The 576,716-nt window shown below is 32.7% G+C and overlaps 3 protein-coding genes across 6 annotated transcripts; 2 read left to right on the forward strand and 1 right to left on the reverse strand.

The window, feature by feature from the left end:
• Positions 1 to 33,450: 33,450 nt before the first annotated feature.
• Vps13B (vacuolar protein sorting 13B) lies at positions 33,451 to 385,664 on the reverse strand. Of its 3 annotated transcripts, XR_015038688.1 has the most exons (52): positions 385,546 to 385,664; positions 376,180 to 376,278; positions 360,223 to 360,756; positions 352,699 to 352,990; positions 351,298 to 351,488; positions 348,758 to 348,976; positions 345,267 to 345,498; positions 334,751 to 334,927; positions 322,053 to 322,225; positions 311,786 to 311,983; positions 296,828 to 297,122; positions 285,705 to 285,821; positions 285,430 to 285,591; positions 285,032 to 285,184; positions 265,879 to 266,045; positions 258,476 to 258,719; positions 243,414 to 243,622; positions 240,934 to 241,270; positions 234,850 to 234,964; positions 232,463 to 233,196; positions 228,352 to 228,587; positions 211,765 to 212,467; positions 211,440 to 211,580; positions 209,487 to 209,822; positions 209,133 to 209,374; positions 208,804 to 208,954; positions 205,230 to 205,399; positions 200,892 to 201,064; positions 197,738 to 197,907; positions 191,847 to 191,974; positions 187,879 to 187,992; positions 181,789 to 181,890; positions 172,531 to 172,626; positions 172,319 to 172,396; positions 167,329 to 167,472; positions 165,524 to 165,784; positions 151,937 to 152,023; positions 151,603 to 151,789; positions 148,169 to 148,322; positions 129,152 to 129,257; positions 127,217 to 127,381; positions 123,219 to 123,413; positions 86,641 to 86,778; positions 86,134 to 86,533; positions 84,736 to 86,010; positions 77,925 to 78,101; positions 75,728 to 75,898; positions 61,184 to 61,348; positions 50,734 to 50,945; positions 44,723 to 44,863; positions 40,586 to 40,796; positions 34,336 to 34,474 (listed from the first exon to the last, which is right to left on the reverse strand). XR_015038688.1 is itself a non-coding variant. In XM_085808080.1 (51 exons), the coding sequence occupies exons 2-51, from the start codon at positions 376,264 to 376,266 to the stop codon at positions 34,247 to 34,249; spliced, it is 11,682 nt and encodes a 3,893-aa protein (XP_085664206.1). In that variant the 5' UTR covers positions 376,267 to 376,278; positions 385,546 to 385,664; the 3' UTR covers positions 33,451 to 34,246. The 3 variants fall into 3 exon arrangements, 2 of the variants coding, with proteins under 2 accessions (XP_085664206.1, XP_085664207.1); XM_085808080.1 differs by lacking the exon at positions 40,586 to 40,796 and having other exon boundaries at positions 33,451 to 34,474; XM_085808081.1 differs by lacking the exons at positions 34,336 to 34,474; positions 40,586 to 40,796; positions 44,723 to 44,863; ... (2 more) ...; positions 75,728 to 75,898; positions 77,925 to 78,101 and having other exon boundaries at positions 84,765 to 85,068; positions 85,187 to 86,010.
• Positions 385,665 to 443,820: 58,156 nt separating this feature from the next.
• Positions 443,821 to 456,603, forward strand: LOC118193870 (uncharacterized). The gene is made up of 2 exons (XM_035365033.2): positions 443,821 to 443,979; positions 455,603 to 456,603. Exons 1-2 carry the CDS (start codon positions 443,977 to 443,979, stop codon positions 456,068 to 456,070), a joined length of 471 nt encoding a protein of 156 aa, XP_035220924.1. The 5' UTR covers positions 443,821 to 443,976; the 3' UTR covers positions 456,071 to 456,603.
• A 107,734-nt stretch (positions 456,604 to 564,337) lies between these two features.
• On the forward strand, positions 564,338 to 572,632 carry LOC118197177 (uncharacterized). 2 transcript variants are annotated; one of them, XM_035368685.2, is made up of 2 exons: positions 564,338 to 564,492; positions 570,535 to 572,632. In XM_035368685.2, exons 1-2 carry the CDS (start codon positions 564,490 to 564,492, stop codon positions 571,192 to 571,194), a joined length of 663 nt encoding a protein of 220 aa, XP_035224576.1. In that variant the 5' UTR covers positions 564,338 to 564,489; the 3' UTR covers positions 571,195 to 572,632. The 2 variants fall into 2 exon arrangements, with proteins under 2 accessions (XP_035224576.1, XP_035220922.1); XM_035365031.2 differs by lacking the exon at positions 564,338 to 564,492 and adding an exon at positions 568,123 to 568,145.
• The last annotated feature ends 4,084 nt before the right edge of the window (positions 572,633 to 576,716 follow it).

Here is a 576,716-nt window from a genome sequence, read left to right on the forward strand (position 1 = left end):
TTTAATTTTTATGAGAAGCGCAGATTTACTACTTAAGGAAAGCACGAGTCTGAAATGGAAAGAGAAAAAAAAGCCTTTAATAAAAAAAAATAAATAAATAAATTCGTTAATCTGAACACTTCAGGAAAACTCTCTTCTAGCTCACAGGCTATTGAGACTGTCCTCTTATTAGATAAAAGTATAAGACGATCAATTGTTACTCCATTATCATCTAAGTATGTATTATTACTAAAACATAGCCTCATCATTAAAATTAAAATATTTCTTTCACTCATCCAAGATACAGAGCAATCCAGAAAACAAAAGACAAAACTCACTTACTTACCTGGGTGGTGCGATGATGAATCGAAACCAATGCTGATGCATGGGAAATAAAAACTCGAAGAAGTTGATTCATCTTATTATATTATATCTACACTGCAACATAATACAATTATACTAAAATATACTCATTACAACAATTTCCGGGACATTTTACTGTTCCCTAAACATTTTAAGCATCTCAATCCGTTCACGTCACGAGGGCAAAAAAAAAATTTTTTTCTTCCCTACTTCGATGACAGCTAACGCCATCTGGACCTTGTACATGAAATGAAGAGCAGATTTATTTTTAATGTTTGTAAGATACTAATCAGTTTCACAACACTTCTACCTTTTTGATTTTCAGAAGCAAAATCAAAAATCAAATAATGGTATCCTTAGTACCGGAACACACTTCTAGAGGGTACAGTTTACGTACAGGGCGAATCAGTACGCCATTTCTAGTTTTCACTTTTACAACTTTTACATGTCCATCTCTGCTTGTACAAAGTTCTAGGACACGAACGATTGGCCAGTTCACTCTTTTAAGGTTCTCACAACCTATTAGCACAATGTCTCCAACTTTTAATTCACAGTCCTTCAGTCCATGCATTTGTATTAATTGTCCAAGATACTCCTTGCAAAACGGCTTCGAAATTGTTCTCGAAGCTCCTGGCAGAAACGCTGACGAGCCAAGAGTTTATTTCGATCTAAGGTATCCAAATCTGCTGTACCTGAAACCTTAATATCCTGTAAGAACATCGAAGGCGTTAACGGTAGAAGATCCTTAGAGTCATTTGACACATAAGTAAATGGTCGACAGTTTATTACGACTTCAACATCACAGATGATGGTGAGTAACTCTTCATAATTGACTGCAGTTTGTCCTAAGACTCACAATCAAATTCTTTTGGTTGTGCGGATTAGATGCTCCCACCATCCGCCCCACCAAGCAGCAGTGGGCGGAATGAACTTCCAAGTGATGGGATGCAAAGTTTGCCGAGCAATTACCTTTACCCAGTCGACTTTTTTCAGCAATGCAGATTTACCGACGAAATTTGTGCCGTTGTCTGAGTAAACTATAGATGGCCGACCTCTTCTGGTTATAAACCGGCGAAACGCTTGAATGGAGCATTCGGTACTTATGGATGGCCACTAGCTCCAAATGTACACATCGATACACAGCACATGTAAACAGTACTACCCAGGCTTTGTTTTTATTTTTGAAAATCAGAGAGCCACATAAATATATGCCGGTAACTTCAAATACGAAAGCATCTCGAACTCTGTCTAATGGTAATTGAATGGGAGCAGTAGCTGGAGGTTTAGCTGAAAATTGTTTACAACGGACGCACTGTTCCGATCTAATTCGGCGTCTTGCAAGCAATGATCCAGAATTCTTCTCTAATTATAACAGTTAATGCTTGTACACCGGCATGAGAATGCTTTAAATGGAAATCTCTAATTAAACAGTCAACAACATAATGCTTTTAATGTAATAAAATCGGGTACCGGGATGCATAAGAATCATCTCGTTCGGTGGTTTTCGTTTTTACTCTTCTTAAGCCACTTTGATCTCGTACGGTCAAAAGACCATTGATGGAGTCTCCAGTCTCTGGAAACTCTCTCCCTGAACAAGTGAAAGAAGTATGATTTTAGATTCCTGTATCCCGGAAGCAGACAGGAAAGGCTCTTTATTTACAATTTTCTTTTGACAATTTTTGATAAATCTCTTTATCCAACCTAAAACTCTTAACATTTTTGAAAATTTAGAGAACTTCTCACACCACTTAACTTTATACGCTTTTGTAGTTATACTAAGATTTACATTTAAATTTATGCCTTTCCTGCGCTCTGAAAAAAACTAAACTTTCATTTGGCTTAATCTCTAATTTTGGCCAGTTATCTCTAGGGCCTTTGAGCCAAACAGGCCCTCTCCACCAATTTAATTCGGAAAACTGAAGAGGGGGAACAACCACGAGAAGGTAAATCAGCTGGGTTAGAATGACCTGGTACATATGACCGCTGATTTGCTTTAGTGAAAGTGCAAATTTTCTTCACGCGATTGCCCACAAAAGTCTCCCACGCATCATTTCTTTGAATCCAAGATAGGGATTCAAAGAAATGGTGGAATCGGTCCAAAAATATTTTGGGATGTCATCTAATGTAAGAGCTTCTGTTACATATTTGAAAAGACGCACTTCCAAAAGACATACCATAAGATCTATACGGGGACTAGTAAGTTCTTTTAAGGGTGCGACTCTTGACTTAGTCACTACAAAACTGAATAATGTTTCTTCTTTAGTTTCACATCTCAAAAATATTACTGTGGCATAAGCATGCTGGCTAGCATCACAAAATACATGAAGTGTCCAGGAACTTCTGTCTCCAAAACCTATACGTCGCGGTACTCTCAACTTGTTCAAAATTTGTAATTTATAAAACCACGTCGAAAATTTACTTTTGATACTATCTGATAATGGAGTATCCCAGTCTGCTTTTATCGCCCAAATTTCTTGTAGCAGTAACTTTGCAGGCAATAAAACAGGTGTCAAAAAACCCCAAAGGATCAAACATTGTCTGTGTTAAAGACAAAAAACTCTCTTTTAGACAAATTGTCCAAAACCAATACAGTTTTAATTTCAATATAAAGGTTATCTTCTTTTCTGTCCCACATAATCCCCAAAACTGGTACAGAATTCTCCATTGTGGACTCAGTGCACAAAGCACTTTGTGTTAGTTCCACCTCTTTTAGGTCCACATACGTAAGCCCGTTTTTGCTTCAGCTAATATTTCAGTAGAATATTTCACAAAATTCACAAGCTCCTTTTCGTTATCAATATAAATCACACAATTATCAATATAAAAGGATTTATTTAATTTCTGAGGAATAGAACTTTGTTCCTTTGGTACAAATGAACTGAAATAATCATCGCCCCAATAGAAACGGGCTAGACTTTACACCAAAAACTACCCTTGCATGACGGAAAAAAAATCAGCACATTATCTTTCATAATCCAATCATAAAAATTTAAAAAGTCCTTATCTTCTTTTCGTAATTCAATCTGTAAAAATGCACGCCGTATATCAGAGGTTACGCCAATGCATTTTTCTCTAAATCTTAACAAAATTGAAGGAATTTCTTCTATTAAATTTGGTGCTTTTACTAAGTATTCATTAAGGGAGAACGATCTATTAACTTTACACGATGCGTCAAAAACAGGTCTTATCTTAGTCAAGACACTGTCTGGTTTAAATACTGGGTGATGCGGTAAATAGTGCCCCTTAGAATTCAGTTCATCGTCTGGTACTATTTCATTTAGACCCTCCTTCATCCATTCATTAAAAATTCTATCATATTCTTCATATTTATGTAAAGACTTAAGTTTTCGGGTAACACTAAACAATCTTTTCTCTGAACATGACGATTTGAGGGCAATTCTGCGTTATACACTAACCAAGATAATCCGACAAAATAACGATCATCTTCGTTTCTGGAGAGTTTAAAAATTGTTCGTGGGCAATTTCTTCCTCAGCAGCGTTAGTTGAATTCTGATGAGCATCTAATATTCCGATCGTTTCTAAGTCCAAAGATCGGAGATTTATTAAAGTCGTGATCCACTAAACTTGCATACAAAATGGAAGCATTTTTATTTTTGTGATTAACAAATTCATTCGATGCACCACAAACTGTCCAACCAAGTTTCGTACAAACTGCTGTTAGTCCTCCCTTTTAATTGTTTTACTGATCCCGTGAGAATTTTTTCATAAATATCACTACCGATGAGCATTTCTATTTTTGGACAATCTGCTTCCAAATCCGAGAACCAAATGTTGTTTCGTTTTAATTCTTTTAATATTGGACCCTTGGATGCCCGAGGTATATCCCCACATATTATGTCTTGATCTAAAAATTCAAATTCTAGATCTGAATGCTTACGCGTACTGGCTGAACATAATTTTACCCGATTTTTGTTATGCAACTTTGGTTCTGTTGTGGCACCTCCAAATAAAGGAAGACCAACATTTTCTTTGGAGACATTTGGTAACCTCAATTCAGTGGCTAATGATTTCAAAATCTATGATTTTTGGGAACCACAATCTAAGAGTACCCTAACATCTTTATGCTTTTTGATACCAGCTACTCTTACGCGTAAAATTCATTAAAGCTATATCAGCGGTACAAGTTTGCCTGGCTGTAGCCGTGTGTATGTTGTCTATTTCTGATTTTTCTGTTGAAGGTCCAGTTTCATTATTAATTTCTGGACACAAAATAACTGAGTGTGATTTACCACAAGCAAAACTCCTAACAAACTGTTTACAGAACCTTTCCATATGATTTGATTCCAAGCATTTTAAACATTTTTTCTCTTTAACTTTAGAAATCCTTTCATTAAGAGATAATGAACGTGCATTTTACCACAAAAAATACAAGCATGTTCTTTAGCAGGGGCGTAGCTAGAGGGGGGCATCTGTCCCCGGGCGCAGAATCCAAAGGGCGCCAAACTGATGTTACGACATTTTAGAATTAAAAGTTTTCCATCCTTGACAAGCAGTATGGGGCGCGAAATCTTCAGTTGTCCCTGGGCGCTGAAAACCCTAGCTACGACTCTGTTCTTTAGTTGTAAGAAAACCTGTGGCAGTGGGAACATTAGCCTGTTTCTTAAATTTAAATTTACTTTTTGTTTCCCTCCTTGCTTTATCGTGGTATCCTTCTTTGCGACTAACACCGTCGAGTCCACTACGCGCCAATTTTAATCTCTCCTCACCTTCCACTTCAGCTTTAAAAAATTTCATTACGTTGGTAAGGCGAGAAAGATAGTTCTTTCAGACTGGTTAAAGAGCGAACTCCTTTGCCACGCCTTTAAAACATCCTCCGTGAGACCGATTCCAACAACGGAAATAACAACGATGTGTTTTCGCTCGATTTAAGACCCTAAAGATTCTAAGGCTCTCAACTGAGCTTCAGTTTTATCCAGGTTTTACAAAACGTTCCTTTAAAGCTAAAACAGCTTTATCATAATTTTTCGAAGTCACGGGATAGCTTTCAATAAATTCTTTAGCACGTGATCCGGGTTTCATACACTGAATCAAATAGGAAAATTTGTCACTTTCATATAAATCAGGGTCAGTGTGAATTTTCTCAAACTGCGACCAAAACGGTAGCCAATTTATCAATTCCCCATCAAACATCTTAAGTTCGATTTTCGAAAGTCTATACTGTTTAATCTTACTACAACAAATACCAGCACCATCATTTGGTCTCGTTTCTAAATTGATTTCATTTGAAAATTGCAATTTTTTTTTTTTTTAATTTGCCGAGTTAGTGTTATGAAATCATCAGAATACATCTCGCGACTTTCGATTTCTTTAGTAACATCCTCCTCTAAAGTTTTTCGTCTTCAGTTAAAAAATCAAGAATTTTATCATCTAGATTTTTTATATCTGAATATACATTTTGTAGTTTAGTAAGTTTATCTCGTATTAAATCTACAGAAAAATCTTCTTTTACTAACTCCGCTTTTAAAATATTAGCAGTTTTTGCAAAAGAAGTGCGTAAATCTGTCCGTTTCAGAGCCTTTAAAGTTTCCATAGTTAACTTTCAAAATAAAGCAAAGTGCTTTACAAAATTGTTTCGATTTCAAACTAAATTATACTTTAATACATCAAAAACTATCTATAACCGTTAAAATAATTTTTTTAAAGTTTATTTCTTAAAATCCTATCAAGGGACGCCACTTTATATTATTACTAAAACATAGCCTCATCATTAAAATAAAAATATTTCTTTCACTCATTCAAAGATACAGAGCAATCCCAAAAATAAAAGACAAAACTTACTTACTTACCTGGGTAGTGTGATGATGAATCGAAACCAATGCTGATGCATGGAAAATAAAAACTCTAAGTTGATTCATCTTATTATATTATATCTACACTGCAACATAATACAATTATACTAAAATATATACATTATTAACGATTTCCGGGACATTTTAATGTCCCCTAAAGTTTTTAAACATCTCAATCCGTTCACATCACGAGGGCAAAAAAAAAGAAATCCTTTTTTTAGTTCCTTACTTCGATGACAGCCAACGCCATCTGTACCTCGTACATCAAATGAAGAGGAGATTTATTTTTAATGTTTGTAAGATACTAATCAGTTTCACAACAAAAAGCCTTTAATAAAAAAAAAAGAAAAAATTTAATCTGAACAGAAAATATCTCTTCTAGCTCATAGGCTATTGAGACTGTTCTCTTACTAGATAAAGGTATAAGACCATCAGTTGTTACTCCAATTATCTAAGTATGGGCTTGAAGCTTTGCTTTTAACATAAAATTTTTTGTCAAATTAAGCTGAGATAATGAATGTCAAAATTCAAGAGCTTTAATTATATACTTCATTTATGAAATTTGATTCATATCATCTTTATAAAGATGGGCGAATTTTTAAAAACTGCATTCTTATATTTGTTTTCCATTAAAGGAAGATTTCAATTTTGTATTCATTAAACACTTTAGTGCTAAGTAAAAAATTTGTTTCCTTTTATTACTAGGATGATACGATATTCAAAAGAATACAGACAATTAGGATTCAAGGAAACTTAGATTCATCCTATATGTACTAAACATACCTGAAAATGTTATGCTCAGCAGAACAGAAAACTAAAATTTTGACGAAAGTGAAAAGATTATTCCCTGCGTATACATTTATGCCTAGCCAAGCGTTCCTCATTTCTGTTACATTTACTATACTTATAATGCCAGTACAACAGACTTTCTTATAAACAAACATTTTATCATTCAGTGTCCATTGTTCCGATTTGCGAACGCCAATGCATAGAATTTGCAATAGCCGGTGCTTAGATCTGCGATCGCCACTGCATAGAATGAGAATATTCAAACTTCGGATTCAAGCCATCATAGCGGTGCACTAACTCACTCTCTTTTCTACGCAAATGAAGTTCAAGTACCAACATATTCCGTTTTCTGAGAAAACGTCAGACTCAACAGTTCTAAAACAAATTTTGCAAAAATTGATCATTATAAATTATGGTACCAAAGTTCAAACGAATTTTCTTTTCGTGACTTTCAAGCACACTCACTTTTTCTGCGTGATAAGCTCTGTCAAATGAAACAGAATACCAGTTTTGTTTTTATTCTCTTATCTAATTTCACACTTTAAAAATGGAAATACAGAATCTGCACTCATGATCTTTTTTCAAAACTCTTATGCAGTTAGTTAAAGGAAACTAAAGCAGAGCCTTTTTAGCAGAATAAAAGAATGCTACACTAAAAAAAAAAAAAAAATGGTGGCAGAGTTGCTAAGCTTGCAATACAGATGAAATTCAAGAGACATTGTCGCAATGATTTCCATATCTTTATACATCGCAGCATTATGGCGAGACCATTATAAAAATGCTTTAAAAATACGCATACTTTATGTCAAGAAGTACATATCAAGAAGAAGGCACAGCTGAAAGTAGTTTTGTAACAGCTTGAAAGAATTTTCTGCTAAAGCGCCTTGAATACATCATTATTAAAGACCTGAATTAAGAAATATCTTTAATTTGAAAGCTATTGAAAACAAACGAATTTAAAATAAATTTTAAATTAATTAATTATGAACTATTTATTGAAAAATATACATAAATTAAGTTTCCCCTAGTTATCACAGTTTCAGTTACTTTCTTAAAATGAGAACCGTTTTTACAACAGTTACAAATGTTTAAGTTGATTTATGAATTTTCATGATGCAAAGCAATCCTAGAAGTATGAAATTGCTTTCTTTTTTTTTAATTTGTTATTATGCAGTTTCAGAAAAAATTGCAATAACAAATCAACATTATAAAAACCTTTATTTACACTTTTATTTAAAAAAACAATGTCCATATATAAAAATATTTTTTAAAGTGCATCAACAAAATTTTCATGTCAGACTATACATTCGCATCGATTAACACATCATCATCAAATTTGCATTAAAAATTTTGTATTAAAAAGTCAACATATTATTAGTTTTGCTGAAATGATTATGTAAATTATTTCACACTGTTGCAAAATGTAATGTACAATGCAAATGTTGTACAATTAGAAACATTTAAGTACATGAGGAAACTTTGCATGGTAAATCAAAAATTTTATCTTCCACTGTTAATCATTATACGAATTATTTAGATACAAGATGCATATCAAAGAAACTTAACAGACAATGTATGTAAAATTTAACAGATAACATGGTGTGAAAAATCATAAAAATTACTTGGGTTTGGGCTGAGCAATGTTTAGGCAAAGTTAATTTTATACTGAAGAACGCTGCATTTTTTAAACATAAGGTGCTATGGGACTGCTTGCTAAAAATCTATATAAAAAACATAATTGCATGCAGTTAATTTACAGACAGAAATTATCTATAACAATTATAATCAGTAGACATATCTACGCATACAATTATATTATGTAAATAAAAGAAATTGAAATACCAGTTAAATATGAGTTTAATCATTATTTCATATTTTTTCGCAGCACATTTCACATAAATGCAGTCTTCTCTATTCTTACATATGGTATCTCTAAATTTCGGGAGTTGGCAACATTTAGCTAAAAGTTAACAAAATGTTAGGAGTGAATCTTGCTGCTTGAAATCGCTGTTAGAAACTTAAAAAAAGAAATTCCATTCAAATGCAATGCCGTGCACATTTTGATCTGACAATACACAAGGACACTCTCTTTGACATGTATGAATTTTGGAACATTTTTTTCTTAAGCTTTTTTTTTTTTAATGGCAGGCACTACCCATTTTAGGCTTTGGCTACTACCCAGAAGCCCAGAAGCGAAGGCCATTTTATTATGGAGACACCTGTTAGGTGCCCACCGCTGTCTCCTATGATGGGGATAAAAAATTTACATCCATGCTTTCTCTGAGATTCCAACCCGGGTCCTTCGGTACGGCAGTTAGAGTCACTAACTACTTTCCCGTTTGAACAGCAAATACTCTTAAGTGAAAAGTACTTAAATTATGAGCAAATCTTTTGAGTTTCAAAGTTTTTGATTTATTTGAATAGCTGAAGGCCAGTTTAAATATCAGAATGTTTTGCACTTTATCTTTACATTAGTTGCAGGATTTTGTAGATTCTCTTTCTCTATTTAAACATTGTTGGTGCTGACAGAATAGGTTCTCATTTGCTACCAATCTAAAATAATCAGCTCAACAGACATGTGAAAAAGATACGCATACATACTAAATCAATGCTCTACCTAGTTCGGAATTTTCAGAGTATCTGAAAATTTCCTTTTGTGTTTAATGCTGTGGATTCATTATTATTTTTTAACTCTTACATATTTGTGTATAACAGAGGTGTGATCTTCATTCTTTAGCAATTTGTTAGTAATATTTGAATTTACTTATTTGTACTCTAACTTCCCATTTTTACAAGCTTGCAGTATTGGTATGTGTCTCATGCCCATATACTCCTATGTGTGAGATTTAATTACTGCTGCAAGCCTCAGATAAATACATTGTGAAGCACATATAATAAGCTAACAATTACAATAATAATCCATTAAGAATATTTTGTTTGACACTGCATCGTGAAATCAAAAATAAATTTTACATTTGAAGATGCAAAGAAATTGCCGTAGGTTTTCCATCAGTGGTTTAGTTACATTCTCTCTCTAAAACAGCTTTGTTTCACTTTTCTCTTCATAGCCCATCAGTGGCCGAATGCTACTGATGAGAATACCAGGAATTCGCCTTTGATTATATCTTAGGCGAATGGGCTAGTTTCACGGTTTGGTTTTCTGTACATGTAACGTAAATACGAGTCATTTTCCTTTAGAAAGACCTCCAAGAAGGCATCCTTCCTTTTAGGAAGGCAGATAATCCTTGAGTGCTGCAGCGTATTCAAATAACTTCATACATGTTGGTCTGAAAGGGAGTTTGTGAAGTCTTTAGTCAGACGTGGCATTGCTTTGAATACGTTCCGAAAGACTAAAGCTCCAATTTTTCTTAAAAATAAATTCCACCTTTTTTACTTATGCTAGATAATTCACTCAGATTCAAATACTGTCTTTAAAAACAAAATGAAATAATTAATGCATGCATTTAAAACTCAGCTTCTTCAGTGAAATTTAAATAGCGCACGATTTCAGTGCTGTAGTTTTTTTAAGACAGTTTTTGAAACTTGAAACAATGTGGCAGAGCAAGGTAACAAAATAGCTCAGTTTCTTTTGAAATAAGTATGGAACTCTGAAACGAATGAAAAAGAAAAAACATTAACCTTAAAATTTAAGCTGTGAGTAATATACTTGTGAAAATGATTATGCAACTTATAATATCATTTTGTTTTATTAACACTGGCTGAATGAATGAATCAAGACGCAGAACAATGGGTTGAAGGGGGGAAGAACAGACAATTCAGCAAAATGGTTGGTTAAGAATTAGAAGAAATGATCTGAATTTTAGTATTTAAGTAACTGATATTAATTTAGAAGTCAAAAAACAAAAATCAGCGTTATATTTTCAAATTTTCACAGGACTAGTTTTACCGAAAACTAATTGATATTAACCCGAAAAGTTCATGAAATAACCAAGAATCGTTGACATACAAACTCATGACGGAAAAAATGCTGCTGATTGCTTAGCAGTGAAAAGGCAAAATGAAAAATGACCCAGAATGACCAAGTGTACCAGATAATGGTCAACTAACATCTTACAAAGATGAGCGAAATAGAAATTTATTAACTGCACCTGAAAATTTCTTCTTCTTCTCTGAATATTTAAAGGGAAGAAACGTTATGAAATAAAAAAAAAAAAAAAACATTTCAAAGGAAATTACTCCTCAAGCCACTAAAGAGAACTTACGGTTGTTGATTTAACCACGTAGTCAAGGAATACTTTAGAATCTATCAAAATTCTTTAATACATATTAAAACGTTACAAACGAAAGAATGACACATTGAATGGAGATTATTCAGTTAAAGAAACTTGCTCGAAACTCAACATTTTGCCTGCATCAAGTGTTATGACGATTCATAGCAAAAATATGAAGCGGAAAAGCGTAGTTTCTGCATTTGTTACGTCAATAAGCAGGCGAAGATGGAACTATCGGGAGTTCGAGAAATTTTCCAAGGTGTCTGTGGCCGTGGTGCCGTCCAGTTACTTAACATCGAAGATATTAAAACCAATGAAATAATAATTTTACAGTAGAATTCATGTAACATAAAACACAAAAGACGGAAATATTTAACAAAGCTTAAAAAGCTGTAACTAACTGAAATATAAATCAATGGCGAACGGCTTAAACTTGTTGTCTTAATGCCATTAACGTTAATCTGTCATTATCATCGTTTGACCTAATGTTTTACTCTGTGGGGATTTCGAGGCTTTATCTTTACGCAACGGCACCCTTGTGAGGATTTCTGTCTAGGTCAGTGAGTAGTTTCTACGGACTCCCATGGGTCCTTATGATGTGCTAAGGATATCTGTGGCAAAGTAAAATTAACTTCGGGGTGAGTTTAATATAAAATAAAATAATGTGACTATGTTCCCTTATTATGAAAGTTAATATAAATTGGAAGCAATTTTACGAGTAAAATAAAACAAATTCTGTCCTTTTTTTACATCTAACAGAATGAGTAAGCCGAAAAAAAAAATGCAGACAATATAGTTAGTGCTGAATATTTAAAATATGATTCTCCCCCCCCCCCGGTTAACGGGATATATTACTTCAGGTACATGCCTTCTATTCAATAAAACTTTGTCAAACGAATCAATGAAGCTTAAGGAACATTTGACAAAGGCCCATAGCGACAAAAATTACAAAGATTTAAATTAAAGAAAAAAGTCAAAGAGAAATTTTTGACGACACTGTTATTCCGACAACATTTGAGAGAGATGTCGATGGACTGCGTGCTTCTTGTAACATTTCCCTAGTGATTGCAAAAGTTGCTCTTTACTTAAGGCCACACAGCATTGGTGAAGAACTTGTTCTACCGTCTGTAAATGAGGTAATACTGAAAGCGCTGCATAAACGATCAATATTATAAGGCTGCAATCACACATCCATTTGTTTCGGACGAATAACTTTTTAAAACAATTTTTCTACCTGCTTTACCATTGAAAGAAAGACGCACGATATTTTCCTTCCTTTCTCAAAAATGTGAAAGTTGTTCGTTTTCAACAACCTGTTAGCTATCAGCATCGAATCCCGATGAACAACCATCATATGTAATAGAGAACTAGTTTACCCTTTACATGGTAACCCCAAAGTGATTGGATGTTTTATACCCCGTGAGCAGAAAAATTAAACTGAAACGTTGTTCTTCCGAAATGTCTCGAATATGCGATACAACCTTAAAAACAATTCCTTTGAGTATGGTCCAAAGAAGTATCGACGAAATGGCTCGGTGCGCAAAAAATTCTTCATCTGAGTTCTTATAAACATCTGAATTCTGTATTCCAGTTTGACGAGTCAATTCTGCGAGGGAAAAAAAAAAAAAAAAAAAAAAAAAAAACTCACATAAACTTACTTTCAACTTATGCGAGCTTTGTAAAAGAAAAGATTTTCCAAGAATTGCTATTTGTCAAATGTTTGGAAACCGATACAAAAGCTGAAACAACACTTAACGAATTAAAAAGATTTTTGGATATATAAAGCCTTTGAGAATATCCTCTCTGTTATTGCTGACGATTTTCCTACAATGGGACGGCGACACCAACGCATTTGGGCATACTCGAAACAAGCTTCACCGAATGTACTATCTATACATTGTGCCATTCATCGATAACATTTAGTTGCTAAAAATCTTAGTGAGCGCTTGCATGGGTCACTAGATTATGTCATTACAACAGCTAACAAAAATCAAAAGAAATGTCTTAAATAAGAGATTATTTGTTCAACTTCGTTTGAAAATTATGAAGATTATAATCGTTTAACTATTTAACACGCAAGTTCGTTGGTTACCTGAAAGTGCATGTTTGGATTGATTTTATGTACTTTTTGATTCAGTGTTGGTATTCTCGGAAATTAAAGAAAATGCTTTGCGGCTCAGTTTAATTAATTCAAAAAAGGACTTACATTATATGACTAATTTATTCGCCATATTCAGCGAGGAAGACACACGAATGTTATTCACAAACATAAGAGCCGAACATAATGTCATATCATCCACTTAGGATTCATTCATCTCATTGTAAATAATTTTTTTGGGGTATTTTAAAACAAAAGTTATAATGTCAATAAATACTAGTTTAAAAATCAAAATGTTTTATTTTATTTATATTTACTATTCAAGACATCAAAGTTCAGTTTGTAGTTTTTCTATTATGCAGTAATATAGAGTTATTTCACTTGGGGTTTCATGGTCAGGTTTTTGCAATAAGAGGTGGTCCATGGGCGTATTAAGTTTGGGAAACACTGGATCTAGGTGAATAGTTTGGGTAAAAGTGCCGCCATCTTTATGATGAGAACCGCTATACAGGATCCCTTGTCACCAACACCTAGTAGATGAAACAAGAGCTCTAGAATACATATCCTGTGTCAACCACAAAAGGGATCGTGAATGATAGGTAGCGCAGGCTAGGTTTAGCTTTACCATTAGCGTGCCAATTTCCTTTCAGTAAGCAATAATTTAAAGATTTGCAAACACAGAGCAGCTGATATAACTGTAAAGAACGTTGTAATAAATAATCGTAATCGCGTTTTAGATACAAAATTAAGGGTATATATTTTACACAGACTCTTTTTTTTTTTTTTTTTTTTTTGATTTAGTAAAGCAGAATTAATTCAAAGGAGAATGAGTGAAGTTAAAACATAGAATCGATATCTCCAGCCTATAATTTACTAAGTTCATCTAATCTATACAGTCCTGCCCGGTATTCGTGGCTCAGAGCAGTAGATAGGAGGACAAAATGACGTAAATTTTGGAGTTATAAGTTTAGAAATGCAACCAAATAGTTTTTTTTTTTTTTTTTTTTTTTTTTTGTAATAGATCAAAAATAACAGAATTACCTTAATAAGTAACAGAGAGTATATTCTGGAGCTGCAATTATTTTTGCATTACTTTACTTGATAACACAACATATAATGTAGTCTGGCGCACAAATAGTTTGTCGTTACTTTACTTGATGCTAACAATGACTTATTTGCATAGTTTATCAATTAAAGATTATATATGTTTCACGAAAATTCTATTTCATATATAGTTGCTATTACTCGCCAAAGATATTCCGTGAGTAATAGCAAAGATTTACCGCGAGTAGCAAGCGTTAGTACTGTATAAAATTATTTTAACTCTTATTACAGTATTAGTGAAATTGCGAATTAATTTTTAAAAAAACTAGTTTTAAGAAAATTATATTTTGAGAATATTTTGTTAACTTTACAAGAAACTTTCTGCTATACATACTCTATTTTTAATGACTGAATTAAAAATCATCACTTCAGTTTTAACTATCGGTAGTTTCTCGATTCTGTACCACTAGATGAGGGTAGGCAGACACGTTAAGGAGCGCAAAAAGGAAGAGAAACATGCCAACGCTAGATAAAAACAGCAACCTAAGGTCGGCATATAGAAAAAAAAAAAAAAAAATTCAAAAGCGGTGCTACATAGGTTCCTTTTACTTAGGAGCAAAAATATTTTTGCGAAATTAAGTCTTTTCCCCTCCGAACGAAATTTTTTTATAGTGTTGCAAATAACTTTTATTTATGATTATATTTCTCATTTGTATTTTACAACATGTGTGGCAACACGCTTTTTATATTTTTTCTCTTGGCAACGTTTTTTTGTTGTTGTCACTGTTTTACTTTACCATGTAGAATTTACTGTACTTGTGCCATTTTGTGTTTCAATATATGTTAATTTAGATGAATGTCTGCTTATTTATTTGTCTCCATTCCTAACGTTAGACTTCATCAGGTTATGGGTACCAACATGATATAACTGTGCGGGAAAATTTATGAGCGAAGTGGAGATAAACATTACCGGCAGTTCTTAAGCCTTACGTGAGTCGGCAAATTAGTTCGTAAAAATGGAAGCTGCAAAGATATTGGTTCAGCCGTTATGCGGAAAAAGTGATTAGCCTATTTGGAAATATAGAATTAAGTTCGTATTAAATTATCACGAAAACGCTTTAGAAGTCGTGGAAGGAAAACTGAAGAAGCCAGAGGAGCCTGATCATGCGGCCGCCGAAAAGATTCGAAAGAGATTTAGAGATGATATGAAGGTTTTTAATAAAGCAAATAATTGCGCTATGATGGTTCTTACGAACTCCATGACTGAAGACACTTTACAAAAGGTAATGAGATTTGACAGCGCAAGAGACATTTGGCTGGAACTTCACAAAGTATTCGAAGATTCGTCCGATAACCAACTTTATAACATATGTTTACAGTTCTTCAAATTCAGTTGGTCAAATGATGATATGGCAGCTCATTTGTCAAAATTGACAAATCTATGGAATGAACTGAACAGTGGGCTTGCAAATAAGGAAGAAAACAGACTGCCAGAAATGCTGTTGATTTGTAAAATATTGGATACTCTTTCTCCCAGTTATCGTACTTTCAAATCGAGTTGGTTACTTCTTAGTGATGAAAAGAGAACTTTAGATGAATTAACCACACAATTGTGCACCCATGAAAGAGAATTAAGGAAAGATCCAAATTTTTTAGAAACTTTAGATCAGGAAGCATTGATAGCAAATCCGGAATTTAAGCGGAAATCATCTATTAACAAAAAAAAAACAATGGCAAGTGTAATTATTGCCACCAGAGAGGACATTGGGTCAGAACATGCAAGAAATGGATAGCTGATGGAAAACCGCTGAAACCCAGTCCACATATAGGGCCAAACAAGGGAAGTAAAAACAGTGTTGCTGCAAATATGACACTTCTAGCTGTAGATGATACAATATTTTCTGCAGAAACGAATTCTGATGATTGGTTTATTGATAATGGGGCCTCGAAGCATGTCGTCAATAACAGGCACTACTTTATAGACTTCAAAAGATTTAAGCTTCCTCATAGCATCACTGTGGCAAATGGAAAGTCATTACCAGCAATTGGAAAAGGCACCATCAAGATAATGACCATTGTAAATGGGATGAATCAAATCAAAAATCTTGAAAATGTCTGGTATGTTCCAGAAATAAGTAAAAATCTATGTGTACTATGTATGTACTACTAAAAACAGTGTGTTTGAAGACATTTAAGGACTGCTATTTAAAAATAGATGGTGAAATAGTTCTGCATGGAACAAGAAATGCTGGTGGGGGTCTCTTCAAAGCCGTGATGAAGACTTTAGTTCCTGAAACTCACATTGACGTCAACATGACTGAGAATAATGAATCAACTCTCCAACTTTATCATGAACGATGGGGTCACCAAGATAAAAAGTATGTAAAGGCCATTGTAGAGAAAGAGTTGAATATTAAGATTAAGTCTGATATGAAATTATATGAAGCTTGTGTATACGGAAAATTCCCACCGTTTAAAGTTTGAAACCAGGAAAGCGGTTACAAAAGCTGGAGAATTGTTCTCGACAGATATTTGTGGGCCATTTGATCAGTCATTTAGGAAATACCGTTACTTTGCAATCTTCAAAGATGCCTACGCCAAATTTCGATGCTGTTTTTTTCTTAAAGCACAAATCAGAAGTAAAAGATGTGCTTGAAAATTTCATAGCTCACGCTAAGAACTTAGGGCATACGGTTAAAGAAATGCTCATTGACAATGGTGGAGAATTTGACAACCATGCCGTTCGCAAGATCTTGAACAAGCATGGAATCTCACAGAGGCTCACAGCTCCATATATACCAGAACAAAATGGCAGTGCTGAACGAGAGAACAGAACAGTCCTAGAAATGGCCAGAACTCTCAAATACTCGAATGAGGAAGTGGACTTTCCAGCTTTCCTATGGGCAGAGTTCGTCAGTACTTCAATTTATATATTGAATAGGACAGGCAAGTCTTCAGTTCCTAATTCAAGCCCTTATGAATTATAAATGGGAAAAAAACCCAGAATAAAACACATGCGCATCATTGGATCGACTTGCTATACTCATATCCCAGTTCAGAAGAGGAGAAAGATGGACAAAAGGGCAACTAAAGGCTATCTCCTTGGGTATGATGGAGATGAAAGGTACCGCATTTACATCAAAGAAACCAGTACAGTAATCTGTTCCCGAGATGTCATATTTGAAGAGAAACCTTCCATGACTGGAAACATTACAACATTGCACCCACAACAAGTTTCTGGAAGAAATTCATCTCAAGATGATGAAGTTGAAAATAAAGTAATAGACGAAGGCCCTCAACAGGAAAAGAAGGAGGTGGAGGATATACCAGAAAAGGAGACTCGACCCAGAAGACAAATTTCGGCGCCTAAGTGGACAAAGGATTATATCATGGAAAATTCAGAGATTTATGAAGAAAATCCTCCAGAAATAAATGGAATTACAAGTGGAATGCAGTGCAGCTGTCAATCCGAGGAACAAAAATATGAAGGCTCAACACCCAAGAAAGCTTTCCAGAATGATCCTGAAACTTTAGAAGAGGCATTAACTAGTCCAGATGCAGAAAAATGGAAGTTAGCCATGGAAGAAGAGTTGGAAAATTTAAAACGAAATGAAACTTGAGACATAGTGCCTAGGCCAGAGGGAAGGAAAGTTGTGAAATGTAAGTGGGTCTTCAAGAGAAAAGTTAACAAAGATGGACAAGTGGAAAGATATAAAGCTCGTTTAACTGCTCGTGGCTACACCCAAGTCGAAGGAATTGACTACAAAGAGACGTTTTCTCCTGTAATAAAAACAAAATCAATTAGAACTTTATTAGCATTCTCAGTTGAGCAAGACTGGCAGGTTCATCAACTTGATATTACTGCAGCCTATTTAAATGGACGACTGAGTGAGACAATTTTCATGGAACAGCCACCCGTGAGTCTGCATGAGAAAACACACAGAGAAGTTTGCTTGCTAAAGAGAAGCCTTTATGGACTTCATCAGTCTGGGAGAGAATGGAATATGTGCCTCAATAAATTTCTGAAATCAACGAGCCTAACAAGATCCAGAGCAGATCCTTGTGTTTACTTCAATAAAGAAAAGGAGTTAATTGTAGGTGTGTATGTGGATGATCTTCTTGTGATGTCCAGCAAAGAATTCATCATTCAGGAATTTAAGGATAATATTGCAGCTACATTTAAAATCAAGGACTTGGGAGAAATACATCACCTTCTTTCAATTAGGATAAGCAGAAGGGAAGATAGCTGTGTGACTCTTGACCAAAGTGTCTATGCTAGTGAATTCTTGGAAACAACCAATATGCAAGATGCTAAAGGAGCATCAACACCATTAGATCCAGGTATGAAATATACAACAGCCACTAAGGATAACATGTTGAATGCTGAAGGAGCATTAAAATATAGGCAGGCTGTTGGAGGGCTCTTGAACCTAGCAGGAGGAACAAGGCCAGATTTAGCTTTTGCTACTACTTACATGAGCCAATTCAATAATTGCCCAAGCAAGGAACATTGGGCTGGTGTACAACATATCCTTCGTTACCTAAAACAGACCAAGGAATCAAAGCTGACTTTCCAAGAGACAGGAAAGAATTTGGAAGTGTTTTGTGATTCTGATTGGGCTGGTGATAAGATTGACAGACGATCATTTAGTGGCTATGTGGTGCTACTAGCAGGTGGAGCTGTCTCATGGAGCAGAAAGAAACAACAGACGACTGCATTGTCAACAGTTGAAGCTGAGTACCTCTCAATGTGCCACGCAGCCAAGGAAGTACTGTGGTTCCAAAATTTTTTTAAAGAAATTGTGGGAGAACATTTTTTAAACTTTCCACAAAGCATATTTGTTGATAATCAGGGTGCCATTTCTTTAGTCAAAAACCATGTCACTTCAGAGCGTAACAAACATATTGAACTCAGGCATTCTTTCTTGAGAGAAAAGGTTGAAGAAAAGTTGTTAAACTTTACGTATGTGCCTTCCAGTTCAAATGCAGCAGACATGTTCACAAAGAGTGTGCAAAAGAAAGCCTTGTTCAATCAAAGGTTCTGTGTAGGACTGAGGGAAATTTAATCAAGGGGGAGTGTTGCAAATAACTTTTATTTGTGATTATATTTCCCATTTGTATTTTACAACATGTGTGGCAACACGCTTTTTATATATTTTCTCTTGGCAACGTTTTTTTAGTTGTTGTTACTGTTTTACTTTACCATGTAGAATTTACTGTACTTGTGCCATTTTGTGTTTCAATACATGTTAATTTAGATGAATCTCTGCTTATTTATTTGTCTCCATTCCTAACGTTAGACTTCATCATATAGAAGTTAGATATGGCAGTCCAAATAAAAAGAGTACGGGTGACACAAACACTGATGAACGATTCATTTGATAATCACTTCATACCCGAGGCTCGGCAACATTTGATATCGGATGGTTTACAGGATGATTCTAAAATTATCCTGATTAAAGACAACTGTTCGACTCATACTTCATTTAAAGTTTCAGAAGAAGATAACCGGGTCTTATTCTTTCCTCCAAACTGCACATCCATCATTCAGGCAACAGATATTGCAGTGCTACGTTCGCTGAAATGCAGACATAAAGTAGCCTTTTTAAGGTATCTGCCTACGTTAAAAAAACGATTTCGGCGAAAAAATTCGATTTTTTTTTTTATTGCCCAATTTGAAAGGTCAATTTTGTAGGATTCCGAAAATGGTTCATTTTTACGTTTGTGATAATTAGAAGAGAAGGTATAGCCAATTAACTGCACTGGAAGTGAAAGCAGAAAGACCGGAAGTGCCATTTAAAAGGCTCAACTTAAAGGTAAACAATGTTGTTATCCGTGTTTTTTTTTAACTGTTTGTGTGTAAAATTGTGCTAAAACATTTCATTTTAATTCTGGGTACTTTTTTTTGTTTCTGGCAATAATTATTTGCCTTAATTCTTTGAACTGGGACTGGCAACATTGCGGTTTTTTTAACTGGGTTTGGCAACATTGCGATTAGGTATAAAGACTATGTTGCTGGGTGCCGTTTTAATTTTTAATTCAGGGTATCTTGGATTACTTCCTGTGTTTGAACATTTAGGCATATCAATTGAACAAGAAATGATTAAAAATTACTTTGGAATTGATAACGAAAGAATAAAGAACTCGAAAATTCATTCGTCGCTCATTTCGAAAATAGCCAGAAAACAATTTAAATCAAATAGGAAATCAAAATTACTTAAGTATAAAGATATGGAGGGTGTGATGTACAAATGTGGAGAATTTTAAAAGTATAAATACAACAGAACAGTTTTTCTGTTAATGTGAAATCTTTAAATGCGTTTTCTGAAAAACTAATTTTTCTAGTGTTTTTACATACAAGAAATGTAATTACTCAAAATGTTCTAAAGATATCTCTATTAAATTTCACTAAAATGTTTTCTATATTATTTATTAGGTTTTAAGCTACAATCTAAGTAATATTTATTAATTTGATTGTTTTATAAGTATTTCTATATAAAACGATAAGAAATATTTTACAAAAAACTGTGTTTTTTCATGTAATTACACATATTTTAGTAAATTTTAGACATATCATATACATTTTAGTTCATAACACAGATAAGTGTTGTAGTAGTATACAGTATAAAAAAAATTGAAATATATGCTGTGAGGAAAAATATACGGCATTTAACGTAAGTGTTAAATTCTCCTAAAAATTTGCATAAAATTGCATATATTTCAAAAATTTATAAAAATATTCCTAAAAATTTACCTATTTTCATGATTTGATATCATATTTTGACTAAATAAATATATATTTCATCAGAATTCTATGTTTTTAAAAAAAGGTGCTCCGAACGTAGGCAGATACTTTAAAATGTATGCTGAATTACCAGAACACTGGAAAGAAGGATTTTTGAAATAGTTCAACATAAAAATCTGCATAATTAATGGCCAGCTAACGTATTAAACAATTGACGCTGATGATCATGATGACATTCGCGAATTTGAAGGTTTTTGGACATCACAAGCAAAAGGCAAAATTGTCCAGTGAATGGAATTGGTAAAGAAATGTGGAGAAGTGGTAGTAAATGAAGAAGATATAACAAAAGTTTTCCATTGTGATGACAATGTCCCGATCATCAATCAACTAACGGATGGCGAATGGGCGATTTTAATTCTAGAAAATTGCTTCCGATAGTGAAAAGAGGAACAAAAAGGCTGTTGAAAATGAAAAGATTTTAACTGACAGTTTAGTGGGATGTATCGGCATGGCAGATACAAGACTTGAGCAGTGGAACCAAGATTGGCGCTGGGATGTTCGGCGCCTGCCTGCGACAAAAAAAAAAAAAAAAAAAAAAAAAAAAAAAAAAGCGCCCTTCAAGATCAGCTTTTTTTATTTTCATTGCCTATCACAAATGACAGTTATTTCATTTCTCATCACAATGACAGAATTTAGAAAAAGAAATAAAACAACAGAACTATACTTTAAACAACTGAATTATAATTTAAAATATGTAATTTAAAAATTAATTAAACATTTATACATAAAAAATTAATTAATAAAACAATAAATGAATTTTTTCACATCTGAAATTTTATTTTTCTACGTTTTAGACGAATGAAAGTAGAAATATTTCTTTTATGTCTAATTCGGCACGTACATAAATTTTAACTGCTATGAGTCTTAAAAACCTCTCTCATGACGTACTCATATGAAAATATCCGATAATGAAATATAAGCCAATAATGAAAAGTTTTAAGTTCTTAAGGTATGCCATTTTTTTTAAAAAATAAACAGCACTTGGGTACATTCAAACAATCAAATTTCTGTATGCTGATTTTTTTCCCGTATTTTTAATCTATCATTTTTATATATGGCGTATAACGCGCGTCCGCAAATTTAGATCTTATTTTTTGTACTAAAAGTGTGCAACCGACGCCGGAAGTTGAAGGTACATTGAAAGAAATAAAGAAGAAAAAAATAATAGTGCAAGGTCGGATCACGAACAAAAAACGTGTCGTATTTACGAACAGTGACTTGAGTTACGAACATTCAAGTCGACGACATGGGATTTTCAAAGGTGTTTTGAATTAAACTATGCCACATAATTAGCACTTATATCTTTCTGTAAAAATTACTTCAATAATTTCCACTGCTTAACTCTCATTAACAAAACCCGGCAGCAAGTGACTTACAGGATCATAACTTCGGCCTGGAAGAAATTATGTTCAGATTGGGATGTAGGCAGAGAATATGAGCACTTGGATACTTACAACATTTTTTCTTATCTCTTTCTCTAGACAAAACTATGAGCTAGGAAGTTAACGAAGATATGAAGAAATTACTACAGGACCATAAAAATGAGATCAACAGGAAAGAATTACAGCAACTTCAGCAGTAGCAACAAAATGCAATATTACATCAGAAAACGTGAAGAAAGAAAAAAAAGTGTGCAAAGTGGACGCACTCAACTGATCAATGTTTATAAATGTTTTTAACCTACACATTGTTTCAATGAAGTTTTTGATCAATTTCAAGCACTTTGATTAATTTGAGTGAAATTTTTTATTAATTTCAGAAGTTGATTTATTTTTTTAATTTTACTGCTCATTGTTGTACAAAGTTTGAGGTAAGTTGCAAAATAAAATAATTGTTCCATTTTTATTTAATCTTATCGTCAAAATGTCTTATCTCCGACCTTATCGCCAAAATGTAAGTAAAACTTTAGATATGGATTAATTCTCCACTTTTTAGTTCTCCCATGCTCATTCTTATGAGCAATCATAGCGCAGCGAGTTTATACTTTCGCATATTCAATTCGTTAGAGCATCTAAACTAAAAGGGACTTTTTAGTTGTGGAAGAAATGTCTTCAGAAGAAAAGGTTAGGTTAGGTTATTCAATTACGGCAAAGCCTCAAGGGCTATCTGCCTAAGGGGAGGGATGCCTTCGTGGAGGACTTTCTAAGGGAAACTGGCTCGTATACACGTTACACATGGGGAAAACCACGATAAGCCCACGCAGCCGGCCCGTTCGCGGGATTCGAACCTCGGACCGAACTACAAGTGTTCAGCGACCACTCGCCCGCTGGTGGGCCCAGAATAAAAGGCATTAAAAAAAAATAAACTTAGCTCTTTAATCTGCAAAATTTATGCAACTTGGGCTAAGAAGTAAAGTTTTCATGCAACACTATCACCCTGAGGAAGCAGCAATTAAAATACAACATAAGTATTTTCCACGATAATGTCATGTTCGATTTTAGAGTGTAGTGGCTCAGCTACAGCACCAGTAATCATTATTTTGAATTTCAATTATTTTATGTTTTTGCATCAGTTTAATCATTTTTTGGAATTAAATCAAATGTTTTGTCGATATTGATATTTCTAATATTTCATTTTGTTAGATGCTAACAAGTAATTGTTTTTGATGATTTTTAGTTTCTATTGCTTATGTTATTTTAAGCTGCAGCTCATATTATAGTTAAAAATTAAATCATTAAATTATTCAGTAGTGATTCTTACTGTTTCTCAATTGTAATAAAAATTTGAATACCGGTAATCAATGACGACAAACTGGTGATCCAGATGTGTCTCCAAAGATCACTTCCCCCATCCAAAAGGAGTATTTAGTGTCTTGATTGCACTGACAAATTTTCAAACTAGATGAAAGCGATTCCCTTAGATAGTATTTTAGCTGATACTGTTGCTAACAGCCTTTTACAGCAATTGGACTGCGCATTTTGGGATGCTAAACAAGCTCGTTAGCGATGGTGAATCACAATTTAAATATGAAATATTGCGAGCTTTATTCAAAAGTCTGCGATATCAAGCGCGAGGGATTAAATTTTTTAGAGGCCCCCAAGCACATTTGGAGTCCCTACATATGTTTACGCCAGCTTTTTCTCCATTCCTTCTCTCGCTCTCGGCTTTGGCTTAGCTGCACCAAGCATTTCATGGTAAAAACGGAAATGGAAAAATCTTTTGGTGCCCCGTTTCCTGAATACCTAAGGACCTTTTTGTGGTGTACCTTTTCTTTGATGCCCTAAGTACGTTCTTATATTGCTTAATGATTAATCCAACCTTGGTATCAAGTTGCAACATTCTACGACCTATCATCCCTCATCTAATGATAAGGTAGACATCTCCATAGAACATTAAAAACAGCATTTGTGTACTGCTCTCTAAGAAGATAACAAACATTCTATTGAGCAATTAATTTATGGCAGGAATCTCAGACTTCCCGGACAGTTTTTCAGAGAACCAAGTATCCAGACAACATCAGAGAGTTTTTTTTAATAACCTCCAGAAACAGATGGGAGTCGTCGGATGCATACAGATTCGTAAAATTTCATCTCAACAGATATTCGTACATAAAGACTTAAAAAACTCTTCTCATGTTTTTCAGCGAATAGATAAGGTAAAAGAACCTCTGCGACTTCTTTGCGAAGGACCACTTCCTGTAACTGACTGCAAAGATAAATATATAACTATTAGCATAAAAGGAAAACATATAACTGCTGCCCCTTGATAACTGGAAACCAGCCAGTTGAAGAGAATTCTCAGTCGACTCAACCTGACCACCAATTGCACAAATCCAGATGTAGTTCAAAAATATTCTTGCATGGGTAGAACTATATGTTTACCCATAAGATTCAGAGACTGTATTTAAATTCTTCAATTCTGACAAAGGCTTACCATTTGTTATGTTATTCATTCCCTATTACCAAACGTTCATAACGCAACTTAGTGGTGGGAGAGCAGTGTAGTGATTCAAAACACAGGTAGTAATTATTTTTTATTTCATACTTTTGCACAAGTTTAATCATTTTGTGAAATTTATTTTAATGTTTTGTTAGTATTGATGTTTCTATTCCTTTTTGTTGGATGATAGCAAACAGTTTTTCTTGATCACTTTTAGTTTTAGTTTAGATTCTATTGTTTATGCCATTTTCAGCTGCAACTCATATTACTGTTAAAAATAAAAACAAGTTAAAAATAAACCTAGTTATTCAGTTGTTAAAAATAAACTTAGTTATTCAGTTGTGATTCTTGCTATTTCTCAATTGTAATAAAACTGCATACCTGTAGTCATTGCCGACAAAAGACATTTTAATACGCAGGCAAGAAAAATCACACTGGGCAAATTTTGAGTTGGCAAGTCCAATGAGTCTCAAGCAGAATTGAAGAATGGCTGTTACAGACAAAGACAAGATGAAAAAAGATGTTCTCAAAACAGAGTTATTGGATTAAAGTAAAAGTATAACATGCCAAATAACAATTACTAGAAGTTCAAACAACAGTTAATTTCCCTTACGCTGTTTGAAACAAACAAATTTTGTAAAATAAGTAGTACCATCAAACTGAGGGATGAGCCTCTCAGTCCTACTCTTGTTCATATATATACACAGGATGTCTCAAAAAGACCGCCCAAATTCTGCACAGCCTAATTCCTCGCTTAGAATACATAAAAAGTGTCCACACATCTGTACCTGTATGACCCATAGTTTTCGAGAAGTTAGTTTCGCGTCTCATAGTTTTTGGGTAAGAATCATGGACCTTATAAGATATAGACCAACCCAAATGGGTTTTCTCCCTTGTTCTGGCGCATTACCGGCTGTCACCTTGACCACATCCGGAGAAGTAGGGATGACTTAACAATAGTTGGCTATTGCAGCGCATATAATTATCAATTAAAAGCTGGTGATAGCGCTTCATTTCACAAATTAAAATTTTTAGATATTTTTATTTTTGAAACCGAGACTGATTTTTAAAAATTTAGCATGTTTATTAAGCATAATTAATGTTCTAAATAATTATAAAGCTGTTGCATGCTTTCAGGTCTGGATATTTTTTTAGCTTTTCCTGTAAGGAAATTTGTATCTACTTCTTTTAAAAAATAATATTTTAAATCTGAGCTAATAAAAAAATCCAAACAAACAATTTTCTCTTACAATTTTTAGCTTTTTATTGGTGTAAATAAGCAAAAAATACTAAAATCCAAAAAATGGATTTTTGAAAGTTTTTGCTTAAAATTCTTAATTGTACTGCTTTTTAAAAATTATATCTGAATATTATAGCATAATATTCTACAAAGAAGTTTTATTTCAATAATATTTAATAATACATCATAGTGATAAACACTTTTAACACTTTAATAATTTTTATGCATTTATTCTAATGTCAAAAATTGTATTTAACTGTAATAATTAATTGTGCTAGTATTTTATAGTCGTTATTTTTTAAATTTATTTCTAGTTCTGCATAAGTTTTCTTATTTATTGCGAATTTATTTTATTAGCCCAAAGAGGCGGCAGCTCAGAAAAGCTATTAGTTTCGAAACAGCATTTTGCTTTGTTTCACTATAAATGTCCGTTTCACTTTGTAAACTCTTGCCACAAAATATTATCGCCCTGTATTATATTTAAAGAAATTAAATAATGAAGAATCTGCATGAATGCATGTATGTTTCTCTCACACTGTGAAAAAAACAACAACGGAATTTAGAGCCATCAAATTTTGAATAACGTAATCCTCTACCCGAACATGGGCACCTGGACGGCCTAATTTCAAATTTGTTTTAATCCATTTCATATTTTGTAACTTTAACAGAGTTTTGATTAATAAACTCAGCGCGTTCAAAGCAAGCAATGGCAACTCTGTACAGAAAATAACATTTTTATCTCCAGCGCGAAAATTCTAAAGATATGCCATTTTCAAATATTTTGCGATATTGCTCTTGAATTGAATTTTATGTGGTTTGCTTGCGAAGAACATGATATTTAATAAATAAAGGTAACACACAAAACGTTACAAAAACGCTCCTTTGGGCGTAATATACAAATCCGAGTGCTTCCAGAGTTCATCTTTTTTTTCCTCATTACACTCAGAAAAGTTTATGCTTTGAATTTTATGAATTACTAAAATAAATAATCATCTTGTAATGTTAATAATTAATGATCATACAATCAAATAAATGATCATCTTGTTATGTTATAATAATTTTAAAAACTACTGCCTGAAAATGCTCACAAAATCAAAGAAAATTATCAGATCTTGTTTAATTTTACCTTATTTGTTTCAAAGTATCTTGCGCTATCAATATTATTTAATTTTACTTTATTTGTACACAAAAATAAGTTCTTAAGTTTTGCGTTTAGAATTTTTACCGTTTTACTGAAGTAAAGAAATTTATACAAGAAATACGCTTGAAAAAAATAAGCAACATGCAGTACAAAGTGCTTTTATGAGATAGTAAATCTTATTTGCAAAAACTCTGACTTTCATAATCTCAAATTAAATGTGATACAACATATCACATTTAAAAGCACTTATGTGATACAAACGCCATAGGTTTCCGTGTTAAAGTAAGCGAAATCGTCCCTACTCTTTCTTGCGGACATGTGGGTGACGCACGCTCTGGCCACTGGGTTAGTCTATCTCTTATAAGGTCCATGGTAAGAATAGTATAACGTCATATCTGTTGGTATACAAATAGTGATGGACTGTCGCCAATAGCGCGATAAACTGTATGAACTGGAAACACTGCAAAGGAGTTAATTGTGTAACTCGCTTATTCTTTACTCTTACTTTTCTCACTCCTACAGGAAAGGACAGTGATATGATTCTCTCTTTTATGTAACTCCCTTTTCGATATGTATCTAGAATACTAACAAACCTAATCTATTTTCTTGTATTAAAAAAGTATGTGTTTCACTTAAAACTTCCGTCTATAATCTTTTTTGGATTACAAGTTAATTAGCTATCATCTCGCTTGAAACTGCGCTAGATACAAGGTAAAAAGTAATCAATTTACTCTCTACTTTTATTAAATTGCTGTGAAATTTCGAGGGGAAAAAATATTGGAAACATGAACCATTGGTATTTGCATATGTTTAAATATGAAAATGTTAAAAATGTCCACCTCGTGTATCGAGGCATGCATGCGAACACCTAGAATGGCTGACTGCACACGTTGCAGCAGCGTAGCGTCCTCCAAAGTACACGCAGCATGAAGACCAGCAACCACGTCACTTTTTGTCGTAACTCGTCTAAATAAATCAATTCCTTCAAATGGGCCCCACAAGAAGAAATCCAAAGGATGTAGGGGTTAGGTTCTATGGGCGCCGCGATCGCTAGATCAGACACCTTTGGTTTTTTCCTATGGAGCCGCCTGAAGAAATTCGTCTATCAAGCCTAGTTACTACAGAAAGGGAACAAGTTGCTTGTTCTCATGCTGCGTGTACTTTGGAGGATACTACGTTGCTACAGTGTATGCAGTAAGCTCTTCTAGGGGCTTATATGCATGCCTTGATATGCGCGATGGATATTTTGAACATATTCCTATGTAAACAGGGCCGTAGCTAGAGTTTCCAGTGCCCGGGGCAACTGAAGAATTTGAGCTCCTTTCTGTGTGCCCAGAATGGAAAACATTTCATTAAAAAATTTCGTAGCATCAATTTGGTGCCCCTTGGATGCTGCGCCCGGGGACAGATGTCCCCCCTTGCCCCACCCTACCTACGCCACTGTATGTAAACATAATACAAATACCGCTGTTCACATGTTTCCAATAAAGGTTTTTTTCTTGCACCGGGTATAATGTCATACGTTTCTTTCTCATTTATCTCAAAAACTATGGACTGTACATTTCTTTTTGGCATTTTTATGTATTCCAAGTTAAGAATCTGGCAGTGAAGAGTTTGGACGGTCTTGATGGGAACATCTGGCATGTGCATCATTATGAAACCAAATTTTTTGAAATAGTAAATTTTCCTGTTTCATTCTGCTATGTTGACGATACTCTGTTTGACGGTTACAAAGAAGATTTAAATAAAGTTCTTGCAATAATGAATTCCCTTGATACTGCTGTTCAGTTAACTTTCGAAGTTGAGACATCCAAGTCGCTTTCGTTCCTCGAAAGAAATCTAACTTTAGTACTACTTATATTATAAACTTTCAACTCAACACACTTCAAATTCTGTCACCCGACTAAACAGAAGTTAGCTTCATTTTATTCCTTCGTTTTCCGTGCACTTCAATCTTGCTCCACTAAATCGATACTAGATCATAAGCTAAATTACCTAAAAACATTTGCTATTAACAGAGGTTTTCCCCCTAGTATTACTAATTAAGCAATTAAAAAAAATTATAATCTCAACACAACAAAAAGCACTCTCTTGTTTTAGGAGATTATAAGAATTGTGTAGCCCTTCCTTTCTTTCCCTATATTAGCTATCAAATTGTACGCATTTTACAGAAGTTTTAACTTTCATGTCCTTTTTTCACCTATTAATAAAAATCGAGCTCCATACTTAAAGATCCCATTCCGGATATGAATGCCTGAGGTATATACAGTATTACTTGCCAGTGTGGTTTAATTCACATAGGTCAGCTAAAGAGAGCCTTAAAATTTTCGTATTAAAGAATATGAAGCATATGTTAGGACACAGCTATAGCTAGGATTTTCAGAGCCCGAAAACAACTGAAGATCTCGCGCCCCTCTTGTTTAGCAAGAATGGAAAAATATTCATTCTAAAAATCTGTAACATCAGTTTGGCGCCCCCTGAATGCTGCACCCGGAGACAGATGTTCCCCCTTGCCCTTCTTTAGCTACGCCCCAGTGTTAGAAAAAAGAATGCAGAAATTTGTTGTTACTAACAACATCACTTGTGTGACAATGGTCAACACAAGCCTACAACATTTATCGTGACAAAGAATCAGATGTGCTTGTCCTTGGCAAGCCTTGAGCACCATATAGTTGACAGCCGACCTTGGGATATGGGTTCAAGGGTCTTCTACCCCTCTTCCCATCCATGCCTTTTCCGGGATTCGAACCTGGGCTCTTCGGTATGGTAAACATAGACACTAACCACTATCTTGGTTGGGCGGCTAGGCAGAGAACAGAAATTATATTTTCCTTTTTTCTTCAACTAAAATTAATCAAATAATATCTTCCATTGGCGAACTATATTTTCTACAGGCATTTCACATTCATAAAATCAGTTCTAATTAGTCAAAGATCTAAATTCCAATCCAAATTTACCCTCAGCTTTTAAAGAAATTATTTTATAATTGGTTTCCTTTTTCATTAATAGATGGTGTCACAAGCTATGCTTTCAGTTTTTGTTGGAACTTTCTCGAATTTTCTAGTTTACTATTTTTTCCGGTATCCTGTAAGCACAAGCTTGTCTTTTGTCATTTTCAGTCTAGCAGCTGAAGAAGATTCTGTAATAAGACTTCCAAAACTGGCAGAGCAAATTCTAAAATTAACATTGATTACGCTGTTTTGAACTTCTAATAAGACTTATTGGATGTTTCTATGTAAGAAAACAATATTTTTTTTATATACTTAATTATTTTCATTGGGTTTTGGATTCGGTACTTGTGAACAAGACTTGGATTGTAGAAGTACAATGTTTTGCCAAGTTTAAATAAGTAATCATGTGGTCCAGAATGATGAAGCAGTAACATGCCACAGAGCATAAGCATGTTCAATGACAATGCCATGTCTCGCTTTAGAAACATTTTAAAATGCAGACAAGAAGAAATTAGACTAGACAAATTCTGAATAAAGAGGCCAGTGACTGAATGCCACTCAGAAAGAGCGAAAAAAAAAATAAAAACAAGAGATGCTCAATGAAAACAGTTACCTGATGCTTTTATAAACGGAACCTTCTCGTCTCTAAACAATAACATGTCTTCCTTTTCTCTTCTTCATCACTATCTGCTTATGCAGACCACTCTCCTTTGAGTAGGTGTAGTAAAATCAAATTTTCGTGTATTTTATCTGTTTAATTTAGGGTTTACCTTCATTTTTATCTTAGATTTCATGATTTCCATTGGTTTTGCATTATTGTCTTTTGCAGAAAGTATTGCACATACACTGATTTAAGTAAGCAATCATCTGTCATCCAGGAATGGACTAACCCTTTTAAATTAATTCCTATGGCGAAAACTGTTTAAGAACTTTTTGCCTAATAAACGGTCTTCAGGATCAAATTAATTCGTGAACCGAGGTTCCACTGTATTAATCTTTTTTTTTTTAAATTTTATTTTTCTTAGGGTCATAAATATCTCAGTATTTCACTAACAACTATTTCATATTTTTAATTTCGTTATTTATACATGTTAGTCCCAATTAAGTCCCAATTAAGTTTTCTCGAGCTTTGTCAGCATTTCTCATATCTGTTTTAGGTATCAAAAACTGGTTACAGAATGACAACAACAGAGGAAAGAAAAGTTGTCATTGCGACAACTTCAGAAGATTATCATATGAAGTTCAAAACAACTTGGAGTATAAATTTTTAAAACTTGGAATACTGGAACAAGGGCAAAAATTTGGCTGTTTAATTAATGTATTTATCAGAAGAGGATGCATAGCAGAGAAACATTCAAGCAGACAATAACATCAGCAAGATGCAGTGCAGATTGCTTAGGAAACTAGTGATTATAACCCAATTGCACCTATTCGAAGGTGCTCACATAAATTAGCAATTAGATAGGAAAATATTCGCTCTCGAGGAAGTACGTTTTCTAAATTTACGCTCAAATGCGGCTTGAACTGCTTGATATGATAATGTTTTTAAATGCAAAGTAACAACAGCTATTCTTTTCTTCATTGTCATCTGTTTGCAACAAATTCTTAACACCTAACACAAAAATGAGAATCTTTTTATAGCCAAAAATGATTGAGATTAGAAAGATCCTGTACCTAAATATCTTTAAAATGATAATTTGCAGGTGTGCAGTTTAAACTTAAAAAAACTCTAAAATAGGAAACTAAAAAAAAAAAAAAAAAAAAAAAAAAAAAAAGCAGGACATTAAGACACAAGCTGTGCACTGTTCAAAGAAAAACAAATGTTATTGTTATTTTCAAAGCAAATTATTTAAGAGAGTTATTTTTCTTATCAAGGTTACAATTCACATTTTTAACATAAAAATTATCACAATAAAACTGAAAAATCTGACTTCACTGGACAATTTTTCTTCTTCCTCTTTTTTTTTTTTTTTTTTTAATTGAAATCCATCAAAAAAATTTCTAAACAAAAACTATATTCTTATCAAAAATCACATTAAAAAATAAAATAAAACAAAGTAGATACCAATAATACAAATAAAAAGAAATGGGTCTGAGTCAAGTGAATAAATCTAAGATTGTTAATTTCTATTATTAATACTCGAAACAATGGATTCTTTTAAAAAATTAAATCCATTTATATAATGACTGATATATTTATTCTATAGTATACACTGTACTTTTGCATACAGTAGAGCTTCAAATTCCCAAACTGAATGGTAAAATATAGACTTTTAAACTAATTAACTTTTTTTGATAATTCAAATTTTCAATTACTTAAATTTTTTTGGCTTGTCAATGTGCAGATGCAGCTATTCTTTTGACTATTTTTTCCCTTTGACCTTCAGTTTCTTTTTGGTAAAAAATTTAAAATTTTATGCTGTCTAACTTAAGTGTTTTTTCTTTGTGAGAGGGTAGATTTAGTTTTAAATAAGTTGCACTTCTACTTGCCAAATTTATTAAAAGATAACGGTTAACAAATATCAGTGTATTTGTACTCGAGTGCATGTCTTTCTCTGTTTAAGAATCAGCACATAACTTTCACCTGACCTCTTATGCTTTACGCATAATTTATAATTTTATTTTGAAATTTTCATAATAAAAATTAGATGACTTGCTTTAAATATAACTAAATTGCATAGAGATAATACACCATGCATACTTTCACATAAAGATGCATGCAAGCTAAACACTAATGTAAGCCGTTAGGAGAATTTTGCAATAAAACTTCCAGTACATTGTTAAATCAGTTTAAGAATTAACCATAACTGGCTTTTATGTCAAAAATCTGAATTGTATTGATATTCACTCTGTTAACAGAAACTGAATAATGAATTACAATCACCTTTGATTACTGTAATTCATACTTCATAAAGCAATAGAAACGATTAAATAATTGTATATTATATGGAAATCATCACGAGCATTACAGCTATAATCTAAAGACAATTTTTATTATAATATAATAGCTGAAATATTTTAATGGAGATTCATAAACTTTACTAGTAAAATTTCTACTTTATAGCCCATTATACCTTTACATGACAATACGTGAAAGAAGTCATAAGGAAGCAAGCAAATTAGCAATGAAATTGTTTTAATAATCTTAATAAACAAATCAATGAATCCTGAAAATAAATATTTCCAATAAACTTCAAGCGTATACTTTAATTTTAGAATATGAGTAAGGATTTGAAGAAAATAAGTACATTATTTTAACCCCATTTTTATGCAAATACTTATAATTAAAAAAAAAAAAAAAAACATATAACATGGAAGAACATGCTTTTCAGCTTCAAGTGGTAGTGCCTTTTAGAATTACTCAAGAAGTCTTTTAAAAAGCCTTGTTATTTTGTTTTGAACAATTCATTATTTTAATAATGCTTTTAAGTCCTTAATTAAAATATCACATCAAGAGATATTACATAACAGAAATATATTCAGAGTGCAGAGACAGAGGTACTTACGATTTTGTACATAAACTGAAATTTGTAATGAACAAATAGCTCATGATCATCTTATTAATAAACAACAACAACAAAAAAAATATCTATATAGTTTTTAATTATTGTCTGTAAATGAAAAATTTGTTTCTAAATTTTTAATGACGTATTTCACATATCATGCCAATCAATTATAAGTCAATATCAATCAGTTATTAATGAAAAAATAGCATTACATTAAGAAGTTCTCATTTTATTATAATTTAAATTATGTAATATCAGTATTTTCAAGAATTTTGGTAGTCTGGATATGAAAAATGGTTAATATGTTATAAAAATTATACTTAAATAATACACACACAAAGACACTCTTTAGCAGATTTTACATTATCAATAAAAACTTTGTAGCACTTTATTTTTCATTAAAAAAAACTTAGTAATCTGTACAGAATCCTTTACCCATTGCTTTGTTCTTTGCATATGAAAAAAGAGTAAGAAATAAACTTCGATCCCTTGGGTACAAGAAGAAAACATGACAAGATGAACTAGAATTAATTAAAGGATCAGAGGTACTCTCTGGCAAATTTTCAATAGCCTCTGAAGAGTCCAGCCGATTTCTTTTCACATACTCTGCAACTCTATCAACAGCATCACAAGAATCCTATTGAAGGAATTCAAATTAATATCAGAAAAGACTACAACTCAGTGCAACATTTAGAGTTATATCCTTCCCCCTTATATTATTAAAAATGAAATGAATGAACTTTTTCAAAAGCAAGACATTTAACATATCTGAATACAATGTAAAAGCACGATACAGAAGATGCATGAGCTAATTAACGATTATTTGCAGCACACTGTTCTAAAAATATCTACTCATAATGAATTTAATCTTTGAAACCACTTTTATTTACATGTTAACTACAATATCTACAAAAATTACTACTACAGAGACATCTTGCATTTAAGAAGAAAATACATTTTAAGAGCACTTTAGTTTGCTTTCAATATCTGTGTCTTAGAAAGTGAGTCATGTGATTCAGTTTTCCAAGCTTCACAAAAGACTACACCCAAAAGCCCTCAGAGGTAAAATTCTGACATACGCAGTCACACTTCATTATAGTGTGATTGCATACTTGTGTTATCATTAAAATATAAAAAAATTATATGATGGAGTACATTATATAGCAGATATCAGTGACCCATAACAAACTTCATAATATAATTATGCAGATAATTTTGGGGTGATGTTATTGATACAATAATTCACAAACTCAGATATTTGTATTCTAGTATTTAACTGAAATTAAAAATTATCAATCTTTGTTCAATGTATTTGGATTAAATGCAACTAAATTTGAACTCTACAGATTATAATATTTATAGTTTGCATGTTACAGGGTATAAATTTGAACATTATGATGAAAATTATAACGAGTATGCAGGATTTTTATATCAACTGCCTGAGAAAGAAACCACCAAAATTTACCATCTAAGATCAATTATGAACACAAAAGCAGCATCACACAAAGCTTTCAATGGAAACAACTAAGCTTCTCATAGCAATTAACTCAAAAATTTAATTCAAAGTAAATTAAACTAACCTCCTTATAGAATCAGTTAATAAATTTGAGTATTGTGCAAGTAATTACCATCATAGAAAATAAGAAGTGTCCAGAGCTCCATTTCTGAAATTTCAATGTAATTTCTAAGTGAAGGTTAGGTTATATGAAGATATGAGGGCTACCAGCTTAAAGGAAGGAATACCTTTATGAAGCACTTTCTAAGGAAAACTGGCTCATATTCATGTTACACAAGAGGGAACGTACAAAGTAAAAGTTGAAAACATGAAAATAATTATTCTTACACTTGCAATATACATTAAAACAACTCTTCCTTAAAGCATTCACAATATGAAGCAACACAGGGGTTACTTTTATTAAACCAAAGCCAATCACACCTCGTGCCTGCATTTTGTGGTGATTCTGTATAACTTTGGGCTCATCGCCCAGTGACATATATTTCAAGTGTCTGACTTATCAACTGTCAATGGTAGGTTATGTGACTACCATGATCATAACAAGTGATGGGGAATCTGGGTTCGATTTCAGAGAGGGAGCCTGAGAAACAGCTACCACATCCATCGAAGGCAGCAGGAGTGCAAATTACCCACTCCCAGAACAGGGAGGTAGTGATGAAAAATAACAATACAGGATTCTTTGAGACCTTCGTAACTTAAATCAGTACATCTAAATCCTTTAAAGAGGATCAACTGGAGGCAAGTCTCTTAACAGGCATTGGATAAAACAATTATAATTTCAAGAAAAGCAGCCAAACATCAATATAAACAACCAAAGGAAAAAAAAGAGCACAAATACAGTAATGAATTCAAAATTTTAGTAATATGTAATTTTGATTTTCGAAAGCATGGGAAAAAACCTTACTGGAACTCCATTGATGGATGAATGTACCTGAAAAGTTAAATTAATGTCTTAAAAAGTTGCCTCATCAGCTAAAATTATTATTATGACAATTTTTTAAACACACATTCCACATAAACAATAAATTTACACATAATCCACCTGCAGTTGGAATGCATTGTAGGAAAGGAAACATTGTCTTGAGTTCCGATGAAAACTTAGTTAATGAACAGAAAACTCCTCAGAAGCAGTAGTTTAAAACATTGTCAACAATATTATAAGACTTAACACATTTGGAATTACAGGTTTTCAATGAGCCCACCTTCGCAAATGATTACGCTTTGCATGCTGGAGATTGTTGACAACAATGGCGAACATAATACCGCAGGAGGAACCTGTGTAACTTCTCGTTTTATGGTATCTTTCAATTCTGATAAATCTCACGGATTTGATTTATATACCTTAGCTTTCAGATAATTCCAGAACCAAAAATCCGTAGTAGTGAAGTCGGAGGATCGCGGTGGCCACGAAACTGCAAAGTTGTGGCAGATGACTCTATCTCCAAATTGCTCTTGCAGCACTTGCCAAACACATGTGGTGAAGTGCGGAGTAGCACCAACTTGCACCCATACAATGCCATTAATGAAATTTTGCGTTTGCAATTCTGGAATTACATAATTCTGCAACATTGTTGTATACTAAGTACTTGGGACGGAGCAAGTTTGTACCTGTGGAAGTGACCTATTCGAAGAAGTATGGCCTAAAAACGAATGCGCTTGCGATGCTGCACCATACAGTCATTTTAGCTTCATGTAAATGCCACATTGTGAGGACTTTTATCAATCCAATGAATGCAGTTCTTGGAGTTTACATTCCCAGTTAAAGAAAAAAAGCACCTCATCCATCCATGATATCCACAGTGGCCACCTGCTCCCTTCATCATATCCGATGAGGAAATAATTCACAATATCGATATGCTGTTGCTTGTGTCCAGGCTGCAATATCTGGACATGCTAGAATTGACAAGGAAATATCCGCAGAACAGAGCACAGAAGCTTGAGGACTGTGGGTTTTCGATACATACAAACTGGGAGCAACACTTCTTGCAGTATGCAACAAACTCGCCATAATCATATTATGCATTTCCTCAACAACTTCAACAAGAAAACATGCTTGTATGGATCACAGTCAATGATATGTGCATCTAATTTCTGCAATTTGTTTTACCAAATCACGCACATTTGTTAAGGAACATAGGCCTTGCATAAGCTTATGATTTTGCCAATAAACAAGCACTTCTTCAGCTGCATTTTTCCCCAATGAAATAAAACCATGGAGGTAAGAATAAAAGAAGATGCCATCCCCACACTATGCCTGATGCAGTGCTGCCGAACTTTGGTAGCCGAAGTGGGTGCGATTTTTGTTTACATCCAAGGCATGTTGACAGTAATATGGTGGTATTTCCACCCATGACAGTTCCACACAAATCAAAAAGCTGGGACACTTCTGCATAAAAGAAACACTCATTGCTGGATGGGTAATAACAATTTGTATAGTTTAGTGGCATTTATGCAAATATCACACCATAGTTATTTTTTTATTACTTACAACAGCGATTTTGACTATGAATTCGTTTTATGAAATTCTTTAAGCTACTGGATGACAAAAATATAGGTTTTGGTAATATGTTTATGTTATGTATAAAAAATGATAAATACCTTAAGGTATCTTTAAAATGTCAAAATATTTTTAAAATATTTAAAGCTCAATTTCTTTATAACTAACTGGCATTAGCCTAAAACTCTCTATACTTCTTTCAATGTCTTTGTTAGTGCATTTGGCTACTTTTTTTTCATGTTCCAAAGATCAAAATGTTTAAATAAAATACATTTTTCATCATCCATATAATACTTTAATATGCACTTTTTAAACATTTTTAGAGGAGCGGCATAATAGTTCCTCATTTTAAACTCATCATTTAATTTTTACATCATTGAAAAATAAACACTTTGGATTTATATATCTTAATTGAAAAATGAAATTACCTCCAAATCTTGTAATCCTTGTTAAAATTAATAAAGACAGGTATGCTAATAAGTTAATTTTTCCTTCATTTGTAACCATATATTTGTGTAACATTGTATACAGAAATATTTGCCTATTTGGCAGAAGTGCCATGTGCAGTCAAGGTGTTGTGAGCATGCAAATCTGTCACATTATCATGACAGCTTATTAGGAATTTCAGAATAGGCCGATGTCAATATTATTAACCAGTATATCAATACATTTTACATATTGTTACATTTTAGATTACTTTGCAATATGTAAATTTTGGATATTTGTGAATTTAGATCAATTAGTTATTTTAACTGCTTCAAAAATAAAGTTAGTATGCTGAGTAAAGCAGTTAAGATTGCGATTTATGACAATGAAGTTAATGTTTAAATGTAAAAGGGATAGCTGTTATTTATTATACTATCAGAGAACTATTAAACTGGATAAAATTCTAAGGTATTGAATGGTCTGCCAAAATATGTTTACTAGAAAATTTGAATTTGATAATGAATGGATCTAAAAACGTGATGTAAGTCAAAAGTTTGAAGCTTGATGTCTAAATGTAAATATAAAATTATGCATAAATATTTGTAATTAGGCACATAGGTCAGGTCGAGTTTTTTAAATAAGGTAAAGCATGCAAGAGCTATCTGCCTAAGAGACGAGATGCCATCATGGAGAAACTGTGAAGGAAATCTGACTTTTGAGTGCATATTAAAAATAATGCACGTAATTTTAATTCAGTTGATATTTATGCACATTTCTTATGTAAAAAGTCGATATATGAAAAATAATTATAAATTACTTTATTTGAAAAATATAGTGAATGCACAGAAATTAAGATTTGCACATGCCGAAACTAAAAAATATTAAATGCATATCCACGTAAAAAGCATCCACTTACCTTTAACAAAATATGCAAATATTTATTAAATCTCTAAATATAATAAAAAAAGGAAGAATCTGTCTGTCTGTGTGTGTGTCTTTTGTTCGTGATGTGCGTAAGCTAATAGACCCAGGGCTACGAAATTTGGTACATAGCTGCATTTAGACAAGAGCCAGTGCACCTTGAAGCAATTTTTTTTTCAAAATTCAAATGAGGTTTTTTTAATGTTTTTTGATGAAATCACATCAAATCTTATTATATCAGCAACAATGGCTGCGTGCCATTGTTGCTGATATCACCACCAATGCCATTCAGAAAAATGAGGGCAATAATTCTATGCAGTTTTTAAATTTAATATTTCTCTTGGACTCTGGATGTTTGTTCAGAGGTACTTGGACACAACATTTGTTGAGAGGATGCTTGTCGAGAGGACGTTTGTTTTCCGGCCCATTTAAAAGCCAGACGAAGGCTGGCCGCATAGCAGCTAGTTATTGATAAATCTATTTGGAAATGAAGGATATACACATTTATGTGAATGTTAGTGTGAACAGATCTAGCTGTTAAATACATACAAATTTATAATGATTATAAATATTATTTAAATATATAATAACCTGAACATTAAATTGTAAACATAAATTGAAGTTCTGTTAATAAATATATTTATAAAACTATTTAAGCAAGTATATAATAATATAAATAATCTGTTAAAAGGTGTTGTAAAGCAGTCTATGAGATTCGTACTTAAGGAAGAATTTAATTAGAACTTTCAGACTGCATTTCTTGAAATCAAGTGTAAAATGTTTTTCATAAGTATTAAAAGAATTATTTCCTTACATTTTATAATAATTCAGTAGCAAATTTTACATAATATTAGCAAACCTTTTCAGAAATACTCACAGAAAGTTTAAGTAAATGGAAATCAGAAATTATATTAGCAATATTTAACGTATTTCACTGTTAAAATAAAAGGTGCTCTAATTCGAAATGAAGCTAAGAGAGCATTAATTATAGAGTGACTGTGACATTAATTTAAAAGATGCCTCTGAAGTTGAAAATCATCTCATATTTGAGAAAGTATTTTATAAAGAAGCTCTGTAAATAGAAAAGAAGTAATGCATAATTTTAATATTAAGATAAACTTTGATTTTTATTTTTGTAATCATTAACCAAATAAAATCGAATTACTTTAAAGTTTTTTTAAAATATAATTAGCAAAAACTTGTGAAAACATTTCATTCAAATTAAAACTGTTCTGGGAAAAGTATAGCCTTTAATTCTGTGCAGAATGAATTTTTTTTTTTTTTTTTTTTTATTTATTCTTTCACATACTTTGGACTCTGAAATATTGTAGTAAAAGAAAATATATCCATGTATACTTATATTTACGACTTAATTACAAAATGTTTACATCAGAACTTGTCAAAACATTTTGATCTTTATGGCAAGCCACTGAATGTTTTGGTAACTAAGAGAGGTGCTTCACTGCTTCAAGACATTGTATGGGAAAAACCAGATCAGGCAGTTCAGTTGTATAGGAAAACCAGTTCCAACTCCAACAGCTTTATCACTTCACCTCCTTGTTTCTCTGTAAGTGCCATCTTGTTAGCATGTTCAAACACCTGATTGAAAAAACATGCTTCAGTATTTTCATTTATACTGGCATCAGTATGAACTGCATCATGCCATTACCAGTACCTCAGATAACCCCGCTTAGGGGAATCACATATAAATATTCCACCAATAAGAATCCCTATAGTTGGAAATGCATGTAAGATAAAACAGTGCCTGTGTAAATATTATGAGTGAAGGAAAATTGAATATTTAAATATCATGAGTTAGTAGGTGAGCAGCATATGGTCTAAGATTGAAATAGATTTCAAACAATTGATACCTGAAGTTGTCTGCGTAACTGTGTATGTTCAAATTGCTTTGTTGAAGAATTTGTTGTTGAGCGTGACGATGAAACTCTTATTGTCTTCAAGATCCTTGTGCAGGTCTTTGTTATGAATAAACCAGAGAGCCCCCATGATTTTTTGCAGGAAGTTGTTTTGAAAGGTTTGCTATTTAATGAAGTCTATTTTAGAGGATGTGCACCAGGCAGGGGAAGTGTACATTAGAATGGGATGGAGAATATTAGTGTAGATTCGTTTTTCCCTAGCAAGGTCCGATGTTGTAGATAAGTTAAGAATTGTTGAGTTTATGAGAGACTCCTGCTACTTTGCCAATAGCAATAGAAACATGCAGATTCCATGTGAGTGTAGAGTTGAAATGCACTCCTAGGTAGGTCGCCTCGGTGACCTTAGGCACTTTTTCACTGAACAAGATTATGTCATTTTCAACATTCCTTCTGCAATGATGGTGAATGAGTAAAAGCTGAAATTTAGAGGCATTAATAAAAGTTCTCTATTTTCAGCACCAATTTTCTACCTCATGAAGGCTATCTTGAATACATTTTAAGCCGAAACTCGGGTTCAGTGAGCACAAGAGAATCGCTTATTATCAGCGTAATATGCAGTAATGTAGTTGTTAGTTTCTCCCAACATAGGGAAGTCCATAACGTAAATTAGATAGAAAATTGAGCCCTGGGGGAAACCAGCATTGATCTTTCTACTTGTGGAACAGAAATTACCTTGTCTGACACTGAAAGTTCTATTTCAGATAAACAAATAAATATAATATAATAAAGACTAGATGAGGAAGATCATTTCACAGGATAGATTGAGAGGGAATGAGTTTATAGATGTGAGCTTTGTGCCAAACGCGGTCAAAGGCTTTGGCCACATCCAGCATAAGAAATGCAGTAGTTTGGTGCCTGTGAATAGCTGCACTGATAAACTTGACAATTCGAACCAGTTACATTGTGGTTGATAGACCTCTGAGGAACCCAAACTGCTGACTAGATAGCGAATTCAGTGCAGGATCTGTGCGTTTATACAAGACTCTTTCGAGAACAAGACTCTCTTTCCGAGTGACAGGAATAGGCTGATCGGTCGATAATTTTTGATGAGAGTAAGGTCTTTTCCTACCTTGAGAATCGGTATGATGGTAGCATGCTTCTATGTTGTTGGAATATTGGAAAGATAGACACAAGTATTAAAGATGCTACAAACTTTAGAGATATAATTTATCAGCAAGGTGTTTGAGAATTTTATTAGAAATTTTGTCTCTGCTGAGGGTTTCCTGCAATGCAGTTTAGCAATAATGTTGCTAATCACCTGACTGAAGAAACAATCTTCTCACACTGCTTATTAAAGATTTTCCACCTGCAATGCTTTGCACATGTTGTTCTGTGGTTGGTGCTTCTACTGTCTATCTATATAAATCAAGCAAAGTGTGTCAATGCAACTCCTCTTTGTGTTGTCATTGGTTCTCTACAATGCTCTATTGTTTTAAATCATCACAATTTAGAGTGCGTACTTTCAAATAATAATACCTGAAATTTCATTCCGACTGGTTTATTGAATAGATCACTAGGGGTTCATATATCAAGGAAGTTTTTTTAGTACCACCCTGTACTTAAAGTAAATAAAACATGAAAAGCGTGACCTCCCATATGACAAAAACTGGCACAGATATTCAGCTTTTAATTTTCATATTTTTGCCATCTTTTTTAGCCTTTTTTTTTCAGGGATTGGTTAAAAATAATTTAGAATAATTAAACACTGATTTCTTTTCCCTTTAATGTCATTCATTGACACTCTCCTTCATGACTTTATAATGTGTAACATTCTTTAGTTTATAACTTTATCACAATGATATGCCAAAAAGTTGTTTTACAATTCACATGCATATTTTTCAATTTAACAACTAAAAGTGCTAAAAATTTACTGGATACACTCACAGTGAGAGTTAAGAAATTACAGAAGATCCTGGTGGCCCATCCCACCATTTTTGTAACCCATCTCAAGCACTTGCCTCAAAGCCATTTGGAAGTCAGCTATCAAAAAAGGCCAGTTTACAACTAATGCATAATGTCACTAATGATCCTCTTCACTAAAGAACTTCACTTTCAGAACAGTCACCTCGGAGAATATATGCAGCATTATTCATTTTTTATTCCTGTTTGCTTTCAGTTGATGTTTTTGGCTAGTTTCATCACCATCCTATGTTTACGATTATATAAAAATCAAGTCAATTTATATCTTCTTTTTAAATTTCAAGCTTAAACATGGATATCTAATTCAGAAGAATATGCAATGGACTCCCTAATTCTTCAGGCCACTATGCAGCCACATACCTCCTATTTATGTCACTGTTTATATCTCCAAATAAGACTTGGATTTGAATTAAATAAGTGACCCAGTGTCTCTTTAATTTTTGCAAGCGGAAATTCTGAGCAAGTATTTTCTTGCACTATGGCTATTAAAAGAAAAGGATTCAGAAACTTTGATGAATCTTGACAAAAATTTTGTATTTTGGTGATTAAAAATTTGCTTTCTTTCTTTCTTTCTTTTTTTTGGGAGGGGGGTTGTTTAATTTGTAGGAAATTAATAATTAATCTTAACAGCTTTCTTTCTGAGAGTGTAGCATCAAATGTATTTTTATATGAATAATTTAAAGTTCAGAAATGTACTGATTGAAGCTTTGTTAAAAAACTGTGGCTTGAATATGTTTTTCATAAGCATTTAAATTATTGAATATAAAGCAAAACACACACAGAAAAAAAAATCAAATGCTTTTACTGATTTATAAGTACATAAAGTTAAAAACCTTTACTGATCAATCAAAGAAACAAGAAACTGAAAATTTGTAGATCTAACTACGGTGCTATTTCAGAGATTTTTGCAAAATTTTTAAATGATGTCAAATTTTATTAAGAAAAAAATTTGCATGAATTAATACTATGCAGTATTAACTCATGCATTCAGAGTCATAATGTTACAAACACCAGCAGTATTTGTAACATTACGAGTAAAACTTTAATTAAGCATCTCTGTTAATCAGCTGTATAGTGGAATAATCTTTTTTAGTTTCAAGACATATGAATAACTGATTTACATATTATCTGAAAATGCAATATAAAGCAAAACTGAACTGTGACTTTCTGATACAAACTATAAATCTTAATAGATTTTATAATTTTATACACACTTTGGATCTTAAAACAAACTCGTGAATTTGAAATTTTTATTATGTCCATTTCATTCTTTTATATGCTATGGAATATTTCATCAACATTAATAGGGAAATATTACAGCAAACTTTTGATCATGTGTTATGCTAATTATCATTCATTTGTATGATTTTTAAAAATCTGATGTCAAACAGAATGGCCCTTTAAGAAAATTCAGGATGCACTACTGATATCAGTATCATTACCTTCTAGGGAAAATATGAGAATTGTTGATGAATCCTTTCTAAATTGAAAAAGTGTCCATTCAAGAGCCTCCGGAAAAGATGTACACAGTGGTTAAATATCTTTTCAAAGGAATAGTGTTGTATATTTTTTCTAAGTTACATCAGAGATAGTTTTGCTGATTTTGTTGAAAACTCATAAAATATAAATATAGAACAAACTACAACATTATCAAAAAATAATAATTACCAGAAATAGTTGCTTCTTGCACAGATTACTTGGAATGATTACAAGAGTGCTCAAATCACTTTCAGATTTTTTACACTTTATCTCTGTTAACGCAAATGTGCACTGCAGGGAAACTTCATCTTCAGTGAGAATGCATAGAGCCTGAAAATTTAAGTTAAAACAACATTTAAATGACTTCAACCGAAATAACGACACGTAAGAGCAAATGTAATACAAACATAAAATATGTTGTATCAACGTAAGTATATAAAGCAAAGTAAATAAGACTCATCTAAGATGATCGGTTTGGATTATATATTTACTCGATGGTTATGAACTTAATGGATGAGATGCTTTTGCAGAGAGCTTTCTAGGGGAGACTTACCCATAGTTAGAGTGCATATAGGAAAAACTATAAAAATTTAAGACAGCCAACTCCTGGTAAAAAAACCCGAGGAAATGGCAATATTTTGTGACTTTAACTAATCGGCTACTGGTTGGCTTACAGTTTATGAGATTTTACTTCTAAGTGCAAAAATTAACTTGCAATATTTATACTATGTGCATAATTTTTATTCATATTCACCTGCAAGTAAAATAACTGCACTATGAACTGTTACTTCTATGATATAATAAACGATTTTAAATCTGCATAACCCGGAACCTGAAAACTGCAGATTTTGGAATTTTATTAGCGTTAGCCATATAGGAAAAATTATTAGGTTTAGGCTAATATAAGGACAAAAAAAAAAAAAAAAATAAATAAAGATGAATAAGAAAAGCTCATAAGAACAAACATAAAGTAAAAAAGTTGTTTGTTCTAAGAAGAAATAACAACTTTATGATTCTTTTATAGAGAATTATATAATAAACATATTTTAATTTTATATAAAAAGAAAAATAAGAATTAAAAACTTAAAAATTGTTTTCTACACTACAGCAAATGTTTACAGTAGCTTAGTTTAAGAATGTAGCATATTCCAGTTTAAGCTGCCCCTCCTCAAATTATACAGTCATACTGCTTTGGTGTTCTAAATTCATATTTTCACCATATTTACATGAAAAATCAATAGTTTATTTTAAAATTCACCAGTTTGCAATGAAAAAATATCAAATTAAACTCTAGTTGTAATAAAAGCTAAAAATTCTCATATTTTTCCAATAATTAAGCTGCAGACGGCGACAAAAATAAAGGTTGCTGCGAAAGCCCAAAACAATAATGGCAACTGTAACAATGCATTGAAGATGCATCATTGCTTGAAAACATAATTATGCTTATTTGAAAAAAGTCTTTCATAGTGAATATTTCAATTTCATGAAAGAATTTTTAATGACGGACTCTACTATTTCGCAACTGATAAATCGTAAAATAAGTCTCAGTTCCTTCATCAAGCCTTACATTAAAAAACATGGCTGGATAAAAATATATTGAGTCACAAAATTTGGCGTGATTCGCAGTTTAAAGTTGTTATCAAGGATTATATTTCCGCATATCCTGGCTGGTGCCTGGTTTACGGATGAGCACCAAAATTCCAATTACTGCAACTTGCTTTCTTGAGACAGCACAGGTTTAATCATCAGTTAAAGTTCAGCTACTTTTGGCAAAAAATTTCTTTGGTGATAAATATAAATGGCATTTTTAATAGAAAATGATAGCTTGCTTCAATACTGAACATGAAAAGCCTGTCATCAAAAATCGAGAAAGCCATCTGCATCTTTAATGGATGCAAATACCATCTACCAACACCTGAACAATCCAGGAGTCCCCTGAAAAGAGGATCCGCGAATTTCAGGCGTTGGCAGTAAACAAGCTACTCACACTAAAAAAGTTTATCACTTGATTTTTATAACTAGTAATGTACTATTTACTAATATTGAATTACTCTTATACCTAACATAGATAAGCTGCCTAAAAATTTATAACTGAGGCTCATATATTTTTGAAAAACATATAAATGAAAAATACATTACGTCATCAATACATTGATTAAGGTAAAGAAGCTATCATTAATGAAAAAGATTTGAAATAAGTAAATGGTAATAAATTCATAAAATGAATATTAATGCAAAGAGATATCTTATGAAGGAAATTTAGCAAAGAAATAAATTAACTCAAATTTGAGCATTTATTATTTTTTGTAGAATATTATGCAGTACTTTGATTTGATTACTAGTATTTACAGTCTTCTGTATTACAGAAGTTTCAATAACTTTCTTATATGGTATAATAACAGAACAATGAACAATAGCAGGAACATACATTTCAATCTCACTTAACTTTTATTCTCACTGCAAAATTCTAAGTAGTATCTATTACTTAATTGCATTACTTTAAAATGACTATAAAAATATAACATTAAATTATGAGATATGATATTGAAACACTGCTAAATTTTATTAGACATAAATATATGTATATTAGTTCCTTTAATGATCGATGATGAGAAAAGTTAATGTGGAATCTTTAGGAAAAATATTCCATTAATCTCTCAACTGAAAGTATATAAATATCACTGCAGAAATTTAAATTTATAAAGTGTAGAAATTTTAGTACATATCAAGAAATAGCTTGGTTAGGATTAAATAATGAGGTAATCCTAAATGACTGTTACCCAAAAATAAAGATCATAAATTTCTTGCTGGAAAATGTTGAAATAATTATATGACTGTCTATGCTACTATTCATAGCATTTACTAAAATGCTTAGTCATTCTGAAAGTTGGTTTGGTTTATGTGATTATGGAAAAGCCTCAAGGGCTATCTGCCTAAGGGGAGGGATGTCTTCATGGAGGACTTTCAAGGGTAACTGGCTCGTATATACATTACACATAGGGAAGACCATGGAAACATCCATGCTGCCAGCCCATTAGTGGGATTCGGACCTCGGACTGAACTATCAGCATTCACTGCTTGGCTGCTGGTCAGCTGTTATTCTGAAAATCCTACTACAAATAGGACCTTTTCCTGGATATTCCAGATAGCCATTACATAGAGCCTTGTTGTTCAACAGCTACATGTAACAAATAGGCACTTGAAATATGGATGATGGGAATAACTTCACTTTAAATTTAGTTTTAACTAGTTATATCTGTAAAAAGATAATGTTTTTTATGACATATATGAAATTTTGGAATTTTAAAACTAAGTTTGATCTTCATTACATGCATCCTGTTTTGTTTCCTATGGAATTAAATTTTATCCTATTGCTCCAAACCTCCAAGATCTTTTAAAATGCTTAAAAAGACAGGGTTTCTCATATCTTCTGCTTTCCGGATTTTGACAGATCACCTTTCCATTTGCAAAACGTGCAAAAAGAAAACTTTGCATGTAAAGAAGACTTATTATGAAAAGGGGATGCTAATATACTACATATAGCTACATTCTTTAATTACAAACACCATGGTCATTATATTGACCACGTTCATTGGGATCCTGTTAACAGAGACTTTAGTCTCCTGTACCAACACATTCTTTTTACCTGACACACATGTAGTTCCAAATTACTTATAAACATAATCACAAATGTCAACTGGTCTTTTTGCATGTCAAGCTTTATCTTTCATACCGAATTTAATTAAGCTGTAATTTTACATGCACAGTCAGTCAGTACAGTCAAAAGTCATTAATTCGGACACCCATAATCCGGAATGATCTATAATCCGGACCTCAAAGCTAAAATCTTTCTGCGCATGCGCCGCATTTACTCATGCGCATAGGCGTTTTACTCGTGCGCGCAAGACATTTACGACTGCGCATATGCGTCTGCGCAAGTGCAGAATACATTTTCGCGTGCGCGTTTAATGTATAACGGACGCTATAAGCTAAAATTATCTATTTCAGTTAATGTTGATGATTGCGTTGTTCCTTAATCTTCGAATTGGATCCGGCTTATTATTTTTTGCAGACTGTAAGAGCAATTTTCTAAAAGTAAGCTTGAACTTTTGATTATGTCAAATAGAATTTCCGATGCTGGAGCTCCCAAAGGATCTAGAAAACGAAAGTATGTTTCGATGTCCATCAAACAAAAAACGAATTGCTACAAAAAATGGATAAAGGCATATTCTTTGTTTATCTAACCGTTCTGAAATCTGTTTATCAATTTCACGCTGCTCTGCGCGGGGGGGGGGGGGAAGACGTCGCGGTGCGCAATGAACTGGAAGTTGATTTGTCAACACTATCGTTATCTTCAGAGCAGATGTTTTTATTTTATTCGGCTTATAATTCCTTACTAAATGTAGTATTTAATTTCGATGTACTCCGTCTTTGATATGATTTAAATCAAATTCCTCGTCATTATAAATACCACGAATACAAATCAAATAGTTTTCTGGTTGCAATTTTCTAATTTCGGCTATGCGTAAGTTATGCTTTACGCATCCACGTGTTGAAAGAAATGTTTAATAAAGTAAACAAATAAATATTAGGCTTCTTTTTTGGTAAATTTTGATACCCTTTAGATCATAATTGCTCATTATTTTATAAATTACGGTTTCATATTTTTAATTTTATAATTTCTGCATGCCATCTTACCAGATTTAAACTGATGATCTATAATCCGGAAAAATCGATAATCCGGAATCGCCAAAGTCCCGACGAGTCCGGATTAAAGACTTTTGACTGTAATAGGACTGCTACTTAATTCATTTTGTTCTAATAATTTTCCATTAAAATTAAAGGAAAATTTAAGGTTAAAGCTCAAAATTTAAAATGACAAAATACCATTTTCATCCAGTGAACAAACTTTGACTGACATACTCTTGATTGAACTCATGCGATGGGCATAGTTTTATTCAACAATGCTAATACAGATTATCTTTCCTGAATTTTGCATTTTATCCAAAATGAATAATGCTCTGGTATGCAACATCTATATCATCGAAGGACAATTAGCAAGTTAACAGTGTCAAAAAGGACATTTAGCAAGTTAACAATGTCAAAAAGCAACCCTAATACTAAGTCACTAGAATAGTCAAACAGTTAATTTAGTCTCAATTATTGCATATTAATGGTATTGATTTGCTAAGGAATTTGAAGCAGCAACTAACAATTCAACATTTGTTTCTTCATCAGTCACTTGTAAATGCTTCCAGCTATCCAACTATCAGTTAGGCCATAATTTGTTCCCATCTTTATTTCAATCATCTGTATATACTATATTACATAAATAGAGAGACAGTATATACCTATATCCTCACTTACAAGAAAATCATGAATTGTTGTATATGCATAGTCTATAGTAGAAAGATAAATTAAAAAAAAAAAAAAAAATCCATATTGACTTCAGTAGTTGAATAGTTAACTATGATGAAATAAGAAAGAGCTGTTTGCTTGACACTGAAATAGTTTTGTTCTGAATAATATTTTAAAGCTGAATATCTTTTAGTGTTAGTCAGGAAAAATAAAATCAGTTTTGAAAGGCATAGCAGACAGCAATTTATGAACTGAAATAACATGTATGTGTGTGTATATACTAATTCTGTAGATGACTTCAGGATTACAGAAACAGCTACATGGATATTTAAGATGGAGAAAAACAAAGAGAAGCTTTCAGACACGACTGTTGATTTAAACACATAATTTTATTTTTTGTAATGCAGCAACCCTTGATACTCATAGATAGATTCACACATAATCATTTATGGGTGCGCTATGCAACTTGCAATTTTGTTCCATTCACATCTTCTTAGAAAAAGGATAAAGTGGAAAACATACTATGTATGGCTAGCTGCGAGGTGAAGCAGGAAAAATGAAAACTGCACATTAGCAGTGATATTCATAAACTTGATTTATTTGTTTAAATTCTGGATCTGTGATTGTAAACAGACAACTGCAATGCATGAGGATTATATACACAAGCATGAAATGGAAAGATGCAGTCCAGAAAAATTATACACAAATTAGAACAGAAAGGAAGATCCTCAAATTAAAATGAGGAATTATGGGGCTATTGCTAATTTAAGCTATAATTTTCAGTAACTAAATTTTTTTTATCTTGCATATATATAGAGAGAGACATCTAAAAGCACACAAACCTCAGATGTTAATAGAAGAATATTTTTTTCATATTCGCCATTCTCATTAACATAAGTTGCTTCAACTGAAAGCAACACTTCTCCAAGTGATGAACACTGTGAAACTTTACACAAATATTTCATGTAACTGCTCATCACCATTTCAAATGACATTGTGACAGGCTGATACTGACGTTTTGGAGGATTAAGCCAACCTGCTCCATGAAGAATACCTGAAAAGAAAATATTTTAGAACTATAGCTGTGGATAACAGCTGAAAGGAAAACATTTTAGAATATTGCTGCTTTAGAAAGACAAAAACTCTGAATGTACATGAATTACAAAAACCGTCTATAAAATTAATGAAAATATTATTACATTGTTGTTCATGAATACATTATTATTTTGTGATTCATGAATAAACATAAAAATTCACTAATTTTAAGGATAACATAGCAAAGAAAACTGAGTATAGTAATAGAATTCAGACAATTTCTATGATCAATTCAAATATTTCTCAATAGAATCAGCTAATGATAAACATAGTGTATTTATAAAAAGTGTATGAAGTCTGAATTCCTGTTTATGAAAAATCCAACAAACGGTAATATAGATAAGTCAGATAATGAGATATACTTTTCCAGAATATTTCCAATTTTATTTGCGGAACAATTAATTTGTGAAATTTTGCATGTATAAGGTAAGAAATATTTATTTATTCAGTTTCAAAATACAAATAAAATATTTACCTTACTTACATTAATTGATAGGAACTAACTAAAATTTGTAAAAAATTACAATGTTAAGATGCAGTGGGAGGTATTACAATGTATTTTATTAGTCTTTATGTCTGAAATGCAGTAGCTATAGAATTAAACTCATGTCCTTTGACCGGGTGTGTTTCACAAGTTTGTAATGTGGCACCTTCCTTAATCATCATGTTTCATTTTGAATAATTTAACTCGATCTGCAGTTGCCGGCTCCATTTTTACTTCGAATTTAGGTAACAAGATTCTGTTATTGACCATTATGTATGCTTATTTATAACTTTTCCTCCTGTTGGACTATTTCACTAACATGAGCTGTTAATGAATTATTACAAGATGTGTGATGCCTAGTTTTCCTTTACAGTGGAAGTCAAGTTTTGAAAATACGTATCACTTCGTAGTGTTTGACTGGTAATATAATTACTGGATCTTGAAAATAAAAGAATTGCTGTATTGCAAACATAGAGAACAAAAAGGGAAAAAAGAAAGTTTTTCTTTATATATCTTTATTGAGAAGATCAATACACCAAACAAAGAGAATCTTCCAAGATAATTTATCAGATAATTCGCCTGCATTTCAGTTTAATGAAGTGTAAGCGAATTCTACAAAAACTGGATTAAAATAACACAAAAAGAAATATACAGATCATATTAATATTACTGATTTTGAAACTGGTTATTATACTAATACATTCAAAAAAGAATTTCATTTTAAAAATTAAAATTTCACTGATTTAACAACTATGGGATGACCAGTAAAATTTTCCATCAAACAATTGTATCAGTTATATATCTACATAGAATCATAAATTTGATTTTCTAAAAGATAGCTATAATCAAAGATTTTCAACATCTTATCACACTAAAAACTATTTAATGATAAGATAATGTAGCATTAATGGTTATTTTTTCAAAGTATATGGATTCCACCTTTGCTTTTGCTGCTTAAAGAAAAATTAACCAAATTGATTTAGGATATCATTGATGTAGGATCATGTTTCTCCTATTTAACCTGCATACTAAAAAAGTAAAAGAAACACTGAAAAATACCAGTAATGAAAAGAATTAGAAAATATAATTTAAAATATAATGGAGAACTTGATAGCACTTGCCAGTCAGTTGCAGGTATTAAAGTGACACTTTGCTTTAATTAAGCTGCAAGTTATTTTAATATTCTGAAGAGCAAATAAGTCATTGCTTTCATATACAAGTAGATTTTTTAAAAATTTATTACTGTTTATTTTGATTTTATGAAATATCTACTCAATTTTTTTATCACTGGATTTATATTCCCATTCATGATTAGAATTAAACTTCTGCTCCAACAAATATGGATGAAAGATCTCGATTAAGATGGCACTAAATGGTCAGAAGAGAAATTTCAAGCTAATATTATTGTTAAGAAACAATACTTAAGCTTCATTGTAATACCGATTATTTGAAACATATGAAAATACCATTTGATGTTTGGAATGTTTTTGATAAATCATGATGTGATCAATCAATTAGTAAATACACATATCGATTTAGTTCGAGATAAAATTATTTGGGAGTGAGATGTAAAAAACACTTTCTGTGTTGAAACTAAATCATTAATAGGACTCTTATACATGTTTGGTATATACAAGTCATCCTACGTAAATGTCAAAGATTTTATGGCAAAAGGTGAAACTGGCATGGCAATTTTTAACAAAGTCATGCAAAAGGTTTCTATTTCTAATGAGATGCCTCTGCTTTGATGATATTTGTGATAGATAGGCCAAGCAGATGAGAGCAGGATAAATTAGCTTCTATTTGAGATATTTTTTGAAAGATTTATTCAGAACTGCGAATAAGCACATACCATTGGCAAATATCTAACTATTGATAAGAAGCTTGAACCTTTTCAATGCACATTCAGACAGTACTTGGCAAATTAGCCAGCTAAGTATGGTGCAAAATTAATTGTGTTGGTAGATTCCAAAATGTTTTATACCTGGAACATGGAAATCTATGTGGGGAAATAACCAAATGATCCTTTTCAATTTGACAACTATTCAAGTTCTGTTGTAAAGCATTTTATAGAACCATTATATAATTCTGGACATAATTTAGCTGTGACTACAAAGAAAAGACCTGCACATTTGTCACTTTATTGCATTGCCAAAAAGACACTACTATTGTTTCCTAGGTTCTATCTCCCTAAAATAAGAATATTATAATTCGGTGCACGATACAAAATGATGCTGAAATTGGCGAACCCACTGGAGAAATAATATTTTAAAAATTAACAAAAGGTGCAGTAGATGTTGACAAAATCAGTGCAGTTTATTCTACATATGGTCTTCTATCAAGAAGATGGTCCACAGTAATTTTCTTTATGATACTAAATGTAGCTTAAAAAAACAAGAATACTTCTTATGTCTGCCAAAGATCTACAGTTAAGAGTTTAGAACCAGAAGGCATTTTCAAAAATCATTAGGACTTAAGCTTTTGGAAAATTACATTGAAGAAAAACGTACAATGCCTATGCTTTCTGGAAATTTGAAACAAAAAATTATCAATTGCCAATTCTGAAGAGCCACCCATGAAGGTATCTAAAACCTATTATAAACACTATTCAGACTGTCCCAGCAAAAGAGATTGAAAATCTAAATATTATTGCCGTTTATCTAACAGACACATATTTACAGAACTTATGTCTTCAATTTGTAACAAGTGTAAAAATTCCATTAATAACTAAAATTTTAGTTAAATTTCATTTCTATTGTTCTTATTTCAAAATGCATGCTATTTCAGATAAACAGTTTAATATTTGCTGTATTTTAAATGCAAAAATGTACTCAGTTCATATGATATCCATGGACCCTCTCTTTTTCAGATGATTTGTGTGCTTTATGCTGGGTTAACCCTCTGCGGCACAGTGTGCTCGGTCTGGACACACCTAAAAATTTTCTTCTGTACACACAGAAAAATTGAATGAAAAAGGATTTATAGGTTACTCTGAACCTTCTTTATTCATAGTGGATGGCAGCTCAACATAAACCAGTCCATATATTTTAGCCATGTTTAGTTTTTTAAGACCCTCATTTTTCAAAGAAATCTTCAAGATTTCAAGAGACAATACTTTTTCCTAAGCATTATAATAAAAATTATTTTTGTGACATGATTTTTAAGTAAGCAAATCTTTAATTTTTAGTGCAAGTATCTCATTCATTATTTCATTATCCATGTTTTAGATGATAATACTTGAGTTTGCCCAATTTTTTAAGTTTATCCATTTTTATTACTTTCTCATGAATCAGCGAATGTTATTTTACTGTTTTTCTGTTAAAAGAAACTGTCATTATTCTTTTCCTGGGGAAAGAGAACTAAATAGCAACACTACGATTTTAGGAAAGAGACTGAAAGATACACCAGTAGTAAGAATATTTCATGCCTTGAACTTTCAAAAAGCTGTTTTTGTTACATTTAAAGTAATTTGAAGACATAGCTCTTTCAATGAGGACTATCAGCTCTTTTATCATTACACGTGAGAGGTTATAGATCATTTGTATTAAATATCATAGAATAGTTGTAAATATTCAAGATCCAGGTATACCTACAGTAAACTCAAATCTTTGTATTGGCTGAACATGCTTTGCACAATAAAATAACAGCATTTCAATTCAAATACATGCTTACATTTTTAGATAACTGCTGTAACAGACATCCAGATCAATAATTTACCAATTAAAATCAAAGGCCATTTTTATAATATTTTCTAAAACATTAATATGTATTGCTTCCTTTGGATGACACTTTAACAATATTTCAATTTGATTGAGGACCTTTATCTTCCAATTCTTTTAGTTAGCCTTATTGTAAACATGCAATCATTTTCATGTATTGTTTCTCAGAAGCCTTATCCAAAATCAGACCTAAGGATTCAGCATTAGCACAAAACACACTATTAGATGCAAAATTGTCAAATTTCAGTTTCCTTGTTCTTATAGAGAAAAGTTCGTTGATTTTTTAAATCAAGTACAGCAATTTTGTAGTTAACTTTTTTGAGGTAATGCAAGAACTTTAAAATTATTTTTCAACATTTGTAAAGTCTTGGCTGTATTAAAAGATCATATGCAGCATTTTTTAGAGGTGCTTTGTACATTCAGTCTCTTAGTGAGAATTTCAGTTAAATTTTATCATCTTGTTTTAAATGCTTTGGAAGCTGATTGTAAAAATATCAGCTTTAGAGCTGAAGCTTGTAATTTAATTAAAAAAATTTTTCTCATTTAAATTTGTTTGTTCTAGTGGTTGGTACAGCAGCTTTAATTGTGAATGTTAATAGCAAAATGAAAACTCGTTTCATATGCAAGACGTTACAGAAACTCTAGATCATATTATGAAAGACAGCTTAACATTTTCAAAGCATTATTAATTCTGCAAATGAAGTAGAAAATGATCTGCACATCCGCTATGTTTCTTTAACAATTTGTAGAACAACAGAAATCAAAATATTTGGTAAACTGATGCTAAAAATTTAAAAATTTTTTATTTTCAAAGTTTTAAAGACTTCCATATTATAAATTACAGAAACAGTTTTACATTTGATATAATACAATGAAAATTTAAAAATTATCCACAGTGTGAACAAAATTTAAAGAAAAGAATGACAATGGTTTATTAAAACACAGCAAAGTTTTAGAGCTAAAAACTGAGCAACAGTTAAAATTCTGACAATTGGGATACTGATGATGAGACTAATTTCAAGAATTAAACACCTTACAAATTTTTATAAAAAATGTCTTCTCACACATTTAAAGTCCCTCTCTCTCTCTCTATATATATATATATACAGGGTGGTTCAAAACTATATGTCAAAAATGTAAAGGCAAGTAGAGTGGACCTAAATAAGCAGATTTTGTATATGGATGTGTGTACGGTAATGCCGCATTGAGCTGGTTAAGAGTGCTGACGAGTGAGGCGTATAAAAGCAATGCGCTAGCTGGATTCTTCATTTCTCACACAAATCTTCAGTAGCATTCATTGTTACACTAGTGCAGAACTTGCCAACATGCATTTCATGTATGGGGCTGCACAAGGAAATAGATTAGCTGCTCAAAGGATGTACAGGGAGCAATTCCTGGGTAAGAATCACCCAGATCGTAGAACATTCAAGTGTCTTCATTGGAAGGTAAGCATGAGTGAGTTGTTTTATGCATCCAGGCATGATATTGGCATTGGGAGCTATTGCAGAATTCCTGCAGTGAAAGAAAGAATACTAAACGCAGTAGGGTATAATCCTTCATCAAGCTCGAGAGCTGTAGGATGTGAGCCATGCAACTGTTTTGAAGACATTACATGAAGATGGAATGCATCTGTATCATTTACAGAGAGTGCAAGCAATAAAGGCCTGATGATTATCTTCCATGTCACAGCTTTGCCCATCAGTACCTACAGCAGACTGCAGGCAATCAAACTTTCCCTGAAGATGTTTTATTCACTGATGAGGCTACCTTTACATGGTTGGATAAGTTTAACATCCATAATTCTTACCTGTTGGCTCATGATAACCCACATGGCCTACCAAAAAAGGTAAAGGTTTTCCATTAATGTTTTGGCAGGCATTGTACACAATAACTTAGTAGGACCATACATTCTACCCAGTTGTTTAACTGGCCAGATGTACAGCATATTCCTACAGGAGGTCTTACCTGAACTTCTGGTCAATGTTTCTCCAGCTGTTCGCAGACGAATATGGTTCCAGCATGATGGAGCCCGAGCTCACTTCAGGCGGAATGTCAGGAATCATCAGGATGCTGTCTACTGCCAGAAATGGATAGGCGTGGACCAGTTTCCTGGCCACCACGTTTTCCTGATTTAACCTGCTTGTATTCCTTTTTCTGGGGTCATATTAAAAGCCTTGTGTATGAGAGTCCCTTCATAGCTGCAGAAGATCTTGTTGCATGCTTGTCTCTTGCTGCTGGACGTGCTCGACATGTCTGATATCTTTTCTAATATACGCCGATCCATACGTCGCTGCTGTGAATCTTGTATCGTTGTTGGTGGCTGCTTTTTCAAGCACCTATTCTAAACTGTCAATATTTTTTTCCTTTTTCTTTACTTGTCTTTTCAATTTCCTGTGACATACTGTTTTACATGCTAGAGCTTTAATGTAACATTACCGCACACATATTCCTATACGAAATCTGCTTATTCAGGTCCCTTCTACCTGCCTTTACATTTTTGACATATAGTTTTGAACCATCCTGTATATATGAAAATAAATTGGCTGATACATTTGCAAATATTGCAAAATTCAGCAAAACTTATCTTCCTTGATTTTTTCCTTGATCTTTAACAAAATCTGCACAGTTCCCTCCTGAAAAGAGTTTATGCCTGATCATTCTTTAAATTGATAGAGCTTTATTCAAACTATGCCAAGCTAAAGTAACTTTTTTGCCTAATTTTAAATACTATACATTTATTTAATATGACTTGCCTCATCTGTCAATGACATGAACAGAAAATATTACACATACTTTAGATAAAACTATACGAATAAAAATGTAATGAACAGTTAATTACATATCACATAAGTATCACAAAATGCTTTGTAACTTTTGTGATAACCAAAAAAAAATTATGATTTTTTTTTTCTGTATGCATAGGTATATTTTGCATTAACATGTTAAACAAATAAAAATGTTTATACTTATTTAATTTTGATTTTTAAATTACTATATTTTATGGAAGTGCAAGAATGCAAGCCTTGCACAAAAGCACAAAGAGGCTGCATACGAATGGGGTGTCATTGCTTGCTGCCCTTTCTCAAAAGAAAACTTCTTATGACTTATTTCTATGAAAACTGCTCTTTATAATACCCATTTCTTTCATTTTTATAATTTATGAAAATTTTAATGAGTGCCCTGTACAACAACAATGGAAGGAGATATTTTGGGGAAAATCCGAGTCCTCATTTTTGATATTCTAGCCCTCCTTTGAAATGGAAAAAATATAAACTAAAAGTAACACAAATCAGATACAGCGAAGTACTTAATACAAACATTGCATCACTGTCAGAATAAATTATGTTTTTAATAATATGACTAAAATATCCTAGGTTAACAAAATTCTTTCAAGAAATAATTTAAATAGTAAGTGGAGTTAGAAAAAAAAAAAAAAAAAAAAAAAAAAAAAAAAAAAAAAAAAAAAAGCAGAGAAACACACAGCAGCCTTCAAACCACCAAAAGTAGTAACCGGTTTTGCAGATTTAGAAGATTAACTTAGCAGTAATAAAGCAACCTTAAGACAGCTGAATGGTAATGCTTAGCACTGTTCATTCAGCTCTAATCCTATTTTTTTAAGTTTTGCATTTCTTACCAAATTTTGTCAAAAATAATTTTTCTGAGTTTGTCTCCCTGTTTTACAGGAACTACAAAATTTTACCATAAAATAGATTCCATTGTTTTTTTTGGGGGGGGGGGGACTTTGGCAGTGTATTATGCACTAGTTTCCAAATTTGTAAATGCCTGTTAAAGGACAAAAAATTTACTGCACATTTAGAGGCTGTTCAGGGCTAGGGATTTATCTAAAAGCAATGCAATATTATTATTATTATTATTATTTATTATTAAAAGAAACTCAACAAGTTCCCCATGTACCACATAGTATCACATGGGGCTTACAGAAGTAAGTATGAAACACAATACAAAATAAACAAGAGAAAATTGAAATAAAATCAAGGATGATTACAAAGTTTTACAATGAATTGACAAAAAATGTTAAAAGCACTTCTCTCAGAAATAAATTGGTAAAACTCTGGAGGCCAGTTAATATTAAAATTTTTCAGTCCCAGTTTCAAGACTTTTCTTTCGCTCTCATATTTAGGACATAGAAGAAGCACATGTTCTACATTCTCCTCGCCGCCGAGCCCACAGTCACAGACAGACTCAGGACTCAACTTAAATCTGTTCAAATAACTTTTAAAATTCCCATGTCCAGTAAGAAACTGGGTTAATTTGTAATTTGTAAAGAAATGATGACACGACAATCTCATTTTAATAGAAGGGAAATATCTTCTAGTTAAACTCCCTTTATTTGAATTAATGAATTCGTGATTCCACGACTCCACAATGCTTTCATACATGACCTTCTTATAGAAGGAATTAGGGATATTGACAAAAGTGTCAATTTCCTGCTTAGTCGCAGTCTTAGCAAGGAAATCGGCTCGTTCGTTCCCAACAACACCTGTATGACCACGAACAAATGAAAATGAAACCGAAATATTTTTATCCTTTAGATTCTTCAGTTCTTTTTGAATCTCGATAATGATATTATTGGAAGAAGAAATATGTTTTAAGATCTCCAAGGATGAAAGAGAATCAGTACAAATGAGATAGTCTGAAACAGCACTATTTTGTTTAGAGACCCATTTGACGGCGAAGTTTATGCACAAAAGTTCAGCTATGAAAACGGTACATTCATCTCTGATTCTAAATTGAAAGTGCTCAAATTCAAGACCATTTTTGAAGACAACAAATGCGAGACCAACCTTGCCATCAATTTTGCTGCCATCAGTATAGCAAGTTACAGGCGAATCACCCACAATTTTATTGCTAAACTGAATAAAATTAATAGCATTTCTTTCTGAAGGATGAGGGAGATCAGATAGAGGTAAAATACAATCATGCTGAGAGACAGTAGAAGCAGAAATATTTTCCTTATAAGCAATAGAATGAAGAATGGCAATGTCAATTGGAGGAAAACCAGAAATTGCATAAACAGACTCATAGCTTACGGTACGATATCCACATATGACCCGCAGAAGGATCCGTCTTTGAAAGCGTTGTAAATATCTATAATTTATCTTCTTCTTGAGCGATATACCCCAGGCTCTAGAGCCATACATAATGAAGGGTGCAATTCCTTGTTTATAGATGAGCGAATGAACGTTGTAATTAATACCGTATGTGTTACGTGCAATACGACTTAACCCACGCTGTAATCTATCACATTTCTCTGATACATAAGTTAAGTGTTGTTTCCAAGAAAATTTACAGTCAAGAAAAACCCCAAGATATTTCATTTGCTTTACCACAGTCAAAGGGGTGCCATCGAGAGGTAACTGAAATGCATCATAACAGATGTTTCGCTTTTCAATAATCATAACCCTGGTTTTATCAGGATTAAAATCTAATTTAAAACTTTTGACCAAAGCAATACAATAGATCCTCATATTTAAGACTGAAAATGTAAAATATTTGTAAAAGAGAATATAGTTATGCATGTTAGTGAATGAGAAATAACTTTAACAAAATCTGTACATTTATGTCAAAATACCAGCGATCAAAAAAAAAAAAAAAAAAAAAAAAAAAAAACTAGCACTCAAGGTTGTATATTTCAGGAACATTCATTTGTAAAATCTTCCATTAAGAAGGTAAAGCCAAGGTAAAATATTTTCTCTGTATCTCTATTAGAAAATGCTTCTTCAAGCATTCTATTTATTATACTTTTGAATAAAATTTTTTTCAGTGATAAATACCTATTCTGCCTAACACGGAAAAAATTTAAACATGCATGATAAAACAAATTGTATATAATGCAAAATAACTTTGATAAAAGTATAAATCAATATTTTCCAGTTACAGTACTTCTATTTGATTAATTTTAGACATGAGGTAACATCTTTTATGCTTCATTTACTTTTTAGGGAAAATGAAAAATAAACCAATTAATTTTACCATATCCTGTTTGAGATAACAATTCTGCAGCTCCACCAATGGGCTTTGTAAACATGCCAATAATGCCTTTACCAAGTCCACCAACTATTCCAGAAGCAGTTTGCATTGGGGTGGATGGAGATATTATGACTTGGAGAGGATGATCAACAATACCTGCTACAGCACCTGCATAACAAAAAATACTTCAATTGAAGGCACCACTGCAAATAATCATAAAAGGTTATACATCACTACAATGGTTTTCAGCTAAATGGGTGATTATTTTATGACAAGATTATTTACAATGGCGGGGAAAATTAAAGGACCAATGTTAAAAAGATTCTTTATATTAATTCTATTAACTGAAGTCCAATGGAAGGCAACTAGTTGGGAGCTAAAAATCAATGTTTTCATGTAGACAAATGATTCTCAATCATTTTAAAGCTGCCACCCCCTAAGAAGCAAAAACTTTTTTAATGCCCCATGTAAAAATCCTGTAATTCAGGGTATGGAAAAGGAGGGATTCCTGAATTATAAAAGGCAAAATTTACAAGTAATTTTTTCAGTAGACTTACACACCAAATTTGTTAAGTTGATAGTTTTGTCCTGGAAGGTAATTACCGTATATACCTGCGTATAAGTCGAGATATTTTGGACAAAAAAAAAAGACTTCAAAGTGGGGGGAGGGTCGACTTAAAAAATAAAAAATTAAAAGAATCGGAAGTTCAAAAATTTCTTTATATAATGCAGTTGTTTTCTTCCCGCATTCAAATTGGACGACTTATCAAATAAGTCACTTACTTGAAGTAATTTCATGACTTAAATTATGTGATGAACTAATCACAGAGTTTCATACTTTAACTAGAGTAAGTTTCGATTAAACCAAAGAATTTTCGGCCCCCGAACAACCGATCAATATCGAGCAATAAAAATGTTTCGCCAAGAAAAGAGAAATGCAGATAGTTTTTACGTACATATAAGTCTTTATAATAGTTATTGTTCATTCATGAAATACTTTTGTTAACAGGCGTACACGTCAAAATTTAAAAAAATTGCTCAGTGGGTTAAAGATGCTTGGAACGAAATACCCTCTGAAATGGTTATAAAATCATTTAAAAAAATGTTTTATTAGCAACGAACTAGATGGCACGGAAGATGATACTGTTTTTGAAAGTGAAAATGACGATGAAGGCTCTAGTAGTGATTGTAACAACACAGAGTTCGAGACTGAAAATATGTATGACGACAGAAGAGTTCTATGAAATGTTTGGCGAATCTGACCATGAATCGGATGTTGAAGGATTTCGGAAGTGGGGGGGGGGTCGACTTATACGCGGGTATATACGGTACATTCTTTTGGTTAAAACTGAAATGACTAATTAAAAAAAAAAATTCTTAAAACATTCTTCCATGATTAAAAAAATTCTTTATTCTTAGTTAAATAATTAAAAAAATAGAACAGCAAATATACAGTAAATGAGTAATATCAATGAAAAATAAAGTATGATCAGTGGGATGTTTGTGTTTGACGTTTCAGAGCCAGATTCTGAACATTTGCTTCAATATTTTTAGAGAGATAAGGCGCAAGTTCCCTCTTTACACGATTTGGAGTCGACTTCTCTTTTTTGTAATTAGACTAGTCACAGCACTGAATCCTCGCTCAACAAGGTAGGAGGAAGGGAATGCAATTAAAATTTTTTGACGTTCGTCCACAACCCTGAGTAGTAGCGACTGATGCTAATTTGAAGCCAAAATTCTGTGAGACGATCACCATTCTGGAACCTGGCTTTCAAAGTTTAATTAGTTGAAAGTTCAACTAGTTCCTCCTGAATCTGGACCTCTGCTTTCTAAATATTCATAAAAGGGTTCTTGATCTATTATGGAATTTCCAGGAACAAAATATCCTCAAAACACTCAGAAAAGTCCTTGTGCAAAGACTCAAGGGGCTGACAGTAAATTTGTGTGTCATCGAACGGAATTTCATTGCTCTTATGCAGATCTGACAGGATCGGAAACTGGCTGAAACCAGTTGTTGCGACCAAAATTCTGCTTCCATGAAGCGAGTTTTTTTTGGGAAGGCAGAAATAACAGATTTTGTGTAATCAAATTGAGCTCTTCGCCTTGAAGCTGCAAATTTATTCCATTAAATTTTGCGAATAAATCGGTCATGTAAGCAACATCAATCTAAAATTGTAGCAACCTGTCTTTCAGGCTACAGCCTTCTCTTCAAGCAACTCAAGTAAAAAAGATTCCAGAATCTACTGCTAAGGCAGGCCGCCTTTGGAGAGCCAGCGAACCTCAGTGTGTAAAAAGCAAGCGATTGAATTCTTCATCGTTGTCCTTACACAATTGCCTGAGTAATTGATCGTTAAGGGCATTACTACGAATTTTGTTCACAGCAGAGATGACAAATTGTAACAACTCATGCAAATGGTCGTTGAGGTTTTTTGCAACTAAATGCTGCCTATGAATCCCGCAGTGAACAGCTAAAATACTTTGTACCTCTTTCTTCAAAAGGACGATGAATCCATGTTGACGACCTACCATTGCAGGAGCTCCATCGATGGCAAAAGGAATATTTTTCTCTAAAATAATCTTTGACAGTATTAAAAATAAGATTCATTTTTAGTATCTACAATCAAGCTTTTTGCAAAAAGGCATCTCTTGAATAACTTTGCCTTCCTTCACAAACCGGACGTATGCTAACAGTAAAGCTTCATTAGTACTTGGCAAGGATGCTTCATCAACCTGGAGAGAAAATTTGGTGAGTTTCAAAAGATTGAAAAAGGAAGCTTCAACACCTTCAGCCATCTCACAAATTAGTCGTCACACTGTATCATTGTGTAATGGGGCATTTTTCATAATATTGGATGTGGCTGGATGGTGTAAAACTGTTTCTAAAACTTCCTTGACAGCCAGCAGTATCAACTCTTCACCAATGGTATGAGCTTTCCCCAATTTAGCAACTAATTTTGATATATTATAAAAGGCTACCAAGCCACCATTGCATTGTTTTGATGAAACTAATAATAAGCCTGAGACAGACACTGCTTTCAAGAGCTTGTCCCTGATGTTCGTGAAAAACAACAAAATCTTTATTTTGTTTAAAATCTTTATTTTTTTTTTGTCAGGATGAATTTTTTTCCAGATGCTCCTGTAAACGAGACGGTTTCATTGCCTTATTATATAACACTTTGTTACAAAGTAAACATATGGGCAGTTGCAACTTTGAGGGCGAAAGAACGAATCCAAACTTCAAGTATGTGGAACAACATTTCTTTTTATTAAGCGACATCATTGGTGGCAGCAAAATCTGATGAGGGAAAGATAACTATTTCTCAAAACTAATAATTCATGATCATGATAAAGAGCTAATAAGCACAATTACCTAGGTGACTGACCAAATAGCAATGAAACTAAATTAAAACTGACAGAGGAAATAACACAAATGAAGCGAACGAACAGCAACACAAGAAACACGGGTCAAATCTAATATTCATACTGAAGGGATACTCAATGCATGCTACACCTGCATACTTCTGGGCATGAATATTTATTTTTGAGTTTTGGCTGATGATTTTAAACCTTTCTGACATCTTCCAAAGCTGTTATTTGCACCATAGAAATACTGTCTAAAATGATCTGAAAAGTTTTGTTTAAATGAAGCAAATTTTACTTTTTGAATCTTTCTCTTTTTATTTATTTATTTATTTTTTCAAAAAGCAGCAGAACAATTTTACATTAACCAAAAAAATTGTGTTTGCAGATTTTTCATAAGGTATTCAGTAGTACAATTTGGGAATATAGTCTGTTGGGAAATATGGTGGCAATATACTTTAAATTAAAAATTTTGCACCACATGGAAATACTTCTCCTACCTTGACTACTTATTATGTTATAGAAAAGCAGCAAAGTTGCATCATATTAAAATGTTTAATGAAATGTGCACTGAATTGCAATGAGTGTATACACACAATAGACATATTGCAGGAAGGTATTGATGTTTACTTCAACATTTATGCTTTGGCAATTTCATTGTAAGCATTTAATTTTGTCTAGCATTTTACATTAAAAAATTTCCATTTTATCATACATTTTATAGATTGTTATAACTGTTAAACTGGCTTCAGGTGAGGGAAGCTCACATTCTTTTTAGTTTAAATAAGCAAATTCAAATTTCCACATGGACATAGACACACACATAAGCTGCATAGTAGTCTGGAATACATTTTGAATGAAAAGAAAAAAAAAAAAAAAAAAAAAGCACAGTTAGAGAAGTTGTGTCTAACTGGAGTAAAATGACTATGTACTGTCATAATGAGACTGACCACATCAGCTATACAAATGGATTCTGGAAGTCACAAACACTATGAGAAACAATGAAAAAATGTCAGTAGCAAACCAGTGGCGTATGAAGGCAGGTATGGTCCACATTGGGTACTAGCTTTACGAAGGCAAATAAAAATTGTTGTTTTTTATTAATGTGCCTTTTTGTTACATAAAATAGCATTTCAAATAATTTAAAAGGGGATTTACAATTGCTAATTTCAGCAAATTGTGGGTGAATAATGTGATGCAGTAATGATTTAACATTATTTTGTGGTGCATGGGCAGCGTTCTGTCACATTTCGTTTTAACTATGCTAGTGCTCAAGCAGACAAACAACTGGTCATGGTGAGTCATCATTCCATTCCTGCCACAAATATCAATCGCCCCAAGTTGCTCTGTGCAATAAGGTGGCATTTGTAACCCACATATCATAATAATACAGTCATCATGGAAACATTTTAGGCAGTGGTATGGAGGATACTGTCCATTTGCTCACAGAGATGACCATAAAGTAAAGAAGTATGTCTATCTCAATATAGCATGTTACTCGTGTCTACTAAACAGCAAAGCAGACATGCTTGTTTTTGTTTACTTTAGGATCATTCTACAAGTGAACAGACAATATCTCCTAATCCCGCTCCTTAAAATATAACCACACAAACTGTGCCTTATGAACAGCAATAGTTTGTGGTACTGCAAATTATTATTTAAACATTAATCATATTTATGCCATGAAGAATATCCACCTGTGAAACAGTGAAAACGGTTTTGCTCTATTATATGGTACTTTGCTTCATTCACTGAAACTTTCTTCTTTTTCCCTTCTATGATACAAATTTTTGTAAGCAGAGTTTTGAATTTGTAAAATAAAATAAATCCATTATTATATCACTATCTCACTAGATACTACCATATAGAGAAAGTACTCTAATCATAAAAAAATGACAATTTGAAGAAAAAAACCAATTTTGTTTTTTTTCTTTTAAATTAAAAGAGTGGTTTTTACAAAATGTCTATCTGTATACGTGTGTGTATTTATGTCTTTGGACAATACTAATTAATTTAATTAATAACTAATTTGTAAGTTAAAAGAACTAAAAATGTTTTGCAGAATAAAATATGTAACTTTACTTTTTTTGAAGCAACTTTGATTTTTGATTTTTTTCATATTTCAGACAGACAATCATGAAGTGACAATGTCCAAGTGAAGCAAAGAAAGAAAAAAAAGCAAAGCCAAGGGAAGGAACAAAATGCCAAAGTTTTGGAAGTTCAGTCACTGGCTGACTCAATGCTGAAATTCGTTAAACCTTCGACATCAGTATGAAGTGTGGAAGATGAGTGAACTTGAAGTTAACAAAAAGCCTTATAGAACGCATGAAAGTGAACAACAAACTAGAGAAGATACTCACAAAGAAATTAAGGAACTAACAGGAAATGATAAATTTGGATATAATAATAATGAAGAAGAAAATAAATTAGAAGACAGGGGATCAGACAAGGAGGAAGGAGGAGGAGGGAAAGAAGAAACTAACAGTAATAATTTGTGTTCTGACATCTCTGATTGACCCTTCCATGTTCCAGACAATCTTAAGAGTTGACTTATTAAAAGAGGAAGTGAAGCATTTCAAAACAATGATGGACCATTTGTTTCAGTTAAGAGGCAAGGGGATAAGACTAAGAAGAAGGTTAACTGTCAATTGACATCTAATTGGTTCTACATCAGTCGGCCAAATGGGGAGAAAATTCTGAGAACCTGAATGGCATACTCAATTAAATACCAAAGCTTGTACTGTTTTTATCATAAGCTCTTTGGCACAGATGCAAGTTTGAGTAATACATTTAAATACGATCCTGTACTAAGAGAACACTTAATCAAGCTAGAACAATCAACTCAGTCATCATCAGGTAAGATGTTAACAAGCTGTCTCTCACCACAAAAAATGAGTTTATCTCATTTCTGGTTAGAACTGTCAATTAAAAGATTCTGACTGATATTTTAATATCAACTTTGGCAGTACAACCAACATCTTACACATTGATCAAATGAGTAAAATCATTCATTGCATTCACATAGAGAACAAGGAAGTTGAAATAAAGGAGTCATTTCTAGATTTTTTGAACTCAATGGGAAGAAAGTTATCGATATAACAGAATATATTTTAAAGGTTACTGAACAAGATAGTCTAGATAATAATGTGTCATGGACAAGGATACGGCAATGCTTTTGCATTAGCTGGAGTGCATTCAAGACAGGACTTATGAAATTAATCCTAAAGTACTATTTGTATGCTGTACAAAACAATTCTTAATCTGTGTAGAGTACACTCTTTCATGACAGTTTCATTATGTGACACTTTTTTGAGGACCTGAGAAAGTCTGCACGTGTTTTCCTCAGCTTCTACGTACAGTTGGACAATCCTTCTCACAAATTTTAAAATTACTTCCAGAAACAAGATGGAGTGCTTACTACAAAGCTGTTAATTCTATGTTTAAGTGCTTTGAAGAGACTGTGTGATGCTTTAGAAATGATCAAAATCAAAGCAGCTCAAACTCTGAGGCCTGCAATGTGTGATTTCTTGTTTGTATGCTTTTCGTGTTTATGGAATAATGTCTTAGAAGAAATCAGCTACATTTAAAAGTATTTAGAGATTCTTGCAATAAGCTTCAAGAAGTCTGTTATCAAGATCAGATGTCTAAAGGTCTTTATAAAACACAAAAGAAATTAACTTGTTAAGGAAGCACTGCAGTCTCCAACACATGCACGAGAAGAGACGAGCATTCCTGCATTAAAATGAACTACAATGAAGGAGAAAATTATGCCCAGAGAGAAGGCTGCATGTGAGCTGCTGACTTTGAAATAAGAACTGAAGAACTGAGTGTGTGCTGATGGGTTTCAACAAGAAACTGCACTCGTTACGAAGACATGGAGTGTATATCAAATTGATTTGCAGTCTTGGGAGCCTAGAAACCATTTCAAAACCTTGGAAACTGAACTTCCCAAGTTTGTACCATAAGAAGTCCAAGATCCGGACTTGTAGAGACTTCAGTGATTCTGCATTTGAGATTTTTTCGGATTTTAGATCATCAGCTTAAATCTAATAAGATGATATGCAGAAATAATAAAATTAAAAAATGAAATAATGAAGCATTTATGAGTTTAAGGGAATCAAATTTAAAAAAAAAAAACACCCTCGATATTTATTAAGTCACTTTAAACATTTCTTCCAATGTAAGCTATATAATCTACTTTGTTCTTCATCCTAATACCTTATCTGTAATTCTACAGATAGATAAAATTTCTTGTACAGGTACAAAATTCCATTGTTCAAGTCTTGTAATTGCCATGTCAAGGTTTCCCAGTAAATTATAAACAAAAATTTTCGTCTTTTCAACAACCTCTCTGTCACTTTCACCACTATCTATAGTGATATTTTCTGGATTAAGAAACATACTGCAGATTTTACAGTCCGTTAATTGATTGAAGATTGGCGCATTGTCATCAGAATGAAAACATTATGTTATATCATCTTCATTTATTACCACTTCTCCGCATGTCTTCAAAAATTCCATTAATTAGTTTTTTTTTTTTTTTTTTTTTTTTTTTAAAGTTTGTGTTAAGTGAACAACTTCACCTTTGCGGAAATCATCATAAAACTTAGAGACATCTACTATACATTATTGGCGATGTACCATGAGATACGCAACTTAAGACCTATAAATGCATGTAGAATTATGTTTTTTTGCAAATAAACTTTAACAGTTGAAAAAATGCACTAGCTAATTTATCTTACTTTGAATGTTAATAATTCATTGTGTGTGCAAAGTAATATCTTACTTCAACTGTCCTAAAAGTACAAAAAAGCCACTACAAAATAGAAGTAACTTTTAGCTTTTTATTGAGAATGAGGGAGGATGGGACAGAATGAGTTTGCCATCAATGGCTTAAATCATTACACAAAAGTGTAAATACAACCAAAAGGTTAAGATTGGCGACCTTGATACTGTACTTCTAATGAATAAATTCAGATAGGGTTGTTTATTATAATGCATTGGCATGAAAATTGGCATAAAATTATCAGAATGGTACAGTACTCTGTAAAAAAGCACTTTGAAACTGTAGTGAAACACAGATATGCTTTAAGAGTTTGAAGTTCGTGGAAGCTGTACAAAACGGAAATTAAAATATTCTGGTAAAAAGTTATGAAAATCGAAATTAGTATGATAAAAGTAATGGCTACTTAAACAGATTTTATGTAGAAATAGCCAACACTGTTACTTTAAGAAAATGAGCATATTCAAAATAAGTCTTTTAGCCTTATTTTGGAAATTTGTATGATGCATTGTAAAATTTGATATGATATTAAATTGTATCTAGAATTTTTATTTTATTTTAATGCAGTAATGTGCTACTTTTTAGTTCTTTTGGAGCTATGAATTCACACTGGGGTATATTCCTCACTCTTTGAAAACAGGATGTAAAAAATTTTGTCGTGTACATACTTTGTATATATTTTTATTTTAAATTTTAGTTTTGTACTCTCAAGTAGTCAAGAAGGATGAAATGCATTTTCAGAATTCCTCAACTGTTCTCATTTAATGTTCGAAATAATGGCAGCGTGATGAGTCTGTTTTAAATGTTAAACTAATAATTAATTAGCAGTTTGTCATAATTATTTAAAGCATTTTCTTTTAATTAAAAAATTCTTTAAAAACTCCTTGTGCTTATAAGGTATTTCTTCCACCTTCCTAGCATGCCTTCGTGGTGTAGTGGTTCTGTATGCTGGGCGGTATTCCAGAGGTCCATGTTTCGATTCTCGGTAAAGGCATTGCTCATTTTTCATCTTGCCTGCTTCCAAAAAAATACCTAATGTCTCTACAGTGGCGTCCGAACTAAAAGGGCTGTGGATGATGACTCTCCACACCCAGGATTTGGCAATTGGTTCCTCTAAAAACCCCAGTCACCCTTTAAAAAGGGGAGTATGTAAGGTATTTCTCCTGCCTTCATGGTGCAGTGGTCAGCACACTGAGCCAGTAGTATTTCAGAGGTCCGTGGTTCGTTTCCCGGCAAAGGCGGTTGCTATTTTTCATCTTTCCTGCTTCCAAAAATATACCTAATGTCTACTGTGTAAAAGGGTTGTGGATGATGACTCTCCACACCCAGGATTTGGTGATTGGGTCCCCATAAAACTCCAGTTGCCCTTTAAAAGTGGGAGTATATAAGGTATTTCTCACACTTCCCTAGCGTGCCTTCGTGGTGTAGTGGTTTTGCACACTGGGCTGGTATCCCAGAGGTCCGTGGTTCGATTCCCTGCGAAGGCAGTTCCTAATTTTCATCTTGCCTGCTTCCAAAAAATACCTAATGTCTCTTTAGTTGCTTTTTGTTTACTTAATAAATAATTCCCCAGTTATAATAGTTCTTTTCACTTTCCCATAAAGTATAATATTTTTTGTGTGAAAAACTATATTTTTAAAAAATTAAATTTTCAATCTCAGCTGCTTAAATTTTGGATTTTCTAATTAATGTCCTTAATTTTAATTACTTTTTAAAAAATCTGTTTAATTATATATATATATATATATAATTAATATACATTTACATATTCTAAACTAATATATATACACACATATACTGTATTTACTTGCACACACCCCTTGCATACTTTCCCTCTTAGTTCTTTGTTCAGAAAAATTTTCAAGTATTCGTGCAATTTTCAACTTCCTCGGGGATGTCAGAAAATGAACTGCCCTAAAAATTTTTAAATCCTTGTAATGATGATTTTCATATTATTCATTTGTTCACAGATTTTGGGTGCTTGAGCTCTGACTGATGGAGTAGTAATAGTGAAGCTCTTCAAGAAAACAGGGATATTAAATGCTCTTACGTTTTAAACCACTGCAGATGGGAAGACAGACTGAACTATGACAGTGGTGATGATCTGCAACATACAGCAGATGACATGGAGAGCAGTTTAAGTCACATTAAATTATTTGAGACCTAGGGAGTAGCAGGGGATGGCAATAAGAGCAGATCAGGTTCAAGTTACAGAGAAGCAGAAATGAAAATTTATGATTAGATATTGTAATGTTAATATTTCCATGTATTACTATTGGAAAGTAAATTTCTCTTAAATAAATAACATTGTGATGATTACCAGTAGTTTATCCATGAATACATTTATTTTGTTATGTCCTTATACCTGCGTCCTTTGGAAATTAAATTATTCCCATAATTTTCCACTCTTGGTTTTTGTACAATTAAATTAGAAAAAAAAAAAAAAAAAAAGAGAGAGAGAGAGAAGCAGGAAAATATGAAAGTAAATATGGAATATGCCAGTAACAAATTTCATCTTTTAATCAGGTTACCACATCAGCAATTTAATTCAGAAGTTGCAAATTTTTATACACTGTATATAGTCAGACTTTATGCTCTCAGTAATGCAAAAATATCATTCATAGACAACACTTTTGTGAGAAGCTCATTCCTGATCTATTTAACAAGCATTAAATTAAGATGATTATTGTCTGAATTTACAAAGTTGAATATTTATTTTTCTGTTTATTGCATTCTAAGAATAAAATAATTTTAACATGCATTACTAGAATGTTTTCCATGAATTAAAAAAGAAAAATCAGAAAAATGGCAATACTAAAAAAGTTACATTTTGATTTTAATGAAACTAAGCAATGCCCTGCAAAATATAGCAATAAGTATAATATTACGAAAGTCAATTAATTACCAGACACTAAATTTCTTTTAGATATTAACACATATACAAAGCTGAAAAACTATATGCACCAGTTTGCTAGAAGGAAAAGAGAGGCAGGAAAATACAAAAGTAAATATGGAATATGCCAATAACAAATTTCATCTTTTAATCAGGTTACCACATCAGCAATTTAATTCGGAAGTTGCAAATTTGTATACACTGGATATCATCATGCTTTATGCTCTCAGTAATGCAAAAATATGAAATATAGCAATAGGTATACTATTATGAAAGTCAATTACCAGGAGCTAAATTTCGTTTAGATATTAACACATATATAAAGCTGAAAAACTATATGCGCCAGTTTGCTAGAAGGAAAAGTACCTTCAGTATGGACTATGATCATCTCAAACAGCAATACAGCACATGCAGCAATGTGTGATGCTGTTATGTATGTGGTTTATGAGGTCAGGAGGAAGTGAGAATCAGTGTTCGTTCATAGTAGTTATAAGTGCAGCAGAGATCTGAGGAGGACAGGAGAGGGAAGAACATGGGTTCCCAACCTTATGTTTATGAACATGGGGTCCCAACCTTATGCCTGCAGGCACCATGTGCCTGCATAACGTGTGCCCATCAGTGGCCACATGCACCACTGTCCATAACGTGTGCCCACCACTGTGTAATCACAATAAAAATGTTTTAATTTTCAACAAAATTCTATGTGAAAGTTTTCTCATTTTTAATGAAACAGAAATTATGTCCAACATAGCTACCAGCACAAAGCGAAAATGAGACCAATCTTTTTTTATGTGCAACTATTATTAACTCTATCCAACTATGAATTCACCTTGAGAAAGTAAATGATGCCCGCTGTTCTACAAGGTTGTTCAATAAGTTTCCAGAGCGCCATCTATTTGTCAATATTAGACCTAAAACTTCGACGCCATTTTCATATTTGTTCTTTCTTAGGAACACGTCAAAAGTTTCATTTCGATCTGTTAATTTATTCATCGTTTAACCGCCCTTTATATCTAACGTGTTGTGCCTTTTTTCAGGTATGGGTAAAATTGAGCAAAGTGCAGTTATCAAATTCTTTGTAAAGAAAGGTTTAAAGGCAATGGAAATTCATACTGAAATGGTGAATGTGGTGGGTGAATCTGCTCCTTCAAAAACAATGGTTTGCAAGTGGGCTAGTTTATTCAAAAGTGGTCGTACCAGCCTTGAAAATGATCCGCGAGAGGGACGTCCAAAAACTGCATCAACATCGGAAATCATCGGAAAAATACAAGATTATGGTATTGGAAGACTGTCGATTGACTGAAAGAGATATAACAGAGGCTTTAGGCATTTCATTGGGCACAGTGAGCAATATTTTCAGTGTTAATTTGGGTTTCAAAAAACTCTGTGCAAAATGTGTGCCGCATTCTCTAACGTGGAGCAAAAACACATTCGGATGCGACTTTGCCAGCAACATTTGGAGCGTTTTAAGAAGAATAAAAGAGACTTTATCTGTCGATTTATCACAATGGATGAGACTTGGGTCTACCATCATGAACCTGAATCAAAACAGGAGGCTAAAGGCCCATTTACACTAGCGGAACTTTGAGCCTAAGAAACGCAGCCGAATTTGAAGGCTCGTTTGAGAGCTTTTAAACAGCAATTTTTTCGTATTATGAGGGAATAGTTAACTCTTAAACTCTTGAATAATGATATAAGTTACGCTGTTTATTTAAATGTGTACATATTCAGTTTCAGTTAAAAAAAAAAGAGTAACATTTTCGCCATTTAGTGAAGCTAGCAACTTCCGCGTGCATTTCTTAGGCTCAAAGTTCCGCTAGTGTAAATGGGCCTTGAGGAGTGGTGTGAACCCGGCTCTTCGGCACCGAAGCGAGTTTGTGTGCAAAAATCAGCCAAGAAGGAGTTAGCATCAGTTTTTTGGGATGCAAAAGAAATTTTGTTTATAGATTACCTTCAAACTGGCAAAACAATTAATTTGAATTATTATTGTAACCTTTTGAATCAATTAGATGAAAAAATTTGCGAAAGAAGAACTGGATTACAGAAGAAGAAAATCATTTTCCACCAAGATAACACACCTGCGCACACAGCTCAAAAAACCATTGCTAAAATAACTGAATTGAAGTATGAATTGTTGCAACATGAAGTACGAATTGTTGCAAATCCTATTCACCTGATTTAGCTCCCTCTGACTTCTGGCTTTTCCCACACCTCAAACAATATCTCTGTAGAAAATGATTTTTTTCAAATGAAGAGGTAATAGCTGCCGTGGAGGGATATTTTGCAGAGCAGCCAAAAAACCACTACAGTCAAGGGATCCATAAATTAGAATCGTTGGAATAAGTGTATTGAAGTTGAGGGAAACTACATTGAAAAATAAAGTCATTTTTACAAACAAAAATTTGTTTCTTCATTTCCATTCCGTGAACTTATTGAACAACCTGGTACAGATATTCTAGAATGTGCTCTTAGGGACAAAAAGGTTGGGGACCGCTGCCTTAGAGAATCCAAAGACGCTTGATGGAGATCTAACTGGACTCTTCATGTACTGAATTGTTTACTGCTGAAGATAATATTCAGCAATATGGCCTATGTGTTTTTGCTTTGCCATCTGGTAGGATGAAATTCTTACCCTTACGTGACTGCAGTGGTAGGAACCTATTGCAGTGTCATAAGGGAACACGTAATTTTACCTATGTAGGCTGCAGTAGTAATGGTTCCATGCAGAGACACAACACCTATGTATCCACTCAAAGCAAACACTGATGCTACGACCTCCATACAAATCAATTTCACCAATATCTGATGGATGGTAATAGGTTCCAGGTTCTCTCCATATAAAACTTGGTGTTGCTTAGGAGGCTAAACCTGAATTTATATTTATAATCTCAGCCCCACTGAGTTGGGTATGAACTATCATGTAACACTATGGGGAAATAAGCTGCAGCTCACAGTTCTTCATCAGAAAATAAGCAGAATTATAAATTAGAAGAGGGAATGAAAAATCTGCTGCAGAAGCTTCAAATTCACCTAATAATGAAAGTGCCACTGCATTGTGATTGCTGTATTGAATTTAAAGTGGACACAAACTCCACCGAGAAGTCAAATGCCTGGGTATAGTTAAAGACTTTTCATCAATTCTTCACCTTCAAATGAATTCTATGTATAACATTTCTGCTAAAGAATTGTCACTATTGGTTTGATCTATTATTTATAACAGATTGCTGATTATTATCTTACATCAGCCATTGAGGAAAGGATTGCTATAGTTTTCTCCATACATGTACAGGTTTCTATATGTACGCAGAAATGTCACTCATTCTTAAGTTTTGGACAATTTTTTAGGCATTAAAATATACATTTTTATTGAATTCTTGAGAAAGTCAAAGTGATTCACAGTGATATAGATTTGTAAAAAAAAAATAATTAAAGGACCAACACTTATAGGAACATACGAGCAAGTATTAAAACAAATTATACAGATACATTGGAAGTTAAATATATATCTTACCAAGAAGACTGAGTCCAAATCCACTTAATCCTTGAATGAAACCATCTGAAATGCCTTGAGGCAAATGGCGTCTCAGAAGTTCTTGCCGTGCTAGATGCTCATCATCCATGCAAAAGAAATCCATATTTTTTGACACACTTGAAGCCAAGCTAGCCATGCATATAATAGCACCTGAGAAATAATAGAATGAAAAACAGATTTCATAAACGTGCTCCTAATTTTAAAATTTGTATCTATTCTGAGAAATCCTTTTTTATACAATACATTATTGAGATCAGAATTATAAAATCTATATTCATGTCAGTTTGCTTAAAACATAAAAAGAGAGATCTAAATGCATTTCATTGCTAGAGATTATTACATGTCAATAAAAAATAATTTTATACATAACAATTACATATTCACAAAAAATTAAAGATCTGTTTCCACCATTTTTCTACACAAAATTCATCTTATAAGCTATTGACATTAGAAAATTAAAAAATGTCAAAGAAGCATCATCACTAGATTACTCATAGATTTAAGCACTTGTATCTCATATAAATGCAATAAAAATAGCTTATAAGTAATTAATAATGCAGATTTTATATTAGTAGTCAAGTTATGATTTATATTTAGTAAAATTTACATTGGTGATATAATACGGTGGCGACATTTATCGCATTTCTGTACAAGATTAATTAGCACATTAATTTTATCCCTATTCCTATTTTTTACCATGAGTTCCATCACAAGAGTAGAATAGATGGGTTTTAAACTGTGGACAAAAGTGTAAGATAAGAAAGAGAGCAATGTTAATAGCAAAACCATTCCCTTGTGTTTCTGAAAACTAGTAATTTCTGGCGTTTTTGGTGAATTTTTTTTTTTTTTTTTTTTTTGTTTTTACTAGTATTTGTGCTAGAGACCATGCTTACTTTTTAGAAACAGGGTTCTTAAGTACTTGAATTACTATTTGTTTTGTACATATTTAAAATTTGTTGAGATTTCATACTTCCCAAGGAGTGGTGATTTTTATAACTGTTAAGTAAGTTTGTATCTACAATTTGTGACATAAATAACTTTAGTTAGGTTTTACTCTTGTTGTGTGCAATTAATGTTTTCGACTTGCGATTTAAATGCAAGCTTGTTAAGTAAACTATAACCTAAGAAAGATAAATAAATGTAAATTAGATTAAGTAAATGTAAATTACATTTAAACTTATATATGTGCGTGATAGAAAGAATGTTCGGACCAAATGTTCCTGCTACACGGGACTTTTCTGAGAAACGAGAGTCTGGTAGCACTGGTTTAAACGGGAGGATTCTTAGAAGATACAGCTATGCTGGAAGCGAAGTCCCACCTAGCTACGGAAATGATGTACCAGTTACGTGGGATTTTTTTGAAACCTCGCCGAAAATCTGTAGCTAGGTGGTAGCTAGGTCTGTAGCTCTGTCCCAGGTAGAGATCAACCAATCAGATGCAAGTTCTGCTTCTGAAGGATCATGTGATCCCAATCTGAGCAATAATCGATTACTGTTTGGCATTCGAGTCTGTTTAGTAAGTAAGTATGGTAACCTAGCTATGTAGGTTTCATGGAAATGTGCGGGTTCTGAGTATTGTCCCTTTTGACTTCCAGTCTCACATAGCGAAAATATACGCAATTGGGACTTTAGACAACACCTAATTTATCTCTAACACACCAATCTCCTGTCCCCCTTCACTCACATGACCTTCTGACCAGAATTTACTTTTTCATCTCCTCCATCACAGTAACAGTTGATCTTTCTGTGTTCTGCTCTGCGGGAAAAACATCTCATAGTTCATGCTATGTTTTACAGATATGAACTTTACTTATATATTCAGGAATACGGCTTTTGTTAAGGTGCTTTCGTTGTAGCCTGCAAACAACTAAAAAGAGCTTTCTGTGTCTGATTGCCCTCGAAATTCATAGTATTTTATTCAAAATCTACTCTGAACTAATACTGCTTTTTTTTGCCCAATTTTAAATAGTATTACATTAGCGTGTTTCTCTTTTATTTGATTTGTTGAAAGTCATACAGAACACCTGTCAGTAAAATTGGTAAGTTTTCCTTTCATTCTTTCTACCGTTTGTCACTCTGAGTAAATTTTAAAACAAGGCCATTAGAATTCGAGTCAATCATTTTGATTACAAGGTAGATCATAAAATCTTAATTTACTACCTAGATCATTACTTACCAGATGATATTTGTTTGAAAAGAGAAGCAGCACCACTAGATAATCCATAGATAAAAGCTCTTGGCCCATGAAATAAACCTCTGTATGGCAAATACACGAAATCTGACATTCCAATTCCAACAGCACGCGCAAATCCTGCTGGATTTCCAAGAAGATCTAACGATCCAAATACCCAACCTACAAGATACCAAACGCTCTTTTAATATTCTATAATGTAATTCTTATAGATATATCATTGGAACAAGACATACAGATGAACAGGTGAGAGCGAGTCCGGACTCCCAGGCGGCTTACATAGGCAAATCATTAGTAAATTCGAAAGGAAATTTAACACAAATTATACATTAATTACAGTAACAACAAATTAAACACATAATACAGATTATATACGAAAGAGCTGAACATTATACAAAGCACAATACAAAATTATTTAAATTATTTCATAACAAAAATTACTGTTGCAATACTTTAAAATACAGAATGCTATATTCATCGGATACAATATGCTAAATTCAATATATATGCTATTCATTAAATACATTTTACACTGCCCGTCACACATTATATTAAGGGCATTAGTTCTTTATATATTATACTAAAGTGACCATATTTTCATTGAGACAAAGCGGGACAAATTGAGTGAAATGAGAATTATAATGTAGTTATGAAAGCAGACCAATAATTCAAAAAAATATATTTTATTGTATACATTCATATACTTGTCTATAAATATACAAAAGTATATTTCTTATTAACTATTGGTAACTATAAAAATATTTGTAAAAAACAATAATTTGAATATTATGCTTTTTAATTAATTAAAAATTTTATTTAAAAAAATTATGATTTTCTTTCACGGTCATATTTTTTATCCGAGTGAATACTTTGCAATAGATTCAGATCATTTATTAAAATATCGTGAAAATTTCTCACATGAATTGGTCAAATTATAATTTATGCTTAATACAGATTTTAAAGTTTTATAATGTTCAATTAACGTTTTTTTTTCAATTGTCCATATTTTATTGATGCTAGAAAAAACACGTTCTGTTTCTGCATTTGTTTCTGGAAGGGAAAGCGTGTGTTCTAAAATTTTCAAAATATTTTCACAGGGAATATTACTCTGTTTAAAATGAAGGAGTAACTCAGTTCATTTTTTGACTGTTTACACATTTGCAGACAACCAACATTTAATTTTTTAATCAGTAACGTATTTTTTTACCAATGACACCTCATCAAAAAGATCATTTTTGCAAATATTATTTTTTGGAAAATGGTTACTAATATATTAAAAATATTTTTCCACATATTCCCATAAAATCTCCTTTTTTAAAGTCACCCATTGAAAATTTTTCATATCCTCGAATTGAACGGTCCGTTCTTCAAGATATTCCAAGCAGTTATTATAAACATTTCTGACTTCTTTCAGAAAATCAGATCGTTTAATTGCACTTTGTTCTTCAAACCAAGTGATGTCCTTTCGAATAGCTTAAGGAACGTAACCAATTATCAATTCTTTCTCGCAATTTGGTTTTTAAATTATTGATTTCATTTGACACATCCGTAATTGAAATTTTGTCCCCTTCAATAATTTTCACAGCATTGTAAAATAATGTAGCTTGGTTGTATATGAACTGAAGCCAAACTTGTGATGTGTCATTTTCAAAAAAGAGCTGCAATATTCTTGGACATATATCTTGTGATAAAAAGTATGATTTTAATGGTTCGTATATTTTTAAAATATTTTCTACAGCTGGTCAAAGAGCTAACCATCGTGTTTTGCTGTAACCAATAATTCTTTTATATTCAATTCTTGCGCTTTCACAAAAATCCTTTAAACTTTCAACACACATAGTATATATATATACGAGTAAATTTTTGCAATAATATTTTCAACATCGACTGGAAGTAAGTCAGATGTTGTTTGAATAGTATTGTGTAGAACGTGCGCTGCACAACCTACTCTAGTAGTTTTGTGGTTCAAATGTTAAGTTTCGTAAAACGTTATTGATGCCTTTTCTAGCTTTTCCACCAAAATTTGCATTAGTGTTATCCTCACAATAGGCAATAATTTTATTGTTCAAGTTATTCTTTTTTAAAATAGTACTTATTGAATCAAAAATTATTTATGAACTTTCACCCGGCAATGAAACAAAATCTAATATTCTAATTTTTAATCTTGTTTCTGGATCAAAAAGTCTAACAACTGTGCGAAATAATTTTAAATCTTTGTGGTTGGAAGCATCATAATATATGGATATAAATTTGCATTTATCTAATTCTTTCCACAATTGTCAAAACGAATATGGCAAAAAAACATTACAAATAATTGCTTTGGTTTTTGTCCTTGCACATGCAAATTTTTTGTCATACAATGTTTTGATCATTTGCGACGTACAATCAGTTGATCTGAAACTTGAAATTGCCGAGTCACCTCAAAGAGAAATTAATAAACTTCCAAAAGTATGCGACTGAAAAAAGATAAAAAAACTTATTTTGAAATGTCTCATATAGGAAATATGGATAAAATCCTTATTCAATAACTTGGATGGCAATGTATCCAAGTGACGATCCACGAACGGTGATAAATCGAGTGATGAAATTTATGCCAATTCGCGAGTGACTGAAAAAGAATTTCAGGATTTATGTGGCGATTTTGACTCACAATTCAGAATCAGAATTTGAAGGATTCGAATAAAATTCTTTAAAAATTTTGTATATATTTTTAAATTTTATTATGTGCTAAAACGGCAATAAACAAAAATTTCCTAAATCATGAGCGAAATATTATCGAGAGCATTAGCAATCTGCTTTATTGATGGTGGTGGCGCCGCTCACGCAAAAAGTTTGTTCTCCCGAAAAATTTTCTCTAAAGTGTGTGTGTGTGGGGAATCGATTATACATAGGTATATATGGTAATGCACTATTACTGAGATTTTCAACTGTAACAAATGGTGGCTTCGTTAGTCTTAGTACTACTTTTAAATTGTTGATAATTCTACAAATATTGCATGCAGATTAAATAAAGGCATAGAAACCTTAACCGGAATTTAAGAGCAACATAATTCAATCACTTTTAAAGGAAAAATACACAATTTACCAACATATAAGAATAAAATCTAAGTTCACTGAGCCGGTTTACATGCAGTTGAATGCAAACAAAAAGGCAGAGCAGGATTTACATATAAGCTACGCAAGCTATAACTTAGGGGCCCCCTTCTTGGGATCCCCCCAAAAATTGTCCCAGTGAGCAATTGTCATATATACTTAAATATACTGCAGCATTATTTGTCGCAACGCTGCATGTCAGGAATGTCTCGTACTCTTCACCCAATTTTTTTACCGTGCCTTTTCGAAGAACAAAGCACCATTGTGTCTAATTTGTCCACACCATTGTGTGGTTTGCATTACCGATAACAGGTTAACTGGTTAATTATGAGTATCAAAATTACTGAGACATTTCGACAGCAAATGCCGGTAATTTTTAAAATTATGTAACTTGTAAAATATATAATTTCTTTTACTATAACACGGGGATTCCTCTGTGTTGTTCCGCTATACTGACTTCGATGGTTGCAAATTGCTTTGGAGAAAAAACTTTTTCTCAGCTGAAGAGGATAAAAATGAATTTAGAACAACAATGACTCAAGATAAATTATGTTCCCTCAGTCTCATGCACATAGAAAGTGATAAACTACGCACTTTATCGTTTCATGATGTCATCATCAGTGACTTTGCTCTGGCAAAGGCAAGAAATAAAATATTTTAATTTAATATAATTCCTTAATACTTATAACGTTAAAAGAGATAATAAGATATAAGATAAAGAGATAATAAGATATAAGATAAAGAGATAATAAGCCTTTGTAAATTGTGCCTTTTAAAAGAACTTCTGTTGCTTTTTACCAGAGTTTACATTTTAAAGTTTGTTATGAATAAAAATGATTTTAAAATTAATTTAAAGATTACAGATTATTATTAAAAGATTTAATTTTAAGATTTATTATTTCACTATCTATATACTTCCAAATTGCATTTCAGTTTAACCCTCTAGGTATCCAAAAATCATATTTGGTACTGACATATAATATTTGGACTCCATCTTTCAAATAGCTTAGGGCTTTATCAAGTCTAAATACGACCTGCAAAAGGGAGGTGGACAACTACATGTTATAGCAGTCTCATATACAAAATTTTGACATTCTGAGGCTACTCGTTTTTGAATTACGCGATATACATACATACAGACATAAAAAAAAAAAAAAAAAAACTCTTCTGAATCCACTTTACAATTCGTTTTGGACCCAAGGAAAAAAAAAAAAAAAAAAAGAGAGTCTTTCATTCTATCTTGCACATAGAGATGTCAGATAAAAACACGATTAACAACAAAAACATGGATTCGAGAGGTGTCAAAACGGGTATTTTCTTTGAAATATGATAACCTATTACAATTTCGCAATTACAATACTTCCTTTACTTCCTGCAAGAAATATTTATTAATATAAAGTTGTTACAAAATTCAATATTCACATCAAGAGATTATATCAAAACTGATAACAAGCTAAGCTAAGCAAAGCAAAGTTGCAATTACACCATGAGGAGACCTATTTTGATTGGTATGGACAAAATATAGCTTGATTTAAAACCACGTAGTTATTCTTTTCATAATCAGATTAGGAATTACAGCTTAAAAGTGCTCTAATCAAGCCTCTAACAATGCCTAAATCTAATACCTAACAGAAAAGAGTCATTGTAAGTCATTATACGTTATCAAGTCAAGAAGCAGAGGATTGAGTATTTGATTATGAAAAGGCATGTGAGAGGTATTTGCATAATTGGACAGATGCCTTTGTGGAGGACTTTCTTAGAAAATACACATGGAGAAAATCACAAAAACAACCATGTAACCAGCCCATTCACTGGAGTTTGAACTACAGCCAAACTAACAGTATTCAGCAATTGCGCCACTTGGCCACTGGTGGGTGGTCAAAGAGCAGAGAAATGTCAGTTAGTTTCATATGTATATACTACCCACATAACAATGAAAATTATAAAAATTGCAATTAAAAAAATCCTGCACCATTGCAAAACAGTTCCTGAAAAAAGAGCACTGGTATTCAAATAAAATGCTTAGACAAAAAATGGGAAAACCACATGGATAAAGCTAGAGTATTACAAAGCAGCAAACAACAAGTAAACATACAGATTGAAAAATTGGAATTATCAGGGATAAGCAAACAATTTAAGATATAGAAGGCTTTCTGGAAATTACTTTGGCTATTTGCACACAACACAAATGTCATCGCAGTAAGAAAATGTCATCATGATGAATTCTGCCAGACTTAACATTTGATTCAGAGTGACTTTGTAAATCTACAGGAAAAATCATACAATATATTATTACTTCATTAGTCTATTTGGTTATCTATCTGAATATGTTCAAAACAAAGTGATATTTCTTAACCCCTTCGTGCCGACTGTCATGTCTACATGCCAGCAACAAACACACTCACTTCCTGGTAGACACACAGGCGTGCCACAGCGTTTTCCCGTTCAGCCTCGACTGTCACGTATTTGTGCCAGTGTCCTGGAACGTTTTAAAAACTATAATTTCTGCCCCAAGATGGCACTGTATGTACATATGGTTTCAGATACATATACATTAGACCTTCTACTCGAAATGAGAGAAGCATGACTCACATACACGTGTTTTTGATTATATAAACAAAAAGGAAATAAATGTTTCCGAATGGCGTGATTTATGACGTCTCTTTAAATTCGCAAGTGGCAGTTGTTTATTGTAAATAGAGAAGTTTTATTTTCGCTAAAGCGCTGGGTATTTCGGTTTGCAGTTCAATTTCTAGAAAATAATTAGATCTTGTTAGACGTGAATTCTTTCTGTTTTTACCGTTGCAATGTCGAAGCTTCGAAAATGTTTAACAGAGCATGAAATAGCAGAAATGATGCAAAATATTTCAGATATTGATTCTGAAAGATTAACTGAAAGACATTTTCCAAAACTTTGTTCAGAAGAGACTGATAAGAAAATGAGACGACGATGCTTCGTTTGTTCACATTCCCGGAAAAATCCTCCAAACGGCAAATGAGTTATTACGAGTGCAAGGAATGTAACGTAGGACTGTGTGTAGATCCCTGTTTTCAAATTTTTCATACGAAAAGAGAATTTTAAGTAATATATTTAGTTTTCAGATGTATAATGTTAAAAGTCATAAAATGGTGAGTAATGAAAATAAAATGTGTAAAATATGCATTTAAACAAGAAAAAAGTAATTAAAGTATATATAAAAATATCTATAAAGCATAAGCCGTTTAAATACTCTATAGAGCATTATTAAACAATGCGTTGATACTTCATAAATTTCAAGGATTTAGTCTTAATATCAAAAAAGCCCCGGCCCTGGACAGATAGATGCTCGCGTAAGACACTGCCGGCCTCCGCGATAAGCGCGCGTTTGCGCTACCCGGCGCGAAGGGGTTAAAGTCTACAAAGAGAATCACCATTATGTGGTCTTGAATAAAATACACCACTATCAATATTCTACCTTAAAACTTTCATACTTTTATTCATTTCTTGAAATTCATTACAAATTATAAAAATTGTATGAATACCTCTCAAGGTTATATATATAAACTACTGGTTATTAAAATTGCTGCACCATAAAAGAAAGTAATAAAATCATATTTATTTTATTAATATATCATAATAGTCAAGTAATTTTGAGACATAGTATATACAAAAATTAGTAACAGAAAGAAAATGAAAATAAAAAGTACATAATGCGAAACTAACCTGCTCGGAACAGTGCACCAGTTAAATAATGAAGAATAAATACATGGCCAGCTTCATATGGTGTGGTGAAAAGATCTGTCACTTCAAATGGCTGAAATCTGAGTAAGGAATGTTCAAGGGAAAGATATATTTTCAAAGAAGCATGCAAACTTAAATATATTTCTTTTATACTAACTGTCATATGTTGAAAATGAACTGGTTGAACAAATAATGCCGACACAAAAAGAAGATTCTTTGGAAAATATCCCCGTACTTTCTGTAGTTTATGTTGATGAAAACTGACAGGCTTGTAAGTCTTTGACAAAGCAATAACTTTATAGCAAAAAGTATCTTCTATGTAAAGAGAAACAGGCAATAATTCAATATTTAATGATCGATACACAATTGAGTTTGAAACATTATTAGGAAATTCAATAGTTGCACTCAAAATAAAAACAGAATTTTCCCTTACTTTATTAGGCAAAAAAATGTCATCATGGTGAATTCTGCCAGACTTAACATCTGATTCAGAGTGCCTTTGTAGAACTACAGGAAAATCGTATACTATGTTACTTTCTTGGTCTATTTGGTTATCTAATTGAATATGTTCAAAACAAAGTGATATTTCTTGAAGTCTACAAAGAGAATCACCATTATGAGGTCTTGAATAAAATACAGCATTATCAATATTCAACCTTAAAACTTCCATGCTTTTATTGATTTCTTTAAATTCATCACAAATTATAAAACTTGTATGAATAACTCTCAAGTTTATGTAAAAAATATATGGAAATTTAGAAAAATGTTCGGTACTTTCACACATTACTGATTTCTTACCAGCAGACTGCAGTTTACTTCTTGCCTTTATTTCACAGTCTTTTTTATTAGAACTAGTTTTTGATTTCGCACATTCTGTTTCTTTCACAAATGAAGAAGCATGATTATTAAAATCTGTGGCAAGTGCTATTCTACTTCTAACCTCCTTTGCAGTTAGTTCAATGCGATTAACTGACTCAATGTATAAATTAAGTGTATGTCCCAATTGCTCACTATGCACCATAATATCACAAATGCCAAGTATGTGAACAAATTGTTTATCAATATTAATTTTGAATGGCATACTCCATGTGCATTTTTCAGAACTCTTTTTCCTTGAGCCTAAGCACAACATAGGCAACTTCTGTAGAACCTGTGGAAACTTTGCCTCAAGAGATGGAAACGCATAGTGGCAGGAGCCTTCAGGGTGTAAGACAGGAATAATTTTGTGTTTTTGAAGCTCTTCATAAATTGTAATACCTGGAAAACAAATATGAGAATGAAAGAAGTAGTAATTTACATTTTCACAATAGCTGCATAAAAACATATCACACATTTATCACTACTTTCCTTTATTTAATTTTGTAATAAATATTGATATACCTTCAACTTCAGAACAACTTTCACCATAAAATATATCCATATTAGTCCGATTGTGCAGTAACAATAATGGATTAGGATCTTGGTTGACGACAAGAAATAAAAGCCCATTGTGCAGGTGACTAGTTAGAACATATGGAACACTCATACATGAATTTGCACCATATTTCACTGGAACAGCTACAGCATGTCTGGAGTGATCTTTCAGCTTTGAATCAAAGCATACAGGGTAACTCCATTCTAGATCCAAAGATTTTGCAAGAGATATGTAAAAATTTATCTCCACTAATTCAGGAAATGGAGATGAAGATGAAGTAATATCTTCCCACCAAACCAAAGGGTAACAGCATTCAGTTAAGCTACCCAAAACAATTGGATTCCTGCATGTCTGATGAAAATTTACCTAAAATGCATTAAAAAGCACAAAATGATTTTCATGCACGAGTTTCAGTTAACACTTTAATGCAGTTCATGGAATGATTTCATAACAATAGTGTACAATTAACTTACTTTCCCAGCACTGTTTTGAATGCAATGAAGAGACAAGAATAATTCATCTTGAGTTTTATTCATGATAGATATTAATGGAAATGCAGTAATAACAATCATTCCTTCACAAACTTCAGATTTCAGAGTAAACATAAACACCTTCGAAAAAAATTGATAATTAATATATCTCCACAATAAATAAGCATTTTTAAGGAAAATTCATAAGAATACCACTATAAAATATAATAACATTGTACACATTTCAGAATACTAAAAGCAGTAAATAAGTTTAGACATCTGAAACTATAAGTAATAGAACATTTAAAAGAAGGGGAAACATAAAGAACTTTATGTATTGATGAAATTGCTCAAAAATTAAAAGATAAACTTGAAATATGATCTTATGGAAGGTACACTGGTGTGCAAAACTAAACCAACAATGTAAATTTTAGTCAGATAGCCATAAAACTGCAGAAAAAGGCTTTTTGCGATCAGTACAATGAACATGCCATTTGGTAGTAAGGTAATGCATATGCAAATGTCAGGAACAAAATGCCATAGGTGACGTGAGCGTACGCAAAATGCGTGCGGCCGCAGTGCAAAGAAAGGATGAAGACGCAATTAAAGACATTCACTGCAAGTACAAGTGAGTTCTTTTGTGAAATATGGCTGGAAGAAATCGCCTGGATGACTTCACACGTGGAAGAATAATCGGAAAGCTAGAGGAGGGGCGTAATGTGACCAGTGTAGCTGAAGAGTTCGGAACCAAGAAAAGTGTTGTATCGCGTGCTTGGAAAGCCTTCCAAACCATAGGTACACTGATTTAAAAAAAAAAAAAAAAAAAAAAAAAAAAAAAGAGACAGTAGTTCTATATCTTCTGTTCTATGGGCCGATTGAATTGAAATTGCGTTTTTTATGTCTTGAAAGCGCGACTTAGGATATATATTAGATTTATATATAGCACTATTCTAACATAGGTATTTTGACACAAAATCGGACTTTTTCTGAAATAACATACCAATTTTTTTACATGTTTCGATTCTACGACTCAAATTATGCCAGATTTTGTAAAACTCGTACGAGTAGTTTTTAAAATATTAGCTCTCAAAATTTTAGCTCCTCAATGTTAATTGAATTTGGCAAATATTTATTAATATCTCTTTTTTCATTAAACATTTTTGATTTTTCCTTTCACATTTCGAAAATTAGGTTCATTCCAAATAAAATTTACCCATTTTTTTGTTTTATTTTTTAAATTTCTAGTTTTAAATAATTTTCATACATTTTTCGAAAAAAATTTTGAATTATAACCTATAAAATTTTTACTATCATCTTAAAGTAGGTGTATTTCTAAGCATACCTGCAAAAAATTTGACTTTTTTATTGAAAATTTTCTAAGATATATAGGAATTTACATATTTTCGCATTTTGAAATTTGCATCTTTCTTTTGAGCGATTATAACGCCAAATGTGGTTTATGCATTTTTGTTACAATGAATTGCCACAACTAGTTTTAACCTTAAATTTCAAACGAATTTTTACGGAGAATTAATTATATGAAATTTTTCCTCAATGATGTGTAATAAATATTTATTAATACTATGGGAAAAATTATTATTTTTAAAATTATAGATATTATTAAAATTTTTAACTTTTTAAAAAAATATCTTTCTTTTTTCCTTTAAAGAAAAAATATTTGTAAGAGTAAATTTTTATCTTCGGCGTTTTATCGTCTGCTACTTTAATTTAACTTCGTTTAAATCGAATTGTCTAAAAGTGAGAACTTTCATTTGATGTTTATTTGAATTTTATGAAAATATTTTATGACATTAACTGCATAATTTATTTCTAAACAAGCTGTTGTTTATGAAGTGGCTGAAAGAGCGGCTGATACTATCATCCATATTTTTATAGAAACATAAGATTCTGAATAATCATTTTTATAAAAGTCAAATTATGATATAAACATACAACCCTCTAGAGACCGAATTAATGGAAGTTCAATGGTTATGTAGAAATGATCTGCAGCTACTTAATGGTTAGATAAGTCAGCAAGTTCTATGGACAAGTAAGAATAATTATATAAACGACATCCAACATTCTGGATTCAATTACCAACGAGGGAAATTTATTGAATTTAAATGAAATTAAGAAGTTTTTAAACATAAAAAATCGAGTCATTTTTTTATCCTAAAATGTATTTTTCTGCGCAGCGTATTTTCATTATATCCTTAAAATTCTAATTTAGAATGTAATTGTCAAGAACTGAATTCTAATCATCAGTAATATAAGTAATTATTATGGTTATTAATAAATCCTTCTTTTACAGTAATTGCAAATATTTCACAAAACTTTCTGTCTGAATGAAAATATTTTTCTATGCAAATATTTCTAATTTTATATTAATCAAGATTGCACAAGATATTATTTATTTGCACTTCAATTCTTACCGTCAGCTCCAGTAGAAGTTACAAATCAATTATATTTAATTAAGGAATAACCATCTTAAGTTTAGAAACAGCATACCGTAACAGCAATTCAGTTATTGGCGCCGTATCTTTCACGTTACTCCCGATTGGCAAGCTACATGATTTTTAATGAGTATTCGGGTTTTGCTAGTAACTTCACTTTGAAATCGCACTTAAACTAGGTTAGTTGGTTATTTGAACATAGAAAGAACATGGGAGCTATTTGGTTAAGATGCTTTCATAGAGAACCTTTGTAAAGAGAACCTAGGAAACTAGGAAAACCAACCATGCAGCCTGGGTTAGACTTCGCAACAAACAATTAGTATTTAACAATCTTCAAATGCTAGGCAACTGGTGAGGCTTCAATTAAATCTCCAATTTGATATTTTATTTGTAAATATTTAAAATATTGTTGTATTCTTAGACACGAAAAGCAGAATTTAAGTTTTGTTAACTCGCTAGTAAACTACCAAGCCGTAGTGCAGATGAATATTCAATTTCTTTTGCAATAATTGTATTCACTTAATATTCTTGGAATATGAGCTAAAGAAGGAACGTTCTCGGAAGATTAAAGAAGTGTTTAAATCCAGTGATATTAGGTTTGTCTTACAAGCTCAGGATCAAAACGATTCTGCAATTACCTGAGTAGTTGACTTGTAAATGGCTGTGAATTAAGCAGATGACTTTTAATCTTACGTTTTCAATCAGGAAACGTATTCCAAATGTTTTGTATTGCATGGCAATGCATCTTTTCATTATTCAACAACCGCTTGTGAGAACCGTTTATGTTCCGAAAATAAGTATGTGTACTCAATCGTCCTGCATGTTCTTCAAATTTCTCTTCTTGTGATTTTTTTTTCTTTCCCAGAAACTAAAGTTACCTCTCAAAGGAAACTTTTTTGACATTGAAGAGACAAAAGAAGTATGACATCTACTTTTAGAGGCATGTCAAAAACAGATCTCTACAAGCCTTTTCTTCTATTACATGTACAGTCAGACAAAAAGTTGCATCAGCGTAAATTCTATAATCTATTTTTATTACACTCTGATTTCTTTATTAACATACAGTGAATATATACTAAATCTTTTATGTCAGCTTAAGTAATTTGGAATTTTTGACGGAATTGTTGTCGGAACTAGGACTTTGAAGATAAGTAAAATTAAATATTTCGATAACGCAATAAATTCAAGGTCGAATTTCAATATTTTATTTTCGGAGGGAGGGGAAATTTTTTTCAGTTTTGGTCCATTATCCTAAGTATATTTGCTTCGACTCTTTATTTTTTCTATAAAAGCAAAAATCTTACGCATGGTATACATATAACGCATAGCTTCAAATTAAAATTGAATAATATACAGAGTGGTTATAATTAAAGTTCCGCATTGAAACGGTCATAAAAGGAAAACTACTGGATCAAATGTTATCAAACTTAGTAATTGCGTAAAGGAGGTCATGGAAATTTATTTTCTACAAAAAAAAAAAAAAAAAAAAAAAGGAAGTCTGAAACCTCACCACCAGGGGGGAAATGGCGCTGTATACAGTATTGTTAAAGGAAATATGGATCGGAATCTAAATTAACCTTTTGTTAACCGGGTTTAATATGTTGTATACCATTAAGAAACTTTGAAGTAAGCAAATTACTATTTAAAGGCGTTAAATTCGATAAAAGTCGAGTTCGCCATCCGTGTAAGGGAGAAATTCGACCGTGAAAACCACGAATTAGCGATTAGAAAATGTGAGATCGCAAATAACTCGCACAAGTGCGCACAATCTGGAAATCGTTTTCTTACAGATCGCTAATTTGTAATTTTTGAAGCCTAAAACATGAAGATACTGATTCAAAACGCTTTTAATCGATTTGGGCGAAAGAAATCCCTCATGTTATATATCTAGTTCCATTGCATTCTATTACTGCATTCGATTGCATAGCAGTCATTCCATACCATTTGGTGTTGAATGACAGCTAGTTTTATAACTGAACCATTTTTCTCTGAAGAGCAGTCGACAGCTGGACCACTGTGATTGCAGCTCACTTAGAATAAATGTTAAAATGTTTCGTGATACATGAACTGCAGTAACGTGGCATTTTAGATACCATGTGGTGAGTATACCACGTGAGAACCCTGGTGGTGAGTTTTTGAACATTTTTTTTCCCACGGAAAATATATTCCCATAACCTCCTTTACACAATTCTCAAGTTTGATAACATTTGGTCCGGTAGCTTTCCTTTTAGGACCATTTCAAAGTGGAACTTTAATTATAACCACCATGTAAATTAAACATTAAAAGTTTGGCAGTTTGGTTCAAGTCCCAGCTTTAAAAAATATATATATATATAAATATAAATTTTTATATTAATCCTCATAGAAAGAATATTTTAAGAAGCTAATTTTTCTCTCACGTTATAGATTGTATAAAAAACATGAACTTTAATATGATTTAGATTGTTTCAGTCGATATAAGAATCGGGTCACTCGGTGGAACAGAATAAACACTGCTGGACTGTTTTATTTCTTTGTCATTTAGCAAAAAATCTTTAAATTAAAATATTTATCATTTGGACTTTGCTTTAAACTTTATTTATAGTTAAAATGACAAGAAAATGAAAAGCTGTCTTCAGCTGAAAAGAAATTCATGTAATTGATATTTAAAAAAAATTGACAATGCAAAATTTATGGAAGTCTAGCAATCGAAAAATTTTAATTTTCTTGTGTGAGCACTGAAAATAACTGTAGAAGGAAAGAAGAAAATTAGGGAGAAAAGTAAGCAAAAATTTGAAGGGAAATTTGGCTGCCAGACATACCAAGATGTTTAAAAAAGTTGGACGCTTTCGAATATACTTTCAGGATACTTCAAAGAATTTAGGTGTTCAAAGAGAAAACACTTGGACGTATACACCAGCAAATACAGAAACGATATCATTGCTGATTAAAGTGAAAAGCGACTGGTTTTAGACTATATGGTTGTATAAATTTAAATTACGTTATAGAACAACATATTGTATCATAAACGAAGAATCCCATGATTTCTCAGTCGAATTATTTGAAGATTCAGGAATTTATCCATTGATGTATGTGGATGTCACCTAAAGACCTTTTTTTTCCCTCTTGATGAAACAGCGGTCGAGCAGTAAAGTCGCTGAATACTGGTAGTTCGGTCCGAGGTTTGAATCTCGGGAACGGGCTGGCTGCATGGGCGCTTTCGTGTTTTTCCCCATGTGTAACGTGTATACGAACCAGTTTTCCTTAGAAAGTCCTCCACAAAGGCATCCCTTTGCTTAGGCAGATAGCCCTATTGTGCTTTGCCATAATTAAATAAACCAAAACCTCTCAATGAAACAAAGTCTTTCCTTTCATCTCATACCTTCAAAATGCTTAGCCTCTAAAGACTGATAAAGGCTCTGACCAAATACTGATGAAATGGATTGAATTGGATTATTAAGTTACGGCAAAGCAGCGCTATCTGCCTATGCCTTCGTGAAGAATTTTCTAAGAGAAACCAGCTGGCATACACGTTACACATGAGAAAATCATCCACAAAAACACCCATGCAACCAGCCCATTTACTGGGAGTCGAACCCCAGAGTGAACTACCAGTGTTCAGCGACTTTACCGCTAAGCCGTTTGTGGGCCTTTATGAAATGGAAGGCGATAACTTTATTTAAAATGATTGTCAGAAGTACCAAGATGTTTCGAAAAGTTGGATGCTTTTTAATATACTTGCAGAATGCCTGAAGAAAAAGAGAAGAAAAAATAAATTTTTGCGTAAAATTTAGTATTTGTACTTTTTTTTTTTAATTTAAAACTTTTTTTAATCTTATGATATTTGATTCTTGCAATTTCAAAAATAAAATATTTGACTAAAATATGAAAAACATTTTAAGAAACCAAATGTAGGATAAAATTCTGTAAAGCAATGGGCACAATGATAAAACTGTTTAAAGCAGTGTATGCAAGTCATCCTAAGTTAAAATGTCGATTATGCATCTCTCTTATTTATAAATCTTTTCTGAACGGAACATTGAAAGGCGTGTTAACTGCGCTTTAGTGTATTTTCTCTTTTAATATATGCAGTTTTTAAATGCATCGTAGTCTGGGTTACAAAGTATTCTTCCGAAAGAAACGCCATTCAAATAAATGAAATCAAATTCTGGAAAATTTATATTAATAAATATATTTAAAATGCTCAGTTCGAATGAATAAATAGAAAATTTTTAAATGATTATCTGAAGAGACAATGCAACACTAACAATTAAAATAAAAGTTTAAAAATTAAAAAATTACCTAGAATAGTACCTATGATTAAAAATTTAGTATAAAGAAAACTATTTGGAAAAAAAATAAACGATGCACCTTTGATTTAATTACGAAGTTTGAATGAGTAAATAGAAATTTTTAAAACAGTTATTCGAAAGAAACCATGCAACTTAAACAATTAAAATGAAATTTGAAAAAAGAAAAAATACTTAAAATAATAACAATTATAATTAAAAATATAATATAAAGACCATTATCTGGAAAAAGGAATAAAGGTGACTTTCCCCCCTCACGCACAAGGTAGAAAGAGAAAGGAAAATAGGGTGTCATATATTAAGTAGTTCGCCAAGTGAACTATTCTTGGCGCAAATTGAAAAAAAAGTGCCAACATAAACTGTTGAATTTCTCCGTAAATTTCGCATCAAATTTTACAAAATTTAGTATCTAGGCATAATTTGAGTCGTAGAATCGAAATACGTAAAAAAAAAAAAAAAAAAAAAAAAATGGTATGTTATTTCAGAAAATGTCCGATTTTGTCTCAAAATACCTATGTTAGAATAGTGTTATATATAAATCTAATATATATTCTAAGTCGCGCTTTCGAGACATGAAAAATGCAATTTGAATTTCGTGAAGCGGCCCAGTAGAACGGGAGATATAGAACTGCCCCCCTTTTTTTTAAATTGAGCAGTGTACAGCTGTTATAAAAGTCAGTGGCGGCCCTCCCAGGAAAAAAAACTGCAGTGGATGACCGATATATCACACTGCAGGCGAAAAGAGCCCAAAACCAGTCAGCAAGCGCCATAGCTCAACAATGGTGTACAGCAAAAGGGCAAAAAGTGTCGCAGTTTACTGTGTCCAAACGCCTCACAAAGGTGGCCTATTTGTCCAACATCTTGAACGCTGCATCCCTTTGAAAGTTGGCCATCGGCGCACCATAGAGTGGTGCAAGAAGCACAAAAACTGGACATCTCATCAATGGAGTCGTGTCCTCTTTATAGATGAGAGTCGTTTTAGTGCCACAAGTGATTCTCAGCACCAGTTGATTTGGAGAAAGGTCGGGACATGGTTTCATCCCACTAACATTATGGAAAGAAACCATTATGGCGGTCCTGGAGTTCTCGTCTGAGGAGGCATTACGCTGAACGGGTGGACAGAGCTCCACGTTTTAGACAGAGGTTCTGTAACTGGAGATCGGTAGTGTCAGTGGGTAATCCTTCCCCATGTGCGTCTGTTTCGAGGTGCCATTGCAGTAGACTTCGTTTTCATGGATGACAATGCACGACCACGCCAGACTCCTGCTGTTCAGAAGCTACTGGAAAGTGAAGATATCACTCAAATTGATTGTCCAGTGTACTTCCCTGATTTAAATCCCATAGAACATGTGTGGGATGCTTTGGGGAGATGCATTGTGGCAGAATTACATCCTCCGGGGAACACCCAACAACTGAAACAGATGCTGATTGAGGAATGGGAACAACTGAAGATCTGTTCGACATTCTGGTGCTGAGTATTGACAGGCTCAGCTGACTACAGAACATCTGCTTGTTGTTCTTCCTCTTGTACAGACAATCATGTATAACGATACTATGAGTTCAATAAAGCCTTTTTTTTTTTTTTTTTGTTTGATTCCATATTGTATGCATTGTATTCATTTTTGTGCAACTATGCTTTTATCATTGCTTAAATACAAAATGCTGTTTATCATTTCTGAATTTCATGTCTCGATTTCTCGGGGAGTTATGGTAAAAATAACACACATTGCTTAAGTTTTGCACACCAGTGTAAGATATATATAGTTTATTTATATATAGTTTGAAATATTTTACTTTAAATACAGTTTCAATTATGAGATGTTGTATAAAGTTTTAAAATGTTGTTCTGGTAGTAGGTTGCAATTGTATTGGCACTGTCGCTATGAAATTTCAAATTTATAACCATGAATTGTTTTTTACTTTAAATACAGTTCATGTACTTAAAGTAAAATAAGTTTTTGGTTCTGTGCCAGAGCCTATTTAACTCGATAAAAGTTAAACGAGCACTCAAAACTATTGGATATTCTTATACTCAAATAAAGAAGCAATACACACAGAAAGGTTTTAGTGTCACTGATAAATGAATTCATGCAATAAAATACAATACTGTTCGTACCATACGAAGCTGAATTCTAAAGAAGGACTTAAAAGAACTACTATATTCCAAAGTACTAATCTGTCATTATGAATAATGCAAAAAATTTAATCGCTCACCCAAACCCACTAATGCAAAAGATAATCACAAGTAGCATGAAAGCATCAATAGTAACAATCTTTCATGAGTGTGGTACAGATGTGTAAGGCATAAATTCATCGCCACACAAGTTTGTTGATTACCACAGAGGCAAGCTGCTAAACAAAAGAAATTCAGACATTTCTATGAATGGCACATGATTTATGATGGATGAAAGTATGAGGTGACACTGGTGGAGCTTTCAATATATGTGGCCAACACCAATGGATTACTATCATCTGCTGGGCCAGAGGAGATGAGTTAAGTGGACACATGAATACCATGGTACCTTCAATATGGGTTCAAGGCAGTGGCTGGACACTACTACAATGGTTTATTTTCCCTTTGCAGGGACAGTGACAAAACAAATGTAACCTACTACTGGGTTACATTTGGAACAACTATATTTAGAAACCTTTATACAGGGCCCACATTCCATCCCTAGTCTGAGAGGTACTACTGCATGTTCTACCATCAACTACATGATGGTAGTGAAATTCCTACGAGATTTATTCCGTTTTCCCTCATGCTAGTAAAAGTACCTAATGCATCACCACTGATGGATATTTTTGGCTTCAAGTTTCTAAAATTGGCTCTTGGAAAGTGGGAAAAAACAGCTGCAGGTCTCAAGCAAAGCCAGGTTAAATGGAAACTGCAGAGCTGCTTTTGGAGAATAGCCCAAAACTATTAATTGGAGAGAAATTACAGCATGAAAAAGATAAGAAGCATATAAAGCTACAATCCAAAGATAGAACTTCTAAACAGAGCACAGGTAGAGATAGAAGTGGGATAGAAGTCATGTAAGAACAGTCCCACTTAATTAAGTGTGCAGTTCAGCCCTTGTTTTGAGGAAGAACACAATAGGGGGGTCTGACAGTTTCCCGCCTTTCTTTCAAGCCTCTTACCACCAACTTCTCAATATGGCTTTTGACTTACTACATATATTGAGTGTCCCCTTGCTGCACAAACATTATATACTTACAAACACCCATGTCTTTTCCGGTATTCAAACCCGGGACCCCTGGTAAGGGAGCCATCATCACTAACAACTATACTGGTTGGGCAGAACAAACAAAATATTCCTGATGATGACAAAAAGGATATGTTCAAGGTGTTGGATATTTTGGGTTTGCTACGATAACTATGAATGGATCTTCTGTTGTGTCCCCATGTCTGTGGGTACACATATTCAAGAGCAGGGTTTCTCGAACAATGCAAACATGTACTACTAATGGTATATTGCATTATTTTGGAGGCACAATTTTTACCCAAAAGATTTAAACAAATGTAAAATGGCACCTCTCCTGTACATATACTGTGAATGATAGCACACATATTTTTATTCTTTTTTGTAATGGTACAAAAATTTTAAAAAATTGAAATTCAAGATAATAATGAAAATTGTACAAAGAGGGTCCAAAGGAGAAGTCCATGAGCACCCACCTTTAAATTGAAAGCATTATTATCAGCTCTAATTAAATGAACATGCTCAATTGAAAAACAGAAATTCCAGCATTCCTAGCAGAAAATCGGGGAAATTTTATAAAATGTAAATGTAGTCACTATGACTTTCCATCTATACAGTGAATGCCTATGCTTGGGCTGAGAAGATACTGGAAAGTTTTAAAGTGCTCCTAGACTATCTTGTAATTCCTTGTTATTCTGTTCCTTTCTCCTTGAAACAAGGAAAAGGAGAACTTGAAAGAATGTTGTGCCTATGGCCCCAAAACTGCATTAATTGAGCCTTGCACCCAAAAATGCATAAGATGCAATAATTGCCAGTTATGCATCAATGAACATAAACTAATTACAGTAAACACTGTTTTGCCACAAACATGGTTACAGTTTCATGGTCATACTTGATATTTCTTTCACATAGGATGAATAGTACATATTAAAATTTGCCATATACAATGAGTGTTAATTCACAAGCTTCAATAGCTGCCTCCATGGTCAAGCTTGGAAAGATTAAGAAGCCCAAGATGGAGCCTCTGGAACCAATCAAAACCCACACTTCTTTTCCTAATCAAAACGATAGGCAGTAGTGACAACTTTTTATTACCAGAGACCAATATACTGACATCAAACACTGTAATTCATAAAAAAAACAGCTACATCAAAGCAAAAGGCACCAACCATTATGGTTTACTTAGCCCAGATGACTCCACAAAAACATACTTTTGCCTAGTTGACAGTATGCTGTGTCCCTTTATCATCTACTTACTCATTTAGTATTACTTTACATGATACTCCCCCCACAAATATTTCTTCTGAAGTGTGATGGCTGAATTGTGTCCAAATGAGAAGGTATTATGGTGCAGGAGGAGACATAAAACTGAAAATATTGGAAGCTGGTACTGCTACTATTGCACAATAATAGTGCCCATTCTGAAGTCTTGTTGGAAAAGCAAAGCTTGGCAATAGCTTGGGAATTGATTTAAATTCAATATTCAAACTAATATTATTCTATAAAAATGAAGGTTTACTGTGCAGAATCAATTATGCTTTTTGAAACACGAAGCACAAAATATCAGCTATACTCTCACTGGGATTCAACCTCTTTGTCTTTGGTAATCTTAAATCCCAATACCACAACTTCTATAATAATTTTAATTGCAATTTTTCATATTCAGAAGAATAATAATTTTTTAGTACTAAAATATCAGTAAAAGCCCAATTATCCGGAATTCAACTTACTAGAAAGTTCCCATAACTGAAGTATTTTCGAATTTTAGAAACTTTTTTTTAAACCTAATTAAAAATTAAGCAAATAAAAAATTCTTAACTCAGTTATAAGGCACGAATAGGGCTATGATTTGAATTAAAAGAAAACGGTAGACAAACACAGATTTAACACCAATAATGGTTTGGTTTAATTCATTCATTTCATTATGGCAAAGCATGCGAGGTCTATCTGCCTAAGGATATGGTTGCCTTTGTGGAGGACTTTCTAAAAGAAACTTGCTCGTATACATGATACACATAGGGAAAACCATCAAAACACCCATGCAGCCAACCTGTTCACCTGGAATCAAACCCAGGTCAGAACGAGCATTGTTCAGCGACATCACCGCTTGGCCACTGATGGGCTATGCCAATAATAGATAATTGTGATGTAATGCTTCAGCTTTATGTAAACCTGATTAATTCTTGATAACTTAGTTTAATTTACATAACACATAAGTTAACTGCTGTTTATCTTTTTCTAATGCATTAAAAAATGATTAAAATTTGGAACTTGATGTCAAGAAAACAGCATTCAGCAAAGCATTTTCAAAGTTACAGAATCCTGGCATCAAAAGCACGATTTATGTAAAATTGGCTGTGCAATGTGAAAAATTATGGCAAGCAATTTAAGTTTTTATATGTCCATAACTTGTATATGTGTATTAACTAAACAGCAATTTGTTCTTTCAAACTTCTGCTCTTATGACTGGCACAAGTCTGGCAGATCTCCAATAGTTTTCATGGTCAATGGAATTTCATAATCAAATATGATGATTAACTTAGGCATTTATGTCTGAAATGCCCTTTCTTTTTAAATCTCTCATAATTTATACACAGATACTTCATATTCAAGTTGATAACAACCAAAACAACCCTTTTTATAACGTTACACCAGAAATTTTTTATTCTATTCATTTGACTTTTCTATATACTCATCTGCTCGGAATGTTTGCATATCTATAATTCAGCATTTCTAGAGCTTTCTGGATAGTTGAGCATTTATTGCACACACAGATATATAGTATATAATTTTCAAATTAAATGTTTCTTAAAATTTCCAGCATAGCATTATTTCCAGCTTGAATATATTATTTTTTTAAAAAATTATTCAGTAAAGTGCTCGATTTTATTTTTTAATTTTAGACCTTTATTCATTAGTATTGACAGATATATATATATATATATATATATATATAACAGATTTTTTTTTAAGTATATTTTTGATGATTCAGTTAAAACGAATGATGTTCAGAAGTACAAATAGTAATGCAATTAATATAAAATCATATTGTAATTGCTAAGTCTTTGTTTTATATATTTTCTCACGTTTTTTAATGCAAGGTCACTAATAATTATTTAAAAATTTATTTCATAATTTATGTTCTACTTTTTGGCTAAGTGAAGGAAGGCCATTTTGCTCTTTTAAATTTGTGGAAATTTCTTTCACATCTGGCAATAACATATAGCTCTCTGGAATTATAGCACAGTCAAATCCCAACTAATTGGAAAAGGATTAACAGTGCCTTGTCTAAAAATTAAGTTGTTTTACAGCAGATGATGAAAAAATTACTATCACAACCATTAGTCTAAAAAAAAAAAACTGTACAGAAAATGCAAAAAAGAAGCTGACATAACAGAGGAGCAATAGTAGATGTCACAGTATTTGGGAAATTGTGCTCAACAATGCAATTGTTTAATCTTAAAAATGCATTAAATGCATAGCCATTAATCTACCATTTCCCATTGATTCCTGTCCACATACAAGAGTAATGTGAACAAAAACCTACAGCAGATGTACCATAAAGTGAGGGAAAAACAAAGAAACAAAAATAACTCTGATTTAATTCCCACAATCAAATGAGTTTATTATCAATTAAAGTGCTTGAAAATACATGTAGACTGTTAATAATATAAATATGATATGAAATGTTTTTTAACTCCCTTAGATTAACTGATTTTGAAATAAAGTAAATTGTTAATAATACAATTATGAGTTATTATTTCTTAACTACCCCAAAATTAACTGTGATTTTGAGTTAACCATGGCTATTGTTCCTAGTATTACCCTGGTAAATCAGCAATGGACTGCAGCTGCATGGTTTTTAAAACTCTCTCCTTCTCTATCTCTCTCTCTATATAAGGAAATTTTTGCAATATTTATATTATTTGATAAAATGAGTGTCCGAAAAGTATGGCTACATTTTCAAAAATGAATTAAAATAATCAAAGATTTTCACTCGCATTTTTTTATGTTCCACAAAGAAAAAAATAGTTTCTTTTTAATGAAATGTAAACTAGATGGTGCTAAGTCCACATTTTGGAACATTCTCGTTTTAAAAACAGCTTCACCGCAAGAACAAGCATAAGTTGTAACATGCTTTATTGAATTTAAATTTGCAATACAGGTGTACGTTCCGTTGTTTAAATATAGTGGACTGTAAATTAACTTGATGTTACTTCAGTATAGAACCCAAAAAACCTCAGACTCCTAACGTTGACCGAAACTTCTTTATTGACTTTTAAATAGTAAGTTAGTTGAGGAACGGCGAAGACCACACAAACTTCGACTTCAGTGGCGGCTTACCAACACAAACTCAGAAGAACCTCTGCCTAGTTGAAACTCCAGTAATTCACAGCAACCTCGAAGCTCTAACCGCGAGCTTTAAAAACCTAACAAATTTGCGTCTGCGCCGCTCCTCGGTACAAAGAAAGAAATACAATTTGCATAACATCGAACATACCCCCAGCCTTGAAGTCCCAAGGGGGTTCAAACAATAAATTTAAACTATTGAACTGCATAAACCTGAAAAAAAAAAATTAAAGTCTCTAAATCAAGAATTAAATGGCAAAGCGCATAGCTTTGCTATAGGTCGTTTTATTTCACCATTAGACGTGCGTAAACTCACCACTCGAACTTTCTCATCCAGACCGGGATGCACTTTAATAATTCTACCTAATTTCCAACGTAGCGGAGGTAGATTTTCGTTCTTAATAAGAACCAAATCACCAATCTTCAGGTCTTGTTGTACCTTGCACCACTTGGGTCTCTGCTGCAATCTAGATAAATACTCACTGCTCCAACGATTCCAGAAATGTTGAAATAACCTTTGCACGTTCCTCCAACGGTCACTGCAGCTCATGGTTTCTTGAATTTGGTTAGATTCTGGAATAGCGCTTAAAGCCGCTCCGGTTAAAAAGTGTCCTGGTGTTATCGCCTCCAAGTCGCTACAATCACTTGAAGCTGGTACTAAAGGCCTAGAATTAAGACAGGATTCAATTTGGGTTATTAATGTCAAAAATTCCTCGTATGTTAAAATAAGGTTCCTAAACATCTTTTTAAGTGATGTTTCATAGACTTGATACCCGCTTCCCAAAGCCCTCCAAAATGAGGGGCAGAGGGAGGATTAAACAACCATTTAATATTTTCTGAAGAAATATAACCCTGTAGCTGTTCATCACGTTGAACAATAGAAAAGCGTTGAACAATAGAAAAGGCTTTCCTTAATTCTTTATTAGCTCCTATAAAATTCGTTGCACAATCACTGAATTTCACACGGTTTGCCTCTACGAGCTATAAACCGCTTAAGTGTCGCGAGGAATGATTTTGTTGAAAGATCTCCAACTAATTCTAAGTGTATTGCTCTTGTAGTAAAACAAATAAAAAGACATACGTAACACTTAAAGATTTTGACTCCTCTACCAGGACGATATTTAACGTTAAATGGTCCTGCTAAATCAATCCCTACACGAGAAAAAGCTCTACTTTGAGTAACTCTTGAAGCGGGTAAATCTGCCATTAGCTGAGTCGCAGTTTGCGCTCTAACTCTACGGCAGATAACACATTGGTTTATACACTTTCTTATAATATCTCTAGCATTCACAATCCAAAATCTATGTCGTATGACAGAAGTGAGTAGCTGCGTACCTGCGTGAAGATACGTGTCATGATAATGCTTAATAATTAAACGCGTAATATTGTGATTCTTAGGTAAAATCATAGGATGTTTCTGATTATTTGAAACTGCAGAGTTTCTGAGCCTTCCGCCTACACGCATTACTCCCGCGGAATCCAAGAAAGGACTTAAAGACAGTAATTTACTTGATGTCTTCAAGGGTTTACCAGATTCTAAACAGAATAATTCTTCTGGAAATTCGGCTCTTTGCACAATCCTAACAATCATAGAAGTAACTTCACAGAATTCTTCAGTAGATAAATACCCCTTTATATGCTCTGTAGGTAACTTACTACAATTATTTCTAAATCTTAAACACCACGCTAACACTCGACATAACTTTAACCATGATGAAAATCTTGAAAACACACTATGCTCTTCAAATTTGGAAGCATTTGAACTGAAACTCTTTTTCAATTCCTTCAACATAACTTCACCCTCTAATTCTACACCTGAATTTTGCTGTACATGAATTACGGATTCGTTTAACCACTGCGGTCCCTTCATCCATAACTCACATTGTAGGAATTCTGATGGAATAAAACCTCTGGTCCCACAGTCTGCAGGATTTTCTTTCCCAGCAACATAATTCCATTGAATACCTGGAACAGCTTCCTGGATTTTTGCAACTTGATTTGCCACAAAAGGTAGCCAACGGCGAGGTTCGGACGAAACCCATGCCAATGTAACCCGCGAGTCGGTCCATGCATAAATATTGTTAATAGGCAGTTCTACGCCTGATAATACTGCATGTAAGAGGTTTGCTAAAAGTAACGCAGCACACAACTCTAGTCTCGGAAGAGACTGGGTTTTTAAGGGCGCTACTCTGGTTTTCGATGTCAGAAGGCTGACTTTGACTGACGAATCAAGGTCGATTGTACGGAGATAGATGACTGCACAATAAGCCTTTTCTGAAGCGTCGCAGAAAGCATGGATATCTATCACTACTGCCTTCGGACTCAAGACATACCTCGGAAATTGTAAGCTTGAAAGTAAGGGTAATTCTAGATAGAAACGCTTCCATTTTCTACTTATTCTCTTATCAACGAATTCATCCCAACCCAGCTGTAAGTTCCATAACTCTTGTAATAATATTTTCGCGTATATTATTGTTGGCGCTAACCATCCCATTGGATCAAAAATTTTCGCTACTTCTGATAAAATAGTCCTCTTAGTAAACTCTTTATCACTTATGCATACCGAAAAGTGAAACGTATCACTAGAGTTGTTCCAATTAATTCCCAATACTTTTACTTTCTTGTCACTGTTTATTTCAAGAGAAATACTGGATTCTCGTAAGCACTCGGGAATATTCTCTAAAATAGCTGAACTGTTTGAAATCCACTTTCTTAAGCGAAATCCACCCCTTTTCATCATTTCATTCAACTGCTGAACTAGAACATTCGCTTCCTCTTCACTTTGTGCCCCTGAAAGCAAATCATCAACATAAAAATCACGAAGGGCAATTTTTGATGCTAAAGGAAATCTAACTTGTTCATCTAATGCAAGTTGTTTCATTACTCTAGTAGACAAATATGGCGCACAGGCAGTCCCATATGTAACTGTCACTAATCTAAATGTACTCAAGGGCTCACCAGGACTATCCCTCCAAAGCATTCGTTGCCAATTTGTATCTTCTGGGTGGACACGAATTTGTCTGAACATCTTCTCTACATCGGCACATACTGCAATTTTGTGTGTTCTAAACCGTAGAAGAATTGGAAACACTCTTGCTGAACTCTTGGTCCAACCATCAAAATATCATTCAATGAAAGACCCGATGTCGTTTTAGCTGAAGCATCGAAAACAACTCTCAGTTTAGTCGTAGTACTCGATTCCTTTAATACGGCATGATGAGGCATGTAATACGTAGAGTCAATAAGAATCTCTCCCTCAGGCACTCCCTCCATATGTCTCAGCTCAAGGTATTCCCTCATGAAATCCTTATACCGTTCATATATCTGAGGCCTTTTTAGAAGTGAATTTTCTAAAAATTGGAATCTACGCATAGCTAATTGTCTGGAATCTCCAAGCTGAGAAGGCGGAGAGTGAAACGGTAATTTCACAGTATATACCCCACTTCCCTCTCTCGTATATGTAGATTTGAAATAATCTTCACATGCTCTCTCCGATTTAGTAAGCATGTCAAACGTAGGTACAGCATCCAATTTCCAAAAGTCAGACAGCATCTGATCAGTTTCCACTTGTATATTATTAACATAGATAGTAGGATTAATTTCTGTTGAATTATTCACACTACCTGAAATAATCCATCCTAGTTCAGAACGAGAAGCTACCGGTTTACCTTCTTCGCATTTAATTATTTCTCCCTTTAAACGAGGTAAGGCAATATCTACGCCTAAAAGTATATCAACAGGCCCACTTTTGTAAAACGTTGGATCTGCTAACATTAATCATTATATTCCTCAACGTACTTCTTATCCAATGTAAAATGCGGCAAAGTTCCAATAATTCTATTGATGATAAATACTGGTGTTTTAAATGACACTTTCGCCGGAAAATGCGGAACGAAGTTTATTTCCGTAATCCCATTAGTTTTCGTATCCAAAGACCCTAAACATGAAATAAAAACTTTGGCATTTCTTCTTGCTAACCCTAGCCTTTGTACACAATCTTCTGAAATCAGGCTTGCTTGACTGCCAGGGTCAAGGAGGGCTCTACACAATTGGTATTCACCCGATGAATCTAACACTAATAACAGCCATACATAATAAAACTTCACTCTGAAAATTAAAGTCTGAAACACAAGATTTAATTACTGGACTAGAACTTGCGATATTCCTCCCTGACCCAGCCGATTGAGCGCGAGGTTCTGGCCCAGGGAAAAATGGCTTAGCCGTCACTGATAATTCATTCGAACTGTTCGAAACTCCTTTAAGTGCCTTTGGTTCATTTTGAACTCTTTCAAAATGCAGTAGTGTGTGATGATTTTTAAAGCACTTTTTACATTTATGTGTACTTCTACACTCGAAAGCTTTATGGTTTGAAACAAAACAATTAAAACAAACATTATTTCTCTTGACAAAATTAACGCGTTCCTGAACATTCAGATTTAAAAACTTATTACATTTAAAAACTGAATGACCGGCTTTACAATACGTACACTGCGCGCGAATCTCTGAAGCCAATGAAGTTAATTTGTCTTTTGTAACTTGTTTTTTAACACCTTGCGGTTTACCTGCTTGCAAGGTTCTGGCATGAGATTTCAAGAACTCTAGCAGATTATTAAGTGTTGGTATTTCCTCACTCTTTAATGTTCTTTCCCACCATCCTCTCGTCGAAGAATCCAATTTAAACTGTACTATTAACATTAAAATAGTATCCGCGAATTGCTCCACTTTGAATCCTAGATTTTCAAACGAACATACACACTCTCTTACAGTGTCTACTAACGCTAATATCTGACTAGGAATTTCAGATTGTAAATTTGATAAATACAAGATTTTCTTTAATAATGATGAAAGTAATTCTCTCTTATGTGAAAATCTTTGACACAATAAATGCCATGCTATTTCGAAATTCCTGTCACAAATAGTTAAAGCTTGAACAATCTGCAAAGCATCTCCTTTTAAAGAACCCTTTAAATATTGTAGCTTTTGTGCACCTGATAAACGGTCATTATCCACTATCGCCGTTTTAAATAAATCAAAAAATGATAACCATTCTTCAGTACTGCCACTAAATACAGGAAGAGTTAGCTTAGGTAAGCGTATACTCGCTATTTCACAAGATTTAGTTTCCACACTAATGTCTTTAACATTCTTAACTCTGTTTAGCATTAAAATTAACTCATCAGCAGTATCTTGTACGACCTGTTGTTCTTCTATAAATACATCAATATCTTTTTCTTCACACACTACAAATATGTTACTAAAAATATCCGAAAGTTCGGTCATTAAGTCATTTAATCTAGATTTAAAAAGTTCCAACTGATCAACATCAGCAGAATCTTAAGTCACTGCAATTTTCTCTTTCAGTTTACTTAACTTAGCTTTAGCTACACGCTTTTTAGTCTTAAGCGTTGTAAATTCCATTATCTAATAAGAAAGAAAAAAACACACTGACTCACCAAATTTACTGTGACTCCGTAGCCGACGGACCACAAAACATGTACGTTCCGTTGTTTAAATATAGTGGACTGTAAATTAACTTGATGTTACTTCAGTATAGAACCCAAAAAACCTCAGACTCCTAACGTTGACCGAAACTTCTTTATTGACTTTTAAATAGTAAGTTAGTTGAGGAACGGCGAAGACCACACAAACTCCGACTTCAGTGGCGGCTTACCAACACAAACTCAGAAGAACCTCTGCCTAGTTGAAACTCCAGTAATTCACAGCAACCTCGAAGCTCTAACCGCGAGCTTTAAAAACCTAACAAATTTGCGTCTGCGCCGCTCCTCGGTACAAAGAAAGAAATACAATTTGCATAACATCGAACAACAGGTATAGAAAAAATTTTGGGCCACCTACAATCAAATTCCACCTTCAGGATCCTTAATTTTTAAGTGGCATGAAAGATTTATGAATACAGTACTCTCAAAACCAAATTCTGGCCACCCTAGCAGAAGCTGTGATAATGTTACATGAATTGAAGCATGCTTTTGTTGTAGTCCTCATAAATCGATTCACCACATGGGTCAGCAACTACAAATACTGAAATCAAAATTTGAATTGTTGCATGAGTTAAAATCTTATATAAGCCACAATGGCGAGCAGTGGCAGAAGAAATGTTACAAAAAATGGCAGATCACAAAACTTTTTTACAACTTGTTATGTTTTCAGATGAGTCAACATTTCCTGTATCAGTTATTATTAGCCAATATAATACTCGAATATGGAGATTCGAAAATCCTCATGCCCTATTGGAGGAAGCAAGAGACAGTCCTAAAGTAAACTTGTGGTTTACTGCACAATCAAATTATTGGGTGTTTTTTTCTTTTCTGACAAAACTGTCCACTCTGACAATTACTTTCATGTGCTTGAAATTTTTGTATTTCCTCAAGTAGAGTACTCACAACTCAATATCATTTTCCAGCAGGATGGGACATCACCACATTGGAGTTTGGAAATGCAAAAGGTTTTAGATGAAAGTTCCCTGGACGATGGACGGGAAGAGTAGGTCCACTACTGTGGTCACCTAGATCACCAGAAATACCTCTGAACTTCTTATGGGGTGCCCACCAGCGGCTGACCGGTAAAATTGCTGAACACTGGTAGTTCAGTCCAAGGTTCTAATCCCGTGAACAGGCTGGCTGCATGGGCATTTTTGTAGTTTTCCCATGTGTAATGTGTATATGAGCCAGTTTCCCTTAGAAAGCCCTCCACAAAGGCATCCTTCCTCTTAGGCAAATAGCCCTTGATGCTTTGTGTTAATTACATAAACCACCTTTTCATGGGAATACATGCAAAATATTGTTTACCAATTTCCAATTTGTGACACTGATGAACTGAAGAGTCGAATTACAATGGCAATTCAGAGTGTTGATCCTGCAATGCATCATAGAACATGACGAGAAATCTCGCATAAACTCCATGTGTTGCATGCAACTAGTTATATTGAAATTGTAGAATAAAACATTGCAAAAAAAAAAAAAAAAAAAAAAAAAAAAAAAAAAGGAACATCAAAAACAGTAAGTGAAAATTTTTGTTTGTTTATTGTAATTAATATTTGAAAGTGTAGCCATAGTTTTTGGAGAACCTATATTTACAAGCTGCATCTTTATGTCACCTACAGACAGTGGAAATTTCTTCACATTGAGAAACAGAGAATCAAAAGGAATTATTTTATATGATAGCTGACCATAATAAAATTAATACAGAAAATTATTGCGGAGTGAAATTTATAAAATATAGAAATAATAATAAAAAAGGAATGAAGAAATTACAAATACTATAAACGATACACAGGTAGTCTTGATGTAGAAAAACAGACTTTTTTTTTCAGAAATACTAAATTAAATTTCAAATATAATACATATATATATTTAAAGATATAATAATTAAATCAAGATGAAATCCTGAAAGGTGGGCTACCCCCTTTCAGGAAGTACAGATATCGTAAGTAAAACAAAAAAAATAAACAAACATTTGAAAACAAACAAAAACAATTCAAAATTAATAAAATTGATTAAAATATAGAAAACTGTTGAAAATTCCTTAGCTTTTTCAAAGGGGCACCAAAAAATATATCTAGATGATTGTTAATACTGGAAGTATTTAAAAAAATTAACAGAAAATGACAAATTTTTAATTAATCATCAAAATATGATCTGATCTGACATAACCCCAAAATAAAAAAAAAACATCTGATGTGGACATCGCATGACTTCCTTGCACTGCCTATTAATTTTGTAAGATTTCATATTTTAATTTATAGGATTTTGTATTTTTATAAAAACACTTTGATGTAATGTACAGTGCTAAAAAGCAGTTACTTTTCATAAGGCAATGGAGGTTTTTTGATAGTTTGTACATAGCACCTCCCAACCATCAGCAAGCTAGTCAAGCTGATCTGTTGGTGAGGACATGCCAAAACTTTTGATTCAAAGTGTTAATGTCTTATTGTATCATATCATTATTTATATTGAATTGTATCTTAATGTTTTGTATTGAATTCTTACATTATTTTAAAATACACTCATGGAGATAAAAATTAGCGCACCAAGAAATAACTGTACAACCAAGCAATTAGAGCAATACAACACCAAGAATAAACTGCTTCATCGGCTGCCATCCAGGCACACGTAGCACCTTCAGTAGGGCCCCTGTGTCTTCTCGAACCATACGAAAGCGCATGGCTGAAGGACAGTTGATATCGCGGCACCTATTATGTGTGCTGCCCTTGATGCCCATCCATCAATGCCTCCGTTTGGAGTGGTGTCGAGCACAAGGAAACTGGACTGCAGCGGAATAGAACCAGGTCGTCTTTAGTGACAAATCCAGATTCAATCTCAGCAGTGATGACAATCGTGTTCGTGTGTGGAGAGCCCGTGGTAAACGCCTCAATCCTGCCTTTGCTGTACAGCGACACATCGCTCCCACAGCTGGTGTGATCGTATGGGGCCTACAATACATGGTCACCCCTAGTATTGTCCCGTGGCACCATGACAGCCCAGCGGTATGTTCATGAAATCCTGAAACCACATGTGTTGCCACACATGCAACGGCTCCCAGGAGCCATTTTTCAACAAGACAATGCTTCGCCTCATACGGCAAGGGTGTCACAAGACTGTCTCTGCACTGTTACTACCCTTCCTTGGCCTGCCCAATCCCCAGATTTGTCTCCAATCGAGCATATCTGGGATCATTTGGGACGACGAGTTGGGTATCCCCCGAGTTTGAACGAACTAGAGGCAAGGTTACAGCAAATATGGAACGAAATGTCTCAAGCCATCACACAGAACTTGTATGACTCAATGCCTGATCGTATTAACTCCTCCGTTCTTTTTTTCTCTGAAATAAATTATCCTTTTTCTTTGATTTTCTTATCATTTACTTATATCAAAGTAGTCATTATGTATGTAAAATTTTGTTTCATTTTGATGACTCCTTCTTGGTGCGCTAATTTTTTTTGTCCATGAGTGTATATCAATGTATTGTTAATTACCTATGATGAGAAGAATAAATGCACATAATACATTATTTATAAATGGGATAAATTGTATCTCTTCTAAGTTTTATATGAAAAGAAAATTTTAAATATTTTGTATTCAAAATTTTATAATTCTTTCTCATACTTCCTGCTTCACTAATCTACTAATGCTTTGCTCACTCGGTCTCTTGTTTTGAGGGGGGGGGGAGATGTAAAATATAAAAAAATACAATGGCTTTGCTCTTCGCAAACATGCAACCTTTAATTAACTTTCCGTAATTTAGGATCTTTCCCCTTGACTAGTACCTTCCAGAATTCTCTAGTCTGTTACGTAACCACTTTATAAATAACGAGCTCGTGCCATTTTGCGATGCAGAAGAAGCTTCCTCTCTGCTTGCATTACGCACCTCGCTGCTGCTTATGCCATCTTTCCTTTGTTACTTAGTTTAAATCATTATGGAATATGTAATTTGGAGAGGTCAATCTGAAATTTATCATTTGAATGAAATAAAAATGTATAATTGAAAGCTAAATCATACATCATCCTTTGGATTCAGCCTTACCACTCAGCCATCACAATGCCAAGCTTTGTCACGACTGCTGGAAAACATCACATATATATATCTTGCTGCACTTCATTTAAACTTATTTCTGCAAATTATTCTAACTTAATTAATCAATCTCTCAAGGCAAGTTGAAAATGACATCAAAAATTGCAAATTCTGAAATTAAATATCTCAATCAATTTTTCATTGGGAGTCAAGTTTCTTTTGATTTTTCATAATGAGTGTGGCGACTCTGTAAACACGTGTTGTACTTGCCAACCGCGCGCCGTTATCACTAACTGTAACCGAAGGTGGTTTTGGCGACACACAGTCATGCGTTGTCGGTGCGGTTGGTCGCTCGTTTTCCTTCAACGTGATTGTCTGTTGACTGTAGTAATTAAGTTTTAATATTGTGATGTGATTAAAATGCTTTTGTTATCAAAATATTGGCTCTTATGACATGTTATGAATTCATCCTTAAAAGCACTGGCAAATTCCAATACGCATAGTTTGTTGTTGCACACAGCCGCAACCACGTGCAACAAATGGCGACTTCAGGACGGTGACGCTTAAGCCTATATGAATTGTCGAAATTTATAGTACAGCAGGAATTTTGTGCTTAAACAAGACCTTGTGATAATGTGCGAAACGCAGCTGAATCAATATTTTTTACTTATGTGTATTGGATTACTTATCGTGTCTATTGGATCGTGCATCAGTTTCATCATATTACAGCCACGTGGATTACCTTCATGTTTATATTTGTGATCATCTTTCAGACATGCGGATTATCTTCATCTTCCATTAGTGATAGCGTTCCAACATCAAGCGAGTGGATAATTTCTGTACATTAAGGTGATATTTTCTACCTTTTATTCCGCACATGGATTCGTATGTATTCGTCAAGCGGGTGAGTTTTTTCCTATATTTCTCATGTTCTAGATCATCAGAACCCAGGTCCTAACATTAATTATTTTGTGTTTCTTCACGTGTACTGCAACAATATTCTTGAACTATATCTTTTTTTTTTTTTTTTTTGTTATCTGTATTTATTCATATTTATTATGGCTACTAGCGATCCTCTAGCCACTGATGACAAACAAATGGCTCGTGTTGCTGTGAAACCTGCCCCATTTTGCCATAGTGACTTCAACCTTTGGTTTTTTCAATTAGATGCACAATTCAAGCTCGGGGGGTATAACACGTGACGACACAAAATTTTATACTGCAATTTCCGCCCTCGACACTGAGGTTCTTCAGTCAGTATGCGAGATTGTTCTGAAACCCCCCTCGGATAATAAATACGAGGAATTGAAAAATAAATTAATTTCAGTTTATGAGGAGTCTGAAAACACCAAACTAAAGCAGTTATTACAAGATTTGCAACTTGGTGATATGCACCCATCCCAGTTATTGTCAAAAATGCAGGAGCTTGCGGGTGACAATTTTAAGTCCAATGTTTTACAATCATTGTGGCTCAATCGTCTCCCGAACAATATCCAAGCTATTCTTGCCTCCAGTAACGAGAACCTACCCCAACTGGCAGACAAAATTCATGATGTTCTCCAACCACAAGCAATCAGTCAAGTTCAGCATCCCAGTGTTGATATTTCATCTCTTCAACAACAAATCCAGGAATTATCATTGCAGGTTGCAGCTTTACAGACACGATCTCAGTATCATCCGCGCGGCAGATCAAAGTCCCGGAACCCAAATAATAGGGAATACCAATGCATTCATTCTGGTACTCAATCAGACATTTGTTTCTATCACAGCCGATTCGGTGATAAAGCGTGCAAGCGTACACCTCCATGCAAATTTCAGAAGACCTCTTTAAACTGAAGGGGCCATCACTCGAAGCCATGAGTGACAACGGCCCGTGCATTAGTCGATTGTTCGTAACAGATAAACCATTAGGCAGATGTTTTCTTGTTGATACAGGTGCTGAAATTTCGGTTGTACCTCCCTCTTTTGCTGAATCTAAACGGCCGCCTGGAAAATTTAACTTATTTGCAGCTAACGGGTCAAAAATTGAAACATATGGAGAAATATTAATGTCTTTGGATCTAGGATTGCGTTGCAAATTTCAATGGCCATTTGTCATCGCTGCGGTTTTGCACCCAATAATTGGTGCAGACTTTCTGCAAAAATTTTCTCTGTTGGTCGACATTAAAAATCGATGCTTACTCGACTCCATCACACAATTGTCCATGGTAGGTAGCATTGGAAATGCCACTAATTTTGGAATTAAATTAATTTCCGGTAATTCTCCTTTCCACAAACTACTTGAGCAATACCCTAATGTCATCTGCTCAGTAACTGGCAAACCGACTGCTGACCACGGTATTGTACATGTCATAGAGACTACTGGACCACCAATCATTGCCAAAGCACGGCAGTTGCCTCCAGAGAAATTAAAGGCTTCAAAAGAAGAATTTAAATACATGCTTGAGCAAGGAATCTGTCGGCCATCTAAAAGTTCATGGGCCAGTCCACTCCACATGGTCCCTAAGAAAAACGGCGACTGGTGTCCTTGTGGGGATTATCGAAGTTTTAATTCAGTTACTTTGCCTGATAGATATCCGGTTCCTCATATTCAGGACTGCATGCAAGTCTTGGAAGACAAAAATATTTTTTCCACGTTAGATTTGACTCGTGCTTACCATCAGATCCCTGTCAATCTGCCTGATATACCAAAAACTGTTGTAATAACACCTTTTGGATTATTCGAATTTCCTGTCATGACTTATGGGTTATGTAACGCTGCACAAACGTTTCAGCACTTCATTAATGAAGTCCTTCGAGATTTAGATTTTTGTGTCCCATATTTCGATGACATTCTGGTAGCCTCGACAACTGAAACCCAGCACCTTGAACACCTTTGCATAGTCCTTGGCCGACTTCAGTCTTATGGTGTAGTCATTAATGCATCAAAATGTGTTTTCGGGAAATCTAAAGTGTCATTTCTTGGTCACGAAGTTTCTTCGGAGGGCATTCGCTCACTTAGTGACAGAGTCACTGCAATTCAAAATTTCCCAGAGCCAAAAACTGTTCAGGAGCTGCGTCGTTTTCTGGCCATGTTAAATTTTTATCGTCGCTTTCTTCCTCATGCCGCTGAAAAGCAGGCACCTTTGCACACATATTTGGTTGGGAGTAAAAAGAAAGATACACGGCCAATTATTTGGTCTGATGATGCCCATACAGCCTTTGTACAATGTAAGAATGACTTAGCATCGGCAACAGCTCTTAGCTATCCTTCTAAGCACCCTTTAGCATTAATGGTTGACGCATCTAATATGGCCATGGGTGTGGTTTTGCAGCAACTGGTAGACGGAGCATTGAAGCCTCTGGCTTTCTTCTCGAAAAAATTTTCTGCAGCAAAATCAAAATACAGCACATACGACCGCGAACTTCTTAGTGCATATGAGGCTGTTAAACATTTTCGTCATATGGTAGAAGGTCGTGTGTTTTCTATCTATACTGACCACAAGCCACTAATTTTCGCTTTTCGACAAAAGCCTGACAAGGCTTCTCCCAGGCAAATGCATCATCTTGATTACATAGCGCAGTTTACAACCGATTTTAGGCATGTAGAAGGCCCTCAAAATACAGTTGCTGATGCTCTGTCCAGAATTGAAGAGGTTCATTTGCCATCAACAACAGATTTCTCCACCATTGCTAAATGTCAGAAACAGGACACAGAATTGCAACATCTTTTGTCTGACAAGTCTTCTCATGTACCTATGCAGTTAGAACCAGATCTTTCACTGTACTGCCATGTGCAAGGTAATGTGGTGCGGCCATACATTCCACTGAAATTCCGGCATGGTATTTTTAGGCCTCCATAATTTATCCCATCCTGGCATCCGTGCTTCTCGCACGTTAATTCAACAGCGTTTTGTATGGCCTGGTATGCAAAAGGACATCGCTGCATGGGCGAGGTCATGTACAGACTGTCAAAAATCAAAAATTCACAGGCACACTCGAACTCCATGTCAACGCTTTGAGTTACCATCTGCTCGCTTTAGCCACGTACATATCGATTTGTTTGGACCCTTACCCCCATCACTAGGTTAAACATATCTTCTTACGTGTGTCGACAGATACACACGTTAGCCAGAGGCTATCCCTATTGTAGATATGTCCGCCGACACTGTGGCCAAAACCTTTTTTTCTGCATGGATTTCACAGTTTGGGGTACCCGAGTACATTACCACGGACCAAGGACGGCAGTTCGAATCTCAATTATTTACTGCATTAACAAAATTCTTGGGAACTAAAAAGATCCTTACATCACCGTACCGCCCGAATTCCCATGGCTCTCTTAAACAGGCCATTAGATGCCATACTGCTATTCACTGGGTTGATGTCCTTCCTACTGTGTTGTTAGGACTCAGAACGGCTATCAAAGAGGACCTGGGTTCCTCAAGTGCTGAAATGGTTTATGGTACCAATTTACCTTTACCGGGAGATTTTATAAATCTCACAAAAAACTCACCCAATGTCCAGCCCCATGCATTCCTCAAACAATTGCGTGAAACCATGGCTGCATTATATCCTAAGCCCACAAGCATACATTCTTCAAGACCTGTGTTTGTGCCTAAAGAACTCGCTACATCCTCACATGTGTTCTTACGGTGTGATGCATCAAAAAAGTCCTTGGAGCCTACCTATACAGGCCCACACCTAGTTCTAAGTCGCACATCCAAGAACTATCGGACACTAATCGCCGACAAAGAGACAGTGGTGAGCCTTGATCGTCTCAAACCAGCCTTTATCTCAGCATCACAAACTGTCGAGACTGGTACATCAGTCCCCCCTCCTTTGAAGGCACCTTCATCTATTGGGTCTACACCAACATCTGCTACTACGTCAGTTCCTGTGCCTGGATCCCAGAAAACAAGTGCTCCTCAGTATACACGTTCCGGACGTAGAGTCCGATTTAACCCTCGGTACCTTTAATTCGTTGCCACTGGAGGGGGAGTAGTGTGGCGACTCTGTAAACATGTGTTGTACTCGCCAACTGCGCGCCGTTATCACTAACTGTAACCGAAGGTGGTTTCGGCGACACACAGTCATGCGTTGTCGGTGCGGTTGGTCGCTCGTTTTCCTTTAACGTGATTGTCTGTTGACTGTAGTAATTAAGTTTTAATATTGTGATGTGATTAAAATGTTTTTGTTATCAAAATATTGGCTCTTATGACATGTTATGAATTCATACTTAAAAGCACTGGCAAATTCCAATACGCATAGTTTGTTGTTGCACACAGCCGCAACCACATGCAACAATGAGTATAAAATTTTCTCAAATATATGCACAGGAAATTGGAGACCACATTAACAGTGAGATTGGACTATTAATCCAAAATTATTATTTTTATTTTTAATTTGAAATTGGCAGAACATGAATATTTTCATTATTTATAACAATTCTGAACTGAAAGTATACGTCCATGATCGCAAAAATTAAGGCCAGTTAAGAACTTTTAAGCTGGGTATGGGGGTAAGGATATATACGTATATATATATAGTGCCATATACAAAATTTCAACGTTCCATGACTGTGTACAGACCTCACAAAAAAAAAAAAAAATCCTTTTTGAATCAATTAAAATTTATTTTACAATCTATTTTGGAAAAAAATGGTCCTTCTTTCCTGTGCATACGTACAGATGAATCCATTTTGACGATTTTTTTGCATGCAGACACACACACATGCAAAAAGTCCAAATAGATTCGGGAAAGGGAAAAATAGTTATTTTCGTTTGAAATATGATACCCAAAAATTTTCATGATTACAATACTTCCCTCACTTCGTACAAGGAAGTGATTTTACACATTTTAAAAGGAGAAAAGCGAATCCTCGGGTAAAATGCTTGAAAAATCATTGCGTAACTCAAAAACAATATGTAAGCAATATGCTAAATCAGCAGTTCTCAACCTTTTCACTAACGCATACCATCTAAAAAATTTAAAACCTTTAGTACCATCACTACAAAGTATTACTACCACCACCAAAAACAAAAGTACAAAGTACTACTACCATTCTCGAACAAAGCTCAGATCATATAAATTTACGAGTGTTAGAGGAAAAAACTCAATTAGGATGTTGGGGTTTTTATTTTTGAATTTAATAGTTACAAATACTTTGCATCTTTGTGTACCACCTAGTTTTCTGTCGCGTACCACCAGTTGAGAACCCCTGGGCTAAATGAATTAATTTCGAGTAAGAAATCTGGATAATCGCTGGTTAAATCGAATGCAAAATGCTAATCACATGTATACAAATAAAGGTAATAGAAGATTTTAAAAAGAAATACCATTGGGTAAATCAAGAACAATGTACTAAACAAATATAAAAAAAACAATGCCCTAAACAAACATTAATGAAATTTTGAAGAAAAGAGAAAACAGAACTGCTAAAACCTTTACAAACTAAAACTGCATAACTTTAAAAATACCTGATTAATGAATTAATTTCGCAGTATACTTCACGACTTTAATAATAAATATCATCCTAATTTGATATTTCTGAGTTTTTGTTTATATATATATGGGAATGCATCACCGAGTAGATGTACTGCTCACCAAGCCGTAGAGAAATGACCTTTGAATCCCGAGTGCTGAGACAGAGTGAACTGCGCAATCATTCACAAAAGGATGTTAGTGACGACGATGACGGCATTTAAAGACGTGTACATATAAAAGACGTCAGTTTTGCTTCATCTGTAAATACTCATCTATTTCCTGCCACATATGTAATCACCTTGTAGTCACCTTAAAACACCTCATCAACCTTAAAACAATGTTTGGCCAATCAAGAAAGCCAGGTTGCATTTTTAAGCATAAATTTATTATTAAGATGATTTCATTTTGCTTCATATTTCATCTCTTCACTTCCTCCTCATAGATTGCCTCACATGGCTTAAATGTATTAAATTTTGTGGCTTTGACAGATCACTTAAAACTAAGTTTTAATAAAAAAGACAGTTTCAACAATGTTTATATTCATCTATTACTCTTTCTGCAAATCACTACCTCTCTGAAACTGTAGTTCTTAAAATTTCTTAAAAAAAAAAAAAAAAAAAAAAAAAAAAAAAAAAAAAAAAAGGATTTTAAAAATATATTGTTACAAATTTTGAATTTAGATAGATAATTTTAGTAGAATTATAATTAAAATTGTTGTATTTCCCCGTGCAATGCAGCATGAGACAAATTTTTAAGTGAAAGCTATGCAGGAAAAGTAAAAATACAGGAGCAAGTGCATTTAACATTTAATAAATGAATATCTCAGTAATTTGCATTGAAATTGAATAAATGTAATTGACCACTATATTAGCTGTAACTGTAATTACATCCCCTTTTTGCTTTCCAGAAATCTTGAGAAGCAGAATTTACTAGAAAGATCTCGCACGACTCCTTAAAAACTATTTAAAGCTAAAGAAAGTGAATCTCAGCTCCAGTTGCTTAGTTACTGTTATTGCGATTTGTTCAGTTCCTGTGAAATGAGATATCTTTCTCTTTAGATAATGCTTTGCATTGCGTTGTACTTTAATGTTTTTAGTAGTTTGAAGTATAACTACTGATTCTAACTACATGATATTGTGAACACTTGTACGAATATCTCTCAGGAAAATTCCAGCATTTTGATATATTTCTTTTGATAAGAATAAATTTTATTAACCCATTTTCGGACTTGTGCATTCAATCTATTATGAAACCGAATGCATGCAACAATATTATTAAATTATAGTGTATTTCGTTTTTGCATTTTTCTGACAACAGCTTGTAAGATATTTATAAGGGAAGATAACAACATAATTTAATAAGTTAATTTATAATTAAACAATTTCATGCTTACTGTTTTGACATTATGATGGTTAACACTAACAGGGGACAGCCTGATTTGGCAGATGACTTCAAAAATTGATTACTGAAAACAGTTGTTCTGACATATAGCACCCAGAATAACACACATTGTACAGAATATAGAGGGCTTCTTATTGCTTTATTTTGAATAATTTAATATTTTAAAACAGGGCTTCTTAAACTATGGGTCGTGACCCCATTTGGGGTCGCGTAGCAAAATTCTGGGGTCGCGAGAGATTTTAATGTCAAATATTTATATATAATATATATATACCATTTTATAACATCACTAGAGTTGGCGGAATACAGTGGACTTGCAGCGTCTAGACACGTGCATTTATTGAAGGTTTTGAGCTATCTCCACCGACAGCAGTAAACAATCGATGATCGCTATTATTATACTGTGGCTATACATTGTTAGTGCGTTTGTCGGTATCATACATGTTGAATAAACCGTGTGCCGCTGACTTCCCACAAGGGAGGAATGCGCACGCGTACACACGTGCAACCTGCAGCTAAACAATGATTCAATACACGTGCTGGCAAATACGCATTAACCAAACCGGTCTGTGGGGCTCTTATAAAAAAGTGCGCATAAATACTTGTAAAACCCGTTGAAAAATTTGTGAATTTTATGCTTTTTAAGCGAATTTTCATAACATTCCATAACTCGCATTGACTAAAACGCTTATGTAAACTAGCCTACACTGACTGTAATGTGAATTAGTGGAGTGTTGACGCTCTTCTAGTGTGGTCAATTGTCAGTGTCCTCCGTAACAAGATTTTAGTTTTTTTTATTTATTCGGTAATTAATAAATCAATTATTATCTGCAATATGTTATTTTTATATATTTATTTTATTTTAGGATCAAAATAATTTTTGGCCATGGATAAATGGCTGAACTTAAAGAAGAATGGTAATGACGCAGATGATAATGCTACAAACTCTTCTCAGGCAGGACAAAGTATTGGAAAACAGGCATGTAATGTGCGAAAAAAATATGATGAGTCTTTTCTTCAATTTGGCTTTACATTTCAAAATTGTGAGGGTAATGAACAACCTCTTTGTTTGATCTGCAATGAATTATTGGCTTCGGAGAGTATGAAACCATCAAAATTAAAAAGACATCTTGAATCAAAGCATGTTTCGTATGTCAATAAACCAAAAGAATATTTTGAAAGACTGTTGAAATCTTTAAATAAAGAAAAGAAAATCTTTGAAAAACTTATAACTGTTAATGAAAAATATTTACTAGCGTCATATGAAGTTTCATACTGTATTGCTAAAAATAAAAAGCCGTTCACCATTGGAGAAGATCTTGTGTTACCTGCTGCTATTAAAATGGTAGAAATACTACATGGAAGAAAATATGGCGATGATATTCGAAAAATTCCTTTGTCGAACGACACTGTCTCGAACAGAATTTCTGATATTAACAAGGATCAATTAATACAACTTATTACAAGAATTAAAGAAAGCCCAAAATTTTCAATTCAGTTGGACGAAACAACTGATATTACTAAATTGGCTCAGTTGTTAGTATATGTCAGGTACGTTTATAAAGAAAGCGTGGAGGAAGAATTGTTATTTTGTCGTCCTATGGAAGACCATACTACAGGGAAAGACATATATTGTAAAGTTGACGAATTTTTAAAAGCAGAAGGTTTAGAATGGAAAAATTGCTGTGGAATATGCACAGATGGTGCAAGAGCGATGACGGGCAAAAATATTGGTTTTAAATCATTTTTTCAAGCTGCTCATTATGATAATATAATTTTTACTCACTGCCTTATTCACCGAGAGGCTCTTGCAGCAAAAAAATTAGCACCAGAATTGAACGATGTGCTTCAGGATGCTGTTAAGATCATAAATTTTATTAAGAGCCATGCCCTTAACAGTCGCTTATTTTCAAATCTCTGTAAGGATACGGATTCCAACTACACAACTTTGTTATTACATGCAGAAGTAAGATGGTTGTCAAGATGTCAAAGTTTAAGAAGATTATTGTTATTAAAGGACGAGATCGAAATATTTTTAACCGAACGAAAATGTGAACTTGCTGCTTTTTTTTAAAAATGACTTATGGCTATCCAAGCTGTGTTATTTGTCAGATATTTTTGAGAAGTTAAATGATCTCAACTTGTCTCTTCAAGGAAAATATTGCGATATATTTACTTCAAATGATAAAATTGAAAGTTTTATTAAAAAGATCAACATTTGGAAAAGTAGGGTCGAAAAAAATTCGTTCAAAATGTTTTCCAGTGTCGACAATTTTGTAATCGAGAAAATTCATTGTAAAACTTTTATTGCAAAAATTATTGTAGATCACTTAAAAGCGCTAGAAATACAGTTCCGGACATATTTTAAATTAAATATTGATTTCCAAAAAATAGTTTGGATTCAAAAGCCATTTTGGATTGGCTTAAGTGAGATTGATCACCTGCCACTTAAAGCTCAAGAGGAATTTGCTGAGCTTTCGAGTGACTCAAACTTAAAACTACAATTTCAAAAAAAGCCCTTGACTGAATTCTGGATCAGAACTAGAACTGAATTTCCCACAATCGCTGATATGGCGTTAAATGTACTTCTGCCATTCAATACCACATATTTATGTGAAGTTACTTTCTCAGCTTTAACACATATTAAATCCCAATATCGTTCAGTGTTAAAAAATGTTGAAGAGGTCTTATGTCGAGCAGTTTCAAACATTCCACCAAGATTTGATTTGTTATGCAATAAAAAACAGGCACATCCATCTCATTAAATTTTTTACTTATACTTTAATTTAATACTTACCACGCAACTACTTGAATATATTCGAGAGAATTAAGACGGTCAGAATCCACTTTTATTTTTGAAACTATAATAAATACAATTTTATAATTTTTTGTGCAATTTTTAATTTTAGATTTTTGTATGTTTCAAAACGAATTCTAAATTTATATATTTTCATATGTATATGTATATTGTTACCTAATAAATAAATCATCAAAAAATATGAATTTATTTTTCTTTTATATTTGTATGGGGTCGTCAAGAAACTCGCAATCATAAATGGGGTCGTGAATGACAAAAGTTTAAGAAGCCCTGTTTTAAAACATTGCTTCTTAATGCTTTACAAAGTTGAAAGTTAATACACATATTTTTTCTTCCTTAAAACTATATTTCTAATTTCTTATAGCTAATTTGGCACACCTGCTATCCATTCATTTGAGGCAGGTGCCTCACTTGCTTAACCCTTATCCGAGCTCTGTATGTTAATAACGTCAGCTCATTACGCAGTGTATACCTAACCAATATGCAAAAAATACTTACATAAGTTGCAATAAAAACAAATGTATAAACAATACTAAAAAATTTTTTTTTAATCTGAAGCTTTTAGATTTTATATTATGCCCAAAGGGGCGTTTTTTAACACTTTGTGTGTTACTTTTATTTGTTAAATATCATATTCTTCACTCTTCAACCATAAAATTCAATTCAACAGCAATATCACAAAATATTTAAAAGAGGATATCTTTAGAATTTCCGATACACAGTCTTGCACGCTGGAGATAAAAATGTTTTTTTCCTCATACAGTGCTGCCATTGCTCGCTTTGAAACCATTCAGTTCCTTAATCAAAAACTGGTAAATGCTTTACAAAATATGAAATAGATAATAAAAGAAATTCCAAATTTGGGCTTCCAGATGCCCATATTCGGCATTATTCAAAATTTGATGGGTCTACGTACCACTATTTTATCATAATGTGAGAAACATACATACTGTTAGGTTTTTCTAGTTATTTAGCTATTTTTAGTAGAATTTGTAATTAAAATTATTTTATATTCCCATGCAATGCAGCATGCACATTTAACATTTTAATAAATAGATATCTTGTAATTGTACTCTTGCCATTCAGAAAAATCGAGAAAATACAAGAATGTTCTCGTGCATTTAAAAAGTTTATAAAAGCTGGAGGAAAACATCTCAATTCAGTTGTTTAGAAAACTGTTGTTTTTTCCTGCAATGAATTCATGGCGAGATTAGATCAGCTTTCTCTATGTTTCTCTGTTTTGAATTGTGTTCTGTAAATTGTTTTAGCACTTTAAAATATAACTACTGTGAGATATTGCGATATTGTATGAATATATTCGAGGAAATTTCAGCATTATGTTTTATTTCTTGGTATAATAATAACTTTTATTAACTTCTTATCGACTTGTGTATTCAATCCATTATGAACCCGTAGGCACGCAACAATACATTTATGCAGATTCTTCATTATTTAATTTCTTTAAATATAGTACAGAGCTCTAATATTTGGTGGCAACAACTTAAAAAGTGATTTGCCATTTATAGTGAATCAATGCAAAGTGTCAAAATGAAATTAATAGCCCTACTGAGCAAATTGCCCCTTAGGGTTAAAAATTTAAAATAAAGCGCTTATGCTTATTCAATAATGTTTCTACGTAAGCAGTGACTATATAGATGATTTAACACTTTACTCAGAATTAATCACTTCACATTTTACCATCAAACATCCTCAGTATTACACAGTTTTATCAGAATAAGAAGTTGACTACTAAGTATATACTCCTTTAACCTGCAGTTGCGTTAATATTTTTAATAACTGAAAAAAAAATTGGAAGGCAATTGTAATAAAAATGCTTAATGTCTTTTATCTTTGGCCATAGATTGAACCAGTTTTTGAAACAGGAAATTAATAAAAATAAAAGACTTAAATTATACACTATACTGAAAATTCAAAAACAGTTTATTTTTAAAACTATTCACTCTTTCTTAAAAAACAACATTAATACTAAGCTGTTTAATTTTTTACATAAAATGAACATAATAAATTAAAATCACTAGCAAATGATAAAAGCAAAAAATTTTATTAATTATATAGCTACCTTTCTCTCCTCCAAGCATACAGGTATAAGAATATTTAATGAACCATTGCATGGAATGCTTTGAAATTCCTTGTTACCAAATGAAGTTGGCAACAAATTTGTGGAGGCGTTTTTTTGCGATACCGATTCTTCTAGGGTCAAGTTACAGCTGTAAAAATACTTCCCATGCTCCATTATGCTAAGCTGAAAGCTTTCCTAGAAAAATAAATCATTACGTTCATTATGATATAGCATTCAAATAAAGTAATATAAACAAAACTTTTTTAGAGGGGAGAGTTCATTACTAACATGAAAGTGATTAATGAAGATAACAGGAACATGAAAGCTGACAAGGAAACAAAACTTTAAACCACAAGTTCATTAAATTAAGTAAACAAATTAGCACAGTAAAAGTCTCTTTAAAAATCAAAAGTTATAAAATCAGTATCATGATAAAAAGAGTGTTATGCTGTGAAGTAACCATGATATTCACGTCCCTACAAACTCGTACTTACATTTTCCTTAATGAGTTATATATTCTCATAAAAGAGTATTTAAAGTGCAGACTGACAAAGAGCACTGCAAAAATTTTTTAAATTATCAGCATAATTCTATGTATGTAATGAATAGACAAACAGGAAATATGTAAATTTCAGGTTTTATAAAAAAATAAATAAATAAATAAATCATAATGTAGGAACTTTATAGCATAAAGTAAGTTAGGTACATCTCACATAATTCACTACTTAGACACACAATTTCATTTTTAATTATTATACTTAATCTGGTCTCATACAGTAAAAGAACATTTAATAACATGACTACAATCTGATTCATATACACATTTCCATAAAAGTGAATTATATGGTGACTATTTTTTGACATGATACTGTTGTATATGAAATAATTTTGGTAAAAGATAACAATTTGTTGAAATAGTATAAAGTGGTAATTCATAAATTTCTGCACTCAACATCAGTAATCAGTTGCACTTATTTTACATTTACTGAATGTTACACTACATGCTGATAAATAATTATAAGAGGGGAAAGAATCATCTGAAATTCTGAAACAAGTTAAAACTAAAACACGAGACAAAATGTTTCTTATAGTTCAATATAACATGAATCATCAAAATATAAGAAATATCATTTCTTATATTTTGATGAATTGATCAAAATGAAGTGCATTTCATATAGATTAACATACAAGAAATGTTTTCTTTTCTTTAAGACTAAAAATTTGAGAGAAAACTAAATAAAAATGTCCCAGGGTATAGAAATGCACTGACACCAAAAATGTGCATAAAAATATTTCACATATGAAGTAAATATTAAAAAATGCTTAAACAATACCTAATAACAAATGATGAAATAAAAATAAATTCCTTATGATGTCAAACAATAAACCTAAGACAGAAAAAATTTTGAAAATGAATTTAAAAAGGATATATAGAAATTAATAGGAACACTAACAAATATATTACAATCAAAAGTCGTTAATCCGGACTCGTCGGGACTTCGGCGATTCCAGATTATCGATTTTTCCAGATTATAGATCATCAGTTTAAATCTGGTAAGATGGCATGCAGAAATTATAAAATTAAAAATATGAAACCGTAATTTATGATATAAAGAACAATTATGATCTAAAGGGTATCAAAATTTACAAAAAGAAAAAGCTTAATATTTATTTGTTTACTTTATTAAGCATTTCTTTCAATGTAAGTTGTTTAAGTTGCTTCATTTCATGTGATAATACTTTCTCTTTAATTCTATTAAACAGACATAATTTCTTGTTTAGTTACAAAGTTCCGCTGTTCGAGTCCTATAATTGCTGTGTCGAGAATACCGACTAATTTGTCAATCGAACATTTTTAGTTTTCAATAACCTCTGTATTACTTTCTTCACTATCGGAAGCGAATTATAATGACGAGGAACTTGATTTAAATCATATCAAAGACTGAGTACATTGAGATGAAGTACTACATTTAGTAAGGAATTATAAGCCAAATAAAATAAAAACATCTGCCCTGAAAATAAAGATAGTGCTGACAGATCAACTTCCAATTCATTGCGCGCTGCGTCTTTTCCCTCCCCCCGCAGAACAGCGTGAAATTGATAAACATATTTCGGAGTGATTAGATAATCAAAGGATATGCCTTTATCCATTTTTTGCAGCAATTCCACTTTCTGTTTAATGGACTTCGAAACATACTTTCGCTTTGTAGATCCTTTACATATTAGTAAACATATATCGGAAATTCTATTTGACATAATAGACAGTTCAAGCTTACTTTTATAAAATTGCTCTAACAGTCTGCAAAAAATAATAAGCCGGATCCAATTCGAAGATTAAGGAACAACGCAATCTGCAACATTAACTGAATTAGATAATTTTAGCTTAGCTTATACTGTCTGTTTAAACGTGCGTGCGTAAACGTATTATGCGCATGCGCAAACACATATTCGCAGCCATAAAGGTCTTACGCGCACGCGTAAATGCCTATGCGCATGCATCAATCCGACGTATGCGCAGAAAGTTTGTAGCTCTGAGATCCGGATTATAGATCATTCCGGATTATGGGTGTCCGAATTAACGACTTTTGACTGTACTGTATAGACAGAAATAAGGAAATGATTTATTACACAGAAATGACCAAATAAAGTAATCACTTGATCATAATATTAAACGACAATCTGCACAGAGTTATTGTAATGAAAATTTAAAACTTAATTACTTTCCCATATCCATTTTAAGCAAGCTGTTTATCTACAAAATAACTTACACAGCAGAAAAAATGTATGATGCACCAATTCAAAAAAAAAATTTTTTTTAGTTGCTTGGAAAAATATATCAGTTTTTTTAAACTTTAAACAAGGAAGTTGGGAAGATCATAACATGTTATCTGGACAGTAAAAAGAATGCAATCCAGTGCAGTAGCTGTTTAAAATTCTAAACGTCAAGCAAAATGAGAATAAAAAATACCTAGATTGAAAAATTATCAGCACTTCATTAAATAAACTGATATACCCATCCATTTTTTATCACTTCATTTCAGAATAACTTTGGAAAATAATAAAAATTATAAAGCAATTAAGAGGTAAATATTTTTAAACATATGACATAGAAAGCACAAATAAATTCTTAGTTGCGTAAGACAACACTTAGCAGTTTCATGCAAATTGTACTTTTTGGCTTGAGAACTCAAGCAGCTTAAAAGACACCTTCAATGGTTCAATCAACTAATGGTTTTAATAACATTAGTGAGAAGATTTGATAAAACAACGTAAAACTGGAGATTTTTGAATTTTAACGAGTTTTGCAAATTTTTATTTAGGTATGAAGTACTAGTTTTTTCTAAATTAGGTCCCACCATTTTGATTTCCTAGTACAAAAACTAACAATAGAAGAAAAAATGAGTTAATAATCTCTAATTCACACTGCTACATATCTATGCTTTAAAGTTAGCCAGATGTGAAAATATTTAATGACTGAAACTGGCACAAAAGTATTAACATCATATATTTAGAATCTCTTTTTCTTCCTTTACTAGCCCTGTTTTCACTGGATTAACTTAATTCTATTCACATTATACACGATTACCTGCGATACCTTCAAATACATTTCAGCTATCTGGTATTGCCATTTAGTGATGATTCAGACAGCTACTGCAATGGTTTAACCAGACAAAAAACTCAGCTTTTGCTTCTGATTTGAATCATTATATTAATGTACGCAGAAGTAAAAAAGATGAAAATATATTGAAATTATTTTGAAAAAATGCTGCATTAAACAATAAAGTACTTAAACTGATCCTTTCAGATTAGAAAAGCAGTATATATTTGTGTTATGATTTATACATAAACTCTAAAATTTCATCTACCATTTAAAAATTCTATCAGTTGATTACTCTCAAATTTAATTTTTGACAAAAAATTGAACTGATAATGAAAAATGAAAAACACTGATGTGCCATATAATCAGTTATTTTTCCCTTACTTTTTCTCATACTCACTTCAGAGAATGAAGGCATAGCCACTGAGTTTTGTGACAGGAGCCACTGAAATCCATTCTTGTCAAAGAGATACAAGTCAGTATTTAATCTGTTAATCAAAAGTACATAAGGTTTCACATCTATCAGAATGGTATTCAAACCTTCCCACCTTTGTGAACATTCAACCTAAAGATAAAGTTAAGCAGGAAAAAACTACAATGACAGTTTTAGTTTTAAAATAAAAAGTCATACCTTAATTCCAAGATACAAAGATACAGTTAAAAATAAATTAAAAATATTCCATAGACATGTGAGAAAACATATTAAGCAATATGCTTAAAGCTGAGAAACAATTGTATTGATCACAAAGTAAAGCAGTGCTGAGATAAACAATTTCAAACGAGGAAAAAAACATGCATAAATTTAATTCTTAATCATTTTTATGAGTTTTGATCATCTTTTAAGGAAAATTTTAAATTCCTCTTTTGAAAAATTCTTTTGCCTTTTTCCACAAAAAATTCATATATTATATTTTTCTTCACCCGCTCATGTACAAATAATGCTGAAACAACCTAAATATGTTGTAAAAGGTGCGATAATACTCAGACACTTAGGAAAATGAGCCCCATTATGAAATCTCTGTTGAGTTATTCTAGGAGTATACTACTATTTAGCATTACAGGGACAAAGAATCACATCAGGTTTACTGATTAATGCAAGTTGCTCACAGTTACACTTTTTCAGCTATGTCCGCATTAAACAGATGTATGCAGTAAAGGTTTGGTTATTTTCTAGCAGTTCAAAATAAACCACACTTTGTGTATTCCAGCATATACCAGAATAAAACTTTCTCTGAATGCAATCCTGGTTTTGCAGTGCGATTTAACATCTCTTTGCACTTAGCCGGTATCTTTTAGGAGTAATATTGATATAAAAAATCCTTTTTTCAACTCCATTCACAATATTACTCAAGAAGGGTTCCATTAATTTCTTGCAAACAGAGATGTATAAATATGACGGTTTTCAGCTTTGAATTAATTTGGAAACGAGCACCCACATGAGGAAAACTTTCCTCTTCATATCAAGTGATTTACTAGTAAAAATTAACTATACACAGCTATCCACTATTTCTGTATTGATAATAGAAGGATTTGACTCAAATAGCATCTTCAGTTCATCATCTCATGCTCTGGTCATCAACTTCCAGGCTCATTCCCAATGTTAAAATTTCCATTTCAGAATTTCTTAACCATATTTGTCATTCACTTTATCTGATATTATGTGGATGTATTTAAAAAGTGTTCTGAATGGCTTCCATAGCATTTCCATACAGGCAAAACTCATAAAGCATAGTATGGGGAATATGCAGCTAACAATAGACCATCGTTCATTTAATGAATAAAATTTACGAAAAGTTAATTCGGCAGAAATAGAAAAGACATGCTACCAAGATTATAATAATGTCCAAATCTTTTGATTGCAGAATCATTTGGTACACTGTTAGGTACTGAAATTTTGACAAACCACAATATTGCATTACTTTAAGGTCAAACATCATAAAGTTAAAAATTTAGTTTCAGCATATATGCTACAAATTCTTGTAATAAAATTAAGTAAATATAATATTTGCATACATTAAAGATTGCTAACAAATAAGCATTACCATGCAAGAATTTAAATGAAGCTCATGGTTATTTTTCATTTGATTTAGTATTATTTCCTTATGTTTCATTATAATAAATCTAGTATTCATTACATTATTTTTCAGAGTACATTTTCTACTTCCAATTAAAAGTTAATCTTTAATAAATTTAATCACTTTTTTTCATCAAATACCAGTACTTGTAGGAAAACGATTTGAAAGTGAAGTGACACACAAAAGTCATGTAACTTTAATTGTAAAACTTCAAATATTTAAAATCTTACTTATAATTTGAACACATATTTTACTAATACCTTCAATTTTGAGCAAATGTTGACACACCCTGTAGCAAGAATTAAATTAGAATATTCTTCAGAGCATGGATACAAAGACTCCAATATAGTAGTAGGATGACAAGACCTTTAAAAAAACATAATTTCTCATGAAAATTCATCAGAACTGTAAAATACAAAGATTAAATAAAACATAAGTCATTTTCAGTGTTATAAAAATAAAATAATACATTTCAGTTTCAAATATGGGAAAAAGATTCCAAATGCACAGTTCTTGAAATTATATATTTTAGTCACTTAGATCAAACTTACTAAAATGTAACAGCAAAATTTTAGAGTAAACAAGATCTTATTTGATAATACAGTTTTTACAAGTACAGTTAATGTACTTTATTTTCAGATGCCCTTTATATGTTTGCTGCAAGGCTAGGCATGCGAAACTTCACCAGAATTCACTCTAAATTAAGAAAGGAACTTCATATATATTGAATACTCTTTTTAAATTACATTTCCTAGCATTACAGATTCCATTATGTTGAAATATCTACATCATTTTCTTCTTCCTCATCATGACCCGAATAGTCAGAATCACGTGTGTTAGGGACATTTTGTTCTTTGCTGGAGGAACTGAACGAACTCATATAATTGTTTAATAAAATATCTGTCCGTCAAAAACACCGTGCAGAAAACAATGCAAGGTGAAAACGTCGTCATACAAAACATCCTGAGAGAAAAGAAAGCAAAGAGAAAACATTGCAATTCTAAAATATCGTGGTACTAAACATTCATTGAAAATAAAGCGGTTCTAAAATTTTGCAGTTTAAAAACATCATCGTCGCAGAAATCATGGCAAAAAATAAAGCACCTGCATTGCATGACGATAGCATCACAGATATGAGCTTCCAAGCTTTAAAAATTCACATAATAAATAAGAGTCAAAAAGAACTTCCTGGAGCACTTTTCCCACAACCTGAACGACTACCTCATGTAAAGATTTTTTAACAAAATATGTACGTTTTTTCATAATTTTTGATGTGACAGAATAAAAATGTACAGGAAAAAAATGCAAAAGTCTTAAGTTTTTTGGAATAAATTATAAGTATTAAAAATGACATAATAATGTATGTTTTTTATGTATTTTTAGACACAAAAATCTTAAGTTTTTGGAATAAAATATAAGATTAAAAAATTACATAAAATGCAATAGTTCAGATAATTTTTGATACCTGGAAGTCAAATCCCAGTGAATAGCATTTTCAAAATTTATAATTAGTAAATCTTCAGTTAAACACTGTTTATAGAAATCTCACGCCAATTAACATCCATTTATTTGAACTACGATTCAGGCTTCCAGTCTAGCACTTCATTTTTGAAAAAAAGTTCAGTAGTAGAAACCTTCTTTAAATTTCTACTTTAAACTCATCGCCTATACGATATGTGTAAAAAATTATCTATCTTTGTCTACAGGTGTATTAAATTCATATTTGCTATCACCAACTACTTGAACTTCAACAATATCTAAATGGAAATTTTGAAAAAATAATGTGATTTTCATATATTCATCTACTAAAAATTTAGAATTTTTATCCAATTTGTAAATTTCAAATTACAAATTAATAAAATTAACAATACTTCATCTATTAGATTCAGTATAATAGTAGCATTTGAACACTATAATCTTCCTTATAAAGGACTAAAATCATCTGAATTGTTAATGACATCAAAAACATACTTTTCTGTTGCAGCATCTTGATCTTTTATTGGATTTCAACAATTTCTATTCTTCTTTCTTTTGCATATATAACCTCTTTAATTTGTAAATATTTATATTCTAATTTCCTTTTAAATTCTAATATACTTCCATTTATTTGAGCCCACCAGCGGCCGAGCGGTAAAGTCGCTGAACACTGGTAGTTCGGTCCGAGGATTGAATCCCGCGGACGGGCTGGCTGGATGGGCGTTTTCGTGGTTTTCCCCATGTGTAATGTATATACGAGCCAGTTTCCCTTAAAAAATCCTCCACGAAGGCTTCCCTCACCCTTAGGCAGATAGCCCTCGAGGCTTTGTCGTAATTAAATAACTTAACCTAACCATTTATTTGATTATCTTCAGAATTTTCTTTGTTAATCGCTCTACTATGCCTCTAATATAACTTGCATTTCCTTCAGTAAAATTTAACAAACTGGTATCTAATTTCTTAATTTTTTCGACTAACTCATTTTTCAATTCAAAATAATAATTCTTCTTCTTCATAAGAACCACAGCCTGTAACAGACCAAAGCTGTCTCTCCAAGTTTCCTCCACCTGAACCCATTCATCACAATAGCCTTCCATTGGTTAACTCCAATTAACCTTGAATTTTGCTCGACATCATCTATCCATCCTAGTGGGTGGTCTTCCTTTTCGTCTTACTCCCTCAATTCTCGAATATTTTATCATTTTGATTGGAAATGCATCATCATATCTAAACACATGGCCCAGCCACCTGATACAAGATGCCTTTACGATTCTCACAACATCATTTTCACCATATTTTCAATATTTTCCATATAGTTCATGATTATAGAGAATCCTCCATATGCCATTTTGTTGATAAAGATCTTTCTTATGATTTTTCTTTCAAAAGTTGAAACAGGTCTTTCTCTGCTCTGTTAAGTATCCAACATTCACTTCTGTAAATTTCAACAAGTTTTAAAGTTTTATATAAATTTAATTTACCGTAATTTCCGGAAGAAACGCCGCGGCGTTTACGTGTTTAAAACTTAAATTTTCAGCGGGTGCGGCGTTTCTACCCATGTGGCGTTTAGGTGCACTAAAAATAAAATATTTCCTAGGATGGTCATTGTACATAGTTTGGATGGCCTTGTCATTGTGCATAGACTGGTGCTATTCCCACACAAAAGACCACTCAGTTGCTTTTTGCGAACGTTATTTTGTTTACATTCTTTCCCTTGAACGGACCTACATGCCTTATTCACCCTAAATGAGATCTCAGAACAATAACATTCTTCCCCCTTTCAAATCAACATTCTCATCAGTTTGAATAGTCTCTCTTCTCTGCTATTCGATGAATCTTCCAGGACCCATCCTCTCCCCACCCCTGCCTTTTCTGCAATTTTTTTCAAAGGCGGACACGACTCCACCTGCCTCGCAATAACGAACTCTGACGTATTTCCCCTTCAGCATGAATGGATTTTTCTTGGCATTCTGCCAAATACAGATCCCATCAGTTTGGGTACAAGTACTTGTTGAATAGTTTTCAAGTAAGAAGGGAGAAGAAAATTTTTTAAAATGTCTCTAAACAGCACAGAAGCTATACATTTCTTACCTTTAATTTATTTTTGAGTTATGGTTTCATTTCATGCATTTTTCTTAACTGGTATGTCATATATCAGGACTTAGGTTGAGTTTTTGCATCTATACGGCTCACGACGATGTCACGCGCAATTTAATCTATTGCGGCGTTTCTGTGTAATTTAAATTTTTTTCCCGCCATTTTTCTTGAGTGCGGCGTTTACGCTGATGCGGCCTTTCTTCCTGAAATTACGGTAGTTTTTACGCAAATTAGTTTGGGTTTAAGTTGTTTTTTAAGGCCACAGTAACATCTATTAGACATAAATATTCTGTAAATTTCAACAAATTTTAAAGTTTTATATAAATTTAATTTAGTTTTTACGCCGATTAGTTTGGATTTAAGTTGTTTTTTAAGGCCATAGTAACATCTATTAGACATAAATATTCTTTTATTTCAATTTTTATATCATTCAAACTTGTGCAAAATAATTAAGTTCTATATATTTTAATACAAATTCTTTATTAGCAGCACCATGATTACCTACAGGATTTAAATAATTTTTTTTTTTAATTTTGTTTTCCATATCCTAATTTCTATCATCTGTTAATTTTGGTGTTTTAAAATATGTCTTCTCAGTTTTATGAACCTATAGTTTTTCTTAACCAACATAACTGCCAAGATGAATGTCACAGAGTGACATTAAATTCGACACTTGATTATTTAGATAATTTAAGAAAATAACTCTGAAGTTCCTTCATGCAAACATGGAGGATTTGGAAATAGTAAAACAGAAGAGGAAAGCAATTAAGAGTGCATTTATGAAAACAACTAATAAGCACAAAGACCTCATGTGATCAGATTCTCCGAATTTGGATCATTTAAAAATTTGTTTAGATCAAATTTCAGAGAGAAATACTATAAAACTTTATGAAATACGAATGACTCTTTTTTGGAACTTCTACAGAAAAAAGGCTGTCCTCAAGAAGAACACGAAAGAGAATTTAATGCAGCTCAAGAATATTACAATAAATTATCTACGTTGAAAGTAAAAGCCAACAGAAAAAAGGATAAGTATTCACAGCCTTCTACTGGTGCAATGAATAGCGGTTCTTCATCAGGAATAGTTACGACCGAAAAACAGAAACTACCAGAGAACGAACTGGTGAAGTTCGATGGAGGCCCTCGAAACTGGCTGATGATCTGAAGAAGATTTAGTAAAATACATGAAGATACTCGCATTGACAAGAGAGACTTTCATTATCTACTGCAATCTACAAAACCTGAGACAGTGCCAAGAGCAATACTGGAGAGATTTCCTGCTATGGAAGAAAATTACAGTAAAGCCATGGAATATCTCAAAGAACAATTTGGAAATGTTTTAAATCAAATTTATGTTAGAGAATTATTAAAACTGGTAATCAATGACATACAAAAAACAGACTTATTCTTTATGACAAGTTGCAAACTCAACTACGTGCATTGGAATCAATTGGTTCAGCAAAAGATAAATTTGCAGTTATTTTATTTCCTTTAGTGGAATCAGCACTTCCTGCTGATTTAATACAAATTTGGGATAGACAACAAGATATCACCATCAAAAGGTGGATAATAAGCTGAAATTTATTATAATGATAATTTTACAGTTTCTAACACAGTAATTTCTCCGGTCGCTGTATTTAAAGTACATTTCTTTTTCTCTAATAAAGTAAAATCCATATTCTTTTTGAGGATTATTTCTTAATGTCCAGTTAAAATTTATTTCAGTATCATTAATCAAAGTATAACTGCCATGATTAGAGAGACCATAACAAAAATAAGATAGACTTTTTCAAATTTTAAAAGATCTATCATACATCCTGTTTCAGAATTAATATAATTTAAACCTGCTTTTGAAAGAGATGCAAGTAATCTATTATATTTTTTAGAAAAATCCATTTTACAATTTGTATTACGAAATTCCTTTTCATTAACCGTTAAATAACGATCAGTTATATTTAATTTATAAACTACCATATTATCGTGCTGCATGCTTTTCTATTTCAACATACTGAGGGAGAATATATAACCTTAAAACATCATCTGAAGCAGATGTCATCTTATACATACAGCATGAAGAAAATAGTGGAGAGAATTTTAGCATTCTGAATTAATTCCATTCATTTTATACTTCTTTTTTCATTTTAAAGTTTCCAAACAGAATCTTAGCAGCATTTTAAAATTTACAATGACTTAATACAGTTTTACATTTTTTACAAATTTTATAATTATCTTTCTCATTAGCATGTATTATATTTTCATTTATATTTCTTGAAATTCATCACAATCATATTTTTCTATTTCTTTAATAACAGGTTTATGATAATTCCTCTAAAGCTTTTTGAATGCCTAATTTATTTTTTTTTCCACCATAATTTTTTTCCCCCTAATTCCAGCTTGAAATAAGCATACCATTTTATAATTTCTTTTTTTTTTAATTAACATCTGATATTTAATGCAAGTTGGTAAGAAAAGAATTTGTTGAAAAATTTAAGGATAAGATTGGAAATATATTTCTCGATATCAAGAATAAATAGAAGAATTTATTGAAAAACATAAAGTTTACTAGAAATGTGTTTCTATATATCAAGATATGTCAGATAAATTTATGGGAAAATTTCAAATTAAATTTCATATTTTCAAAGATCAGAAATTAAAAGCAGCTCGGAGAAAAATTTTAAGGAAACTGTACCTTTGGGATATCCTTTTGGATTTCTAAAAAAATAATTCTAAATATATTAAGAAATCATTAAATGGTATTAGAGCTTTAAATTTTACAAACTGTGAATAAATTTATTCTCTTTATAATGATTTGTATGAAAATATATTTCAGAAGCATCAGATTCCTGTCTGATGCATCTGAAAAAGATATATCAGAAAAATTTCAAATAATGATTGAATTAATTGAAAAGGAAGAAAATGAAGATATTAAACTGAAAGGGTTAGGAATTTTACAGGATATTCAAACAAATTTATATTGTTGGTGTAATAATGATATTATTATTTTTAAATTTCGATTTTAAAAATGTCCTTAAATATGTTTACAAATAAATGGAACTAATAGACACAGGCAATAATTTACTTGCAAAATATTGAATATTTAGAAAGTTCTAGATTTGTAGAATTTTGTATTGTAAAATATAAAATCAAGAATTGTAACGAAAATGATTTCTCATTATAAATGAATTTTAAAATATTAAAGCATATTATAGGTGGGAATACAATTTTGTAGAAGGTAATCATATTGTATCTTTGTTTATAATAAATCATATTATTATTTTTAGATTCTCTTTTTACAGATGGACTGAATAAAAAGTTTTTTAAAAATGTTTACCCATAAATGGAAGAATTCAATAGTCTTGGATATTATCCTAAAAGTCTAAAACTGAAAGATTTAGAGCATGGAAGATATAATTTGATGTTATTGAGATAAATTCAAACTAAATATGGAGATTTGTGTATTGTAAAAATATAAGTAGATGTTGGAGAAAAAGAGTATTATCTTAAAAAACGTCATGGAATACTTTCTGATAATGCAATCAAGCAAAATCAATAAAAAATATTACATATTCAACTATAAAGGTATGACTGATGGAGAATATTTGTACCATTTGGAAAAGCTTTAGAATATCATTATACAATGTAACCAAAAAAGTTCTTGCTGTTTTGGACAGTCACAAAGAAAAGTCATAAAACAAATAATAATCACCGCTAATTGTCAAAGTAATTACCATCGGCATCCAGTGCTTTTTGCCAATGAGTGGCTAGCTGTGCGATACCATCACAGTAAAACTCAGAAGTCTTGGATGCAAAGAAGTCTAGGGCCTTTTCGAGGTCTGGTAGGATGTTGAAGGATTTCCCATGAAGATGGTTGTCTAGGGAATGGAAAAGTATGGTGAATGGGGTAGTGTCTCCCAGCCCAGTCGCTGGATGGTGTACCTGGCCTCACGAGCCACATGCGGCCTCGCATTGTCATGGAGGAGGAGTACAGCCTTACGATTGACCAATGTTGGCTATTTATGCATCAGAGCCTGATGCACACGTTCCAACTGCTATGAGTACAGGCCTGCCGTGATGGTTTGGCCCACTGGCAGGAGCTCATAGTGCACCACTTGGCAACTAGTCCACCAGATACCGAGCATGAATTTGTGTGGCTGAAGAGAAGGTCTCGCAGTATGAGGCACAGGGTACCGTGATGATAACCAATGTCTGGAAAGCCTGGGTATGTCATAATGGACCCACTTCATTGCTAGTGTGTACTCAATCAAATATGGGTGCATTGTGATGCCGAATAAGCAATGACAAACAGACAGCGACACACTGTTGCTTGTTTGCATCGGACAGTTAGTGGGGTACCCATATGCTCAGCTTATATGCCTTTCCTGTGGGGTGCAAATGAAGTCTGACCATTCCATCAGATACCTGGAAGTGTACAGCAAGGTCACTAAATGTTTGGCTACTGTCAATCGTACAGCACTTGTGGCCAATCTCTACATGGTGCATTACTAAGAGACATATCCCCTGAACCTCTAGAACTATTGCTTAGCGGTTCGTTTGTTAACGGTATCATCCCCAAAGGTCTGGCAAATTCGGCGACTTGATTATGCTGCTGACAGGCCTACTTTAAAATCATACAGCAAACAACTCCGAATGAGTGCCTTTGATGCATCCATTTCATTCAGTTGCTGTGTGAGTTATGTTTGAACTACTGATACAATGTGCTTTTATACTCTTGGTCAATGTCCGGACTCCCATCATAACTACTTCATCGCCAGGTTTGGTGACAACTTTTATGCTGGTCTTCACTCTTCCAGTGTCATATCAAAAACGGCAAGAACTTTTTCGGTTACCCTGTATTTAAAAAAGATTAAAGAAGGAAGATAGATAACTGGATGTGGTTATCTCTATTGAAATTGTTTAATTAATCATGAAATTATAAAATTCTGTTACCTACTACTCAGTAGCATTAATTTTCTACTCATTTTCAGCTCTTGAATGCATAAGTTTCCTTCTTAATTTTTCAGCAAAAATTTATTAGTCACTTAAACAACAAAAGTAAAAATATTCCTCATTCCTTCCTGCGCTCACAAGTTATTACACAAATATGCATTTACAGCTCTTAAAGCCTGAAAAACGCATGTCTGCGATGTTATCATCATGCAATGATTTGCAGGTGCTTTTTTTTTTAACCATGATATTTTCGACGACGGTGTTTTTTCATCGCTTTAAAGACAATGTTTAGAACTGCCTTGTTTTTCCCTTTGCTTTCTTTTCTCATACGGTATTCAATAAGATGACGTTTTCACACGCCATTGTTTTTTCCGCGATGCTTTCGCCTGTAACCCTGATTAAGTGCCTTCAAAATCTTTTGCAAGTTCTATATCTGTTAATGATCTTTCATACTCACATCATGCTCTTGTGGGGTGAGAAGGCCCTCATAAATTGACATTTACATCACAGAAAAATTTGAAAAAAAAAAAAAAAAAAAAAAAAAATACATGAAAAATGTAAAATAAAGAGCAAATGAGTCAAATTTACAGCATTTTCTAATACCTTGCATAATGCCAACTAAGGTGAACATAAAGTGTTAATATCTCACCATATGCTGAGCCCATGACTGACTGTTGGATTATATAATATCACCAGATCACGCACCAACCGCCAGTAACTGTGATGGATTGATTACACCATCAAATCATGTGATCAGCAGCAAATGTGCTAATGTTCTAAACATATTTCTTTGATTTTTAAAATACACCTTTTCATTTTATTATCATCATTAGAAAAATAAAAGACTTTGATTCTATGTTAATAAAATAAATGAAATAAAACATTCCCATATATATCGAGAAAATATTTTTAGTTTTCAATTTCAATTTATTAGCAAAAATCGCACAGTTACTTAAATTAGTATTTTGGAAGAAATAATTACTTTGAAACAACTAACAATTTGTGAAAATGAATGACTTTTAAGATAGACTGTTTTTAACAATGTTTATTTTGGAACAAAGTTGTCTCTTAGAAGTAGAGAAATATATTAACCAAAGAATTACATCTCTACATGATGAAAACTATGTAATCATTGTGATATATGCAACATCTAATCTAAAAATAAATATGATTGAAAATTTTATTCAAAGCAGTTTTATACTCTCCAAACATTCATTGGGTTACTAGTAAATATTCATGAATATAATATTCATTAAATGAATTCATGTTATTAATTACTAACTTCTCTTCACAGCAGAATAACAAATTAAGGAAAGTTAGTTATATGTAATTCATTACAAGACGACCCTTATGGATTGTTTGTCAAGAAGTATACACTATCACAGAGAACAAGGAAAAAATACAACCGGTTTATTTCAGTATGGAAAAGTGAATGTGGCACACAGTTGTTTGTTTTATGGTTTTAGTTACTCCATCACTAGTGTGTCATTATAAAAAACCAAGTGAAACAGAATGGATAAAAAGAGAATAAAATCTTGTATCATCGCACAATATGAGGCATAAATTTCCAGAAATTTATAATAAGCAATAAGAGAAAAGTAATATGAATATGTAGATGCTATATCAGGCACTTACCACGAGCCAATAACATGCAGAAGTCAATCTGCACTAAAAACAGTTCGGCATGCAAATGAATGTTTCCTGACTCATAACAATTTCTCTTTCTGCACATTGTGTTAATTTATATATGGTATCCATGAAATCCCTAAACAACTTTACCTTATTATTGTGAGCACTTAATACGAGGTCTCCTCTTAATACGAAGTAAATATTTCTTATGTTATTTAATGTATATCAAAGCTTTTCGCAACAATTTGTTTTGGTTTAATATATACATAATGTGAGAATTTGGGGATCTGAAAATGCTCGTCACAAGGGAGCTGAAGCAGAACAGCCCCAAAGTGAATGCTTCGCATGGGATGTTGCATGACAAGATTTTAGGACCATTTTTCTTTAATGAACAAACAATAGCAACCGGAGTTTAACTCAATACACTGATTAATTACATTTATCTACAGTTAGAGGATAGTCAACCAGCAGTTATTTTGTTGCATGCCGAGGTTATGTAACTCGTGTCAAAAAACTCTGAACCTTGCTTGTAAAAGTACGATCAGTATTAAAGAAATAAGTTCTTTAATTACCAAACAAGAAGCTGATAAAAATTGTCTAAGGTCTTTGTGGACATCCTGTATAAATCATCATGGCAGCTTTGAATATTTCTATGTTGTATCTATCAAAAAGTTCTTTTGCATATATTCCCAGCAAAGTTAATTTTAAATTTAAAACTAAATCAAAATATAAATGAAGATTATCAATTCAGATTTGAATGAAAGAACCACAAACAAATTTTTCTCAATATAATTTCTATTATCTTGAAAACACGTCTATGCTGAAAACTTATGGCAGATTTTGAGGCACTTCTTGAAACTATGTAAATACAATAGCATCCTGTCACTTTTCTGTTACTATTGATTGAGAAAATTGGGGGGGGGGGATATCTGTTAAGCTAAAGACTCTAAAAATTTCTGGATACTGCATATATGAGATTACAAGAATATGCTCTTTTTTATCTATGCAGTGCAAACTTCTCTGTTAGTATTGACAGCAATGAAAATCAATAAGAGCATGAATTAAATTGATAAGACCCTGAACTATCTTTAACACGAAATTAATTTAACAATGAAAATCACTAACCATTGAGCTCCCATAAAAAAACATGAATAATGTAACATTAATGCAAATAATTTTTCATGACAAAGTGCCTTTAATAACTTAGTTTAAAACACGGGAAACAGATTTTGTTAGAGCAATTTTATTTATGCTCTAATGAACTGAGATTTCATAAGAGCAATATTATGACACAGTACAATTTCAAAGAATACTTTAGCTTCCAAAGTTAACATTAGGGTCAAGCTGTCCTTAATTGAAATGATTAAGGGAAGGCATAAACATTTCGCCATGTTCTTTTATCTCTTATGTCACAAAAAGTAGAAAATTACTATATGCTAAAAATCAGCTTATAAAGAAGGAATTGCATTACAATGAATTCAAGATTAAAAACATTCTAAGATCATTCAAAAACAAAGCATTAAATAATGAAATATAAAAAATAAGAAAGATCCTGTGCAAGAATTTGCAATGAAAAAGAGCTAAAAACTATAAAATTGCAGATCCCATGACAAGAGCTACATTTAAACTAATGCAGGTACTGTAGTCTATTTCATGGGATTGTAGAGACATCTGATAACATAGTTATAGCAAACAAGTATCATGAGGAATTTCAATAGGACATCATCACGCATCATGACAATGCCAGATTACATATTGAACAAGCAATACTGGAGAGCTTTTATAGAACAGAAAGAATTAAAATGGAAGTTTGTCTGCAGAATAGTCTGAATGGTAAGACACTTGGTTCCTGAAAGTTATCAAAAATTACCTCACAACACTCATTGCAGGAAAAACATGTACCCTCCCCTAATCCAAAAAGAGAATCTGTAAGTATGCAGAAGAAGATAACGACAATTATATTATATCTAAAGAAATTTGTTTGCTTTCAAATATGACTACTTGCATTTTATTTTCAACAGGTGGTGAAGTTTTAACATCACCCAGTATAAAAGATAAAATAATTTTAAATCAGAACCTTCAATTTAATCCAGATATTTGATTACAATGAAAAAGCTTTTAACAATTCATGAACAAAAACAAATTAATTTTACTGCAGCACTGAAAAATTAAAAATAACACCATTTCAACGTTAAAGAGAAAATAAATTGTTGCAATCTAGAACTTTTTCTCATGTATTTATCAGCGAATATCAAGGTTTAGTCTCAACATTCTAATCCAGGCTCTTCAAGGAGCTGCTTCCAAGTATGCTCTTATAACTACAAAACTCCTACCAGGTGTAGAAAGCATCTTAACAGAGAAGTTCAAATGAATTAACAATTTTTGATAGAATCTTTCTTCAGAAATGAAGAGGAAATACCCATTAAATTTACAAATGGCACAAAAACTAACACAGGTTAAGAGGTAAGAGTACATGGCATTTCTTAACAGAAATAACAAAACCATTTAAAAATAATGAAAGTCTGCAATGACCAGTAAAAAATTTTTGCACTCAAAGCATCCTAAAATACTAAAACGAATCCAAGTTTTGTTAATGCAGTCATTCTTATAGAGACATGAAACACAATACAGAATCGACAGAACAACACTTTAATAATGTTAAGCACATAACAGTAAATGACTATCTCTACAACAATACTTTCAGAGGAATCAAAATCTTGCAACATTTTATCTTTTACAACGAAATATTAAAATGAAATGCAAGCTTATGTTAAACAGAGTTTTATAAAACCAGAGAGCATTTATCAATAGCTAAGTTATAAGTAGGCATATACATATATATAATATATGGCAATATGTATAGGTTGCCACATATATTAGGTTATATATTATTAGATATTTAAATATGGCTGCAAATATGAAATATATTTCTGGCTCAGAAAGGGCACTCTCATAGAAAACCTTATCTAGGAAACTGACTCTCAAATACACTGGTGTGCAAAAATTAAGGACGAGACGGTTTTTTTCAATATAACTTTATACAAAAGCTTTCCAAATCAACACATTTAATACCGTAAGATCCCCAATACGTAAGGACATGAGTAATGTAAGCAACACTTACTAAAAGAGAAATAAAAGGGATAAAAAGAAGCTTTATTGAAAAAGTAGCATGGAGTGCAATGCGACTGAAGGCCGAAACATCCCTGTGATGGGTGTCCCGCAAGAAACATCCTGTCTTTAATAGGGGATATGATCTGCCCTGACTGCTAGGGAGGTTTTACAGCATCTGCACAGGCTGAGAATGAGGGTGTCAATGAGTTGTTGAGGCATTGCTGCCCATTCGTCTTGCAGCGCCAATCGAAGCTCCGGAATCGTTACTGGTGGTAAGGTACGAGCTGCCAAGCGTCTGTCTAGAAAATCCCATACATGCTCGATGGGATTGAGATCCGGAGATCGTGCTGGCCAATCCATACATTCAATATCCTCACTCTCTAAGAGCTGTTCGGCAGCTACTGTGCGATGACATGGTGCATTGTCTTCCATGAAAAGGAACTGCGGACCCATAGCACCTCTAAAAAGACGCACATATGGAAGAAGAATCTTGTTACAATAACGGGTCCCGTTGACTGAACCTGCGTCGAAGATGTGAAGGTCTGTACGACTACCAAGCATGATGCCTCCCCAAACGAGAACACCTGTCCCTCCATACCTGTCCCTTTCAATGATGTTCGAGGGATGATTGCGGCTTCCCCGCTCTCTCGAGATGAGTATGCGATGAGAATCGCTACTCAGACTGAATCTGCTCTCATCTGTAAAGAGTACTTGTCCCCATTCATTGTCTCTCCAATTCCAGTGTTCCCGGCACCACAGAGAACGCCTTCTCCGATGGGCAGGCGTTAGAGGTACACACCGTACAGGGCATCGTGCAAACAGACCACCACCATGCAGTCTTCTGGCCACGGTAAAACGCGATATCGGTCGTCCAGTCGCCTGTGTCGTGTGTCTAGTGATTTCTCCTGCTGTCTGCCGCCTGTTTCTTCTGGCCTGTAAGGCAATATACCGGTCATCTGCGGGTGTGGTTCCTCATGGACAATCACTACTAAACCCCCGGATAGCTGTTCCTGTAGTTTGAAATTGTCTCCAAAGTCGTGAAACGATGCTGTGAGCAATTCCGAACTCTGCAGCCACACTGGTCACACTGCGCCCTTCCTCCAACTTCCCAATGATTCGACCTCGGGTAAAAGCATCCAGATGTCGTCTAACAGATTGATTATTCGCCATTTCTCGCTGAGGCAGCAACTCGGTGTGATTTTAACTGCTATATGGCGTGCAATCTCTTTGCCAGAAATACTGATCTTACACCGACAACATGCTTTATACTACTCAGACACTCCCCCATTACGTCTACCTGCATATCTGCGCATGTGCTACCACCGTACATCACCTTACTTAATCTCCTGATTGGTCTTTCTGTCCTCTCTGCCTCTTCGTTCAGCTGATATGCTAATTTTTTTACTTCGTCCTTAATTTTTGCACACCAGTGTATACTACATGTGAAGGAAGGAAAGAAAGGAAATACCTAAGCAAATATCTCTCTCTTAAAAGAAAAAAAAATCAGGAGTTTAATTCTTGAAAAACTGTTAGCAATGAGTAATTTCAATTCCACGTCCACTGCTATGTTCCCCTTGAGATAAATTTGAAATTTAATTATGGCAGTACATATAAGGATTTTCTGACTTCGAAAGGGCATCTTCATGGAGAACATTCTCAAGGAAATTGATTTGCAAGTATGCTATTATATGAAGAAAAACAAAAAAATATATATGCAGCTATGTCCTCTTCTTTTTTACCTTGAAACAGGTAACTTAATTCTTGGAATTACTGCCAGCAGTCAGCGTTTCCTACAACATATCCACTGTTTGTTCACTCTCTAGCAGCAGAAATGTAACAGAATGAATTTAATACAAGCAATATTTAAAACTAAGCACTGTAACTCATAGTACATATCAGTGCAGCAAAAAAATTTCTTGGAGACAGACAAACAGGAAAAACCTAGCTTAATATAAAATACTATGGATTTAAAAAAAATTCTCAACAAAAGTTGAGAAATTCACAAACACACCGCCAATATTACATTCTTCAAGTAACTACTATTCCTTTATTAAGTCACAGAACTTATTTATTATTATAAATTCTACATTTTAATCTGCCAAATGCATTTTTGGTATTAAAAGAAAGTTGATTTACATAAAAATAAATATGGATTAGTTGCTTTAAAACAAATATCTTTCTTATACATCTTTTTAAGAGTGTGACTTATACCACATGCAGGAAAAACAAATACTATACGAAGAATTCATTTCATTGAAAATAACGGCTTGGAAAATAACCTTAATGATTCTGTATGTTCTATTATACCATTGCCTCTCTTTCTTAAAAAATGAGAAAACAGCATAATTCCTCACACAAAACGTTTTAACTACTGCTGCAGCTAAATGTGACTATCAAAAATCGGAAAAACAAATAAAAAAAAGGAGATTGACAATCAAAAAAAGGAAAAACAAATACTACACAAAGAATTCGTTTTATTGAAAATAACGGCTTAGAAAATAACCTTAACGATTCTGTACGTTCTATTATACCATTGCCTCTCTTTCTTAAAAATTGAGAAAAGAGCATAATTCCTCACACAAAACGTTTTAACTACTGCTGCAGCTAAATGTGACTATCAAAAATTGATCTATTTTTCAAAAATATATACCTTAAATATAAGTTAACCATCTGCTCTGCATTTCAGATTTATTTGTGTCTTAATCACTTCTTACATAAGAGTTTGTAGAAGCTTAAAGCTTAACATATTTTGAACATAACAAATGGCCATTGCTGAAAAGTAATAATTTTTAGTCTATACTGCTTTGTTGCTCAGCTCAAAGTATGTACTGCTTCAAAGCTGGATGATTTTACAAAGGAAAAGCACTAACAGATTAGTAAAGAAACATGGAGAGCCAAGGTCAAATTTAAAAGAGTGTAATTATTTCAACACATGCTAAAGTGAATTTTATTGCTTAAAGGGTGTGTCACTCGAAAGAGGCTCCAGAAAAAGAGTGACAAAAACCTTACAATAAAAGGAAATGAAATAAAATTTTTACATGACATATCTTTATGTTTGAAAAATGAAAGTGTATTAGAAGAGACACTGGATGTGATCTCCCCCCACCTGTATACACAGTTAAACAAGATGCTGGAAATTCGTGCATGTTGCTGCCAGATTATTGGGTGTGGCTCCTTAGATTTCATGATGGACGTTCTGACGCAAATCATCCATGGGCATGGTTTGTGCTTGTACTCATTACCTTTAAGACCACCCCATAGAAAACACTCAGGGGAGTTCAAATCTGGAAAAGTGATAACACAGCGTTCATAATTGCTACAGATGTGTGGCATGTTGCCAAGCTACAGAATAATAATTGCTACAGATGTGTGGCTGGTAAGCCAAGTGTCAGCTCCTCATCATCCAACTAGTTTACAAATTCATGAAAAAGTGCCTAGTACACTTCACTGGTGACAATAATGTAAAAAAATTAACCTAATGATGCACAGCTGAGGTAATGCACAAAATACACCCTCTTCTACGAATGAAAGGATTCCTCGATGGCTGCATGCTGGTTGTCACTACTCCATAAACGCATATTTCGTTTATATCCTGAGAAGTGAAACCATGCTTCATCACTCTACCACGTGTAATTTGGGATCAACAAACATGAACATGCAACACCATGTTGAACTATGTATACAGGTGGAGGAGGTCACTTCCAGCACGTCTTCAAATGCACTTTCATTTCTCAAATATATAGGCATGTTATGTTAAAATCCGGTTTCATTTCCTTCTGTCATAAATTTTTTATCACACTTTTCCTGGGGCCTCTTTAGAGTGGGACATCCTGTGTAAGCAGTAGCAAGTTTTAAGATGCATAATATCTATAATAAATAGGTCACATTTTTGTACCAGTTTCTATTATGGCAAATTAAAATATTTGAAGAAATCTAGCTCAAAATCAAGTAAAAACAGAGATTTCAATTTACAGTTGTTTAGTTTAAAGCAAGCAAAACTACATATTTCTATCTTCTATTTGAATGAACTTTTACAACAGTTGCAAAATATATTGTGTTACAATCATTTAAAATACAGTTGCTATATTAGTACAGTTTTAAACATACATATGTCAAAACAATGGACATGTTGTATTGATGAATTTAATTAAAAAAAATTATAAGTACTGTTTTATAATCATCATTTACTGCAGAGTTTAAATAACACTGCACAATATTTGCAATCAGTGTTGTTAAAAAAACTACGGACATCAGGGTTTATAGTGTAAATGTTTAATATATTTATATTTTTATATAATTAGCAATAACTCACATTACTACATTCATATTATTCTCAATACCTCAGGTATGTAAAGATTATTTCTAACAAATGGAGCGCACTTGCAATATACACTCTGTCACAAAAATTATATATGTACCAAGAAGAAATCGAACTACAATCACAAAACTTGCTAGGAATGTAGTCTGGTAAGAGATATGCAAACAATTTTAATTTCGGTGCCACTGAGACAAGGGTAAGCGTGCTATACACATATGAGATGCACAGCTGGGAGAGTTTAAAAGCATGATTGATAGTGCTGTAGGGCTATTCAAATGAATATGTCAACTTGGATGGACGGCACTGTTACTAGAGATGCATCTGAGTTGTAACCAGAGGTAGTATGAGCAATTGTTGCACTTTCAGAAGTGGTATATAGTAGGCCTCAGAGAAGCAAGTTGGTCAAACAGGCGTATCGGCCGCCACCTCGTTCGGAGTGATATGATAGTTTCTCTGTGTTTGTGACAGCAGATTACAGAAGGGATAGTCGACCATAGTCGTGGAGGGCCAGGGCGTCCCAGGAACATAAATGAGCACGAGGATCATGCATTCATAACAGCGGCCATTTCTGCACTGACAACATCGCTAGCATCGATTCGACGCCCCTTCCCACCTTTCTGGCATCTGGTGGTATCGAGAAATTATTCGGAGACTACACGCCGATAATGGAATATGCTGCCGACTGGAGTGTGACCAACTGGAGAAGTGCGATCTTCAGCGATCAATACCAATTCAGTATCAGTGCTGATTACCAACACACATGCATTAGGACAGTGGTCCAATCTGGCATTTGTTGTTGAGTGGCATACTGCGATTACACAAGGTGTGACAGTGTGGGGAGTGATTTGTTGGGACACACAATTATCTCTAGTTGCCCTTCAAGGCACTATGATGGCTCGCAGTTACGTGGATGACTTTTTAATGCCAGTTGTACAGTCTATACTATTAACTCGGCCAGGTGCTATTTATCAGCAAGACAGTGCTCATCCACATACTGCACGACTCTCCCAACAACGTCTTCAAGGCTATAACGTACTCCCGTGAACTTCCAGGTCATGAGACCTTTCAGCAATAGAGCACATTTGGGACATACTTGGAAGGCAAATGCAAACATCACGAAATATTGGTGAATTAACTACCCAGTTGCAAAGATTATATGATCTTCTGCAGGGGGCCATAGGTAATCTAGTTGATTCAATGCCACGCTGTGTTACAACTTGTATAGCTGCCAGAGGTGGCTATACTACGCACTGATTTGTGACTTTTTTCATGCCATTAATTCTTAATAAAACAATCTTTTGTTCAGAATTTGTAATTATTTGTTTATCTCCTCATACACTATACAATGTTAAGTTTTGTGATAGTAGTTAATTTCCTTCTGGGTGCATATACTTTTTTGTAACAGTGTATTAACATTTTCAAAGCTGGAAAAAATACACGTAAACAAGCCAAATATGTTATACACAATATTAGTATCTAATTTCGACAGCAGAAAAACACAATCACGAATGAATAAAATGAGATATATAAAATACATAACATTTTACATAATCTAATAACATTTTCTAACATATGACACAAAGCTGATTAATTAAAAAATATAGTACAAAAACACATGAAATAAATTTTGAAAAAGTACACAAAAACCGATGAAATAATTAAAAGAGAAGTTAGTTTAAATTATTAGTTATAATCTCACCTTTCATAGAAACTATATGGCCACATCATATTATTAAATGATTGCATTTGACAGCATATTTCATAAAGGTTTTCATGGCCTTCAAACATTTTTATGGGCATTTTTGAAAGATATGAAGCAGAAACTGATAAAGGTGGTGCTGATATATCTGTATCTAAAAGAGAAAATTGTACAATAAATGATTCATATTTAATCATTATGGAAAGACCAAATTTTTAAAACTATATTTTAAAAAAAAGTGCAATAATTCACAGATAGCCAATGATCCTACACAAGGTACGGAATACTACAAAGATTCCTACCACTTCTATTTTCCCATGTTCATTCATACACTGAAGAAGAATTTTAATTTTGATATATCTTAATTTAGTGTTTATGATTAATGCTGTCATCAGATATTCAGATTTAGTTTTAAACATAAGATCTATTTCTGCCTCTTTAAATAAATGAGCTAAGTGCATTTAATTTTGTTTTGATAACAAAGCCTGCCAGCGGGCAAGCAGTAAAGTTGCTAAACATTGGTTTAGAGGAAATATTAAACTTAAAAGCAACATTTTGCTGACTCATTTCTGGGAATTGCCACAGCAGTTTAACAAATCGATTTTATTCCTTAAACCCAGATTATTACATTGTTTTTCTTGATTCCATAGCAAAAAATGTCTAAACAGGATTAAAAATAAGCATTTCCTGGAACAGAGAGCTTTCCGAAAAGTTATTAAACTGAAAAAAACCCAAGGTATTTTGATGCAAAAAGACATCTAAAATTTGTTATTTGCTAATTCTAGTGAATCCAGCTGGCCCTCTTAAAGCTTAGAAAACGGGTTCCTCTGTACATGATTGCCAAATCAAAACCAAATTACTTTGTGACTTAGTCCCTTATGAAGTAGCCTGCTTCTGTCATTTAACAATTCAGATTAAAAGATTAATCATATAATATTTTGATGAAATTAACCAACTTGTTGATAACAATAGGCAATATATTTTCCATGTTTTTACATACAAATGGAGACTTTAGCATTTCAATAACAATTACCAAATGATAACATTATCCATGATCACATTTAAGCAGCACATTGTGTAATGCAAGTTTTAGAAGAGTTTTGAAGCATTCAGAAATGCTGCTAGAACACATAGCACCTCTATAGCATTCATTCAATATATAGCAATCTAAAATGGCATGAATCAAAATAAAATTATTTGCATAATTTAAAATGATGAAAATGTTTGGCAGAATCTTGAGAATGATGAATCTAAAGTTAAGCAAAATCAAATAAAGTCAAAATAGCTGCTGAAAAAGCATGTAAGAATGGCAACAAAAATAATATATAACATTTCACCACTTACAGTGTGCATAATTTTCAGTGCAGGAGTGCTATGTATTTGTCAAATAATGTTGCTATCTCAAAACATATTCATCAAATTTATGACAAAAAAGTAACTGTAAATTTTTTACATGATGAAAAATGAATGACAATTATGAAACATAAACATAAAAATACTAAACAGACAAATGATATACGAAGCACAAACATAAAGCACTGTACAGAAGTGCATATATCAAAATTATTGCAGTTTAGCACACAATTTATTATTACAGTATTTCAATTTTATTCACTAAATATATATCTTAACATATATTTTATATCAAGGTACGATTTTCTTTCTAAATCTTGATTTATTTTAGATGATATGCAACAGTTGCTCATATTTAATAAGAAAACATTATCACACATTTATAATATTGGAACATTATTTTTAATCCACAGAATAGATAAAAACATATGCTTTTTGTGATTTAAAGTTTAAAATGCTGTTTTGTGGGGAAAGGGAAACCACTACAATAAAGCTTTAAAAAAAGAAAAAAGGGGGGAAACTTACTACTAGGAGAGGGGAGCACTGGTAAATAAAACTTTACAGTACTTAATTTCAGATCTATTTTAGATCAAAATTTTAAGCAAATTTTGTTGCGATTAATTCAAGTAGGAATTTATTTTCTTTTAATAAACAAAAGGAAAAACAATAAAAAAACCTTATAAAAATAATCAAATTTTGAAAACATCTTTGCATTATTATCATTTGTTTTAAGGCAGAGAATTTCATTCTCTTGAAGCAACTATTAATAGCAGGAATATAAAACACAGGATGATCCAACTTTCAAAAATTGTGAATTTCCCAAACAGATATTAATGGTAACTTAGTTCAATGAATAAACCTCTATACAGTTATAAACAATAATATATCAGATGAAATTTAATTGCAGTTTATGATGTTAGCTTTAGAAATTATTTGCTTGCTGCAAAATAGAGGCGAGTTTTTCCCAAGCAAAACACATTTTTATGATTGAACATTATTTTTCAGTGCATTCCAACAAAAAATTGTTTGAAGCAATTAAAGAGATCACCTCAAATATTCACGAACAAGATTATAATTTTTCGCTTCGGAACATGGTTTCAAGAAAATAGAAAATAAAGGCATGCATCATAATAAATGAAGTTTGTGAGATCAGACAAAATGGATGAAGACAGGATTGCAGTCACCACCATAGAGTGTGAGAAAGGTAACTTTGAAATCAAATTTATGCATTGCAAAGTTATGCTCAATCATAAAAATTCGCTCTGCTTTGGGACACTATCTCTATCTTGCACCAAACAACTTATTTTTAACCCTCCAGACTTAATGGATGAGAAATTCTTCATAAAAGGATGGCTTTCAAATTTTTTACGCATGAAAATTATTGCATGCCAGCTTCTGATAGATCAGATTTTAAGTTGGAAATATATTGGAAAGAAAAGAATCAAGACACAATGTAAGAAGGTCACCGGCAAGCATAAAAAATACTCCTTATTATGGAAATTTGGAGAACTTCATGATCTCAGGACCAAACCTTTAATGTTAATTTAGAAATCAAACAACAAAAATCAACGTTATATTTGCAAATTTTCACAGGACTAGTTTCGATGGTTTTACCGAACCACTATCCTCAGCTGCCAAGTGCAAGTGAATGAGGTAAGATAAGATTAGAAACCTTTAATGCTTGAAGGGTTAAAGCTAATAGAATAAACTCAAAAAAATTTCACGTAATCTATTACTTGTGATGGTACTGGGACATCAATTGAAATAATTTGTCCTTCATATCTATTATTGAATTTCCAGAATTTTTTAATCCAGCTCCCAATCCTCATATTTAACTTGAATAGCTAGTAGTACTCATAGTTGATGAAGAAAATCATGTATTAAAAATACTTTGTTTATTAAAAAAAGAATTAATAAGCAATGACTTGCTATGTTTGATACATTTATAAAAATCTCTTTGTTATAATATTAGATGAATGATTAAAAAATAAAAGGAATCAACAGTACTGTACTTCTGCACTACATTTATTTCTAAATTATGAACATTAAAAATAATTTTTGCAAATTAAAAAAAAATTTACCAGAGCTAGCATGACGCTTGAATTTGAACTGAAGTTCATGCCCTGTTTCAGAGCCATCTAGCAGCTGAATTTCTTGCCCACGGCCAATAAGGTGAACATCATATTCATTACCTTCTTGTGAGATTATTTCCACATTAAGAGGAATAGGCAAGTTACTTCGTATCACAAATAAAGGAGAAAAAAAGACCTTTAAAATTATACAAAATTTCAGCATGAGATTAACCGCAGAAAATTTTACTTACTATTAAAATGAATTTAAAACATAACGTTTTAACAAAAATGCTTTGGATGTTCATAACGCATAGGGAAAGACAAAAAGAGCCATTGTACTTACAACAATAACAGTTATATTTTCCTCAATGCTTTGCCTAGCAACTTGACACCATGCATTTTGAAACACGTTCTTATTTTCAAATGGAATCTATGAAAGATAAAAATCCCACGTATTACAAGAGAATATAAAATAAACTAAAGATGGTACTTTTCAGGCAACAGTTAGCCTCCACCTCAAGACTAGCTATGCAACAATGTTATTACAAATAAGTGGCAAGAATGAACATTGATCTGGTAAATTTCCCTTTGACATTTCCAACTGCTTTTTTACAGATTATGCTTAAATTCTTCTGAGACAGCTCAGATAACACAAAACGGAATTAAATGCTATTTTTACCAAGTATTAAAATATTATGTTATAAAAAGAAAGGCTAATAGAGTGGATGTAGTTTCAAAAGTTTTGTACATTCTTTATCTGATAGATAAATGTTTTTTTTTTTTCTCCTAATGTCATGAGGTCATGTTCATGAGCATAGCCTGCAGGATGCACAAAGGTGCACTTGCAGGCCCCTAAATAAAAGCAAGCCAACATAAGATTTGCTCCTTTCTTACTATGCCATATTATATTCCAAACTATAAATTACCAAACAGAGAGCTTGCTATCTGGCATCAGGATAATAAGTGATTACCCATAAATCAATGAGTTTCCTTAAATATCATTGCTTGTTTGTCCTACCAGTTGATAAATGAGCCAACCACTTTTTTTGCCAATAACCTTAAAGCTCTCTGAATATTTTGTGAAAAACTAGTGATGATTCCATTTGAAAGTCTAATACTTCTTCCTATTGTATAGTTATATAATTTAATTTTCTATATATCAAAACAAGTTGAATTTTTTGAATATATGCTTTTATATATGCATATGCACACATGGCAGTGGAGGTAATCCAATAAATCTGAGATAGTTTTGATACTCATTATTTAACTGCTAAAAAGAAATATTTACACTAGTCTGTAACCTGCTGTACAAAAATAAAGATAAAATTACACAGCAAAGATTATCAAGGAAATAAAATGAAGAAAGAAGGAGAAAATGAAGAATCATTTGAATTAATTAATGAACAATGGCTCCAATCTAGGCTCCTAACCGAAAATAAATATTTTAAGATTAGCAAAAGGAAGATAGAATAACTAGTAAACATACAAAACATGAAAATACGTAACGAAAACAGAAGAAACTCAAGAATTAATAAGTAGATAAATAATTAAGTAAAAACACAAGTAACATTAGTAAAATGAGAAGTAGCATAGAAAATAAAAGGTATTAGTGAACACAAAAAGACTTTATGTTTAAATGTTTGACAGATGAGGTAAACTTATCTGCATAACATTTCGAAACAATACATTTACATTATAAAAATATCAGTAAAGAAAAAAATAATATAAACATTTATTTTATGTACTAAAAAATGTGCTGCTTTTAATTAAAATCAAATGAAAAAAAATTATCAAGCTATGTAAAAAATTAAAAGTATTCTTATTGCAGGTGTGACTCTTAAACTACAACTACAATAGTTTCTTTCCTAGAGCAGATAGAACTCTTGTACAATTTTTGGAAGGAAGTAAAGTTCAACAACATGAAACAGCTAACAATGAAAAATTTAGGAATGCACCGAAATTTTTTTATCACTCATAAACAAAATATGCTCAAGAGTAACCGTTGTACATGGTCTCAACTATGTGCAATGAACATCTTTTGAGTCTATTTAGTACCACTTCGTTGAGATTAACAAAAAAATAAAAGTCTTGGTCGAATGTATTGTGTATGTTTACACATCAAAAGCTAGTCCAGGAAAGAAGAATCAAGACAGAAAAAGAAATTTAAGAAAAATTTTGCAGTGACAGGAGAAAAAAAAGTTATTATATTGCAAGTTAGGGGCTATAAATTAATCTGGTTGTGGTTATTTGAAACACGGAGAAGCACACAAGTGCCATCTGCCTTAAGAGAGGCATGCCTTTGTGAAGGAGTTTCTAAGAGAAACTTAGCCATGTTATACATGGAGACAACACCGAAAAACAACCATGCAGCAGTCCATTCACCTGGAATCAAGCTTCTGATATTTAGCAATCTACACCAATCAGCCACATGTGCAGCCTAAATTTTATCTGGAGGAGATTAAAAAGTTACTGAATCTCTATTTGTATTCCTCAATCTTTAATATTCTGCTTATATCCATATATTAAAAAATACTGTCTATTTACTCCTTTCCTGGGGTTATGGCAAAGCATGTAGCATGCACTACCTACCCCTATAGGGAAGTATGCCTTTATAGAGGATTTTCTAAGAGAATTGGCTCCATGTTACATATGGGGAAAAACACAAAAATTCATGCAGGGAGCTAGTTAGGTAGGATTAAAAATCTTGAACTGAATTACCAGTGCTCTGCAGTTTTATCTACTCGACCACTGCAGGGCATAAAAAATCCATTCTTGGTCTAATTTCTTCATTCTAAAATCATTTGCACACCTCTCGATTAGATCCTGGCTATGACCTTTACGGGGCTGGTGTAAGGTGGTGGTATCGCCATGAGTCAAGAAGAAAGGGACCAGCTTCTGTTTACTGGCCATCTTCTAGATATACCCTGAATTGTGATTCTAGATGTATTTTGATGTTGGGAAAGTGAGGACATAATTTGCACTTCCTTGTTCATGAAAGACCTCACTTCCAAAGAAGCAGTTATATGATCTATAATGGTAGCATCGAAAATAGCCACATCAAGCAGTATATCTCTAACAGAGATTCTGTAGCCAGTCCTAAATATGTAGATGAAGGACTGAAATCCAACATAAGACTATTCAAGAGTTCTAATGAATTTGCTAATGAATGACAATCCTCAATTGTATCAAGCATATCTGGTGTCAGAATGCTCAGAAACAGAAGAAAACACACAAATGGGCTGACCAGCTTACTCATCAGACCTAAACCTGTTTGAGCATGTGTGATTCCTTAGACTGCCAAATACTCATGCAGATCCTTGAAGATCTGAACAGTCCATTTTTTTAAGAGTGGCATGCGATTCTACAAGATGTGATCTACAATTCGATAAAATGTACGCAACTTTGCATTTTTGCCAGAGGTGACCATACACTATAATGAACAAAAGCAATTTTCCCATCATTTTTAAATTTCCATAAATTTGACTCTAAATTTAATATTTTGACATATGGCATTCAATGGCAGGCATTGTACTTTACATTAAATAATGTTTTTGTACATTTTGATTTTAATCATTTTTCAATAAGTAACAAATATATTTTATTTTTGCCAATATTCTTTAGGTTTGAAGAGCAGCATAACTTCCTCAAGCATAGATTTGTCATACTGAAATGATGCCTCTCCTGATCAGGCACCTAGGCTATCTGAATACACACAAAGGGAGACACTGGTGCACATGTGACACAATCTCTTTCGTGAAAAGAGTTCAGATTGATTGTGGCTGCCTGGTAGCCTAAATCCTAACCCTAAGAATTCATATTCACATGAATTCTGATGCAGATATATAAACATTTCGTGTTGTGATACACATCTCATTCGGTACCTTTTCCAGCATATTCTGACAGCAGTTCAATCATAACTGCCAGTCCATATAGGACATACAAGACTAAATCTGTCAATTCAGCATTCGTAAAACAATGTATGTTGTTTTGGGACATATGGAACAAATTTTTATTGGCAGTCTATGTTTAATGCTTCACTGAATTTAGCCTAGGTAGGCACTTGATGTTGAAAGTCTGATTATGGCAGAGAGGAAAAAAAGAAAAAGGGGGGGGGTAAATACAGACAAATATGCCTTATGAGAAGTATGGCTGTTATTGACTATAATAATCATGTCAAGGAAAGCTATGTTATCCTGGTTGACCAATCAGATGAAGCATACTCACTATACAACATTACAAGCTTTAATGAAGAAGCCCTAGGTACCAATATGGAGCACCCGCATACAGCAGAGATATCCTTTTTGTCCTGCTTTTCTAAGTAAATATGGTCCATACTGATGATCTCTACCTCCCTGCCAAGTTTGCATGCGGAGTTTTGAGATATACGGCATTAATTTGTATAAACACTACATCTACAAGAACAGATACAGTGTTTAAAAGGCTTTTGTACTGTTTTACTAGCATTTATCATACTAATTATTTCAGGTAAGAAAATTCAATTCTCATACCTGTGTCAGCCTTCCTTTCACAGACCATACACACCTTTACAGATTATCACATATTCCAAATTTCGATAAATCATACCAAAGCCTTTATTTTCACCCATATCATACTTGTAATCACCTTTATATTAAACACCACCACATTATGTTACATTTACTAACAAGAATTGTAAAATGTTGTATTAAGCACTCTGCTTAATAGAATTGGAATTCTATTTAAAGTTGGTATAACAGCTGGACTTTTGCTAACTGATTATACTTCAGATACACGGATTTTTACTTATTCTCAAGATAACATAAAGTTTTAGTCATAAAAATCTATAAGAATTTCCCCTTTCAATATAAATCTTACTTTCATTCTTAGTTTATGGATAAAATGAAACTAGTGTTTCTGCATAATAAATACTGCACTTCCTCTTTTATTAGAATAAGCATGACTCACTATATATATATTTCGGCACCTCTAGCCATTCAATGGTACATTACACAATACAAAATAATATGCTGAGTAAAAAATCTACATATCAGGAAATTCGAATATAAATTCAACTATATATGCATATCATAATGTAAATATTGTAACAGTATGTCACTCATCCGTTTTGAATCTTATAATGTTCTCTTAATACATAAAACTTTTTTCCTCTGTTATTTTGTAAAGTAGGTTTTCCTTAACTACCAGTGTTCAGAAGTCTTATTCTCTAGCAGCCCCCAGGGTGGGCAGTATATTATCATGAAAAGTATCTTGGCAGACAATCACCTTCAAATACACAGATTAAGCTACCAAGCCGAAACCAAGAAAAAGAATCATACACATTCAAGCTATGACTCTGAAATTTTAAATGGCACAATGTGCTGCAGCAAGTTCCAATTTCCTGGCAATTCCTAGGTCCAGACACATTAATCAGAATTCCAGATTATGTGCCATGACTCATCACTGTAATCAAATATAAATTGAGACTCATCACTGTGCTGATCCACAGACTATGACTCTAGTGTAACTAGTTTTAATTGAATAAAAATTAAACAGAAGTATTATTCTAAAAATCACTCAGGAAAAAGAGGAATTTGAACAATTAAAATTTCATTAAGAGATGAAAATTACATTGGCTTAGCTTTTTCTAAGAATTAGACACCAAAATTTTCTTCAGAACATTTCATTTAACAGTGATACTTGGCTACTAAAATTACTTCTCGATTTATACTTGAAAAAAGTGATCTAAATTCAGACAAACAAACCAGGAGATTTGAAGATATATTGGAAGATTGGGAAAAGCAATGAAAAATCAGATTCTGGTATTCTGCAGAAGGGTTGGCAGCTCTGCCATGAATTTAAATATAACAACAGAAACGTATAAAAATGAATTATTTTTTTTAGAAACTGCAAGATGTTTCAAGCTAAAAAATCAAACTGAAAGAAGGAAATACGGTCGTATTTGTTGTTCATTTTGTTGTATTTTAAATTTCAACAATTTCTTAGTAACCAACTTCTGAAAAATTTAAATAATAAGTTTTTGCTAATAATCTTGGCCCAAAATCCTTGAAGCAAGTTCCTTTCAAGAACAAAATCAGAGCAAATTTACTGAAGTGATCACATCTATAAAATCCTGCCATAAATCCTATGAAATGAACTGAAAGATTTATAAATTAAAAATTATACGGAAAAAAAAAAAAAAAAAAAAAAAAAAAAAAAAAAAAAAAAAGAATACGTATATACCAAAAATAATGAAAAGAGTTTTAGAAACTTCTTTAGTCTGTCTGAGTGTTCATATCATACTGTCTACACTATTAAGAGTTTCATTATTGAATCATGCAAGACATTTGCCTGGATCATGATATTTTCAACACATTTACTTTCTTTGCACACACATTACTTCAACACATTACATTCTTTGCACAGTATTAAATTTTAACATTTACTTTCAGAAGCAAGCCCTATAGCTTGATAGCTACTCAGCCATATATTGTAAACATAGCTATTGCATCATATACACTGATATATCATAAACATACCTATTACACAAAGTATATATTGTAAACCATTACCGGGTTATTAGTGAGTCCCTTCGGGTTTCAAAATGCTATAGTAAAAAAACTAAGATGGACCCAACAAAAACGAACTTTTCAGTAATTACAGAAACAACTCCAAATTTTTTACAACAGCAGCACACATACGATTAAAAAAAGTAAGTGAATCAAAATGGGTAGGAGAATAAAAACACAGGTGAATAAAAAGCTTTTTGTGTGTTTGAATATGTTAAATTGAAAACAGTGGTGTTGATGCAGCAGGTATTTCATATGAAACATCAAAAACAGGGACCCACTGACAAGACAGTACATGTGTGGTACAAGTTCAAAGAAGCTGGATGCTTGTGTGGTAAGCAACAAAGAGGTTGGCCAGGTCCATCTGCAGAAACCGTAAATGATGTACGGGAAATGTTTTTGAGGAGCTCGATGAAATCAGCTGTTTGTGCATGCCATGAATTGGGGATTTCACAGCCAACAGTGTGGCGAATGGCACATAAAACTTTGCATATGAAGCTATACCGATTGCAATTGGTGCAAGCGCTGACTTTGGGGGATGGAATTCCTCATATGAGCTTTTGCATTGATGTCCAAGCCAATAATTCACTGCAGCAGAAAATAACTTTTTGAAAGGTGGAGTTTATTTACAACTCCACCTTTCAGTTGGCCTGCAAGGTAAACTGTCACAACTTACACATTTGGGGCATTGAAAATCTGCATGCAGTGGTGGAACACTGCTGTGATTCCCTGAAAGTTAATGTAGTCTATGCTATCTCCTCCTCATTATGGGCCACTTTTTATAGAGCGGACTGTTACTAGTGTAGTGTACATGGATATACAATTGTGATTAATGCCCCAATTATACAAACATGAGGATGATTTGGTTTTCAGAAGATGGAGCTCTACTCCATTTTCTGCGGGATGCGTGTGAACACCTAAACAAACAATTACCCCATTATTGGACTAAGCAAGCATCTGGATATGACGTATCTCTTTTGCTATGGACCACACTCACTGGATTTAACACTGTGTGACTTTTTTTGCTTGGGCTACATAAAAGACCTTGTTTTTGTACCCCCCCCTGCTGCATGAAAGGGTTACACATGCTGTCAATACCATTGATAATAAATACTATGCTGAATACAGTCGGAAAGGAACTGGATTGTCACATTGATGTATGCCATGTGACCAATGGTTCCTACATAGAACCCCTGTAAGGGCTGTAAATAAAACTTGAATTGTTTCTGTATTTATTATTTTATGTTCTTTTTTGCTGCATTTGTTTTAGTTTTTTTACTATAGCCTGCTGAAACCCCAGAGGGAATTATGAATAACTCAGTATATTTTAGCAAGCTCTGCTGCCAAAGAAATATAAAATCAGAATCAAAATACATAAATGAAATAAATAAAATGCAGTGATGAAATAAGTAAGACATAAAATAAAATGATATCAAGACTAGAAGAAATATGAGTTTTTTTAATATACTTTCATCATGTTTCCTGCAGTATCACTTTCCATTGTCATCTAGATGTTTTATATTAAATATTTTTTTATTATATTCATTACAGATTAAATTTATACAGTTTATAAAATTAAGTAATAAAAGGAAAAAGTTTCATGAATATGTTTATTGATGAAATGTCAAATTTCCTTTTATTTATCACTTGATTATTTATTTGACCGATCATCTTACTTAAATTCAGATTTTTCAGGAATGTTTTTTCCTGAATTTTTAGTTGGAGACTGATCAAACAGATGGTTTTTAACTGCTTGCCTGATTATCCCGAGTTATCTTGGGTTCGTATATATTGCAGTTAATTATTATCCTGAGAAAACTCAGGCGAAGCAGAATTTGTTAGTACGATTTCTTTTATCATGGTTTTATTCGGTCTGGAGGAAATGAAAGGAAATATTCAGCTCTGAATGGCAATTTGACAAATTTTGTTGGTTGCCCGATTGTTTTGGAGGAACTGGTCACATGTTTCCCTATTCATTGTATACGTTGGCTTGTGGATTAGTAATGTATAAAGAAGGATGCATGCATTGAAAAAAAATAAAATGATGGCGATGATGCAAGATAGCGAAAGCGATGATTTTTCAGATAATAATTATGAAGAGGTGGGGAAAAAAAATCAAATCCAACGAGATAGTGTACTCTGTGCTCCTGTGAAAGTGATTCCAGTGGTAAGCCAGTAAGAAAAGAGACCAGATACCAGTGTAGAATGTCGGGCATCACTCTGTGTTGTCCCGTTTCAAAAACTATCATACAAACATTAATATTTAACTCTTTTCCGTTTGCCCGAGATAACTCGGAATAGTAAACTAATATTAAAAATAAATGCTTTCACACCTTCAAAAAATTAAAAATTCAACTTAAAACCTACATATTTTGATTTGTTTTGTTTTGATGTATTTAATAATAAAATAAAAAAATATGATGATTTTTTGCAATTTTTTTCAAAAAAATTTGTAAGGGAAGCGGTTAATATATCCTTCAGAACTGGTAGCTGTACAAATTGCAGTATTTAATGAGCTACTAACATCTGAAAAAAGAATTTCTGAAGCTAGTTTCAACAAATCACAGATGAAATTAAACATTACTGAATAGGCCTACACTTATGTTTCTAGATCATTATAATCATGTTATTCATCACATTTCTCACTTTCTAATGGCTGCTTTCTCTTATTAAGTTGATTTTACAGGGTCAACATTTTCAAAAAATTCATGCTATCTAAAATGATACAATGGCTAGCATATGATAGATACTTGAACTCAACATATGATACACTACCAACATTTCAAGAAATGTCTAGAGCTGTAGATTAAGTATGTGCATTCATATGGCTGTTACTTTGAAACTGACTGGGTAACAGATCTTTCACTTTAGGGAGAACTGCTTTAAAATCCTTTTCTGCAAACATTTTGAACACAGAAGTGCAAGGAGGGAAAAAAATCCTCATTTAGTCAAGGCAGAATAAGTAATAAAAGGCTTTCCAGTTTACTAAAAAGTGTAAATATATAATTATACATCAGCAGTGAAAATTTAAAAAAACTATAAAATGTATATACATTACCTGACATTGAAAACGCTATATACCAAGAAGAAGTGGCTCAAAAATGATACAGACTTCAAGGTAGATGCACATCATAAGGTTATGCGAATAATGTGAAATGCACAGCTGTCCAGGGCACGTTGAAGACGATATAAGGGAAGGAACCTGCAGAATGTTCAATTTTCATGCCATTGCTTTTGCTAGGGAAATCATTGTGGAAAATTTGTTCTTGTCTCCGAGGACGTGTATAATAGCAGAGCACGCCATGCCATCATCAATGGAGGCAGTTCCAGCAGATAGACGATTTTATAACGGGCATGGTGATTGCATCGAAAATGACAGGTTAATCCATATGTCAAACTTCAGCTGACACATACCTAGATGCATCCAAAGTAAACCAGCAGTGGAAACGATGGTTGGAGCAAGGAAATGTGGCAAGTTTGTGTCAGTGTAGCCAGAGTGACATCAGCACACGTAGATAGATGCATCTGCCAACAAGCTGTGATGTACCATTCTGCAGCATATTCAAGACACCTTGGATATTCCCATATCGACCAGAACCGTTTGTCATTGATTGGCGGCTAGTGGCCTGCCCTTGTGGCAACCGTTAAAAAGATTGCTACTGACTCCATATCATACACGGCAATGTCTGCGATGGTGTCAGGCTCGAGCAATGTGAATGATGGAACGGCACAGGGCCTCGTTCTCCGATAAGTCACTCTTCTATACAGCCTACCAAGCAACAATGTGGCATCATGGTTTGGGGCACAATTGCATATGATTCCAGGTCACCTCCATTTCGTATTCAGAGCACTATGACAGCAAAATGATATGGGGGTTATGTGCTGTGGCCAGTGACACTCTCCTATTTTCAAGGAGTGCCCAGTGCCCTTTATCAGCAGGATAATGCCAAACTACACACTGCTCCCATCAGCCAACATGCTCTGCAAGGTATGCAGATGCTTCCCTGGACACCGTTCTCTCCTGATCTCTCACTAATTGAAAACATTTGGTATGTAATTGGAGACCATTTGCAGACCCTGGCATAGCAATGTTCAGAAGATGAACTGTGGCAAATAGTTCACAGGGAATGGAGAGCCATTCCTCAGGACACCATCCATAGTCTCAATCACTCTGTACCTGGATGTGTTGCTTCATGTATCCCCTTCCAAATGTGGTCCTACTTCCTCCTCCTATTACTACATCTACATCCTACCCATCAAGGTGACTTATATTGGTCTAAGGTCTTCATTGACAAGGGGGACCAGGTTATCCTCCAAGTCAATCCTACTGAGCTGATGCTGTTCTTGCTCTGTATTATGCATATAATTTCGAAATAAAGATCACTTATTGTTCATTGCTGTCTGTCTTCTTGCAGTTTTTTATCACTTTCTGGCCACTCCTTCTTGGTGTTGCATTTTCAATGTTGGGTAGTGTAATTTAAATGGATTTAAAGCTACAGAACAATGAAATTGCAGAAGATCTGTATTTATTCAAGCCTCAAATACGTTCAAAAGGCAGTTGCATGTTTTTGTAAAAAAAAAAAAAAAAAACTTGAAAATATATATAATGAACTGAAAGCCTTTAGATTTTACATTATGCCTAAGTGAGATTTATTTTAACGTTTTGAGTGTTACCTTTATTTATTAAATATGATGTTCTTCCCACTTAAACAATAAAATTCAATTCAACAGCAATACCACAAAATAATTTTAAAATGAGCATATCTTTAGAATCCAGTACACAGTCTCACACATTCGAGATAAAAATGTTTCTTCTCCGTGCAGTGTTGCCATTGCTCACTTTGAAATCGTTGAGTTTGTTACACAAACATTCATTAAACTTTTACAAAATACAAAATAGTTAATAAAACAAATTCCAAATTTGGGCTTCCAGTTGCCCATATTTGGGTGGAAATGTACGTTACTCGAAATTTAATGGCTCTATGTACCGTTGTTTTATCACAATGCAAGAAACATACATACCTTTAATGCAGATTCTTCATTAATTTCTCTAAATATAATACAGGGCTCTAATATTTGGTGGCAACAATTTGAAAAGTGAACTGACATTTATAGTGAATCAATGCAAAATGGCAAAACGAAATTAATAGTCCTTCTGGGCAAATTGCCCCTTTGAATTAATAAGAATGTAAGACATGATACTGAATAGCATTTTAGCTCCTGGAGTGTGCTAAGTGAGGGCTGCAGAGATGCAAATTGGAATCCCAGTGTGTTCCACTAATTATCAGCCAGATTTAAATCTGAAGACTATGCTGGTAGTTCCATCCAATATATTCTTTCACTCTAAAGATAGTGCAACATAATGGTCACTAGTGCAACATAATGGGGATCGGCATTAGTATCCATTATGAGAATATTATTAACGATCCATCTCAAACAAAATGACCTAAAGATCAAGAAATGTGTCTCTGTATATTTCAACATTTATAACTGCAGTGGAAAAAAATGTACAGATTAATGCATCCATTTGAAATGATGCCTTCCATTACCATGAGTTTACTGCCAATGTTTTGCATTTTCCATATTGTAACACACCTGGAATCATTCTCTAAATAAAGGCAGGACTTATCAGGAAAGAAAACGTGGCTCCAATCACATGACTACTTCCCATTACAATAGCCTGAATTAGTGAGATTCAAATCATGGGTTTCTTTGAAAACAGCCTTCTTTTATGTAGACTGGCAATCAAGTATATCTGGTTCTTGCATTTGAAGGAAAATCCTTTGCATGATTAGTTCAACAGACAAATTGTCTGATTTCTTTTAGGAATCATTGCCAAATAATGGTCTTGAGGGTCTGCTATGACACATTTTCGATCTTCACCCGGTTGTCTGCACACACAATCAATGTCTTTAACCTTCCAGCATGCACGTATGCACAAAATTTATGACAAAGTCAATTTTTAATGCACATTTTTCGCATATCGAAGCTGAGACGTCTGAAGGTCATTTATATTCCTCCTTTCTACCCTTCCCCACATCATGGAATGTGCCAACAGGAAGTCATTTGATTTTTTTTAACTGGGCTTTAGTGATACGTGGCAGCTTTTTCATAAAAGTTAAGACACGCGCGTGGTCGTGTTTTAAAATTCGTAAAATTTTTTTTTCTCTAATATTTTGTAATTTTATGTTATTAATTGCAGTGTATTATTTTAATTTGAATACATTTGGCTCTGTAAATTTTATATTGGTTTTCATGGCAAAAAAATATCTGCAACCTGCTGATTTTGCTCGGCTTCTTCAAGAATTATCTGATGAAGAAAAGGAAGACAAGGAAACCTTTGGATGGGAGAACAATAGCGATTTCCATTCCTTATTTTCTTTTACTTCTATTTTTTAGAAATAAATAAAAACATTAAAGTTAGTTTAAAGTGCGTTTTTGTAACCAGTAAGAAGTAAATTTCCTTGCAGAAGTAAATAATGCTAAACTTACTTTTTTTCCTACCAAAATGTTTTCCTTTTTTATTGCCCATACTAGTCTTTGATGAATATTAAAGTTAGCTCCAATTTAAAAATATAATTAGTAAATAATAAATTTAAAATTTTCTACAATGAAATACATCATTGCAGTTCCATCCCATTAAAATAAGAACTTAAAAATAATTTACTTATATTTGAATGTGATATCATTTGTATTTTGCAATAATAAGATTAATAATTTATTTCATAACAAATTTATTATCAATATTAACTCATTTCTGTTTTTCGTGCCAAAAACAGTAAAATAATGGATGTCATAAAAAATATGACGCGCGCATGCTCATGTAAAATTGCCAAGTGCGTGTGCCGGAAGGTTAAGCTGTTTCCAGATTTCTGACATAATGCTTGGGGTGATTTTTAGGCCTTTATAGAACTACGACAGTGCCTCTCTTGCATCTATTCCTCTAATCTCCTGCAATTTCTCAAAATTCTTTAAATGCCTTTGCAAGGATACATTCGACCTTTCACATGTGAAAGTGTTATCGAACTAATCATACAAGAATCCTCTTACACTCTTTCACACATGGCAAAAGAATAAGCATAAAAATTTACATGCATCTGTGTAGAAACGTTGAATTCCACTGGACTGCAGGATAATATTGACCTTGAGCTATCAACCATCTATCACTGGACACTTAATATAATTAGCATAAGACATATTTTTATAGTTGCTCCTTTAGTTTTTCTTGCCAGTTCAGATATCCAACTGAGGTTAAAATGAAAGTAACTACTTCATTGTTAAATGTTACAGCAAATGCCTCATTAAAATTATGACAACCATACATGAAATGAATATTTATACTTAAATTCAGATATATGTTATACTGAAATACTTTAAAAATATACCTTTATGAGCATCTTTTCATCTAAGAAAAATTCTTCAGACCATAACTGAGTATCTAAAATACCAGTAACAGATAAAGTCATATTTTTGCATTGTTCAGGTGATAAGAGAAAAGCTGGTGAGCTGCTGCAGGGAGAAAGGGATTTGATGAACTGTAAACTTGATGCTAAACCTTTCTGAGATGTAGGAACATGAAATTTACATCGCAGCTGAACAGGAAAATTAAGCTCACTGTGAAATGTGAGCTGGCCATCTACAATCACCTAAAAATATATTTGCATATAGGTATAAAAAAAGAAGGTATTAAAGTAATTAAAACACAATGAAACTGTTACATCACACATTCAAGAGCTTTTAAAATTAATGAAAATGATGAATGGTAAGCAAATGAAATTTTTACATAGCTCTCTTATTATTAGGGCCAGGAATATGGAATTACAATTAATACATCTGAAGAAACAGCATATGAAAAGTGATGATAATTATGATCAAATTGAATAACTACATAATTAAAAAAATTTCATAACTAGCTCCTTTTAAATATTTAAAACTGTCCTGATTTTAAAGTAAATGTTTAGGACAAGCTGCATTTAGGGAAAAAAATAAGAGGCATAATTTAGTTAAAGATGAATAGCAACAATCCAAACAGAGAGAAATTTGGGACTACAGGATATACTTTTTCACTATTAAACTGCATGCTTGTGTACAATTAACACAGTTTTCTCCACTTTACAAAGAAAACTTTTCACAAGAAAAAATTACATACTTAAATAAGCAGTTACCATTAATTTAAACGGAAATAACATTTAAATAATTTTAGACATCATACAAACTTAACAATAATTTATTAATGCAGAAAATTTAAAATAACATTAAAAGTTAGATTCATACAATACATATATAGTCAAAAACAAACAGAAGCAATATATGGGATGTAAAATTAGGTAAATATGAAACCTTATTTTAGCATAGATTTTGAATAAAACTGTATTGATTTCGAAGGCAATCAGCTACAAATTCATCTTCTTAAAGAGGTAAAAAATCTTTTGTTTAATAAATAACGCTAAAAATGGGAAAAACACTTTTTGGCAAAAAATGATTTGTTGCTCCTGAAGAGGGGCATGTGCCTGATCGTACTCAAAAATAATATAGTTATATTCAAAATCTACACCAAACTATTTTGATTTGTGGTCTAATTTTAAATTTTACAATGGCATGGACTTAAATATGGCAACTATGCCTGATTAATTAAACCTACATATATTTTCATTAGTAATTTCCTGACAGACAAAAACAATAAAAAAAAAACTGCTCTAAATCTGCATAGTCTTACACTATTAGTTAAACTTGTCTCCAGTCAATGCATAAAATAAACACTGAACAACATTTTCACTAAAGTGAAGAACATCCTGTGAGTATTTTTAGGAAACAAGGTATTAATTACTGGATGGGGGAATAAATAAATCACTGACTCACTCACTCAATGAATGAGTGCAAGCTTGCCCTTATGTATTAATTTATGCATACAGATAGAAAATTACATAATTTTAAAATTAGAAACAAAATAAAAACACATAATATTTATGCAATAAACAATAGCAAATATTGTCTTATAAAGGAACATTAATTACTTAAAAATCATATAAATCACCTAAAATACATCTCTATCGCTGAAATGATTAAAAAAATTAAACAGAATTATGAATGCACAAAACAGAATATTTCAAATGAGCTTTTCACATAATTTTATCATAATGTAACAAGTATATCAAAGATAAACTGATAAAGAGACATAACTGCCCTTTACCTGCTTTTGATGATTTGACAACTGCTTTATTCGTATAATAACTGTTAAATTATTGTCAAGAACAACTCTCTGAATTCCTTCAACATCTATACTGAAATCAGAACTCCATTTCCAGTGCAGACTTCCAATGCTCAGGCGCAACATCTATGTTATTATGAAAAAGATGCTCTTAAAATGTGTAATAAATATTAAAACTGAAAATTCCATTTTCTGTCGTAAATATTTGATATGCATTTTACATCACACAAAAATATTTCAAATAAAAATAGAGTCTGAAATATGAAAATACTAATACAACAATAATTATTGACATTCCCAGCAGGAACATCTTAAAACATCTAAGCATTAAAAAACACTATCCGACTGCAGAGTTATACATCACTTTTCATAAAGGGTACAGTGTAATTAACTGTTAAATACATCTAAATATTCATTTCTGACTATAGTATTCATTTCTGCCAGATAGTGTCACAAAATGTTAAAACACTTTTTAATGCAAATGCAAGCACAAGCACAAACTATTTAGTTGCCTGTGTGCACTATCAAATGTAACATTTGAAAATTTTTCATTAAAATGTTGTTTTAATACTTCCAGTAATTCAAGGTCAGCTCTCATTTTATACTTAGCATTATTACCAGATTTGTATTCTCCTTTATTAATTGTCTACAGTTACTGGGCCTTGCTAATAATTTAAGCCATATACAGTAAATAGATCATACCCCTCAGATATCATGTGTTGCAATAATCCTCCCCCCTCCCGTCTGTTTTGGAAAAACAATCCTTATTTGTAGTTCAACTGAGGCTCAGTTTTCTATTTAGACCATGACTAGCCATAACACCAAGTTCAACTATGTGGTTGTGGTCATTGAATATGAAATTTTATTATCCATTAATGATCATATCCTTATCCTTCCAACCACAAAGCATTAAAAAAAGACTTATCGAAATTTACAGAAGTAAACATGCCAAAATCAGAAAACTGCTATAAGACCTAGAGCCTGGTGACCAAGGCCTGTCATATCTCTGAACGCGCATGTGAGAACTAGAAAGACATGATTTCAGCGACTCTATTTCGAAATTTTTATGGTTATCTTGATTCCTTCAAAATATTCAAGCTATTCTCGATGCTTCAAATTAAAAGCCAATTAATCATTTTTCCATGGCTGATAATATTGTGGAATTTTTCTCGTTTGTAAATACAGCCAACTGAAATCACTTTTCACAATGTTTTGCTGCAACATATTTCTCAGCTGGTCACACACGCGCAAGAACTGAATACTGAATTTGAAAACTTTTTTTCAATCATAGCCCCGACATTTTCTTTTTCCCTTTCAGCACTCAAGAAACTGAACAAATTCTCGATCCCGCCATCATAATTCCCATGGTAATTATATTAACATACCTCCAAATTTGGTGATACAGGGGGGAATGCAGATTTCTTTGTTTGCACAACATTATTTACATAAATAGGCGGCGACTTCTGGCCAACACCCTTGATCGCCATATCAATCTATTTTCTCGCCTGAATCTCCATCAATATTAAAACTTTTGATTGACAAATGGAGTGGATGTGTTAGTGTTCCCAAAATCTTTTGCTGACAAGCAATGGTGTAAATAGAGTTTACAGGCCCCTATGCAATAACAAATTTCTGGGCCCCACTCCCCATAATTTACACTACTCCAGAAAAAAGAGAAAAAGTGAAGGAATGGAAACTTTCATCAAGTTGTACCCAGTAAGTCCCTCCCACCACCTAAAAGATTAGACTTTTTCTGCTGAACATTCTCTTGAAGGAACATCATCTCTATATGGTCACGAATGTGTTTTCAGTCTTGCATCCAAATCAGCCTACAAATTTCATGAACCCTATTTTGTACAAAAACTCCTCAACTATCATCATCTTTCGATACCCATCGTAAAGCTGTGGTAGAAACTGGCCTGAAATCTTTGATGATGTTTTGAAGTTTGAAGCTCATTTTCACAAATTCAACTAAATGTGAATCGAGACAGCATGATAAAAGCTCTGACCTGAGTATAGGTATTTCACGCAAAGGCGCCACTCTCTATTTTGACATCAGTAACTGGTTAATCTGAACTAAGATCAGACTAACATCTCAAGTAAACAACAGCAGGATAAGAAGTCCCGCAGGCATCCAATAAGGTGTGTAGACTCACTTCACAGTGCTCGGGAAGAAAATCATCTCTGGGAATTTCCACAGTGTAGCAGATGTAGATCCCCTGCCTATTTTGGAATTTTTTTTTTTTAATATCATCAAGTACCTCTGAATTCCAGCTCAGTTTAGATTTTCAGCTTGCCTGAAGCTTAAGTTTCAGTAACAATGAGACTGGACAAGAAAATCCAATTGGATCAAAAATCTTTCGTGTGAGAGATCCTATGTTCCGTTTTGTAACATTATCTCAGTTTTTATCTATGGTGGGTATGCAGCATCTATGCATACCTTTCGACCTATTCCATGCTAAGCCTAATGCAGAAGACATCTCTGAATCAACACTTGAACCGTTACAGAATAATTTTGATTCTTGCATATCGGTATGCTCCTATTCTCTCAGGTCAAAGTTGGATTCTGCTATAATCTTTACTTGAAATCTCTTAAAACTGTTTTAATTATTCCTTGGTTTTAACTGAGGTGATGCAGTTGTCCTTGTAAAAGAAAGAACAGATTTTCAACAGCTTTACTAGTGAAAGATATGAGTCAAGGGAGGTTTTTATCTCATCAAATTTATCATCTTATCTCAATTTGGAAGTAATGAAATTTAAATGTCGTTCTGCCCTTTTCTATTACTTAGTAGGTCCACTTACCTTTCTAGCAAGGAAGATTAATTTAATACATTCCATCATCATTAACATGAACAGTCTCTCTAAAACGATGTAACACAAAGTTGCTCAACTCTTCTTTGTTTTTCCACTCATAGGGATCAATAATACTTATGGCTTCAGATCATACAAATTAGTGATATTATCACTTCGAACTAACAGAAATGTGATGCAATGATTAACATACCTCTCTATTGGTTTTCCTATTATTAACCATCCCAAATGTGTTTTCATAACAATGAGCCAACATTTCAACTGATATGCCAATCTAACAAAAAGTTTATAATTAGGTTGCAGTGTATAATACTGAGAAGACACTAAAGAGTCAGGATGAAAAGCCTTTCCTGATACCTGCCCTTTTCACCTGCAAAGACTGTACTGGTAAATCTGAAGAGTTACTTAATTGCATTTACCATGGAGAAAGCAAGCTCCTCTGAGCATTCAATGATAAGCATATTGTCAAGCATGATACAGGAGATTCATTTGTTGTCAAGATACTTTCATTACCAGCTGAATGAGAGCTGCTTATCAAGAAGCTAAATGACAGTCTTATAAAAATAGTTGAAATCGAGATGGGAAAATGCTCACCAGTGAATCTCCTTTACCTTGTATCTTTGATGGTACACCAAAGAAGGTAGTATTAAGTTTGTAAGCTTTCCATTTCAAGAGAAATGAAAGTTCTACTCCAGGAAAACATAATTTTCTTTTCAAAGATCACTAAAGTTCTGACACTGTTATGGATGAACTTCATAGAGCTCATCAAGGGATACCTATCATTAAGGCTCTAGCTCATTCCTATATCTGACGGCTTGAAATATTGCATTCTAGAATCAGCAGTTCACAAATCAGTCATCTGTAAGAAAACTGCTCCAGTTCTATCACCTACAGAAGTCTCTTCACCTGTTGAGAAACAGCACTGGGAACACATTCATATTAACCATACAAGCCCAAATGATGGTCCTACGACGTTCATGCAGATTGATGCAAAAATAACAAGGACAAAAGTAACACCTAGTCCTTTTCCACTTTTGCTTTTCAACTATAATACCACATCATAATTCATTTGCTCAAGTTGGCATACCAAAGATTTCAGTAACAGATGATAGTACCGCATCCCGTAGCACTGAATTTAGATAATTTTTAAGTCTGAATGGCATTATATGTATTTTAATTACATCATATGATCCAAAATCAAATAGATTAATAGAAGTATCTGGCCATGGAGTTGAATCTTCATCGAGGAAAGTAATAGAACATTTGCAGACCAGTAACATATCTATTCTGTCTTAGTAATACATCTTTAATTATTACAAGCATATCCTTTGCAGTCACATGGATATGAACCAGTTACCCTTAGAAAGTCAACCACAAAGGCATCCCTTGCCTTTGGCAAATAACCCTTGTGTGTTTTACCACAATTAAATAAATCAAAACAAACCTCAACAGTTAATCTGATCAATTGCTAACCTTTACTACAAAGATATACGATCAAAATGCATATTACCTACTAATCTAATACAGAAAGAAAAAAATAATAATAATTAGGCATTACCTTCTACAGAACTGCACTAATTTCCTCTTACCCCCAATTTTTTCTCTTGATTCTTAAAACAAAATATTTACTACTTTACTGCAATAAAGCAAAGTATGGTGTTATTGCTTTTTTAATTATATTATAGGCATACATAGTGAGATGAGATAGAAATTACACTTAACACAAAAACTGATAGAAATTCCATTCAGTATAAAAAATGCTCCTTTAAATGAAATGAGGGTACCAAATGACAGTGAGAAATTTTCAGCTTTCTGCCGATTGGTGATTAGTACAGAGTTATGATGCTCCATTTTCAAATCATGTTTATATGCTTGTAACTCGTTGCATATGCACACTTGCCCAATGATAACTAACTGATTTATCTGGTTTCCAACTTATGTTTTAATCAATTTTATATGGAATTTTGTTTTCCCAGAATAAAAAGGTATACCTTTATTTAAGTATTTATCATCAATATGGGATTCTTGTCATATTGATAAAAAGGTACACCCCTATTTAAGTATTTACCATCAATATGAGATACTCCTAATATTGATGACACATAATCCAAAATTGAAGTTTCATAATTTTATGCATATGTATGAAACTCAAAATGCATACCTGCTTACTTTTATGACACCACCAGCTATATGCATGCACTTTTAATGGAGATAAAATAACATACTCTTCAGTGTTTGTCTAAAAAAAGTAAATTTCAGGAATATTAGAAAAATTAACATGCACATTTTACAGACTACAATTTAGCAGATGTAATTCATCATATAAATTAAAAACACAAGCACATAATTATAAAAGAATCTAACTTAATATACCTGTCCAAAACGTATGCTTTCATGCAGTCTGTTACAAATCAGATAATAATTTGGCAGAATATATTCAGAACAAAAAAAAGGTGAAGAAAGAAATTCCTAGAAATTAATGAATAAAACAATATATCGTTTGAAAATCAATTTAGCACATACATAAAAAATTAATAAATGCAGAAAACATAATGAAATAATATAGTTTAAGAAGTTGCACCCTGCTATCTCAGTATAACAAAGGTCTACTTTACAACAAGAGGAATCTATATCATAATGAAAATGAAGAAATTAAACTCACATTTTAAGGAGACCTCCTAATACACTCAACTAAATTAATTCTGTGCACCAGAGTAAATACATTCTTTTTCCACATATGAATACACAATACAATAGAATTATCCGAATCATTTTAAAACAGATCCCATTCGGAATTGGATTTTTTTTTTTTAAGAAAGGGTCTATGCACGCTTTAATTCATTATTGTATGTACTGTATGTTTAAAATGGGAGAAAAACCTACTTTTAAAGAAAAAGTGGTTTTAATTAATTAAAATGAAAAAGCAACACTTTTACATACATGTTACATAGTGTACTGTACAGTACTTACAAGTGCTAAAGTCATTGCTTGCTGAACATCTTGTTCAAAATAAGCTGTTTGACTGTTTTTATCCGTTTTGGGGCAGCCAAGTTCCACATCAGCTTGAAAATGAGAAGATGCATGTGGTCACAATTGGGCTGACGCTCCATTCACTTCAATGCAGTTTCAAGCCCGGCAAAAGCTTCACTAGCTGATGGTTCTGTGTCTGCTTCAACTTCAACATTAAGGTCATCTTCCTGGACACTTTTTTCTCTTACACTTTCAATAAGTTCATCATCATTTAGAATTTGAAACCCAGGGTTTGATGAACCACACACAATCCACTCTGTTGTATCTTCAGTACAAAACTTTTGAACATCCAGAAATTTTCAAAAGAATGTTTCTTAATTCCTCAAGTAACACACCATCCTCATCTTCTCCTGTCTCTTCCCTTTCCTTGAGCTTCTTTTTCCTTTTTCTCTTTTTCCTTCTCTTCTTCAATTGATATGCCTTTTAAATTTTCCATGCACATCTTAATGTGACTGTCTTAGCCAAGCTCCAAGCTTTCGCCACCATGTAAGTGCAATCTTTAAAATGCAATTTTTGTGGTTAGCCAACACACCTTTCTCGTCTTAGCTCTCTACTAAAGGTTTCCTTCTGTAATGATGTTTCATGGTTTCAATAACAGACTGGTCCATTGGTTCCAACAAGCATGTAATGTAACATTTGGAGGTAAAACGATTACTGTAACCTGGCCATTCCCTCTTTCCAACAATTCTCTGGTGGGGTGAGTTGGTGCATTATCAACAATCAGAAGCACTTTACGGCCTTCTTTTTCCTAGAGATTTTTGGTGCTTTTTCATTTCAGGGATGAAAATATCGTCATACCACTCAGTATACAATGCTGCAGTCCTCCAAGCCTTAGGTTGGTTTTTATAAAAGAGGGGAAGCTTTTTCACACTTTTAATTGCTCTTGGGCTTTTTAACTTCCCTATCAACATAAAGCGTATTTTATGGCTTCCTGTAGAGTTCGCACAGGTAAGCACTGTAACACGGTCTTTACTATCTTTATGTTCTGGAGCACTACACTTTCTTTTAGATGCTTGTTTCTTTTAGAAGTGGTTTTAGGCAGAGCTTTAAAAAAAAAAAAAGACCGGTTTCATCAGCGTTATACAAAAATTCAGGATTGTAGGAGTCTGCTACAATTTTCAAAATAATCTTCTGCAGCTTGAGTGCTGATAACTTCTCACCACTTAAATCTACTTCATAGACACCGTGCATGCACTTAAAATTTCTTAGCCAGCCATTATTTGCTTTAAAGGATGAAGAACCAAGCTTCTGAGCTAAGATCTTAGATTTTACATAAAGAATCGGATCGAAATTGGGTTTCCTGTAGAACATTGCAAAAACCACTTGAAAAACAACATCTTCTATTTTTTTTTTTTTTTTGGTTGCTGCCTTCATTAATTATATTGAAGAACTTCCACCTTTGTTTTCAAGCAGTGAAACAAAGTTTAAAAGTGTAGGTTTGCTCCTTTTAATGTCTGAAATCATTGATTGTCAAATGCCGAACATTTCTGCCAACTGTTTACCCGTAACTCCTTTATCTGACTGCTCTATAATTTTCAGTTTATCCGCTAACGATAACACAACACATTTTCTTTTAGAAGCCATGGTGAATGACGAAATGAAGTCACAAACATAACAATTCGCCAACACAAAAGAGTACCTTCACGGTACTGTAGTAGGTCAACAACATACTAGTAATCAAAATGAACAGTAAACAGGTGGGCTGGGCAGCCACCTGTCAGTGGACGACAGTACTGCAGCCAATAACAGAACTGCAATATGACTCATCATGAGACGGTGACTCATCATCCCAATAATGTCTGCACTAGGCTTACACTAGCTTCGCGGAGGGAAGGACAATAGCATGTGTAAACAGAATCATTCTTTTGCAAATTGAAGTACATTTCTGTCTTAATCTGAAAGCTATTTGGATAGTCGGAGTTCAGATAACTGGAGTTGTACTGTAAATCCACTAAAATTTTGAGTTAAAATAAAGAAGTTAAATGAGGTTAGGCTAATATAAAGAATAAACAAAAATGGTGGGAATAAAGGCCACTTTCTGATTTTTTATCAGTGCATTAGGGTTAAAAGTTATATCACTTAAGAATAGGAACTGAGAATTAAACTCACATTTCACTGAAAATGAAGGGTTTTGCAATGAACAAAACCCAGTATTAACACAGAACAAAGAAATTACAACATGAAATTCAGACATAAAATATATGGACCTCTGAACCAACCACCAGCAAAAAAGATTTTTTCTGGAGGATTTTTATTACAAAACCTAGGAATAGGAAAATTTAACGTATAACGATAAAAAAAAAAAGAAAATATGCAGCAAAAGCGATTTTTCTCCCAACTGAGATCCCTGTATGTCACCTTCAAACACCTCTTGTCTACGGAATCACACTGTTTCCATAGATAATACATTGATTGAAGTTAGCCATGACTATGTTATGGGCTCTAAAGTGGTTGTAGAGAGGGGTTTACATTTTTTCTATCTGACCTAAACAACAAGTGAAGCCCTAAGACATATCGTGTGTAGTGCGATGTTCATATTGATTTCCTTGCCATTCTAAGCATATGCTACACTCTTTGCTGCCAAGAGTGAAATATGGCCTTGTGGTATTCCATGGAAATCCAACATTACTGTGAAAGATCACATTACTGCCAAGGATTATGTGATCATTTTGGCTGATTAAATCCATCAAATGGAACAAATTTTGTCCCCCAATGATGACACCATATTCCAAGACGACACAGCTCCTCTTTATTCAGCTCACATTGTCCACGACTGGTTTTCTGACCATGTTGGTGAAGTTTCACATCTACCATGGCCACCACAGTCAATAGATATCAATATTATTGAGTATTCGTAGACTCTTTTGGAGAGAAATCGGTGAGAGCACTGTCTACAAATATCATTGCTAACTGAACTTGCCAATGTTTTACACGAAGAATGGAACATGATTTCCTTATAAAGCCTACAAGATCTCTACTTATCCATTCCGAGATGACTGCAAGCTGTTTTGAACATCGATGGTTTTCCTACAATGTATTAGTCACAGCAATATGTTTTTATTTCAGTGTTTCCATACTTACGTCCAACCCCTGTATGTACATATGATCATGACACGAACAACAAGAAATATTCAATACTATTAGTAGGTTGTCTGTGTCTAGAATTATTGAGATCAATTGAAAGTTTGTTTAAATATTTTTTGAGAAAACACAGTGCACAGATTACTCATTTTGTGACTTATCTCCCTTGTCTGACAGTAACATCAGAACAAGCCCACGAAATTCATAGTGGCAAGGAGAGAAAGATTGTGCTTGCCGTTGGCAACAGCCTTCAGCACCATACAGGTGGCAGTACAGTGCCACATTCTAAACAGCAGTAAAAAGTGAAAAACAAATTTTAGTATCCCTATAAAGAAACATATAAATTAAAGAAGTTTATGCAGTCAAAAGTCGTTAATTCGGACCTCAAAGCTACGAACTTTCTGTGCATGCGTCGCATTCACGCATGCGCACAGGCATTTAAGAGTGCGCGTAAGACCTTTACGGCTGCGAATATGTTTGTGCGCATGCGCGTTTAATGTGTAACGAAGGTATAAGCTAAGCTAAAATTATCTAATTCAGTTAATGTTGCAGATTGCATTGTTCCTTAATCTTCGAATTGGATCCGGCTTATTATTTTTTTCAGACTGTTAGAGCAATTTTATAAAAGTAAGCTTGAACTTTTGATTATATCAAATAGAATTTCCGATGCTGGAGCTAACCAAGGATCTACAAAGTAAAAGTATGTTTCGATGTCCATCAAACAAAAAGTGAAATTTCTGCAAAAAATGGATAAAGGCATATTTTTTGTTTCTCTAACCATTCCGAAATCTGTTTATCGATTTCATGCTGCTCTGCGAGGGGGGAGGCGGAACGTCGCGGCGGGCAATGACTTGGAAGTTGATCTGTCAGCAGTATCCTTATCTTCAGGGCAGATGTTTTTATTTTATTTGGCTTATAATTCCTTACTAAGTGTAGCATTTCATGTCGATGTACTCCGTCTTTGAGATGATTTAAATCAAGTTCCTTGTCATTATAATTCGCTTCCGATAGTGAAGAAAGTGACGAAGAGGTTATTGAAAACGAAAACATTTCGATTCACAAATTAGTCGGTATTCTCAACAGAGCAATTATAGGACTTGAACAGCAGAACTTTGTAACTAAACAAGAAATTATGTCTGTTTAATAGAATTAAAGAGAAAGTATTATCACATGAAACGAAGCAACTTGCAATGAAAGAAATGTTTGATAAAGTAAACAAATAAATATTAAGCTTTTTCTTTTTGTAAATTTTGATACCCTTTAGATCATAATTGTTCTTTATTTCATAAATTACGGTTTCATATTTTTAATTTTGTAATTTCTGCATGATATCTCACCAGATTTAAATTGATGATCTATAATCCGGAAAAATCGATAATCCGGAATCGCCGAAGTCCCGACGAGTCTAAGCTTTCTAAGTTACGAAATTGGTAAAAAATAAAAATTATTAAACAGGGGGTTGCTAATATTGTCCTTAGACAGTGATTATCATGATAAACCATGATACCCTGCAGTCATGATGCATAATAAGAAATTGTAATTTTTAACTTCTTTGTTCAATTTTTTGTTAATTTAACTTTCTTTCACATTTTTCTAATTTAGAAAAACATCATTAAACAGAGTAGAAAATGACATGTAACTTTTTATTGAGTTTATTAATGTTTTAACTGAAGCTTTTTTTCTGCTTGAGAAAAATGGTGGCCTATAAATGAGAAAACAACACATGATATTTAAGCAAGTAATGCCATGGTTAGCTAGTACTGCCATGGGTAGCATGAAAGAGTGTAGTAGTGAAAGAAATCAAAGGCTAGAAAAAGTTGAAACTCTTTGATTATAAACTAAATAACATTAAATGTTTATTGTTTCCAAAATGATCATTTATTTCATTAAATATTTATATTAGTGTAATCTGAAAAGACCACATAAAACTCTACAGTAAGAAATTTTTAGCTTAGAATGCATAAAATATGATCATGTTACTATAAGACACACAGTTTTTGAGATAAATGAAAAAAAAAAAGGAAAAACGATGTCACATCAGGTGAAAGGATGATAAGCTTTATTGGACACATAAAAAACTCCACAATATATAAGAATAAAACAACTACCCATTTCACCTATAATCACTCTTACTATAGCACAAAACTTACATAATAACCAATCTATGGTAGGTGTATATCTGCTATGCAAATGAACAGCCATTTATATAAAAAGGTGGCATATGGAAGCTATCAGATAACAGCAATTGTTTGCATGGTAATAATGTACTGAATTAATGAGAATTAAGATATATATTTAATGTTTGAACAATGTAATACTTTAAGAACTAGGGAGTATGAGCAGTGCTAATCTTCATGACATTACATTGATGTCCACGCCACCTGCAAGTTGGGTGACAAAGTGAAAAATACTGGAATTTTTCCCAAAACAAAACAATATTTACAAAATTGGATGCAAAACACATGGTAATCTTACACTATTAACCCATCAGCTTATTTCCTGTATTGGCTGAGATCCGCATTCTAAAAATCACAGCTCTAGGGATATACTTTACACAAACCAAGTTCCTAATTGTGATTTATCTGGGTAGGTAGCATGACAGCCCAGCTATTCTGAGTTTGAATGCTCCTAACCCTGTATGGTTTATTGAGAAAAGAGTCTCCTGAGAATCCTGTTAAGGTTAGCAAAACTTTAGGGACAGTGTTCAAAGTCACAGATTGTGGCATTTTTTCACTTGACCCCATACCTCCTACCTAATACAAAGCATAATAAGTAATGCATAAGATTCTCCTAGTTGGCTTAATTGTCAGGTGTGAATATATAGATATTTAATTATATTATCATATGCATTTGTGATACTACAACAGGTGGAAGTAGATGCAGGCAGCAAGACTCATGCACAAGGCAGACAGTTTAATGCAAGTAAAAATACTATGCAGAAGATATAGATAGTGAATCTGTATCCATTTCACAACAGAACAGTACAGGTTCCACATCTAGATTATTTTCAATGATGTATGTGGTAATGGATGACTGTAACAACATGCAGTTATCAATACGTTCATTGCACATATCTTGTGGATCGAATAAGCATATTTCACATAGGGCAGCAGCATCGTCAACAGTCACAAGAGCTATTTTTCCATGATGTATTAATTATTTCCTTGATGACATACGCATATCGATACCATGTGGTCCATGGTTCCAAGATGGTTGAATAATAGCACATTTCAACTCTGGTTGGTTACAGGGTACCCAAGTTGATGGATTGAGCATGGGGATGCAGTTAAGCGGGCACCAAGATTGCCAGATCTTACAGCATTGATTTTCTATCTGCAAGAACATTTGAAGGAGTTGGCGTTATGAGTTCTATTTACTATAGAGACTAAATGGCTTGTATTCATGTTACACTCACTTTTCTATTCACCAAGCTGCCAGATCGTGTTCTGTCAGCCATTCCTTAATGTACACAAGAATTCTTTGATACACATGGCAGTCATTTTCCTATCCTTGTGTAAGCATTAAGGTCATATGCATGTTCCAACATTCAGGTTTCCACTGAAGCTTATTTTTTATACACTTCATGTTATGTCATACTTTCTCTTTATCATTTTTCTCACGAACTATGGACCATAGAAGTATAGCTTTTAGGTTATTTTTTATGCATTCCAAACACGAAATCTCGCCCTGCAGAATTTATGAGGTTTTGATGGGATACTCTGCTTATTTAACTAAATAGTTTTCTTTGGAGTAGGTTGCAAAACAAATCGAAGTTTTCTAGGTACAGTAGCATATTTATGCAATTTTTACCATTTTACATATATGTTTTGATTTATAGATGCTAAAACAAACACATTTAATTGATATTCAGTTGTAATTTGATATCTAATTTAATAAACAAAATAAATTTAATAAGTATAAATTTTTTCTTCTGCAGTGGAAGAACATACAGGAAGTATAGCTAATATTAAAAAAAAAAAAATATGCTGGAAATGTACCGTACCCTAGAATGGCATCCATAGCATTGTCAAAAATATTCATTTCATGAATCCACTTTCCTTTTCAAAAATGAATATTCATTCTGAATCATTGCTTAGTAACAAAATTATTCTCATTAAACATGATACTTGTGGCTCTACTGCAGACAACGTTTATCGAACAGACCCATTAGATCAAGGTCTGAAGAATTTGCAGGACTTCAAACCCCCCTTAAAATTCTTGTAATGTAGCAAAATTACCTTTGAGCAGGTTTTGGGAGATCAGAGGAAAACTCTCATAATCCTGTTTATCCATTATGAAGACAAGGAAAGTGGGAGCAGACCTAAGGAAGCTGCATTTAGGACTTGACTCTGATGATGAAAAATCATACTTGTTATAAAATTTTGCATGAATGACTGTAATAAAATAATTCTTTCTATAATGGATCAGAAGACACATTACTGTATTTAACACTCTGAAAGATTAATTGATATATATTTTTAAAACTTTACAGTGCATTAATTTTCTTTTAGTCCTTTTTCCTCAGATAAGCAGTGGAAAGGCCTTGCCCGAATAAAACCTTAGCTTATGCTCTGCTTTAATGAAAACCTTGATTTTTATTTTTGAGTCATCTTTTGAAACTATTATTTTCAGTCCTCGATTATCTCCTGAGAATTAAGTTGAAAAGTCAGAACACCTTGCTTTCATATATACAGTTGGCTTCAAAGATATCACTAGGGCTATCTGCAAAAGGAGAGGGATGCTTTCGTGGAGGAATTTCTAAGAAAACTATCTTGTATACACACTACACATGGGGAAAACCATGAAAACACCCATGCAGCTAGCCTGTTCACCTGGACTCAAACCCAGGACGGGAAAAACCAGTGTTCACTGATTTTACCACTCGGCCGCTGGTGGTCCTGTTTCATATGTGCAAGACAAAAAGAAAATATATTGTAAATGTACAATAAAATGTATGCAATGCTTCCCTGTGACCTTATTTTAGGTTTACAATGTTTTGCTATGTGTCATATTTCAATTTAATTGTACCATATGCATATCAGCTGTATACAGCACATACTTTCATACAACCATGATAAGCTTTGTAAAGCATTAAGTGCAGACACAGAACACAATCATTTTATTATTGTAAAATTATAAACAGGACAATCAGCAATATCTGACACAATTAATCAAATGACTATTACAATAAAAATTTAAATTTTTAATAAAGGTACATATTTTGCGATACAATAGCAGCTGTTTCTATTGTTATTGTTTTACAAACTAAAATACACACTATAATTTTGACAAGAACAATTTCTTAAATACTAATTGCATGAGTTTAAATTGCATAATATTACACCAGCTTTAATCCAAAAAAATTAAATAAAAGAAGACATATAAAAGGATGATGAAAAAAATGCTATAACAAATACAGTTTTTGTTAACTAAAAAACAGAATTAAGGATAAATAAGTGCATCTATTTTTATTATTTACAAAATTATAGAATTAATTTAATACTGAGAAAGTGAACTCACCTGATAAAATGAATGTACAGTGTATGAAATAGTATGAACAATAGACTGTGTTAATCTAACAAAACACGGTTGTATAATGCACTCTATGTCAATCAAAGGCACCTAAAATGCAATTAAATATTCAATACTCAAAACTAAATCAATTAAATATTCTAATAATTGAATTCAAAATAATGACCAAGCTTTCAGAATCATATTAGAAAGCAACCAGTATTGCAACAGGGATACAAATACATACAGCATTTTCTGTAGCTCCATTAGTTTCTTTGCCCTATATTTTTCCTCAAATTCCCCAAATTAAAAAAAAAAAAAAAAAAAAAAAAAAAAAAAAAAAAAAAAAAAAGTTACTACAATTTATTTCAGAAATTCTTTTTATAATAGGTGCTAAATTTATAAGGTTTTGAAAGAAATGTTACATAACATTCACCCACATGTAATTTGGAGTCACACACTAAACATTAATATAAAATTTGCTGTTAAATAAATACTTAAATAAGGTGTTAAGTTACATATTTTTTAATAATGTGTTCTGTTTAAATAAATAAATAATCTGTTTAAATAATCTGTTCTGTTCTGTGTATGTTCTGTTCTGTGTTATTGCCAGCAGCATAACTAGAACTCTTTGGCCCAGATTGGTAATTGGGGAGGCAGGAAAAAAAGCACATCCTTAAGGAACAGTTGAAAGGTGTGTAACACTAAGAAAGAATAAAAAGCAAAATATTTTTCCTTGACCAATTGTGAAATGCAAATTTACTTTAGGCTGGGTGTAATATTTGACATCAGATGATTTTAATCAATTTATTTAAGATTTTTAGTGTGCATGCGGGTGAGCGACAGATTTTGCTCTCCTTTCACTGAGATACCTATTGCTAAGAAATGAATACGTCTATATAAAAAAAAAAGGAACATGTCGATGTAAAGTATAGCATTAACCCGGCGTTAGTCGCGCCGGGCTTCCGAGGCCCGATCAGTTTGTTAAAGCTATTTAAACCCTACCCCTTAATACTGAAATGGACCACACCCGGTCCAGCTAAGTGTAAGGTGACCTTTGACACAAAGGAGGCATTTCTGGAATTTTGTTTCATTCTGTTCAGACAAAAGGCCATTTTTCGGGTCGCTTAGGCCCGGCGCGAGTAAACGTGTTTCTAATTTCGAGTTTGAAGTGCACTGAGTTTGTAGCACAACATGGCTCGCAGATTAACATATGATGAAGAAATGGAATGATTACATAATTTGCTAGATGAAGTATCGACTGATGACGAATCTATCGAAGGTGATGATTTATTGCCTGATTGTGATGAAAGGTTTAGTGAGCATAATACGTCATCTGAAGAAGAAATTGAGTCTGATGAAGAGGACGCTATTGATTCTAATTCAGTTGATTGTTTTATTCGAAAAGATGGAAAGACAGTTTGGAGGAAAACAAAATTTCGTCAAAATGTTCAAACTTTATTGCAAAATATTATTTCAAAGTTGCTGGAAATGTTGGAGTGGCAAAAAACATAACTTCTCCTCTTGAGTCTTGGAGTTTATTACTGGATGAAAATATCTTGAATACGATCTGTCACCTGTACAAATATATATATTGACACTATCAGTGACAACTTTCAGAGAGAACGCGTTGCTAAAAAAACAAAACTCTCTGAAATCAATCACAATAATATGAGTCATAACGGAAATACCAAATTATTGACATCACAATAAAAGTTTTTTCCCTCTAATCTGCATCGAGGTAAAAAAGCATTAGAGAAAACTCTTCTTTCAAATTCACGATTCACGTTGTTGTATTTTGTGAGCTTCGTTATTTCAGGAAATTATTTAGTGCTGCCTTTTTTTATCCGAATATTTACTAGCTTTTATTGGATTACTATATTTACAAAGCTTTTATTTTATTACTATATTTATGTGGTATACATAAATCATCCCATGTGTATGTGAGAGATTTATGGCACACTGATGAAATGGGAATAGAAATATTTCATAGGATCATGTCTCATAATCATTTTTTGTTTCTTATGAGATGCACAAGATTTGGCAATGTTAGAAACAGGCAAATGAGAAAAGAAATGGACAAACGTGCCCCAATAAGATATGTATTTGGCTCATTTGTGCATAATTGTCAGGAGTTTTACACAGCTGGATCATATGTTACAACTGACGAAAAACTCGAAGCGTTTAGAGGATGCTGTTCATTTTGACAGTACATGCCAAAAAAGGCAGCTAGGTATGGAATAAAAATTTTCGCTCTTGTTGACGCAAGAACTTTCTTTAATGCATTCATCCTTGTTTGCATTTCATTAAGACATGACTTTAGTGTCCTATGTTGCTAAAAAAAAAAAAAAAAAAAAAAAAATTGTTAACCTCTTATCTCCAATGCATAATGATGACGCTATTGACCAAACAACAGGTGAGGCAAAAAAAAAAAACCCTGAAATAATAACATTTTATAATTTGACTAAAGGAGCTGTTGACGTGATGAACCAAATGTCAGCAGCGTATTCAACTGCAAGAATCAGCAAAAGATGGCTGGTGGTTCTGTTCTTTACACTGCTAAATATTGCTGCAATCAATGCTCGAGTATTACTCCAATGCTCAAAACATCCATCCTTACAGCACAGGAAGCGGAGTCAGTTTTTGAGAGATCTTTCAACAGATTTGCTGAAAGACTACACAGCGGAGAGGTGCACTGTACCATGTCTCCCTCGACATTTGCAAGAAAAACTACCTACTGCTAAAAAACAGAAAATAATTGAGAGAGAAAGATGCTATATTTGCCCAAGTTCAAAGGACCGAAAATCTAAGATAATATGTACAAAATGTGAAAGAAATATCTGTGGAGATCATTCCGTTTTAACATGTACCAATTGTACATAAAACTTGGTAAGTTTTTTAAAAACTTCTACACATATATTGAATAAAACTAGAGCTCTAAATATTGTCTTAAATTATGTTGTTAGTAAATGCTTAATGGAGTGTTTAATGACCTGCATAAAATATAAATCCATAAACAAGCCTCGCAGGCCCAGCGCGAGCACTTGCGTATGTACGATTAGCACGAGTAACGCAGGGTTAAGAAAAGGAAGAAAGCCCAGATTTGCGGGGATTTTTATATAAAATACAGTAGGTTTCACATACAAATACATTTTGAGTTTTTAATTAAAATATGCACCAATCTAAGTTTTTTCGCTTGATTTAGCAAACTAATAAATAATTATCAGGTTATGTTATAAACTGACAGACAACGTAATAGGTAAATGTATAAAAAGAAATCACTCTAACATATAGTGCTCTGTGATTTATTCATCTTACGAACATGATGTATGCAATAATATAGAAGTAATAAATAAGAACTTTTACAATGTAAATGCTACATCTGTTAAATATAAAGCATATTTATCATGTGCATGGTAATTTTTCCCCTATTTTCTTTTAATTTTTCTCGGTTCATACTGCTCTTCTTTTTTTAATTTTTTTTCATAATTTAGTGTAATTATAACACTGGTGGCCTGGTTCATTATAAAGACAAATGTCCTTCTTTATTAAAAATTTGAACTTTATTTCCTAACACTTATTTATTAATACTTGTATGTCCATTTTCTCAGCCATCTCAAAATAGGTTTGACAAGTGATCTTGTGTGATAGTGTTTCTCAAATATGTTTTTATTAGTTTCAGGTTTGAAAATTATCTCTCACTTGTGGCTGTAGTTACAGGTAATGATAAATATAATGTAAATAAATTGCACACTTCCGAATAATCGCTTGCTATATCAAAATATTTTACCATTGGTAATGTAGCTAAATCCTTAATGGATTTCAAATTTTGGATTTGTGTTCTGAAAGTATTTATAAATAACAGCAGTTGTACTTCAAGAGCATTAGTAAAGTCTTCTTTACATGTTTGCTTTATTTTTGAAACATTATTAAAAATTTCCGTATTTGTTAAAGATGACAGAGTTTTATGTTCCAAAAAGGAAAACACCATTGTGATTTTTGTCATTCTAGATTTTAACTGAGTATTTAAAATATTGACAGCAGCACAAAGAACAGTTATCCTCGTATAACTCATCAAAATTTTTTTTTGTCTCTATTTTTCTTTCATTTTAAAATCTGTGCAACCATTATTTGCAATAAACTCAGCTTCTTTCATAATACAGTCAAATACCGAAAATCCGCCGACTCCTGAAATCTGCGTTGCCTCTCAAATATAAACATTCATTCCGGAAAACGCAACATTGAGTACGAAATATCAAAGGAAAAATACTTACCGAATAATGACGTCATAATTACCGAATATGAGTCATAACGGAAATACCAAATTATTGACATCACAATAAAAGTTTTTTTCCCTCTAATCTGCATCGAGGTAAAAAAGCATTAGTGAAAACTCTTCTTTCAAATTCACGATTCACATTGTTGTATTTTGCGAGCTTTGTTATTTCAGGAAATTATTTAGTGCTGCCTTTTTTTATCAAATATTTTGTGGATAAATTAAGAATAGTTTAAATTTCAGCCCTTTGTAATACAAATACAGATAAGAAACGCACTCATGATTTTACTGCTTGCAACTCTGAAAAACGTAAACACATTGCATTGATGGTAATGCAAAAAGTGCAAAAGATGGAGGCAGGTGCTACTCCTTGGTTTCTAGCAGAATCGCATGGAATTGCAAAACGATTGTGTATGATATATGGAAAAATAAAGAAAAGCTGTTGAAATTTTACAGCAACAGTGATTCTAACACCTGAACCGAACCAGAATCACCTAACTGAATCTGAAACTGGAAATCTTTGCATGAGGCGAAATCAGCAAACCTTGATGTTGTGTACATATAATACAATGAATAATATAATCAATTTATATATGTAATAATAATTTAATGCACATAATAAGTTATTGCAATAATGTATATAATAATTTAATTAAATGTATCTAATATGACTTATTTATTTTGCACTTTTAGTTTGAATATTATGATTTATCTTTTCTGTCCTGAAATCCGCAAAATCCTAAAATCCGCACAACCACTGGTGCCAAGCTTTCCAGATTTTTGGACTTCTACCGTATCTTCAAACTTGTTTCTCATACCTTACATACTGATATAAGCGTTTTTTAGATGTTGATGAGCTTCATTTAAGTCGACTGATTTTTCTCTGTAGCATTCGAGACGCTGCATAAGTAAAAGATAAAACTTTTTCCATAAAAATTGTTAAGAATAAAATTCCAAAAGTTTCCATTTTTTTAACCCATTTGCAATGTCTTTCTCTTGCACTTTCGTTGAAGTTAATATAATTTAATTTAACACTTTCGAGATGTCAAAGTTATATTTTAATTACTTTATAAAGTTATATTTTAATTAATTTAAGATATTTTAATTACTATCAAAGATGATAATCGTCCAGTTCACTATGTAGGATTTAGATTTTTAACAGTGATATTACTGTTACAGAGTCTCCCAAAGAAAGTAAACTCAATCGTTTTAAGCTTTTTGCGAAATACACATAAATATTTTGATGAATTTCAAAATACTTATGTAGCTCTCTTACACCTTGCACTGCACATGCTCGCCTCACGAAATTCAGAACTTTGTTCTTACAATAGGTTAGCAACAGCCTAGCCCCGATTACCAGTAATAACTTGAAAGCTGCCCTCTAGAGGTGAATCAAAACAAAAGCACACAGCTTTTTTGTTTTGCTTTCAATTGAAGTTTGGGTGTGTTCGACACTAAACTCAGCTGTTTCTTCTGCTTCCAAGGGTTTTCTATCTGCGTCATATATGTATGGTATACAATAGAATTGGTATACTACTGTATCTGTATGCATTTAAGACGACCAATTTTATTGTATACACATACAGATACAGTAGAACCCGTGTTTAAGTTTAAATATGTAAACGTAGTTCAGCTGGACATTCAACAGCCCCCTAAGCGACAGCAATCCTTGCATACCCCTATTTACACCACTGGCTATTGCTAAATATAATTTATTTAAAACAAGAACCATCTTTTGAAAAAATAACTACCAAATTAACAAAACAAGCAAAATAGGAAATCATATTTTATATCGGAAACTACTCACATATATTATACTTTACCTTTTCTTTATCAAAATTTACTGATGAATTACAATGTATGTCCACTGGGCTTATAACAGGGAGCATAGTAAGGTTTCTGTACTCTAGTATTTCACATGTTACACCCGATGACAACTAAAATAGGAAATAAATATTCCTTGTAAAATATAAATTATGAACTAAAACTGCAGAATACACAGAAAAGGTTATAAATAAAACTAATGCATAAAACACTCTATTGAATATTTTTAGATATACCCAACACACCTAATAATCATATCACATATTTAACAGAAAACATGAATATAAAGGATAGTCAGTAAATAAATTACAAAGGGCTAAAGAAATTAAATCAAGTGAAATAAACAACCAATAATCAAGTTTAGTTTTCTGTATAATACTCACCTACACTAAAACTATTATCCCATTGACGTATGACAGCCCCAATATCTGCAGCAGCCAAGTTGGTCTATTGCTGCTGCAACTACAAATGGATCTTTTATTCAGTGCAGCACTGTCTGAAATTTATATCAGCTAGATGAGCTTTTATGAGACCAAAGCAATGAACATTTCTTGGGGTTAAGTTGGGTATATATGGAAACTACTGAAGAAGCTACCACTCGAATTTTGCAGGACATTTCTAGGTTGTTCATGTCATTTGATGCCTAGCATTGTCATGATGAAACAATACTCTGGGGCTCGGTAAGCTCAGATGTTTTCAGGTAACTGCAACCAGAAGCTGCAACATTACATTGCAAAATGTGCGGCAATCACATTCACTCTTCAGTTCTTGTATTAGACTAACAGAAGCACAAAACACTATTCTTTGGGGTATATTAATCTAGTATGGTGGCCATTTTCATATTGCTTCCAAGTGCTGTCGCGCACTGGCTTAAAATGAAATATGATTGCCTTGTTACTTGATCCTCAAATTTTTCAGCCTCATTTTTAATTTAGTAAACAGCTAAAAGTCAATCAAAGCCATAAGAGAAGATTAAACATTCTCTGCTAGAACAGAGCACTTGATGAAATACATTTGAATCAAATCAGAACACTAAAGCAATGATTCTTAACTTTATGGAGCTGCACCTCTATGACGACAAATTTATGAAGTATGATAACAAATTTATAGCACACATACAAGGAGATTTCGTTCCACATTAAATATTTTGTGTGTGATAATTTTCAGATATTGGAATAACCCATACTTTAAATTTTCTTTGGTACTTATTTTATTCACCTAACTGTGCAAATAAAAAGTGAAATCAAATTTTGAATATAAATCAACAACTACAGAACATTTGAAAACTCTATATTTCACATTTATATAATGTGTATATTATCCTAAATAATCCTGTATAGTATATCTGTGTCTGATTTTATAGCTCATACTTGAATTTCAGTTAAATTTTAAGTAAAAATTACATTTTGTGACAAGCCACTTTTGAGTGCATTTCTCTTCATTACAATTCCCACTGAATAAATAATTTGATTAATTTTTCTTACGAGTGGTATTTTTATTTTCATCATATAATAGTAATTTTTTTTTAATCTTCAGTTTTCTTCCATATCATTTAATAACGTAGTCAAATTATTGACAATTTAGTATGGGAAACCAACCTCCATTGCGACGTGCGGCTAGTAGTAATGGGTAGAGGGCAATCATTATTACATCAAGCAATCTGTGATTCAGTAAGTTTCCTGATATCCTAGTGACAGTGTCATACTGCTATGCGTGTGTTGGTTATAATGTCACAAAGTGTACGCTGCTATTGTTACATCAAGCAATCTGTGATTCAGTAAGCTTTCTGCTATTGTAGTGGCAGTGATATACTGCTGCACGTGTGCTGGTTATAATGTCACAAAGTGTGCACTGTTATTGAAAATCTCTCCAAATGCAAGGTAAGAGGAGTAATATGATTTCTTTAGGGTAAAAAAATTGACAATGGCAGACATTCATCATGAATTGTAAGTCATATAGGGCCCCAACATTATAAGTGAAGGTGTAGTGCATCAGTAGAACAAACAATTATGATGAATGAAGGAGTGGAAGGCCGTCAGTAGTAAATGAAGATCTCTTCAAACGAATAGACGACAAAATATGTCAGCTCCGTCGATTCACAATCTAGGAACTTTCAAAACAATTTACGAGCATTTCTTGGACTATTTTGTACTAAGTAGTTATTGGAAAACTAGGCTACAGGAAATTTGTGTTTGATGGGTATTGAAAATTCTCATTGAGATCCACAAAACAAATCGAATGGGCGCTGCCATACACTTTCTTTCTTAGTACCACATGGAAGGGGAGGAGATTTTGAGTAGAACAGTCACTGGCGACAAAACTTCGGTAGTGCATGTGAATGCTTAGCCAAAACAGCAGCCAGTGCCATCGATCATACCAGTTTTTCCACCCAGGCACACAAAAGCCTGTCGAACTTAGTCAGCGAGGAAGGTTATGATCGCCATGTTTTGGGATGCTAATGGAATCTTGCTTGTCAAATTTACTGAATGTGGTAGAATGATTGACTCTAAAGTGTATAGAAAGTGTATAAAACTGAAAAGAGCTATCCCAGAATAAACATCATGGCCTGCTAACATCTGGGGTTCAGTTCCTGCAGGATAATGTTCGCCTTCACAAGTGCTTAGCGAATACAAGATCGCTGGGCTGATTTAAATAGGACATGTTTCAACCTTCCCGTGCAGCCCAGACTTGGCTCCTCTTGATAACCATCTGTTCCCCGACATGAAGAAATGGCTTGGGGCACAGCATTTTGCTATGATGAGAAACTTCTAACCACAATGAAAATTTGGTTGAAGTCACAGGCAACTGAGTTTTATGCAAAAAAGAACTGGTAATATGTTATAAGAAGTAAATGTTATAAGAAGTGCTGGAATGAACACGGTGACTATGTTGAAAAATAGAGGACAACTATACCTTTCAGATGTAAATAAAAAATTCAATTAATCTATGCATGTTTTTTATTTACAGTGAAATGGAGGTAAATTTCTGAACTGTTCACATAACTCTTGAGCAGGTACACTAAAAATACTACAAGAATACACATACATTGTACATAATGTGCCACTAGAAATTTTTCATTAAAATATGATGGAAAAGTTTATAATTAAAGATACGCAAGAGATAAACCATTCTATGTCAATTATATATATTATCATTAGCTGATGTGAACACATCAGAAATGACTGGTCATTTGTGAAAGTAACACAGCTTATCCCAGGCCACGACAGCAAAGTGAGAATTGCATGTGTCAAGACAGCATCAAGTATATTGTTACGATCAATTCAAAGAATCTATCAGTTGGAAACTGTTGGACATCATGATGCTCCTGAAATAACACAAAACTTAGTCCAAAAGTGATGAGAGCCAGATGGCAACAGAAAAGATGAAAGAACTGTGTGAAACTCTGCCATAATGATGTGGTTGTGTGATTAAAACTCCTAAGAGACTGAACTCATAAAATTATTACTTGCAAAGAATTGTAGCAATGTATTAGTGGTGTAGAGTTCATAATTTTAGTTTATTTTTCCAAGAAAATAGAGATTTTAATGTTAAAATTTACGCTAACTTCCTCGAATCAAGTTATTAGCTATTAACGAGACACACTTTTTGATGCCAATACTTAGCTGCAGCCGGTGTGTGAAACCATTAACTCGAACCTGCATTTTCTGTAAATAACTTTCTGTATTTATTACTTTTATGAAGAGTATTTTCTTTTGCCACATAATTCAGTTGAGTCTGTTTTACTGAAAGTAAATAATTGTAGCTTTCCACAAGTAATCACATAATAGATCAATGAAACAACATAGTGTATATAAAAATGAATGCAAGAAAAATACTTACAAATAAATTCTTTAATTAATTAAAAAGCTACTATTAATTTATTAAAAGCATAACAATGTTTTCACACATGAATAATGAAATATCAGGAAATACTAGATTTTTTGTACAATCATTGCAATTTACTTACTTCTCCTTTCAATTTTGATGACCATTTAATATATGATAATGTAGGGTTTATAAATGACAGCACAGCAAATTCTTGATTGGATGGAGATTCATCATCAAACTCAAAAGGAAATAATGTGGGCGAATAACCTAAAGAAATACACTTATCATAAACAAAATGAGTAATTGAATTAAAAGATGGAGTACATCAGCAAGTAAATGATAACAAGGAGAAATTTTTGAAATACAACATGTAGGGATTTATATTTATTTTAACTAATAATTTTAATTATAGTTCAGACTTTCCTATAAGCTTTCATTCCCCTAATTGTCAGTGCCAGAATAGTTAAATTTGGTAGTGCGCATGATGTGAATGCAAATTCTACTTTGATGAGAAAAGTTTAAATACCGAGGTTTTAGAAGGGAAGTGAGAGAGTTGGGCTCAAGCAGCTGCCTCTGTACAAGTTGAGCTCTGTAGATTAGTTTAGCACTTGTTAAACATTTCAATTTTTGATTTTCAGTTACCTGCTCTTCAGTTACCGCCCAAGTGGAGGCGAAGTTTGTTAGCGTCAAGTTGACGCAGTGTAAATTTTAAAGAGTTAATAAAGGGTTTGAACCCTTCTTCTGTGTAGTTTCCTGCTACTCCTGTATACAGTTAAAAGTTAAGCATCTGGACACTATAAACAATTAAAAATAGAAACTACGATAAAAATACAGCCAAGGCTCTGAAACATGCATTTTTAAAGGTATTCTAGAGTTAGAAATACAATTTGTATTTTTGTATAGCAATGCTGCTACTTAAACTGCTTAGTGAATTTTGCATGGAGAGTTTACAGAGTTTCAGATATTGCTTTGAAATAGTGAATGTTTTACACCTTTTCTTACAGATGTATACAGAACGAAATTCAATTATGTCACCAGAAAAACTTTTTTAAACCTTAAATGACATTGATTAATTTCAACAAAGCACAGAAGAGCTATAATGGGACCCATAACCACAAATTTTCTCCCTTTTTGATATCCCTAAACATTGTTTTGGCATCATATCTACTCTTCATTCTCTAAGTCGTGCTGATTGAATCAATGAATGTTCACTACAAAAGCTTGAAGATTTCAGATACTGGTTAGATGAAAGAGGGACATCTAGTGGTTATGGGAAGAATGGATAACTTTATGATCATGGTCAAAATTCTTCTGGGATCTTGAGGATGATTTACATTGAATACTTTCCTGAATCTTAATCCTATATGGTAGCAGAAGCAACATTTTTTGGTCCTAATGCAGGATATCATAAGGAGAAGTGGTTAAGCATTATTTGATTAAATTTTTTTACTGTGCAATCATTCAAAATGCAAAGCTGCTGTTTGAGTTTTTTCAATGCTGAGAATTTTATATAGTTCATAAAAACGGCAAAAGTGGAATTTGTTTCTTTATCACAATGAAAAGAAAATGCGCTTCAAAGCAGACAATATAATTCTGCCACAAGAACATACATCAATCAAAGCATCTTCCCCAGGAATGGGATAAGTTTCCGGTGAAGTGATGAAATAATCCATGTCAACATTTGTGCATTTGTTGACATTAGTTGTTCACAGTAGCAATCCAAGAATTTGAAAATGATTCTCTAAAACGGTGCTTCTACACAGTAGTGCAGCAATCATCCTTGTGTACATGTCTGTGGGACTTCTTATAGTGCAGCAATCATCCTTGTGTACATGTCTGTGGGACTTCTTAAGAGTCCTTTATATATAATTATATATCACAGGATTTGCACCTGTTTTCCATTACCTCGATTGGGCCTGTACTAGAAAAATTGTTCACATACTTTATGGAGTACCTTTTGTAACAGGATGTTCTGTCCATCCTAAGCTTCTCACAAGCAGAAAAAAAAAATTCCTCTTATACATAAAGTGATTATCACCCAGAGTTCAATACAATTTTATTATCAGACTAAAAATGATATTTAATGCCATGACTCCAGGATTTTCGATTTATATATTTCACAATTCCTCATTCTTCATAGATCTGTCACATATGCTGTACAGTTCATGTTAGTGTCTATGACAAGTAGAACTTCAGAGCAATTTTTTCCTTCAGCCTTTGGTTACATTTTTCCGCACAGGGTCATACTGTAAGTAAATCAGAGAATTTCCATGAAAAGATCCTTTACAGCAGCTTTTTAGTCAACCTTTTTATACTATTTGCTACTCTGTATGAGTAAAATTTCCTATCCACTCGACGGTTCTGCAGTAATTTAAGTTAGAGCAATAGCGTGGTAATTTTTTTCAGTGCAGGTTTAGTAAAAAATATATAGTTCAATTTATCCATTTATTTATACTTTGTGTATATTTATATAATTCTAGACAGAAAATTTAATTAAAAAAAAACTACTTACTTTGAAGAAAATTAAAATTAAATGTAAAATGTTTAATTAATTATTAATAAGATCCTTGAGGCTGATGCTGTAAGACTACTATTTGATGTCTGGTTCAATTTTGCAAGGAACAAATGCAAATCTACTCTTTTTATAATATTCAGACGATTCCTCTGTTATGTCTTTGTTGGAAGTCTACATTTTTCTCTTTTGCGGCTCCACTGAGCGGAAGAAGTAAAGTATATAATCTTGCAATAGAAACCGCCCGATGTTAGTGAAGACTGTGTTTTCCCAGTATGTCTTATCGACATGGCCAACAGCCATGAATGATTCCGTGGTGTGGCGATTTCAAGGCATGGAAACCTGCTGTGGAATGTAGCAGTGGAAGACATTCTTTCATGAGATTCACACTGCTCTCACAAGAGTTGAGTAAATTTTATAATGTATCAGGTAAAGTTAATTGCCATGAATATGGATGATTGAATGAGATGTGGAATTGTTGGTAGATTGGAGGAAGGACAATCACTAACGTGGGTGGCTACAGAGCTCAATGTAATGCCGAGTGTCATCTGCAATTTGTGGAAACAGTTTCAGGACACCAGATCCATATCCAGAAGAGCTGGATAAGGTCGACTAAAGTCTGCAATGCCGAATGAGGATTGTTATTTGGAACTTTCATCACATTGCCATAGGACTGCTACAGCTTCACAGCTCTCACAAGAATTGTATGCTGCTACTGAAATGCAAGTTTCACAGTCTGTAGTTGCCCAAAGATTTCATCAAATAGGGCTGTATGCCAGAAGACCTGCTGTTTGTGTCCTGCTTCCTGCAGCACACAAGAGATTGTATTAAGCCTGGTGCAGACAAAATGCACCTTGGACCAGACTTCAGTGGAACAATGTGCTTTTACAGAGAGTCAAAATTCAACCTGGACAGATTCTCAGGGTACCTGTTACCATACATAAGGATTTATTTTCCCACAACTTTTCATGTGGTAAAGTTCCCATTTAAATGTACCTCATAGCTCATTAGTTTACATTCAATGCAATGAGAAAGTATATACCAGTGGTGAGTAGTGATTGGGACTGTATTTTGAGTATGGCAAAGCATTTGAAGGCTACCTGCCTTCATGGATAAGTATTTAACAGGAAATGATGCATATTCTCATAACATGCACAGAAAAATAGAAAACTCCCATGCAACCAGTCCATTCACTGAGATTAGAATCTGGGTTAAGTTAACAGTGTTTGGCACTTTTACCACTCACCTGTTGAGAAGTTGGCACAGATCCTTAAAATTTTCAGTTTAACAGAATTTTGTAGCATGAAAATGAAAAACATGGACAAGTAAATGGGTTAAAGAACATTAATACATTAAAAATTTCAGTTCTAGTACTTTTTGTAAAAAATGTTAGTGCTGTTACTTATCTAAATACACATACACAGAACATAATGGCAGATTATTAGTGTAAGGATTAAGTTTACAGAAAATTTCAATGCAGTTTTTGAACATAAAAGATACTTTGAAAGTAAATTCATTGGTGAATATGCCAATTTTTAGATAAAATATTTTGATACTTGTGTATTAACCAGTACTCACTGAAACACAATCGACAATCTATCAGTGACTTAGGTAATGAAATACATTTTTAATGTCAGCAAACTAACAAATTAGGTGTCTTGGTTCCCAGCAAGTATTGTTTGGTAATCATATACCAAATTCTATCAGTTTTTCTTCTCTGCCTTCATATGATCTCCACAAAATAAGATGGCAAATGACCTCTCTAGAATTATTTCCCAGTTTTTATTCTAACAACCTAAGCTGGGATTGAGATTATATTTCCATCATATACAGTATCACAGCATAAGAACCAGAACTTTTGCGATTTTTTTTTTTTTTAGAATACTGTATGCCTTAAAACAATGGATTGCTTCCACTTTATTTCTTGGAAAATCTAGTAGATGCAGCAAGTACTATAATTTACAATTGTTTGTACTGTACTAACATGTTTGCTTCAAAATGCAGGAAAAATTACAGTGCAAGACAATTTTGCCCTGAGAATTTCCCGTAGAAAAATGGCTGCCAAAAAATGAAGTAATATATTTCAGTGCCTACTATAATTTGATACTGAAATAAAAAAATGAGCCATCCTCATCCTCACTTAGAAGGAAAATAATCACCTTTTCATTAGAACAGCTTCTACAGGTTCAGAAACAGTTTCTTTGGTTGCTGAATGCTCACAAGCAGCACAGTCAGTTGCTATATTTTGGGCAATGTATCATCAGGTACCAAATCGAAATACCAATATTTTGATGGCTTTTTGCAAGAGCATTCTTTGTCTCTAAAAATATCCCCCCCAAACTTATCCCTATTTTTCTCCACAATTTTCTTTTCTCTAGCATTAATTTCGCTTTGAAGAATTGTATTCAAAATTATAATAATTGTGTGTTCAATGCATGTTCATTAGGTAATTCTTAAGGCATGTTTTCATTAGTTATTTATCTGCAATTAAACAAAATTTAATACAAAAATGGTACAGGAAAAATGTAAACAAAACTAAGAAAGACATGACCTATAACCTACAAAATTTCTCTAATCTGCACAAGCCTTGGACATGATGTGCAGATTTTTGGAATTCTGCAATATTTAGATTTTCCAGTGTATACATATGTTGCATTTACAATACATATTATGTAGTATAGAAAAAAAATGGCTCATTTGTGTACTACTACCTGGTGCTTGCTGAGTAACACAATCAATTTCCAACAAAATCATTTCATTTGAGCTAAGAACTCTGCCAGTTTGAGATAACTATTTTTTTGCTATGTCTGGTGTTCTATATGTTTTCCTCGTCAACACGAATCATGCCTGGATTCAGGATTAAAATAAGCAATGTACAACTTTTCTTCCTGAACATTTAGAGATTATTATGGAATTTAAAAAGAGAGAAAAATTTTTCTTTAGAAGACTTATAACAAGAAGCAATAGTAAATAATAATCTTTAAAAGATCCAAGAAACAAATATAACATTATATTGAAAACTTAGAACCCATTGTATTATTGTTATTTAGACAAATTTCAATATAATGGTAACAAATGAGATGCGAAGAAAATAGGTCAAGATCTGTTAACATGCATTTATGCTTGATGAAACAAAAATTAATTTGTATAAAAAAAACATGTGCAACATCTGCAAAATAAAAAAAAAAGAGAGAGAGAGAGGAAAGGTGCGATATATCTGTATACAAAACTGAAAATGTTAAATGATCTAGTAGATTAAAAGACTAAAAACTAGGAAATTGCTAATTATTATGCTACAGATAAAAATGTAAGGCAATGGCCTTTTATGCAATAAGACTACCAATCACAACATTATGCATACACTTACATGAGAGATATAATCAAAACTCATCAATATATTAAACAATAAATATATGAAAAAGGCTACTTTTTTAATTTTTACAGATTAAAAATGAGGTGGTTAAATTTTGAATTAATTCACATAATATATTTGCATGTAAAGCAAATTAGTACTTTACCTGTTTTCTGAAAGTAATTATAGAGAGTCAGTTTAGCAAGCTCAAAAGATGCTCTGATTTGTAGAACAGGTATCAGACAAGGATCAAAGCATGAATCAATGGCCATGCAGGCAGCTAATGCAAGAGGTGATAAACAAGGAGTTTCTTTCTCAAGAACACCATCATCATCACTTAGCAAATCATAAAAAAAAATTGCACTTATTCAGAAGGAAAACAATTGAAAGTTATTGAAAAATAAAATTAAAAAAAATGCTACACCAGAAACATAAGTTGTCACTATATCAAAATTATCAACAATAATTTATGTATAAATATATTATGAACGCACAGAAGTTAATTACATAACAAACCTGAGTCCACAGAATAAAAATTTAGCAGTAATTAATGTAAAGGCATTACTGATAGAATTAAAAATTTAATGAAACAGATATTTTAGAAAAAGTAAAATGAGTTAGGATCAATTACAGCATGTCAGAAACAAGTGTGAAAAAAATTAATTAAATTTGAAGATCAATCTGCTCAAGAATTAAAAATTATTTTCGTACATTATTTCCAAACTATCAACAATAAAAGAGTTAAGGCAACCTCTGAAATCTGTGTTTTGTCTGTTTGCTCAGTATATTACTTTATAATGCAAAGATATTGAAAACAGACATAATACAGACAAATAAGACAGCAATATTATAGCCTGCTAGATATAAAGCAGCATTTTTTCACTTGTATGTATATTTTACTCTTACGGTTTGTTCTTCAGAGGTTTCGTCCCCCTCCACCCAAAAACTCAGTTACTTGAAATTGGTTTCTAGTGTCCAATGATTTTTCTTCTAGAGTCATCACGGTCTTCCAGAGTCTTAAAATTGTATTCCTCTGCATTATGAAGACATTCCATTGTCAGAAATAATTGTAACAACCTTGTTGCCACCCCATTTTATACTTCTGTCTTTTGAAAAATTGTTCATATTCTACACAATTTCAACTTTCAAATAATTTTTCTCGACTATTGGTCAAATTCACTTCAATATTTGAACATCTCTCTGATTTTAATTGTTTGGGAATTAATAGCATATTTATGCGGTCTTATTTGAAATATACCAGCCGAATTAAAACTGCAATGAATTTCACATCTAGCATGAATTGTGTATTCAAAATATGAGAAATAAATAAATCATCAACAGCTCATCATATCTTGTCACTTAACAAAATTTAAGCTTTGGTTCTGAGAAAAGACCCACAAAGATTCTTTAGTTGGTGAAATGCTTCCCTTCACATTCACAAAAAATTATCATTTTCAGTTATAAAATTAATTTTAATTCAGTTCTTTCCAAAACTTTCAAAATGTTATTACATTAGTTTTACATATTTCATTCCTCAACAAATGGTGTTGCTTTCACTTTGTTCCATTTTTTGATTTCCACATAAAACGTTTGTTACTTCTCACATCTTTGAAAAAATGTTTTACTTATGAAGAAGAAGGATTTATGTCTTGTTGTTTTTGAAATGGATAGTTTTCCACAAAATCATCGCCAATCTTTTTGGCTAGAGTTGCTTTTTTTTTTTTTTTTTTTTTTTTTTTTTTTGCCGTTTTTGAACAATGTGACTTACATGATTGAGTAAACTCAAATTCCTGACACTAACTTCAATGAATACTTAAGAAACACTCACACAGAAACAACAATACATTTGTAACAGATGTTTTATTGTTGACTTTTTCAGTTCAATGCCTTCTCATTTACTTTTGCATTAAATTAATATTTTTAAAATTATGCCTGAGATTTAGATCTTAAATGTTTAAAATGACATGGCAAGTACTATTACAACCGAGAGCAGTAAACATCCATAGCTATTTGTTTTAAATTATTGATGCTCAGGACTAATTTCTAAAATTAGAAATGTCAGAGTGTTATGGAAGACCACCAGGAAACAGGTACAAAAATAAATAAATAAAAAAACTAATAACATAATTATTAAATAATTAAAATTTAATAAAATATGAAGAGATAAATAAAAATTTAATAAGTTATTGAATAAATGGTGAATAGTTAAATAATAATGTACTGAACTTCTTTACTTATTTGACATTATGGCTGAAATTTAACTTTCACACAAAAACCGAGAAATAGCTCAACCGGTCTCTGGTTGAATTTAAGCCCTGCCTATAATGTACTACTTCAGGGAATGATAGAAATAAAGACCATTTCCTTTTTCAGCACACCAATGGAAAACGTTAAAGTGGTTAAAGTGTCACTAATGAGACTAGAGACAATGCTATAAACAGCAAAATATAGAGAAAAGTTTAACGAATGATGTATATGAAAACAAAAAGAGAAGATACCAAAATTTTGAGAAGAATCTAACATTGCATCTGACAATGATCTTCTGTCAATATAATTCTGGCTGTCCAGCAGAATTGACAAGGGAACAAAATTTCCCCGAATTCAATAATTAGGTGATAAAAAAAACAACAAATGACAGTTTTCATCCAGTGTCTTTGTGTACATCTTTCCGGAACAACTACAGGCGCTCTTTTTCGCAGAAAGTCACTAGTATTGTAATGAAAAATTTAGCCGCTAGACGCATTTCTTTCCTTAAAAGTCTCGACCTCCATCTAAGGGTTTGTTTCCCAAGGAAAGAGAGGCATGCAATCAGAAGTTAGAATTGATTTTTAATATAATTTTATCATTAAAAATAAAATTTTCGAGATCAAATTTATGCTGAATTTGTTGTTGTACATAAAAGAAGTACCAAAGATTTCTTTAAGGCTTTGATGTGCTCTAGCCAAAACGATGATTTATACCCAAAACCAAGAAGTACTGGAGCTCTGTTGATGCTGGTTTTATAAAGGAAAATCAACTTTAAAAGCAGTTGAAAAGTCTATATATAATGAAAGAAAAGTATCTAATTATTCTGGATCTATGCTCAAGCGCCATTAAGTTATATTCCATAACTCATGAAATTTCACAGAAGTATACACTATTTGTTTTTCTAATATGTCAGCTAAACACACACACACAAAAAAAAAAAAAAAAAAAAAAAAAAAAAAAAAAAAAAATGGGGAAAAAAGAGCTTGATTGATGATATTATAATTATTATATATATTGATTATAATTGATGATGTTATATATTGTACTATAATAGTATATATTATAATGCTTACATATAACTTCGGCAGTCCAAAAGAACTCTCCATTTGTCAGAAACTGCTAGAAAATCAGAATTCAAATCTGGCAGGTCTAGACTGCAGTGTTCTGTTTCAGACAGCATAAAATCACAAAGGTTCATGTATTCATGATGAGCAGAATTCCAGAATTGAAGATAGCAAGTTAAAACCTGAAACAGAGCTTTTTAAATTTACAAAATTCATCACGAAAAACATAAAAAAAAAAAAATAGGAGGAAAATGGCAGTTATAAAATAATTAAAATATTTGAGAATATTACAAGTTACTGATACAGTATAAGTAATCCTGTAAAAATAATTTTGAAGTTTTTATTAATAGATTTAGAGTTGAACTCTATCCTACCTTTCTTGAATTATGCCATCATTTGCTTAAAACATAATGTTATGCAAATTGAAAGGCATGCAGCATAGCTTAAAAGTAGCAGTGTAACCTTAATTGCAGCATAGAGTTTGCCACATCACTGCTGCTTTGCTGAGCATGAGTTCCTGCTGAAACAGTTGGAGGCCAAATGTTGATATGCAACTGAGCTGTGGGTAAGTGATTGCACAGTTTATTTGTAGTGCAGACTAAGTGTTTAACTTTGAAATTAGAATTTTGTTTCATAAAGATCTGAGCTCTATCCATTGCACAAACAGCCTCCTGTTTGAAACAGTTATTTTTACAAAAAATTACCTTTTTAGTTTGCGTTGTAATTTTTCACCATTAATCTCTAGAAACAGCTACATAAATTTTATTCAGAATTTAATTTGGCTTGTTTTTGTGTTTGCAGTCAGATAACTATAAGGGCAATAACTTGTCAACAGGTTAAGATAATGTGTGTTAGCCATTCCGCAAAGTATTCACTTTAAGTAAGTTCACATCAGAGATGTTGTGGTCACATAGTTGCATTGCTGTTGTTGCTAATCTCACTTGTCTAACCTCAACAGAACAAGCCTGGGCCACCAGCGTCCAAGCGATAAAAATCACTGAACACTGGTAGTTCCAACTTGCGTTCGATTCCAGGCAAATGGGCTAGCTGCATGGGCATTTTCATGGTTTTTCCCATGTGTAATGTGTATATGAGCCAGTTTCCCTTAGTAAGTCCTCCACAATAGCATCCCTAGATAGCCCTAGTGTTCTTTGCAATAATCTACCAAGCCAAACAAAATTAGAACAAGGCCCGCATATTTTGTCATGGCAAAGATTACAAGATTGCATTTGTCACTGGCAAAAGCCTTGAGCACCATATTGGTGATAGCAGAATTTTGCCCAATTATGTCTGGTTTTAAAGGACAGCATCCCGAAAGATGGGTACCTGGATCTCCCACCCCTTTTCCTTTATCACCAAGCCACCTCAGAAGACTCTCTGTCTGGTGTATATTTTAAGTCCCTATGCAACACAGACACTATGCATTTAAAATACCCAGGCCTTCTCATGATGTAGCCCCTCCTCTCAATTTCACTAAAGGAGATTCTTCTGGCTTATCCCATGATCTTTTCTTTATAACACTGCTGTACAGTATTCAGTCATCATCTCCAATAATGAGCCATTTCAAAAAAGGAGATTATTTCCTTTCAGCAAAGAATCACAAGCCGAAAAAATTCTACTCTGTAAAAGTATGACATATCCATACATCATAGCAGCTTACATACCCAAACTTCTTCAAATGACCATTCACTGTGCGTTTTGGAATATTCAGTCAGTCTGATTGTTCCTGAATAACATGGATTTCCAATGATAACACATTTAAATTCGACAAAAACAAACTTTTGGTTTCTCAATCCTTAGCACTGCACTGAAAAACAAAATTATGCCTTAACACGTTAGACTAACAGACAAAAAAAAAAAAAAAAAAAAAAAAAAAAAAAAAAAAAAAAAAAATCCATTTCAATCAATTTTTTTTTTTTTTTTTTTTTTTTTTTAGCAGCAAGAAAATGATCAGAAGACAATGTGCTTCAGTTTGGAAAACCGCAGAACGTTCCAAATGACCCAGCTGTGAAGGAAAGCCCTCATATTTTTCACTCTGAATCCTATTTTGGGTGTAGCAATGGACGTTGGTTAAAAAGTCTATGAGTAGAACAGTTTTGAAGTTCTATAATTCTTGTCCTTTTAGTCACCCCTTTAACTGTTGTGCTCACACGTTATTAAAGGCTGCAAGACAAGTCTGGTGAGTTTTCAAGCCGATTCAGTACCACAATTTTCATTAGTAAGTCCTCATGCTTAGTCATGTAATTATTTATGCCATGCCTGTGAATGAGTTTAACATTTGTTCACCCAGATTTTTTTTCCTAATCACAGGCATGAATGAAACACTCTTAAACTTAGAATAGAATCCAGAGGCAATTCATTATGCCATTTTGCTTCGAGCTGCAAGGTCAACCAAGCAGCACATTCTGATGAAAAATAGCTTGACATTTTTCATTTCTACCAAGTACTAGAGTATCCTGGAAGCATGATGCTGAAATTTAAGTAGTGACTTTTGCAGTGTTTCCAGATTTTACTTCCTTTGGCACTCACTCAGTTTGTCTATGACAAACATGGGAATGTCATTATGTGACTTGTTATCTAGGTTTCTTGTGACCAAATATATATCTAAATTTCTACCGTGACATAAATGCTCGGAATCAAATACTTCTCACAGTAATGCTTCCTTTTTGGTACTATAGATGGGTAAGTCAATGTTTTATCTTTTATGCAATTTTAAGTTATTAAGGCACACCAGAATCAAATCTTAATACTATTCTGTTCTGTTCAGGTTATTGTTGGTCTCAACATAGCAAGAATCAATTTTAAATGATCTTTGCAGTCTGGGTTATTGTGTCAACAATTCAAAAGGTAATTAAAATATCTACCTCAATATAATTTACTAACTTTAGATAAATATAATTCAACTGTTGTCTATGATGCTCCACTTGCTTGGCACTGCATGAACTGGTCCCAACCGAGAGGCCCCCATATCAGGAAGTGGGAAGGTTGCCAGTCAAAGTTCCCCAAGAGGTTTGTATACATTAATCATGCTACTGCCTCGGGGTCCCAATCTGAGATAGCAGACATAAAAAGTTTCTCTATTTCCCTGCTACCCCTGGGGATGTGGGGTCACCACTCCAGTTGTCAAGGGTCACAGTAATGGGAAACATTCACTCCTGGAAATCTGTCCCTGGTCATAAAAATTGCTTCCACCAGTGCTATGCAGGCTGCCTTGTTCTACAGAGCAGGAGTTATGCCAACCCATCCAGATTGGGCCAATGAAGTTGAGTCTCAAGGTTTCTCCCAGCTGGGCAAGTAGAGCAGCTCAAGGTACCTCCCTGACTGCCAAGGTACAGATCCAAGCCAGTACAATAAATGACTACTGGTGTGTACCAATATTATTATAAGAACAAATGATGCATAACAAAGAAGCATTTACACCAATACCATAATTTTCTTTCCTAGAATTTCTGTTCTCGTGCAATCTGAAAAAAGCTGTCATAAATAATATTAAATTATGTCTATTAAATTGTTGCTTTCTAAAGAATTCATAGCCCAAACAGGCAAAATATCTTGATTTCCATTAAGTTATGATAACAGCTACAATGTCATATTTTCAAAAGATCCCCAACAACTAACTGGCAGTTCTTATCAGCTTATCTTAATTCTGTGGTTGGTTATTACATAATGCACATTTTGTCCCTTTAAACATTAGTTTTACCTATGGAATCATTACAGCAAAAAGTTAGCTACTGAATAGAAATTTAAAAATTATGCAATCCAATACTATGCTACCTTTGAAGAAAATAAATTTTATTGTACAGGTAAATTTTATCTAGTCTTGTTTTTTACATAAAATTAATAATATATGTATTATTATCATATATGCATCATTAATGTGATCATAAAAATGCAGATGTTATTGCCCTTCGCATGAGATATTTATATTATCAAATATATTAAATTTTCAATAAGCACAATTCAATGCACCCAAGGGAGAGTCAAATTAATTTAATTTGCAATATGAAGACTGACATGTCTTAAAATGTTATACTCAAGCATATTTTCACTTATTAGTCTTTGAATTATTGTGAACAGACAGGAGTGTGGTTGCCAAAAATTATATTACAAGAATTTTTGTTCTACTGCATTAAATTCAATGCTACTGATGAGTTGCAATTATAGAATCTGTGGCAATTTACTTATTATCATATAATTTTAAGTCAATTAAGAAATGAGTCTGACAAACATTTCTCCATTCTTATTGCTATGTAATGGAAAATTATAAATATCATTAAAAAGAAAAATACTGAAATATGAATATTATTTGTTAGAAATAATAATTTGAATCATTGAAGCTTTACATACTTGTGTATCTTCACTAAGTTTTCCCTCTTCGCACTGAAATGGAACGGGTGACACATGAATTTTGGTCAAAGCTCTTGGTTCTGGGTAACGCCAAGTCATTGAAGCAGGCTGATTTGGAGAAGCTCGGTTGAAGACAATTTCATGAGCTTTAGGTTGAAAATCTTTATCTTCTGAAAATAACACAATACTTGAAAAATTATATTTAAGGGGTATTTTAATAAAAATTGATAATATATATTTAAATGTTCTGCTATTAACATAAAAAATTATGCATACATTTACATAAACATATTTAAATGTGTGTATTATATCTATATATAGTGCATATTTATATATACTATATATAGAGAGAGACATGTAATTATAATTTTTTTTTAAATTTTAACATAAAAAATGCTGAAGATGAAGATGCATGATGAATCATTTACAGTTCATGTTTACTGAAGCTCATTTCAACGAATGAAGCACAATAAAACAATGTAGAGGCACAGACATGACAGCACTTATTCCACAACTATCAGTATATGTCTTACATTACAAATGGTGATAGAGAAGAGAGAGAGCAGGTAACATCTTACCAGCACAGAGAAATTTAAGAGAAATTATAATATGGATTTATTATAATATGGATGCTAGATAAGAATAGTGAAGTTATGAGTTCTGTTAATTTCTATTGGTTGGAAAAAGTTTTTGAACCATGAAGTATATTATCATTATAAATGGATAACTGGCATTAGTTTCACTTTTATTGTTATGTAAGTAAATGCACCATAAGCATTAGGTGAGGACCGTGTGACAGAGACTAATTCTGAAAAGGTCCAGTTCTGGATTTATAATAAGCATATAGCTTAGGTTAGAATGGGAAACTAATGAAATTAAGAGACTTTAGGGGCTATTACAATTTAAAATTACATAGAGAGTGACACGTCTTGCATTCAAATATATACACTATTATGCATTTGTAGAAATTTACACATATCACATTTATATAGTGTTACACGCTCATAAAATTTTACATACATGTACTGTAATGATCCTAAATAACCAGGTCAGACAGGCAGGAAAATGAAGTTTTAGTGCAGTTTCAGCTGATAATAGATACACAGATGATGAAAAATAGCTAATATAGTACAAATACAGGATGTTCCGCACAAAAGGCACCTGTGCATTTGGTGGCAAATGATAAGCAGAAATGTTGCATTTTTATATAGCAGGAAAGACATAGTTTTATGAGGTACAGTTATGTTGACGATTAGTGACAAGAGAATCGATGTGGATGCCATCTCCTTACCCAATGTGGGAGTGCAGTACAAACATACCACATATGGTTTTGTATTAAAATTTTTATGTTGCAGCTGAAGAATCAAAAGGACTTTAGCAGAAGTGCACTATATGAAAGCTCCTGGAAAGAAGGGATGTTAGAAGATATGGAAGTGAGACCTCTTGAGTGCAGGATACTGTCCTATACCATTGAAGAATATATAATATCAACAGGCTGTTCATTTATAGTACTTGTTCCGAATGACATATCTGAACTGTCACTGTCCTGATAATATCACTTTCTACGATAAACTAGCAGCTAAGGGAGATACTTGTAGTTGTAGTCAGAGCAGCTGATCGTGGATACAACTGTGCTCAGTAAATACTTGTAAAATATGCACAGGTGCTCTACGCAGTTGATGTTGACAGGATACAACCAAAATCTATTCTTTAACCCTTTGAAGGGTGGTATATAAAATAATTTAAATTGTGGTAAAATTTTGAATGAATTGTAACTTATGGACCATTAGGACACACAATTAAGACTTAAAAAAAATCTAAAGTGAAATAATGAATTTTGAGAGCCAGTATATATATCTTATACCAGTACCCCCTATGACATTTTTTTCCCAGGTAGCTGACAATTGTTAATTTTAGTTTTTTTTCCATCTATTTTTGTGAACTTTTGATGGACATCCATAGAGATGGATGCTTGAGTTTGAAGGCAAAAACTTTTAAAATTTTGCTGAAATTAATTTTTTTTTTTGGTGCATTTAGATGATGCCACCCAGCTGAAGGTACTTATGTAAAATATGGGCAAAAAGCTTTCAAAAGTTATTTAAATTCAATATTATTATTTTATGAAAAATTTTAGCAAATATGCATTCATAAACTATATCATGCTGTAATTGAACTAATATAATGTTACAAGGGGATGTTACTCAGGCAGAAAATAAAAAATTGAAGAATAAAACACTATGACTCAGCTGAAAAATTATGTTGCATTTTTGAACTTATTATATTTTATGCTTTAGATAATATATAAAAAGAAGTATGCTTTATGCTATGATATCAAGAATCACACCCCCCCACACACACACAACACACTTTTGATTATCAAGCCCATAAAGGGCCCTTTTTAATCTTTTGTAAATATAGGCTGTAATATATAATTTTGTCCAAGAGGAAAAGCTGTTAAACGATTTTATTATTTGATACACCTCAAAGCTCTTATCAAATCTCTATCAAAACTTAAAAAACTCAAATAATTGCCCCCTTTTTTCCTTTCCAAGATAAATGTTTTGCATTTAAAACTAGCCTTAGAAATATTTTCCCTCCTTTTACCAGCTCCCTTAACCATGAACTTAAATGATGCTATTTTACACCTTTCATCCTTTTTTCCCCTTAAATTTCAGGCATTAATTTTGTAAGGGAGATTTTAGAAACTGCTTGTAAATGATCATCACTGATGCTTGATCATAAAATGTTTTCAAACAAGATTCATGATAGGAAATGTCCGTTCGCATATGCAGTTTGATCCAAAAATAGCAATCCTTAAGTGTGTTGAATTTGTCTAAATTAAGAGTGTTGCAAAACATTTCCAGGTTTTTTCATGACTGGCAATTATCTAAATCAGTATCAAACTACATATCTATAATCTTAGGCTGTAGCTCATTTGATTGACTATCCATTTCCATTGAAAATGGAGCCCACCAGCGGCCGAGCGGTAAAGACGCTGAACACTGGTAGTTCGGTCCGAGGTTTGAATCCCGTGAACGTGCTTGGCTGCATAGGTGTTTTCGTGGTTTTCCTCATGTGTAACGTGTATGCAAGCCAGTTTCCCTTAGAAAGTCCTCCACGAAGACATCCATCCCTTTAGGCAGATTATGGCAATTATTTAATTATGGCAGTGCTTTGCCATAATTAAATAATCCAATTCAATCCATAGAAAATGGATCAAAAACTTTCACCAAATCTTGCTAATGAAGTATTTGGTACAGAAAGATAATCTATGATCTAATGAAAATGAAACTTGATCTAAACAAAATAAGCATGAAAATAGCATGAAATGAATCTTGATCTAAACGAAATAAGCAGTTATAAAATAGTTTGCAAACTCACAAATTCAAATACTATATATTATTTAAAGAAACATTAAAAGACAGAAAAAGTATATTGCTGTAGAATTATAATAATTCCTTGTGGGCTGCAAGATGATTTCCTGTAAGTTAGCTTTCATCTGTACAAAAATAACAAACAAAATACACAGACAAAAACCCCATTCAAACAATATTACAGCACTGATTCAACTTACCAGAAACTTGTATGAATTGAAAAGCTCCTTTTCTTAAATCATCTACCCAATGTTTTCGTTTCTTTGTTTCATTACCATCTGAATGCTGAGCAGAGCAACTTAGAGTTTTATCTACCACGGAAACCATCATTCTGATGGAATTTATTTGAGTCTAAAAAAATTATACATACATACATACATACATACATACAAATATAATATATATATATACCATTAAATACATACATATACCTATCTATGCATGTTTATATTCATGTAATGCAGAAATAACATATATTAAAAGAACTGCATTATTATTTTAAAGAACTGAACAAAAACTTTACACTAACCAATAATTCCTCCTCAATGGCTTTAATGATTTCTTTTAGTTTCAAAATATGGTGTAGACTCAAATTTAAAAGCAAGCTTTCACCAACTATACAAAATTCAATTTGAAACCATGGGTTGAAATGACATTTGACAGTCAAAGAAACTGACAAAGGTTGCAAAAAATTCCATGTTTCCTTCACACTATGAGACTGTAATATGATACTTGAAACTTTCACATTCAGTTCAGTACTTTTAAGTTCATCTAAAATAAAGTACAAAGAAAAATTTGTGCTAAGTTGATTATTATAAAATTATTATTTTCAAAACCGAAAAGTAGAACATTATGGGAAGTAAAATAAAAAACAAATCCCTACCTTTGTGTGTTTCAACTTCTGTATTTATGACTACTCTACCAGCAGAAATTATTAATTTTTCTGAAACAGCATCCAATGAAGGCATGAATTCAAAAACCAGCTGAGTTGTATACAGTACAATCTTCTCAAAAAATTTCAGTATCTTCAGCTTAACTGGAAACTGAAAATTACTATCCATATACACTGACTGTTCATTACAGTTTATGCTGAACTTATAAGGTATGTTTACAGATGAAAATTTTTCTTGACAGCATTTAATAAAAGCCAAAATAGATCCTAATAAATCATTTCTGAAGTTGAATTTCACAGGTCGTTCAATTGAGATTTTAATATTTGCTGGAATGAAGAAAATAACAGCAATTAAATATAAATTTAAATGAAATTTTAACAGTTTGCCTATTACAAAAAGTTATTTAAAATCATACTTAATACCATTATAAACTGAGATGAAATTTTCGAGAATGTGGAGATTTTTTTTAAGGTAGATGTTTTACATGATACAAAAGTTACAATTTGTAATAGCTTAATTAAGCTTAAGATAAACATTGATTCAAATTTGAAAATCTGCACCTTACAGAAAAAATAGCATGAAATAAATATTTGTTCATCTTTCAGATGAACAAAATACAAATATAAAAGGGGCCAGTTAAAACCCATTATTGAATTTGTTATACAGTCAAAAGTCTTTAATCGAGACGTCCATAATCTGGATGTATAGATATGCATAGGGTGCATAGATAGCATGCAGAAATTATAAAATTAAAAATATGAAATCATAATTTATGAAATAAAGAGCAATTATGATCTAAAGGGTATCAAAATTTACAAAAACAAAAGCTTAATATTTATTTGTTTACTTTATTAAACATTTCAACACGCACATGCGTAAAGCATACATTATGAATAATCGAAATTAGAAAATTGCAACCAGAAAACTATTTGATTTGTATTTGTGATATTTATAAAGTCGAGGAATTTGATTTAAATCAAATCAAAGATGGAGTACATCGAGATGAAATACTACATTTAGTAAGGAATTATAAGCCGAATAAAATAAAAACATCTGCCCTGGAGATAAGAATAGTGCTGACAGATCAACTTCCAGTTCATTGAGCGCCGTGATGCCCCCCCCCCGCAGAGCAGCGTGAAATTGATAAACAGATTTTGGAATGGTTAGAGAAACAAAGGATACGCCTTTATCAAATTTTTGCAGCAATTCCACTTTTTGTTTGATGGACATCGAAACATGCTTTCGTTTTGTAGATCCTTTGGCAGCTCCAGAATCGGAAATTCTTTTTGACATAATCGAAAGTTCAAGCTTACTTTTATAAAATTGCTCTAACAGTCTGGAAAAAAATAATAAGCCCGACATTATGTTAAGCAATGGATTGATTCTAAAGAACATTACTTCAAATAAATCAAAGTCAATAACTTACTTGTGTACTTTATTATTTTTATCTAACGTAAGTTACACTTTTAAAATGCTGCACCATGGAAAATATAGTAAAGCTGTTGTAGATACATCCCTAAATACATAAAATACTGCATACAATTCTTCTGAAAACAGACATCAAATACAGTAATATGTTTAGTAGTTAAACCTTCTGGCTGCAGGATCTGCGAACAGCATGCTTATCATTTATCCTGAATATATGTGGGGAGTCCTTATCACATCAGGACTTAAAATTTGCAGAACATTAATGTAGCAACCACTATTCCTTCATCAACTTATGTTTTCATTTCCCACTAATGATTTCATTTGAATCAAGATCTGCATTTTTATTAATTTTATATTAAAAAAAAAGGTTCCTTCATATACACAGAGCTATTACTACTTAAATCAATACACAGCCATTTCAAGCAAATAAAAATATACTTAAGTTATAAAATTCATTTACAAGAAATATTATTATAACAGAAAATATAAATCAAGTACTTTTCTAAAACACGTACCTGGATCATTGAAAAAATCGGTACATGTCACAGTGAAAAATGCAGGGGGAATACCAGTTTTTTCATTTGGTTCTCCAGGTTTTGTTTCCAGATAAGGAAATATGAAATCATCATTTACAGGAGTACATGATTTATGCAATTCTGAAATATATGTCGTCAGTCTTAGTATTGTTATAAAGTATATCTAATATATGATTAACTACAAAATTATGAAACCATTTTCACAAATTGCAAACTAACTGTAATAAATACATTAACAGAAATAAAACAATTTAGATGCTTCATATAATATAGTTAGTTAAATTTGAAAATGTACATTGCTTACTCTTAACTGTATGTCCAGATGGTGATCCATATAATCGCAAATCAAAGCAGGATGATTCAAACTTCTGTGAAGATGGGTGACAAAGTATGTATGTGTGAGGCTGTACAATAGACACACATGCAAATGGGTGCAATACAGTGAAATGGTAGTATTCAGATGAAGTGGCACTCTTGTTACTATTCTTATCAACAGAAAATGGAATTTTATGTTTTACTTGATCAGTTTCTAGATGTGACTTTACTTTTGAGCTCTTATCAGAAAATACTTTTGAAACAACAGTTTCAGTCCTCAATTCTTTGGCTGAAATTTCATGTCCAGAAGAATTTAAAGTTTCGTCATGATAAAAAAGCATGATAGATACTGATCCTGCAGTTATCAGTATATCAAAAGGCACAAAATTATACTTCAAGCTTTTCTCACTTTTAGTTGAGGGAGGTATATTATTTGAAGAATCGTGAGTAAAGCATGATGGTATATAAATTTGGAATTCATCACTTGTTTGTGAACCAGATACTTCATCTTCTGAGGTGATTTTAGAATTATTAGTACTTTTCTTCTGATTAAAATGAGACAATGCTCCATAGAAGAAGTTCAAATTACTTTTCAACAATGAGTAAATAAAGCATGTTTTTTCAATACTTAAATACAAGAATATGTCACTTGTCACACTAACTTCAACAGATATTCCAGCTACTGCAATTTTCTGAAAACATCAAAATAATGATTTATTATGCTGTAGGAAAAATATATAAAACAGCTTCAAAAATTCATACATCCATACATTACATTTTGCTTCATAGTGAGGGCTACTTTTAGTTAAAGTAATTATTAAATGCAATACAATGAAATATAGTTATTCTTTAAAATGTACTAAAATTGTGCAACTGAAGAAATGCTATTACGATTTTATGCATAAAATTTGCAGCAGCACTATTTCTCAAAAGTTAAAATAATTCATTCAGAGGTACATTTGAGGCTCAGGTACTTTTCAGTTAACAAGATGCCAGCAATGTTTGTGCAACAAGATGCCATATGAGGTAACCTGATTACTTAATGACATGCATACTTTGCAATAATGTTACTTTGAATAAGAGAGAAGAAGGAACATTAATAGAATAAATTTTTCTCAGAGATTTCCAGACACATTTTGTTATGTGATGGCTTAATTTGTTTATTCATTTTGAAGAAAAGATCAACATGAATTACAGGTCTGATGATACAAAACAGCGAAATAAACTTAAGGGTAGCACTGTCCTTTGCCCCGTTGATAAACAGAAGCAAATGTTTTCAAAAATGCTTACAAAGCATCCTGTAATTAATGCAATTAAATCCATACAGTATTTATAACAACATATTTATGTATGTAATGATATTTTTAAAGCAATTGATTAAATTAAATTCTATTTATATTGCGTAATAATGTGTTGGCGATTCTCTACCTAAATTGCATCCCTGTTCCTAAATTTTGGCGAAATCCTTTCTTTAGTATAAAATATTTTAACCTGTTGGCGCCCGCCAAATCGCCAAACTCATAAATCTGTCATATTACATAAAGTACTTAAGAACACTCCTGATGAGAAGATAGCGTCACCTCGTGATTTCAATTAATATCGCTGATTGGAGGAGCTTCGTGACGTACACATATGTATAAGTAGGGTTTCTGCTCAAGGTACGAGGAGAACGCTTACGAGATGGATGCTAAAATAAACCTACCACTTTATATTCCAAAATTTGTCTCATTCCTGTTGCCCCGGCTGAACAAAACAAATAATGTATGAGAAATTACATTTCAGAAAGCCGGTAGGATACCACCTTCAAAGGGATTATCTAAAAAAGAAAATACCCCAAGGATTATACGGATAAAATGTTACGCACTTTAGATCGACTTCTATGTTTTTACATTTTTCTCTAGGCGTTCTTGCTTCAAGAGAATCATCCTTCTCTTACTTGTATTCTGGTATTCTGCAGATTATTTTACGTCCAGAGAAGCATCCTTCTGCCCCTGTGATGTGTGATCTGTGTTTCCATCGAAAGTTCGTCGTTCATCAAATGTGCTCTTATCGTTGACCTACTTTTGAGGATGGAAATCTTTCCCTACGTCTACGCCGTTCTGTGTTGCTCTCGAGAGCTTTGTGCTTGTGTGGTGATTGATCGTGTTTTGCGAAAATCTAATCAAGAGTGCACAAAAATGTGTATTTTCGTGTCGATTTCATCACTCGTATTCTCATCACAATAAGTCAAACAGAAGCAATTAGTAAAAAGATTGGCGATGCAAATGATATTATTACTATTGAGTTATAATTACTGATTTAATAATAGTGTTCTTATTTTGAAAATTTTAAAAAGTATTATTTTGGTATAAATGTTTTTTAAATTTGGTATTTAAAGGATGTATTTTGGTTTTAATATTGTTTTGGGAAAATTTAAAGAGTATTATTTTTGAGTTAGTTTTATTTATGAAAGTATTATTATAGTTTTATTTATGAAAGTATTATTATAGTTTTATTTATGAAAGTATTATTAAGAGAATAATGGCTAATGAAAACCTCTCTGATCCTGATGATTCATTAAGGGCAGCTAGCGCTGAACCTGAAACAAGTATAATTCCCTTTGACGCGCAGAATGATATGGATATAAATTCATGGCTTGAGTACTTTAACAAAACTCATTTAGATAAAGATGAAACGTGGAAGCTTAATAATGTAGCTCGATATCTAAAAGGTAATGCACTTAGCGTATATGTCAAAAACTGCCATAAAATTACTAAATATGTGGAATTAGTCCAAATTTTAAAGGAAAATTTTTTCGACCCCACTTTAACTACGTTTGGTGATTTTGCCAATTACAAGTACAATCATAAAGAGGACATAACGCAATATTTTCGCAAAAAATTAGATATTGGTAAAAAATTAAATCTAACTCATGAAATGATGTTGGAGGGTCTGACGGATGGCCTTCCTATAGAATTAAAATCCTTAATGATGATCAACTCACCCTCTGACCCCATCTCTTGGCTTACTCATGTCCATAAGCTTATTAAGATTAGAGAAAATCAACAAATCAAAAATGCACCTCCCAGATTTGTTACTCCGATTGAGAACAGTCCCCAAGATTACAATCGATTTAATAGAAGTAGAATTTCAGCTACTGTGAGACAAGATTCTCCTAGACCCAACAATTTCCAACGTTTTCAGAGACCAAGTAATTTTTATAATCGGTTCAGTGGTCCAAGATTTACAAGCCATCATAATTATAATTCTCAAAATGGATTGCCATTGCCACCCAGTCCCTGTAGACTTTGCACCCGGAACGGAATCCCAAATGCTTTTCACTGGTTTCAGGTTTGTCCTTTCAGAAGGGAGAGATCTGATACACCTAATGTTACGCCCCTTGCAATAGAACCAACCCCAGAAACCCCTCACAGTAGTTGACTATTAAAGGTGTATTATTAAAGGTGACTATTAAAGGTGTCGGGATATTTGGTGACTATTAAAGGTGTCGGGATATTTGCCCAATAAGAAACGTCTAGAGTGTGTTGTAGACAGTGGTGCCACCATATCAATAATTTCTTCCAAAACAGCTAGACAATTACGTTTAAAAGTACAAAGAGTTAGATCATTTTCAGTAACACAAACTAAAGGAAAAATAATCTTCAACAAAATATGTTGTATACAAATGAAAATTGGACGGATTAGTAAACAAATTACCTTGTTTGTTCTCTATAATAATTTGAATTATGTAATTTTAGGACTTTATGAATGCAAATTATTTGAGTTGAGTATTGATTGTACTAATTTAAAAATTAAACAGAGAGCTATTGTACTTAATGATGACTGCCATTTTGACAGCCGACCCATATCTCTACACCTCCAACTTCAAGGTGGTACAACAAATGTTTATCCATGTGTTAATAATAATGATGATGATGTAAGAAATTTTCCAACCTGTAAATCTCGGACTACAAATCCAAAGGAATTAGTTTCTCAGTCTAACATTTATGTGAAAAATGCTGTTTCTAATACTGTCGATAACAAAGAGTATAACTTGGAAAAATTGTTAAATGATTATTCATCTGTGTTTTCTAAAAATAAGTATGATGTAGGAAAAATTAATATTGAACCTCAACGAATTAATTTAAATTCTGAGTTGCCTGTATCATTAAGACCTTATAGAACATCCCCTATGGAAGAAGAGGAAATTAAGACCCAAATTGATCAATTATTACAAGCAGGTATAATTAAAGAAAGTTGTAGCCCATATTCGTCCCCCGTGACTTTAGTACTTAAACGTGAGGAAGGAAAAAAAACTAGATTGTGTATAGATTATCGAAAATTGAATTCCCTGGCTAAAACAGATGCAAACCCTCTTCCTCGCATTGACACTTTGTTAGACAAGTAAAGCAAAAGTATTTTCTACAATTGATTTGAGATCTGGTTTCTGGCATATCCTGATTCACCCTGCAGATACTGAGAAATTAGCTTTTTGCACGAATTTTGGATTATTCGAATGGTTAAGACTCCCTTTTGGTTTCAAAAATGCTCCTGCAATTTTTAACAGAACAATTAGACGAATATTAACAAAAAATAAAATTAATTTCGCTTGCAGTTACTTTGATGATATAATCGTTTACTCTTCCTCTGAGAAGGAACATTTAGAACATTTAAAAATTTTATTTGAGGTGTTTAAAGAGGAGCATATTAAATTGAATCGAAACAAATGTGTGTTCGCCCGAGATCAGATCACATTTCTTGGCTATGAAATAAAAAATGGTAGAATAATTCCCGATAACCATAATATAGAAGTTATTAAGAAACTTAAAAACCCCAGTAACACCAAAGAGTTACAAAGAGTTTTGGGAAGTGTGAATGTGTATCATAGATTCATTCCGAATTATGCAACTATTAGAGCTCCATTAAACAGACTCTTGAAAAAAGATGTCAAGTGGAAATGGGATGACCAATGTCAAAAAGCTTTCGACGAAATGAAAAGAATACTGATTTCCAAACCTGTTTTACAATTGTATGATTCCAGTAGGCCATGTCATATTTTTGTTGACGCTTCTCAAACTGCTGATGGAGCTGTTTTGAAACAACCAGATGAAAATGATGTCCTTCACCCTGTATCATATCATTCCCGAACTTTAAGAAATTATGAGAAAAATTATACGATTACTGAGTTAGAATGTTTGGCCATAGTAGATGCCCTAGACAAATTCTATTACTATCTGCATGGACAAAAATTTGTTATACATACGGACCATGCGGCCCTCGTTTGGCTCAAAAATGTTAAAAATTTAAAAGGTAGACTCTTCCGTTGGTCACTCAAACTAAGTATGTTCAATTATGAAGTAAAGTATCAGAAGGGCTCTACCAATATTGAAGCTGACATGCTTTCTAGACATCCTGTTTCACAGCACCTCCAACATTATGTACATTTACTTGATAGAAATGAAATAATCCAACAACAAAAAACTGATAATGTCTGCGGAAAAAATTACCAAGAGATAAATGATATGATGGTAATTAAGAAAAAGAATTTTTATAAAATTGTAGTACCTAAATCTTTAAGATTAAAATTGTTGAATAAAACCCATGAAAATTTTGGTCACCCGGGAGTTCAAATTATGCTTAACTTAATCACCCCTCAATATTATTGGCCTCATATTAGCGAAGATATCGGAAATTTTGTTAAACATTGTCATACTTGTCAACTTAATAAAAAGAAAAAACAGAAAAAATTTGGTCTTATGCAAGACGTACCCCCAACCGACAAACCTTTCGAATGTCTCTCTATTGACACTGTGGGAGGATTTAATTATTATAATTCTACAAAAAAATATTTGCATATAGTTATTGACCATGCAACAAGATATGTCTGGGCGTTTCCCTCTAAAAGTGTAACTTCAGAAACCTATGCCAATTGTCTAAAACAAATATTTCAAATACAAGTCCCCGAAAAAATTCTGAGTGACAGGAATGCAGCCTTCACTTCCTCTAGATTCAAAAAATTTCTTAAAAAGCATAATGTTAAACAACTTTTAACTTCATCTCACCATCCCCAGACAAATGGTAAAGTAGAAAGAGTAAATCAATCAATAGTAAGTCGACTAAAATGTAAAGTAAATTCTTCTTCTAAAAAAGTACCGTGGACTAAAGTGCTAGAGCAAGTTGTTATCGAATATAACAACTCCCCTCATACGGTAACTAAGTTCACCCCAGCATACTTACTATTTGGTAACCTCCCTTTTGAATCTCCAATTGATCAAAATAAATACCCTTCCTTAAATGAAGCAAGGGCTTTAGCAAAGAAAAGAACTATCGAATACCACCGAAAGAATAAAACTAGATATGACATCAGATTTGTAGAATCTAAATTTCAACCTGGAGATTTTGTCCTTTACGAGGAATTTGAATACCCAAATACTAGAAAATTGACTTCACCCTATTCAGGCCCTTATCAGATTATGAATAAATTATCTGAAGTTAATTATGAAATCGACAGGGAAAATTTTCACACGAAGAAACCAACTGAGATTGTACATGCGTCAAAATTAAGGTTCTATTATCCACCTGAAAACTTTAAATTACATCATGAATAAATCAAAATTTATAAATCAATAAACAATCCATAACCCTTCTTTTAGTTTTCATCCTGTTGTCCCTCTTAATAGTTGATTTATCTCTCAGTGCCTGCAAAGTTTGTCTGCCCTTTTCTTTTACTGGGCTCCTTCAAACTTGAGTTTCAGGTTCAATGCACTTTCCGTGTGGGAAACACTCAATTGCGGCTATACTACAAGTAGAGTACTATACCCTCACATTTCCTTGAGCTCATGTTTTCCTATGTTTGTGTTATAAATTGTAGCAACAGTTGAAAAAGTTAAATTTCAGTTGTTGAAATTTCTGAATTTCATTTTATGTTTCTGCAGCATCGTATACAAAAACTGGTATGGATGTTGGAAGTTAAATTTTGTTTTGTTATCATTAATAAAAGAAAAATAGAGTGACAAAATATGTTAAAAACCTAGCAAAATGTGTATTTTCAACAAGAGTATAAGAGCTCTAGTATCGTGACATAAAAACTCAAATGTTTTCAGTGCCAATGCTGATCCATAATTCTAGCGCTAATTAAATGATCCGGAGATCTCCAAAGACCAGTAAAAGACAGAAGATGAGCCTGAATGACAACTCTAATGATTGTACGGACGCATACACAAACTGTGAATGGCATGCCCTAAGATATAAACTTACAAATTCAGTTATATTACTATTTCCTATTGCCGCGTAGCTAACCAGCAATATGTTATTAGTGCTTTATTTGTTCTGCACTTATTACTATATTATAATTAGTTACTATATTATAATTTCATTAATCATTTATTATATTTTATATACTGTATTCAAATATTTTATGTCATATTTTATGTAAAAATTTTGTGTGCCTTGAGGTAAATCCAATCAGTTTTCCTACTCACTTAATTTCCTAATAACTAAATTTTCTGCTCTCACTATCTGGACTGTCTTGGGTCGACGGCCGCGACTGCAAGCCTTTTCAGATGGGGGGGATAATCTGTAATGATATTTTTAAAGCAATTGATTAAATTAAATTCTATTTATATTGCGTAATAATGTGTTGGCGATTCTCTACCTAAATTGCATCCCTGTTCCTAAATTTTGGCGAAATCCTTTCTTTAGTATAAAATATTTTAACCTGTTGGCGCCCGCCAAATCGCCAAACTCATAAATCTGTCATATTACATAAAGTACTTAAGAACACTCCTGATGAGAAGATAGCGTCACCTCGTGATTTCAATTAATATCGCTGATTGGAGGAGCTTCGTGACGTACACATATGTATAAGTAGGGTTTCTGCTCAAGGTACGAGGAGAACGCTTACGAGATGGATGCTAAAATAAACCTACCACTTTATATTCCAAAATTTGTCTCATTCCTGTTGCCCCGGCTGAACAAAACAAATAATGTATGAGAAATTACATTTCATGTATATATTTTGGATTGAATTAAATCGTTATTCTTTCATAAAACTGGATTATTATGGTTGCCATTCCTATCTCTGGTTAGATTTTGCGCTAAAATTTGTGTCATAATAAGAGATGTCCTCAACAGAACAATACCAAAACTAGCAAACCCGATTTGTGTTTACCCATTTGAAATACCAAGATGGAACTGGGTTAGTGAAATATGGTAAATCACACAAAAGGCTATCTTACATTTATAGTAGAAAAAGCAGCCTAACATTACAAATCGTTGCATTATATAAATGGATTCTTTTAAGTTTTAGCAAAATATGACCAAATTCCAATTTCTTCACACCACACATTACAAGAATTAACAATACTGACAGAAAAATCTTAACTTTTATTATTCATTCATTTATTGCATTTAAACAACTTAATGATTTCTCTCAGTAGTTCTCATCTCCATTCTAAATATTATGAATAAGTTATCTCTTCAGAGAGTTCAACAAGTTTTCTAACTCAGAATTCTCAATAATCAAGTTCAAATCAATCTCAAAAATCAGATTAAAAAATAATTAAAATTTATTTTATATACAGGGTGAGCCGTAAATGTTGTGACAAACTTCTAGGGGAGGTAAGGCACATCATAAGGATTAAGAATTACATAAGCACCCATGCCCCAAAATATCAGGCTAAGTGGTAGCAGAGGTAGAAGGTGAGAAAAGAAACAAGAGTAATTAATTTGAAAAATTTATTGGACATGAATACAAATGGTGTACGACAGCTTGAATGTTACAACCAGATGCTCGAAGTTTGCACCATCAGACGCCAAACATGCCTGACACCGACGGACCATTTATTGCCTATTGCCAGACATTTTCATACAAGCCGAGAGTTTCTTTGATTGTAGCAGTTGTGCAGGCGAGTCTTGCCACAAGATCGATTTTAGATACAACAGGATCGTGATACTACACTTTTGATGGCTTTTCACAAAAAGAAACCAAGAATCGGTTAAATCCAATGAGTGTGGTGGCCAGGGAACTGGTCCACCACGCTTAATTCATCGATGCAGGAATGATCTGTTCAAATGGCTACGAACATTCAGTCCAAAATGAGCGAGGGCCCCATCATGTTGGATCATCGTCAAACAAATCGGGGAGAACCTGCTCCAGAAAGATGAAATAATTCGCGGCATTCAAATGGTCCATCGGTTTCAGGCATGTTTGCTGTCTGATGGCGCAAACTTCGAGCATCTATTGTAACATTCAAGCTGCCACACAACATTTGTATTCCATTCTATAAATGTTTCAAATTAATCACTCTTGCTTCTTTTCCCATCTTCTACATCTGCTACCACTTACCCCTGACATTTCTAGGCATGGGTTCTTATGCAATTATTAATCCTTATGATGAGCCCTACCTACCTTAGAAGTTTGTCGCAACATTTACGGTACACTTTGTATACTGAAGACTTGAACGCAAGCTGCCAAGAAATGACATCATGCAGTTATGGCTACTTAAGCAAGAGTGGCTATAGGACAAATGGTGTGATCAATTAATATTCCTGAACATGACTATTCTAATATTAAACATTTTGCATTCGTGTGTGGCTCATAATCAGATTATTCCCACTGCCAAAATCTTATTGGATCCAGTGCTGTGTACACCACTGAGAAAGTACCTACGTAATGTTAAGGATGCATTGAGTGTTAATCAGGCCTTTTCCTGGTGGGTATGCAGCAAATACCCTGCACATAGACAGCAAAATTTAGGGGTGCCAAGTTTAGGTATATTGTAGAGTGGAAGTTGCCTGTACAAAGACAAATACATTATGCAATAGTTTTTTGTCCAAAAGACAGTAAAAAAGACCTTTTCGGTCCAAGAAACAAGAGTAACAAGAAACAAGACCAAAATAAATTGTTAATTATATGTTTAAAATTATATGGGGGGGAGCATACAAAACCTGCACGCAGGTCCTCAAACTCCCAGGAATGGGAGATTGAGATTTTCTTTTTCTTACCTACAATGTGAAAGCATAAACAATTACAATTCTAACTTTAAAACCTTTTAAAATAAAAAATTAATTCTACATCACAACTTTGTATAAAATTAAAGCAAAATTTTTCACTAGAACCAGGGTTTAAATTCCAAAATCATAGGGGATAGTGTTGTTTGCAGACACAACACAGTAATTCAACACTATACACTGCGAAAAAAAAGGGACAGTTATATATCTCTTATTCTTCTGGGCCGATTGAGGAAATTCAAATTGTGTTTCCCATGTCTCGAAAGCATAACTTAGGATATATATTAGATTTATATATAACATTGTTCTAATATAGTATGATCTTAAATTCACTTAATTCGAAAACAAGCTATTCTAATACTTGCACAATAGCTGTAAAGTAATATAATAATAATTTATTTACTAAAGAAATATTGATTATATTATCTCCTAATATTAACTTTAGTAGAAGTATCTGAAAAGAGTGAACCCATAGGTAGGAAGTTTAATTCCGAAAATTGTTTTAAAGTAACTTGAATGTAAATTGTTAAAAATGTTTTATGGGGCATTGAAATAAATCATGAATAACAAAATTTCAAACTTTGAAAAAGAAATTAAATTAAAAGCAAGTAATTATTGCTATTGATCGGAAATTAGTTGACTTTTCAAGGGGAACAAACCAACTCCCGTTCAATGAAAATTGATTAATAAATACGAAGGTGTTTTGTCTTTTACTCAAGTAATAATGGTGATGCCAAAATGGCAAATTAAGTTAGGCCAAATAGTTCCGTGAAGTGAAGGTATTTAGAACCAAAGTAGAGTACCAAAGAACTCATTCTGAATTAAGCATTTTCGCTAATACAAATTTTGAGTGAAAAGCAATTTATGTAGTAAAATTGATTAAATACTTGAGTAATTGTCCCCTGACACCCCCGCTTTTATGCATGTTAATTCAAAACTATTTGTATAAAAATTAAACATTGGTAATCTTAAATTGGAATTATGAAATAGAACTCAAAGAAATTGAAATAAATATTAGAAAATTAAGAAACATAATGCTATCTTTGCAAAAACAAATCAAATAATAAAAATTGAAAAATTAATATATATAGGATATATAATAAGAAAAAAAGGGAATGTACATGAAGATATAAAAGGCCAGAAAAAGAATTAATTAACTTACAGTCTTTCTAGTGGGATAAGGGCAAAGTGTTACACAAAATCGGATTTTTTGTGAAACAATTCACCAATTTTTTTCCATATTTCGATTCTATGACACAAATTATGCCCAGATATTAAATTTTGTCATTTTTGGTGAGAAATTTATGGAAAAATTCAAAACTGTATCTTGGCACATTTTGTTCAGTTTGCACCAAGATTAATTCCCTTGGAGAACTTCTTAATTTATAGCAACCTATTTTCCTTTTCTTCTTTTCGTTGTAGAGAACAGACTACAACCAAACTGACAGGTTTTGTAAAACTTGACAGTTTGGCATAATTTGAACAACAGAATCGAAATATGGGAAAAAATTGGCATGTCATTTCAGAAAAAGTCCGATTTTGTGTCACAATACCTATATTAGAACAATGCTATATATAAATCTAATACATATAATAGGTTGCGCTTTCAAAACATGAAAAATGCAAGATGATTTTCGTCAATCGGCCCAGTACAACGGGAGATACAGAACTGTCCCATTTTTTATTTTTTGCAGTGTACATACACCTACTAACTAAAATTTGGGAAATGGTGACCCAGATCTCACACAAACAACTATAAATATATTTCAGAGTTCTTTTATATACGAGGTTATTTTTCAAACAAATTAAAAGTTGCTACATCTCATAACCAGAAAAGGAATTAGCCTGGAAAAATGAATTATGCCCACCGGCGGCCGAGCGGTAAAGTCGCTGAATACAGGTAGTTTGGTCCGAGGTTCGAATCTCACGACTGGCTGGCTGCATGGGTGTTTTCGTGGTTTTCTCCATGCGTAACGTGTATACGAGCCAGTATCCCTTAGAAAGTCCCCCACAAAGGCATTCCTTCCCTTAGGCAGATAGCCCTCGAGGCTCTTCCATAATTAAATAATCTAACCTAACCTAAAAATGAATTATCTTAGAGATCAAGAGACCAAAATCATACTGATTCTAATCAAATTAATCCACCTTTTTGTCTTTTAAAGTGCTATTATGTTTATTTTCATACTTAGAATACTGGTGGTTTGTAGAAGCTTATTCATTACCTAGTCATTGGTCTCATGTTCAGATCTGGATAAGCCATGGGTGTTTATGACTATAAAGTCGGTAGAATGGAAGCATATAAGCCCTATCTATCCTGAAGTTTTCTAGAACCGGAAATGTTTGGGAAGGGAGCAAAAATCCATTAATATAAATCAATTTATGTTACAAAATGTTCTATGCAAGTATTTCTGACATGCTTAGTGGTGTTGGTGTATTTAATTATGGCAAAGCACACTAGGGCTATCTGCCTAAGAGGAGGGATGCCTTCGTGGAGGACTTTCTAAGGGAAACTGGCTCGTATACACATTACACATGGGGAAAACCACGAAAATGCCCATGCAGCTAGCCCGTTCGTGGGATTCGAACCTGGGACCAAACTACCAGTGTTCAGCGACTTTACCGCTCGGCCGCTGGTGGGCTCTGACATGCTTAATCAAACAGTGCAATTTCATTCTCCTTAACATAATTCTGCAGTAAGCAAAAGAAATAAATATACAAAGGACAGGGTAGAAAAAGAAAAGAATAACAGCTAGAAAACAGTAAAAATTTCAGTGGTTTACACTGTTACTTAAAATTGCATTCTAAACCATATGCGAAACTTTCAACATTTTTAAACAGCCAATACATGATTCCATTCTGTACAGAAACTAAGCAAGAAAATGTAAACTGTATGCTGCTAATTTACATAATATACATAAAAAAGTCCTTAAACACTGAAACAAGCTAGAGTTGTGAAACTTGTATCAGCTTACAGGAAAGTGACTATGCCCTGTCACATGAGATCAGCTACAAAATTCCTGGCAGCAAATTTCAAAGTTGCCAATCTAACTACAAAATCTATCACAGGTAGCAAAAAATAAAATTAAAAAAATCAATAGCAGTTGTGTGAAGTGTCACTGATTTATTATAAAATTATACCCAACATATATCAATATCCCGAATAGCTCTGAAATGCAGATCCATTGTTATCTGATCACTGGCATAAATGTCTAATCACAAATGGGACATATTTTAAGACAGATGCAAATTTATTAATATAATTAACACATGTCAGCAAGGTACACTTTATTTTAGTAATAGCAGTAGAACCTTAGTAAGTAGAAAAAACAAACAAAAAACAAGTTCGAGAACTATGAAATATCAGTATTGATGGTCATTGCTCAAAATGTCCACTACTGGCAAGAATACATACAGTACAAAGTCCGTAATCCGGACTCGTCGGGACTTCGGCTATTCTGGATTAGGGATTTTTTCGGATTATAGATCATCAATGTAAATCTGGTAAGATGGCATGCAGAAATTATACAATTAAAAATATGAAACCATAATTTATGAAATAAAGAGCAATTATGATCTAAAGGGTATCAAATTTTACAAAAAAGAAGCTTAATATTTATTTATTTACTTTATTAAACATTTCTTTCAACGTGCACACGTAATGTATGCGCATTCTTTACGCGCATGCGTAATGTATGCACATTCTCTACGCGCATGCATAAAGTTTGTGGCTTTGAGGTCCGGATCATTCCGGATAATTGACGTCCGTATCACAGACTTTATACTGTATTTGTATCTTGCTGGATGTTTTGCAGCACGTCAGGGGTTATGTTACTGCATGCTTAGATAATATGGGTTCATGGGATCATTAACTTCGTGGGATGACAAGATGTACCCCTGACTTTTGACATAATTACATAGAAAAATTAAAAGGCATTAGATCAGACAAACTTGGAGACCACTCCATAATATCTCTGTAACAGATAATCCTCATTGGAAACTGTTCAGAAAGAAGCCTTGAACATTGGTACCACAGCGAATATAGAAGGACTAATGACAGGTCATCTAGGAAATCAGGTACTGTGGTGTTCATTAATTCAAAGCATACATGTCCTGTTAAACTGTAGAGTCATTAGGTATTTTTTTGGAAGCTGGAGAAGATGAAAAATAGCAACCACCTTTGCCAGGAATCAAACCACGGACCTCTGGAATACTGGCCCAGCATGCTGAACCCCTACATCACGAAGGCATGCTAGGGAAGTGGGAGAAATAAAACAGCACAGTTCACACTGTACAGCACAGTTGCAATGAGGTGAACTAAATCCCACAATAGACATGTGGAGACTACTGCATCTGAAGATGAATATCTTGTCACCATGATGGTTTTTCAAGTCCCCACTAGTGCACACTATGTCAACTCAACATCCTACTGAATTGAATTTCACCATATTTGTGCTATACTACCAGTATGTTCATCATGAAGTTGCACCAGCCTACCATGTCTAATAATCTCTTGGCAGCAAATCCTGCATTAGTGTTACTCTCTATGGGCAAGCTCACAATTCATGTAAAATTTGGCCTACACATGTGAGACCTCATCTCACTAACGTTTCTTGCTCTGTAGTGCATGTAGATTAGCACATAGACCAGGACATCCATTGTTTGCAGAGGTACATCTGCTTGACCTGCCCCTGTGTGCAGATGATCGTAATGCTTCCTTCTCTACTAAACCGGCTAACAATACTGATGAAAGTAGCAGCAGAAGGATGCAAATGATTATAGAATTATGATACATATTACAGTACAAAGTCCGAGATCTGGACTTCCAATATCCGGACCTCAAAGACACCACCAACTTTTTTTTGTATGCTTTACGCATGCGCATCTGATTCCCCCCTCTGTGCATAATAAAACATGTGGAGAGTCCAGATTCTTAATTTCACTTTGGCACTAAATAAAATACCTCGTTATTGAAGAAACAATCATTTTAGCATAAATTTGTATGATCAATAATTTGGCTCCATTGCTGCGTATCTGCTTGGTATTACATGTCCAACCAATACATTCTACATAGATACATCGTTGATTTATACCCACTAATATTTTATATCCCTGACGAATCATTATTTATTACATTTTGCTTTCATCACCACACATTTATCAACACATGACAACTTGACTAATGACTCATGTACCAATGCCTAAACAATTTTTTTATGTTAGAAATTGAATAATAAAGAAGATGGTAAACCTTTTATGTTGACATTACACTTGGCAATGATTACAGATTTAAATGTGCTAAGAAATGTTGACAAGGAAAAATTTAACAAAAAAATTCTCTCCATTATGCTAAAAATAGATTTTGTTAATGATACTCATAGGCCAAAAGATTACATTTAGACAGAGAGGTTATGAACGAAAACATTTCGATTCGGAATTCTTGATACAGCAATTATGGGACTTTCAACAATGTAACTGAACAAGAAATTAAGTCTGTCTACAGAATTAAAGAGAAAGTATTAGCACAAAAAATGAAGCAAGTTAAACAATTACACTGAAAAAATGTTTAATAAAGTAAACAAATAAATACAAGTATTAAAGCTTTTTAAAAAAATTTTTGATACCCTTTAGATCATAAATCACGATTTCATATTTTTAATTTTATGATTTCTACATGCCATCTTACTAGTTTTAAATTGATGATCTAATATCCAGAAAAATCCCAAATCCGGAATCGCGGATGTCCCGACTCTCTCGGACTTTGTACTGTACCTCTTTTCCCATACAAGTATACCATCCTGCAGTACTCCTCATTTGAATAACTAACTATGTTAAGACTTGAAGAGCTAGTCAACACAACATCTGAAAAAAACTCCTTGACTGCTAATTTATGTTTCCTCGATGAGGTATAAAATAGTATTTCCATTTGCATACAACAATCCAAACTATCGCCCATGCATTCTTCTCCTGGAGATAAATTTTTTAAAAGATCTGTCATGCCATTAGTGTTTTATTTATGCCAGTCATTGTATACCAAGGAATCAACATTTCAGGGCTTCAATTCAAGTTATCATTGTATACAGGGCATCATTTCATACTCAATTAGTGATGCTCTACATGTTTGCTATTAACATTTTTCTTTCATATCTCTCATAGTTTTTACAATATGACCACTAACTTTCCCAAACTCCTCTATACCAGCACTGCATCTGACCTCATATGATAAAACACAATCCTCTTTCTCTAGGTAGACACAACTTCTACAATTCCAGCTCTTTGCATAAAAATGCTACTTAGATGTTTAAGGACACAACTGAGGATACCCTGTATAAATACAGAGCATAAAAAATCCAATCAGACCATGCAATAAAAAGGATGACCAAAATAAACCAAATTTATTTATCAATTTTAAGAGGCGATAAGTCAAAACACTTGAAATTTTTTACACACAAATTCTACACAAACAAAATATTGAAGAAATATCAATCTTTTTTACATCAGTAAAAGAAAGAAACCTACAAATATATTATAAATAAAACATATGTACTACTTAAATGTACTATATAGTACCTATAACTACTATACTTACTTCTTGGGACTGAGATTTATTCTGATCCTCATAAATTATAGCAGGTGCAACTGCTATGCGAATATTTAATGGTGAAATAACAGGTGTTATTACATTGCTTTCGTTTGCAAAATTTCGATTCTCAGGAATAACACCAATATTCCACTCAAGTGCTGGATTCTCACCCATTGTTAAAGGATGATGTAGAAATTGTTCTCTTTTCGCACTAGTTTGGCATGACATATTGGATCCAGGAACTGAAAATTTCAAATCACACATGGAGTTACAATTTTGTGTAAGTCAATAAAATATCACAGAAAGCACAAATACAAGCATTAGAAAGGCATAATTTTCAAAGAGAACAAAAAATAAATATAGTATGATTCATACAGAATTTACCATTTTCATTAATTATAAACCTTTAAATCAGATATTTACAAAGATAAAATGAAATCATATGCTATTAGCAGTGTTTCGATTCTGGTGTGGAATGACACAACCAAGTTTCATCACCTGTCACAATTTGGTTTAAAAAGGTTTCTCCCTCATCACTGTACCGCGTGAGAAATGTCAGGGCACTACCAAGTCACTTTGTTTTGTGAACATCAGTGAGTATTTTTGGAACCCATCGGGAACACAGTTTGCGATAATTCAAGTGGTCAGACACAATTTCGAACAAAACAGTATGTGAAATTTGTGGAAATGCCTCTGAAAGAGTTGTCATTGTGAAGCGTCTGTTCTCATGAATTGCTTCATCAACTTTCCTTACCAAATCATCGGTGACAACAGAAGGCTGACCACTCCAAGCCTCGTCATGGACATTTGCTCGACCTGCATTAAACATTCTTACCCACTTTCTCACCATTCCATCACTTATCCCGTATTCACCATAAACTTCTGTCACTTGACAATAAATTTCGGCGGGTTTAACATTCCTCGCGTTCAAAAATTTAATCACGGCACGAATCTCACAGTCAGCGGAAGAACTAATTGTCTTAAACATTTTGAATGTGCACAGCAAACTGAAAACACAACATAGAGCAACCAAAATGGCGACAATTGAAAGTCAGTGAACAAGAAAGACTAGTGCGCATGCGCGGGACACCTACCACAGCGCTGCGATAGCGCTAGAACGAAACGGTACTTAGTTTCCGAATATGCTACGTACAACTTCCTTACTTTTAAATGCTTACTTTAGGAAACTCCAAAATTTCTCTCAAGACATAAGATGACTTTCTTATATTATTTCAGCATTCATACCTACCATATTGATGGGCATGGATTCTCATACTTATTTCACATGGATTCATTCTCATATTCAAAATATCAACCTGTGAAAAGTATTTTTAATAATTTCTACAAATAATAGCATTCTATTCCACAGCAAACATCTGTAAAGGTATTATGAAATTATCTCAAAAATACTATATTCCATGTGAGCTCAATGCACAATCTGAAAACAACTGACTGGCCAAATTATTTTTTAACAAAATGGAAAGTTTTTTTTTTTTTAAAAAAGCTATTTTTTTTACCAAATTAAAAATTTTATTTACTAGATATTTATCAAAACACACATAAACAGTAACAATAATGACATAAAGAAAAAATTTCCAATGTATATTTATTTCCCTGTCTGAAACTTAAAGGCTGGTATCTACAAAACATTTCTGTAAGTTAATTCAAAAAATGTATTGACAGCTAAATAATAAATTTTTAGGTACATTTTATTTGAATAATTCCAATATGTTGAATTAATGACTAAGTAACTTATTTTGAACTTAACTAAAAATATACGAATTACAAAAACTTTCCAAGTGGAACAAAACTTGAGAATAAATAATAACAACCTATTATCTTTTTTATTTATTAAATTTTTCTTTCACACACACACACACACACACAATAAATAAATAAATAAAAAGTGTATACTTGTATGTAAATAATTATAAATTTCTTTACTAATTTCAATCTTGTTAAAGTTTGTAACCTTGGAGAAAAATTACTAAAAATTATCTTTATATGAATTGTAGATGCTCATCAGTCAGTCATTTTTTAAAGAAATATGGGAAATACTGTTCACATTACGAATGTATTACCAAACACAGCAATTACCCTTCTTCCAAAAATTTGTAAGTGGATATTATCTTTTAACAAGTATGATAAAAGGTAAATAAAATCCGCATCTACAAATATTTGAATGAGATTTATATGACAGTCTAAATTACTTGCAGTAGTGTAAATCATTTGTAGATATTTTAGATTTTTACTCAAGCTCTTTCTAATGGTAAAGAAAACAATATAAAACTGGATTTAAAATCATTAAAATCTCAAACCTTTCTCCAAATTCTTCCTAAAAAAATTCTAATTAATTTATGAGAAATTTTATTTGCGAGCTGCATAAAACTGCTTTGTGGGTCGAATGCAGGCTACATAAAATTTCTTTGCAGGTCACATGGAGACTGCTAGTTTGAAACCATTGCCATATGAAATTACATTTACTTGAAAACACAAGTAAAAATTAAAAATGTAGCAACTTTCATCATTATTATAATGATTAACTTCAACACAGCTATGATTAAAGAAATTACTGCTACTAAGCTATAGCTAAAGTAAAAAATGCCAGACCACGGGATATTTTTGCAAAATCCTCAATTGAAACAAAGACATAAATGCACAATATTCCACTGATTCATGGCTTACAGAGGCTTATCTCTCTCAGAACCTGAAGCTGTAAGCAGAAAAAGGCACAAAGATGAAAGTAAAATATACCATAAAAACACTAACAGAAATTTTACAAATACTAAAAAATCTGATACAAATGAAATAACTAAGTCACATTTTACTTTTAGAGTATGAACAACAGTGCACCTTTAGATCTGTAAAAATTTCAGCAGATATTTATAACAGCTGTAGCAAATGTAGCAAATGAAAAATGATAGCAGATAATGTCATAGTGATTTCTTCATGTGTAATGTTGTAGTGTAATGCCATAGTTACTTAATTTCATCAATTCTAATGATGTTTAATTTTTCATTGTTCACAACATTTTCTTTTTGTTTTAAATACTTATTTAGTTTAAACCAAATGTACTCATTTTCCAGATTAAACTGCTTAAAAGAACAGATGAATTGTAAATAGTACTTTTCTAAAATTATAATACAACTTATTCTCCTCTCCTGTGTTTTCAAAATGGCTTTGGATTAATTGTGATTCTACAGAGGATGTCATCTTGGTGAATCGGAAGTTGATCATACCTTCACTGTTTCCCACCATAAAAATCAAGCAAACAACTGTTATATTAAATTGAGTAAAATTCTTTTCATCAAATCTTATTGCATTTTAATGCATTATTTAGTACCTGAAAGTTAACTGGCAGCTGAATAACATCTTTAAATAATTAAACAGTGGAATTAACAGAAACAAATAATGATGGATAAAAACTACATTTTTGAGATCTGAAGCATAAGTTTTCATAAATAATTTTAAGTTTTCAAACAAATAACACTTCCCTTTTGAGATAAAAATTAAAATCATAAAAGGTTTGAATGGCAAAGATAATGAGATAGTGATTTATATTAATGTGTTTCTTTACTTCTGTTACTAATTCAACTTTTAAAATCTTTTGCATAATCCAAACAGTACTTTTATAGAAAAGATAACGTTCGTATTTTAATAACAAGTTATTTTTACTTTCCATACATTGCATTAAACTTAACGCTTTTTTATTATCTGCATGTAAATATACATCCGCTTAATGAAGTTTCTTTTAAAAATTCCTCTGTATACTTAATTTAAGAGAAATCATTCAATAAATGGAGTAGAACTTTTTTAAGACTTAAAAAATATTACATTTTTGTGAAATTTAGGAGTTTATACATTTATTGTAATTTTATTAGCAGGAATAATATATGAATATTATTGTGGGACATTAGAGTGAATAGATGTTCTTGTTTCTAAGGCTTAAACTTAGTGCACTGATCTGTCAAATAGATAAAGCTGTAAGCGATTTCATTGTTAATGAAATAGAAGGAACACAATCAGGAGTAGGATATAAACGAATCTTTGGATACTAAAACCAAACGATTGATAACATTTAACACATTCTCCAAGAAAAACTAGTAAAAATACTTACGTGATCCAAGTGCCAAACCAAAGATATCCATTTGGTACTGCCGATCTTCAACTGCAGCCCCAGGTAGTGCAATAGTTTTTGAATTTAAAGCTTCTGAATAAATACCAGGATTCAGAATTATTCTCGGTAATGGATTTTCTACTTGTGATGTCAGAGACACACAATCTAACTGCAATAACAATACTTCAGCTTCCTTTTCATTCTTTGGGCATTCCTGATTCAAACTACTGGAAATGGCTATTGAATCATATAATATATTATTTTCAGGTAGGTACAACTGAATGATATTTGTTTCTATGTACAATAATGGCAAATTTTGACTAGAAAATTTTATTCCTATAGGAGACTTATTTTCATTAATAACATTCGTAGAACTGTAACTTGAAGTTCCAAAAGACTTCCAAAATGGATAAAAGATTTGGTGCATAACATCAAATAATGACACCCATAGAATAATATCAAATGATTTTACTTTGATGTCTATTTCACTAATAAACTGAAGTCCACTAGTATGTGCTTTAGCATGTTGCTTTACATTCCACTTCTCTTTTACATTGGAACATAAAGCTCTGGTATATGTGGCAACCAGAAATGGATGATTGTCAGATTTCATATGTTGTCCTAAAGAAACACTTGTGGTATTTACTGCTGACTTAATATTCTTAGACACCATATTATTACCGAAGAGAATAACACCCTTGTATGGTCCAGACTGCCAATCGCTTCTTTCTAATCTGGAAAAGATGAACACATTAACAGGTAAGACATTATTTATTTGGATAACAAATTAAAAACTTTTGCACATAGGCAGTCAGTTTAAGTTTTTGACAAAACATTCAAGTCAAAACACACAACTGTCTGCTATATGACCAATCTTTATAAGGTATTTCTCCTGCCTTCTTAGCATGCCTTTGTGGTGTAGTGGTTAGCACACTAGACACGTATTCAAGAAATCCGTGGTTCGCGTCCCGGTGAGAGCACTGCTCATTTTTAATCTCTCGAACAACCAAAATAGCTAATGTCTCTACAGTGGAGCCTGAATTAAAAAAGGTGGTTGATTATGATTCTCCAGTACTAGGACTTGGTGACTAGGTCCCCTAATCCCCACTCACCATTTAAAAAGGAGAGTATATAAGGTATTTCTCCCACCTTCTTAGCATGTCTTCGTGGTAAAGTGGTTATAGCATGCTCGACGCGTATTCAAGAGGTTTGTGGTTCGAGTCCCGGTGAGGGCATTGCTCTTTTTTCATCTTTCCTGCTTCCAAAAAACTTAATATCTCTACATCTTAATCACTTCAAAACAAAAACAGCTTAGGAATTACACGTAACAACTGGTGACAAGAAGCAAAAGAAATCCTGTATCCCTCTTCCCATACTAATTCCTTCTCTATAGGACTTTGGCATTGATCCCCCTTCATTCCATACTGACAAAAATGCCTACATCTTATCAGGGATTTGAATCATCCTTTGTTAACAACCATGCCATCCTTGGAAACTTCTTTATGCACATATAAAATTAAATTCACTTCAGTCATTTTCTTCCTTTCTCTACAGTTCTGAATTATTTTTTTCTTTTGGAACAGTTTAAAACATGTATGTATGCTATTGAAAACACGCTGACTTACAGTTACAATTAAATGCAATAACCTACTACATTTTATTTGTATTATGCTTTATTTTATTTCACGTTAGCATTTTTTTTTTTTTTTTGTTTTGTTTTGTTTTGTTTAATAAGCATTTCCGATCAGTTAATAGATCAAAGCACAAATGTACTCTAGGCTGGCTGAGTAAATCTGTATGTTTTAAATGAATTTAAAATACATAACTTATCTTGTTTAAATAATTTGCATAAGAATATATCATTTATTAGCAAGTTATCTGAATGCATACAGTTACCAACAAAGTTAGAACATTTTTATTTCTAACTGCCAGAGCATCTAATTATTCTTTTTATAGAATGATATCTCATTAAAAGGTATTTATGTAAATATTTATACATTTATACACAGTTATGAAAATACAAAATAATTTCATATTAGGGAAAAACATGGAAACAAAAAGGAATTCTATTGCCCCAGAACTGCCGGGTATAGTTCTAGAAAATAAAAGGTAGGTTTAAATGTGATATGATTTCATTATGCAATTAGTGAAAGCAGAATTTCAAATGGTAAACAAAAGGATCATTAAAGGAAGATAAAATTTTCTAAGAAAAAATATTCCAAAGAAGAAAAAAAAGCCCAAACTTTCATCAAAACTCAGGGACAAAGAGAAAAAATTTGCAGAATTTAACAGAGAGAGAGACTATGAAATACTGAGAAAGGTGGCCATTTACTTTTAACAGAATAAAAGAAATGCACCAAATATGAAAAGTATAAATAAAGACTCACTTCCTTAGAAAACAGTTTATACTTAAAGATGATAATTTCACAATGATTTTTGAATATATTTCTTGAATATCCAGAGAAGAAATAATTTCTTCAACATCAATCTCAACCTTGAAATCTATTAAGGATATAATTAATAAAAATTATATATACAAAGATTCATAATAAATTCACATTACACAAAAAAGAACATTATAATAAAACTTTCAGATCAACAAAATTTATTATCAAAGATAAACCACTGATATTATTTTATAACATCTACAGCAAAATTAAGCTTTTATTAACAAATTATGATAAAGCATGTGGAGGTCTATCTCTTTTGTTATGTGACAAGACTGTTAGTGATCTTGTCACATAACTATAATATTTCTCGACTTCAGCCACTATGCACTGAGGGTCAAAATATAATTTTGCAGTCAGTATCCAAAAGGCAATTTTTGAAAATAATAAATTGTTCTAAAATAAATTATTACTATTATTGCTATTAGAAAAGCAAAATAAAGTTTGATCCATAAAAAAATTTTCTGACTCTTGTTCCACAAAAAAGAACATAATTAGAAAAATCATAGTCTTCCTTTTAATTTTGTACATTATAATTCCAGTTTGAAATATTGCCATAAGATCCTGCTATATCAAAAATTACAAATACAAGGTTATGAATTCATCATGCTTGAAAAATGAAATGCAAATATATCTTCTTCCTTAGTACATATACTGGCATCTACGGTTTAACACATCTTAATTTCTTTCCTCTTCAAAGTCATGATGTAAGATGGCAATTTAATTTCAGAAAATGCATAAGAAGGTATTTGTTCAAAAACATATGCTGGTTAGCAAAATTATATAATTCCCATTTGGAACAGAAATGTGAATTACTGATGAAGTAATCTAAAGAAAATGATAAGTCTGAAATTGTAATGTATAAAAAAAAGGAGGACAATTTAAATTTATTATGCTTGTCAAATTTACAGGTGTCTGTCCATACTTAAACTTGAAACTTGTGAGCAGTCTGTAGCAAAAACTATGCAGCAGAATTGCACGAAAATTGGGTAATGGCAGAATGAAATGATGGGAATTTTATTGAGGGAAAAAAATGAAATTAAAAAACCACCACTAGATGGCATTGTGCAATGTAAACTACTGCCATATGCAAATGTCGTAACTATAGTAATCCTGTGCGCGCACAACTACCCTATAAAGATGCGAGAAGCAAACCACAGTCATAACCCTATAATGATGCCAGAAGCAAACCACAGTCATACTCGTTTCCAAGTCAACGGTGATGTAGCGGCACAAATGCATGAAGACAGACTGCAAACCATTGGCAACATTAGTGTTCGACGTACTGCATCACCTGTTGACCAACCTCATTCCACAGTTCATAAGATTTTTCAAAAGGTCTTACACTACTATCCCTATAAACTGTCACTACTGCAGCAGCAGCTCTTACCAGCTGATCTGGATAGTTGATAAACTTTTGCATTGTGGTTTTTTGAGCGAGTTGAGCTCCAGGATGAATGGCCATGGAACATTTTGTGGACTGACGCGGCCCACTTTTACATGGAAGGTGTTGTTAACACGTACAATATCTGTATTTGGGCTGCTACAAACCCACATCAATTCCTTTCCATTACACTCTTCGCATGTAACAGTTTGGTGTGGCTTTACTGCAACCTTCATTGTGGGTCTGGTTTTTTTTTTTCCCCCGAAGAGCACAGCGCCGCAGGGCCTGTGACATGCACTGTCACCAATCAACGATACACTTCATTATTAGAGCAATCCGTTATTCTGGCAAGGCAATGTGATACAACCACTGTGTTTATGCAGGATGGTGCTCCTCCACACATCGCCCGTTGTGTGAAACAAGTGCTCTGCCACCATTTCATTGACGACAGAATCATCAGCCGGCAATTTCCTACAGCTTGACCACCTAGATTCCACGATTTGAATCCTTGAGACTTTTGGCTGTAGGTATACCTCAAGGCCCTGGTCTATCGTGATCCCATCCCATCTCTATCCGACCTTAAAGAAAGTGTAGAATGCCATGTGCCCATTGAAATTCCCCAGTTCACGCTGCTTTCAACAGTCGAACATGTGATTTTATGCTTCCAGATGGTAGTAGACAATGGTGGACATATCGAGCATGTTTTGTAAACTTTTGTAGATTATTTATATGTTCTTATTAAAGCTATGACATGCCACCTAGGGGTGGTTTTTGAAAGTCATTGTTTTTCCCCCTCGATAAAATTCCCATTTCATTCTGCCATTACCCAATTTTCATGCAATGCCACTGTATAGTGTTTGCTACAGGCTGCTGGCTAATTTTAAGTTTAATTATGGACACCCTGTATGTGAGTCAGCTATAGATTTATGACATCAAAAAACAAGGGGAAAATCTCCAGTAAGGATGCATTGTTAGTCAAAAGGATTGTTATAAAACATATGATGGTGCAAGTAAAATGAAATTCTTGGAATTTTATTAGCTATTATTAGTTACTCCTTCTAAGACAACTTTTTTCTTGTGGTTGATAATCAGAATTTAGGGATTTCATGACGTCCAAAGTAAATCTGATTACATTTAAAATCACTTTACATTAAGTGCAAGAGAAACATATTAATGTAAAATTTTAAATTAGGCTTCAGGTAGCTTAGTTTGCCATAGATTTTGATCTGATTTTAAATCAATACAGTTTTGTTCAAAATCTATGTCAGATTAAGATTGCATTTTCGGCTAATACAAAAATGCACTTAACATATTGGCTCAGATAAGCTCATGTATTATACAATTACATCTTCTAATGTATCTCTGATCAGTTGTGCCACATATCAAGGCTTTCATTTTCCAAAAGATTATAGCATCCCCCGGTGCACGCTGGCTCTTATGGTGTAAATAGTCACTACATCTAGTTAAATGAAAGATCATTGGTTTTAATTGCAAAACTTTTCATAGTTTTCACAATTAAAGTCCTAATGGTCTCTACAATTTTCAATTGCAATGATAAAATTTCCAACTTCGGCAATACAAATCACAGAATTTCTATTATACCCCTTTCTATTATACTCCATGAATCATTACACAGATCTCAGCATGGCCAAGAATGTTTATGATTATCAAAATAAAATTCTCTTCATCAAATTATGCAGGATAAACATAGCTTCATCTTGAGATCCTAATAAACTTCCCTATTTTACCAGATCATCGCACCAGATGAGAATACATTTAGTTCAAGAGTTAGTTTGATCAAATTAACTACCATTCATAAAGGGAACAGATTATCCTTCTTAGCGTCCATATGTTTGCCCTCTATATTTCACTATTTTTAGCTCTGTATTGATAACTCTTTAATATCTGAAAAATTAATTTTAAAAAATTCAAGGAAGACTTACATTTGATTAAGACTGCACATTACTATGGAAAATTAGAGATTAAAAACTATTTTTACATTACAATAAATTGTGAAGAATAAGCAATACTAAACTGTTATTTTGTCAAATACGCTTTTACATTTTATTTTAAAGTTATCTAGTTCAGCTTTAGCTAGGAAATTAAATAATGAGAATTAACAAAAAAAAAAAAAAAAAAACTTTGAAGATTACCAAAATCAGTAGTGATCGATTTCCTACTACATACAATACCTCGCTATAATACTGTTTCAAAACACAATCAGTTCTGTCTGTAGCACCATTCAATGACATTCATTTTTAGCAATACTATAGGATCTTACAACTTTTGAAATGCATGTTTTGTACAATTTTAGCAGAATTTAACTGCATTTTACTGAATTTTTATCAAGAATTACTCACACTGTTGTAATTAAGGAATTAATATTATAAAATAAATTTTTAAAATAAAACATTAAGGACTATACTTACATAAACATTTTTACATTTTTAACAAACACATTAATGCATTAGTGTTAATATAATGCTTTTGATATTAATTCTGAAAAAAAAAAAAAAAAAAAAAAAAAAAACTGGCAGTGATATCAAATCAATGACAAGTGTGTGAATGATGTTCTTCCTTGAATTAATACACGTTCCCTGTTGCACAGTGGTTCATTTTGGTATAGATTTAATTTCAAAGCTTGTCATAAAAATGTTGAAGTTATCTAAATAAACACATATTTGTACCTTTTACTTTCATTTTCTCAGTAACTGTAAAACTGAAGCAATTTGAATAGGTTAATTTCAATACTTTTACACTACTATTTTGAACTTTTAAAATACTCATTTTCAGCATTACCATTTTTTGAATTAATAGAGCTACAATCTAAGCTTCTATAAACTAAAAACTTATTACACAGATACCTTTTTTCTAAACCTATTGCCTAAAAGAAGTTTTATTAAACTCTTTGGTGCTATTTTCAGTAACTAAATAGCTGCGAAAATGAACAGTACGCAATGCCATGATATAAAAATAACTTTTCTTTTTCACAATGCAGCAACTATGATGCCATTAGCAAAATTAATTTGTTTCTGCAATTTATAGTTGGCTGTAATGCAAAGGTCTCTGACTTTCCTCAAGGACAATGCCAGCTTGTCTTGAATTCCATACCCGAGTAGGATTCATATGCATATCCTAAGGCATAAATCGATAAAACAAGCTCAGTTCATTCATGGCCATCAGAGGATTAAACAAATGATTTTTAATGGAATTTTAAATATGCAGGGTCTTTGGTAAAGGTGACTACAAGCTTTATTTCCTTAAATATCAATCAATCCTAGACACCTACTGCCAAAGACAAAGTTTCTAAAAACATTATAGAAACAGTTTAAGCACTCTGAAGAAATAAACAGAAAAATTTTAAATTGTATATGGTTCGAATTCAGCAAAAATTCCAGTAAATAAAATATTGATCCTGCTGTGATAAGGTGAACAAAATTACTTACATACCTTAATATGCAAAATTTAAAGATATTCATGGACAAATTCAGAGACTTCTTTTAACACATAATAAGGGTCGGAATTCTGCATCTTTTAATTGAAGTTAGGGAAGAGCCATTAAATAAATGGTATGCACTTTGATGATAGCTCTATGCAAAGTAAAATATTACTAGATATTAAACCTGAAGTTGGCCCCACACATGGTAATAACTACTTGCACCTGTTAATTTTACATGTATGGATTTGAAATCCTTTGTACCTAACTTAAAGCATGAAGCATTTCCTTACAAACTGGAATTCTTGATGTACAGTGATTGTACAAAGAGGTAGGTTTTACGCATTCACACAACCATACACCCACAGTGCATATGTTGTTTTCATAGAATATCTATCTTATTTGCTGAAAGCACATCTAGAGGTATTATCTAAGGAATTACAGCCTATTGTCACCATTTTCAAAAATTTTGTACAGGCAATGTAGCTCAATACTTTATTATTCAGGAAAAGAAAATTATTCTGTTGTAGTTACTGATTTCCTGTCCTGCTATGGAAGACTTCTTGAACCATTCCTTTTGCATTAAGAGTTTTGTTTGTTCCTCGTAACAAGCCTTTAGCATCAGTGGTAACAACAGGGTTTTTGAACAATGCCACACCAAATATCATCAAAAATACTATGAGGGATGCAACTGAAGAGTCTTTTTAAAATTATGTGAAAAAGCTATTAAGAAAAATTTTAAGTTTGCAAGTTTTTTTTAAAAATTATTATTTCAAATTTTCTTAAAGTACACGAAACTTCATTTCAAAATTCAGACTTCACTGACTTTTCTTGCTACAGAAAAAAGGCAGCCACTCTCCTTTCAAAGAGATGAGGGTCTTCTAAAGGAGCAGCAAAACTGACATGCATGAAAACATTATTCATTAAGAAGTCAAATAAACAGAAAAACTTTAACCAGTTAGGCGTTACGCTAAAGACAGATACGATTTCAACTTCTAGAAAGGTTTAAAATACATTCAAACATCTGTGTCTGGCAGGGAATCATGCTGAGTGCATATGAAAAGAGGCTCAGTGACTCAAAACTAAAAAGGCTGATTTCAACAGATTTTAATTTCATAAAATCTACAAAGATACAAAAGTATATGAAATGCATTAAGATGAAAAAAATATACAAGGCAAAAAGGAAACAACTTTTTTAACTTACTCTCAAAATCAGCAGCATTGTCGAGTTTACTTAATAGTATGATGCTCATTTTAGACAGAGTTAACTGAGTCCAAAGAGTTAGTTTCTTTGGTGGACTGCACTCAACAGAATCACTAGATCTGTTCTCATTAGAAAATGCTTTATTGCAGATATTGGCATTTTCATACAAATTTTTTTGTGCACACTTTGTATCAGGATGAACAACTTCAGGAGCTTCGCTTCCACGTTCCAATATATCAGGTGTTTTCACATTAAAACATGAAATCCGCAATTTTATTCTTTCAACAAAATTAATACATGTAGAAATAGTCTGTAAGCAGTCCACAAGAAGCTCTGCCTAAGGAGGAAATATTAAGGTTTAAAGCAGCACATTAAAAAAAAATTTTAATATAACATTCATTGTATGTAAAAGCACTTCAAGCACAAGCTTCTACAAAACTTAACTATGGCGAATTGGACAACAGTTTATTTATTAGGGAAAGATGCATGTGAAGAACTTAGCATAGTTCATATTCATTTCCCATTATATTACAGTACAAAGTCCGTAATCCGGACTCGTCGGGACTTCGGCACTTCAGGATTAGGGTTTTTTTCGGATTATAGATCATCAATTTAAATCTGGTAAGATGGCATGCAGAAATTATACAATTAAAAATATGAAACAGTAATTTATGAAATAAAGAGCAATTATGATCTAAAGGGTATCAAAATTTACAAAAAAAAAAGGGCTTAATATTTATTTGTTTACTTTATTAAACATTTCTTTCAATGCAAGTTGTTTAAGTTGCTTCGTTTTTTGTGCTAATACTTTCTATTTAATTCTATAAACAGACATAATTTATTGTTCAGTTACAATGTTCCACTGTTCAAGTCATGTAACTGATGCGTTGAGAATACCGACTAACTTGTCAATCGAAATATTTTCATTTTCAATAACCTCTCTGTCACTTTCTTCACTATCAGAAGTGCGCATGTGTAACGCTTTACTGGCTTTACGCACATGCGTAATTGTGGCTTTCATGTCCGGATTATAAAGGCATCGTGGCTTCGATGTCTGGATTACAGATCATTCCGGATAATGGACGTCTGGATTACGGACTTTGTACTGTATAAATTATCATCATAAGCATTTCTAACAATAATTCCAGTATTAAATTTTTTGTTTTGCGCAACAAATCTTACATTGCTTGCCATTAACTTCTAAAGCAGAATTTGCTTAGGTAAAACTGTCTTAAATTGATTAGCTATGAAATTACACAGTACATTTGATACTTTAAGAATTCTGTCCCTAACAGTATGGATTAGTCAGCTAACAGAAAAAATGCCTAGCTTATGGAATCAGAATTTTTCTATGCTACTGTGTACATACTTTAGCAAACAAAAATTAAAACAGTATTTCACAAATGAGTTTCTAATTCACTGTTACTTTAATCTGTGGAAATTTATGATTTTTTAAAAATAATGCTAGGAAATGCAAGTTGATGGTTATTTATGTTGTTTCTGAGATGTTTCGAAAACACTACAATACAACATATTTCACATTTTTAAACTAATGAACAATTAATTCATTGTGACATCAATATAACAATACTTGAAAAGCCAAAATTCAAACTCAAATTAATCAGACTCGGCATCATTTAAAATACACATTTAAAACTTTACCATTTATCTACACATAATCTGACTGTTCTTTGGAACACTTTACACTTGCAGCATGTTAAGCCATGCTCATGAGCAGGAATGAAATTATTTTGTACTGTGTAATATTAATTTTAAAGGCCAAAATAGAAGAAAACAGCATCAAGAAAATGTTATTTAAAAATAAAAAATAAAAAAACTATACTTGGGAAAAAAAAAAAAAAAACAGTTTCACCTACCAGTACATAACAGTAAAATAGCTGTCAATTTCTCCAAATGCACGAAGTTCATTAAGCTATTTTTTAAAAGGAGGGGAATTTGCATATAAAATATTTGAAACCATCATAATTCTATTTACATATTGTAATGTTTCCTTATACATCAATAGTTCTACATTTTATTTAAAAAAAGCCACTTTGGCATTATTAAAATCTTCAGATAAAAGATTATAAGAAGTAAAATTACAATAAGCACAGAAGTAAAGTAATCAGAACTTGCAAAGAAAATTCAGATCTAATACATGTCATTCCATGTATTACATGTCACAGTTTGCCAAATAATATGCAAAAATGGATATTCACTAAAATGTTCTAGCAAATACTGTACTGGTAATTTATTGTGAAACAACCATATACAAGTGACTTCAATTAATAATGAAGAAAAAAAGTTGCGAGTTCTTACCTCAAATGCAGAATTAAATCATACAAATTTGCTATATATTTTAAACTATATAACTTTCTTCTTTTATAAATATTAGTAGAGAGAGAAATAAACATGTAAGTATAAAATAATTGACACGTGGATGTAAATAAAAAAAAAATTAAAAAAAAAAAAAACTTTACCTGGAATGCAGAAATATTAAGACAGACACATTTGCTATCCATGTGAACACAAAGACCCAACTGATTTTGATTGCTCTTAGAGGATAATGCTATTGTTGCTGAAGAGGTAGTAGGCATTAGTAGATAAAATACATCATTTGAAGATTTCATGTTAGCAATTGTGTATATACTGAAATTATCTATTTGTAGAGACCAAGGAAAACCCTGACCTGTTATTAAATAAAGATTATGCAAATAAGAATGTCATAATAAGAAATTTAAAATATAACAAGAAATTTAAAAAATAACAAACTAAACTGTTTATACAATTAGACAGAATTCTACATAAAACAGCACATTTAAAAATATAAATTAAATGCCCCATGTTTAAAACTGTAGAAAGGTACATTACACAAAATCCAAAAAATATTACAGTAATCAAAATGCATTTTCAGCTTAATTAGCATAATAATTATTTCAATGATTTTAAATGTATAATCCTTTACACTATTTTAACATATGCATATGCAATATTTAGTATAAATTTAATGCTTAAAATTGTTACAAAGTTTACTGTTACAGTTTTCAAAAGCATAATATGCACATTAGCTCCCTGAGTTTTGGAGGGGAGGGGGAAGATATACAGTTAAACTGCTAATAAGAAAATTGAAGAGCTGCATCTAAATCAGTGGTTCTCAAACTTGTCTGTATCACTGCCTCTTTGACTTCATCATACTTGAGCATAAACTTCTACACACTTTGTGTGTGTAAATTTTACATATTTCTTTAAAAACAAACTTTTTTTGGCATTTATTCATTTTTCATAAGAAACATATTATATACACATACAATTACAATAACAACAATATAATTGACGCAACAAAATAACATTAAAGGGGTGTTGGAACCCCAAAATCTTAAAAAAATTTTGATTTCGGATTTTTGCATTTTCAAATTCTCTACACTTTTATCTTTCTAAAAATACCATTCTTTAATTTCTATGAAAATTAGAGCTGTAAAAAATATAGTTTTAATTTGTCATTAACTGCTTTGATCAATGAGGAATTTTACATAAAAACGCGTTTTTCTCCAAACATGATTTTTTTTATACTCGGTGTACCTTTTTAAGGAACTACTGCTCACAGGTATCTAAAATTTTTACGGGCTTATTTATTAAGTTTCCTAATATTAGCTCTACTCTTATATGTGCCCTAATATCACCAAATGTGGTGATATGTGTTCTGCGATTGCGTGCTGTACGGCAACCTTGTTGATATTGAAAAATCTTTTGCTGGAGCGGTTTGATTGCTCTTTGGTTCGTGTCATGCGTGTTTTGAAATGGCCTATGTTGCAATGATAGATGTGGTGGCAAGATTTCAGTCGCATATTTTAGATTGTGTGAAAAGTAAATTTAGTATTAAAAGGTACAATGTTGGCATTGCTAATGAGTCTTTTGTTCACGGGTGTGTTTATGAGGATCGAAGTGTATTTTTGGAATTTCTGTGGTACTTTTAAAACGGAGTCCGAAATGCGGAGCTGCTATGAGAACTCGGACAAAGAAGAGCATTTCTGATAATTCCTGTGTGGATTTGCAGTCAAATGGTTGCTGCTAAAGTATGTGACTGACAGCAAAGATTTGGATTGTGGTTTTCGAGTACTAAGTTAACTTTGAAGGAAGTTTTTATCGTTACTTTCGAAATTTTGAATCTCAGAAAGACATGTGATATAGCAAAATCGTGGCACTTTTATTCAGAGAGTTTGTGTGACTGGCGAAATTTTATTCAGGAATGTATTATGATAAGTGCATTTTATTTTACTGTTTTGGTTTTGTAGAATGTTATGTTCATTGTTTTTTTACTATGAATTTCTGTTCTTATTGTTGTTTTTTGAATTGTTTGTAATTTAGTTTAGTTTATTTGGTTGATTTGTGAGTAATGCCTAGATTGTGCAATTCGTAGATTTTTTTAAAGTTTAAACAGAATGTGTACATGGTATTTTTTGAAATTTATTGTTATGTTAATTTATTGAAGCAAGGTGTGCATAGTTCGTAGATTCCTTTGCTGTGCAGAATGTGCAAATCCTACATGTTTTTTTAAGTTAAAACGTATCGCTGTGTACATAGATTCTTGTCAAATATTTTTGGTTAGAAACTTTATGTTTTTGCTATCTAAATTTTTGTTTTTCTTTCAGACTTTTAGCTTAAATTGTGTCTTCAAAACGTGGTTTTTGCATATGCGAAAACCGCATTTTTGGAGACATTTTAGGCTTAAAATTTGAAATGTAGACAAAAAATTTAGGCAGTAATATCGCGACGTGGAGTTTCTTGCCAAAAATATTTGATGAGAAATTTGGCGACCTGAGGGCGCATATAAGAGTAGTTCCCTAATATTTACTGACATGAGCTGTTTGTGATAAACTTAGAAAAAAAAATGAAAACATTTTTTTTTGTGTGAGAAAAGTGCTAAATTTTACTATGCCTAACAAAATATTCTGTAAATTACTCTAAAATTCAAAATGTTTCAAAAGCTCATTTCAGTATAATCAAATAGGTATACTTTAATTACACAAAAAATTTCAAGCGTGTATCTACATCAGATTTTGAGAAAAGGTACATCGAAAATGGCCAATTTAACATTGTCGGTACAGGGGTTGCTGATACCCCTTAATATTATGGTAGGATATATGATGATATGATTAAAATAACATTAATATTATTCAAGGAGATGGATAATTTCGATTTAGCTCATGACTTAGCATTCAAGAAGGTTGTTATCACTCAAGGGAATGGATGTTTTTAGAAGTAGCTCCTGAGCATTTAAGAAGGTTATTATCATTCAAGGAGATGGATGATTTCTATTTAGCTCATGATTGTTAGCATTAATATTTCTTAAGAGAAATCAAAAATCACCATGTTTAACTGCTTGTGGGCCATTTCTTCGTTTCATTAAAAGCTGGAAGACAAACTTTTGTTTCACTAAAGGTATTATGAGCATCTACTTAGGGAAAAAATGCTAAATGGTTATACTTTTTAGTATATATGTTGAAGAAATTAAACATAATTTTGTTATGCTATAATAAATCATCATAAAATTATTATGATTGGCAACATCATTATCACATCAGATAATTCTAAACTCCACAAATGCACAGCATTGCCAAGTTTAGGAAACACTGATGTAAATAAAAGGAAATTATATATACATGGAACTAGAAGTAACAGGGTGATTATCATCAACCCTCACCATAGGACTGGTTGAAGCCCTTTCCCTGATAAGCATTTCTGTCTCGCTTGTTCTTTTCAGCACAGACAAACTGCTACTTACAGTATGCGCTGTTTAATAAACTCACTTGTTACTAAACTCAGCTACTTATCACATTCAAATTTCCAGGAACTAAATTAAATATATACTAATCAATAGAAAAACCGCCGTTTATTTAACCCATCTATGGCGCTTATTAAACTCAGACTGGCAAAAGACTGATTGCCAAAATATCATACTTGTACCTGTCAAAGCTTTTACATGCAAATGTACATGATGAACTATATAGAAGGCAGAGAAGAAAACCACGATGTGCCATTCACAACGTACCAGAGTCAGTCAAGCCAGATGATATTATCGCTGAACTCAGCTGCGCAGCAAACGTCTCACACAATGCAATTAGAGCACTCTTTAAGCTCAAGGAGAGAAGGTCTAAGAGACTTAAGTGGATCCTTGAATGTGAGCCTTTTAGTTTTGCTGCCATCATTAGAGTTAAAAAGGTGTTCACGGGGTGGAATGTGCACACCATCTCAGAATACCTCAGAATATGATGCTGCTTCAAATGTCAACAGCTGGGACACACCCAAGATGTCTGTAAAAGCAAAAGTAGCTACTGCTCCTTCTGCGGAGACAATCACAGTGTGCGGGAATGTCACTCACAACACCCTATCTGCATCAACTGCAGTGATTCAAATCATAGACACGGCTTCAAATATGATTTCAGGCATCCTGCCTACTCACCGCAAAGTCCGCAATACCAACGATCTGCAAGTTACATCTGTAACATCACAGCATACTAATGGGCCAGGCTGAATACCCATTCCTGATGAAGAAACCGTTTTATATCAATCAATTTATGATACGCTCCAAAACTTGAACACTGCCGCACTGAGCAACAGGAACCTGAATGAGCTGACTGCGGATATTGCTGGTGTCAAATTTGTGCAAAAAAACTTGCAAACAGCATGAGCAGCAACAGCTCAACTCACACAATTTGTAATGGAGCATGAAATTGACTTCATACTCATTCAGCATGGTAATAGCATGGCACTTACCAGCATGGCAATAGAGTCATTAACTTCCCACTTTCACGGACAGTAGTCAATGCTAATGACGAATCCAGAGTCGCCACCACTTGCTGCCACCAAAGATGGTCTCCCAATATAATCAGATGTTCAAGAGACATAATCGCTATAGCAATTGAAACAATAGGACTGAACCTACTAATTACTGACGTTTATATTCCCCTTACAGCAAACATGCAAGCCTCACTTGATCAGCAACAAGAACTCCTGAAAGCATATCCAAAAGCACACCTTCTACTAGCGGACGATTTCAATGCTCACTTGGAGCTGTGGGGTTACTCAGATACTGACGCTCGAGGACGACAGGTAGAGGACTTCATTGCCTGTTACAATTTCATCCTGCATAATGTCCCAGGCAGTCAATCCACATATAAAACAATTCATGGACAGGGTTGGCCAGATTTAACTTTAACAACAGCACCCTTTGCATCAAAATTGCATTCCTGGATGGTCGATGATACCCCATCTAACTCGAACCATAAATACATTACGTACAGCATAGGACACCATAATAAAAAATTCTCAATCAAGAGGTACAAACTCAAGCAAAGGACGCTAAAGCTCTTCAGCCAAAAGACCTGCAGTACACTAACACGTGCAGAACAAGATTTAGAACACCGCCACAATACAGATGACGTTGATAGCTTCACTGTACCCTAATTAAAGAGCTTCAGGCCATTTGTGATTCGATCTTCCAGATCAAATCTCCAAAGGTACACTATGTTGCCAACTGGTGGACTAAAAGCCTCAGTAAGACCTGAGCTCTTCGCAGAAAGATGAAGTCGGAGCATAATTCAGATTGCCGAGAAGAACTAAGTATTATCTACAAAAAGGCACAAGCCTAGTATAAAAAGGCCATTCTATAAGCCAAGCTGTACAGCTGGAGGGCGTTTTGCACAAACAATAAAAATCCCTATGGGATACTGCATAAAATCGCAACGAATAAAGTCTTTGCACCTTCAATTCACAAGGTCTACGCAGACGGCACCAATAATGCGCAACCGACAGAGGAGCAAAGGAGCACTAAGATTCTTGATGCAGTCTTTCAAGACGATAATACATTGGACGCTTCCAATCCAGAACATCCAGCTTATTTTCTACACTCCACAACAGAAGATGACATGTCATTTACGCAGCCTGAAGTCTGCACTGTTTTGCGAAATCTAAAGAGAAACAAAGCCCCATAACCCGATTCGTTGGACTACAACATTGTCAAAGCAATGCAACAGGCAAAACCAATGTTTCTTAAAAATTTTTACAATAAATTGCTGCAACTGCGTTATTTTCCCAAGCCCTTTAAGACAGGGCAAGTTATTCTCTTCCAACGGAAAAGAAAAGGACCCCAAAGATCCGGTCTCATTCCGGCCCATCTCTCTCCTGCCCGCGCCATAGGGAAAATTTATGAGAAATGTTTAGTTCATAGAATAAAGCACCACTTGGAGATTAAGTGCAAGATCACGGACTCTCAGTATGGTTTTCGATAGCAGCGCTCAACTATACAAGCTCTTAGCGCCATACAAAATGGAATCTATGACGCGTATGACTCTAACAACCATGTAGCCATACTTAGTCTGGATCTGAAAAGTGCATTTGATTCCCTGTGGTGGCCAGCAATCCTGGAGGCACTTCACAACACTCATATCCCTGATAATCTACTGCAGGTGTGCCAAAAATTATTTCTCTGATCACACTCTTGTAGCAGTGCATGACGAAGGAGTTGTTGAGAGAAAGCAGACCAAGGGTTGCCCTCACGGTTCATGTGCAGTTCCTGACCTATGGAATGCATCTTTTAATTCCGTTCTCAAAGCACTGTTGCCAACCCACACAAAGGTGATTGCTTTTGCTGATGGTGAGACATTCATCATCAGAGGCAAATCAAGACACCAGCTGGAAAGTAACAGTAATGAGACCATCGCACAATTTGTACGGCTCTGTGGAGACAGAAACTCACCATCTGGGAGCAAAAGTCAAAGTATTTCACCATACACAAACCAGGTCAAACTCTTGCAAGGAATCCAGTTTTGAAAGTAAAGGACCATAAAATCAAACAAACTCGGGAACTAAAACTGCTGGGGCTTATAATTGATGAAAAGCTCTTCTGGCTGCCTCACCTCAGAGCAGTCCGCACGAGGACACATGCAATTGCAAATACTTTTAAGGGGCCTTCAAGGCTCAGACTGGGGCCTTAGACCACATATCCTAAAAATCCTCTATCAGTTTGTCGGGAGAAAAATGGCCGTCTATGGAGCGGCAATCTGAGCAACTCCAATGAATGAAAGGAAATTGCTCAGAGTAGTATACAACACCCCTTTGCTCTGGCTATTATAAAAGGATACCGTACAAACAGCGACAGTGGCAGCCACAATACTGGTGGGACTTTTGCCACTACATATTAGAGCATCACAAGAAGCAGCCGTAACAACTGTCCTCCAATTATATCTCTGCACCACTTTTGAACCGCTATGCTATGATCCAGAGGAGCATGAAACAAAATGTCTCATAAATGCAATCCATCCTTCACACCATCGAAAAGGGGTTATAGCATACACCACCTCTCAGCACAGCCCTTATGAAGAAAGAAGGCCAGTAAATATCATCCATTCGTCTAACTACGAAAAAGGAGTTTCGGCCCACACATCACGGAAAGATGACTCTGACATAAAGGATCATTATTATGTATACACGGATGGTTCAAAAGTGGACGGACAAGTAGGCTGTGGCCTCATAGTAACTAAGAACAAGGAAACGCTGATAACATGGAAAGGTCATATGGACAAAATAATTCAGTTTTCCAGGCTGAAGCAATTGCGATTTGCAAAGTTATCGAGTTAACAAGCCCCCAGTAGTATCTACTATTAATATTCTTACAGACAGCCTCTCGTCAGGAGAGCTTTTCATCGGTCATATATACTTTACGAAATCCAAGACATTCTTCTCCTATCATAGCGGAGATTCAGGACATGCTCTAGGAGCATTCGCCTCATATCTTGGATAAAGGCGCATGCCGGCATTCAAGGTAACTAGGAAACCGACAGGCTAGCAAAAGAAGCAGCTCACAATATCGATGCTCAAAGCATTATTACCAAACTCCCATGGTCTTACCTTAAAAAAGTGACAGGATAGCAGCTCAGCACCAGTGGCAATGGGAAAGGACACTACCGAACAAAGCAGGAGGATCTATGAATATTACTATAAAATTTCGCTCGATCGTCTTGAGTCATCCCCACAAATAGCGAGATTTGTGACGGGGCACGGGCCTTTCCCCTTATATTACTATGAGCGAGGATAGCCACATTATGTTGGCAGAGAACAATAAAAAAGTTTATGAAATGCTTCTTGGCATTACCATAAATTATGAGTCTTTGAATGCAAAGGAGCTGGTAACTGCAGTCTGAAGAAAAAGCAAGGAAGTCATTTGGTCATGCTTCTAATCATAAAATGACAGATGGACTAAACAGACAAAGGGCCTACTTTCTAATGCCTAAGTTTTGAAATTTGAATAAGTCACTGAAAGGAGCATTTTTTAAATTTGTTGTGTGCTTGTAACATATCGAAAATGCCAAGTGAAAAGACTTAAGTCTGGGGGGAGGTATGAATAAATTGTTAAAAAAAAATTTCATGTTCTCGGTATTTGCAGCCTGAGAAAGCTACATTTAAACTGGATATTTTCCGAACAGTGTTGAGCAGTTTACTAAAAAAGGACTTGCAATTAATGAAGAACTAACAAAAAATGCAGATGTCTCAAAGAAGAACAAAAAAGCCAGAAATTGAGGGACGTTGAAATTACTTTATTTTCTAGGATGGTTTCAAGCTATAAAATTAAAAAGTATTTCTATTTCTAGGGCGTTTTCCATTAATTTGTTAAATGCCGTGAGAGAATTGAGTATCAGCTGACAGATGAATCACAAGTTGGAGAAAAAGAAATCCAGCTTTATCAGAAGCTGAAAGGTGAAAAGGAAAAAGCAGATCTCCATGCAACTGATAACTGGATAACATATGTTTTACTTGGGCTGCTAAATGAATACAAGCCAAACGAAGAACTAAATGAATAAAGAAGAAAAAACTGACAAAATACGTTACTGTGTTACAAACTTGCAGTATCGACCCAACATTTAAACAGACAACTCTGGTTACTGATTAAAGGAGAAAACCTCGATGTTGGAAAGGGGTCAAGAATTTATTCCCAACTTACTACAGCAAAATGACTCATATACTACAAATAGAACTTTTACTGATATTGTTTAGAAATGGGTTCAGTGAACTGAAAAATGATAAAATAGCTTTACTATAATTAGATAACTGTGCAGCATGTACACCTTTGAACTTTCTGAAAAATGTTAGTGTCTCTTTCTGCAAAGTACATCTTCTAACATTCCTTTAACTTTAGGTTATTATAAAAGGTTTTAAATGTCATTACAAAAAACATATTCACAAAATGATGCAGAGAATTGAATTTTACGAAGATGCAAGCTCTTCGAAGAAGATAAGTAAGTCAATATCCCTGTCAGTGGCCATGCATAGCATAGTTAATGTAGGGGGTAATCTCTTAAAATTAGTTAAAAACTGTTTTAAAAAATGCGGCTTTATGTTTAATTATCGATCTGTGCGTAGCACAGAAGAGCTAATTTATTTGAAATGACATTCCCGTGCCTATCATTGGTACAGAAAGGCATACATAAATAGCTTACTTTATGCTTTTTGCATACTGTTAATGTTCCTAAAATTATGAGGAGTTTAAAAAGCAATTTGCGAAATTATTTCTAGTTTACATCAAGTAGTGTTTTTATTAGTATGTTTTAAACAGAGAAAAACACATAGTTACATGTAAATAGCAGGCTCACTGGAGCAATAAAAACAAGCAGGGGGATTAAAGCTCATTATTGAGGAGTCTTTAACCATTCATATATCAAATATAGCATACCATAGCATATATTCCTTATAATCTCTCCCTTTTCACTTCTTAAAATTAAGAAAACAACAAATACAGAAGAAATTCAAAGAATTTAATTACATTCATTTCCATCATTAATTTGGCCTCATTACATTTTATTCATTACAAAATTTTAATTTTGCTCTTGTTGCACTAAATCTTGATGACTGTTATGTTTTTGAACAAAATGCAAGATATTTTAAGTAAAAATTTAGAAACATTCAGATTTCTAGATGTTGGAAGGGGGTCAAGAATTTATTCCTGACTTAACGACAGCAAAATGATTCATAGATTACAAGAAGTACTTTTACTGATATTCTTTTGAAATGGGGCAGCAAACTGAAAAATGATAAAATAGCTTTACTATAATTAGATAATTGTGCAGCATGTACACCTCTGAACTCTTTGAAAAATGTTACTGTCTCTTTCTGCAAAGTACAGCTTCTAACATTCCTTTAATTTTAGGGTTTTATAAAAGCTTTTAAATGTCATTACAAAAAACATATTCACAAAATGATGAACAGAATTAAATTTTATGAAAATGCAAGCTCTTCGAAGAATATGAAAATGCAAGCTCTTCAAAGAATATACGTCAATATCCCTGTTAGTGGCCATGCATATCATAGTTAATGTAGGGGGTAATCTCTTAAAATTAGTTAAAAACTGTTTTAAAAAATGCAGCTTTTATGAAGTCGCAGAAGAATTCTTAACTATAAGTAATGTTCTAGACATCAGTGAGAGAAGTTATGAATATTTATTTTTAGAATATGTGTCAGTTCACAACAATATTGAGACAAAGTGCATAAGAACTGACTATGAAAGTCTTAAAAAGAGCTACGGAAACTGACAGTGAAAGTGATACAGAAAAAGTGATGACACGCCATCATCAATCAAACGTAGAAAGGCAGAACAAATTCTAGGAATTCTTGAATTGAAAGGTGCTGATCAAAAGCTATCAGAAGTTTTGCAGAACTGAGACTACAACTGAAAAACTGTTATTGAAACATATTAAAAAAAATAGATAGTATATATGTTTCCAAGATATAAAATTTCATCACCAATGCAATTATAAGAAATTTTTTAAATGAATTTCAAAACTGTGTAAATAATTTGATTTTAGTATTAATTTTTTTTACTATTATTTAAGATTCATTACTGAACTAGTTGCTAGTACTTATTTCACTTGGAAAGTTTAACTGATATCATGATTTGCAATATACAAATCACTGTTTATTTAAGTTAGCCACTTAATAAACTCAATACATCTGGAACGGAAGTAATTCATTAAAATTGCTCATTAAAACAACAGTTACTGCACATGTAACTCAATGCATTTATCACTGTATTGAGCACGCTAATAAAAAGTGCTTTGTAATTAAACCAAAAATTTGTTGTCACACTATTAAAATGCTTTTTAAACTTATCACAGTTGAATTTTAGAAACATTAGCAGTTTGCTTTAAACAGTAATGATAGGCATACAGATGTGACTAAAAGTAATAAATAAGTTCTATGTTACTTAAAAATATAGATGGGTAATTTAAAGGCAGTAGTAAAATCGAAATGATATTCAGATGCAACATTAATAACTAATGCTTTAATAATAAAAATGATGCTAAATGTAATACAGTTTTTTTTTTTTTTTTGAAGCCAGTAAGTAACTAGACACAAAAATTCAAGAAACTAATAGATTGACTTCTGGATAAAATAATGAAACTTCTAAAATTAATTAAATTAATTTTTGCATCGTTGAAAAAAAATATTACATTAAGATGAACTATTATTATATGAAAAAATTATTCCATGAGCAGTACTGATTTAAATAGGAAATATGAATTTCATGATCAGAGTTTAAGTTACAGAATTATTTATTCCCTCTGCATTTCAGTCCTTACTTCGTAACACCTCCTGTATATTATCCAAAATTTGACAAGAATTAGGAAATATACACAGCAAAAAATACAAAATACATTTATCAATTTTTTTAAATAAACTGCATCCTGGAATTTTAAGGTGGAAGATAGATTGCTATGGAGGTCATACAATGCAAATAACATCCTTTGTTATTGTCTTTGTGATATACACAGAAATGCACACTATAATTTTGATTATGAAACAGAAAATTAATGTCTTGTTATAATTTAAGAAATTAATTATAATAATAACTGTATTTCATTCATATAACTTACAGCATTTATGTACACTATTCTTAAAACAAACCAAATTCTTTTCAAATTTAATTCAATTAAACAGAAATTAAATAATTAATTAATTACATAAGACAAAAATTAAATGAATTAAAACTGGTAAAACATCATTTAAAAATTTGACAAAGTACATAATTAATAATTTAATTTATTAAATACGTCTTTATTTTTTGGAATGTAACATTTGCATTAGTTCTTCACAGCAATATATGTTTCTGACAGTTAGATGATGTTCTCTTATTGCTTAAATTGACCACAGAAACGTTTTTTTCATATGGTTTAGTAGGTTTTTTAGAGAAATGTAAAAATAAAACAAAACATATAAAATCTTTATAATTAAAAAACTACAAATTGTTAAAAATTGTTTTTCAAAATTCATTCTAGCATAAGAAATAATAACATGGCATTAAAAGATGTTAATTTTTTAGCCTTAAAACATATTTAATTTATATTTTATGATGTTCATCAACCAGCAATGAACATATAAAGTAAACATCATTTCATTTTAACTTTTTCTATAAAAATATTAATTTTAATTAATTTCATGCAAAACTAATTTTAAATAATTTAGAATAAATCAAATTTTAATGTTTTAAAAATTCCTTCAAATAATTTTAATTTCACTATGCTATAAGATATTACATTATTAAAAAGCTATAAAAACATTTAAATAACATCATATTTGTTACATCCAGCATTATCTTAGCTCCGGCCTAAACTGTAAACAAATACAATCAAGCGTCGTTAATCCGGACACCCATAATCCGGAACTCAAAGCTACAAACTTTTTGCGTGTGCGTCAATGCATAATTCATTCACTCATGCGCATGCGCGTAATACCTTTACGCATGTGCATATGCATGTGTGCATGCGCATAATATGTTTACACATGCACGTTTAATGTATAACGGATGGTATAAGCTAAGCTAAAATTATCTAATTATCTATTTCAGTTAATGTTGCAGATTGCATTGTTCCTTAATCTTTGAACTGGATCCGGCTTATTATTTTTTTTCCAGATTGTTAGAGCAATTTTATAAAAGTAAGCTTGAACTTTCGCTTATGTCAAATAGAATTTCTGATTCTGGAGCTGCCAAAGGATCTATCTACAAAGCGAAAAGATGTTTCGATGTCTATCAAATAAAAAGTGGAATTGCTGCAAAAAATGGATAAAGGCATATCCTTAGTTTTTCTAACGATTCCGAAATCTGTTTATCAATTTCACGCTGCTCTGCGGGGTGGGGACATCGCGGCACACGATGAACTGGAAGTTGATCTGTCAGCACTATCCTTATCTTCAGGGCATATGTTTTTATTTTATTTGGCTTATAATTCCTTAGTAAATGTAGCATTTCATCTCTATGTACTCCGTCTTTGATATGATTTAAATCAAATTCCTCGTCATTATAAATATCACGAATACACATCAAATAGTTTTCTGTTTGCAATTTTCTAATTTCGACTATGCATAATGTATGCTTTACGCATGCGCACATTGAAAGAAATGTTTAATAAAGTAAACAAATAAATATTAAGCTTTTTTTTTGTAAATTTTGATACCCTTTAGATCATAATTGCTCTTTATTTCATAAATTACAGTTTCATATTTTTAATTTTATAATATCTGCATGCCATCTTACCAGATTTAAATTGGTGATCTATAATCCGGAAAAACCGATAATGTGGATTAAAGACTTTTGACTGTACTTTCAATGCAAAAATGATCATACCTGGGGAACTGTAATAGTGGGAAAGCAGAAACATTCCTAATGGAAAGAAATGTATAAATTTCTTTATATAAAAATGTACCACATGAAAGCTTAATTTTTTTTATTTCTTGATGCATCAGCTCTTTCTGACCATCAACAACACAAGAACAAACTATTTTACCACTTTAAATGTTTAAATTTAAAAAACATTACAAATATTGTCAAAAGTATCATTGATGACCACAGCACCACACTGTAACAAAGAATTGGATAACATCTGATAAATGAAAGGGGGTGGGGTAATAGCTCACTTGTTTCCAGCCTCAGATTTAAGGCTCCATATATTTTATGATTTTTATTGTTTGCTCCATATATTCCTACTGTCGTGGGTATATTATTCGCACAGAATAACTGAAAATAAAAAATATACACTAAACATTAAGACTTTAATTCTTCGCAGTAAGGCTTTCTAGTTCAAAGATACAGACTGCACACTGAGAGAATAAGACTAAAATAATTCTATATAACAACTAATGAAAAAGTATTTATCACCTTCCCCCCCCAAAAAAATTATTGCTGTTCTTCATGCACACTCTTGTTATGTAAGTGGTAGTATGTCTGGCTAGCAACTGGAAGTTCAGTGCTTTGAATCTGGTGAAGGCATAGTCAATTTTTCACACTTCTGGCTTTTAAAATAACCTATTAGTTCAACAACTTCAGAGCACAAATCTATTAAGCACTTCTCCACATATATGCTTATAACTATTACAAAAACAAGGTTTACAATGCAAGATGACAATTATAAGATGACAACTATATCATGCCATCACACACATCAGCTATATATTATGAAATACACATACACAATTCAGTTTTAAAAGATCAATATGTGTGGCTTTCTACCTGAAGGAAGCATTCTTATAAACTAAATGAAAAGACTAGACTGTAAGAAAAACACAAGATTGATGCCCCTAGACTTCAATAAGCAAATTATTTTACTTGATGATAAATTTATTTTCAAGTTATAAAATTTCACCAGATGTTCACCGTTGCTGTTCCTTTAAGGCTACTGCAGTATTATTAAAAAGAAGTAGGATTTATTTTGGCTGTTTTTACAGCTCTTATTTTCCAGGATAGGTTCTCCGTTAAGCTTTGGTAAACTCCGTGAAAATTCTGCACAATCATCTTATAAATGACATTCTTTTCCTGAACTGAAAAAGAAATTCTATGCAACAGCTGTCAAGGTTGACAGACAATTTCCAATTAAAACATGCTTTAAATTTCATTGGCCTTGATTCAGCAATTTACTGGCCCATCAGTCAGTTGTTTAGTTTGGTCCTAATGTAGAGTCATTAAGATTTTTGCAGTAGAAACACACAAAATGAGCAATGCCTTCGCCAGGAAATTTCGAATACGTGCCAAGTGTGCTGTTGTTACACCGTAACAGCATGCATAAAGAAGGGAGAAAATACCTTATATTCAGATGATAGTCAATTCATAGTCAGGTTGCTAGTGACAAGAGCACATTCAACTACACAGAAGTCTTTCTAAGAGAACAAACTGGCATTATTATGGAAACTTTATTTTCCGATTAAGTTCAAATGATTTAAATGCTTTTTGTTCATTCACCTAACAGCAAAGCACTTCTGAAGCCATGCTTATGTTAATATCAATTATCACATGTCTCAGCATCAGATGAGTGTGTCCATTTGAAGGTAAAATATGCCTGATGGTTTATGGATAGGCTGTATACCATGTATGTTTATCATTTTAAAAAGGCTTAGGAAATGGAAAAAAAGTTGTGAGTACTTTATGATGCATTTCAGCAGAATACTATCATACAATCAATGTCTAAAAGCTCTAATTAAGTAAAAACAACAATCTAGAACTTACTTTTTTTATCAGCCTGTACATATTTAAGAGGTAGATTCATTTCCATAACATGAAAATTTTGCAAGAAGTTATTCGCAGATCCATTATTTTTCATTTTAATTTTGGGAAAACTAAAGACACAAGCACCATTTAAATCACCATCTAAAGCAGCATTATGCCAAGACTGGAGAACTGGAGAGTTCTGAACATAATTTACTGACCAACTTGATCGGGGTAAAAGTCCACATAAGGATTCGATTTCGACCTAGATATGTACATAAATATGTTTTATTATCAATAAACAATGTAATAAGTAAAACAAAGACTACGGTAACCAGCAGATATGTAAGATAAATGGATAAAATTATTACTTCAATATTCTTATAATAGCATTTAAATTAAAAAAGAAAAAATATGCATTAAAAATGGTAACACAATAAAACATTAAGACACAGCCTTTAAAAACACATGTATACCTTTCTCCATACTCAGAATCCAAATACTTTCCTATTTCATAATAAAATTATTAAGCAGTTTATGCTCTTATCAAGATTCTTATGATTACATAACCACAAAAGTTTCATACAAAAAGTAATAAGAAAAGAGATAAGGAAATTTTACAACAAGCAATTAGACATGTTCTGAGGCAAAAATGTGTTGTTTGAATGATATGTACATAAGTGCAAAAAGAAATTTCAGCAATGTTATTAAATCATAAACTATTAAAACCAATAGAACAAAAACTATGTAAATTAATCATATAGCTATATCATTCACTATGTACTTTCATGCATCCTCCAGTGGCATTTGAATACATTCATCTTGCAACTATGAATATGTTATTCATTTTTCATCTAGTCCAAATGATAAGTGTTTTTAAATCAAGAATATAATAAGGCTCAAATATGTTACAATAGGATAGGTTAAATATGTAGATAGAACAAAAGACCACAAATACCACAGACTGAGAGCTCTGTAGAGGGAGATTTAGCATAAAAAATTATTTCCGGGCTATGGAAAAGGTTCTAAAACACATAGGAGATGAAGACAAACAGTTTAAATTTCAACAATTATACAATCCACAAGGAAAAACTATACCTAGTATCAACTGTGAAAATCTGCTCTATAACTTGACACAACTGACGGTAACTACAGGAAAAGAAGTTTCAAGATAAACTGCTATTAAATTTTCAAGTCAAGTAATCTCTAATGTTCAGCAGATTTGCATCTCTCTCACTTCTTTGCTCCAGATTTGATTAAACTGCAATCATAAACTGAAGCCTGAACCTAAAAAGCAACGTATCTGAATTGAATTATAAGTGGATACTCATCATGACACAACAAAAACACCAGAGAACTTGTTGTTATACTATCATCATCAGAGAAAAAAGCAAATATGGTAATGGAACAGTCATGATATCTGTAGGTTTTATGCATACTATGCCCACAAAGTTCTTTATTTTTGCAACCATTCATCATAGACCCATACCTCTAGAAAAAAGTTTTAAATCAAAGAAATATTCACGTATTTGCATTTTTGAATTTTCATTCACAGGATTCAAACCTCGGACCAAATTACCAACATTTTCAGCGACTATACCGCTTGACTGCTGGTAGGATCCAATCCAAAGGGACAAGATGAAAATGGTGCTGTCAACATCTCAAATGGACTCTCTCAGAATGGCATACTGTCCTGTTCAATATGTCACTCATGAAAATCACCCTGCTGATAAAATAAATTTCACTTAATATTGATCTGAAGGAATGAGGGATAAAAATGCCATATGTCTTCAGAGAGATGTAATGTCAGTTTCACTCTAAGAAATTTTGAGATGATCAGGGGAGCAAAATACATGCTAATTTTAATTTAAACTATCCATCATTAGCAAGATCTCTCCACCCTTATGGAAGAATAATAGATAATTTGGGTAGAAAATTTTAAAAATTCACTTGAAAACATTCTTTAAAATATGCAAGCAATTACAGCAGTAAAAGACCAGTTTTATTAACATATTATAAAAACAAAATTTTTTAATGGAAGTGAAGCATTTTGGATATTTTTGGATTTGTAAGATATAATTTATCAGCCATAGATACTAGTCAGCACTGAAACATGAAGAAGTAAAATGTTTAAATTTGGGAAACAGTTAAGAGTACCTAAGGCATGCAAAAATTGAAATTTTTTAAATGCCACATCGCAATCACTGACATGTGAAAGGGCCTTAAAAGGCATAAAAGTTTGATTGAATGCAAGCCTTCTCACTACAATGGAATTCAGAAACTGAAATTAAGTTTTGTGATTTGATAACACAATCTATTTAAGTCCATTAAAGAGTTATTTATTATTGCCTATTAAAAATGAAGAGGAAAAGAATCCTTCAACTCATACATGAAATTGTTAGATTTTAAGAATGCCATGTAGTAACTTTTAATACTGCAAACAAATTTTGACAGCATGTACTATGCTCAGAAGTTCTAGCAAGGTCTACGCAAAATATCAGCGGATGCTTGCACATTAATGTCAAACAGCTAAATGACTAGTGAATGGTGTTCCACTCACCTGAAATCACAGTTTTCAAAAGTTTTCATGGTCTTTACCCAAGGAGTGACAGAAGGTAGAAGAAAAACTGGACACTGCAGCTTGTTCCTGTGTTGGATGAAATGACAGAGATTGGTGTAGAGACCAAGTGGCGAATGCCAACAAGGCTTCATGAAAGAACGTCAAACCAGCCTGGCTAGAGGATAAGGATGAGGAAAGGCATAACGTGCAATAAGCAGACCCCCTAGCCTTTATTGCTTGCATGCTGACAGTCTGGCTGTAAAGCCAGATATACAGCCATTTCTACAAGGTGTTCTAGGAGCCATTTTCCAGCATAACAATGCTAAGCCCCATGATGCTATGAATGCTATATGTTACTAAGAATAGACTACAGGGAAACTTGTGCTACCAAGACATGTCACATCTTTGGACCTGCCCTCCACTGAGCTCATTTGGGACACCATTGATAATTTATTGCCAAATGAAGAACCAGCTGAAAATCTTAACACATCACATGTCCAAGTGCCTGCAGTATGTCGAAATATCCCTTAGACAATGGTTAATAATCTTTTTTTTTAATGTAACCAAAACAGGGACAGGAATTCCATATTTAATTTCAGACCCTGATACACTTTCTCACAAATTCAAACTATGATAAAATATATACGGAAAAGACCAATTATGGTGTGGTTATTAGTGCCTGTAACAAGTGTAAAAAAGTGCTGAAAAAGCTAAACATAGACATCACATAATGGAGTAAACCACAAAATTTTAAAGCTTACAGTTATTACATGTAGTTATTATACATTAATAAATGTAAGAATAAAATTTACTTTTATTACATACAGTTAACTATAAATATATATATATATTTTAAACAAATTTAAATTCTTAACAAATACGTATAAAAGTAAAAAAGCAAATTTAAATTCCAAAAAAAGAAAAAAAGACGAAATAATTTAAAATAATTTAAAAAATGTGCAAACATGTAAAAGATTTAATTCTCGAACTAATCTACAATATCATTTAAATTCAGAAGCATAAGCAAATCAAGTGCAAAATCTATCTACGAAAATAATCTACTAATTTAATAAATTAAAATTAAATTAAACAATTTTAAAAAAATGCATATGTGAATGACTGTAGAGTAGGCAGGAGACAGACTTATCAAGGGGAAGTTGCCTCCAAACCTAACTCTCCAATCATTCAATTCGTGTTTCGTCATTCATGCAGGCAAGGGTAAAAGTCAAAACCAAAAGTAATTCCAATAAAGTGGAACCCTTAGAAATTAACATTTAAGTATTAACATTTAAGAATTAAAGTTCAAAAAGGAAAATACTAATGAAGTCTTTTGAGTAACAAGCAAGTAAAGTCAAGAATTAAACTTTTTCTTAAAAAATTAATTTTTTTATAAAATAATAAAAAAAAATAATAAAAAAAATCAAATCTAGAAACCAATGCATTTTAGAAATCCTTGTCTACAGAAACTTCCCCTACACGAATATGCATATCAATAAAAAGAAACTATAAAAGAACTCTACATAATCCATATAAACCAAGAAACAAAAAGAACTAATTCACAATTTTTAAAAAACAAATATATACTTAAAAATATAATTTCATATTTAGAAAATGCTTAGATACTACATAAAAATTTTTTTAAAAAAATACTTAAAGCAAGTAAATAGTAAGTTTTAATTCTAACTTACCTACTATAGGGGTGTTGGGGTCTGCAAAAGTGTTGTGAAAGAGAAGTAAGTGTGTTCTTCAAATTATATAGATGGCGCTTATGTAGGTAAAGTTGAGTGTCAAGCTGCCATCTTTGTTATAGTAAAAAAAAAATTTTTTGTAAACATGAATATTAAAAATTAAATTAAATTAAAAATCCTAAAGGTAGTAATATCAATTATTTAAGGAGTTAAGTAACTGAGCTAATCAAGAGATGTAAGTTTGCTTGAAGGAAATTAAAGTGAAGTGGTATGTGAAAAAAATGTAAACTGTTTGTAATTTGAAATGTGTGTTCTGTTGAAAAATTGTGAAAATTGTTATAAAAATTAAGTAAAAGATATTTTGTGTGAAAATTGCAAAAAATTAAAGTAATTAAGAAAAACTTAAATGTTTTAATATTAAAGTTTTAAAGTAAAATTTCCCAAAATTTTTTTGAAATGAAGTCCTTAAAAAACCTCTAAAAATTCCCAGAAATTTCTAAAAAATTCCTTTAGGAAGTTAAATAAAACTTAAATTTGATGAAAGAAAAAATTAAAAGTTTAATGAACTTGATTTCAATTGGTATATCAAAACTTAACTAAATACTGGCTAAAGTATAGAAAATTAGAAGAAGAAGATTAAAATCTTCACTCAATTCGGGCTATAATTGAGACTTTTGAAAAGAGTTGGCCCTTTATTAGTAAAAGGAAAGAATCCAGTATTGATTAAATATGCATATTTACAAAATATTTACAATAAAAATTTACAATAATTTCTCTACTCTTTTATATCCTTCATTACCCTCCAGCTAAGGTTTGAGGTAATGTTATCATATCCAAACGAGCCAAAAAAATATAAAGTTCAGGCCTGCCTTTTTAATATATAAATTAATGAATTTTGGTGGTATTTGGTTATCAACTTGTACATTAATTAGTTTTATGATTTCTTCCTTTAAATCGTCATTTTCAGTACATATATTTTTTATTCTGATAATTTGGCTATGAAACATGTTTTCTATTACTTTTCTAGAGATATTAGAGTTCCAATTAATTAGTAGGAAAATGGAAATTCCTTCTTTTATCAAATAATTTAATTTTGCTGTGTTTAATAATTTGCAGGTCTAGGAATTCAATAGTATCTTGATTCGTATTCGTTTTATTAAGTGTTAAACTATTTGGGTAAATTTTGAATTGCTCAAAAGTAGAATTATTATTGAAAGTTATAATATCATCTATGTATCTAAAAGTATGAGCAAATAGCTTTAATTCATTTTTATTTAAACTGAGTTGGAATTTATATTCAAATGTAAAAAGAAATAGGTTACAAATTTGTGTAGATAAAGCATATTAAAATATGTGCAATTTTCAGTTCTGTATAATGCACGGAATGCACTAACTGAATCAAAAAACCTTGGGCAACAGGCAATTTCATACATGGTCTCATACATCTCATACATCCAAATAAACCACTGGATTACATAGTAAAACATTATAGTGTAACTTTAGTTTCATGTTGAGCATGACACAAACATTCAATTAATTATTAAAAAGTGAAATGGAAATTAAAATTTAACTTATAAGTGTTAATGCATGACTGATTTAAAGCAAGCTGTTAAAGAAAGGAGTTTTGTAAAAATACTGGTTCCATTCAAAAACCAGTAACGCTTACAAAACCAGCTTCATGATTCACATATGTTCATGAACTATTACAAAGGGAAAAAAAAGTATTTAAAATAAACTTGAGATGTGTGATATTTAGTTAGGAGTGCAATGAATTAGTTCAAGCTGTGATTAACCAATTTATCTCAATTCCCTCCCCCTTTTTTTATGTTACATGACCTCACACTGCATTCACTCGTTGTAATCCAGCTAATAGTATTACTGAAGTCATGAGCAGAATTAGAAGAGATCTCTTAATTTAACACAAATGAATAATCAAAATGTGAGAAACTTGCTCTGCAACTATTCAGTAGAGGTAAGTAGTGAGAATGATATTGAATTAAAGTAACAATACTATATGAACATACTGATGATAGAAATGCAAACAAGAACAATGTTATGCATGGTTATGAATCTTACTGTTGAACAGCAGCTATTTTTTCAATCACATTATAAAGTTTAGTAGTCTAAAATAATAATCGAAAATTTAGAAGGGTGTAAAAACTCTTTTATTTAAAACTAAGAAGAAACTAGGCATACCTGCTGTTTACAAATTAGCCAAATACATGTGATGATGTAACTTAAAATAACAGTTAAATGGAAAATTTAAATTAAATAAAATAATAGCCGAAGGTCACACAATTCAGTTTAATGTGAAGTTGGTTCAACTTAACCAGATGAAAAATGTGCAATGCAATCGCCGGGACTCGAACCTCGGAACTCTCAAATACATGAAGAGTGTCCTGACCATTATACCACGAAGGCATGCTAAGAAGGCAGGAGAAATACCTTATAAGACTACAAATCTTATCATATCTAGCAACCTAGTAACATGGTCTCGAAAGGCAGAACATGCTCAGTCTTACAATTTAAAAAACCTCACCTTAAATACATGCGAATTAAATTTGCATTCTGGCTGGAAAACTGAACGGAGAAGTCAGAGTGAAGATTGAAAATATAAAATAACTGGTTACTTAACAATAAAGGAACATTACAATGCATTTGGTAAAAATTTTTCAGTTTATGATGACACTAGCATAAACTGCATGATGCAAATAAACAACGGTTTGTCATCTAAAAATGAATTTAAAAAAAGAAATACAAATAATGAGCTTTGCAGTTCACTGAAAGAGAAGATGAAATGTGGAAAAATCAAGCTTCAAACATTTTGTAATTTAACCAAATTATCTGTATAAAAATGTAGCTCACTTTTCACTAAATAACAATTTAAGAACTAATTTGAAAATCTTGTTAAGTTTGAAAATCTTTAATTTCTACTGTAGCTTATAATTAAAAAAATTACTTTAACTGTTAAATGGTTTATTATTATTTCATTTATTGTATTTAATTAATATAAGTTCTTTTAATGCACATGAAATGATGAACTATACCTAACCAAATGCAATAAAGTCAATTCAACTAAAGAACTTTTATATGAAAAACTGCATGATACAAATAAACATACGGTTTGTTATCTAAAAACTGAATTTGAATTTGAAAGTAATATAAATATGTCCTACTTCTAATAAAAGATGAGATAAAAATTCACTGTGATCCACCAAAATGTTTTCCAGATTCTTTTGGAATCCACTTTCTCTAACAACTCCAGTGTTTGTAGAATGTGATTTACTAAATGAATGGCTCGCAGATGCTTCCTGTGTTACACTACTACAAGTTGATTCATCAACTGAAAAATGGAAATACATAAATAACTGCAAAATTTGAATAATTTATAACTCAAAATTTTATGTTCAAAATATGGGAAAAGATTAAATTACACATATACACATACATGCACAAACAGGAGCTTCAAAACAGTGTTTGGTTGTTGCTGTATTTCAAAGTTTGACAGTATGAAAATATTTTGAACACAAACTTATTCAAAATACAATGTTTCCACAATCATACTAATTCTGCCATTGTGTATGGCTGAAAAAAAATGTTTCTAAAATACTTAATTTTTAATCTATTATCATTACATAGTTTCTCTTTCTAGATATTTGTTAAAAAAGTGAACAAATTTCATTCAACAGCTATCTGAAATCCAACTTCTTCAATTAGCACATTCATCTAAAGTAAGAATACATCGTTAGCAATTTAATTACAGTGGCAATGTTTAATGATTATAAGCCTTAAAGAGATGCCTTCATGGAAGTCTTTCTCAAGGAAACACGCACATTCATATTACACTTGGAGGAAGCAAAAAACTGTCATTCACCTAAGTTGCATCTCAGCTAAGTTATTTAATTAAGTGCCTAGGGTAAAGGTCCAGGAAAAACTGAATATATATATATATATATATATATATATACTTATATAATAATAATTTATTTCCTAAACAGTATTGATTAATTGATTATATTATCTCCTAAGTTTAATTAAAGTAGAATTATTTTAAAGGTGTGAATCCATACTGGTAAGTTATATTTTGAAAGATGTTTTGAAGTAATTTGAAAGCAAAATGTTAATAATGTTTTAACGGGGACTGGAGTTAAATCATCATGAAGAATAAAATTTCAATTGTAAAAGGAAAAATTAAAAACATGTAATCATTACTAATTCAGAAGTCAAACAACAAATGTAATCATTGTCATTGATTGGAAATTAGTTGACTTTTCAAGGGGAACAAACCAACTCCCGTTCAATGAACAATAATTGACAAAAATACGTAAATACGAAAGTGTTTCATCTTTACTCGAGTTATAAGTTAAAGCCAAACCGGCAATTCTAGTCAGGCCAAATATTTCCGCGAATAGAAGGAATTATGAACCAATGCTGATACTCAAAGAACTTATTCTTATGAAGCATTTTAGTCAATTCAATTTGGAGTAAAAATCAATTACTGTAGAGAAATCCTAATTAACTCGAGTAACCGTCCCCGACACTTTCATGTTTATGCATTTGAGTACTATATTATTTGTAGAAATTAAACATTGGAAATTGTCATTATGAAATCGAATTCAAAGTAAAGTTGAAATAAACATAGAAGATTACAAAATAAGATAAATAATGCAAACTTTGTAAAAACAAATCAAAGACAATATAAAAATAATATAGAAAATAATATAAATAAGATCAGTGAATGTACAAGAAGATATAAAGGCCAGAAAAGGTATTAAGTAACTTACATTCTTTCTAGTGGGGGAGTTGGCAAAGTGTTCTCTTCGTGTCTGACTCATAAGTGTAAGGTGTCCGAAAATTCTTAGCAGCAGTGGGGGCTTTGAATAATATCAGTCGGTAAGACTTGGGTGAAGTAATTTATGGCAGTGGGTGGGGCTTGGAATTCTTGAGGGATGTATTATGTGGAGTTCTTATCTGAGTGAGACTGTCTGTTAAGATTTTTTTGAAAATACTAGTGAATGGAAATTAATTAATTTCTGGCTAATTGTCGTGTCGCAATGATTAAGAATTTAAGAAAGGAAAAAGGAATTTTCACTGTCCAAGAGCTAATAGACAGACTAAAGGCATGAAATAGGCCCATTTTTTTAGTAACAGTATAGTAACAGTATAAGTCTGAAGACAATTAGCTTTTTACAATATATACAATTGAGTAATTTAATTACACTATATACAAATCCTTCAACTGACAGTCATCCAACTTATACCTTATTATTAGCTTTTTACAATATATACAATTGAGTAATTTAATTACACTATATACAAATCCTTCAACTGACAGTCATCCAACTTATACCGCCTTCTGAGGTTTAGGAACAAATTATCATATCCCTATCAGTTAAATGATTTAGAGTGAGTATTTAATGTCTACTCTTTTAAGGCAATGGTTGATAAATTGAATGGGAATTAGATTATTTTTGAGAATTTTAATAAGGATCAAAATTTCGCGTTGTAAATCTATTGTATCTGTGCATATAATTTTAATTCATTGTATTTGATTAATTATAGTATTGTTAATTACTTTTTTGGATATGTTGGAGTTCCAATTTATTAATTTGTTAGTATTGAAATTAAAGTTTCTTGTTTTGTCAAAAAGTAAAATTTTTTTGTAGTTAATGATTTGAAGATCTAGAAAGTCTATGCTATTTTGTGAATTATTTGTTTTATTAAGTGTAAGACAATTCGGATAAATTTCGGAGTGTTCAATTTTACCAAAATTATTAATTGTAATAAGGTCATCAATATATCTGTCGGTGTGTTTGTAGTAATTTAACTTTTGTGGTTGTAGATTTTTTTGGAAGTTAAATTCTTTAACAAATAAAAAGATATTACAGATCGAGGTGCTGGAATGTAAGCCCATTGGCAATCCTCTGACTTGTTTAAAAAGTTGATTTTGAAACTTGATATAGTTATGAAAAAGTGTGCATTTTAGGTAGGTTTTCCATTTGTCAAGAGTCATGATATTGAGCATATTAGGGAAAAGTTTAGGTAGATCAAGTAGGCTGGTATAGATTTCTTCTAGAGGAAGTGAGGTATATAAGTTTTCAAAATCATAGCAGTTAATGTTTTGGATGTTAATGGTTTGAATGGTATTAATGACAGGAGTGTTATTATGAATGATCCAGCAGTAGTTATGATTATTGTTACAATCATTGAAAATAAATTTACAGATTTTATTAAGTTGAATTGAAAAATAATAGTCTACATTTTTCTTGTAATTATTAGTTCCATTAGCTATAAATCTGAATTTTAATGGTGTTTCATGGAATTTGGGAATCGCATAAAGATTTGTAAATCTGTTGTAGTTTGCATTGAAATATTGAGTTTCTTATGAAAAGTTTTAATCCTGTTTATTATAGATGTTTCTGTAAGGTTGGCCAATTGATAAGTAGTTGCGTTGAGAAGTTCTTTATGAACAACTTCAGCGTAGAATTGTTTTCATATAATGCTAAAGTTATTAGTTGCTTTATCTATTTTTGTAATAGTAAAAAGCTGTTTTAATTTATTAATATCTGATGTAAGTTGCGACCAATTCAGTGTATTTTTAAACTTGAGGTGACTGATTTCGGTGGATATGCGTTGAAGAATTTTAGCTTTCCATTTTAAGAAGGTATCTATGGGTAAATTCAGTTGATAGCTTGCTTTAACTATAAATTCGTTGATGTTGTTTTCGAAAGTCTTGTAACAGTAATTTGTAGTCATGTTTCTGACTGGTCTAAATTTTGTACCATAACTCATTAGTGTTTTTAGTTGATGGTTTTGTATGATATTCAGGTTGCCAGTAATTATGTGCTGGTGATGAGAATCTACGTAATTGCTGTAAATTGGTGTCTTACAATGTCATTCTGCTGTTTCATCTATTTCATGGTGGTTAGTGAGCAAGTTGCTTAAGGTCCTTTGATATTTAAATGCAATCATTGGTATTGTGTCAACTGCAGGGAAGTAATCTTTACAATCTCTGATGATTCTTGAGAAATGAATATTGTCAAACTGTGGATGCAGAAAATTGACTTTAAAATAAATTTTGCGTTGAGTGAGACTATTAGAGAGTCTGAAAAGACTAAAATCAAGAATCATGTCTTTAATGATTTGTATGTCATCGTAGCTTTCTTGAATGAATTTTTTTAGTTTGATAAGGAATTTATTATTACAGGAGTGTAACCGGTTGAGAAGTTTCTTGGGAAAGTAGTCCGAGTCAAAAAAACATTTCAATTGTTTTTTCAATGCAAATGTAGATAAAAATCTCGCATTATTTTTTATTTTGCTTCCTCTTTTTCCTCTCTGCGTTTTGTTGCTGTAGAGCTTAAATTGGCTGAAAATAGACTTCTTAGAAGTATCTCTATGACTATGTATATAAGTGTTAAGTCCATATGGATAAAGTGAACGTTGTTTTAGTATATAGAGAGATTCCTGAAAAATTCGTGTTTTGTGATTGGGTATTATATCTAGTATCTGAAGTTGAATAGAGTTGAAGTCATGGTGTTTAAAGTGTTCTAATTCTGCTGTATTGAGTTGTGATGGTGTACTTATTTTAATGCTATTTTTTTGTGCGTTGAATTTTTTGATTTGAGCTCTATGGTTATTGATTCGAAAGTTAAGATTGTTTTTAGTCTGTTCTATATATTTAATATGTCAAGTACCGCATGTAATCATGTAAATACAGTTAAATGTTTTTCATAGAAATTGTTTTTTGGGTTTACCTGTAGCAAGCATGCCATTAAATTTTCAAGTTTGTCATCTAGTGGAATGACATTTAATGATTTCAATATGAGATAAACTAGCAAGATATAAAAGTAAGGAGGCTGCTAACCTTCAATACAGTAAAGTTTTTGTATAAGAACTTTAAAACTTAAAAAAGAATGGAGAAAATATATATTAAGTGGGTACATTAGGTAAGAGATAAATAGCACTAATAGCTGCTATTTAGCATATCAAATGTTGTATGATCTTAAATCCATTTAGTGCGAAAACAAGTTATTACTTATTATTACAATTGAAATTTTATTCTTCATGATGATTTAACTCCAGTCCCCATTAAAACATTATTAACATTTTGCTTTCAAATTACTTCAAAACATCTTTCAAAATATAACTTACCAGTATGGATTCACACCTTTAACCCTTTGCGACACGCATATTTAAAATATATTTTAATCTTTAAAAAAATGCCTTAGAATAAGTCAGATGGACTTACTTAAGTGCCTTTAAGGCTTGAAAAAAATTCTGCGCTTTTATTTTTTACGGTGAAAGGTGGGATACCGTTTGTCCCACCATGCAACTAGCACATGTCTTATAGCATATTGGTGTATAGCAGGAAAAAAAATCATATGTGGAATGAATAAACAAAATAAAGCGTGCATTCTAAAATATTCATAATAAACACACTAAAATGCATTTTGTACTTTTTGCATATATGCATGACTTGTAAAATTTTGCATATGCACATTTTGCATATAGTATATATTTAATATTTTTAAATTTTAGGAACAAAAGAAAATATTTTCTTGAATATTATTTTAAGATTAAAATTTGATACTCGTACATATGATACTAAACAAAATGTTAAAATTGGCACTTGATTCAAAAACATTTATATATGATTAAAATCGAAAAAAAAATAATTTTTCACGAAACTTTGAAAAACATGTTGTTTTATTCTTTTGTAAGCATAGAGGCACTTCACATGTTTCACACATCCAAAATGTTCGTCGTTCTTCTTTCGATATGCTGCAATATGCACATCTTCTCCTGCTTGTTCTCTTTGGCGTTTTACTTACATTTTTTAGTCTTTTTTCTGGTTGTACGGACGGGATTTTAGTTTTTATTTGAACTGGGGATTTCAGTTTTCTTTTCAGCTCTTTCTTGCCTGCAAGTGCCATTAGACCTTCTATAACTGAGAGAAGAAAATCTTTCATTGTTTTTACATCATGATCAGGTTCGCGAACAAACTTGAATAAATGTGTTTACTATACTCGCATCTAAAAAGTAAAAAAAAAATCATGTGCCACCATTTCTTGCTTTCGCGGTCTATTTCATATAGTCTGTCAGTTGATCAATCAGTCGACATATCCCATATTCTTATTGCATGGAATAATGCTGTTTGGGCACAGTACGATTTTTTTTTTTTTTTTTTGGGCTTTCCATCTCGCTCTTTTCTATTAATTTCTTTCATCTCAGTTGCCTTTTCCAAGCAAGACAGGATAGAAACGGATCTTTTATCCTTCCATTTTATGCAATAAATTGAATCATTGCTAACTGAAAAGTCTATATATTCTCTTGACATAAATTTGTCTTTTAAAATTTGGGTAGATACTTCCGATCCATATTTACAGTGCCACATGCATAGATGGGTCTGTGTCTTTAAAAAGCGAAACAAATTATAACTACTTCCCTTTCTTCTTCAGCAATAACTTCAACCTCAGTTATTCTCTCTTGGATTTCAATTTCATCTGAATCAGAACTGACATCTGAAGCATTTGAGTCACAATCGGATGGCAATTTAGCAAAAAGATCCAAAGCTTCCTGAGTTGTTAATTTTTTTTCTAGACATTTTAGCACATCAGAGCATACAACGGATGTAAAAGAGCGCACAATCACGAAAAAAGTAGATGCGAAAAAGAAAAGAAAAAATAATCGTGAGTGCTGCCATCTATTGAGTGGAAATTCAAGTGTGTGGTGGGACAAATTTTAACCCACTTATTTCAACTGCAAAATTAATGTTATAAAATATTGAATCCAATTAAGATTTTTGAAAATAAAATACCTTTGAATATTAAAAAGAATCATACATATCATAAATTGTATACCAAAATTTTTAAAATATGGAAAAATGCGAGATACATGGATATCACTCTTGTGATCCTATTTTGAATATTTTTTGCTTATAAACTTAAGCCCTGGTATAGTAGTAACATATACTGAGAAAAATAATAACTAAAATAGATTACTTTTAAAAGATTAGAAAATTTCTAACGGAAATTGTTAACTGAGAAAATAAATATTAATTAGGTGGGACATATATTAACCCACCATGCCGCAAAGGGTTAAAATAATTCTACTTTAATTAAACTTAGGAGATAATATAATCAATTAATCAATATTGTTTAGGAAATAAATTATTATTAACTTACTTTGCAGCAATTGCGCAAGTAGTAATAACTTGTTTTCGCACTAAGTGGATTTAAGATCATACTTATATAATATATATATGCATACATACATACATATCATCGACCTCGCGTTTGGCACATAATAATCATTTTTGGTTTTGCACCAAAAAAATCTCGCTCACTCACTCATTCATATATATATATATATATATATATATATATATATATATATGTGATGTACCAGCTTTAGTCGTAACTTAAATTATCAGATGATAAGTTTTAAAAAAACAGGACCCATTTATTATCATTCAGTAGAAATAGAAGTTACAAAATCAGATACCCAGAGTAAATAAAAAGAATTACTAATAACTTTTTGTATGAAGTTTACTGCATCGTGACACTTAAGAAAAAGCCCCCGATATTCTTTTGCGAGTCTTTTTATAGCCTCTGGAAAGGCAGAGCTTCCAAGAAATGACGCCAGCCTCGTCAGCCAATCCAGTTCGTTTTAAATATTACCAGAACATTCCATAACTGTACGAGTAGAAACGGCGGGAAAAACATCGACTACAGGGCTGTGGATTTATTCCCACGTACTTTCAAATAAGAAACCGTCGCCATTAAAAATGAAAAGAACATACAGTTAGAATTTTAAGCATATTCTTGACTATGGAATTTTATTATTACAAATATATATGTATGTATACACATATATATGTATGTATACATACACGCATATGTTTGCATTTTTTCTTAAAATAACCTTAGTAATAATAAAAAATAATAATTTTATTCAAATTTCATTTTAAATAATTGCTACAGTTTATTCACTACAGTGGACGGCATGCATATACGTACGTACATGCATACAAATCTCTTTCCAACCATTTATTGTCATTGCATTTGAAATCATTTCATGCCTTGTTTGCAGTGATCATTACCATTTTCTAAATGGTAAATCTACAACTGACATGTACATAGAGATCCCCCAAAATACCTTTATTTCGTCGATTGTGATTGAATTCATTTTGCTACGATTTTGTAACCTGTACCTATTGGATTCAAATGTCAAATGTTCTAGAAATTCCTTGCCAAACATAAACATTTCCAGTGGTGTTTTGGCTTGATAAGCAGTACATTTGGGTTTCAATTCAGTCTTTTCGGTAGATCTTTATCTACCCACTCCATAATTTTTTCAAACTGACATTTAAAATAAAATGTCTAAAATTACTAATTATGAATAAAAAACGGCAGAATAAAAATGTAAGCAATATTATGTATCGTTTACTATGAGAAATTGTACTAACTTGGAAACAGAAGTAGCAGCCATTTCCCAAATAGCAATGCTTTACTTAGTGATGCTATACAGCCATCTATGATCAACATGATGGATAAATAATACTAGAAAAGTTAATGTCAGGTAGCAGGATAAATATGACATTAAAAGATGAATGGAATGTATAAAATTATTTAACTTTAGGTTTTGAATTCCTTTGCAACTTAACATTCACTTTTTACTTTATTTGTCACTATGAATGTAAATATTAATGCTAAGTAATTGCTTCTAGAATATTCAAAAGCAATCTGCAATATTCCCTAACTTCGTTCATTATTTTTGTACTTGTAATAGAATATATTAGAGATTTTGCCCTCTTTTATTACATAACTGCAATTTAATGAATATATATATGAATCTGGAATCAACAAGCTTGAAATTACATGCACAAAATTTCATATTTTCATAACAATTTTCCAAACAAAATCCATTTTGGTTAATGTTTTGTCATTAACTGTAACACCACCTCTAATGATATAAAAGTACAGAAAGATAATTAAACAAATGTTTGATGTGTCTTGATTAACTATTCATTGACCAAAAAGCATATTTATCTGAAAATAATATCCTGAGAGAGAAATAGCTGTTTAAAAAAATCTAAGATAGATATTTTAGGTAGATAGAATAGCATACTTGCCAACCTATGACACTCAAAAATCAGGAGATTTTTCACAATGTTAAAAAGACTTTTTAAATGATAAAATTATAGTTTTTAATAAAGAATGAACTTTAAGTAGTAACTAATTCTTAAATGCAAGCAACACAAAAATACCTTACACATAAAAAAATTTTTACTACACGCATCGTTTAAGAAAAAAAAAAAAAAGGGGGGGGGGACTCTTTAATCAGTTTTCGTACAAATGTTATAAACAGTGGCAGATTTTGCTTTCTTTAAGAAAGAAACTTTATCATTGTGTTCACAGCAATTGCCACGTAGGCCTGCTTTCGCTGATAAAAGTTTTTCTAATGTGCCTAATATTAGATCTAAATTTAGTCCTCGTTTTCGCAACAACACTGAGGATCCTCTCACACTCTGCATTACTATAGGGAACTGTCAAGATGACCAACACAATTCTAGACAGTTCACTATATTTTAAAATTCCATCAGCACCTTTCAGTTTTGCAATTAAACTCCACTGGGTGTCAATCGTAGCTGATTTTATAACTTCATCCAAGTTTTCTAATTGTAAACTGCTGTTATGCAGCTGTTGGAACTGTTTTAATTTTTCCTTCCTTTTAGAAATCCTTTCAAGATAATAATAAATATCAACAATGAGTTCATCCACATTTATTGGTAAAGAAGTTGCCCCTTTTTCAGCTGCTAAATTTAAGAGGTGACAGGTGCACCTCATAATCTGAATTTTCCTTTCTTAAGATGCCTGCAACACCAGCCTTCCAAGCCTACAAATACTGGTGCATTATCGGCACCAAGTGCTAAGCAATTATCCAGAGTGCCTGCAGTTTTCTTTTAAAGTTTTAATAATTAGCTGTGCTATATTAAAGCCTGTGAAATGTCCTTATAAAGTGGGAACATAAAGTAAACTGCACTCAATTTCTGAAGACTCTGGATCAAAAAAAGAAACAACAATTGGATACAGTTTTGAATCGGTACTATTGCTTCCATCAGTAGAGAGGCAGACCGGAGCTGTTTTAATGCAATCAATAACTGAAGATTTATTTTTCAAACCCATTTCTTTAACAATTGCACCTGTTTTGATTCTTGCACCTTGAGTATTTCTTGGCGATTTCACTATCGGGAAACATTTTTCTAAATAAAGCTGCAGCGTGATCCGATGCATTCAGTAGCAGGTTGTGCTCCAGTAAAAAGGCAGAGAACAGACATTCTGCATTAATAACTTTTTGGTCCTTTGTTTCCGAAGAAAAATTTAATTTTTCGTTTTTTTTCAAAACAACTCATGTTATCCTTGTGTTTTTGTGTACGCATATGTTTGAGAACATCCGCCCTTCCAACATACGAAATCGAAAAATCGCAACGACAGGTGGTACACATCGCAAATTTATTACATTTCCTTGAGGAAATAACGGAAGGAAAGTCAACTGTGTACGATTTTTGAAACGTACACGAGTATTTCACCTTTCTCGCAGACGTAACAAAAGATGATAATTTCTAAAACTATTTCCCTAAGCCACGTGTACTCACACAACTCAGGACAAAATGAACAAAATAACTAAAAAGAACGTCCAAATAACATCTTGCTTTGTCCTCATTGGCTAATATATGCCAGCTGACACACAGTGGAGCTCGAAGCCTACTGGAGAACTGGAGAATGACGTTTCTGGATACGTATAATGCTCTCACTCACAAAGCAGAAGCTATCTGATTCGCAAGGTTTTGTTTTAGATATAATGTAGAGAAAATTCAATTGCTTTCAGATGTCCAAAAGCACTTTTTTTTATTCATATAACAAAGTATTAAGCCAAGTTGCATAAAAATCGTGAGAAATATTAAGAATAAGAAAAAGTCGGGAGAAATATATTGTAAATCGGGTTGGCGGGAGAGTGGTTGAAAATCGGGAGTCTCCCGCCTAAATCGGGAGAGTTGGCAACTCTGGAATAGTCATATTTTTTTTTAATTTATCACTAACACTGTCTTCAGAAATGCTACTCAGATGTTCTGATATGCTTTGCTACCAAAACCACAAGTGAAATGCTGAGGTTACATGCCAACAGACTGGGTTTGAGCAGAAGAGTTAAGGAAAAACTACAAGACAAAAGTTGCTAGCTTAATGATTAATGATTCCATGATGTGTAAAAAAGCACTTGTTAGTAATTTTGTTTGCACTCCATGGAAACATTAATCGGAAATACCTCCACAAAAACATAGAATGTTCTGTATTTAATTTATAAAAGATATAATAGACATTTTATTAATTAGACTTTTTGCCTTGCAGGGACTATTTAAGAAGTCTGAATTGATATTTACAGAATTATCTTACACCCAATTTGCACAAATTTCCTATTCTACTTTATTTTTAGAAACGACATAACTATACCAATTTATGTTGTGAAAGGTATTCACTTTGTGGAAATTAAAAAAAAAAAAAAAAAAAAAAAAAAAAAAAGAGGATAAATACTATAATCTGACTATTAATGCAATCTCTTGGTCTCTATACTTATATTTGAGAAACTTTTATACTCTTTATGAAAAAATAAAAATACAAGACATCTGAGTCTCAAATAACAAAAATTGACCCGTACATTCAATTTCAAAATTTGCAGTTTTTGATATCATTTTCAACTTGCTTCTAGGGATCAGTTTATCAAGTTAGAATAATTTGAAGAAATATGTTTAAATGGAATATAACAAAAAAAATTAGCATTATTTAATACATATAAAAGAAAATTATGTAGTGTTCACATTAGATTTTTTTATTAAGTATAGAAAATAATTTTAGAAGATTTATTATTTTGTTCAGAGGTCAAGCTATTATGTTCTTCAAATTTTGACTCTAGTTACTTAATAACTGGAAGATTCCCCTACCAAAAAAACTCTATATTACATTTACCATTATTTTGATTGATAAAGTATTATTTAATAATATTGTATCTAGACACAAATTTGAATTTACTACAATCATTTAAATTATCGATTTGTACGTAGCAGAGAAGAGCTAATTTATTTGAAATGACATTCCCATGCCTATCATTGGTACATAAAGGCATACATTAATAGTTTATGTTATGCTTACTGCATACTGTTAATGTTCCTAAAATTATCAAGAGTTTAAAAAGCAATGTGCGAAATTATTTCTAGTTTACGTCCAAAGTTGTGTTTTTATTAGTACGTTTTAAACAGAGAAAAACAAACAGTTACGTGTAAATAGGAGGCTCACCAGAGCAATAAAAACAAGCAGGGGCAGGAAAGATAATCAATGAGGAGTCTTTAACCATTCTTATATCAAATATAGCATACCATAGCATATATTGCTTATAACCACTCCCTTTTCACTTCTTAAAATTAAGAAAACGACAAACACAGCAGTAATTCAAAGAATTTAATTACATTCATTTCCATCATTAATTTGACCTCATTACATTTTACTCATTACAAAATTTTAATTTTGTTCTTCTTGCACTAAATCTTGATGAGTGTTATGTTTTTGAACAAAATGCAAGATATTTTAAGTAAAAATTTGGAACCATTCAGATTTCTTAACACACTTCTAATTCCAGACTTTATGGATATGTGTGTGTATGTAAAAAGGAAAATATTTTTCATATATATATGCAAGATATAATAAAATACGATGACTATGTTAAGAAACGATTAGCAACCTCAAAACTAACTATTCTAAATTTAGCGTTCTCGTCCCTTAGTTCATCCTTGCTCCCAAATTCGATATCTTTCCAAATTACATAACACTATTTGGAAAAGGTAACTAAAACTAAAATTAACTAATCATGTCTTAGCTTTACATACGCACATACGAAATATAAATACTGAGTCACGAGAATTAGCTTTCTTCTTTTCCCTGACTTCTGCCACGCAGACAACTCTGCGCCGCTATGCTTTGCTGTCTAAAATGCTTATGTCGTACTTTTAAAACCGAAATACACAAAAATCTATTGAATTCAATGATGACTGAAAAATAATTTGTCTGCCAAAAGATGATTTGAAATGTGTAAAAATAAAGATGGTGATTCTTCAATTCAGTTTCATTAGCTGCTTCATCAAGCCTTTACCTCCAGTCACTACGACTATTGAATGTTAAAGTACCAGTGTCTCAGCAGTTCCCAGCTTCATTCTACAGCAAGATGGTGATCCATCCCATTGGCATAAAAACGTATGCCAGCACATGAATGATAGTCTACCCCTTTGCTGGACTCGCTGTGCTAGGTCACACAATATGCCATTGCTTTATCGAACACTGAGATGCCCAGATCTAACCCCTTGTGATTTCTTCCTATACGATTTTATTAAAGACTAAGCATTCGTTCCTCCTATTCTCCAGGACATACAACAACTGGATAACAGAAGTGCTTGAATCATTAACAAAGGCTATTCTATTACCAATGTGGCAGGAACTGGACTATGGCATAGATATTTGCCGTGTCACCAGACAGGCACACATAGAACATCTATAGAAACTTGGATACTATAGTTTCACTCTAAATTTGATTTATGAAAATAAAGTAATTACAGCATTCACACGTGTGCTTCTTGTCCTATTCAGTATGAAAACATCCTGTATATATATATATGCGTGTGTGTGTGTGTAGAACCAGAAAATCACACAAAACTTTCTGATTTAAATCTCCTGTCAAGCTGATGCTGAAAATGGATTGGAAGTCCTTTATAATTAGTGAAACAATTTTACAGTGGTGCAAATTTTAATATTACTTTCAACAGTTTAAAAAGATTTTCGTATGTAAATCACTTTAACATTTGCACGGTAACTTTTCTAAACTTAAAAATTGGTTACAGGATAACAGGCATTACATAAATTATGGCAATATGTGCATATACTGCAGAATCCATCTGAACACTAAATGAACTTAAATGAAAATTTAGATGTGTTGTAATGATATGAAAAATACTAATAAAATGGAAAGGATTAAAAATGCAAGTACCAATTTATACATACAATAATATAATGCTTATTTAATTAAATGCTAGATTTATAATTCACACAAAAAAGATATTTTCAGGAAATTGCCAGGGAGATCTTAAGCTGTATTTTTTTCTCGAAAATTTTCATATACAGTCAAAAGTCGTTAATCCGGACTCGTCGGGACTTCGGCGATTCCGGATTATCGATTTTTCCGGATTATAGATCATCAGTTTAAATCTGGTAAACTAGCATGCAGAAATTATAAAATTAAAAATATGAAACCGTAATTTACGAAATAAAGAACAATTATGATCTAAAGGGTATCAAAATTTACAAAAAAAAAAAGAGCTTAATATTTATTTGTTTACTTTATTAAACATTTCTTTTAATGTAAGTTGTTTAAGTTGCTTCGTTTTTTATGTGATAATATATTCTCTTTAATTCTATAAACAGACATAATTTCTTGTTCAGTAACAAAATTCCGCTGTTCAAGTCCTATAATTGCTGTGTCGAGAATACCGACTAATTTGTCAATCGAAATTTTTTGTTTTCAATAACCTCTGTCACTTTCTTCGCTATCGGAAGCAAATTATAATGACGATGCATTTGATTTAAATCATATCAAAGACAGAGTACATCGAGATGAAATACTACATTGAGTAAGCAATTATAAGCCAAATAAAATAAAGACATCTGCCCTTAAGATAAGGATAGTGCTGACAGATCAACTTCCAATTCATTGCACGCCGCCGCGCGTTAAAGATAAACAAAGTTTAGATAAACAAACGTTAAAGTTTAGATAAACAAAGGATATGGCTTTATCCATTTTTTGCAGCAATTCCACTTTTTGTTTAATGGACTCCGAAAGATACTTTCGCTTTGTATATCCTTTACATATTAGTAAATATATATCGAAAATTCTATTTGACATAATCGAAAGTTCAAAGCAGTCTGCAAAAAATAATAATCCGGATCCAATTCGAAGATTAAGGAACAATGCAACCTGCTACAGTAACTGAAATAGATAATTAGATAATTTTAGCTTAGCTTATCCCGTCCGTTATACGTTAAACGCGCTTTCGTAAACGTATTTTGCGCACGCGCAAATTCGCAGCGGTAAATGTCTTACGCGCATGCGTCAATGCGACGCATGCGCAGAAAGTTTGTAGCTTTGAGGTCCGGATTATAGATCATTCTGGATTATGAGTGTCCGAATTAACGACTTTTGACTGTACATCACACGTCATAAAATTTCACAGTTTGCCTTACAACCACTTTGTGGTCTTCGCCATCTTTTACTCATGATACTATCTCAGTTAGAATATATGATTACACCTGGAAAAAAAACATTTCAATGCAGTCAATGCATTTGCTTTTCTAAGACATTTCTAACAGCACTGCAGCAGTTGCATGTTAACATGAATGTTATTAGCAACTTTTCAAACTCGGCCTTTTTTTCTTTCTGCCAAAAGAAGATATTTGCCAATTATTAAAATATTTAAGGTGTGTATATAGGAGTAAAACAGTCAAACTGTTTGCAATTTCTAGGGCATTTAACTGCTTAGCAGTAATAGTGCTTAGTGCTTAGCAGTACAGATCCAAAACATGTCACATTTTTCACGGAATTCTTCTTTTTTATTTATTTATTTTCTTCATTTTACATTTGTAAGTACAAAAATGTTACCAAAATTAACATATCTAACATTTTTAAGCCACTTTTCCACTGCAAACAAAATAATAATGTTTTCCCTAGAAGTTGTCTTTTCTTCCTACATGAGGGACAAAAAGGGAAATTACATTTAGGGTTGTGCACATAAAAAAATATAGTTGCTTAACAACTATTTTAGATTAAAATTACTACAGTTACATTTATTTACACCCCCCCCCAAGATCTGACTTAGTGTTAGGCACCTTAAAACAAGCCATGAGGCAGAATTCAACATCACAGTCTGAACAAACACCTAGTCTCTCTTCTAATTCTCTTGCCATTTTTCTTTTTTTGTCTGTAAATACATACAGCACTATCTTGCAGGTCCTAATCCCCCCTGTAGGTGGAATCCCTTCTAAAATATGTCTTCCTGTAAGTCTCATTGGAGTTAGTAAACATCCAGGATGACCTTTTATTCTTCAATTGACTGCATGCCTTTCAATCAGATGATCAATAATATCACACTGAAAACTAAATTCGTATTTTTACCACCATGCCTTTTATAGAAAACAATTATTTCATAAACAGATGTCTAGAAGAAAAAAAATATGTAGTTACGTCCCTTCCTTTTTCTGATTATTCAAGTTCTTATTCATTTGATCTACACCACCCAAATGTGTTATTATACTCCATAACCACTTTCAGTTTCCATTTTATTTCATTCTTGGACATGGATATTTGACCCATTTCTGGGTTAAGAGACACTTCATTTTTGTAGTGCTGTAGGAACTTATTTTCTTTGAAGTTGCAGTGTTTTATACATATTGGTGCAACAACTAATATGGATATCTGCTATCTCAGGTGATAAAAAGAAGTTATCAGTTGTCAGACAGTATTCTTAATAAAATTTGTTGTGTAAGTGTCCTTAAAACTTGCAAAGATTTGTTCTTTGTAACTGCCATCGAACACATACCTTTTTTTTTTTTTTTTTTGTATATATGTTACCGTGAAAGACCAAAATTAGAGAACGTCGACTTTCACCGGAGAATATCAACATTCACCAAATACGTCGGTGAAAGACCGAATATTTCACTACATTCTTGTATATTCGGACCCTCACCAGTGTATGTCGACAATCACAGATATGCTCTGGTGAAAGTCGAAAAGAGAGGTCATAAAGTGCCATAATAGTTTAAGTTGTTGCAATAAATAAGATTTGAATCACATAATTTAGTAAGTTTTTTATTACTGTTATTTTATTTTCTCATTTAGAATGTACTGTATAATTAAGTAAGTTTTTAACTTCCATTATTTTCCTTTCTCATTTTGAATGCATTGTGTGTTTTAGGTTCTCATGTTCTTAAGTTCTTATTTCAAGTCTCAAGTGCGTTTATTCACGACTGAATTACGGGGAAGAAAATGTAATATTGTTATATGTTCAACATTCACCATTAGTACATGGTGAATGTCGACATTGACCGGTGTAAGTCAGAAATAAGAGTATTTGGAAAATATTTCGGACATACACCAAGAGACTATGTGAATGTTGACATTCACCGGTGAAAGTCGACATTCTCCAGATTTCGGTGTTTCACCGTAACATATATATTACTATTGGCCATACATAGCTAGACTTTCATTCACAAAGTATGTACACTTTTATTAAAAAGAATAAACACTTCAGTCAAATACATTAATTCCCATTCTTCCTCTGTGCAGTGTAACTCTCTGATCTACGGTAATTTCTCATTTTGGGGTTAATAGCATTTTGGAAACAAGTTTGCAAATGTTTTAGCAGAAGCCAGATCTTTACTAATTTTGGGTACTCATAACAGTTTATGTCAAATTCGTCATTATCTGAGAAATGTAAATATCTGTTAACTGGAAAAGATATGATATAACTCTGTGGGAAAAAATTGTGTAGATGCAGAATGCCCTCTATTTCAATACTACTCAACTCTGGCTTTTTATGAAACCTTGAAGAAAAATCAAGTAAAGAAATACTTGCATTTCATCTTTCAATATTGGTACCCATTTTCTACTTCTGGAATGACTACGAAGTACAGTGTTTTACAAGTAATGCTCAACATATCTGTTTCCAAAACAACAGAATCTAGTAAATAATCATCAATGAAAGCTTCATAAAACTGAAGTTTACCATAAATGATTATCAATATTAAAGCTAAAATTTAGATTTCCAGGGAATGTAAATCTAGGAGGCGGGTCAGGAAATTTATTACAAACATTAAAAAAAATCCCTTCCTTGACTGAAGACATTTGTACTACTATCAGAGTCATTAGCATCAAAGTCATCTAGAAAACTTTCATTGATCCTAGGCTCACTAACAGATATTTGAGACTGTGATTCTGAACCATAAGAAATTAACTGTATGCATTCTGAATCAACCATTATTTTATGATAAAAATAGTTTACACTACATGTACATCACTAACGTTATCAAATGATCAGCAAAATACATGCAAAAAGCTGAGTACTGAAAGCTATAAATTTACTGAATCATGGAAAAGACGTGAAACAAGCACACACTTTTTAGCCACTCAGAATAGAACACAATACAAACATATTTATAAACTACCATTCAATGGACAATTACTTACAATCCACATATAATTTGACATTAAAAAGTTTTTAAAAATGTGGGCAAAACAGTAAAAGTGACAGAGAAATGAGATTCTTCATATGTGTCCGAATAGCAAAGACTGAAAAGGGTACATGTGTAAGACAAGCAACAGGTTCAAATTAACCTAGCTGTTAACACATTTACACATTTTAATTTCTTGTTTGATTTAAATCACACAAAAAGTTAAAATTGTGTAAGATATACATATATAATTCCTCCTTTGAGCTGGTAATAAACCCTGTCTGGCTAACACCTTTGCAGTGGTCAACAAAGCGGTGTCCGATATACACTTTTTTAGAAGTTATTAATTAAACATGAATAACATATTTGCTGGCAGAGGAAAAAGACTGATTTAATGATATTTAATAAGCTTGTCATACAGAATTACCAGATTTAATTGAATGACATATACATCAACAGTATCAACCCATCATACTTGTATATTATTTTTCAAATAAGTAGCTTATAAACATTTAAATGAAAAGCAATTACATGCTGAGTATTGCCTTATTTTTTTCTTCAGTCCATGAATCATTGTTTAGTCAAAGCAAATATTTATTTTACAACAACTAACTAATCATCATAGAACTTATTTGCTCTCCTTGCGAGGCAAACAAAATTATGCATTTAGTTCAGGATCAACATTAAAAAAAAATAATTTAATTTTCTATTTTAATTTATATTAAAACAGGTTAGGTACTTGAGCAAACAAAAAAGAAGCCATGCAATCTTCTAAAAATAAAAGTATTCTTCATTTGTTTTATTTAATGTAAATAAAAGCTTTTGTAGCCACTTAAACTTTGCTAAAATAAATAGAATATAAACATATAATAATAACAAAATATTTAAAGAAGTATTTGGCCTAGAGTAAAAAGATGCCCTTATTATCTAAATTGGTTACAGTCTAATTAAATCTAAAAAATTGGAGTTCTGTATCAGTATCAAACATAAACTGCATGAGTATCCCTACCATCCAAATCAACTGGACTTGAAGGGGAAAATGACTCTTGATCCACATTGGCATTCAGATTAAATTCAGTGAATGCAGCAGATGACAGCCAAGATATTATTGCAGGTTCTAGGCATATTGTAGATCCACTGATATACAAAATAAAAGTTGGTCCTAAAACAGATCCACATACTCAGATACAAAAAGTCTAAAATATGTTAGAAATTACATATTCATGATTAGGATATTCGAAAAAATCACATATTGTTTCATGATATAAAGCAATCACAGAAGACAGGAAAATTTTAAATATATTTAAACTATCATTTAAATTAAAATTAATTACATATTTTATATTGTACCTAACACACATGATTTACATAAAATTGAGGTAATTTTAAATAAAAATAAAGATTTACTTTCACAACATCCAAGTTTTGGCAACTGTAACAGCAGCTGGAGAAATGTACTGTTTTTTAATTCTTCATATTTATTACCTCCACCTTCCCATTCATCAAAATATAAGCCTTTGTGAACATCCGTTGTCATTTCGGGTGCATTAAACAAGATACTTGTGTGGTCTAAATCAAAATATATAAATATATTGATAATAAAACTTGATACTCATGAAAAATTACTATATATAAGCACAAACTAATTCACAACAAATTAAATAAATAAATAAAGATCATACCTCCATTATGAAACTTTACACAAACAGAAGACACAGCTGCTTTGACAAAAGATATATCAATGTGTTGCAGAAATGATGATTTAATATCATGCAGTTTAACAAATATCTGTGGAAGACCTAGATGTAAATATTCAAAACAGAAATTACAGTATGAACCTGCGATTGATTGCAGCATGGAAAATTTACCAAAATTATGTTAAAGATACAGATTAGTTAAAAAAAAATGTTTGACAGTTACTTTGAAATTCTAATTTTTATGCAAATTTAACTTTTCGCATCTTATTAAATTGGTACTTGTTACGAGTAAACAAATGAAAAGTTAAACACAAATAAGAAAGACAAAATTAAAGTTTCAAAAATGAATTTCTTGTTTATTTGTGATAATATTTATGAGGAAACTCATTCCGAATTTTACTGGTTAAGTGCACAAAGTGTCTTAAGTAATACTGGTTAATTACATCAGCTCAAAAGGTAACTTTGGTGGCCCTTTAATCACTGCTTGATTCTATTGCTGCAAAAGTTATTTTATCAATACTTTTAAGTACCACACGCTTCCACTGCTGAGAAACTAATTACGGCAGTGATATGGATGCTATGTTTTGATATCTGTCTATCTGTGGTGGAAGCAATTAAATGCTTGTGATACAGCCTGAAAGACGAAAAATGTTAATCAAGAAAATATAATATTCAGCTAGTTTTCTATTTCATTCCATTTGCTAAGACCTGGAAAAAGGTACAATCAGCTTACGTCTTTTTTAGACAAAGGAAGACAGCACGGCAGGAAACTATATGTGGCTTGCAGAAGCAAAACTAAGCAGGAAAAAATGGTGCATAATTGTAGCAGTGTTATTTATAGTAAAAACTTTCTTTAATCTGATTGGACAACAGCTGTTGCACTGCAGCATGATTACATAAACATGAAACGGATGAATTTCCAGATGACGCCCTTAAAATTCCAGGAAGGAGATGCAACCAAATTAAAACCAGGAATTAAAAATACAAGTTCAAGTTAGTAATTTTGAGCTTCATATCTTTCTATCTGACATAAAGACACATACACACAGAATGAAGCCCGAAATCTGTACGTCCAATATCTGGAATGATTAAATTAATCTGGAACTCCGGACCACCAGCAATTTTTTTTTTTTTTTTACTTTTTACACTATGCGCATTTGACATTTTTTCACAATAAAACACGTGGAGAGCTCGGATTCATAATTTCCCTTCGGCACTTAACAAATTATCTCCACACTGACGAAATAATAATTTATTAGGATAAATCTGCATTATCATTTAATTTGGATTGTGGCCTCTTTATGCATACCATAAATCTCACACTGAAACATTCTGTATTGAAACACTGTTGATTTTACAACTATTGAATAATTTACTAATTAATTTATTATTTAATAATTTATAACCCTGGCGAACTGAATAATTTACAACCTTAATGCCAACCTGGTAAATAATTTATTATTTCTTGCTTTCATTCGCATATGACCTTCAAAAGCTTAAATTTTCAGTTTCATTCCCCAGTACCAGTTATTAAATATCAGTAAAATGACTACGTTTGCGTCACATATACTAGCGATCATCTACAAGCTTAATTTTAAGACATGCTTAATTTGAAAATAGTTATTCAAAATGTGTTGAGGGAAAATAATTTATTCAAAATGTTCTGAAAATTAATTCATGTATTCAAACATTTTGAAGAAAGTTTATATTCAATAAAAATAATAAAATAATGGGGCATTCAATATTTGGTTGGATAATCTTTAACTAAAATTATATTTTTCATGCACTTTGACATGAATTCAACTACTTTTTACTGGTAAGAAAGTTCTATTTCTTTCATTCTTATGTAAGGATTCCTTTCAGTCGAACTTTCAAAGAAATATTATGTTTCTTATTCTTTTCTCCAAAATACAAATTCCATAAAATTTCAGTGAATATGCAGAAGTTTTGATAATTTCAGAAGAGTTGAATATAACCACAAATGAAAATTTAGGGTTGTATGTTTAGGATTGTTATTCTGAGTTATGAATGAATCCTAAATGAGTTTGAATATATTTTGCATTCCAAGATTCCAAGTATTTATATATTAATACTAATCCATATTATTTTGGATAAACACCAAATTTCTAATTTCAAAAACAGCAAAAACATCCCCAAACCATAATGCCACTACCTCCATGTGTAATAGAAGGCAAACAGGTCTTTTGAATTCAATTTTTAATTTGGCTTTTCCCTCATATTAATTTTTTTATTGGGACCAGGTATATTACATCTTGACAGTTCGACAAACATAACATTGTTCCAATATGATAAAACTTTGCTTACTATAGATTTTGCAAATAACAGGCATATCTTCCTTGTTTTCTTAATGACAAAGAAGTACCTTCATGCCTATCGCCTGTTATATCCATGTGCCTTAAATGACTTTTGTAAGTTTCTTAGTTTACTTTTATTGCAAACGATTCTTCTAAATCTGATGAACATTTTACAATACTAATTTTTGTGTATTGTCTGATTTTTCATAAAATGAATGTGTGATTCCTTGGAGTTAGCTTAATGCCGTCCAGACATCAGTGCATGTTTATCAGTTCCATGCAATTTCCATCATTTTATAACATCAAAGGTAGTTAAAAACATTTTACATAAAGGGTGCTTTCTAATTCTTTTACCATTTTTAAAAATGATTATCATTAAAATTTCTAACAGAATTTGCCGTTAATATGGAGCGTCTTGCCATATTCACTTCAGATATGGAAATTTTAATAATTTAACTAAATAAGTAAAAATTTCCAAATGCAGATGATAATTCTTGTGAAATATTTTCCCTTGAAACAAAAATTATAGCAAGAAGCATCGCCTACCAAAACATCTCATCATAAACTTGGAGTGTCTGAATTATGTGAGCTATTAATTGACACTTTTTGAGCAAACTATTTTATTACAAGAAATATTTTTATGATATTTTTTTACAACAAGCAAGACTTAAAACAAAGACAAAAAATACAGTAGAAAAAATCTGAAGTCTTGGTTTTAATATTTAGTACAAGACCCAAGCAAATAAATTGCCAAAAACAATTAAAGCAACCATAATTTACAAAAACTAAATTTCCATCTTTGCACATAATGCTTGTTGTCTTTGACACATAATCACATTTATTACTTTCATATGCAATCTGGTGTTACTCAAAGCTTTACTTTTCCATTTTTGCTTATTTTACTGTTGGGTGCTTAACTTTTGAAAGCCAATGAATTTTTAGAAAAACCTGCAAAAACTTAGAGCTTTTTTTATTCAAAATTTCTTAAGATATACAAGAATTTATATAATGGCAAGCTTTAAAATTTGTGATGTTTTGTATCAGCTATAATAATGCCAGATGTGATTTATACATTTTTTTACAATCTGCAGTAAATTAAAACAGTTATTTTAAATTTCCAAATAAACTTCTACTGAGGATTATTCATATGGAATTTCTTTATTCTCATTTTTACTAATGATGCAGAAAAAATATTTAATTACAATATATGAAAAGTTATTTTCTAAATTTATAAAGAATATTAATCAAAAGTTTTTTTATGTTTTCTTTCTTTCTTTCTTCTTTTTTTTAAAAAAAGCTTAAGTTTTTATCTTGGCCATTTTATATGCAATGAAATTTATTTGCAGATTTGAAAATGGTGTATTACATATGTTTTTAATACAAGTATAATACTTCTGAATACCTCAAATAATATGCCAAAAAAAATTGCAAATAAAACATGCTGTCTTCTACTGTGTGAATGTTTAAAGATAGCAAATGTACTAGAATATCAGATTTTTCTCTTGTTTTCTGTGCGTAGCAAATACAACACTAATTTTTAGATGTTCTATGTCCAAAGATATTTTATGGCATTAACTGCATAACATATTACATTAACAGACTGTTGCTTATATTTGAAAGGGTGCTAATATTATCAAAAAGATAAGATTTAGAATACTATCTTTTTAAAAGTCAAACTATGATACAAACAATCAGTCCTATAAAGATCAAATTAACAGTCAACTTATGGAAGTTCAAAAGTTATGTGAAAATTATCTGCAGCTATTTTGGATCCAAGAGGACATAATCTTTATCAAATAAATATAAGAAGATATTTTTTAATAAAAACTGATCTCATTTTTTATCCTAAAATGCATTGTCCTGTGCAGCACATTTTCATAATGAGCTTAAATTCAAATTTGGAATGCATTTGTCAAGACCATATCCTAATCATTAGTAATATAACAAATTGTTACATTTATTTTTTCTTATTATTATTTTGGTTACATTTACTTTATATTAAAATTTATTAAAATTCTCGTGAAATGATTAAATTTAAGAAATTCTCCTTTTTTATGCATATATCACTAACTCCATATAAATCAAGGTTTTAACACCTGCATTTCTATTCTTTCCATCAACTCCATTAAAAAGTACAAATTTAGAGAGCTTTACTAATGAATGATAATCTAAATTTATAACAAAATAACAAAAATGATTAAATTGACAATCATTGGCACTGTATCTTTCACATCCCTCCTGAATGGATAAGTACATTGGTTTTTTTGGCAAGTTTTTCTTTCTTTTCTTTCCTTTTCTTTTTCTTTTTTTCTTTTTTTTTTTTTTTTTTTCTTTTTGGTAGTTTAGAAATTTATGTTTAAAAGTCATATATATTAATCTGTTTGTTACTTGAATATGGCACAGCACACGATGGCTATATATCTAAGGGTAGGAATAACTTCATGGAGGACTTTTCTGGGGGAAAGTGGTTCCTATTCCCATAGCACATGGAAAAATTACAAAAAACAACCATGCAGCCCGCTCATTCACCTGGGTTGGACTCCAAGACGAATTACCAGGATTAACTAGTCTTTAATCACTTAAGGTTCAACAGGTACCATGCTTCACTAGTCTGTCTTTAATCACTGCTGGGGCTGCTTAAATTAGGAGTCAGGTTATCGGTCTATAATTTATTATTTGATTTGCAAATACTTGAAATATTATTATATTCTCAGGCATAAAAGGCAAAGTTTAAGTTTTTTAATGCACTAGTTTTTAAACTACCAGTGTAAATGAACATTTGGTTATATTTGCTATCATTGTATTCACTCAGTGATCTTGGAATCTAAGATAAAGATGGGACAATTATCTCATTGCATTATTCACACTGGGAAGATTAAACTGGCATTTAGGCAACATTAGGTTTATCTTACTAGCTGAGGTGTCAAAATAATTCTGCAGTCTTAAATGTTTCGCTGAATAGTTGCCTTTTCAATAACTGAGAATTAAGCAGACAATTTTTAGTCTCCTATTGTTTAGTCAGAAACTTAACATATTGTAATGCATATTTGTATTGGTCAATAAGAGGTCTGGCGAGGCTTTCTGTCCCAAAAATAAATATGAGTAGTCAGCCAGCCAGCCAGCCTGTTTTCCAGATTTGTCTTCTTGTGATTGTTTTTTATTCCCAAAAACTAAAGTGTCCTTTCAAAGGAAAGGTTTTTTGTAAATAGGAGAGATAAAAGGAATGTGACATTTCACTTTTAGAACCATGCCAAAAAGACCTTTACAAGCCTTCTCTTTATTAACCTGTTTGTTGTCGAGACCAAATTCCATGCAAGAATGGTTGCCAGAGTATTAAGGAGGTTGTACTACTACTTGCACTACAGTTTTGAGGGAGAGTATTCCAGGGGGATGGTCCAAGTGTCTCCCACCTCTATCACCAAACCACATCAGAGGACTTTTGGTTCGCCATATATTTAGAGTGCCTCCATACTGAAAAGTCACTATACATTTACAAACCTCCATGCCTTTTCCGTGATTTGAACACAGGCCCTTTGGTATGGCAGTCAGAATCACTAGCCACTATTCTGTCTGTGCGGATAATTACCTGTTGTATTCGTATTAAGACAAGAGGTTGCATCAGTATAAACTCTGCAACATTACTATTTTTTAGTACACTCTAATTACTTAATTGCCATGTTGGGAATATATACTATAATTACTTGAACTTCAATTAACTGAAATTTTTATGTAATGGTTGTCAGAAAAAAAGGCATTGCTAGAGTTTTCAGCATCTGAGAACTGAAGATTTTGTGCACTACCCTGTTTGCCAAAATGCAATGGGAATGCTGTGCCTAGAGATAGATATCTCCATTGCTCCTCTCCCAACTATGCCACTGGTTGGAAACTACCTTTCTAAAGGTAAAGATATAAAAGAAGCATCTTAGGCGAATATGAAGGGCAATTGTTTTCCAAATGAATGGCCAAACAAATTTAAATTACATTGAAGAATATCACGTCAAAAGATAGTGAAGAATCCAAAGATGTCTCAGCTGAATTCATTGAAGCTTGGTTTATTTGATGAAGGCAAAGCACTCAAGGACTATCTGCCAAAGAGTAGGGATACCTTCATGGAGACCTTTGTAAGGGAAACTGGCTTGTATACATGCTACACAAGGGGAAAACCATGAAAACACCCATGCAGCCAGCTTGTTTGTGGGATTTGAATTTCGGGCCTAAGTACCAGTGTTCAGTGAATTTACCACTCAGCCGTAGGGACCCCATTCATTGAAGATTCAAAATTTATCCAAAGAATTACATACTTGGGCCATCTCTATTGATTACTTCTACTAATAAAACATATTAAACAGCCCTTTTGGATAACCATTAAAATCTGAACCTTTCAGAATATTTTTAAAATTTTTTAATTTCTTATTTTATTTATTTATTTATTTACTTTTTCTCGTGTAATTTACCTTTTTTATGTTATACTGTTTGATTTTTACAATTTAAGAAATGAAAAATTCGAACTCAAAAATGGATGATATTTTAACAAATTAAAAGTAGAATGATAAAATTGTGCAAAGAAATGGCATAATGATAAAATTGTATAAAGCAGTAGAAAATTGTGAGTATGAATATAATTCTAAATTAAAATGATGATTACACGTTTCTCTGATTTACAGTAAAAGTCCAACTATTCAGAATTCTAGATTTTAGAAATAAATTTTCAAAAAATTAAGAAAGCGAAAATTAAGAAAGAAAATGAGAGACTTGTTATGCCGTTATAGAGCTTGTTATAGTATTACTGGTACTGTTATGTTATCGGAACCAGATTCAGATATCGCCAAAAGCTGATGATCTGGTTTATCAGTTAGAGCATAAAAATAATCACCAAAATACGTACAATACAGTTTAGTTGAAGAAAAATTTAAAGGAAAAAATAACATAATAGATATTCGTACAGTTAAAATTTTTTAATGTAAATTACGCAACTTACCAAAGAAATTAAATGGAAAAAAAAGAGAGAATTTAGTTAATTAAAATTAATGTGGAGTCAAGAAACTGTGGATATCATTTAAAATGTCTCAAAAGATTTGCATTTTAGAACACTGCTGCCGCCACATTAATTCAAATAAGAATCTAATTGGTTACATTCAGTGTCACGTTGAAGTCTGTTTAGCGCTGTCCTGTAACTTTTCAAAAGTTTGAGTATGATAACTAGTATCGGGACCGATAAAATTATACTTATGATTGATGCAAAAATGTTCAAATCTGGATCTTCACAGCTCTATTCCGGTGCTTCTTTCGAACTGAAATAGAACTTCATTTGGTGGTTTTCTGCGCTTTCTTCCAGAATGAAAAATTCCACATCCCAGAAGAAAATCACAAATTTTCAAATCCATGGTAAATGCAAAAATAATAAAAACAAATGTGACCATTACGTCTTTAAAATTTGTATTCTCATTAAAAATTTTGAAATGCATTCTCTTACTTTTTTAAAATATAAACATTGTAACAATTTTAAAAGTAAACATTGGCGACTTCATAAAAATCAATCTCTTGGCAAGTTTAGTAGAACAGCTCCCGGTAACAGAACAGTACCCCATTAGCATGTACATAATATATGGAAACCTGCCTTCCATGAGACACTTTAAAGTTACAGGTTAATTTTCCTCAAAGGCACAATATATGGCTTTATTAAAAATAGATAAACAATCATGATGCAACAAGAAATATTACGACAAGCAGTTTAAGGTTTTAAATGTCAAATCTGTAATTTGTATCATTTATTATTTAACTAAATAAAGACCTATTTTTTTAAACTTCTGCTGGAATGAATGGCACAAGTTTGGCGACATCTTTGCCAATTTTCATGTTTAAGGTTTGTGAAGTCAGCTTTTATGTCCGAGATACATTTCCCTTTCCCCTGGAATCTTATATAATTTTAAATGTAGGCTATTGAATTTATGCTGGTAAAAAATAAGATAATCGTTTTTATAATTTTAGACTGGAAATTATAGTCAACTATACAGAATTTTCACATATCTTGCACTCAAGCACTTCCAATGCTTCCTGATAATTGCAATTTTGCTGCATATATTTTCTCTGAATGGACCATAAAAAGATACATTAACTGCGTTTTATAGTATTATGCAGTTTTCAAAGTCATTGTGATGAATGCTGGGTCACAAATTAGTCGTTCAAAAGAAACACAATTCAAATAAATAAAATCAAATTAAAAAAATATTTATATGAATATATGCTTAAAGTTCTCAAGTCCGAATGAATAAATAGAATTTTTTTAATAATTACTTGAAGAAATATAATTCAACATTCAACTATGTGACTCAAATAATTACAATGAAATTCTTAAGGGGGGGAAAAAAAAAAAAAAAAAAAAAAAAAAAAAAAAAAAAAAAGATATCTTAAAAATAACAACTGCAATTAAAAAATGTAAATACACAGAAAAATATTTTCAATGAGGAAAAAATTCTCTTTCTGCATTAAGGAGAGCGAAAGGGAAAATAAAAAAGTTAACTTTAACCGAAGGGTTCACTAAGTGAGGCAGAGAGAGGGAAAAAAAGTGCCAAACAACATTCTTGAATTACTCCTAAAGTTCTCACCTAATTTTACAAAATTGAAAAAAATAATGAAATCAAACATTTCAAAATGATTCTTGATAATTATGACTTTTTGTCACAAGTTGCCTTAAAAAAATGTCATGTATTTGGATCCCAATGGACAGCGTGTAGTTTATAAATGGTTCTTACTGTATACAGGAACTACAATGCTTTATACAAGGATTTTGCATCGAACAATAAGGGGTTTTTAAACAGATCCCTGAATGTGAAATGTTTAGAATTATGAATATATTAACCATGAGAACAATCAATGCTATTAATAATTTTAAAAATTCTGAACACTATACGCATTTAAAATTAATTAGATGTTAAAATTTTAAAAATCTAAAGGATTTACAATTGAAAGCAAGATAAAATTTTGCAAATTCCTGCGAGAAAAATTAATGAAATGTCCCGTGATGCCTTCATAAAACATATTATTGTAGCAAATTAATTATCCAGCAAAAACAAAAATTGGAGACAAACTGACAAATTGAAGTGATTTTTAATGTTTGTTATTTACAGCCACAAAACACAAAAGTAACATACCCATGGCCAGAAAGTAAAAAAAGAAAACATTAAAATATCATATTAAAGAACGAAATAAAAATCAATGATTTTTGGTATTTTGTTGAGATGGTTTTAATAGGAAAACTGCATAACAAAGTTCCTAATAGGGCGAAGAAAGCTAAAAATATTAGAATATTGCTGTTACTAGTGCTGAAGCTCAAAGAATAATATATCCCCAACAAGATCTTTGATAATATCATCACTGATCAGCATATTTGAGATTTAATGACAATCATTTTACATGGAAAATTTTTAATAAAATTTAATCATAAACCTTATTAATAACATTTTTGAAAATTCACCACTAGGTATTAGAATCTTATAGGAGATCAACTGATGTGAAAGAAGAAAGTAATGTGTAGCAGATTCTTGCATAAATTGTAATTAATTAAAATCATTCATTATTTTATGTAACTGCTATGACTTTTTAAAGATTTTTTTAATGTTTTCTTGTTTCTGCATAATTTTTTTTCTATAAAATGAAACATGTAATTAAAATTTGCTAACCTATTTATAAAATAAAATGTAAAAAAAAAAAAAAATGTATTTGTAAAACTTTTCATAGCGTACCGGTGAATCTGCATGCAAAATTCACGAAGCTATTATAAAATAATTAGTTGATTTAAATCACTATTCAAAGCATGCTTTTGACAAAAATTACATATTGAAATAAAATAAAATGTTGCTCTTTCATCTATATTACAGAAATTGTTTTTATGTTAGAAAGTTAAGAGATGGTTTTATGCATTTTCAAAGTTCTTTAATCAAGAACTCCCAAAGACAGACAAAGAGAAATGTTCTCTTTTAAACAAAGCCAAAGTGTTAAGTGTTCAATTCACATAATTTTGAACAAAACATGATCAAAACTTGTAAATAAGCTTTGTTACTTTCAATATATTAAAAGGAAAAAAATCACACGTAATCGAGACTTGAAAAATATGCAGGTTTAAAAAATTCAGCATAAAAGTAAAATATCTATTTTGGAAATTTACATGATCAAAATATTTGCAAAAAATTTAGACAAATGTTTGAAGATTCAGACTTAAGAAATTAAACAGATAGTTGTAAAATGAAAAATGCTGCTACTTCTGAATATTCTTGCCTAATTTTTTTAAGGATTTTCCCTGATGTAGTAAGGTAAACTTCTTCCTTCCCCACATGTCTTTATGGCAAAATTGAAAAAAAAAAAAAAAAAAAAAAAAAAAAATCTAGCTACCACAGGAAGGTTTGGAATTCAAATTCCAGTGAGGGGTTTCCCAACTTAAAAAAAAGGGGGGCAGCTAAGACTGAATGGCAAGTGGCACCCAAACTAAAATGCGATGGACTGATGGATGCGATAATTCATCACCAGCACAATTTGGCAATTAGATCCTTTCCTCCTCACTCACCCTTTAAGTGGGAGGAGAATGTATTTTCCCCCTCCTTACCACATGCCTTCATAATGTAACTGGAGAGCATGTTCAGCTAGCAGTCAGAAGATTCAGAAGTTCAGAGTTTGAATGACAGCAAAGGCATTGCACATGTTCCATGTTTCCTGCTTCAATAAACCTAGTGGTCTTTACAATGTTAAGGAAAACTGTAAACTCAAAAAACATAGTACAAATAATAAAAAATTCCTTACTATTTGATAATTCCTTGGCTATTTTCAGTTTTTCAAGTCCTGCAGGATTAAAGCAGTTTGCAGTCCATGACTGGTAAATACTGATTACTTCTATAAACTGAGTTTCAGAAAGCTGCATACTTAAATTACCACATTCAACAGAACTTTCTTTCAATGGAAGATCTTTCTGACAAGTCCAATTATCTGGACACACTAATGACCTCGAGAAGAGAGTCAAGCTAGTATTATTAATGATATTAGGCAAAGAAAATACTTTTTCACTCTCTTTCTGTAATGATACTTCCAATCCAAAGAGCTGTAAAATAAAAATAACTAGATTAGAACTTGTCACTTAAGCATATCTTCTAAATACATAAAACAATTTCTGAAAAAGTGTATTCAGATGAATAATTGAAAGAGTAAATAAGTTCAAGAATAGTCTTACTAAGCACACACATTTGCAACAAACTGAACTTAAGAACTATGGCTCAGTTTATCTAAGTGCTAAGATATAAAACTAAAAATGAACATTACAAATACTTGCAGCAACCTTTACAGAATCAAAAGTTATACTTTGTGATGTATATTTAAAACGATTGTAACTGTAACGGCGTTCATGCTATGCTATTCTGTTGTTATGATGCACGTGTTGTTGTGCTTAGCTTAATGTCATGTGAACTCTGTTTAAAAATATTTGAAAGCATAGAAGTTATTAAGTGGAACAAACTAAACAAGAAGTTACACGGTGTCAGGAGCAAAATGGATTTCAGACCACCTGCTCTGCTGACATGCTCCATCAGAAATGTTAAAGAAAATGGAAAAAAATGGAAGCAAGAGCTAGAAATCTATTTACTTGCAACGGAAAAAGATGCCAAGCCAGATATGACTAAAATTGCAATTCTTTTGAATTTACTCGGTACTGAAGGATTCAAAATTTATAACACATTTTGATTTGAGCCACCTGAGAATAAAGAGAAGTACGAAGAGGTCTTGAAGTCTTTTGAAGATTATTGTTCACCACGGCAGAATGTCGTATATGAACGTTCCAAATTCTTTTCATGTAGCGAGCAAGAAGGGCAAACAAATGGATGTTATATCACTCAGTTAAAAGACTTTAGCTTCAACTTGTGAGCTTGCTAAACAAGAAAATGGATTGGTTCACGACGGTATTGTATTAGACATTTGGGATAGGAGTCTGACCGAACGTTTGCTTCGAGAATCTAACTTGGGATTAGAAAAAGCTATAGAAATAGTCTGTGCCGCTGAAACAAGCAGAGAGTAACTCCGGAACATGAAAGATGATCCAGCAACTGTGAACAGCGTGAAGAAATATAGAAAACAGCAGCATCAATCAAAACAGTCATTGCCCCCAAAGTTGTCATTGCAGCAGAAGAATAGGGCTGCAAGAAATACGGAAGAAGGCACAAATATCGGGACTGTCCAGCTTTCGGAAAGACATGTGTGAAATGCAAAGTAAAGAGGCCGCAAGGTGCCCCAAGAACATATATGAAGTTGGAATACCAAATTCATTATTTGGTACATATAATGAACATAGTGTATGTGCTGACTCTGTAATCATAGATACACCAGTAAACGGGCATAGTGAATTTAAAATGAGTGCAAAATCAATCAAAGAACTAACAAATTCTATTGATGAAGTAAATACGGATATTCACAAGGTAAGTGAAACATGGGTGAAAAGTATTAAATGTATGTAAATAACAAGTCTTTCAAGGTTGATTTTAAGTTAGATACTGGTGCAGAAGTAAATATTTTACCTTTATATGTTTTAAATGATGTTAAACTTCAGCCTAAACTTAATGAAACTGATTTGTTCTTAACTGCATATGGTAGTTTTAGGTTAAAACCAGAAGGTACTCTTATAATTAATTGTTCAACTGAAAGGCTTAAGAATGTACCTTTACAGTTTTATGTTCTTGATGTAAGATCTAAGCCTATGTTAGGGTTTAACAGCATTAAAGCTAATTGAAAGGATTGATTCCTTAAATTGCAATATCATTAATAAAAATGATTTAATTGCTCAGTATAAAGATGTACGAGGGTTGGAACTTTAATAGTGGCAACTATTTATTTACAAGGAATACAAAAGTGATTCATGTCATCATGTTTTACAGTCCTTCAATATAGTCGCCAGCATTGTGTACAACCCGTTTCCAACGATGTGGAAGTCGCAGAATACCTGTAGCAGCACCTGTTTTGTTGATAGTTTGAATGGACCGGTCTACTGCCGCAAGAATCTCAGGAACAGTTTGGAAACGAGTGCCACGAAGTGGTTCCTTCATCTTAGGAATTAAGTCATAGTCACAAGGGCTTAGATCTGGGGAGTATGGTGGATGATAATGCACTTCCCAGGCCCATCGCTTGAACGAATCAGTCACAGCTTGCGCTGCATGCGGCCGAGCATTGTCATGCAAAATGAGAGGAGCGTTCTGCAGAAAGTGTTGCCGTTTTTTTCTCAAAGTTGGTCGGAGATTGTGCTCCTCCAAAAATGAGCAGTAATACTGCGCAGTGACGGTCTGATGTGGGGAACGGTATGAGTTAGGATGACACCATCACAGTCGTACACGAGAATCACCATAACTTTCACATTGCTGGGGTTCTGACGAAATTTCGAACGTCGTGGTGACCCGTGATGACACCATTCATTTGATTGGCGTTTCAGTTCTGGCTGGTACGATCGGGCCCAAGTCTCATCCAGCGTAAAAAAGCATCTCCTTAGAGCTCATAGCGCTCCAGGTGGGTTCGGGCAGCATCGTATCGTAGCCATTTCTGCATTTCCGTCAATTGATGTGGAACCCAACGTGAAGCAATTTTTCTCATGGACAGGCGTTTCTTCAGAATGTGCAGCACAGTCATATGCGCTAATCCTGTTTGTCCAGCCAGCTGATGAATCGTTTGCAGGCGATCACTCTCCATTAGTGCGGCAACAGCTTGCACGTCTGCATCGCTGACACTCGGATGACCTGGCCGCAGCATGTCTGCCACATTTTGGCATCCTTTATTGAATGCTTTCACCCATCTTGCTACAGTTCTGTAAGGCAATGCAGATTCCCCGCAAGCCTCTTGAAGCCCTTGATGACACTGTCATGCTGTACGACCTCTGGCACATTCAATTTTTATCCAACATCGTTGTTCTTGTTTTGAAAACATCCTGACAACACTTACTTTAGACCGCGAGCTAATACAAGGATCCGTTCTTCGCATCACTCTGCATGTGCGTAACATAGGCAGGACGAGTCTTTTTGCTGAGAGGTAAGGTAGGTATGTAGTTTATGTGTGGTATATGCGATATTCTTTGGTTTTGTTGCGTAGCGTTTTTTCAGCTGTGTTGCCACTATTAAAGTTCCAACCCTCGTATTTACAGTTATAGGGCAATTTCCTGATGAACCATATCATATAACCCTTAAAGATGATGCAATACCAGTAATACATCCCCAAGACGTGCTTCTCAGGCTTTACAGCCTAAATTAAAAGATAATTTAGATAAACTTGAAAGAGAAGGGATATTATCGAAAGTAAATAAACAAACTGATTGGGTTCAAAGTTTGGTTACAGTTGAAAAACCTAATGGGAATCTTAGATTATGCTTGGATCCTAGAGATCTAAATGGAGTAATTAAAAGGGAACACTATCAAATTCTTTCTCCAGATGATATAATTTGTAGGTTAGAAGGTAAAAAAAGTATTTTCAGTTGTAGATCTAAAAGATGGATTTTGGCATGTACCACTAGATGAAATTAGTTCTGAACTATGTTCGTTTAATACCCCTTATGGAAGATATAAATTTAAAGCTTCTAAGGATTCTTCTTAAGTCAAATTCAATCTTTAGTCAGATCTTTGTACAGAAGTTTAAATTAAAAACACATCAGTCAAATAATTTCCCTGTTCTAATAAATATAGTGCTTGAGAACTCCTACATGCATTCTAAAAGCTTCATGTTACATAAGAATCAGGTAGCTTAAGTACTTTCGAACCTTACATTTTGCTTAAGAAATTTTAACTAATATCATATTTATGCACATAATAGTCGCACTTCCATTTCGAAATACAAAAATAATCATCAAAATTGTACAACATTGGATAGTAAATTTCCCTGCATAATAGTTGCACTAAGACTTTCACAACAAAAAATTGGCAAAAAAAGTGGGGTTATTATGCAAGTAAACACGTTATTATGCATAAAATAATCCAAATTCTTCTATATGCACTTGTTACGCCATCAGCTTTTAGATACTAAATTATCAGTAGCATGAAATAAGTTTTGTTGTAATTTATATACATCTAATGCAAATTACCAATATGATGAATAATATGTTTAAAATTATGATAAACTATGGTATTAAACTTATTTGAACTTAGTATTCAATTTAAAATTGTGAAAGAAAACTACATATACTCCCCTCTGAAATTTATGCATTTTCATAGAGCCTTATCATTATCTCATGAAATAATTCCAACACAGAAAATATTCTGAGACAAGCAGAACTGGAGATGTGATGGCCGTGTAATCTTTGAAAGGTCTAAATATACTCCAGGTACATGTAGTACCTAAATGTACTACATATATACTTCATATATATATATACAGGGTGATTATAATTAAAGTTTAAGTTTCAAAACGCTATAAAAAAAGAACCACTCATGGAAATGACATCAAATTTGAAAGGAATGTTATTGAAGAAGGCGGAAAGCGTATGGCAGAAGAAAAAATTTAGTTTCAAAAGTTAGCAACAGATGGCACTGCAAGCGGAAGAAGACGTAAATTAAAATTTTAGTTAAATTTCAGTGTTATAAAGCTGCCAGGTACCAGGTTGTTCCTCATTTCGCGTCTCAGACGTTCGCCATGGGTGTTTCACTGCAGGATCGCGTCTGCTGGTAAAGCTGTATTACAAGAATGATGATTGTGCAAGAGTAGCTCTGCAAACATTCAGGACACTGAAGGGTATAAAAGAAGGCGTTGGTCCAATGAGTGTCGTAGGTCTAAAGAAAATGATGCAAAAATTCGAAACGACAGGTTCGTTTGATGTGCAATCTGGTAGAGGGAGAAAACGAGTGCATTCGACGGTAGTTGAAGAAGCGGCCACAGCATTACAAGAGGGGTCGGCCGGTGGTGTGCAACCGTGCAGTGCACGAGAAATTGCCTGAACATTGGACAGGCCTACGAGCGCGGTGCTGAAAATTGTACGAACATCCTGCAATGCTATCCGTACAAAATTGGCCATGTGCAGGAGTTGCTTCCGTCTGACTTGACAGCTAGGGAGACTTTTGCGTTAGAATTCCTGGCTCGCATGGAAGTGGATAATGAATGGCCGTGGAAAATTGTGTGGACAGATGAAGCCCATTTCCATCTGATAGGATACGTGAATACCCAGAATTGTCGAATATGGGCAACAGAAAATCCACTGGCAACGCACCCCGTACCACTTCATCCTGAAAAGGTCACGGTATGGTGTGGCTTTACGGCATCATTCATCCTACAACCGTATTTTTTCGAGCAGACGGGTGCTTCCGGTCCTGTTATCGCAACCGTCACTGGTCAGAGGTATGCATCGATTTTGCGCAACCACGTGATTCCAGCTCTGCAACAGCGTAGATGTGTGGATGAAATCATTTTTATGCAAGATGGCTCTCCTCCGCACATTGCACATCCCGTGAAGCAGCTGCTGAGGCGCCATTTCGGAAATGCTCGAATTATCAGCCGTCATTTCCCTACAGCCTGGCCGTCCCGATCGCCTGATCTTACTCCGTGTCATTTCTGGCTGAGGGGATATCTGAAGGATGTTGTGTTCCGTGCTCCAACTGCAAATTTAGCGGAATTAAGGCACGCATTTCGCAACACATTCTGAACATCACCCCGGAGACACTGCGATCCGTTGTGGAACATGCTGTTTGTCGCTTTCAACTTGTTGCACACAACGGTGGACACCATATTGAACATGTTTTGTGCCAGTCTCGCGACAGTTCCGAACTGCTTTGATGAATGGTTCTTATGCGGTATGTCGCCGCAAAACTCTTGAAACCGATTTGTTCCTTTCAATGTGATATGTACAGTCATGCAAATAGTTTTACGAATCATTTCTTGTTTATCGTCGTGATTCTCCCGCTTACAGCGCCATCTGTATGAAAACTTTTGAAACTAAATTTTTTCTTCTGCCATACGCTTTCTGCCTTCTTCAATAACATTCCTTTCAAATTTCACATCATTTTCATCAGTGGTTCTTTTTTTATAGCGTTTTGAAACTTAAACTTTAATTATAATCACCCTGTATATATATTATACATATGAAGTACTTATGTATTACACTTCTCTGACAGACTTTCTAAATAAGTAGAAACAAGAGAAGACTATTGTAAAGCCTAGAAACTGAAGTAATCAGTAGCAGTCCAATTTTAAATGTTTCACACAAGACTAGTATTGCATCAGATAAAGGGTACACAATTTTACTGTTTAACTAGAATTTTGAGAAAAACATGTTCACATGTTTTTTCTTAGAATGCTAATTCCCAACATGGTGTTCCAATTTTGGAAAATCACTGATTTTACATGGAATTCTTTTGGATGGGCTTGCAGTGGTTAAAAATGTGTAGGGGATTTCTTCAACTCCAATGGATTCATTATTCTCTGTGTTCTGAGATTAATTAAATTCTAAATGAATGAATTAAATAAAGTTAAATGAATTATAGAAGAAATGCATAAAATAATTTAATTTTAATCTCCTATACCTTTCTCTCAAATCTGTCACAGCTATTCACTGAAGTTCAGATGGCTGAGAAAATGATACATTCACAGGGATAATAAATAATTTTGCAAAGATGAAAATAGAAAAATTCAAGCTTTAACAAATCAGGGCTTTATTAAAATTTATCTATGCTAATTTTCATCATCAGTTTTATCAATCACATGAGTCAGCCACAGTATTACCTTACTTACCAAAACATTACAGCTGATGACAGCTAGAAGAGAATTAGGTACCTAGAGATATTAAGTGAAAAGGGAAAGGAGAAATTTTATGTAGACAAATAATTTTGTCTATGGAACTCCTGATATAAATGTATTTTTTAATGTTAGGTAATATATTTTTTATATTATAAGAAGGACATATTTATATATTTTGAAAATTTTTGAATAATTCATATTTGCAAGCTGTGTAAAGTCTACTGTACTATTAGTGTGATATCTTGTATGTTTATCTATTATGATGTTTATTAATCACACGTTATTCATTTTTAAAAATAGCAAATAATAATAATTATTAGGATAAACTTTAAATCGGTGCAAATTTTACATAAAATTCCTATTAATTTAGCACTTCTCTCTTTGATCCAATATTTTGCATACTTTTTCTGAAGCCTGTGTTTTGCATAGACGCTTTCTTTTTGTATAAATTCATTTATCATTTACATATCCCACTGCCCGAAACATCTCACAAAAATGTAATCCCCAAAAGCAGCAAAGTTGAAATAAAAAACCAGTTGATGCCATTAATGAGGTTTCAATTCAAATTCTCCTTAAACTTTGTTGACCTAAAAACAGAGAAAAAGGAGAGAGGAAATTTCATAATTTTCTTCTAAAAAGATTCTGTTAGCATTTTCCACCTGAGTACTCTAGAAGCAGATGCTGATATTCCTTGATAATTAGTCCATCCGAGTAAAAATCATTGTCATTCAAAAACTCTTGAATTTATTTGTCTCATTTTTGGAGTGATGCAAATCACAGAGAATCAAAAGGGGCCCAGATTTTTTTTTCCCTTCAGGCGGGCCCACAAGGTCTACTTATACCACTGCTTGTACTTTCTCTTTAAGCAGAACATTTACAATGTTTTTAAATTTTTTATAATTAACTGTATTTTTTAAGTTTTTAATTTTATATTATTTATGTTTTTATTTACATATTTTATATATATGAAGTATATATGTATTACACTTCTCTGACAGACTTTCTAAATAATACAGTATTAAAACACTGCAACTAGAATGCAGTAACTGTTTGAAAGTAAATTGCATGCATGTTCTTAAATACGCAATTTATATATAGTATATTTTACACTACCCGCTATGGTGACTCCATGTGAGGAAATACCTTAAAAAAATGAAATAAATAAGAAGCAAGTTTGATTTGAGAACATGCCGTAATGCCAGTTTTCAGCTTATCATGGTTCAGCACTGAAGCTGAAATGTCTGATAAAATGGATAGCCAGGAAATAATACACAATTTCACAGAAATCAAAATGAAAAGGACAAACTCTAATAAATCAGGATGTTTATGATAACTTCAGGTCACAATAAATCATGAAACCCATACAATTAAGGTTTATGTACCTTTTTGAGTTCAAATTGGTAAATCCTACAGTGGCTATAGTAAAAATAAGGAACAAAGCATTTGGTGGAGGAACAACTAATAAACGATCTTACTTACTGGTGAGCATAATTTCACTCGGGAGATCAGAGGCTACAATATGAACCCTAAGGCCACTGTCTTTCCTCCATGGATTTGAATGAACCAAAGGATTTAACTGATCATCCATCACAAAATGCACGAGATCATCCTCTAAATATAGACTTTTCAACTATTTTAATGCATCTGGCAATAACGGGAATAGTAAAAAAAAAGTGGGTGCCTCATGAACCCACTGATGAAAATAAAGCAGGAAGTTAAGATCAGTTTTCTCTCTCAAGAAGTAAAGCAGAAAAAATTCCTGCAATAAATTGTGACTGGATGAGACAAGGATGCTTTACAACAACAGCATGTTCATATTATAATGATTGGAAGTGAAAGACTCTCCAGAAAGGACTCAGTATGCACCTATGCATCCAAAGATAATGTTTACTGCATGGTGGTTGTCTGCTCATGTTAATCACTACTTATTCCATCCAAGAGGTGAAATGATAACTACTGCTCAGTATTGTGCGAACACATAACAGATCCACGACTAATTGTACCTTAAGCAATCAACCATCATGAATAGACATATGAAGCTGTTACTTCACAAAAATGTCTAACAACATACGGCAGCTTCAACCATACATCAAACAAGAAATTTGCGATATGAAATTCTGCTTAATGTATCATACTCGCCTGACATTTTCTGAACAGCTTACTAGTTTTTCCAGCATCGAGCCATTTTTGTCCAAGAACTTGTTTGCCAATGATGCATTGATTAAGAGGACTTCATCACATCCACACACGTATTTTTGCAAACATAGTAGACTTTGCCACACACTGGCAGCAATGCACTGACACTGCTGGAAATTACTTTGATTGGTCTGTTTATTCCCCATTTTTAATCATCCTAAAAATTGGACATTCCATCTGTAGCAACCCAAAATTAGCATAATTTCCTTTTGTACATCAACTTCCCTAACTGTAAGCTATTCAGTTATTTATTCATTTGTCTACCAAGATGTATTCTGGTAAAAGAAAAATTTCATACATAATTGATCCCCAAAAGCACACTTGAATTGTGCTGTTTAGGTCATTGAATGCTCAACCATTCAATGACTTAAGCAGATGGCAGACCAAGGTCCCAAATCCTGACTTGATAACAGTCTCACAGTCAACCTTTATCAATAGCGTTAAAAAAAAGGGCCATTCAAAATTTTTCAGGAACTTCCTTCAGCCAATTTCACCCCGATGCCCTAAGCATACGCTTATTTTGGTTCATACATTAACGAATGCAAATATATAAATAATCCATACTTTTTAATCACCATTATTAAAGAAGTTAGCACTTTGCAACTCTGCCTCATTCTTCCCACTCTTCTGACATTTCTCCAAAAGTTTACTAATTTTTCTGACACCATTTTTAAAAACCTCAAACATCATAGTTAAGCATCCTTGCCTTCACAATGTGAATTTCATCCTGGCAAAGGTAGAAATAACTGGCAATCTGCTTGGATGAAATACTTGTTCTAAGCCCCTCATGCACAGTCAATTGAATGCAAAAAATGCACAGGTGCCTTTCCTTTGTTAAACAATCAGAAAAGTTCCCATCTGCCATTTATATATATTGGAATTAATATCAGAAATTTCCACCACCATCACTTGGCACTGCTATTCAGAACAGCTATTTTAAAAATCACTAGGTTCCGTATCTTGAATTTCTGGGTATTAATTCTTACTAAAAGGCCTATCATAACTGTTCAGTTTAAAATATTTCAAGCATTAGGATGTCATGTTCAGATTTCGTTGTGTCTATGCGCTTTTGGAATAGCTGATTGGAAATGCAGATTTTATAAAATGTTTAGGTTTTTAAAATTTTTATTTGTGAAATCTTTGTAGTATTAGATTGCAATCTGAAGTTTTCAGATTTCGGTTTTTTAGTTCATGAAACATTTCTGAACATATACGGTACATTAAAACAGATACACAAATCAGACATAATTTTTATTACAACCCCACATATTATCTTTATAAGTAGAAATGTGTTACCTTAGGAATGATATCCATTTCTTCTAGTGTAGCATTATAAAAAAAAGTCAATATTTGATTGGCTACCATTATTACTAAATTACTTTTTATGCTGCTCAGAGACAATATTAGGCATAATACTACAAAATCAGTGATTACAATGAAGATTTCTCTCATTAGGCAAAAGTAAAAGTTTCCTATGTGACTGACAGAACAATAAAATGACATAAAAAGAGCAGCTACCATAAATTCACATTGCAAAATTTTTTTGAATGTTCCCAAGTAAAAATAAATATACAAAACCATACTAAATAATTCTTAATATCTAAAATAATATTCAAATTTTGCAAAAGTACAAATACTATGATAAATTCAAAGCCTATGTAAACAGAAATTGTTATACAGAGATTCAGGCTTCAGATTCAATTCTAAATATTGTGCTACTCCAAACAGGAAACACGAGAAATTACAGGTATGAGCGGCAGGTGCAGATGCAGGTAAAACTAAACAATTAGACTATCAAATAAAGAATCTGTTTTGCTTTCTGTGTCTGTGCCAGACAGAGAGAATGCTTTCTATTCACATGATGAGATAAGCGAGCCATGAGGGTCCTTGCTTAGGGAATAGATGTGCTGAAAGAAGATTTTTTATGCATATACAGTACAAAGTCCAAAATCCAGACATCCATTATCCGGAATGATTTAAAATCTGGACCTCAAAGCCCCAAACTTTTTTTTTCTTGTATGCTTAATGCATGCACATTTGATTTTTCCTTCCATAATAAAACATGTGGAGATTTTCACTTTAAAATTCCGATTCTTCATTTCACTTAGGCACTAAATAAAATACCTCGTTATGAATCATGTAAGCATAAATTTGTGAGATTAATAATTTGGCTCCGTAGCTGAGTGTCTGCTTGGCATACATATCAAACCTAAACATTTACCTATTTTATATCCCTGACGCAGACCTGGCGAGTCATTATTTATTATATTTTGCTTTCATCACCCCATGTTTATCAATACATGACAGCTTCAGTAATAATTCATGCAGTGATGTCTAAACTTTATATATATATATTAGTAACTGAATAACAAGAGTATGGCAACTTTTTATGCTCACATTACACTTGATGATGATTATAGATTTTTAAATGCTCTAAGAAATGCTGACGAGGAAAAATTCAAAGAAATTTTTTTTTCATATGCTAAGAATAGATTTTGTTAATGAAACTCATAGGCCAAAAGATTACATTTAGTGCTATTTTAATAAGGAATAACTGAAATGTTATTCACCATAAAACCAGAAGCGGCGGCAGAGTATGTCGGCATTGGACGGCAGAATTTAGGGAAGACAAAATTTTTGGAACTTTGGGAAGCACCAAGTGGCAAAATTAAGGGATGAGAAGTTTTTTATAATGCAAACTTTTCATAATCGAAAAGCATGCCTGACCTTGAGTATTTAAAAGAGTAACGACTTTCCCGTGTATCGCACAAATTAAACAGCATGGATGACACATGTGTTAATGAATGATTGATTTGAAAATCATTTTATACCAGAAGGATGACTAAAAAATAGTCCTGATTATATAGACAAGTGTTCTTCTCATACTTCACTTAAAGTTTTAGTGAAAGAAAATGTATCTATATTATTCTTCCCTCCAAAATTTTACGTCTGTCATTCAGCCTATGGGTATCGGAATAGTGCACACGCTGAAATGAATATATAAATTATCATTTTTAAAACCCATCTTAAATTTCTTAAACAATGGCAAGACTATTCAAGAATTTTTGAAATATTTTAGCATAAAATCTGCTGTGTGGAGCATCGCAAGATCGTGGAAGAATGAGTCTTCAGATACATTAAAAAGTGCTTGACATAATTTATGGCCAGCTACCATATATCATGGTGAGGACGATGAAGATGACAGCCGTGAATTTGAATGTTTTCGGATATCGCAAACTAAAGGTGAAATTTTGCAGTTAATGGATTTTGTAAAGAAATGTGGAGAAGCGGTAATAAATGAAGATGATATAGCAGAAGTTTTTCATTGCGATGACAATGCCCCAATCATCAATCAATTAACGGATGGCAAAATCTGTAGTATGGTTCTAGATCCAGAAAATACCACTACCGATAGTGAAGAAAGTGACAGAAAGATTATTGAAAATGAAAACCTTTCGCTTGACAAGTTAGTCGGTATTCTCGACACAGCAATTACAAGACTTGAACAATGGAACTTTGTAACTGAACAAGAAATTATATCTATTTATAGAATTAAAGAGATAGAATTAGCACAAAAAAAAAAAATGAAGCAACTTAAACAACTTACATTGTAAGAAATGTTTAACAAAATAAACAAATAAATATTTTTTTCTTTATTTGTTTTTGTAAATTTTGATACTTTTTAGATCATAATTGCTCTTTATTTCACAAATTATGATTTCATCTTTCTAATCATATAATTTCTGCATGCCATTTTACCAGATTTAAATTGATGATCTAATATCCAAAAAAATACCAAATCCAGAATCGCCAAAGTCCTGAAAAGTCCGGATTTTGGACTTTGTACTGTATTATCTGAGAGCCTAAAGGAAAGGGTAAAATTTATTTCGTTATAGGAGGTAAACAGATGAGGCAATTTTGAAAATAAAAAAACTTGGAGAATGCTGTCATTTATTGTTTAAATGATCCTTGGACTGCAATGCAAACAAAAGATAGAAAAACTTCCACTGGACTTACTATTTTTTTCAGAAATGTTCCATCATGGAGTGAAATTATCTCGGAGAATTCCCATGGCAAATAAAGTGAGAAAAATTCTTTACTCACCTTTTCTTGGGTAAATGTAAAAAAATATATGTGGCATCTAATTTTAATTCCCATGTGGCTATAATGTGTTAAAAAAAAAAAAAGAGTTTGGGTTGATGAAAATTGATCAAGGCATGGTTGGATAATAAGATAGCTTTTCTTTAATAATTAGACCTGGAGTTAAATAGCAGATATTGTCAAAACTGAGGCTTTTTTTTTTTGCTTTAAGCAAGATTAGGGTTTAGCCATGTTATGATCACAGTTTAGTTATGATGAAGGAAAAGAAAGAAAAGAGAGAAATTTGTGGATGACAACAAGTAGAAGGGTATGAAAGTGGGAAAAGATCAGAGTAATGTGGTGATGATTCTTGAGCATGCGCAAAGAGAAATTACTGAAGATCGAAAGATTTAGATATGGATGGGTGTTCCAGTCTTCAAAGTTTAGTAGACAGACTGATCTAAACTGATATTTAGCACGATAGAGTAGATGGTTCCCCCTCTATGAACAGTATTAGGAACCGTAAATGAATGTGTTTAGAACAGATAACATTAATTCATTTGCAGTCTGACCCGGCGTATGTTATTCTTCAGCATCAAGTAGGCTTGTTTAAGATTCCGTATTCCCACTACCTGCTCATGTAAGTACCCTTCACCACCTTCTAGTTTGTAGAGTTGATTATGTAAATCTGAATTTTTGAATGTTAATTAAGAGAGTTTAGTTCCAAGATTAGGATAAAGTCATCACTTGTGAGTTTATTGTGAATTCAATATGTTAATATGGTACTTAGGGACTTATATACAAAATAAATACCTATATATCTATAATTCTGTATACTATGCATGTTGTAACTTAACAGACATTAACTGTTTACAACAGTAGGGTTCAAGACTTTAAACTGCATATCAATAGAACAGGGAATTAATTATTTGCAGCTAGACTATTGGTCAAATAGTTCATTAGGAAGAAAGACTAAAAATTTGTATTATATCAATTTTTGGTACTTAAATATTATTCACCAGTTTGCCTATACAACCAAATAATGTACATTTATTGTGATTACAACTTCTAGAATGAAAAACGCAGTGAATACAATGGAAGGTTCAGATGTAGTGGTTGTAATAATGGAGTATTAGACTGCATTGTCAAATAATGGAGAAGTACATGGGAGTAAAAAGGGGCTTAAGAGAGAAAAAATCAATTACATTAACATGCTTTTATGATTTGAGTCCATTATATGTCTATTTCTGAAACTTCCAGATTTACTTGCCTTAAAGTCAAGGTTTATCATTTAACTTAAAAAAACAAAGGATAAACAAACTTCTAAAACTTTGTTTTTCCTGTAAAACAAAAACTAAGGTTTAGCACCTATGACAGGTAATATGGGAAACAAAATACAACAGCTGCTTTACAATTGATGCACAAAACCAATGCTAAACATAGTTTTCATCATTTTTAATAAAAACAAAAATCATTTTTAGTTCAAAAAACCAGGTATTAATGCAGGTCTTTTGCAAAAGTCAAATGGTATATTGAAAACTTTTGCAAAGCAGAAGTCCTTGGATCTTCTAGCAATTTATAACTAAAATATTGGAAAAACAATAGAGTATACATAAACTACAGATATTTGTTACATTTAAGCAAAATGTTTTTTAAAGTACTAATTACATAATAAGAAATAACAGCATGTAAATCCTTTATATAATATACGAAAAGAAGAGAATAAAATGTTTCCAAATGGCATACCTTTATCGAATTGGAATCAAAACAATGGTGAAGTAACAAATGAGAAGGGTGAGATAAGCTATTTAAAATTTTCACAAGTCTGTTTGGATACATAGGTGAGGTTGCTTGTAAATCCACACAATCTGCATAAATTTCAATACATGATAATATATCTAAAGCTTTTGCAACCTTTAATAGTTTTGAATATTTCAATGACTTCTGAAAAAAGAAAAAGGAAAATCACTGTCTCTGTTTTTATATAAATCTAAACAAAGCAAAATTTTAGAAAAATCAGTTGAAAATTAAATCGTAAAAATGTTTACTTGTATGGAAAAAAAATTATTCTTATACAAGGTTTCTTGTTAATATTTTCAATGCACCCCTTGAATTTTCGACTAAACCGATTTTTAGAGCAAAAACAGGACCTGCTATAAGAAAAGTGACTATATGCTGTCAACTTAGAAAGTTAGCATTGTCTCTTATCAATGGGCTGAACAAGTTATAATTTTCAGTTTAAAAATGAAGCATACTTGTTTCAAACTTTAAATTAAAAAAATTCCAGCATTCTCTATTTCATATGGAAAGACATATAGTTTGCACATGAATACTCAGGTGATTAAAAAAAATTAATGAAACAAAATCAGATAACTATGCAAATATTACACAGAACATTGCCTCCAGGAAATCTATGACTGATATTGCTCAAAATATTCACCTTCGCATTTGATCTTCAAGGCAATAATATTCATAACTTATTTGATTAAATAAACTTACATAAATTTAATTTAAAATTTTTATACATAACATAGATAGACCTTTTAAAAAAAGTGCTTCAGGAAAAAATATATTAACTCACCTATACTTATAGTTTTCTGTGCAGGCAGTATTATGTTTAATAAGTTAATACAATCATTTAAATATGGCATACTACACTATCCTTATTTGTCTAAAGAAAGTAATGTCTTCAAAGGACTTTTTAACAGAAACTGGCTTTTATTTGAAAATTCCATGAAGGCAGCTCATTTAATTGCCAGCCAATGATGCAAAGACTAAATGCCAAAATTTTGCAACCTTAAGCACTTAGCCACTGTGAAGCTTTCCTGATAAATATGTAACACTGCAAGAATCACATATGAGCAAGTATAAGTAATGAAATTAACCCTTGCCAACATCACCTTAATAGAAGAAGGCCTTTATTCTACTCTTGTTTGAATTTTTGACATCACAAGGAGGAGACCAATGTAATACTTTTGACTGATGTCCATTAGTGAGAGTGAAAAGTATTTGTTTATAAAAGTATAATTTTCAGTCTTAATATTTGCTAACATTAATGTTTTTCTTGATTATAAAAGATTGAGTAATGTACCTGGCATTAGTAGAGAATGCTTAAGATTTTGGAGAATGTGGTAATTCTTGCTAGGATTAATGTTCTATAATAAAACCATTTTTATGCATTTATTTTTAATATTTCCTTTCAAAGCAGATGTTTAGAAAATATAACATTTAGAAATTCATCAATAATTGATAGCAGAGAGCCCCCTATGGTTGTACCCTCTGTTGATGAACTTTCATACAGAACAAGGATGTTGTTTAGGCTTATGAACATCTCTAATTTTTTTAGAGGTAAATCTGATTTATATATTAATTTGTGAATATAAATTAGAAAAGAAGAAAAATATGGTATACAATATGACGAATTTTACTCGCGTAGAAAAATTTATTAATTGATGATAATTGCCTAACATGGGTGAATAGCAAATTAAAGTATGGAGAAGAGTCATTGAAGCTGATGATTTACCAAAACCACATAAAAAAGACAATGCCAATTAGGAAATTGAAATTAAAACTTGCAAGAGACAGGATGATAATGATGCAAGAGCAAGAAGTAAACGTCAAGAAGTAATAAAAAGGAAAACTCACAGAATAAGAACATTTTGAGAGTACAAAATGTCCTGCAAGCACCAAATTAAAAAATAAATTTACTGTCAGTACCAAAAATTGTAGTTCATGATTTAAATTTTTGTCAAAACTAAAGCAGAAGTGATCAATAAACATAGAAACATTCTCTATATAGCTAACAGAAATGGAAATAAATATGAAGTTGAAGAAAATATAATACAAGAAGCTAAAATTAGTAATGATAATAAGATACTATGGCATTGAGTCTAGGTCACCTAAACTATTAAAGATTGATAGAAATGAAGGAAAACTCACCAGTCACTGGATTAGAAAATGTAAAAATTTTCAAGAATAATTGTGAATCTCGTACATTAGGGGAAAAAAAATGACACAAACTTCTTATAAAAGTGTGATACTTAAACAATCAGAACATATCTTAGGCCATGTAGATTCAGGTGAGAAATGAGAAGTCAACAGATAGAAGTTGTTACTTTCTAATAGTGGTATAAGATTACAGTAACTTCATGTCTGTAATTACAATTGAGAAAAAAGAGTGAAACTGCAGAGCAAAATCAAAGAGGAAAGAAACTAAAAAGAATTCACAGTGATAATGGCAGTGAGTTTTTAACTAAAAGTATAAAGGAATTTTTTAGTAAAACGGGAATTAAAAATGAACTTACAATGTGTTACACATGGGGGAGTAATTTAAGCTGAACTTTTTAATTGAACTATAATCCAAACTGCTAGAGCTATGTTGGTTTATGCAGAATTACCGATACAATTTTGGAGTGAAAGTGTTAAAATAGCTGTGCATGTGAATAATAGGAGTCACAAAAATAACAAAATGTTTACACCTTATGAACTACACAAGCCTAACACTACTTATCTTAAAAGATTTAATGTGAAGTATATGTCGGTATACGACACAAAAAACATAACAATATGAATCTAAAAGTTCAAAAACAAGTTATGATAGGCTAAAGCATGAAAAGAAAAGCATACAAAATTTATATTCCTGAACCAAATAAATCTCAATAAGTGAGAGATATAATATTTAACGAGCAGAAACGCGGGTCAACTTTATTGAAAAAGTGATTTAAAATTCAATAAAAATCAAGTATTAGAAGAATTCATTATTTTCAATAAGGAACAAACTAATGACAATGAAAATAATTCAAGAATAACTGACAGAGATCACAAAAATAATGATGCAATTAATCAAGAATCTGAGAAAATTTTACCATCAAACCAAGATTAAACCGTTCATTTGAAATGCCAATTACAGAGTCTCCTGAAGTAACTGAGACCAGAAAAGATTATGTAGCAAGTATAGAGGTAGCTTATACTAGGATAAATATTCTTTAATAAAGTATTTCTTTATGCATTTATTTTTCATATTTCTTTTTTAAAGTAGATGTTGTGTATAAACATAACATTTATAAATTCATAAAAAAAAAAAAAAAAAAAAAAAAAAAAGGTATACATAAGTTTCAAAGGAAATACAGTCAAAAGTCGTTAATTCGGACACCCATAATCCGGAATGATCTAAAATCCGGACCTCAAAGCTAAAAACTTTCCGCGCATGCGCCACGTTGACACATGCGCATAGGCGTTTACGCTTGCGTGTAAGACCTTTACGACTGCGCATATGCGTGTGCGCAAGCGCAGCATACGTTTTCGCGTGCCCGTTTAATGTATAACGGATGGTATAAGCTAAAATTATCCAATTATCTATTTCAGTTACTCTTGATGATTGCATTGTTCCTTAATCTTCGAATTGGATCTGGCTTATTATTTTTTTTTAAGACTGTAAGAGCAATTTTATAAAAGTAAACTTGAACTTTCGATTATGTCAAATAGAATTTCCGATGCTGGAGCTCCCAAAGGATCGTACAAAACGAAAGTATGTTTCGATGTCCATCAAACTAAAAGTGGAATTGCTGCAAAAAATGGATAAAGACATGAAGAATGTGACAGAGAGGTTAGTGAAAATGAAAAAATTTCAATTGACAAGTTAGTCAGTATTCTCGGCACAGCAATTACGGGACTTGAACAGCGAAACTTTGTAACTGAACAAGAAATTATGTCTGTTTATAGAATTAAAGAAAAAGTATTATCACATAAAATGAAGCAACTTAAACAACTTACATTGAAAAAAATGTTTAATAAAGTAAACAAATAAATATTAAGCTCTTTTTTTTTTTGTAAATTTTAATACCCTTTAGATCATAATTATTCTTTATTCATAAACAGTTTCACATTTTTAATTTTAGAATTTCTGCATGCCATCTTACAAGATTTAAACTGATGATCTATAATCCGGAAAATTCGATAATCAAGAATCGCCGAAGTCCCGACGAGTCCGGATTAACGACTTTTGACTGTATATTACTTTTTCATCACAAATTAGCACTGTTTCATTCTTCATGCTTCCTTTCATATTTAGCCCTGAAGCTGGTTGTATATCATAATGCATGCAAAATACACAGATGAAAAAGAAATTATGAGAGGCAACCAGAAGTGTTTGTGTTTCATTTCACAAATGACCTAACTCTGCATGACAAATAGCTAAATAAGATTCATTAGGAAAATCTCCAGCTTACAAAATCTTCCATGACAGAAATATGTACTTTCTTTATTATTGTTTAGTACATTGTTTAATGTTTGCAAGTTTTACTCTATTAGCTGATTCTGTACTGTAAATAAGCACCATATTCCACATAATATATTCATGTTCCACATCACATTTCACATGATTTGTTATACATGACAAATAATTATGAGCAACAAAATTAAAATTTATATATAGCTGAGAAATAATTTAAACTTAAAGCTATTTCAGTTATATATTTTTGCTTGTGAATTGTAAGGCCATTTCAAGGTTGCAAACATGTTAATAATATTCACTGCAGCAAGATTGCTCTACACTTTATTTTTTCAATACTGCATAGCAGACTATTTGAGGGGAACACAAATTTGCAATATAATAGGAAAAAACCAATGAATACTTTAAAATTATGGTAAAACACTCAATGACTATCTATAAAAGGGAAGGGATGCCTTCATAAAGAGGACCTGTTAGAGGAAACTGGCTCATATTCACATTACATTTGAGGAATACCATGAAAACACTCACGCAGCTAAACCATTCAGTAAATTTAAACCAGGGACAAATTATCACTGTTCAATGATTTTATTGTTTGGCCACCAGTGGGCTAGTTATTCACTGAACTTCTTTTTATATAAATATTTAGTTGGTGTATTTAATTATGGCAAAGCACACAAGGGCTAACTGCCTAATGGGAGGGATGCCTTCGTGGAGGACTTTCTAAGGGAAACTGGCTCGTATACACGTTACACATGGGGAAAACCACAAAAACGCCCATGCAGCCAGCCCGTTCGCGGGATTCGAACCTCGGACCGAACTACCAGTGTTCAGCGACTTTACCACTCGGCCGCTGGTGGGCAATATAAATATTTTGTAGTTATGAACTTTATATATATATTAAATTGAGTTTATGTTCGTTATCCTTTTGTAGTGACTACAACAATGAAAATATGCTTGTTTTAGCAATTATTCCCCCTTTTCCAAATCAAGCATATTACCCTACAGCTAATATGTTCATACATGTATTTGTATTATGCACTTTAAAAATTTTACTCATATAAATTTCACAGAATGATTGAGAAAGAAATTAAGCAAATCTGGCTAATAAAGACACAACTCATGAGGACTATCTGACAAGAGAGACATCTTTGAAAAACTGTTAAGTGAAATTAGATCACATTTTTCTAAAGATGTGATACTCCAGCATTCTAGTTGACTTCACTGACTAAACTTGCTCTTTTAGGTAATCTCGAAGGAAGAAATTATGTAAGTCAATTGTAAGGGCCACACCAGAGATCTTCACTTTCTTCAAACCTACATTCTAAGAAACATGAAAATAAGACTTTTATGCAGAAGCGATCAATCCACCAGACTATTACCTAAAAAAACAAGCAGTTAATCAAGGAAACAATCAAGGCCAGTAAATCTACCACCATGAATAGGATAATCAAATAAGACAGGGGTCCACAAACTAGAGTTCGTGAGATACTGACTTTTACAAGAAGCGTAAATTAAATTGTGTGGAACTATGCAACGTTCGATAGTTGAGTTGAAAAATTGTAAATAATGACTGCAAATGGCACTACTGACATATTCTCATTTAACATAGTTTTTAAAAGCACTTCCAACAAGCGAATGTTTGTGCATAGTGCGTCGCATGTGCATGTTGATAGTTTTGCTATAGTGGTGTGCATGGTTCCTGTCAAGGTATATTTGTTCTTTCATATTTTCACTACCTACCATCACCATATCACTCTCAAAATCAAATAAGAGAAAATATTGACCTTTAATATTTTCTTTTAAAAAGCAGAATGGAGTGCCAATTATTTCGTTAAAAAAATGAATGACAAAGTTTTACGTTTAATATGCAATGGCATAATAGCAGTGCAAAAACAGCGCAATATACATTGTCAATACCAAACTAAGCATGTTACACAGTATTCAGTCCTCCCAAAAAAAAAGAAGGATCACTGAAATTGGAAAGTTTCGATTAAAGCAATATCTCACTGAAACTTGTAAGAATACGAATACGTTTGAGAGTCACTGTATGTAAAATCGCAAATCAGGTCATTATTAACAAATGACCATTTGCAAACAACTTTAATGGTAGAAAGTATTCCAGTATGATATTGTCTCAGAAAAAACAATTACATTCTTCACATCAGAAATTTTAATCTATTTAATAGCATAATTTTTTAATATGTAAATATACATCTTTTATTTTTTTTTGTTAGTAAAATATGTATTAATACTATGTACAGGTATAACTGCATAGTAAAAAAAAAAAAATTTCTGATAGAGGGAAAAAAAAAATTTTTTCCTCTATCAGAAAATTATCCATTTTTATATTTATGTTTGCTACTTGGTCCACTGAGCCTAAAATTTTCACAATCTGACCCTTTCTAAAAAACATTTGGCAACCACTGATATAACATGATATGCTCCTTTATAACGTGTTGGGATTCCATAAAGTGCATACTGAATGGCTGACATTTGCTAGAATGCCTAGTACGTGGATTTAATATAGCCAAGTAATGAAAATTTATTCCATTGTCAGTTCCTATCTTGAAAATATGATTTTATTTGCCTAAAGACGACTTACTTTTTTTAATACTTCCTTTTATTAACAGACAATTATATCTTGCATAAAAAACATACATTGCAAATGGGCTATAGTGTTACCTGGTGTTATCCAGACATATGACAACCAGCATGCACTGCTGATAGATTTGATGCTAAATTATGAGTATGTAATAACATATCTTAAACATCCTCCAAAGGTACATATTTGCCCATCTCCACTGATTTACCAAAGCATACTTCATTATGCTGCCAGTCTTGTAGAAGTAATACAATACAATAAAAATCTAATAATTTCTCATCCACTATTTCAGCATATATATTAATGACTTCCTGACAGTGCTACAAGCTTGTCATTTAGCAACAGTATTCAAAAAGGTTCAACAGCCATTTCACTTCACAGCCATTTCTGCTAGTCAGTTTTTGTTTGCAGCATAACAGATATTGAAAATAATTTTGAAAAGCATGAACTTCTTATGACTATGCTATACCAGGTAACTGCTTTCAGCATTGTGTAAACAGATCAAAGTTATAAACTATGAAGTACGGGCATACAAGTCTTCAAATTACACAACTGAAATTTAAACAGGGTTCGTAGCCACATTTTAGTTAAAAAAATAAGCACCTATAAGCACTTTTCAAGCACATTTTAAGGGAAAAAAAAAAGCACTTGTCTAATTACATCATACACAACTGCATAACTTTAAAAATTAGACTTGTAATTTAAAATATGAGCAATGCAATATTTATTAAGAGAATGAGCATTACCTCAACCATGGAAAACAATTAACTTTTTTTTTTTTAAATTTTAAATGACAGTTCAATTTACAGAATTAGTTTACAATGAGAGAAAAAAAAAACTATGCAGAACTAAACTATATTACAAGCTTTAATGATGAAATTTCAGTTCAAAATATAGAAAATAAATAATAATAAGCCATATTAATTGTATTCGTTTGGCACCTAATAATAAATACAATTTATTTTTTCACTCATATTAATATTTAAATAATTTAACTTAAATCAAAATTCTGAACATTTTCTAAATTTTCATTGCATAACAGCTTTCCCTTAACATATATTCCAAGCAAAGTAATTTAAGTAAAAAAGAGGCACATTTCTGAAATCAGAAGACGGGAAATTGCTTCATGCAGTCATCCTTTAACTGTAAAAGCTTAATTAACCCGCATACTCGGAAATTGCCGAATATTCCGGATAGTAACTGGAAAAAGAGGAGTGGGGGAGATTGTAGCCGTTCTTTAGATTTCTCGGCTAAATAAATGATTTTGACATTTCGATATGTGCAGCATATAAAAATAGACCAATGGAACTGAAAAATATTCTGCTTAGAAAGCACAGTAAAACTCTTTTAAGTGTTCATAAACAACTCAGACTGAACATCAAAATTAATTATCTCTGCAAAATACTGCAAACGTTATTGCGCAATACGTGCTGCGTAATTCTTCCACATGTGATATTATGCAATTGGAATCAACAGCTGCTGGTATTCGGAGAATAAAGGAAAAGAAAGAGACTTAACTAATCTGGGGTCTTTCTGATTCTAATTTTCAACAGACTGCCTTAAATTTCCGGAATAGAATAAATCTTCGCTTGGGTTGGGTAGACCGCAAAAACTTTTAGTCCTAGTCAATTAAGATTGGACAGTGACCAAAAAAAAAAAAAAAAAGTCCGCTGCTTCAATATTAAAGATTTTGCGGAGAAAGGGGAGAACCTAACAACCTCCGTACTGTATAATGTATTGGGGGGGAGAGGAAAAATTATTTTGACTATTCGATTACTTTCCTTTTATTCAAGCCATTCCGAATATTATTCCTTAGAAAGCTAATCTGCGTAAAAACACACCCATTTTTAGAAGTTTATCTATACTTCAGCAGTTACTGCAACTATATTATTATAAATATTCATGCATATACTCATAGAAATTCAAAAGGTGTGTAGTATTTGGGTGGGAGGGAAAAAAAATACCGAATGTATCGGAATTTTTTACCGTTTTCCCAATTCTTTGACCAATAGAACGACGTGCACCTGTCTGTACTCTCGCACGCACCATAGGTTACGTTAATGCAGAGAAAGGGGGGGAAAAGCAATTTCCGGGATTATGATTCACCATCTGACGTTGCATATAAGGAAGAAAAGTTGTTTATTTAGTTTCGGCTTTGGTACGGGGAAAAAAATGCGCGTTCATTAAAAGAAAAGGGATTAAAAAAAAGCACTAAAAGCAAAAAATAAGCACTAAAAACAAAAAAATACGGGCTTTAAAGAAAAAGTAAGCACCTATAAGGGCCTTTATATTTTATTTTCAAATATAAGGACTTATAAGCACTTGTAAGAACCGCTACGAACCCTGTTAAAAACATATAAAAAAATTCAAATTAAGTTGAGTTACTTGTGTATTCAAGTTACGACTTAAAATTTTTTAAAATGCTTGTGTTGTTAAATGGTTTGGGAATTCTAATTAAATGGGACACACTTAAATTATCACTTCTTTGCACAAGCATTACAACAGCACTTACTAAACAACAAAACCTTGTCAGGATGGCAATGCTTTGAGAATTATGACAATTTTTGGGTGGTAATGCAGAAATTTAACTGGAGTATTGTTATATTTTGTTTACCTTGTTACATCTTTTCAAAGTATTGCATTTGATGTCAAGATCTGCATTTGCCCATAATGCTCATGCAATTTTGTTCTTAATGGAAATGGAAAAAATCCTAAATTAAGTAAAATTAGCTTATAAAGAGACTATAATTTCTGCAATCAGTTTTGCATCCCTTTCCTTAAGCACATCTCTTCATAGTTTATAACATTTCTTTAATAAACAGTGAACCATCTAAAGCTCTGTACCTAAATTATTTTGCCTATATTGCATGCTTTACAAGATGAGAACTCTTATATCCACCATCAGAGATGCTACAAACATTTCAACTCTGACAGCCCACAGTTGCTTTACTTATAAGCAACACCTATTTCTACAGCTTAAACTTCACACATTGTTAAAGAGGTGCATATTTAAAATGGAACTCAGCATACTGAAAATTGCATTTACTTTATGCAGTTTTTAAATTACAAATTATAATTAAAACACACATATTATTATTATATTTCTACACACTTTCAACATACTGATTTTGGATTTCAAATATGCAACAGATGTTTAAATATCGATAAAATATAATAACCTTTTTCTTCTTTACTTCAGGTTTTGCAGTAGGAGAATATGCTAAGTGATCTGCCACTGATATCCGCAAAACAGGTTTAAACAATGTTAGATGATACTGCCGAACTGATACAAATTCTTCCAACTGTTTGATATCATCATCAGTAATATTAACTGGTTTTGTAGAAATTTTCCCTAGAAAGAGTAAGCATTTTGAAATGTAAAAGACTATCATTACTCTAAAAGTTTTCAAATTTTTTAACATAAAACATTTTCTTGGATTAAAAACAAATGCACATGACAGAAAGAGTAGAAAATTAAAAGTGTACATAATTTTCAGCTTGGGAAGGTAGAAGAGCAAGTAACAAATGACATTACATACATACAAATTTAAGATTTTTTAGATCTTTTATGACTTAGCCAGATAAAATGCAATTTGTATACTACTCCTTATTAATGTTCACAGTTTATCAATATTATGGAAATAATAAAATATATTACAGAAAACTATGTAAATAACATTAACCTTATGCTTTTCTTAATGCATTTAATTATTGCTCTTAGGTAACAGAAGAGCAACTAGATATCATGTATGTAGGTAGCAATAATTATAAAACGTGCCACCACTGTTAAGTGTAATATAGAACAGTAGTGAGTACTGTATATTAAATGATGATTAATTGATCTTGAATTGTCTTATTTTCATCTAAGAATATGACTTGGTACAGCTAGTCAAAACATTTGGAGATATACTACTTAATATTGACTGGTAAATAACTTTAAAAGCATCCTTAAAATTGACATGACTGGAAATTATTTACAGTATATGAATCAAAATTGAAACTTCACCTCCTCGCAGGTTAAGTATGCAATTTATTTTCAGCACAAGGGACAAAGCAGCAAAGTGACATGTTTAGACTATTTAAGGTCTTAAATTAAGCATGGGTGGATTAAAACCATAAAACAGTTTCAGTTTAACCATTTGACGGGCGGTGGGACGCCAGGCATTCCACCTTTTTTATACGTTTTTATCTCCTGAATGAAAGCTGCAAAATTCTATTTAAAATACATACAATAATGCCTTTTGATTCTCTAAATATATAACAGATGGCAGCATTAGTATTCATTTATGGAAATAATGTAAAATAAAAATTCTTTCCAGCTCTAACTTTGAAGGAGTTTTTTTTTTTTTTTTTCTTAATTTCTAATGCAATTTAAATCATCTGAGCAACAACTTTTGGTGTTTGTATGAATATTTTTGTGTGGAAGTTTCCTTTTCTAATAAAAATTATATTTGAATTCATATATATTAATTAAGAACGGTTGAAACTAAAAGGTGGGACAAACACATCCCACAGCGCATGCAGGAATTGCTGCTACTAGATGGCAGCATCGTTCAAATATTTTTAAATTCAAGTATCATGTTCATTTTATATGTTGATAATGCAAATTTATATTTTTTAATAAACTGCAATACTGTTAAAACATGAAAAATATTTAGTATTTTTCCGAAAGAAATGAAAACATGACTCTGTAACACGCAATGTCATTGAATACTGAATGGATACATGAGTGGAATTGACCATAGAAAAATATCCTAAGCAGAGGAAAGAGAGATGAAATGTAAATAAACATGATGGCCTTCTAAATATCTGCCTTTTCAAACCTATAGCAAATAAAGTACTGGAACGAAGACCTTCTCTGTTTCAAATCTATTATGAAATCATTAAAAAATATCTAAAAAGTCATACAGAAAGAGATTTTTTAAAAATTATGTAATTTTTTGCCAATACGATCAATATTTTCTAGATAATTATTCAAAAACGTTTTTTATATCTTGCATTTTCATTTGGTTACTAAAACTAGCCCTTTAGATAAGCATGGAAAATTTATGCTCAGGCAAAGATGCCATTTTACTGCTCTAGATGCGTGGTAAGACAAGCAACATCTCACCATGTCATGGATTATCTTACAATCTTACTTCATACCTTTTTCTTTGGTATGAAATAACATTGTATTAAGGGCTAATTATCTACATGTAAAGTTATTTTTTCAAAAAAAAAAAAATAAAATAAAATATGCACTGAACCTCAAAGGGTTAAAAGCCATCATAAATGAAAACCTGAAGAAATGGAAGCAAAAATTCCAGATTTTCATGATAGTGTCAAGTGGTGTTCAGCATAACTGCATGGTTGAGAGATGTGCGTGGACCTCTCAGCTCAAAGTTTTTGTGAAAGAGTGAAAGTATCGTGAACAAGCAGTGAGAGTGTGTGTTGAATGAAATCCAGGATCCTTGAATATGATTCCTCGTAGCCATATATGAGATAAAATGTGCATTAGTTGATGATGTGAATTTAAATACAGAGAATGAATACAGTTCACTGCAGAATTTTTAGATTATGTGTATGAACTAAGCTACCATCATAACAAATGGTAATATAAAACTGGCAGAAACAAAAAAATAGCCACTTTATGAAGTGCTATTAATCAAGAAGCAGAACAGAAGTTCCATACTTTTTATTTAAATGAAGAGGATAAAAAAGATATTCACAAGGTAATTGAAGCCTTAAAGAATTAAACACAAGCAAACAAAAGTACTCCTAAGCAGATTTTTCTCAAATGCAATACAGGGATAAATTATTCAGTGAGTTTTTAACCAAGTAAAAGGAACTGAGCAATAATTACAGATTTGTGGCATTAATAGATAATTTAATTCAGAACAGGTTAATAAGTGGAATTTTAAATTAAAAACCTAAAGACAGACTGTTAAGAACATTGTACAACTGTCCTGTTAAATAAAAAAATGAATTTCTAGAACTTACCTGAAACAAAAATAAATAGCAGATCAAAAACGAGAATTTTACTTGGAACTAAATATAACATGGTTGAAAATACATGAAAATGAAACACTACATGGAATACAGTCAAAAGTCGTTAATTCGGACACCCATAATCCGGATCTCAAAGATAAAAACTTTCTGCGCGTGCGCCGCGTTGACACATGCGCATAGGCATAACGCATGCACGTAAGACCTTTTACGACTGCGCATATGCGTGTGAGCAAGCGTAGAAATCATTTTTGCGTGCGCGTTTTATGTATAACGGACGGTATAAGCTAAAATTATCTAACTATCTATTTCAGTTAATCTTGATGATTGCATTGTTCCTTAATCTTCGAATTGGATCTGGCTTATTATTTTTTTTAAGACTGTAAGAGCAATTTTATAAAAGTAAACTTGAACTTTCGATTATGTCAAATAGAATTTCCGATGCTGGAGCTCCCAAAGGATCGTACAAAACGAAAGTATGTTTCGATGTCCATCAAACTAAAAGTGGAATTGCTGCAAAAAATGGATAAAGACATGAAGAATGTGACAGAGAGGTTAGTGAAAATGAAAAAATTTCAATTGACAAGTTAGTCGGTATTCTCGGCACAGCAATTACGGGACTTGAACAGCGAAACTTTGTAACTGAACAAGAAATTATGTCTGTTTATAGAATTAAAGGAAAAGTATTATCACATAAAATGAAGCAACTTAAGCAACTTACATTGAAAGAAATGTTTAATAAAGTAAACAAATAAATATTAAGCTTTTTTTTTTGTAAATTTGGTACCCTTTAGATTATAATTGTTCTTTATTTCATAAATTATGATTTCATATTTTTAATTTTAGAATTTCTGCATGGCATCTTTTGAGATTTAAACTGATGATATATAATCCGGAAAAATCGATAATCCGGAATCACCGAAGTCCCGACGAGTCCGGATTAACGACTTTTGACTGTACTAAAATACTACATGTTTGGAACTTCAATACAAAGTGGAAGCAAGTAAGAGTTACCTGAGAATGGCAATAAAAACACTGTTTTATCAAAACCTAAAAACTAAATTGCATTTAACTTTATTTTTACTATTATATTATTAAAAAACAAGCTTTAAACATTTTCTTTTGTCAATAAAAAAAAAAAAAAAAAAAAAAAAAAAAATGATGAAACAAGAAAGTCAAAAAGAGTCAAATTTTTATCACAAAGAATAAATAGTCTCAGTTTGAATAGTCATTTAATCATTATGTAACTCCTCTGTTGGTATTTGTCGTATAATGATTTGGTTTTCTAGAACTTTCTCACATGTGAAAAAGCGCTTGATACCAATGTGCTTCATATATCAATGAAATTTCTGGTTTTTGCGGCAGTCTTATCTACTTGAATTACTGCAACTTCATATAACTTATTAACACTAAATAGCTGCTTTAGAATAGTCACTAGCTATAATCAGCTTGGCTTCAGTTATCAAAGTTGCAACAACTGACTGCCTTTGGCTAATTCATGATATAGCTCAACTACAATACAACATCACTACACACCACATGTAGATTTTCCTATTTGTCTATCCTCCAAAATTTCCATCTCTATACCACTCCAGAATTCCTTGTTTGTGTTTTTGTTCTTGTATGTAATATCTTTAGTAAACGAACCTGCTATATATCTGAATGCATGTTTTATATTGATACAGTCAATGCTGGAAGGACTTTTGAGGTGACATGAAAGAATATCAACACAGAATGCTAAATCTCTCCTTGTTCCTAATATAAGATACAATAAAGCTCCTACAGCTGTTCTCTATATGAAAATTTCTCTTTTTGGCTTTTCTTTTTCATTTCAGTTGGACATTTTCTTCACAACAGGAGTTGATATTAGCATACAATCTTTCATCTCAAATCTCTGAGGAATTTTTCTTGCTGATGGATTTTGATGCTTCAATCTCCAAGATGCTTAAATTCAAAGTCGAAGAAAGTACATTGCTCATTTGGTTATGATTCTGAATCTTGATTTAAATTCCTGAGGAAATTTTCAGATTCTTGCAGGTCTGTTGAAACGATTAAGCCACTATCTATATATATAAGCATACAATTAGTGGATCTTATGTATTAATCCAACCATCTTGACATAATTGTGATTTTTTACTGGAAAAAATAGCTCATAGCTGGAAAAAAAATTTTACTACATACATATATATTGTTACAAATTTGGTATTTAAAAAGCTAATGTTAGTATAATTATAAATTAACTGGTTTAAGTTCTCGCGCAGTGCAGCGCGTGACGAATATTAAAAGAAAGCTAAGCTGGAAAATTGAAAATTCAAGAGCACGTGCATTAAATAAATAAATATCTCTTTTTGATTTCGAGAAAGTACTAGAAAATTCTAGCGCGTAATTTTTAAAATCTTATAAAAGGAGGAAAACATCTCAGTTTGTGGTAGTTACCTAGTTTGTTGTTTAGAAAACTGCTCTTGTTGATTGTAGCGAATTCGCAGATTAGCTTTCTTTAGCTGTTTTGAATTACATTCTATTGGACATTTGAGTAGTTAAAAGATAACTACTGTGAGATATTGTAATGCTGCATGATAATTTGAGAAAATTTAATCATATTCGTTGTGATAATAATAAATTTTTGTTCATTTTTCATTGGACTTGTGCATTCATTTCATAACGAACCTGTACGCACGCAACAATATATATCAAGGTTCAATTAGGTATTATCCTAAAAATCAACCAATAAACCTTTTTACAAGTGGATTTTTGTTTCCTTTGGTTTGATGCAAATTTCATGGCAACTGCTTTAAGAATAAGTTCAAAGTAATTATTTTTTCTTGATTTCACAAAAAGCCCTATTCTTGAAGGAAATTCACTGCAGGCATAGTCCACTAGTGTAGATATAAAAACTGTGCTTAAGATAACAAATATCAAAATTTCATCATCAAACTTAGGATAAAAACTTGGAATTAAAAAAAAAACGCATATGAAAATGGCAATGTTGCTCACTGCAAATGTAAAGTCAAGATCGCCAGAGTTGCATTCAGAAAATCTGATGATTTATTCTAAGTTGGTAGTGCTAATATGCAAGTATTTAACAATCAGACAAGTTATTTACATTGATTAACAGACTATTAGACTACTAATACATGTATCATCTATTAGTAATTAACAACTTTCTGGATGGTTGCTCCGTAGTATATCCAAGACGTATAACATCTTTTGTTTAAATCCCTATATTCTGATCCAAGGCATCTCAGGTTATTTCCTATTTTCTTTAAAAGTTACCCCGTGTATTTGGTTCTGATTAGTAAAGTACTATAACAGAATTTTAAGAAATAGAGAACACGTTTCAAGAGACTGGCGGGTATATTTAGTGTCAAAACATTCTATGTTCTGTTTTGTTGCAGCCATTTTAGTAATTCAAAACCGAGTTCATTTTTAAATGAGAGTTACAGAAAATGAAAAATATTGGTGAGATATTAAAAAAGCTTGAAGACTCCAAAACCCATGTAAATAATTTGAAATAATGGATAGAGCTGAAACAAAGGTTAGAAACCTGTCAAAGAGTAGATTCAGTTGCACAATGATTAATTAATTCCAAAATGAAATTTTGGCATGAAGTAATTTTATGCAAAATGTTAGTAAAAAAAACTGCTTGATGAAAGTTCTCTAGTCTTTTTGGGTACAAGCAAGCAGTATTGTGAACATAATAACGGAAATTTTCTGATGTTAATTCAACTGCTAGCCAAGTTTAACCCAATAATTAATGGAAGAACAAGTTTGTATACTCCTCAGCAGTGAAGAAAATATAGCAACACATTTAGAGCATTCAAAACAGAATTATTGGACTGTTAAATGATAACATTATGTCTTATATTGTAAAATAAGTTCAAAATGTGAAATATTATTCGCTTATTCTTGACTTGAACCTAACGTGAGTAAGGTTGAACAAACGACATTTGTAGCAAGATATGCCTCCACTGATCAATCAGCAGCAGGATTTGAATGCAACATTAATGAGCATTTTCTAGGTTTTTCTTCCTACTGAAAGATCTACTGGTACAGAATTATCTGAAGTTTTAATAGAAGAGCTGGAGGAGAATGGATTAAAATTAGAAAATAAGAGAGGTTAAGGTTACGACAATTTAAATGTGAGAGGCGAGAATTTATAAGTACAACCAAGAATTAAAACTTTAAATCACAGAACATTTTACATGCCTTGTAGCAACCATTCATTAAACTTAGTAATTAACAATATGGTAAAATCTACCTTGGAATCAGCTAATTTTTTCACATGGTTTAAAAGCTATATACAGTTTTTGCATTGTCAACTTTTCAGTTGACCACAAAGAAAACACCTTAAAGCACTTACAATGAAGTCACTGCGCAACACTCATTATAAAAGTCATACAGATTCCCTAAAACCTTTACATTTTGAAACAGAAGATACTCACAATGTTTTATTAAGTATTTATGAAAATGCATACTAAGTAAGATTCGAGATGAGGCCACTGGTTTATTGATAACAATGAAACAATGTAAGTTTTTATGTTCGATTGACATTTGGTGTAAAATTTTGAATCATATTAATCCCATAAGCTACTTCAATCCATCATAAATTACTTCAATCAAAAGATTTTGCTTTATCTCAAGCCACTGATTTATTAAACAATTCATTAACTTCTTAACTGCTGTGGGCATATATGTACGCCTTGGTCAGCCGATGTGTTAACTGTACTGGGTATACATATATGCCATTCCGAAATACTATCATTAGCTTTGCACTGCTACCACAATTATTCTCAAAGCTTTGAAATGCAACATCACAATGACCTCAACAGAGTATGCGAAAGAGGATACTATTTCAGAGAAGAGGGATGCAGGAAATGGAGAGGGAGATAAAATGTTTCTGAAACTGCAAAAGTAATGACTGCACGGTTATTGCTTATGTTTCTGTTTGAGTAAAATGTATTTTTTTATTTTTTATTGTGTCTTCTGTTTTCATTTACTGTTTATAGTAGGTGCCGGGAATAAAGAAAGATATAACGGATGTTTCAAATCCTCTTATCTTTTGATGAACTGCTCATGTTTCATATTGTTACTGAAAGTAATTGTTTCGCAGACCAGTATGTAAATCAACATCCTGCAAAAGAAAAATCAAGAACAAAATCGTGGCATCCAACAAATTCAGAAGAAATATATGTTTTTTTAGGTATATTGATTTTACAAGGTATAACACTGAAACCTGACATTACACTTCAGTAGTCTAAAAATAAATTGATCGAAACTCCATTTTTTTTTTTTTTTTAAATCTTTATTACTACACTTGACTCTTTAGCAAAGGACAACCTTATCTTCGCAGCCGCACACGACTGCCCTTAACTTTTAATTGATTCTTAAATGCTTCTTTTCACCCACTAAACAGGTTACTTTTCTTTCCCCCTAAGGGGTCGATTGCTGCCAGGCCTTTAAATGTAGCATTGAATAGTAGCCAAAATTTCTCTCCTCCTCTCAGCTGACAGTCTGACTTGCTTCTAAGACTCGCCTAACGGGTCCCCCCCCGCCTCCTTTATCACCCAGCTATTCCAAGTGTGTGTGAGTTCAAGTTTATTGACCTCACAATAGCTCTTTTCTTTCCAGTCTGCTTGTGACTTAGGACTTTTTCATTTATTGTTGATATCAATAATCAAGGAAATCTTTTGCACCTTTCTAATTCCATTCTAAATTTATGAATGATGACTGCCCCTATCAAAATTGACTTCTGGCCCTTATTTAGGCACAAAATTTAAATAAAAAGATATATGAGATTTTACCTTTTTTCTCACGCGGAAGGCATTACCTGAAAAGCTGTTATTTTATATTATTAGGCTTCCAAATTATTCCCGTATTAGATGATTGCCTTTTTCGATGTAATTATTTTATCTATGATGATGTGGGGTTAAAGGCCTAGCCTAGCGCACTCTGTAAATTAACTTCCTTGATCCTTTGGGATCTTTTTTATTATAGTTTTACTCCACATTAAATTTTGTATTTTCATTTTTTCTATTATTCTTAATTTTGCAAAAGTAAACAGTTTTTAGACTGCAAAACTTACACTTATTTCCACCCTAATACATCACATAACTACATGCGCCTGTGTAAAAAACGGTGGCACTGGAGAGTGAATCTTGCACAATTTCCGTGGCAGTTTAAACTTTTTTTAAAAGACATAAGAATGGATGAATACTTTGGCAACATTATCTTAGAAGCTGAAAAATTAGCTAAAATAGATGTTAAGAAACTTGAATTGACTACACCATGTCATCGTGTTAATTCTAAAAAAATAAAATTTTCATATGAAAGTGTAGATGAACCTATGTAAGATTCAAAAGAGAAATATAAAATAGAACTTTTTTGCTTTACCATAGATCAGGCTAGTGCACTCGATTCAACCTATTGAATATTCTCGAGTTTTTAAATGATGTTTACATACTTAAAGAGATGTGTAAAAATAGCAATGTTGGCCATTGAACATTAAGTGACTAATAAATTAGATGAGCAAGAAGTTAATTGCGATTTTGCATATTAAAAGGTTCAAAAGAGACTAATTTAGATTTAAACTTTGTATATTATACTAGTATTCTTTATTATTTTAAAAGAGTTGTTTGTACTACTTTTTATTCCAATGTTTGTATGTTCTTAATTAAAAAAAAATCGCAAATATTGTTTGAGTGATATTGTCTTATTTTTTTAGAAATATGTTTCCTTTTAATTTTAAGGTATTTGAAGCTATGGAAGTGGCACTTTTGAGGTTTGCCTATGGCTGCAAACATGCTACGGCCAGCCCTGCTCCAAAGCAAAAACATCAAATATGTCACACAACTGAGAAATCTCTGAATAATGCTAGAATGCCAGTTTTCATAGCTCCCTCATATTCGCTACATTGAGAAAAAAGTGCTCGAATTTGCTAACCTGTTGTACAGTACAGCTACTATGAAACGGGAAATATCATCCAGATTCCCTTGCTTATGGTATCTGACAGTAATGCAGCATACTGTGCTATACGAAGTTTCAATATGGTAAAAATCTGTCCCATTAAATGAGGCAGAACCTCAGTTCTCCACATCATTACAGCTACTTACCATATGCTAAGCATATTGCACAATACCAATGGCATCACTTCAAGTTCTTGCAGGATTAATACCTTTAGCCTTACTGGTAGAAATGAGGCTATCACTGCAGATGCAGAGAAATGGAGGCTATCACTGCAGATGTCAACAGGCTTGACAGAACACATGATCTCCGTGGCAATATATCTACAGTTAGTACTTTTAAACAATAAAAAGTATGGACCCTTCAGTGTGCACTGAGGTAGCAGACGTCACCTACATGGAAGGATTCTACGTGGAAAATGGCAATGGCTTTTGCCATCTGCAGAATATCACTGTTCAGTGTAAGTTGACATGAAGGCTCTGATTCAACAATTCCATTTTCAAAGCAGACTTAACTGCCCGCATGCTGCAATTTGCTATGCAGTTGAATATGCAGCAAATGCCATGATGTCTAAGCCATATAGGGTACATATAGCAGAAGTCTACACATGCCAGTTGCTACCTAATATTGCAAACTCCTTTGCCTAACTGTCCTGTTCTATGTTGGGTTCAGCCCACAAGGCTATCACAGGAAATGAACCAGCTGACAATGAAGACAATTAACAACCTCAAGATGAAATGATTTCAACTCTTCCTAACATCATATCTTAAGAAGACCACTCAGGAGCACATGCTCAAAAAGTGACAAGAGAAATGGTTCACAGCCACCACAGGTTGCAAGGTTCCTTTGGTTTCCAAAAGGGTCAATAATGTTACACAGCAGCACTTCTTCACTGACACAATACGTCTCTGGAAACAGTCCATTCCCAGCATATTTGTTCTGCTTCTGGTACAATGACACTGATCTTTGTATATGCACTAGGGAAGGAACAGCAGACCACTAGGCCTTTGACTCCCCGCAGACTTCAGAATACCACTTTAACCCTTTCAGGACGGGGGCCCCATATACGCATTCCCTAAGAACGTCTCTTACAGCCGGGCGTCCCATCCACGCATTGCTAGAGACTGCATTCAGAGGACGGGTGATGCGTATACGCATTTTAAGCTGGAACGTTTTTCTGAAGGCGACTAGATAGCATTCTGTGACCATTACTTTTGAAATGAACACAGTTTTAGGTTCCTGACCTTGAGTTTGATATATTCTGTTTGACTTTGGTATTTTACTCATCAACTCTTGCGAGGGTGGGGTGGGGAGCAAAAGCGTAAACAGAGGTGGGCTCTTTAAATCGCCGCGTGCTAATATAAATATTCGCGTGTCTAATTTATATCCAATTCCTTTTTTAATTCTATTTTTTCCTCTACTATATACGGTCTTTTAGGGTTATTAGACAGCCCAGTCAGTTTTGCATTGACTTCAGATATATTCCAGTTTTTTTATTTTTATTTCGGGAAGTCTCACCTCTAGTCTATTATGGTGCGAAGGTGCTATTTATCAGAGGAAGAATACCCTTGTATGGTTAATGAACCATTTACTAACGCAGATGAGAGTGATGATTCTTTTTCTAAAGATTTAAAAAGTGATACTTTTTCTAAGAGTTAGAAAGTGATACATCTCTGTGCTTCGAGATTTACCACACACAGTCTTCATTTTAAATTTTGTTACTTCTTACCGTAAATAGGCTTTATTGTGTTTTTTATTAATTTTAGACTGTATTGATGGATTTTATCAATTAAAACTTTGGAATAATTTGAATAGCACTTCCGAAAATTATTTTACAAGATAAGGAAAATTTTAAGTATATTTTCATGTAAAATAAAGGAAAAAACGTTATTAAGTGCTAATTTTAACATATATAAGAGCTCGAGTAATAATCTAAAATGATACCAAAAATTACGAGGCTAGAAGTGAAACTTTTTTTTTTTCTGATTTCTTTTTTTATAAAATTAGGCTTAGCGATGCAAAACCTCCGTCCTGTATGGTGACTGCCTTCGATTCCCTTCCGTCCCACACGAGCGTCTTAAACAAAGGCGCGGCGGCACGAAAAGGTTGAAAAACCAGCTTCCACAAACTGATCAGTGTGGGGGCGAGCATTAGCAGTAACAGATCTGCACAAAACAAAATTGGCTCAGTCATTACATACTGTGCCACTGCCTACTCAGGCATATCAAGCCACATGCAGCCTGCCCAAAACTCATCCACAACATAAGTTTCCTTCAGCAAAATGGGTACAGTGTCCCCTTTTATACACAACACTGTTACTCATATTCAGCTTTGTAAAAAATATAGTGTTGTATTGAACTGTACATTTCCAATTTTATTATTTTTTTATTAGTTGCCTATATGTTTAAATGATATGTCTCTTACATTAACTTACACCTTAGCTGCAATTTTACTTTTTTAATACAACACCATTACAGTTTTGTCTTTCCCTGACTGCTCAAAGTGATGCATGAGCTCAAATCTTCTGTAAATCAAAGTCTCTTGTTATCTTTAACAAGTTTCCATGCTGTATTTGGTCAGTTCAACAGAACTCATCTTACTGTCAAGCCCTAAGTATGTTCCAATGAGTTGGCATCTAAGCTCCGTATAACTGACACTCTGGTCAAAAACTTACTCAGTGACCAGTGTCACAGAAATATTCTATGCTATTTCAAGGGAAATTGCATCAAGTAGCAGCAAGACAGAGGAACATGGGTCAATTTCCATTAAAATTCATAGTTTACTTTAAAAAAAATTTTTCAACCGAAAGTTGAATTTTCATTGATTTTATATTTTAATCTGACATACTTGTTATCCACATGCATAATGTTATGTCTATGTAGTTAAGAGAATATTTTGAAATAGAAAATTAATAGAAAAAGGGGTAACTTACTAGGCTGATAATAATTCGGATATTCACAATCTTTTGCAGAAAAGACTAGTTTTGATAGTCTATGAATTAAACTACTTGTAATATCCAAACAAAGAGGGCCAAATACTAGACGACATGTTGAACTTTCATGCCAGTTGCTTTCTTCTAAAAACGTTGTTGTCACTGTTGATAACCGATCTGCAACAAAATTCAGCAATTTAAACCAAAATAATCTTGAAAAAATAAAAGACAAAGTTATGATTATGTAAAAAAATAATAAAGATTTATAAATATACAAGAGATCTCATAATTATTTATAATTATGAAAGAAATCATAATCATAATTGTGCAAGAAATCATGCATAATGATTAGCAAACAGAGACTATTTTCTTCTTTTCTAACATTAAATTAATGCTCTTTAAGGTACAATTTTAGCGCACTTTTAATATGACTGATTCATGTTAAACCACATGGGTAATGAAGTCTATAAATTCCAAAAGACTTTAAATCTGAGCAAGATTTTGAAGCCCAAATATAATGGATAAAAAGAAATAAGTTGGCAAAACATGTTATTCATATTCATGGGGAAATCAAGAAATTTTTTAATAATTAAGAATAAGATTACAGTGATTGCTTTTTAAAACAGAATGTTGTTAAATTTACTGCATGTCATCGAAATGTCAAAAGATGGAAAGGAGTTACGAGACTCAAAAATAAACCGACTTGCAAACTTGATTAGTTCTTAAATGATGAAATGACAAATATGAAAATATTAAGGCAGCAAACCCATAACATAAAACCCAGTTTTTAAAAAATATGATTTTAAGCAGCACATCTAAAAATCAGGGGAAAAAATAAGATTAAGAAAACAGCTATGAACAAGTAATTAATCTTACTACATGTTGACAATTATTTTGGAAAACAAAGCATGTCAAGTTAAAGAAAATTCAGTACAACAGACATTATTTAACAGAAAATTCTTATTTTATTATATGAGAAATAGGATTCTCACAGTCTATTTTTAAGATGCTTGCCTTTCAGCTATAGCAATGGTAAACTATGATTTGACATCAAAAGAGAACACAACTACGAGATGTGGAGATATAATTTTGAGTCAAATTCAAATAAAATATTTATAACATAAGTGTTGTTGCAGAGGAAATAGCAGAAACAAAAAATTTGTCATCTAATTACTGGCAGTGTTAACTTCATAAATAATTAGTGATTTCTAGTCTTAATTAAAAATAATAAACAACATAAAATTCTGATCAAAATAGTGTTACCTGGGTAGTTAATATGATAACTCCAATCACTGAGAAAGATTAAAATATGTACATTTATGAAGTCACAGAATACATAATTCAAAGTTTATATAACTATATTCCAAGAAATCTTGCCATTTCTAATTTCATTCAGATTAAAATAACTCCACAGTTTTACAATTCACACAAAAATTTTTTTACCAACTATTGACTGCATTATGCTTCATGCCAATTCTAATTTTACAGCACTGTGATCCCATTTTTATACCATTTTCTCTAACTTAGGAATTCCTTTACATTCTTTAACCTTTTCACGATGGCACACCTTTGTTTAAGATGCTCGTGCGGGACAGAAGAGAATCGAAGGCAATCACCGTTCAGGATGGAGGTTTTGCATCGCTAAGCCTAATTTTATAACAAAAATCAGAAAAACAAAAGTTTTGCTTCTAGCATCGTAATTTTTGGTACCATTTTAGTTATCACTTGAGCTCTTATATATGTTAAAATTAGCCCTTAAAATTTTTTTTCTTTATTTTACACGAAAATACACTTAAAAAATTGCTTATCATCTAAAATAATTTTTGGAAGCGCTATTCAAATTATTCCAAAGTTTTAATTGATAAAATCCATCAATAAAGTTTAAAATTAATAAAAAGAACACAATAAAGACTATTTACAGTATGAAGTAACAATCTTAGTTAAAATAAAAACGAGTATGTTAAATCTCGAAGCACAGAGAAGTATCACTTTGTAACTCTTAGAAAAAGTATGAATTTTTAACTCTTTAGAAAATGAATCAGTACTCTCATTTGCGTTAGTAAATGGTTCACTAACCATGCAAGGGTATTCTTCCTCTGATAAATAGCGCCTTCCTGCCATAATAGACTGGAGGTGAGGCTTTCCTAAATAAAAAAAGAAGGAACGGAAATATATCTGAAGGCAATGCAAAACGTAAAATAACTCCGCACAGTAACCCTGAAAGATCGTATATAGTACAGGAAAAAAATAGAATAAAAAAAGGAATTGGATATAAATAAGACACGCGAATATTTATATTAGCATGCGGCGATTTAAAGAGCCCACCTCTGTTTATGCTTTCATTCCCCCCCCCCACCCTCGCAACAGTTGAGGAGTAAAATACCAAAGTCAGACAGAATATATCAAACTCAAGGTCAGGAACCTAAAACTGCGTTCATTTCAAAAGTAATGGACACAGTATGCCATCTAGTGGCCTTCAGAAAAACGTTCCACCTTAAAATGCATATACTTAAAATGCATATACGCATCCCCCGTCCTCTGAATGCGATCTTTACTAATGCTGGATGGGTCGCCCGGCTGTAAGAGACGTTCTTAGGGAATGCGTATATGGGACGCCCGTCCTGAAAGGGTTAAGGCAATAATGCATTTACATTTATTAGCATTAACATGCAAAATTAAAAGATAACTTACAAAAACTCCCATTATTCACAGTTCACAGCGAAATTTCAAATGAACATTCGAAAAACCATTTTGTTGATTTATAAGTTACAAAATAAAATTATAAAGAGAAAATACTCACATGGTAACAGAACAGCAATTAAGGACTCCTATCATAGTTGTTTAGGAGAGTTAATATAGTGCACGATCATTTTGAAATAGTATACAGCAATTAATAACGTCTTTCTTTAGAGATAATGATATCATCTCTCAGTTATTGCAGAATTAACTGCCATTCCACTCAAAGACTTATTTAATCTGCTAGAACATCCTTGGTGGGAGGTGGCATTCTACATCCTGCAGTACCTAAGACATATACTATACATGTTTCACAGGATTAAAGGTCCAGTGAGTTATGATGATTAATCTATTGATATGAGTTCTGCCCCACCTAGCTTGGATTCTCTACAAAAACATTTGTTATGATCCCATCAGTTTAACATCCAACTAATTTTTTTCTGACTAATAAAATTCAGTGTGCAATCTTTAAAGGCTCCAGTTTGGGTTTTAATGCATGCAGAATTTATATCATTCTTTACCAATATGGCTTAACATGTTGATGACTCTGAAATTTTTTAGATATGTGCAGACAATAGGTGGTAGAGATGAATTAACAGTTAGATTTGAAAGTATGAACTATTTTATCCTAGCAGACAATTTTTTATAGGCCAGATGCAAGTTAGTTTAGCATAGAATAAATTTGAGGCAGAAGGAAAAATCAAGTTGACATAAGAACATTACCATGCCATGATTTTAAAGTAAGATTAAATCAAGAAGAATGTATTCAGTATCTACACTTAGCATTTGGGAATGTAGGTCCATCTCATGCTCCTGTACTCAGATGGTTTACAGAATTTTACAGAGAGCACAATTCTCTTTAGAATAAAGAACACACAGGAAGGCCGTTGCTGGCAGTTATCCCAAATAATATGTCTGCCATACAGAAAATGTTAATCGATGATAATTGCTGCACCTACCAAGTGATACAGAAGGAGCTTAACATTCGATCTGCTGCCATGCATAAAATTATTCATGAAGGACTGCATATGAAAAAAAACTAGTTTGCCATTGGGTTTCCCCTAGTTTAACTGGGCACCAAAAAGAGAAGTGTGTTAAAATCAGTAAAGAAATCCTGAAATTACTTAAAGATGGTGGTTGCAGTATTATTTCTGAAACTGTGTGATGAAATATACACAAAATTTTTTTATGTTCCAACACGTTAAGATAGTAAAGCATGCATCGTTGAATATGATCCCATGCCCGCAATGGTGAAAAGACAACAGGCATGAAAAAAGTAATGTATGTCATTCTCTTCAGAATTCTTTTCATGCTCCACCATGATAATGCATCTTCTCATTCAGTAAAAGTGACAGTTGAGTTTCTTGAAGAAAAACACATCAGAGTGATAGAAAATCCACTCTATTCCCCCATTCTGGTTATGTGTGACTTTTAGTTATTTTTTAATCCAAAAAAGAACTTACATGGATGCCATTTTCATTCTGAAGATGACATTGATGAGGCTACAAATGCATTTTTTTCCCATCAATTCCAAGAAATGAAAGACTTGAGGCATTAATCTTTTGTTATGTGTATCTCAAAAATTTCATAGTGACCATTGAATACATCAGCCAAACTAAGATGGCATTAAAATTTTGTATTAAACAACATAAATTTTATGTGAAAAAAAGAAGAACAATCCTTCATAGCTAAACACTGCTAGCCCCTTACAACACATCTGAATTCCTCCCCCCCAAAAATTTGGCAGTTGGTAAATTAGATTGTTTTGAGGGCATTCCACATTCATAAATATCTATCTACTTAAGTAATAATAGTAATTCTAATCCAGTGTGATTCTAATAGTCATTCTCCAAAGCTTTTAAAATTATATTCTCTTGGTTATTGAAGATTCCTTTTTATTTCCATTTTGTTCAACCAGCAAATTTTAACTACTCACGTGGTCTTTGGCTTCTCAGTGTGAAATGTTTTTTCTCCTTAGATTAGCGAATTAGAACAATTCTCCATGATTAGTGATCTTATTGTTTGTTCCTCTTGAAATCAATATAGTTTTACATAAATCCAATGTGAACCTAAAAGTTAATTTTTGATTAATTTCATATTTATCACCTGATGTGCGTTTTTTCCACGTAACACAATAAACTTCTTCCGCAAGAATGTGATGTAAGTCTCGATACATATCTTTCTAAACATATACTGTGCCAAAAATATTTGGGTAATCATATAGTATGTGATATACTTAATTTATTTCTTACATGATGCCACTAAAACATTATTTTTATTTGAAAGGGTAATAAATTGTCAAGAAAAAGAAATGATTTAAACAATAACCAATTTTAGTGCTGCCATATAAAAAATAAATAAATAATGAAAAGTGATAATTTGCATACTACATTATTATCATTTACTTATGTTTCAAATGCGCTTATGCTTTTTCAGATTCGTATATGCACAGCTTTACAATAACTTGAATAGCATTTATAACCATAATAATATAAATTAAACCTCTGCATGGAATACCTAAGGATTTGACAGGGGTTAAAAGTTCATTTGCCATTACAGTTTATGTAAAAATCAAGGGCCAAGAACTTTTTCCCTTGATTTCAACAGGAATCCTACTCTTTCACTGTAAAGAGTAAAATTGTCTTAGTATTCATTAATTTTGATGCCCTACAGGGTCCACTTCACTGTAGAGAGTTCAAATCAAAGCTTTAAATTAGTCATCAAAATATTCCAGTGATGCCAGAATGGGCTACTTTTGCCTTGCAAAAAGGCATTTTGCCAGTCATATACCATTAGATTCTATAAAAAAAAAGGAACCCAGAAGGCAGTGAGTGTGCTGTGTACTGCTCTAAGAAGGATAAAAATAAAATGAAAGTACATGAAGACACTCATATTTGTTCCTGTCTCAGAGGATGTGTGTAATAACAGACAAGGCCAAGCCATCATCAACGGAGGCAGTTCCAGCAGATAGACAATTTTACCAGGGGCATGTTGGTCTATACAGCGAATCTGAGCTGACACACATCTGGACATATCCACAGTGCACCAGCTGTGGCGGCAATGCTTGGGATAAGGAAATTTGGAAAGTCTGAGGGGTGCCAGTGCAGCCAGAGTGACATCAGCTCGTGTGGATCGATGCATCCACTGAAAAATAGTGGCGCACCTGCAATCCACATCTACCTCCACTCTGCAGCATGTTCAAGGCACACTGGGATGTTTCCCATATCGACCAGAACCATTTGATTAGTGGCTAGTGGCCTGCACTTTGTGGCACCCATTAAAAAGATTGCCAATTGACATCACATCATAGACACTATCTGCAATGATGCTAGGTTCGAGCGATGTTGACGAAGGAATGGCACAGGGTCATGGTCTCAGATGAGTCACCCTTCTGTTTCTCTAACAATAGTCATTGCATATGAGTATGGCACGTATGTAAAGACAGGCTCAATCCAGCAGCAACTGTAGAGTGCCCTGCTGTGTGACAACGCAGTATCATGGTTTGGGACACTATTGCATATGATTCCAGGTCACCTCTAGTTCGTATTCAGGGCACTATGATAACACAATGATACGTGGATGATGTGCTGTGGTCGGTGACACTCCCCTACTTTCAGGGAGTGCCCAATGCACTTTATCAGCAGGATAACACCCAACCACACACTGCTCGCATCAGCCAATATACTCTGCAAGGTGTACAGATGCTTTCCTAGTTACTGTTCTCTCACCAATTGAATACATTTGGGATATGATTGGACACCATTTGCAAACCCTACCATTGTCACATTCAGAAGATGAGCTGTGGAAAATGGTTGACAGGGAATAGAGAGCCATTTCTCCGGACACCATCCGTAATGTCCCTGATTCTGTACCTAAATGTGTTGCTTCATGTATCACCCTCCAGTGTAGTCCTACAACCTACTGAGCTGATGCTGTTCTTGCTCTGTATTATGCATATCATTTCAAAATAAAGATCATGCATCGTTTGTTACTGTCTCTCTCTGTTTGCGAGTTTCATTACTTTCTGGCCACTCCTTCTTGGTGTTCCATTTTCATTGTTGGGTAATGTATTTAATTTTACACACAGATTAGACTCAAATTTATATCATAATGTGAAGTTTATTTAGCAAATATGCCTCATGTATATAAGGTTTATTTAGCGAACATGTCTAAATGAAATAGTCATTGTTTCAATATATTGAGTCAACCTGCTATTTGAAACAACATGCCTTGCATTATACATAAAGCCTGAAAAAAAAAGCGGTACTTACGTATTAACACAACCAGACCAAAATTCGCATAAATCGCCAAATTTGGCGACCCTACTTACGGCAACCCTACGTGTTTAGACAAAAGTTTATTTGTAAAAAGAAAAAATAACACTGGGCGTGTACTACCACAGCAATGGGTTTTCGGCGGAATTTGCAGAGAAAAGAAAGAGACTTTTTTGGTTACTGTACCTAACAGAAGCGTCGTTACCCTCATGGAAAAAAATTGCAAAAATATCAAGGAAGGAAGCATCATTTATTCGGATTGCTAGAAAGGATACAATACAAGTGAGTTCGAAAATGCTGGATTTCTGCATGGAACTGTTAATCACAAATATAACTTTGTGGATCCCAACACGGGCGTTCACACACAACATGTAGAGCGCATGTGAGGCTCAGCCAAATGGCACAACAAAAAACAGAGAGGAACAGCCCGTCATCATCTTGACTCACACCTTATCGAATTTATATGGCGCCAAGCTCAAGCTGTTAATGGCAAAGACGGTTTTCAATCAGTGCTAAAAGCAATAGCCAAAAGATTTCCGCTGAAAAAATAATTCTGCAACTTATTCAAATTCGAAACCGGAAGGGTTTAATTGCTATTTTATATTTTAAAACAAAATAATATAAAAACTGTATTAAAATTATCTGTAATTGATAAATGTACATTTTCTTTCTATTCATACTTTTTTACTCAAACTTACAAATCGCGCCAACCTGGTTGCAATAATACGCAAGTATCAAAAAAGCTTCATAACAGTGGAACTGATTTGACATATCACCAAGAACTACCTCAGAAAGTTTTTAGCTGCTGATGTTGCCAGCAAACTGCAAATGACAGATCACACACAAATTTCAAGTGGTCTTGCGGCTACTGAAACAAAACTATGATGGTATTTACGGAAAAAAACTGGAAATAGAACAAGTAAAGTTCAACATTTTTAATTATCCTAATGTTAACTACAGATGCATGTATACCTGATCTATGGGTTTTCAATTCATTTTATAATTGATCAGAACACAAAAGTAAAATGGAATTACATGAATTATTGTGTGCTTCCCTTGAATTGAAGAACAACTCTTCTTATTGATAATTTTGAGGTCTGAGTTAAAATGCATCCAATACAATCAGGAAACTTGAAAAAGATAATCTGCAGCAAGATTATTAAAATGTTTTTGAAAAACTGCTTGAAGATAGCAAGACAGAAGTGTAAGAAAGGAATTAAATGTACTCTGTTTTTATTTACCACATGGGCAATTTGAGAAATACAGTACTATAAAGCAGACTATTGTTGCAAATGTACAGGTTCGTAACAGATTGAATGCACACAGCTCCAAAGACAGGTTGATAAAATTTATTTTATCAAAATAAACACTTCAGAGATCCGGAACTTTCCACAAAAATAGTCGTACAACTCTACACAATATCACAGAATACAGTAGTTACACTTCAAACTACTATGAATATTAAAGACAAAAGAATGCAAAGCTATACTTGGAACTCACGCTGAGCCAACAGCTAACAACAGAAATTGAGAGCAGGTGCTCTTACCGGCCTTATATAGTTTTCGCCTAGTAGCTGAGATATTTCTAGTACTTTCTGCTTCTTGAAATTACTGGAAGGTAATATGAGGGTCAAATTACGGTTGCAGCCAATACAGTGATCAATTACTTTATTCAACAGGGACCAGACCAAAATGTCGCCAAGTTTGGCAACGAAAATTAGTTGGCAAAGTCGTCGTCAGTTTGGCAATATCTTGCCAAATTACCGAGATATGCATTTGCTCAATGTTAAAAAGACAGGTCCCTGTATTCTTACGCTTCCGGCATAGCTTCTCTCTCTTGATTTTCATGTTACATTACACAGAAAAATACAATTTCTCATAGAGTTGCAATAAAATCACTACCAAATGTACAATATTCGTAAGAATATCTTTTGATGTTTCTGCCAAAGACAAAGTTGTCCAAATTTAATAGGCTATCTTGCAAAAGGGATTCAAAATTAATAAGTTAATTCCTATGATTTTAAGCACATTTCATCAAACGAAAATAAGATTAATTTCTGTCACTGATAAGGCTTCTCTACAAAATAGCCTATATTCAAGTGATAGGAACTTCTTCACACTGTCAGTGAATACATACTAAAGCATTATAAGCATTGCTAAGCTGTGTTTGAGTAATGACATTTATTGCTTGGAGAAGTAATTCTATATTATTTGCAATCTATTTTATGGAAAACTGTGAAAATTTCAAAATATACTTGCGATGTAAATGTTAAATGAAACAACAATTTTACATGGATAAATATAATTAATATAACAAAAGAAGTTGAATTACACACCACTTACAAATACCTACAGCTATAATGTTAAAATGATGATACATGGTATCTTAATTTAGAAAGATACTATTTATTACGCATGTATTAGAATTGCTTTGAGAAAAATTAAGTGACATGATTCAAGTGAATGTTATGAATCTAAAAAATGTTTCTTTTGAGAATATCATCAAAAGAAGCATTTCTGCAATCGCCAACAAGATTTTAAGTCTTATCAGCATAAATTGTTCTGTTCTTATACTTTACAAAGTTTTCCTGCAGTGCACCAGGGAAAAGTTAGAATGAAGTTGTAAATTTTAAGAATAAATCTGAATTTTTGATGTAGATAAAAAATATTACCTTTCAGAAAACATTAAAATTCCAAGATTGTCCAACAAGAAAATGTGAAGATAGTCGGCACCCGGTATCGATTTCTCTGTGATGTGACCCAAACAGCACATTCAGTAGGACCTTTCATTCATGTTGAACGGACTAATTAATATTCAACTAATTTTGACATTAGTCGTTGTGGTAAAAAAGAAAGCTTAAAAATGTGAAAAATCACATTTTATCCTATGACAGAATTGATTTCACTACTATCTTTGCATGGATAAGGGAAGAACCATGTGGGATATTTATACAGAATCGAGTTTAATTATAGGAAATAAGGTTTTTGACATATAAAGCTTACAAAATTTCAAACAGAGATCCCTTATTCCAGCAATTCCTTATATTTAAAACAAATATACTACATCATCTAATCATATAGAAATACTCTAGATACTTTCAACATTAATACGCATTAGCCAAGATACTTTCTCAGAAGCGATGATAATCTTAATAAAATTTATCTATTTCCAAACATACATCAAGTTAGCTACAAAAAAAAAAAAAAAAAAAAAAAAAAAAAACTTTGTTCCCTTACACACAGCTATTTTCAGGAAGATCACTGTTTAATAATACTTGTGAAGTTTGAAGGGTGAACTATAATGGTTTTTCTCAGTGAAACTGAAGCAAGAAAACTAATCCGAGAATAATGTAAATGCTGTTATAAGAGTCTAAATAATAATTAAGCAGAAGAGGAGCCCTTTCAAACATTATTTTTATCAATTATTATTAACAGAAATTCCAAACTGTATAAATTATGTAACAGATATATTCAACAAGATCTGAAACTATAAAATATATAACAAACCTATGAACTCATCAGGAACTTCCACTTCATAAAGATAATCAAAAGCAAATGCAGGAAAACGCTCCACCATAACTTCTTCTGTAAGAATGGCTAAATGCTCTTCTCTATCAAAACAGTATTTCCTGCTTTGGTTGCAGTTTTCTGGAGCTAGTGGATCAAACAATGATGATGAGAGAAAACTATATGCATGGCCACTTCCTGGTGGAACCCCAGATTTAAAAAAAATCTTTTTCTGAAAAAGGAAAACAAGGATGATAGTTTTCTGTTCAAAACAAGAAATTGCAATATTTTGAATATGTCAGAGAAAGTAACCATGCATTTTCTACAAGAATTTAAACATATATTAAAATGCATATTTTAAATTATGAATTACAAGCACAATGGTCTGTCAACCACAATGATCAATCAACCAATAACAGTGTCAAAAATGTTTCAACAACAGAAAAAAAAAAAAAAAAAAAAGATTTTTTTTTTAAACTGTTAAGATTATTAGAATTCTCGACACAGTTAGTTTTTAACAATAATAATTAGGTTCTGAAATTTTTATATTTTATATTTTCCTGCAATAGCACCTTTAAAAAGTATTTAATTCATGCATAACATTTAACTTTAAAGAAGTTACTATCATTATAATGCATTAGGGATATGCAAGCCCTCAATATTCATTTGGCATGACTTTCTATACTAAAGAGCTACTAATTTCACTTCAAGGAATAGCATGGCACCCTCATTTAAGAACCATGATTCAGAATAAGTGTATCTACACAGAACTTTTTATCTGGAAGAAGAATGCTTCTATTTAAATGACATTTCTTTTTATACTAAGGTTGAATCTAGGCAATTTTCAAAATACATGCTGGCATACATCTAAAAATTTGTGCTATCCCTCATTTAGCACAAGATGCTTGGGTCATTTACAATTTGTTTTTTGTCACTGAGCAATTTTTCTCAGAGATATTCCAAGACTTAATCAAATTTCTTTCTTCTAATCGAACAACAAAATTAATTCACCAACGGAGATAGTTTTTCGAATAATTTTTGCAAAGTCAAAACTGTGATTATAGGGCCTATTATGATTAACCATCAAAGATAAACAAATCTTCATGCATTCTTTTCTTCTAATATTAACAAGGAGAAGTAAACAGACTTCTTCTTTTAAAACAAAGATTTGTGTTCTCTGATGAGAAATTTTAATGTCCTTATAGTTTAGTTGACACGAATCAAATCAAAATGACAAGAAATAATATAAATTCTCCAAATATTAACACTTTATCGACTGATCACCTAATAATTGTCTTTTTTCGCCAACGCCTACCAACCGATAGCCTGTTAATTGGCTTTTTATCGCCAACGCCTATCAACCAATAGCCTATTAATCGCTTTTTTTGGGGGGGCTACCTAAAAATAGCTTGTAGCCATGGCGATAAACAATTGCCATTTGCTTTATCATCTGCATTTTATAATTAGGGAGAATCTGTGGCTGAGCGGCCGGTCGGACATGTGTATTCTGTTGAACTGCTAGCGGTTGGTAAAGGTTAAAATCAGAAATTATATTTTTAAGAATCAAATAACCCATTTTAGTAATAAATGAGAAAACAGCTTAAAAGCTGAAATTGTGGAGAAGCTGAACAATTTTACAACTAATAGAAGGATAAAATGGGACAGGAATGAAGCTGCATAATTATGGCTATTTTTAATAACAGATGCCTTTTATGGTGGTAAGAACAATAAATTTTTAGCTTCATCAGTAACCACACGAGGAGAAAATCCTTTGTTGATGCAAGTGATTTCAAATAATTGAGTTCTTGAGAAAGAAAAGATTCTGAAGAACAAGCTCTAACAGCATACAGCATAATGTACATGAGAGTACATTAAAGTCACTTTTTATTTTGTCAAAATGAAAAAAAAAAGAAGTAACAGTCCACAGAGTTATAAAAAACTGACATGAAGTTTTTATGAGTGTGTCATGCTTTCCCATTATTGGTAATATATTGCACTGCTTGGCAAGATTGTTGAAAATATTCAATGGCAAAATACATAAGTATCGAAATTTATAACACTACATCATTCAAAATAAATATTATTCAAGATATATATAAATTTTAAATCAAAATTCATGTGCTAAAAACTACACTGGATTGAATACCTGCTTAATCAATAATTGTTACTTACTGTAACATAAAACCACATACTATGGTGACTTCCAAATTGCATTATTTATTTTTTAACAGCAGCTAAACTTCTGAAGAGAGTAGTGGTAAAATACTGGGATATTTCCAAGATAGGTACTCCAGCCCTTCCACACTCATTGCACCTCACCTTGCAAATTGAAGCATGTTTTATTAGCTGGTGTACTGGCTTAAGATCATAGGTTTTCGAGCACGAAAGAGCTAAAAAACACAACACTGGCTGCATTGGAGGAATATCTCAAAGAATGAAATACAGGAAAGCTTTGAAGACTCACAAATGCTGACAGAAGTGTTTTGTAGAAGTGTTTGTTTTAGAAGATAAATGTTTTTTGGGATGATGATTCCAACTTACAGATCTACCTGAACTTTTGAATCCTACTATGTATATCAACTTCCTCCACAATAATAATTATATTTGAAACTTTTTTCTGATTGCCTGGTTCCTCATGCTAAATTCTGTTACTCAACTAAATAAAAAAAAATTACCTTTTTTTTCGTATGCTTAATACTTGTTCTTAATAATGTATTTAATTAACTGAGCATTTTTCACATTTAATAATGCTACAGATTTTTAAAAAGTTTCATCTCACAATAGATGTTCATAAATAATTTATAAAATGATATAACAATAATATAGTTCATTTTAGTTTTTAATCAGCACTTTATATTTCATACTCTTCTCTTCCTTCAGCTAATATTAGTGTTCAGCTCTTAACACTCCACACCAAATTGGAATTCTTAATAAACTGATAACATCCTATGCTGCTATAATTTATACAAAAGATTCATGATAGTTAAACTTTCTACAAATGTTCTCTACACACATGAAAATCTATCAAGCAAACATAAAAATTCAGTCAGTTTTAAACACAAATTCTTCTTCCAACATGTGCTATCCAATCTACCATCTGTTTTGATGTCAATTTCAAGATATATTTCTTTTCCCCCCCAAGAGTTAATAAGTACCCATCAGATAATCTTAAATGAAATGAATATGTGAACTTAAAACAGAATTTTTTTTCTCATAGAGAAATCCACCATACTTAGAAATGCAGCAGGCTTCTGCCTTAATTAATGCTGAATAAAAATTTGAAATTTTCAAAATAATAAAGTTCTTAAAATAAGAAGCATCTTGATTTTAAATGATCTCAAAATAAGAATGTGAAGTTCTTGAGAAAACATCCTTGAGCAATGAAATCAATTTCATAGGACTATGCATGAGAATATGTATCATAAAAAAGTTTTATGTGCAAAATAAAGCGATTTTGTACTTAAATAAATATGCCATTGCAAAAACAGTACCATTTCATATTGTGGACTCGAAAAGTCGGGAAACCCACAAACACAATCTTCAAGTCCAGTAATAGTAGCACCTGAAACACCAGTTTGAACATTTACGAAATCTTTTCCTCTTGATGTGAATTCCATTGAACATCCATATAAATGAAGGACCATCAGGGGCAAAAATACACACTTTGGAGAACCACAACATGATGGGGTATCTTGAGATAGTACAGTGCGCTGAAATAATTAGCACATATTTTAGGATAAATATTTATACAAATAAAATCTGATCATTCTAAAGAAAGATTTAAATGACATCATGCACATAATTTAAACATAAAATATAACAAATGTTAGATAAACAGACAGCCCTGAATTCCTTTTCCTATTCCTTCGATTAAATTTAACATATCTTAGAAAATAGAGCTAAATAAACATTATTGTTAGATAATGACATAAGCTCAATGTTTCTAGATTTATTTTTTATGAAAAGAGATAAAATTAAACTCTTCTGACAAATGCTTAATATAGATTACTTTGTATTTCCCTATAACACCTAACCAATATCTGTATGCACTCCTGTGACTGAATGTAATGACGGGGGCCAACTCTTAAAACAATTCATTTTATTAGGAAGCTCAACAGAGGTCCCCAAAGTATCACCAGGCAGTGAAAGAACAGTCACCTGAAGCCTTACTGTCCTCAACCTGATTCAAGGAGGCAGATTCAATAAACGTCATACAGTTTTGAGTATTCAAACTCAGAATGACTGGACATTATGCTACTTGCTCAGATAGGTAACAATTAGAAACCTGGTCCCTGTACATTGTATTTCAAGAGCTGAAAATGTCAGACTACAGATTTTAACCAATACAAATAATGACACTTGGGGAGGATCACTTTAATAACTATATAAAATACTTAGTAAAACCTTTAAATCAACTGAAACTTTTGCATTGATTAAAATCATGCCTAATTAAGTTTCTGCACAAAAATACAAATTTGTTTTAAATACAAGAGTGAATTCATTTCTGTGGAGCTAGTGCAGTTAAACAGCATGAAAACACATGCTGTGACCAACTGTAATTGTAACATTAGTTAATTTACAAAAGGCGAGCCAGATATACCTCATAAATGCTTCTTCACTAATTAAGCTCTCTGTCTTATGGCACAGTATTAATATCATACAGAAATTTCAGAAAAGAATGGGTTCTTTGAATAATGTTGTTCTCATGTATAATTCAATAAAACAGAGTTGAAGATAATAAAAATAATGGTTAAAACCGAGAAATATAAACTTAACTATTCATACATCTTTTTATAGAGGATTCATAGCAATTATTTTATAAGTAAAACTATGTATAAAAATAATATTTCTTGGTGAAAATGTAAATTTATAGTAGGATTATTAAAAATCTCTGTGAATGAAACAAAAATTAGAATGGTAACAAAAGCAAAATGTAATTCTGCAAGATATATTTTTTTTATTAATGATGCATCAATGAATTGACCAAATACAAGAAAGTCACGATCATACTGAATATTAAACTAAACCACACTTTCAGTCCACAATTATATAGAAATAAAATAATAATAGCAAATACATGAAGCCAATATTTTGATTTAATTCATTCCATAAATCATATATAATAGACTTCTCCAAGCAGTTGCTATTCACAAACCAAAACATTTACATTAATATCATAAATGCATGTTCAAAACAATGTTTTTGAAGAATCTGAACTTCTATAAACAAAATTCCAGTATTTACATTACCCTGTGGGAAATAATATGCTCAATTTTCTCATGATTTTCTTTCTTTAATGTCCAAATATCAATAAAATCAAAAATTTCCTTATATTAACTGTAAAAATTTCAGCTACCAAGCCTATAGAGATTCTTTTCTTCACCACATGTTATATCTTCCATCTCCATGTACCCATTGATGATTCGAAGATCTGTTGATCGGTGGTGAATCAAACTACGGTCAGTGTGAAAATACTCTCCCACAATCTAGAAGTAAAACCATATAGCACAAATGGATTCTTTTTCTCTCCTGTTACATCTGATGCATTACCAGCCATATAAAGTTATCATGCAGGTTTATTGGCAAATGTTGTAACAGTGTTTAGGATTTTTAAAAAATTTAAAAGTAATACCAAATTACACTATTGTTCACTGAAACATATCATTATCAGTTCAGTTAATAATGCCTAATGAATACTATATTACATTGTAAGAAGAATTTTACATGTAGATAATAAAAAATATGCTCATTTGTAAAACATGAATTTTTTAAGAAAAACATAACTGCTCTGTCAATTTCTTCCTCCTTTTTTTAACCTTCAAAGTACAAAATATAAGCAAGCTAAGAATGTGTTATAAAATCATGTAATTAAACACTTGAACAGTTATGCCTATTACATCATTAAAAAGTTACCTTTTAACATTGAAGGTTAGAATAAGAAGGAAGTGATCATCGAATCAGTTTTTGATTATTGACGAGGCCAAAAAAAATTACAGCCTATTAGAATAAGTATACATTAATATTAAAAAACCTTTAAAACGCATGAACTTTTCCCAATGTATAAACCAAATTGAAGAATTCTCTTAGCCTTTATCCAGTTAGATTCTTTTTCTTGTTCCTCTTCACTTTCAGTGATTCCCCATATTGGAGACACATTTGGGACAAATGACCACGCCCATGATCCCCAACTTTCATCACCAAAATTTCTTCCTGTATCATCCCCTTAAGAAATGAAAGAAATCAATAAGCAAAACTATTTTAAGGATCATGTAAAACATAAAATAGGTAAGAAAGAATGAAGTGTTTTTATTTTTTATTACATAACATAAACAATGAGATAATATATAAAAGCCAAATGTATAAAACACACCTGTATTAGATTCAAACATGTACACTGCGGGGGGGGGGAGGATGCAACAGTTCCACATCTGTTCTACTGGGCCAATTGATAAAATTCAAATTGCGTTTTTCATGTCTCCAAAGCGCCACTTAGGATATGTATAAGATTCATACACAGCATTGTTCCAATATAGAAATTTTGGCACAAAATCGGACTTTTCCTGAAATGGCATGCCAATTCTTTTCCATATTTTTATAAACTAGCTCACACAATTTTAGCTCCTCAATGTTTTTAATACAAACCAAATCTCCTTTTTTTTTATTACACTTAATTGATTCCTTCTTTCCCAGCTCGAAATTTAGGTTCATTCAAAACAAAATTCACCATTTTTTATGATTTATTTTTAAAATTTGTATTTTTAAATAATTTTTATAAATTTTTGGAAAAACATTTTGAGTTATAACCCATAAAATTTTTCCCATCATCTTAAAATAGATGTATTTCTAAACATACCTGCAACAAATTAGAGCTTTTTATTCAAAGTTTCCAAAGATACACGTGAATTTATATATTAGCACGTTTCGAAATTTGGCATATTTGTTAAAAGCAATAATAACATCTAATGTAGTTTACGCACTTTGTTAAAATTATTTGAAAGTAAGAACGGTGTGACGTTTTTCCACTCTCATGCATAATGTAAAAAAGGGAAAGGAAAATAGATTGCCATAACTTAAGAAGTTCGCCAATTCTTGGCGCAAACGGAAAAAATTGCGCCAAGATAAATTTTTGAATTTCTTCGTAAATTTTACAAAAATTAATATTTAGGCATAATTTGAGTCGTAGGATCAAAATATGGAAAAAATTAGCATGATATTTCAGAAAAAATCCGATTTTGTATCAAACTACTCATATTAGAACAAAGCTATATATAAATCTAATATATATCCCACGTCGCGTTGTCGTGATATGAAAAACGCAATTTGAATTTCATCAATCAGCCCAGTAGAATGGGAGATATAGAACAGTCCCCCTCTTTTTTTTGCAGTGTACATGAAAGGAAGAAGTATAAAAGAGAGAAAGGAAGGAACAAACCTAATTCAGAATCTGAAGAAGTATTTTCAGAAATTCCTTCCTTGTTAAAACCACTTTCTCCATCTGAGATGTTCCTATTCTGTAAAGCTATGCAGAGGTATAACAGCCTTAAAAACATTGGCAATTGTTGATCAGTCAATGAAAAATCTAAGCTTTCACAAAACATATGAATCCTGGTCACAACTGGATATTTGGAATGTGGTGAGTTAAAAACACTGTACAGCCGCCATGTAGATGAACATCGATATAAAAGTGGATCTTGGTAGGTCTCTATTTTTCCACTAGCATCCCTCTATGTATTAAAAATACTATTTTAGTTTTTTGTAAATGAATTACCTAAAATGCAATCACATTTTTATCACTTTCAAAAAGGTTTTTACAGACTAACTTTAAAACAAAACAACATGTTTGTATAATGAAACACAATAACACCTAATCTTAAGTTTGACATTAAAAAAGTTTTAAATGTTCATCATATTTTTAATTTCACAAAATTATAAAGAGCAAAATATATATAGTTACCTAAACAGATACCAAACTCTTTAAATTCACTAATATGAAACAGTTGCAAAAATTTACATTTAAAATTACGAAAAATGATGTTCAGATTGAACCATGTGGTTAAATGCATGTATAATACAATATGAGGGAGTATCAAAAAGTTTCGAGACTAGCTCTGTTGACAACAAACTAATTTCTTCATCTACATGTACACAATCTCTTTATATAGCAATACAACATTCTTGTAACTTTTGCTGTGAATTCTGGAAGTACCTTTTTTTTTTTTAAAGTATGGCAAGTACCTTATGCGATTTGCACTAAATCTCTGCAATAGTGTGAAAATGGTACCCTGATTTTTCACATTCCAGTGATGTTCTTCCATTCTTGAAGACCATGTGCAATTCAAAACCTCATATGATTCGTGGTCACATCTTTGTAAGCTTGCTGCGACATAAGGAATATCTCAGTGGCAGAACTGCTATATTTCACACAAAATTTCATTGCACACCAGGTGTAGTGGTTAGTGATGCTTGCAGGCTTACTGATGGGCCTAGGATCAAATTCCTCCAGAGAATGCATAGATGTTTGTAAGCATATAATGTCTGAGCGGCAAGGAGGCACTCAAAATACACGGTGAGCCAAAAATCTTCTCAAAGGGTTGGTGGTAGGGTAAGAGGAATTGAAGGCTCTCGAATACAACAGAGTGTGGGGGATTTAAGGTGTCCCTTATTTAAAATTGTGTTGGAAACTTATGTTAGCTAGACCTGACAATATCTAATATACCTCTAGAAATGCACAGGTGCTGGCCTTGCTACAACTTGCTACTACTGCTCAAGTTTGCATTCATGTTGGAATCACAAAAGTGGTCATATGTATGGTCACAATAGCATGAGCTACACAGTTCCTGATGCATGCACTACAGCGTTTCTCATCACACTGACTTACGAAGACCAGCGCTCCCTGTGACTGTGCATTCAGCTTTAGGCTGCCATCCACTAGTCGGTTACAGAACTAGTCTTGAAACTTTTTTATACCACCTTGTATACTATATGATATTTCTAATGTGTAACTAATATTTTTAATTAAATACATATATTGTATAATCTCATAGCAACCATCTCTGAAAATGACAAGTATTTCTGAGAACATAAATAAATTTCAGTAGTGATAATTATAATATCTAAGATAATTTCTAATCTGAACAAGACCATCAAATGGCCATTAAAGCAAACACTAAAATGTCTAATTTTGCTACCAAACTAAAGTATTAGTACATACATCATGGAGTTTTATTTTCAACTTTTATTATAAGAGCAAAATCATATTTCTTGACAACAGTAGGTCATTATTTCAAAATTATTCAGCTTAAGTGTGGAAAAATTTATTATGCAGGCTTGATTTAGTTGTTATACCACGGAACTCTTCAGATTATTCATTGAATTTCTAAAATGTTTAAACTAATTTTTCCTCTCTGCACACAGTATTATCAATAGCTCATTGACATGCAACAATTCGTTTTGGACATTATTGTAAATGTAACATACAGTTTAAAGCTGACAGTTCAGCTCATGTATGCACTTTTTTTTTTTTAAATTTTCTTTTCTTTTTTTTTAAATTTCCTAAAACGTAAGAGACTGATCTTTGATCAAAATGATTTAATAACCTTAAAATAAGATACTGGTAAGTATTAAACTTAGGAACACAATTAAAAGTAACTGAAGATGCTGTTAGCACTTTGTTACAAAGGAAATTGGCACAAAATTTGAAATTACAATTGATTTACAATATGAATTTTAAACCATTTCAGAAAAGGAATGATTAACTAACTAAAAGGGAAAAACAAATAGGCAGACATCTTAGGATAACAATAAGATTTGAATGCTTTTGAAATTATGAAATTAAATTTATATTTTAATTTTCCCCCTTTATACATAAGACATGTTTTCTGTATTTTAAATATTTTTCACTAACACTGTTCCAGAAAATAAAGATAAACTTCATCCTAAATTTTTATTTTTTGCAACATTACCCTCACATTCAATTATTACTGTAACTGAATCATAATTCTTTCAATATAATGGCATTTATAAATTGATATACTACACTTCTATTTCAGTATTTATCTATAAGATGGGTATTTTCGCATTACCTGACCAGTGGTGAGAAGAATCAGCGGGCAAAGCTCTATGTTGCTACCCAGGTTATAATGAACATTATTTTATCTAATAACCCACTAACAGTTGTGTACAGTATGCCAATATGCAATGTGCACCATTTTGAAATTTGGAGGGTTATATTTGTGGCTTCTGCTTTGATTAGTATGTGGAATTTTTTCTTATAAGGAATATATGGAGTTTGCCTACTAATGAAAAAATAGCACTTGACGAAAATTTTGAAACTTGAAACTATTTTACGAATTGTTCTTGGCTGATTGCAATAATAGTTTCTCTGATTAAGTACAGTTCTTTATTTTAATTAACCCTTTATGTTCCAAATTACTTTATTTTTGCAAAAGAGTTTGAAGCTTTTTTTATTATATTTCTTTATGCGTGAGAAATATCTCACATTAAATTTACAAAATGTTATAACTTTTCCATTGCTTTTTCAAAAAAAAAATAAATAAATAAATAAATAAATAAATAAAATAAATAAATAAAAATAAAACTGGGATTAAAAGTTCTATGGCAAATAATTCTATCCACATGAACTGGTGCTAGTAATGAATAAGCTAAATAGAAAGGAAAAAAAAAATTAAACTTGCATAATCATTTTAATTAGAAACATATTACCCCTTAAAACAGAATAATCCTTTTTTCCACAAAAATGCCATTCATTAAGGAAATCATAAAAATATTTTTTTTTTATTGTTTACACAGAGGAAAATTTTGCACAAGAAGCATTGAAAATGTGACTTTCATTCAGTTTGTTTTGAACATACTTTACAATGCCTCGGCATTTAGCAAAAACTGGCCGTTGTGCTTCTTTATTTTGTTTCCTAATATTGTCAGATACTGAAAACTTGCTCCACCTGCATTTCGGTGCAGAGATAACATTTCAGAGGATTTAGTGCACCATTCCCCTCCCTCGATTTCTATCATAAAAAAATTTCAACATATCACCCTCGTCAGTTGTTTGAAGACTACATGTCTCTGTTCCATGGTAATTTGACATACAGAACAATTGCCACTTTATCTGAAATAGGGAATCCATTTATCAATAATATGAAAGTCAAAATCTATTCTTTTTTTTAAAGTTTTAGTTTGGGCCAGAATTGGCAAGCCTTTATGACTGTTTCTTACTTTGCCACATGAATTATTCCAATAGATTTTAACCTCTTCATCGTGAGTAACACGTCTAGCATGTTCAAGTGAAACTTCTGCAGGGCGGCCATAACATGCTTCAAGCTTTCTTCTATATTTTAAAACTTTTAAACATTTCTAAATGTTTACTTATTTGAGTTTTTATTTTTGTTTGTTCTAATACCTCCTAGAGGGCAGCACTAATCAGGCATTCTATTTCTTGTTGAATTCCCCCCCCCCCCGCATTTTTTGAATATTCTCGCCATTTTACATAAGATACAAGACAGTGAGAAATGGCTTCAACGTCTACTCTGCAGAAAAAGAGAAAAAATGAGGTTGTGAAATGGAAAGGCAAGAAGGATACGTTTGATGAGTACAGTCCATAATAACTTAATGATCGATGTTGAAACACGGAAAAGAACTGTAAAAGATTACAACAACAAAATGGGATTAGTGGACCGCCTGGATCAGATGTTATCAAATTATCCTGCTGTTAGAAATAAGAAGAGATATTATTACTTTTCCCTTATGCTTTATTTCCTTATAATTTTACTTAATAGTCATTTACAATCATCCACTACGATAGTTATATATGGAAAGTTATCATGAACAACATCACACAGAGAAAACAACATTACACGCTGCGAAAAACAGAGAGCCCCGCTGGGGAGAAATTTTCGCCGATAGGAGAGGATGGCGAAAGGGTTAAATACTTAAAAATTTTAATTGACAAAAAAAAGGTAAAAAATGTAAATAAAAAATTTAATAATGATAAGTTAACTAAATTAAATGAAAAACTATAATAATTTAATGTAAAAATTAAGCTTGACATTTGAGAGGAAAAAAAGTACACTAAATAAAAAGAATCAATGAAACCTAAAATATACAAAGTTTATAAATGCTATGCGTCAGAGTCCCAGGGGGACTGTGCAGTCCTGCAAGAAAAATCTTTTCTAATTCAAGAAAAAATGAGGGTTTCACTCTCAAAACTTAATCATAACATCAGTGAAAATTAACAATCATAAAAATTATGAAGGATTTATCTCTATAATTAATCAGACATCCAAGGCTTAAAAATTAGGCAACAACAGTTCCTCCATACTGGCCTTTTCAGACAAGTGTTAGCAGCTAAAATGCTCTGTAAATCTCTATCATACAAACCAAGCTCTGCTACCAACTAATTTTGATAAATAAAAACTTAAAATAACATGGACTTTAAAGCCTCAGTAGGATTTTACTGAAAATTTACATCTTACTGAGCAATTTTAGCAATTTTATTAATGGGACTTTAAAGTCACATAGGGAAAGAATGGGTTAAAACAGGTTGAAACATTGAGAGCAGTGCAGCATTGTTCTGCAATGCCAAGAATTCTGCAATTCTGATTTTTTTAAGTTAAAACAGGTCGATATACATGTACAGCAGAATAAGAAGTTTGGGTACATTCTGATTATCCACAATGCACCATGGAAATATATGAGGCAAAGCAGTATGTTCCCAAAATAATTATGTGGCAACCACAAGTTCATCAAAAAGTATACACTTGGTAACCCATATATCGGGTTTTAATGAAAGTTTCCCGCCACCGCAAATATCGTCTGTGCAAACAGTTGACGGTGGCATGTTTAATCATATGATTTTTGGCATTTGAAAAAAGAGACTTGCTTTAGAACACTGTGTTGTGAAATTTGTAAAAATATATCGTTATCTTTAAGTACAAGGTGTCCGAAATGGAACTATCACACTACCAGATTAGAATCATCATTTACTTCCATTTCTGTTGCAAAGAGTCAGTTGCCGAATGTCACCAAATCATGTATACAGCTTTAGGTACCAATGTTGTATCATATGACACTGTGAAGGTTTGGTATCAAAAGTTCAAAAACAAGGACTATGACATTCAAGAAGCTGAGTGCTCTGGCCAACATTAGTGCCATGTCTATGAGTAGTTGTGCTATGCATTGCATAAACTTCACGTGCAAATTCAACCGCTGGGTGCCACATGAGCTGACTCAAGCTAATAGCAACAGACTTGTTCCAGCCTTCAGTAATCTGCTCGAATATCAATGCAAGGACAAAATTCTGGACCAGATTGTCACTTGTGATGAAAAGTGGATTTACTTCAACAATACAGGCCGAAAAAGGGGGTTGGTCTGCACCTGGTGAGCCATCAACAGCATCACACAGCACAATCTAACACAAAGATAGTGCTTTGTATTTGGTGGGATTGCTGTGGTTATTATACACAAAGAGTATCTGGAAAAAAGTAAAACCCTCGACAGCAAGGTGTACAGCGAAACGCTAGTCTGTGTTGATGCTGCTATCAAGATCTGGCAAGAAAAGGTAATGTTTCATCAAGATAATGCAAGACCACATGTGTCAGCATTCACCAGCTGGACTCTGTATAGACTCGAATGGGATCTTTTGCCACACCCACCTTATAGCCTCAACGTTGCTCCTTTGGACTTCTATCTTTTTTCACACCTGTAGCTATATCTTGCTGGTGCTATCTTCCATTCTGCACCAGGATGCTCAAAATGAGGTTGATTTGTTTTTGGACTCTCAGCCACCAAGTTTCTTGGCCGAAGGCTTTAGAAAAACTACCGAAACGTTGGCAGAAAAATCGCAAATTTGTGTGGTGATTACTACCTGCACTAAAGGTACTGCTTTAATGTTTCTTTTTTCTTTTCAAGTTTATTAAAAGAGTTTTGGGGCAGAAAACTTTCGTTACAACCAGATATGTTCATGCTGAGATTGTGCAATTCTTTGATTCCTCTTTTTTTTAAAAAAAGTTAAAACGAGTGAATGAATACAGATAGCAGTGCCAAGTTACTCTGCAATGACAAGATTTGTGCAAATCTCTGATAATTTTTTTACGTTACAACATTTCACTGTGCACACAGATTGAGAAAACAGGAAGATAAGTGATATTATGGATGTTTGTTGCATTTTCAATTTAGTTAATTTGTGACTGTTTCATCAAATTTTAAGTCTTTTCGTTATATATGTTTGTATTGTGTAATTTTTATTGTTTAATTATGGATGTACATTGTGCATTTAATTTCGTTCATTCATTGCTGTTTTATATGATTTTCAGTGCTCTGCCATTTTTTGAAAATGGCTACTGTTTTTCATGTGTCAGGATGGCAAAATAGTAGCTGCCAATGACTGGGACTTCATGGGATTGCTGGATGGATAATGCACAAGTTTCCCAATACATCTTAAGAGCTTTGAAGAGGGTAAATCCATTAAGGAAATGAATAACTGTCATTAGTGACAATCTTTTTCTCTTAAGATGATTACCAAAGATCAACATCATTTGGAATCATATGGGGGGAGGGGAATTCTGAGAGAGGGTTCACTATATCACAAGATGGCATTTCCAATTTAATTAATTACAGCAAAATATGAGATGGTTATGTGCCTAAGTAGAACTAACGGCTTAGAGGCTTACTTAGGGAAACTGGCTCATATGTTATACTGTGCATGGGGAAACAAAAGGAAAAAAAAAAAAAAGAAGAAGAAGAAGAAGAAGAAGAAAAGAAAATCTAACCCATTTTATTTGCAGGACCTGTATGAGTTAAGAAAGAAAGCATTATTAAAAAAGGTAATTAAACAGTGGTTCTTATAAGAAATGTTTGCAAACAGAAGAGTAAATGCATTTAAACTTAAAACTGTTTCAAATATGGCAACAGCCAAATTAATAATAAAATTATAGATTCTTACCTTATCTAAACACACAGTAAGATCATGCATGTGAATAACTTTTCGGAAAACAGTATCAGCTAAACTTGTGTCCACAAAAGCTTTTTCCCATTTATTGTTAACATTGAATAGTTCCATAGACTTTATATTCAGTGAGAGCACAATATCATCTTCAACATATTTCAAAATAATATTGTTACAAATAATGCTAATGTTACTAATAACACGATTAATAAGACTCTGAACATATCCAGGAGGTGCCTCTAAATCATCTGTTTTTTTCACAATTTTATAACTTGAAATTTTTTTTGACCGATGAGGATTCTGTGTATCATAATCAGAGGCATCAGAATCAACAGATAATTTCAAAATGCATTCAATAGTATTTATAGTAATGATGACAGGTTCAGAGCCTAATTTAGTCCATGGAATGTGGATTCGCAGCTCATGGATGTGACCATTTACAAAAGTGAAAGGCAGCTGCAACTCTTCCTCCAAAACATCCAGTCTCAGATCCAAGTTGCAAAAAACTGCATCACCACCCCATAAAGAAAACTAAACAGGGGAAAAGAAAAAAAAAATTAGCACTTGAACAAATACTGATATACATACATAGTAATCTAGATTTATAATACATTGGTCAAGTGTGCAATCCTGAATAACAGCATCAAACATGGTCGATGGAAAATACTTCAGAGCAATTCCAATCTTACTACCTGGGGATTATCTTTGAAAACAAAATTCAATGATTCATGTATAATTATCAATTATTCAATACTTTAACAGCTTAGATAATAAATTACAAACTAATACAGAAAATATTACTTAAGAAATGCAGTACATACTATTTAAGTAGCATATTTACTATATGTGTACAAAAACATGCAGTTTTAAACTGCATGTTTTTGTACATATATAGTAAATAAGCAAAAAACCTATAAATGAAATTTTAAGGGTGAAAATTGTGCACTATTGTTGCAGAAACTATAAATTTACATTTTTTTATCATTCCCTAGGAAATGAAGAGCAAAACTAGTGTATAATGAAACTGTAGAAGTTCTTTAGTAGATTTAGATTAAACTATCGATCAAAATACTGTTAAAAGTGTTAAATTGTAATGGAATTCAAATTTTAAAAAAATTCATAATTTCAAAGTTTAATGAAAGTTAAAAGTTAAACCAACAGTTTAAATTGAAAGTAAAAATTTAACTGAAAGAGTTAAACCAAAAGTTAAATCAACAAGAAAGAATTTAAACTGAAAGTTAAAATTATATTTTGGGCCAAGAATTTTCCTTTTTCACTGTAAATTAAGACATTTTAAAATTATATTTTATAATTTTATAACTTTTTGTGTATAATTTTTCCAATGTGTTTTTATATCGATTTTCTCTTTGTATTTACAACTCATCAGGTTAAAAAATTGCATAAATGTATATCAAACATGGCTAAACTGCGGCTCTCTGACACCTTAACTGAGGCTCACGAGCTACTTACAATCCTTTGCCATCTGAAATGGGTATTTTTTTAAATAAATATAGTTTAATGTTTTAATACAAATGGAATTTGAAATAGAAATGATGCAGTACCACGTTTCTTTATTAATCGCTAATTTAATTTCTGATACTATGTATGTAAAAACTTGATAGATTTCAAACTATCCACTGCTGGCTTATCGCCAAGGAAACAAATACGTAAAACTACAAATAATTCCATCAGTCCTTGAATAGCGTGAGTAACTGCTGAAGAAACTTATTTGGCCTTGCAATACATATAGACCTCTTTTAATCTGTGCAAGAATTTCACAAAGATTTTATTTTTGGTGGAGTGAACTTTCAGCCTTTTACTTGGTTAAGAGACTTGTCTCAGTTTTCTGCAGAACTACTTCAAAATTAATTTCCTATCCCTAAGCAGGTTAGGCATATTTACGCAATTGCTTCACAGATTTCATAAACATTCACAATAACAATCTTAATAAACACTTTTCCCACATGAAGCTCTATCTTTCGTAGTAATTCCTTGGTAATCCTAGGCAGAGATCATAATTTATTTCACCAATGTTTGTGTATGCTGAACTATTTGGAGTCATGGGAAGAATCATTGGTTTGACATTTACTTAAAGTTTATTTAAAATGTTTAATTCACATTTTTATCAAATACTGTAACTCCAGATAGAGATCTTTCACCTTAATTATGAAATCTTCATATCAATAACGTTGCATCAAGCAATGAGGAATCAACAGAACACAAACGTCTCTCTTCTTCAAAGTTTCGGTCAAAATCGGCATTTTGATATTGGTGAAATATCTTTAGCTTGTGATATTTTCTCGTATTTTTCGATTTCTTGTTTGATGACCTTCTTTCTTTCTACCTCGCTCTAGGTTAGAGGGATTTTGCTGCACTAGGTTAGAGTTGCTGGTAAATATCGCACTAGGTTAGACGCATTTTTCTGCCTAGCACATCTACAATTTTTCACCTCTTAGTACTGCCACTCTGCAGCTGCACCAGTTGCCACAGCTCTGATGCCAGCATTACACTTCTTTTAATCTGCTGATATTTTTGTCTTAATTTTCGATCATTGTGTATGTCCTTCATGGAAGCTTAGTAATCAAATGAAAAGTTGTGCAATGATCCACTACAAATTTCAGCCAATAATGTAAAATTTTGCTCCCGTAAATGTTTATTTTCTAAAGTGTTCTCTGCCTACAAACTCCATTTGAGATTTATTTTCTGCACACAGTTCAGGTCAGTGGTCGGCTAACCATGGTTCAGGAGCCAAATATGGCTTTTGGCTCCTTGAGTGTGGCTCTTCCACAAAATAGCACATGGACAGTGAGTATGCAGATCTTCTGCATAACAAAGTGCAATGGTTATTAAGAAAAAACATTTTGAAATGCTTTGTGTTTTTAATACAAATTAAAGCATTTCTCCTTGAAAAAGGTGTTTATTAGTGTTTATTATCCAGATTTAATGAACCATCAGTTGGAACCAAAAATTTTATTTCATGGTAGAAGTTACATCTCATCTAAATCAGCTTAATCAAAAGCTACAAGAACAAGGAAACACCATTTTTTCGATGTTAGAAGAAGTTATTTCATTTGAAAACAAGTTATCTCTTTTCGCTCAAGATTTTGAAAGAGAAACTTCAACAGGCAGGCCTGTTGAAATATAGCCTAGAAAATAATTCTAATATTGACATTTGCTATTTCAAAACAACAGTTTTCAATAAGAGAAGTTTTCGTCAGTAGGTTTCAGGAATTCAGGAACAACGAAGCAACATTAGCCTTTGTTAAAAACCTTTTAATACTACCGCAACAGAATTAGATTTTCTCCCTTTAATATTGACACTGGGAACTTTGAAATCCAATTGCTGGATTTAAAAAACAAAGAATTATGGAGCTCAAAATTTAATGCTAATATAAAAACATTGGAGAAAACAAAATGTGAGCTTAGTTCAAAGCACCAGTGGCCTGCTTTGAAAGACCTGGAGAAGGAAGATGTTGATTTTTAACATATAAAATAGTATACCGACTCATATAATAAGCTGAAAAAACTAGCATTTGCTGTTCTTTCTTTACTTGGGTCAACATCTTCGTGCGAACAACCATTTTCAAGCCTTATTAAAACCTGAGAAGTGGTCTTGTTGATGAGAACTTGGAATCATGCTTAAAATTAAAATCAACATACAAACCTGAGTTACACAAACTTTCCAAAGAGATGCAAGGCCATTGTTCACATTAGTGCTTGTTCGTCATTATCATAGAATTAATTTTTTGGATACCTTACAATTTTGTTTTATTAATAAATAGTATCATTAAGTGCAATATCAAATTTTATTTGACATACCTATAAGAACTAGGTTTAACTAATCTCGTTTAACTAAGAGTATTCAAGTATTAAGTTAATTTTAGGGAGTGTTGTGAAGTGAAAAAGAATGTAGTGTTGAGAAACAAAAAATGTATAAGATGGTTTGGACATATAGAAAGGATGAACGAAAGAAGATACACGAAATGAGTATACAAGACAAGTGTGGATAGGAGAGTTGGAAGAGAGTCAACCCCAGCGAATGTATGTTGATCAGATTTAGAATGCTCCTAGTAAAAGCCAGCATAAGAGTATCCTAATTAAGTGAATAACAATATACCTACCTGTATAATTTAAGTTAAAAAATGTGGCTCTCAAAGAGATTTCAGTCACTGAGCTGTTGCTAATTGGCTCTGTTGATTAATTAGTTTGCCGACCACTGATTTAGGTAACACAAGGGAAAGTTGCACTATATAACTGTTAGAACAATAATAATTTGTTTTAAACTTTCTTCTGAGTTATTTTATTTAGAAATTCAAGAGGAGATGGTAAGTCATTTGATTGCCTTTATGAGTCCAATTGTTAGAATATGGTGGATCTGTACACCTATTTGGCAAGAGCTTAGGACCTAAACTATTGTGCAGATGTCTTCCATGTTACAAAAAGCCTCAACATCATACATCTGTGCATGTCCATAGAAATATAAAGAGTCATGCCTTCATGTTAGGTCTACAATTGCAAAATATATTCATTATAGTAGTGACAGGCATGTTTTCTTTCCATAACATTAGTTTTTAATTGCCATGCATTTGAAAAACAGCTCAAAATAAACATCTAAGTAAAGAGTTCGGCTGGTTGAAAGATGGGACATGTGCTCAATGAAGTGTTTATATAGTCCAGCATGAACTACTAGATTTATTAGCAATAGGTTATGTATGTCCAGAATTATAGCCTAACTTCATTATCTAAGTCCAAAATTTTGGGGACTATTTGAGAAATAGTTTCGAGAATTTTCAATGATGCCCAGTGTTCTCAATACTAAAAAATTCTGGCAGATTGCATTAGATGGCGCACTGAAATACTGTATCAGTCAGGACTGTCATAAGAGATACTGATTATTCAAATACCACTGAAACTGCAATCACATTCTCGTTTTGGTGAATTCTTCTATACTGGATATCAGTAAAAGAAGTTATTCCAAAGTTTTGGAAAAAAAAATTTTTTTTAATGATTTCTTAGGTTAGGATCCAAAGATTTGAATGATCTCAGTATATGTTGGTCCTTATATTAATTGTGAGGAGAAACAAAATTACTTTTTAAGCAAAAGCCTAAACAAGTTAATAGCTAAATGCTCTTTCTCAAATACCAGTTTCTTTGCAGTGCACGTTGATGTGTGTCATTTAATTATCCTTTCTAAAAGACTACTCATGAGTTAAAAAAATAAAAAACCCACTCAATTTTCTTTTAAATAATGATTTGTAATTTACCCAAATAACATATTTTTATGTAATTGTAGACCAATGAATATGCTTCTGATGCATTTTACTTCTACTAAAATAAAGCAACAATAATCATAAATGGAGAAGTGTAAAGGAAAACACAAGAAAATATTTGGTTTCTCTGCCTGAAGAAAAAATGCTCACTTGCCCAGTACAAGAGCTATAAATTTTTATTTTCTTGAAACTTATTCAAAAGCTGTCTCATTATTTTTGAAACGATATAAATTTGGACTTGAGGCTCTTGATCATTCATAAAATCTACCATGCGGCTCCCCTCATTTTGAAGTTTGGCCATTCCTGATATATATCTTTGGTCACATTGGAAAATTTCTCTGCTTGCTTAAAAATTTTCAATTTAAATCAAAAATAATATATTTATTGACTTTTTTCACATTTTGAAAAGAATTTCAATTAGGAGGACGAAGATAAAACATGATCATTTCTTAATTATTGCAAACTTTATGGAAAAGACTAATCCCCATTAATAAGTCAGCCTTCTTCCATGAGACTGGCAATGATTAAGTTCTTTTGATATGTATTAAGTAATACTTTGAGTTTTTTAATATGAATTCCATTATAATTTCACACTTCTAACAGCATTTTGTTCCATATTTTTATCCAAATCCATTAAAGAATATACTTTTGCAGTTTCATTACACAATAGTTTTCTATACACTTCCTAGGGTATAGCCCAAAGTAATATATATACATATATATTAAATGCCTTCTCTATAATAAATTACATCCTGAGATTAATATTCTTTCTTTTTCATTCTGGCTTTCATAGTCATTTATATACCGAAATATAAAAAATTATTTTCAGTCTTTTTCATTGCTATGAAAGGTCATTAATGATACGATGATAGAGCACACAGAAAGATTTTCGAAGTACCTAGAGCTACCTAATGAAGAAGTTAATTGAAAAATAAATTTTATAACTTTTCACAGTATTCAGCTGAAATCAAGCTGAAAATTAATAAGCAGAAATGCAAAAGGAGATCATCTCACAAATCCATAATGTTAAAGGTACACTGCACTTCACAACCCTATAAACATTTAAATAAAGAACGGAAATTACATTATGCATCACATAGACATCAATTATGAGGAATAATTTTCAATAGAAAAGAGTCACATTCATATTTGCAAGCAGAGTGACAATTTAATCAAATTGATTGAACAAAGAAAAGTATGCATTTAGTGATGGCATTCCACAAATATTTTTATACACATTACATGAAATTTAAACTGCAGCTATAAATCTGACAACATAATTTCAACAGAATGCCAACAAAAGAATACACAGAACGTCATCTTCCTCCTCCACCAGCCAATACCCGTTTTTTTAATACATCCCAATGTTTTATTCAACTGCAAAAATTTCATTATTTCATTTTTAACAAAGCATTTTGAAAACACCAAATAATTTGATAAGAATCAGGAAGTTCAGCTGACTATAAGCAGTTAGACAAAATTATAAGTAATTATTCAGTTTTAATGTACACTAAAAAAAAAAAGAAAAAAAAAAAAAAAAGTGGGACAGTTATAAATCTCCTGTTCTACTGATCCAATTGACAAAATTCAAGTTGCATTTTTTATGTCTCGAAAGCTCGACTTAGGATATATATTAGATTTATACATAGCATTGTTTTAACAGAGGTATTTTAGACTAGAAGAGAAACATGCTAATGTGACAATCAAAATTGTAAAAACAACCTTGTATTTAGCGTATACACTAAATACAAGATTGTTTTTACGATTTTGATAGGTATTTTGACACAAAATCGGACTTTTTCTGAAATAAACCCATTTTTTTCCATAATTCGATTCTACCACTCAAATTATGCCTAGATATTAAATTTTGTAAAATTTGGTGAGAAATTTACGGAGAAATTCAAAAATTTATATTGTCGCAATTTTTCCAGTTTGCACCAAGAAAAATACACCTGGATAACTTCTTAGTATATGGCAACCAATTTTCCTTTCCCTTCTATTATGCTGGAGCAGAAAAAAAGGCACCTCGTTCCTAACTTTTTACATTGTGCATGAGCAGAAAAAAAGTCCCACTGTTCCTACTTCCAAATAATTTTAGCAAATTGTCTAAACCACATTTGATGTTTTATCACTTTCAACAAATATGCCAAATTTCAAAATGCAAAAATATATAAATTCACGTATATCTTTGAAAATTTTGAATTAAAAAACAAATTTTTTGCAGGTATGCTTAGATATATGTCTACTTTAAGATGATGGTAAAAATTTTACAGATTATGATTCAAATTTTTTTTAGAAAAATTTATATAAATTATTTAAAAATGAAATTTGAATGAATTTAAAAATGAAATGTGAAAGAAGGAATCAAATAAGTTTAATTAAAAAAAAGAGATTAATAAATATATACCAAACTCAATTAACATTGAGGAGCTAAAATTTTGAGAGCTAATTTTTACAGACCTTGGTAATTTGGCGTAATTTGACTCGTAGAATCGAAATATATATATAAAAAGAATGGTATGTTATTTCAGAAAAAGTCAGATTTGTGTCAAAATGCCTACATTAGAACAATGCTATATATTGTTACATTATTTTCTTCCTTCACATTCATACGGGGTTTATAGATTTGGAGTGAATAACAATGACAGCACTTGATGGCATAACGAAACCCACTTTATTTAGCGAATATTAATCAGGACAGCTCCAAAATCACTTTTACAGTCTTGAAAGATCTACAATAAACACGCTGGAACAATCAGCACAGCTATCAGGTTATCAAGCTATCACGGTGAAGACAGATTCACTGCAAAGCACCAGAGTACAGCTCCCGACTCTGCTCAGTCGTTCTCGGAACTCCACGTACTCTCGAGACTCTTCCCGCTACAACTCGCGATGCACTCGATGACACACAGAGCACAGTTCCAAATCTTCGGTTCAGTCGTTCCCAGAGCTTAACACACTCTCTCGGCGATGCACTAACCATGATACACTAAAAGACTCTTCGATGCACTCGATGACCAACTCAGCGCTAGACTTCGAGACACTCGCTCAATGACTATCAGCTCGCTAGACGAGGCACACACACTCTGACTGCGGACCAGCAGGGTTTATATAGCTTTCGGCTTGTGTTCGAGAACATTCTGGGCTAAACTGGTATGAATTCGTTCCAGAAGGTTCTTTATCTGTCCATGGTATATCGCCAATTTTGTCGCCAAATGGCAATTTCTAGCCAAATGTTGCAACCCTGCCTTCCCTTGCTATTTTATGGCAACCCTAAACCTGCTTTGCAGGAAAGCTATCTCACCACACTTGGACATTTCGAAACAATATTAATCCAATATATATCCTAAGTAGCGCTTTCAAGACATGAAAATCACAAGTTGAATTTCATCAATCAGTCCAGTAGAACGGGAAATATAGAACTGTCCTTTTTTTTTTTTTTTTTTTTTTTTTTTTTTTTTTTTTTTTTGCGCAGTGTACTTCACAGCCAAAGTAAATAAATACGCCTAACTTCAATATATTTATTGTTATAAATAAAACTTGCTTGCTTTTGTATAGAATTAAAATAAGCATTAATAATTTGAGCATATACATTGTAAAGACCATGAATTTTAATGTGTTCTACATGCACGTCGGCAGTTAAGCTCAGACTTGCCAAGTGGTTTAGCACATAGCAAATGTTTCAGAAATGATCCTCCCAGCCCATGGGAACACACAGATGAATCAACAAACCTACTGTAATGTCTCAAGATCAAATATGCAGATATAAAAAAATATGTAATGCCAGAATAAAATAATAGAGAATACACACCAAATAATAGAGATACACACCAAATAATAGACATACACACCAAATAATGAATGAATACACACTAAATAATAGAGATATTTCATTTTTTTGAGAAAACTGCTCGCCTCATGAAAATAAGTTCCTAATAGTTGCATGAGATCGCAGTACACTGATATTTCTTTGACGATTTTGATTGTAAATAGTTTATTTGAAGTTTAGTCCAGAAATAAAAGTTAACTTAGTCCTTTGACTTTGCAGTCTTGATTTTCGTGACAGTCTATGATATTACAACATCAACATCTGCAGTAAAGACAATATAGTATAAAAAAACTGAAAACGTTTTCTGACTTCAATTTTGATTTCATAAACTCTCCACTGAAACATTAAGCACTACCTTCAGTTTGCATGCTGCTAAAGTAAACACATATACAGTCAAAAGTCGATAATCCGGACACCCATAATCCGGAATAACCTATAATCCGGACCTCAAAACTAGAAACATTCTGCGCGTGCGTCAACGCATAATGTGTTGACGCATGCACGTAATACCTTTGTGCATGGCACATAATACATTTACGCATGTGCATTTAATGTATAATGGATGGTATAAGCTAAAATAAAATTATCTAATTATCTATTTCAGTTAACGTTGCAAATTGCGTTGTTCCTTAATCTTCGAATTGAATCCAGCTTATTATTTTTTGCAGACTGTTAGAGCAATTTTATAAAAGTAAGTTGAAACTTTCGATTATGTCAAATAGAATTTCCGATGCTGGAGCTGCAAAAGGATCTACAAAGGGAAAGCATGTTTCGATGTCCATCAAACAAAAAGTGGAATTACTGCAAAAAATGGATAAAGGTTCCTTTGTTTCTCTAACCATTCCGAAATCTGTTTATCAATTTCACGCTGCTCTGCGCGCAATGAACTGGAAGTTGATCTGTCAGCACTATCCTCATCTTCATGGCAGATGTTTTTATTTTATTCCACTTATAATTCCTTACTAAATGTAGTATTTCATCTCGATGTACTCCGTCTTTGATATGATTTAAATCAAATTCCTCGTCATTATAAATATCACAAATACAAATCAAATAGTTTTCTGGTTGCAATTTTCTAAGTTCGACTATGTGTAATCTATGCTTTACGCATGCGCGCATTGAAAGAAACGTTTAATAAAGTAAACAAATAAATAAAGCTTTTTTTTTTTTGTAAATTTTGATACCCTTTAGATCATAATTGCTCTTTATTTCATAAATTACAGTTTCATATTTTTAATTTTATAATTTCTGCATGCCATCTTACCAGATAAACTGATGACCTATAATCCAGAAAAATCGATAATCCGGAATCGCCGAAGTCCCGACGAGTCCATCTTAAAGACTTTTGACTGTATAAAACACATGAATTTTAGTAGTAATTTTTGTAATCAAATATTTACCACAATGATAGTGAATTTTTTCACAGTTGTACCTCTCATTATTTAAGAAAATGTTTGGATAATGGGCGTTAAACATTTTCTGAAAATCTGTACACTCAATTAGGTGCTCTGACGATCAGAACAGGATACATGAATAATCAATGATGCTCTGCGGATTTGAACTCTAGCCCTGCTGGTCGCTAACTGGACAAGTTTTCAATTCCAACACAAACCACAAAGGTGCACCGTAAGGAAGAAGAAAATTCCTTACATTCTCCCCCACTTAAGAAGTCACTGGGGAAAAAGGGAATCTAGGGCATGGAATCTGCAGTACAAACCTTATTGTTGGAGACAGCTGCTGCAGACAGACGATTACGTAACGGCTCGGCGAAGGTCGGCAGAGGGAGTGCCGCATTTGATTCGACTATTTTTTATTATTCTTATTTTTTACCTTTAACTGCGAACTAAGCGGGGAAATTCCCTTTTCACTCAGTTATATGTATGCACTAGTTAGAGTAATGTAACGTTTTCAGCTTGTGTGAGATATCCATATAAAATCTTTATATTAATAATCCCTGCTGTGATTATTAAATTTGTAACCTGCACGTTGTAGTCCTGAGAGTTGCCACATAGTAAATCTGGCGTCTGCTACTTTATATATTTGATGAAATATGGATATAAAAGTCTTGAAAGCAAAAGGAAAGTCACTGAGAACAGCTTTTGCGGTATGCTGCAACGATATAGCTCAGAAGATCGAAAAAAAAGTTTAAAAAGTGACGAAGTCAGTACGTTGTTTAAACAGATTCAGGACAAATTCACACGTTTAGAAACAACTCAAGAAGAAGTTTCGAATTTGTTGCTAAGTGATGACGCCCTTCAAGATGAATATTTCGAAGACTTTTTTAAAGCAGAAGAATACCGTGACAAGTTCTGCTTGATCTGTTCGCTGTTAGAAAATGCAAAGAAGGGAAATTCGGTTACGGAAGGAACAACAACCGAGCAAAAAAAGGAAATTCAAGCTTCCGAAACTTGAATTGAGGAAATTTAGTGGAGAACCGAAAGACTTTCTTGTTTTTTGGTCCCAGTTTGAAAAAATTCGCAACAACCTCTCTATTGTGGATGAGGACAAATTTCAATATTTGTTACAATGTGTGGTAGCAGATTCTAAAGCATCAAGACTGGTAACAAGTTTTCCGCCAACTAAAGAAAACTATTCAAAGGTCATCGCACAACTTAAAGAACGCTTCGGGAGAGATGAACTTTTGGTTCAGATTTATGTACGGGATCTGCTTTCCATAGTAATGAAAAATGCTACTGGTAGGATTAAAGTAGATTTAGCTGAACTTTATGATTTACTTGAGAGCAAGCTTATGGCACTGGACAGCCTCAGTAGAACTAAGGAAAAATTTGCAGAATTTTTAGAGCCACTTGTTGAGTCCTGTTTACCAGAGACTGTTCTTCGTGCGTTGGGAAAGAAGCCGCTCGATGGAAAATACTGCGTCACAGCAAGATAGTGCGCGTTCGTTGGATAAACTTTTGTGCTTTCTTCGAAATGAAGTGCAAAGTGAGGAAATGATTAAGCTCGCTCATACCGGGTTGGGAGCTTCACGTTCTGAACATTCGCGTCCACATGCTGATGATCCAGGTTGCTTTACAGCTGCTGCCTTGGTAAATGTTCAAGACAATACAGGTAGGCGAAAGTTACGTTGTATTTTTTGTGAGAAATTCCACAATTCTGCCGAATGTTTTTCTGCTCGCAAAATGTCTTTACACGATAAACAAAAACTTTTGGTGCAAAAGCGCGCCTGTTTTCGCTGCCTACGAGTTGGACATAGTTCACAGGCATGCAAAAATAAAGTAAAATGTTTAACACGTGATAAATTTCACTATACCATTATGTGCTCAAATGACGAACCTGTAAAGCCTGACAGTACTGAATGAAACTGACAGTACTGTTATTTCAAGTAATGCATTGTCTAATCAGTCAACTGTTAATGAAAATGTGTATTTGCAAACACTTGTTTTAAAAATAGTTTTTGAGGGTAGACTACTTACAGTTCGTGCGATTTTGGACAGTGGTTCTCAGAAATCTTATCTTTCAGAAAGGGTTATCGCATTTTTGCAACTGCGTCCTAAATCGAAACAAACCATTATCCACGGTTTGTTTGGGGGGAGAGAGACAAGTCCTCATTCCCATTTAGTGTTTGATGTCAATTTAAGAAATTTTGAGGGCACTTATGACCATAACTTTGAAGTACTTTCTCAAAACAAAATATGTGGATGTGTTCCAAAAGTAGTTGATCCTAATACCCTAAAACAATTAAAAGAAAGAAATATTGCCTTGTCTGATTTGCAAGCTAAAGAATATGACATTGAATTGCTTTTAGGAGCAGATGCCATTGGGGACATTATTACTGGCAGCTCTCTGAAACTGAACTCGGGTGTAACTGTAGTTGAGACTAAATTCGGATACACTGTGATTGGTAAAGTAAACATCTTATCTAAAGAACCTAATTCACCTACTATTCCAGCATTACTACAAAATAATTTGTGCAATAATGTAGTTTCGTTGCATTGTGCTAATCTTAGCGTAACTGAACTCTGGATGCCATTGGCATAACAGACCCAACTGAAGATGTTAAACGTAAACTTCCTCACTCTGACACCGTTAAGCAATTTAAATGTCCTTCCTGATGGCCGATATGAATTGCCACTACCCTTTAAATCTGAATGCCCCATAGACCTGTTGTAAGGCATACTAGCCAGACAATGAAGGTAAGGCCGGTATTCGACGCTTTAGCCCGAGAGAGAAATCAACCATCCCTAAATGATTGTTTAAACAGAGGGCCGAATTTAATTGAACTCATACCTGATATAATTGACAGGTTTAGATTGTATTGTGTTGGTTTATCATCCAACATTGAGAAAGTGTTTCTTCAGCTGAGTATTATCCCAGAACATAGAGATTATTTGAGGTTTTTTCTTCCGACTCTTGAAGAACCTATGATTTACAGACACTGCAGAGTGGTGTTCGCCGTTTGTTCGTCTCCATTCCAACTCTCTGCATCGATAGAGCATCTCTTGGATAATTCCCCTGCCCAGTTTGATGATGTGACCCACAAATTAAAGTGTACATTTTATGTTGACAATTGTGTCACTGGGGTTCACGACATCAAACAGCAAGAAAATTTTATAGTTAAGGCGACAGAAGTAATGGCTCGAGGATGTTTTAACCTACGGGGTTGGGAAAGTAATGTTCCTGGTCATTGTATTTCCCGTAGTTCAGGTATAACTTCTCTTCTTGGAATCTTATGGGATTTGGATAATGATACATTAAAATGTAATTTTAATTATTCAATGGATAATGAGATAAGTAAACATAATATTTTGGCTATGGTACATAAAATTTTTGATCCACAGGGTTTTTTGAGATATCCATATAAAATCTTTATATTAATAATCCCTGCTGTGATTATTTAATTTGTAACCTGCACGTTGTAGCCCTGAGAGTTGCAACACTTATTTCAGGCTGCCAAATTGTTGATACTACAGTTTGTTACTTTAAGATAGGCATTTCATGGTCATAGTGACTCTCTTGCCATTTATGATCGTAACATGTGTCGTTATCAACAAAGTGAATTATAGAATTTTAGCAAACTAGAAGATTCAACATTTTTTTTACAGCAGCTGTTACCATGGTAAGGACATAAGGGCTAGAGCAGACTGAAAATGCGAAGTTGTTGTTTTATTAATCGCCAAGTTGTTGTTTTGTTTATCGCCAAGTTGTTGTTTGGTTTATCGCCAAGTTTTTGTTTCATTTATGGTAACCTGAGTAGTTGAATGTTAAAGAAACCCTATTATGATGTAATCGGTTGCATGATTGTGGTAAATTTTGAATTATGGGATAGCAATTCTACTAAGGTGGTTGCAATAATAATTTAGCACTAATATTCTTTTATATTTTTGCTACTTTGAGTTTTGAATGTTTATAAAACCTACAGCTATTAACAAAACTACGTTTTCTTTTACCTACATTAAAAACGATATATATAGGGTATTTGACACAAGTCTACACACACAAATATATATCTGTGTAATGATTTTAAAATTCGTAGATGAAAACAGTGGAACTTTTAACAGCTTAGACACTGTGTAGATGGCCGAGAAGACTGTAGTGGCTTGAAGGTGGCTGAGTGGAAAGCATGATGATGCAATTTAGCACAGTGTATCTTGAAGAACAATCTTTTACGTATATCAAATCATCCTTTTTCAGACAAGATGTTTCCTAATTAGATTTGAATACAGTAAGTTGCATTTTGAAGTCCGACATCATCTTCAGCAAGTAAGCAGCAGCATGGATGAAACCACAACCAAATTGGCACATTTATTTTGCCTATTCCAAAAAGCTTACATTTTTGATAAATTTTCAGCAAAAAGAAGGAGCAGACAGACAGCAGTCCAGCTAAGCCAAAGCGGTAAAAGCAAGTGCTATATTCAGAGTGAAGTCTTAATTCAGACTGAGCTAGTTTTAGTTCTCAATGCATTTTGATTGGATGGTTAATATTGCTGTAAAATTACTATTGGCTGTTTTAGTTTCATTTACATCATCAGAATTATGTAAGAGTCATATGATATAGATTTTTCTCAAAATGACGCAGTGCAAATAGAGGTTACTATTTTTTAAATACAGAAGGGAATTAATTTTTGCTGTTAATTTAATCTTTTACATATTCTTTACTTTTCTTACATAAATATATATGTAATGATTCCAAATGTGTAGATGGAAACAATGGAACTTTTAACAGCTTTCGATTTTGCGTAGATGAAGAAGTATATGGTACTTTAACTTTTTGAATGTGGACATGGCTGGGTGGATAAGGCAGGAATAAGACGTTGACAAAACTAATTTCGGTGAATCACCATCTTTATTTGCAGGCACATAAAAATTTATTTCTTTGGCAGACAAATTACTTTTTTATCATAGATGAATACAAATAATTTTTATATACACATGGTTTTTATATATATTTTATATACACAGATAAAAAGCTACAACGTCATTTCAGGCAGGGAAGCATAAGTGGTGCAGAGTTGTTTGCATGGAAGAAGTCAGGGAAAAAAGGGGAAGGATAGTGCTTGTGACTCAGTATTATATTATTACATATTATTCATTATATATATACACACACATAACAAATAAGTTATCTTGTTATCTGAATTAAGGTAATACATAATTCATTAAAAAAAAATTTAAAACCAATCAGTGTGATTATTACATACAGAATCTGAACAGAATACCTACACAACCAGTTGTATATTTTAGGTAATACGTTTCAAATTTTATAATGAATAAACTATACAGTAATAAATGTTTCTGAAAATGTATGTTCAACAACATCATGTTCTGTTTTTGTATTCATCTTTCTCACCACCACCACACACACACACACACAGAAAAAAAAAAAAGATAGCTGACCTGTGAATCTTCAGGTTTCAAGTTCTTTATATACTTGTCTACATAATTCAGCAGCAAAGGTGTCAGGTATGATTCGAGCTTGAACATTTTCTAACCAACCTAATAAAATATTTGAATCAATTGAACAGTTTAAAATACATAATAAACAGAACAAAACAGACAAAAACTATTTCTTAACTGATGGTCTGAAATAGCATTTGTAATATTGAACATTTTTAAGCAACTAAGCAGAACATCAATAAATAAATTCAAAGAATTTCTGAGTGATTTTTGTTAAAATACTGGAATACTGCAAAAACACAGATAAGGATTTATTTAAATTCAGAACACCTAAGGAGCACAATAAAGAAACAATTATCTGAAGTTAAGCATTATCTCACACAAAATCATAAAAACATTTTTCAAAAGCATTAAAACCTTTGCTATGAATTTTATATTAGGCACATATAGACAGACCTATGTCAGATTTCTCCTTGATATAGATTGTAACATTGGTATATACAGTACAAAGTCCGAAATACGGACTCATCAGGACTTCAGCGATTCCGGATTTGGCATTTTTCCAGATATTAGATCATAAGTTTAAATCTAGTAAGATGGCATATAGAAATTATAAAATTAAAAATATGAAATCATGATTTATGAAATAATGACATATTTATGATGTAAAGGGTATCAAAATTTACAAAAAAAAAAAAAAAAAAAAACTTAATATATATTTGTTTTCCTTATTAAACATTTCTTTCAATGTAAGTTGTTTAAGTTGCTTTGTTTTTTGTACTAATACTGTCTCTTTAATTCTGTAGACAGACATAATCTCTTGTTTAGTTACATTGTTGAAGACCTGTAACTGCTGTTTCGAGAATTCCTACTAACCTTGTCAATCGAAATTTTCTCCTTTTCAGTAACTTCTCTGTCCCTTTCTTCACCATCCGGGAGTGGTATTTTCTGGATCTAGAACCATACTACAGATTTCGCCAATCATTAATTGATTGATGATTGAGAAGCATCATCATCACAATGAAAAATTACTTTTATATCATCTTTATTTACTACCGATTCTCCACATTCCTTTACAAAATCCATTAATTGGAAAATTTCTACTTTGTTTTGCGATATCGAAAAACCTTTAAAATTAGTGGCTATCATCATCAAATTTAGCTATCCATCACTATACATATTTGGCTATGCATCACGAGCTTGGCAACTAACGATAAGGTGTTATTCCGCTAAAATTTATCTTGCTTCTATCGCGCACTGAGACAATTAAGCCTGAATTGTATTAGTTACTTAGGTACTTACGTATTAACGCAACCAGGCCAAAATTCGCCAAATTTGGCACGACAACCCTACGTGTTATACGTAGTTTTTCGTAAAGAAATTATTTTTCTTACTGGTTATGGAATTATACCGAACGAACATACTTGTAAAAATTCTCATAAAATGAAACTGTATTTTGGAAAGCAAATCTTCTGGAAATGTAACATCGAAGAGTGCAATCAACATTTGGTTGTGAGAACCGGAAATTGGTTTGAAGGTAGCCGAATTTCATTTGTGACAGTGGTTTCAATCAGTGCTAAAAGCAATAGCCAAAAGATTTCCGCCGAAAAAATAATTCTGCAACTTATTCAAATTCGAAACCGGAAGGGTTTAATTGCTATTTTATATTTTAAAACAAAATAATATAAAAAACTGTATTAAAAATTATCTGTAATTAATAAATGTACATTTTCTTTCTATTCATACTTTTTTACTCAAACTTACAAATCGCGCCAACCTGGTTGCGATAATACACAAGCACCATTACTTATAATACTTCTGTCTGTTTCTTGCACATGCTTAAGGCATATCAGAGTTCTGAATAAATAAATTAACACATATACTTAAGCCTTATTGATAGATATCTTACCACGTGATGCAGTCTCTAGGAATCCTAAATTCTGCGACTTGGTGCGGTCATACGAGCATTGGCGCTGGTTTTGCGTTTATGTGAATAACAAATCAGTTATTCTTAATTCAAATAGCCCCAAATGTAATCTTTGCATCTATGAGTATCATCAGCAAAATCTATTTTTAACACATAGAAATTTTTAGTTAATTTTTCCTCGTCAACATTTTTAGCGCATTAAACGTAAATCTGTAATCATCGCCAAGCGTAATGTCAACATAAAAGGTTACCATACTCCTTTATTATTCAATTACTAACATGAAAAAATTGTTTAGGCATCACTACATCAGTCATTACTCAAGTTGTCATGTTTTAATAAACAAGTAGTGATGAAAGGAAAGTATAATAAATAATGATTCGCCAGGTTGATGTCAGATGAATAATGTGTCTATGTGGAATGTTTTGGTTTGAGATAGGCAGCAACGGAGTCAAATTATTGATCATACAATTTTATGCTAAAATGATTGTTTCTCCAATAACAATGTATTTATTTAGTGTCAAAGTGAAATTAAGAATCTCTCCATAAGTATTATTACACGTGGAGGGGGGAATCAAATGCACATGCGTAAAGACTAACAGAAAAACGTTGGAGGTTGGAATTATACACCTGACTGAAAAAATAGTGGATAAATGTAATGCCAAAAATCACATTAAATGTAACTATTTTGAATTTTTTTGTTACCTTTTTAGTGTAGGATATTGTTTATGATTGCAATAAAATAAAGAAATATTAAGAATCGTTATACTTTTTTTTTTGAATTGTGCCTGCTAGCAATTTTCTCCAGATGGGGAATACGGTTAAGAAGCTCTGCTTTAGATGATAAATACTTCATTATTTCATAAATCACGATTTCATATTTTTAATTTTATAATTTCTATATGTCATCTTACTACGAGTAGATTTAAACTGATGATCTAATATCCGGAACAATCCCAAATCTAGAACCGCTGAAGTCCCGACGAGTCCAAATTTCGGACTTTGTACTGTACACAAACGAAGCACTACGTGTGATACTATACATAAATGTTTTTCTGCGGTCTAGATCAAAAGCAATTTTTTAACATGCTGCGAGGTCTCTGACCTTCGTTTGGTACTCAACTTCACCCCCTTCATAACATTAGCTGGTTTAATAGCACTTTTGTCTCGCACTACGGCAAACATAATCCTACTTGCCATACACAACAGCCAAGTTCTGGATATGAATGCCATTTTCATACTTTTCACCAATTTCTTCTTCTACTCTCTTGGTGAACCTAACAATTTTTTTTTGCCCGACTTTCCTAAAATTTCTTCTAATGAATTATATATATATATATATATATACAGACAAAAGTCTTTAATCCGGATTCGTGGAGACTTCAGTGATTCCGGATTATAAAACATCAATTTAAATCTGGTAAGATGGCATGTAGAAATTATAAAATTAAAAATATGAAACCGTAATTTATGAAATAAAGAGCAATTATGATCTAAAGGGTATCAACATTTACAAAAAAAAAAAAAAAAAGCTTAATATTTATTTGTTTACTTTATTAAACATTTCTTTCAACGTGCGCATGCGTAAAGCATGCATTATGCATAGTCGAAATTAGAAAATTTCAACCAGAAAACTATTTGATGTGTATTCGAGATATTTATAATGACGAGGAATTTGATTTAAATCATATCAAAGATGGAGTACATCGAGATGAAATACTACATTTAGTAAGGAATTATAAGCCGAATAAAATAAAAGCATCTGCCCTGAAGATAAGGATAGTGCTGAAAGATCAACTTCCAGTTCATTGCGGGCTGCGACGTTTCCCCCCTCCCCACCCGCAGAGCAGCGTGAAATTGATAAACAGATTTCGGAATGGTTAGAGAAACAAAGGATATGCCTTTATCCATTTTTTGCAGCATTTACGTATTCCACTTTTTGTTTGATGGACATCCAAACATGCTTTCGCTTTGTAGATAGATCCTTTGGCAGCTCCAGAATCGGAAATTCTATTTGACATAATCGAAAGTTCAAGCTTACTTTTATAAAATTGCTCTAACACTCTGAAAAAAACAATAAGCCGGATCGGCTAATCTTTGGAATATGGTAACAGGTAGTTTGGCGACATTTTGGAGGCGATAAAGGTTACTACCTAGGACTTTGGGAATAATGTGAGAAGTACTCAGTTCCGATTACGCATTATTTTGTGTGAGGGAAATGAGAGATCATGAGATATGTCATGCGACATTAATGGACGAATTACAGTTCTTTAATTGGAAAAGGGGGGAAATCTGGAAATTTTGTATTTAGCTTTATTCTGTGTTGTGTGAAACAGTGTTGGTTAATTTTTGGATCCCATGGCCCTATCTAAACTGAATTCGAAATGGGTATTTAGTGGGATTGAAAGGGGTAGTAATAAGTGTTTTTTTAAGGTTGTGCGAGATAGAAGTAAAGATTGCTTATTAAGTTTTATTAAGTCTGTTTGGAGGATGAAGGTTTTCAACATCTTGCTGTTAACTATAAGTATGATTTTAAAGATCCTGAAACAGGTGCACATACAATTGCTTTTTATTTAGCGGAGGAAATAAGAAAAGTTTATCCGCCACGTAATCAAGATTCTGAAGAAGATTAGGTAAGTTAGTATTTTTAATTATTTGAGGATATTATTTTTATGCATTGTTCTAAATATAAGGAGTAAATAAAGTAATATGGTATTATTGGAAAATTGTTATTAGCAATGATTTAGTTTAAAGTAATTAGGATTCTAAGCTAATTTTTATTAATTTAATGTATGTGCTTATTTATATTTTAAGCAGTGTTTTTTAATTTAATTATATTTTAATTAAATGATAGTTATTTTGTGAATTATATGTTTGTAGGAGTTTGGTATACGTTTCAGTGGAAGTAAACGTGCATGGCAATAATTTAAGTATTTGCAACTATTTTTAATGTTTGCGTTATGAATTTGTTGGTGACGTTTATAATAGATAATTTAGAAGTAAATGTTTTTGGATATTTTATTTATTTTATACGTGCAAATGTTCATCCTTGGATAGGGTATATACTTTTTCGCGATCAGGTAATTTCATATATGCTCTTTTTACCGGATTTAAAGATTCACAAAATTTTCATGCATTTTCGTGAAATTTTTCTAATTTATGAGAAAAAAGCAGTGTACATGGATATAGTGAAGAGTGTGCGCAATGCCATTTTTGTGCAATTCTGGGATTTTTTTTTAAGTAAAAATAAGTCGACGTGTACATGGTTTAGTTATATTTTAATTAAATGATAGTTATTTTGTGAATTTTATGTTTGTAGCAATTTGGTATATGTTTCAGTTGAAGTAAACATGCATGGAAATAATTTAAATATTTGACACTAAGTATTTGTAACCATTTGTAATGTTTGCGGTATGAATTTGTTGGTGATGTTTATAATATAATAGATAGTTTAGAGGTAAAAGTTTTTGGATATTTTATTTATTTTATATGTGAAAATGTTCTTCCTTGGAAAGGGTATATACTTTTTCGCGATCAGGTAATTTCATATATGTACTTTTTACCGAGTTTAAAGATTCACAAAATTTTCCTATATTTTCGTGCAAATTTTTGTAATTTATGAGAAAATAGCAGTGTAGATGGATAAAGTTAAGAGTGTATGCAATGCCATTTTTGTGCAATTCTGGGATGTTTTTTTAAGTAAAAATAAGCCAACGTGTACATGGTTTATGTGTATGTGCGATTTTGAAAAACGCGTCAAGGAGTTTGCGATTCTGCACTTTTTCCCAATTTTGCAGTTAATATTTGTCATGATTAAGCAGTTTTGTTCCATAAAATTTCTAGCATAAGTGTAATTCGGATAGCAGATTGTTGGAAAAAATGTTCAGTAAATAAAAAGAAAAGAAACATGTCTTTACTTCGTGAAGACAAAATGGCGGCAAAAATAAAAAAATAGAGGGTTGCTGTAGCAAAGTTGGTCGCCAAATTTTCACCAAAAAATCGCCAAGTTACTATAATCCAAAGATTAACCGCCGGATCCAATTCGAAGATTAAGAAACAACGCAATCAGCAACATTAACTGAAATAGATAATTAGATAATTTTAGCTTAGCTTATACAGTCCGTTATACATTAAACATGCATGCGTAAACGTACTATGCGCATGCGCACACGCATATGCGCCTGTGTAAAGGTATTACGCGCATGCGTAAACGCCTATACACATGCGTGAATGCCTATACACATGCGTGAATGCATTATGCACTGACGCATTCGCAGAAAGTTTGTAGCTTTGAGGTCCGAATTATGGGTGTCTGGATTAACGACTTTTGACTGTATATGTAAATAAATAAATAAAATCACTTGGGAATTCATAGTTGTAATACTGAAGAACAGTAACACACATTAATGATGATAGGCAGTGCAGAGATAGAAAGACAAATGTAGTATTAGTAGTCGTGACTCAACGCATATTCCAAACAAAATATCATATACAAAACAAAATTTTTGCTGCCAAAATTTGCCATATAGCAAACTAGATGTATACTGAGATACCAAAGTAATTTAAAAACTACTGGAACACCACTTTTGGTTGCTGAATAATAGGTAAAAAATAACAATGCTTTGATGCCTCTACAACTGCGAAGCACTTCTACAAATATGTATAAATCACTTCAAAACAAACAAACAACAAAAAAAAAAAAAAAAAAAAAAAAAAAAAAAAAGGGGGAAAAGAAAAAAAGAAAAACTCAAAGGGATGTTGTTTAACCCGGGAGCACGGGCGTTCATTTGAGTTACACGAGTGTGCGCACTGGGTCCAAAGGACCCAATTCATGTTTTTCGAAGAAAATGTTGTAAATTCTTTCAAAAAAGTGTTACATCTATGCCAATAATAAATTTTATATACAAACTTAAAAAATATGCACATTAGAAACTTTAATTTCTCCAAATGCTCTTATGAAATAAAATTTCGGTTAGAGTTCACTTTAGGGTACCCTTGTATTATCGCAAAGTTGCCATTTCATTTATCACCAAGTTGTTGTTTCATTTATGGTAGCCTGAGTAGTTAAATGTTATGGAATCCCTAGTATGACATAATCATTGCGGTAAATTCATAAGGGCTTGTGGTTGTGTGTGTGTGTTGGTTAGGAAGTATATTGCTTGTTTTGTGGTTTAGATGGTAAAATAGCCGAATGTGGTAAGATTAATTTGAAGTTTCTGTACAATATGGAAAGAAAGGGGAAAAGAGCATTACTTAACTGGTGTGTAAAGGAAAGTGGTTGATCTTTACATTACGGTAACTGGTAGTTTGGCGACATTTTGGAGGCGATAAAGGTTACTACCTGGGACTTTGGTAATAATGTGAGCAGTACTCAGTTCCATTCATTAGCCCAGCAATACAAAGATTACAAGATTACATAAACATACTCAAGACTTGGTTGACAAAATGGAAGATCAAAGTTAATGTAAATAAGACTCAAGCAATCCTTTTATACCAAGAAGAACAAATTCAATAAAACCTTGCAAGTTTATGGAGAAGATATCCCATGGGCCAAGCAAGTCCTTTATCTTCGGGTGATCCTCAGTAAAACTCTCTCATGGTACCCACACATAACATCTATCCTTAAAAAGTTTCAAGTTAGTAAAGCTACACTTCACCCCTTAATTTCTCGAAACAGCGTACTTTCAATAGATAACAAGTTGCTTATTTATAAAACTGTATTGTGTCCCATACTATGTTATGCCTGCCTGGTTTGGGCATATTCATGCAAATCATATAGGAAAAAGTTACAGCAGGCATAAAATTGTGTCGTAAGGCAGATCACCAACTCAGCCTGGTACGTTCGAAATGAAAAACTTCGTGATGAATTAGGCATTGAAGAACTGAAATATTTTTATTGCCAGCTTGCACGGAATTTTTATGCTAACTTCACAAGTATCAACAACCCTGTTATAAGGGTCTACGATTATGATGTAAATGACTCGAATAATTGTAAACAGTATATGGCCATACTTAGTACTCATGTTGTTTAATTTGACTTAATTTACCTGTACTGTAAAGTATGATTTACGCTATGATTTAAGTGCACTAGTTGACTCACACTATCTGTATTGTATGTATGTATCTCTAGGTTCAGGTTAAAGCCAGCTCTTTTCCAGTTTCTCAGCTGGCATTTTCAGGTCTTTATTGGAACTCAGCGCATACTTTATTTGTGCTAGAATGTCTTATTATCCCAATACCCAAAAATATGATCATAATTTATAAAAAAAATTATTATATCTCATGTTAGTTACTCATGACAGCATTCGAAACAACCTACATGTTCGACAAGGGGTAGGGTCCTTGACCCATGCACCCTGGTGTTCTACACCGCTTCTAAGTGCGACCGTATGTTCTGTGCTTTTTCAAACACTGCACCTTTTTTCCTCCCCTTTTCTTTTCCTGTTTCCGATAAAACAATTTATGCCATTTTCACTCTCATTTTCAGAATCTATATAATTTTCTGAATCAGTATCATGTGAACTAAAAATTCATGATCACTTCCATCCTCATTTTCTTCGCCATCTCATAACTTCTGCAACATTTCTTTGTCATAAGATAAATTACACAACATGTTTGCCGCTTTCTATACTATCACAAATCAACTATGTAATAGAAATATGAACAGGTACAGTGGGCCTGACAGATCCGATCCGATCAAAATCAAAACTTCGAATCAAAGCCCCAGCGAAAAAACTTTGGAAACATATAAAGGTCGACCTAAGACATGACTACACTGGACCTCAACTTGCACGAAATAGGCATGTTTTGAGAAAGGCTTGTTTAATCACGTGGGTTGATTGCAGCCAGTGTGTGTGCTCGTGGTTAAGAAGGTTAAAAAAATACAAGCATTACAAAATAAACTGCTTTTATAAGCTTTCTTGTCTTTAATTTCAGATAAGACAAAAGATATATATTAAAATACAATTACAAAAGCCCACATTTTTTTTTTTTTTTTTTCAATACTACTTTACATGCCATCAGCGAAATAAATGATGCGTCAAAAAATAAATGTGAACATGCATTTTACTTCAACTTCATATAATATTAAATTAACCACGGCATAAAGACAAGCTTAAGAATGATACGGTAAAATCAGCGAAATTTTTATACCTCTAATAACTATTTTATCCGAATTTTAAGTTACGAAATACCAGTCCACAATACTGCAGAATGCTCTACTACATCGTTAATTATTTTAAGTCTAATCAGAACTTCTAGATATTTAATTTCAAATTAAATTAGATATAAGAACTGCATAATTATTACTTTTAATTAAATTTTATAGCTAAAAAATACCGAGTTGATACAAGTTCTGCTTCTCGAAGAAATTCATTGAGATGAAGCTCCTTTTCCGGACAATTTAAAATTTATACAAATGAAAAATTCCATTAAAAATTACCTAAAGTAACTAAAATATCCGCACCATGCTTTGAGGTTAAATTAGGAAAAGAGTAATAAGAAACGTCATCAAATCATAATCTCTCTCAAACTCAATCCACGCGAAATTTCCGAGCAGAAACCTAAACAAAAGTGCAAGTGAAAGTGTTAATCCCGTGCAGACGACAAACAGCTGTCAAGTTGCTGAAATATATAAGGCCCATCATAAGAAATATGGATGTTTGGTGTTGTTTATTAGATTATGGCAAAGCACTCGAGGATTATCTGCCTTAAGGGAGTGATGTCTTCGTGGAGGACTTTTTAAGGGAAACTGGCTCGTATACACGTTACACATGGAGAAAACCACGAAAACACCCATGTAGCCAGCCCTTTCGCGGGATTCGAACCTCGGACCGAACTACCAGTGTTAAGCGACGTTACCGCTCGGCCGCTGGTGGACCGAAGAAATATGGATGAATTCCAAGCATTGGGATTTACGGCAAAGAAAGTGCCAGATATGGTTCGGCTAAAAACAAAGGTCTCAACGCCCATGCATCAAATTCAAATTATGGGTTAGAGTATAGTTAAGAGTGCCCCTTTGATTATCACTGAGTTGTTTCATTTATGGTAACCTGAGTAGTTGAAAGCTATGGAAACCCTATTATGACGTTATTGGTCGCGTGATTGCGGTGAATTGAATTGATGGGAAAAGATTTAGAACCGTATCCTACCGTGCGACGAGATCTCGATATGAGAGTGACGTAACAAGCGACTTCTTCTCGTTCGACTGCTACTAACGATTGAGCGAAAACTGGTATCCTCAAGCGCCTCTACCGTGCAAAGTGCGAAACGTTAAGGCTTTCGCCGATCGAACGAGGTATTAGCTCCTCCTTCGCACCGCCCACATTTTAACGTCCAACAATAGTACAACAACCAGTGAGAAGACATGCTGAAAAATAATCGTAACTTTAATTTTTTTTTTTTTTTTTTTTTTCTTAACAGATTTGTAAACAACTTATCTTTTTCCATCTCTTTTTAGAATAAGCCGTTATCCCGGATAACTTCTGGTCAGTTACATTTGTGTCTTTCATGAAAAAGGACCATGAAAGATACTATTTTCTACACATCACACACATGCAGATTTATGTATTATTATTTAGATTGCTGTTATTCATTTCCACCACGACTTTTCTTTCAAGAAATTTAGGATCATTAAATAACTAAACTCTGTGTAATCTTCTTCATTTGAAGTTCTTTAGGCAGTTTCAGTTTCAAGTTTTTTAACCTAAGATATACGATTTTTTTTTTCTTTTTCTTTTTTACAGTCATTTAAGGGAAAAATCTGCTTGATTCATACACAAATTTTTAATTTAAGTCAGTGACTTTAGATCAGGTTTATACACTTTTTGGTTACTTAAAAATATCTACATATTTTTAAGCAGATCTCAGAATAGAAATTCGATTATTTATAGTTTTCAATAACAGCAATATCTTGCAGCGCAGTCTGAAGATATATTTCAATAATTTATGTATAATTTGAATGACTAAAAAAATTGAGGCTAAAAAATATATCATTTAATTATGAATTCCTAAATTGAAATGCAAGTTTTACATGTAAGGTAACTTTAATAACTCTATTGTGAGTTGTTTGCTTGATTGCTAGAGACTCTGAATCTATTTGTGTTGAACAGAAGGATTCATATGTTTGGACAAAACAGAAGCAGATGTTCAAGTAATATGTTATTGGAATTTGCAAATGTGAAAAAGACGATGTGAAAGGAAACTACTGAAGAAACAAGAAAATATTAAATACTGAAGAAAGAAAAAATTAGAGTAAGTGTTAGAAGATAAGGTATGTTTTTTAAATACTTAAAAAATAACTCAAAACGTTTTCAAGGTATATCATTTTAGTTTAGTTCTTTTTCTAGTAAAGTAGCTAATATAAGAGACTTATTTCATTTACATATATCTCATTAATATGTTAAAAATATAGCTTAAGTAAGTTTTATGTGCATATAGAAAGTACTTTATAGTACTTTATAGTGTTGGACTGTACATCAACACTCTGTGATGATGTAGGGAACGAAACCTTGATTTATGGATACCACTGTATCTTTCCACTTTGCTACTGCATGCTTTTGGTTATAATTTTCTTCTATATATGAAGAGGGATTTATATGTATGGTGTCAAAGTCAAAGTTCCAACGGATAACCTTTATCACTTGAAATACTAAAAAATAAATATATGGAAATAAAAATTCTTTGTGCAGGTGAAGAAATCGAATATCAGATTTCAAGAAAAAAATTCTTACCCATTACATTGGAAAATCATTTTAAACTCATTAATTCGAAAGAAAAATGCATAATTTTTAAGTACAACAATTTGATACATGGAAGATAGATGTCTATAAAAGAATTGCCTTTTATCTGCATCTATTGAGAACACACAATTTCTTAACTTGCATGTGTATCTAAATGCATATAAATTAGGTACATTTCATGTTTAATAAAATTTAAGAATCTATTTCTTTCACATTCCACCAATATTTTAATTACTACTTACTGAAAAAAAGGGTATGGGTAAATACTACTATAGAACTAAAAATGAAATCCTACTATTATTAGCATATATCCACTCGCATGTTGATACTGATAATATAATACTTAGTATAATATACTGTATAAAAATACTAGCACATAAAAAATTATATTTATTTATTATTTCTATAATAAGATATAAATAATCCATCTATAATCTGAAAGAATAATATTATAACAATAATATCAAATACATTCTAAATGCAGACAAAATTAATCAAAACTTGCTATAGACTGAAAAACTGGTACTCTGTTATCGGGACTGGAGTAAGGAATGTATATATGTATGCATGTATGTATGTGCATATATGTGTACACATATACACACGTATGTACATATAATATACGTATACACTTCATTTCTGAATCCAGTTCCGATAACGGAAGAGTACCGAAAAATCTTATTTCAGGATGACAAGAATTGAGGAAGTATTAATAACTGACATTCAGTTTCTTCCCCTGTTTCTGAAAAATGCTTATTTGTGCTTCATTTAATTTCTCAGAATACAAATATGTTTGACAAAATGTGCTTATTTCTTTCCTTAAATAATTTTATTATAAAATTTTGGGCACATATCTATAAGTTAATAGTTTGTCCCTCCCCGCAGTGCCAAGAAATTATGAACTGCACTCTGTCTCCATATGAATGTGTCATGAACACAAGAACATTTTTCATTTATTGCCAAGATCTTCATATTATGATCAGAAACCTGCAAAATATTACTGTTGTACATAAAGATCTTTGGTGAATCTTCGGATTAGGGTAACTTGGCGATTTTTTGGCAAAACTTTGGCGACCAACCCTGCTACAGCAACCTGCTAGTTTTTTTCGGGGGGGGGACGCCATTTTGTTTTCATGAAGATTTTTTTTTTTTTACTCAACACTTTTTCCAACAATCTGCTAGCCGAATTACGCTTATGCTAGAACTTTTATGGAACAAAAGTGCTTAATTATGACGAAGATTAGATGCGAAATTGGGAGAAAGTGTAGAATCGCCCACTGCTTGCCGCGTTTTTAAACATTGCATATACACGGTATCCATGTACACGTCGACCTATTTTCACTTAAAAATACATCCGAGAATTGCACAAAAATGACATTGCGCACACTCTTGACTTTATCCATGTACACATCGACCTGTTTTCACTTAAAAAAGGTCAAAGAAAATTGACAAAAATCCAATTCTTTTTACTCTTGTAAAAAGCGCCAAACAAATAAGTGGGCGATTCTGCACTTTAGCTGCGAAATTGTTTCCACGTGCTTATTAGCTAAAATCCCGATTGGAATTTTCTGGAAAATGTCACATTACATGTCTCATAATCTCTCGTTTCTCTGAGACAAAATAATCTGTGATTCGAGCTGTGTACTTCTCATATTATTGCTAAAGTCCTAGCTAGTAAACTTTATCGCCTTACCAAAATGTCGCCAAACTACCTGTTACAAGATTCCAAAGATTAGCCAGATCTTTATCTAAAGGCTTAAACAAGAATAAAGGAAATATATGCTATCAATAACAGAGAGTATAATGTTTATCAGGATTTTAGAAATGCACATGTTTGATAACTTTTAAATGTTTTGAAACTTATTAGCTAAATGATAATAATCTACTTAATATGAAATAATATTCTACAATATAAAATTATTGAGGAGTGTTAATTAAAATCCTTGGGTTTACTAAGAAAATAAATTACATAAGCATTATACAAATCTCATTTCAAATTTATGGAAAGATACATTTTTATAACATTATGAAAGCTGAGTTATTATTCAAAACTAATCCTACTTTAGAAAATTCTCAATACACAGTTTTATAGTTTTACATATATGTAACAATTATCAGTACGATCTCATAAAAGTAACATAACCTTCTCATTTGTGGTGTCAAAAATCAAGATCCGAAAGAGATTAAAATGGCCTACTGACAACTACTAATTGTTTTTATAAACTGTATTAATCTATTACATGAGAAATTTGCAATATTTTCACATGATGATTTTAAAATAGCATAATAATATACTGGTAAAGTAAAATGGAGAAAAGAATACTCTTTTTTCAACAGTGGCGTAGCTAGGGTGGGGCAAGGGGGGACATCTGTTCCCGGGCGCAGTATCCAAGGGGCGCCAAACTAATGCTACGAAATTTTTTAATGAAATGTTTTCCATTCTTGGCACACAGAAAGGGGCGCAAATTCTTCAGTTGTCCCCGGGCGCTGGAAACTCTAGCTACGCCCCTGTTTTTCAAACAATTTCATGACAACATATCCTTTATAAGAAGAAACAGGGTATTTTACATCAATAGGTAAAAAATTACAATCCCTTTTCACATGAAGTTTTAAGCACTATAATTAGATAAAATATTAACAGATGACTTCAAGAATAATATCAAAATCTAAAATCCCAACAAACACTGTAATTCGCTTCTAAATACTACTGCAAATGAATTCAACTAGTTATCCTTTTTCAGATCCTGATTTTTGACAAAACACAAATGAGAATGTTATGCGCCAAAGATGTAATTTATTATGAAAACCAGAGAGAAATTTAATTAACATATTCTTCTCTGTTTACTATTATACAATTCGGAACTTAATTCCAATTAAATTTTTCGAATGTTTCAGGTGATACATAAAAAATATTAAGCAGAAAATTATTCGTAAAGTAAAATTATTCGTAAAGTAGACGAATTCATAAAAAATGTTTCTACAAATGAAATTGATCAGAAAAAAAGAAATCACGACACATGTAGAATATATAAACATAAATTATAGAATAATTGATTAAGTTATTTACAATTTTAGGCTGAAATTTCAATAATTCAATTAAGTAACTTATTCTTAGCTCAGGTGGCAATCCACTAAAATGTAAGTCTTCGAACAAAAGCTGTTAGTTCAGAACAGAATACAACTGTTTATCTCCCCTAAATAACTTTATAAACTGCTTAACAGATAATGCAAACGTATCCAGTCTGCTTCGGAACATTCTTCTTTGAACTGAATTACGATGATGTATTCAGTTTAAAAGATACATCGCTGAACATTCATCCGACGCCATTACTTTTCGATCGCAAGATTTTTAAACGGTTGCACATAAGCAGCCGAAAACCAGACGATAGTTACGCCGCACGAAATGGTTTCGATCGGTGCTCGAGGATTGCAAATTGTCGCTCCGCACGAAAAAACCCGTCATATGTGACGTCATTCTCGTATCGAGATCTCGTCGCACGCAAGAAGGATACGTCCCTTGGAAAGGCTTGTTTGTGTGTTGGATGTTAGTTAAGAAGTATGTCGTTATTTTGTGGTTTACCCGGTAAAATGGCTGAATGTGTAAGATTAATTTAAAGTTTCTGTGCGATTTGGAATGAAAAGGAAAAAAAGCTTAATCGACTGGTGTGTAAAGGAAGGTTTACTTAGTAGCCATTATAAGTGTCCTGTTTGTAGGTGTGTGTGTGTGTGTGTGTGTATTTAATTATGGCAAAGCACACTAGGGCTATCTGCCTAAGGGGAGGGATGCCTTCGTGGAGGACTTTCTAAGGGAAACTGGCTCGTATACACGTTACACATGGGAAAAACCACGAAAACACGCCTGCAGCCAGCCCGTTCGCCCTGTTTGTAGGAAGGAAATGGCTATCCGCGATTCAATTCACGTATAGGTGGCGCTTTCACACATTAATGTGGCGGATAAAAACCGGTATTTTGATTTGTGATCTGACTTCGTACATTAAAAAATGGAGTTGCTTAGCTTTTCCGAAATGTTTGATTTCGTTCAAGGAAGCGTAAATTCTCACTGTGTTACTGAAGCAGAGCGAATTTTAAAAAGAGGATTATTTGGTAATGCACGGAATTTTACTTGAAAAATCCAATTTACAAATTTTGGTTTCCTATTTAAGGATAAGTTGTATAGCGTCTGATCGCATAAAATCGAAGGACATTTCATTGTTAAAAAGGAGAAGTAAAATTTTTAAAAAAAAATTTTCTTGTTCATATAAAGGCTGGCTGTTGTAGGAAATTGTGTTACTGTCTTATTGTATTGCGACAGGTAGCTGATTTTAACGTTCACTGATTGTAAACAAATGATGTGAAGCGTGAAAAATGAAGTACTTTAAAGAAAGTACAACATCAGAGCCTTATCAGATTTCCATATCTGAAACTAATCTCATAACTGTTTCTCCTAAACATTTTTATTACCTTCCATATCCTTATTTATGTATATGTGCCCCATTACTGGCAAGTGCCTGATTCACCAAAAAACGGTACAGCTCTGTGTTGTACAGATTTAATTAGATTAAATTAAAAATTTTTTTAAAGTATGCATTGTAAATTATAATATCTTAATATTATTTTAATTAAATAAAAAACTGAATCACATAGATATTAAAATAGAAGACTATCGAAAATGCATATATCTCATGTTACCTCATCTTTACATGAAAACATATTTTCCAAATCTTCATCTTTGCTCTGTAGAATCATATAAAAATATATCCAAATCCCCAATTTAAAACATAGTTCTGATTTCATTCTATATTTGCAGAAATTTATGGCTAGCAAAGAGTCATCATTGATTTTTTTCGCGCTTCTATAAAGTTCATCCATCTGCAGTATTTTCTTGGCGATAATCGCTTCATTCTTAAAAATAATTTTAAAATTTCTCTTCAATTATTATATATTAATTATTACTGCAATCATTAAAGACAGTATGCAATAAGTGTTTACTCCCCATATGTGTTAATTAAATAAAGGAACTTATGAAGTTACACATAAACAGCAGAGTTTTATTCAGTTTACCGTATGAGCTACTAACAGTACTTAAGCATTGCTGTGAAGGTATAGTATAGTGCAGCAGTTCTCAACTTTTTGACTAACGCGTACCATCTAAACAAAAATTGAAAATCTTAGTACCACCACTATATTTTACAACGATTATTTTTCAATTTCTAAAGAAAAATATATATTTAAAAAAAAAATGAAAGCTTTCAGACTTTGTATTCCGCTCAAAGGGATTTTTTTAACGTTTTGTGGGTTACCTTTATTTATTAAATATCATGTTCTTCGCACTTAAAACACATAAAATTCAATTCAATAGCAATATTGCAAAATATTTGAAAACAGCAAGACAGCATACCTTTAGAATTTCCGATACACAGTCTCGCGCGCTGGAGATTATTATTATTATTTTTTTTTTTTTCCGTACAGTGTTGCCATTGAAATTGTTGAGTTTGTTGGTCAAAAATACGTTAAAGTTTTGTAAAATTTGAAATAGATAATAAAACAAATTCGAAATTCAAAATGCGGGTTTCCAAGTGGCCATGTTCGGTTGGAAGAGAACGTTATTAAAACTAAGAAATGCAAAGCAACAATAATACAAAATACCTACTATTAAGTGACAGCGAACCGACGTAAAAAATGATTCTCATTGAAAATAGAGCAATATGAGGCCTGAAATGGCGACATAATGTGCTGACATGCTAATAAATCGATAAATTCTAAGAGAATTAATGAGATACAATTATCTTTTTTTATAGGAAACTTATTTTTATTTCCTATTAAATAAAGCATCCATTTGTATCATTCCTTTCAAAAATGTAATTTATGGCAAGTTTTGTTATGTCTACGGCTAAAAGAATATTTGTGAAAAGTACAACATGGAAGAACCATGAAGACTGCCATGCAGACAGATCGTTCGCCTCTTGCTAAGGTCCGTAAGCGGCTTTGAACAAAGCTCAGATCTCATAAATTTACGAGTGTTAGAGAAAAAACTCAATCAGGATGTTGGAGTTTTAATTTTCGAATTTAATAGTTTAAAATAATTTTGTTCTTTGCGTACCACCTATTTTTCTCTTGCGTACCACCACCGGTTGAGAACCCCTGGTATAGTGTATATTCTCAGAAGTGAGTAATACAGATTTTAACTAATTCAGCTTTGGTAATAATAATTGTTTTATGAACTGGAATTATTAATTCACGCAAATTTGTTATGCTTTTGCATAACAAACTGTGTAAAACTATTAAATTTAATCTCTAATTGTTACGAGAACAGAAAAATACGTTTAGGAAATCCAGAAATATTTAAAACAAGCGATTCACATTAATCATCAAAATGAAACAAATTATACGATATTTTTACCTTAATTAAACTATTTAAATATATTGAAGCTGCGCAGTGTATGAAAGTTATTTAAAATTTATACCTTAAAAATCTCATAAAATTGTAATTTTTCAATGGAGAAATAATGATGAGCCCGTTTTGTATAATAATAAACTAAACATAAATATGTATTTTCTGTAATTTAGTTTCCATTACCAAGTTTTCCGGTTACTGATTTTTGTACCCATAACTATTTGTTCAGTGTTACAGATTAATTAACAAATTGCTAATTTGAAAACTAAGATTGAAGTTAACTAATTTTCAAACTAGGATTGCGTTGATTTACGAAAGCTCTTAATTCAAAACGAAACATTTTGTTATATAACAAAATATTCAAATAGGCAAATGTCCTATAAATGTAGTACTAAAACGTTTTTCTTTCATCCAAGCATCAAAATAATTTAGCTCTTTTTCTGGAAGAAAAGCAATTAAGGAAGAGAAAAGTGGAGAACAGAAAACAGTATAAAAGCTAAACAATTAAAAAAATATTTCGAGCCAAATAGAATTTTTTAAAAATATTTTTCTGTTTAGAATAAGGAAAAAGTATTAAATTAAGAAGTACAGTTATTTTTATAAGAAATATGGTTATTATAAATATTGCAAGTCAAAGAGTTTTTTTTTTTTTTTTTTTGAAATATTTCTATTTTGAAAGGGGGAGGAGGTGTTAAATTAAGAAATACAGTTAAATTTTTAATAAGCCGTAATAAGAACTCAGATTTTTAATACAATTTAGAAATTTTAGAAAATTATGAAGTGTCTTTAAATATTAAATTCTAAAGAATGAAAGCAAAATTATGTACCTTCTAGACAGGTAATACTCACAAATATTTGCAATTTGATACCCTTAGAAAATGACGATATGAACACTTTTGCATCATATAATCTACGTTCTGCATGTTCTGTACACTATAATTCATGCATATATGTAATAAACATAAATGGGTTAGTTATATAAGCTTAATAAGGTGAGATGCAACTTTAGTACAATGAGAAAATTTCAAATGATTATGTCGAATATTTTCAATAACTTAAAAATTGCGGATTTTACGGTAATATTTTAATACCTTGAAGAGTGTAATTCCTTACCGGATAACTAAAAACATTGTTGTAGTTAGCTGTTCACTAAAATAGGAATACATCACGCTTATCGTTTAGAAAGTAATCCTGTATTGCGTGACATGCATTTGCAACTTTAGTGACATTACATTCATGGCACGTTATTATGTTACATTCTTGTTAGTCTATGGTGGCAAATTAAAGTGGCAATGTGTCGTTGTAGGAATGTCGCAGTGTAACTTCACAAAAATATTACAGTGTAACTTCACAACAACGTCGCAGCGTGACTATACATCAGTGTCACAGAGTGACTTCACAACAATGCCCCAATGTGACTTCACATCAACGTCGTCATGTGATGTCACAAAAAGTGGACATTAAGTCTTGCCTACAATGTAACTGCGACATTGAGATCGTCGCACTGTGACACGTTTGCAGTGTCACAACGACATCGCCGTGCTGTTGTGGAAAAACATTGTTGTATTTACGTGTTCACTAAAATGGGAGTACATCACGCTAATAATTTCGAAAGTAATCCTGGGTTGCGTGACATTCGTTTGCATCTTTCGTGACTTTACCTCCATGGCACTTTATTATGTTACATTCATGTCACTCAGTGGAGTTACATTAAAGTCGCAATATGTCGTTGCATGAATGTCGCAGTGTGACTTCACAACAGTATCACAATGTAACTAAACAACAACATCTCAGCGTGACTACTCTTCAACGTCACAGTTGACTTCAATGTCACATTGTGACTTCATATCAACGTCCCAATGTGACTTCACATCAACGTCGAAATGTGACGTCGCAAAAAGCGGACATTAAGCCATACCTACAATGTTACTGCGACACTGAGATCGTCACTGTGTGACACGTTTTCAGTGTCACAGCGACGTCATCATGCTGTTAGAGTTACAACTCAAACAGCAACGGACGCGTAGTTTACGATTTAGCCAACTTGCCTGTATTACGCATAGCGAAAATCCAACACGCATAGCAAAAATCCAAAAACTCCAACAGGATATAGGTCTCCTCTGACCATAATCCAGTCAGAGTTCTCCTGGACATCAGCTATTATATTACACCAGTCAAAAGAGCCATTGTTACTGACTGGCCTAAGTTTGCAGAAGCTCTAAATGGCATACATTACACACTGCCAACAGTGCATAATGAGAGTGACATTGATAGTTTAGTTAAGGACTTTACGGATTTAATATTACATACCCACAGAAATGCCTGCAAAATTATCAAACATTCCAAATCCAAAAGAAATATGGAACTTAAATATCTAATTAAAAGACGAAATGCTGCAAGAAGACAATACCAAAGCACTTAATTTCCTGTTGACAAGCAACTGCTCGATAGATTGAATGATGCCGTCAGGTATCTAACAAATTTTAAGCCACAACTAAACTGGACTAATTATCAAAGTCTGCTTTCTACGGATGATAATTCCATCTGGAGAGCATGACCTAGATATAGGAAATGCTACAATAATATTCCGCCCCTTAAAGGCTGACAGAATCAATTATACCGAAACTGAGAAAGCAGAACTCTTAGCTTCGCATTTCGAATCTCGGTTTGTAGAGACATTAGGTTATTTTTTAAAGCAAAAGAGATTAAAAAATTAGCTACGCCTTCGCCGGGAATCGAACCACGGACCTCTGAAATACCCGTACGAATGTGAAGAGAAAAAAAAAAACCTAACAATATGTTTCAATTTTTAAAGTAGAATGGGTTTTATTCCTTGATCTGAAGTGGTTGTAATTCATTTTAAAGCACTTTTATATTTTGAAATTTTACTTGGTTTTGAATTTTACTTGACATTGTGAATTTTATTCACCCTTTGGACGCTACAATAAAAACTAATCCTTTATTATTTTATTACTTTTAGAATTATGTTATTTCCCATTTTTCTCATTACATAATGACATTTTCATCAACATATTGTTACGAAATGTACAGGCGCGGTGAGATAGCTTCCCCGCAAAGCGGTTTTAGGATTGCCATAAAATGGCAAGGGAAGACAGGGTTGCCACATTTGGCGACAAAATTGGGCGATATGCCATGAAAGGATGGAGAACCTTCTGGAACGAATTCTTACCGGTTTAGCCCAGAATGTTCTCGAACACAAGCCGAAAGCTCTATAAACCCTGCTGGTCCGCAGTCAGGAGTCTGTGCCTCGTCGAGAGGGCGAGTGAGAGTGTACCTCAAGAGTGCGAGATAGTGCCTCGTCGAGAGGGCGAGAGGGAGTGTCTCATCAAGAGTGCGAGTTAGTTAGTATCGAGAGTGTGCCTCGTCGAGAGGGCGAGTCAGAGTGCCTCGTCTGGACTGCGAGATAGTCAGTATCGAGTTGGTGTCTCGTCTAGCGAGTCAATCCCTGCGGAGTCGATCGAGTTGACAGCGGGCAGCAAGTGCCGAGTGGGTCGTCGAGTGCACCGAAAGAGTCTCGTAGTGTATCGCGGTTAGTGCATCGTCGAGAGAGCATGTTGAGCTCCGGGAACGACTGAACCAAAGAGTCGGGAGCTGTGCTCTGTGTGTTGTCGAGTGCATCGCGAGTTGTAGCCTGGAGAGTCTCGAGAGTACGTGGAGTTCCGAGAACGACCAAGCAGAGTCGGGAGCTGTACTCTGGTGCTTTTCAGTGAAGCTGTCTCCCCCGTGATAGCCTGATAACCTGAAAGCTGTGCTGATTGTTCCAGCGTGTTTATTGTAGATCTTTGAAGACTGTAAAAGTGATTTTGGAGCTGTCCTGATTAATATTCGCTAAATAAAGTGGGTTTCGTTATGCCATCAAGTGCTGTCATTGTTATTCACTCCAAATCTATAAACCCCGTATGAATGTGAAGGAAGTAAATAATGTAACAATATATAGCATTGTTCTAATGTAGGCATTTTGACACAAATCTGACTTTTTCTGAAATAACATACCATTCTTTTTATATATATATTTCGATTCTACGAGTCAAATTACGCCAAACTACCAAGGTCTGTAAAAATTAGCTCTCAAAATTTTAGCTCCTCAATGTTAATTGAGTTTGGTATATATTTATTAATCTCTTTTTTTTAATTAAACTTATTTGATTCCTTCTTTCACATTTCATTTTTAAATTCATTCAAATTTCATTTTTAAATAATTTATATAAATTTTTCTAAAAAAAATTTGAATCATAATCTGTAAAATTTTTACCATCATCTTAAAGTAGACATATTTCTAAGCATACCTGCAAAAAATTTGTTTTTAATTCAAAATTTTCGAAGATATACGTGAATTTATATATTTTTGCATTTTGAAATTTGGCATATTTGTTGAAAGTGATAAAACATCAAATGTGGTTTAGACAATTTGCTAAAATTATTTGGAAGTAGGAACAATGGGACTTTTTTTCTGCTCATGCACAATGTAAAAAGTTAGGAACGAGGTGCCTTTTTTTCTGCTCCGGCATAATAGAAGGGAAAGGAAAATTGGTTGCCATATACTAAGAAGTTATCCAGGTGTATTTTTCTTGGTGCAAACTGGAAGAATTGCGACAATATAAATTTTTGAATTTCTCCGTAAATTTCTCACCAAATTTTACAAAATTTAATATCTAGGCATAATTTGAGTGGTAGAATCGAATTATGGAAAAAATGGGTTCATTTCAGAAAAAGTCCGATTTTGTGTCAAAATACCTATCAAAATCGTAAAAACAATCTTGTATTTAGTGTATACGCTAAATACAAGGTTGTTTTTACGATTTTGATTGTCACATTAGCATGTTTCTCTTCTAGTCTAAAATACCTCTGTTAAAACAATGCTATGTATAAATCTAATATATATCCTAAGTCGAGCTTTCGAGACATAAAAAATGCAACTTGAATTTTGTCAATTGGATCAGTAGAACAGGAGATTTATAACTGTCCCACTTTTTTTTTTTTTCTTTTTTTTTTTAGTGTACATTAGAACTGAATAATTACTTATAATTTTGTCTAACTGCTTATAGTCAGCTGAACTTCCTGATTCTTTTCAAATTATTTGGTGTTTTCAAAATGCTTTGTTAAAAATGAAATAATGAAATTTTTGCAGTTGAATAAAACATCGGGATGTATTAAAAAAACGGGTATTGGCTGGTGGAGGAGGAAGATGGCGTTCTGTGTATTCTTTTGTTGGCATTCTGTTGAAATTATGTTGTCAGATTTATAGCTGCAGTTTAAATTTCATGTAATGTGTATAAAAATATTTGTGGAATGCCATCACTAAATGCATACTTTTCTTTGTTCAATCAATATGATTAAATTGTCACTCTGCTTGCAAATATGAATGTGACTCTTTTCTATTGAAAATTATTCCTCATAATTGATGTCTATGTGATGCATAATGTAATTTCCGTTCTTTATTTAAATGTTTATAGGGTTGTGAAGTGCAGTGTACCTTTAACATTATGGATTTGCGAGATGATCTCCTTTTGCATTTCTGCTTATTAATTTTCAGCTTGATTTCAGCTGAATACTGTGAAAAGTTATAAAATTTATTTTTCAATTAACTTCTTCATTAGGTAGCTCTAGGTACTTCGAAAATCTTTCTGTGTGCTCTATCATCGTATCATTAATGACCTTTCATAGCAATGAAAAAGACTGAAAATAATTTTTTATATTTCGGTATATAAATGACTATGAAAGCCAGAATGAAAAAGATACAGAACAACGGTCGCTGAAAATTCGATCATGAGCTATCAATAGGTTACCGCAGCGTTTTTGGTAGCTCACGTAAAAATAGTTTCCTTTTAAGCTAATACTAAAAACCAATATAATAAATATACCCGGTTACATAATAAATTCAAATCATAGTTCGCGACACAAGTGATGAATAGCGCTGTAACGATAAATTGCCTTCAAATTAAAACTATTCAGTTGTATCAGGAATTATACAGAAGTTAAACGAAAACCTGTTGTTCCATGAAAATTCATCAGGAAATGAAGATCAGCTTCAGTAGAAACTTTCATCTTTGAAGCTTTCAAATTATTCATCGTCATTAGTATAATGCTTAAATTGCTAATAAATGAATTAAACAAACATTGCATAATCCTACTTTAAAATGCTTTATATAGGCAGGTACATATCAAATAACTTTAAATTTTAGAACATAGCACATGTTTATAGAGGTTAGTCATAATCATATCAGGCTATATTAATACGATACAGGATGTTATTATTTACGCTGTATTGTTATGTAGAATATTTTATGCAAAGAAGTTGTAAGAAAAGCAGTCATATAAGCTTGACTTTAAGAACTAGGGAGATTCCTCAGTGGATTTGGGCGAAAGAGTACACATGTATTTGAGTGAGGAAGGTATAAAATTTATACTTACCGCTCCATGAGAAGTAATGGATAGGCCCACCAGCGGCTGAGCGGTAAAGTCACTGAACACTGGTAATTCGGTCCGAGGTTTGAATCCCGCGAACGGGCTGGTTGCATGATGTTTCGTGATTTTCCCCATGTGTAACGTGTATACGAGCTAGTTCCCTTAGAAAGTCCTCCACGAAGGCATCCCTCCTCTTAGGCAGATAGCCTTAGTGTGCTTAGCCATAATTAAATACACTAAATACACACTATGAGGAGTAATGGAGGGAAAGAGAATCACGAGAAGGAGGTTGATGGGATCACCGGCGAGGGAAGAGGAAATTTGGGGTCGAAAGAGCATAGCCACCGGAAACTTTAATGTCAACGTGTAGGTGTGAAAACAAAGAAAGAAGAGTACAACACTTTATGAAAAACTCCTACAGAATATAACAGTACCTGTCAAAAAAATTTAGACATTATTTTAAAGGTATTATCAGGAACAATAAAATAATTAGAGCAAATTTTTCTTTGAAATCGATTTATTTAAAATCGCATAAATTTAAGTTGAGTTTTTTTTTTTTTTTTTTTTTTTTTTCCAGTCTACATTGTTAAGCATTTTAAAGTAAAATATGAAACACATTCATCTAACTCTTGATTTGTTTTTAAAGTTAATTAATTTATTTCGGCCTTGCCAAAGTATAGAGGATATATAGTATATCGAGAGAGAGAGGCTATACATATACTATATATAATTAACAAATTCAATTTTTATTTACAGTGAATCAGATTTATATTTTATTCATATTTAGGGAATAAGATTTTTTAAAAATATCTAAAATGCACAAATTAATAATTTACTTTGCAGATTATTTCTGTTTTTAAATATTTTGCCGTAGCATTTATAAAATCAAAATTTTAAGTATTAATTATTTTTAAAGAACTTTTAACAATAATTAAGCTTGTCCTTTTTTAGTATTAAATTATTTAATATTACAAAAATATTTATATTAAATTTATATTTTGTTATATGCATTTTCTTTAAATTAATATATTTAGATGAATAAATTAATGAAAAATTACAAATGAATATTGTGCAGGCTTCGAGAAAGGCAGATTTAGTCTCTTCTCATTTTAAAAGTAATGCTGATAAGCTATTAAGAAAGGTTAGTACAATCACGTCTAAATGCTGTCATACCACGACGTTTCACTAACGTCGATAAATTGCCAAGATGCGACGGCAAATATTTTGCGTCTTCTTTGCATTGGTAAGACGTCGGTAAAAGTCACCAGCACCTCATTGCAATTTATCGGACCAGTTTGCAAGTCTTTACTACGTCATGTGCTGCAATTATCGTCAACCACTTTTTTTTTAGTTCGGACGCAACTGTAGAAACTACTAGGCATTTTCTTCGGCGCAGGAGACATGGAAAATGTGCAGTGCCTTCGCCGAGACTAAAACTTTGGATCTTCCTATTACCAACCGGACCAGCTTCCAGTTATACAGCAATGGCGCGCGGGAAGGAAGGAGAAAAACTTCACAAAATATGAAGAAGTTAAAGCAAGAGAAAAAATAATATGAAACTTGTCATCAGGAGTAGAGATGAACCAAGTTAAAACAACAGCAATGAAAAAACAATTAGATCTCTACTAAGTAGGAAAAAGCACAGTAAATGTTTCAATGGAAAATTGAAAGATTAGAACATTAGAAACAGCCGAAAATGCTGTTTCTAATGGATTTCTAGTCCACCAGCAGCCGAGCGGTAAAGACGCTGAATCTTGGTGGTTTGGTCCGAGGTTCGAATTCCGCGAACGGGCTGGCTGCATGGACGTTTTCGTGGTTTTCCCCATGTGTGAGCCAGTTTCTCCTAGAAAGTTCTCTACGAAGGCATCCCTCCCTTTAGGCAGATAGCCCTCGCGTGATTTGCCGTAATTGAATAATCCAATCCAATTCTAATGAATTTCTAATACTAACTCATGTATTTTCGCAATTAATTGAAATTTTTCTCGTTTGTTGCTTCAGATAAAAAACAGTTGAAAGTGACTTCTATCAAATTCATGTGATAATATACTCTTAATTAATGCTAATTTTCTCATATATTATTTCTGATTTTGTAGAGACATTAGGTTAATTGGAAGCAGGAGAGATGAAAAATGAGCAACGCCCTCGCCGGGAATCGAACCACGGTCCTCTGGAATATGCGCCCAGCTTGCAGACCACTGCACTACGAATGCATGCTAAGAAGGAGGGAGAAGTACTTTATACTTTCATTTTGCAATTTAAGTGTAAGCGAATCTACTTTAATTAAAAGTTGTTGCTTAATTTAATTCAAATGCAAAAGAAGGAAAAAAAAAATTACTTCAGCTTAAGAGATAGCACTGCAAGTGCACTGCTTTTCAGTTCTTTGAATATTACTAATTTGATTACTAAATACTGCTTTTTGTCCTGTAATAGAAAATTTTTAGTTTTTCTTCAAAACATTGAATCATAAAACATAAAAGATAGCAAAAAATATTCACCTGTATTTTGAAATTCAATTAATTAAAACTCTGTTGAAGTATCGCGTATTAAATTTACTATGCATTAAGAAGGTATATATATGTATATATATACATATATGTGCATTCAAACTAAAGCCCGTTTTATTCTGCTTAGTACGAGCTTGAATCAAGGAAATGTTGTAATTTCTTCTGTTTAATCTGCAACCTATATTACGAGACATTAGGTTAATTTTAATTCTGAAAGCTATGATAAGCTGCCAAAGCTATGATACGCTTATAGTTTTTCGGACAGTGAACTGGTCATGACCAAGGTTGTACTTGTTGATTAACCGGTCACGTGACTCTGAAGAAAGAAAAGTGAAAAATTAAGCGCCAGGAGGTTTCATCGAGATTCTCACGTCCCAGAAGTGCGTGAACTCACCACAAGTTCATTAACAGTAGTTTTGGATGCAAATTTAAAAAAAGAGTGATTTCATGCAATAGGTTTCTGCCTGACGAACAAAGCCTATAAAAGGGGAAAACGGAAAACAAATATTATCAGCACATTTACAAAATGTCTCCAGCTTTTTACTTTCATAACAGAACAAACAGATGTCGAAATTTGTTTGCTGTGCTCCGAGAAGGAAATTTGTTTGTTATCAGGAAATGTAACTGTAGTTTTTAACATTTAGTAGAATATTCTATTTGCATCTTCCTTTATTCGAAAGTCAACCGTCCTCACTGAGCACAATAATTATATGAAAAGTAAATCCCTCAGTGGCCATGTGGATACGATAGCTGAATGATCATTTTTCGACCTGTTTTCCAACCTTTCCTATTTGTAACTTAAAAACGAGAAAATTTTTCTTAGATAGTCCTCCATGGAGCTATAGCGTCCCTAAGACAGATAACCCTTATGAGCCTTCTTGCCATATTCAATTAAACAAACAAATGAAACAAAAGATTTAAAAATTTAATAAAATTTCTTCCATTACTTGAAAGAAGGTATTTGAAAAATTGACTGTAGTGATACATACCATTTTGATCATAATTGACAAAACGTCATAAGAACAAAAATCCTTTGCTTTCTCTAGACAGTGCTTTGTTTCGAGAGAGCTGTAGATTTTCTCAGCATTTAGTGAAAATGCATATAGTTTATAAATACATCTTTTTTTAGCTTCAATTTTTGTGTTTCATTTGCAGCAAATAATAACATATTATTATATTTCCATTTCCTAAGTAAGTTTACTTCTCTAAGGTTTTGTCGCGCCGTTGTATATATATATATATATATATATATATTATACACACCCAACGAAATAAGGTGTCGCTCAGTGTGCCGAGTGGACAAGATTGTTGCACATTAGTAGTTCGCCCTCAGTTTGATTTGCCAAGCGAATGTTAGTGTCAGCCAGCTTTTCCTAATAGTCGAATAAAATTCCTAATAGTCGAATAAAAGCATTTCTTTCCCTAGGCAGATAGCGCTCTCATATTTTGCCGTATTCAACCAAAATAAATAAACCCACAGACAAACATACAGAAGTGTTATCTAGGTCAAAATTTTACATTTTGAGATCGAAATTTGAGCTCTAGTGCGTAAGGTAGGTTGACTCACAACGGCCAAGAGGGGAATAGCTATTTATCTATTTAAGAAGGATGCATTGAAGAGAGATTTCTATGGGAACTGGCCCCTACTAACGTTGCAAATGAGAGAAAAACCCATGCAGCTAATTTGTTCGCGGGGAGGAATTTCCAGTGTTCGCCGCTCTTATCTGTGTTGCCATTTCTGATCTCAGGAGCATAAGGATGGTACTTTTATAAGACAAAATACAAGAGTAACAGGCTAACGTGAAAAGTAATAATTAGTAAAATTCTAGCGTTGGCGTTAACAACAATAGAAAAGCTCGATAAAATTCGAGAGATAGAGTAGTGGTCTATCATCTTCAGCAGCAGGTATTTTCCATTCATTTTTTAATTTATTAAGAAACATAAATAACTTGAAAAATAAACTTGAAAAAACTTTTGATTTACTCAGTCCTCAATATTTCCTCTTAATTTACTCAATATAGGAGTTTCAACTCTATAATGTTGCTATTTAAAGCGACAATAGCAAATAGCCTGGCCGGATTAATTTTTCTTAAAGATGAGAAAAATTTTCTCTCCCTAAAAATTCATTGCGCATTTTATTTTTATTATCAATAATAAACAGAACCAAAATTTAATCAATTATTAACTTTCTTGAAAAATATTTGTCTCCGAAACGATTTCTGCATGCGGAATTTTCGATAGTCAAAGAATCATTACTCCTGATTACGTTACAGGTAACGTGTTCACGTATTTTTTAATAGTCATTCCGAAATTATCAGAAACGTTGAACATTACTTTAGTCAGGTACCGTTCGTGAATCTTTGTTTCATTTCATGGTGGGCCGATGGAGAATATTGTTTCATTCCTGAGAAAAACGAGAGCGTAGGAATCTCTAGCTCCAACTTCCTACTCATAGAGTCGTAAGTGGTTGTCATGCATCGGCAGCCTTTTATTGATCACCCCTGCAGATGTAGATCACGTTCTGGATCACGTTTCAAGTCGGAGGCTGGGAATTCGCAAGAAAATTTTCCCATGCTTGTCGACATTATATCCACAATCAGACTGCACTCGCCATTCGAGAGACTCTTTGAAAATTTCGGGAATATGAGAATCCAGGAAATCTTCATGACACGAGCAGAAGATCCTGGAAAAAAAAAAAAAAAAAAAAGAAAAGAAAAGACTGTGCACACAGTTCCAAAGTTAGCTTAGTGAAAAAGGAAGAAATTTTTTCTCTTGTGTTTTTCAGCTCTGCCAAGAGCATTTTTTTTTCTGTTCGCTCACTCACGAGCATTATTATCTCTCTGCGGAGGGATTCAGAATTATCTGTGCCAAAAGCATTTTCTGTTCGTTCTGTCAAGAACAACGTCATATATATCTCTAAAGAGAACCGGTAGCTGTCTCTCCACTACCGACAAAATACCTTGCTTGGAACGGCCAGAAGGGATCTAAGGACTACTTGTTTTTCTCAAGAACATTACCTGTGTTAGAAAAACCCACGGAAAAAATTAGCATCCGACTAACGGAGAGGAAACTTTTCAAAGACTTTGTAAATAATCTTCCTTTTTTTTTTTTTTTTTTTTTTTTTTTTTTTAAGACATGAACCAAGGAACACTTTATCTCGCAAATTAGTTGCATATAACCTTAGAATTTTAAATAAATTAAATATGCTACATCCTTTGCTTTGGGTCAACTCGTTACAGCTTGTTAGGCTATGTGTAAATGTAGTTGCAACTTAGTGGGATCGTCGAAAAAGAAGCAAATGAGACGTCGCCGAAAGTCTTATAGTGAAGTTCCAGCTCCAACAAAAGAAAGCGTCCGGAAGTGTCTGCAGAAACGTGCTAAAAAAGACACTCCCTTAGTTCAATGGGAAATGCATTAAGTCTCAGTGATCGGTTTTGTGAAAAAGCGTTTGCAGAAGAAAGTGCACCCTCTACTGCGCAGTAGATTTCGTTAAAGTGCAAAAGAATAGTGTGAGAAAAAAGAAGAGAAATCGCGATGATTGCGATCAAGTGCATTGCGATCAAGTGCATAAAAAATATCTGTGCCTATTTGTCTGGGAAACGTGGTAAATTTATTTGAGCATCTACTTTTGTAGAAATAATATTAATCTCCTTACGTAAAATGAGCATGCCGAATTTATATGTTAAATTTGATAAGTTACTAATAACCCTAAATGTTTTTTGAGGAACACAGTATTAAAACAGAATTTTCAACTTTAAACGAAGTAAGTGTTATTTTTTAAGCAAGTGTTTTTTTTTTTTTTTTTTTTTTTTTTTTTTGTCAATAAAGTGTTTTGGAAAATTTCACAGTGCTTTGAGCAATTATATCTGTTAAGCTGAAACAGATTAGTTAAGAATTTAACTTGATTAATTTCTTGAAATCTTTTGCTATCAGTGGGTATTATGTGTCATGCATACTATAAATTGCATTGTTATTTTATGTTATTGTTGTTATTTCTTAATTGTGAAAATTTTCAGAGTAGGCAGACCTTTACAAAACTGTTATTATTCCGTATTTTTTTTGTATGGTACTGAAATTTTTGGAATTTGCAAATTGTCATATTTTAGGAAAGGTAGAAAACAAAAATCTCATAAACTTCGTCTATTGAATTAAGGCTAGAGGTTCCCCTAATGCAAAAATACATGACCTTAAAAATTTCATTGTGCCGACCCCTCATTACAACGAAACATTCTTCGAGGTAACGCTAGAGTCGATTATCGAAACTCGAGTTGAACAACATAGGATCAAAGAAACCGAACAGCCAATAGACTGGAGAAGAGGAGGATCAGAGAATTTGAACTAGAACGGTTGAGGCTGACAAACTCCAATAATGGTAAAGAAAATTCTCAGAAAAATGTTCCGAAGTTTATAAGAGGATTGCCAAACAATACAGAAATACAATCCCGAATCCTCGGTATTTCTCTATATTTAGCAATGCTTGAGGGTCAGGTTTCAAAGCGAAAGTAAATGAAGGAGACTGGGTGTTACATTTAATGACTCTACTGCCGATTGACATTGTTTCTAATATTCTACAAGAGCTTGAAGAGGAGATGGATAATTAGACATATGTAAAGAAAATTCTTTTTAAACTTTTCAGGCTGAACCCAGGGGCTTTCTGTGGGCAGTTTTTTCAACATCAGTTGCGAGTATATACTCCATATAAAGATTTTGCTTTTGAGTTAAGTAATCACCTGAACGAGTCGTCGAAAGGGAATGAAACACGAGATTTGGACCCGTTAAAAGACTTGATGCTAATTTATCAAATTAAACATCACGTGAACGGTGAAGCTCGCAAACATTTCGTGGACGAATGGCGGAATATAATATCTTTTGTTGAACTAGTGAAGAAATTAGGTGAGTACGAAGCAGAACGAAGGTCCATAAAAAAACCCGACAGGTTTTGTTAAAAGTCCCGAAAGTTACTCTTTTAAGAAGAGGGCAGTAGCGTTTGCAAATCAAATACGTCGCGTTGCGAGGTTTTAAAAAGAAGACAGCCTAGAAATGGAAGTCAAATATCTTCGAAAAAAGTAGAGACCTAGATGTTACGAATGCAATTCAGATTATCATCTCTGACCTAAAAGCCCTCGGTTAAACAGAAAAGAGTCTGCTGAAGCTGTTAACAAACTATAGATCTCAGAATTTCCAGGGTATATAATCGAAAAATGCCTGTACTACGATGTTTTGGTTCCACTATTGACCTGATTGGTAGAGAAAAAGTAGGAGAGATCGCATAAGTTAAGCAGTTGCTGGATTTGCATTCTTTGTGTCTGCCTTTGGCTCTAATAGAATCAGAGGGAGAGAAATGTAATTGCCAAAGCGACAGTGATTAGCCCGATCTAAATCAAGAGTATTATCTTCTAGTAGATTGAACCGCCCAACTGATAGAACAAAATAAAATGCACCCTTATAAAATTAGTGCAGTCGTGACTAGCAATTCAAACGAAGGCACTCAGCAAGGAGAAAACTCCATTAGCCAAGGTCAGGAGAGAAAAGGTCGAGAAACCCCCTGGGCGAACGAATTGCAACGAGAAACATGAAACTTCCCCCTACTAGAATTGTCAATGTGGAAAACGCTAAAAAAGAAAATAACATATACCTCCTTTCCGGCCAGATGACAAACCGATGAATACTCTGTTAGAAGCGTCAAAGAAAGAATATGCTAAAGCTTAAGATGAAATGTATGATGTTAACATGCTGAAGCAGTACTTTCAACGGCAATACTATCAACGGCCCAAGACAATAAACTTATCAGTGCACGAGGATGTTTGTAAAAGCTTAGAGCAAGAAGTAGATATTCCATATATCATCATCGACCCAAAATTGTATGACTATGAAGAGAGTAAATTAGAAGAAAGGGTGAGTTCGGAACAAATAAACTCCGTTACAGATCTTGATGAACATATGTCATTTTTCTCAAATGAGCCTGGAATAAACGATTTAGTGGTTCATGACTTTGAATCAATCAATCTGTGCCACTGAAACCTTACTGGATGTCTCCTAGAGGAAAGGTCATCTTAAAATCAGAAATTTAGAGAATGCTGGATATGAAAATAATGACAATCGGTAAATCGCATTATACCTCCCCGATGATCTCGATGGAGGTACCGAATAAAGATCACAGCGGTATATTTATTACAGGTGTTAAGTCAAGTAATTAGGACTGAGTTTTTTCTCTTACAGAATCTTGTAGAAACAGTTGAGACGGTAGCTTTGGCTAAATATTGCACAGCGACTCGCAGCATTTGGAATTCCTTTGGCACTTAAAGTCCTTTAAGGATGCCCTTCGGGGTTAAAAATGCCCCATATTTCTTCACCAAATTAATGACACAGATACTTCAGGGCTGTGAAACTTACGCAATTCTGTTCCTGGATAACATAGCCGTGTTCTCTAAAGCCCAGCGAAAGCATTTAAAACAGCCAGGTTGCGTGCTTCAAAGATTGTCTTACTCCAGTCTTAACATTAAATCATCAAAATGCAAGTCCACTTAAAATCATGTCAAATACTTGCGGCGTGTGGTTTGCAAACGTCTTGGGAAGGGAAGATAGAGGCGATTCCGAAATTTTCTCAGCTAACTACCAAGTCCCAGTAGACACCGTTCCTTGGATTAACGGGATATTACGGACATTATATTCTCAAGTATTCGATGTTAGCTGGAGCTCTCACATATGGGCATACCAAAGAGCGTTTCTTTTGTGAAGACTCTCCCGGAGATGCATGAATTTGGTATTTACACTGATAGCTCCGGGTTTGAAGAGTACACAGGTGCCACTTTTGTTGTCTACTTTTATGGTGTAGAGATAAATAATACAAGGAGTAAATTGCAAATATATAATTCACTACTTCAGCCTGAAGTACAACCGTGACTAGAACTACGCACCCATTGTGCAAAATTACTTGTTTATTAGGGCATTGCGGTGCAGTCTAGGAAGAACTTAGTACTACCGTCGCGAGTGCGCAGCCGCAGAGCCGGGGACTCGAAAGAGCCGTGGCCGAGTCTATAGCATTGTCACTGATTCGATTGACACCGTACGATGATAAAACAGGATAGGACAAACAGGGGACCGATGGGACGAACATAAGTCCAACGCAAGCCAAATGGCGGCTTATGTGAGATTTTAATGAAAAGATGTAACGTAGTTACATATAAATCCCAGGGAAGAAGCAAAGCAGAGGTCTGTCGAAAAGAAACATGGTATAAAAACACACTAAACATAAAGACTAGTGGTCATAACCGTGGGGGCCTTCGCGTCATTAAAATGACGAGCCACCATTTGACAACCTTACAAGATCGTCTGTGGATAGCTGATCAACTTAAACTATGGCGAACATTCGAAAGAAGGCCCATTCAATGAATTAATTAAATGATCCTCATTACCAGTGAGCTTGTGGAAATCGTCCCCGAGTGATCATCTCAGAATCCGTTTGCTAGATTCGAGGAATCACTTGAAGATATAGCAGATCCTAACTGCGAGAGGAATACGTCTATAGCGTCGTTAAAATGAGGAGCCGCCATTTTGATAGACGAACCCAGGCCTCCACACACTAAACCTGGTATCGTCAGTAAAGTCGTATCAAGTAACACACAACTGATTCGCCAACAGGGCAAAATTGGTACCGTCTGCAGCGGCTGGAAGTCATCCGAACATAGTTAGGCCAGGCTGGGTAGAGGAGCTCGAGCTTGGTTACATAGTGGAGCCACGAAGAGGCCTATGACCGAGCTAGAGCAGTGAGAGGTCATGTATTCCGATTCATCTGCCCTATAGTCTTGCCAACCACTCGGATTGGGCTTGGCCAAGCTCCAGGTTGCCTTCCACTAATGGAACCGGATCCGAACCACCCGTTCAGACTCTCTCTACGAGAAGGCTTAACTATTTACCACCGCCTGAAGTACAGGAGATTCTTTATACCTTGAGATGGATAGACAGGAACTTGTAGACGTATAATTTTTATATACGCTGATTGTCTTTCTGCGCTTCAAACTCTCTTCTGCCCGAATAACTATAATCAAGCCTTCGGTAGAATTAACTCCTTGGGTACGGATTTATTTGAGAAAATTTTTGCATGTGGAACAGATATAATTTTTGGTTGCGATTCATCAATAGCTACTTCACTTTAGAAGTATAAATGTAACAAAATTTAGTATTTAGGTAATCCACTATATTTCTAATCTTTCTTATTCTGTCATCTTTATTTTCCTCTTTATTATCCGTAAAATGTACACATGCTGTCGGTGCTTGAAATATCAAATGCCTATCGCGTGCCATAGTGCTGGCAAAAATTGGAGTACTTATTGCATATTGTTTTGACCAATACATATGCATTTTTGGCTTCTTCATGTGCGACATCAAGATGCATAATGCAATATAAGCTTTCATTTCATCAGAACTTACAGGAAACCACTTTTTTTTTATTTTTTTATTTTTTTTTTATTTTTTTTACACAACCTTCTTTTTCTATCCCTTGTCTGGCATATCTATTCGTCTAAACCACCTTTTTTTTTTTACACAACCTTCTTTTTCTATCCTTTGTCTGGCATATCTATTCGTCTCTTCTACTATAGTGTCCCAAAAATCTTCATTGAAGACTTCTTTCAAAACATCTAAAGGCGTAGGATTACTACCTAGTCTACGCAAGCTCAAAGGATTAATTCCAGATATTTCAGAAAAACTTTTTATATCGGCTACATTTTCTTCTTCTTCCCAAATCCATTCCTCGGATACTGGTTCACGAGAAAATTCACTATCACTGCTCGATAGACGTCTTGTGCGTCTTCGAAACCTTAATATTATATTACAATTGTCATCATTTTCTAGTTCAATATCGTCTTCATCTTCATTGTAATTGTCAATTTCAGGATCACTAAACAATTCTTCTTTAGATTTCTCAAAGTCACTTTCGCTATCACTATCATAAAATATATTCCTTGTTTTTGACATAATGGGGCAGTGTATCGCAAATAATGTTCACCGAAATACTGTAATTGCCTCTTCTATTATGACTGATACAAGCTACAATGAAATGAACAGAATTGTGCATAACCTCAAATAACGTTTTAGACATGTCATTCGTTCCTAGGGAAAACAAGTGAATGTCGTCTCTCAGACGTGAAATGTACCCAAGAGTTTAATTTTTGGTTTGACGTCTTATACACGTCAACCGCTCCTAGGGGGGAAAAAGTGAATGACGTGTCTCAGACGTCAAATGTACCCAAGGGGTTAAGGATTTATATGTCAAAATTAAAAGAGCACAGTGATATTGTCTTTTTACGGGCCAAGGGATACAAAGGTTTCCTGGGCAACAAGAAGGCGGATGCTTTAGCCACACATGCTGTCGGTGATTATGAGATCGATGTTCCGGTTTCGAGACAAGATTCCATTTTTATCACGTTAAAAAATATACTGGAATATTGCAATAAATGTTGGATGAAGTCTAACTGAACTAAAAATCTCCTGCGTTTTTTAAAAACGAAAAAGAAAAAGAATATAATGAACATATCGATTTCAATTAGCTTATTACGGGCCATGGAAGCTTCCCACAATATTTGTCAAGATTTAGTGTCCAGCGGAACACATTCTGTAAAACTTGTGATATTACGCATTCTGTAATCTATTTTCTAGAATCATATGAACTAACTGCTGGTCTCAGAGAAGATTTTGAAACTGCCAAAGAAAGTGATTATTTCTTTGAGAGAAATAAAAAAAATCTCATAGGTTGTTATGAAAATTATGAACAATAATATTGATAGGATTGTAATTCAAAATTAGGGAACTCTTCCTTTTTTTGCGTGTAAATGTGTAAGTGTGCGGGTGTGATTTGTCTGTGCTTGCGATTATGTTTTTCTTCATTTTATTTCATAATATTATTTTTGTGTGTTGTTTCCTTATTTCCTCTTTCCCGTCCCTTGGTGTTCTATCGGGTGCAGCTCATTTTTTGCTATAAAGTGAATTCACATTCACTAGGCGGACTAGACTGAGCCCATATTCTATCTAAATAACACCAGCTGCTAAGCGGCTAAGTTCGCTGAGCACTGGTAGTTCTGTCCGGAGTTCAAATCCTAGCGAACAGGCTGACTGCATGGGTGTTTTCGCAGTTTTCTTCATGTGCGACGTGTATATAAGCCATTTTTCCTTAGAAAGTCTCTCTCCTTAGACAGTTACCCTTGAGTGCTTTGTCGTAATCAAATAAATCTAAATCTTTCACATGGGAATTAAAGGTAAAGACCAAGAACGGAGGTGTAAATTAGACTGAAGAGTGGAAACGAGCATTCTAGGAGTTAAAAAAAAATATTAAAAGAGAAGCGCATGTTATTCACCACTAATTATACAAAGGAATTCATCGTATAAAGTGATTAGTCCATTATTCATATGACAGTCTTTCTTTCGCAATAAAATGACATAAAGTACCTTTTTTGTATTTAAGAAAAACGTTCTCTGAGGGAGAACAAAAATATAGCACTACTAAGAAAGAAGGCGGAAGTAACATTTTTGCTATAAAAATTATATCATTATCTAGATGAACAGAATTTCAAAATCCAAACCTTTATAAAAATAGTTCGTCATAATGATAGTCCGAAAACGTCATAATAACCTTAAAAATCTTTAAAAAATTTCGAATAGCAACACTCACATTTTTCCTGTGGAAATTGATCAGTGCATTGAAAAACCGTAAAAAAAGTTGGAAAAATACACTGATGACGAGAATGGCCAACGTAAACGAAGGTTACAAATAATATGTGGAAATAAGAGCATTTGTAAATGACCAATTAGAACACAAAGAGAAGGTATATTGACGCACTTTGCATAATTCACGGGATAAGGCAGTCAAAGTACCAATCACAGAACATCACGTGAAAATCTTTGCTTATGGAAAAATTCTTATAAGCCGTGTGGGAAAATTATTTCTTCAGTCAAGTGTTCGAATGTGCTATTAAGGTAACACTTCCTTTCTTCATCTCAGCTTGAGAAAAATTCTTCAAAACGGAGAAGGAATATAGCTGCAACCTCTTCAGCTATTTCCTAAAGTTATCCGCAATTCTCAGGAAAGTTGAACGTTACTTTAGTCACGTACCGTTCGCAACTCCTTGTTTTAGTTAATGTGGGTCTGAAGGAGAATATTATATCGCTGAGATAAATGGGTGCGTGGGAATCCCTTGCTCAGAGTTCTTTTCGCAAACAGCTGAACGTGCGTTGTAATGCCTGTCGCCGATCACCCCTACAGATCTCTTCTGAAATTCTGAAAAAGAAAAAAAGGTCAGAAAGTCCAAAGTGGTTTAATTAGTTTATTAAAAAAATAAACTTTTCTCTAGTGCTTTTGAGTTCTGACAAGAGAATTCTTTTTCCTGGCTTAGTCAAGGCCATCATTATCTCTCTGAGAAGAGAATTAGGCTCTGCCAAAAGCATTTTCTCTTCGCTTTGTCAAAAGGAACTTCCTATTTATCTCCGAAGAGAACCAACAGCCTGCTGCCCGCTACTGACACAGCCTCTTGGTCGGAACGGGCAAAAGGAATTTAAAGGCACTTATGTTGTCTTACTCAAGAACTTTACCATGCATTAGGACAACCCAAGGAAAACATTTGCGTCCAACTAACAGATAGGCACTCTTTCAAAGATTTTGTGCATCAGCCATTTTTTTCAACGTGAACCAACGAACACTTTATTTTGTAAATTATTTGCATTGTAGAGACATTAGGTATATTTTTGGAAGCAGGAAATATGAAAAATAGCAAACGCCTTCGCCGGCAATCGAACCACGGACCTCTGGAATACGCTCCCAACGTGCAGAACCACTACACCACGAAGGCACGCTAAGAAGGCGGGAGAAATACCTTATAGCATATAGCCTAGAATTTTAAATAAATTACATATGTTACCTCTTTTGCTTTGTTTAAGCTCATAAGTTAATATTACTATATGTTAAATTCATGCTTATATTACTACTTGAAGTCAAGTGATAATTGTTTTAATTTTTGCGCTATAATGTTCCTTGGGGTCCTTTTTGTTAATTTAACAATTCAAATCGTACTTAATTTTAATTAGTCTATTATTAATTAATGATTTTCGTTTTATTGGTTCTTTTCTGCTTACTGATTTGTATTTCATACTGTTTCTATTTCTATTTCACTTTTAAGTCATATGTTTAAAAGTTTTATGATTATACAGTAACTCCCTCTGCAGAAAAGCCCATTTTAAGATTTATAATAAAATGTCTCATTCTAATGTAACGCTTTCTCCGGCACAATCAGTTTCTTCAATCTTTGAATCTTCTCCTGACTCTGTAAAAGATTTGGCTCCAGAAAAGGTAACTGGGAACCACCTAGCATTTATTAATGAATCCTGTGATGGAATCTTAGAATGTTTAGTTGATGCTAATGCCAAACATAACTTAAATAATAAAGATGCACCGAAACTTAAGTTTGAAAGCAATATCAGATCACATTCAAACAAATGTGAATTATACATAGCTCACCTGGAAGGTTTTAACGCCTGCTTGAAGGAAAGAGTCTCTTCATTGGAGGAAAAGAATTCTTTGTTGGAAAAAAGACTTTTGGAGTTTGAGTTAAAATTTAATCAGTTAACACAGTTTGACCAAGCCACTGTCTTATCACATTCAGAAATAGCGTCCGATTTACAGGCTTGTTATTCACATAGTTTAGACGGTAAATTTGATAAAGTGAATTCGGAGTTTTCTTCTGCAGAAATTGTTAAGCATACTTCGAAGCCTTCACAGGTAAGGAAGATTCCAGCTAAACAGGATCGCGTTTTGATTATCAAGGCTAAAGATACAAGTAGATCGCCAAACAGTATTAAGACGCAATTAGTTCAGAGTATTAAACCGCAAAGGCTCGGAGTAAATATTTTACAAGTTCGTCCAACAAGAGCCAAGAAGTTACTTGTTCGTTGTAAAGAGGAAGAGAAATTGGGGACATTAAAGAAAGCCGTTTTGGAAAACTCGGATATGAAGGAACATTTGGACTTGAGAATTCCAAGACTGCCCGGGGAATCTTTCATAGTTTTGGGGGTTCCTCAGGATACTTCTTCTGAGGAACTATAAATAGCTTTTCAAGAACTCTTTTCTTCAGGTGAGAAGAATTTTGTTTTTCCTAGGGAACCCAGATCGAGAACAGACGGTACGTGCAACTGGCTTGTTGAGGTGTTTAGAGAACAGGCACAATTGTTGAAGGACCTGAAGAGAGTCTATATTGGTTTCGCATAGTGTTTCTTTCGAGAATTTCATAAAGTGACTCGTTGTTATCACTGTCAGGCCTTTGGTCATTTAAGTCGAATTTGCAAATATCCACTGGCCTGTGCAAAGTGCGGGAAGGGCCACCTTTCTCAGGAGTGCTCTGAAAGCATTGAAAATTGCGTCAATTGTACTCACTCCAACGCCTCTGCAGGAACAAAATACGAGACATCACATCAGGCTAGCTCATCACAATGTCCGCTATACAGGCAGGAGATTCTTCGCCTCAGCAAAACTCAGAAGTAACAGCCTTAATGAACATACCCGTTACTCAGAGCATCTCGGGTCTGACTTGTGCACAAGTAAATTTACAGAGATCAAGGGGCAGCTATTTAAATTTTATTGATTTTATGATTAGAAATGAAATACAGCTCGCTCTCTTACAAGAACTTTATGTCAAAGATGGCAAGATCATTGGATTACCAAACTTTAGTAAGGCATTATTTTCTGGTTCTTTTAAAGCTTTGATAATATACAGTGGTGGCCAAAATTCTGGATACTTTTGGAAATTTTTATGTTTTTGAACTTTGTATGCTTATAGAAAATGTTACGTTTCGCAAAATACAAACTTGTATATATCATTTTAAAGAGAAATTATTACTGAATTCAATACAAAACACAAAATTCAATTATTTGCAATACAAAAAAAGTTATATGTACTTTAATATAAATAAAAAACACAGTTATGAAGTGTTTTGTAATGTCTAGCTTTCCTGGCCAATCACTGTTCTTGTTCTGAGAACCAATCAAATGTTAGTAACTGCCAGTAGAAGCTGACATCATGTTTACGCTTGAAACAATTCATTATTTTGCTTTGTTCTCTAGAAGGAGGACCTGTTTCTTATGCACTGCAATACAAGTAGGAATTTTTGTAAAAATTTTTCATATTTAGTCAAGAAGCAATCACATCAAATAAAAGAGTAGATTGGACACCTAGAAAGAGATGTAATATTATTGTGTCACGAGAAAGTGGTCATTCCTATGCTGAAATTGCAAGACAGGTGGGTGGTTCAGTGACTACATCTGGAGTCCGAAAATTTTGTTTACGATATCAGGAGACAAATTCAATAAAAAACAAAGAAGGAAAAGGCCGAAAAAGGTGCACCACATCTATTGATGACATAAGAATAAAAAGTCTATGCCTCCAAGATAGAAAAATGTCATCAGCGGCCATCAGAAGTGATCTGAATGATGCTGGTGTTTCTGTCAGTTCAAGAACAATCAGGAGAAGATTAACAGATGTTGGACTGAGAGGTAGAATTCCACGAAAAAAGGCTTATCTTAATTTTCAGCAACTAAAACAAAGACTACAGTTGTCAAAGGAACACATTAATTGGACAGATGATCAGTGGTCACAAGTTATATGGAGTGATGAAACTAAGATATCGTTATTCGTTAGTGATGGGCGAAAATATGTAAGACGTGTAATAGGAGAAGAGCTACATCCTGACTGCACTCAAGCAACTGTGAAGAACCCAGTTAGTGTTATGATTTGGGCATGCATGTCAGCAGATGGTATTGGTCGTCTGCATGTCATAGATGGGACACTGAACGCCAGAAAATACATTGACACTATTCTAGAACCAAAACTTCTACCTTCCATCAGAGATCTCTTTCCCAACAATGCTTCGTTTATTTTTCAGCAGGATTCTACTCCTTGCCACACGGTCAAAATATCGAAAGAGTGGTTTCGTACAAAGACCATTAAATTGTTGTCATGGCCAGAAAACAGTCCTGACCTCAATCCTATCGAAAATTTGTGGCACCGTTTGAAAACTCTTGTCCGAATGAGGCGCCTATCAAATAAAAGGGAACTAATTGAGGCTATAATGGTTTCCTGGCATCATGTAATAACGAAAGAAGAGCTTAAAACTCTTGTCAGCTCAATGAAACGTCGATGTGAAGCTGTAATCAAAAATAAAGGGTACCCTACTAAGTACTAACTCACTGCAATCATCACTATCTAATGTATATCGATAACTATTATCGTTTAACTTTTTTGTATTGCAAATAATTGAATTTTGTGTTTTGTATTGAATTCAGTAATAAATTCTCTTTAAAATGATATATACAAGTTTGCATTTTGTGAAACGTAACGTTTTCTATAAGCAAAAAAAGTTCAAAAACATAAAAATTTCCAAAAGTGTCCACAATTTTGGCCACCACTGTATAACGGTCCTCTTATCCATTTTTTGTGGCGAGAACTTTAGATGTAGTGACAATTCGCTTGCAATTTATCAGTAGAAATATTAATATTACTAACGTTTATTTTTCACCGACGGACGATTTAGATAGCAATTTAACCGAACTTCGTTCACGTATTATTCATAATGATTACTTGCTTATAGCGGGTGATTTTAATGCTGCACGTCCACTTTGGGGTGGAAGTCAAAAAGATCATAGGGCTGCTAAAGTTCTCGATTTTATCCTAGAAAACAGACTGTGTGTTCTTAATTCCTCCGATTCAGAGCCAACATTCTTGACGGTCAGAGCCAAGGGTTGGCCTGATATTACATTAGCTTCATCTAGTTTTGCAATTTCTATAACAAATTGGAAAGTCTTGACAGGTTTGTCTATTACTGATCATCAGATTATTCTGTTTGCAATTGGAATCTCGGAAGACATAATTTTGAAACGTAGATTAAAAACTTCATATGATGGACATGAAAAATTCATTGAGAAACTTCGTCCATGAATTTCTCAATTTATAAATTTATTTGACTCTAATACTTCTCGAGAGGATTTAAAAAATAACTACAACTTTTTTATTGGTTCATTGATGGATGCAGCAACAGCGTCTTGTAAGTCGAAAAGAGTACGAATTAAAACCTCTACATCATGGTGGTCCGACTCTCTCACAATAAAAAGGAACAAAGTTCGTGCTTTGAGGAGGCGTATGCAAAACGAAAGGGATGATAATATGAAAAGAAAGGGAAAGGGCAAAAAGAAAGGGATCATGTATATATTATGCTTATATGATTATTTTGTTCAGATTTTTTTTTTTTTTTTTTTTTTTCAATTGTGAATTAAATTTGAGAGAAAGTTTTTGTGACAATTTTTAATTATTTTGCATACATTTACGCATTTTTTTAATTGAATTGATTAGCTTTGGTGAATTCGATAGGTATTAATTGTGCATTATGTTGTAAAAATTTGCATTCATGATAGTTGTTTTATATTAATTTTCTTTGCTTTAATCTTGAATGCATTTTGTATTTGATTTTGAAATTCTGTAAAATTTTATGCTGGCATTTTTCTTGTATTGTATTCGTTTCAGCGATGCCAGCAAACCTAATCTAGAATAATTATTTTGTATACCTTTATGTACTTTTCTGAATTGAATAGTTGAACTGGTTTTGTGAATTTGATTGGTATTACTTGAGTTCTCTATTGTAAAATGTGCATTCAAGGCAGTGTTTTATAATAATTTTCTTTGAATTAATTTTGAATGCATTTGGTTTTTGAATTTGAAATTTTTCATAATTTTATGTTGGTATTATTCTTGTACTGTATTTCTATCGCGTTGCCAGCAACCTTGATATAGAGTTTTTATATTACTTGGAGTGGTTTGTTTTTAAACCAAATTCATATTTTGTATTGTAGTAATATCTCAAGTTCAGTGTATTTTATGATAATATTGTTCAGTTATCAAAGTTATTGGTTCGTAGTTCCTGAATTCCACATGAAGAAATATTATTTGGCAGTTTATTATTGTTTAGTTTATCTTTATGCATTTTTTCTAAATTGAATAGTTCTTGATATAGTGAATCTAATTGAAATTAATTGTGTATAATACAGTAATGGATGTGTTATATTTTGTTTGTTTGTTTGTATAATAGTTTTTATTTAAATTAGTTGGACTCACTTTTGAAAGTATTTCGTATTTGCCGTACAAATTATGAAAGTATACTCGGTTTATTGTTTGAATATTATAGGTACTACTTGTAACATGCTTTCTTTAGGGTTTATTAAGGATTGCAAATGGTTATGTTAATTTTACCTCATTTTAGAGACACCGTTGACTTTCTGTTCTGAATAATTGTATGGTATTTAGATATATGATGTAGGTTTATTCAGAATTTTGTTCATTATTTATACAAATGTATTGAATATATTTTGATTTATGTATTGACCTCTTGATTGTGTCAATATGCAGCTACTGCTGTTTTAAGGCAGGTATTTTCACTTCTTTAACTATGCAATATGGAGTTGCACTGTACTGATTGCTTTTGTTAGAATAATGTCTTTTTGGTCTTTGATGAAAGATACTTTTAATCAATAACTGTGATTCTGTATTCAGGTCCTTAAGGGCGTTTTGGTCTTTTGTGTTGTTATCGTTAAAGTTCGATGAAATGTCGTATTGAATCAGGTTTGACCGTTTGCAATTTTATTTTTGATTGTATTGCAGAATTTTTGATTCTGATGAAAATCATATGATTCTGATGAAAATCATATGATTTTTTTATAAAAGGTACCTAAAATTTTACATGGATTAATGTTGTATATTGTTAATATAGTATAACTTTGTTCAATGGTTTGTACTCTTCACTAAATTGAACATTGGTTATTTAAAATGTCTATCGTCCCATTTTTCATCATTGAAGTAAATTTCATTTAATGTTGTTTTTATGGTATAGTGTATTTATTTTGATACAAATTGATATTCACGAAAATTGTCTATATTTATGATTTACTTGATGTATTGGTAACCTTCTAATGTAGGGGTCATAGCATTATGCTTATGCATGTTCATGTATGTAGATTTATGTTTTCTTGCATGAAGATAAGGTTCATTCACAAGGCTAATGTTCTTGTGTATATCTTTTATGGCAGAGATTTATCGTTTTCTGGCAATGTAATAAATGATTATGATATTTTATATTTAGAGTAAGTGGAATTGTCACAAATTTATGGGATCATGTATCTGTGTAGCGTAGGTAGGCAATTTCCTTATTTCCACTGATTTATTTTTGGAGACTCTTATTATTTTAACTCTTATTAATAGACTCTTATTATTTTTTTTTCTAATATGGTATCAAATCTGAAATTTGAAATCTTCTGATTACTGTATATCATGACTATGTTACTTATGTTCTTGAAGGCCTTGTATGCCACTGTAAACTTATTTTGCTTAGTGATAATAAATGGCTTCTGGAGGCAGGGGCTTTAATCCGTGTAAGGCAGGCATCATGTCTGGAGCCCCTGTTCTTTGGTTAACAGCAGGCAAATATTCCAGACCACTAAGAATTAAACTCGATACGGAAATACCAAAATTGGATAGTTTATGTACTTGGCCTTTACTGAGGCAGAGGAAATGAAATCCGGTTTAACGGATACTTATTAAAATAATATAATTCATACACAATGCAAAAAGTATTGAGAGAAGAATACATCTAAGCCTAATTTTATCCATTTTCTTAAGCAATTCAAGCGATGCGTCTGAAGTTTAAATGACATCAGTATTTTTGGGTGAATATGATTCTGTATATCTAAGTGTGCCAATATTACGAAATTTCAAAACTAATAGCGAGAAGTAATTAAGAGATAAATGATTAAGAATTGAAAATCATAATGTTAATCTCAATCATATAGATAAATGACCAGATAGACTTGCTTATAAGAAGAAAGATTTAGAAGACCTTTTTTAGTAAGCCTTTCAAGGAATGTTACATAAGCAGGGCGCGTAAGGCCGCTGCATTTTAGGCCATAGATTGGCAAATGCAATCTCTCCGTGAGTTTAATGCATTATTTCTTTAATAGAGATCACATATAACATGATAAAATTCCTAACGGCATGATAACATGATGGCGTATGGCATGGTAACGTGATGGCGGTTTGCAGGGCTGTTTAAAAAGTTGATGAGTGCAGCACGAGTAACGACGGCACTAGAATCACAGGTAAGAGCATTACATATCACAGATTCAGTACAGCAGAAGAGGCCTTTGAGATGGTGAAGGAAATCAGTGAAATCAGTGCTAGATTTAAAATTTATACAGTTGCTTCTTTAAGTGTTAATAATGAATTGCAAATGCCATTTTATGCGCCATCGTAAAATTTTGTGTTCTATTGTGTTTCTGCAGCTTTTAAAATCTCCCTCACTTTGTTGCCACCCAGCAGGTATTGTGAACAGTGAACTAACTGCCGTACCTATGTACTCGAGAGAAGGCATGGATGTTTGTAAGCATACAATGTCTGTACGGAAAAGGGTGACTCACAACATACGTCTAGCCGAAAGTCCTCTCGAGAAATTGATGGTAGAGAAGGGGGCGGGAGATTATCGGATCACTCCGGGTATGTTCTCCCTCGAAATTGGGGCAGAAGCTTAAAATTTAGCTAGGTTCAGCGACACCTCAATCATCTGTGGTACGATTTAGCTTCTTCCTGTACCTGCCTCACTTTATTCGATGTTATACTGGAGGTCAGGTAATTACTGAAAACAATTTTTGTTGTTCGACAGGGTGAACAACTTCCGTATAAAGCGATTATCACAGCACTTTGAAATCGCGTCATCTGTAAAAAGGCCAGTTCCCACTGGGGTTTATCTAAGCTAACGAACACAACTAACGTAGTCGACCCATCCCCAAAACCAGTTTTTCCCCATAGAGCAGCAAGTTGAAAAATCTGAACTGCAGGCACAGCGGAGCTAGTCGACACAGGGAACTGACTCCGTTAGCTCAGATAAACCCCAGTGGGAACGGCGCTTAAGACACATCTGTGTCACTGTTCGTATCACATTTGAGGATTACAAACTATTTGGCTAATCTTAAACGTACTTATTTCTTCACAAGACTATTTTTCAGTGATCGGATATACACGTGCTCTAGATTACACTATTCAAACAAAGAGTCTTACAATAAACATGCCACCTTTCAGACAAGCACCTTATCACACAACGATCTTGTAACTGACAGATTCACAATCTTGTCAGTCCGTGACTGCACGTATTGTGAGCGCACGAGTCGGTTCACACTAAAGCTGTATATATAATGAACACAGTAGCTTGAAACAGCTTTGGTTCACACACCTTGTTATAGAGGTTGCAGGTGATAGTCAAACGCCACATTTTGCACCTGTTGTTTTGTTTACGTGCTTGGTCACCCCTTAAAGTTTCATTGGGACGGTCGTCGGGAAGTTGTCCTTTGTTTGGAACTCTTCCTTGTTGGATGTAATATATGCAGTCTTTCACTAAGCTATAAGGAATTTCGCCCTCCATTCCGTGTGCTTTACTAGTGTTACTGGAAGCACGTCCAACGCGTAATCTGAAGATTAGGAGTTCGAAAGCTAGCGAGGGGATTGTGTATTTCCTCAATTTTCAGTCATCGAAAAATTTTGAAAGTCTGTACAAGTGGCACCCGAATTATAAGGTGGTGGAATATAATTAGTCACCAGAGCTGAGCAGCGTCTGGCATTGGCCAGAGCCTTGAGCATCTTTAAGGTGACAGCATCACGACTTTTGAGAGCTTCGTCACAGTTTTAAAGAAGAACCCCCTGAAAATTGATCTGAGGATCTTATTTACCCCCTAATCCATGCCTTTTGTGGAATTCGAAACCTGGACACAAGTATGGCAGCCTGCTTTCCTATCAGCTTGTCACCATGTCTGCAAATGTAGTTTTTTTAATTACGTAACTTTGTCGTATGCTTAAGGAAGCGTAGTTTACATTAATTTCGCAATACTGCCTTATTCCAGAAAAAAAAGAGGTTTGATATAAAAAAGGTTAAAAAAATTCGAAGAATCCGTTTTAATACTGTTTTGCAGCCTCATATTACAAACTGTGAGCGGAAAGATTAGTCTCAATGATTGAATAACTTATTGTGCAGTTCATATTAAACAAATAAGTGCATTTCTTCATTAGAAACGAAGTAATGAAACTAATTGACACCAAATACTACTGTACATTACTACTATAAATTACTTTTATTATAGCAGTTAAAAATCCGCTTTTGGGTGTGTATAAAAGTTCTACTCCTTTTTTAGATGCAAATTATCTCCGGATGACTTCGTCGAAAATGACAACGAGTCACTAAAAACTTTAACTAATAAAAATTTAAGCAATAGAAAACATAAAGATATTGACTTTTCAGGAAACGTCGGGTGTTTAATCCTTTAAAATTAAAAGTCTTAAGTTAACACATCAGATACTGTTTACTGTCCGAGTTTGAAAAAGACAATGCTGCAACCGCAGTTTATGTAGCATTTATCAAGTGCATAGAGAAGATGTAGTTTACGGTAAGACATGTCACCTCTTGTTCAAAAACGTCCTTACTGGAGACAAATGGTATACAAACCAACCTCGCCTATCAATGCCTTCTGATATTCCGTACCGCATCGTAAAAAATAAAATGCATCCAAACATCTATAATGTAGGAAATCGCTGTTGGTTTAAAGAATAACAAAAGAAAGAAAGATGCAGACGCTTGAGTTCATTATGAACTTCGATCAGTAGAGTTCCAATAAGCTTTCAGCGAAGTAAGGAGAGTCAGTATTTGTGCTGTGATTTTTCATTACAGAAGTGAAACCTTTTGGAAAGAATTCGAGCCGAATAGCAGAAATATCTACTGAGATGTACAATCGTACGGTTCCATGTTAACTCCTAGATATGTAGTCAGACGTCTTATTGTCCCGCTCTAACTTCTAACTAGAGTAACAACAAACTAAGATGAAGGCTTAAATAAACCTTTTAACTAGCCCCTTGACGTGACGGTTATACAAATCTTAAAATTATAGCAGAACACAACCACCGCAACTTGCGGGAAATTTAGAACAAATGTTGAAGAGAAATTATGAAATAGAAAACAACATGCGCTTCTAAGTTTTGTTTTAAGTCTCAAATTTTCACCAAATAATAGCGGATAGTGAACCTAAAGCCGACTAAACAATCAGTAGCAGGGAGATCTAAGAGAGTAATTGGTTAGAGAGAATTGATAAATACTCTCTCTCAAACTCAAAAACTTTATGCTTGAACACATTAACTAATTTGTATTCTGGTGAAAGTAAAAAAAGTAATGTAACTGGATTGGTTAATATAAAATCCTACATCGTGAGATATCAAAAGAATAATCTCCTGAGATATAATCGAGTAATAAATAGTGACTCCTTTCGCTTACATTTGCATATGCAGAGAACTGACATTTAAGAAACTAGAACTCATTAGTCATTAATGCAATCTTCTCTCAAGATAACGCTAGGTTTCCCGTTGCTTTAATTACTCGCAAAATTTACTGGAACTTTAACTGAGGAGTATTAATTAACCAGAGTACACCCTAGCTTTGCCCTTACAGACAATCAGTTACTTCGATCATTAGTGAAACTTTCGATGATATAAAGAATGTGTAACAGCATCGCCAAACGTTTTTGACTCTAAAACAGACGAGTATTTTGTTGTGGGCAAACTTATCACCAGCTGAGCTGGTGGTAGGTGACTTTAAGCAAACAAAGCATGTTCTTAGAGCTTCAAGAGATAGGCAGCACGACGAAAAGATGTTTAGGAACTCAGGACAGGGGACACCACAAAAATTTCCCATTCCCAGTTTTTCATAGAATGTATGGCGCAGTTAGACCAGAACCGACAGTTAATGAATGGGGAGGGGGAAATGTAAAATGTATGTGAGAACACCATTTAGGGTTTCTCTTAATTTGCGTAACAAATTTATTTTAAGTTTTCCTTTTCTCAACTTCTCAAACTTCCCCTCACATTCTCTCGCCAGCATGTAAATTTAAGTTAAGTGCTATTTAAACGTGTGATTGTCTCAGTTTATTCAGAGCGTGTTTCGCTAGCCTAGCGCACGTTTCGTTGTTATTTCGCGGTAACTCGAGCAAGCCCTTTGGCCTTAACAATTTAGTATCACCCCGGTTAGATTTCTGTGAGTCCATCTCTTAGGAGTATTTCTGAAGTGCGTTCTTGCACTCGTTTATTTTTGAGATTTTTTTATTTGTATTCTAGTCTACGTTTTAGTTATCGCCGCAAGTAGACGGTGTTTTTTTAACGCACGAAGTCCGTGCTGTCTGTTATTTTAGTTTGAGTTAAAAAAGAGTTATTTTGCACCCTTCTTCTGTGCTGGTATTTATTTCACACCTGTGCAAGAATTCGCCAGGTTCACTGTAGGATCTAAGTCAGTATATGTGGAAAAGTAGAGATAGATCTTACAACCAAATTATTTTAAATATTTAGGACACCTAAAAGTCTTACCCCGGCCCTGACTATCAGATCAATGGCAAAATGTAAATGCGCAATGATGGTAGTTATATGAAGTTGTAACCTTTTACTTATTGTGCTAGGCGCTTTTCCTTTTAGTCTAAACAAGTAACATAAAAAAAATGAAGTCAATTCCTACTTAGGGTCAACAAAGAAAAATTTTATTTTAGTTGCTTTTTTTTTAACATTATTAAAATTTTTCGTTTCTAATTTATGAAGCTGATGGTGGTCTATAATTTCTAATTCTATCCGTCTCTTGTAATGCTTCATTTTTGCAAGGAGTCTTTCCAGTGAGTTTCGAGCAGTTCAGTTCTTCAATTAATATTCCATCTAATGATTTCACACGACTCAAGGCTGTCCTGGTGTGAAGAGTATAATATTAATGGATTATTAATCGTCGCTTGCGTTGTGTTGTAGTTCCATTTTCGCATTCTCCGTTTTTGAAGCAAGGGACATTTTAAAGGGTTATGTTTTAAACATATATTATTATCACGTTAACATAGAAAAATGGTGAGAATTTTCACAACATAATGGGGCATTACATCCGCTTCATCCAACTTTATAAAACTACAATTCTTTAATTCCATACACTTTAAAAATCTTTAGAACTCTGTCTTACTGTTGCCACTTGTTTCTGTTAAATATTGCAATCCCATTTATCACAGTCATGTACTCTTATTTATGAGTTGTTATAAAATTAATTTCTACAGCACGTGAGAATTCCTAATAAACGGTCATTATTTCGAAGTCTTCTAATATATTAAATAAAAATAGCATATCTTTAGTTCCGATAAACAGTAATAAATAAGTAGGAATTGACTTTAATATGTGAAAAAAAACTGTATTAACATCATGTGTCATCCACTACAAGTTTAAAAAATGTATTTGAACTTGAGTGGGTGAATAAAAATTATTTTATTAACGATTGAAAATTTGAACAAGATATAGGGAGAGTGTGAGCTAATAGTAGGAATTTAAAAACTGGCAGAAGCTCTACGCACTGAGCCAGTTCATAATTAAGTTAGCATAAAACACAATTAAGTAAAAGAATTTCGTAAGAGTACATGGATGATAAATCAAAATTACCAATTAAACATAGTTTGAGAAAATTTTTACGCTATTCAAATTTCTAATCATGATACTTTATATCATTATTCATCTATTTTTTTAAATAGTGTTTTAAGAAGTCTGGTGTTTGTATACGTTATGAATAAAGATAATCACGATAATCCCAAATAGTTGTTCCTTCAATCGATCGGTTTTTTTTTTTTTTTTTTTCATTAATAGAATAGGGCATAGCATTTAAGGGTAAACCCGTTTTACCAAATAATGCACTTAAGCGAAACTCTTGTTTAACTGCTTATTAGCTTCATCTCTCAGAGTGTCGCCTAAGAGATGACAATGTTTTTTTAAAAGTCCTACTTTAAAAACAATTTCTTTAGTAAGATGTTATTCCAGCGCAATCTCTTCAAAAATGTCATTTAGCTGATAAATTTGGCTACGTAATAGTCCAGCATGTTGACAGTTTCGTATCATTCAATTTGAAAACAGTAAGCTTTTGTTTGAAATAGTTACTTAAGAACATACTAATAATAAAGATAATAAATAATTGCACTGGTAGAGGAATACAGTATCTGTTCCTTCTCATCCTCAAAGTAAATTCCGGATTCTAAGACATTTTTCAAATGTGAACTTCAGCAGTTCCTTTGCCTCTTCAAGACAAAAGAAAGCGAATAGATAAACAGGTTACTTTTCACTTCTTAGATGCTTGAAGTGAATAAAATAAATGAACGAACAAGTTTCGACATGAACTTAACCATCCGGAAAACAAGAATCACGAAGTCGAACGTTGACACGCATAAATCCACGTGCCATTCCCCTCCGTTTTTTACTCTATTTTAAAAATAAGAAAAAGGTTAAAGAAGATGGATCCTTTAAAATTGTTTTCGCCAATTTTGGCAAAGTTTAGATTTTAAACCGCAGAAATTAGCTTTCACAAAATATCTTTAATTTAGAAATTTAATGCATTTGAAATCATTTAATATTCTAAAAAATACCTTAGCTCTTTAAATACTGATTTCTAAAGAACAGATTTTACAACAGCTGTGCACCATATTCCCTTCAAAAATAAGATAGAAATAAGAGAGAAGACATCAGTTTAAAATATAAGATATGTAAGATAATAAATTCAGTCTATTAAATTTTGTTATTATATTTCAATGAATGTCTTCATTATAAATTTTTGAACTATATTAATATTTCCATAATCCTTAGTAATAAATTTCAGAACTCTATTGAACTCTTAATATTTCATTCATATTTCATAATTCTTCTTAATATTTCATAATATTAAGAAGAATTTAATTAATTTACACGTCCTTTCATTTAATCTGAAAGTATTGCAAATAAATATTGCAAATAAATATTCAAATGACATCTTGAGTATATAAAGGAGATTGTCAAATTTATCACGTTAGTAATAATACAGATACCAAGATGTTCCATAGCTGTAATGTAATCTGTTAATTTTCCATAATTAATAATTAAAGTTTGGCCCCGATTTCAAGATTTTGTAGCTTATAAGAAAGCGACAAAAGTAATGTTTTCCGGTAATATGTAGCAAAAGTTTCATAAATACTCCGAAACTCAAACACAGAGACACGGAGATAAACGTAGATGCAGCAAGCAGAGTAATTATTAATATGCTCAGAGTTAAATTCGAAAAGTTTGGGGACCATTCTATGTGTTGTACGTAAAAAAAAAAATCTGAACAATAGTTTAAAAGATTATCTTACCTTATTAAGTGCTATTTCCACGTAAAGCGAGAGTATGCTGTCCATAGGGCAGACTGCCTATTATTATCCTTCATGAAAGCGCTTTTGTTTTTTTCCTCGTTCGAAAGATAATAATTTCTTCTGTGATATTTTTCTCTCCTCTCTCGTGACTCCCTTGCATTTCTTTCGTTATTCCCCTTCTCCATGATTTCCCTTCCCTTTCCTCTATTCCCTTAATATATGATTGCTCCCTTTCCATTCTTCTTCTTTTAAATTAAGGAATGGAAAGGACATAATTTGAGGTTCTTATAATCTCAGGGTTTTGACGTTTTTTATAATTTCAGGGTTTGGGTTTTGACTAAGTAATGAGATGCTGTGATCGGATGTTTGTTTCCCTATTTTCATTTCAATGCTCGTAATAAACCTTTCTTTTGATTCTTTCATGTATGATATATCTGAAAGCGAAATATCAAACATTAAAGTACATTTGGATCAGCAAATTCTTATTTGTAAATTAAAAGAAAGAAAGCATGAATTCATTACAGAGTATAAAAAAGTAACGATACGCTATAACAGAAATGTGATTACCGATGCACATACAACATTTAGGTGACCAAGAAGAGCGTATAAACTTTTAGACCGATGTTAGTACAGGGTAGTCATAAAATACTTCGCCAATATATATGAAACCTAGACTATCCGCCCAGTCAATGAAAATAAAATATCAGATATCCTTATTTGAAGGCATGAGATCGATATTGTGATGATTTCAAACAATAGAGCTCTCACGGTTACGGTTACAGCCAAAACGTTCAAAATATTCAAATGGAAGGACCCAATGTTTTCCTGCATAAATTGATCAGGGCATTAAAAAACCATAAATGGCACTGCAACGATACACGTATGACGAAAACTGCGGGCTTAAAACATTTGCATAGAGTAGCATTGTAAAGAACAAATGACAACACACGAGAGGAGAGGAAAAAAACTTCAAGTTTTTAACATTCCCTCCTTTGCAGACGATAACGCATTGCATGCGGGAGATCGTTGAAAACAATGATGAAAGTAACATCGCAGGATGAACCTGTATAACTTGACGTTTTATAGCATCTTTCAATTCTGACAAATCTCGTGGATTTGATGTCTATACCTTAAATTTCAGATCACCCCAGAACCAGAAATCCATGGAAGCGGGGTCGGGAATCGAGGTGGCCGCGAAACTGCCAAGTTACGGGAGACGACTCTATCTTGAAATGTTGTAAACGTTGAAAACTTCTAATTCCAATGACAATTTTCTCCCTGTCCTCTCTTGTGCTGTCAATTGTTTTTTTGAATGCTGTTCTTTGCAAATGCTTTACACCAGCAATTTTCGTTATAGTATATCGTTCCAAATCCGTTTACGGTTTCTCAATGCGTGATTAATTTGCGCAGGAAAAAAGGTGGGTATTGCTTATCGAAAATTTCGAAATCTCTTCACTCTGACCGTAACCGTGAGAACTTTATTGTTTTAAATAATCACAGTCTCGAGCGCATACTTTCAAATAACAATATCTGAAATTTCATTTTCATTGGTTGAGCGGATAGGCTGCTAGGGATTCATATATCGGGGAATTATTTTATGAAAACATTATGCTAATAATGGATAGAATTTCTGAAAATTTAAAAAGACAGATCATATATTATTTTAATCTATAATTTTTTTGTCAGTTTATGTTAATATTACAAGAAAGTAGCTTAATTCCATATGTAATAAAGAAAATAATTATAAACTATTTTTAATCCAGTTATGCTTTTTGAGTTGCTAATTATATGCAAATTATATGAAAGAAATTACGTGATTATTTTGAATAAGCGAATTACAATTTCAAGGTGATTAGATCAAAATTAATTAATACCGCATGGGAAACTCATTTTGAGGGTTAAAAATTTAGAATGGAGCAGATGAAAGTTATCTTTATAGGAAAGGTACATATTACATATTAAGAAACTAAATCACATCTAAAATAATTCAAATTTTTACTGGTTAATTAATTTATTGAAATTCATTAGAAAAATTATAATTTTATCCTTAGTTCTGGTTTTAGAAAGTGTGTGCCTTCTTTAGAATTTTTGATTTAGCTTTTTAGCATCAGAAAGTATTTGAATAGTTTGTAACAAAGATTGTATTGGGATTTATTAACTCACAGTAAAGTGGCTGCAGTGGGTTTTTTGATTTCTTGTGTCAAATATGAGTCATTTTTTCTTGGAAATTTCCTGTTGACTAGCCTTCTGAGTCAGATGACTGTTAGCTCTTAACCATAATTAACTACAGATAGTTAGTCTTTGACTCTGTGTCCGATATAAGTAATTACTTGCAGAGGGCCTTTTGTGCTTTTCTCCATGCGTTACGAATACAGGAGGTAGATTTCAGATTTCCTCATAAATTTTTCCTTCGTGTCATCCAGCAAATATACTGGAGTTCAAAATTAAGAGAATAAACAATTTTTCTGGAACTTCTCACAAAAGTACTGAATAGAAATTGGAAAACGCGTGGTCAAATAATAATCCAATAATGTTGGTGATTGAACGCATAATCGTGCTCCTGCACGTAGGTAACACTGATACAGTAGAGTATAAGATAGGTCATTTGTTGTTCTGGTTCTTATACCATTCGAGTACGTCGAGGGTAATCACAGCACTGGTCGTAAAATTTTGTTAAATTTCATAAGTAAGGCAGTAAAATTAGTAACCGCCAATATTCAGATGATAAAATGAGGTCGACTGTCGTTGATAGATTAGAAGCAGGTCAGTCTCCAATTTATGTTGCAAGAGAGCCAATTGTAACACATAACGTAGTCTGCAATCTGTATAAACAGTTTTATGAGACCGAATCCACATCCAAAAGTTCTTGGCGAATGCATCCAAGAGTTATAGTGCCCAACAAAGATAGGTACTTGGCGCTTTAAGACAGCCACTAAGGACTAGTATAGCCAGATAGCTTTCTCAAGAACACTCTCTGCTGCTGCGTGAGTCTAAGTTTGAAATGTTAGTATTTTCCGAAAGTTTCATAAGGGAGGAAGATCCAAGAAGATCTACTATTTGCTTTCCACTCGATGTCTCACACAAGAGAATGCGCCTGGAATAGTGCGGAGAATATTCGTTTCGGAGCCACCTTTATTGATCCTAAGTTCTGTTTAGTGACGTACCCAAATTCAGCCTAGACACTGATTCGCGACGTGGAGATATCATAAGACCCGATATCATTTCTCCTGTTTTAGAAAAACTGATCAGTACAAAGGTGAACATGTCATGACCTCTATGTCATGTTGGTGTCATGTTGTATGGCCACACGCTACTCCATATATTTGACGTAGCCTCTCTCACTGCTCAGGGATATCTTAGAGGAGATTTTAAGGGTCCTATGTTCGAATTTTCAGCAGCGCAATTAAATCTTTGCTCACTTTCATGACTGACAGCACTTGTACATACAGAACTCAACTGATCCTTACTGCGATGTTGCTGTAAGGATAATCCACAGCGGACCATGCGAAGCAGCAAGCCGTGTAAAGATAATGGTGTGGTGAAGAATTTGGGACATTAGAATCATCGGACCAATATGCATCGACGGAAATCTGAACGCCAAAATCTACCTGGAATGCTGGAACATTCTGAAATATACTTAGTGGCCAAATCTGATGGACTATTCCAGCAGGACTACCTTCTTCCAGCAGGACGGAGCCCTTCCACACTTTGGAACTGACGTGCGACAGAGGCCTGACACAAACTTCCCGGAGGTTTTGTGACAAATTTTCCTTGTGAAGGGCCAGAGAAAATCAGGAGCTTAAGCCACCTCAAACAAGGCATCGTAGCAGCATTTCAGGCAATTCCAGAAGGCATCCTTCGACAAGATTAGGAAGATTTAATGGAACAGATTTATCTGTACATGGCGTTTGAAGTGGGTCATATTGAGCACTGTACGTTCTGTAATCCATGTCACTAACAAACACATAAATATTTATATTAGCTATATGGTGACTTTTGGCTTCAGGTTAAAGTTAATAAATCAGAATCTAAACATTCAGGCACCCTGTACACGAATCTGCAATGCGCTTTTGATTCTCTTTAGTTACCTGCCCGTATTTATTCCTTACACGAAATTAATTATCTACTCAACCTTTTCCTTACACTGTCATAACTGCTCGAAAAACAGGAAGATGTTCACAGCCCATAAAAATATTCTAACGAGAAGATTTCAGACTAGTTAATGCCAGAATATGAAATCTGACACTGGTCATAAGTACACAGCGGGGGGGGGGAAGGAAAAAAGGGACAGTTATATATATTGACGAAATTCAACTTGGGTTTTTCATGTCTCGAAAGCGCGACTTAGGATATATATTAGAGTTATATATATCATTGTTCTAATATAGGTATTTTGACACAAAATCGGACTTTTTCTGAAATAACATGCCACTTATTTCCCATATTTCGATTCTACGACTCAAATTATGCACCTGCCAAGTTTTGTAAAACTCGCACGAGTATTTTTTTGAAAACTAGCTCTCAAAATTTTAGCTCCTCAGATTCCTTTTTCTTTAAATAAAAAAAAAATGTTAATTCAATTTGATATATATTTTTAATATCTCTTTTTTTATTAAACTTATTTGATTCTTCCTTTCATATTTCGAAATTTATGTTCATTCCAAATAAAATTCGCCTATTTCTTCTTATGATATTTATTTTTAAAATTTGTATTTTAAAATCATTTTTATAAATTTTTCGAAAATTTTTTTAAATTATAACCTATGAAATTTCTGCTATCATCTTCAAGTAGATGTGTTTCTAAGCATACCTGTAAAAAATTAGAGTTTTTTATTCAAAATTTTCTAAGATATACGTGAACTTACATTCTGGCGCGTTTTGAAATTTGGCGTATTTATTATAAGCGATAATAACGAAAATGCGGTTTACGCACTTTTGTTAAAATTATTTGAAAGTATAAGCGATGACTTTTTTCCGCTCGTGGACAGTGACAAAAAGGAAAGGAAAATAGGTTGCTATAAATTAAGAAGTTCGCCAAGTGAATTATTCTTGGCTCAAACTGAAAAAAAAATGAGTCAAAATAAAATTTTAAATTTCTCCGTAAATTTCTCACCAAAAATTACAAAATTTAATATCGAAGCATTATTTGAGTCGTAGAATCGAAATTTGGAAAAAGATGGTATGTTATTTCAGAAAAAGTCCGATTTTGTGTCAAAATACCTATATTAGAGCAATGCTATATATAAATCTAATATATATCCTAAGACGCGCTTTCGAGACATGGAAAACGTAATTTGAATTTTAAATTTCGTTAATCGGCCTAGTAGAACGGGAGATATAGAACTGTCCCTTTTTTTTTTTTTTTTTTTTTTTTTGCGTAGCGTACCTGTTCCATACCAAAGCAATAACATTCACTAACGAGAGGCATTTATTAATAGCGGAAGGGTGATAGTTATTCTTTAAGCTAATACCACTGAAATGCTGAAATGCTATAGATTTTGGCGGAATTATATGACCGTCAAAAATTTGAAACCTTAGACAAAACTTCAAAAGCGATGACTGTGTTTAAATCGAAACAAAAATGAACAGATAATCCTGCATGCACAGTATAGAGGGGGAAAAACAACATAAAAATCACTGATATGATGCTCTTGCACTGACATTCACAAAGAGTACACATAAATTAAATACATACGTGGTGTAGTGGGCAGCACGCTCGACGCATATTTTGAGAGGTCCGTGATTCGAGTCCCGGGGAGGGCATTGCTCATTTTTCACTTCTCCAGCATCGAAATAACCTGACGTCTATACACAATATCTGAGTATTGTAGTGACATTCTATTACACAGCATCACATGAAACACATCATGTACCGCCATTCAGGTGAACGCACAGTAAAAATAAATCTCTTCATCAGAAAAAAGTGTGCAGGTAGATAGATGTACAGGTAGAAGTGGGAGGGACATCAGAATTTCACCATTAGTCATATAGGTATAGTTCCGACTCACTAACTGTGCAGTTCCGCCCCAGTCCCAAAGCACAGAGCGCTAGAGACCGAAACTTCGACCTGGAATTTCCGTACAAAGTTAGATGAAACGGGCTCTAGAAGGGACTCATCAGTGGCGACGCAGACCCCACAGTCCCTGCCCGGCTTTATACATAGCCTCGGGGAGGTAAAAAAGAAGCTAAATACGAAGAAAATACACTAAGTCACCTTTGCCTCAGGGTACCACTCCCTCAGCAGCGGATACATTCGTGATAGGTGCCTCACCTTACTCTGTCAGTCCCCGTCACTGGGACTATGAGGGTCAAACCCCCATCGAAGAGACCCACTTAAATCTACATATTAGCTCCACCACAGCCGGAGGAACAGACACGACAGTACCAGTACGGTCCCTGCCAAGCCTGAAACAACCTAAGTACAATACTCGGGTTCTAGTCCTGTGAAGATTGTTTGTATGCCCCCGTGGTTGAGACTGCCTAGGTACAGATCCTAACTAGTACTTCCCAGCAAGAGGACTTTCGGTTAGCTTTATATTTTGAATGTATCCTTGCCGCACAGACATTATGCCCATAAAAACACCCATACAGTGTACTGGAACTCGAACCTGAGCCCCTTGGTACGTCAGTTAGATGTTCACCCGTCAAAAAAGGTAAACAACAGAACTAATGCCTTACTAGTTCTGTAATTTACCTTTTTGGGATTTTTGCAAAGGCTCGTTATAACGCCTTTTTGAAAATTTAGTCCATTTTATTGGACTATATATATTTTATGCTCATTAAAAGTAACTGTTTCGAGTAACCATTTTATTGGACTAAATTTTCCAATAAAATGGACGTAAGCGTTTATTAAAATATTATTTAATATTTTAATTAGCTGTTCTTTTAAATTCTGAAACATATCTAATATTTGTTATTCGGGACATCTGAATAAAATGCATATTTAATATAAAACTACGTATTTTAACATACTGTTAATAAGAAAGATTTATAAAATAATGAACTTAATAAAAGCTTCAGATGTATTCATACCTTTCAGCACAGGGCCGGGACGATGGTGAGGCAGGTGAGGCACTTACCTCAGGTGAACAAATAGAAGGGGCGCCAAATTAGCTATTCGATCAAAAATTCAGAAATTTATTTTTAAAACTTACGATTTTTAACTTTTAATTTCGGAATACATCAGTGAGTATTAAAAGAATTTTGTATTATAAACAATCCAGCTAAAAAAGAAAAAGAAAAACTAAAAACATTAATTTATTCTCAAAAGATATGATCTTTCACAATAGTGTATATAATATTTTCTAACATTAAAATTTGTTATTGAAAGTAGCTTTAAGGAACAAATTACACTTTGTGTAACAAATTGTATAGACTAAACTTTCCTAGAAAAAATTATACTGCCGACATTAGTTGTTCTGCGCTGTCTCTCATTAGTTTGACTTAAGCTCTTTATTTAGTATTATATTTAAAGAAATGAATTAATGAAGAATCTGCATGAATGTATATATTTTTCTCGCATTATGAAAAAACAACGGTACCTAGAGGTATCAAATTTTGAATAACGTAGTTCTCCACTCGAATATGTGCACCTGAAAGACCGAACTTTCAATTACAAATAATAATAATTTAAATAACAAACTTGCCCCATTCCACTAACTGAGCATAGACGGCGACATAACTGCTGAGTTTTGCAATTTCATAAACGCCTTCTGGAATAGCATCCGAAAAATAAACAAGGGTTTCTTCAAACACAAATTTTTGAGCAGATGTTTTATTTATACTACTTAATATTATTTGCCATTTTTCAAAATTGTTAATCATTATATATGTTTCACTTTGTGGAATATACAAAGTTATGAGTAAATATTACTGTAAGAGCTATTGTATTTTCACTTGAAACAGTTATTTTTAATGAGCATAAAATATATATAAATAGTTAATTTGTTTTATATGTATGACTATATATATATATATATATATATATAATTTAATGTTAAGTAGTAAGAACAAACGAAAAAAGACCTATGCGGTCAAAAATTTTGCGCATTGTGCAGCAAAATTAAGGAAATTAGAAGATAAATTTTAGTACGCACGCTAGAAAGTTACCAAAAACTGTGGCTCCGTGAAAACTTCAACATAAGCATATTTAGTTGCTATAAAATGTGTGAAAAGGGAGAAATATACAACATTTGAATATTTACAAGTAAGATTAATAAAAATAGTAAGCTATATGCTAAACGATTTAAGTAGATCTAAAACACAGTAAAAAACTAATCAATTGATCGAGGTAAAAATAAAAATAGTAAGCTATATGCTAAACGAATTAATTGGATATAAAACACAGTAAAATACTAATCAATTGATCGAGGTAAAAATAAAAAATTAAAATTAAGAAGCGGTAAATGGTTAATTAGCCCAATTCGAAGTTCATTTTGGCTCGTCAAGGGAAATTTTTTAAAATGAATTTCAAGCTAAGCTAACTCCATCACGCGTTTCGCCGAAACAGACAATTGAAACTGTGCGCGACAAATTTTTCAATGAATTAAATAAACTATGTCAAAAACTTTAGTCTTAATTCTCCGTTCCAATTTTCCGACGCGTCCGCTTATTTTGACACATTAAGGTGTAAAAAAGATAAAAATTAAATAATGGAAAGGCAATTCCGATGTACAGGAAAAATATAAAATAGCGATATGCTTATAGTCAAAATATAGAAGATCTTATGGGTGGACCTGCGAGCTCAAAGAATTAATACTTTGTAAAAGTACCGTAAATTATATTTAAATCAAAGCGGAAAAGATAATATAAAAGACGAATTGAAGCATGGGTCTTGCCAAGACCTAGAAAAAATCTTATAGAGGAAAAAATATTAAAAACAGACCTGGAACAGAGACGTCTTCCTTGGTAACGAGGAAACTCGAAAAGGGTGGGCAAACCCCCGTGCGTTTCCATTGCCCTCCAACTGGCCGGATGATGTAGAAAGGGGGGAAAACGTCACTGGGTAATAGTCAATGTAAAGAGACTGACCGTTGGCAGCAAACCTGACTCATTGCAAAGGGGGGGTGAAATGTGTTGAAAAATGCGGAAAAAGTTCAAATTGGCGTCTTGTCATAATTGTTTGAAGAAAACTGAACTGGGTAAAAGAGAAAATGGCTAATTCAACAAAATATTACCTAAAATGGCCTCTAAAGCAAGCAGAAATAATGAAAAAATAGTAATTTGTTAATTAAAGTCGTAATTCTTCAAGCTAGAGGGTGTTCAAGCTGCCAGAAACGAAAATAGCCCATAAGTTAATAATAGAATAGAATTGGCCTGCAAAGTTTTTTAAAAACTATTTAAAAATAGTATTAAAAGTATTGTGCCAAATTTTAAGAGAAAAAATAGACGTTGTGACAGGAATTATTTGTACATTTATACATTAGATCTTCAGAATCAGCCATCCACTTTATACCGTCCCATAGGGCTTTAAGCATAAAATTTCATTATCTAACTCAAAAAATCTAAAAATTGGTAAGGTTAATGCCAGTTTTTTAAGGCATTTTTAATAATTTTTTGAGGAATAAGGTTATTTTTCAATATTGTGACGAAGTATAGTACTTCTTCTTGAAGGTGTTTTGCTGTATTGCAGATTCTTTTAATTCTAAGCAGCTGTGAGTAAATTGTGTTGAGGATGACTCTTTTAGAAATATTGGAATTCCAATTGGTTAATTTAAGTGTTGAAAAGTTGAATTCTCTTCGCTTGTCATAGACTATCAAAAAATTGTAATCTATAATATGCAAATCAAGGTAGACTATATCATGTTGCACGGTATTTGTAGTATTAAGTTTTAGGCATGAAAGGTAGATATTGGCATTTTTAATCTTGTTGAAGTTGTTGAAGGCTATTACATCATCAATACATCGAAAGATGTGTTGGTAAAATTTATGATCTTCCTTATTGAGTGAATGTATAAAAGTCAATTCTTTTGTAAAAAGGAATAATTCACAGACAGAAGTTGAAAAATTACCACTCCATAGGAATTCCCTGTATTTGTTTAAAGATGTTGTTGTTGAATTGAATAAAATTATTGCAAAGTACGCATGAAAGAAAAAGTTGCCATTTTTAAGTATTTATTATTGTAGAAATTTGGGGAAATAATTCAAGAAGAGCAAGTAAACTTTTATAAATTTCTTCAAGTGGCAAAGTAGTATACAGATTTTCAAAGTCGTAGCATTGGATATGTTCTATTTTAAATGTATTTAAGGTTATTAGAACATGTTCGTTACTTGAAATCATTCAGTTGCAATGTAGATCTTTAAAATCATAATTATTAATGAGGTCACTTATTAGACGTAGTTTTTGTGCAAAGAGATAATCTATTTCCTTAAGATAACTTTTGGTACTATTGGCAATGAACCTAACTTTGACCGGAGTCTTATGAAATTTTGGTAGTGCATATAGATTTGCAAATCTCTTATTATATTTCCGAGGAAGGATTTTAAGTTTTTTACGAAGTGCATTAAATTTATTAAGAAGAATCTTGGTGCTGGTAGTAATCTTTTGATAGGTGCAAGCGTTATTCAATTCTTTATTCAGAAGGTCGAAATAAAACTTTTTTCAAATAACACTAAAATTGTTGCTAGCTTTGTCAATCTTTGTGATGATAAAGTTATATATATATATATATGCAGTAATGCATATATATAAATCCTGCAACTAAAGCGCAGAACGGGTTTAAAAATAATTTTATTCTGATTTTTTAATTCGAATTTTTAGGCTATTTATATATTCGTTATATATATATATATTGGGCGTGTTTGTATAATGTTATGTCTTCAAACATCATTTAGTATTATTTATTTATTATTTCCCCGACACAAATAGGTAAATAAATAATCTTGCATTTTATGCAGAGCGCACATTTACCGCTTTGCCTCAGGTGAAAAAATATGTAGGCACGGCTTTGTTTCAGCATATAGTATAATTGACCTAATATCATAAGCATCATTATGAATAGCTGTTTATTGCTTGATTTTAATTATTTCTATGTATAAAAAACTTATTCAGTTTAAAAAACACATTTCGCATGAGTCCTTTTCTTTCAACAAGAAAACATTTTGTAAATTAATACGTATGTTAAATTTGAAATTTTATCTACAGATTTATATAAAAATATGAACCGGATGAATCAAAGTATAATAAAATATTACTATTTATTTCTGCTGAAAATACGATGCTGGTACATGTTGAATTTTAAATAGTTTTCATTTCGTAACTTTCAACTACTAATCAAATTCACTATCCTTTTCTCCCATGATTTCTCACAGTAATGAATTGTCTACAGCGTTCATTATTTTAATTACCTGCTTCTGTGGGAACTCAATATAAATTGTCAATTTTTATCCTTTTGAAGACGTCTCAAAGTTTCATAAATTAATGGTAGAAAAATATTACTTTGACAACAAAAAATAATCAAATTGCACAAATTTTGTTATTAATTTCTGTAACTTATTCACATATCATATTGTTTAAAAAACAATGATAACTAACAAGAGAATTATTAAATCCAAAATCCACAAGAAAATTTCTAAATCAGAAATCTTCCATCCATAGTTTAACAATTAGAAATTGTCTTTAATGTGCTAAATCCTAACATGTCATATAAAAAAGCATCTAAAATTAAATCTTCAGTTTTTAAAATTCAGAAAAGTAATTAATAGCAGTATTGATATGGTTTTTTCTTATGAACTGATCTGTAAAATCTTCAGCAACATGTTTTGAATATATTTTTTGATAAATCTTTCAAATTTCATTTATACGCACAAAAATTAGAACCCATATTTATCATATATAGCTAATAAAAGGGGCCTTAATATACACTGTTTCCAGGAATTTCAAATTTAGAATACCCAACTGATAACATAAATTGTGCTTAATTCCTTTCCGCAAGCAGCCAAGCATGATTTTTCAAATGTGTCACGTGGATACAAGGTAGTTTCCACGTGAAAATTTAAAAAGTCTCGAGAAGGCATTTCTGGCTTTTACAAATGTTCTGGTGTGTATCGCCATAATCCAAGTTAAAAAGGGACAACTTCCTGATGAGCCTTTTTAAATAGACTATTAATCATCAAACATATGAACTCAGACCTTTCTTAACATGTATTTAATAAGCCTTTCAGTTTTAGCATACAGATACATTTCCTTTCCACTCTTTTCTTACTATAGTCCCTATAATGACTCATCCTTTCAGTAATTTTGATGAAAATTATGAACGAAGCAAAAGATCTTTTGTTTTTGTTTATTCCCATTGAAACAGCCAGATAAAGTAAAGGAATTCTGAACAGCTTAAGATACCAGGCTTCTTAAGTTGAAACTCTGTGATAATATGATGATTGAATGATGTTGATAATAATAATAATAATAATAACAATTAAAAAAAGACTTTTTGAGGTTTTCCATTTTGTTCCATACCACATACGAAAAGAAGTGAAATAGAATCAAAAAAGAAGAAAGGAGAGAAAAGCCTTGTAACTTTTTCATGATTAAAAAAAAAACTGCGAAGTACATTTGAACATCTTAAGAAATGTAACATAATATTGCGCATATGAAAGAAATACTGTTTGAAATGTCATAATAAACTTCCCATACTGGAAAAACTTTACATACATTCAAAGGTTGTTGAAAGTTGTTATAGATAATTTCTTTAGTAGAATACTGACTGTCAGTAGCCAAGTCGTTAAGACCATTTAGAACTGATTATTCAACTGAGGTACGAGTTCTGCTGAATAGGCTGGTTGCATGAGCATTTTCATGGATTTCTCTATGTGTAACATGGATACGAGACAGATTCATTAGAATGTCCTCTAGAACGGCATCCCTCCCTTTAAACTGATAGTTGTCGCACGCTTTCCCAAAATCAAACAAACTAAATATCCAGTAAAATAATTGGCTGAGACCTTTTCACAAGAACCGCTTGCATTACCTCCAAAATTATTTTCTTGTATTTCAGTTTTAAAAATGCAATCTTTTGCACCACAAACCGCATCAAAATCAATATTTTGTGCACTGATAATACTCACTGGAAAAGAATGTCAAAAATTCTCATCCAGCTTTAAGATACATTTGACGTATTATAAATTTCACTAATTTTTCACTTTTTTGGCATTCATAATTCAACTCCATTCTTACTATCAAACATAGACATAATTTGTGTTAAGATAATTAAGTAGCAAGTTCATCTCCCACCATCTGGCAATACTCCGTATCTTGAATTTTTGGAGGTAGAATCTTAAAGTAGTAGGACTATAATAACTGTTAAACGTACATCTATTTCATGCATTAAACTGCATTTTGCTGGTTGTATTACTTTTTTTTTAAATTTTTAATCATTAAATTTTTTTTTATCTGTAAGCTTTTCTTTGGGGTGCTAGATGGTAATCTGTAGTTTCGAGATTGGAAAGCATGTATTTTAATTATACTTTTAGCTGTTATACAGTACCGTTTAACTGAGTCCTCAATGATCGAGGAAAATCGCAAATTGCGAATTTCTGGGCGTTTACTGTTCAACGGGATGGATGCACAGGATTTTAGTGATTTTTCCAAAACGATTAGGAGAGTATTTCCCTTAAAACGTTCTCCATTAAAGCATCTGTTCTCTGGCAGGTACTTCTGACATATTTTGCATTAATTACATCAGTCTACAAACTAACTTATATAATTGCACAAAATGTAGAAATTTAAATTGTCAGATACCTATAGATATGACTTACTCTTAGCTACTGCTAAAACAGTGTACTTTATAAACTAATTATGAGGAAACAGGTGAATGCTTCTTGTCCAATGGGATAGACTTCGTCATGGAGGACTTTGCAAGGGTTGACTCGTGCCTGTTATACGCAAGATAAATTAGATAATTTACGAAACTCTTATTCATCCATGTCTTTCTGGCACCAGCAACCATATTCAGAACGAATTGTCAGTGTTTTCCGACGTCATTCAATAGACCATTCACGGACTCAAAGCAAAATATTAATATAAAGAACTATAAACATCTGATAAATAAGTAAAGATTAATAGAATTTACATTTTCACTGAATTTATATCAATGTTGTTTTTAATATGTTATTTGAAAAGCATTCGTTTTAAATTTAACTTAATTATTTTTTAAAAAAATGTTCTTTATAACATATTTAAAGCTTAAATGTGAAAACTCAATTGTGTGTACTCTAATGTAGTGAGATTTTTAAGTACAGAAGCCTCATAACGAGCCAAATATGGCAACCCCAGGGAAAAAACAAAATAACTCTTCATCACTCATAAAATGACAGTGACTGAATTTGAGATGAACATACGATAAAAAGAGAAATAACGATAGCAAAAAGGAACTCTGCCGCCGGCCAGGCAAGTCTTCTTTTGCATTCCTCTTCTTCTGAGGTCTATAGGGTCATAAGGATCTTGTTTGCCTATAAAGAGGAGAGAGAGAAGAACTTTCACTATTACAAAAGATCTGCTCTAACCAGTAACATCTAAAACCTCTGCTTCGCAAAACGTTTCATTATGGTAAGTTTGGTTTATTAGCTTTCGTTCACATGGAATTGAACACAAATCTAGGTTGCATTTTATCTTGATTCATTTATTATAAATAAATTTAATCTTAAAGCTGCACTATTATTTTCATTCCATGTTACATAGTGAAATTAACATGAAATTTATTAAAACCTCCACAGTATATATTTATTGCTTAGGAGTGTAAGAAAGTACTGAAATATGATTACCAATCATTTATTGCATTACTTAAGGAAAAGTATTGATGCTATGTAAATGTGTTTGTGGAGGGGGAAAATCTTTATAAAACAAGCTTCTTAAAATCTAAATTTTGTGCTAAGATATTTTCAGTCAGATATATTGCAGTTTATAAGTTGTCAGATGTTCTGATCTATAACATAATGAATCGAAAGAAAGCTCTTATTTCTAAATTATGTCCGTTAGAACTAGGACGTTAAAATATTAAAATATTCGTTATTAAGCTTTTATAATAAACGCTTACAATCTGTTGAGCAGTAAGACTGCTGGATATTGGTAATTCGACTCGGATTCAAATGTCGGTGAACGGGCTGTCTGCAGGGAGGATTTCGTGATTTTCTTCATTTGTAACGCGAAATCGAGCCAATTTCCTCTAAAATGTCTTCCGTTAGGCAGCTAACCTTCGTGTGCTTTTCCATAATCGAAATAATCCTAATCCTCTTATAATATACGATGGCTATTCAAAATTTCCTCACTATTCCCTTGTTTATATTATAATTTTTTTACTAATTTTGTTTTTCAAAATTTTTACTCACCAATTAAATTTATTTGGTTTTGCGGTTAATTAATTTGTTTCCCTTTCAGCAGTTTGAAGTTTCATGATCTAAAGAAATAAATTCCCAAATATGTTACTTTTAAAATGTTAATTAATTAATCGTCTTAGTCCAAAAATAAAGAGTCTATAGGGTTACCTCTGGTTTGAGTTTAAATGTTTGTTTGTTATAAGAATTATAAAAGCGAGCAACAGTAATAATTTAAAATACGAACTACTTATAAGGATATCTGAAATAGAAAGAGTTACATAGCTTTTGAGAAAACGGAGCTATATGTGCATATTTTTCCGAACAGTAACTGTACATTATCATCGTCATATCGAGTGATGTGAGTTGTATGTTTACACATTTATGTAAGTATTGAATTGCAAATTCCTATGCTGGCGTTCAGAGTGATTATATGCAAATGCTTCTAAAATGAGAGATTTAAAAGTAAGTGCTTGACTTTGTAAGTGTTGTATAAAGCTTGAATAATTTATTGGCTTATGTTTGATAATCTCTCAACAAATTTTAAAGAACAGTCATTATGGAACTATTCTCTCAATAAACGTAAGATATTTTAGCGCATTACCGGTAATCGAATAACTTTGATGATCACAGCAGTCTTTGATCATGTCGTTTATCATAATCTTTGAATTTAATTCATTTATGCCGAACTAATCTTAGTATATGATTATAATGTGTAATGGGAGACTGAACCAGTTTGCTTTAAAAAGTCTTCTACGAAGGCAACTATCCTTTTGCGCAGTAGCACTCATGAGCTTTGTCATATTCAAATAACTTAGCCTAACTTAATATTCGGATTCTAATTCATGCTGTTCTCACACTGTACAGGCTTTCTTACTATTATCATTCTTATGTCCTGCATTAAAAACTCTTATTTTATTTTAGAAATTGAAGAATACTCGTATCATGAATAACGGCGATGCCGTGATAATGAAAATACACGAGCAAACGCTCTGTCTTTAGATTATTAGAATTCTAATGTCTAGTGTATTTTAAACTGTAGTGTACTTAATGAAAAGTACACTACAGTTAACAGTAGTGTAGTGTACTTAGTAAACAGTGAAAACACATATCTATAATACAAATCCAATGTTCATAGCGATGGCTTCAATCAAATAATGGTCATTTTTTGAAAATGAAAGATGAAGTATCAAAATGCAAAACTCAATGAAGCTAGTGAAGTACACAAAACTGCACACATGATTATTCAGATACATTTAAAATATTCTGCCGATGAAGATCCATTTTATGGTAGAGATCAAAGCACACTATTTAATAAAATCTTTGATTTAGTAGGAAGATTTTAATCTGAATCTTATATTTTATTTGTTGAAGCACGTGAGAGGCCAAATAGCTTTAGCTTAGGAACAGCAATAGTTTGTCTCGGCCTCGGATGACGAAACTGTTGGGTGTATTTCCCAAATGTAGCGGAAGTAGGAGCCCTTTTTTCTTATTTCCACGAAAGCGCCTTACGTCTTAAGCAAATAGCCTTTGCACGCTTTATCATATTAATTAATCTATTAATTTCTTCTTGTATACAACTGACTCAATACTTCAATTGTTTCAATTATGACGTTATTTGACTTTGCTTGAGTCTGCTATAGATTAAATTACTGTAATGTCAGAATAATTAATTTCCTAGACAACGTCAAAAATTTATATGGGAGGGAAGTCGGATCATACATGTACATTCTCTGATAAATTGTTGAGCACTGGTATTTCATTTCCCGTTCGGCTGCCAGAGAAGAGATTAGTTGCATAGTTTTTTTTTTGGGGGGGGGAGAAGAGGTCAGTTTTTTCATATGTAACATAAACACAAGCCAGTTTCATTTAGAGAGTTCACCATTAAGGTTTTCTTTCACCCATCTTGATACAGTAGGTTTTTTCTAGTATGTGGAGTTAAGCACTCAGAACTTTTAAAAATTTGCATGAGAACACCAAACACGATGCATTCTTTGCTCTTTTTTTTATTTATTAGAGAAATTCGCGTTTGTTCTGTTTATGGGAAAGCTTTTGCGGTAAAGCAGGGCTATCTTTCTAAGAAGAAGGTTGCTTTCATGGAGGACACTGCCTTACATTTGCGAGAAACCCACAACCACCCAAAAAATGTGAGAGCTAAAATCTACTTCCGGATTTTATAAACCTTATGTTTTTCCATTACTTGATTGAAAATTCTTCTGATAAGGCATACCAAATTTAATATCTCAAGTAGACCAATCTTCGAACACAGTCGTCGAGAATTCTTCCCATTATGCTTCATAAAGTTCGTAAGATGTCCACATACTATATAAGAACTCAGTGAGCTAGAATTCCTCATTTAAAATTATAGATATTAAACTTCCATCAATAATGCTTTTTAAAATATTTAAATATTTTAACGAGTTATTACGACTCCTAAGATGCTTCACAATGTCCACAATTTCTATCCTTATTTCTTTAGCTTCCCATACTTCTAAAAAATGTACATTTAACATAGTTGGCAAATGGAAACAATTTCTGTAATTTGTGAAGCGGAATTGATTTGAAATCTTTACTTGATTTGTTCTGTGCTGTAATGTTTTTTGACTAATTGTATTTAACTTGCAGTCTTTTTCTTGGTTTGTACTGTGCTGTAAAGTTTCTCGAATAGTTGTACTTCGGGGATGCGAGTTGTAATGTTTAACTTATACTTGAAATCTACTTGGTTAACTATTGGTTGTAAACTATTATTTAAAGTGAATTTTCACTTCAAAAACCTTCACGAAAAAGAAACTGAAAACAAAGTATAACTAAACACATTTTTGGTAATCATAACCCATTTTTATTGAAACTAAAATCACCTACTTATAGTATTTCTAACTACTTTAAGTACGCTTGACTTCGTAGAAACCTAATTGAACTATGTAGCGACTTATCGCTGAGTCCAAGGCGTGTAAAGTGCCCAAAGAATGGTTAAACTCACCCTTTATTATCTCAAACTAAAACTACAGTTGGCCTCTTTCTCGGGTTTAGAGAAAAGCCTCCACTTGGGCTTCAAATCAAAATAAGAAACTAATCTTATGCTAAACTAAACTTAGTCGAAGCAGGCACTCGAAGCAGGCAATTCGGCCGAGCGTAGTTAGCTTTAAACAACGAAGCAGCCTGACTGCAAACACGCGGCACAAAGGACTCTTAAGCTCTTCTCTTGAAGACACTTTAACACTTTTGTAACGTACTTGGTCCACAGCAGGAGATTTCCTTTCCTGCTCTTACTAGTTCCTTAATGAGTCCCAAACGGGCCTGGCGGAGGTGAAAAACATCAGCGACGTTTTCTGCAGGAGAGGCAGAAACAGATGGAGCAAAGAGTGTGAAGCACCTTGCTTCTTTTAGAGAAGATACCTGGCTGCCTGTGTGTTGAAGTACTGAATGTTCTCTTGAAGCAAGCAAAACTTCCTTTATATACTTTTTCTACCTCATTTACATGTAAAGCGATACTAAAAAGTTATTCTCGCAGGGAGTTGTAAGTGGGAAACAAGAATTTTAAAGAAATGGTTTCAAAATTAAGAATAACTGTTAGAAAATTAAAATAATCTTTACATGCTATTTGTGACAGACACATATTAAGTATACATAACCCCAACCAGTATTTACCCGTAAAATCTTTTAATTACTATTTCACACGGAATGTTCTCTAATCTAATTCTTACCTTCACCAGCCACTAAAAAGTATCACTTATAGATAATTAAAGTAACACATTAAACTTTAATCCAGAGAATGGCAGCTCAAAGGGACCGCAAACTGAAAGACAGGCAGAATCAATCAGTCAGTTGTTATATCTGACGCTCGTTTGCTTCTTCTTGCCTGCTAAGCCGCATTTTATGGAAAACAAAATCTCTTAGAAGCTGAAGATTGAATTAGTTGAAATTTCAACAATATTAAAATAATTTCGGGTAAGCCCGCAAGATGAGAGAGCTTTTCAGGCAAACAACCAATTCGTAAATAATTTTTTTGAGCATTTTCAGTATTTTTAATATCGCGCAACAACCCGCAGCAATCAATAAGTATCGCGTAAACCACAATATTCAATTTGGAAATAATTTTTTTGTTGCTAGTATAGCATTTTCAGGGTTTTTAATCACAGATGATTAAAATCGCGCGGAGATGAGAACGGTCGAAATGCTTCCCACGAATTTTTGGAATCCTCTGTTTTGGAGTACCTCTGTCGATACTCAACTCCTCACCATTTGTGAGGAGATGATGCTACAAATAGACAGACGCTAAACAGATTTTAATAGTATAGAGAGCTTCGTAGTTTACCGAAGACAATACCATGTTTGGATTTAAAAAAAAATCTTAAGTTTTTTTCTCTACAGGCAGATAGAGAAATTTCCTTAATCGCCGAGCGTTCAGGTGCGTGTTTATGACCTAGATTGTTAAAACTGTGGTACTAATGTAAACATTGTAACTCTGAGAGACTAAGCAAGACTATTTAACTAAGCAAGAAAATTGTTATTTGTGGCGATGATAAAAGAGCTTTAGGAAGTTTATTACATTGCAATAGTATGAAGATTAATGTTGTTATAGTAAATTATAATTATATTTTATATTATTTCTGTTAGCTTTGCAAATATATCTGTAATAAGTATTAAGTTATATTATTTCTGTTAGCTTTGCAAATATAGCTTTGCAAATATATCTGTAAGTATCTCAATGAACATAAAGACTTTACTTATTCTATAACGCTTGTTAGTAATTAATTAATTAATTAATTTCCTTTTAAAAAGGAAGCTATGAGACACAATGTTTTAGGAAGCCCCGATTATGAAAATTAAAGGAATTAAATATACATTTCATTTATTGAAGCAGGTATGAAGCAAAATTTCTTCAAAAACTTCTAAGTACCTAGAAATAATTAAAAGAATATCTTAGACAACATTGAAAAATTATATTTAGTTGGAAATAAACTTGATTATGCAGTTAAACGGAGTATGTTTTTAAGCATTCTTCACAGCTATTTACAACTTTTTAATATTTAAATTCGTGGGCTTATATGATATAAAAGCAACTCACTTAAAAAATCCTCCGCGAAGGCATATTCCTCATTTGAAAGTAATCTGTAACGCTTTTCTGAAATTAAATACCTTTACAGCGTCATAAATGATGTATAACTAACTGACACTTCGAATAGCTTACGATACTACATGCCAAATGTTTGTACTTAATGTTAAATTTTACAACAGTGAAACACATTTTACATTCATTATGAATTATTATGGTACAATGAAACATTATTTTATATTCATTTTCTTGAAATCGTGATTACTCAATGTCTAATAGATACGTTGTATGAATTTTAATTTTTCATATACAAAATCGAAAAATTAAAACCGTAATTTCTTGAAAATGCTAGGAGCATTCAAGCTTTGAAGGAGGTAAGCATCTTCTCAGAATGGAATAAAAAACGTAAAATGAATATATTAAGATTACCATATAAGTAGCGCATAACAGTTAAAATAGGTTTAATTTGATGCAAATGGTTAGATTAGGTTACTTGAATACGGCAAAGCACAAAACAACTGTCTGCCTAAGGGGAGGGATTGTTTCGTGGAGGACTTTATTAAGGAAACTGGTAAACTGAAATTAAAATACGAAAACCAGCCAGGAAGCCATCAGTTTCTCCTGCGATCGAAACCAGGTCAATTTCACAACATTCAAGGGTTTTAAATACCCATCCAGTGGTGAGACATTTGTTAGAGAATAAAAAAAATCGCTACGCATTATAACTTCTGTCTTCCGACACTTTTTTATTGGAACACATATAAATTCTCCTTACACCACAAATTAATATACATCACAGGCTTACAAAAGTAAGTTATTTAAGTATTTTATTCATAACTAAAGCAAACAAAAGCAGATAACACCAGACTAGACTACACAAAATAGTTATCAAAAGGAATTATAAAATAACCGAACTTATTTGCTTATAATAAAGGTCAACTTCTTAGATACAGTAGTTTGTTTATTGTTTAATAAGAAACAAGTTATTCATGCATTTGGTATTGAAATTTGACTAAAAATGTTAATAAGTTATTTTAAAAAAATTTAAATTGTTGAAAACATGGGTTTGGAAATGAAAATGATATTGCTCATTTTCTTATAAAAATTCTTGAGATGTTCTGTTACGTATACTGGCAATAGGCACATATATTTTAAAAAGTAAATTAAGTTCCCTGACCAAGTCATACCTAACATTTTTAAATCACTCTGAAGGCATAATCTAGGGCCATGTTGAGAGTAGGACAGGAGAAAGTGAAATGTTCCACATGTTGAGGTACTTTTTTCAAATAGTCATACAAGATACTTGATCTTAGACTGAAATGAAACAGGTAGTTTTCAAACTTACCGTGCTCAGGTAAAAAATGAGACAAGGGAGTTAGAGGCTAGTTGTAACACTATTTGAAAACAATATTTATATTTTTAACTGCATTTACGATTTCTTGTTTATAAATGCTTTTTTTATAGCATAACTATTTATTCATCTCATGGAGGAAAAGAAATTCATGCAATTTTGTTGATTTTATCTCCAGAAACGCACTATCCATCTGTTACAATTTGCCTCTGACCTGAGGCAAATAGTAACTACTAAAACAACAATATTTGAAAATACTTTTTCATTACCTTTCTTTCATTAATTTAATCAAAATACTCGTCTTCATTCTTTTTCTCTTTTTTTTCTTTAACTTTTCTCTTTCCCTTATTCTTTTCTTAATCTTTTTCTTTTTGTTTTCATTTCTTATTATCTCTTCATATTCTTTAACCAGTGCTGCTTTTTTGGTTGTGTCAATTAGCATGTCAGATTTTTTCTGTCTCGGTCTTTGTTAGACTGCTTCCGAGGTGAAGCCTTAGGGTGAAGTTAGATCTTTGAAAGTAAAAAATAGATTTTTCTATTTTGGGAAGGAAAACTGGGTAGAATAAAGTAATCTGCATGTTAATATTTAAAGCACATAGTTTAACTACATGAATCAAAATCTCGAGGCTAGTTGTAACCCTAGATTTTGCATCAACTTTCCCAACGTATGGCTTCTGATTTATAAAAAAATATTGCGATTACTAAAAGACTTTAAAAAGCATTTTAAAACTTGATATGTATACCAAATAAATAGGTAAAACAATTTTATGAAAAGATCAATTAACATACCTTAAACCAAAATTTACGATTTTTTTCCTATTAACTAACTAAGACTGAGAACGCGAACACAATCTCTCCCTACGCGTTTCGGTGGGGCACTGACTGTGCTTACGTTGCAAGGCCTGTCATAAGTATCCTATTTATCAAAAATTCTAATAAAAATTTTTAAAAGCCACTGCATAACATACGTATACTTTACCCCGTTATAATTATCCCTTAGCTCTCCTGCTTTGAAACATGTAAAGAATAAAGACTCTTAATATAGTTTAAGTTTATTCTTCATTCCACTTAGCTTAAAGTTTGTTATAATAAAAGGACTTCCAGTAGCACTTTGGAATGCTAATATTATTGTCGATGGTTAAATTTAGAGTCATTAATTAATTGTCAACTATTTCATTTCCATAAATCGCGTGATAACAGCGTACATAAACAAAGTGAATATAAATTATTATATCTATAAGTGACTGACAGCTAAGAGGGTTCCGATTACCAGTTTGTCTCGACTCGCAATACTGTTCAAAAGGTGAGAAGAAGAATGAGAGTAGTAAAAAAATAAGGATGTAGTCCCTCAATTATCTTTGATACACTTGACAAGATAAATAAAGAGAAATTCTGCTTGAGAAACTGTGCATTCACTTCAAATACGCTGCTTAAAATGACAAACTTCAGACTGGTTTTTAAAAAGAAAAAATATCAACCGACCAACCTTATTCATTTTGCTGCCTTCTGTAAAGCAAACAATGTGCAATCAATTTTCAGCAATAACTTCATAATCACAGAAATCTGTAGCTCAGAAGTAGTGGGGGACGAATATCGCAAAAGGGTAAACTTCCATTTATGCAGTCTTCCATAGTTATCACTTGACACTACCATCGAAAATGATATTCTTACATACAATATCTAAATCAATAGGCGGAAGTCCTGTAAGAACAATTTTGAAATAAAATTATGTTTTCCGGTAAGCAAATCTAAAAAGTCCATAATGAGGTAACTGATCATCAGAGGGTTAACATGTGTAGCCCAAGACGTGTTTGAATTTATTGAAGCGGAAATAACTTATTCAGCAGGACAATAATTTATTTTTTCGATGAAGGTGAGAGAAAAGTCTCGATAATACATATTTCCGTACGTCTAAAGTCTAATTATGTGCAGAATTATTTCCCCTTTTTTTACCAAATATTTCTTTCATTTTCAGACTATTTTTTTACCTGATTTTTTTTATCTTACATAAATTTATTAGATTATTCTCTTGTATAAATTATTTCGAAAATTAGTTTCCTTTATTACCTAAATATGTAGAGTCATTAGGCTTTTTGATGCTGGAGAAGTGAAAAATGAGCAATGCCCTCGCTGGGATTCCAACATGGACCTCTCAAATACGCGCCGAGTGTGCTACCGTTACACCACGAAGGCATGCAGAAGGGAGGGAGAAAGTACCTTATATATTTCGCATTTTAAATGGCACTTAAAAATTAGGGAACCCAGTCGCAAAATCCTAGTAATCATCACCTTTTAGTTCGGGAGCCGCTGTAGAGTCATTAGGTTATTTTTGAAGCAAGAGAGATGAAAACTGGCTGGAATCTAAACCTGGACCTCTTAAAAATGCACCTAGTATGCTACCGTTGCACTACGAAGACATGCAGAAAGGAGGGAGAAAATACCTTATAAGTAACTCAGGAAGTATGAGATAACCGAACTGATTTGATTGCTAATGAAAATCAACTACTTATATATATGTATCAGTTTGTAATACTATATAAAATATTAATTACCTAAGTTTATGAACTACTGTGTACTCATTTCACCATTAAGCATATATTCCCAAGATATTTTAAGCTTTTGAACTTGCTAAATAAGTTCAGAAATTCAAGAATGTAAATAAACTTAGAATTACGAAAGTATTGCTTTGGCATAGTGTTGAGGAGGAGGATTTAATAGAGTTTATAGTACGTTTTTTCGCTGTCTGTTGCCTACCACTCCATTGTAACATTTGAAGACACAGCCCTGCTAATTTGTATTATCTCTATATAAATCAGCCATTGGTAAACTTCGAAATAATCATTTCTCTTTTCTTCGCTAATGTACTCCAAATAACTTTCTGAAAACTTTCCAATGAAAATTTCTAATCCTATAGATTCCCATTAAAATCGTTTGGTTATAAAAATATACTTAGATAAATCTAAGTGCTAAAGGTAATACATATTTCCATATTTGGAAGTTTCCTTATAATGTTTGTTTGCAATGCTAATATGTATGTTTATCAATACCTTTTATTTTCTTTGTTAGCTATCGCATTATTACAGTTATTCAAGTAATTAGCCTGCTTGTTAGATATTTTTTACTTGTTCTTGTGATATGTAATTCTATTTATTTATTTTTATTTTTCTCTTGGCTACATATAGTAATATTAAACTGCGTATTAATTTGCGTTATTTACTTATTATTTCTTCGAGTTCATTTCTACTAAGTAGGTTTCCACCTTAAATAGATATTTTGGAAAAATTTTATTGCGTATGTGCACAAAAGCTAGTAATTAGAAATATAATAATTTATTATTAGGAATATGAAAACACAGAGTTCAAGTAAAAGCAGACAGATAAATGAAAAATAGTAAATGCTATAAAAGGAAGTCAATTAAAATTTTGAAATTAACAAAGATTCAATCTAAGATTGACATTAGTTCTAACTAAATGCTATATCATTTAGAGGATTGATCTAATACTGTTCTTTCTGCATCATTTCTTAGTGTACGTCTTAATGTTGGCGCTTAAAGCAAAATGCTTATTTAACAAGATAAATTTTCTAAAAATTGCATTAAAAAATCAGACCTAACCTGAAGAGATTTCTTAATTAGATATTTGACGAATAAATGTCAAATGAGTCATATAGAATACAAGCAAAAAATAATTTTTTTTTTAAAAAAGTACATTTTGGCTACGTACGAAAATTTTTAATGTAGCTATTTAAATCACTCTACTGAAACAAATATCAGCATGAAAGAAAAGTATTCAAATGATGTAAAGAAGCAATGCAAAATTCCATTTCATTTCCTATTCTTGTATCTTTACCATGTTATTATGTGCTATAAAAGACTTATAGCTTGTCTCATTTTTGAGACTTTTGTCGCATGTTTGATAGATTATTTTGTCGTACGTTGTCGCTAACGTACCGACATTTATATGTGGCAAATAGAAAATTTTCTCAATGGCAAAACATTTATATACTTAGAAATCAGACAGTTATTAAATAAATAAGGAATTTGTGTTATTATAATTAATAAATTATTAAATATTAATTAACAAAAAAGGAATTTGTGATTTGTAAGCAATATTTTTTTTCTAATAAAGAATATTATTATTAAATTAAAATGGAAATTTCGCTTCAGCAAATCATCAAATAGAAGTACAGAAAAATTTCCCTTTAATAATTAGTCCTTTTTTAAATTTTGGCTTATTATAGGGCGGCCATAAACAAATGTATTCTTTCATCCTCTCATAGTTATGAGAAGTAAGCAACTGCATAGAAAGACCTCTGATTGTGTTTCAATCAGAACAAACCTTTTAATCAGAAGAAACCTGATTAAAAGTCTTATTTTTATGAATTCTCTTCTTAAGATATTTTTTCATACTTTTCATAGTTTTGCATTATTAATTTATTATATTTTATTTTTAGATGCGAAAAACAGTATTTATTTTCGTCGTCGTGCTTGCGCTTGGTCATTGCTCAACCATACCTGAACAGCCAGAACCAGAGTTACCTGCCTCACCTGCAGATGAGCGTTCATCAACGGGTTCACCAGAGATATCAACCAAGACACCACCACACACCCACGAAGAACATCCGAAAGATGACCCTGACCATTCTGACCATGAAGGCCATGAAGATGAGCCAAAATCTATTAAAGAAGTGAAAGATGAAGGTGATCATGAGCATCCAGGGCACGATCATTCTCCTGAAACTGGTCATGACCATAGTTTGGATCATCCCGATGAGTCCTCTGTAAGTGAATCGCAGGACGATTCCAAACAACAGGAGCAGTCATCTTCTGAAAATCCATCTGAAGGTGGTGATCCTAAGACCAGTGGTGATGCTGACAAAAGTCGCTTCAAAAGAGGATTATGGAGGCGGAGATTGGATTAAAGCATTTTTTAAACAAAAAAGCTTGAGCCTACAATTAATTTAATGTAACATAATGCTTCGTAAAAAAACTCACTAATTATGATGAAAATTGGTGTTATTATTGCACAAAAGTTTTGTACTTACTACTGAAAAATTAATTACTACAATAGTGAGATTATTAAATTTCAAAGAAATTTATCAAAAAGGTTAATTAATCGCTTTGTTAGCATAATATGCGCATACCATTGAAATAAAAAATCTGGCTATATAATGACTCTGAATGTCAATGAAATAACATGTAATAAGATTTTTAGCAGGTGAAATGGTTAGGATAACCGCTTTTGTTGCAGTAGATTCACTTATCGTGAGAATAGTGTAGTTGCAAGAAAGTGCTCCTGTCAGTAGATATCTGTATAAGTTAGATCATTCCTCTTAGATTTTCCTTCATTTGCTACATGCCTTTTACAAGAGCATTTGTACGTACGTAGATAGGTGGAATTTATTTAGATATGGTTCACGATTTTTTGCATTGAATAAAAAGATATTTTTTAAAATCCTGTGGTCTTTTGTTTCAGCAGGGTAAACATTCACTTAAATTTCATTAAATCTGTAATATAAAGGACAATATGAAAATTTTAATGACTTTTTCTCAACTTAATCATTCTATTTTTTCCACGATTTCACAGAATAATTTTACATGTGACTTTCCAACATTGCTAATATAAATAAACATAACAAGAACACATTTTTAATGCACATCGTTTATAAATATATAGTAATTGGTTTTTATCTATAATAGTAAACTGTTATAGATAAAAACCAATTACTATATACTGCTGTTTCCTGCAGCGTCATCATTCTAAACACCATATTCAATTTAAAATTGGGAAAAGAAGTAATCAAATATTGGGAAAACTTTCTGCTTCTTAAGAAGAGGGACCTACATCAGATGAGCTTCGAAGTCAATAGAGTTTCATTCAAAATCTACCTTACTCTACGATTGCTTTTTCGCATAGTCTTATATTTTACGTTTAGATTAGTTCCAATTAGATCACGTTGAGCATTACAGAAGTTGAAATAGGCCGTAAAATATAACTTATCGTTATTATTTCGTTCCTTTCAGGCACAAACAGAAAATTGCTAGCTTTTATACATGGAATTTGTGACTCTCTTACGAAGTATAAGTTTTTTAAAACATTTTTAAAGTCCGTGTAAGATGTGTGACTTATTTCTACACCTTCCTTGTTAAATTTTTAACTGTATTATACATTATTACTTTTATTATTCATACAGATATAAAATTATAGAAAAATGTTGAAAACGCCATATTTAATACACTATTGACGACTTATAAGTCGTTTGCTTTTTATTATATAGAAAAGGAATGAATGCCTTATTTATCTGAAAAATTCATTATTAATTTAAAAAATAACAAAGCCAGTCAGGTTTTAAAAGTCTGTTCAGTGATCCATTAAATATGATTATATTACAATATCACTTAACAATTTGGTAAAAGTACGAAAGTTTGGTTAAAAAAGAAGTACGTCATTGTTTCAAATTGTTTTATGCCCTTATTAAGCTGAGTTTACATTAAATCTGTTCTGTTTATTAGCCTTAGGATGTTTACTAGCGAGAAAACCGTCTCACTCTTTGTTTTAGAAGCAGAAATTCAAATATAAAATTCAAATTAATAATAATTTTAAGAAACTTTTTAATATCCTCATGAAACTAAAATACAAAATAAAATCAAATAAATTCTATAAACAGTGGTTCTGTAAACAGTTTCTTAAAATTAAGTGATAATTAGTTGACATGACCACATAAGTTAGAAATTTTTGCGCTATTAATTTCTTCTTACGAAGTTAAGATTTTCTGTCATTTTAAAGTATATGATGTACTGTTAAATTAATATTCACAAATCTAAAATAATGCTCGTTAGGTAAATTAACTTAATTTCGGGTATTATAAGAATACTTCATTTTGTAAACAAATCAACAGACCATTGCTATTAATTTTGCATAACTCATTCATGTTATTCAAGCTTGCAACTATTTTGAAAATATTATTTCTATTACCTGCGGAAATTACACAAATCTTTCTTAGATGGCTAAAAAACATAAATTGTCTACAGATTTGACTTAGGGTAGCTTTTTAACCACATATAAAACATATAAACATATAAAAGGCATGCAAAACAAAATTCATGATGTCTCATTTCAGCCTTTCCTACCTTAACTTTTCTTCAGATGGCAACAAAAATAGTGCACTTCAGGCATTTTTCTCCATTCTGTTGCTTCCTTATATATATATAAATTGTATGCATAATAAATAAGATGCATGTAATATAAATTTATAGAAAGAGGGAGGCAAAAAAGAAAGAAATTTAGAACCTAATTCACAAAGACATGTAAGAAATAAAATCAAAACCAGTAAAATCTCAAAAATTTCCGAATAAAAGCATCAACTAATTGTTTTCAAACCAGAAGAATTTCCGAAATTTCCGAATCCTCTATTTATTATGTATAATACAATATATATTGTATACATAATAAATAGAGGATACAACATATAAGGAGGACACAGCATATGATACTGTGAACTTGGCCCTCTAAACAGAAGTGCCCCTTATTCAGATGGATTGAGAATTTTTAATTTTAAAAAGCATTTTAACCTTAATTTCAGCTTTCATAAATTTTGAGTGCTACTATTTCATGTTTCTTAAAAATATTACAGATAGGTATGATATGCATATTATTACAAAAAAATAACTAATATTTATAATGTATTCGTTAAACAGTGAATAAATTTCATCTGAATGTACATACTATTATTTAAATATTTTAACATACATTAAGAATGATCTTATTATAAGAATGCCTGCAATATTTATACTGTATATGACAATACACAATATACATAAGAAATAATTATTATAACGCACTATATAATGCCGAATGCCTTCTGTATTTATACTGTGTATGGTAATTATGTATAAGAAGTGAAAGTTTATCAAAAGCGAAAGGAAATTTATAAAGTTTAGAAGAGTTCTAAGAAATCGTAAATGGTAACTAAACGTTAGACAGACAGGCAGCAAGTTATCGCTAAATCTAAAACAACAATTCAAACTTGAGAAGGATATTAAAGATCCTTTATTTAAAACTAAATAAGAACAGAAAACACACTTTGGGTTCACGACTCAGCCAGCCACTTGTGGCGAGATAAGTATAACATTATGTTCAAATGTAAAATTTAAATTCAAATAAACTAATAGCCAAAGGCTACATAGAACAGTTAATGCGAAGTTGGCTGAAAACTTAACCGGCATAGATATCAACTATTGGCAATCAGTATAACGTAAATCTTATCTTATCTAGCAATCGAGTAATGTAGCCTCAAGAGGCAGAATATGCTCTAATCTAAGAACCTCAGTATAAATACTTGCGAGCTAATTTACAGTCTGGCGGAAAAACGGAAGGAAGAAGTGGTAGTAAAGATCCAAAACATAAAACAACTAGCTAATTAACGTAAAGGAACCTTTTAAAGTAATTTAATGCACACTTCAAGTTTACTTAAAATAATCACACAAACTCGTATCCTTTCCCTTACTGCTCACAAAAATACACTGCTTCAGATAAATTGTTAAATTTAAGGTTAGAGGGGGAAAACCCTTAGTCTGGAGTAGATTTTGCATAAATCCCTATCGATTTCGAGATCGATCTGATACAGGTCCCTTATTGTGGACTGTAACTATAAAATAAAGGAACTAGTTTCTTCGAAATTCAACTTTCATTAATTCGTAATCTAACCGCTCAATTAACAGCCATTCAAAGCGAAACGAACATCATTCTATCAAAACCAAGAAGGTTGTATTCTATCCGTCTTAATCAAGACACTTATATCAAGCAAACAATATTGGTGCATGCGGTGTTACAGGATTCTCTGTTAGGCAACGACGGTGAAGGAGAAAGTTTTCGCTTAACAGACTGTCAGGCGCCAACATCTCACCCGACGTTGAAATCCTAATTTCAAAACAAATATACATAATTTAAAACATTCAAAGGTAGACACATATTAGTTCTAAATAATTAAATGCAGTATATGAATTTAAGAAACAAACAAAATGAATTTTATAGCAGAAAAAATGTCCAATATTAATATAAGGAATTATAACACAATTTCAGTACTTCAGTCGTTTGTAGGCAGAATATATATGTTAGACATTCCACGTTTTACCAGTCTTTAAGGAGTTTTGATTAACAACACGGATTTTATCATCGCTTCCAGGGATGATATCATAGATACGGCCTATTAATCCAAGTGCATAGAAGTAGTTTATCCTCTTTAACTAATACAAGAGTACTTATTTTTATATTGGGCTTTTGAAAGAACCATTTACTTCTCTGCTGAAGATTAATTAGGTAATCTCTAGTCCATTTTTTCTATATTACTTGGTTAATTTTGACAATTTTCTGCCAGCGGGAAAGTCTATTATCGGGAATTTCTTAAATGCAAGCTTCAATCAGAGCATTAAGAAGTCTTCCGATTAAAAAATGACCAGGGTTCAAAGTTTCGAAGTCATTGCGATCTGGAGATAAAGGTAGTAAAGGTCTTCTATTTACTATAGATCCAATTTGATTTATACCAGCCAAAAATTCTTCGAGAGTTAATTCTGTGTTTCCAGTAGTTCGTTTTAGATGATGTTTAAAGGATTTCACTCCGGCTTCATAAATACCACCAAAACCGGGAGATTGAGGTAGACTGAATTTAGAAACGATTGATTCAGAAGCTAAATATGAAAGTGCGAAATTTTAACAAGGATTAACAGCTTTTTCATGTCGGAATTGGCTTCCACAAAGTTGGTTGCCTTATCTAAATATATAGTCCAGCCATGTCGCGAGAAAAATCTTTTTAATGGTGCAATTACAGCCTGTGATGTTAGATCTGTAACAAAATAGAGGTGTATCGCTCGAGTAACTTAGCACACAAAAATGATAACATATATCTTATTTAAGGTATTTCTTCGTTGGTTTTTATATTTTATGTAAAAGGATCCGTATAAATCAGTGCCAGTTATGGAAACGGGGAATCCGCGACACTCTTTATTTCGGTTATGGTGCCATAAGTTGTTGGGCTATTTTGGATTTATTTTTAAAACAGGTAATGCATTTATGTAGTATTTTACGGGCATTGTTTCTGCCATTTAATGGCAAAAATTCCTGCCGAACACAATGAAGCAAAGTTTGAGCACCAACATGTAAATTTTTTAAATGAAAGTGTTGCATAAAAGTAGCATTTTAATTTTCCACCCAAGTGTTCAATTTTCTTCAAGGTAAGGATTTAAATTACTTAAGTGACTATCCTTTAGATTTTACCACATCTAAGGGCTTTGAATTTCTATTTTGAATAAAATTCTCTGTACTAGTTTTACAATGAATAGCTTGACTTACGCAAATTATCTCTAGTAATAGGACCTGATGACCTCTTACCTTGTCGACAACTGGAAATAAACCTATAAATAAAACTAAGAATATGAATTAGTTTCACAAAACTGTTACTTAAAGAACGCAAACTCTTGATGAAATCAGCATTAGAAGTGATACAAAGAAAAACTTAAGGAGATCTTTTCATTTCACATTTGTAAAGTTTATAGTCTTTATCATCTAAACTGGTCTTTTCTATAACACTGATGTCAAGATTAGCAGGTCCTTTGACTTATAGTTTTAGAGATAAAAGTTCGCTAGGCTCGACTCCACGAGAAATCAAATCAGCACGATTCTTCTCATAATGGATAGGTTTACGCATGAATTTTCACAAAACGATTTCCAACAAACGTTTTGATTCAATGTGGAGAACATGTAGAGACATTGGGATATTATGGAAGCAGAAGACGTGAAAAATAAGCAGTGCCCTCGCCGGGACTCGAACCACGGATCTCTCAAATACGCGTCGAATTGCTGACCATTACATCACGAAGGCATACTAAGAAGGCCGGAGAAATACCTTATATACTCCCCTTTTTAAAGGGCGGCTGGGGATTAGGGGACAAATTCACCAAATCCCGGGGGGTAAAGAACCATCATCCATCACCGTTTTTTAGTTTGGGCGCCACTGTAGAGACATTAGGTATTTTTACTTCCTTGTACGAAGTAAAAAGTAAGTATTGTAATCGTGAAAAGTTTCAGGCAGCATATTTCAATGAAAATATCCATTTTGACCGCTATCGAATGCAATTTAACGATGTTTTTGCGCAATATCTGTACTTAAAGACAGAATAAAAGACTCGTTTCCTCCAAAAAAATTATAAAACTGCTTTAAAATGAATTCTGAAGAGAATTTTTTGTGGCGTCTGTACGAACGTATGTACGTACGTCCGTGCGTACGTACATATCTCGCATAACTCAAAAACGAGTAGCCTCAGAACGTTGAAATTTTGTATATAGGACTGCTATAACATGTAGATGTGCACCTCGTATTTTGGTTGCAATCGGCCGCATATATATCCACTCTGTTACCCGGTACAGTGATCTCAGTTTCTTTACTCTTATATGTTTGTAAATTGTACATTTTTTGCTTTAAAAGTGATTGAATTATGTTGTTCTTATCTTCCGGTTAAGGTTTTTATGCTTTTCGTAATTCTGGAAGCAATATTTGTACAATTATCAACAATTTAAAAGCTGTTTAAGTGCGGTTAAGTTTTAAATAACATGGCGGACATATTTGTTTACATTTGAAACAGCAGAATTGTAGATTTGTTGCCAATCTAGAGAGACTAAGCTTCGCAACAACAAAAATAACGCCTTCATTTATTATTGCGAATTAAATCATGCTTAATCCTTTCTGGAATTTTTTCGAGGAAATAAGTGTTTAAGATTTACTTAATTTTTAATAATTAGTAATTTTTAATACAGATATTTTGAGCTTTTATGTATTTTTGTCTTGTCGCGAAGTGAAAACTGAATTAATTGAATGAGAAATACTCAATCGTCTGTGAAAAACTGTTTCTTTTTTGTTTTGTTTGTTTAATTTCTTTTTTGCATCGTTCTGGCTTTATTATAGTATTTGAAAAGAACATGTGGCAACGATTAGATAATTCTTTAAATGATATACATTTTGGGCATTCTGAGTTATAATATGAATGAAATATAATACTGTTAAGTGAACCTAGTGCCAGAGTGTCGCTATGTTAAACAAATAGAGTGAATTTTAAAGAATGCCTTTATTCTAGTGTGGTTTATGCGCTGTCGGCGAAGTAGATTTAATTAAATCCAATAGTTTAAAAGAAATGCAAGAAACAAATGCGGATAATTTAATATTCCGTACAGGGAAGTCATGTGGTGTACACATCAGATTTTTTGAAAGTAGGAGAGATGAAAAATGAGCAATGCTCTCGCCGGGACTCGAACCACGAACCTCTCGAATACGCGCCGAGTGTGCTGGCCATTACATCACGAAGGCATGCTAAGAGGGCCGGAGAAATGCCTTATAAACATTTTATCCATGCTAATGTTACAGTCGAATCCGAATATAATGTTACCTTTTTAATGTCTAAATTCAAAGAAGTCAGAACATTTTTAGCAAGCTTAGTAAGTAGAAGAGAAGCTAAGAGCACCAAATGTGGCAACAAAGAAACTTTAAAGGGGCTACTCGAGATCTGTTTGCCAGTAACTTTAAATAAGAGCTATCTTGATTCGGTTTTAGATAAATCACCACTCTATATGCAGATGTTGAAGCATCAGCATAAATAGCTTCCAAAATGCTTAAAGGTTTAGCCAACTCATCACAATATTAAGCTAAAGGAACTTTAAATTAAATTTGGCATAAGAAACATTTTTTGTAATTAAGTTTGAAACTTTGAATTAAGACTTGATCATGTAATGTTGATCATGATCACTTGGTATCTACAAAATGCCAATATCAAGCGAATGCTTCAAATCAAAATGATGTTTTCTAGAAAAATGTCCCTTTACTACACAAACTCAAATTACAAAGGAAAACAACGTCCCAATAATTACATGAAACCTACGAAACCTATAGCCATATAAAATCATCAGAAATTCTAAACTCTGCCATATAATATTCAAATTCTTGAAGAGATAAAAAATATAAACCTAACATCCAAGTTAAAATTAATGAACTTCTCATTATCTCTCATTTTCCATTTAAAATTAATTGATGAGCTCAAGTTACTCTAATTCCTGATGATAATAAAACTATTTCACTTGATAACTTTTAAAATAGTATTATACACCCTAGTATAACTTAAAAAGCTTAAGTAGTACAAAACTTTTAAGAAAACTTATGTATCCTGGCGGCATTCTATCTTATTTGTGGAACCTGTTTATTTATCGATAATCTGCAATAACTTCCGCTTTAATTAAAAATGTATATACAGCCGTAAAGAAATTACTCTAAATATCATATTACTAATAACATTCTAAAACTCAGGTCAAGGTGTAATCAAAATTAAAACTTGAATGGGTTATTTTAAATACAATTTAAGGAATATTTTCAAAGGCTGATAAGAAAAAGGATTTAACAGTATTTTAATAATAATATTTTTAAATTAATTAGTTAGCAATGCGGTCATATCGTACGTAACCCTTTTCTAAATATAATACAAGTTGTAACAAAGTTGATGTTCTAGAAAGTGTATCAAGAGAACTAACTATAAAGCTTTATAAAATTTCACTTACACCGAAAAAAAGATAATAATTCTGTTGAATAAAATTATTATTCTATTTAATAAAGTATTTCTTTTATTATTCTGTTACTCAAAATTATTTTCTTACTGAAAAGGATGAAAATATAATGGCTGGTTATTAATTGTTGGTTTACTATCAATAATTAGAAGATTAAGAGTTTGGGGTTTTGCGTCTTCTTTGTTTTCGCAAAGAATTTTGTTAGTTTTAGAATTTGGTCTGTCTGTAATTCAAGGTTTTATATTTAGAATTTTGATGCTATTATATGAGTTTATTTATTCATATTACCCCATTAACTTTTATTTTACTAAAAATCGAAATTTTAATCTTTAATACTAGGAGTTAAAACATTGGTTTGTGGAACCAGTAACCTAAAATATTAGTTTTACTTCTTATTTTTCTTAATTCCCTTACTGTCATTTTTCTCCCTTTGTCCTTCTTTATAATCATTTAATCTCATATATATTTTCCTTAATTCCCTTACTTTCATTTCTCTCCCTTTGTCCTTCTTCATAATCATTTAATCCCATATATATATTTTCCTTAATTCCCTTACTGTCATTTTTCTCCCTTTGTCCTTCTTCATAATCATTTAATCCCATATATATTTTCCTTAATTCCCTTTAACATTTCTTCCAACAGTCTACTTTCCTATTAATTTATTATTTAATTGAATATCCTGCCTATTCCCGGCATAAAATTTAGTGCATCCTACATTCCCCAAAATAGTTTTAACCTCTTCTACTTACTCCTTTTACTCTTTATATTTTCCATAATTCTTGTAATTATAAGAGATAACCTAGTTTTCATTTTCCTATGAGAAGATGGACTAGGTTTCACGTATTCGGGTATTTTAGTAATCTGTTATCAAAAGCAGCTGCTTCAAGCTCTGTCACTATTATTTCTAATCGAATTGGATACATTATGTAGATACGATGTCACGAAATATACGTCGGCACGGTGCTCTGTTAGGAAAAATAGTACAATATCTATATTCTTAAATTTGTAAAGTAGCATTTTACATAAATAGATTTAAAAAGAAAATTCTTTTAAACATCGTTGCATCGATAGATATACCTCAGCGAGGCATTATGTCAAGAACCATTCAAGACATTTTATTTGCTTTCTGTTATACAGAAAACTTTTTAGGCTTCAAACAGCAAGGCTTCTTTGCTTTTCCAACTAAAACTAGATTTATGAATTCTTATATCACGTTACATCATTACCTTGCAATAAATAACTTTGCAGATGATTTACCTAAAGTTCGTCTTTCCTTTTCTCAAACAAACGTTTTTAATTGGAAGAACTCAGCAAATGTTTAAAGGTTTGCTGAGTTCAACTTAATTAAAAATAACTCTATTAATCATGCTTTTCACAAAGTATTTGAAAATTTTTCACCCAGTTTTCTGCTGCTTGAGAATTAACAAGATGAACTTCTCCAGGAATAGATTTAAATGTAATTTCATAGTACTAACGAATGTTTTCTAGCCACGCATTTGAAGTCAAAGGTTTCAGTAACTAAAGATTGACACTTTGTGACATTTCTTTTCACTTTTTCGCATACAGTTTATTTTGGAGGCTTTGCCTTATAAGTTTTTTTTTTTTTTTTTTTTTTTTTTTTTTTTGCTTTCGTGGTATAAATGAAAGCGTACTCGACACGTATTCGGGAGGTTCAGTGTTCGAGTCCCGATGAAGGCACTGCACATTTTTCACGCCTTCTGCTTCAAAAAAAGACCTAATGACTTTCCACACTTATGCCTTATTTCGTCACAGGCTTGTTCAGTCCCGACATTTATGCAAATTTGACACCTAGTGGCATTGTCTAAACTGAGCGGGAGAATCAGAACCCGCATGACTTGCAGCAAAGACTTTGGCTGCTGGTGGCCGCCGGCTTGCTTTGCTATGGCAGTCACTGTTAAATTTACACTCATGTCCTTAAATTAAGGATAATTCGGAGTCACGCGGAAATCGAACTCTAAAATAAATATATCACCTGTAAAATCATTACACACATCTTCAAGAATCATACGCAAATTTCAGGAAGTAACCAGATGACACCGATGGTACGTCACAATGACGAGAGTGTAAGAGAGTGATATATAAGGAATACAGGCAAAGAAGTAAAATTGTTCGCAGGCGCTTTATAAGCATTTCAGTGCAATAACCGAATAATTATGACACAAAGGACGCATTTGGATGATTTTTTACGTGGTAGAATTATCGGCCGTCTGGAATGTGGGCGTACTCAACTGGAAGTATCAGACGAACTTGGAATTGCCCAGAGTGTCATCTCCAGGCTTTGGCAACGATTCCAAGATGATGGTAATGTGAGTAGACGTTACAGCACAGGTCGCCCCAGAGTTACAACGCCGAATGAGGACCGGTATTTGGCAGTTACTGCCAAAAGAAACAGGCGGATCACAGCCTCAGACCTGTCTCGTCAGCTCTCTTCAGCCACTGGTACAACAATTTCAAGGCAGACCGTGTACAGACGCTTAGGGCAGATTGGTCTATATGCTCGTAGAACTGTCAGATGCGTTCCACTTACTGCAACACACTGTAGCCTGCGGTTAACCTGGAGTAGAGAGCATGCATTGTGGACACCGCAACAGTGGGCTTGTGTGATGTTTTCCGACGAGTCCAGGTTTAGCTTGCAGTCTGATTCTCGTCGGACTTTCATATGGAGAGCTCCAGGTACCCGTTACCACCAAGAAAACATCATTGAACGACACCGTTACGGTGGTGCAGGAGTGCTCGTTTGGGGTGGAATTATTCTGAGTTCCAGAACTGACCTGCATGTTCAAATTGGAACCATGACAAGCCAAATCTATCGTGACGTCATTCTGGAACAACATGTACGTTAGTTTCGGGGCGCCATGGGCGCACAATTTGTGTTTATGGATGACAACGTCCGTCCTCACCGTGCAAACATCGTAAGCGAATGCCTTCAATCGGAGGATAGCACCCGTATGGACTGGCCAGCATTCTCACCAGACATGAATCCAGTAGATCACGTGTGGGACGTGTTTGGCCGACGAGTTGCAGCCCTTCAACCTCCTCCTACATATCTACCGGAACTTCGGAGAGCATTGCTTTTTGAGTGGTGTAATATCCCCCAAGAACAGATCGACAATTTGATACTCAGCATGCCTAGGCGTTGTACGGACTGTATTGCATCGTCTGGGAGACACACAATGTATTAACAATCATACCAACCATGTAATATCGGTTTTTTTGTAAATAGGTTTTTTTTTTGTAATTTGGTCCAGGGAGAGAAAATCGTTAATTTTTTTAATAATATCGAACATATAGCATCTTTTTTTTTCTTTTGCTCTTTACCTTTTGTTTAATAAATAATCTTTACAAATAAGTCAAATTTGTTTTGCTTCTAACTTTTTATTTGCCTAATTTTGCATTATCCTTAATTTATGGACATGAGTGTAATTTATCATGGACAATATGCACGGTTTTGGTAAATTAGGTGGTCCGTCGTTGTTAAGAATTGTAGGTCCGAGTAGAGGCGCTGATGTTGTATCCAGCTAAATTGTTGTACGTTCCAGCTAGTGACTGTGTAGAGTCATTTAAGTTTGTCGAAGCAGGAAACATGAAAAATGAGTTATGATCTCACCAGGATTCGAACTTCGGATCTTTCCACTGCTAGCCGGTAATGTTTTCTGTTACAATATGAAGGTACGCTGTAAGAAGGAGAAAATTCCTGAAGCCTTCTCCACTTAGAGAATGACTGGGAAATCGGAAACACAGACATAAAATATAATTAGTGATGCATTATCATCCGCCGAGTTCATGCTCCATTTGTAGAGAGTCTAAACATATATCGGAACAGGAGAGGGGAAAAAGTCAACTATGCTATCACTGCGATTCGAACTGCAGGCCTCCCGACTGCTAGCCGGGCGTGCTTTCTAGTTACATCACGAAGACAATCGGTAAAGAAGCAGAAAATATCTTACAACAGTAAGTGAAGTAGACCTAAAGTTTGTGTTTGTGGTAAGTTAATTCGTAAGTGATCGGAAAATAAAGTTAAGCTGATATGTTACATTATAGTGTGTCTGTTGCTTTCATATTCAGATTTAAGCTGAGGGAAATAGCTCGCCACCACAGTAAAGGTAATGTTTGAGGGTAGAGATACTTAATCAGTTAAAACAAGACCCCTCAACTTATCATAACCTCAAGAGCTTTTTCTAGCAGAAGTTAACCAGACACTGGAATACTTTTTAAATGCTTTGTAGAAAATAAAAAAAAATAAAATAAAATAAAAATGCTAGAGAATAAATAGTTTTAGAATTTGTTTACCTCAATTTCAATTTTTCGAATTTTTATGAGTATTCATCGTCTATAATATGAGCAATTCTTGTTTATTTTTTCAATACATCAGAAATTTGGAGCATTATTCATACCAAACTTTCATATAGGATCCCAACACTAAGCTTTCCGAATTTCATTAAAAGCCGCTTTTTACTCAAAGTCATTCTTCTTTTCCCATGAACAACAATTATGGAAGCTTTCAAGAGAACGGAAGAGAGTTCTCGAGTTTTCTTATGAACCTGAAACAGAAGTGAAATGAAGCGTTATCAGAGAGAGCACACATTTTCCTTTTCCTTCATACTTTCAGAATGGATGCTTTCCGTTGTTTTGAATGAATGAACATTTGTATGGAGAAATATTATGATATACAATTTTTATTAGAAACTTCAATTCAAAGGTATTCATAATTAATTTTGCCCTTCCCCAAAGGAAGAAATGTTGTGTTTAGAGAAAAGAAAACAGAAAACTTACCAATTCTTCTCTGGAGTATACACTAGGTTCTACATCGTTTTGAAAAGAATATAACAGATATTGCTCACATGTTAAACAAACAGGTTAGCATTCCTTTGTAGAGACATTAAGATTTTTTGGAAGTCAGGGAGATGAAAAGTTAACAACCGCCTTCGCCGGGAATCGAACCACGGACCTCTGGAATACCGGCTCAGCGTGCCATAGTGGGAGAAATACCTTATATACTTGTCTTTTTAAAGGGCGACTAGTGTTTTAGGGGACCTAGTCGCCAAATCCTGCGTGTGGAGAATCATCATCCACAACCCTTTTAGTTCGGGCGCCACTTGTAGAGACATTAGTTTAAGTGGAAAAGCCGTAGAGATGAAAAATTAGCAACCGCATTCGCCGGAAATCGAACCACGGACCTCTGGAATACCGGCCCAGCGTGCTACCGTTACACCACGAAGGCACGCTAGGGAAGTGGGGAAAATACCTTATACCTTTAGCCTCCAAATATCATTTTAGAGAATGGTATATTCAATAAATCATCGATTTAAAGATGTGATTGGAATTTGTCCCAATTACTCTAACATTTTTCACAATTATTTTTCTTCGAGTAAACAAATTTTTAAAGATTATCTTGTAAGGACTTTATTTTATTCTAAACAATTATTTTTAGTTTTACTTTCCTTTCGCTTCTGATTTCAGTTTCCTACTGGAATGTAAATTTGTAATGACGTATTATGCTAATCTAAGCGTGTTTCAGAAGCAGTATTTAAGCCGCATTTCAAACGTAGTAGTGAGGAGTAGTAGCGGAGTTAGCTCCGAGTCTATGCTGCGTGTTTGAAATTAGTTCTCTACTCGGTGAAGACACTTATCAGTTTATACTAATATCTCTAGGCTCGGCTTTGCTGTGTTCAGCCGATTTAGCGTTAAGCTAAGGATCCAGTCTTTAGCTATCTCAATTTAATATGCATTTTAAATTCTTATTTTCTGTTAATTTAGTTAGCCACAAGTTGTGGTGAATTATGAGCCCCAATAGCATGCATCTGTTTAATTTAGTTTAAATAAAAAAGGTAATTTAAAACCTTCTTCTACAGTATTTATTCTTCAACGACGTAGCGAGCATTCGCTACTTCGTCTTCCACGTAGAGTCCACGTTGCGTGCTACCAAAAAGAACGCAGAGACTCTATAATCTTTGAATGAATTTTTTAAAGCGGGATATTTCTTGAAGTCGTACAGGAAAGTAACATACGAAAACTAAGAATAAACTTAAAATAAGTTTTCGTTATTTAGAGAGTCCACTAATTAGATCTGAAATACACAAAGCTGTCACATAATAGAGGTATCCTTTACTTAGAGATGCTCACTAAGAGATTTTTCTATGCATGAAAAGCTAAATGTTTCACTCTTCCCATAGCATAGCCTATAGTTCGTGAAATTTCCCAAATAGCAGAAGTTAACCAGGCTTTTATTAATTTATTTGAATCCATAAGTATACAGCTCAAATTCTAATGGTCAGACCGTAGAATTAAACAGCGTACAATGGTTTTACCCATTCCACTAGGGTTAAGATTATTAATAGCATAATTAAGAAAAGGCCATATTAATAGCATGGATTAATGCTGCTTTTTCAAGTAAAGAAAGTGAGCTAGTACGGATGAAGTATAACGTTTTCAAATAATGAACTAGTATGAATTAATAACAGCCTTTACAAATACTTGAGAGAGAATACGTACGGATAATTAAGCTTTACAAATATGAAATTCCCATAATCGATTTTACATGAGAAGCAATGTAAATGGAGGAAAAACATGGCAATCCAAAATAGGACAGGAATAAATAGGAACAGGATAATAAATAGAAATAGGACAGGAATAAATTTTGAATTATATATAATTAGCCTTTAATATTTTCTCTTCTTCTCGCAAGAAACGAAAGTAAATCGATGTTAAGTATGTTCTGTATTAAACCTGAAGTCAACAATAAATTTTAGTCGGACTTTTTTTTTTTTTTTTTTCTGTTGTGTTCGTTCAACTCATATTGTAGTAGAAGCCGGGATGAAGATTCGTTTGTCAAGCTTGAAGGTCAGATGAGTTTAAAGAAAAATGAGTTTAACCTTGTAACATATGGTATAATTTCCAGTAAACTTTAAATTTTTCATGTTTATTTTCAATGTCTTCTATTGTTCTGAGTTAGACAAGTACGCAAATATGAAATTGGATAGGTTAGGTTAGGTTATTTGAATACAGTAAGGTATTTCTCCCACCTTCTTAGCGTGCCTTCGTGGTGTAGTGGTCTAGATGCTGGGCGCGTATTCCAGAGGTCCGTGGTTCGATTCCCGGCGAGGGAGTTGCTCATTTTTCACCTATCCTGCTTCCAATTAGCCTGATGTCTCTACAGTGGCGCCCGAACTAAGAGGATGGCGGATGATGATTCATCACACCCATGATTTAGCGATTGGGTCCCCTAAAACCCCAATCGCCCTTTAAAAGAGGGAGTATGTAAGGTATTTCTCCCCGCCTTCGTAGCGTGCCTTCGTGGTGTAGTGGTCTGCATGTTTAGCGCGTATTTCAGAGGTCCGCGGTTCGATTCCCTGCGAAGGTGTTGCTCATTTTTCATCAATCCTGCTTCCCAATTAATCTAATTTCTCTACAGACACAAGAGGATTACCTGCCTCAGGAGGGATACCTGCGTGGAGGATATTTTAAGAGAAATAGCTCGTATTCAAATAACTCATGACGAAAACCATGAAAACTAACCATGCAGCCAGCTCATTCGCCTAAGTACGAATACAGGACTAATTTCGGATATTCAGTGGTCTTAATCAAGCAGCCATTGGTCTAGCGAACTGAGTGTGGCAACGTATCATACTTGAAGTCTTCATGGAGAATTTTCGAAGAAAATTTAGCTTATTGACTTTTATTAATTTACGCGAATCCATAAGTATACAGCTCAAATCCTAATGGTCAGACCGTAGAATTAACCAGCGTACTATGGTTTTACCAGTTCCACTAGGATTAAGATTATCAATAGCATAATTAAAAAAAGCCATATTAATAGCATGGAATAATGCTTCCTTTTCAAGTAAAGAAAGTGAGCTAGTACGGATGAAGTATAACGTTTTCAAATAATGAACTAGTATGAATGAATAACAGCCTTTACAAATACTTGAGAGAGAATACGTACGGATAATTAAGCTTTACAAATATGAAATTCACACAATCGATTTTATATGATAAGCAATGTAAATAGAGGAAAAACATGGCAAGCGGAAATAGTTCATCATCTCACAACTGATCTTCGGTTTGGGACATCCTTAAATAAAAAATATCAAAAAGCGGTAACTAGAATTTATATATTTTAGCAAACATAATTTATGTGATATAGAGGTGCTTAATTTCTTCTGGCTTTCCTATGAATTTTCCTTTTATAACTTCTACACAAATATCTAAGGTGTTTTCTAAATACATCTAACTCCTCTAAAAATACATCCCTTCACTTAGCTGATTACCCTAGAAGAATTTGTCATAATCTAAATAATCTATTCTGATAAGAAAGATTTTTTATTGCTCCCATATATTTAACAACACTGTCACGAGAATATTTTGCATAATTTTATTAATTTCCGTTCTGAAAAATCACCTTTTGGTATATTTAATGGAAATCCCAGCATTTTTAGGGTGAAGAATTTTTACTCTAATAAAACCCTAATAAAAAACGGAAAAGTATATTACAAATAAATCAAAATTTAAACAAATTTAAATTTAAATTTTAACAAACACGTATAAAAGTAAAAAAGCAAATTTAAAGCAAATTTAAAGCCAAAATTTAAAAAAAAAAGCAAATTTAAAACCAAAATAATTTTTTAAAAAATTTTTTAAACATGAAAAGAAGTGAAAAAATGAAAAAATGAATGACGAAACGCGAATTGAATGATTGGAGAGTTAGGTTTGGAGACAACTTCCCCTTGATGTCTTCTGCCTGCTCAACAATCATTCACGTATGCATTTTTAAAAAATTGTTTGAATTAATTTTAATTTGCTAAATTAGTGAATTTATTTTCATGGATTGGTTTTGCACTTGATTTGCTTATGCTTCTGAATTTAAATGATATTGTAGATTAGTTCGAGAATTAAATCTTTTATATGTTTGCACATTTTTTAAAATTCTTTTAAAAATTATTTTGGCTTTAAATTTGCTTTTTTTTTTAAATTTTGGCTTTAAATTTGCTTTTTTACTTTTATACGTGTTTGTTAAAATTTAAATTTAAATTTGTATTTAAATTAAATATATTTAATTAAATTCAATTTATTCTTACAAATAAATCAAATGTATATCCCTAAAAGATTTTTTATTGAGCTTTTTCTTATTCATCTGAGGTTGTTTCAAATTCAGAAGTTGATTATTGAAAGATAATCAACTTCTAAAACAAGCATCGATTTTCATTATTAACCATATATTGCTATAATATATTAAAATGTGTCCTTGAAGATTTTTAAGCCACTCTCTTTCTCGAAAATTATACAAAATTAAGTGTTTTTCGATGCATCTGCTAAGTGGTTTAGTACATTTCGTATTTTTAAAGACAGGTATTTTTCCGAAAAAAAAATAAAAATTTCTTCAAACAAAAGGTCTGTTATTCGCGTTATGCTGCAGGCTTTTAGACAGCTTTCTGTACCTGTTAGACAAGTAGCACTCTTATTTTCATCTCGATGAATTCATTTTTCACGACGGGAGCATTGACCACTCATACCCTCCCTTGAAGTCACCCCTGTCTTGGTATGCAAAGACTCTGTCAATGTATTCCAAGGTCAAATTCCGCAGGTACTTTAACTTCAAAACAGTAACCTGAGATAATGATCAAGTGGGGGTTACTTTACAAAAATGGTGTCTCCATCATTGGCGTAAGTTAGCCAGTGCGGTGCCACTAGGGGTTCAAATGAAGGTGCCTTTGAGGTATAGAAAATATTGTTTAAATCTTCCACTTCAGTAGCTTTAAGAAAAAAAAATATATAATAATAATACCGTCATTATTTTCCTCCAGTAAATACGTTTATCGTAACAACTATATAAAGATATAACCCAAGATATGGTATGTTCGCGTTACGATCATGCTTCTAGAAGCTGCTTGTTTATAGGTTAAGTATTAAAACCATCAATTAAGTTTCCTTGCATGTCTAGATTAAAAAATAATTATTTTATGATTCTGAGTGGGATAGATTTTAATTTCTTGAGTATGCATATTTCATATTGTTTTCGTTAACATATAGGTAGTTTAGAAGTCTAAAGTGACCGAGGGGAAGAATCCGGTTAAAGGGAAGAATGCTTTCGCGGAGGACAATCTGAGCGAAGCAGCTTTTATTCCCGTTAAACATATGGAAAGCCAAGAAAATGCTAATGCACCCAGTTTGTCTCAATGACGGGTCAAACTATTAGCATTCTGCATTCTTATACACTTGGCCATTCGTGGTGGGGGCAAATAATATAGAATTTGCGAAAACTTCTAAACATGATCTTAATATCACTAATGAAAATCTGCTGTTGATGATTCGTGCCTCTAATTCATGACGCTTTCTTTCTTAGTTTTTCTAGATGTGTGCTTATTTGACAAAGTAACCTCTTATGCTTCCAGATATCATCTAATTTTTTTCTACGTTATGGCAGCTATAAATTTACTTTTATATTTTGTTTCAAATGCTATTCCACTTAGCTAAAAGAAAAGTAATAATTATCGAGTATCAGTTTTATCCTAAGATATTTGATTTTCAGGGAGAAAAACTAATCTGCCATCAGGGTATAATATGGTTCTTGATTACTTCAGTCAGTGTTATACATCAATTTTCAAAAATAAAGGAAAATTCACAAAAATAGACATTAATCAAGCATTTACGTATATTTATGTAAGGATGTTCATAAAATTTAAATAAGTTATGGAACTAATAATAAGGTACAAAATGAAGCGAGAAAAAGGCTCAAAAAATTATTTTATTTTTTAAATTAGCATATAAATGAAATGACAAAAAATTAAAAAGTCGGTTTGAAACAGGGAAGATTTTTTTCAGTATGGAGTGTGATCATCACGAACAGCAATATAATATCTACGGCGATGATTGTTACGGTTGGTAATGATGCCTATGACCAGTACAGAGTGAAGTCTATCGTATTTCCAAGGCTTTTCCAAGCTCCTCAAGGTTCGGAGTAGAAGGCTGAGAGCAGCGTCACGGGCTTCTTTAAGCATCACAGATGTGCTGAAAAAGACTTAAGACCAAGATGGTCATTTTGCGTGCATTATTGTTTTCTTCTGAAGACATTCTTCCAACACAAGAGCTTTGTGTGGCAACACCGTCCTAGAGAATAAAATGGTGTATTTTAATAACGGCAAAGCACACTAGGGCTATCTGCCTAAGGGGAGGGATGCCTTCGTAGAGGACTTTCTAAGGGAAACTGGCTCGTATACACGTTACACATGGGGAAAACCACGAAAACACCCATGCAGCCAGCCCGTTCGCGAGATTCGAACCTCGGACCGAACTACCAGTGTTCAGCGACTTTACCGCTCGGACGCTGGTGGGCTAGAGAATAAAATGTTCACCAATTGCAGACATTTAAGGACATACATAGGCATCAATTAATAATAATAATTATAATTATTAGTTATATCGTATATGTGTATATTAGCTGATACATTTTCAAGTGTAAATACATGGAAATCCGTGCGACTACCTAAAGTGGTTACTCCTCAAATATAAATCCTACCCCCCAAAAGATTCCCCCCCCAAAGATATGTTACAGGGTTTCTTCTTATCAAGCAATGCCCGCTGTCACTCTATAAATTAAATATAAACTTATCATTAAAGAACTTATGATTTACGTTGTCGATTAGTCTCTAGTCCAGCTGAGATGCAAACGCTCCCGGTTACACGGATGGCTGGTTGACTCTCATAAAGGCTTTCTTCAGTAAGCCTTTATGCGATAATACCAAATAATATCATAGTTCTCGTGGCTGCAGTATAGGTTGACCTGAGTTGGGTTCTGGCCAAAGCCCTCTTCCGTCATGGATATAACTGCAGATACATGTTATCAGCTCATGTTGTAGCTTTTAATCTTCCTTTGCTGAACCAAGGTTAGTAGACAGATAAAATTGTACTCTTTCGCGCATTTATGTTAAAATCAGTGTCTATTCAGTGCCTTCATTTAATTAACAGCGGGAGAAAGAAGACAGTTAAATTTAGTTCCTCAAGTGAACCAAGTGAATGCGATAAGTTACAGTGCTGTTTAATATTAATTTAAATAAAATTTAAATTCAAATTCTTTAACAATGCCATTTAATGAATTTATCATGGCCACAAGTAACAATTATTAAGTAAGAATGAAGGGGAAAATAATAAGTTGTCATAGAGTTCCTAAAACCAGCGAAAAATTGGACAATCGAATAGCTGTTCGGAAATAAACCGATGAGATTCAAACCGGAAATGGTACCATTTGCTCAATACATATAAACATGATTTTTTAAATTTTGAGAAATATAACTATGGCAATAACATTTTTCAAAATATCAAATGAAGACCCAATACCATCTATAAATTTGCTAGTTATTCAAAAAAGGAAAATAATCAGAACGACACGAACGGCAGTGGAAACATCAAAAGAAAATGAAAATAAAATCTTTATTAGGAAGATTCCCATCACTTATTTATAATCAGAATAATAACAATGACAGCAGACAAAAAGAATCGGTAGTACCGTTAGAATATGAACAACATGTTGAAAGAAATAAAAATCCTCAAAAAAGAAAATGATAGCTTAGGAAATAATAGTAATATACTCTTGAAGAAACATCAAGAGTCTAACTTGCTTAAAACTCAAAAATAATCTCTAAAAAAGGAATATTCGCTTATCAGAAGAAGTATAGAAAATACCGCCAATTAAGTATAGGCTGTAATATTATAAGCTAATATAAGACCTAGCCTAATGTTGATTCATCCTCTGTTAAATTCGTGCGCTATTTTTTCTCCATTGATTCTTTTCTTTTCTCGTTTTATCCTATATTTGAAAAGCTAGTTTTTGAGACAACGAACACTAGCTTTCATCAATTAAAACGTTTTAGACGAGGGAGCTTTATTGCTTTCAACCTGGCTTAGTTCTTGTTTGCTAATACTGCTGAACCATTTTCTTCAGACAATTTAATCGAAACAAAATAATGAATTCCATGCATGTACGAAATACGTATACCTGAATTTTAGTAATATATAATGTCCATGTTTAGTTGCATTTCCTTTTAAAGCAATGAAACTATTGTTCCATAGCTCTAAAAAACATATTTCAAATATGTAATTAAGGTTAAATGGGGTTTATGAGAAGTATAATGAACAAACCCTGTCTAGACGCGCCCACCCACACTTCTAACAAGCTTCGGAAGCTCTGCGAAGGTGATCTTCTGAGAAACTATCAATATTTGTATATGCTTTCTCAAATATATTCGTCACTTTCATAAATGGTCATCTTAGGGAGAGGGTCTACACCTTAAATAAGAAGTGAACGAGAAGGTTCATTATAATTATTTTCTAGAAGAAAGAGAATGAATTTAATCTAATGATAAATAAATGAATGAGATTATTCTAAGTATGCTCCTTTTGTAAGCAAGATTTAAAAACATATAACGGAAAATTTTATTTCACAGTTAACTGTTAAATAACAATAGTTTTTCAATATAGTTTTCATTGTACATCATTGATATATACTATATATAAATACATTAAGCAAATTATGCAATATATGTATAATAAAAAATAAAAATATTAATTATGGTTTTTTGTACCATTGTTTATAAGGCCATATTATTTATGAAACCAAAATTTAAATTGCATAAATGGGCTTATTGTTAATTTTGTTTATATTTATAAATTCTTTTGGGGTCTTCAAATTTAATTAGTATTTATGTTTTCAGATACGTATAGAAAATATACAGTTATTCAATATTCATGGACCATTTTAAAAATGCATAGTAAAAAACTACGGCGCACGCGAAATTTTAATACACTGAATTTATAAAGCTTGACTTGTTTTGGTAGCATAAACTGGAAACAAAATCTTAACAAACGTTAAGCGAATTATCGCTAGGTCTGGACAGATCTACAAAGTTTCGAGAAAGTTTAACAAACTATTTTTTATTAAATACGAACTATGAACATAAATGCACTTCTCATGCTTAACAGGATCAGCTAACCACTTGTGACGATGTAACTTAAAAGTAGTAAATTCAAATTTCAAAGTAAAAGTATGGCCCAAAAGCGGCCGAGCGGTAAAGACGCTGAACACTGGTAGTTCGGTCCGAGATTCAAATCCCGCGAACGGGCTAGCTGCATGGGAGTTTTCGTGGTTTTCCCCATGTGTAACGTGTATACTAGCCAGTTTCCCTTAGAAAGTCCTTCACGAAGGCATCCCTCTCTTTAGGCAGATAGCCCTCGTGCGCTTTGCCATAATTGAACAATCCAGTCCAATCCAAATTAGAAGTAAGACTAGTAGGCAAAGGCTACATAATCGCCTTAACGCGAAGTTGGATCGAACTTCTTCCGGTGTAACAATTTAAATCTTCGTAACTATAATTCAAGCTAAAGAATACAATTGTATCTGAGCTAGCTAACCTAGTAACGTGATCTCGAGAAACAAAAGCACGCTCAATCTACAATCCGAAAATTTCATGTTATATGCTCTCGAACTAATTAACATTCTGGTAGGAAAACGGAAGACGGAAGTGATATTACAGATCTAAATCATAAAATGAATGGTTACTTATAATAATAGGAAACTTATAAATTAATTAAATCTTTTTGTTTACACACACACACACACACACACACATATATATATATATATATACATACTTTAAATTATTTAGACTTTTCAAAGTTACAAAAACTACAAGGAACAGAGTGAAAATAATTTGGGAAAAATACAAAACTTTTCTACAAAAATTAAAAAATCAAATTGAAAAACAATAAATTGGAAGCTGAAAATAATAACTTCTATAGATTATAACCTTATTAGCTTTTACTACGTTTAGTTATTATTTTAATTAGTATTTATGTTTTCACTTTCATTTCTTAATTGTTTAAGTTTTGCAAAGTTACAAAAAGTACAAGGTACAGAGTATAAACAATTGCAAATCCTTTAGAAAAAGCAATAAAAGTAAAAATAATTACTCTTTAATTGTTTCTACATTTGCGCATAATAATAATTATTTTTTTTTAGAATGACTAAATCAGTTTTTATAAATTGGTTATTAAATTAACTTTGTTTTGATATCCCTCTACATACAAGGTGTCCCAAAATTTCGTGTGCAAACTTGGAGGGGAGGTTCAGAACATCCTTAGGACTCATAATCATGCAGGAAGGCAGGAGGGGAAGTACCACCCGGAAGTGATAAATTAGAGATAAAGACACAGAAAGGACAATGACAGAAGATGGAGTAAAAATATTTATTACAAAACAAAAGAATACGTGGTTACTTATAATCATCACAAGAGGTAACCGAAATTACGCCCATTGGCTATGATTAGCATTGATGCATGCATGACACTTACGCTACATGGACTGGCGAATTACATTTTCGAAGATACCTGGCATTTCGCGGACCGTTGCTGCAGCGATGCTGATTCGTGCCACCAGGTCAATTTCAGAAGTTATTGGTATGTCATAAATAATTGTCTTCATAGCATCACACATAATATAATCCAGGTGATCTGGGGACCTATGCGACGGCACCGCCACGCTCAATGCAACGGTTTTCAAAGGCTCGGTCCAAATGCTCTCATACTGATGTGGCATAAGGTGATGGCACCCCATCATGTTGAAACCACATTCCGCGATGAATATGTGCAAGGACAGTGTCAAGCAACTAAGATGGACCTCCTGAAGACAAAAGGTACTTGCGAGCGTCTAGTCGAGGTGGTAAGAGGTATGGGCCGACAACACAGTCCACCACGATACCCGCCCACACATTAACATTGAAACAATGTTGTGCGGCATATGGTCGGGTTCCGTATGGGTCGTTTACGGATCACATGTGAGCGTTGGGTGTATTGAAAAGCTCTTCACGTGAAAAAACAGCTTCATCGCAGAACAAAACGGAAACCATTGTGTATGTCGTAGGTGCGAAACGTCGTAGGTGAACATTAACTGCGAAAATTAAACCCTTTAACGATGATAGGGATGTAAGCCCTCTCAGTGCATAACGCGGCAGACAGTTGACCGAGATGGTCCGGTGACATTGGCAAGCCCCCACCCCACCCTATTTCCGGGATTTCTTCCACACTATACAAGAGCCCTTCTTCCAATGCGGGTGTTCATACTGCTCGCGGCTACAGGTATCCTTTCTGCTAGAGATTCATGTTCCGCAAGGTTCTGATGCTCCTGAGCGAACACTTGGTGATTTGGTTGTTGGCTCGTTGGGTATCTTTCTCGATACAACCGTGCAGTAGAGAGCCCCTTTCGTAATCTGGGCTATAGATGAAGTGCATATCAGTCAACTTGACACTCGTAAAACGATTCATGTTCACCGTACGCAGTCGACATCTGAAATGAAAAAGCCATACATGCCGATCTTGAGAGGTGATGTACCGCGCTATCTATCCTTCGTCTATGCTTTCCTATGTGATTATGATTCCTAACGATGTTCTCTATCTCTCATACAAGTTTGTACATGAAGTTTTGGGACACCTTGTATATGTATGTAGGTTTGTATGTACATTTATTATTCACAAACGCTCTTGTGTGTCCGCTTCTGCTTATACGACAGACATCTATGCGTGACTGGAAGGATTTATTTGAACATATTCGAAAACTGGCTGATTCCACAACTAAGTAAAAATAGAGAGCATTCTAGCAAGAGAATTAACCTGCTCAGTAAAACACTTATCGAGGTTACCTCAATCAAAATTGTTACACCATTCAAAATTTTCCTGCAAATACAGAGAGCATTTGCGTGATTATCTCAACGATTTTTACCACAAAGATGGATAGGACGCGCGAAGTACGACACATTAATGTGATGCACTCTCTAGACTTAACTCCAAGTGACGTTTTTGAGATAGTATGTCAACGGTCTGCCTTTGTACCTTCACTTCTCGCTAATATCTAGGATGTTAGATGCTGCATCACCGACGTTGGGATTCAGCGTCTAACCGGGATGCAGCGTCTGGTCGACCGGATGCAGCGTTTAACTGACCGGACGCAGCTTCTAACCGGGATGCAGAGTTTGATCGACCGTATATTGGCCGTGGATGAAGCGGATTATCACACAAATGTCTGCCATTTCAGCCATGGTAGATGTCCAGAACATTTATGAAAAATGTTAATAACACTTGACAAGTTTTCCTATATTTCAAGGTAATTAAAACTGTGTATCAGTTGTGTACTTTTATTTTATTTTTCCAACAGTTAATCGTACGTTTAGAAACAGCCTTTCCTGTAAGCCTCATTTTCCTACCCACGCTTTCCTGTCAGAATGAGTTTTCAATTTCACGCTTTTTATGCAAATTTGGGTAGAAATTACTACTTAAGTTGAGCTCTGAGCTACTTCAGACAGAGCATGTTCTACCTTTCGGCCACGTTGCCCCGATACTAGTTAAGCTTACTATTTTACGGCCATGCGTACTAATTGCTTGTTAATCTACGTAGGTGATATTAGCCAAAGAGCCAACGACACGTTAAATCTCTCTGTGCAGCTTCGGCTGATTATTCAACTTAGAGTTAGTTTAGTTTTACGTTTTCTACTTTTAATTAAAACCATAAGTGCTGGCTATTTGTACGCCCAAGTGGGGCCATCTGTGAATCTATTTGAGTTAAAATAAAAGGGCAATTTAACACTTCTTCTGTTCTTATTACTGACCCAGCAGAACTTACGAATAGTCGCTTTACAGTTCTTATTACTTACCCAGCAGAACTTACGAATAGTCGCTTTACAGTTCTTATAGGTTCTAGCAGTCAAATAACTTTAATTTAGCTGCAACACTACACAGTTACGTAATTTATTTATTAGAAACATTCTAAATGTTTCGCGGAATTTTAATCAACCTTGTATTGATAAATGTTTTTCGGTTCACGTTAATTCTCGATCTATTTTTGCTGATAAAAATTATTTTCTGTGAAAATTTAAAAGCATTTATGAATTTCGTCTTGCTAGATATATGTGTTTGAGAGAGATTTTATTTTTTTTCCCTTAACACAAAGATAATTATATTATTTTATAAGGTTCTTATTTAGATTAACCAGGTATCTATAACTTCAGCCTTTACGATAGCTTCTTCTTTTCGTTTCCCTCCCCCAAATGCAAATAATGAGATAGCCAGTATTTAAACTGAGATTTGGGGATTTTAAGGCAGAGCGGTTTTTTTTTTTTTTTTTTTTTTTTTGGCTGCGCATATACTTTACGCTGAGTTCCTGCCAGCTCTGATAGTTCTAATTATTGGGCTTTGCATTATATCGCTACCGATACTTTGATTTTGCGCTCCGGTAGAATTACTGAGCAAGCTTATAGAAACATTCAATTGTATATTCTTTGACTACTGCTTCATGTTTAATTTAAATTTGGTTGTTCTCTTTAGTTGCATCACCATGAACTGTGGCTAATATTATTAGTACGAGAAGGTGCGTTTATGTTCCAAATTCTGTTTAAATAAAAACGTTATTTAAAACCTTCACACAACTTGCAGTTACTTCAGGCATAACGAGAATTCGGTTACGTCTGTTGTGGTTATTGGATTAATTACCAGTTCCAGATAAAGTAAAACTTCATAGCTTACATAGTATAATGGAAAGCTATTCAAACGGCAATTCCTAAAGACAGATTAAAAACTTTTCTTCCTTTGATATATTATACTTTAAATTAAATAATAAATCAACGTTTCCCATAATTCGGCTTTAAATAGGTTATGTCTTTAGTACTTTAGACATATTTTACTATATTTCCGTAAAGGGATAAAGACAATGACATAACTTGATTATATCATCCTGAAATCCTGCATATACTAAAATGGACTTGTGTACTCATTACGATTTTAAATACTTTTCTGCATCGAAATCCAGGTATTCCATTTGAAAATAAGTTTAAAAGATAACACATGTGCTTAACAGTTTGTAAGGGTCTTATTTAAACTAACCAGTTATTATGTTTTGGATCGGTACTTTAACTACTTTCCGTATTCCTAATCTGTTTGTTGGTGTATTGAAACTGAGGTTTTTCTATCTTGAGAGAAAATATTCCTGGCGTTTCGTGCTTGGTTTCTGCCAGCTCCAGCATTTCTAATATATCTCGGCTTCGCGTTCTCTCACTGCTGATACTTTAAACTAACGCGTCAGCAATTTATTAAACTAGCTTATAATTTAGTATTTAATTGTATAGTCTTAGACTACTGATCAACGTTTAATTTGAATTGAATGTTCCTTTTTATTTTCATCGCCAGGAGCTGTGATTACTGTAGCACAAATTCGTGCCTTTATGTTCAAAGCTCTGTTACAATGTAAAAGGCTCTTTGATAACTTTGTAAAACTGTCGTTCTATCTCAGACATATCGATAACTCGCTTTATGTGTGTTTTAAGGTAATACAGTAGGATTAACAAAGCTGTACTAAACGAAGTATACACCTTACAAGTTTAACAACAACTTTTCTTTTTTGCAAAATGGCAAAATAAATTGAGTTCAGGTCTTGAATACCTATTTATAATAATAGAATAAATAACCTTTATCGAAAAATTCCAAATTATCGTGAAGTTGGCGAAAAATCATCAAATGTAGCCACACTGGCAACACAAACTTTCTCCAAGACCTCTCAGAAGAATTTATGCCTATATCTTCAGTTTTGATTGAACCATAGTCGCAATTTTAATGTCGATTTATTCATTTGTAGTGGCTTAGTTATTGCATGAGAAATAATTATTTTTTATTTCATATATTTGTTCATGTCTTTAATTATTTTATAAAATTAACTTTAATATTTTGTTAATATTCATATTTATCTTCCTTTTATGCTGAATGGCAACAAGTAGTTTATATTTATATTTAAATTTCTTTATGCCGAATGGCAATTAGTTCTGATTCATGATTGCTAGGTTTTGGTTTCAAAACGTTGCTCGTAGCGTCGCATTTCGATAGCTGGAAAATAAAAAGCAATAAACTTAGCTATGTGTTTATAATTAATGCTGTTCCTAATCATAAATTAATTTTAAACATTAGTAGCCATGGCCACACATTATTACAAGATCTCCAGTCCAAAGTATGAAGTAAACACGTTACATAAGGAGCCGCAACATCGACAGAAAATTAATACACATACACAAAAGAATTAATCCAAGAAATGCTCAATGAACAAATAAATTAATAAAAATAATACATAATGCTACTAAAAATGCAAATAATTTTGCGAAGGGTTAAAAAAAAAACTTGGGTAAATAACATCAAGAAATACCCTTAGAACTGAAAACACACAATAATTCACCTCGCCAATACCTTCGGTTTAGTGGTGCCATCTAACGGTAAAATATTACATAAATACATGAAATCCATGTCCTGAAATTAATTGCTTTCTTTTAAAAATGAGCATTTAAATCCTTTCGAAAATTAGACTTTTGAAGAATGACTCATTATAAGCAAAAATATAGTTCTTACAGTTTCTGTAATAGTTAAACATTTGTCAAACCCTAGTTAAAAAATTTTACATTAGATATATTCTATCTAAACAATAGCTATATAAAATTCAAAATTTTGAAAACTGCTGTATTCGAGATTAATATTTAACCAACATACAGTGGCGTAATAATACCACAAGTTAAACACAACTTAGGTAGCATATTAAATCGACAATCAATAAAAAGGATTCAATACGTAAACCTGCGCAAGGAAACTGTTAAAAAATAGTCGAAAACTTGTTAAAAACTATGGAAAGAAACAAATGTAAAATATGAAATTTAATCATAAGAGCAATTATCACACTACACTCAATTTAGCTCACCACTAAAACAGATTTTTAAGCGTATTGCTTATTAGCAATAATTGTTTTTTCAATATTTGCAAATCCTAGAAATTTACGCATGGTTTCTTTTGATGTAAAATCATTATTCCAGCGGAGGGTGCATTAAGATGTCTAGAAACCAGACTTCGCGAATTTCATTTCTCTTGCATCGAAATTGATGAGCTAATTTCTCTCACTCTGTTTGAAACAAACGCATTTTGTTTTCCAAAATAAATATTACAAGCAAACTGAGGGATGAGCCATGGGAAGCCCCCTCATTCCCATCCTGGCTGATATCTACATGCATTATTATGAATCAAAATTGTTTGAAACTTTAAACTTCCCGGTATGGTTCCGCTACGTAGACGATACTTTTACCCTGTTTTGAAGGTAATAAAGATGATTTAAATAAAGTTCTTTCAACAATGTTCTATTGATCCTGCTATTCAGTTCACTTTTGAACTTGAGACTTGCAATTCTCTTCCGTTTCTCGACATTCTGGTCACACGTAACACATCCAACTTCAGTACTACGGTTTACCTTCCACAACACTTTAAATCATGTCATCCGACTAAACAAACGTTAGCTTCACTTTATTCCTATTTTTTCCGTGCTCTTCAAGTTTACTCCTCCCAACTATCCCTTGCTGAAGAATTAAATTATTTAAAAGCAATAGCTATTGACAGGGGCCTTTTCACCCAAAATTATTAATGAAGTAGTTAAAAAATTCTCATCTCAACACACTAAAAGGCACACTCTTGTTTTGGGAGATTATAAAAATTCTGTTGTCATTCCCTTCTTTCTATCAATTAGCTATAAAGTTGCACATATTTTGCAAAAATTTAACTGTCGGGTCGTTTATTCTCCCATCAATGAAATTCCGAGTTCCATACACAAGGACCCCATTCCGGATATGAATTCTCGAGGTATTTATAGGATTCCTTGCCAGTGTGGTTTAATTTACATTGGTCAAACTAAGAGACCCTTAAAATTTCGCGTCAAGGAACATGAGGCGTATGATAGAAAAAAAGAAACACAGAAGTCTGTTGCCCGACATTGTTGGTTCGAAAATCACACTTTCAATTTTTCTGCTGCCAAAATTATTCAAAAAACGTCTTACATTGGAGAACTGGATTTTGTAGAGGCCTTTCCCATTCAAAAAAAATCTTTCTGTTCTAGTTAACGATCCTAATTCCAATCCATCTTTGCCTTCGGCCTTTAAAGAAATTATGTTTTAGTTCTGGTTTCATGAACAGATGGCGCCACTAGCTTATTTTCAGTCCAGGCTTTCTTATCTTATCTGATCATTATATCCTATCTCGTTCATTTACGCTTTTGCAGCTGAGGATGGTGGTTCGGTAAAACCATCGAAACTAGTCCTGTTGTTGTTAGACTTCTGAATTAGTATTTGTTCGACGTGTTATTGTGTCTTAATTTACAAATTTATTTACTACTAAGTGATTATCGACAAAACGTTTTCAGTGGCCAAAATTAAACAACAAAAGAAAAGAATAATGACTTATAATTGAAAAAAAGTATTTATAACCTATATACATATTATTATTCCGCCCATTATAATAAATCCTGAAAATTCATCATTTTCGTGGCAACCGCCTTAAAAATAAATGGAAGGCAATTGTTTCCTTCAGTAGTTTTGCGAAAACTAGTTTCCACAAAACATACCTCTGTTTCTTTCCGCCGCAGGAAAATTCCTAAGTGCGTATTTTAGGTTATTGGAGTGCGGTTAATCTCGCCTAAGGGCAGGCGATGCTTTCATAGAGGACTTTTTAAGGGCAAAGTGGTCCGTATTCACGTTACACATGAAGAAAATCGCAAAAACCAACCTTGCAGCCTGCCCGTTCGCTTGGGTTCGAACACAAGACGAACTACCAAGTTTCAGTTCTGTTATCTTCTCCGCCACTAATAGGGCCTGGCGAATATTTTTAAATTGAATGTAAGACAAAAATATATTACTAATTTTCTAGTAAAAATCTAGAAGGCGCGCGAAAATAAGGACGATCACTGAAACTGATCAATTAATATGATTACTAAAACTGATCAATTTATATGAGCGAAGGTTGGCTGAAGAATTGTTATGCGCATTGTTACCACCGTTCGGCGCATTCCGAATATTTGGTGGCCTGTACTAAGGTGATTGTTCAAATTCGCAAGTGAAAAATTGTTTACAAAGAGTTTCTAACTACAAATTAGCGATTATGGAAATTGAAACATAAATAATAAAATATTTTTAATCAAATAATGACCTCATGTGCTTAGTTTGGATAAGATCTTTGCTTTCCACAGCTAAAACATAATTTTAACTTAGAACTGAAAGAAAATACTAACTAAATTATTGATCTTTTAATGTACTTGTGCATGAAATCGTTTTTTAGTTATTAGCAACTACATTTTGGAATATTTTATCGAAAGCATTTGGGAATATTTCATCTATTTGAAATTATGACATTTCTACAGTAAATTGGCTTAAGTATGAAATAACATGTAAATAAATTAACTACAATCAGACTGGTACACACATTTAATTTCTTAATTTATTTGATCTCGGATAGAGCTCTAAGCTGCTATCTATCTAAAGAGATATCTATCTTTTGGGGAAATCAACTCATGTTAGCAGGAAGAAAAATACGAAACCATTTATGTAGATAGCTCGCTTGCCGAAATACGACTCGAATTACCGTTATCCACTGATCTCATTCCCTTAGCCACTGGTAAACCCGTATTTAGCTACCTGCTAACAATTTCAAATTAAGAACGTGAAAGACCACGCATTGGTTCTTGTCTCAGTGGTTAGAACAAGCACACTTTCGCCCTTTTCTGAAAAAAGCACACGAAGTTATTTTCAATGAAAATTTTTTTTAGCAATCTTTTTCAGCAACTTCAGCTAACAATTTCCTTTTTTATTATAAGAAGTTCTTTACAAACTTATGAGTTTAATAACTTTTCTATACATTTTTATTATCTTGCCTGTTTAGTAATTAACCTAACTTAATCAATATACATATGCGCGCGCTTGTGTGTATAAGATAAAAAAAGTGTAAATAAAAATTCTACTTTTAATTTGCAATATTCCCTTGGCAATTTCCTCTTTCTGTTCTAGAAATAGGAACTGCTTATCATAAATGTTTCCTAACTACATCATTTCCAAGTTAATCCATGTCATATGAGTTTTACGTAACTGACTGATTTAAGATTTCACCTTGAAAACGTTGCATTTGCTTTTCTGCTTCGCTACTGTGTACTTGCTTTCTTCAGAAACGTAGAAAGTTCTAGAAGAACAAGTACGTATTTTATCTGTTTTGGTTGTGTTGGTTTAACGTGGCATATCTTCGGTTTTCCACGGCTCCACCATTCAAAGAGGGCTGTACAATACTTAATACTGATCATACTGTCTTGAGTTTCCTCAGTACTCATGACGGTTCACTTCTGCCTTTGTCCGAGCACTCTACAAGTTTTAAAAAGCTTCACCAACTGTAAATGTCTGGTCCATAGTTGCAGCTGACACAATACCCGCCAGCCAGTGTTACGTAAGACTTTTACCATAGAATTGAAGCCGCAAAGTCTGCATTGCTTGTAACTACGATCCACAGTTTGTTACAACTCAGTGCCCAGACGTTTAACAGCTGTTATTATTATCAGAGGCGAATGCTCGGGGTACAGATTTCTGCATTCTCTGTATCTCGGAATTACTTGCAATTTGAATCATTTCATCCCTTTATTATAATTATTTATAAAACAAATATGTTACAGTTATCTGCTTTCTCTCGTGATAAGCAATTTTAATTTCCAACAAAGTGTGTTTCTTAGTTCGGTGCCTTTAAATATTGAAATAGTATTTCTCTTATGTATTTCCTATATTGTATTTTAAAAAAGCAGTAATAAATAATAGTTTATATTACTTATTTTACTTGAATATGTAAACAGAGTAATTAAATTTAAAATTTTTAAAAATATTAATTTGATATAGGAAAGAGGTTGGAAGTGATAATGTTTATTTTAAGATCATAGTAAACTTACATCCTTAAAAAAGACCATATTTAAAAAAAGCGACTGGATCGAAATAAAATTACGAAACGAATAATTTAGAGACAAACTATGAATGAGTTACTTTTGAGATGCGTTTCTTCTTGCGAAAATCATGAGCAATTTTATTCAAAGCAGAAATAATTTCATTCTTGATACTTAATTTTTTAAAATTATGGAAAGTTTAAGATTTGATTTTTTAAAATCACGAATCATGGCAATGAATACATTTACTCTAAGAAAAAATTTTGAAAAGTAAATGTAACAACGTGGTAAAGAATTTTTTCCTTCCTTCTCGTATGTCTTCGTGATGTAAATGGAAACAACATCCGGTTAACAATCATAAGGTCCTGAATTCCAATCCCGGCATTTCGTGCTCCGAAATAAAACTCGGGATTCTATAAACATCTTTTTTTAAAAGAGAAAAGGGTTATAAGAGCAAATCTAAAGATAACAATTACAAACGAGCGACATTTTCATTTTCTAAGAAAGTAAGTATCAATTGCATAAAAAATAACTGGAAGTAGTTGAAAATGCATGCATAAAATTTGATCGAAAGGGCTTGAGATATCAATAGGATTCATTTAAAGGAGGAGGTGAGAATAAAAAGCTCATTGTGAACCCAAGCCGATATTTTTGATTTTCTTGAATGACATTTTCTACGCCAATTGAAACTAGCCGCGGAGTATACTCCAGTCGCATGGGCCAATGCCGCTTTAACCAATTTTACCCGGTTACGAAGTTCGTTAATCAGCACCCCGAGCATCCATCACTGGACACAAAATTATGTTATATGGACGAGCCATGGAAGCTAACAAACTTGGAAGGCAGTTACGAGTGTTACAGCCCAGGTTCTATTTCTATGTTAAAGTTCATCTCCTGCTCTGCTTGGCGGGTGTAATCATGCTAATCTTATTACAACCATTGATCAGACGTTTTCAATTGGGAAAAGTCTAGAGAGGACGTGGACTGAGCTAGAAATTGAATGTTCTGTGTACTGAGGAAACAAGGAAAGGTTTACAATATGTGGTCTCACATTTTATAGTTAAGAAGCGGGGTGACAGAAGCATCGAAAATAGGCACAACTGCAGATATTAACCTCAGCAAGGCAATAGTGGCTGATGAAAATACCGTATATGAGGATTAGAAGTGAACATCAACAATTTCGTCAATCCAAGTTCTGGTATAACTAGGCAGAATTCTGGTATGACTAAGAAGAAAGCAAAGTTTCCAACTTTCATGGCTCTTGATGTCTCAATGCAGAGATACGGCCATCATAATGTTGTAAGTAAAAGCGGAAATCTCCATAAAAGAAGACGTCATGACACCAGGAGGTTTATGTCCGTCACGGAACCCACCATTATAAACGCTAATTCCTGAACTACAGCGTCAATGATGCCCGAAACAATGGCTATCTTTGCCAACAATCCATGACTTAGCAGACGTCGTTGCACCATATGTGCGTATACTTGATGCTATGCAAGACCCAATTTCCTGGTCCAGGCCGTCTTATATTGTTCTACGACCCTTCATAGCGGAGCTATAAGGTATCAGTTGTCTCGGACACTACTGAGCAGGAGAACTGAGTTCGAGAAAAACTGAGTCTTCGTTGCCGACGTTCTCACTCTGGGCCTTCACCAATTGAGGAAAAATTTGATTTCCAAGTGAGGGCTTAAGGAGTTTTGAATTTCTTGACCAAGTTGATTCTTATTGTTTCTCCCTCAATATTGCGGCGCACCCTGTTAGCATCCTCCTTTCTAAGAGTCACATTAAGCATGCAACATGGAAGCCAGCTCTAACTCAACGGCAGAAAGTTTGGTACACAATTCCACAGGGTAAAAGAACCCATGAATTCTTCCATGAAACATCAAAAGAAGGTCTGGTCTCAGACAAAAACCTCGTGAGATTCATCACGGACATGGGCCATTCCCAAGCCTCCTTTTTGAAAGAGGTATTGCAGACACCAATATCAGCGTGTGCGGTGAGGGCGAAGAGCCCAACCACTACCTGACAACCTGCTCGCTCACAAAAACCTGGCATCAGACTTCCAGCAAACGTGGCTGCGCACAAAAGATTTTTCGTTATTCAACCAGCATTTCATAAAAAGATAAAGCGCCCTGTGAGCCAACTTGAAACTCTGAGCACGGAAAACTGTACAATGAATTAGTATAATTCAGTGAATCACTGTCTGATAGGTATTTAAATAAAATATATCTTGTGTAACCTCCTGTATCATACCTAACGACCAAAGTATTTGGGTCTAACATGTATCCCTAATTTTCTCCAGCATTGTATTAGAATAAGCACAGCTAAGCATGAAACACTACACAAAAAGCCTCAAGTGATATAAAAATATGTTGCCTCAATTAAATAGCCATAATTGCTTGCATAACATACAAGAAACTTACAGTATTTGTTTTCTTTAGAAAAAATATTAAGCTGTCATCGGAACTTTATATTTCGAGAAAGAAAGTCATGCATAAAATGGAAAGAAAAAGATATCTTTTTGGTATGATGTTCTGCTTTATACAGATGAGCCAGTGCTTTTAAATTGAAAAGACCACTGATCGAAACTGAAGAAAGATTTGGATTAGGAGCGTTTCTATTATGACAAAGCGTAGAAGGATTAATTCTCTCAGGGTAGGCTGCCTTCGTAAACAGTTTTTAAGGAAAAACGCACATTCTCATGTCACACATGGGAAAATCTGTGCCAGTCTACATGCAGCTAACTCTTTTTTTTTTCTGTGTCGAACCTGGGACGAACTACCAGTTGCAAAGGTCCGTGACGACAGTGACCGATTACAAATATTAATTAATACGTTACAAATTTTATTATAGCAGCATATATTACAATTTTTATTATAGCAGCAATAAATTTCACATTGCATTTTAAATATCGTTATGCTTCCAAAAACATTCTCAAGTTGTTGGTTTTGAAGAAACTCAACGAAGAAAACGGTTTCCACGCTTATCAGATATCTAGATTTTTCTTCACAGAGAAGTATAAAGACTACAATAAGAATAAAGATTACAATCATTTACCGACAAAAAGATTACAAAAGAATAACGATTACAATCATTTACCGACTGAATTTTCAGAATTTAAATGCTGAGAATAAAATTAAGTCTTTTGTACTGTAAAACGTTTTTAAGTCAACTTATGAGAATTGGGATATGTATATAGAACTGGAAGAAGGGCATACTGAAATGTAAAGTTTACTTGATAGCTATGCCTTCTATTTTTCTGTGTTGTTGTTTCCGTCAATAAATACATTTTAATGTAAACTAGATCGAGACGTTTGAAACATCGTACATATGTAACGAAGAATAAATTTAATAAAATCACTTGTGATAAGACTGAAGTATTCCTCTTCCATTTATATTTGTAGTAAAGTTACAAATCATTAATTAATTAAATATCGTAAAAGTAAAAGAATGGTCTTCAGACCGAAATGAAACAGTAGTAAAGGTAAAGATAATCAAGCAAATTTACCAGTAGTTACCTGCCGCCTGCGGAAAAATATTAGGTACGATTTATATAAAAATAACACCAGCTATGGTTGCACAAATGTCGTTAAAATTTTCGTTTTAAATCCATCTTAATTTCTTCCATTATTTTCCGTTTTACAACTAAATTGAGGACTTCTTTCCTTCTGCATTATTTTAAATTAGTCTTTGTCTTCTGTTTTCCGTTATTTCACGAATACAAACTTTACGTTTTCTTACAATGTTACTAATTTGGGAAGGAAGGTTGTCTTTTCTTGATAATCTTAAATGAAAATTTTACTTCAATATTGGTTGTTTGATGAGATCTCATTCTAAATTCTTTATCTTTTATATTGAGAACTTTTATTAGGTAGAGTAAAAGTTCCCCAAATTTGGATGAGAATTTGCCTACGGGACGTAAATATAAAAATTATTGGGAGTTTATGACATTTTTCTGAAGTGTTTTCTAAATGTTTTGTCATAAAATTTTGAATAAATATCCTTAGAGTCTTTTAAATAATTCTTTGTGAATTTGTATTCTTTATTAGTTTTATACGGAGATAATCAAACACCTAAATATTTATTTATAATCATAAAATTTTTTATATTCTACATATATATATATATACATGTTGCTCTTAATTTACTTTATTAAGTCTGAAATTTTGGGATAAAGAAGCGCATCCTCAGTTGTGGAATCACTGTATAACAGCTGAAAATTACCCTAAATAAACTAATTTACTTAAATTTAACTCACGTCCTTTTCCGTCATCGTACACTAAATAACAGCTTCGAACAGCATTTCTGTTGATCGTCATTCAAAGCGTTGGACTTTCGTCGTGCTCAATATATCGTAGACAGGCAAACAGCACATGGTTCGTCACTCAATCATAGCATCATCTCACTCTTCAGTTGATCTTTTCCGCACAGCAAACTTCCCAGTTCCTAATAGCACTCTGTATCTCTCTGTCACATTCACACTACCCTTTTTTCCCCTGTTATTTCTTCTTTTTAGCAAACGTACTCAGAACATCTCACTTAACATTTTTGCTTCCTATGTCATCTTCCTTTCCTTCCCTTCTTGACAATCTTTTTTTCACCATTTAACTACTGACTTAATAATTAATTAAAAGCAATGTCTCACACCACCAAGCTTCAGATCTTCTTATGTTTGTCAAAAGTCAACCACCACCTTTTCCTAAACCAATTACAAGCATGCAGCAATCAAAATTATGCACCGTCTTTTTGCCTCCGGATTTTGAATTTCGGTTTTTGTTTTATTTATTTTAAATTTTATGCTAATAACTGAAATTTTGAGTAAACAACTCATCAGACACAAAAGGCACAATAAAGGACTTTAATAACCTCTCATTGCGCAAAAGATTATTTAGACACACGCCAAGTGCGGAAAACCGAAACTTAATTGATTACTCACGTTTTTCTCATTTACGTGTTTGTTTAGATTCTCTTATCTTTTAGGCCAAGTTTATTTACCTCAAGTTTAACAAAACATCAGTTTCCTTTCACTAACCGTGAAATTTCGTTAGCTTAATACCTCTAATGACCGCTTTCCCTACAACCCCACTGGAGTTCTGAACATCAACTGAAAAGACTATTTTCAGATCTTGCACGTTGCAAGTTTACTTCTTTTGGGGGAAAAAAACCACTTGGATAACACGCGACCGGATTCTGTGGGAACAATGATGGGAAGCACCATTTTAGTGTACGGTAATTTTCCTGCCGAACACTTCCACGGGACAATCATCACTCATTTACAACTTTCAACCAAATGTACTGGAGTGCCTCATTAACTCGTTAGAGAAGGAACGAGTCTGTATACAGATGATCACGGCGAGATACCCCTGTTGCGAGAGGGTTCAAGCAATAGAAAGCTTGTCGCCAAATCATCGTGCCCTGATTCCTAAACTCAATTATACACTCAGTTCCTACTCAGCAAGACTTCTTGCATCTATTTCACTAATATTTTTTATATTCCACATCTATAAATCCTCTTTAACCTTCTGATAACTAATTCCCTAACACTCCAGTAGCATTAAAACCTTCATTTAGCATCTATACCGATTCACTTAAGCAACCGTTGTCACAGAAAGAAATCTTCCCACTAAACCGATACATGGCCTTAAGGCGTAATTTCGCCAATGTACAGGAACATCAAAGTTCGCCAGTCATCCGTTAACCAGATTCTTATCGAAATCAACTCAGTAAAATAACATTATCTTGAATTCATCGACAGCATGAACTATCGCCCTGCACAATAAATATACTTCTCAACCATTCTACCACATTTCACTTGTATACTAGAACACACTAACTCGAAAATATCAACTAACCAAAACTCTGATCACAGTTCAGTTTAGAACATTCAACTTTATATCAACATTAATAAGTACATCAAAGACAAGTAAACACTCGCGAATAAAAATAAAACAAATTAATCAAGCATTAACGAAGCAAATATATTATGAATGAACTTCCGAGAACATTAACATAACAAATATTCTTTCATGTTTAAAGCTACAATATATTTAAAGCTAGAATGCCAAGACATATTTTACTTGTAAAGAAGTTGAAGCTGAGAAATTCTTTCATGAAATTTTAGGCCCTCCAAAATTACCTAAATGTATTCTATATTTGATTTATTTCAGCAGTTTTAAAAACAGTTAAAAAATGCTTCACCTGCTATCCTAGTTTGTGGACATGGATTGCAGGTCAACTGCAGTCTTAAATTTCAAGCTAAGATTTACAGTCTATAGTTAGATAAAGTAAATATTGTACAGAATAAAACTGAGGCTAGTACACTGCAAGCTTCAGTTTCTTTAATTATCTGCTAATGACTTCTCAACGCAGTAATAAAAGGCTCATAAGTTCAAGATGCGGGCCAGCCAAGTACGGGACATAGCAGACTAAAATATACAAGTATGGTGCAATATCCTTTTCTCCCATGTGAATTATTATTAACATAAGTACGAATGTATGATTCAGACATATGTTTCATTTCTTATGAGTGGCTTTGATTTTTCTCCTTCCACTGTTGTCTTCCGAGTAGTGAGCTGAAATATTAGAATGCCATACATTCATACGTGAGAGAGAAGGGGAGCTAAAATGCCTTAAACATACTATACAGTATTAATTTAGAAGTCAAACAACAAAAGTCAGCGTTATATTTTCAAATTTTCACAGTTTCACAGTCTCTGTGAAAATTTGAAAATATAACGCTGATTTTTGTTGTTTGACTTCCAAATTAATATTTGTTCGGCGAGTTAGTGTATCTTAATACTATACAGTATATAATACAATTTATTATTACTTTGATACAAGATGTCTTACTTTGTTTCACTCATCAGTTAATTTTTATGGTGTTTACATAAGTTACATGAACTTCACGTTATATCCAGCATTCGTCATTACTCATGGTTTTAGTTAACTACATTGGTGTGTGATACTAGCGGGTATAGAGGCACTATTATACCTAAGAAAACTTTGGAGGGATATGACAATAAAAACAAATTCTTAAGCTGCTGTAAATGGAAACAAAATAAAGCAATTCATATATTTTATGTAATCAAGAACACCTGTTATATTTAACTAAATGTTTTAATACTTGGCTATTGTGGTTTCAAAATTTTAATTTTATGTAAAAAAAATCTGAAATATTAGGTCTACTACACTGTGATAAAACTTTGAATTGAAGAAAATTAAAATTTTTTTGTTTGCTGTGAGTATAGTGTGTTTTGTTTATAAAACCTGACGGGTAGTTTTAAAGTCACGGTTTAGAGGAGCATCGAAATACCATTTTCCTTTCTTTCCTTTGTTTAACTTCTCTTCTGTTCTTTCTCTAATCTGCTTCAAAACTCGTTTGCAAATAATCCTTCATGGCTACATCCAGACGAGGTCATTTTATCAACTTCCTTGATAACATACGTAGTTTATAAGCTGTTCTTTGAAATCGCTATTTATGTAAAGCAACATTTTCGGACCAACAAGGAAATATTTCGGAGTGGTTTAAACTAGGTCATCATAATTGCTCAGTTTACCTGTTGGATTGGTTGCTTTCTGTCTCTAGAACTATATATACTGCATTTTCAAGAGCACTTTTCGTGTTTCACTGCTTTAATCAGTATACATTTGTCACATTTTTACCTTCGTCATATGAAAATAACTCGGAGCAAATTTATACTTTTTCTTTTACTTAAATATTTTATTTATAACTGGAGATTTAAATTTTAATTTGATTAAACACTAAGTGGAATAAATAATGTATTAAATATGACTGCATGATTTGCACTACAATGGATGAGAAATTATCTAAATATCATAAAGTTTTCCTGGGAAACGAAGAGAGAATTGTTAAAGACGTCAAAAATTTACAAGTTATTTGACGCTATTTGTAAGGTACCTAGGTTTCGTGAGATTTCAATATATATTCTTCTCTTAGCGCATATGAATAGCAAGCCCAATGATAACAAAAGTTAGTTCCTTGGAATAGCAATGCGTTATTGCTATACGTACAATATTAAAGAGACTGTTATGTTCGTAAGTAACATTACAAGCTAGGTTAAAACTCATCAAATAATAACAATTTAATTAGGTTCCAAATTAATAAAATAAGCATAGATGTAGAGTACAAGTTTAAATGTAGAGGTATCAGGTTTTGTTTATACATGACATATTAAAATAAAGTATGCCTTCTACAGGATTTGAAATCTAGATCTTATGATATTTATCCGGATGTGCTAGTAGTTATCACGAGAACACGAGTGAGGAATGTTAAAATTTTTATATACTCATGTAAATATTAATTTTTAGAGGAATATTATTGAACAAAGTAAGCATCAAGAGAGTAATAAGCTAACGTTTAATAAAGCCAATTTTCTGCAATATATTTACAAATATTACCCATAAAAATATACCAGCGATTGGTTTATATCATGTCTAACTCATTTATCTAAGCAATAGATAGAAAATTACATAAATAATTTTATTTTTACAGTATTTTAATAACTAATGTTAATCTTATCTATTGTAACTGGAAAAGATATGTGAAAATACCCTTTACGGAAAACGTGGTGCCTCTTTGTGAAAGAAAGTACCGGTATTACTTAAGCGAGTTGATGGTTTCTTTATACTTTATGAAAATAAAGGAAAGTTTTTCCCTGTAAGAGCACTTTCCCCTCTCTGAAATTATTAAAAAAAGTATTTATATTTATATTCTCAATGAAAATCAAAGCTGTTCTTTTTCAGCAAGAAAAATCGCTCAGTTTCATAATTTTAGCTTCGAGAACATAAATTAAGGCAGAAGAAAGTTTAATCATGTTACAAAATATAGAAGAGATTATTGAACTATTCTAAATTTCGATTTAAATGTGTGAGATGAATTGAGAAAATACTGTTAATTGTGCCCTCTTCGTCTCTGATGTGTTTAAGAGTGCTTCTGGTTTCATTTATAAAGTTCTTAAAGAAACTTTTTTTTTCTTTTGTTTCTGTTATTACATTTACTTTTCCTAAATTTTTTAAAATGTACTTCTATTTAGTTTCTTAATAAAAATCAAAGCTATTCTTCTTCAAAAAAAAATCACTCGTTTTCAAAAGTTTAGTTTTTAAAAAGAAAATTAAGGCAGATAAAAATTACAACCACATACAAATTGCGAGACTCCTCAGAAGAACATTAACTGCAGTGTTCAAGCTTTCGCATTAAAATACGCCTTATATTCTTATTTACAATTTGAAAATTGCTAAACATTTATTTGCATTAAAAATATCTTGAAAGGAGAAACAGTTTTAAAAAAATATAAGATTTCCTTTTTAATTTCCATATCCTAACTTGCCAATTAAACCCTATAGAATTTAAAACTAAAAAATGGATTGGTTTGGGGATGAGTGAAATCCGTGCTTCGGATCCTACAAGAGTCAATTATCCGCATTGCTTGGAATCTTTATCGCGTTTGAAAGCAAGATTGGAACTTGAAAAAAAATTGGCCGTCGTTCTGTAGCATAATACTATTACTTGTATCATAAACGACGGTTAATAGTTTTCATTCATATTTTCGATTTCGGAAGATTCGTAATAACCCATCCCAATTTTAAATTACGAACCTTGCACGAAGACTTTTAGTACAGTGTATTTTATTACTTGCTGATAATTGCTTACTAGAGCTATAGAGCTCGAAATGAAAATGTAATTTATAACGTGAAAAATATGATTCGTAAAATAACATTTGTGAATATGTAATTTTTAGAATTAATAATGGGAGAGAAATTGATGTTAAATAGTATGAACGCTTATTATAATGTAAAGTGAGTGATTACATGTGTATATATATAATGTAATTATTGTAAATGATTTAATATACTAGTTTCTATTCTAGCTTCTTTACTTTAATTAGCTTAAATGGGCCAATTTTCTTTTCTACGACTTGTTTGAAGCCCAATACAAATGAAGATTTTCTGCTTTTCTACGTCTATTTTCAGTTTTCAGACCTTTAACCAGAAATCAATAAATTTAATTTGTTTGTTACTATTTGAAGCAAATTTAGTTTAAGCAAGACTTTTCTCGCCAGCATTTATGGTAGCCCGAACACCCTCTAACTGTTCCAGCCTTCCTAAAATAGCCTCTACAAAAATCCTTTTTTACACCCATACTTCTCCAAAACCGCCCTGCTTTATATCCAAGGTACAGCAAACCTTAATAGCGCTACAGTACAGCGAACGTCGAAATGCACTGCCATTTTGCTATCCACTTAAATTTAGCAAATATATAAGTTAAATTTAATTCATTTTTAGCCATTTTCATGTACTGTTTTTGCTAATATAAAAGACTTATCCATTCTTATAAAAATGTTACATTTTATTTTAGTAAAATTAAAAATTTAAGTTTATTATTATTTCTTCTAGTTTTTTATACCCATTTTTTTGCATAATTCCTTTTGAAACTTTTGTTTGAAAATGCGAAACAGCGATTATTCGGGGAATGGTTTGCTTATGCGAGAATATTTATAAATCTTTAAATAAGTTTTATTCTTGATTTAAACTATAATATATTTTTTGACATTTTTGGTTCCTTTATTTTTCGCCATTATTTGATTTTTTATGATTAGTTCTTGCATAATAAGATGAGGAAACACATTTGCATTTATTAATTATTGTCATTTAATCGGAAGTAGATTTGTTCCCCAATTAATTAAATGCTTTCAATAGACTGTAGAGTCATTAGGTTAACTGGAAGCAAAAAAGACGAAAAATATGCAACCGCCTTCGCCGGGAATCGAACCACGGACCTCTGGAATACCGGCTCAGCGTGCAGAATCACTACACCACGAAGAACGCTAGGAAAGTGGGAGAAATACCTTATATACTCCCCTTTTTAAAGGGTGACTAGTGTTTTAGGGCACCTAGTCGCCAAATCCTGGGTGTGGAGAATCATCCACAACCCTTTTAGTTCGGGCGCCACTGTAGAGTCATTAGTTCAACTGGAAGCAGAAAAGATGAAAAATATGCAACCGCCTTCGTCGGGAATCGAACCACGGACCTCTGTAATACCGGCCCAGCGTGCAGAACCACTACATCACGAAGGACGCTAGGAAAGTGGGAGAAATACCTTATAAGACAACCCTTGAATTTTAATGAATCTGTCATAAAAATGGACATTTATTAATTTTAATTAACGATTTTTTTAATACTCACCTTAGGTAATAAGACAAGTTAATCCAGTTCTGTTGCTGGAAGAATGATGCGCCATTTTCATCTAGTATGTCAAAGCTATATTCAGCATGAGAAAGTTGGAGAGGCTTCATACATATCCTTTCCTTAAAAAAAAACTGGTGACCTTAAATTAGTGTACTCTAATTAGAAAACCATTTCTCTCAAGTTACTGCAAACCTTTTACTGGCTTAACCCCAAAATATCTTGTCGGTTTAAATCATGTGAATAGATTTCTTTACAAATGTCTCTGTCCACATGAGCTCTATCTCTTTAGCTTATAAGGTATTTCTGTCATCTTCTTGGCATACCTTCGTGGTGTGGTGGTCTGCACACTGGGCCGGTATTCCAGAGGTCCGCGGTTCGATTCTTGGCGGAGGCGTTATTAATTTTCCATCTTTCCTGCTTCCAAAAAAATGCGTAATGTCTCTACAGTGGCGCCCGAACTAAAAAAAAAAGGGAGTTGGATGATAATTTTCCTCACCCAGGATTTAGCGACTGTGTCCCCTAAAAACTCCAGTCGCCCTTTAAAAGGGGGAGTATATAAGGTATTTCTCCCACCTTCTTGGCATGCCTTCGTGGTGTGGTGGTTTGCACACTGGGCCAGTATACCAGAGGTGCGCGGTTCGATTCACGGCGAAGGCCTTGTTAATTTTTCATCTTTCCTGCTTCCAAAAAAATGCCTAAAGTCTCTACAAGCTGATAGAAAATGTGAATAAATTAATTACCTATATGAAAGTATGCTGAATTCTAGGATTATTTTTAGCCGTTCTGTGCCTTTGCAGTTTTCCTTTTAAATACGCGAAAGAAATATTTCATAGATTATAATGTATGTACAATTGTTTCTTAAACTTTTCCCTACTAGTGGATGAAAAAAATTCTTATTCTTCTCATAAAACGCAAAATTTAGTTATAATAGCATAATTCAACCCGGCCGGAAGTCAACGTAATTGCTTTTTATTAGTATACTAGTAGCTTTACTGCACGCTATTTTTTGTTATAAATCAGAATAGCATATTTCAGTTTCGCTTTTTCTGATTATGGATGTAATACCTTACTACACCTGTGGATACTATAAACTAAATAGAAAGATCTTGATTTATGGTATAGCACCAAGCTTTCATTTTGCTGCTGAACTAAGACGAAGGTTTTTCCCTGCAGATACACCTATCTGTAAATCTATCTCTGAGATTTCTTCTGGGATCAGAAATAAGTTTTTGAAGCTTTCTTAGCCCGTCTCTTCAGTTTTAATGCATAAAAAAAGCTCTGTAATCTTACTGAATACCTACACCAGAGATTTTTAGTAACACTTACATTAATTAAAATCACTTTGCTAACAGAAATAGTTAGTTTTACGGATATGGCTTAAGGGTTAATCTAGAAATGAAAGATCGAGATCCACTAAGTCATAAGTAACATTCATCAAGTAAACCCCTCGGGGGTCGACGTAGAGAACTCTGCGAAGCTACTGGCTAGGATCTGTACCTAGGCAGTCTCGGCCACGGGGGAATAAAATTTATGAACTTGGTGGCTCTGAAGGCTCTGGGAAAGGTCACTTATTGGCCGGCCCCGAAGTCTGGCACGTCCTAGCGCGGCGTGGTTCTAGTAACCCGGGGGTCTCCCCCGGGGTCGCTGGGTAATGTCCCGCTGCGACGGGATCGCCCAAGCCACTGGTAGGAGCATTAGACGACCGGTGCTGCCTGGTGTCGTATCCAGGTGGTGCGCTGCTCTCCTGGAGGGTAATAGTGGAAGTTGAACTTCCCCGATGTGCCCAAAGGGGGAGTGGACCTGCAGTGAGATTGAGTTCTCGGAGCAGGGAAGCCAAAACTCTTATCTTATCTTATCTTATCATCAAGTAAACAATGAAACCAATTTTCAGAAGTTCGGATTTCGTGCATTTTGGACTTGCGTTTCTTAAAGTTATCTTAGAAAGATAATTTAAATGCTATTTTGAACTTTTAAAATTTAAGAAAATGTACTTCAACGCTAAATTAAAGTATGATATCAAGATATCTTACTGATTCAAGATATCTTACTGATGCTTCATTTTAATCAGAATTCATTATATGTAAAATTACCCAGATGCTAACACTAAACGAAATTTCACCTGGAGTTATAAATGTAAGCCATCGTTTCAAAAGAATTTAGCGTTTTACTCTCAGCAAAAAGATAAAACTAAGTAAATTTCATAAATTTTCTTCAATAAATGTCAACTTCTGTAAATAAATTATGATTTGGGATTGGATTGGATTATTTAGTTATGGCAAAGCACATGAGGGCTATCTCCCTAAAGGGAGGGATGTCTTCGTGGAGAACTTTCTAAAGGAAACTGGCTCGTATACACGTTACACATGGGGGAAAACACGAAAACGCCCATGCAGCCAGCCCGTTCGAGGTATTCGAACCTCGGACCGAACTACGAATGTTCAGCGTCTTTACCGCTCGGCCGCTGGTGGGTTCAATTATGATTTGGGATTATGTTGAGTATAAAATGCAATCGTCTTAAAGGCAAATAATCTGGAGGAATTCCTGAAATTAAATTAAGTTGACAAAGACCTTCCTTGCCTTAAAAATTATTACAACTATTTTTATCCCAAAGGGGCAATATGCACAGAAGGGCATGAATTTCGTTTGGGCATTTTGCGTCGGTTCGCTATAAATGTCGGTTTACTTTTCAAATTATTGCCACCAAATGTTAGATTCCTGCATTATATTTAAAGAAACTAAATAATGAAGAATCTGCATGAATATATGTATGTTTCTCGAACTGTGAAAAAACAACGATAACTAGACACATCAAAATTTTAATAACGTAGTCCTCTATTCGAATACGGGGATCTGGAAGCCCAAATTTGGAATTTGTTTTATCATCTATTTCATATTTTATCAAAGAATTTTGTAGAGAAATTTAAGAATTTTTGATTAACAAACTCAACGATTTCAAAGCGGGCAATGGCAACACTGCAAGGGAAAAAAAAAAAAAAATTATCTTCAGCACGCGAGACTGTGTATCGGAAATTCTAAAGATGTGCTCTTTTAAATATTTTGTGATATTGCTGTTGAATTGAATTCTATGGTTCAAGTGCGAAGAACGTGATATTTAATAATAAAGGTAACACAGAAAATGTTAAAAAACGCTCCTTTGGGCGTACTATAAAATCTGAAGGCTTTCAGATTTTTTATTACCTTGTGCAGTTACTGTAGTTATTTTGTCCTTAAAATACTGTGAAAAACAATCTATTTTTTAAAATACATGCTTAATATTCTATGCAGTTTAAATTTTAAAGGTTATATGTTTCGAAGGTTAATTTACGCTTCCCCTGGAATGTCTGCTTTTTTACTTATTTTGGCTGTTTGCAAAGAAGTACCCTTTACAGTGTCTGCAGTTGCTTTTTGGAAGATGTATATATTTCCCAAGAAATATTTTCAGATATAAGTTAAATAAATCCTTAATATAAAATTTCCTTCATATGTTCCTTAATATAAATAAAATCCTTAATATAAAAATTATTTCATATAATCCTTACTATAAATAAAATCCTTAATATAAATAAAATCCTTAATATAAGTATTCCTTAATATAAATAAATTCCTTAATATAAAAATTCGAGTAATTTTGATGAGCTTTTTTATTAATACGTTTTGAATTTCATTTCCATTTCGGAAACATACAAAGCATTGCATGATAGATCAAAGCGTTTTGACAGCACAAGGAAATACATGTGTAAGGAATGACCTTCCTTTAGTCGAAATTAATTAAGCAAGATAAAGAAACCTCCCTTCCCCTCAGATACTGGATCATGTCTTTCAATCAAGGAAGGAGCCAGAACGTATTATCTACATTGCATATAGGTATATTATCTCTATTAGATAGAATTTCCAAACAGAAAAAAGCTTTGTTAATTTCTCCAAATATTCATACTGTGAGAAAAAATTATTTGAATTATTTGACTGGAGTGTTACTTGTAAACACTTTTAATAACATCTATCTCAATTTTTTATATCGCTTTAGATTTTCATAGTTATTTATTGCGACTTTTGTCATCTCAACGTTATGAACTAAACTAAGAAATTAAAGAGCTTCATATTCCTCATCCACTTAATGTCGTAGATGACTCTACGGAATGCCACTTTATTCATGTTTTCTGTAGGGTTTTCGCTATATTTTTCGATCCCAATTCAATTAATGTTTTGGGTATTTCTCACATTGTTGAGCTATGCTTCAGAAAATTCTATAATTAGATAATTTGGTTTCTTTCCATTCATAGGAAATTTTCCCATTGCTTCAAACTGGCGAACAAACTCGTTATTGAACCTACTTATTGAGATTCTCCAAACTCATGCGAATACAAAATATTAGTGTATTATTACATAGGAAAGCATAACACAGAAAGATATAAGCTAACAATTTATATGTTCCTACGGTATGCTTTGAAACATCGTGATCATCATGATTAATGTTATTGACTTTACATAAAGAGGTATTTCTCCCACTTTCCTAGCGTGCCTTCGTGGTGTAGCGGTTCTGCACGCTGGGCCGGTATAGTAAGAGGTCCGCGGTTCGATTCCCGCAAACGCGTTGCTAATTTTTCATTTTGTCTGTTTCTAAAACATTACCTAATGTCTCTACTGTGGCGCCCTGTCTAAAAGGGTGTTGGATGAGGTTTCTCCATAGCCTGGATTTGGCGATTGGGTCCCCTGAAAACACTAGTCTCTCTTTTAAAAGGGGAGTGTATAAGTTATTTCTCCCACTTTCCTAGCGTGCGTTCGTGGTGTAGTGGTTCTGCACGCTGGGCCGGTATTAAAGAGGTCCGCGTTTCGATTCCCGGCGAAGGCGTTGCTAATTTTTCATCTTGCCTACTTCTAAAAATTACCTATGTCTCTGCAACATCTTAATGAAGCTTTCGCTGTATGGATAAACGTTGCAGGTTACAGAACTATCAATTATAATCTCGCATTGTATGAAAGATATGTTACAAGAAATTCTGAAAATAAATTTTAATTTATTTCTGGGTAAGATTGATTTTTTACTTCCTTGTACGAAGTAAAAAGGAAGTATTGTAATCACGGAAAATTTCAGGCAGCATATTTCAACGAAAATATCCATTTTGACCGCCATCAAATGCAATTTAACGATGTTTTTCCGTGACATCTGTGCGTAAAGAGAGAATAAAAGACCCTTTTCTTCCAAAAAATTATAAAACTGCTTTAAAATGAATTCTGAAGGGAATTTTTCAGGGTGCCTGTACGTACGTATGTATCTCGCATAACTCAAAAACGAGTAGTTTCAGAACGTTGAAATTTTGTATATAGAACTGCTATAACATGTAGATGTGCATCTCGTATTTTGGTTGCAATCGGCCGCACCAAACGTATATAACTATATTTATATATATATATATCCACTCTGTTACCCGGCTCAGTGATCTCAGTTTCTTTACTCTTATATGTTTGTAAATTGCGCATTTTTTTGCTTTAAAAATGATTGAATTATTTGTTCTTATCTTCCGGTTAAGGTTTTTATGCCTTTAGGAAATCTGCAAGCAATATTTGTAGAATTATCAACAATTTAAAATCTGTTTAAGTGCGGTTAAGCTTAATTTTTAAATAACATGGCAGACATATTTGTTTACATTTGAAACAGCAGAATAGTAGATTTGTTGCCAATCTAGAGAGACTAAGCTTCGCAACAGCAAAGATAATGTCTTCATTTATTATTGCGAATTAAATCATGCTTATTCTTTTCTGGAATGTTTCGAGAAAATAAGTGTTTAAGATTTACTTCACAATTTTTAATATAGATATTTTGAGTTTTTATGTATTTTTGCCTTATCGCGAAGTGAGAACTGAATTAATTGAATGAGAAATACTGAATCGTCTGTGAAAAACTGTTTCTTTTTTGTTTTGTTTGCTTAAGGGGATTCATACACCTTAAAACTCATAAGATATTCGAATATGTAACTGTTGCAAGAATTAGGATAACTTACTTATTTTAAAAGGAATTACTTCCAACTTTTTACAGCTGACTATAATATGGCTGCTTTCTTAAATAGTAATCAAAACGTTTCTGTTGCCACAAATAGTTTTATAATTTAATACGCTTTGTGACAAAATTTTTTGTCATGTTTCCACCTTGCGCGCACCGTTTAAAACATTCTGTTGCGTAATTTAATTCCATATTTAATATATAGCTTTTTCAACATTTGGAAACTACTGTAAACCAAAAATTCTAATAATTTCATGTTAAATCTTTATTTTATTTGGAGTTGGGTTTATAAAATGTATTTTATTAAAAAAATCTGTAATGCTTTCGTGCATAAAAGGTTTTAATATTAAATTATTCATCAGGGTTTTGGTTCAGTTAGAAACTAGTTCCCTTATAAAGAATTCCATCAAATTTCAAGGATGTACCATTAGCCATTTTTAAAATATCATGCGCGCAAGGTGGAAACATGACAAAACATTTTGTCACAAAGTGGATTAAATTACAAAAATATTTGTGGCAACACAAACTTCCCAAAGAAGCTACATTATGCAGTTAGCTCTAAAAAGTTGATGCAACAGTCACATATTCGAAGATTATAAGGGGTTTTAGGTGAATGAGCCTCCTTAATTTCTTTTATACATAGTTCTAGATTTATTATAATATTTGAATAGAACATGTGCCAACGATTAAATAATTCTTCAAATGATATAAATTTTGTGCATTGAGTTATAATATGAATGAAATATAACGCTGTTAAATGAACCTAGCGCTACAGTGTCGCTATGATAAACAAATGTAGTGAATTTTAAAGAGTGCATTTATTCTATTGTAGTTTATGCGCTATCGAGGAAGTAGATTTAATTCAATACAATAAGTTTAAATGAAATGCAAGAAAAATGCCTATAGTTTAATATTCCGAACAAGGAAGTCATGTGGTGTACACATCAGATTTTTTCTTTTATTAACAGAAAAAAAAATTTATTCAGAAGCTAAATTTCACTGTTAGGCTTTGATAAACGCGCAGGAAAATATTATTTCTAAGCTTTTAAAGTGGAAAATCCTACCTTTAAAAATATATTGTCAAGAGATGTATGTCTTTTAACTTGCTTTGGGAACATAACGTAGCCTGAATAAGAATAGGGAGCTTACTAAAGCTCTGTTGCAGATTGTGTGGAATAGACTACACAAGCAGGAAGGGTATACCGAACCCTTTTTTCTCGATTGCTGTACAGGTGCTCCCGTACTTCGGGATACAGAGACCAACCACTCATGGTCTGAACGTAAAAATATAAAACTACTAACTAAACCTCTAACTAAAACCTAACTTTGAATTAGTATTCAAATGCCTAAAACTAAGACTGGCCTTTTTTAAAAGGGTAAGTATATAGTACGCTGATCTGCTGAAACTACAATACGTTTGTCAAATATCAAGAGGGCTAAACCTCTGGCCTTAAAGGCAAGCAGAAACCGATTGAAAACTCGTAAGAATGCAGTGGCAAGCGGCTAGCTTCCTCACTCTCTCTCTCTTGGCAAAAAGCCACAACTTAAATACTTGGACGTTAGCAAGACAATTTGAATAAACAAGTTAAAGCATTTAATTCTGGCCGGAAGTAGAAAATAAGAAGTGATAGTACAGTTTTAAAATAAAATAAACGTTAGTAAAACTTAGGATCCTTACAATATTTTAATATTAAAGAAAGAAATAAGAATTAATTTCAAATAAAAGAAAGCCCGAATTTCTTTGGAAATAGCATGAAAATAAACTTAAGAAATATGCTTTAATAAGGCAATTCTTTAGATATTTGTTAATTGCGATTTATGTTAATATTGATTTAATTTTATAGTGGTAGATGAGGGAGGTATATTTGCCATTTTGATTGGTTTTTCGTGTTTTTTAATTCTTTGTTTTTCCTAAAGGATTCTGTAAGTATTTAAAAAATGCTTCATTTACATTTTAAAGAATTTCCGAATTAAATTTTGCATTTAATGAATTAATAAAAGATTGCAGCTCAGTCTCCTATGTATGCATTAAAAAAACACATATTACAAATTTTTAAAACTATTTGGGCACTTGCAGTTCTTTTATACATGCGCGCACTCATAATGCATTCAAAAGATTTACTACCTCATAGGCAAATTTCATAAAACTTGCTCTCTGCAATACATTAAAAATTCATAAACGTTACTCTTAAACAAAAGTTTTTCGATGTATTTAATGTGCAGTTCCATCAGTTGTCCTCGAGTCACGGGTGTCGCAGCTCACTGGCCTTAATAGCTACAAGGTTACACCCTCAATTATTCTATTTTGTTCAAGGAAGCGTGACTGGCTTTCGTTACATTTCAGCACTAAGGATTTTTTTATTTGTATCGAATTACTTGCACGCAATCACGAATTGTAGAGTTACGCTTTCATCTGTTCAAGCATTCATTTTCTCAGCAGTTTCATTCACATTTCTTAATTATGAAATTATATTTATCGCCAAAACAAAATTAAAAGCAATGTCCTTGGATGAAATGACTTTTATTTCAAGAAGCCCGCTTTCGTTCATTCAAGTTTCGATAACGCCCAGAGTTTATTCTTTTTATGTTTTTTATGATTTTAATTAAAAGAAACCTTTTATGAAGAAGATAAGAATGCATTTTTTGCCGTTATTTTTTACTAACAACATAAATAAATAAATATGTATTAAAAATGAAATTATTATGATATCAGGTTCAATGGTCCGTCTTACTTTCTTTGGGAACATGCAAGGACCTGACTCGGAACAGAGAGCTTACTAAAGCTATGTTCAATAACTGTGGGAAGTAGACAGGATACACAAGAAGGGTATACAAAACCCTTTATTTTTCTCTCTTACAATAATTTCCGTACTTCGGAATACAAAGACCCACTACTTGTGGTCTAAACGTAAGAATATAAAAATATAACTAAACGCTAACTTAACTTTGAAATAATAAACGTGGAAGATTGGCCTTATATTAACAGGAAGCCGTATGTAGTACAGAGAACTGTTAACACTACAATACGTTTAAAAATTATCACGAGGATTAAACCTCTGGCCTGGAAGGCAACCAGCAACTGAGTAAAACTTCTAAGGTAAGCGGCCTGCTTCGACTAACTCCTTCCTCTTCTCTCGCTTGGCAAAAAGCCACAACTTAAGTACTTGGCGTTCGCCAGACAAATTTTGCATAAATAAGTTAACGCTTATAATTCTGGCCGGAAGTAGAAAATAAGAAGTGATAGTAAAGATTTAAAATAAAATAAACGTTAGTAAAACTTAAGATCCTTACAATGAAGTGTATATCTTCCTTTTAGAAAATGCTGAAAATAAAATATTTTCCTTCTTTGCGAATGTCTTATGTCATGAACGTAGTAAGCATATATATATGTAACAAGCACCATTATTTTATGATATGTAACAAGCACCATTATTTTATGATATGTAACAAGCACCATTATTTTATGATATGTAACAAGCATTATACTTTTTAAGAAAGTACTAGTGCTATTACTCGATATTATATTTCCAATATAAGAAAATTATCTGTTAAGTCTGTATTAGAGGAATAAATACACCGCAACTGCGAATGTGATGGGAATATTAATATTAGGCCCTAAAACATTATACGTGAGTTAGCGATGCATCGAATATGTGTTGAAATTCTTTGCGTTACGTGACATACATGTAAGTGTGGTAGCAACATATGATGTCACATTACATCGAGATTAAGATTTATTATCAATCCATTAGAAATGAGGGTATATTTCAATTTTTATATGACCTTTGATTTGGATGTTTATGCAGAATATAGTAAAATACAATTAACATATTAACATATCCAACTCCTTAAATCTCAGCTATTCTTTCTGCATTGTAGAGATCTTAGTAAAATTAATGTTTCTCTTTTTCGATGGAATCGTCTGATAAGAATGGATAGAAATCATTTCATGAATTTTAATGTTTTGTATGGCTTAATTTTAATGTTTTGTATGGATTTTAATGTTTTGTATAGATTTTGTAATATTTTGTATGGCTTGATTCAAATGTAAGATTTTATTCTAGCCGTTGGTTTTGTTTCTTACAGAAATCAAAATATAAATTCGAAAATAAAAGAAAAATTGGAACATTATGACAAATGCATCGCTGGAGCTCATGATGCATAAGTACTTTCATTACAAGCACTATATTAAGGTTCCTGTAAGTACCACAATAAATAAAAAATTAAATTAAATATTAATATTAGTGTTACTTTATTAGACATTAAATAAATAGAAACTAATTTCAGCAGTGAGAATAAGTCCGAGACAATCTTACATGAGTTTTGATAAGAAAGAAAAAAGTTTCTATCTTGCAAATCAAAAACGAAAAACTAAACTCTTGGTAAAATAACGTCCTCTACTCTCCTAATCATTAGTATTTAAGAGTAAATTAAAATTTTTCTGCAATAAAAAATTAATTAAAAAACGTTTAGCAATTTCTTAGGTTGCATTTTTGGTTGAAGGTCATAAGTACATTTCGTTTTAACTTCAAACTGATACCCAAAATTTGAATTCTGATTTCATCAATTTAATATCAGTAAACGTAAAGTCACGCATTTATGTCCAAGTGCGCATGTAACATTATTTCATACACCATGCATTATGATATACACAAAGATTATTCTATTATTTTACTGGTAATTTTTCATCAGTTTCCTTTTAAGTTAAATAAATGCATTATTTTTTGCTTTTGATAGTTTTTATTTTATTCTTTAAATTTTTAAGATTATTACCTCGTTTGTTACTGAACAAATCATCTTTAGTTTTTATAAAAATAAGTTTGCCATCTTTATCAACATGTCTGAGTATATTTCAAGATTTTCAACTGTGTTTCAACAAATAAACAAACATTAATATGTATAAATCACTTAAGTACCAGTATTCTTTTTAAAATTTTCCTATAAATTTATTGGACTCAGGAAAGCAAAAATATGCTGTCAAAGAATTTAATAAAAGAAGGAACAACCAAGAACGTGGCAAAACAACGCATTTCATGACCAGTGTGAACTTCAAGGAAAGAACGCGTTTCCTAGCATAACACGAAATAAATAAATAAAAAATAAAAATAATTTTAAAAAAGAGAGAGAGAGAGAGAAATTTTTCCGACCGTATACTTTCTCCTTCAGCAAAAGTGCATTTTATGAACCGCCTAAAATTCGCTTATGTGCGCGGCCTCGTTAGCTTACGAGCATCCTAAAACTACCGTCCTTGGATGTTTTTTGGAAGAGTTTTAACTGAAAAGATTGACTTTTGTCACAATTAAGGCCATTACTTGCCGGTCCTGTTCGATCACATTCCTATGGCACTGAAAGTAGGCCGTCAGGTTGATGAGGCGATGGTACAAAGGAAGATAAATTTCGTGAGCATTTTGTGTCACTCAAGTCAGGCGTTGTCGCTATATTTCTGATAATTTGAGCTAGAAAATATGTAAAACTCGCACTTACCATATTTTGCAATTAATTTTCTCTTTAAAAATGGAAACAATTTTGGCCACGAACTTTCTTCAGCTTCAGAAAAAAGGCGTAATTAGACAGCCTAATATTTTCTAAATAACTCAAATTACTTATGGTTTTATTATTCTGAATTCTAAATCTTTCGTATATTCACTATTTATATGCAAAATATTATTACGAAGAAGTTCAGATTTATGTAACCTGAAAAAAAATAAGTTATTAAAATATCCTAACATACCAGAACTAATCTAGAAATACACTTATCGGGTTATGTTTGTGGCCCTGATAGTTACTTTCCTTCAATAATCACTATAAAAAATTATACACTAAAAGATTGTAGCCCACTGTCATTTGAATGAAATTTTTTGAAATTAAGTTTCAGACTAAAATACTTTATACTAATACTGAGTATATGTTATGGATCAGATATTCAGATATTAGGTAACTCAAAAACTTTAATAAGCCATTTTATCATAAAGCTTTTGAGTCAGAAACTTTATAATAAGCATATACAATTAGGAAGACCTCAAATTATAGCCTTGTGGTGAAGAATGTAAGGCTTTCTTTCTTATTCCCGCCGCTTGTCTGTAATGGGACACTGAAAGTGAAAACTGCATTTATAAAATTACTTCATTAACACAGAGGTATAAGGATAAACTTAATTTTATAACCCATTATTTTATTTTAATTCTCTTTCCTATAAAGCTTTGTTTCGTTTATTTGCCAGAATGCAAATTTCCCGCGCGATATTCAAATGAAGAAAGCATTTAAAGGAAAGTTTTGGAGGGGGAAATTACAGTATGTTCTGCCTGCTTAAAGGTCACACTGCTAACTTCGATTCCCTAGCGATTATAATTTTGCGGCTTTGAGTTATTCTTGCCGTTAGTCTTGTTTACGCCGATTTCAGTCAAAGCCAGCTTGCTCGCTAGTTAAAATGTGAAGTCGTTAGGTTATACATAAAATTCATTAATTCTAAGCTTGTAGAGACAATAGACCTTTTTTGGAAACAGGCAAGATGAAAAATAAGCAAACGCCTTCGCCGGGAATCGAACCAGGGACCTCTGGAATACCGGCCTAGCGTGCAGAACCACTACACCACAAAGGCACGCTAATAAGGCTTGAGAAATATCTTATATATTCCCCCTTTTAAAGGGAGACTGGGGTTTTTAGGAGACCCAATCGCCAAATCCTGGGTGAGGAGAATCATCATCCAACACCCTTTTAGTTCGGGCGCCACTGTAGAGACATTAGGTATTTTTTGGAAGCAGGCAAGATGAAAAAGGAGCAAACGCCTTCGCCGGGAATCGAACCACGGACCTCTGGAATACCAGCCCAGCGTGCAGACCATACACTACGAAGGCACGCTAGGAAAGTGGGAAAAATACCTTATAAGCTTATCCATTATATTTGATTTTAAGCCAAAAGTGCTGGCCTCTGTAAGCACGAGTTGGTGTCGACTGTTAAAATGTATTTGGATTTTAATAAAAGGCCTTTAGATCCTTTTCCTGTCTATGTGGTATTTATAAGACGTAGTGAAATGTCGCTCTCTGTCTTTTAGAGGTCTGGTCTAATTACATGCTCTCGAAGAAGACCAGAGTCTGCAGAGAAGAAAGATTAAAGTAAAGTAACCTCTGACGTTTTGTCACTTAAAGCATTTTTATATCTTTTCATTTTAATACGTGTTACCGAGTTTTTTATTTTTATATGTGCTGTCACGTTCTTCCATGCTGATATTTGCTCGAATACACTGATCATGCTTATGAGTATTTATTAATTTAATTATTCGAATGGAATAAGAATGGGTAGCATACTTTATATCATGCACAGGTATTCGGCCAAAAAATCCGTTTCTTTCTATGGGATAGATATATTAACTTTCCTGATCTAGTTAACAATTTCTGACTGACTTTGCTTTCCTATAAGAAAAGTATTAAATATATGTTCTAATCATGCAAAATTAATGTATGACTCAACCACAGCTGAATTAAATAAGCAAGTGCTTAATGTATCAAGGAAAGGGAGCACCGAAAAATTGTTTAGGGACTCAATAAAGAGAACGCCAGAAAAATATCTCATTGCCGGTTTTAACATACGTAGAATGTACGGTGCAACTAAATCAAGAAGAAATAGGAAAAAGTGGCGTAAGTGAGAACACCACAGTATGTGAGTCATAAACTAAAATTTACCGCATTCCTGCGTTCATGCTATCGGGATGAAGTTTAATTATTCAAGAATATTTCAAAAACAGAAAAAGTATGATTCTTTCGTGATGTGAGCAGTAGTCCAGTTGTAGAGACATTAGGATTTTTGTGGAAGCAGGAGATTTGAAAAATGACCAATGCCCTCGCCGGGAATCTAACCACGGACCTCTCTAATACGCGCCGAGTGTGCAGACCAGTACACTACGAAGGCACGCTAAGAAGGCGGGAGAAATACCTTATACAGTTAGCTAGTAGAAGAGTTGTGATTTGAGTTCCTGCGAGGGTGTAGTTTATATCTAATCTTTCCTACTCCAAAAAAAACCAACAGTACAAAACTCTTTACTGAATTAAACATCACTTTTAAATAAATAAAAAGAGAAAATAAAACTTCATAAAATCAAGTTACATCTATACAGAAGAACAGATTATAGTAGTATTCAGTATCGTATTTCTGTTAAAAAGATTCAAAACTGTCAGTTTCTTAATGCTTGATTGAAAATTTTCCCAAATATTAACAAATACATATGAGGTATCTTTTCTAAGTTGCGAAATCTAGTCACTGCATATATGAAATAAAAATATTTAAATGTGAAGACATGCAAAATTGTTGCTTCATAAGCCCTGTTTCATAAATTTAATTTCTGTAAAAACGACTTTGCACACTTTATAAATTTTTCTTCTTGTGAAGGAATTAATTGCTTATAAAAACTTAGTAAATATCTGATGGAATGAAATTATTGCACAAGACGTCCCTTTATTTTCAGAATTATGTGTTGCATTTGGTAAGGATGTAAGGTTTATCCTAAATTTATAACAGTTATTTTTAAGCTCCTTTCCTATCCATCCTAATTTCAGCTTACAATTTCCTACCAGAATGTATTTTTAGAATCGCGCTTAATGCAAATCAGTAGGAGTAGTATTTAAGTCGAAGTTCCACTGACTTCGAGAGAGAGGATCAGAGTTTTTGACTAGCACGCGTTTGCCTTTTGGCCCCATTTCTCTAAGCAGTTACTACTCTCGGCTGCATCACGGGCCCTTGTTAGCTTCGCTAGCTAATTCGATATTTAGGGACCAACTACACTGGTTATCATAAATTAAGGGAAAATCATAAAAATTACGATTACTGAAAAAGTTACATGTAGAATTTAATGAAACTTACCCACAATATACAACAAACAGTAAGGTATCAAATAACATAAAACGACATTACCAGACAAATATGGTAGTGTAGAAATTAGCACATGTATAAAATGAACAAATCGAAGGTGTCAGTTTGCTACAGGAAAAGTACCTTCAATACGGAATATGATCGCCTCTAGAAACAATACAGCACATACAGCGATGTATGAGGCTTTCAATTAGGCGGTCTATCAGTTCCATAGGAAGCGAGAGCCATTGCTCTTGCAAGGCAGTTGCAAGCGCGACAAGGGTTTGAGGAGGCGGATTGAGAGCAGCTAGACGTCTCCCTAAAGCATATCAAACGTGCTTAATATGATTCAAGTTCGGGGATCGAGCTTGCCACTCCATGCGCATAATTGTTTCCTGTTGAAGACAATCATCTACGATGTGAGCCCTGTGTGGTCTTGTGTTGTCGTCCTGTAACAGGAAAGCATCACCTATTGCCCGGCGTATGGGCGCTCATAAACATCAAGGATGTCATCTCTATAAATCTGAGCATTCACGGTTCCCCTTGGAAAGACATGGATGTCTGTGCGTCCACCCAAAGAGATACCACCCCAAACACAGACACTGTCTCTTTCGTATGCATCTCTTTTACAGATGTTTGACGGATGATAACGGATTCTAGGTTCTCTCCATATAAAATAACGCTTACTATCGCTTTCTAGACTAAACCTGGACTCATCCGTAAAGAGAACCGCCCTCCGCTGATTAGGCGTCCAGTGGAAATGTTGTCATGCCCACTGAAAACGGTCCTTCTTATGGCGTGACGTGAGCGGCACACAAATGGCTGGTCGCCTCGCACACAGATCACCTTCGCACAATTGCCTTCTACGCACAGACCAGCCTTCTACGCACAGACCAGCCTTCTACGCACAATTGACGTTGTCACGAGCCTTCCGGTGACTGCAGCAAGGGAGGATCTAAGAAGAGTCGGAGTAGCGGTTCTATTCCTGCGTGCACATAATGTCAAATATCGGTCATCGGCGCTCGTCGTAGCAGTTGGCCGTCCTTGGCTGAACCTGCTAGATGCCGAATCTGTGGTTTGAAATTGCCTCCAAAGTCTATGAACCACAGAAGGACTCACACTTAGTCATCTGGCCACTTTTGTTTGACTTTGTCCTGCCTCTAGTCTCCCAATGGCTTTCTATCGAAGTTCTGCAGGCAAATGATGTCTGGAGGTCATTGTTACGAATTGGCTACTCAGATGTCTGATGTCACTGTCACAGTGAAATATGTGGGCTTGCTCTCAAACATGGACTTTTATGCTCCTCGCAGATGACGTATTCCGAAAGCAGCGCCACTAATTTACATATCACAGTTTTACTCGGCTACTCTTACTTGGCAACATATTCAAATTTTACACGATTTGGCTTATTTTTTAGTGAGTTATCGTTATTTTTGTGATTTTTCCTTAATTTATGATAACCAGTGTAGTTAGATTTGTGTTAGCTTTGGCTACATCTCTTTAGTTAAGCATTTAGTTAAGTTCTTATTTCTTACACTTTTGAGTGCGAAATGGAGGCTTTGCTATACACTCTGAGAAAGGGGCCGAATGTATATCTTTATTTTGAGCAATAAAGGGTAATTAACCATGCTCGAACTTTACGTTACTGTTTCTGAACTTAAGCGATTATTCGCTTAGGTTCCTCCACACCTAAGCTGTTAGGTAAAAAGGAGGAACGCCAGAAAGAAATCACAGAAATTAATTGCTTATGCCCAATTTTCCAACTCATTAAATAGCTAATAACTGTCCAAATATTTCAGTTAAATAAATGTAGCCTTGTTATTCCATAGCAGTTAACAAATTATGACTATGTTTGCCAAATGTTCGAAAAACTAAAAAGTAAAACTCTTTAAAATTTTGTGCAAACTAATAATTTTAATTAGACATACTTAAAAACAAGAGAAGCCATGTTTGTAAAATTCATCTTTAGTTTTAAATTATCCATTGCTAATAATTAAGTTTTTTAAATTATTGCATCCAAGTGTACTCACTTTTAATTCAAAACATTTTAAGCAAATAGTTGTGAAACAATTGCTCCTTTATTTTGAGCTAATAAGAAGAAATATTAACTTTATGTCAACAGTTAAGTGTTTGTGCTCTGCTTGTTCCATAGACCCAGTTTGGAGTCCTCAAGTAAATGCTTTTATTGTTTCGATTTGCTCATTTTTAAATAAGGAAGTTTTGTGAAAAGTGTATGACAAATTTCTTGCAGAGAAATCATTACAAATTGCAATTTTGAAATCTTAGTTGCGTAGGTGAATGAACGAAAATTAACTAAAATTCAGAAAATTAGTATAAATTCTCTTGTTACGTTGCAGCGAAGCCTTCGCCTGCAGTTAATTTCAGAGTTCAAGGCAGGAACTCTACGATTATTTTAAGAACCTATCAGAAGAGATTATGTTAATTTATATATATCGTTCTGCGGACGAGATTATTCTCGTAAAAATACCTTAATTATGTCTTTTCAGTTCATGTACTAATATCTGCAGACAGCTAAATATAGCAGAAATATTTTGTTAACTTTAAGTCTGCGTACATCTATGGTAGTTGTTCTTGAAACAATATAGGAAGTAGATGCAGAGATCAGAAGATTTTGGATTTTATGACAATGCACTTATCTGATGAAAAAAGGAAAAAGGGAAAATGTTACATAATATTTTTAAATAAAATTAGAAATAGCTTAAAGTGATACATATATTTTGAATACTACTACTAACAATAACAGTAACAAATTTCAAAATCTGCAATAGAAACAAGAATCATTAAGAACAGTTCACTCTTACAACTACTTTGTAAATAAAAAGAGTTTTACAGAGACGACAAAAACAAAATTACAGAAAAGCAATGTGAAAAATAGCACTTTTATTTGAAAATGCAGGCAAAGGATGTATAAAAGGTGTCCTTCGAATAGTAGGAAATTCTTAGAAAAACAGAAAAGTTTTTAAAAATGCACACTTGATAGAGAAATTATTCCGATTTTCTGGAATGAAGACTGTGATAAAGGGCAAAATTTCAGATATTAGCAACAACTAAAATCAAATAAAATGACTATATATCGCAGAATATGTTTGATCTTAAAGTATATGAGTACATTAATTCTATTATGACCTTAAAGTATATGAGTATATGTGTACGAGTCATTTGTTTCCGGATTCTATGGTTAAACAAGTTGATCGCGAGGGAGAATTTTAGGAATTGTTTTCAATATACAGCATAAATACACGCAAAAGTGTCTTCTGGAAGATATCTATCTTTCCTAGTATTGCTCGTAGGTGTCCATCTGTAAACTAGATCTTATTTCAGAGTTTTACCGCAATAAATTATTTACCGATCATTACTTACTTGAAACTGAGCAAAGAAATTTACTTAAATCAAAAGAGTAACACTTTTAGGCCCTAATGTTTCTAGAGATTGAAAAAGACTTTTTTTTAGCGCTGACATATGACTATCAAGTTGTATCGTCTTAAAATTCATATAATTCTTTCTATGACAATAATAATAAAATTGTAAATAAAAATGTGCCTCGAGGCGAAATCATTCCAAGTATTCCTTATAGCCTAAGAATGTCTAGATTAATTTTGTTGAAAAATTGTATTAAATCTGAAAGAAATTGGGTATTTACTTCAAGGATATGACACATCAGAAAAGTAGTATTAAATGCAAGAAAAAATTGAGGAAGTATATAGTAAGTCTTGTGGTTTGATAATGTGATTCCTCGAGAATTTCGGTGTGCCATTTCCAATATTCAACGAAAAGGGAAGAGAGAGATAGAATCTTTGAACTCAAAGATACTGATTTAACACTCCGGTAGATCTCTGCACATTTAGGCCGATCAGCACTATTCAACGTCGAGTATCCAATGATTTCGAGAATAATTATGAACTCTGATGACAGCAAGTGATGGCCAAAGGCAAATTTCTACTCGGGCAGATCATCCAGATTAGAAAATTTTTGTGTAGTGATCCTTACACATCAGCAAGTTAACACAGACGTCACATATTAAACTCAGAATGTCAAACAATATCTACCTAAACCATTAGAAAATGCTTGGGCGATTCTAAGCTAATAACCAATAGCAGGTGCTTAATAGTCGCCATTCTCAAAGGCTCTAATGATATACACCCAGGTGAAAAAGTAGAATGCAGGACTACCCCTTAAGTGATGAGTTTCGTTTCTGTCTTGGAAGCAGCGATGATCGATAATCGGTCTAAAGATCCCGTCATCAACAAGTCTTTACTAGAGAATGTCATACCAGTCGTGCTCCTGGAATAATGATATTTGATGATATGATGTTATGGGAGCAGATCCTTTCTGGTATATTGCTAAATCAAAGTTATGTTAATTTGCTTGTGAAGCCACAGCAAAGCCATTCCTGCAAGGTGTCCCAGAATCCATTTTTAAGAAGTCAATGCTAAACCACTTAATGATCGTGTAACCGTGGAAGTGACGTGTTACCGTGGCCTGCCGCAACTGCTCCTTGTCTCTCATTAGAGAACGTTTCTACATCACTGATCGGCTATTGCAAAAAGAAGTTAACTCTCAGTCTTAATGCTTTACTCCCTCAGGTGTTTGCACAAAGGCAAACCATTCTTCAAACAATGTTTAATGACTTCACTGAAAGCTTGCTAAGTCATATAAGTACATAACAGTCGTATTCCACACTGCATAAATCGAGTTGATTTGAATATTTTATTTCCAGATTTTGATCATCTGAATGATTGACAAATTTTCGATTCTGTTAATTTCAAGTCTTTTCTTTTTAGCTTTCCAGTTTCAATGCTGAGGAGCCTACTTCTGAGAAAATAATAAAAATAATTACCTTGCAATCAGAAATCTTCAGACCAACACTTCGAAGATGAGTTCACCATAAAAATATTTTAAAAATTAAAAGAATTAAAAAGTGCAAAACTTCGATTGTTATCAAATGTTGACAAATCAAAAACTAAATTAATATATAAATTAAACCTCAAGTTAAAATTATTTTCAATTTTTCAATTTTTAGCATTTGTTTTGACATTTCTTTTTAAAGCTCAAAATGGCGCAAAGACATGCATGTGAAAATATAAAGAAGCATGCTAGCATTTAAAAGAATTAAAAGAAATATTGTATAGCAAGAGGCATGCATTTAGTAAGTTGGGGGAAAATTCTATTATTTGCAGAAAATTGTTATCATTTATTATGCATCTAAAATTTTATTATGAATGTAGACGATTGCGTACTAACTCTAGAATAATTAGAGTTAGAAATTTTGAATTGATGAATATAGAATTTTAGGTGGTTGAAGTACGTATTAGAAATAAATATACAGGATTTTTCCACGCTTATGGTATTAAAAAAAATCAAGCGCTGTAAAATGTCATTAAAACGTGCGGGAAAAGTGACCTTACAAGGTATTTCTCCCGCTTTCCTGGCGTACCTTCGTGGTGTAGTGGTTCTGTACGTTCGGCCGGTATTCCAGAGGTCCGTGGTTCGATTCCCGGCGAAGGCTTTGCTAATTTTTCATCTTGCCTGCTTCCACAAAATACATAATGTCTCTACAACCTTTTTTGATGATTAACTTCCCTACGCAGATTAGCAATGCACTTTTGTTAAATCGAAGATTAATAAAAGTTATTATGCATCGTCAATTGGCAGCAACTTGCTCTGGCTAAGAGTACTTCTGCTCTTTTTTATTATGGATAGAAATTTATAGCTAACTGAAGACGATAACATCTCTTCAAATTAATAATTACACTGAACATGACTCATTACAAATTCTCTAACTACGCACACTAAAAAATCCTTGGAAATTTAAGCTATCACTTTAGAAGCACTTTTATTTAGCATTTATTTATCACTTTTATTATTACTTTTGTTTGAGCATAACAAAGTAGACATTGGCTATCCAAGTGGAGGCACGCTCTCATGGAAGACTTTCAGAACAGAAATGGCTCGTATTTATGGCAAAAACATCCACGCACCTAACCCATTCTTTAAGGTGATACACATGGCAAAAACATCCACGCACCTAACACATTCTTTAAGGTGAGATCCCAAAACGAAACACTAGTGCTCAGCGGCTTTATTCACTCCATCGTTGCTGGATCATCTTACGAGGAAGACACTGCATATTAAGAGAACATTTAAACTAGAAACCTGATGCTAATAATACCTACTGCATTATGGATCTCAGGAACATTAATATCACGGTTTATTTAATGATTATTTCATATAATGGGAAGAATAATCGTGGGTGCCTTGCTGTTTTCATTATTTTCAGTAATATTTTATTGACTTAAAATAAAACTAGCAATAATTTCTGTGAATAAGTATTTGCGCATTTTAAAAGTATCTGAAACCTTTTGCACACTACTGGCCAAATGGATGACTCTGCTGCACATTATTCACCGTGTACGAATCTCGGCAAACTGATTGCATGCATGGTTTTATTTCTGTGCCTAATATGCATGCTTTTCTGTAGAAAGTTTACTATATACTGCAAAGCATATGAAATAATAAAATACACATTAAACTCACTAGTTTTGGGGCTGATATGGAAATATTTTATGTTAAGCTTTGCAAACAGTTTATATAGGACAGTCTTAATTCAATTTTGCTTAGTTTATGCATATATCATAATGTATAAACAGTTAATCAACTACTGATTCGCCTTAGTGCTAATAAAATTCGACTCAGGGGAGCTGATGCTGATACTGGTAAAATAAGTGAATCAATCCATAAGTTTCACTCTTAATGTTACAAATACTACTTGTATTTATATAAGCTGTAAATTCTCTATCAAGTTTATTTTCCATCTCGAGGGGATAAATGCCCAGGCCGCCACTCTATCCTTGGAGTAAGACTTCAGTTTAATCCAGCGAACGGGCTGCCTGTATGGTTGTTTCTCCTGGTTTCCTTAGTGTATAATGAGAATATTATCCAGTTTTCCTCAGAAAGTCTTCTACGAAGGCATCCCTTTTCTTAGACAAATAGCCTTTGCTTCTCTATATTCGAATAACCTAATTAAGAAGTAAATACGGAGCATTCATCTTATACGATCTGCGAAACTAGTGTTAAGTTCATTTAACGAAATTTCGGGAAATGTTGAAGAAAGAAATTTCTTGGCATTCGGAATGATCATAAATTCAGATTCTTTACAAAAATCACGCTTTTCAAGTATTTTCTTGGACATATTAGTTTCACATTACAGCTAAGTAATTTTACATTTTTCATTATACATTCCGCTTAGAAAAAATGCGTTTTTCTTTTGTATTGCTAATTGGAATATAGCTGAAATAAACAGAAGTTACTCTTTACTTTCTTCTGGCATTGATACGCACTTTTGAACTGAAATTTATAAGATCATTCTGAACAATAATAAACAGCCATGCTAAACTGCGCTTACTTTTTCCTTTTATATAAATTTACCAATTTTATCTAATTTTTTTTTTTTTTTTTTTTTTTTTTTTTTTTTTGTGAAAACAGAAGACTGATCAAAGTCTCTAAATGGCAGCTCATGGTTTGAGGGGAAAAAGTATGTAATTTTTCAAGCTATTTAAAATTTTATTGCTTTTTTTACAGTTACAGCATTTTATGATGTTTTACAAATATTTCCAGTTGCTTATTTAACTGAAGATCATTTCTTGTTCACTCATGAGGTGAAAAGCTCTAAACTCGTCCTAAAATTACATTCACGGTTTAATTTCTAAAATTAAAAAGTGCTGAAGCTCTATTAAAATATAATAAAAATTAAATAACAAAGAGAAAATTAACAATAAAATTTTAAAAAGGCATAAAAAAGTGAAATAATAAAGCGAATGAAAGGTGTATAAATTAACGCAAAATTCGCCCAATCTAGTACGTTGAAGAGAAAAGGAGTGGAAATGAGAAGTTCGTTTTGCCGTGTAAAATGCTTTTACAACGGTTCCTGTAACTGGAAACTATCAACAGTCACTAAGGAAAGGAAAAAATCACGACGCCGCGGAATTCGTTTTGTTTTAAAGTTCTGATATTAAATAAAATCCATAATAAATTACAGAGCTGTATATTAAGAACGATTGATAAGGATTTAGTTATACGATTTAATTAAAAAAATAATAACTCGGTTTTTCACAATTGTAAATTTATAGGCATGCGCCGTAAGCATCGCACGTTCTCAAAGACGATGCCCCTGAGTAGGACAGATTTCTGATTACTATAGCCCAAATGTCCTATATACTTATCTCTGCCTTACCGTAACGCCTTGAATATCTTTTTATAGTACAACAGGGCAATAGAGCTATACCAGTATCGCTACAGATAAAGTCTTGATATCTTGTATTAGGTATTAAGAAATAAGTAATTTGCCTTATTCGTTTCTATTAATGTATAGTTTTCGCTATACATGCAAATACAGTAAGACCCCGCTTAACGCTGTTTCGTTTAGCGCTGTTTCGGTTTAGCGCTCTTTTATTTCAACCCGGTGATTCCACGAAATCGCTCGCAGCATACGGGGATTCCCCGAAATATTATGCAGCGATAGGTTTCAAATACATATCCGAAAGAGTGTACTTGTATTTCTTGTTTGGTGCGGTATTGTACAGACATATTTTGAAGGGGTAAATGTGGAAGATGTCGAAGAAATAATTCAAGAAGCAGCGGCTAGTCTTTCTAATGATGAGCTCAAGGAATTAACTGAACAAGAAGAAAACAAAAATGTTGACAGCAGTGATTCAGAAGAAGAGCAAAAAGAACTTTCGATGGCGTTTGTAAAAAGGAGTTTGTCTACCATAACTGAAATAATGGATCAATTCATTTTTTGACAGGAGCTCAAAAGTAAGGCGTGGTGTTAGAGATGCTCTATCCGTTTATGAAGAACTTTTAAGAGAACAACGCAAACGAAAAAGGCAAACAACATTAGATGCTTTTGTCACAAAAAGGCAGAACACTGAAAACGCGGAAGGCTAACTAAGTGTGACTGACTTAGAATTTTATTTGTTTTTTTTTTTAAGAATATTCGTTTTGTTATTTATATTTTTTTTTATTTTTGCAAGAAATAATAATGTGGTATTAATTTGGGCTTTAAGAAATAAATGTTTGGTTTTATTTTTATTAAAAAAAAACATACTTTTTAAATTTAATACCTAACTAATTTCCTAGCCATCTTCCCCTAACCCCAATATTTACATGTAAAGATAGCCTCGTTTAGCGCTGTTTCGCATTACGCTCTACTTTGATGGAACGTATCCCCCGCGTTAAGCGGGGTCTTACTGTATATGCTTCATATTTAAGCTTTGGATATGCGTATAGCAGAGAAAACTCATTTATTCATTAGTATAGAAGCAGCTTTAAGAGAGTTATTGAGTACAGATGTCCTTTCAAAAGAAGTTCCCGTAGTGCACCTAAGCTTGGTTATGTGTTGCGAGAGGTAGAAATACTCAATAAGCTCCTTTCGTTAGAGTGAGACAGTCTATTCCCGTTAACGAGTGACGTAGATTTTATGTAATGATTTTTAACTAAGGCAGTAATTATGTAGTGGTATTTGCTTTTCTTAGTTCTTTTGTGGCTAAACCGCACAAAAAGGAAAAGATAATTATAAATTGTGGGTTTTGATCACTTTTGTAATTATCTTTCATTTTTGAAAGGAAGTGGGTCTTATAAGGTATTTCTCCCGCTTTCCTAGCGTGCCTTCGTGGTGTAGTGGTTCTGCACGCTGGACCGGTATTCCAGAGGTCCGTGGTTCGCTTTCCGGCGAAGGCGGTTGCTAATTTTTTCATCTCTCCGGCTTTTCCAATTAACCTAATGTCTCTACAGTCTTAAAAGTAATCTCTGAGTTACCGGTTGTACTTCGCCTTTCCTGATACATTCTTACAGAAAAAAAGTATGTCTGTTCTCATTGGTTATATTTATTTCTTACCTCCTGCCGCCAATTTTAACGACGTTTACCTCCATACTGTTTTGGGAATGCATATTAAAGTCTAAACTGAACCGACATCCTAGACTTGAAATATTTTTAATACTTTCTACTTACTTTACTACTTAACTTATCTTGCTTTGTTCAAATTACAAAACATTACCTTCAATTTCAGCCACAAACTATAACTCATAATTTATTCTTATTTTTACATAAATATCTTGTTCCAGAGGTTAAACTCATACTAATAGAAGTTACGGTCTGTCGAGATGCTTCTGAAGATGCCATCATGTATAATAATGTAATACATTTGTAAAGATTTATTTTATTCTAACCAATTATTTTTAAGTTTCCTTTCCTTTTCCTCCTGATTTCAGTTTCCTGCCGGAATGCAATTTTTTATGACGTAGTATCTAAATTTAAACGTGTTTCAGAAGCAGTATTTAAGCTCTGTGTCAAGAGTTCAAAAAGACTAGCAGCGGACTTAGTTACGATGTTTACGCTGCGAGTTTAAAATTAGTTCTTTAGTTCGGCGTTCGGCACCTTTCAGTTTATACTGATATTTCTCCACTCGGCTTTGCTGTGTGCGGTCGATTTAGCGTTAGTTTAAGCTAAGCAGCCAGTGATTAGGTGAACTATTCGTGAACTATTCGAGGGAGACCCGATCCGCCTTGTCCCAGCGGGACCATATGATTAAAAATAGGTCAACCCTCCTCCAAACCACGCTGATAAAACATCACAGAAAACATAAAATAACCAACCAAAAATAAAGAAGGGTTAGTAGAAAAACTAAAGATAAGAAAATGACACAAAACACAAACAAACACTTACGCAATTAAACAATCACACACAAAAACACTCACAGAGAGGCTGTTTCTGTCACATAATAAAACTCGCTTCAAACCATAAAACAACATAAATAACTAAGCACCTCAAAGGTTCATTGGGGAATTCCCAAAAGGAAAAGAACCTGAAGAAGGTCACACCAAGGTCGCACGTAATAAGGTGTTCTATAGTTAAAAATGCAATAGAAAATAATTATAATCTGACAGCAATATTAATTTTAACTTTGCCACTTAAAGCCCCGGTTAGAGCAGAACAAAATAACTACATCAACAAGTAAAATAAAATACAAGTACAATAAAATACAACTACTACAAGTAAAATAAAATCCTCGGCTCACAAATGATCGTTGAATTGATAAAATTATCTTAAAAACATATAAAATAATTTAAAAGCCTATAATTCAATTAAAATATTTAGACTATGGTCTATGATGTTATGATATTACAGAGTGCCTAAACTGTATATATGTACTGTAAACATATGTTTAAATTAAAAAAAAAACAGACAATACACCATACAATACATACACATGAATAATACATAAAGGAAAAAAAATTAGACAAAATAATTGAAATATTTAAAGACATAATTTAAACTAATACAACAAATGTCACTCTATTATTGTTAATATAAGACATTGCATTTCTAGAGAATCTTTTTAAAGTTTCAATACCTAATGGTTTATCACTAAAGCATTCGATTCTCAAATCCTTTAACAAAGGACAGTGATTGAGAAAATGATCTGCGTTCAACCAGTGATTAGGTATCTTAATTTACTAGTAATGCGTTACATTCTTATTTTCTGTTAATTTACGTAGTCACAAGTGGTGATGATTTGTGAGCACGAAGTGCGTACATCTGCTTTTACATTTCTTCTGCAGTATTTATTCTTAAAGACATAGCGAGAATTCGCTACTTCGTCTTTGACGTAGAGTCAAAGTTGTATGTTACCAAAGAATACCCATAGACTCTGTACATTCTTTCCCTTCTTAAACGTGCTTTACTAATAGACATGAGCTTTCAATCTATATCAGAAGGAAAACATTAGCAGTTTAACATTTCTATCGTAATAAAATACCCTATTTCGTCTTTCTTCTCTTTCTACCCAATTACGTGAGATATTTTCTTGGAAGTTTAAAATAATGCAGTAATGTGTGCAACTCTGTAGACTTTCTTTCTTCTTTATTACTTATTTGACATAGTTTCCCGTAAGGAGGGAGAGAATTCAGATTGCTTAAGGACTAGTTTTACAGGCAGATGGAGAAGACACCCATTCATTCTCAGCAGAAAATTTTATGACGTATCTTGCATCATATCATTAATATATTCTCGCATGGGAAAAATTACAATAAGGAGTTAAAAAATAAAAAGAGGAACCTCTCAAATGCGTGGTACAACTACCCATTAAAACTTGATTCTGAGGAACGAGTTTGACGCGTTTAAATTGAGGTGAAGAAGAGAAATACGCAGCTATTCCCTACCACTGAAAATCATTTGATGCAAAATATATTTTAAAAGGTAAAGCATTTGGATACCATTGCTAAATCTTGGGAAAATAATGCTCTTCTTGATTCGAAATTAATGCAAAAATGGAAAACATGCTAAAACATTACAAAAGAATCAAAATAAACAATACTCAAAATCCGCTTTAAAGCAATACATTTAAAATATTTGTTCATATAATTATTAATAGTAAGGTAAGTTAAAGTTCCCATCATAAAAAACTATTTTCGTACGAATACTATTAATAAAAAATCCATTTATGATGCGAGTGTCAAGTTGCAACTATAGGAGTAACTTAGATTATTTAACTCAAACAAAGCACGCGAAGGCTATAAGTTCTCTCCTAGTTTTGACCAAAACCACTTCAAGGCTTGAAAGCACTCATATTTCTCCTATAATTATGTTTATTTTCATGTATACATATATTAAACACTTCCTTTTACTATCATATTTATTTTTATAAATTTAATACATTACTTTGCAATTATATGTTAACTCAAGAGGAGAAAGTGTTGATAGAAAAACGAAGAAGACATCGGTCTTTAAAACTCGCTGAAATAAATGATAATGAAAAACAAAGCTATGTAGCTCATGACCTTGTGGGGGGGGCAGGAGGAACACATTCTTGTTCAAGACCTTTTATTGATCTTTTAACTATTTCCATGCACAAAAACTGGTGTTGTTGTGACAGTAACATCAGAACAAGCCCGCGAAATTCATCGTGGCAAGGGGTGCAAGATTGGCCCTGTCGTTGGCAAAAGCCGTGATCACCATACAGATGACAGCACGACTTTGCTCAGTTCTACACCCAGTTTTGTTGGAGAGCACTACGGCGGGGGGACGGATTCAAGGGTCTTCCACACATCTTCCTCTACCACAACCTGTTGAGACAACTTTCGATTCGCCGCATATTTAGAGTTCCCCCATGCCGCACAGACACTATATATTTACAAACATCCATGCCTTCTTTGGGATTCTAACCCGGTACTTTCGGTTCATCCCCACAAATAACGAGATTTGTGACGGGCCACGGGCTTTTCCCCTCCTATTACTATGAGAGAGGAATTGCAAATACCGAAAGTTGTATCTGTGGAGGCATTGGTAAACCAGACCATTACTTGACCCAATGCCCTCTAACCGCACAGTGGCATGTGCAGCTTCCGGAACAGGCAACTTCTCATAAGCGTTATCTGATCAAACAGCCAGCATTTCGCATCAAAATATGCAAGATAATGCAGAAACTGGAGGAATTGGGAACAGATTTGTGCAGTGTGGAGTAGTTCCCTGTCAGTCTCTCTTCTCTCTCTCTTCTATCTTTTTATTTATTTATTTATTTATTTATTATTATTATTATTATTATTTTTATTGTATATGTTATGAAACATGTATGTATTACGGCCCACTGTATATATTCTGAAACATGTATGTACTATGACCAATGAAAATTATTATGAACTACTATGTATGTATTATGTAACAGGCTCAATATATTATGTACTATGTAAGCATGTATATGTATGAACTACGTATGTAAGCATGTATATGTATGAACTACGTATGTAAGCATGTATATGTATGAACTATGTAAGCAAGTATTATGAAAGATCTATGTATTATGAACTACTTGTATATAAGCATGTACTATGAACTATGTAACTATGTAAGCATATATTATGAACTATGTAAGCATGTATACAGGACCAATGTATGCCCTTATAGGCCCCATGAAGTGTTGCCCCGGATAGTTGCGGAACCTGGACTAGACCCGAATAGTCTTAGTAAGCCGCACGGGTGTCCAGATTCTGCTCTCAACTCAACTCAACTCAACTCGGTTCAGCAATCAGAGTCACTAACCATTATCCTGGTTGGACGGCAGGAAACTTGTAAGTCATAAATATTCTCAGTCCTAGTAAGTTGTGAAATCTGGGACTGAATTTAAAAGAAATGATTTTCAAAATGAGACATAACATACTTATCTAAAAGATAATGAATATTAGTCCTCATTAATTTGAGAATTTTTATTCTTATTTTCAATAATGAGATTTCGAGTACTTCGTAGCAGTTTTTAGTTCTTAAAAGAAAATCACTAAAACTTCAAAACTTTTAGAATAATTTTAGTAAATCATATCATTTATTTTAGTAAATTGTATTCATAATTTAGTAAATCATTGATTTCAGTAAGTCATATCATCATATAATTATAAATTATATTGACTATATCAAATCACATAGTCCTACTTTGGGTTGTTCGCTGGATATTCTTCAAAGGTTCCCATTATGCAACGTTAATTTTCTAAGCTTAGTTTCCAGTCTTTCAAAATGAAACTTTGGGTTTAGAAAACTATACTTTTCTTTATTACACAAACGTTTTAAATGAAACAAAATTAATGAAAGGCTGATAGTATTCAGGGGCTCAAAGTGAAATTAAAGTTTAAAAAATAATCATTTATCAGTAATTTCCGTCAAAACCATTCAGAAATAAGCGGGTATCAGTGGAGTGATTCTGCAGTAGATGCTGATGTCGAGCGTGGTTTGTTGCGATAATTAAAAAAATTCAAAAGAAAAATACTTTACGACAGAAAAATTACATAACATTTTAATCATAAACAGAAGTTTAAGGCGTTTCAACAAACGTTGCATGCATTGCAAGCTTTCACAAAGCGTTTTTAATTAAATTATAACTAAAGTTCTGTTATGAGAATTATGGTAAACATAATGATTGATTTCATCGGAGATATTTAAGTCATGCGACTTCGTAAACAAACTTATTATTTATCTAAAATTTAGCATGCTTATTTTTTATCTTTTCTTGAGGATTTATTTATTTATTTCGTAAATATCTGTTAGTTCTTTTAACAATAAAAAAGCATTTAAAATTTAGTAGCTTTGTTGTAGTATTTGACATTTTACACGTTGCACAATGAAAATGTCTTTAAATTGCTATTCATTCGTTGCTTTTATTTGTGCTTTTATGACTAAATTTTACAAATATGAGCCACTAAACAAATATCTGAGTATAAAATTTACAAACTGGCAATTTATTTTTCGATCTAGAGTTGTACTAAGGCTATGAGTTAGCCAACCTGTCTACTCTTCTATATAACAGTTGAAAGGTTTAGGTGTCAATTCCCAGTGTAAAGTACGTATAAATGATTTTTTACAGCCCTTATTTTTTCTGATTGAATAAATAAAGTACAGTGCTCAAATAAGTCGATATGGAAAACCGAAATTATTCTTTAATGTTAATTTCAAAGAACTAAATGTAAGATTTCGAATTAAAAAAAGCTATTATTAAGACAATTCCAAACAGTCAGGTAAATTTAATAAAACGTACCTTTCTAGTTTAAGTTTTAGTTGTATTGAATAGCTGTCAATTTTGCAATTTAGTACCTTTGGTTTGTAAATTACATAAATAAAATATAAGCAACAGATTTAATCAAAAAATCTGTTTTTTAATTTTTCTTCAAGTAATACATTTAAAATCTTTCAGTTATTAAGTACATCTATTATTGCAGCCAAAACAGTTTAAACTAAAACAGAATTTAAAACGATCTAAAATGCTTATGTGCTTTTATATGTTTATGGTAACATAAATATTTCATATTATTGTGCTTTCTTAAAAAAAAACCTTCAATAACTGATCAAATTCTTTAAAAAATTCTTAAAATAACTGTTGACAATTTCATTATTTAAGTGAGTAGAAGAATGATATTTATTTTAGGAAAGCCTATAATCTTCGATTAATTTGTGTTATAAAAATGTGCTATTAATAATTTAACATGAAAATGCCACAATAAAAGTCTGTTAATAAGTTTATTCAGAGCACCAAAAATTTTTTTATATTTTGGAATTAACTTTAAAGAATTCCAAGCTTCCAATTTAAATTTTGAGGAGGTATTTAAATACATCTCGAAATAAAAGAAGCGCAATTACGAATCGTGCTCTTAATTTGTGAAATCGAGTAATGAATACCTGATATAATGTAGAACATTGCACATGTTAGTTTATTTAAACTGCTGCTGTTTAAATACACGTGCATGAAATAACGTATTACATGAAATCGAATAACCTTTACTTTCTTAGGTGCAGAGCAATCTTTTTTCGTGTTGTAAATTTTAATATATTGCTTTATTGAATGTTTTAATGTTTTAAAGGCTTGAATTCATATTTCATCAGTTCGCAAGCATGTTTCTGTAGTATGTCAAATACTAAATTCAGTAGAATGGAAACTCGATTATCCGCCACTCATTTAACGATAAGTTTCTATCCTCCGTCATCCACTGAGACAACAGAAAAACAACTATAATTATAAACAGGCCACATTGTGCAATAAAATACATAAGAACCTGTATTAACCGGGCCTATATCAACCAAGATTCTCATTAATTGAACCGGAAGACAGTTAAGAGGAATTCACCCTACTCTTGAACTAATGGGAGAATGTAGCAACATTTAGAAAGCAAAAACAAAAGTCAATAATATTCGCGAATTCTCTTACCAATAACTAATCTTTTAGTCTTTCTTATTAGTGGTGGATCGTGTAATGGCCTACTGTTCTTAACGATTAAAGGATGCATGATCTTTTTTTTATCGTACTTAGAGTAAAAGTTTAAAGAATACAAATGTACTTTCAAATAAAACTGCGCAGAAAATATTCATTGTTAAAAATGAAAATTTACTGCATGTAACATTCGGTAACATTAAAACGCATATGTTGTCCAGATGCTGCATGAATTTTAATTGTCTGCTGTTATCATAATTCATAGTGTCAGTAATAACAAATAATTGTCTTATTATGCAGGATTGTGTAGAGCATTCTGAATGCATATCTTTAGGCTGTTGGAACTGGTCAAAATACAGTAATACGTTTTGATTTAAGTTGAAAATTATGGCGCTGTAGGAATATAAAAGCATTTTATATTAGCATTTTTTTTTGTTTTTAATTTATTTAATACATATTTCCCGAAGTACGTAAGTGGAAGTTTTAAGCTAAAAACGTCCTGCCTCCAAACGCCTGATTTTTTATACCGAGTATAAAAAATAATAATGACTTTTGTTTACATTAGCTAACATTATAAGGTATTTCTCCCACCTTCCTAGCATGCCTTCGTGGTGTGGTGGTCTGCACGCTGGGAGGGTATTCCAGAGGCTCGTGGTTCGATTCCCGGCGAAGGCGTTGCTCATTTTTCTTGACTCCTGCTTCCAAAAAATATCTAATGTCTCTATATTGGCGTCCGAACTAAAAGGTTGGTGGAGGATGATTCTCCATACCCGGGATTTGGCGATTGTATCCCCCCAAAACCCCAGCCGCCCTTTAAATGGGGGAGTATATAAGGTATTTCTTCCGCCTTTCTAGCATGCCTTCGTGGTGCGGTGGTCTGCATGCTGGGCGCGTATTCCAGAGGTCCGTGGTTCGATTCCCGGCGAAGGCATTGCTCATTTTTCATGACTCCTGCGTCCAAAAAATATTTAATGTCTCTACAACCTAACTCTGTTGAATAAAAGTGATTAATTGTACAATTATCATTTTAAACAAAGCTCCGAGTAAAAGAAAAATATTTGTACTTATAAAACTAGAAAAGATATTATTATATGCAAATATTTTTGTTGGTTTTCCTTGGTATACGTAATTAATCTGTTCTAGATCCTCGGACATCAAATTGGTAGTATTCCAAAAGAAATTTTGCAATAAAAAAAAGGAAATTAATTTAATCCTTTTTTTATTAATTTATTCCTTTATTATTATAAAAAAAGGAAATTATTTATTCCTTTTTTATTAATTTATTTATTGTTATAAAAAAAGGGAAATTAATTTATTCCTTTTTTATCATTATAACACTGTTTAACATTAAAATATAAATGTAGTGATGATGTATACTATATACAGTTCATACATGTTTTTCTGTTATCCATGTCAGAAGCAATTTATCCACATGCTCTAATATCTCTGATCTTTGGTTGGTTATCAATATTACTCTCTGCGCAATGTTGGCCTATTTAATGATGTCTTTGTTTTTCACAACTATAGATATCGTCATTCTCCGCTTACGGTATGCAGTAGCCAAGTCCTGGATACTCATATCATCTTCACAGTTTTCAACAATCTCTTTTTTCACCTTTATGGTGATGTAATCCTAACCATTTTCGTCGTTGCTTGACTCTTCGCATTAACTTTCTTAAAACTCACTATTAACGAATTTACAAAACATTTACTTGAAAAAGCACAGAAATCACTTGAAAATTCAGAATTGTAGCGGAGGTTATGTATTGAATAGTATCAACAACAGGCGTACTGATGCACAAGGGCAGTCGTAGCATTGTCTCGGGCCCACCAGCAGCCGAGCGGTAAAGTCGCTGAACACTAGTAGTTCGGTCTGAGGTTCGAATCGCGCAAACGGGCTGGCTGCATGGGGGTTTTCGTGGTTTTCCCCATGTGTAACGTGTATACAAGCCAGTTTCCCTTAGGAAATCCTCCACGAAGGCATCCCTCCCCTTAGGCAGATAGCCCTAGTGTGCTTTGTCATAATTAAATAAACCAAACCGTATCATTGTCTCTCGAAAGATGTAAAAAGTGTAGTCCGCGCAGTCGTCAGTCAGCGAATTAAAGTCGTATTTCGAACAAAAGTCGTACACCAAACAAAACTTTCTCGTTCGAATGGAATGTATACCAAGCTGGACGTATTCCAAAACTAATATGTATAGAGGTGCTATTGTATTATGAGAGGAAAGTAATATTGCCGACTTTACGTATTGCTGAAACATATTAAAAATAAATTCATGAACGTAAAATCTTCTTTATTATTATTATTACAGACCTATTTAAAATTATAAGCACAAAGCTATAGTCATTTGTCATTATTAGTCATTTGTCATTAAAATAAAATATTCACGCTCACTTATGTTCTGCCGCTGTTTTTGCATTCGTGATATGGATTCCATTCGGTATCTGAACTTCCCAAAGGACCATTTTAGCTATCAGTCTTCCACAACAATTATTTTCTTCATCAAGAGAATTTGAAATACGGCATTTTGTAAATGATTTTACAATAATCTTTATTTTAATTTTATTCTAGATTTTATTGTTATACTGCTCTTAATGTCAAGTGGAACAGCTTTCAGATTTCCTTTAGTAATGCGAGTGTTTTTTCCTTCTATCGTCTACTTATTCCATTTTGAACACACACGGTCTTTAAACGGTTTACTTAAGCATACATTCAAGCAAGTTAAAGATATTAGGCTGCCTACAATAATCTTTAAATAAGTGTTGCTTTGACGTAACTCGTTTTTCGTGTTGTACTGTTTTGGTCGTCCGTGGCTCCAGTATCTCAGGCCAATAGACTAGTTTTGAAAAATGCCACGAAGCCGATTGTTACGGCCGTTTCTAATGCATAATTTTACGCTATGTTTCATTTTACACTATATGCCAGACTTTTTATAAATTAACATGTTTTATAAATGTTTTATAAATTAGCAAGCAGTTAAGGAGTTATAATGTGTCCATTTGCAATTCCAGACTTGACTTTTATCCGTTCTGTACAATGTATGATGCCACATTCTTTATCAGTTGCCTGCATCTGTTTGAGAGAGGTTACAGAAGGTGTTTTCGTTATGCTTCTACTCTGTCATCCGTCACAACGACTGTCGGATAATCGAGGTTTTACAAAATCAACAACTTGTTTTGAAGATATGTCAAATTATCCCTCCCACCCATCTAATTTTATTTTAGTTGGTTTCGCGTGATATATTTTACTAGAAATCATGTAATGCCTTCTGATGCAGTACTACAAATCTAATATAAGACAATGTATGGGTAAAGAAATAAATTATCTTTTTTATTATTATAAAAATTATCCAGATTTTTGGTTTAAATTTTTGCAGTGTGTTTTGCTTTACTATACTCCTGTCCTCAAATAATTTTAGACAACTTATGCTATAAATTTTCTCCACTATTGATATTTCATTTTCAGTCAGATTGGTTAAGTAATTTTTATTTTGCTAATCATTAGCACTTTTCTTTCTTTTCTTTCACCATCCTGTCACTCTGTTTTTCGTTTTCCTCTTTTCGCTCTAAAAATTTTTAAATGAAGGTGGAAATAAAATTATTTAAAAAAATACTACAGTATAATTGACTGTATTAGGCTTAAATGAGATTTAAATCTCTTTGGGAATACTCGACACGCATAGTTTTTGAAACTTTATCTGCTTCATTAGTTAAAACCATAAAGAGCATATCCGTATGTTTTATGTTTATTTAATTTTAGATTAAGGAACATAGAAGTAAGATAACATGGAACTAAACAGAGGGGTAGCTTAAGAAATTTATTGAAGTTTACATTCAGTTCTTAAATAATTACACAAACTTTCATATGTATTCTCAGACTACATTTTACATTAATTTTCTGCTAATTACAGTTTGAAAATTCAGGAATGAAGATAATAAACACACATTTTTATTTATAATGTTCTGCGATTATTTAAACTTTAGTTTGTTCAATCTTTGTAAAATTCAGTGACAACATGACAAAGGTAGAAGCAGAAATATCATTATTTTTATTATCTCTTCCCTTAAAAGGGTGAAAAGATAAGTAAAAGTATTTAAGCTCTTGGCCACGGTTAACTTCAGAAGAGGGAAAAGGTTTCTACGTTTACGTGACTAACCAATATTTTGCTGGATCATCTTTTTCCTAATTAACTGGACACTGAAAACATTAAACTCTATACACGCACAGGGAAGAACTGTTTCTTTTCTAGATAGGTATACAAGCTTTTCCTTTTAGTCTCATGTGGCCACTGCTTTTGTGAATTATATGGCTTTTATTTATACTGATCCAAAGCCGCTTATCATTATTTGTTATGGACAGCTAATTTTGAAATTATACAGATTGTAGGGAATTTTTCACAGACATATAAATAGTTAGAAGTTGCAGTTGCTGTTTATTTATTCTTTCATATTTTTATCTACATGGTAATAATACTAGAATACTAAACGTTGATTAAAGAAACATTTTGAGCCAATGATGAAAGATACAGCGCACCCTTTAATAGTAAAGAGCTCTCTATAATTAGCATTTATATCAATAAATATACTACAAATATTTTTAGAATGTGTCCTGGTAGGTACACTTCTATTAGAAGACAATCAGAGGTTTATATTGAAAATTTATTCTTCCGTTCTTCAGTATACCTTTTAAGAAACGACTGTTCTGACATTCCTATTTATAATTCCCAGCTTGATATCTTTATCTTTAAGTAATGCATTAAATTTTTTTTATTAAAAATTATATTTCGATTGAAAAAACTTTGAATTAATATTTTAACGTTTTTCAACGAATTCTTGAGATCATTTGAAAAGGTCTTATCCATCCTTCATCCTAAGATATTCGAAACTCTAATGCGTTTTCGTCATCTGAGAAAGCAGATTCTTTAAAATATCTGATGTAAACATGAATATAAATTTGATTGTCATATCTGTATAACGAATGGAAATAAGGAATTTTAATTTAAGAAGAAAGGGAATCTAAATCAAAAGTGAAAGTTTTGAATCATTAATGTGTAAAGTTCCTTTATGCTAATTAACCAGTTATTTTTCCTCTTTGGATCTTTACTGTCACTTCTTCCTTCCGTATTCTCACCAGAATGCAGATTACTTTACGTTTATTTAAGATTTGGTCTCTGGTTTGTAAGACAGGGAGTGTTCTGCTTTTCGAGGGCACGTTACTAGCTTGCTAGATAAGATAAGATTTGTAGTGTTCGGCTTGCTTTACAATTGTCGATAGCTGATATTCACGCCGGTTAAGTTTTGAGGCAACTTCGCATTAACTATTCTGAGTAGCTTTTGGCTATTAGTTTATTTTAAATTTAACATTTGTTTTACTGTTACTTCAAGTTATATGCACTCTAATGCTCTACCATCTAATCTCTGACTGCATAGGGAGCAGAAGAAAATTGAACACCATTTTTAGGTGTTTAATTTTCTTCTTTTGTTATAACCTATTAAGTGTTTTTTTTTTTTTTTTTTAAACCGTGCCTGTATGTTAATTCAAATGTACTTCAAATGCCAGATGTCAAACAGTTGCCCCTGTATGGCCATGTATCCACACTTATAACTATTAAATAAACTCCAGGGGAGGACGCGGGACATATGCCTGTTAACCTCTGTTAAACTTCAGGCGTCCCCGTCCTCCGTCACCTGTCACCTGTTACTTCAAGTTAGATTTCCACAAGTAGCTGGCTGAGTTGCCAAGTGTGCTTTCCGTTCTTATTTAGTTTTGAATAAAGAGTCCTTCACATTCTTCGCTAAGTAACCACTTCTCAGTGGTTACTTAGCGATAATTCGCTTAACGTCTACCAAGTTTTGACACTAATTTGAACTTATTGATTTGAATTTGAACACTAATGAACACTAATTTGAGTTTGAACACTAATGAATGATTTCAAAGCACACCAGACTTTATAAATGTCATACGAGCTATATTGCTACGTGTAAAGTTAAGCACACACATACACACACACAGATAAACAAAAAATAAATAAGAGCTGCTGACAGAGATCCGTCTCTTCCAGGAGCAAATATAAACTGCCTGAAGAAGTTTTTAATTGAATTTTCAATTGAATATTTTAAATGAAATTTGAATTTTAAAAAATAACGTGTGTCAGTTTTTTTTTCTCGGGAATTATGTCAATCACTGTCAAATTCGGTAGAGTTTTATGAAAAATTTATACATATTTGAGAAGGAGGGTATGTTTTTGGTTTAATTTTACATGATACCTTAATTTTTGTCTCTTCCGCATATATTATTATATTTCAACATGTTTCAAAACAAATTATCGTATATAAATGAAACATACAGGAACATAAGAAGCAACTTATATGAGAAAAGTAGTTTCACACTCAACCATAAATATGAATAGCACGTAATTTATTCGTGCGAACAAACCAATACCAATAAACCCATAATTATTTTTAATGGCAGCTTGTATAGTATTAGCTATTGATAGTTGTATGCTCTGACACTGCAGGTTAATACACTATTCCACGATAACCAATGAAGAAAACAGACATACCTTTCCTTCTGATTTTAACAACTTTGGTCTTTTTGAATGCGAGAACATGGTTATTTTGAAACGGTGCTTGTTCGTTTGCTTTTAGGATTACATGGATATAACTAATACACTGTAATATCCTAGCTAAATTATTGTTCCTTGAAAGCTAGAATACTGAATAACTGTGTAGCGACTATTTGCTGAGTTCTTGTAAGTAACAAATCAAATCCAAAGAAGGTTTAAATTACCATTTATTCAAATTCAAAATAATGAACAGATGCCCCCTTCTCAGGCGAACAACAAGCATCCACTTGGGCTTAAACCCAAAAATAGGAAATATAAAACTAATCTAATTCTAAATAACATTAACCAGCTGAAGCTTCACAGAATCAACTAACGGAGTTGGTCTTATTTAAAGATCACCGGCGTATACTAGCAGACATACTGAACGGCCGTAGAACAGTTAGCTTATAGACTATGTGCAACAACGTGGCCGAAAGGCAGAACATGCTCTCCTACTGAAATGGCACAGACTTCAGCTTAAATACTCGTTTCTACCTCATTTGCATAAATCCTGAAAACTCATTCTGGCAGGGAAACGTAGGTGGAAAGTTAGAATGTATAAAAAAGACTTGTTCCAAAATAAAAACAACTATTAGAAAATTAAAGTAAACCTTACAGCTCATTAGCAGTTATGATAGATTTTAGCTTGCCTGAATGTCCTCCGTTATTAGACTCTGAAGTTACCGGCATATATACATCCACACGCTCTTTGCTTATGAATCAACAGTCCTAGATTAACCACTAAGCAGAATAAACACGCGCATAGGGCGTCAAAGAAAAAGTGCAACACAAATGGTGCTTAGGGATTTAAAGAAATGGGGCACCATAAAAATTTCCCATTACTGATCTGATTTTACCATGAAATATGGAGTGCAGCTAAACCAAAAGTGAAAGAAAAGGAATGAGGAAAAAACAGCCGTAAATGTGTGGGGGGGATCAAAATCTAGTAAGCTCTTAGGGCGTCTAAAAGTCTTAATCCAGCCTTGCTCTGTAGCCATCTCGCACAAACGTGCCCATGTGCATAAGATCAGACAGCATGGCAAATGTGTTACTATGATAAGTGTGTAAAACCTGCGCCACTCCATCAACTGCTCTTTTCGAATAATGACAAAGATTGTGCTTAACCCCCGAAACCTTTTACTTTGAAAAATGATACATGGTTTTCTTTAAAGTGCTTGAACTACCGATATGCTGCTAATTTTGACAAAATATCTTCGCCATATACTTGATGTAATATTTTATACATTTCTGTAGAGGTAGAAGTAAAAGTGAGGGGAAAACCCATACCGTCATTGAAACATTGAATTGTTTTTACACTCATGTCCATAAATTAAGGATAATGCAAAATCAGGCAAAGGAAGAGTTAGAAGCAAAACAAATTTGACTTATTTGTAAAGCTCATTTACTAAACAAAAGGTAAAGAGCAAAAAAGATGCTATATGTTTGATATTATTAAAAAAATTAGCGATTTTTTCTCCCTGGAGCAAATTACAAAAACCCTATTTACAAAAAACGAATATTACATGGTTGGTATGATTGTTAATACAGTGTATGTCTCCCAGACGATGCAATACAGTCCGTACAACGCCTAGTCATACTAAGTATCAAATTGTCTATCTGATCTTGGGTTATATTACACCACTCAAAACGCAATGCTCTCCGAAGTTCCGGTAGACATGTAGGAGGAGGTTAACGGGCTGCAACTCGTCGGCCAAGCATGTCCCACACGTGCTGTACTGGATTCAAGTCCGGTGAGAATGCGGGCCAGTCCATACAGATGATATACTACGAATGAAGGTATTCGCTTACGATGTTTGCACGATGAAGACGGGCGGTGTCATCCATAAATCCCCGAAACAAACGCACATGTTGTTCCAGAATGACGTCCCGATAGATTTGGCTTGTCATGGTTCCAATTTGAACATGCAGGTCAGTTCTAAAACCCAGAATAATTCCACCTCAAACGAGCACTCCTGCACCACCGTAACGGTGTCGTTCAATGATGTTTTCTTGGTGGTAACGGGTACCTGGAGCTCTCCATATGAAAGTCCGACGAGAATCAGACTGCAAGCTAAACCTGGACTCGTCGGAAAACATCACACAAGCCCACTGTTGCGGTGTCCACAATGCATGCTCTCTACTCCAGGTTAACCGCAGGCTACAGTGTGTTGCAGTAAGTGGAACGCATCTGACAGTTCTACGAGCATATAGACCAATCTGCCCTAAGCGTCTGTACACGGTCTGCCTTGAAATTGTTGTACCAGTGGCTGAAGAGAGCTGACGAGACAGGTCTGAGGCTGTGATCCGCCTGTTTCTTTTGGCAGTAACTGCCAAATACCGGTCCTCATTCGGCGTTGTAACTCTGGGGCGACATGTGCTGTAACGTCTACTCACATTACCATCATCTTGGAATCGTTGCCAAAGCCTGGAGATGACACTCTGGGCAATTCCAAGTTCGTCTGATACTTCCAGTTGAGTACGCCCACATTCCAGCCGGCCGATAATTCTACCACGTAAAAAATCATCCAAATGCGTCCTTTGTGTCATAATTATTCGGTTATTGCACTGAAATGCTTATAAAGCGCCTGCGAACAATTTTACTTCTTTGCCTGTATTCCTTATATATCACTCTCTTACACTCTCGTCATTGTGACGTACCATCGGTGTCATCTGGTTACTTCCTGAAATTTGCGTATGATTCTTGAAGATGTGTGTAATGATTTTACAGGTGATATATTTATTTTAGAGTTCGATTTCCGCGTGACTCCAAATTATCCTTAATTTATGGACATGAGTGTACATTAAAAAATGCAAATATGTTTTTTCAGTGCAAAAATATAGCCTTTTATCCAAATTTTATTTATGCTAACCATTATGGTTATAAAATTTTCGATTGCAGTGGCCGATAATTTATAATCAGCATTTAAATCTCAATTTATTGATTCTTTATGCTTCGATAGTTTCAGGTTCTTGCTTAATAAAATGATTCAAAAATGTGCGAACAACTTCTGCGACTCTGAAAATATTTCAAATGCTTTGCAACGATTCATGCTGAGTATTTTCACTTAGGTTTTAAATCTAAGTACATTTCAAAATACTTTACGTTATATATATATGCATAGATAAATACTAGATATATGCATATATATGTACATACTTATAATAATATATGTATTCATGCGTAGTTAACTATAAATTTCTGTTTCAAGTCACACACATAACAAATAATTAATTAACACGATTTTTGCAAATTTGTAGGGATAAAAGTACAAGCAGATAATTACAATCAAAAGAGAACAGAAGTAGGAACTTATTTTCTTTGCAGTTTAAACTGAAAAATTTAAAAAGGAGAAATATGGAACTGAATGCAATTTTTAGGAATATAGTTTTAGGAATTTGAAGATTCAAGTGATACTACATTATTGTTATCTGGCTGTTATTTCTGTACAATTTATATAAAAGCATTAACTTGAGCTTGCATTTTAGTGATAAAAAATCCTATAAATCTGTTATGTAACTTAAGTCAAAGTAAATTTTAAATCTTGCCTGTATTATTTAAATCACAATAAAGCACTGCGAAACAAGCAAGCATTTTTCTTATGAATAATCAGTCTCTTACTGATGTCATGCGAGAGGTAAAAATCTTGGGAAAAATCTGCAAACAGTTAGCTCAGATTTTTCTAAAATAGAGTCTGCGCAGAGCTTTTATTACCTAGATGCCAAGACTTTATCTGTCTACCCCTTCTAGGCAGACTTCTCTAGCTGTGAAAAAGATACTAGAACACATGGTTACTCGCAAAAGAATTATAAACGCTTTGAAAGTTTGAAATGAATTTAGCAGCTGCGACAATGACCTTCTCTACGCTTGAAATGGTGTAGTAACTTATTTTCTTTGATAACAAAGCACTGCCCATGAAAACTGTAACAGTGATAGTTTCATGCATATTCATATTTGCATTTTGCCATCATCTGAACATTTGCATAATCATATTAAACATGCACAAAAAAGTAAGCATATTCAATAGAATTAGGAAAAGAAGGAAATAAAGAAGAAAAACTTTGCTTTTTGTAAATATTTCATCTTTTATGAAAACTACAATGACCTCTATTCATTACACCTACTTATTTTTTAAGCATTCGTGATATACGTTAAGCAAACTAGTTTCAAAACGTATAGTTTGTCAATCTTTGGAAAAAATTGCAGAAAAAGAAGAAATAAGAAGTTGCTTGACGCTTGTATTTAATATAATTGAAAAGAGATTTCTTCACTATTTGTTCCCCTGAGAGGAGCGTCATGGCTTTTTCATTGCATGTTAATATTATCCGTGACGAAACTAAATTTTGTATCTATATCATACACAATGTATTTCAACCCCATGAAAATGGTAAAACTGCTTGTATTAACCATCTCTCTATATAAGTTATAGCTCTTCTGTTGTAGACGTAATTCTAAATAATAATAAAATAAAGATATCCTTGAATATTTGCAATCTTACATCCAAAGCGTAAAATATTACGGCCCTGACCTATTTTCATGGTATTACAGTTGTTTAAATATCTCTTTTAAATTCTTGAATGTCTTTTCATACGACTCGCTAGATTATTTTCCTTTTAATTTAAGAAAAAAAAAGTCGTGAAGCATCCATAATACTTTCTTCAACGCGACCTGTTCAAAATCTGTTTTAACAGAACCAGATCAGATAATCAGCTTTTAGCTTGAAAAAAAATAAATTTCCTATTTAATCCACCTTTAAGAACAAGTTCCAGTTCAGCTTTTTGAAGTGGTACCATTACCTAGTAATGCATATTACTCTGGGGACTGTTATTTATAAATGGGGAAAAAATAGAAAAATCAAAAAGCTGACAGTAAGTTACGTAATAAAAAGTGCGATTTGACGTAGTATTATCTAAAGTATTATTAATTCTATTTGTGACAGTGGAACAGTTCCGTTCTCGTAGTTCAGTTCTGGTTGGGTACTCATGCTTGATTCTTGAACGAAATGGACTTGCTATGAATGTTTCAAAAATAAAAATAATAAATAGATAAAATAAAGTAAAATTTGAAAGCTTACAGATTTTTTATTACGCCCAAACGGGCGTTTTTTCTTGTACAGACACACACACGTCTCGAGAGCATTTGGGCTAACTCCACTTTGGACTAAAAATATTTAAAAACAGCATGTTTTTAGAACTTCCGATAAACAGTCTCGAGGGGTGGAGATAAAAATTTTTTATTCCCTACAGAGTTGCCACTGATTGCTTTGAAATTGTTAAGTGTTTTAATCGATAATTAGTTAAAGTTTTGCAAAATATGAAATAGAAAATAAAAACATTCGGGCTTCCAGGTGCCCATGTTCGGGTGGAGGACTATGTTATTCAAAATTCGATGAGTCCAGGTCCCGTTGTTTTTTCACAATGCGAGAAACATTCATGCATTCATAAATATTCTTCATTATTTAGTTTCTTTAAATATAATACAGGGCTACAATATTCGGTGGCAACAATTTGAAAAGTGATACATCGCATTTAAGTGATTCAATGCAAAATGCCGTTTCGAGTCTAACAGCCCCTTTGGGATAAAAACAAAGAATTTGTAGGGCAAAAAGAGAGACCAAAGAATTAAAAAGGGAAGTACAAAATTTTTTACATTTTATATATAATTACATTAAATGCTTTTCTATTGAAGTCATTTTTTTATTTAGAGCTAGTCGAAAATTACGTTTAAAATATGTAGAAGAAATACAGTCTTTTTACCTCCAATTTTCTATCAAGGTGTAACTTTTTTAAATATGTAAGAATATTTTCCTCAATATCATAGATAGATTCAACAAAATCATTAAATACTGAATTTGCATTAAATGTCCATAAATTACTACTTTTTTATAATTAACCATATGTAGAATTCTTATGTGACACATTCTTTGCATAATTTTAGGATACGTAAATAAGATAATGTCTTTAATGCTCCTTCACATGTTGCTTTAATATCATAGTAAACTCACCAGTTTACGTTTTACTACATAACTATCCTTCCCTTTCTTTTAGCTTTGCTTACACACAATTTTGCTCATACTTACGGAAAATTGTAAAAAAATTTTTCTTCCTCATCACATGCCTTCGTAGTGTAACTGGAAAGCACGTCCGCCTATCAGTCGGGAGGTTCCGATTTAGAATCCTGCCGAGCGCATTGCTGATTTTTCATAGACTTTTTATTCCGACAGATATCGAACTGCTGTAATGTGGTGCTCGAAGAAAAATGTAGCAAACGATAATTCGTTACCACCAGGATTTGGAGACTGGGCTTTCTCCTCTCATATGCCGTTTAAGTGGGGAAGAACGTAAGGAATATTCTCCTTCCTCGTCACAAGCTTTTATAGTGTAACTGGAAACCACGGCCGGCTAGCAGTCAAGAAACCCGAAGTTTGAATCCCAGCGAAAGCATTTTAGGTTTTTCGTGTTTTCAGCTCCAAAATAAACTTATATTGACTGCACAATTATTTTTATATTTGTTAGGAACATTTTATATTTGTTTGTTTGTTAGGAACATGTTACTGCTGAAATCTTACGGAAGTAGTTTATTTTTCTCCCACGTATATGTGCATATATATAAGATAACAAAAATGCAAATCAAAATTATAATTTAAAATGCCTCTTAATTGCTCATTTTTAGTTTGGGTACTTTGTCTCAAAGAATAAGTAAACTATAAATGTCTAATAATAGTAAAAAGCATAATTTCAACAAAATATTTCAAATAATGTTTCGAATTATGTTTCAAATAATGTTTCAAATAATGTTTCGAATTTTTATTAAAATTTATGCTATTATTTTTTAAGAAATATTTCAAATTCCTGTATTGGATGTTATACAAAATTGGAGATTTTATTAATTTTATTGAAAGTCGTAGAACTTTTACTTTTATTAAATTAATTATTAAATTTTAAAACTCATTTGATTATGATGACTTTCGTGGTATTTTAATAATAAAAGAAGCTTAATTTAGTGCTTAAACATGAATAAACATTCGGAATATTCGTGCACGATATTCATGCAAAAGTTTTTGGTATTTTAAGATTTCCATGTCATATTTCTGCTAATAGAGAAAAGATAATTAATCATTTTATAATCATAACATTTACTACTTCGTTTACTCTGTACCTTAACCTTTATTGATATGTAAATTCTTAATATGGTTGCCTCATTTCACTAGAAGATATGTGAACATTAATTGGACAATTTAACTAAAATAAAGAAGATTAAGTTATTTTTAATCCACATTAAAAGTCATGTATAATTACTTAATTGTATGTAAGGTGCAAATAGGTATTACAAGCAGCACTTTGCGCAAAATCACCAGTTAAAAATGACGTACAATTTTTGTTAGATTATTGCGGTTAGTTTGTTGCGTCTTTGGCAAACAATTTTCTAAATTTCGATTTGATAGCAATGTCATAGTGTAATTCTTATAAGCCTATAAGGTTCTCCCCCCCCTCTTTCCAGCATGCCTTCGTGGTGTAACCGATAGCACACTCGGAGCTTATTCGATAGGTCCAGGTTCTAGAGCTGGCGAGAACGTTGCACATTTTTCACATCTCCTGCTTCAAAATAACTAAACGACTCTACGTAGTATAAACCATTTTGTATTAAGTTTAAGTTACTCTGTTTTGTTTTTCCACATCTTCTATATATAAGTTTAACTCTAGGAAATTATGCAAAACAACTGGCAAAGAAAAGATACGTTGCAGGCAGATATAAAAATGAAGGGCTTAACTGTAATTGATATGACTTGAGAGACAACTATTGTTCCATTTCTTCTTTACCAAGTTTCAGTGTTTAGCTTGATGTGAGAGAGGCTCTGAAATTTAACATACCTAATTGCCAGTTGGTAGCTTGTACGTTGTAAGAGAAATTTCATATGCTGATTAGCTGCTTGTAATTTATAAGTACACAGCAGTGTTGCAGCTCTAGAAAATTTCAGTTTGTTAGGAACATGTTACTGCTGAAATCTTACGGAAGTAGTTTATTTTTCTCCCACGTATATGTGCATATATGTAAGATAACAAAAATGCAAATCAAAATTATAATTTAAAATGCCTCTTAATTGCTCATTTTTAATTTGGGTACTTTGTCTCAAAGAATAAGTAAACTATAAATGTCTAATAATAGTAAAAAGCATAATTTCAACAAAATATTTCAAATAATGTTTCGAATGATGAATTAATTACATTATAGTATTTTGAAATTTCTTGTAATTTTGTAACGTAATTTATAGATGTATTTTAAATATTTGTATTTGGATAGTTAAAAAAACCTTCCCTAAGCAGGTAAAATTATGAAGTTTGTTTAATCTGTAAAAGAAAATTTTGGTTTTATTTTGACAACAACAATTTTTACCGAAGATTCTCAAGCCAAGGATTGCATAATAGGATTTTGATACTCAAGTATGTATTCCAAGAACTGTGAACTTTTATTTATTGAAAAAAATTAGGACTTTTTTTACAGTAGGTTTACAGAAAAACGAACTTGCAGACTTTCAAAATTTCAGTATCATTTTTAATTTACATTTCTTGTTAAAAATGATGTCTACAAGATTTTGTTATTTTAAAACATTTAGATCAAAATTTTATAATTATTTTTTTAATTGTATTTCCTTTATTTCGCTACTATTTTAATGTTTTCTTCTAAAAAGGCTTTTCTGTCTCCAAGCCTTTTTCTCTTTAAAGGGGGGAGGATATGTAAGATAAAAAAAATGCAAATCAAAATTATAATTTAAAATGCCTCTTAATTGCTCATTTTTAATTTGGGTACTTTGTCTCTAGTAATAGCTTTCTCTAAACTGCGTCATATCTGAAAACGTATTCCGCGTTATGTCATCTTGAAACTTCTGCATTGTCTATAAATTTTAGCCAATCAGATTAACGAAAAAGTTTACTATAAATATTGTTGCAATCCTACCCCACCCTCTTTCTCTACTTGTGCTTGCTGGCTGAAGGACGTCTCATGCTTTGCTGCTTTTGTTTAAAATGTAATGCGCCATCATCAAAATTGTGGGGTGCAGATTGCACCCCATTGTGAAATGCCACAAGTAATAAAGGTATATTTGGAATATCAAGTGATTTTTGTGATTCTTCAAAAGTTACCGCCTGCAAAACTAAATTTTATCATCATATATATATATATATATATGGTATAAAAGTTGGAGGAAAACAGTATTTATTCGATTTGCTCTAAAATTAGTATTGCTTATTCTAAACCTTTTTGTTATTAATTAAATGGCAGCAGATTTCCCATAATAATAATCCAGCCATTTACTTTTAAGACTTTATGAAGGAAACTCGTAGTTTTAGAAAAATTGGTTAGAAGTTGTAACAGCATTATTTGTGTTTGCTACTAAGTATTAGTCTTTCATCTCATGAATATATACTAGTTCGTCGAAAAGTAAATGTAGTAAAAAATATGGTGTTTCAGAGTACTGAGTAGTGAAATAAGAAAAAAGCTTCAAAACTGATTCAGAATACTTCATATTTCTATAATAAATATCTGGTGTCTTGATTTCAACTTATCTTACATCAGTTTTCAGATATAAGATGCACAGAAATCTGGTGAACGATTAAGCAATTTGCTAACACCTTAAGTAGGTTCAGTAGGTTTTGGAGTCAAAGGGGGCATGTCTCTATTACTGCTTGGTGACACTGGAAAGTTATAGCTATTATACCATTGGGTAACCAGTGTTGTAACGCAAAAAAAAAAATTCTTGACCCTTTTCCTTTAATAAAACATAACAAATTAGCATTATAAATCTACTAAAAGTGGTTGTAGATTTTTTAGACTGAATAGTTTTGATAAAGATAATATTTTTGCGTTAATTTAAAAATGCTTTAGAAAAGGGTAATTTTGACAAATTTCTCTTTTAAATTATTTGAATAAATTTAAGATACATCATACGCTGTATATTAGTGGAATAAAATAGTTTGCTCTCTCTTTCGTTCTTAGAGAAAAAAAAAAAGACTAGTTCCAATGTTAACACGCTGTCGAAGAAAAAACATCCATACCGACACAGTAAATGATCATACGTCTCGTTTCGCTTAAATACCAGCCATTGTGTTTATTCTTGGTTGTTATGGTAAAAGAAGAGACCGTTACTGGAAAAACTAATAATTATCGATACCTGTACTCGACGAATGACTATACTAAAATGAAATTTATTTATTTATTTTTTTGTTTTTTTTTTTTTTTTTTTTTTTTTTTTGTTTTTTTTGCTCTACACTTAGATCTCTTCATTTTTATGCTAACAGTCTTCAAAATAGTTAAACTTGCACTTTCTAAATGAACTTATGGTCACGAAATATCTTCCCATTTTTCAATGAATTTTATTCACGTAGAAATTAATTTCAAATCTAATCATTTGCCAATCTATGATAAGCATAAAATGCTACCTAATTGTATTCAGAATTTTATCAGCTTAGTGACTATTGTGAAATAACTTTATTTCATTTTAAAGCTATGCACTAAAATACATTCAGTAGCCTTAAAGTCTATATCATAAAAATTCGTATAAAATCGAAGGTAAAGCAGAGTTAATTGCAATTCGGCAACAATTTACTCCGAAAATTAATTTTCTTTATGTCATTTGAAGCAATCAAATAGATTTTAATTACAACAGGAAGATGATAAAAATGCCAAAGAAATCGGATTTGTAAAAATTTGGAAGGAACTGGTCAGAAAAATCAATTAGGGGTAGTTGGTATAAAAATAACTGAAGGAATAAAATTAATATAAACAGTATTCTCCAATCAGTAAATTAAAAGGGAAAAATAATACAAACTCGCACACTTACAGATAAAACTGGTCAACAAAATTTAATATATTTCTTTCTACAAAAACTTCAGATATTGAACTTCACGGTATTTTTAGAGTTGATTTCAATATCCCTGCTACCAAATTTTCTTAGTTTCCTTCTTGTACTTGATTCTCGAGTAATTAATTCATTTTTACATTTTACAAGCTATGCTATTACTTTATATATATGGACCTTTAATTACCTTAGCTGACAATTTTAAAAAATGCTCTTCAACATTTTACTCTGAGTGCACCCTATTTCAGATTCCAGTAGTAATCGATTAGTAATTTAGGGTTCCAGAGTCCTCTATAACTATTTTAAGTTGTGCATTTATCCTGGACCATAGCTTCTCCATCGTCTTTCCTTATAGGTTCTTTAAAAAGTTTAAATTGGAATTCCAGAAAGTAAATCTCAAACAGAATGCTATATCCTATGCTTTGTAGGTTTTCAGGACTTCATTCTGTCTTTTTTTAATGTTCTCCTTTTATTTACCTGAGAAGTTTTTGACACGTTTTTCAAGGATATCCTTGCAACAAATTGATCTTCTTTCAGTATATCCAAATAATTCAAGACCACTTACTGATTCCCTAATATTTCAACAACAAAATAAATGCTCTCCTTAATTTTGCTTCACTAATTTTGCTAAGTTAACTTGAAAAATTGAACTTTAATTAAACAGTTAATGAATAAAACTTTTATTTAAATGGAAATCTAGCTTTAAAAATGGAAGATCATCTCATTTATGCATTACATTCACAAAGTCACCCATAGACCTTGTTTACAGAAAAGAAAAACCAGTACATGTTTGGGAACATAAAATACTCGAAAACTAAATATAATCGCTGGATTTAATGCAATATTTCTTTGAGCCAGAGTTTTAATACAGTATTTCTCTTTCTCCTTGTTCATCTTTTCATACAAAAAGAAAGCCAAAACATTATTTTGGACATTAAAGTAGCAAGGAGCAGAGCATTACTTTCAGTCTCTACTGACATGCCATGAGTTATAATTTTATACAGCTGTACGAGAGAATGTTTTCTATTTTCATATAAGGGCTTTCACTCTTATAGCATAAGCAAAACAGAATTCAGGGACAGTGATCTTGTTCAATAAGCATTTTTTGTTTTTCAGATTTGTGTTCGTGCTCAAACATTTCAAGGAATGAGATCAAATTATTACAATCTACGCAAGTTTATAAAGTGAACACACTAAAATCAACTCGTTCTGCCTTTATCTAAAACTACACACAAGTGACTCTTTTTCTGAGGGACTACCACTTTTCAATCTTGATGCCAGTAGCCCAATCCGACGTTTCAATAAATTAAGATCACGAAAATCATCATTAAATCCAAACTGATCGGAGACAATATATATCAGGTTGAGAAATGTAACCTTACCTCTGATAAAAAAAAACCAGTAATGTCAGTGTTAAAAAATATGGAGCCCAGTGAAGTTTTCAAATATTGACTTCATATTTACAATCATCATCGGCGCAAAATGCATATTTATTAAAGTCTTCTACCAAAAAGATGAATGACGATCAGAGATAATTTAAGAAAAATCTCCACGATTTTCAGGTACTACTAAACGTATACTAAATGGGATTACTAAACGTGTCTAGAAAAACATTCTGCTGGCTTAAAACTAAGATATCACCTATATATGCATTTTTTTATAAGCGCGATTCTTGATGAGGGCTCTTCTTTTTCGTGCGTGGTCATGAGTAAACAGTATGTTAAACAAATCCATGTGACTCATATATAGTTTAATCGAAAAGAGTTGCTATTTTTTTAACATTCATCTAGACTTGCACTTCTGATCGCAAAGTTTTTCAAAATAAGATTATTTCAACACTGCGTCTGGAAACTGCTCTAAAAATAAAATCTTACTTTTCATATAACCCTTTTAAAAAAATTATAGTTAATACTTTACTGAGTTAAATATCCATTATATGAAAATTTGCTGATATATTCGAGGAAACATTTACTCACTCACTTTTATGCTGATTACTAAATTTTAATCCAAGACTTAGTCTTACGAAACAGTCATAAAGCAAAAACTACTGCTACAGTTAGTAATTATTTCGTTTTGAGTATTCATTATTAAATCCATAGCTGGCTTCCTGAAAATAATTTTTAACGATTTCTTTGCGAATTTTGCTAGAGGAGACTTTTTGTTTCTAAATGAATCAGGATGAACAGTTCTATAACTGGAATTTTGCTTTTAAGAACACAGAAGAGTTCATATTATTTATAACAACCTTTAAACCGCCAGCGTAGAAATATTTTTCTTCAAATTCTGTATTTCCTTATATTATTTAATAAATACTGCAACTGGAAGAACAGCTGAACTCCTTTTATTCGGTCTTCAGAATATCAAACTCGCTTGTAGTTCTATTCGAATCATTATTTATCTATCCACACCAAGTAAAATAATTTTTGTTGATAAATTTTGCTTGCTTTAATTCATTCCTTATTTAAACATTACTTAAAAATTTACAGTTTAATATTTATCTTCAAGTAATTCATATTAAAAATTACTTAATTAATATTCATTCAAAAAGTAATTCATATTAATGAAATGAAAACATACGATTATAGAATGATCTACAACTTCTGAAAACTAAGTAGGCTATAGACATAAATTAAAAAAATCAGTTACTTACTGTATGTAAGGCTACTTTTATTTATTTAATGTCATATAGAAAATCGCAGCGAACGCGAAGGAAACAGCACACAGAACAAAATATTACAATACACTAGAAGGTATATAAAAATAGTTATGTCAAAAAAGGATAATACTTAATTCTATTATTCGTTTTGTAGAATCGAGATAAGTGATAAAACTCGATTTTAAAAATTTATTTAATTGCATGATTACTAAAAATTATGCATTTTTAAGGCAACACCGTTTACAGTAACGTAGCCATATTTCATAAGTGATAATTTAAAAGATAGTTTAAAACAATAACTGAAAATGGGAGCCCAAACTGATATTAAAATATTATTGCCTTCATTTCATATAATAACTTTGACTTTAAAATTAAACATCAGTTAAATACCATTAAAAAGGAAAATTTCTCTCTCCATTTCCAATACTTTTCATCTGTATATCTCTTAATTTAAAGCATGCTTTAAGAAGTCGCTAGCTAAAGTGGTTTGAAAACCATATTTGTAGCATCTTAACTATATAAATGCTAAGACATTAAAAATGGTAAAGACATAAACAATGTTTCTAAATACTAATTTATAAACAAATATTTTAACATTTTCTGCTTAATGTCATTATTGTAGGAAAATAATTTAAAAATAATAACTCTTTCTGTTATAATTAAATTTTTATCACTTGTAGTACCTTTGTTCCTGTCTTTTTAATAATCCGTCACCTTATAAATTGTATTTAAATCTGCTTTGTAGATTATTATTCCGTCTTATAAATCCGAATAATGAATACTATATAGCAAAATACTGTGAAGAAAAACAAAGGTAAAAAATTAATACCTTAGAATTATTTGTCAAAACTATTAAAAACAAAGTACTGTTTGTAAATGAATACTTAAAAAGGAGCTTTAGATATGCAGTGCTAAACAAAGCGAAATCTTGATGCCTCGAAAAAGGAAAATATTTAAAAAACTAGACACAGATTTCAGAATTTTGTGTTACATTTAACAGCTACAAAAGCACGTTATAAAGCAATGATAAAACGTCTCTGCAGTTTAAAATTGTAGGCATATTTAATCCAAATGACGAAAAGAAACCAAAGCTAAGGTCGCCACTGAAGCATAGCTTTTCATTTCGATAAGGCATTTAACTTTCAGAAAAATATAAATGAAACATAAGGAAAGCGTAAGTCAAAATATAAGTAAATAATAATTAGCTTTAGTTAGTTTAAGAAGATTCTTAAGTCATATTTTTACCTTATTATTTTATTCCAGATAATTTAATCAGGCAAAATTGTACACGAAATTATACTGTCATAAAATGGCGTTTAAATTTCCCTTATTTTTACTTGCGTTATATTTCATTTTTTCAGCATTTAATTGATGAGAACTAATTAAAATATCTTTAATGGCTATCATTTAATGCGCACATACACAGCTGTAAGAAATTAAGTTTTTTGGGGAAAGGGTGAGAAGACTTCCATCCCAAAACCTTTAGAGACTTCCATCCAAAAACCTTTAATGAAGCGCTTTCATTCACATTTTAATAACTAATTTTACTTTTACTTTTTTAATTTAAGTCCTGAGAAAGAATAACACTATTGGATTTTCCTGAAATAAACAAGAAATCTTTTGTCACGGAGTAAAAGGGAGAATTTCAGTTCAGTAAAGCGTTCATGTAAAAATCGTGTAAAACTCCCTAACCTCTGCAAATATTATACTTTATATTTTTTTCCCCGAAGATAGTGCAAAATTACATTTTTTAAGAATTTAGAAAGATGATTTCCGTGAACAATAATATACAATGCATAACAAATATCATGCGTTTATTGTGGTTTAAGTAGAAAGTCAATTAGGAATAGTTCACTGAGTCCCCGAAAAGTCATTACCCTAATCACAAGAAAAACTGTTCATACTTTAATTGTGGTTTTCTTTAGCTTGCGTCTCTCCTTAGAGTGGCTTTTGCTTCCAGATTGAAGTATAAATCTACATATCATCAATTTTAATACTGCAACTCTCAAATAAATCACTAAATCGAATTTGCTGCTCTTAGTTGCAGATTTATTTAACTGTTCCTAACCCTCAAATGTACTTTTTGTTTCAGCCCCAACGACTGAGGTATTTTGCGAAATAAAAACTTTGTGCACACCTAATGATAGGGTAGAATTTCACGAGCATGTAGTTTGTTAATGTCTTGAACAAACATCTTTTGGAAGCCGCGATATACATCTTATTTACAGAAGTTACATAATCAGACACTGCATGCACGTAACACTATTCGATCAGGATTAGATTAGTCAGTTTGTCTCTAAGGTTATGATTTGAAACTAAGCAGTTTTTTTATAATTCCAGCCTTTGCCATAATTTCTCCTTTCCGATTCCTCACCAGAATGCAAATCAGTTAGATAGTATTTAAGTTGAGGTTTTTCGATTTTAATACGCAGAGTGTTTCTGCCTCTTGCGTGCAAGTTGCCATCTCTGATAAGTTTGTAATTCTTCGGTTTTGCTTATTGCTGCCGACATTTAAATTTGATACGCCGGATGGAGTTTTCTGGGCCAGCTTAGATTTAAATTATTTCTGTAGTCTTTGACTTCTAGTCTTCTTTTAAATATCAATTTGACTATTACTTCAGTTGCATCGTTACAAGTGGTGATTGATACTGTTAGCACAAGACATGCACTTATGATCGAAGGTTTGTTTTAATGAAGAGGTTTGTTTGAACCTTTTCAAATCTCTGTAGTTAATTTCGGACACAGCGATAATTCGATCCATGTTGGCTAATTTAAAATTTCTGAGAAACTGCCCATTTTTCTGTTAGCCGTTGAGAGGATTTAATGTCCTGTTTCTAAGGAAAGCAATATATGGTCTTTTAAGAATACAAAGCAGGAGTTTCTTGTAAAATTGCTATACTAACCATATGTAAAAATTGTAGGGTTTTATTTTATACTTCTAACATTTGAGTTTGGTTTTGGAAACAGCCTTTACATTCTCATTTTCCTCCCACACTTTCCTGCCAGAATGAGTTTTAGTTTCCCGCTTTACTCAGAGTACGTTAGAAACTACTACTTAAGCTGAGGTCTTAGCTACTTCAGACACAGCATGTTCTGCCTTTCGGCAACATTTTTGCTACACTCAGCGGTCTTATCCTTATTGACTAATCCACTGCTAAGTCTCAGAAGTTTAAAAATATTCTTCGTAAAATTCTCACAATTTCGGATTAATACTCTTCGTTCTCTAATTAAAAAATAAATTTAGAGCTTTAACTTGAATTCTCTGTTGTTAAGTGGTCTTCCACTGACAACCTCTTCCAGATACATACGTGCTATGGCGAATAATAAGGTACATTAGATTAAAGATTTGACAAAATAACTAAATCTCAACAGCTAAAATTTTATTAATACAAACAGTTTGTAGTTGAACTTAAATGTAGTACACAACTATTTTATGGTTTTGTTGTCTTGCGACAAAATGCAGAACTGGTAATTGACAAACTTATCCAGAAGTTTCTGTAAATTAACATTAATAACCATTTATCCCTAGAAGAAAGTTCTCAGAATCACTGTTGACAACAGTGCACGAGCTACCTGCTAACAACTAAGAGCACGTTCGTCAGCAATCGCGAATCTTAGCTTAAGTTGCAGCTAAGAAACCGCCGTATGTTACCTCACACTCACAAAAACTGAGATTTGCGTAACTTCCGGATTAATTGTATTGTGGTGATGGAGACTAAGAAGAGATAGGTCTGTGTGAAATCCTACAGTGAGAATAGGGATAAAAACGAAGAGGAGGCAGATTTAACGGAGACGTGTAGGGGTGTGAAAACAAAGAAAAAGGAGTAAAGTGCAAAGATATCTATCAAACAGACTCAAGCTTCCATAGACGAATATCTCTAGAAATGACGAGTATATCTTAAAACATAAATAAATATTAATAGCATTGCACATCATCAGTCTAGACACTAGCCACCATAGAAGACCAAACTTGTCTGGTACCACGATTAGTCATCTTACGAATCTTTCATCTTACTCAAAGGGCTTGATAGTTCCGATCATCAGTCTATATTTACAATCATTAAGCAAGATGAAAGAAACGTGCCAGTCTAAGAGATGATATACACGCTGAAAATGCACATAAAGTTCTCTGGTCATTTTTATCCTGCATATTTGGTTCTACTCTTTCCAAACGCAGATACAGATGCTGAAAATCGGGATCACTGTGGATTACGTGATCTGTGGAGTACGGCAATATGAACCGCTGTACTGCACAAAGTTACAGCCCGTAAATACTTGGTCGTGTATTTCGTTGCTTAAAAACGGAGTCCTTCTCCTATCTTTTGGTCTCTCTATAAACTACAGATGTTAGGCACAAATGTTATTACTGTTCGTATCATTTTATTATTTCCGATTCTTTCATATCTTCTAAATCCATTAACTAATTTTCATCTTCTAAATCTTCCCTCTCATCTGATAGCATAAAGCTGTAAGGGATTTACATTTTGACATGGCTTGTAAATAATATGGCGTTTTTTAAATAAAATATACTGACTTATACTTGCCGTTAATCTGCGCACAAGACTGGAACCACGATGATCGACCATTGCAGGTTTAAAGGAATTTGATAAACTTTGTCACTCATTCCCCAGGTTAATATAGCATTTTTTATACCGCAAGCCGAGTACTGCTACCAGGTATTGAATATTATTTGATTCACCTCGACTGCATTCCATAATTTATGTTCTATGTGATATTTATAATCAATAATTCCACGAATTAATATATTCAATTACTGCATTCCATAATTAGATATTTAAATTAAAAATTTTTTGCATTTAAGAATAATAATTTTAATTTTAAACTCACAGATATTTAGCGATTATTTCACCATAGTATTAAATGTTATTTCCTAAACTCCATAGTTACCTAGTTTAATTCGTCACTCATTTATTGCAATTCGCTAAATAAATTCGCAATATTTGCTTTCAGAGTTCAGAGAGAACAAATTTCTAATGTTGTAATAAATTGAATATCGTACTACTGATAATTAATGATTAATCTTACGTATTGCAATGCCTGTTAGGCAACTGTTGATTAGTATTATTATAATCATTATCATGATCATATTTTTACCTGTTCATATACTTATTTATGATTACAACATAATAACTGTTACACTTAGGAAAAAATATGTAATTCTCTTAATTTATTTAATTCCAATCTTCAACCTTTTCCTCTCGAACTGATATAAACTTGACATATGTCTACTCATTAATAATTTTAGGCATTTCTATTGAATAATCACTTGGTAACTTTTGCAAATATTTAATAATACATAATATTTTAGTAAAGGATTTTGCACAGGAGATAAGAGACAGGATTTTTCATTTTTTGTAAGGTAGTTAATTTTATCGCGGACAAAAAGGCAAAATTCGCTGGGAAAATAATGAAATTTTTGCTAAACCTATGCTTCTTTTACGCTAATAATTTTGTAGATAAGAATTTAAACTAATATTTCCTTTTCTCCAAAAATTTCTACGGAACACTTACATTAATATCTGGTTCGTAACTAAATAAGCATTTTGGTATTCATTTTCAACGTAATCTTACATGTTAAAACCAGTTGAATTATAGCAATGTAATCAGCGCCGTTATGAGGAATCAAGATTTCTGTCTAAAGATGTTTAAAAGCATTCGAGATGTAAATGCCGCTGAACAATGGTAGTTCCGTCCGGGATTCAAATCCCGGCAAACGGGCTGGCTGCACGGGCATTTTCGAGGTTTTCCCCGTGTGTAACGTGGATCCGAGTCAGTTTCTTTTAAAAAGACCTCCACGAGGCATCCCTTCCTTTCCATGTAGTGCCTAAGGGCGGAGCACGTAATAAGTAAAAAAGATCTTTAAAGATTCTATTTAAAGATCAAGACGCCTTTTCGAAGTATTATTTCATAAATATACAACACACAGATTTTCTTCCCTACAAAACACGTGTCTAAAAATAGAAAAAGGATCTACCGGCACTGAAACTGTTTATCGTTATTAAGAGACAATATTTTAGATCAAGTTATTTGGATATGTTAAACCCACGATAGTTATCTGCCTAAGAGTAGGAATGCCTTCCTGGAGATTTTCTGAAGGAAATTAGCTGGCATTCATGTTATACATGGGAAAACCATGAAAACCAATCGTGCAGCCAGCTTATTAGCCAAAACAAAAGCAGGTAGAAATAACAGCATTCAGCCGTCTTAATTACTCGCCACTGATATGGCCTATAGCCTAGACATTACAGCGCGACTTAATGTAACTTTCAAAAACTATTTTTTCTCAGATCTTCTTTCAGAAGCCTGGACAAAACTGAGGGGTTACTCAGATTCAAAGTTCTGGTTTGTATTTGGAAATATTACGTAATATTTTTCAGGTAAATTATCTTGGAAGACAGGGTGAAAGTTACTTAAACATAAAAAATATTCTAAAAATAAAAATGAATATTTAAAAACTATAAAAAATTGTAAAATTCGCGTATGTATTATATTTGTGGAAAAGTTTTATACACTAAAACTCTGGGAAGAAGTGCTGTTGGCTCCCATCTAAGAAAGCTAAAAAAAAAATTTTAAAAAAATCTAAATTCTTCCTACTAGTATATGAACATGCAATCTCACAGGTCTTTGAAAAGGCTGATAGAAATATATCTATATTTTTTAAAACGCGTTTTGAATTACTTCCTCTCTGAGTCATTTCTGTTGTCTGAATATATTTCCTCAGTGCTAGACATTTTCAAATACTTTACGAAACTGTTCCCCTTCTTCTGTTTCCTAAGTTTCAAAGTGATAAGTCTACATATAAAACTGCAATTTCGTAACAAATATTGGTCGTAAATCATGAAGTCAAGTTTATACTTTCAGTGTAAACTTTCCACATTAAAGAAATCTGTACATGCTCTGAAAAATATAAAACACATCCTCTAAAATTTAATCAATATACCAGAAAAAAAATAATTACGTTTTTCATTATGGGCTTCCTATACACCTAATAAATAAACAAAAGATATTTTTATAGTACTTTAGCGTTAAGTAAAGTAATTAGCTTTATTTAAATGATATTTTACGGGAATAATATATTTATATATGTTTGATGAAATATATTTTATGGATCTGAATTTTTTTTTGATACATACATATTTGATATTTCTTTGAATACATGTTTAAAATTGTACGACTTCTCTAAACACATTATATTTATTCCAGTTTTAAACACTTTATAGTCTCTGGGTTTTTTTCCCCCGCATTCAATAAGTAAAAAGTGAATATATTTTAAAAGTACGTGAAACACCTGTGGAATTTTAACGGGATGTTGTAGAGTCATTAGGATTTTTTTTTAAGCAGGAGATGTAAAAAATGAGCAATGCCCTCGCAGCGACTCAAACCAGACATCTCAAATACACGCCGAGAGGAACTGGACACTCCGAATACACTCCGAGAGGAACCGGACATCTCGAATACACTCCGTTACACCAAGACGGCATGCAGAAAGGAGGAAGCATATACCTTATACAGGGAATACTGCCACTTTTAAAGGACGACTAGGAATTAGGGGAACCAATCGCCAAATCCTGGTGGTGAAGCACCATTATCCACCATCTTTTAGTTCGGGCGCCATTATATAGAGTCATTATGTTTTTCTGATGCGAGAGACGTGAAAAATGAGCAATGCCCTTGCCGGAACTCGAACCTCTCGAATAAGTGTTCTTCCGTTACTCCACGAAGGCATGCAGAGCGAAGGGGAAAAAGTACCTTATAACGTTTGTAGTGGCACTTTCAAAATGGTAGGGCCATATGCTAAGGACCATAGTATATTATTACGGATAAGATAACCCTCTATTTAACTCCTTAGCTAGGCATTCTAGTTCCAATAGTTTGAAATAAGTATTTGCCAGTAGATTTACATCTTTGCTTTTGAGGGAAAAAGATAATCTTATCCTAGTCAAGGTACTAATCTTAGAATTGCCGATAACATGATTTTCTCTACGTTATCGTTAAATAATATTTAGTTGGTTATTTCTGTATTGTTTAATCTTCATAGGAATAATTTTATAACTTACTTGAAATAAAAGTTGGTAATGCGTTGGGATGTTCTCAGCAAATAAGGTCATAAAAGGAAAATTTCATAACAAATAAAATCACGACTGTTTCAAATGCTAATAAATAATTTTTACTTCCTACATAAAATTTTTCAGTTATCTGACTAAAAACCAATTAACATGCTATGTTTTTGTTTCCCTAAATATGATTAAAATGTTTTAAAGTTTAATGTATGAAAGCTTATGTCTAATATCAGTTGGTATATTATAGTTATATAAAGTTCTTTGCAAAGGATATATATGAATGTAGAATTTGTTTTTAAGAAACAAAATAGGACAATAAAAAAGTATCTAAACATTTTGATAGAAATTTTCACGAGTTGTTAGATGATGAGGAGATGAAATTTTAATTTGTAAATTTGTAATAGCCTAGCTGAAACAAAGTTCCTTGAAAGCTAGAATACTGAAGAACTGTGTAGCAACTATTGGCTGAGTTCTTAGGCGTAAGTAACCACTCCGGAGAAGGGTTCAAATACCCTTTTATTCTAACTCAAAATATATTTACCGATGGCACTTCTTGGACGTATAGAAGCCTCTACTCGGGCTTTAACTGAGAATAAAACAATATAAAACTGAACTAATACTATGTAGGGTTTATATTTATTTTAACTAACATTTATTTTAAGTTTAAACTACCTTTAATGTCAAGCCTTACTTTCCCCTGGAACTGCCAATGCCAGAGTATGTAAATTTTAGTAGAACGCGCAAGGATTCAAATTATCAGCGGAGGTATTCTGAGTTAAATAGAAAGGAAACGAGTTCAAGGTGTGCTGTTCTTACTTCACGAGCGCGGAGGTAGTTAGCCCGAAATTGAAGAACCCCGCGTTTCGGCCTGTGTGCTGGCCTGGAAGAATTGTTAATCGTTCAAGTGATCTTCAAGTTTGCTGAATTAGCAGCGGTATTGTAAAACGCGGTGAGGTTAGTTACTTTTAGAGAGCCTCGTAGTTAGAGTCTTGTCTTTAGTTTCTTTTCAGGTTATTATTTTTATTTGACCGCCGAATTGGCGCAGTTTGTGAGCGTCAAGAGCACGCACTTGTAATTTATTACATTGAATAAAAAGGGACTTAAACCCTTAACAAGACTCTGTCTTTTATCCAGTTTTCACAGTCACCTCTTGGTTGCGTGCAAGTTGGAGGCGCGCAACGCTACAACTAGATAAATTTAATCAGCAAAAGCTGCACAGAGTTAAACTCGGAGAGTTGGCTATTATATTAAGAATCACCGACGTATTACTAGCAGGCATGTATTAAGTGCAGCCGTATAATAGCAAGCTTTAAATAATAGCAACAACGTGGCGAAAACCAGAACCCTCTTTACTACTGACGTAGATTTCAGCTTAAATACTCTTTCTACCTTATTTGCATAAATCATAATCCTGAAAACTCATTCTGGCATAGAAACGTGAGCATGAAACAAGAAAAGCTCGTTCCAAAGTAAAAATAGCAATCAGAAACTAAAGTAAACACCTACAAATTCATAAAACCAGAGGAGAAATAATCTTCAAAGAAACGTCTCAATATTTATTATCAGCATTCTTAAATTTCTAATTTTTAAATACAGTTTATATCCATTAGAACACAACTGTTTATTTTTCCAAACAGCAAAGCAATTAATAGAGTTGAAGAAGTTATAAGGTATTTCTCCCGCCTTCTTAGCATGCCTTCGGGGTGTAGTGGTCAGCACGCTCAGCGTGTATCCGAGAGGTCCGTGGTTCAAATCCCGGCGAGGGCTTTGCTCATTTTTCATGTCTCCTGCTTAATAAAAGAAACTAATGTTTCTACAGTGGCGCCCGAACTAAAAAAGGTAGTGGATGATGATTCTCCACCACCGAGATTTGGCGATTGGGTCCCCTAATCCCCATTCGCCCTTTTAAAAAAAATTATATAAACCATCTTACTAAGAAAATTGAACATTGATTTAATTATCTAAGAAAAGAATGAAAAAAAACTGATGACTACATTTAACATTGCGTCGGAAGTTCTAAACGTATATGTTGCATTTAAAACTTATCTGCTTTTGCTGTTTAATTTTATGTGACTTAAGTGTGAAGAAAATGATGTTTAATAATTAAGTTAAAAAAACCAAAACAAAAGTTCTGTAGCTCACCTTATTAAGAAAACTAAACATTGATATGAAAAACGAAGAAAAGACTGATAAAAATAGGAAAATGTATGGCAACGCTTTTAACACTCTATCAGCAATTCTAAAAATATGCTGCTTTAAAATACATTAGGATTTTGCTGTTGAATTTTATGGAACGTATAAAAAGTTTAATAATAAAGCGAAGAAAGCTGTGTTTAATAATAAATTATTTCGTTTAATCATACTATATTATTAAACTAAGAAACGGAGAAAAGACGATAAAATAGGAAACTGTATGGCAACTCTTTTAACACTCTCAGCAATTCTAAAAATATGCTATAATTCCTTATAAATAATATGTGCAGGATACAAAGGTAATAATTTCTTTTTAACAACATTAAAATAAGATTTTGAAAAGTACTTTCTAGCTTTAAACAATGAACGGTTCATTTGGATAAGGAACCGCTTTGTTTCATCCGATTTCTTCACTTTTTCTCTGAATGGAGAACTCATGTCAATTTCTTCAAATCATTTATTAAAAAATTGAAGTTCATTGAAAGTACTCCTAAAGAATTCTGTATCTCTGTTAAAGATAAATAACTGAATCTTGCAAAAAAGTACTAAAAGAGTTATTATTTTCCACATCATATTTTTGGAAGGCAGGATTGTCAATAATGATTAACATTAAAACAAAGAAATGCGAGAGCATCTTGAATTTAGAAGAGAAGATGTGAGTGTCGTTATCATTTATTCGTCGCAATATGTCTGAAATCTACTATGATAAGCAAGTTCATGCATCTCATTAAATTTGAGGATATTTTTTAAATATTGAAGTTATAAATTATTTTTAAATAAATATGTTTTCATCGATCGATATCCGTATTTAATTGTTTAATAGAAGTCACACTCTGAAGTAGGAGTGGCCAGCAAACCCAGTGCCCATAATGCGTCTGAGACACGATTTCCCCCCCCCTATTTTTTCAATAATGAATTTGTTTTCGAGAGCGTTGTCCTTTTTTTAATTGCGCCCTTGATTTTAAAAGGCTTAGGTGTTCCTACTTGAAAGCTTAGGTAGTATTGTGAGTGTTCAGACCAAAAAAAAGAGTCTAGTTTAGTGTTTCCCAACTTCAAAAACATTGCGAACCAAGAGTCCAAGAGAAGGACTATTTCATGGAAAACATTTCTAAAAGGAACTGGCCCGTATTCATGCTACATATGAAGAAAACCACGAAAAAGGGCCATGTAGCTTGTTCACTAGCGATAATCTGAGCCAGGTAGAAATACCTGTGCTCAGCCGTCTTATCGAGAGTCACTAGGGGGTCCAGTCTGTTAACTGCAACTGATATTAATACAAATTTCATTGATTTGTCATCCAAATTTCATTTTGTACATCGAATTTTCTGTTCAAATTAGTACTCATAAAATAGCCATTAAATTCATATTTTGCGGTATATATAATGACTTATTAAGCACATTCACAGTAATGTCCTCAGGAGACACGGATTGAAAGCGGTGATCATGCTTACGCGATTTTGAGTGAAATTCAGAACAAAACAAGATTTCTCTTTTCTTTCTGAATTTTCCCTTTCTCTTTCAGTTATTTACTTCCGAAGAAATGCTCAGGATGGTCAACAAGTAGCTTACAACCGGTCTGAAGAAAGCAGGCGGTGAACTCAAAATCTCGCAATTTTGGCGACTTTCTGAGGGTTGCTTTCCAGAGGGTTACTGGGACAACTAGTTGGTCCGTATAAATGTCTACTTCAGTAAAAGCGGTCATTCCAACGTAACCAGCTCCTGCAGAACACCTCTAAAAATGGTAAGTACTCTTCTAAATTCACTTGACATCATATGTTTGTTTACACTGAAAGGTATTTGTCACCAAATATATATATATTGCTGATACATGTAATTATTTTCAAGCTCGAATAAAAAAAATACTGACAAATATGCTGAATTAAATAATATTCCTAATTTTTTGTGAGTAAAGTTAGTTCAACAGTTAGCAGTGCAATATTTATATCAATTATTTTCAGGATTTTAAATACATATAATTCGTAAGAAAATGCTATAAATTTAAAGGAAAAAACTTAAAACAACTAAAGGATTCTGAATTAAAATTTAAAACTGCACTCATCGAAGTTAATGAGATTAAGATAGCGTAAAAAGCGTAATTATGAATTTGAAAACAGTTAATTGACATTTTTGGTGACGATCTTGAAATTGCATGACTCTGCTAATGTTATTTTGAAAGATACATGGCACCGGCATTATGAATTTTACACTGTATAGGAAATGAGTATGACGAACAGAGAGTTAGCAAACTGCATTCTGCAAATAGCAGCTTTATAAAATGTTAAATTATGCTACAAGATTAAATCTGGTACAATCTGCTACAAGATTAAATCTTAATCTTTAAACTGCTATGAAACTTTACATGAAAGATAGAATGTAATTGCTTATCTATAAAAATAAAGCAAAATAATAATTTCATAAAAATGTGAATATTTTGATAAATATTGCATTATATGCAGCTGTAGTTTTTTTAATATGCAATATTTCTATTTTTGAAAATTTTACATTTATCACATTTAATCACTCATGCAGTAAACAAGAACTTCAACTTTTAATACTGTAAAACTGAATAGAAGACAAAGTATCTGCGGCTGCAATTAAAATGCATATAGAAATCATAATTAAGTAATGTTGGGTTACTATTTCAATATATCATACGCGTAAAATACTAATATTTAAGCTGAACTCTTGTTTTCGTCATATTTCTTCTAAGGGATCAAATAGTTTATGTGTGCAGCATTAAATTTTCATTCTGCCCTATTTTCAGCTTGAATTCTGCAGCAAAGCAAAGTGAGTGATGAAACGGTTCACTTGTATCTTTCTGGAATGTAAATTAATTAACGTTCATGGGACTCCTCATCCATGCATACATGTAAGCGTTAACGTGTTTGTTAAAATGTGTTAGTAGTGAAAACATGGAATGAAACACACATAACTTCGTTGCTGATACATAAAAGGTGTCAAAGTGTTTAGACGTTTAAGACCTACAGATTTATTACTCATGCTCGTTATTTTCACGTCACCTGAAACAGAAATCTTTCTCATCAAAAGCTACAAATACGTAAATGTTTTCTTTTATTAGTGTGGGAGAATATTTATAAACGCAGTTGAAAGATTTAAGGAGAAAACTTTCTAAGAGTGCGCGTTTGATATCGATATTAAGCAGTTTGCTGATATCGATATTAAGCAGTTTGCTGATATCGATATTAAGCAGTTTGCGGATACAGTTACATGATTAAAGTAATTAGATTTATAAGGTTATATTTATGCTTATTTTTTTTTACTTTGGTAAGCGTTGTGATATGCGAAAGATATGAATTTCTTTAAACTGCTTCTGTAAATTCTAAATAAACATGCTCTTTATAAAAATATGAACTATTATTATTCAAATTAATAATATATTTATGTAGCGTATGGGCTTCATATGGCCGCATTCATATGAAGTTCAGAATGTATGACTAATTATTAATCAGAATGTAATGCTATGGATAGAACTGAACCATTGTTAATTTACTATATATAAGGAACTGTCAGAATCCATTAATTCAGAATTTTATGAAGTTACAAGCTGAAGGATTACTAACTGTAAGCCAACTATACTTATGTGGTAATAGAAAATATAATTACTCTTTCTGGTCTAACGAATTAATTTTAAAAAAGTCTGCCCTCTAGTAGTCATAAGATAGCACCACAGAATACTGATGGTACGTCCCGGTTTCGATTGCAGAGGTTAACCGGAAGGACAACACCAGTGTCATGCGTGATGAGAATTCCCTCATATAAAGTGCCCTGCGCCCTGGTACGTTACGAAAGACAAATAGCCCCCGAATGCTTGTCATGAATAACCTTGACCACTTTTGGAAACATAAATCTTAACTCGAAAATTAGGTCTGCTGTTTTCTAACACAAATTTTATAATGGGAAAGCCATATTTCCTTTTACATTAAAAAGACAGGCTAATCGTGATCTAGCAATCCGTCAATTAGTAATCGCTCGACTTAATCACTTTTTAAGCATTTTGCCTATAAATGGCAATAAATATCTCAGTTTAATTTACATTCGTGTTTAACTGCCAGTTTTTTTAATGTTTCAACTTTAAAATTAATTTTTCAAAGAATAGTGGCTCAATTCAAACTGCATTAAATCATTCCCTACAAAGCACAATCATAATAAAATATCATGGATGATATCAAATTTATTTATTAATTATTTAAAAGATTTGTTTTGCAAAATAATGGGCTTAAAAAAGGAAAGCAGTCTTTTTCATAAACAGTAACCCGCTCGAGCGACAAATTATGCTTTTCGGATTTGAAAATTTTTATTTTCCTCTCCTCACTAAATTGTGCATGTAAATTGCAGGCTGTAAATACAGAAATAATTCATTCGGAAATGAAGTGCAGAAAATTATTAATCAGCTGAATATTCATTGATTTGGAAAGAACTGTCGTGTGACAACATTTAAATTCTAATTATTCTTTTGCTTTTGTCCGAAAAGTCCGAAAAGTGAGTTTTGTCCGAAATTCATGGAATAAGTGACATCAAACACTGTCAGTAATATTTTTAGAAATTCAGGACTTTTATTTAAAAAGTGCACTCGAATATTATATTCCCATTATCACAGAAAGCTATGGAGGAAATACTGTCGAAGATAGGAATGATATTTCTCAGCATTACCAGGTTTCAGATTATGTGTCTATCGACACTGATTTATCAAATTTCCACTATTATAGGATAATAAGGAAACAAGTTTTGTTTGGGCCATATATTGAAATTAAAGAGGAAATACAACAAATTATATTTACCGACTGTCTTTCTTATCTTGCGTCTACGAGAAAAAGTTCTAATGACATAAAAAATAGAAAATGAAGAATTTAATACTTTTTAAAACATAATTAAAAACATTTAAGACTGAAATCTTCAAAGTGATATTTAGCATACAAATTTTGTGTTTCATTGCACACATTTAAATTTATTTTAATGTCTTCCGATTTAAGGAATACTTTCCATTTGACAAATTTTTTTACTAAGACCGAGCCATTCTGAATTCAACTGCCAAATTTAAAAAAAAAATATGTCATTAAATGTATAGTTTAATATAAATTCCTGAAATTTCTATTTTAAAGCTACTGAACTTCCGGATTTTTTTTTTTTTTTTTTTTTTTTTTTTTTTTTTTTTTTTTGTCAGATAGCAGGAGATAGACTGCTATTACACTGACTAAAGGGAGCCTTGCTAAAGGGATAGATAGAAAATTACAAATATCCATGCCTTCTCCTAACAATCGAACCCGGGATCCAACCCTATGGCAGCCAGTTCCGCTCATCACCATACTGACTAAAGAGCCACGTTCCGCAAACTGATCCAGCATTTTTCAGTATTGATTCAGAGTAAATATGAATGTACTGCAAAAACCATTTCTAACTATCCTATTTTTGAAGTAAATGCATGTTCTTGTAACAAAAACAAATTAATGGTTCATGTTTGAAAGAAAATAGATTAGTACGTAAGGCAATTTCAGTCAATCTGCAATTTGCGTTCTTGCGGAAATGTTATTTGTGAAATTATCAATTGTCAACTCGCCATTAATTTGGAAAACGAAAATTTAGATGCTCGTAACACCGAGGTTAATATAGAAAATAAGCCTTCTCTTGATAATGTTATTCTGCTAAAAATATCTGAGATAATTGTGAATGTTAATATATGGGTTGCACCTTAACTTCAGGTAGACAATGAGTTATTCAAGTAAATATTTCCTGAATATTTTATTACAACCATTTTAAAAATTCCAAGCTGTTTGAAAATTTCTGTATCTGAAGCTTACAAATTATTTATATATTTTTTAAAGTAATACAGAAATTTGATCTCAGAATGTTTCAGTTTTTCATATGACATGCAAAAAGGAGCCAAATTTTTAGAAAGTTTTTGAAGGTGCATCTTAATTAATTGACCAGTCATCAATCGAAATATACGAAACAAGTTTCTCATATTTTTTTATAATGGGGTGTCTTAAATTTGCAGTACGATGAGGAAAAAACCGCCTTAGATTAATGAAGATATTATATAAAACATTACATGTTTCGAGGCCGGCAGACATAGATTCCTTTTCTTTAGAAGGTAAAAATAGTTTTAGAGTGGAAGAGAAGATTCTCTGTTGAGAAAAAAGGAATCAAAAGAAAAAAGTTAAAACTAATTTATAGGAATTTTAAAAGCCTTGGGAAAAAGTAAATTGAAACTTAAGTACTAAAATATTTTGAGCTGATAAATATATCATAAATGGCTTAAATTATTTTACACCATTTTTAATTTTATTCCACTTTAATTACTAGATCTAATGTTACTTAATGTTATAACTTTATCTAACTAGAACATCACACCTGCTATACGAACACAGTTTTTCCTTATTGGAATAAAATTTCCAAATAGAATAAAATAATAGCTCCTGCTACTATTTTTAAATAAATTCAAGAATGGCTGCTTGCTTGGTATAAGTCATTAAAATTATATAAGAGGATGCAGGCTAGCTACTTCTTTCCAATACAATTTCAAGGATAACAAATACGGTTCAGAAATCTGTTTACAGTTATATACCATTCAGCAGTTGATTTCCTATAGTTTGTTTTAAAAACTTTATAGATATTGTAATCCATATACCTGAGATAAGCAGAAAATGGGCATAACTTGAATGCATATTTATTATGAACGAAAAATGGATCCTTTTCCGGATTTATTTCTAGGCAATGGAAATATTTTGCAACGCGTAATACGTAGTTCTCTAGTTCTCTTTTCTTTTAAAAATTTTGGTGTTCCTTACATTTCTAAGCACATTTTGCAGATCTTATTGTGGGGAATTTCATCTTTTGATGTTCCTTATATTTCTTGGATTCCCTATATTATTCGTAATATGAGTAAAATTCCTCTACGTTCTTGCTTTACTTATCAGCAGTCCGCTAGTGTTCAATAATCTGCTGTCAAAATAATCAAAGGTAAGCAATTATTGTTGAAAAAGAGAAATATTTAATTTGTTGCATTATCTTTTAGAGTTGATAATATTTTTTCCTCTAACGCACTGAAATTCTTTGTCGTCCTTCAGGAGAAAAGAAGCTGTTGACCTGTGGGTCTTTCATATAATATTACACGACGTGTTCTAGCAGACTGATATCTAACAAATATATTTTTTTTAATTTTACCATACTAAACAAGAAGGTAGCATTATGTTTTACTTTAAATTTGCTGCTTTAATTCACCTGCTAGACCTTAGTAAAGCTTTTTAGTTATATTTAATTTGAAAACCATTACCTGAAGATCTAGATACTGAAAGTTAAAAGGATTTGTTTTTAATATTCGTTGAACCTATTAATCAAAGTTTCATAATTTCTATCCCTGTAAGTTATGTTTTTAGTATATATTTAAATAAATTGAAGTTATAAGAAAAAATATATGTTTTTTTGTTCAGTAAGAATAGAAATCAATGAATTTTGATGGTAAAAGACAACATTTTTGAGCGTTTTACTTGTAAATAGAACTTTCTAGGGAATGTGTCAACAGTGCCAGTTGATGCACTTGAGAACAATTCTATATTTAGTAATTTCTATACGCACAGAATTCTTCATTAAGCCTGAAACTGCAAATCTTTAAAGTTTGAGCGAGAAATTATATCTCAGAATAATTTCTATGTTCTTAAATTTTACTGAAATATAGAAAAGTATAATTTCCATAAAAAACAATTGAAATTTTAAAACAATTTCCTTTTATTACTTGAAATATATGTTTATTCCCTTTGTTTTAAAGGTTTCCAAAACTGTGGTGTCGCTCTGCATTGCACTTCTTGCGATAGCATTAATTGCTGAGGCTCAAAGAGATGGCAGAAGGAGGTCTGGAAGAAGAAAGCCAACCACAGAGAGTCCTCCACTTGTTGATGAACCTGAGAGCGAAAGCAGTCCCCAAAAGTTAGACACAGAACCAGAAAGCGTTGCAAAACAACCCAGCACTCAGCCTGCAGAGTCAGAAACTAATTCTCCAGCATCAGCTAAGGAATCAGGAACTAATCAAGGAGGCCCACCTTTTATTGTGCCAAGAGGTACTAGGAAACCGCGACCAGTGCATGTACGCGGCAGCGGAGAAACTAGACCTAGACCCACCTTACCCACTTTTGCACGCAAAAGTTCTGGAAGGGGCTCTAAGTTAGATCGCCATGATCTGAAAAAAACTGATGAAAACTCTCTTGCATCTCCTTCAACTTCAACAACTACTTCCAAACCATCTAGAAATTCTTCAAGACGGCGAAATATTTCTCAGGCATCTGAAAGAGATTCTTCAGGCTCTGAAAAGACATCTGCGGATTCTGCTGAGCAATCAACCGAACCTGCACCAAAAAAGAGGTTTGGAGGTGCTACTAGAAGACCATCTCGAGGAAGTCGCAGAAACAATGCTGCGGCTTCAGAAACATAAAACTGTGATAGCTTAAAGAATTTCAGGATTTAGTGGTATAACTAAAACTAAAAAATGATGATCATCACAAAGCATTAAAAATACTCATCAAATCCTTAAAAGGTTATGCAACTTTTTCTTTGTGCTGTTGTGGTGAGAGCACATTTTAAATGTTTTTCCATTGCAATACTAATTATTGGAATCAAAGGTAGGAAAATCAACAGTTATGATGTATTCCTATTCTGAAAAACTCAACTGCGTTAGGTCTGTTTATGTTAATTTCATCAACGTTATTTTCTGGTGAAATCTGGGACTTTTCAGAATTTACCATATTCATGTAGTTTCCTAATTCAATTCACTGAAATCATGCGCTTAATATTTGCCGCAGACGAGTATAAAGACGACTTTCCTAACAGACAGAAGCTCTTGCCAGTTTCTAAAGGATAAGCGTCATTTCCCTCCATCACCTAAAATAATTAATATCAATATTTTATCAGTTCTTCCTATCAGCTAACCGCTGTTACATTTGAATGGAAAGAAATTTCCAGAAATTATCTTTACTCTAATGTTATGGAAACTCGTACCGTTTTATCTCTTCCTCGTACTTGCCAAAATTAATTTCAGGTGTCAGATATGAAACTGAAATTCACTAATGGCATATCTTAACTGCAATAGGATTCCGCATTAGAAATATTTTGATTTCAGTGTCCATTTGGCTTTAATAAAGAATTCTTCTGAAATATAATTATCTCCGTAAATCTTAAACATCATCCTTTGCTTACTAATTAAATTGTTAATAAACGAATTACGATTTATCTAAGTTTATATGTACATGGTGAATTTCATGTGAACTTTCATCATATCCAATAAAATTATTTCTTTTATTACCACCACAACTTCATTAAAATACAATAATATATCCTACCCACGTCATGGCAGATGATCATTTGAATATCTGGGGTAAACTAGACATTTATTTATTAAAAACATATTTTATTTCACTTAATTATTTTTCAAAAATTATCCTCTTAGGCTAAATTTACATTTAGTTTCATTACAGAATCATTCTGATAGCGCATGTATAGTTTTAAAAATAAAATAATTATATATATGAACATATACAGATAGCTATATATTATAAACTAGTTATTTAAACAGTACATAGTAACAGTATAAAGTATAAAGGAAGAAAAAATAATTCATACGTACCATTGGTAACCAATATTCATTGTAATCATATTTTCTTGTTCCCCATTCCTTGAAATGTTCTAAATATACTTATGTCAAGTGCATCTAATACTCCCAAATGGGTATTCTCTGTATTTCAATTTATTTCTGCAATGTTTTCATAGATAACGAGAAAAGTCTGTAACATTTTTGTCACTTTTAAATTCTAAGTTGTTAGTAAAAATAACCTTCGCCTTTAATATTCATATGTAAATAAAGAATTTGAAGGAAATTTTTTCAGTTTATTTTATTTGAAATATTTGCCAGGTTAGGAAAAAGTTATAGAAGAAAACTTATATTATATTTTATGATTATCGAAACATTGTTCTCGGTTCAAGAAAACATGAAAATGGTAAAAGCAATGTTGTAGAGAACAAAAGTAATGTTCGTCGTAGTTGTTATAAAATATTATTACAAGCTTGATTAAGGCAGTATAAATAACTGAATAGTATTATGTTGTCTAAAACGCTGCATTTTGGTTATGTACAGCTTTGAACTTTATGCAAATATTTGTTTCTGTTTAAAGCTTGAGTCTTATTTTTCTATTCATTTTTAATATGTCTACTATTTTCGTTTCTGTAAGAAAATGCAAATTTATTTTTAACTTTTAAGAGTTCAAATAGTACTAGTTATTGCCCATCTTTTTCTATCATTAACTTTCAACATGTCACCAGACAATATTTTTTTTTTAATTGGGCTTGCATCATTACTGTCAGACAGGACTAACACGAATATTCTAGCGTCTTTCGAATCCTAAACTTAAAACCTATTAAATGTTTTAACTCCAAAATTTGGAAATATTAGTTCATTGACGTCTAGTCTAAACGTTCATTAAAACACCGAACGCAGTTGCTACGGTTTTGTGTACGTACATCACCAATAAAACCTTGCGACGGCAGCAAGTGACAGTTTTCTGGAAAGTGTGTAATTTTCTGGAGAGAATTTAGCGTCCTGTGCTTAATGTTTATCTGTGTTAACTCTTCAAGTGATCCTCTTTTTGATTTTAAAAGAATCTGGAAATTGTTAAAAATTTGATGTAAAACTCTTTTACTCAAATATGTTTTGTCAAAATAGAATGAGAAAATAAATCTTAAGATTCAAAAGACTATGTACTTCGTTTACTATGTTTCGTTTGTAGCTTCTTAGCAAGTATGGGCGTATTTTTTAAAATTGTATTCTTAAATTTGATTTTCATAAAATACAGATTTAAAATTTTACTTTAATTACAAATTCTGTTTTCCCTTTTAATTTTTATTCTTATATGAAGGATTAGAAATATACGATAAAAGTTTAAGATTTGAATTTGAGGAAAATTAGGATATTTCATATCTCTGCAAACAAAGCATAGGATTCCATCTGAGGTTGATCTTGCTAATAATTGCTAAGTCATGTTTTTGAGATTATGTTTTAATGTATTTTATCCTTCATTGTCGCTTTTGATTTGTTTAATTACATAAATTTGGTGAATTATGAATTTTTTGAAATCCAAGATTCATAAAATTTGAGAACATTTTAAGATTCGGATTTAAAAAAAATTAGGATTAGTCCAATCTTTATCAATTATTTAATTTTCCGACTAAGACATCCATATCTAATACGTTCAAAAATAAGCTCATGAACATAACTGAGCGATCATTAGCAAGAGCAAACATCAAATGGATTTTGTAGCTTTATTTGTACAGATGGAATGAATTTTAAATTTTCTCAACTTCTTTCTTTCTAAATTTCCTGATTCCGAATTCCAAAAGTTTCGAATTCTTCATGTGAAGCTAATTTTAAAAAGGAAAAACTTTCGTTTACGATTAAATCATTTTAATTAAAATAAAAGTTAAAATCTACGTTTGATTTAAAAAAATTAAGAAAACAATGTTTTTAAAATGCATACGTATATATCAAGAAACAGTACATGAAATTTAGTAAAGGAAGTACTTAACTAAAGCTTCTGAATTTTGAGATTCAATTTCTCAATATAATTTGAGCAAAAATGTGCGAATAATCATTCAAATGCTTTTCTATGATCTTTTGAAATCAAAACAATTGTAGAAAGAAGAGGATTATTTTAACATTAATAAACATTAAGCATAGAACTCTAAATTCTCTCAAGAAAATTGAGAAAGTAACAGGAAATTACAAGCATTGCTTCTATTAATACATGCTCATATTGAACGCCAATGAAATCATCCTTCCAAAGTTTAGAGTTAAAATGCTTAGCGATATCTTAAATTAAGGTTTCAAAGATTTTAATAAGAGAAGAATTTTCAAAATTTATGAGATTCGAGAATTCGAATATCCCTATTTATTTGCTTTCACTCTTTATGAAAATACTCCTATTTTAACGCTTAAAAAATTAAACAATGCCTTAAAATTACACTAGGTTGATGCGATTGTAATAATTTCAATTTGACTTTATACTTGAAAGGCTCGTATTTGTTTAAACAGAACAATAAATTATATACTCAACGCTTCCGATTTAAATTTATCTCTTTAATAAAGTTTAGTTGAGTCATGAAAGACATTACATTAAAACTTTCACTCGCATATAATGAAGGAATCTAGACATTTAAGGAGAAAATGTACTAGATACTGAACTTTCACAATTGCATTATTCGAAAGACAAAGTTCAATGTTTGGTCATATGAAATAAATGGCTTTCCTCGGTTACAAATGAACACTCAACGACTACTCGAAATCTTTAATCAGTGAGGAATATCGCAGGTAAGTAAGTAAAATTTAACTCATTTCATTCTTATAAAGTACTACTTTTGAAAGTAAAATACTTCCACTGGTTATAGTCGAATTAACTAAACCATTATGAATACTTAGTTGTTTTGCTTGTCATTATTACTGCTTAATAATTCTATAATGCTACGGATTTTTAAATTAGAAATAAAGTTAACAAAGCTAAAACACAGATGCATTCGCAAGAAAAATTCTCAGCCTTTGAGGATAAAATGCAAAATTCTCATCTCATTGTTTAAAAATAGTATTTTATAAGTTTAGTATAGTTTTACATCTATACGTTTTAATGATTTAGATGCAAAACGAAACCACGTTTCTTTTAATAATTGAGTTTCTCCTGATATGAAAGTTCATTCTTGCCTTTCTCTTATTTTCTAATTATGTTTTAATACATTTTACGTATCTGAAGTAATGATTGTTCTGTAGAGGTAGATATTATGTATAAATTGAGAAATCTCTTGTCACCTTACCTCCAACTCAAAGTACACTTCGTACAGCATCTCAATAAAGCATTCAAGAGGAAGAGCTCATTGGATCTACCCATAACTTCTGCATACCTCCATTAGCGCGAGACTCCCTTCTTTTCACTTAAACTTGTTTTTGAAATCTTGGAAAATAATAGTAATCAAACTTATTTTAATGCAAAACACATTATTAAATGTTCATAAAGAAGCTTGTACTTTATAAATCCATTTGTGGAAAAAAAAACGTTTTCTTCTTCAAACTATTTTGTATATAAAAGAATTTTTATGTTTTCTAATAAAGAAATTCCAATTTTTGTGACAAATAAATGAAATCTAGAGTAATAAATTCTGTTCCAGGGCTGTTTACATTTAGACTATTTGTTATAAGAGACTTAATTTAAATCGTATTTGCATAGCTTGAAATAAGCTGTTATCCTAACAGCCTGTTCTTTGAAGTTATGTGATCAAAACAGCGAGTGATCGCCTAATTATTTAAGTATTATTATTAGGTATGTCTAGCAGTAAATAAATTGAAATGTGTTTATCACGATTTGTGGGTTAGATTCTAAACAGAATTTACATTGACTTAAAACAGAACTGAAATATCTACTACTTGCACGTCACAAACTGCGCACATAAATTTTCTAACGCAGTTCAAGCTGACTTGCATAAGGCTTCTGGAACTCATCCCAGGCTACATATTTACAGAGAACACGAGTTCTGTGATTAGCACATCAAAATTAATTTTCTTTTAAGCGCGAAATGAGGGTGAAAGAGCAACTTAGCTACAACTCATGAAAAATCGATTAAACGTTACAGTTAACTTGCTCTTTTTTATAGTATGTGCGCATATATTAGAACATATGTTTGTTTTTACCCGTCTTCAGCTAATTTATATCTTTGCCTGCAGTGAACTCACACGCTGCATACGAAGGTTGACAAGACAAAGTGAAAGTTAGAAATAATAGGAAGGAAAGAAGCTGTTAATAACTGTTACAGGATCTGTATATTTAAAGAAACTGAAATAAAAAAAAGATTTTATTACATTTTTTCCATAATAATGATTTATTTACTTAATAAAAAGAAATTGTTGGCTTCTTTAATGAAAGCTGT

Source organism: Stegodyphus dumicola, chromosome X1 (assembly GCF_044657685.1).
Source record: "Stegodyphus dumicola isolate Sdum_Otavi_A_Nest chromosome X1, ASM4465768v1".
NCBI classification, from domain to species: domain Eukaryota; kingdom Metazoa; phylum Arthropoda; class Arachnida; order Araneae; family Eresidae; genus Stegodyphus; species Stegodyphus dumicola.

Excerpts from the sequence above, each read along its gene's own strand:
- Vps13B (XM_085808080.1), bottom strand. The coding sequence starts at position 376,266 with ATGTTCAAGCTCGAATCATACCTGACACCTTTGCTGCTGAATTATGTA. Across the intron at positions 243,623-258,475 it reads TGTACAGGCTGATAAAAAAA|GTCAGGGTTTTCCTTGGTCT; the intron begins GTAAGTTCTAGA and ends ATTTAATAACAG. Across the intron at positions 123,414-127,216 it reads CTATGCCTTCATTCTCTGAA|GAAAGCTTTCAGCTTAGCAT; the intron begins GTGAGTATGAGA and ends TTATTTTTCTAG.